The 532,647-nt window shown below is 39.8% G+C and overlaps 5 protein-coding genes across 13 annotated transcripts in view; all 5 read left to right on the top strand.

The window, feature by feature from the left end:
• Window positions 1-121,982: 121,982 nt before the first annotated feature.
• PLXNB2 (plexin B2) lies at window positions 121,983-375,051 on the top strand. Of its 7 annotated transcripts, XM_039726866.1 has the most exons (40): window positions 122,076-122,452; window positions 131,529-131,631; window positions 165,760-165,833; window positions 204,258-204,433; window positions 261,533-261,599; window positions 295,331-296,441; window positions 298,093-298,275; window positions 299,427-299,549; window positions 303,399-303,499; window positions 305,701-305,827; window positions 307,258-307,408; window positions 309,900-310,014; window positions 310,696-310,798; window positions 311,271-311,372; window positions 316,861-316,953; window positions 318,142-318,223; window positions 323,421-323,593; window positions 325,758-325,906; window positions 328,827-328,935; window positions 341,747-341,883; window positions 342,529-342,696; window positions 343,693-343,801; window positions 345,551-345,778; window positions 346,268-346,444; window positions 346,900-347,039; window positions 348,037-348,137; window positions 350,363-350,592; window positions 351,588-351,769; window positions 352,530-352,596; window positions 352,711-352,857; window positions 356,094-356,250; window positions 357,295-357,395; window positions 358,290-358,374; window positions 364,320-364,474; window positions 366,054-366,214; window positions 366,795-366,942; window positions 367,440-367,504; window positions 368,206-368,281; window positions 370,281-370,355; window positions 373,165-375,051. In XM_039726866.1, coding segments are annotated over exons 5-40 (5,538 nt in total). In that variant the 5' UTR covers window positions 122,076-122,452; window positions 131,529-131,631; window positions 165,760-165,833; window positions 204,258-204,433; window positions 261,533-261,597; the 3' UTR covers window positions 373,270-375,051. The 7 variants fall into 7 exon arrangements, with proteins under 7 accessions (XP_039582796.1, XP_039582802.1, XP_039582798.1 ...); XM_039726862.1 differs by lacking the exons at window positions 122,076-122,452; window positions 165,760-165,833 and adding an exon at window positions 121,983-122,070; XM_039726864.1 differs by lacking the exons at window positions 122,076-122,452; window positions 165,760-165,833 and adding an exon at window positions 122,043-122,070 and having other exon boundaries at window positions 131,532-131,631.
• Window positions 375,052-425,501: 50,450 nt separating this feature from the next.
• Window positions 425,502-456,763, top strand: MAPK11 (mitogen-activated protein kinase 11). The gene is made up of 12 exons (XM_039726973.1): window positions 425,502-426,262; window positions 438,376-438,505; window positions 439,408-439,466; window positions 440,510-440,621; window positions 442,833-442,862; window positions 442,997-443,044; window positions 445,383-445,497; window positions 445,621-445,692; window positions 447,322-447,401; window positions 450,181-450,259; window positions 451,743-451,916; window positions 455,264-456,763. Exons 1-12 carry the CDS (start codon window positions 426,150-426,152, stop codon window positions 455,335-455,337), a joined length of 1,086 nt encoding a protein of 361 aa, XP_039582907.1. The 5' UTR covers window positions 425,502-426,149; the 3' UTR covers window positions 455,338-456,763.
• A 6,793-nt stretch (window positions 456,764-463,556) lies between these two features.
• Window positions 463,557-497,614, top strand: MAPK12 (mitogen-activated protein kinase 12). 3 transcript variants are annotated; one of them, XM_039726937.1, is made up of 12 exons: window positions 463,557-463,765; window positions 464,468-464,597; window positions 474,655-474,713; window positions 476,006-476,117; window positions 485,377-485,406; window positions 487,049-487,096; window positions 490,197-490,311; window positions 490,925-490,996; window positions 491,590-491,669; window positions 492,407-492,485; window positions 494,032-494,205; window positions 494,988-497,614. In XM_039726937.1, exons 1-12 carry the CDS (start codon window positions 463,650-463,652, stop codon window positions 495,056-495,058), a joined length of 1,086 nt encoding a protein of 361 aa, XP_039582871.1. In that variant the 5' UTR covers window positions 463,557-463,649; the 3' UTR covers window positions 495,059-497,614. The 3 variants fall into 3 exon arrangements, with proteins under 3 accessions (XP_039582871.1, XP_039582870.1, XP_039582872.1); XM_039726936.1 differs by having other exon boundaries at window positions 494,032-497,614; XM_039726938.1 differs by lacking the exon at window positions 463,557-463,765 and adding an exon at window positions 464,053-464,174 and having other exon boundaries at window positions 494,032-497,614.
• A 13,444-nt stretch (window positions 497,615-511,058) lies between these two features.
• LOC120510772 (secreted frizzled-related protein 2-like) lies at window positions 511,059-514,506 on the top strand. Its single transcript, XM_039726950.1, has 4 exons — window positions 511,059-511,345; window positions 511,923-512,092; window positions 512,978-513,070; window positions 514,196-514,506. The coding sequence occupies exons 1-4, from the start codon at window positions 511,059-511,061 to the stop codon at window positions 514,504-514,506; spliced, it is 861 nt and encodes a 286-aa protein (XP_039582884.1).
• A 1,392-nt stretch (window positions 514,507-515,898) lies between these two features.
• Window positions 515,899-532,647, top strand: part of TUBGCP6 (tubulin gamma complex associated protein 6) — a 41,150-nt gene continuing 24,401 nt past the window's right edge. The window contains exons 1-20 of the mRNA XM_039726830.1: window positions 515,899-516,215; window positions 516,593-516,659; window positions 517,514-517,648; window positions 517,962-518,058; window positions 518,776-518,873; window positions 518,950-519,054; window positions 519,252-519,320; window positions 519,954-520,080; window positions 520,563-520,628; window positions 520,975-521,034; window positions 521,413-521,502; window positions 522,207-522,313; window positions 523,905-523,972; window positions 524,454-524,724; window positions 525,356-525,446; window positions 526,824-526,909; window positions 527,392-527,445; window positions 528,060-528,144; window positions 528,589-528,774; window positions 530,550-530,709. Of these exons, the coding sequence (XP_039582764.1) occupies window positions 516,595-516,659; window positions 517,514-517,648; window positions 517,962-518,058; window positions 518,776-518,873; window positions 518,950-519,054; window positions 519,252-519,320; window positions 519,954-520,080; window positions 520,563-520,628; window positions 520,975-521,034; window positions 521,413-521,502; window positions 522,207-522,313; window positions 523,905-523,972; window positions 524,454-524,724; window positions 525,356-525,446; window positions 526,824-526,909; window positions 527,392-527,445; window positions 528,060-528,144; window positions 528,589-528,774; window positions 530,550-530,709 (2,020 nt within the window). The 5' untranslated portion in view covers window positions 515,899-516,215; window positions 516,593-516,594. The remainder of the gene's footprint in view (window positions 516,216-516,592; window positions 516,660-517,513; window positions 517,649-517,961; window positions 518,059-518,775; window positions 518,874-518,949; window positions 519,055-519,251; window positions 519,321-519,953; window positions 520,081-520,562; window positions 520,629-520,974; window positions 521,035-521,412; window positions 521,503-522,206; window positions 522,314-523,904; window positions 523,973-524,453; window positions 524,725-525,355; window positions 525,447-526,823; window positions 526,910-527,391; window positions 527,446-528,059; window positions 528,145-528,588; window positions 528,775-530,549; window positions 530,710-532,647) is intronic.

The following is a 532,647-nucleotide window of genomic DNA, read 5'->3' as shown; positions in this document are numbered from 1 at the left end:
CCCGGCCCGCGGGGCTGTGCGGGACGCGGCCGCAGCCCCGGGCGGGCTGAGGCGCAGCGCCCGCCACGGGACCGACCCGCGGGCCGAGAGCGCGGGAACCGGAGCCGTCTTTGTCCCGGCGGGGAGAAAGGCCCGCGCTGACCGCCGCGCACGCCGGTGGAGCGCAGCGCTGCCCGGGGGCACCGGTGCCAGGGCGCGCGTGGGAGCAGCCAACATCCCTGGAGCTGGCATCTCTGCCCCCTTTCAGCCTGGTCTGCGCTATTACAGTGTGAAAAACTATGAACCAAACCACTGGCTGTTCTAATAGACCTACCAAGGAAAAGCGTAGATTACTGTTTTGAACACTTGGAGGAAAAACTCGTGTTCTGAGAGAGAATTGTGTGATGTCTTTGCCAAATACGAGCTACAGGACGTCGCTGCAGTGCAGTGAGTGGCAGGGCAGCCGGTGTCTCCAGATACGTTTCCACAGGGTCCTGTTCAGTCCTGTGCTGTCTTAGTGCGGTTCTGTAGGCACCTCGGGTTGTTGAATAGGTTCCTTTGCCAAAGGAAAGGGTAAGATTAAGTCTTCATAGACTTAAGGAACGGCTTCTGCTGTTAAAGAAAAATCTGTAAGGTAATGTCAGGAGTAAGCACATCATCACAGGAAAAAATGCATAGTGATGGTACTAACACAAAAACAATCTGTGAAGCTTTGGCTTGTAATAGCATCACTTAATGGAGATAGGACTGATGGTTTGAGACGAAATTCCAAGTCACAGTCTGTGCAACAGTTAGATGTCTCACACTTGCTCAAATCAGACATGGAGAGACCTTACCATCTGTGACCATCAACTTGTACACAAAAATGTCTTCTTTTAAAATACAGACATTGATGTAATCAATAAGTCTTCTTTTTCCAAAGCAACATGAGAGTAAATTCAAACCATCAGTTGCATTTGGATTTTGGTTAATAAACTGGAAACCCCTTAAGTGACACAGAACAGTTCAAACAGCTGAGTGCCAAATAGCATCTTAACTCTGAGGAACAGCAGAACTCAATTGAAACCTTTGTGTCAGACAACCAAACACAAGTCATTGTGTATGTCCAGAGGTGCTCTCCCCTTGAGTTTAGCTACATCCTGAGCTCTGCTGTGCTTTAGACACACAGTGGAAGAGGCATAGTCTCTGCCAGCCCTGCAGCTGTGTTCAGCCTATGTAGAGGACACTTGGATAAAGCTGTGAAGCTCGTGGGTAACAAAGTGCAATGAACAGAGCTGCCAGCTCTAGTTCTGCACAACAGCCTACTGACTGTTATACTAGCCTGAGAAGTATTGAACTTAGAGAATTAACATTCCCCACCTCCCAGGAGACATGGGAATCAGGCTCAAAGATGATCTTACATTCTCACTGATGACACTGAATCCTATTGAATGAATATTGAAACAACAGGGTTATAGCAGTTTAACTTTGCATCTTGGACATTTACTATGAACATGAGTAGCTGTGTCACCAATACAATCTTACTCAGTGATCAAAAAGTAGGAAAGGAAAAATCAACACGCAAATCATAAGCCAGCAATGGAAATTTAGAATCTTTTGGCTGTATTTGGGTTTCTGTGTTTAGCCACTCTCAACAGGACTTTTTTCCTTCTTCTAATCCAATGAAAGTTTCTCTTTTTGCAGCTTGTGCCCTATATTATGCTTGCATGTCAAGATTTTGCTGGTGACAGAAGCTTCTGGAAGCTTCCCTCATGTTGCAGAGCTAATGCCAGCTCCAAGATGGACCCACCACTGGTCAAGGCTGAGTTAGTCATTGACGGTGGTAAAGCCTCTGTGATAACATGTTTAAGAAAAAAAGTTACTGCACAGAAGTAACTGTGGCCAGAGAAGAGAGGAGTGAGAATATGTGAGAGGAACAGCCCTGCAGACACCAAGGTCAGTGAAGGAAGATGGGGAGAGAGGAGGTGCTCAGGCCCCAGAGCTGGAATTCCCCTGCAGCCTGTGGTGCAGGCCATGGGGAGGCAGCTGTGCCCCTGCATCCCCTGGGGATCCATGGGGGAGCAGAGATCCACCTGCAGTCCATGGAGGTCCATGGGGGAGCAGAGATCCACCTGCAGCCCCTGGAGGTCCATGGGGGAGCAGAGATCCACCTGCAGCCCCTGGAGGACCCCACACCGGAGCAGGTGGATGTCCAAAGGAGGCTGTGACCCTGTGGGAAGCTCACCCTGGCAGGTTCCTGGAAGGACCTATGGAGAAATGAGCCCACGCTAGAGCAGGTTTGCTCTCAGGACTTGTGATCCTATGGGGGACCCATGCTGGAACAGTTTGTTCCTGAAGGATTTCCCCTCTGTTGAAAGAAAGGACCTACGCTGAAGCAGTTAATGAAGAACTGCAGCCTATGGGAAGGACTCCTCTCCCTGGGAAAGAAGCAGCAGCAGAAATTATGTGATGAACTGACCGTAACAATAATAACCACCTGTCCCTGTGCACCACTGCTGGGGAGGAGGTAAAGATTTGGGAATAAAGTTAATCCCTGGAAGGAGGGAGAAGTGGGGAAAATGTGTTTTTAAAATTCGTTTTACTCCTCATTGTCCTACTCTAATTTTGATTGTGTTCAATTGATTTCTCCAGGCTGGGTCTGTTTTGCCCATGACACTGACAGATCTCTCCCCATCCTTACCTCAGCTCATGAGATTTTGTTATTTTTTTCCCTCCCCTGTACAGTTGAGGGAAAGGATAGAGCAGCTTTGGAGGGCAACTGGCATCCAGACAATGCCAATGGCCATTTTTTCTTGCCCTTTTCCTATTCACCTCCAAAAAAGTGAACAATTCCTCCATCTTAATAGCCCCCCATTCAGTGAAGCATTGAGATTGTGTCCTCTCAATGTTCTCTTCGAGATGAAGATAAGTTCATTTAGCCTCTCCCTCGGTCCCATGCTCCAACACCTGGAATCACATTGGTTACATTCTTCTAGATACTTTTGATATTCTAAGTATTACTTGTATACTTGGGAGCCCAAACTGGACACAGTGTTGCAGATATGGCTTCACAAATGGCAACTAGAGAATAACCATCTCCCTTCACCCGCTGTGTTGTTGTCGTGGCACGGTGTAGTGGCTAGTGCTAATTACCCGAAGTTGCAGTGTTGATCCTCATTTCAGTTTTTAACTGGGACCCACAGGTTCTTTTTGCAGAGCTGCTGTCTCACTAGTCAGTCCTCAGCCTATACCAGTGCCAGGGGGTTTTTGCCCTAGGTGCAAAGCTTTGTCCTATCAGGACATTCTCCAGCTTGCTGAAGGTGTCCTCACAGAGCAACCCTGTCCTCCAGTATGTCACACATTTGTTAGTTTCAGCCACTCATTTCATCATAAAAGACATGGGTTATGCAAAATGTGCCCTCTCCAATTTTAGAAATTCCAGCTAAGGTCAGGTTCTCTATTACTGTATTTTTTGGGAGGTGAAAGTGCATATTTTTGGAAGATGGCCAAACAGCAACTGAAATCTCATTCTGTCTTAAAGAAATGTTCATAACTTTTCTGTTCCATAACTTTGTGTGAACTTTGTGTTCATAACTTAAGGAAGACGTTAAATGTGCACTGTTGCATGAATGTGTAAATCTTAGTAATTTAGTTGACCTTGTAACCTCGCTGTGGGTGGGAGACCCTAATCTATACATTGCTGTTTAACTTCTCAGGTAGTTTACAGTGTAACTAATTAGTAACATGGGCAAGCAACCACACCCAAATTTTGACCAGTCAGCCAGTTATGTGCAAGGCGTCTCTGGGACTGATAAAAGCTGCCAGCTCAGATCAGGTAGTTCCACCTGACCTAGCAGAAGGTGCCTTCATGAGGGTGCTTGCAGGGTGGAGTCCTTTCAGCCATTGAATAAGAGAATTTTGGATCAGGGTAGGAAAGATTCTAGTACAGCTCACTTCACAATACAGTGCTGCAGTTGTTCATCCAAAGGGTTAAACTGGAACTTGAATCCAATTTGAGTTTCATTGTGTGTAAAAAGAACAAGCATATGATGTTGCCTGACTTTGAAAAATAGAATATTCCTCTGTAAACTATGAACAGTAATTGAAATTTATAATAACTTTCTTTTGTCATATATAGATAAGATTCAATTAAAAGAAAAAATATTTTTAGAACAATACATACTCTGTAAACTATGAACAGTAATTGAAATTTATAATAACTTTCTTTTGTCATATATAGATAAGATTCAATTAAAAGAAAAAAAATTTTTAGAACAATACATTCTTCATGCAATCCATAATTAGCTTGTATCCAGGGAACATGGAAATTCACAATGAAACTGGATACAGTATAAAATGTACAGGATGCATTTGCATACAACAAAGGTAAGGATGAAAATATTTTTTATGCATTTCATGTAAATTCTAGGCATAAAATATATTATTAGGGGAGGGGGGTTGAGTTTAGCTTTCATTCTCTGGCTAATGTTCTGAACATAACCAGCAGATTTTGGAGCAGAATCTTTATTTATTCATTGTCTCTTAGATGATGTGGAGATGGTGAGAAGTTTGAAGTAAGTCTTCTGTTACAACTTGATGATCAAATTATTTTTTAATTGTTTCTGGATTGTGAATATTACGGCTTTGAAAAATGCAAAATTCAGAACAGTTTCTCTTAGTGACTGGACTGTGCTTTCAAAATATATGAAGTATTCTAGCAAGGGAGGTATATTTTTGGTAGAGGATATTGAAGTTTTATCTCAAACAGTTGTGATAGTAGGTTTAGTATCCACTGAGAGGTTTTGTCTTGCCAAAGGGCTGGCAGTAACACCTGCTGAGATGCCTTGCCATCTGTTTATACATCTAAGAGCTGTAAGATTTGATTACTGAACTTTTCCTCATATGCTATGACCACTAACATTTTTTCTGTATCTGGAATGCATTTTGGATGAAGCACCTGGCTTCACAGTCATTTTTCCTAGGAGAAAATAATTTTAAGTTGGAGTGAATTAATGCCATGATGCTGCACTGAACAGAGTTCATTTTTGCAGAGGTGAAGGTAAATTTGCATTAACCCTGAAGGACCTCACGTATAATATGTGCTAATCAAGAAGTATCACAATTCATAGTCATAAAGTGTTTCACTGCAAATACAGACATTCCAGCATTCCTTAATCTATCGCTTTTAGTCTATTTACTCATTTGATGTGGCTTCATGTAATTTCCTTGCTGAAAGCATCTAATGAAAACTGTGTATTCAGAAACTCCATATTAAACAAATTAATTATTAAAAGTTGTAACAAGTTAAACATAGAACCCTGAGAGAAATTCAGATTCCTTCAAGGGCAGAGAGACCCTGCAGAGAGACCTCAACAAATCAGAAAGATGGATAATCACCAACTGTATGAAGTTTAAGCACAAGTGCTGGAATCTGCACCTGAGACAGGGCAATTCTGGTTGTATGTATGGGCTGGGGAGCAGGAGGCTGGAAAGCAGCACCACAGAAAGGGGCCTGATGTCAATGCAAGTTGGATGAATCAGCAGTGCCCTGGAAGCCAGGAGGGCCACCCCTGTCCTGGGGGCATCAGACACAGCATTGGCAGCCAGGCAAGGGAGGGGATTGTCCTGCTCTGCTCTGAGCTGGGACAGCCTCATCTCCAGGGCTGGGAACAGTTTTGGGCACCATGTTTTAAAAAATATGCTGAGTTATCAGAGAGCATCCAGACAGGGGCCACGAGGATGGTGAAGGTTCTTAAGAGGGAATCCAGATGAGGAGCTGATGAGATCTCTAGGGCTGTTCACCTTGGAGGAGACTGAGGTGAGTCCTCATTGTGGTCTTCAACAACCTCACAAGGGGAAGTGGAGGGACAGATACTGATCTCTTCACTCTTGTAAGTAGTGAACAGGACTTGAGAGAATGGCATGAAGCTGAGTTGGAAGAGATTTCAGTTGGATATCAGGAAAGTTTTTCACCAAGAGGGTGGTCAGACACTCTAACAAGCTCCCTCAGGAAGTGGTCACAGCACCAAGACTGGCAGTTCAGGAAGTGTTTGGCCAACACTCTCATGCAGATGGTGTGATTCTTGGGGTGTCATATGCAGAGATAGGATTTGGACTCAGTCGACCTGATGGATCCCTTCCAACTCAGCATATTCTATGATTTGGGCATATTAAGATTCCTTTGTTAGAGCCTCTGAGCATGATGGCCAAATGGGTAGAACACTTGCCAAGGAAGTAGAATATCTTGATTTCAAAATCCTATACTACAAGTTAGAGACCCCTTTTAAGCGCAAGGCACAGTTAAATCAGGAATTCAAGAGCTGGGGTCTGTAGAGACAATTAATAAAGACACTTTGATTCTGTTGAGAGTGAGCTTAACTTGAGGAAGGGGAAAACAATATTGAGTTCTGGTTGCAATGCCCAATGTTGTTTATTTATTTCTATCCAAAGATGTATTAATGGGAGATGAATAAACTAGTCTTTAGAGCACAAATATGTTAACTTTCAGATAAAGGTGAGATCACTCAGACAATTCTATGTTGCTTATTCCTTTATCAGTCACCCCCAAAAAAGTATAAGTTTTCTTATAGTGTACTACAAATGAAATTATATGAGCTGATTACCATTATATGATTTTATAATCCAATGCAATTTGCTTACAGTATTTAAACTGTGCATACTTACATACCTCATGTTTTTGGTGAAATCTTAAAATTAATTTCAGTTATATATGCATCAAGTCTACATTTGCATAATTGCAATGTTTACACTATTCTTATACCTTAGTCTTGACAGTATCTTACAGAAAATCCCTGGGCTAGAATAATTCTGAATCTTAGTCAATGTGTATTCCAATCTAACAAGGAGCTGCATCTTCATGCTCTGTTCCCCAATTAACATAAAGCTTCATTACCCTTTTGGGATAAAAAAAAGCCCTGCTATGTGTATTGTCTTACCCACAATTCATTTATTTACAAAGTTATTAAAACTCATAATTAATTAGACTTCTCATGAGGTCTAATTCCCTTCTGTGCTTTCTGGTGCATGACTATAAAATTTAGCAGGGGGAACAATTTGCATTGCATCTCTCCCCTGGAGGTCCTTGTCATCATTTGATCATGGATTCAACCTATTCTGTTGTTTTCCCTTTACACCCTTCAGCTTTGATTCCTGGTTGCACAGTGACACAGCTTCACACAGAGGCAGGAAAAAATTTCTGGCCTAAAAGAATTTAGCTTGTGATTACAGCAGTTCTGTGGAAAGAATGAGCTGGTGTCAGCCATCAGCAAGGCTTCTTGGGGGCTGGAATCCAGCCTACCCATTTCAGTGCTGCACCTTCTGACAGTGGGTTCTGGCAGGAGAGTTAGAGAGCGTACAGAGCAGATCCTCTGTTTGAGAAAAAGTCTGTGCAGCTGGTAGCAACTGAGGTGACAAGAGGTGACCATTGGAATGCCCCAAGAAGACATGCTGCATCATCAGATCAGTGCAGTCAGTAACCCAGTCCTACAAGAGACGGGGAAGAAAAGGTCTAAATGAATTGATGATACATTTTGGGTGTTTTATGTGGGACTTGGGCACTTGTGCTGTTGGGAACTCAACTTCAAGAAGTTCAAGTATTCTTCTTTTCTCCTCACAGATCACTAACAAGTACTACATGACTTGCCACTTTAAAATAATTTGTCTTGCTTACCTTTCCTTAAGAAAGGCATTATTCTGTGTAAATATTCTCACCTTTTTGCTTACCTGCCTGGCTGGGTAAAAAAAAAAAAAAAAAAAAGTATGTTCTCACAGGACAGGTATTTTACTTAACAAAAGAATTAATCTAGTAAAATATATTAGGAAAAATGAAGAACTTACTTACAGTATTATATAATGAATTCGCATCTTCTTACCACATTCAGTTTTCTTCCAGTCCAGTGCTTTTTTTTTTCCTGTACACTCTTCCTGTAGAGTGAACATAAAGTTAATTTAATTCATGTTCTCATCCCTGATTAATCTGATTAATACAAAACACACACAGATATGCAACAAAATGAGCTTCATGCTTTCAGAAATCATTGAATTGAGGCATATATATTCTAAGGCTTTGTGATGTGCACTGGGAAATGGAGGATAATGCATCTGGATAAGCAAATTAAGGCCAAATGCAGACCTGGTCTAGCATGCTGATTCACAAGGTGATCATGTTCTCTACCAAATAATGTATTTAAAACCTATTCCTAATTATGAATCTACTGAGTTTTAAAATCAAGTGTTTCCAGCTGTCTTTTTCTTATGAAGGAGGTGGCAAAGGATCTAGACTATTGAAGACCGAAGGGAGGAGCGTAAAGAGAAGATGTAAGGATTTCTAAGTCTTTCAGAGGAAAATACAAAGGACTATGTTCCTAAACTTACCTTATAATGTATGGGTGAGGGGAAAGTCCTGCAGAAAAGTGGACAAGGACTTCTGTTTCTCTGTTTGTACATGTGTGGTGTATGTCCACACACAATTGTGTGGATGTAGCATGGGGAGGGATGGGAAGCAGTAGAGTGAGAGAGGTAAGTGAGAGAAATAGGAAAGTGAGAGAAATATATCTGGAATGAGACTTGGACAAGGAAAGGGAGAATGAGATTCATGAGAAGAGGGGACAAAGAAGGTGCAGGAAAGATTCAGAATGAAAGGATGCAGTAAGGCGCAGTAGCTTAAAAGCAATGCAGGCAAGATTGAGAGCAAGAAGCATAGCAGAAAAGGAGAGGAGGAAGTAGGAAGTCAAGAAAGAAAGAAGAAGCAGTAGAATTCATTAAGCCAGGTTTCTTTGGGTTCTATGACTTGCAATGAGATTATCTCCTGTTTGCTGACCATTTTCTTAGGTATTGTATTAAAAGCAAGGAAGTATAAACATAAACATAAACATCTAGATACTGGGTCTAATCAGAGCAAAAGTGCTTAGAAAATACTGAAATAAGAACATTTCTACTCAAAAGGAAGCAACTATTTTTGTATGTTCTTTTATATATGTATCTGTATGTAAAGTGAGTCCTATAATGCAGGGCAGTAGGAACCTTTCAAATTTTGAGATATTGTGATTCCAGCAGCAAACTTGCAAGATGTTACTCAACATCAAGGAACATATGCAAATATTTCAAGATGTCTGAAGACAAGCCATGAAAACAAAACAAAACAATTGCTGAATTCCAGAAACAATACTATCAAAAGTACACAGAACAAGTATTTGTAGAAATGCAATCTACAATTAACCCAATCAGCATAAGATTACTGTTTCATATAAAGGACTGCAGATGATAAATCACAGAATGAACTGAAAGAAAAATGAAAGTTTCATGGCCTAAGGAAAACTGGTGATAGGCAGGTAATGAACCAGTCTACAGTGTCTAAGGCAGAGAAAATCCATGTAAATGAATTGTGGTGCTGCTCTGCCCTCAGTGGGAGACTGATTGGGTTTCTTACACTCTGCCTGGCTCTACTCAGTTTGTGGGAATGTTGTAACACTGAGACCTTGAACACTGTCAAAATCAGTTGAAATTTTAAAGAAGGTTCCAAAGCTTATTGCAAGATTTATACTGACAGAATGTGCAACAGAGTAAATTTTGCTTCCTTAGGAAGGGAGGCAAAACCTGCAGAAAAGCAAAAAGAGATAGATAGCCTGTTGATTGCCACTAGATTAAAGCTAAATGCAGTTTACATTTGTGCTGCAAATTAGATTTGCTTTTTGGATGGCAGAACATGACTTGCCTAATTTGGACTATAAGTCCGAAATAAAGGACACATTCATCAAAATAAAGTCAATGGCAGTAACCTAAAGGTACAAATGGGAAGTCCAATGCACAACACAATTAACTAAAGGTACAAATTGGGAGATACAAAGCACAACACAGTTCTGGGTAAAAGAAAATGTGCAGTAAATGCGACAGACAAGATTGTGACAGAAGGCTGCTCCTATTTCAGTGCTCAAAATCCACAAATGTTTAAGGAAGATATGCATTAAAAGATCAGGAATCAGAAGATTAATGAGTGATTACATAAATAGTATTCAGTATATTATTCAGTGTATTCCCATAAATACTATCCAGCAATAAAAGAGAGCAGTTATATCAATGTAAATACATTTCAGCAACCTCCATACAAGTTGAATATGGATGGCAATGACAAATAATCCCAAGGAATCAAACCTCAAGGAGAGAATAAATCCCTGTAATGAGCAGGACTGATCTGCTCTGACGCTGACCTACTGGGTTTCTTTTCCAGATTTTGACAGTGCTTGAGTGAATGAAATTTTTGCTAATGAAACTGAACTGAACTGAAGTTGGCAGAGGATATTTTTGCACAGGATATTTTGTCAAACATGACTCTTGTTAAAACTTCTTATCCCACAAGTTCTACAAATTGTATTTTTTAATGTGTTGAAGAAAAAGTTGGTGAGCAAATCATAATTTTACATTCATCAGTTTGGCAATCTTTTCTGTTATTTCCTTCAAGCTGACTTTGTATGTGATATTTAATTGGCCACTCAAAGGTTATTGTCCAAGCACCATGCCAGCTGCCTCTCAGGTGAATTAATTCGGTCATTTATTTTGCCTATAACATATGTCCTTGAACTACTGCAGAGTTAATAGTCATACAGTATTAAGCAGTATAAATATTAGAGAATGGTTCTGAAAACCATATGAATTTGGTCTTATGACTAGTCTGGTAAACATTTTTGTCTTACAGTTTTTACTGTTCCATAGACTATGTAGCACAGACTTCATCAGACAGCTAGTGAGTTCAGTGTGTTATGTGCAAAGGAATGATGTACAGCCCATACAGGATTGAGGTAGCCCTGGGCTATTGCACAGCAAAAGAATAGTTGGATTCTGTTAATTCATTATTGATGTTAACTCATTCTGTGCTATAAGCATTGCGATAGGGTAAACTCACTATTTATATTTTTTAAAAGAGGAAAAGGGCAAGAGAAAAATTTAACAAGCCTGACAGTTTACCTTTGGTCCCCGCAGATAATTAAGCAAGCAGTGAAAGACACTATTATTAAGCATTTAGAAGATAAAGGGGATATGTAAAAGCCAACTTATACCTCCTGAGTACTAATATTAACAGGTCACCTAATTTCCTTCTAAATGAGCAATAGGCCTCAAGAAACCAAGAAGTGGAGTCTAGCAGGATTTCAGGAAGGCTTTTGGTGTTTTTCTATGTGGGATTCTCATTCAAAGGCAAGATAATACGATTAGAAAACCAGGTGCAAAGAGAATTTATCAGTGGTTTGCTATCAAACTAGAAAACATTGCATAAAAATTCTTAAAGCATTGAATACCATTAAATATGTTTATTCATAACTAGGTATGTTTATTCAATTTATAGATTATTTCAAGTTGAAGGATCTGTAAGCATACAGAAGGCCAGCATGAGAATTGAAAATTAATATTATTAATTCAAAGAGCAGTCCACAAGAAGGACCACAGAATCACTGAATGGGTCATGTATGAAGGGACCACAGTGGCTCATCTGGTCCAACCTCCCTGGTCAAGCAGCTCATCCCAGATTAGCACAGGATTGTGTCCAGACAGTTCTTGAATATATTCAGTGAGGGAGACTCCACAACCTCTCAGGGCAATCTGTTCCAGTGGTGACAGTGGTCAATATCACCACACAGCAGATAAGTTGTTCCTCATGTTCAGGTGGAATTCCTGTGCATCAGTCCCTGCCCGTTGCCTGTTTTATTGCTTGGCACCATTCAGAAGAACCTGGCTCCGTCCTCTTGTCACTAGGCATATTTCAAGTTTGGAAATATGAAATTCTGCTCTAAGGTAAGAATAGACACGGTGTGAATGGCATGCAGGTATTAGTAATTTTAAAAAATGCTGAGAAATTAAGTAAGGATGCTACAGAGTATGTGTGTATATGAACCTCTGTGAATTATATTCCCAAAAAGAAGTATGATATTAGTGCTGCAGAGTATCATATTACCAGAATGGTAACAATTACCACAAACTGATGAAGAAATTCGTGAGGTCAAAAATTATAATAATGACAGTCTTCAATTATCTGCTGTCATGCTGTTAAGATTTCCAGCAATCAGGAGTGAATAGCCCATCATGAGATTGTAAAGGCTATGGCGAAAATGAGACAAGACTTCTAATTTTAGAAGAAAAGAAAAATTTGAAAGAAGAAGTTAAAAAAAATTACTTTGGATTGGGAACTATAAAAACATCATATTATATGCCAGATGTCAATAAATATCCTCTACTAGGAAGGCATCAAAAGCATTAAAAGCATTTGAAACCAAAATAACATTGGTGTGTTTCAACTATAAAAAAATACTAAAATACAGAAATAACTTTTATAAAAATGGAGTCATGTCCAAAAGAGAGGGGAAAAAAAGGATGAAGAATCTCTATGATGCTAAAGGCATAATCACAGAAAAGTCCAAATAGACTATTTTGAAGCCCTAGATAAATGTTCAGAGCCATCTTAACCACACTGAAAAGAAGCAGCTGACCAGACCATTAGTGCAACAGATCTGTGATCACAAGCAGCACTCAACAAACATAAACAATGTCAGAAAAAGCTAAGCTAGTTCTTTGTATCAGTTTTCACCGAAGAGAAGGTCACATCAATTCTTAGCACCCCTCTTTATGAGTGATTAATTTGAGGAACTGTCTCAATTTAAATATTAACAAAAATGTATTTAGAACAAACTACTTAAGTGAACCACCCTAAGTAACAAGGACAAGATGGTGATCAACCCAGAGTTGTAAAGAAATTCAAACATGAAAGGAGGAGTAGTAGTGATATATATAACCTGTGGTGTAAATCAGCCTCTCAGTGCCAGTTGTCTGGACATTAAAAAATGCTACACCAAGCTTAAAACTGGCTCCAAGAGAAATTCTGAATACTGCTGGCTCATAAATATTTTCAATCCGTTTTCTTTCTATTTAATTAAATATTACACAAGTAGATACATAGAGAAATGCAGTGTACTGACAGACAACCATGAGAACTTCTGTTTGGGAGTAATGCTTTACCATCTGTTAGAGATCTCTGAAGGAAATACCTTTCATCTGTTTAATATTTTTTTCATAGATATCCTAATCCAGGGTGCCTAAATAACTTACATTGTTATACATAAGACATAAAAATAATAATAAAGTTAAAAAATTAGATTTTAAAATGAGAAGAAACTATGAGAGGAGATCCCCCTAAGAATCTGAGTTAGAATATTTGGTGTGTAAATAGTCATAACCATATGGAAAAGGAGGGAATTGTGAAAGAACAAAATTTTCAGATGATGGTGTATTATCCATGTTAGAGAAACATAAAACTGAATGCAAACAAATGCACAGAAATCTCAAGATACTGAAGGTCTGTTCAGTAAAACCATTCAAATGAAATTGTGACAACTATAATGACATGCACATGAGGTAAAAATACCATAATTATAAATATATAACATCTGTCTCAAAGTGTGGCATCTATTATCTTTCAGAGATCTGAAACCATTGGAGATGAGGGAAAAACAATAAAGAGAGTGTTAGAAATTACTAGGTATAAGGAGACCAAAACAGACAATCCAATTTATCACTGTCAACTCATCCTGTTCCTTCTTTTGAACACTTCATACCTAATAAGCTGTTTTGAAAAGAGGTGTTAGAGAATTTTTTTTAAATACTACAAAACAGGGACAGTCACTGAGAAGTGCAGCAGCTTCTGTACAAGGGACAAGAAAATGTGCTAAGACTTTCCATGCTTGGAGAATCTAGAGAGGGGTATGATATAGAGCTAGAAAATTGTAAATGGTTTGAATAAGATGAATAAGGAGTGTTTATTCGTTATTTCTAAGCTCACAAAAACTATCAAGCTCTTAAGGAAATTATCAGGGAGCAATATCAACACTACAAAATCTTAATATATTACATAAATAAGTAATGGGTCTCATTGTCACAGAATACTTTGGAAACTAAAAAACAAATGAGTTCCAAAAGTGACGGATTGGTGGATAAAGGATGCAGCAAAATCCATTTGTAGCTCTAAAATATTATGGCCTTCAGTCCAGGAAGCACTTTGACTGAGAAGACATAACAGGTAGGACCACTGTTATGCTTTTCTTGGCAGCTTTGCATTCTGGATTCAGCTTTGAATGTGGTTCTGGGTTGCACTGCCTTTCAGACAAGCAGAAAAGACCACAGAGTCTTGTGAAATGCTTGTGATATTCTACACAGAAGTTCTGCAAAAAGGGTTCTTGGGGTTATAGTATATGCCAAGCAGAGCAAGTGTCAGAAATGTCAGAGAGAAAATGGAAAGCATCAAATGGTGAAGTAAAGACATGAATTTGAAGGAATATTTCTCTTCATGTTTAACTCTGGTAAATCACTAGCTGGAAAACTGGCCAGGTTTTGGCATTGTGTTTCAAGAAAAATTATCCAGAAAAAAAATCTATAAGCATAAAAATAGTCCAAGGAATATGACCTATAAGAAACATGAAAAGCATTGTAAATCTTTAATGTATTCTGAAAACTTTAGGTAGAATCAAAGAAGAAAGAAAAAATGTGTAGTAGATTATAAGAATAAAGAATAAAATGCAGAAAGCTATGGCAAAGCAGATTTGAGCTAGACCACAGAGAGGATTTTTTAACAGGAATATTTCAAATACTGATGAAGATTGCCTGAGGAAGTGTAGAATCTCTATCATCCTTGGGCTTTAAGACATTGGTTAGACCCATATCTTTACAGTTTGAGTGCAGTAAGTGGGCTATATGTGTTCTACATTCATTATAGTTCTATTTTTTTCTGACATTTGAGGAATGGCTTGTCTGAAATGTGTGTGATCAATTCATATTATTTTGACTGCATGCTGGCATGCAGCTATTCATGCTGTCTTTGTGTATATTTATTTTATTTCTCACTCCATCTCTAATCATCTATAATTTCATTTACATGCTCAGCGACTGTTTCTCACAGTCAAATTCCTCTCCATTGGCTTGACACTCACTGTTTAGTGTTATTCCCTGTGTTTTGTCATTCTCCTAACTCATTTTTCAAACAGCCAGTGGTAATTTGTTCTCATTTTTATAAGAACAATTTCAAATTTCTTGTTACTTATTTATTTTTAAAAGCATGATGTTTAAAAATTAAGCATGTTATACTAAGATAAATACCATCCCCTGATTCAATATATTCTCTCAGCAAATATTTATTCCTTTGGTTAAAAGCTCAGGTCAAGATGCCCACATATTTTGCTTAATCATGCTTGGGGGAGAAATGCTTTTTGCTATAAATTTAGTACTAGGTGTTGGCAGCATTTGTACTCTAAGGTTAGAGTTGAGGATGAGGCAAGGAACAAGGAGCCAAGGTGACAAAGATTTATATGTGTTTCTTTATCCCTAACACTGACAGCTGCCACCACAGCAAACCCTGCACTCTCTTGGCATGGTTCTTCCACAGGGGCACATTCTTCTCTGCCTGGGGCTGAACCAGCCTGTGCAGGCAGAGCTTGAGCAGGCAAGGAGGTCCTGAACAGGTACCAGATTCTTCTTCCAGAAAGCTCTAAAACCTGAGTTCACACTTAACTAAATGCCTACTTGTAAAAAAACCACCTAATGGGTCTTGAGAATGCAGCAAGCTGGTATTCCTGATGTTCTGTATACCCACATCTGCACACTGGAACAGGCAGAATTTTTTGTGGATTATGGATCACTAGAGCAGAGCACACAGGATGCACCAGGAGAGTCTACTTCCTATTATTTCTAACAGCAGATGTGAGAGTACAAAAGTCCAGCAGCAGAAGCAAGCCCTATATTTTGTCTGAGGAGGAAATGCATCTTCTGACTTCTTTCACAGAAGAAAATCTGAGATAACCTAAGAGAAACAAATAGAAACAAAAATCCTCCTTTGCTTTGTGACTGCTTAATTTTTTCTCACTTATTATAATTCCATTTATGAGTCTCTGTAGTTGAAACTAAGAAAATTTTCAGAAAATTATTTTAAAGATAAAGGAATACCTTTAGTTTTCTACACAGATCACAAAACTCTAAAATATATATAGACAATAAGAAGGATTTCAGAAATTGATTTTACAGGATTAAACATAAAAACTGCATTAGGAGAACAGTGAAGTTGCAAAGCTCATGTGCACCCAGTGCTTGTAATGCACTGAGCTCTTTTAACAACCAATTCTCCAACAAACAGTTTTCTCCTCCTTGTGCTGTGTAGTTTATGCCCTATTTATTGAACATAATTTAACTCCTGTTCTGAATTAATAATTGTCTTTTTTCCATAATAACATCAGTATAAGAGTTAAATACTTCATAAGCATTTTTTTTCACAAATTATATTAGAGATTACTACTCTCCTTCTTTTACAACTATTAAACACACAGAGACATTAAGGCTGAAGGTACTTACTAATTTTCACTAGTCATTTTGAGACTCTCCTGATGTGATTTTTTAGTGTAAACAGCAGAATACTGACTTCATTAATCTTTAAGTGCATTTGTTAACTTCAGAGGTTGCTATGAGCACTCTCTCAAATGAAATTGCAGTTCTTCAAGTCCAATATCCAGAAAACAAATGCAAAATTGATGATCATGTTCTCTTATGATCATCTCATAAGAGAAGCCTCGGATAATGTTTAATTATGTGACAGAGACAGAAAGTAAAATAACTTCCTAAGATTGTCCCATCAGACCAGTCCAGTGTTTCCTTCTTTCTCTTTCCTGCACTGTTTCCCACTGCTGATTGCTTATTCTCTACCATTTACTGCAAGAATAACCCAGTCTTTGCATTCCTTAAAGTGAATGCCAACAGTGGTTGAGTGACAATACCTTTAGGACTCTAGGATGACTGACAGGCAAGACATAATAACAGCGTTCTAAGCATCCTATTAGTCATTGCAGGATGGGTCTGAATTAGGTTACGGCAATAGTTATCCTGATTTTGTTTCTCACCGGACCAAGGACCTGTAAGAAAAGGTTTCTTCCTCTGATAATGTAAAATTTTTATTAGTCAGTCTAAGGCAACAAAATTTGAGAATTTAAGCCCAAACAGTTCATACTTGTAATGTGATAGAGAAATAAAACCTGGATATTGTAAGCTGGATAACTTCAGACAATAATGGGAAGCGCTGTCTTTACCCCATCATTACAGAGGCAGGAACTTCCCTAATCCCATCAGGTTTTGCCTCCTTTTCTTCTTTCACTGAGCTGGAAAGTGGTGTTTTCCCACTGAATAGCTTTAGACAAATTCCAGGACTATGCAAGAATTTTGAAGTGACCTAGTAAGGAACTGAGGAGTTCAGTGTGAGGTGTGTGAGGGACAAGGACTGGTTGCTCTGTCTCACAATCAAGGTGTTTCACTTTGGTATGAACTATCTTGGATAGTTAGAATATGGTCTTATGGCAGGAGTTGGAAGAAAGATGAAGGTCAGTTCCCTCAGTTACATGGGTAATAAGCCATCTAATCCCAAACCTTAGAAAATATAAGAGTAAACTGTAAAAATTGTCTTTGTTTTGCTTGACCTTTATTTAAATTCATTCTTAGGTACCAAGACTTGGGTACTGGACTATATCTGCATGCAAATGATGTATCTGCTGCAAAAATCTGCAGGTCTTGATCCACTGAACAGACAGATCCACTGAACAGATGACATTTAGCTCAGTGATGCAGTTGACACTCCTGAAGGATGGGATGCCATCCAGAGAGACCTGGGCAAGCTCCAGAAATGAGTCCATGTGAACCTTACAAGACTGAACAAGGGCAAGTAGAAGGTCCTGCATGTGGGTCAGGGAAAACCTCTTTATCAATACAGGCTGGGGGTGGAAGGATTGAGAACAACCCTGCTGAGAAGAACCTGGGGGTGCTGGTGGATGAGAGGCCAGACATGACCTGGCCGTGTGCACTTGCAGCACAGAAAGCCAGCTGGGTCCTGGGCTGCATCAAAAGCAGCATGGCCAGCAGGGAGAGGGAAGTGATTCTGTCCCTCTGCTCTGGTGACACCACACCTGCAGTGCTGCATCCAGCTCTGCATGGGAAGATATGGACTTGTGGGAGGGAGGCCAGAGGAGGCTATAAAACTGAACAGAGGGATGGAACACCTCTGCTGCAATGAAGGACATCAGGAAGAGCATCAGGGCATAGGCTGAACACCTGCATGAAGGAAGGCTGAGGGAATGGAGGTTATTCTGCCTGGAGAGAAGATTCTGGGAAGATATTATTGGAGCCTTTTAGTACTAAAAGCTGGCTTGAAAGGAAAATGGAGACAGACTTTTAAGTATAGTCTGCAGCAATTGGACAGGGGGATATTGTTTTAGACTAAAAGAGGGTTTATTCAGATACTTTATATGATGAAGAACTGGAACAGGTTGCCCAGAGATAGTAGAGGCCCCATTCCTAGAAACATTCAAGGTCAGGTTGGACAGAGCTCTGAATGACCTGACCTAACTGAAGATGTCCATTGCTTACAGCATTAGACTAGAGGACCTTCAAAGGACTCTTCCAACACAAACCACAGTATGATTCCATGGTTCTATGTTTCTTTGATTCTGAATGAACAGAATACTTGTTGGAGGATAGTAATGGTGATACTCAGAACTCCAGAGGGATGGAGGAATGGAGGCAGAAATCCTACCTCCTACCCACACTAGTTGGTATAACCAGCTGGCACAAAGAGCTGTGCCTATAGTATAGGAATGTACACTGAGATCAATGAAGTAGTTCTGAGTTACTCTCAGTATGTGCACCGGGGGTGGATTTCAGAGTGGATTTTGAAGGAGAAAATCCAAGGAGGGAGTGACACAGAGCAGGCTCTGCAACCCTTGCCTTTACTGCATGAGCATCCATGCTGTACTAGTCACATAGCAGGAGCAGCAAAAAAGGATTCACAGGAGCCATTGTAACAGAGCTCATATGATGGTAAAGATCTGCACCATTCACACTGCAGGTCAATGTGTACGGGCTGTAGTACATAATGTCTTCACAATTAAAAGACAGCTGATTTTGTATTTGCAAACTACAGATTTTTTTTCTGCATAAATATGTTAACTGACATTTATGCCAAACATATTACATACTCATGTCAAGAGAATAGAACCCATCTGTACTGCAGAGATGTAATTAGCATTAATTAATATGTTCACATTGTCTGGTTGCTCATATATTTTGCCCTGAAGTCATAAATGTGGCATGGCATTTAGTAAGGCAGTATTCATGAATCTTCATCTAAATTCCAAACATTTGGGGTTTGTGATGCTTTTAGTGACCCTTGTTATTAACTGTTTCTTAGCATCTATAGAAAGGGAGTTTTGTTCATGGCAGTGTTTGAGAAATTGCTGTTCCTGGTAAGAGCTTGTTATAGGCAAAAAAGTTCCTACAACAATTGATACTCTAGCATAAAAATAAACAGTTACTGTTATCTTGTGGCACAGTAATGAAGAAACTTGATTTTCATAAACATGAAGGAATTAACAGCAAATGTTTGGGTAGGTTATTAACAAGATACAATAAAAACTTGTCATCTAAGCCATTTGGTAAACAACATGTATATATTAATTGAAAAGTTGGCAAATGATTGAGGAACAAATGCACATCATTTACAGTAGCACTTTTTTTACCATTTCTGATTCAGCAGAGATCCCCAAACTACTGAACCCACTTGCATGCGCTAGTCATGACCAATATGTATTTGTGGATAACATGCTCCAAAAATCTTTATAGGCATGTGAGATTCTCTATTACCAATTTTTCTGTCTCTGCAAACCTCTCCTCTGCTTCTAGACTTTCTGAATATTGATGCATAAAAACTGAGGGCTTTGGACTGAATTTCTTAATTGGAAATCTTTTAAGTGAATATTAATGTAGCTTCACAAGTCATAATAAATGGAGTCACATGTACATCCTGCGTAGTTTACTGTAATATTTCCTTTATCCTCCATTTCTGAGGGCCTCTTCTCCCCCATTTACTTTTAGCTGCAAGCAACTTTTCCTTTTGTTTGATGCTTATTCATTTATGAACAACAATAGCTGCAATTGCTGGATATGCATTTATTTGGGTAACTTTCACAGAATCACTGGTTGAATGCCTTGATAACTGAAAGTACTTGGGCTAGGCCAACTTAGCAGTAGTTTAGTATTCCTGCAGTGAATGCAGCATCCACAGATCCAGCAGAAGACATGAGCACGTGGATGGGTTAACTAGTATTTTTAGCTGCCCAAATTTTTAAAAACCACAAACAAGATTCAACCTCTAGAAGCAATATGGCCCTGCTCTAGGAGCAACAAATTTGCCTTTGGATAAATCAGAGGTAATTCTGTCACATTTTAATTGTATGCCTATAAATAAACAATCAGTTTATTTCTCATGCTTTCAGATGCACAGCTTTATTGTAAACAGCTGCCACAAATGTGATTTGCTCCATTTTCATACATCAAGCCATCATGTATGTGTCCATGAGTGCCATAACCTTTATGAGGTTTGACTGGCAGCTTTTTGATGTTCTTAATGCTCATTTAGAGTGTGACCCCATGCACCTTTATCTTGCAGCAATGCAGCCTTGCAGAATCATCTTCACCAGCCTTAGACATTTATTTACCGTCTTCATTGTGCTGACCCAATGTTTTGTAAGGCTGTGTGGAAAGCTGCACTGGTTCACTGATGTAACTGAAATACAATTTAGCAGGAAGAACAACTACTCAATACGCTAGTCCAGTTTACCATGAGAACCAAAAAATCTGAGTCACAGCACAAGTGAGAAACCAACAGGGGATGGGAAATCATTTCATGGATGTACTGCAGAGGAATAGGTGTACACTAAGTCCATATGAATGCACATATTGCAGTAGTACCAACAGGGGCTAGTTGAATCAGCCTGCTATGATTTTGGTCTGCTAATCAGATTATTCCTTTTAGTTGCATCATCACAAAATGTGGTGACTCTAACAAAGCTGCTGTAGGTCACTGCTCCTTTCTCAGAGTAGGTAAGCTGCCTGGAGGAAGAAAGTTAACTTAAATTTATCTGAACTGACTCTTTCAGTAAAGATAAATCTTGAAACAAACCTTTTGAAGCAGGTCAGGAGAAATACATGACTTGATTTCTTCACCTGTCTTTTAATTTGTGGTACAATATCACATTTAGAGAGTAGTGTGATTTTTTTATTAAAAAATAGAGGGGAAAATGTCAGAAACAAGTTCTACCTTCAGCACAGCTGACTCTCTTTTATATTGAAAAAGGAATCTTTACTTCCTTTTATCAATATCTTTGTCAGCATCCTCAGAATTTAAACAAAGTGAAAGTCCTTCTTAGCAAGTCTTTCCTTTCTTCCGGCTTGGACAGAGTCTATATGGGTAGCACAAAATGAGGGCAGTTCAAGCTGTTGGACTGGGGAAACACCTATGGTGTAATTTTGTTGCTAAGAGAAGAGCAGTACCTCCTACAAGAACTCCAGCAGCCAAGCTGCTCAGGCACAGTAATAAGCTTACTCTTTGCCTCTGTGTGCACAGTTATGACTCTGTCATGCATCAATATGTAGGTATCAGTGTTTGCAGAACGAAAATCTGAAGATACTAGTAGCAAACTACATACTGAGTGTGTGGAATGTGTTAGATACAGATATTGGAGACACAGAGTTTGAAGGGGTTTGCCACATCAGTTTAAATTTAGTAAATATTCATATTCATATTATATTTACTTCATACTTCAGGCTCATATTTCAGCTCAGTAATTTTCTTCATCAAAATTTTTAAGAATTACATTTAACATATTTCTGAGTTATCCAGGAGGAAAAAAAGAACTGAACAATTTTCTGTAAATATGAAAAATACGAGGTATTTATAATACTGAGATAATTAAAAATAAACTGAATGTATTTCCTTTTAACTTTGGAAAAATATGCATAACTGAGGGAATAAATGTGAGAATTTTAGCTTCTATAGTCACATTCTGGAAAAATTAAATTGCTGAAAATGAAAGCCTAAAATTTCAGGGTGCTTTTATTCAGAGGCCTGTTACTGCAACAAAACTTTGCAATAAATGACATGCAAAAAAAATGTTGCATGTCTGCTGAAAATGAAAGACTCAAATTTCAGGGTGCTTTTATTCAGAGGCCTGTTACTGCAACACAAACTTTGCAATAAATGACATGCAAAAATGTTGCATGTCTGCTATTTCAAGTGGTTCTGTTTCAGAAAAGGATATGCAAGCTGCTATACTACTTGAAGTTTATTATAAGATCCTATCAAGTTAGACTACTGATATGCAAGTCCATCGGCTTCCATATACAAGTGTACATGGGCTACTGTTTTTAAATGGAGTTGCAATTCTCTGAAATTCTTTTAAATAACCTTAGTTGCATGACCACTAATGAAAATAGTGGGTTCTACAGTAAAACACAGTAATAATAATGAAAATGACAGAAAGCACATAATAAAAATTTAATTTTATGTGTATCTGTGTGCAAGGTGTTTACCAAAATATCTGCAAGTTTCTGTCCTGAAAATCAGCGAATAAGCAGTGTTGTTCATAAATGTGATTTGTTTGTCTTACGTTGTAGAAGGCTTATATTAGTACTGACATTAAATATTATCAATAGTAAAAATTGTCTGCTATAGAGGAAATTGCTTGTTCCAGGAGTTTTCAGAGCTTTTGTTTGATGCTTTTAGTGCAGAAACAACAAAAGCTAGTAATTTCTCTTCCAGAGAAAGATCAGTAATTTCTTGTGTGTTCTTTTAACCTTATCTCTGAAAATCAAAAGATAGGAGGGTAACATAATAGACCTAGACTTGAATATTAGGCACTGTACCTCCATGGAAAAAATAATTATAAAAGTTTTTTCTAGCTAGTATGAATCTTTTTATGATATTTTCAGGAAGCAGGTGAAGAGGAGATTGTGTTTCCCCAAAAGAAAAGCCTAGCCTCATAATTTTTCCAGATTGTTAGGAGTTTTTTTGTTAAACAGGAAAGAGAACAGGTGAGGAAAGCATACAAGCATCATAACATTTGAATGCAAATGTTTGCTGCCCCTTTGTGGCTGTTTTTAGAGTCTCTTGAGGTTTTCAAACAAATGTAATGAATATCTCATTAAATTTATCTAATATCATGAATTAGCACAACATATATGTACCATTTGAATCCTGTGTCATCTTTTTAAGATCAGTTTAGATCATAAACAGGTCATGTTAGGACTATTTCAAATGTAAAAGACATTATAGTAGTAAGCAAGAAGCAGAAACAGTAGTTGTGACATCCAGAAGATAAAAATGAGTCTCTAAAGTGTAGGGTTAAGTGTCATCCTTCTTTGATTTTGAAAAAATGCCTGGGCATTTGCAATTAGTTTGTGCTAATTTTTATTTATTGATCTAATAAAAATTGTTATCTTTTGCTGCAACCTGGTATATTAATATATAGCTACAGTTGTAGGGATTTGTTTAGACCCTGGAATTTCCTTAGTCAGAGGAGAAATATTACCACAGACACATCTGGTATTCTGATTGATACAAGGACAGTGGACAAAAAAAATGGCAGCAAAATGTGCAGGGGAGAGGATATATTGGCCTGGATGGCTTCTGGCAAAGGCTTTAATAGAGGGAAGAACCTGGAATCCAGGCAAACCTTGAGACAGGCAGAAAGAGACCAGATTATCCACAGGAGGTACCTGAGAAATATTCTCCATGTTCATTGGCAATATGAACATATTAACTTCTGGTTTACTATTTTCGTTTATAAAAATTCCCTTGCAATTTCTCATAATACACTGTGTGAGCTGCTGAGTTCCTTCAATGCTTTCTAATTGTAAAAAGAATCAATAAATGTTTTCCATTATGCAAGAAAGGGCCTGAAGTTCAAGGGCAATCCACTGATTGTTTCTGTCTACAAGCAACCTCTTTTCCCCTACCACAACGTGCAACGTGCAGGACTCAGACAATATGAGACACAACACAGCTCCAGGCCAGCTGGCCACATTTTTGTATATATCCACTGCAGGAGCCAAACTCATTCTGTGGTGGAAGCCTCAAGGACACCTTCCATAACAGTCCACGAATCAGGACTGAGAAGTTAAGCATAATATGAAATTGAGGGAGCATAAACTCTTACATGTGGCATTGCCAGGAACCAGATATGATGCATTCCATGGTGGTGTGGTTTAACCCCAGCTTGCAGCTCAGCCCCACACAGCCCGTCTCTCACCCCTCAGTGGGATGGGGAACTGAATCAGAAGAGTGAAAGTGAGGAAGCTCATGTGTTGAGATAAAGAGAGTTTAACAGGTGAAGCAAAAGCTGCACACAAAGCAAAACAAGGAATTCATTCATTGCTTCCCATGGGCAGGCAGGTGTCAGGCCATTCCCAGGAAAGCACAGCTCCTTAACACCTAGTCGTTACTTGGGAAGACAAATAACATCACTCCAAACATCCTCTCCTTTCTCCTCCCCCCAGCTCTATATGCTGAGCATGACACTATATGGTCTGGAAAATATCTTGGGTCAATTGGGGTCACCCAGCCTGGCTGTGCCCCTTCCCAGCTCCTTCTGCATCCCCAGCCTCCTTGCTGGTAGGGGTGGGTGAGCAGCAGAAAAGGCCTTGACTCTGTGTAAGCTCAGCTCAGCAATAACAAAACCATAAAATCATCCCTGTATTATCAACACTGTTTCCAGAATAAATCCAAACCACAGCCTCACACTACCTGCTAGAAGAAAATTAACTCTATCCCAGACAAAACCAGCACACATGCCTGCTGCCCTCATTAAGGAAAATACCTTTAGTAGCTTTAAAGGCTTTTCTTAGCAGCTCTTTACTGAAAAGCTCTTTACTGATTTTACCCGAGAAAAACCCAAAATGACTGTCCTCAACAATACAGTCTTTTGAGTTACTAGCACCTACATCTCAGGTCTATCTGTAGATAGTCCTGTCTAATTTTTAAGGTCAGTCTAACACAGAAATGCTGCTTCCAAAATGTGTTTGCATAAAATAAGCACACATAAAGTTTATAAACCTCTGTGCTTTTATTCTGTGCAAATGGAACAGTAACATTTTGAAAGATACAAGATATTGCCGCTCTTCAAAATTATGTAATGCATTCTTATGCTGAATTCTGGCTAAGTTTTATGTTCTCTTCCCATATTTAACTTCCCATCTGAATTTAAGCCAGTCATATGTACAAAATGATTTTTTTTTTCTTTGACAGGATCATGCAATTTTTTTTGCATGATTATTTTCTGTCATGTACAATTTTTTTTTTTTTCTTTGACAGGATCATGCAATTTTTTAAAGATTATTTTCTGATTTGGTGCTATGTTTCTGAAAAACATGCAGCTCCTAAAGAAGTTTGTTGTGGTGTACTGTGGACAATAGATATTTCACTGTTGGGTTCCTGGTCTAGTTTAACCTCTACTCAACAACCAGGTAAGAAAGGTTTCATAAAGCCTTAGATCTCCTTGGACTGCATCATCTTTAATTTTTGAAAAATGTCGACATCCTTTGAAAAGGATGCCATTTGCCACTATTGCAATAGATTTACAGAAATTAATCCTGAACAATGTCCACATTGCTATCCCTTAGCCTGAATATGAAGAAAAATTCTATTATTTTTTTTTAAACATATGAGACATTTCCACCATTAAGTTCAATTTTCTCTTGCACTATGGGATTTCTTTAATGAAAAAATACAGGGGGAGCTGATAGCTTTAGAGAGCACATCTGTAAATAAACATACCACAGTTAAGATACTCTGAATCCTGTTTAATTCAGCAATATAGAGATGTACACTACATTTCTGAATTTAAACAGAAAAAGAGCCAAATAAGGAAGTGTCAGGGACTATTAAATGCCAATATTTATTATAAATACTTTTCAAATGTGCACAGACAGCATCTACAGTATATAAAGCAATAAGCACATCCCTTGACAGCCTTGCCGTTTATACAGTAGCACAAAGGTGTAGCTACAGCATCACTCAACTGCTTTGACACAAATTTTACCTCAGTGCTATTGATGATAATCATTACAAATCTAAGGACTGTGATGCCTCTCAGGAGTCCATCCAGCCTGTTTCCCAAACCTAAGTGACAAGAATGCTTTGGTGTTACCAGAGAAAGGTGGGGTGGGAGTTCATTGGTGATACCCCTCAAACAATGTGTATATTTTGAGTAAAACCTTTCTTCCAAAGTGTAAGCATTTTTTTAATATCATTCATTGGCTTTACTGTTTAGAAGCTTAAACACCACTCACATGAGTAAAACCAAATGAAATGCTTTGTCATGGAAAATCAGACTAGGAGCTAGGTACACCATGTGTGCAATTCTGATCAGTTTCACTAGCTGCAGCAGGTGCTGCAGAGGTGTCTGCAGCAGCTCACCAGAGGTAAGAATTCTTCCTTAATGTATAAATAGCTCTAGTTTAATATGAACAAAGCCAGTACTGGTGACACACTAAGGAGTTCACAGGCTGAGTGAAATATCAGAATTACATTATGCATAAAATCCTGTATCCCACCTTCTCAACTGATGAGCTTTTTATTAAACCATAGCATTTTTCAAACTCCAGAGGGAAAGATTCGGTGGTATTTTGCATTTTTTGCAATAAGCTGATACTATATCATAGTTTATACTTCTGAATACAAACAGTTGTTTATAAAGCAAGTCTTTCATCTAATATTCTCCAGCCCTTTAATTAATAAACTGCACAGAAAATCCAGTACTATTTGTAATTATATCCAAAAAATGGCCTTGGTGCAAAAGAAAAGGAAGTCAGTCAGGTAGGATTTAATTTTTTAATGAAATATTCCATATCCAAAAGAACAATAAGGCTTTGAAATAAAAGTTTCAAGGCCAATACCTGCATTATTTATACTTGCAATTATACTACTTATACCAGCAGAATAATAGATTTGTAAAACTGTTGTTAAAATCAGTCTTTGTGAGGACTGCATATTGTTACATAAGTTACATATTTCTGTGGTAGTCCTGTAGCATATTTTAAAAGTCAATGGTGTTTCAGAGAGATGGGTTTTGGCCAGTTTATCAAGCTTTTTGCTATAAAAAGAGAATATCTTACTAATTGTCGCTTAGTTGGCATAAATCTTATGAAATTATATATTCATATTATATATGTTCAAGTCTCCAGCAGGCTCAGGATTTCTCTTCCTCCCTTCCCAAATGTATTTTTCACAGGGCAGTCATGCATCTCCTCGCTTTCCCATTCTTTTTTTCTTTATTACAAAAGGTGTCTAAAGAGAGAAACAGAAATAGAAATCAAGAATTACAAACATTAAAAAACAAAATTTGTATACAGATTAAAGAATGGACCACCTACCTCATGAATTAGTCCAAAAGTAGTTCTTAAAATACCTTGACTCAGTATTCAGAATTAATGGACCTGGTCTCTTGTTCCTGCTTTCTTCTTATTTCCTGCACCAGGAAAGCAGATCTTTCTTCACAGTTCTTGCTTTCGTTGATATCATTGAGAGATTTTCAACATGGAAATTTTCTTGTCAGTAGAATGCAGCAAAGCCTATACTGCATGTTGCAATATTCAATGCATGACATGTCATGTTGGTTTTATAGTGGAAAGGCATGCCCTTGTTTGCCAACTGTTTTTTTATTTGAAAGCAGGTCTTCACATAATCATTGATAGGACCAAGGGAGGAGGATTCATACAGTAACAATTTGCAATTTTTCACAAGTAGCATTATAAACTTGAAAAAGTTTGATAACTCAAGAGGGAGAATATAGTGGAAAGAGAAAACATGGAAGATCCATCCAATCCACAGGAGATCCTAGGTGTATGCAGATTTTTTTATATTTCGAAAATAGCAGTCATAAGTTTACTTTCAGTGTTACTTATAGGAAAATGCTTATTATATATAAATAATTGAAATTACTTTGGCATCATGATGTTACTTGTATGATGAGCTGACTTTGGCTGCCTAACAGACACCCATCTGGGTGCTCTCACCCTCCTCTTCCTTAGCAGGACAAGGGAAGAAAATAAGTGGAAAAAAGAAACCTGATGAGTCTATATAAGGATGAGATCACTTACCAAGTACCATCACAGGACCAACACATTTCACTTGGGGAAAATTTAGTTTATTCCCAATTAAATTAGATTTGAATAGAAAAAAATTAAAACAGCACCTTCCCTCCACCCATACCCTTTTCCTAGATCCAGCTTCATTCCTTTAGTCCCAATTCTTCCACCCATCCTAACCTTCAAGCTGCACAGAGAGATGGAGAACTGTGGGCTGTGGTCATGGTCAATCCAGAACAGCTCCTTTTTGCCAATCCTAACTCCTCACACTTTTCCCTGGTTTCAGTGTGGGTCCTTCCAAGAGGCTGCACTCCTTCAGAAATATCTGCTCCCAGGTGGGCTCTCCAGAAGATGCAGTCTTTCAGGAAATATCCATCTGCTCCACAGTGGTCCTCCACAGGCTGCAAAGTCTCTGCTCCAGCACCTGAAGCACTTCTTTCCCTTCTCCTTCTTTGACCATGACATCACAGGGCTGCTCATCACACTTTTTCCTCACTCCTCGTTGCCACAAAGTGTTTTCCCCTTTTTAAAATACATTTTCTCAGAGACACTGCCAGCATGGCTGAGAGGCTCAGCTGTGCCATGTGTGAATCAGCTGGAGGCACCTGGCAGTGTTCATGTCCATCACAGCACAGCCACAGCCTCTCCACAGCCACAGACACCCCTCCACAGCCCCTATGGCCTGGGCCTGCGCACCTGCACCTAAGACAGCTTAGAGTTTCCAGAATTAGCAATGTCTTCTGCTGCCAACACGAGTCACTTCTTGTCTTCTCAGGGTAATGCAACTTTCATTCAAATGGTGGCACAATGAAAATAATTGGGAATTTAAGGGCAGGAATAATGAAGATAAATACCAGGCTTCAGATCATGATGCCAGACAAAATAACCAAGGAGACTAATGAGAAAACAAGTTGATGTATGTTATCTTGAAATGATAAGAAAATTATATGTTTACATGATCTAAACATTTATCAACCAGAATGAATACCATTAGAGTGAAATATGAAAGTGTGAAATGCATCTCTGATGTGATGGAAAGCAGCAGAAAGTTGATAGGGCCCATACCAAATTCCATCATTTGGAGTTGGAACAGATTTACGCCTGCTGACAGACCTAGAACAACAGTCAGGAACCAAGAATGAAACATCCTACACACAGACCCCACAGAGCAGGTACACAAGTGGGTCCACGTGGCCCAGGTGTGCTGGGGATGACATCTGGGCCTGAGGAATGCAAAGACTGGACTCATCGCTCATACATCACCTGTGAAAAGCACAAGAACTTCCAATATGCCTGTGCTAAATATATGACATAATTAAAGAATCAAAAAGGAAATATGGATACACTGCAAGGAGAAGAACCTTTGTACTCTGTGTAATGGTGAAATGCACACTGTAGAAAGGCCTGATAATGTCACCGAACACTAATTGCATTTTCATGGCTTAAAAAGCTGTGCAGCAATAGACATTGCAAACTTGTCTGTACACCTCCATCACAGCCACACCTGCAGCCCCAGCCTTGGCTTCAACATTCTGTAGACATTAGGAGGTCATAGAATCATAGCATCATTTAGGTTGGAAAAAAATTCAAGATCATTTAGTTCAGCCTTTGACCAAACATCACCATGTCAACTAAGCCATAGCATTAAATGACATGTCCCGTCATGGTTAGCAGGGATGGTGATTCCACCACCTCCCTGAGCAGCCTATTCCAATGTCAGACCATCCTTTCAGTGAAGAAAGTCTTCCTGATGTCCAATCTGAACCTTCTCTGGCACAGCTTGAGGCCATTTCCTCTTGTCCTGTCACTTGTTTCCTGGGAGAACAGACCAACACCCCCCTTCCTACAATTTCTTTTAGGGCAGTTGTAGAGAGCTATAAGGTCTCCCTTCAGCCTCCTTTTCTCCAGGCTAAACCCCCACATCTCCCCCAGCCACACCTCACATGACAATCTCTAGACCCTTCACTGGCTTTGCTGCCCTTCTCTGGACATACTAAATATTAGTAGAAGTTTTATAGGAATCAAGTTAGCAGGCAAGGGGCCATCATAGTAGTAGTGATATAATTTGCTGCAGGGAACCTCTGCAGATAACACTTCTATTACATCTGAACAAATACATTACAAATAACTGTACGGATCAATCTTGCTTCTCTTCAAGAGCTGTTGAAGAGTAGCTGACAGTTTCTTTAATTATATAATTATATTTGTTGCTCAGAGTCACACAGTGGATAATTAGATGAACAAGATTCGCTCTGAAGGTTCACACAAGCAGCTCATACCAACATCTACAACTTTAAAAGTTTCAGTTAGATTTCATTGCTCATGTAGGTCGTGTGTGATTGGGTCTGACTCGTGCCAGTATGAGTATTGCCCTTGGAATCCAGAATGTGATGCGAAGATTTACTTGAAATTTAAATCATAGATTGATCAGATGTTCTCCAGCAACATTTCTGTGGACACTCCTGCCTTTACAAAAGACTACAGAGAATATCCCAAGGCACCAGCAACAAAAATGTCTTAATTATTTCCACCTTTTAGTTTCAGCATATATTTATGGATTAGATGTGAAATATTTGTTGACATCAAATGCTAAATTTTAAGTGAAAAAAGCATATAAATAATGTGAAAATATCTGAGAAAATATCTGTTTTCCCTGCACTTTCTGTACATTGTAGAGACAGTTAAATCCTGAAGCACTCAAATGCAGTGCTTTGACAATTAAAATTATATAGTTTTTCCCTCCTACACATTTTTTTAAGCTTTTAGGTGCCATTTTCTTCAAGAATACATGGTGTACCCTACATTTAGGAATGGAAAATTTGTAAAATTTCTGAAAGCAGGAAAATGTGTGTTTTTTAAGGTTGCATTATTTTCAAAGTTTAATATTTGAATTTAAAATGCAAACCCTTCCTCCTTAAAGCAAGGCAGGTGTTAGGTCTTAATCAAAGAAAATCAGAAATGTAGATGAAGCCCAAGAAAGGAACCAGACTTAATATTATTATTATTATATGATAAGGAAAAATCCCTAATCTATGAGGATAATTTTTTCTTCATTTAACCTTTTCCTTTTTTCATTTCCTTTTTCAGAATTATCCTTTTGAGGTAAGAGTAGGGGTAATACCTAGAATAATGTCATTAGGAAAAGAAAAATAAATTCAGCACCAAGCTACCAACAAATGAACAGTTAACTTTAGAACACCAAGAAAAAATAGTACAAAAAAGTAGAATTGACATAACTTCCATATTCTCCAGAAAAATTCTGGAAATGTGCCTCAGCTTAGTCATCTACCATTGGCAAGATCATTGCTAAAATGAAACTGTTGGCAGCATCACAGAAAAGATGAAATTGGGGTTAACACACCTGTGGTATGATTTCTTCTACACTGTGCGATCACTCCACCTGCCAAGGAAGAGTAAATGCACAAGCAGCAAATCTCAGCCTGGAGAAAAGGAAGTCATTTCAGTCAAGGAATGTTCAAATGCTGTAGCTTTCATCTTCATTTGCTAAAAAAATATCCTCAGAAGGAGCAGACAGGAGTTTTAGTTCACTGGACTTTCTGTTCCTCACCATGAGTACACAAAAGTTCAGAAAAAACCCCAAATGTTCAGCTCTTGAGCTACCAGGCCCCAAGATGTCAAATTTCTCTAAAATTCACATCAACAAAAAAGTAAAGCAAAATTTTGATGCTGAAAATTTCCACATTATGAGTGACTCTCTTTCTTAAAAGTAAACATGCACAATGTTGTGCAGAATGAAAGGTGAGGGACAAAGACTATTTTCTTTCCCGCAATGCAAAATCTCGGAGTCAAAGAAATAATGTGTAGATTAAACATCTTTAACTCTGGTAGATTTAACCTATAATACATTATAGGTTAAATGTATTTCTGGTTTATATTTTGCTGAGCTCTCTTGGGTCAAAGATAGTGCAAAAATATCCACATTTTGCTTTCATTTAGGGAGACGGGAGTTTCCAGGGCCAGTCCTAAGGCTGGAGAGAAGGAGCTTCTGATGAAGGGCACAGCAACAGGCCTGTCTGGAAGTGTTTTCAACAAATAATTTAGACTCAAATTGGCCACCTACCCAACCTAGTTCTTTCAGCAGAATCAACTGTATCCAAATAATTTCTTACAGTTGTTTAACCTCATCTTTAAAATCTTGTCTAACTTCTTTAAACTTCTTATCTAGCCCACACTTAAAAATTCTGAACACAAGTGCCTTTGGCCACCTTTCTGAGGGTTTATTTGTTCTGACTGTTAAAAATTTCTCCATATTAAACTCAAATTTCCCTTGCTAGCATTTATGGCTATTTCTTGTCTCCAGTGAATATGGAGAATGCTTTTTTCCTTTCCTCCTCACCTCTCTTACAATTTATCTTTTATGTACTTCAAGACTGATTTCCCTTCAGATTCTGTTCTTTAAGCTAAAATGCATGCCCAACAAAAATAAAGGGAAAATCCTGTATTCTAATTCCATCAGGAAAAGAAATTAAAGTCTCAAGAAAAGCTATGGTGACATCTGGTGAGCTTCAGCACTTTTTGTCTGGGAAATTGTTATGTCTGCCTCCTGGCTTTCCTCATTTTAAAAATATTTTATTATTGTAGAAAAAAAATTATTTCTTTATCAGTGAAAAGGTTTTTTTGTTCTCAGGTTAATTTTTTTGTATTCTGCATTTTTGATTAGTATGCTTCAAAGCATATGCTTCATCAGATTACAGACATTAATAGAGCACAGTATCAAGTTTGTCATGTCACATTTTTAGCCATGAAAAGAAGTTATTGCATGACTTATGAAGGATTATACACTCTAAAAATAGTAAAGATGAAAAGACTTGTTAAGAAAACTGTATTAACCAAGATGCATGGGAAATAAACTATCTCAATTATAACTAGGTTTTAAAAACAGTACTACTGTTACCTTCTTTCAGCAAGAAAATTAATCTTTAAAATATATCTCATCTGATGAAAGTCTCTTAAGGCTGTGACCTATTCAGGTGACAGTTTAATCTATAAAGGTTGCATTTAAGTTTAAATAAACCGTTTTTCTTGCCACTGTAATAGACTAAGAGCTCATGGTCAGTGAATTGTAAAGAGAAGTAACTTACTGGAGAATGAACAGTTATTTCTTCTGTTGCATTAACTCCACTTGCTTGAATTTGTGCCAGTACAAATTTCAGTATAGGCTGTTCAGAATATAGCTCATTTCCTAGCACCTTGACTTCATGTTCCACATCACTCTGGTTCATACAACGCTCATTCAATGATCCTTTGCATTCTCCCAGTTAGCAGGTGAGCTGTGCTGGTTCTGGGGGCTGCATGTTTGGTACTGACTTTGGAGGACCACTACTGACACTGCAGGTTTAGCAGCCTACCCATTAATAATATTTAGATTCAATGCCAGCAGGTGAAGAAGAAAAATGTTGTTGTTGCTGGGTGCTTTGGGGGCTGGAAGGGAGGTAGACTCTGCAAATGATCTGGGGTTAAGCCATGGTTTCTGTGCCCAGTGCTGGAGTTAGAGGAATTATCTAGACAACTGCTTCCTGCCCCTCACTAGCAATGATTCTTGGTTATTTAAACTGCTATCCTGAAAGACTTTAAAATCCTTTTTTCACGGTATTGCTCTTGACATTTGAAGTTAATTTCTTGCCTTCTCCCTTGTATTTCTCTGCAGCCAGCTCATTTTGCCTTCGATCTACCGTCTTCACCTCAGTGTTTCATTTAATTTTTACCTGGTCAAAGTGGCTGATTACAACCTTTTTAAGACAAAACCAGAAGGAATAATTAAACTAGTCCACATTAGCAGATTGCTGACCAGAAACAATGCTGTCACCTGGCAACTTTTCAAACAGAACTAGATGAATGGGACAGATCAGGGTCTCTACTTGACATGATTCAAGGCCAGCATGTGGACATGACAGAACAGGAGTTAGGAATTGCACTGATCCCAAAGGAAATTCCCACAGAGCTAGTAAAATGCTCATGGCTGGTGCCTTGAAGGAGGTGTCTGTGACAGCACAAAGCTCCTGGCTACCCATGTCCAGAGAGTTCTGCTTTCAGGAGACAATCTTTACACACTTGAGGGTTGTTGTGAGTGAGGTGATCCCTGCTTTAAGAAGCATCACTTCACAGAGCTCCAGGAACAGACAAGGGACTGTCAACCAGCAATTTGCCTTGTGATCTTGTGTCTTCACATGAATTTTAACAAGTTAATTGCTAATTTGAGAAACATTCACATTTCTAGAATGTGAATTTCAGGGGATCAGCTCTGTTTCTGTTTGGAGGATATATTTTGAAGCCTCAGAGGAATGTATACTTGTAAGGCTCAGTGGTAGACTTTAGGAACAGGGCAGGGCTATGTTGAGCACTGTGCCATCGGGGAAGCCCTAGGTGGCACAGCCAGCTCTAAGAAAGAAAATTCAGTCCCTCAAGTTACATTGGTAGTAACATCATATTCCATTTCCCAGCAGAGTTATCTAAAAAATGTTAAATGCTTCTGATATCAATGATTTTTCTGTATTTACACTCAGCTGTGTCCCTACAGACATGAGGTGCATTATGCCCTATTAGACTGTGCAACTATTTAGATAGTATTTGGAACCTTAAAATAAGCCCACTGCTAAATCATAAATCTCATGCTTCATCATCCTTTATATTAATATGAATCATCTGTAATAACAATACCATGCCAATCATCTTTTATACTAATAGAATAAATAACTGATGCATTTTACTTTTGCTGAGCATTTGCAATTTTGTGTCTGTAACTTCTAGTGACATGAATGAGACTGAGGTTATAGATGGTATTTGATTTTCTTTCATACGCCATATAAAGTGTGACACATTACAAGCACTGTTGCCATCTTTTTTATTAAAGTTGAACCTACACTCCTGCTTAATTTGCTTCAGCATGTCCTATGGAATTACTATTCTTCTTCAGAAGAGCTGTGACATGATATTGCAGAAAGAATTTAGATGTTTGCAAATAGGATGTCTTGCCACAACAAACCAATATACAACCCTCTGTCACTTTCCGTCAGAGAAGTGTGACAGATATTGATGAGGACCTTGCTTTTTTTTCCAGGATAATACTTTTTTAAGCAGCAGACAGTAAAGGGAGGGAGGGGCAGGCAAGGGGAGAAATGAAGGCACAAATTTCTAATTAATCCTTCATGCCCCACATTTTCTGTCCTGATGATTTGTATTTGGTCTGGCAGTGATAGAGTTATCTGTCTTCTTAGAAGCCTAAGCTTCTAATAGGCACCTATAGACACCTATATGCTGGTGCATTTTGGGTCTCTGACTAAAGCAGTGTTGATGACACAACAGTGTTCCACTTTTGGCTGAACATCTCCTGCACAGTGAGTAGGCTACTGGTAGGTGAGAAACTGAGAAGGGACTAAGCCAGGACAGCTGGCCAAAGGGATATTCCATACCACATTAAATTGTTTTCAGCAACAAAATCTCAAAGAAAGAAAGACTAAGAGGTGGTGTTTGTATTTGTGGTATTACACATGCAGAGGTTCTGCTTTCCAAGTGCTGAAAAGCAATGTATAAATGCCTTATTTTTTTCTTTCCTTGCATATTCAGCTTTTGCTTCAAATATTATATTGTTTTGATCTCAATATATGAATATTTTCACTGTCTAATTTCTCCTCATACTAGGGGGAAAGGGGAATGAACAAGCAGGTGAGTTCTGAGCTGCTGACTAGGGTCAACCCCCTGCATCATCTTTATGATTTTCATCTAAGTCAGAGCAGCTCTGATACTGGGCTTCAGTTCAACCCTGGCTTTGTTTCTATCAACAATACAAAACAGCAACAGCTGCCATTATATAAGCTCAGTAAGACACTTGCAGGTGTGTCACAAAGCCAACATTTCTGGACTGGTTTCTTGCTAAACTTAGCAACAGTGTTAGACTCTCATGAGTTAACTTCTGTTGAATGGTTTCTTTAAAGTGTGCAATGCAAATATGCTCTGCAGCAACAGTAGCAATACAGACCTGCTTATTTCACCTACTTCTTCACAAACATCTACACTGCACAATGCAATAAAAATCCTTTACTATCAACTTCTGCTCTCAAGTTCAGCTTTTTCACGTGTTCTGTAGGACTGAATCAAAGATATTTATTCATTTACTTTACACAAACTTGAAACAGGCTACCTTTCCTTTCCAAGGAGCCAATGCAATAGAGCACTGTGCACATGTAGCATTTACATGTTTTGCTACATTTAAGTATCAGGTGCTTTTTACTTCCTTATAATTATTGTATACAGCACCTAGTCAGCACATTGCAGCAGGTAACTCTTGGGCAGTAGTGATTACTTAGTTCCCAAATTCAACAGTTTTCCTGAAAAAGGCAATTTTAACTACATGTCCACCATCTTACTCTTGTGTGTTTATCCACTTCTGGAGGGAAATAAGGTATCTTTTCTTCTTTGCAGTGTGCTGTTTTAATCATGTTTTTCAAAGGAACAAAGAAAAGCTTTAATAAGTTAGCAGATATAACCCTGTCCTGGCTTCAGCTAGGGTAGAGTTAATTTATTTTCACAAGCTGTTACAGTGCTATATTTTGGATTTATAGTGAGAATGGTGCTGATATCACCCTGATCTTTTGGGGTTTTGCTAATTCATGTTTATTCTAAGTCAAGCACTTTTTTTCCCCTTGTCTCATGCTCTGCCAGTGAGTAGATATGCAAATAAAAAAAACAGCCTGGGAGGAAGCATAGCAGGGACTGCAGGATATGTGACCCTAACTGACCAAAACAATATTCAACACCCTACACCATCATGCTCAGAATATTACCCTGTTACCCTGAAGAGTTAAAAATCTGGGTTCAGGAAGGGGGTCTGGGATCAGTCAGTGGGTCTTGAGCTATTGCACTGGGCATCACTTGGATTTTTTTCCTTTTTATTATCATTGTTATTTACATTTATTGCTGTATTTTACTTTATTTTCAATTATGAAATTGTTCTTATCACAGCATACAAGTTTTACTTTGATTCTCCTCCCCATTTCACCAGGGTGGGAGGTAAAGGGGGAGTGAGTGAGCAGCTGCAGGGCGTTTCATCTCCAGCTGGGCTTAAAACCACAACAAACCCATTATGTTTTAAATCACTTTTTTAAGACAAGGCTTTGGGAGTTCAGCTTCTAGTATTGAACAACTGAGACTGACAGTCCTGCATCACACAACTGCATAAATAAGAAACACTTAGTGACAAATGAATAATTTCTCAGATTATAATCTATTACATATGAACCTTTTTTCTGAGTCAGGCACTTTCTTAGATATAGCTTTCACACTTCCCAGGCTGACAAAATTATAGCACAAAAAAACCCCCTGCCTTTAAGCCCAACACCCAGTGAAACTTCCCATTTTTTACCACCACCTAGGATTTTCCAGTCAGTCTTTAATATCTTAAAGAAACCTGTCCCTATGGTTTTTCTCAGAACAGTACCCTCAGCAAGTAATAAAACTTTAAAAATTAATAGTACCCTGACTCATCCAGACAGAAGATTGTTAAATGCTTGACAGGTCATAGCAGATGGGATTGAGAATGAGAAGAGTTGTCTCAATATGATGCTGAAGTAAAGAGAAAATTCTTTTGGCCCTGAAAATGAAAAAAAGATAAAACAGAAATCTCTTTGCTCTTGCATATATGAAATATGTGAAATGGAGATGTCCTTATCTTTTTCTTTCAGTGATGCCACTGTGGGCTAGATATGCTCAGAACATCCCTTTCAGGCAGGGTGGCATACAGACACCCAGTGCGTGAATTCTGAAGGCCTCTAGACAGAAATAGATGCTGAACTGCTCTGCTTAGCTAATACGTGAATTTACCTGCTCTTATCTTTTAGAAATATAGATACCACACCAGGTTTCTCCTACAAATCATAGGCTCTATGAGTTGTATGAAGACTCAGTAAGGCAAATATTTGTAAGGAAAAGATGAAGACTCTTTATAAATTTGTTATTTATGGGCTTAATTGTGAATGCAGATCTTTAGTTTAGACAGCACTGTTAAAATATTTTGGCTTTGACGTTTGAAAACGATCCAGCAATGATCCAGTCTACTGTCACATGTAGACTCAATTTCACTTAAAAGTCTCTATGGCTAGATTCTTCTTGTCACTATGAATAAAAGAAAAATATATATATTTACTGATTGCTGAACAGAAAATAAAGATTTTTTTTTTCCATAAACATCTTAAAGCAACATACTTAAACATTTTCCTTTGATGAATCAAACCAAGAGACTACAGACAAATTTAGGACTTATTTAAGCTGCCAGTACTGCAAGTTTCTTTGCCATCAGCTAGACTTACAGTGTTTTATATCCTCTCTTTCACTTCCCAAACACTGTCATTATCTATTACTGTATCACTAGATGAGCTTTGTTTAATTTAGGAGTCTTCAATATGAAACATTCTCCAAATAGCCTTCATTACCATGCATGACCACGAAAAAAAGTGCTTCTTTTTGTAGCAGTTCTTGAGGACAGGATGTGCCAAAGCCATATGTGCTTCAGTGTGTGTGGTGTGCTACTGAAGCATCTGAAGCAAAGCTTCTCTGGCAAAGCAGAGCAGGAGCAGACCCTGGGCAATAAAAACACACTACAACACTGACACCTGTTGGTAACAAATGTGCCAAACTGAGACAGCATCTTTACAATCCTACATTTTCAGAAGATGCAAGAGTTCAATCTAAATTAATACACCTACACCTCCATGTGTAAGTCACCCGGATATGAAGAACTAAATGCGAGACAAAAAGTGAAGACTTGATGTCCAGTCTTTCTGGAAGTAGGTATTCATTTCTGCTGACATCCATGTGCAGCTGGTGTCTAACAGTTCTAAAAAATAAATACACACCAGCACATATTGCATGTCTAGAGGCTGCTTCCTGAGATCTGCACGTCAACTGGAGCAAGCAATGCATCCTGCAAAGCACTGAAAGATGCAGTTTAACTTAAACACAAAAGCTTTTCCATCTGGATGGCTTTAAGGGTAAGATGGAACCTGGAAATAAAATATCACTCTTCAGGACAACAGCAGCTTAAAATGAAAGCTGTCTAAGAACAAGCTAGCAATGTGGTATCTTTTCCGTTGCTCCCTTCCTACAAAAAAGTGAGATGAGTGCAGAGTGAAGTTGTACTGCAGCATTCCTCCTATCCTGGCAGTGGGCTGAGCTTTTATATGAGAAATTGATAGAAGAGAAGCTAAGCTTTACAGAAAAACAAACAAAGAGGCAACAGGATCTGCTTGCTTTTTAGCATAACAACAAGCTTCTCTACTGCCCTACTGGTTGCCCTCACAGATCATAAAGACTTACTTCTCTAATCAGTTACTATAATTACTCTCCAGAACAAAGATGCGTGATTTGAGAACTGAAGCTTTCCAAGTTCAGCACCTAATGACAAAGCCAACTTTCCTGACCCTCTTCCAGAGTGTATTTAGCAAAGCAAAGTGACACATTAGTAACAGCCATCTAAATAAACTCTTGCTGACCCAGGAAGCAATGTTTCAGTATGTGCCCTGTGTTTTCTACTGTATGGCTCCAGCATTTTTGGAAAGAAGCAACATCAGCAACAAATTGAATGCTAAATTGAACTGGCAGCAAATCCTGTAGTCATTCAAGGTTACAATAGTCTTGTCTTTACTTGTCTGGTGATTGGTAGGCTCCTTTTCAACAGTTAAATAAACTAATTCAGCCTTCAGCACATTAAAAAACATTTCCTCTTTCAATGTAAATGAGAGTTCAAGGAACATTCCAGTTCTCAGTTTGTGTCATGTATGGGCTTCAGCACTCTCCCTGAGAGCTGTGTGCCCTTCTTTGCTCAGAGGAATGGTGTCTTGATCAAAGAACATTACTACATCTCCTCAACACATTACTGACTCCTAGATGTGCTTTATGCACTACTGTGATGCCAGTATTTACAGGAAATAAAACAAGAGATAGGATCAGCCTAGATATTCAAATCTGCAGAAAGCAAGTTAGATTGGCAGACCGTGATTAGACAAATTGAACTGTGTTCAGTGTAAGATCTAAATTTGACTATCTCACAGGGCTCTTCCCCTCCCAGCTATGTCATGATTTATTCTGAGGTTATTGTCTGTGTCAGTCATTTGTATCTAAGATAGGAAGTACAAAATGGTTAAGATTCACCCGAATTCAAGGGGATTAAGACATCAAACAAGATTTTCTTTGTTGTGGTTCAGTCTGTTTCAGAGCTCTGGAGTATAGTATCTGTGAATGGTACCAGACAAAGAAGATACTGAGTTTTATTAGACAGAAGGGTGAGAGAGAAATGGCATAACCACTTTTATTTTTTAATTTCTTTACTGGAAGTACATTCTGGTTAATATGGATCCAACATGATGCTCTAAGTCACAAAAGAACATTGGTGCATTCCTGCACCAAATCACAGGAATCAGTAACTTTAAACCTATTACTCTCACCTTGCCCATTATAAAAAAAAAAAAAAAAAAAAAAAAAAAAAAAATCTTTATTTATGGGAGATTAAACATTTCAAATGAAACTGGGGAAAGACTGAAAAAAAAACTCCACCCAACTGGCAATATCTCCCATGAAAAGCACTAGTGAACTATGTGCTGTAAAAACACACTTACACACACTGACAACATTGGCAGCTTTACACACATCAGTGCAGAGACCATGTATTCCTACATGTTTGTGAAACAGCTGCAATCATCATTTATCTACAAATCTAATCAGAGAATCTGGAGATTAAACTGTGAAAATATTAAGTCCCAGCACTTCTGCAGTTCTTGCCCAGCCTGCCAACTCCTCCAATACACAAACACATTGGTGTAAGTCTTTTATGTAAAAACTTTCACCACATTTACTGCCACAGGGTTTTGAGTTTGAGTTTATGGATTTTTAGTAAAGGCATTATGCAAGTACTGTATTAAAGGCAAAATGCACAGTTCATATTGAACTAAAATAATTGAGATGTGAGTGACAAAATAATTATATATATCCTGGCTATTTAGCTATTTTTATATTATAATTACTAGCTTTGCTGCATCAGGAAGAATAGACTGCTCACAAAGATTAAGAATATTGTGTGAGTTGATACACAAGAATGTAACTTTCTTGCTGTAGATCATCCAGCAAATTAAAAAGTTTCCTGCCGCCAATCAGTAGACTCATGTTTCTGAGCACTTGATGAGCACTAGGCAACCTTACTTATTTTAAACCTCTGATCAAATGACCAGCTTTCTTCATGATCCATGTTTTTGTTTTGTTGTTTTGGTTTTTTTTTTGTTAGTGGTCACTCCAGCCTTTAAGTCAGAATCATCATTTCAGAATATAATATGAAATGTTAATATTAGTTTGTTGTTGCTATAAAGCCTTTTACAGCTGATTTAGTGATGAAGCAAGCTGAAGGACTATAGGTGTTGCTCAGAGATAATAGAGATGCATTTTGCCCTTACACCTGCTGCATTATGCAATATTAAACACTAATTTGATGCAAATACCTATTGTGCACATACTTTGCAGTCATTAATACAGCAGAAATTGAAGCAACAGAATTTCTTAAAAAGCAGGAAATAAAAAGACACTAAAGAGTGATTATCTGAGATTCATGAGATCAGGTCTGCAATTCAAATGCAAGATAAAAGGATATTAACCAGCTAAAGACTTGGCTGCAGATGAATTGCAAAAACCATTTAGATGTTTGACTGATTCCTCATTTTATTAAATTGGACCCGATATGGACATAATAGTGGGCACTTCACTTTTTCTGAAAAATCAAATTATTTTGTGAATTCTCTTATATTAAACTGTCCAGAACAATGAATATAGTTAACAGTGTTGATGGAGCCTTTGTCTGACTTAAAAAATGGCATGATCACAACAACCTGAAGCATAGTGCTGGATTTCCTCCTGTTCTCAGAAAAGACAGCTCATTCAGAATGTCCTCAAGAAGCTGGTGCCAGGTGCTGCCTTCCCAGAGTTTCTGCACACAGCAGCAGCTTTGCTGGCCAGGTCAGAGCACTGACACTGCCTACTGCTCCTCACCTTCCAGGGAGGAATGAACTTCGCAGAAAATTCTACTCCTCATATAGGAAACATGCCTCTGTGACTGACAGCACATTCTGCTTGGGTTTGATTAGTTCCTTGTGCTTTATTAGTCTAATTAAGGCTATAATTTCTGTGAGGAGGAAATTTTTTTCTCCACTTCTGATAATGGCATTCCCTATCCTTCCTGCTATTCTTGTAGTGGATTCTGCAGTGCCATGCCATGGCTACTCTGTATCTCTCCCCCAGAATCACTGTGCTGTTATTATTAAACAATTAGAGTATTTATAGCAAGAGGATTTACCTGACAAAGCAAGAAAGATTTGCATTTTCTGACGTGGAATTTTGACCACACTAGTCAATGCATTGGCACCTTGTCTTCTCTGGCAAAATTGCAGTCATTTTGCTTGGATGAGGACCTAGCCACAGCTAGCTGTGTCTGTGCTGTTGCCAAATGAGATTATTACAATTCATTCTACGTGTGGCTGGTTTGAAGACCACCTGGAAGCTTCAGCTAGAGCAGTATGTAGTTATCCATGAGATTAATAGTGTTGGCTCTGAGACACACAGTACAACTTTCCCAGCACTGAACTTTCCACCTAGTTTCATATGGCTGCAAAGTGGAAGCGTGAGGCAGCTGCAGGCAGCCTGCCTCTGTGGCAGAGGCAGCATTTTAGAGCAACTGAGCTGTGCTAGCTTGGAATCTGAGACTGGAGACATAGGGCAGTCTCACTGCAATCCTTGGTAGAACAGTCCTCACCTACCTGCCAGAGCCCACAGCAGTAGATCAAATGATCAACACAGTGGAATCCATATCAATTTTTCACAAACCTCTGCTTTAACAATTTATTTTTAGGTTTTAAGTACAGAGTAACTGCAATCCATGTATAATTCTTGACACAGACTTGTGGAGTGGTATACACTAATGCCCCTAGCAGAAGTACTAATTAGTTCATTGTTATACATTTAAAAAATCACATATGTAGAGATCAGAGCATAATCTATAATTCCCAAGAATGATGAAAAAATACTAAACAGCAAACAAGGAAGTACAGCTTTCTCTATTTTTTCTTTTCTCTATTTTCTTCTATCAGAGATCAAGCAGTTGGGCTTCTCTGGTCCTGCTCTTTATGTGTCCCCACCATAGCTTGCACATTATTTTCCTGACAAGCCTCATCCCTCATATCACTGATGGATTTATATTCTGCTGAGCTCAACTAAGTAGTTAGATAGTCAAAATCTGATCTCATTACATGTGTGTCAGCAGAACTAACTCCAGGGAAGTAAATGGCACCAAGTTGATTTACAGACTTGGAGCCAAATATTTAATTTACCATCCAACATCTGTCATAACCTCAAATTGAAACTCTCCATGGACATGACCTACATTCCTAAAACTTACAGATGGTATTTTAATATTTCTATAAAAAGAAAAATCTTGTGTGCCAGAGAAGTGTACTCTTCTCATCTGAAACATCTGATATCCACCCTAATTCCTCAAGGACCATTTATAAGGGCAGCCAGTTGGAGCTAAGACAAAAGGAAGAGGAAAAAAAGGCAACTACGCCAACTGAAATGTCAAGGTGCTGGCTAGCCTAAAGCTCAGTTCCAAACTAATTGGAATGGAGAAGTCTATACAAATATATATATATATAGATATACACGTTTACCACATATCCACGATTGGAATGGAGAAGTCTATACAAATATATATATATATATATACATGTTTACCACATATCCACAGATTCTTGTGTATTATAATTTTTAGTGACCTCGTCAAAACTACGCTTGTCCTGGAAAAGTCTGGGATTATCAATACTTGCTCAGAATGGCTTTGTAACAATTTTCCCTTTGGTTTTTGATGATGGAGTCTAAAATATATGCTGCTTCAGATGTAAACACAGAAAGAGTTCTCATGTTTGGACATACTTCCTCTACTTAGGCTTTTTCTCTCTGCATTTTACACTGCAGAGAGCATTGATTAATGTGAATGTTTTAGCTGTGGTTGTTGTTTGTGTATAAACTTTTGTTAAAACAAGTACTGCAGAATAAATGACCTTTATACAGACACCTATTAAGGCACTAAAAGGCTTGGCTACATTCATCTGAGACGCATATACATAACGTTTGGAACAATAAAGGGATCAGCAGCTGCAAGGGGTTTGAATTGAATTCTTTAACAATAGAAAAGTTTTTCAGCCCCAAATACCAGCAAAGAGAATTTTTTGCAGATAATCCAGAAGAAAGAAAATAATAAAAAAAAAATGCTAGCCAACTTTGCAGCAGTTAGCATAAGGGTGCCATCTGAAACATGTCAGCTTAAGAGTGTCCCATAGTACCATTCTTTTACACAACCATAGTATTCAGAACTGTTTCCCCAAATAATCCCAGATGGCAAGCCACAAAATTTCAATTCATTTTAAAAGCTTTCTTTGCTGTTATTATGTGATTGAAAGTGCAAAAGCAAGTTGCCATTCTCATGGCACTATTTGCATTGGCTATTATCCCCTAAAATCCCCTTTAAACAGCTACATTGTCAGCCCATAGGCCTCATTTAGAACTACAAAAAAGACCAGATTAATTCGATCAAAGGGAGAGCCAAGTACAAAATGCACTTTTCAAACTGTATCAGAGTAGGTTCCCTTTACAGATCGCTGCATGGCTAGAGCAATGCAAAAAACCCTTGCCTGAAATAAAGCACTAACAGAAATAGCTGTGCGTGTTTCACATGAAGCTTTTGGGGCTCTTCCAGGATAAATCTCTCACTACAAATGATTACAATAAAATATATTTTAACATAAGTAAATTAAGTAGCCAAGCATCTATTTTTGTCTATTTGGCTTTGTGCCACGATTTTCAGGAGGCACAGATGTAGTGCTTGGATAATTTAGCCAGCCATAGACATTCCTGAAGTCTCTGTCAATTGGAATTTTTAATTAATTAATTAAACATTAAGCAATGAAACTTTCAAAAGATATAGATAAGTCCCCTGCGACTTTTTTTTTTTTTCTCTAGGGTAAAAACAATCATCAGTGATGAAGCAAAGAAAATAGAAAAAGCTTTTGGTATCACTTCTGCAAAATATCCTTTTTTCTTAATCTAAGGTGAACCATTTTGAGTCAAGCATAATTCAGGTCCGTAGCTCTACAGCCAAAAAGGCTCTAGTGGCTTTTCAATCTCACCTGGGGTTTGATGACAGGCAATAATGTTGATATTTTTGTTTTTCACAGAAGATCCTTCGGTGTCTCTGCACCGTCTCGTTCTCTCAGTCTCTACTGGAGTTTGCTTAGTGATCCTGCCATCAGTTCTCTCACCCTCTGTCTGAAGCAGTTTCTTCAGCAGCTGCTTTTGTGTACTGAGAAGAACATTTTACAGAGCAAAGAACTGCAGCACAAAGGTAGAGCAACTGAACATGTGCAGCAATATGTGCCATTGCCTCTTAAAGGACACATCAGGCTGAGAGAGACACTGAAAAGCTGAGCACCTGCAACTAATATTATACTCATCTGCTGTAGGATGGAGCTGACTGGATGCTTTTGTTTGCCACTTCCAATAGGGTTTAGATTTTTGAACAGTACCCTTTAAATATAGCTGTTGTATTTGTTTTCTCCTCATATTTTATGTGATGTTTGTGTAGTGTCAATAATAAATACTGTGTAGCAAGAAAGTATTCCTGTGGAGAGAGAAATAGCTCCCACTGAGACAAAGGCCTTGACAATCTATGTAGTAAATATATATTTGTAAATATTATTAATTTTTTAGCATACAAATCTTGTTTTAATTCATAATTATGAAAGCCATTATTTGTAATATTAGGAAAAAGAAAAGATAAAAAATAATGTGAAATTAGTAATGTATTTTAAGAGTGAACTTTTTTTTTAAAAGGATGCAGTTGGACTGCAAAATAATATATATACAATTAGAGACACAGTTAGAGCTTTTACAAATCTGTCAGATCTAAACATTTGCATGTCATTCCACTTATTCAATACAAATAAGTGCCAGAAGTCAAAATCAGTCAAAATTAGGGGTTTGGGACTTTGTTGGAAGTTTGGTTTTATACAGAGTAGTATACAGAAAGGTACTTTAAGTAAAGTGGCCTTGTCCTCAAAAAATAACTTCAATTAATATTTGTCCCAGATATATCTTTACTGTAAGAGATGGATTATTACACTAGATTTGTAACATCGGGTACTCATGACTAGATCCAAAAACACTTTTAGGTGTCCAATTTTCTACAAAAACATCTATTTTAAACATAAAGATCTTCAAGCACATGCTTAGGAGTTTTTGCCTAGTCCTGGAAATGCCTAATCACTCCTCCATTCCCAACAATAAAGTCCTGTTAACTGAATCAGGCTGTAGGTATTCCCAGAGGAGGCTGGAAGAAAAACACAGCCCCTAGTTAGATCACCTGTAGAGATCATTACCTTGGACATTCTCTAAAAACCCCTTGTTGCAACATGAGTGTGTCCATGCTGAAATCCAGTCTTGGCTAGCCTTTACTAGCAAACCAATGAATCTTCCACAAAGGTGCATTTTTCTTGCACACTGAAATTGTTTCTGTTGTGTGTGCTTAGAACAGACTGAAGTCAACCAGGACTTCACTGATGTCAGCAGTTTCAAGTTTCAACCTAATTCACTCTCATTCATATGAGTTACAGTTCTAATCAGTTCAACGAAGTTTAAAATGCCATATTCAAACTGTATAACAGAATACTGAAGAAAGGATAATGATAGGCCATGTTCTAACATCACGTGCATGCAAATCTGGAATAACTTCATCAAAATCTGTGGAATTAAAATGTCATACAGAAAAAAAATGGTTCAGACCAAATAGTTTTCACAGTTGTTTCACACTCTTCCAAGATCCAAAGCCTCTAAGCATTAAACTCAGTCTGAGTTTGAGACACTCGGTATCTGTCCTGTAGATGAACTTTATTTTTTTCTTTCCTTTGCTATTGTCAGTGTAAAAACATTAGATTTCAAGGTTTCTAAGGGCTTTTATTTCTTTAGACTGAGTCTTCATAAGTCACTCATTAGTGAAATCCCTGTCAGTTCAAGATTTGTAATAGCATTATACAGTTTTCTTCAGTATTAACAATCAGAAATTAATCCTTCTTCTAGCAGAAATTAAGTTATAAGAAGGCTTTATTTTTTTCAGATAAACATGCAGCAGAAAAATAAGGGTTGGCACCATCTTTCAGTTTTATAAACAAACCTTTTGATGTAAGAAATCAGTAATTGTCAGTAATCTTATTAACAGACACCAAATTTTTATCACTGAACACTCATGTCCACTTCCAAATCTTGTTTTGATTTCACCATTTGTATGTTTACCAAATTATTCAGAAGATTTCAGAAAGAAGCTTCTGAAGAGCTGTAGAAAGGAATATCCAAAGAAGACAACAGAATCACAGAATACTTGGGCTTGGGAAGGACCTGTGGAGACCCTATAGTCCAAGCTCTCTGCTGAAGCAGGTTTACCTAGAGCAGTTTGTACAGGTGGGTTTTGAGTAACTCCAGAGAAAGAGATTTCACCATCTGGGCAGCCTCTTCCAGCACACTGTTGCTCTCAAAGTAAGTAATCTCTTCCTCATATTCCAATGGAATTTCCTGTGTTTCAATTTGTGCCTCTTCCCCCTCATACTGTCACTGAGCACCACTGAAAAGAGCCTGGCTCCATCCTCTTGACACCTGTCCTGAAGATATTTGTGTACAGTGGTAAGGTTCCCTCTCAGTTGTCTCTACCCCAGGCTAAACAGACCCAATTCCCTCAGTTTTTCCTCATAAGAGAGGTGCTTCAGTCCCCTAAGGTCATGATTTAGAAATTGTATTTAGTACAGTTTAGTACTCCCATTAAAAAGAAAACTATAGGCTGTTCCCCTCCCCCCTCTAATGGGAAACAAAAAACAGATCACATATTGAGATAAAAACAGTTTACTGGAAACAGCAATGAGATAAGAAAACAAACAGTAAAGACCATCTGTATTAACTCAAAAAGTGTGCAGATAGAGGGTGATTTACATGCAAAATGCTCACTAAGCCTGACCCCACAGTTCATGACCCTGAGACAATGAAATATGGCTGACGGGTTCTCCACCCCACCATGCTTTGCTCCACTGGAAAAGGATTCCCTTCTTTCTTCTTCCTGGAAGTGAGAGTGGGAATCCCTTTTCCCCACCTCTGGCAATTATGTAAGGTGGTAATGAATAACTCAATTCTTGGTCACACCCCCTTACGCTGACCTGGGACGGAGCCAGCCCTCTGATGGACTCTCTGGTCCTTCCTTGTCTTTCTTGACTGCTATGTTAAAATGGCCTGAGACAAATGTGTTCAGTCAGCCTGGGAGTTGGAAGATGCCATATGGGTTCTCCTGCAAATATATCCTACACAAGGCAAGCTGATAAGGTAAAAAGAGGATGAGCAGAGAATGGACAGTGCTTTGGCTGAATCAAAAAATCACTGCATCAGTTAAGTAGAAAAAGGAATATGAGGAAATATAGCAGAGCTAAATAAGCTGAGAGATTACAGCTGCACTTTTGCATTATAACAGAGTGGAGAAAAGGATTGTAAATGCAAAGTCTTGCATTTTATTTTTTCCCCCAGCCTTTACCTAGGGTTCTAGAAATATCCAGCATAATTTAATATTACTGTGCTCCCACGAAAATGAATTAACTCCTCCATGTCCCTCCCACCTTCAACTAGCAACAGCCTAACCTACATAGTATTTTGGTTTCCAGATCTTTGTCATCCTTAAACCTCTAGCCTATAAAAGCCTCACAAAGGAAGCCATTTATTTAGGCAGAATGAAACAGATAGCAGCAAATAGTATCTGTAACACTATGAAGACACCAGTGCCTACTGGGCAGATTTGGAGAGCCCATTGCGTTTCCCTATGTAAGTTTAAAGAACTCTCAACCACACCTGTTGAAAAGTATATGCAGAATTCTTTCCTGACACGTGTGTCAGCAATGAGCCATTCCAGTCAGAGTCTGTGTTCATTGTGCTGATTCAATCTCCATAGGCACACATCAAATACAGACTCAGAAGGTCTGGTGTGGACAGACCTTCTGGACACATATGACTTACCCTTCACACACATTCAGTACCATTTTCTATATGCCAGGGTAATTTGGGAAAAAACACACAGCTGTTGCAGGCATATAATAAAAATCCTTTCTCCAAGCTTCCTAAAATGGAGCAATTTCCAAAGTGAAATTGGATTTCATTGTATAAGATTGGATAACAGATCTTTCCCCAGCTGCAGTTCTGGCTGACTGATCTCAGGCACATGGAAATGATACTCCCTGCTTTGTCACTGCACCAATATAGATTCGGGTGCTCCCATGAATTCTCACTTTTCTTATAGAGACAGCAGCCCTGTGTGAACATCCCCTGAATGGTGCAGGGCAGACACATACAGCAAGTACCAAAATATTCATACATGATTTTCAGAAGCACTTGACCTGCCTCTGCTTTCTCTTGAAATCTGTGATAAATCTTCCTTCTAAGAACATTAGTTGTTTCTTTTGCTGGGGTTTTGGGATTGGTTTTTTGGTTTTGTTTGGTTTGGGGGTTTTTTTTGGTAATTAAATGAAAGAAAACCTAAACACATTTGCTGGGGTTTTGGGATTGGTTTTTTGGTTTTGTTTGGTTTGGGGTTTTTTTTTGGTAATTAAATGAAAGAAGACCTAAACACTTTTTGGAATCTATCTTTTTGTTTTTCAAAAGCCAGCCTAAAGCATAAACTCAAACAGACTTTGGAAAGGGAGGTGTAGCCCTGCTCCCCAATACTGCAATGGATTGTAACAAAGGTAAAGTTGCTGTGGGAGGGTTGTCATTTAAGAAATTAAAATATTCTAACTAAGTGTCTACAGGGAATGAAACTTGCCTTTCCTTGTCACTACTGCTGTTTACTTCTCTTTAATTCAACTGCCTGGTAAAATATTTATGAGGTAGCAACAGCCCACAGTTTGCACTGAGGCTGATACCACCAGGGCATGTGGACAGCCCCTGTGACCTGGTCCTGGCCTCCATTCCACAAACTCCTTTACACAAAAGAGCAGCCATCTTCCTGCACCTCTGGGAGAGTTGAAATCATGAGAGTTTTGCCCTTTCCTCTCTTTGTGTCTTTCTTGCTCTGTCCAAGAGACTGATGTGAGCAAAGTCAGCTGCTGCTGCCTCTGTCTCACACCACAGAACTGTAGGGGTCTTGAGGGATGCAGCTTTACTGGCCCTCCTCAGGGGCTCTAAGGAGCTGTGTCCACCCCAGTAAAGAACACAAGAAAGGCGAGGAGACCAAGGAAATGGTTGACACAAGGTGGTTTAAAAGTTAGCTGAGACTGGGGACTGGGGAAACTGCAGTTGACGCTCCTAAGGAGCCCACCACCCAAAAACAGGCAGCCAACTTATTGAGGAAATGGTTGTTGGCAAAGGTATCAATCACAATGTCATCTGGTTGATTAGCTCACCACAGCTGCCAGCACATTTAAAGCAACACCACCCAAAAACAGGCAGCCAACTTATTGAGGAAATGGTTGTTGGCAAAGGTATCACAATGTCATGTGGTTGATTAGCTCACCACAGCTGCCACCACATTTAAAGCACTAAATTTAATTAATCACTAAAATCTTTCAGGTAGTGTACACAGCTGTTTCTTGACCAAATCTAAACCCATCAGCAAAGTCAGATGGATTGTAAATCACAGAATTCTGTGTTATATGATATATGTCATACGATTCTGTGTAATATGCTCCTTCTAAGCCCTGGTAGGTGTCCAGCCTCCAGTCAGCAGCTGGAGGAAACAGCCACCAGCAAGTCGTACATCTGGGGAAGTGAAACCTCAGCACTGATAATGGCTCCAATTTCCTGGCAGTGTCTTTTGAGGGATTTCTGTTTCTGCAGAGGAGAGCTGCAGCTCTAACCTGGGGCTAAGCAGCCATTATTCTGAGACTGCTTTTCATCCACAGATGGAGGCAAGGGAAAAATCCAATATAACAGAAAGCAAAGGAGAGCTAGAGAATTCCATTTGGAGCCTAACCTGAGGCTCAACCAGGGCAATGGCATGAGAAAACACACCAATGGAACATTTCACTTATTACAGTCTTGATAGCTGTGGTTTATGCATTTCATTATTACGATATTAAACTACACTTATGGTAATTATTAAGTAGTATTCATACATTTGTGGTTTATAGTCAGAAGAATTTCAGTTCATTTTATAGCAATAGAACTGAAAACCTTTTTAACATAAGGACAGAAAAAGTCCTTCCTCTGTACTTATACACTTACATTTAGGTGTATTTACTTAACTAGTAATGAAAAGAAACTCTATGCCAATAAATTGAAGATGCTTTACATTTTTTTTGCATTTTTTCTGTATTTTTTAATTTAAAAAACTTTTCTTTCCAAGTATACAATAAGGCTGTACACACAGCTATGTCAAATTAAAGAAAAAGTTTGCTGCAGTTGTTTTTTTCCCCAGCAATCTGTAAAATCACCAACACCACTGATGCAAATATTTCCATACAAACTTTGTAGTATATGGAACCCTTTCCTTATAAGCTGTAAAACTCAGCATTTATGTAACTGATCAGAGGGTTTTTAATATCCATTACTTATTTTCTGTCTTCATTGCAAAGCTCCGCTCAGGAAGGGATTTAAAGGAAAGGTAAGAAGAGGGTCAGGTGGGATCAAGTGAAGCCTGAAAAAAAGGTTTAGTGATGTGAACAGAAAGAAGGCAAACTGGGGAAAATGAGCATTTTATGCTCATTAGATTTAAATGAAGAAAATATTTTTATCAAAATCGGATAATAGAATTATAGAAAAACTGAGTTTATGACTGTAAAAAATCTTTACCAGTGAAAAGAAACTTCCTCTCTGGGCAGCTGTAGAGGGTTACTAGGACCCAGTGGTCTGTCCTAATAGCTGGAGGATAGATTATAAAAGAGGAAGGGGGCTTAGAAAGGGTGTGTTCCCCTTCTGCCTCCTTTGGGTGCTCTGTGGTTTTTAGTTTGATTGTTCAATTCCCTGACTGCCCTCTGGACAATAAAGCATTGTCTGAAAAAAAGTCCCTAAAAGAATTTGGACTGTGAGTTTACTTTCTTTCCCTGCAGTAATTCACACAGACTATGGGATTCCTGATGCGTTGAAATATCTCCTAGTGGCTGCTGCTAGAATTAGATATTGGACTCCAGTAAATTAAAGTGTCTACTATGGAAGTCTATTTGTGCTTAAAGCAGCAACGGCAATAGTGTCTATGTAGGGTGCTACTGCTGGGAATTTATTTCCATTGTGGTGGCTTCTTTTGACAATGTGTGAAAATTTATCTGGCTGCAGTTTAAGATTGAAAGTGTAAACCAGACCATTCACAAGAGCTGTGTTTTACAATACAGACATGCTATACAACACACACCACTGCAGGAATGGCAGATTAAAACCGATGGGGCGAATAAACTCTGTGTTTAGCTAGGGCAGAAAAAGGTTAAAAGTCTGACCTGCAAACAAATCTGGTGCTAGCTCTACCTCACAACTGCAGTTTTTGGTATGGAAAAGTATTTAAAGTAATCTAAATGTGCCCTCAAACAAAGGATCCAGTTTAGTAAATCACAGACTTTCTGACCAAATGATCCACAAAATTTCTTGTGTTTGCTTTAATCATAACATATTATGGGACATAATTTATTCCAAAAGTAGCCACAAAATTAGAAAGAGATCTTTAGAGAAACTTTTGTCATCTAAGGCCATCTAAGAATGACCAAGCACCTACATAGATGTCAAATAATGTACTATATCATAAAGTCATAAAAAATTCATTACAGATTTTCCATTATCTTGTCACAATCTCACATTATCTTGACTTTTATCTGGATTAAGCTTTAGTCTGGCAACCATAATCCAGGCTTTACCATCAATTATTTATTAAATGCAGAAGGAGGTCTTCAGACCTGCTCAGGTCTAGAGCTCTGGTTAGGAGCAACAGGCTAGCAACTGAACAGCTGGTGAAGTAAACCAGGTACCTTTTTGCTCATAGTCATTTACATATTAATGATCACTTGTGGGGAATGGAGATCAGTTCAGTGGAAGACACAGTATCCAAAAATGTTCAGACAGCTGTGTCTGACCTTTGTGCATGTGCAGACTGGGAATGCAACACAAGAATATCTAACAGACATTATCCAAAACATCAGAGCTGGCTGGTTGGGTACCTGTGTGTTCTGTTTTAAACCTCTGCTCACTTTTTTTACCAACCAGTATGAAAAAAACATAAGAGCTTAGCGATGACTTAGAAAAATTATGGATCTTGTCATCTGGCAGAATAGATGCAGAGATGAAGCAATTTCCAGTGAGATTTTACAGGACCTGCTGGTTCCAGGAGCTGCACATTTTTGATCATCAGTTACCAGTGCATTATGATACCTGGGACACCTTAATTTGAAGCAATGTTCAGCCGCCGGGATTGCACTCATGGTAGTGGATTTGTTTAAATGACTTCAAACTAAGCCTAAACTGTTCCTTGTTCCAGCAAGGTCTGCAGGAACCATATATGAACCATATGTTGAGCATATGAGTTGCTCAGTGTATTAATTAGACGGCAGCGCTAGCCGTGAGGTGCAGGAGTCCTGAGACTTGTGGTCACGCCGATGCTCTGGCTGCAAAGCAGGAGCTGGAGCAGCTTCCCGGGGCTGCTGCTTCTGGCAGTGCAACAGCACCATCAAGTGTCTCTGCACCACAGCACAGCAGGATGGCTGCCCCGCACCCCTTCCAAAACGGGAATAGAGTTTTCCAGGAATCGAATGTCTCTTAAACGTCAGATGAAACTTTACCTTAAGAAAGCATTCGTGTTTAACAGCTCCTCTCCTATGACAGTATCCACAAACATTGTTCTTTGATCAAAAACACCACAAAAACTTTGTAAAGAAAGGTAACTACATGTAATTAAATTTCATTAGTAGTTTCATATAAAACTTAATTAGTAGTAGTTTCATATAAAACTACATTAGTAGTAGTTTCATATAAAACTTAATATTTGAGTTGTACATAGCCTAATTAGACAGGTGATTTTTAAAATTATTGTTCTTTTTCACTTCCTCCATTATCTAGATCTATTTTCCACATTAAAAATGAAAATTAAGAGTGTATAAATAAAGAGCAGATTATGCAGTCTGAAATCATGACAACCTGTATTTTCACTATTGACCTTTCCATGATCTCCTTCATTTCTTTCATTTTCCAGAGAACTATGGCCTGAACATTTGTCTACATTTTTTTCTGTGGAAGTCTACCCATTGGTGCACTGTAGAAAATTATTCCCTTGTTCCATTTGTTTGAAGAGGATTGGATACTCCTTAGTGTTTGGGTTTTCTTAGCTCCATTTTCCTTTTTGCTTGGTAATTTGTCATACTGGTTTTTTACTCTTGGAAATGAATAGTACTGAGCAAAGTAATTCAAAGCATTTCAGACAGCATATGTTAGTGTGACTTCCCTTTCCAAAACTTCCTAGCCTCTGTCTTTCCACAGGGGAAAAATACTATGAAAGAATTTATGTAGTGACTTTATTGCGTCACTTAAGAGTCAATAAATATGAGTAGAAGTCTAGGACTTGACCTTATCCTACACAGCCTGGCAGTTTTCTTAGGGGTTAGCTGGATTCTGTTTCTCACCAACTCTCAGCAGAGGGGAAATTGCCACCATTCTCAGTGTAGTTTACACACTCCTCCTGATGTTTCACTAATTTGACCTTAATGTTCTGGTTTGAATATGCAGCATATGGTGAAAACAGATTTATAGAACGTTTAAATGTACATCTCTAAGCTTCTTCTTGAATTGTACCTCGTCCCTTCATTTTAAGGTTCCTTATTGCTCAGGGTTGGCCCTTGCTTGTTGCCAGATATCCATCAAAGCTGCTCTGTCATTTGCCTCCTCTGCTAAATGGGGAGAGAAAAAATAGCAAAAGGTTTATGGGTCAAGGTTAGAACAGGAAAAGATCACTCATTGATTACCGTCATGAGCAAAACAGACTTGGAGAAAATTAGTCTCTTACCAACCAAATCAGAATAGGATAATAAGAAATAAAACCAAAACATTTTATTTCCACCCCTCCCTACTTCCCAGGTTTAATTTTATTCCTGAGTTGTCTGTCTCCTCTCTTGAAGCCCAAGGGGACAAGGGAATATGAACTGTGGTCAGCTCATCACACGTTGTCCCTGCTGCTCCTGCCTGCTCTGGGGGAGGATGCTTCACCTTCTTTTTCTCCTCCGGGGGGAGACAGACTCCACGATCTTCCCCAACATGAGTCCTTCCACGGGTTGTGGTTATTCCTGAACTGCTCCAGTGTGGGTCCTTTCCACAAGGTGCAATCTTCAGGAACAGACTGCTCCAGTGTCAGCCCCTGCCTTGGGATCACAAGTCCTGCTGTCAAACCTGCTCCATTGTGGGCTCCTCTCTCCATTGGTCCAGAGATCATTGACAGGAGCCTGCTCCATCTCAGGCTTTTCTCGGGTGTCACAGACTCCTTTGGGCATCCACCTGCTCTGGTGTGGGGTCCTCCAGGGGCTGCAGGTGGATCTCTGCTCCCCATGGATCCCCAGGGGCTGCAGGTGGATCTCTGCTCCCCCATGGACCTCCAGGGGCTGCAGGGGCACAGCTGCCTCCCATGGCCTGCACCACAGGCTGCAGGGGAATCCCAGCTCTGGGGCCTGGAGCAGCTCCTCCCTCCCCACCTTCCTTCACTGACTTTGGTATCTGCAGGGCTGTTCCTCTCACATATTCTCACTCCTCTCTCAGGTTGTAGTTGAGCAGGTGGGGTTTTTCCCTCTCTTAGCTGTGTTATCCCTGAGGCGCTGAAGGCCTCAGCCTTGTCCAGCAGGAGGGGTGTCTTGGAGCCAGTTGACATTGGTTCTGCTGGATATGTGGGAAGGTTCTAGAAGCTTCTCATACCTATAGCTCCCCCCCACTGCCAAAACCTGCCATGTGCAAATGAGATGTGTTTATATACGGACAACTTATCGTTTTGTCCAAATTTAAATTGCTAAGTAGTAAATCAAATGGTTTGAATATTACTGAGAGTTCAGTGTGTCTTCTACTAGACATCACAGAATTAGACAAGACAAAGGGTAAGGAGGGATTCTTTTATGCAGATGTGGGAGACTTCATAGCATTCTTTGGCTTCTGTGCTTTATTATCCTAATTAGACAGTTATGTCAGTAGAATAAAAATTATTTTCTTAATTTTATAATCATATTCTCTAGTAAAACCTGTTTTACACAGTGGAAGACTATTTTGAAAGTCTTCATTTGGTCCATTTGATTTTTTTGCCTTAGATTTAAATATACCACTTCACATTCTGTTTCGAAACATCTTTATCTTATTCTTCTTTGGACTCTCAAATACAGACTATTGAGAAAATTGGTTTATTTTCAAGTAAACTTTTAACAGAAAAAAAAAGGAAGGTAAACGAAAAAAAGATAGGTGCTTTTGAAATGACAGTATTAATGATAAGAACATTTGAAGGTGTGCAACAGATTCTAAGGTACAGTGAAATGTGCCTAAATCTGACCCATGGCTGTGAACCTGACACCATGTGTTTTTAGGACAATGCCTGTTATCTTCTTTTGGGAAGCTTTTTCAATGGTCCCAAATGTACCTGTAATCAAATTAGTTTTCCATTCTTCTTTTCTTTTTGGTGATAAGGATATAATGATATAATCTATCTATCTCTTCTGCCCACTCAGTCAAGTATTGTCTGATTATATGTGTAAAGTCTAATCATAATTTTGTGCCTGCCTTAAGTACAATCAGAAGTAAAATAGGCAGACAGGAATATAATTTGAGTTCTATGTGTCACTTAAGCAAAGAAGGACTGATTAAGAAAATATATCTGTTCATCTATTCTTTATTACAAAGTCAGAATGACCACAAAAATCCCAATCATTCTCTAAAAGCTGTCATTATATTTGACTGGGAAAAAAAATGGGGAACTTGCCAGGTGAAATCTTTTAATCTTTTCAGTCCTAAAATATGCCTTTTCCTTGTACACAAGCCTTTCCTTTAATATAGCTAAGTTGTTTGGGTTTTGTTTTTTCCTGAAAGGGATTATCTGTTTATGAGTACTGCTTCTTGAAGGGCAAAAAACTTTATCAAATCACTATAACTATAGAGAATAGAGGGCTTATTCCCATTTTATATCTGGAAATCTCTGAAGATCTTGATTCATGTATGTCAGGTGATACACCATCAGCCAGGGCTTTGAGAAATAAGAACTGTAAGCCTTTATGCTTATATACATCTATCAATGAACAGCCATTATCATCCTACACTGAAAGAGTCCTTGTAAACACAGGATCAACCATTTCAATGGGCCCTTATGAGCAGCAAGATTCAAATGATAAGCATTAATTAACTAAGCCACCATCTCAGCCTCCCCAGCCAGCAGCCTCGCTGTCCTGAAGGTAGCATGAGGGCAGAGCAAGTGGCTAAAAACTTCCAGAGAATCGGGTCATGTTAGTCTCAAAATCATGAACAGTTTGGACAATGGAAGCTAGATATTGTGAGGTTAATCCTTAATTCTTGAAGAAAAGGACAGAAAAAGACCAGAACAGAGAGTTATGTAAAACATGGAATATGAAAATAAGGGGGAATGAATGTTCAGTACTTGCCAACCAGAATTCTCTCATCACATTCCTGGAGTTCAGAGACCTACAAAAATATTTTCATGATGAAAAAGAAAACAAATAATTCTTAAATGTATTTCCTGGGTTTTGGTAGAAACAAAACCATGGCAAATAATCATCTTAATGTCTGATACTGGTTTCTGTTTATTGAACATGATGTTTTGGTTGTGTTGAATAATCATCAGAGATTACCTGGTTACCTTTACTCACTTACATCCCTGTATATAAAGTGCACAGTTGATTTAATTTGGCCATATTTGAAACCACATTCAAGCATGCAAAAGCCTGGTTGCTTGGGTGCATAATAACTGTAGTTTTTACACTTGTACTCAAGATGGCAGCACAAAAACACAAAACAAATGCTTCAGTGGCAATTTTCCAGAGTGCCACTGGCTCTTCCTTGTTCATTTTATTGCATTCTGTTCAATAAGACTGAACAGTTTGAAGCACAGAACGGTGGGCAATGAAGAACACCCAGAGAGTAAATATTCAAGAAGAGGGAAAAACTCATTAAAATTTGTGTTATTAAAAATAGGGGAATGGTGAAACAATGAACCCTCTGAAGTAGTTCATTAACAGTTAAAAAGACAGCACAGAACGGTGGGCAATGAAGAACACCCAGAGAGTAAATATTCAAGAGGGAAAAACTCATTAAAATTTTTGTTATTAAAAATAGAGGAATGGTGAAACAATGAACTCTCTGAAGTAGTTCATTAACAGTTAAAAATACGAAATCAGAAAAATATTAGCATAAACTAGATCCTGGTGAATTCCTACCAAATCTTTCAGCTGCAATGAATGTAATTGTGATGACTGGCTTCTCCCATCAAAATGACAACTATAATATTTTAAAAGAACATCTTTGTTCTTATTCTGAGTGGTAATATTTTCCTGCATTTAAATGTATTCCCCACCACAGATGTATCCCCTCTATCCCTTTGCTCCTCTGTCTCATGAGTTATGCATGTACGTTTTCCTACTGATGCACATGCATTATCTAATTTTCTTTTCCTAATAAATATTTAATGTGCTTAGCTACAAACCAACATAGTGTGTCCTTTGCCTATAGAGATGAAAATTACTTAATTTAGTACTCATAGATTATATAGAGTTTGGTGCCAAGAAGCTTTGGTACCATGAACTATGATGCATTGAAAAGTTCTTGTCAGGTATCATTATGAAGGTGTGTTATTGTGTTTTATCACACAGAAGATTGCACTAGGGTAAAACAGAAGGGGAAAAATTAGACTAAACCAGAAACTTGACAGTAAATCACTGACCAACATTGGGAAATATTAACAGACTGAGCAGACACAATCCATCTGGAGTCAAATAAATCCCTATAAAGAATTTTCCAAAATAAATTAATGCAAAAGCATACTACTTCCATGAAGGTAGAAACTGGGATATGTTAACTCTCCCTGACATTGCAGCAATATTAGACTAACAACGTTTAAATACTCCAGGCCCCGTTTGTATTTTTAAATCTTCACATCAGCATATTTTCACTGACAGCAAACTAGAAAAATGTGTGAGAGACAGAGAAAGATGTATAGTGATACAGGTTATGTTAATCTGTAAAATAAGATAGTTTTCTGTTATGTTTGGAAAACAGTATGGTGACTTACAGAAGAGTACAGGCTGTATGTCATCTCTTACTGATGTGAGTGTGTACCTCTCCATTCAGGAAACAGAGGGGTGGCTGCTAAACTGGTCTAAGGGAGAGCTCTTAGAAAGGAAGTAGCTAGAGCAGATTTTGTTGTATTATTGAAGATAGTGTAATATTTATGGATTTTCATAGTAATTGCAACTTTTAAACTGTCCCAAGTTTGCCAGTGTAGGATAGATCAAGTAAATAAACTAGTCATCATTGGCAAATGCCTTGAATCTGGGTTAGCCTATTTTTTTTTACTTTTCCTAAAATGGAAAAATGATCTGCAAATGCCCACAACATCTGACATTATTTACCAGAGGAGATATAGTATTGTAATCTTCTCTCCCTATTAATGGAAGTCACCAAAAAAAAAAGAAGAAGGTATTTGTAAGACTTACTTCAGTTTCTTAGTCCTTGTCTGTAGCAGCATTTCCAAAGAGTCACATGTAGCCATCTGGTTACCATCTGGGTTTTATCAAACAGCATGGGACATTTCCAAGTAGCTATGCAGAAAAAAACTGAGCATCAACAGTGCATGTGTAAAAGTACCTGAGAGAAATATGCATACTCTGCCATGGAAACTCCATCATACAGAGCATATGAGCAGCTTTTTATCCAGTACTTTCTTTGAATATCTATTCATTTTGATGACAGTAACCCCTCTGACTTGTTGCAGACTGAGTCTTTGCTTTCTGAGCTATAATCAGTCTAGCTGAATTGTACCTTCTGGTATCAATGATGTAAGACTTTTACAGGATTTTTACAGCACTTATCCATTACAGGGATTTATACTCCAGTTAAAGGCAGTTGTACATGCTGAGCATGGCTTCCTGGACATTCTGCTGAAGAAAGAAGGCACTTTGTAATTCTCTTGTGTTTTTTGCTTTGCAACAGTACCTATTCCTTGAACTTTGGAGAGATAGAATAGCCAAAGGAATTTTATACCTCTGAAATCCATTTCCAGGTGTATGCCCAGATTCAGCACAGAATCATAGAATATCCTTAGTTGGAAGGGATTCCCAAGGATTATCAAACTCCCCATACTGCAAAGGACAACCCCAACAGCTACACCATGTGCCTGAGGGCATTTAACAGGAGTGCAGTAAGCCCAGCATGAACATTTGAGCTTAGAGCCAAATGAATGATTGTGTCCCTTTGCAGCTGCAAAACTCATTGGTCATCTCTTCATGTGTAAAGAAAGTAAAAATCTGCAGCACCTTTTTGTAGTGTGTCTTGGTTGCAAATGCTGGTCATTCTGCCCTTCAATTCTTCTTATTTCTTTCTGGATGCACAGTTTACAGGGCTCTGAAAACAGCAATATAATGTGAATCCTCTAACCCTCTAACTGGTTTTGCTGAGATTCTACCAAACACAAAAAAAAACCAAACAAAACAAAATTAAAACAAGCAAACAAAACCCCAAAGCAAAGCAAACCAAAAGGAGCAATTAATGAAATAAATCAGATGTCATGGCTTTGATTCCTCCTGTTCTCTCTCCACATAATATTTCCAGTTCTATTAAACTACTATTTGAAAGAGACTCAAATGGACTGATTCTTCCAGTTACATACACTGGTTTAATTTCATTTAAATAATGAATACCCAAATTGCGCCCAGTTAATGATTTATCCCTAGACCTACTAAGACTACTGGTAGTTTTCTTGACAAAACAATATGTTACCATCCCTTCCTGAAATCATGCTGAAAGCGCCTTTTGAAATGGTTGAATCCATTTATTTGGTTTTGTTATTCATCTTCTTTCATGACATTTGTTGTAGTCATCTTACTCCTCTGAGGGATTTCATAATCCTAAGCTTGTATTTGTCTTGAGCTGTAAAAACCAAAACTCTTGGGAGGAAGGAGGAAGGAATACTTCTATTCCTATAAGCAAAAAGCCAACAAGTTGATAAAGATGAAAAGAAAAACTAGCAATATCATTTAAGGTAATTTTTTGTCTAGCTAAAGACAAAAAGTTGAAAACATGCCAGAACATTTCAGGAGGGCTCTGTACAGAAGAGGGAAATTGTCTGTCCTCTTACTTTTCAGTTTGGGTTAAAACCAAAAATTCCCTTGCATTTTGAGAAAGCACATCCACACATAATATTTAAAGTAACTGGAGATAATGATCTTCCATTTAAGAGGAAAATAGGAGACAGGCAGATGGGAGAGTCCTTAGAAAAGGAAAGAAAAGTCCTGCTCTGAAAAAAAATCAATTCTGAAGTAAGTATATGGAGATTCCTTTGTTTCCTCTCTTGCCAAAGGAGATGCAAGTTGTGGAGATGATGCAAAAGAGGGGATTAGGGAGTTGGGGCATAAAAGGAATAAGAACAATGAAAATGATCCATGTAGTTGTTCTGTAGGAGGATGCCCAGAGCTCTTTTGATATATAACATAGCTGAAAAATGATAGAGCAATAAAATCTCTAGAATTCAGCAATAGGTTAGTTGCATTGGTGTGTAAAGTACTTTTGCCTTTACAGAAATGTATTTGTATGTTTGCTTACTTCAGGCAAACAGCAGTCATTATAATCCAACCAAAGCTTCAACTTCTACCTAAAAACTCACCGATCTACCACCACAAAATAATTGTATGGGAACTGGAACTTTAAATTTACTAACTAAAAAAAAAAGAAAAAATATACAAAAAACCTTGTACCAAAAAAACCACACTCTAATGTTCTCATTGATTTAGGAAAGATTATTCACTGTTAGACAGTTTTAGGAATGTTAGGATTGAGTTAGTAGAATATTTTGCTTTTTATTCACCTACTGGCTTTTGTCCCTCTCAGGTAATATGCTTAAAGCTCTCTTTTCTATTGGGGTGGGGGGTTTTTTTGTTTGTTTGTTGTTTGGTTGTTGGGGTTTTTTTGGAATATACCCAGCTTCTCAAATCACAGCTTTCTTTCATGAGGAAGAATTAGGCATTGCAACTAATGGTGTTAAATGATCTTCCAACTTTTGACTGATCACAGCTGAAAAATAGCTAACTGTTGAGCTTCAGTGAGCTGGCAGCATTGATCCAAACAAAAGCTTATAGAGGCATGAAGATAGAAGCATGAAAGCTAAGCCAGAAGAAGTTTATTTCTTTAAAGCTGTGAACTTGTAGGAAAATACAGTAATGGTGGCTAAGCATTTAGCCAGAAAATTTTTAAGTTTTGCTGAGACCATCAGGATTACTGGATGCAGAGGTTTTAGCATATAAATTGTCCATTAGTGAATGCTTCACAGAGTCTGTTAATTCATAAAGTATGGACAGACAGGACTCGTGAGAGAGGACCTCAGTGCTCCAGTGTAGGCAGTGATCAACACATATGTGAGTTTGGCTGCAGGAAAAATCCCAAAAGCACAAACAACTTCAGATTTTCAAACCTATATTTGGCAAAATCTGAAGTACAGATAAAGTGAAGGAGGTAACGTAAGACCATAGGGACAGGAGGAGATGAGGCAAGAGCATTTTAGACACAGATTTGCTCCATGAGAAAATGAATAGAAAAGGCAAGATGGCAATGAAAAAAGAAAAACTGTTTTCACTAAAATGAAAAAGGCCAGAACTGAGAGGCCAAGGGAAACATAAATGATTTTCAAAATGTTGAGGAGGAGAAGGAAATGTCACTCTTAGACAGAAGAGAGAGAATAAAGAACTGAAGCCTCTTAAAATCATGGAGATGAAGGTTTTCATTAGTCAAGAGTCCTGGCTAAGAAATTGTAGATTTGTCATTTGAGCAGATCCAGCAGAAGATGCGTTGCTTGTCAGGATGCATTTAGTAAGAATATAAATTAGATGAAACTGTAAGGTTATAGACACTTCTGATAAAGCCAGAAGAATGAATTAATATCTTTCATGCTGGAACAAGTGACACAAGTGTCCCATTAGATGGGTCTCTTGGTTGAAGAATACATTCAGTAATTTCAAATTCATGGTAGTTACTGAAGTTTTCAAGTCCATATGAAAAAAAAAAAAGGCAAAAACATGGCAAGATCAGGAGGTAGAAGGAAAATATAAGATAGCAAATGCTATGGAAAAGATCTGAAGGAAGAAGAGTCCACAAGGAATGCAGAACTGTGGTGACAGAGAGAGGAGTATTAGAGTAAAATGATGTCTTCAAACACAGGACATTTAGTGTAAAGTGAGAATGAGACAGAGTAAGTCTTGGCAAACTACAAGGAAAAGAAAAAAAAAAAGAAACCATTTAGCCATGACCATCTCAGTTTCTTCGAAAACTATGAAAACTACATGAAGTATCATCAGTTTTCATTAATGACAGTAGTTCAGAATGTAAAATGAAAGGTATAATTTCTTATAGAAGCTCAAGGGAAAAAAAAAGGTAGGAGCTTTCTTCTAAGAACTTGATTAATGATGCAAAATTTGGAAGCCTCTTCCATACAGAGAAGTATCCTGTTTTCATGCAATATCATACAACCTTGAAGACTTTTTTTAAACAGTAATTGAATAGCAGCTGATCTTTCAAAACACTGCTGCCACAGAGCGATAACAATATTTTTCTGCTATAAATGGGAAGAACTTTGTGATTGGGAGGAAATGAACTGAGATGCCTAACTAATCAGCTGAAGCCTCTGATTTGTAAGCAGAGAGAGGGCTAAGAACCTAACATAACAGGAAGTACTTCCAGAAGAATAAATAGAAAAATATTAAGGTCACCAAATGAATTTCATGACTTTGAGTACTGTGTACAGCACTGATCAACTGTGTTGCAGAATGACAAGCTCTTAGTGTGAGAAAAATCCTACCAAGTTGCTGCAGATCTTAGAAACAGAGCTATAAATACAGCTACAAGAGGGACTTGCATTGGGCAGTATATATATATGCATATATGTGTTGATGACCTAACTTTCAGGAGAGGGACTTGCATTGGGCAGTATATGTGTATACATATATATATATATATATATATATATATATATATGCATATAGGTGTTGATGACCTAACTTTCAGAAATTTAGCAAGGGACAAATTAAATCCTACTTGGTTTTACATAGCATTTGAATTTAATTACATTATGCAACTATCCAAAAGTGCCTGATAGAATGTAACCTCTCAAATTCCTTTCCCCTTTCCTCTTTTTTTTTTTTTCTGACAAAAATATATCTTAGCTTTAAGTGGATTCTAATGGAATTTACAGAACTGACCCTGCAGCTTTCCAATTTTTATAAGTTAGTGAATTTTCAAAGTGTTGAAGTATTCTGACCCATACAATGGAAATCCCAAAGGAGTATGAAATAGTAATGCAGGTAAAAAGCAAAACCAAACAAAATATTATAAATTAAATTTATAGTACTATCACCATAAACTAGGTTTTATTGATAAGAGATCTAAGGCTGAGAGTCTTGATTTGAAGAATTCTAAGAAATAACTCAATCTTAATTTCAGATCTATGTGTTAAAGAGATTTCTTTTGTTTAGCTTTTTTGACCACAAATAGAGAAAAAAATGTATAAACATAAAAATAGCATAGCCCTTGTGTCACAAATTTTAAGGGATCTGGATACAGCTGTGCAATTATAAAATAATTAGAATACTTAATTACATCTTAGTGCTGTAAAAATCTCAGCCTATTTAGTACTATAAGAATCTTGACCTATTTTTGCATAGGTCCCAGTCTTCAAATCCACTATTCTTAATAAAAACATTTCATTTATTATAGGTTTCAATGACTGACTTATTTTTAGTAACTTATGACATACTGATAGGCTTCAATAGGTGTTTAGAAGTTTCAGTTCAGACAGAAAAAAAGAAAGTTCAAATTCTCAAAGCTAAGAAGCTCCTTGACTGTATTATTTTGCTCTTCTGTTGCCAATAGCTAAAGGCTTCTTATTGCCCTCTTCTTCATTAAAACTGTTGCTCAGACACTGTTATATTTTTGTTGCTATGCTGTCTCTTCGTGCTTGTACCACAAAGATGACATCTCTGCAAGCTGTGGATCAGAGTGATACTCAGGAGGAGAGCTCAGAGCTATAACCTTGGGGTTTTTTTGGAGTATGTGCTGTAGAACTCTTGTTTCTCACCTTTCCAGTCTGACCTTCATTTTGAACTTGGAGATGTGTAATGATGAACCTGTGCACAGGATGAAAGAAAGGCTGCTTACTGCTGTTAGCATTTGCTTGACTGGTAACAGATGTTCATGGAAGAGATAATTTTTTTAACTGTCTTGTGGTCTAATGTACAAGGCATGGAGATTATTAACATTCTAATCAATTACCATGCTCATGCTTCCCATTAATTCATTTTTCTCACTGTTTATGGGAGCCAGTGATCACATATTTTTCACAAGATGTTATCAATTTAACAGTAGCTTCTATTCAAATTATTTCAAAAATAAGTATAATCCAAGGATGTAGTACTAGAATCAACATTTGATCTATTTTAATTCTTTCTCTGTGGCCTATGTCAGTTTATGTATTATATGCTATTCAGCAGCAAAAAAAGAAAGACCTGTGATTTTTCACTCTCAAGGACACAACAGTTCCACTGAGAGTCATCTTTCCTCTCTCATTCCTGTAGAAATCCCTGCACCTGTGCTTGAAGTCTTTGAGGTCTCAGCTAATGAAGTAGGTGCTATTTATAACTCTCCAAATCTCCAACAGTTTTTGATGAAAAACAGTCAGTCCTGAAAGCATCTGTGCCACAAATAGTTCCTCAGGCTTGAACTTTAGACCAGCTCAGTGCAGAGAAGACAATCTGTCCTTTCTGCCTTCTCTTCCTCATGTCAGATGTTGTGTACCACGACAATTTCACATTTTCACTTCAAAAAACAGAAAGAATCTGAGCCATAATGTCAACTGAAGACTTAGTAATAATTGCACCAAGTTACTCCCAATCAAGTTTCTGTGGCCTGACGACTTCTGTTCAGCTGGAATACAGAGATTGCCAGCCTACATTGCCAACATGTTACATGAAGCCATACAGCATCAGCTGCATTCCCACAGTCACCACAGCTCACTTCACCACGGTAAGCTATTGAAACACAGTATTTTCTCTGGAAGCCTGAGTCCTAAACATTTATATGTTAGTCAGTTCTCCTTCTATGCGGGAAATCTGTCAAGAGACAAGTTTTTGGAGATTTGAGCTGAATAATTTAAGTACAAATGTGTGATGCCTTGGCCCACATTCTCTGTAGAATCACTATGGTTGTGAAATTTCCTATGTGGTCATACTCATCTGTTTTTTCCTTTGTCAGCCATCAATAATTTCAGTCACATAAATTGGCTAAATGACTCTGCAATCAAAAGTAATGTCTTCCAGCTCTGGACAGAAGACATTTGACTGATTACAGAGGAGAAGTTGATTGCTGCCATAAAAATTCCCTGAAGAGTCCAGATCCAGGCAGACTAGACCTGATCAATTTTCCTGTGGGCATGCCTCCCCTTGCTGAGGGAGGGGACAGAGGAAAGAATCCGTGAGGAAGAGCTAGGCTCCAAGCTATCCTCTTGGTAGTTTTCCAACAGCTGGTAGGACTCTAGTCAATCTCTCAAAGTAATATTCATGGGAATTTTACCTTGTTTTATAAAATGGAGGACTGGAGCTTCCATTCTTTCTACAAAATAGAAAAAGATTATGGGATAATTTCCTGATCTTGCATTTAGTACCTTTTTCTATGGAATTTTTCTTCAAATTAAGCTAACTGAAAACCAAAAAAAAGGATCTATGCAAGTGCTCCAGCCCTACAGAAACTTGCAGTTGTCTCATTCTTCCCTCCAAATAATATATTCCATGCATTCACCTCAGCAGCTCTGCTCATAGCACACTGTGGCACCAGCCTGTTACAGCACAGAGGAAGGACTGAAAGGGTTCATTCTAATGAACATAAACTTCAAGACTCAGCCCTGCTGTCACTGAGTCTTTGATTTCAAATGAAGGAGAAAGCACTACTGTGTAGGCATGAGAATGGACAGCCTGAAACAGCCACCTGCTAGGGAGAGAGAGAGAATATACTCATCACACATGATATAGTAACAACTATGCTGCTGAGTGTATGCCTCACATACAGTGCCAATGGGCAGTCCATGACCCTGGAAATAAATCTGTCCCATGTTCCCCAGCTGAAGAGAGGACAGAAGGCTGAGAAGTAAGAAGCTTATTTTAGCTGACTGGGTTACTAGAACACAGAGAGAATTGACAGTTTTGCTGATATAGTAGCAAAATTGAACTTATTTGTCTTATATAAACAACAAACAGAGAGCAATGAAAAATGAGAGGAGCCAAGCAGACTTATCTCAAGACAGGCTGAAATGACTCATGTTAATTTATACTGTGGCTCTAATGTTTTCCATGAAATAAGGACTTTGTTTGGTAGCTCTGTTACCAATTAAGCTTGTAAAAACTTTCTGTCAGAGAAGCAGGGTCTGGGGTCACGCCAGATCATGCAACCTGGGAAGCATTAAGCAGAGGTGTTCTGGTGGCTCTACTAGGCAGGACCAGACCTACTCAGACTATTCACACAGTATATGTGAACTCCACTCTCCAGTGCTACTGGCTCAGGGAGGCTTCTCAACTCAGACACAGCACAACATCAGATTTGCCCCACCACTGTCATGCTTCTTTGTTCACAGAAGGCCTCTCAAAATCTGAGGCTGTAAGATGTTGCAATACCACCCTTAGGTCCAGCAGTATCAGCTCTGAACCAGAGCTAAGAATTCAAAGTTGACCAAAGCCATCCAGAACTGTCACTTCACAGATGACTGGAAAAAGAGAGACACCCACACCAAGTCTGCATCAGGTTTATGTGAGTTGCTGGTCTCGGGTCTATACCACATGAAAACTGATTGAATGCTTCAACTGCACCTGAGTAATCCAAGCCAAAACAAACCGGCTGTGCAGAGAGCCAGTTTCATTTTTTTACATCCATGGCATGGTTAATTGGCAACATGGATAAAGAGTCCATGGATAATTAAGAGTGAAGTACACAATATATCAGCATTCTCTTGGCACATTTGAGTACTGACACATCATTTATTTCCCACAGACTGTGCATACAAAGCTGAAAACAGAATGTTCATCTCTCAGAGAGAAAATAGGAAGATTCTCCATTTTTTTATACATCTATACAATTTTGCCTATCAATACCCTTTTTTGCCTATAAACCAGCTAATTAAACATCTGATTTAGGGAGAATCCCCATGTACTGTAGTACTGTGTTTGAGCCCATGTCATTACAGACCTTGTCTCAGAATACACTGTGAGCAAGAGGACAAATACATCATGAGGGTTTGGGTAGCTGGCTAAAACCTGGAAAATACTTAGTTTCTGTGTTCAAGCTGTGGAGGTTCCACACATACATTTTGCCCTTTTGAGGATGAGGGCCCCCAAGGGGTATCTGGAACAGTCTTAGAGCCACTGGTTTCAGCTTTTTTCTCAAGCCTTATCTTAATTGACTCAACTTGCATTGAGTCATTTTGTGTTACTTGAGTTCCGGGGATTTCATAGCTTCCCTTACCAGACCTCCCAGCACTAACATTTCAAATCTCTCTGCAGGTTTTTAATTCCTGGAGCCTTCTTATTGGGATTGCAGATTCAACTCAGCTCTACATTAAAACACACTTCCCTCTAACAGAATTGTAATATAGATCTCCTTCAGCTGATAGTGTCCAAAGACTGCTGCTTTATGAGAAGATAGGTAATTGAGTCCCTGAAAATTAATACCCTATAGGTATCTCTGCCATGGAAATATCAGGGTTTCCACAGTTCATGAGCCTAAATTCTAAGTTCTTCTGTCTAAAGTTCCATATCAATTGGTCTAATTCTCATAATGTCATGTGAGTGAATTTGAAACATTCCTCTGCTGACAATTAAGTTCTTCTGTCTAAAGTTCCATATCAATTGGTCTAATTCTCATAATGTGAATTTGAGACATTCCTCTGCTGACAAGACATTTGGATATAGGTAGAATTCATGCTGTCTAAATATATCCTTAAGTACCAGATGCATGAGGATATTTCGGGACCCAGCCTCCCACTGATTTCAACAGATCCGGTATCTGCTTCCTACTTAGAAAAATTAGTCACCTGTGTTTTATGCAGATAGATTTTAAGGTTGTTGTTTTCCCTGTGTCCTCAGCAGATAGACCTGCAGAGAAGCCAAAAACACAAGCCAGCCATGCCAGCATGATCTTATTTTGTACTTGCTGATGCGGCTCTCATTTTGCACTTCCTACTTTCTTTTAAAGTAAGTAGAAGGCGTTTGCTTATTCTAGTATAAAAACAGCAAACAGAGAAGAAATAGTGTAAATTGAATAAAAATCAGCAAGCTGTACAAATTCTATGGAGTATGATGGGAAATCTTTTACTTAGGAATGTGAGGATTTAAATGGGAAAATGGAAATTATTACTATACTTCTAACAACTTATTACTAGAAACCACCAGTTTCTAACAAGATTGGGATGGGGGAGGAACGTCTGTTGATTCAGCACTTCTGTCATGTGAAGCTCTTTTATGGTGCAAGTCAGACTTCAAAAGATAGGAGCATGAATAAGTAAAAAATTAAATAGCAACATCAAGTCAAAATTAAAAATCCATACTATGAGTCACTTTTGCACAGCGATGGACACCACCGTTTTTTATATCAGATAAGTGGCTAGATAAATACATCTACTGACAAAGAAACCAAAGTGAGTAAAATTAATTCATCTTGAGAGGAGCAGGAGTATAGATACCAGATGAAATCTATCCATATCTTGTTTCCACTAGAGAACATCCTACAGTAGCCTTGATATCACTCAGATACATTGCTATTTAGATTATTATGCATCCAAAAAAGAGCAGCAAGGTGGAGAATGGTCTGGAGCACAAGTCCTGTAAGGAACTGAGGGAGCTGGGAGCCTGGTGAAAATGAGGTCCAGGGAATACTTTATTCACTCTCCACAACTAGCCAAAAAGAGGTTGAAGCCAGGTTGGTGTCAATCTCTTTTCCCAAGTAACAAGCAAAAAGAAAGAAAAGAAAGAAAAAAAGAAATGGCCTCAAGTTACACCAGGAGAAGTTTAGATTGAATATTACAAAAAATTTCTGCACCGAATAGTTATTGAGCATAAGAACAGGCTGCCTAGTGAAGTGGTTGAGTCATCCCTGGATATAATTAAAAGCCATGTAGATGTGGCATTTAGGGACACAGTTTCATGGTGGACTTGGCAGTATTAGTTCTCCAGGTCAACTCAGTGATCTTAATAGTCTTTTCCTATGTAAATGATTCTATATTTTTATAATGCCAGGAATAGCTTTGCAGACAAATATGTCAACATGAAAAGTAAGAGTCTGTTCTAAGAACTCACACAGTCTAGGGCTTAATGGGGTAATGGTGACATCACTTTAAAGTCTGGTTTCCTGACTCCGGTATTCATCACATATTTCCTCCTTATTCACAGGACCCTCCATGTTTGTGCTTTCTGTCAATGCTCTCCTTGGATCTGAGGAATCACCATGTTTGTACATAACTCTAATGGTTCGAGATAGGAAAGCAGCTAGCCCAAGTAAAGCCTTAAAAATGAGTTTCCAGTTTTCTATTACCAACTAATGAAGTGTTTCTGAACAAAGGCCAGTCATGATCATTCTTTGTATTTCATTTTCCTGAGAATCTTCACTCATCTTTTTTTTTCTTCTCCATCCCATTATTTTGTGAAGCGCTGCCTTTTCTTTTCAATTTAGTTAGTATAAAAATTGCAAGTAGGCCAAACAGTCTGAGAAAAGATAGCTTTTATTCAGACATTTATAAGGACATAACAGAACATCAAGTTCTTCAATCCATCCTTCTGTCTTCAAAGTTAAGCTGTTGCATGTGAAAGTTCCAAATATCACATCTTTACTCCCAGACATAATTTACACTGAACAAACCAAAGCACCATTTTGGGTTTGGAACTGTAGGCACCTTACTGGCTTAACATATCAAAACTAATTACTTAACTTCAGGAGTGCCTTGTGCTGTTTGGCTACTAGGCTCAGGAATCTGTTGCTTAGGCAGACTCACTCACATCATGCCATCTGAGATTCCCTAAGGCAACCAAGATGTGTCAGTGAACCAGATGATCATTGCAGGCCCCTCCAACTGAAATGATTCTATTCTATTCTGTTCTATTCTATTCTGTCATACTGACAGCATGACGGGTCTAAAAGGAGTCCTTCACTGGTGGCAGGGGAGGACACACACACAGCACCATATGCCTAATTTTTGCCAGTTGACTCTGTCCCACAAGTCATGAATGTCTGACCTGGCTGTGTCCTGGTTTATTTAACCTGTTACATTTTGGGACAAAATCAGCTTTACTCATTCCAGTTGTGGCCAGATAACAAGCTTTCTGGTACAAACAAGCAATGTTAGGCACCTTATTTGCCCTGTTACGGAAGGTGGAGAAGGTATTGACTTCATTTCAGAGGTAGCCCGTTATGGCCTCAGAAAAACCTCACATACTGCCTGCAGCCATGGACTGCTATCAGAGATGTGCATGCAACGTATTCCTAGTATTGTAACAGCTGATCTTAGAGACAGGAGACAGTACATTTCTTCAACTTTTGCTGTCTGCTCTTTCTTCTGTGAATCCCAAACACTTCTTACATCATCTTCAAAAGCTGCAAGAATTCTAAATCTTATCTTTATATTAAACACAATACCTGCAGTAGGCAAACTGTGGTTCACAGGTTATGAATCTGGACCGCATTAGCCAGTCGTACTGGAAATAATAGAGATTAAGGATCAGAGGTTGAAATCCAAATGCCATACCTATTTACAGTCTTTAATATGTCCAATCTACTACGTCTGGGAGAGAGAGCATTAATAAGCATAACTCCTTATCCAGTTATCATATCTTCTAGTGCAAAGCTGCACTTGCACAATTATAATAGCCCTTTAGAAGGAGTATATGTGACTTAGAATGAGCAGAATTCTTCCTCAGACAACACAAACAAATCAGTTTCTCCTGAGAGGTCATTTTTTTCTTGCTGTCAAGAGAGTTCATTTGATTGACCTAGTTTATGTGTTCACTGTAGATGACAAGCTTTCTTAAATTCCTCAGGAATTCTGTTAGTTTCTCAGAGATCCACTTAAGATGTCAGTATTCACATTCTTCTTTAATTTCATTTACTTCTTGTACCATTTCTTTGAAAAGACATTTCTTGTGTTTTTAGTTTCATATTGTCTGTATTTCAGTAAAGGGTCAGAATCAATCTCCTTTGCTTGAGTTAAATAAGAGTCATCAAGGACATAAAGTGCATTAAAGGCTTCTACTGTCAGAAAAAAGACTACTTTCTATTTATATTTTTCCCATACCACTGGAATTCATTTCATGTGAAGCTAAGGTGAAACTCTTTCATTTTTCCAGAGAACTTCCAGTGGTAATAAAAATAGCCTGTCAAAGGTCCATTTGTTTTCATTTTCAGTAAAAAATGATTTTATCTCCTTAAACCATGAGAACAGTAAAGAAAACAAATTCTTTTTCCATTCCAAAAATTCTCTAATGGAACACATTTGCCATTGCAGTCACTAAAGGCAGAGCATTCCAATCTGGCTTGTGGATAGCCCTTGTTGACAAAGTATCCTTGAGTATCTCTCTAAATATTGGTATTATATCTGATGAGGTTACAAGCTTCTGGTGTTAATGTTTTATTAAGTCAAATTTATTAAGTTCAGAGCTGTTAGTTTGCTATGGAATGGTGTGCAGGCATATGCATCCCAGCTGCATTGTGACAAATGGAGATAAAAAGTATAGGAAATGGGTCACAGGAGCACAATCAATAAACTAGTACTTTTCTTTTATTTTTCACTCCCAGAGTCCTGTTCTGCAAATACATTAAATTCCTAACTGCCTGACAGAGGATGGTATCAATCTGCATGTTAGTGCTTATTGATTAGCTTTACTAGGATATGTGCTGCTAGCTGTAATAACCAAGAGCATTTCGAGTGAAATTGATCACATCAGTCCTAAAAGTTAGAACATTTTTGTGGGAAGCCCATACGCAACCATCTGATTTAAAACTTTCTAGTTTCAAAATCAATATTCTCAGACCACAGCTGGAGTAGATTGTTTCTAATGGATTTTTTAAAGTTGTTTGCTACTAAGTACCAATACTAACATAGTACAAATGAATTTGAGGCCACGTTGATCATATTTTTTTTTATTATCTTTCTAAACAGCCTGAGATTTATCTGCATTACCAAATAATTTATCACAATAGAAGAAGATTAGTAGATCAAAGCAGTTAGTACAGTAACAATCACATCTACATGTTACAAGATTTTGGATAGAGATGACTACATTCATAACCAAATGTTCCAAACACCCCTGTGAGTTAAGGCTGTCCTAAGACCTATTCATCAGTTTGGTTCTTTGGGTTCCCATTACTGTGCTGACTCCCTTAGATACAGATCTCAAGTAGACTTTCTTGGTTAGTTTTCTCTAAAAGTGCTCTAGCTGACACACACCAGCATGGCTTTGCAAACTAAACCAGTGCAGCAAGTCATGGTGATCAGACATTTCACTTCAGAACTGTTGTACCACTGCAAACCAAAATGTTAATTTAAATAGAGAAACCTAGCCTTTATTTTCTCCTTCAGTTTTTTAAAATACATAAACATAAAAAAAAAAATAGGAAGGAAAAAAAATATATTACCTTAATAAGGGAAATAATCTGAATACACTGTAAATATGAGTTTTCTTTTACAAAGGAGAAATAAAAAGTCCTCGTCTTCCCCTGTCAGAGCTATGCAAGAAATCTAAATGTATGCCCAGAGTTATCAAGCTGTGACCATATACCTACAAAACATGAAGCAGCTCTTGCTCAATGCCACACACCACTGCATCATGAATAGTAAGCATTGTTTTGGTATTGCTGTCTATATTACAAATACACAAAAAGGGAAAGAGAGGATGGCAGCTGCTGCAAGATTAAATATAGAAAAAATACTTCTGGGAAAGGTTTGATGAGAGAGCACACTATCAGTGAAGGAAAAAAATAATGCCTGAATGCTCTATCAGAAATGCAAAGACAAAGCAGAAGCACTGAGCAAACCAAAAACTAAATAATGAATAGGCAATGGGGTATCAGTGAATATGCCAGCAGGTTACAAAGACTTCCACAGCATTACAGATTTCAAAATGGAACAGCAAACAGCAAAGACTAATTAAACTTATATGCACCACTGCTTGGATATTGCAAATTGTCAGCAGAATTTTAAATTCAGTCCAACATTCTTGAGCCATTCAGTGGGGTCTGGAGCATTTCTTGTGCTCCTCTCTGAGAGGAGCACAGGAAGTTGGTAGTAAGTTACAGCCTAAGAATCATTGCAGTGTAAGGTTAGTCAGTGCTTTTTCATAGAGGTATAAATATCTTCCAGAGAACGTGGCTGTACATTCACCAGACTAGTTCAGGAAAGGGGAAACTGGCAGTTTTCTGATGAAGCTTCCAACAGGAGTTCCCTGTTTGGACCATAACAGGCCATGGCTATATAATGCAGCTTTTGGGGCTTTGGGGGTCTCCCCGACCCCAGCTGCTGTGGGTGTCCAGGACAGAGAAGTCCAGTTAAGCACGACCTGTCCAGGCCCCTCAGGCAGGCTCCAGAGCCACAGGCAGTCTTAGCAAGCTCAGCTCTTAAATGAGATCAGGCCTTTGTGATTATCAGCTCATTAGGGATTTCAGCTCTTAGCTTGCTAAGCACCTTTGGCAGACTGGGAGAGAGAGGAGAAGGCTGTGTGAGGTTCCACAGAGATGCCTTTATTAGTGTCTTCTGTAAAGGGTCCTGGTGACAGCTCTTCTGCCAAACTGAGCAGAAGCAGGGTTTATATAGGGTACAGGAGTTTTAGGAAATAGTCCAGTATTAAGGGTTGAGGGAAAGTGATCTATCATCTTACGGAGAGGTAACAAGGGTCCAAAGGTGGAAGACGGGCTTCTTAGGTCCGGTCGTCATGACTAGGCATTTCTTATCTTAGGCTACTGACCACCAGGGAGGCTTTGCAGGTGCTGTGCTTGCTACATGGCTACACAGATTTAAAACAGCCTACAGCAGGGAGACAGTCCCAAGGAGAAGAAGAATACTTAATATTAGAGATACAGAAATATATTAATTATTAACATATTTAAACTATATGGGGAACAAGTAATTCATACACTACATAAATAAAACAGAAAATAAATCCTGTCAATATACTGCAGCATTCTTGTAGCAAGTTCCATATGAAGGCTAGGATATCTCCTGAATATAATTTGCTTGGAAATAGTTAAAAACAATTCACCAACCACACTGTTGTCGCATACCTGTCATTCTGTTGTGAGGAAAAATACACAGAAATAATGAAGTGAGTGGGAAAAGGACGTATTACTGCCAAACTTAGTTAAACTGCACTTAGTTACACTGCATATTTACATATACTTAAGGATTGTTCTCATGTGCTTTCAGCTAAATTAAACATGACCCGCCTGCTCTGTACTATTGTTGCCAAAGCCAAGAATTACAGAAGTGAATGGGTACATTGCTTAATATTGCATAGCATTGAGTAGTTATAGATGCTTGGGAGCATGACTAGGAATCAATTTACAAAGGAAGAATATCAGTTTAACCAGTAATAGGGACTGTTAAAATTCAAGGAAATCCAAATGGATGCCTAGGATTCCAGTGTATTAATGTGGAGACAGCTTTGAGGAATTTGCAACAGATAGCAATGACACCAAGTGTTACAATCAGCAACACCAGGGAAATAAATCTCTGTGGCAGAATTGCAGTTGACTGCAGTTCTTGGGACACTTGGGAAGAGATTCAGCTTTTCTAACTTCAAGCATTTCTAGAATGCATACACTTGACCTATTTTGGGTATCTATATTAGGATGAAATGAATCATACATTGGAAGTGTTTTTCTCAAAACTGACTTAAGAGAACCTGGATGAATTACTCCAAGGATTAGGTCAGATGAACTGTACTGCCCTCCCAGGTACTCTGGCCTGAAGCAATGAATAAGAGCAACGTGGCAGGTGCTTGTGCATTACAAGAGCACAGGAAGACCTAAACTTAAGTATATATTTCAGTTTCAGCAAAAAAGTCTCAGAGCAAATTATGCAATTAAAAATTAACAATTGCCAAGGGTTTTCTTATGCTTGTTTTTGTTTTCCAGCTGGGCCAGGGAATATACACTATCAGTCTTTGAGAAATGTGGACATAATGGAGGGACCTGATGTCTACAACTTTCAGATCACAGATACCAGTGACATTTGCAAGATTTATCTAGAAATGGAAATTCTATGTGGTAAAAGTAAGTCAGTCATTAAAACTGGTAAGACTGAATTAGAATGCTTCAAAGAAGGAAGAGAAGGGGAAGCTGTGTTTGGGAGGAAAACATCTGTATTCTGGTTATTCAGACAGCACAGATGCAGTCTTGCTATCAAGAGATACACTCACCTTAGAGCTTGTTGTCTTAGCTATTTGAATGTATGTTAATTAGTACAGATATCAGTGGTGGAAAATACTATATGCATACCAAGACCAAAATACACAGCAAGTATACTCCAACTAGCTCTGCCAATTTTCTTTTAATAAACTGTGTGTTCAGAAGTAAGTCACATGTTTTGAGCAATAATGGAACTCAACAAGGTAGACAGGCATGCATGAAAGCCACAGACAATTTCATTTTCTAGGAACACAAGCCATATACAACTACATGGAGTTGGACAAAACTTTTGTAACACTCAAATTTGATCAGCAGGATGCAAAAGAAACATTGAATAATGAGTGGCTGGTACTGAATGGAGCCTAGCAAACTGCTGCAAGGTATGCACAAAGTTTACTGTATAATAAAAAGCCTTATGAAAAAGCTCTCCCCAAATCAGAGGAAAATGCCTTACAGCTTTGATTCATTTTCTTTGTGACATTTTGTTTCAGTAGGCTAGAGAGGTGACCTCCTCCCCCAGCTGGAGCAGTAGCTGTCACAGCATAATCCACCAGGGATCATGAATCGGGTGTTTTAACTGCTGCAGTTTACAGCCAGTGAATTAACTTAAACTGCCATTGACTTTAGGTTATGTACCTAAACCAGATGTGAATTGTAGTAGCTAATGATTAAGCTACTAGCATTTTCATCATTGCTATGTAGCACCCATTCTGCCCCTTCTGGCAAATCATAAAGCATATTTATCTGGATTCTCTTCCAGCACTGCATCTAAAATCTAAGGAGAGTTGTTGGCTCCTTAGCTGCCAAACAACTTAATAAAATTTGAAAGTTGCTGTTCCTGTTATACCCAAGATGGTATTGTTTTTATGAGGTGTAATAGAATATTAAGTAAGAAATTGATGATATTCCTGCTTAATTCTGTTATCTCAAGAAGCACAACAAAAGAGATATTACACCTGGCAGATTCTCAAGGCATGTTTATGTAATTCTTCTGCAAGAAACAGCTAAGCAGGGAAGACGATTACTTATTGAGAATAAGGGCTTCTCAAAGCTTAGGCAAAACTAGCTTCAGTTCTCACACACAAATCTAGAAAACAGCCTTGTGGTCTAAGGACTCTTGAACCATATCTGACATGTCTCACACACTTGATCCAAGATGTTAAACCACAGAGATTTATCACAAGGAAAAGGAAAATGTAACAAACACTAGTGTGTGGGAACAATGGGTAATAAATCAAGACTCAATGAGACTAGAGGGCCTAATGTGGAAAACAAGGATGCATAGTTGTGTGGATACAACCATATCACATTATTCACCTCTGCTGTGCTGTATAATGCAGTGCTCACAGAGCTACAGTCTCCTTAATACTTACCTGGGCTACTTGTTGGCCTGTAGCTGGATACTTCCAAAGCATCATTCCACTGCCGTGACTTAGCCTCTCACCAGTGCCTGAATGCAGGTGGGCTCTGTCACAGTCCCACTCCTCCCTAAAAAGCAGCCTCAGAAATCTCCAAGTGGGGGCCAGACCTTAAAAACATTGACACCAGAGGAATTCATATGCCAGCTGAAGTGACTGATAGATATGTTAGCAAGCAGGGAAGTCCTCACTTACTTATCTGCCTTAGGCTGCTGTTGTGTGGTCACATTTGTTTGCCATTCCTCCTGCTTTCACTCTTCCTGGCATTCTCTGGGTAGTGCCCAGTCTTGTCACTACCTTGACTTTGACAGCAAGCATGCTGAGGTTCATTCACCACTTTGCTTTACTCTGTGCAGACTTCTGTGCAAGGGGTGTCTTGACACAGTTGGGCACTCTGACACAGTTTTGTCCTTCAGTTTCTCTAGCTTCCAACATCTTGCAGAAGGATATCCTTTGCTCATCAGGACTCTTTGGAGATTCTCAGGCCAGCCTTTTCCCCATCCACCTGCACCTGCTAACAGCATATCCCTTGTTTTTCAAGAACATCAAACCACCGACCTTCCAGATTGTGTACAGAAATTAATTTAATGTGACTGAACCAACTGGGTGTAAGAGTACTGTAATGTGGAGAAAAGATTAAAGACCTAATAGTCTGTGAGGATCTTATTTATTTCCTCTTTCTACATGCACACTGATCCTTACAGCCTTGATGGCTTGTCCAGCTTTACTGAAATGGCTGTTACATCAACAATTTGTAGCTCAGAAGTGGGACTGTGAAAGATCACCCTGAAGCTGGCAATGTTTACTAATTACAACTTTGATGGTCAACATGTTACAAAAAATCCTTCTATTATTTGTGTTGTATTGTGAGACACCATGGTATGCTAAATGCTTCCTTGACATGCTGAAGTCTTTACTTTCACTGGGTTTTATCACAGCATTCTTCATAACTAAACATGTCTAATAATTGAAGGTAAAAGTGACCCCTTAAAGCTGTCATGATTCATATCTGCTCAGGCTCAGGCTTGTATATATAATCACCTTATTAAGCAATAATTCAGATGGCAATCCTGAACATAAATGGTCCCTGCCTTTCTCCAGCAAGTAGGTGAGGTACAGCAACATCTTCTTCCCTTACAAAGCTCTAAGCCAAGAAGGATGATGAATCCAGGCCCAAATCAAGATAAACTCTGCACTGCTGCCCTGAACTCCCTATAAAGCACATTTGCATCACAATTGCTGCTCCCATCCAAGTTGCAACTACAAACGTCCCTGAACTTGTGATCTACACACTAAAAACTTTAGTAAAGTTTCATACTGAACTTTTATCAAAGTACATACCAACAGCCACATAAAATGCATCACATACATGGAGTAGTCACAGTTCCCACTTTTCCATTCCATGATTCACCTGGGTTGGACACTGAAGTGAATCCCAGGGCAACCTTCTCTCTCGCTTTCAGCACTTCCTTCAACTCTCTTCCTGCCTGAGACAGAGATTACATGAGTATAACCTTTGGTTATGAAATGCATCCCCAGCCTGGGAGTCATACTGGAGCTCTTTGTGAGTCACATGTGGCCCAGAAGGCTGTGAGGCCTTGTGCTATTCTGTAAATGTAGCAGCTGTGATTGACATAGAAAAATTAAGTAAAAACACATTTATTATACTTTCTGGGGTTTTTTTTCCTCCCAGCTGAGATGGAAGCATCATTGGCTGCAGCCCAACAGCAGTAAAACTGTTCAACTTCTAACCTCACTAAAAAGTACTGTCAAAATGGTATTAAGTCAATAGTGAATGCCTGAGCCTGTGAGAAGAAACAAAAAGTAGTTCATAGACACATGAGTGAGTTTATTGACAACTCTGGGACTTGCAATACCCTGACTTCAGAGACTGAGCAGTGATAAATAGGCTGTCAGAGTGAACTGTTTGGGCACAAAAGAATAAAGAATATGCCAACACTGGGGGGGCAGGGGGCTATTTCATGTAACTGAAAGAAGAATCACATGACCTGTCATAAGCTTTTAAATGTTATATCACTGTGAATCATAAATTGGAATAGGGATTATCAAAACCTCTGATAGACAATGTCATCTATCTATATTTCTTTACCACACATCCTTCAATTTTAACCTTCACCCCAGTGTTACAATCTTGATCTCTCATACTTTTCTGCACCTTCTTAGAATCTCAGCCCTTTTTTGTTTCTCTTTCCACCCTTTACCTTACCTTCTCAACCCTGTCTCCTTATCCTCCCAGGCCTGTCCCACCCCTCCACTTTATCTGGAAGGACAGAGCATGTCAGCTTTCTCCTGTTCCAGGTATCACAGATCAGCTGCTGGAAGGTGCCAGGAGGGCAGGGCAGCGAGGACATTCAGCAGGTACATGAACAGCATGTTCCCCATTGGCTGGGGCAATAAAGTATATCAAAAATCTCCCTGGATGATAGCACAAGAACCAAAACACAGGAAAACTGAAGGCTTCTAAACAGGCATTCTAGTCCTCCTGTGGATGCAATGAAATGTACAGGGAAATACCAAGGGATATGGCATAGACAGAGGAAGATTAATATTTCTCTGGGTTTCAGAAAAGAGTCCTTAGGGATAAGACCTTCTTTTTCTTTCTTCTTGAATATTTCATCTTTAGCTAACACCACTGGAAACTGAGCAATCAAGAACAAATCCAATTTATTAGCCAGATGTGAAACTTTCATTCTTGGCAGCTGACAGCTGAGAACTTGTACATTTACCTATTAATTTTTAAGCAGTATTATTGCCAACTAGCGAATTTGCCCTGACACTCAGTAATTTTTTTGTCCATTTCCCCCCATCTTTACCTCAACAAGTGCAATTTGTTAATTGTTTTCTTTGTTTTGTTTTTATTTCCTATTCTTTTAACCATCAGGAAGCTGCTTTCAGAAAGCCATCTGCACTTATTCACTGCCAACACTCAACATGGTTTTAATAAGCCTTGTGTGGTTTTGACTTTAACACTTGTTTCCCTGTGCATAAAAGCCTATTTCCTCAGCTGTCACAGTTTGTCACTTTGATAAAGTTTCTCAGTTACCTTCTAAGCAGGACAGTTTTTACTCTTACTTTCCTAAGCAACAAGTTAAATCTGAGCACAACAGCAACACTGATAATTATCCAAACTAGCAAATGTCCATTGTTCTGAGCATGAGTTTCCCTCTGAACAGAATCCTTCATAATAGATGCAGCTATCTACAGAAATACTAAACTTTGAAAAATTATGCCAATCATACTTTATGGTTTAATGACAGCTTATATGAATGACTTTGGAATCAAATATACTCCATTCACAGGGTGATTCAATGATCTTGCATCTCTGCAAAGCTCACCTGGGACTGGAAAATAAAGTCTGGTATTTTTCTTGCTCACAACATCACTAGCAGTAACAATTCTTTGCAAGAAGGGGATTTCTGCAAGACTGATGATAGATGTTGGAAAGGATTTCTGGGCATTCTCATTGCTCTCCTGAGTAGTGGCAATAGCAATCTTCATTAATAATAGTAATACTGGAGAAGTAAAAATTAATTAATGTCATCATTTGGGCGCTGTGTGACAGGGAAGACAGAGTTGCTCTAACAGCTTCCAGCTGCCAGTCTTTCTAGGCTCTTCAGCTGAAGGTGTATTTTACCCACATCTCTTGCACCATCTCTGCCCCTCAATGAGGCAGTTCTTTTGCCCTCCTGCCTGCAAGGTGTCCATGGAAAACAGAGCTCTGCCCTCCTGGGGGGGAGGGAGGAGACTGTGCCACCAGGTGGACGGGATGTGGGAAGAGAATAGAACAAGAGCTTATAGGATATAGCAGGAAAGGCCACCTTGAGCAAATTTCTGGTCAATGCATAACACTGCCACCTTCTTTTTTCCATACAGCCTACAAGGTTTTTTTCCACATTGTGCTTAGATTTAACTGTTTTGATCAGGGGCTATTTCTTGTTAAATAAACTCAGAAGATAATTTTTTTCATTGAATGAATCTTGGAGCTGGAGTCAGATTTACTGATTATTACTCCTGCTCTGGTCCTTTTGCCCCTACGTGCCAGACATTAGGAAAATTATTTCATTTTCTTATGTTTCTGATTTCACCACATCTATATTGTCTGTTTAAATCTGAGGTCTCCCAGGCAGAGACTGGAACAATTAATCCTGATCCTTGATTATTAGCACCTAACCAAGGTGCTAATAGGTATATAATACTTGTAAATAGTACACACAAACATCAACAAAAATTCAGATAACAGAACAATCCCTTCATTTTACACTGAATTAATAATAGGGTAAAGGAATGCAAAGAAAACCAAACAACTCCTCTGTACCTGAGAAAGCTTTGCAGCAGAAACAAGAATAAGGCTACAGTGAAAATTCTAAATCTCTAGAGTAAACATCAAACAGGTGCTGGATTTCATTTTCTCATGCACACTTTTCAGCAAGAATCTCACTTTAATCAGAAAGATTTTATAGTCCAGAGCTTCCTGCAAATCTCTGTTTAATGTAAATTTTAATACCTTTGGCATATTTTGGCTGCCAGACTATTATTTACTTGATCAATCTCAAGCATACTTTAAATTTTGCTGTTAAAACAAAAACTATTTCAGATTTGGTAGACAGTAAAATGATTTTGTAAAACAACATTGTAGGAACCTGCAGTTACTGTCCATCATTTATTTCTCTGCATTCAGTTCTGTGTTGAGTTTATAGGTAAAATGATGGCTGGCTGGGTTTACTAGGAGGACTTTGGCCTTGCTAATCATGGACCTGGAAAATCAGGCTGGACTTACATAGTGTTATTACAGCAGATCCAGGATAAGGTTGTAGGGAGAGCAGGGTAAATTATGCTTTTAAGATTAGTCTTTTCAGCAGCCTGTTTTACAGGGAAGTCATGTTAAAAAATGTGCCCAACTGCTGGGGCATCAACTCCTACTAAAAGAAAGAGGAGAAAAAGCAGAGAGAAAACAGAAAAAATGGTCCTCTTAAAATTACTTGCCATCAACAGATATTACATATCCTCAGTCCAAAATACATTCTTTCTCTGCTTTAGGCTCAGACCCTGGTCTTTCTCTCATTGAGATTGAAACCAGATGATCTTTAAAGGCTCTTTTGAACCCAAAACATTCCATAATTCTATAACTGTCTTGGGCATTGAATTTCTGATAATGAAAGGCAGAAAAAGTATTAATGGGAAAGTAGATTTTAATGTGTGAGAATGTGAAACAAAGTATTGAATAATGAGGATTTTCTGGTGTTCTCTAGTTCTGCAATTAGATTGCTACAGCATGCACCTTGTAATATATTTAATTTAGAAATCAGATTAGTAAATCAGCTAAAGTAAGAAGCTAAAGGAAATTAGCTCCTGTATCTGTCTCACAATAGAGATTGTAAGTGAAGAGCCATGAGGCTCATACTGCAGCATACCAACTTTGTACTGCTCCAGGTGTCTCAGATCAGCTGATGGATGGGGCTGCATGAGCAGGGCAGGAAGGGCATTCAGTGGGCGCATGTACTTTGCCTGTCTGAACGAGAAAGTGTACCAAAACTCCTCCTGAGGACAAAAACACACAAAAAAAAGAAAGCTGAAGGTGATCAAATGGAGTTTAATCCTTCTACAGCAAAAGTTTTCTAAGGACACATTGAAATTTACAGGAAGTCACTCATAGTCATCTCTTATAATATATGGATGTGGGAAGAGTCACACTGTTCTGTCTTAAAAATCAGAGTTATTAGGGTTAAGATTTTTTTCCTTTTATTTTCAGATGTTTTACACCCATAACTATCAATATTAGAAATTTGGTCATAAAGAGCCAATGTATATATTAGCCAGATATATACCCATTCCAAACCAGGTGTAGTGAGTTGACACTGGCTGGATGCCAGACACCCACTAAAGCCTCCTCTCACTCTCATTCTCGCTCCCCCTACAGCTGGACAGGGGAGAGAACGTATAATAAAGGGTTCATGGCTTGAGACAGAGATATTAATTGAATGTATTATTAACAAAATCAGGATAAGGAGAAGTAAAATGAGATCTAAAAACACCTTACCCCCACTCCTCCCTCCTTCCCAGCTCTACTGCCTACCCCAGCAACACAGGGAGATGGGAATGGAAGTCGGTTCATCACTCTTTCTCCTGCTGCTCAGGGAGAAGAATCATTCTTTTTCTGCACTGGGGGGTCCCTCCCACGGGAGAGAGCTCTCCATGAACTCCTCCGATGTGGCTCCATCTCACGAGCAGCAGCTCCCTGCAAACTGCTGCTACATGAGTTCATCCCAGGGGCAGCAGCACCCCGCAGACTGCTGCGGTGTGGGTCACTCTCCCATGGGGTGCAGTCCTCCAAGAACAGGCTGCTCTAACAGGGGGTCCTCTTTCCATGGGTCTCCCAGAGGACCTTAGCCTCCTCTACACACCCACCTGCTCCAATGTGGGGTTCCTCCATGGGCTGCAGGTGGATCTCTGTATGCCCATGGTCCTCCATGGGCTGCAGGGGCACAGATGCTTCACCATGGTCTCACCACGGCCTGCAGAAGAATCTCAGCTCTGGTGCCTGGAGCACCTGCTCCTCCTCCTTCTCCACTGATCTTTGCGCATGCATGGCTGTTCATGTCATGGGCTCTCACTCCACTCTTCACTGGCTGCAATTACAACTGTGCAACAACATTTTTTTAAACTCTTTTAAAATACATTACCACAGAGGCATTGCCACCACTTCCCGTTGGCCCAGCCTTGGCCAGTGGCGTGTCCATCTTTGGAGCTGCCAGGGATTGGCTGTGCCAGACATGAAGGAAGCATCAGGCAGCTTCTCACAGAAACCACTGCTGCAGCCCCCCTGCTGCAAAAATCTGGCCATGAAAACCTAATAACCATGCCAGATACCAGACCCTTGGGATCTGCTGGTAACTTGGTTAACCACTCCATATCACAGCTAACTGTGGTGCAGGATGACCTGATCTGTGCATATTGAGCTAAATAAAGCTTTGCTTTTTTGATTGGCTTTTCTGGTCAATCTTCAATTTCTAAAGGTTTAATATCCCTGTGTGAGATTAACATTATCCAGTTTCAGGAACAGAAGAGTTCTGTAGCAACATGGTTTAAGAGAGTTCTGGCCTCATAGGCCTCATCACTTGCTTATAGATATTTTTTTATGGCACCATGTGATAACTGAACAGGAAACAAGGCTAGCACTAAAAAAATCCCTGGGGAAAAAAAAAAAAAAGGGAAAAAAAGGAAGAGTTTTTTAGTTCTTAGTTTAGCCAGCATTCAAATTTATGTTTAAATTAGATACTTCAAAGTCCTTTCATAATCTATAGAAAGAAAATGGCATTTCCAGGATGCATGTCATCTCATCTCTTGTAATGTGGATGTGATCTAAAATAAAGCAGACAAATCAGACCCTGAAAGTGCCTATTTCTCTCCACTAACTATAAATGGAGCACAGGCTGGCTAGCTCAGATGGAGACGCCTACACTCTGGATGTCTAAAGATAGGTGAGATAAATCCTGCCATACATCTGTTGCTGCTTCTCATATGGATTTCCCCTCTTTGTTGCTCTTACACATGAGGTTTCAGTATAATATTGAAATGCCTGTAAATGTGTAGGTGAGGCATACACATATATATGCAGTCTCTCTTGATCTCCATCTGCAAAAACAGTGGCTTGGGATACAAGGACATTTTTTTCTGGTGGCACAGTCAGTTTATGAAGTTTGCATCTCCAAGCTGAATGCTGACGTTTGTCAATCAAACTGTATTTTAATGTAATTTTGTAATGCTGAAAATCTCTCTTCCAAGAAGGATGATTGAAATATTTTTGGGATATCAGCAGAGCACTCCTGATATTGCCAGACAGAGAGCTCATTCTGCTGTAACTGTTGCCTGGCATTTCAAACTGTGTCTAGATGACCAGCTGGGACACACTCCTGTCTTTTTGAATAATGCTCCTCCAGCTGCCCAGATCAGGGACTGGGTAAGGAGTTCCCTGCAGTTCCCTGTCAGACATTGATGGCTAACAAGAACATCATTGCCCCAACTTCAGGCAGGGATATGGCTCAGGCCTGGGAAGCTGAGACTTCCCAAATCTGTAATAATTCCCTTTATCAAGGAATTTTACCAGACTTGTTTCTTCCTGCACTGAATAATGCTGAGACCTCCCTCTTCACCTCTTCCCAGAACATGAGTGCTTGCTTTCTCCCCGATGCCTCAAATGTTGTTAGTGCTGCTTAATACAAGCATACCTTCCTCTCTTCTTCCTATCTCTTTGCAAGCTTTACTGTGGTAGGCATATCCTACTTTTCAGGAAATCCAGAATATGTTCAAAATGAATTAGAAATGGGGAAGTGGAACCAAGAGATCTGAAACCACAGAAACCTTTTATTAGAATCTGAAATATGGTAATGTATTAGAGCTTATCTCAGCTTTGTAGTGAAAAAAAATATACACCATCATCACAGGATTGCAACTTCCTTGTTATTTATATCATTTATCTTCTAATATTAGCAGGCTTCCAAAATCTCCTGCTGTTAGTTGAATATCTGAGGCTGTAGTGCTCTACACTATTCTCTCTCTCCTCAATTTCATATGCGGGCTCTCCAGACTGATCAAGAACTAAGCCTAAAGTTCTCTGTCTCTCATAGAGACAACATTGCCATGGCTGTTGTACATGGCTTGTTAGCTGGCCTCAGAAGCAAAACTGGAGATATTAAGATAGTCCTAACAAGTCCTAACACATTTTCTTGCTTAGTTCTCCACAAAACTGGAATGTTTCCATGTGTTTCTTCATGAGGTTTATACCTGTGATCAATGCCCATCTTTCTATCAATACCTTCTCTTAAAAAGCTTTGGTAATGGCTCACACACACATTGAAAATGAGTGTTCTTTCCTTTTAGAATATCTTACAGATAATATTAATTTCTTTATTTTTTCAGAGTAGTGAGTATACAAGTAACATGGGAATATTTCCACAGTACCAACACAGCACTTTTTTCTTCCTAGTCTGTAGCAACTCACTCCATAGAGACAACACTTCTTCAGGTCATCAGAAATGTTTCTACAAAATGCTGATGTTGATTTAATTCTTTTGGGTTTTTTTGTTTGTTTGTTCTTATATTTTATAACTTTGCTCACATTCAATCACCTGATTAACTGCATGGTTTTCACAGTTTGGTGTTAGCCTTTTTTAGGTAATAACATGTATTATTTTCAATATTTTTCTGCTGAATTCTCTTCTTGTACTGCTGTTTTCTGTTAAGAGGACATGAGTTTATTAACAGAAATTATAACTTAATAAGGGAATACAGTGTTTCCCACTGTTGTGACAGCTACCATTATGCCAACCATTTGGCTATTCTTGGTAAACAGCTTGAAGTTGTCATTCAGTGCTTACTAGAGCATTTGTAAAAGCCAAGAAAGCCTGAAAAAGAAAAATGTTATTTTCCAGGCTAGCAAAGAGGTAAATAGATGGAAGTGACAGCCACTCTCCTCATAAGCATATTATTTCAGCCTTCTTGTCCATTAAGAGCCATTGCTGAACTATGACCAGTTCTGCAAGCCTCTGGATTCTTTCTGGGTAGAATTTATTACAAAAATTACACATTTGCTTGTCTTCCAAGAAACCTTATTTCTCCTTATAAAAGCTAAATATATTTTGAAACATAAAATCAATTGCCAAATTGATTTTTTATCTCACACACTCACCTAGGTATATGCTTAAATAATAAGTAACCTATCATTTACATGTGATGTCAAGCTCTTTACACTCTGGGGCAAGCAAAACAAAAATTGATGTCCTAGAAGACACTGCAAGATATGTCTAACATCTGACCTGCTCTGAGAGCTTGCTTCAATAGCCTGGACATGAACTGGTAACTGTCTTTGCTCCTATCACACCAGCAGCCAATGTGGTCTCATCTTCATGACTGTGCTGTAAATGCATTCAGACTTCACACACATAAGCATGTTGGAGAGATGACATTGTGGAGGTGTTAATTGCCTTTTTGATTCATGGGAATTATTTGTTTTACGTTGAGCCTCAGGAGTGTTTGGGAACATGGACTGTCTCTTCTAGAAGAGAAGTTATATATAGCAGAAGTTATATATATTCAAAGATTATAGACTTTATATTTTGTTTCACACTGTTACCTTATCTTTTTCCCCAGCAATTATCTTCCTTTATAGATGCCAGTAAAGTAAAATGAGACTGTATTTAATTTTTGAATATATATATATATATATATGCAAACACATATGCATGCATGTACACAAAGCTATACAAATCAGAATGCCTAAACTGAGGACATTCCTCTATGTTTATTGATGTTAAACTTGAATGCCTTGCAGATCAGATACAGAGCAATTTCTGACATATTTTGGTTTCTTGAAGAGGGAAATAATGTTTAATTGATAAAATTGAAATATTTAAAGCTTTACTAGATATGGATTTATAGTTCTTACACCGCAGAGAGCCAACACAACAGAACCACACACAAAAAATATTCTGCTTTGGAGCTATAAAGTGTTAGAGCTGACTTTCCCTGCTAGGTCATAAACCAGAATGAGTTATATGTTAGTAGCATTCTTCTATTTACAGAACAAAAAAAACCCAAGTAAAATATAGCAGAGTCAACTGTCAAGTAACAAAACCACACAGCTTACCTTTCCAGTTTAGAAAAAACTTAATGTTCTGTATCTGATCCCTTGTTGCAGCACTTGAACAATTTGCTTTAATTTTTTTGTTGTTTTTTTTTTTTTTTCAAATATGTTGTAGTGCACTGGTATGCACTTTGTGGTGATGGATTAGACAAATGGAACAAAGAAAACTGTGTTTGCAGAAGAGTTTATATGATAACCCAGGTGACATATCAGAGTCCATCAACCTTACATAGGTCTAGAGGAACACAGGGTCCTTCTTAAAGAAACTACATACAAGGATCAGGACACAGCCCAGACAACCAAGTTCAAGCTTCTGAATTCTAGACTTCTGCATCAGTAAAAGGGGAGACAGACAACTTCTGGCTTTGCCAAGAAGGATAAGGACCTCACTCTGAAGAGCTGAGTGGTGTGAAAGAAGGCTTTATTTACTTCTTGTTCTTTTGAGATTAAAGATAGATTACAAGGTCCTTACATTGGAGCTGTTGAGGTGTTTGACAGAAAGACAGCCTATGAAATTTTCCCTAAACAGACTGCTGAGTAAAAAAGCACTGATTTATGCAGATACTTCGTAGAAAGGACCATTGGAAAGGTGGAAGAGTACTGGCATGATGAAGGGTACACAATCTACTTGCAAATTGCATTTCCAATGCTATCTTTCATTCCTGTCATATCCAGTGTTAATTCTTGCTCTAAGCAGTACCTTACATTACTATAATAGACACAAATGTAAGAGATGTTCCCCTCTTTTAATTATGAATTTTGCCTGTTATGCTATGGCTTTGGTAGATTTTTATTTTACTTCCTACCTCATGTGTAAGCCTGAATATTACTGCTGTACACTGCTTCAGGGCAAAAACACAGTGATTTCTTCAACCCACATAGTTGTGGATACGTGGCAAGCAGAAATCCAGCAGTGACCTAATATTTAAAGCACTAGCCTAGCTTCAAACACCTGCCCTAAAATAAACTCCCTATGGACCCATGAAGAAGCTACTCAAATTCTCTGTAGTTCACTTTTCTTCAGTAAAATGACGAGTCCTTCTCCCTCAGTAGTAATCTGATGGAAAATCATATCACTAAAGCTAAAGGATAGCTAGGCATGAAGGTTGGAACTATCAGATTTTAGGTAGGTGTAAGGTAAGGGGCAGCATTTTCCAACCCAGGATAGGAATGCATATAAGCTTTAGAAGGAGAAGAATAAGAACAGCTATTGTATTGGACACTGCCAAAGATTTTGCTGCCTTTTTCTTGTAACACCTTCACCAATTTCTGCCAATAGCCAAAGCCCAAAGCTTGCAGCTATTGTATTGGACACTGCCAAAGATTTTGCTGCCTTTTTCTTGTAACACCTTCACTGCAGACATTTCTGCCAACAGCCAAAGCCCAGAGCTTTCATTACTAAGTTATGCCTAGATTGGAGTTGATTCAGCATTTGTGTGTGTAGATGATTACAATACTTTGATATTTATGTACACAGCAAAAAAGCAACATTTCATCTGAAAGAATATGATCAGCATCTACAGACAGCTTCCCACAAAATCTTGCAAAGTAGGTCAGTAAATCAAATCACTGACAACACATTTGCTTTTCTATGGATCGTTGAAAGCAGGCAAAAATAACCTCACTTAATGTATTTGCACTTTTATTTCCTGTCTATGAAATCAGTTTGACAATCTAATTTCATTTTTTGCCAAATCTTTCCTAATCATCTAAGTTTACAAAAAGAAAATTGTATGGTGTGAGGTGATGCTACTCAACATTACAGTAGACTTGGTTCTCTATACCCTTAAAAGCATTAGGGGCTTTATGCTTTTTTTTTATTATTTCCTGTAGAAATTACCAGCGTGTTACAGTGGGGGAAAAGTTCATTATAAAGACACAAACTAGAAAACCTTGAAAAATCATCAAGTTCAAAATTCATTGCCTTTCTTGACATCTGTGAAGGTTTTGCTTGAGTTAAAAACAGACTCAGGCTCACAGCTAAGGTGAGAAGAGGCAGCTCTGAAAGTCAGAGGTCTCAGCAATATGACACCATTCTGGAAAACAAAGGTTGTGCCATATTTTACTGATTCATTTTTTCCATTCACCTACTGCAATTGCAGCTTCAAATGCATGTAAGGACATGTCAGCTTAAGAAAAGCTCTGACTTTTGTGAAAAGTTGCCCATATTAAAGTTGAGCATTTCATAAGATAAAGATTTGTAAGAAATAATCTTCTGCTTCAGTTTAAACCATTAATTCTTCCTGGGCTGAATAAAATATTTCAATTTTTCTCTTTTCCTATAACAGCCTTCACCACGTATAAGGGGAAAATAATTCAGTGAAAAATTCACTGAAATAGTATGTTCTTTTATTTTTAGTCTATTCATAAAGTAGCTTTTCTAAAACACCCAACATTTTGGGATTGGGGTTTGGGGGGTTGGGAAAACCAAGCAAAAATCTTACTTCTAGAAACAGACTTGTACATTTAGAGACCTGTACATTTAGAGGAGCTTGTTCTAACACAGTATGCAGCCACCTTGTTTATGCATCTTTTTCTACTTCTCCTTATTTCCCTGAATTATTCCCTCTTCTTATAGTCTCATCTACTGTAATTTTGTACTTTTTTAGTTACCCCTTGTTCTTGACAAAATGTTATTCACTTAGGACCTTCATCCACTGGAAACATGATTTGTTTGCTTGGGAAGTAAGCAGATATAATATAAGATGGAAAGGAGTGGGAAATTTTGTTTAAGATTCTATGAATGTCAGAAGACTATACAGAGCAATAAATAATTTTTGTGAGTCATTTAATGCCAAAATATTTTATGTATCTTCAATGTCATTCTTCCCTTGTGCTAAAAAATAGAAGACATAAACAAAGATTACAGAAACACAAACAGAAATAAATAATAAGCTATAATTTTTGATTTCTTTGCATCTCTGTGGTTTGATTTTTTCAGTTTGAGCAAGGAAGTGATAAAACTAAGAGTGTGTAAACTAGACAAAGCGTAATGGCAAACCAGGGATCTGCAAGGAACGACACAATCCAGGGAAAGGCTGGGCAGAGCAGTCAGTAACAGACAAAACTGGGTGCCAGGAAAGAAATTAAAAATATACATATCATCCAACAGCTGAAAATGGGAAAGGAAGGACAGCCCAGGATGACCGAGCAACAGGTCACTCAAAGAAGAGTGGGCTGTGGGAAGGTGAGACTCAAAGAGACTGAAGCAGTGAGTGTGCAGCCATGCTAACCAGTGAAAGGCAGCACATTTCCAGCTGGTTCAAGGTATCCACACACCTCTCCAGATTACCAGCCTGTGAGTGCTGTTGGCTTGGTCCCACAGCCCTTACTTACAAAGTTTCCCTCCCACTGTTGGTTGGCACAGGGAGTTCTTTGTCAAAGAATGTGCCATCTGGGAGAACACCACACTCTGGCATTGAAGAGAAGGCTGAGCATGATTTGGTTATGACAATTCAATGTTTGTACAGAGTGCTGCCTGGAGCATGGTGGCTGTGTGTACTGTGTGTACCATCCAATCTAGGTAACACAAACAATAAGTAACCAGTAACTACATCAGACATTACATGCTTAACAGAAAGAGCCATAAAGCACAATTAGTCTACTGTCTTTCTGTAATAAGCAGCACTCTTTGTCTGAGGGGTGGATTGGCACTGTAGCATTCACCTAGCAATTAATACCAAGGATGACAAGTAATTTTAATGACAATATTCACACTGGTATTTTGGCTTAAGCATTATTCCAGTTTCAGATCACTATTCCTAGGAGTATATAAGCAGAGTCTTGATAAGAGTCTGGAATTCTATGAGATCTTGAGTGGAAAAAAAAAAAGATAGAATCTCTATGTTGTTCAGATCTGATCCATTCCTAAAGTAATTTTAATGACAATATTCACACTGGTATTTTGGCTTAAGCATTATTCCAGTTTCAGATCACTATTCCTAGGAGTATATAAGCAGAGTCTTGTTAAGAGTCTGGAATTCTATGAGATCCTGAGTGGAAAAAAAAGATAGAATCTCTATGTTCAGATCTGATCCATTCCGTCAACTACTTGTCTGGTAGATGATTCCTCTGTTTTGTAAGCACTAATCCATTTAGTGCAAGGAAAGCCAAAGAGCAAGAACATTATTCCTATTATTCAAAAAGAACTCACAGTGTAAAAGGTGGTGTGGTTTAACACCACAGCAAGAACATTATTCCTATTATTCAAAAAGAAGTCACAGTGTAAAAGGTGGTGTGGTTTAACTACACATTCAAGACCAGACTGGATGGAGCTTTGGGCAACCTGGTCTAGAGGAAAGTGTCCTATGGCAGAGGGATTGGAGCTAAATGATCCTTAAGGTCCCTTCCATTTTACAATTCTATTATTCTACATTTCAGTGTATGATACTTTAACTTTTTTTTTTTTTTTTTGGTGAAATTGATGCGTACCTGATGGTTGGTGTTGATACTTCATTTTTATCTCTGATGTGGTTTTGCAGTGCATGCTAGGGCATCTACTCTGTTGCAACTCATTAACGCTATTTAATGCATGAATTTGAGGAGATTCTGAGTAGCAGCTTAGGTGAAGTAAAGGAGTAGTCTCAAGCCATTTACTCTTTACAGGGGTCTGCATTAAAAAAAAACACTCCCCATATTTGCCAGCTGGAAATCAGTCAAAAAATCTCATAGGGGACTGAGTCTCAACTTCCTTTTAGGTCAGGGTCTGCATAGTTTGGTAAGTCAAAACACTCTCATTTTCTGCTATTCTTTCTCAGAGATAAACAATATTTAATTTTTAGAACAACCAAACCTGTATCTTTCATTAAACATTAACAAATAGAGGCTTTTACAACAATTACTTTTATTTACTGGGACAAAGAATGCATTGAAATGATATCCAGAAAATTATTACTGGGTGGAAAAAATCTAGTAATAACAGATTCATAAAGTGATTTAGAGAAATTAGGTTGCAGATATGTGTGCGTTCTTGATGCTATTGTGTTTTAGTATGATTGTGAACATGTATGTATTGTCAGGAACAATAAGGGAGGTTAAAGATGCCTCGGCCTGCATGGCACTGAATGTAGTTTGCCTTGAACTGCACTGGTTGTTGACTCTTTTTAGCGTAGCTGGACAATGATTCCTCCTCCATTTCTGACATCTTGCTAACCACTGCCCAAGAGAGAAGTAAAAAGGCCAGAAATAATTTCTGAATTAACTTTCACTTGAACAAATGATGACTTCTGCATTTTATATCAGCCTTTGTTCAGGAGGTAACTTTGTATGTAATTGCTTTCTTTGATACTGTGTTAAGACAGCACAAGGAACAGAAAGTCAATCTTCTTACAATCCCCATCAAACCAAAATTTTACCTAAAATACTGTCAAAACAAAATCTGAGCCTAATCAATTTTCTTTTTGAATCACTCACTGCACTCAATTTCTGCATAATCCTGACTTTCACTTCCATTTCCTTCAACTTCAGTTTCAGCCCATCACATGAGTAATGAGGAAGAGAGAAAAATAATTTGCCAGACTTTTTAAGGTTTAGGTTTATTTTATCCTCGGGATAAATATTATTAACAACTTGAGTGAAACCTGTGCATTATAGGGTAGGTTTTTCCCCAAATCTGAGAAAAAAAATGTAGAGGACTGAAAACATAAAATTTGGCCTTAAAGAAAAAAGAACAGTTCATTTCCATCTTCTCTGCTCAGATGGAAGTACACCACAGACCAAATCTGGACTGTAGGCCATCAGCTAGAGTGCAGTAAATGAGCTGTACTGTTCCCCTGAGTACTAAAAGCAGAATGTAATAAACACTTATAAATTAAATTATAAATAATCTCTTCATGACATTTTTCCAGGTTAAGTGAAAGTGATCTTTTATTTAGAAAACCCATGTGAGAAAGAAAGAATAAAATTGTATTTAATGGCAGAACAGTGTGTATATATTGTTCTGCCATTGAGTAGCTGCAGCCTTCCAAAACAGCGGTCAGAGTGGGAAATATACCGTGTTGTACAGCTGGTTGATACAGTTATCATGAGGGTGGTTGATGAAGAATGGGAATGCTGGACAACACCAGATTTGCCTGGAAAATGAAAAATCACAGGCAGAATATGGATGATTTTCCAGAAAGTATATGGTGATGGAAGGATAGAACCATTTTAGTCACATTCAGTGTATCTACAAAAGGCCATAATAAAATCACAAAATTATTTAAATATGCTTGGATTTTAAACCCTGCAGCACTGAAAGTTCGCTTGCCACCCAACTCCTACAAAAGAGCATTTGATATATTAGAAATAACATAGTGTTGAGGGTCCTGTAGCCTGATTCAGCCTTTCTTATGCCCAATGATATTTTGCAATGAGACACACCATTTTGGAAATAAATTAATGGCAGGATGATCAGACATGCAAAACTTCCTTAAACTTCTTGTCCTTGAGGGCATCCCATGTAGGTAATGATGAAGCAGCAGAAAACGTGTTTTCTAGCTCTCTGCACATTCCTCTGGCTGTAGTGGGTCACAGTGGGAAAGCCTCTCTAAGAAGATGAACCTGAATCACACACACGTGGTTTAAGAGTGCTTTTCTTATAAATACTTCTCCTAAGTCATATGAAGGTTCTTTTAATGAAAGAACAGGATTGGGACCAGACAGTCCAAAATCTACCACATTTTACTTCCTCTAGGCCAAACAGCCTAGGGGATAACCCACGCAACCATTTCCCTCCTACCAGTTCTGGTCTGGATAGGACTATTCATGCAACTTACTTTAATCATCAGACTCTAAATTACTAAGGAGACCATTTTACACGTGTAGTAAGTAGACTGAGAGGGCTACTCTAACAGGTGATGTAAATATGCTCCACATTACTTCAGGCACTTACTTAACTAAATCACTCTGATCAGTGGAGAATTAAGTATCTTTTCTCCAGAATGCAGCTTGGATTGCAGGGTTTCAAAAGCTTTTTCTCAGAAGTGTTTCTCTTCCTCTCCTGCAACCTCTCCTCTCCTCTTCTCTTTCTCTCTTTCCCTCCCCCTCTCCCCCACTCACCCCCCCATTCCCCACTCTCACTTTGATTGCTTAATTGAACCAGGACAGATCTGATTTAATGAACCCACATTAGTTAAATGCTTAAGTCAGATGAGACAAAACCAGGTTTAGGCCCCTAACTTAGAGATTAAATGTAGATGCTGAAAGGAAACATTGTAAATACCTGCCAAACTAGCATGTGATAAACACCAGCTCCTCATGTAGTAAGGAATTCTCTCATTGTCCTGTCCATCTGCACAAACAAGTCTTCATAAATATTCTCAATGAATGTATTTATTGCCTACCTAAATTAGCAGCACTTCTGATGATTGGAATGTTTCAAGCAGCAGCTGAGCTTTTTGTACTGTGTGTTCCTTTTTAACAGATAGACTGTTGCTTTCTTACTGCTTTAAGCAAATAGAAGACTCAGTTGTGCTGTAAATATAAACAGAATTAATACCAGCAACACAGATCTAGAAAAGCTTTCAAACCAGACATGGTGGCTAGCCACTGTTATGCAGTCCAAGAGGATAGTGGGATATGTGGCAATGTAAATTAGTGTTCAGCTGTGTGAAGTCTTCCCTCAGCCAATACTTTGGGGAGCTACTTTTGTTACCACTTTGACAGCAAATGTGAACTAGTTTCTCGAACTGATAGAATCAGACATCTGAATATGGGTGGTCAGACTTAAAATTTAGAAGCACAATGCTGCTTAATTATCTGTGAAGGCAAGTTACAGCCACTGGCAAGCCTTTGGGATTACCACAGTAACCAAGACCAGAATCCAACCTTACATAATGTCCTATTAAAATAAAAAAAACAAAAGTACTAAGTTGAAAGCAACACAAGAATGACAGTGTGCTGAGCTGAGCGATAAATTCATAATATACTTTGTCCTTAATGAAAACAGAGTTAGTTTGTGAAATAGTAGAGGAAAATGAAGAAATTCAAGGGGAAAAGGTTATATGTCTAGATTTTTGTTTGTGTGAAAGTATGTATGGTATGTTCTCAGGGTGACTACAAGAATTCAAGTGTGTTTTTAGCTGTGTGGCTCCAACATCACAAGATTGTTCCACTTCACAAAGTTATAAATCTGCTCCATCTTGTCAGGACTGTTTTTGACTCATTTACACAAAGTCCATGGCTAGAATTTATACTTTTCTCTAGATAATTCAAAAGGCTTCTGTCACAGTGAAGATAGAATCAGAGGGAGGTCCTGTGCTAAGCCTGGCTGCAGCACAATGCATGGATAGAGAGCTGTTTCCTGTGTCCTGAGACCTCCTGAGCCTGTCTCCTAGGAGATTCTTGACTGAAGACAATACCAGTAAAGATCCAATCCTTCTAACTGGGTATAATTTGCAATAAATACCTTTAATTTAGAAAAGCATTTGATTTTTGTCACAAAACTTTAATTATGCTGAGTATAGATTCAAGTGCTTCACCTTTACTGAATTCCAGAGGTTTCTTCAAGTGTATCCAGAAGCTGAGCCTGAGTGGCTACAGGGTTTGCCTCTATACACTCTTCTTGCTTGCATATCTTCCCATTAGTTATCCATATCTGCATATCATGATGTCACTTCAACCATCCTGTATTGCCATTTTCACATGCTATGACACTTATGGCAAAATTAGCCCTATAATATGCCCTGCAGCACACCAATAATTGAGGTCAGCTATGAGCAAATCAATCTTTTGTCCCTTCTGCCCTGCCTCACTACAAGATATGTATGTACATTGGTTCATCCTGTGCATTGCTAAAGCTCTGTCCTTCTCTTGCATGAGCCAAAACTAGTGGACAGCAAAATCTGAAAGCTTCAAAAATCACGTGAAGCATATACTGGCATGAAAATTATGGGCAAAACTTCAACAGGAAAACAAAACCTCACTTTCACATATCTTTTTGAAGTTGAAACATTGGTTTGGATTGCTGTTCCACAGTTAGCTGCTTGCATAGTTTGTTCTTCCTAGAGGTTTGCAAGCAGATCTGCAGAACAATGGGAAAATCCTAAGCAAAGAAGGTGTCTGCACAGAGCAGCTCACAGCCACCATAGACTAACCTATCATGGGAAAATACTATGTTGAAATAAAAAAGTAATGTCAATCCTACTTTGAAAATGAAATAATTGCTGAAATTATAGACAATTGCACAGGGTGGAGCCACGCCAGGCAAACACTCACACAATTGTCCTTGCCATAGTAAAGAATTAATAGAGGCAAGGCCACTCGGGAGTCACAGGTGAGAATTCAGTAAGCACCAGAAAAAAAAAGATAAAAGATACTCCTGTCAACTCATCATCATTTCCAAGGTAATACAGGGCAAAAATTAAGAGAAAAGAGGTGGCAAGGGCCTGTTCTGTTGTTGCTTTCTGATGGGAAAAAACATAAAAGGGTGAGGGAAAGCTTAAATAATTCCCAGTATAGGTCCTAAATGTATGCCACAGCAGCACAGATTTTCTGACTCCCATCCTGCACTTACACCATTTAAGGAAGCCTCTTTTTTAAAAGCTTCAAAAACATGGTACTTCAAATATGTTTATTGGTAGGCAAGCTTCTATTTCACTTTGGTCAAATTACAAACTGAATAATTACAGCCTGTCTGCTAAAAACTCCCACCATAATTTCATTTGGCTCTAGTGTTCTCAACTACTGCGCAGCATAGCTGTATGCTAACAGCTTCCCTGTAAAAATGGGCAAAGTAATTACACATGTCAGCAAAAAGGCTCCCCAACCCATTTTAAAGTTTGGAAAGCGCTTCAGATTTTACCTGGGTGGAAAAGGAAGTCACTAAACAAAGATGTGCTGTATGCTGAAACATCTGTGTTTAAATGCACATGTACAGAACTCACAAAATGCACTTACAAGGCATGGTCCACAGGAAAGCTATGTTTTAGGGGAAAAAAGTCCACCACAATAAGTAAATTGTATTTTAAACGAGGAGAGAAAATCAGAAAAACATACACTTTTGACTATTTTCTCATTGTTTTTATGGACTCATGGATTCATGGACTATGGTCTCTCTAGAAAGCCACTATTCCACCCATACTGCCTCTGTATGTGCTCTGGGAATTTCATACTCCTCACACATTTTCCCAAGAAATTGTCTGCACTAACCTTTGTTGATAGGTGTCAAAATATTTCACAGCAAAAAGCTACAGCATGTGTTGTAAATAGCAAAATGACCCAGTTTTGCAGATATTTTGCTTTTTATACTACAGTAGGAATTCTATCAAATGAAACAGCCTCACTGCTTCTGTGTGTCATATCAAGCTGAACAAATGAACTGTATAGAAGTATCTCCACTGCTTTTATCAAGATGTGAAATTGAGCAATAAAGTAAATCTTGCTGATGAGAAGGTAGATTTCGGTACAGCACCAGCTGAAGGAAAAGGGCTCCTCAGTTGCTCATCCTCAGGAACCCAGACAGGAAATCTCACCCTCAGATTTTAGTCTTGGTTACCTGCTCCCTTCACAATATCTGTTCACACTGTCCACACAATGCAGTCATTCTCTTTCAGCTGATGAATCCCGGGTATATCTATGTCAAACAGCAAAGTATTTTGATTGCAACACAAGTCTTTGAACTAAAGCTTCAGAGGAATGTTGGCACAGAACTAACAATGCCGAGCAATTAGCTTAAGTGCTCTCCCACTGAAATGTAATCACCATCTGAAATAAACCAGCTCCTGCTTCAGAGAGCAAAGAGAAGTTGACTTTGGTCGGAAGTCACCTGGCAGGGGTCCTCCACACCGGAGAGGACTGAAGAGGTGCCACATTTGCCCTCTGGTGACTGGGCGTGAATGAGCCCTCCCGGCTCCCGGCTGCGGGGGCTCCTGGCGTGGTGGAGGTGGGCTGGGATCTCTCCTGGACCCCCCGAGTGAAAATAGGCCTGGAAATATCGTGCAAAACTGGTTTGCTCAGGTATCCTGCAGGTCTACTGAGACTGTAGGAATGTTAGCATTAGAAATGGAAGCCGGGACTCCCCGGAGCACTGCAGCTCCAGAGTGGCTCCGAAGGGAGCACAGAAAAGAGGCATCCGTGTCTGGACAGCAAACTGGTGAGTAGCCAACCAGAGGATCCTTCACAGCATTTTGTTACACTGCCTTCTTTCTAACACACTCAAAACACTGTGTTAACCCAAGGCTGCACTGGACACCAACAAGAACAGAACATTATGACATCCTACTAGACACTGGGAATGTATGGATATCTTCCTATAAAGTCAGATGAAGTCTTTGGTAAGAAAAAGCTCTTGTAGGTTTTAGTGACCCAAGCTGACAAGCAAAGAGAAGGATTTTGTGTTACACTCGGAATGTATGGATATCTTCCTATAAAGTCAGATGAAGTCTTTGGTAAGAAAAAGTAGGCTTTAGTGACCCAAGCTGACCAGCAAAGAGAAGGATTTTGTGCTACATTTTGGCAGTGCACTTACATCAGAAACTCACACGTACAAGGATCCTTCTCTATGCTGCCCAAAAATGAAGGTTGCTGGAGCATGCAAAAGACAAGTAAATAGCAAGAATTCCTAAATAATACCAATAACAAAATCCTCTTACTTTTGACCTGGGATAGTTTCCCTGGTGATACATCGGAGAGTAAGATGTTGCAGATAAGGGCAGAGTAGAATGAAAGCAAGCTCTCCTGCAGCTGCCTTTGCTTTAGAGAAAAAGGCAGGCAGCACCATGCCCATAGCAGACCTGCACATAGGCTGAGGGGCTGTGCCAAATGATCCTCACAAACATGAAATGGGGAACATGATAAACTGGGCATAAGAGAGCAATAGCAATGCAAAGATCTTGATGATAAACTAGACTCAAATGCCTAAAAATGTCTTCCCACTTTACTCTGGAGGAGCTAAATTGAAATCTGTGCACTGCATAATAGTGCCTCTCTTCACTTTCTGTGAAGAGACACATCCAGGTGGTTCAGGTGTTCATCACACCCCAGGCATGCCTGTTTCCAGTCTATTCCCTTACACTGATGCAGGACTAACAGTAATTTGAACATTCTTGACAGAATGTTCAAATTGACTCTTTAATTCCTTGACAACCCCAATTCTACAACCTCCCCACAGCCAGTTCTGGTCTATTGAGAGCATGATGCTAATAATGCCAGGGCTGTAGATTCAATCCCCATACTGGCCATTCACTATAGAGTTGGATTTAATGATCCTTTTGGGTCCCTTCCAAGACCAGATATTCTGTAACATCTGTAGCAAAAAATAAGACTGCAAATTAAAAACAAAAAATCCTTGCTATATAACTAAGTCTTTCTGACAAAAATAAAATGAACTAGTACTTGCCTTGCACTCAGCAAAAATCTGAAAATTCTTATTGTTTTTTGTTTGTGTAATGATCTACTGGTATCAATATATCATTAGGCTCTTAGCATACAATTACATCTTAGCACCTAAAATCTTTTGTCAGTACCAGAAAGCAGTTCTTTCAGAGTTACAGTCTAACAATTTTTTCTAAACTAAGCAATTTTTTTAGCTCCTCTCTGAACTTTCTTCAGTTATTTTCATTTAAAATGTAGGACACAATATGAACATGTTTCCTTAGACAAGGCTTCCTGATATCCAAGAATAAAACACAATAAAATAAAGCAGAATAAAACACATCAATTGCAATTCTTCTTCTTGCAATTGCCCCCTTGTCAATTCTGCTGCCTCTTGCTGCCAGCGTTTGGCAACTAATTTTTGCTGCCTAAGTATACCAGTTTGTCCTACTCATCACTGAACTTCCTTTTACCATTTTAACACTTCTACTGTTTACCAAAGTCATCCTGATCTTGCCTTTCACAGCCTATGTAATCTATGTAAGCATAGATTTTCTCTCTACCTTACCATTCACTGCTGTTGAAACCAGAAGAGGAATAGAACCATTCTTGCCTCCTGGTTTGAGAAAAGAACAATGGAAAATTCTCTGAACGAAGTTTTCTAACCTTCTGTGTAAGTCCATCTGAATCCTCTTTCTCTGGACTGTCAGTAACATGATTCTCTACCAAAACTTATCCTAAAATCAAGATATACTGATTCTACTCTTTCCTCTTATCCTCTAAGTTGCTTAACCTGTCCAGTAAGGAAGCCTTATTGATTTGACATTATGCAATTGTAGATAAATACGTTTGTTTTTTTCTTACAGACTTAGGGGCCTGAAATAATTAATAATTTGATTTGATATCTTTAGCCTTACAAATATATTTTAATCCTTTCTTTCTCTCTCTCTTCACTCTTTTTTTTTCATAGTTAATAGTTTGTGGTCAGAGCTAGTTTTTTTCAACTGTGGAGACAAAGAAAAACACTGAATATTTCAGTCTTCTCCCTGTTTTGTTCATTAGTTGCTTAGCTCCCCATAAATAATGGAGCTATATCTTCTCTAATCATTCCCTTACTTCTAACATAAGGTTATTGATTAATAAAGCTGTGGCTGCATAACAGTCTTTCCAGGGTGATAAATGTTCTGCATTTCCCAGCATTCTATCAAATTTTAAATTGCTCTAAGCAGAATTTTTCAGCCATTTTGTATTCATCTTGTAGTTCAGCTGAACTTACCACATTTCTTGAGTTTGCTTATGAGAATGTCATGTGAGGCTGTGTGAAAAGCTACAATGAAACCAAGCTAGTGTACAGCTCCTTCTTTAAAGAAACTTTTTCCATCCTGCTCCACAATGAAAATCTGCAGTGTTTAAGTGCTGGTGTACACATTAAACTAAATGCCCAAAATGGAGACAGAGTTTTTAAAGGGATCCCAACCAGACCTATGAGGACCCTTACATGACAGTGCTCCCCATAGCTTCCACCTCTTACCAACATGCAAAACAGGTGCTCAGAGCCTTTGCTTTCCTCAGTGTTTATGAAAATATAATCCTGTTTTTTAAGCTGGGTGTAATTAGTGGTAAGAAACTCCCATCAAATTAAATAGAGACGGTGCAGCAAAGGTAGGCTGCAACCTTGTGACTGCCAGCAGCTCGGCTGTGCAGATCCAGCATCACAGAATATGGGCTTACAATCAGAATATGTCCCATCTGCTCTTGTGGAGTGTCTGATTATGTGAGTCTCAGGCATGAATGTATCTGTTCACATGGATATTTGCAGCCAGTCCTTTCAACATCTTCTGACGATCTGGATAGGGATATTGAGTGCAGCTTCAGTAAATTTGAAGATGGCGCTAAGTTGGGTGGAAGTGTTGATCTGCTCATGGGTAGGAAGACTCTTCAGAGAGACCTGGACAGACTCAATCAATGGGCTAAGGACAAATACATGAGGTTCAAAAAGGTGAAGTGCTGGATAGTGCACTTGAGTTGCAGCAACTGCATGCAGGGCTACAAGCTGGGGGAGTGGGACTTGAGAGCTGTTCAGTAGAGAGGGACTGAACAGCTGGTTGGTGCTGGTTGACAGCCAGCTCAGAATGAGTCAGCATGTGCCCAGGGAGCCAAGAAGGCCAATGACATCTTGGCCCTTATCAGAAGTAGCATAGCCAGTGGGACTAAAGGAGTGATCGTCCCCTATACTCGGCACGGGTGAGGCCTCGCCTTGAGTGCTGGGCCCAGTTCTGGGCCCCTCACTTTATAAAGGGCATTGAGGAGTGTGTCCAGTGAAGGGCAACAAAGCTCATGAAAGTCTAGAAACATGTCTTAAGAGGAGCAGCTAAGAGAGCTGGGTTTGTTTAGTCTCAGGGAGGAGCTCATCCCTCTCTACAGCTCTCTGAAAGGAGGCTGGTGGGGACCAATCTCTTCTACCAGGCCTTCAGTGAGAGGGCCTGAGGAAATGGCTTTATCCTGAGACAGGGATATTCGGGATGGATAACAAAAAAAAATGTTTTCACTTATAGGGTGGTCATGCATTGGAATAGGTTGCTTAGGGAGGTGGTGGAGCCACCATCCCTGAAAATGTTTTCTGGGTCTGGCACTGCATGATGGTTTAGTGGTTTAGGGGTTACAGCGGTAGTGCTGGGTGGATGGTTGAACTGGATGCTCTCAAGTTCTCTCACAGCCTTGGTGACTATGATGGTTCTGTGGTATTTGTACTCCTCTACTGCAATGTTTTCCACAATGACACTGGATTAAGGAAACTGGGAAACTGAGGCACAAAGTAAAAAAGCAGTATGTCCACAGCCACACTGGCTGAGGCCAAGTGGGCAGGCACTGCAGTCTGGCCTCATAGTGCAGTCAGCCAGCACTTCCCCAAAAGGCCCACACAGTTTCAGTACTTGCTTCATTCTCTATTTGTGTCCAGTTGTTAAGTTTGGAGGGTTACTTGTGCCATGACCAGCTCCTTGTGTTCACATCTTTTCTCCATACCCTAAATACTAATTTCTATTGTATGAAAAGGTCCTTTAAACTAAATACATTTTAAACTGGCTACAGCTGTTTTCATTTTCCATTCCTACTGATTTCTCTGCTCTTCCTAATAATTTTTCTTTATTATTTTTCCAGTCTATATGGGTCCCTGCAATTGAATAATTATCCTGTCTTCATCCTGTAGGTTGTCTTCAAAATCACTCTGAATTTCACCCTGACAAAAAAACAATTATCTTTTCTTCTCTTTTTTTTTGTGCTCCTGTCCTCTACTTTACCTTGTGTTTATTTGCTTTGACTTACTTTCTTTTTACATTTCAAGCTCCACAAGCAAGGAAAATGCCGTGATGTGTAAAATGTATCAAAATTGTATGAAGCCACATAAGAAATAGGAATATAAAAAGGTTGTTTTTACAATCAAAATAAGCACATGTTCTTTACTGTTTCCTATAAAAAAGAAACAAATAGATTCATGGCAAGACCTTGTGCCAGCACCTAACCCGTTCAATCTTTTCCTTCTCCCAGCTGAGCAGGCAGTAAACAGACATGGGAACTGCTTTTTTCAGAGGCAGAGTGAGGGCAGTGCCTTCGGGAGGCAGAGATCTGCGCTAAGTGACATATGACTAGGCTGAAAACAAAGACAAGAGATGTGCTGTTTTCAATTATGTTATTTTATTTCACTTTATTGTTATCAATGATAATCTTGGAGGAGCAAGGGAACAGTTGCTTTGTTTGCCCAGTCATTCCACACAATCCCCCTGCAGAATATTTTCCATGCAGAGACCCCACAGCACATCTGTTTCCAACATTTTAGTGGGAACAGTTATTTTTAATACAAAGAGGGTATTAGCCACAACTACATGGGTGGGATTGACAGATTTTGAAACTGACTGTCTTTCGAGAGTGACATTTATTAAGATTACTCTATAGGCCATTTTCCCCAATATGCACTTTTAAGCATCAAAACCAAGTGTGGTTGTCTTCCTACCAAAAAATTTATGTCAACAGAAAAAAGAGTACTTGAAATTCTGGTAAGTGAAAACTTTCTGGTGGACTAGCCACATGTATATTTTCAGTGCCAGTGTATCTCAAATATCTGCATAAACAAATCATAATTATTTTCCCTGTAGAATAATTTATTTAATTTTTTTAAATCAAACAATGCTTCAGCACTTCTTACTTCAATCTAGATGATCCTTAATTTAGTTTCTAGGAGATAGTCCTTGAAATAGTGGTTGTCTGAAGTGGTAGAATTATCACATACTTTAAATGTCAGCTCTGCTGAAATTGTGCAATTAGATCATGACTGATGTGGCTTTCTAAAAACCAAGTCTAAAATTTAACCCTAAAAGAGTCTTAGTCCAAGAATTCACACTAATGAAGAACACTGTGGTAGGATAAATCACTTACTGCAGAATGCACATATAACTGAACACCACAAAATTTACTTTAAAGGGACATAGGAAGTACCATTTGGAGTTGCAGAAAGTTTCGCTCCAAATTTCACTGTATGGGCTATTCATCTGTTAAGCAAACAAAAATGTCTCCAGGCAGAGAATTCAAGTTCAAGACCCTGGTATTTCTCAACAACAATCAGATGAAGCAAAACATTAAAGGCAGATCTGCAAATCTTCCTGTGAAATGCACAGGAATTAAAAAGCCTGTTTGCCTGAAGGAATATTAAGTGAAAAAGCAACTGCAAGTCACACTACAAAACAATTGGGGCTGCAATCATGTGCTGTTTAACTGCCTGTTTGGGAGCCTTGTTCACTCATAAGCCCGTTTTCTGGTATCCTAAGTGCTAGGTCAAAAACACTGAAGCCACAGAATGCAAATGTCTGGATCAGAGTAAAGTTATTCAGCAGGCAGCTCAAATCAACTTGGAGAAAAACAGTGGCTTTGTAGCAGTAGATACTGTAAGCCAGATATTATCTTTTCATGCTGCAGTCTCTGGTTTTCCCACTGCTGCCCATAAGCATTTTGCCCATTTTTTTTGTGCCTTCCTTCTCACATCACCAAAAGGACATTTTCCCCATTTGATTGTTGTTTAGTTTAAATGCAAATTCAGGATCAGTCTCTTGTCTTCTTAGATATTTAGTAGAACTGGAACATTCATCTTAAATATGCACCATGTCACTTCAAATTTTGATTTTGCTGTAAAGTCCAGGACCTGATGAGAAACCCCAGCTCCATTAACTTCATTAGCCACAGCCATAGGTTTTTGTCTTGCTATTAGCTACCATATTGCTATTTGCATACAGCTTCTGCCCATCACAGTCTAGTTTGAAGTCAGGTGGGAGTATTGGATCTTCCAGATTTCTAGGAAAGAAGAAATTATGATAATGTACAACAGCAAGAAGGCACTGTGGCCATGAGAAGTTCAGCAACCCATATTGGTGACCACATGTTGAGCAGAGCAAAGCAATGAGTAAAGAAAAGTGAGCCAAGAGCATTTCCATCCTCCTTGCTGTGACAGCCTTGACTGAATTCTAGGAGGACAAAGGCTAATTATAATTTCTATAGTTTTTGAAAGTCCTGTGCATGCTGCTTGCAGAGCATTTTGGCTTCCCCATCATGAAAAGGCAGTTTGCTACCAGCAGGGAAGAAGGAGCATCCAGGAGAATTGCTGTGCACCACAGGAGAGCATGTGCCCATACAGATGAAGTGGCATTTCAGTTCAACACCTTTACATTTCAGCAACACATCTAAGATGATTCCACAAGCAAGAGCCAAAGTAGTCTGGCAACAGTCCTGCTAAGATGTTCTCACCATGCGTCCTTTACACCGTTTTTTTTTTAAATCTGTATTGGGTTTTAAGCACTTTGCCTAAAAGGGCTGTCTCATATTAACAGCCATTGTCCTCCAGACCCCAGCTGGGCAGTCTGTACCACTTTCCTGCCAGGGTGTCTCTGAGCAGGCTGCAGTAGATCTTCCTCCTTAGAGCCACCTGAGCTGGCCCCTCCAGCCATATGAGACTATGCAAGAGTAGAGAAGCCAGAGAGTGTCCTGCATCTATTCTGTTTTGCCAAGATCTTTAGTATCCAAACTACCAAGTAAGGCTGAATGCTGATAGTTCAAGTGTTGTGCATGTTTTAGACACAGCAGTTGGCCCCTTAATATGTGTTTGGGCTGCAGCACAATTTAATAACAGAAATGCTGTGATTATCCTCTCATGATTTTTAGAATCAATAGCTGCATATCAAACTATTCGGACTTTTCCTCCTGGTCTGCAAAGGGATGATAACTCTGGGTACATGAAATATTGCAGGTTCCATGTATTTCTAAACCTACAGTGGATTTTTTGTGAAAATCACAGCTCTAAAATGAAGAGCAAAGTATTGTAGCCCATCCATGTTTTTAATTTCTAAAGTAATGTTTTGGCATTAGAACATAATAGGCTTTGGGATAGTTAACTACATTTGGAAAGAAATGTAAAATATAACAGCTACCAAAATCCTGTTAACTCAGCCACATTGTAAACATATGACTCCTGTAATCACAAATGGGTGCAAAAACAGAGACTTGATCTCATTTCCAGCAGGCTGGGTGCCTGGTGTGGCCCATGGCAGTCAGGCAGCTGAAGCACCAAGGCCTCTGGAGCAGTCCTGGACTGACTGCTACTTTCTCATTAGGGCACACAAAGACAGAAACGTTGCACATGAGCAACTGTTTAAAAAATGCAGTTGCTAATGGTGATCTAAGGCAGCACAGGAGTCTGTGGCACAGCTTGGACCTGAAATTTAGCCTGTTGAGCTCTTCATGGGCAGATTACTTTCAGTACAAACTGGACTTAAGTGTGTACCACCAAAGATATTTTTTATTTTTATTTTTATTTTTTAATTTCCTCAGTTCTTTGCATTTTGATTCACAATATTTATATTGTGTTACCTGAAGCCCTGATAGCTTAATAACAACATAAATTAATCACTGAGGTTTTCTATCAGGCTATCTTATCTGAAACAAATAAAAACCTATCTGAACAAATAATCTCTCAAGCATTAAGCTACACAGAATAGAAATAGAAGGAAATACTTTGGAACTACTGCATAATCTCAATTTTTACTGAAGCTAGTGATGTTTATAATGAGTAGATTTTCTTTTAAAAGCACTAAAAATCATCCAAAGGATTGTTCAGAATAATGTTGAAAGGTCTAAAATTACAAAGACTTTACAGAAGTAAGCAGCATTAGAATCTGCTCTTCAAAAAACCCCAAAATACTAGAGGTTCCAAACAAATATAATAGAAATTACCAAGAAATTATTCTTGTTGACCTGGAGTTTCACAGATTTTCCTCTTGCTGTCATTGTGCAATGCTTTGGGGAAAAAAAGAGTGATGGCAGGAGGGAGAGAGAAAGGCAGGGAGAAACTTCAACGAAAAGATAGACAGTACTTCTTGGAATTAGTACTTGTGCATCCACATTGAAGTGAGTTTGTCCTATGAATGATGAGATAACTTTGAAAAGGCTTGTTACTCACTAAATGACAATACTCAGAAACTTAACATCACTGCTGTATTGTTTCATGTTAGAAGAGCTCTCCATGATCTGAATTAATTTAGGTTGAAAAATACCACTAAGACTAAGTCCAACCCTTAAACCAGCATTTCCAAGTCGACCACTATCCATGTCCCTAAGCTCCACATCTATGCTTCTTATAAAGACATTAATGGTGATTCAACCACTTCCCTGGGCAGCCTGTTCCAATGCTTGACAACCCTTAATGTGGAGAAGTTTTCTCTAATATCCAACTTAAATCTCCCCTGGTGTAACTTGAGGCCATTTCCCCTCATCCTATCACTTGTTACTTAGGAGAAGAGACAGAGCCCCACTTCAGCACAACCTCTTTCCAGGTAGTTGCAGAGCACAATAATGTCTCTCCCTCCAGCCTTCTTTTCTCCAATACACAACCTCAGCTCCCCCAGCTGCTCTTCACAACACTTGTGCTCTACATCCTATGCTACTGTGTGAAAGCATGTAAGAATGTCTGACTTTATATATAATTTCTATACCTAGTCAGATATTGACTGGAATCTGCCTGCCTTGGGGGACTGGTTGTAGTTTTATTTTGCTGCTGTCAGTAGTTTGAATTCAGGCCAGGCCTTAGAGACTGAAACAAATGCCATTGAACACCCATATCACAGAACCTGAAGAAGGCAACATATTTTAGATTCAAACCAAGCACAACTCCAGTCCAGCTTTTCTGTATCCAGAATGGCACTTTGGTATTTGCCTCATTCTCAACATATTTTAGATTCAAACCAAGCACAACTCCAGTCCAGCTTTTCTGTATCCAGAATACTTTGGTATTTGCCTCATTCACTTGATGAGGATGCTCACTTAAAATATTGGTTCAGGACTACCGCTGCTAAAATCACTGAAAGTGATGACTATCCTCTGAGACGAATCACATCTTTCTATGAAGTGAACAGATTTCATTCTAGCTCCTAACAGGCAAATATCAAAGTGATAAGAGAGGACACTGAAATGCCCTCTCAGCCCTGTGGGCAATGCTTGCCTGATGAAACTGGGATTGAAAGGACAAGGTGGTACAAAGTAGTTCAAAAAAGGGTTGCACAAGTTCAAACAGTAGGTTAAAAATGTTCCTTCACAAGGTTTCAAGCGCATCTTCTTCTCATCACTTTAAATCTGTTTGTAAGATAGTGACTGGGTGATAATGAATGCTATCCACTTACTGCACTTGCTGAATATATTGATTAATTGTGCATAACACTTTGAAGATAAAGCACTGTGCTGTTAATAAACACGGTCTAATGATTCTCTCCTGGTTTTTTTAGCACTCCTCTTACTTTGTTCAAGGTGTAAATACCTTACTGCAGCTACAGGCAGGCAGGCTGGCCAGCTGCGTGGGCCACATGCTGATTTCAGCTGAAGGCTTTCACATCAATTGTTCTGTGGCTGTTCCCCTCCATTGCCAACACACCGTGCTATCTGCTCTTGCTGTTTCCCTGCTTGCTTGCTTCGGGGGCAGGATAAGGGAATTTCCATGATTGCTGGTGAAAAGGGCCCTTCCTTTGCAGCAGGCTGCCACTTCCCTCTGCCTAATACACAAAGAAAGCAGACAACAGGAGCACAACTGCTTTCACTAGCTAGTAAGAGTCTTTGAGGCGAACAAAATTACCAAACGAGAGGAAACACTAATTTCCCCTTCACTCTGCTCACCCTGCCTCAGAGTAATGCTAGGGGGCCATTTTTCTTTGAGGAAAGAAATAACTTTTCCCAGCCACAGGAGTGTGACAGAAGAGGCTGCTGAAATCAGCTGTTAACACAGATTGATATGTTTTTCACACCTAAAAAGACCTTTTGTTTCATTTTCTCTCTTGAACTCCTGCAACACATGTATTGAAAAGACAATGAATATTGCTATCACATGAAACTGCAGGCAAGCACCATTTTAAAGGTATTCAGAATCAGGCGAAGCACTACAGGAAAACAAAGAAGCAATGTGAACACTTAGCTGCTAACACTAGCTGTCAGTGAGAATTAAACCTTTTGTAGGGCACCCGTGTCAACCTCACCTGGGTTAAGAGAGCTGCTCCATTAGGTGATGGAAACACAGAGCTCGTGGGAACTGACCCTGCCAAAGATTATGCATGAGCTTCGTTTCAAACCATGAAAATACTCTCATTTGGGCTATCAATATGCAGGGAGCTAACCACAGGCTGCAAACCTGGTCGTGAGAGCAAGACCTGTGAGCAAGACTCCTCTACCAGCCACCCCACGGGACCAAGGCTGCAGAAGTTTCAGTGGGTCACATATCTCAAACATTCAGAGACAAACAAGATTTTGGTTGTAGGCTGTTGTTGCTATGAATACTCAAAGCAACTAAAAAAGAAGCAAAACATCTCCTTCACTTTGGGTGATGTACACAACTGTATCTTGAAACAAAATTATCAAAATTAGTCATCTCTGCAGCTAATCCTGTGGCTCTTTTTCACTGCCTAATACCATGACAGCAACCGTATGAACCCTTTCCCATACCTGAAGCATACCTAAATATCTCTTCTGTTTCAATCCCTTCATACTTACCAACCTCACTGACATCACATTTTTCCTTTATTTGGCTACTTCTATCTCTATACATTTTTAAAATAAAATTTCCAGGAAATCAATATTTTAAAAAACCTCAAACTAGGACATGGTTCCAAATTTGTTATGGGGGAAGGGATAAAAATCCAAATCATCAGTTCATAAGACTTATTTTGTTAGGAAAACATGGCAAAAATAAGAATGTTTGTCAAACTACAAAAACTGTTAAAAGATCGAGGAGCAGACAGAGTAAATGAAAAGGTTTTTTTCTAACCTTCTTTGCCAAACTAGATTTAAATGTGTTCTAGAGAAAGACTTATCATAAGCCTGTAATACAGCACTGTGATCCATGGCAGTAACCATTTTGAATATGATGCTATTAACACACAGAAGTCATCTGTCTGTTGCAATTCCATCAAACTATTCCATTCTGAGGTCAAAAATGTTTTTCCCCTACCCATCTGTTCCAGTTTTGGAAAGTCATTGAATAAAGAAGACAAAAATTCTAAATACTGAGCAAATCTATTTTAAGAAATATATTTATCACAAATCTAGTGTGTTGGATGACTAATAACATACATGTGTGCACTGCTCTTGCCAAAAAACATCAACATTTCCAAATAGTTACCACATTTACAATTAAAATAATGTATTTGCCAAATGTTTGGTTGTTTTTCTTTGTTTTATTCAAATGATGATTTCTCTTCTGTTCCAAGTGCAGAACAAAATTTCCTGGGTATCAGAAGCAAAACATTAGAGAGAGATTCTAATGTCTGATAGAGCCCCATTCAGCTTTCAGCTATACAATATTGCTTAGATTATATCTGACTTGTCATTGTTGTAGGAGGCCTAACAGCATCCTAACAAGGAAAACTGAAATGAGGCTTTAAATTTCGCCTCTTGCAAGTCTCTTGCTTGTCAGTTGCAATTGTCCAGCCATTTCTCATGTTGCTTGATTTCTGGCTTGTGCTGCCCCTCCTGCTGCAAGTGATGGAGGCAGGAGAGGCGGGTGGCAGCAGGAGCTCACACTCACAGCACTCTCATGCCCCATGCTAACTGGTATGCAGAAAGCTTAATATGGGAATGTCCTACTGCCTTATTGACTTCTGCTCTCAGGTTGGACCAGGGAGTGGAATCTTACAGAAAAATAAAAAAACAGATTATCAAAGAAGGAAACTGCATTGCCTCTTTGTTACAATCTCATTCTTAACCCTTCCACCTGCTTCAAGTACGGACAGCTACAACTTCAGTGGGATGTAGAAGTTGAAAGCCGATTATTGTTAAAAACACAGATTTCAGAAGAGAAAACAAAAATGAAGAGCCTAGTGATTGCTTCCCATGACTTTTTTCCCCTCTAACAGCAAAAAGGGACGTTGAGGCTTACCCAGTGGTTGATCTAGTGGTCTGCTGCCTGCATTTCCATTCTCTCATCCCATTCCAATCTCATTCCAATATGCCACTGTTAGCACCATCCTGGAAAGGTGGTAAACCAGCTCAAGAAGAAATATCATCAGGCATTCTGGAAGCAGAATATATAGATCTCTTTTTCTTGTTTTCTAATTGTTGGCCACCAAAAGAGTCTTATTTTATAGAGTCAGATATGTACCAATAGGCTGGGGAATTACTTGGCCAGAAGCAGGGAAGGGGATGGGAACCATCAATCATTGAAGAGAACCTTAAACCAGCTTAGTTATAATGTGAAACCCCTCTTGAAGAAATTAATTATCAAGGACGTGTTACAAGGGGAAGGACACTAAAACAGAGGGACTAGGTGTTCATTAATCATCATTTGCTACTTTCAGCATTCATTTCCTTACTTCCATGTATCACCACGCTGAGAGAACTGCTTGGGAGAGGTGCCAAAGGCAGCAGAAATATAGTTAGAGTGAGTATTTGGGAGACAGGAGATACAGATACAAGCTGCAGTTGCTGCTTTAGTATGCCTTTAGATGAACAGTGTCAAGACTCAATATCCCTGCTTCAGAATCTGAGCTGTTAGGTGAGAGACGACTGCTGCAGGAATCACATCACTGGGTTAGGGTTGCATTGAGGGAATTTTAGTGTGGGCATTGGGCAGCTATGCAGGACTTGGCTTAATTCCAGCATGCAAAAGGAGTATACCTTTTTGTCTAGTTAGATCTCCATGTTTGGCTCTTTTCTCTAATGATGGTAAAGTTCATCCTCCTGGACACTGATTTTGCTAGTTAATTTAAGTTATATTTTATTACTTTTATATAATTTTCTTCATCAGTCAGCTAAAAAACGAAGCTAAATGCAAAACAAAACAAATCCAGCAAGACTAAATAACATCTTTGAGGTACTATGACATTGGCATAGGTCACCTAATCCTGGTAGACTTTACCTTCACTAGAAGCATTGCATACTTAATAAGCAAACCCATCTACTGACAGGATCTACACTTCCCTTACCAGCATGGTTCAATTCTTCTCCATTTCAGTGCACCATTTTCCCAAGGCTCTTTTAGCTCAAAATTCCAAGTTTTATATAATAGCAGTACAACTTGCAGAGCAACTGAGGCAATCTTTTCGCTGTATTCACCACTGGCAAAGGCTCTGCTGAAGGATCAGGGCCACTGTTAAGAACTGCATTTCAGAGATGAAGCTGCCCAGTGACACAAGCGCAGAAAATAATCAGAGACCTAGAAAATTCAGCCTACATGAGAAGTTTGAATAAATGGTAGAGGAGAAGTGTAAAGAATGAAGGTTTAGAGAAGGCATAATCACAGTTTTCAAACACATAAAGGGTTTTTGTGAAGAGACAAGAACAACCCACCTGCTTTCACATCCTTGTTAACCCTTAGGGAGAAGTGTTTCATCTGCAGTACGGAAGATTCAGATGGGATATTAGAATTACAATAACAGTTAAGAGATAGACAGATGGCCTGCAAAATGTTCAGACCTCCATCAATGGAGATTTTTAGGAGAACACAGAATCACAGAGTTATGGACTACTTTGGGTTGGAAGACACCTTGTAAAACTCATCTAGTCTAACTCTCTGTAAAGAGCAGGGACAGCTACAACTAGATCAGGTTGCTGAGAACCCTGTCCAGCTGGATTTTCAGTATTTCCAGTGATTGACTACCTCTCTGGGTAGCCTGTACCAGTGTATCACCACCCTCATTGTAAGAAATTCCCTTTTACCGACCCTAAACCAACCCTCTTTTAGTTTAAAATACTTACCTCTTGTCCTACAGTAACAAGCCGTTTACCGACCCTAAACCAACCCTCTTTTAGTTTAAAATACCTCTTGTCCTACAGTAACAAGCCCAGTTAAAATGTTTCTCCCTGTCTTTTTTATAGGCCTCCTTGAGGTACCAAAAGGTCACCCTGGAGCCATACTTTCTCCAGGCTGAACAACCCCAACCCTCTCAGCCTTTCCTAATGGGAAAGGGGCTCCAGCCCTCTGATCAGCACCGTGCTCCTCCTCTGGGCAAACAAGTTAAGATTTACCTGTAGGTGTATGTGATACTGCTCCAAGCCAGGGCTATGTTCTAAATACCCCAGAAATCCTTTCCAGCTGCCTGGGTCTGTGAACTTCCACATGTGAGGTCACACTGTAGACATGGTCCCAGGAGAAAAACCACAAGTTTCAGAGCACCTTCTGCATTCAGTGGTGACTCTCTGTGTGACAAGTCTTGGGAGGAGGCACCACTCTTGACAAGGAGCTTTCTTGAAGGAAAGAAGCATTCAGAAGTATCAAAAAGGTGATTTTGATACCAAAATCCTGATTTGCCTGTGCCACTGTGCAGGACAGTTCCTTAGCTGATATGATGTGACTGAGTTTTGTTCAGCTCTCACAAATTTTATACCAGGCTTTGCGATCTGCTTTCTCAGAGGAGCACAGTTTATGCAAGAATTATTAGAATGAAAAATAGCTGCAGCCTCAACTATTAATCACTTTGGAAATGAAACCCCAGGCTTTCTTGCACTGCATACAGGAAAGGAGTACAAGCACAGACTTGATGCATATGCATGTATATATATACACACACATAAAACAGATCCGCTGGAAAATGGAGCATCTGTGTTTTGTATTTGCAGAAACCTACACAAACCCTTACAATTCACTTCAGATTGCATGAGTTCCAGTTATGTGATGTGCCTGTGATAAACATGGGGTTTATTACATCCTGAGTTATTGTCCACAGGAAAATAACTTAATCTTCTAATAAATTAAAACATGAAAAAAACCAGGCATTTTTAAGGCTGATGAAAAGAGGACATTGAGATTTTGCAATATCCTGATGAACTAGAGCTGTTTACTGCAGACAAAAGACAGCAACTGCACTTTGGCTAGTTCTTCATTGCATCTCTCTGAGGACAAACACCACTTTATTCTGGCCTGAGTCCAAGTGAACCAACCGTTTTCATCAAGAACATTTTTAGATACTCTGACAGAGTGGCAAAGGCACTCCAAATGTGATTAATGGCAATGGGAGATCACACCAAAGGTTAATACTTTTTCAGCTGTTTGCCACTGTTCTCAAACCAGAGATTTGGATGCATACTGGCCACCTATTTCACCTGCTCATGCAGGGCAGTTTTCACATGGCAGATGAAGATTGCACTGGAGTCCTGGTAGGCAAATGTAACTGAGATGTGCAGGGTAATTTAAAGTTTATTAGTCCATCTTCATGCTGTTATCTAACCAAAATCCATCGAGTTGGATATCCCAAACCTCGGTACAAACCTCATGATTTATGTATGCCAAAAGCTGCTTTCAAATACATTCATCCTTTTACCATCTCCCATGAGCATCAAAATGTCCAGTATGTCTAGCAGGATGCCGTGTATTTATTTTCCATGTTGCTCACAAGGAAAAGCTGCTTTAGCAAACCTACATGGGGTGGCAAGCAGTACTAAGGAACAGAAGTTTCCCATTCATTACCCCATTCTTTCTCCTCCCTTTGGCAGAAACACGTAAGTTGTGATTTTTCTACCAACTTCATTGACATGAAAATAACCACTCCTAGAATGCGAGCTAATGAGCTAGAAATGTACAAGAACAAAAAAATTGTTCAACACCTTAAAGTGTGGACACTGAAATGCAGCTATTTGACATGCTGAGCTACAACAATGGCACATGATTTATTGATTAGTTGCCATTACATGAGGGAAGCTCGACTAGTCATTTAAAATACACATATTATCTTGGAAATCTTCCTTTGAATAAAAAGATAAAATACAGCTTCTGTCGTAGTAGTCAATAGTTTAATTTTCCTTCTTAACTGAAGTGTCATTTGATGAATTCTTAAAAGGTCTAAATATTTTAAAATTACAAATACTTCTTTAATGCTGTTGTACCATCTTAAACTCCGATTATTTAAGCTGCATTCTAAATTACTATAGTTCAGACACACTTCAATAGTATAAACATAAATTTTCTGCAATATACATTTAGAAAATACTAATCATGCAGTATTTGAGGTTACTGATGTAAAAAGATGCATTATTTCCAGCACAGAAGAGGTAAATCTGATTTTCCACTTTTGAACAGAATGCTGTAATCACAAACTGTTATTTGTAATTGTCTTCCCACAGCCTACATCTCCATAATAAAATGAGTTCAAATTTTAATAGACAATTATATTATTTTTATAAAAATCATTATATAATTTTTTTACAACATAAATATATTTATAGAATCATGCATGGCAGCTAGCTGATCCCAACTCTTCAACCAGTTGAAGAATTACCAATACCACCAAGTGTAAGTATATTGGCTGTGGTTAAAATGAATGGCAGAGCAATGGTTTCAGTGTTTTGCTAGGCAGCTGCCTTAATAAAAGTTGGGCATGTTTATTTGTCTGTTTTATACATATACAGATGTGTGTGTATGTGTGTTTGTGAAGGGCTTATTTAAGCAACCTAAGAAGAAAGAAAGAAATGGCAGGGCCAAATATTTGTTGTCAATATTTTATATTAATTTTCATTTTACCTACATTTTGAAACACCACTAAACTTCCTGATGAAAATTCATAGAAATTTCATTCTTATAATTTTTTTTTTCATTACATTTCTCAAAAAAATCAAGATAGCTTTAAAAAATGTAAGCATTGCCTATATGAACCTCTTCATTAACCAAGGATCTCTTAACCAGGCTCACACACAGCCAGGTGCAACTGGGGCAATGTCAGAACATCAATTCCTGACTGCGAGGGCTGCTACTTGTAATAGTTATGCATATGCATATAGCTGTTGCACACATCCATATAAGGCTTTCTCTGGATTCCACATGGAAATTGTATCCAGTGCCTGCTGCTTTTTTATCTCATACCTTTGTGCAGTAATTTATATCTGTAAAAAGTATATGTAAAACTAAACAAAAGGAAAATTTTGACTGGGTAGCATTTTGCACAGGGGTAAACAAATGTATCAAGTGGGGGTTGGTTAGGAAATACCAAAACCCACTTGCTCTGGGTGGATCAAAGATTTTCTAGCATCAAAAGAAAAAATGAAGGGAATTGCACAGTTAACCTTAGATTATTTCATCCCTAAACATTTTTTTTCTGGATTGTTGGAAAATGGACACTGAGAAATCCATCAAGTAAAGAACAACCCCAGATGTTTACAAATTGATCTGCTATGTGAGCTTGGTGCAAAGGGCATAAAAATCAGGATGTGCACAGTGACATTTCACAAATCTAATAATAACACTTTAGATTTATCTGGCATTTTTATACAGAAAAAGTAGATCCCAGAGTGATTTATAGACTGTAGAAATATAAATATGTATATTTGGGTCATTTCAGTCACTAGCAGAAGATGATGTAGTGCCCTATCCAAACCAGAAGCATCAAATGGAGAGCGAAAAATCCTTATATATGCTTTGTTTATATCTTTGTTGGGTAGAATCAGGTAGAATCCTACTACTTGTGCATTTTGCTTTCCCATTATTGATAAAAATTTCTTATAAAGGATGGTGGCAGCATGAGTGCTAGGGCAGGCTGGATCTCAGTGGTTACTCAGTACAGCTGACAAATTGCGGCTTAATGAAGAATAATTCTTTTCCCTTTCTTCCCCTTCCCCATCCTTCAGAAGAGAGTTGAGACATGGGACATCCCCAAGCAGGATGAAAAGAGGTTGATCAGACATGTGAGCATGCCACAACCAAAACTGTCTGCACACAGAAAGTGCAATTTTCAAAATTTTATAAAGGATTTGATGTTCTTTTTCAGCTGTTTGGGTTGTTCCCAGGTTATCTCCATGACCACGGGGCAACAACCTTCCTTCCTAAAGACTGAGAATCAATCATCTGCCTGTTTATCTGCCCATCAGCCCCTCATAAAAATGTCAGAACACATTGGCTAGTTGCAAACAAACGAATAAAAGAGGTAGAAACCTCAAAGATAATTAAGTTCCGAGGGATTTGTGAGCGTCAGCGACTAGAGACTCGTGTTCCAACAGAGAGAGCTGAAGGAGGAGCTGCGCTGTCGGGGCGGCGCAGGCAGCCGCGCGGAGCGGGCACCGCGCGGCGCTCGGGACCCGCAGCAGCGCCGGGCACACCGGACACCAAACAGAGCGGGAGACGAGCCCACCGCAGCCAGCCGGGAAACCACAGGAAACCTGGCTTCATTAGTTCTGGGGATCGTGGAACAAGGTGTTTTTAACAATAACAGCTGAAAATCCGGCTCTTTTCTACAGGCCTTGAAGGTCTAAGCAGCAGGAACGATACTATGTATGGCTGCATCTTGGACAAAATTCAGAACCGACGGCGCTGGGAAGGGAAACAGGCAGGGAAGAGGCACAGGTGTCACTTTCAGTGAAAAGAAAATAACATGCAGAAAAAAATAGGCAGAGAAAAAAAATTAGGAGGATACCCGTAACAACAAATGGGTGATAACAGAGAAAGGAGAGACAGACGAAATGCAGAGGAAGGAAATAAAGAGGAAATTGAAATCTGGACTAGAGTGCTATTCAAACACAGCCCTGTCGTCTGTGTCCTGCTGCTGGAGAGGGAGGGAACAAAGCTTTCTGCCCTGAGCCACACCCTGTGCATGTGCATGACTGCAGTGAAGATCCCCAGGAGTCTAGGAAGCTGTTAATCATTCAGTCCTTTACTTGTTGCTATTCTCTCTACATTTAGTATTTGATGTGACCTCTTCTTTTTCTTTTTTGGTGGATGATGTTAAGAGAAGGAATTAATCCTTCAGTCACAAATGACAGGTTTTGATGTGCAGCTGTTTATCTGGGTTCACTGGAGATCTCCCTGTATCACTTCTCCATGAGTCAGAAGGATGGTGTGCCAGTTCCAAGACAAGGAAGTGCAGAAGACATCTTGTGAATTCTTTTCACCTTTGCAAGTGGGCCAAGTGCCGAATTCAGCATGGAATTCAGTAACCAGAGTGCTGTGGTGCACATTTGTGTCCCAGCTGGCAGAAACATGGGCCAATATGCCACACTGCTGCTTTAGCAGATCTAAATGTGCCTGGCAGAACAGCAACTTATGGAGGGTTAGCAGACAAGACAGTTATCCTGGGGTGGGATGCTGTGTGGCCACCTCAAGATCTAGATCAGCTTCACAATCCCAGTCACACTAGGCAAGGTCAGGTGCACAGCAAGGGATTGTTACGGACTGGATGAGGATTCAGCACGGCTTCACTTCACCAGCTCTTCTTTTGAATTAAATAAACTATTGCTATTGCTCTGGCTCTGTATATGTTCACAGGCAGGCTTCTAAAAAAAAAAAAAAAATTGTCATGAGGCCAGAGCCACAGGGGCTGAACAGAAGCTGAAGGAAGCTGTGTTGTGAGCTGGGAAGGGGGCAAGGCTTAGATTTAACCTGGGTACAGCCACCTTGAAACAGCAAAAATGTGGCAAGTACAGTTCTGGTCAGTGGTCATCAGATGAAGCAGATGTGGGCTTCTCCCCAGAGTAGAGAGGGAAGATCATTAGGTTTGGAGCAGGCAGGGTAGGGGGATGAGTGACAGAGACCCCAGCAAAAGGCCCTGGGGCAGAGTATGATGGAAGGCAGAGATTCACAGCCCAGGGCACAAAGAGAGCTGCCAGGCTGGTAATTCCAGGGCATTCTGCCAAAACTTAGGGTACAACCTGGCCAGAAGCCCAGATGTTGAGAAAGCAGCCTGGAAAGTCAGGTGTTACCAAGCCCATTAGCAGCCTGTGAGTTTCTCCTTACTGGCTTCCTCACAAGGATTGCAGGACGTGACTAACTCCATTTTCCTAGGGAAGTCCCATCTCTCTCTTCAGATTCCCTTTCAGCTTTCCAGTAAGTGAAGAGGTACAGAAGGGGAATCCAGACCTTCTGAAACACTAGAGTTATGCCAGAGCTGTTCTTTCTTATCTTGCAGTGACTAAGCCCAGTCAAGTGAAGAGCAGGAAGGAAGCCAAAAAACAAGGACAAGGGCCTACTGGTAGAGGTTAGCACACTAACTGGGCCAGACTGGCAAAATTCGGCCAGCACAGTCTGCCTCCCCTGGGCAATCCCAAAGGGAAAACCCCACAAAACTCTATATAATGTTTGAATGCTCCCAACCCACTGTTAAGTCTGCAGTGGCACTTTGCACAGACAGGGTCTGAAAGCCACTTTTAACATCTCTTCCAAAAGTATAACTTTATTCTTGCCCAGGTTTTTGGAGCTGATTTTTATTTATTTTTTATTTGTGGCTGTTTTGAGGTGCAAAGGTAACTTTTCAGCAGCTTCCTGTTTGGGAAGCATGGCGTTTAGACCGCCTGTCTCCAGTATTTTAGTAGGGAGCACAACACACAGCATTTAATGAAGCTGCACTCAAAGTGCCAAGAGCAGTTAATTAATTACTGCTTGAAACATTGCTGGTCCACATTTCACTGCTGGAAAGTTACAAAGTATAAACACCCTGACCAAAGCTTACCTGAGCCATTATCCTAAGACATCCCTCTTTTAATAGATTATCCTTACATTAGCTATAGTTGAGACAAATGTAACATCTGAACGTGGAGATGGTGATGCTGCAGCACAGTGATGCCGCGTTCACAACAGGTGGGAAGTGAGCTCTGCAATAACTCTGTTGATCTGTTTATGGAGGAAGGCATGAAAAATTTGCACACAGGCTTTTTAGTAGAGTGCTTGAGCAGAGAGACAACCTGCAGAAATTGTGATTGCAGAGGATTTACCTTACAGGGATAAACCCCAGAGTACTTCAAGTTCAGTAAAAGTGATGCCAGTGACATATTCTGGGCCCCTCATCCACAAGGGTGTACAAGAAGGGAGGAAAAGTCTGGGTGCTCAGAGACTCTACTCAGGAGATAAGGGGTGGGAATTAAAATGTTCCTTCATGTCCGGGAGCGTCCTCAGAACACCACCGGGATACGACACGTACCCCAAGGCCCTCAGGTACAGACCAGCAGGCAGACCCTTTCCCAGCGGTGCCGTCGCTCCGCTGGAGAGCGCCGCGGAGGCCAAGCGCCGACCCCGGCCCGGAGGCAGTTCCCGGCAGTCCCGCCGCTCCCCGCTCTTCACCCCAAGGGCTCACGGCCGGCCGGGGCTCGGTGCCCGCAGCGCTGGAGCTGCAGCCTCGGCCCGGCCCCGGTCCCCCGGCGGGGCTCGGAGCGCCCCCGGTTCTCCGGGAGCGCTCGGCCCCGCGGGCGGCCCCGCTTCGCCGAGCTGGCCTCTGCCTGGCTGCCGGGCAAAACAAAGCGCAGACAGGGAAAGGAAAACGGGGAGAAAGTACGGCTCCTGCCGCCTCCCAGCCTTCTGCCTGGATCTCCCTGCATGAGACAGCGCTGCAAGCGGATCCTGACCGGGGGCAGGGGGTGGAGAGAGGAGAAGGAGGAGGACGGACAGAGGGAGGGAGGGAGAAAGGGAGGGAGGGAAGGAGGGACGAACGGGAGCCTCTCTCCTTCCCTGGGCTGTTTTTTCAGTTTCCTGTCTCGCATTGTGCTCACAGCGGATATGTGCTGCGCCTACAGGTGTGTCCCCTCCTCGCAGCTTTTCCCCGGCTCCCAAGCGTAGGCTCTGGCTGTCGGGGGGCGGCGGCGGATCGTGACCGCCATGTGATGATTATTTCTCTTGGGGCGGTTTCTCTCTCCTCTCGCTCTCTGCCTCCCCCTCCCTCGCTCCCCGCCGCTCTCGTCCTTCCTCTCGGAGGTGGCCGCAGCCGCTGCCGCCTTCGCGCTGACTCCGGCGGCGGCGGGGCCCGCCGGGAGCATGGGCGGCCGCCGGGGGCTGCCGTAGCGCCTCTGTCCAGCCCACCGCCACCCACCCCGGGCTGCCGGGGCCGCCGCTCCCGCGCGGGCAGCTCGGACGGTCCGTGCCCGCGGGCTGCCTCGCCGGCGCCTGCACCTGTTGAAGGTAACGCAGCCCCAGCCCTGCCGCCGCGCGCCGCGGGATGGGGCGCGGAGGGGAGGGGGAAGGCGGAATCCTCGGAGACTTCCCCCAGCTCGGGAGCTGCTGAGTTGTGGGTAGAGCAGCTTCTCTCCTCCTCTGCTGCGGGACCAGGGCCGGGGGTAAGCGGCGAGGGCCGGGGCGGATGGGGCTTTCTACCGCGCTGCCCGTGACCAGATGGTTTTGGTTAAGGGGCTCCCGGGCGGCGGCTCTGGACTCGGAGCGCCTTTCCCAGCCGCCGTGCAGGGCGGGGAGGTGGGGGAGGCGCGGGGAATCGGCTCCTCCCGACCGGCGGCCGGGGTGCGCCGGTGTCCGGCGAGCTCCCTCCGCCCCACTCGATGGAGGCTGGCTGCTCTTCCTGGGAGTTTCGCAACCCCGAGGCGGCCGGGGTCAGCAGCCCCGGTGTCGCGGCTGGCACTGGCCCGGCGCCCACCCCGCGCTCCGCCTGCGCACCGCCGACTCGGGAACTCGTTTGGGATTTTCCTGCAAACGCATTTTGTCTCTTTGCAGAGGCAGCTTTAAACTTTCTTTCCAAACTGTTAATTAGATACACTGTACTTTGCTCATGTTCCGTGGAGGCGAATGGGAGTGCGAGGCTGGAAAGGCTTGTGACTCAAAGCATAGTTATTCGGGAGGTGCAGAACATCTTTGCGTGCCGCGTTCAGATGGGCTGTACCTGTAATTTGTGACTTTGCCTTCTCCGAGACTTCGTCGGTGTTGGTGACATCGGGAGGCAGAAAGGATCTTTAACACTTTGGGTCCTTTCGAGGTTAATCAGACACTCGGTTGAATATACAAAGGAGGAAGTGTAAGTTTATCGCCTCTCTGAAATCTGATGGAAAATAACATTGCTTTTGTCTACGAGTTACAACACCATGGTCCTGTCCTTATTGCTGAGCTCATCATCAAATGATAACTTGCTCGTGAGGGAACTTATTCTTTTGTAACGAAGGCTGTTACCTTGAATGTGATGATGAGCTTATTGAACACCAGAGGGAACTCTGAATAGGTAATTCATTTGAGGGAGATATATGCTTATTTTACTGTTTATGTTCTCATTGCAATGGAATCTAGGAGGAAGCAAAGGTTGGTTAGTAATAGGCTGCTGGTATGTACCTAGGATTGATTTCAGTTTTCTTAACAGTTTTTTTCAGAATATATCAATTCTAAATTTGGGCTGAAAAAATTCTTTTTTTAAATTTTTTTTCCCCAAAGCTTGAAATGTGCAACTGGTCTTGCAACAGCTATGTACCATGCTATAGGCAAATCAACTGGGAGACCTGTTCACTATTTGCTAGGGAGTGAGATTATACATGCATGTTGGGCTGATGCTTAATGCCCTGCCTGCCTGTCAGGTTGTGAGACAGATCCAGCACACCTGGGTACGGGGGCTGCTGCCTGCAATTGATACACCAGAATAGAACATGCTTCCAGCCAAAACAAAAGGGAGAAAGGAAGGAAGCCTAGTTCCAAGCCTAGCATGGCTCGTCCTCCTTACCTAGAACACTTGTGGATCTAAAGCCTAGTGTGATTGCCTGTGAACTAGAAAACAGTCTTTCTTAAAATATATTACTTAAATACAGAAACTAAATGGTGTCAGTGTTTGGGAAGGAGTTTAAATCATCTGAGATTATTGTAAGAAGCTAGGGTCAACCCATCAAAATGTGATACTGTATTTTGTAGTAACAAGAACCCCCCAAAAATGTGCAACTGAAACTTTGGATGTTTGTGATAGTCTGTTACAACAGTGTTGATAATCAGGCTTCTTTGATACTCCTGGACTGTCAACAACATGGGAAGGATAGCACAATAAATACACTTGTGACGCTGACTTTTGCTCCAGAAGCTGATGCATTCAGCTGTTCATCCTGTCCCTTTGCCAGAGATTACTCTGCCATTCAGGGTTATTTGGTATTGAACTTTGAATCTGCCAGAGTTTACAGACAGGCATATGAATGTAAACTGTATTTTATGGCTGTTCACATTAGTGTTGTGAAGTCTGATAGCATGAATCTCCTGTGTATCTCTCTCTTGTGACAGAGGGACAAAGCCAGTGGTTGGGGTCAGCTGACTTGAGCTGCAGTTGTGAACCATAGTCCATAAGCATCTAAATTCTTCTGAAATGGCAGGTGTGAGTCCAGTGAAGTACCTCATACCAGAACTTGGTGGGCAGTGGTGGCGGGGAGGAAGCTCTGCACGAGGAGAAGCTGTGTGAACTTCTTTGTAGGCTGGTCAGCAGCACACAAGGCTCTGGGTTTCAGAAGGATGTAGTAGATGGTGCTGACCTGATCAGCTCTCTCTTCCTCTCCTCCTTCATCCATTCTAGAAATCTAAAAGTGATCCAAGTTTTTTTGTTCTTTTATCTAAGTCTTTCTTAGTTCATCTGACTTGAGGACTTGTTATGTAAAATATCCTCACTCAGGGCACAGCATTGCTCTGCCTGAATTTTCTACAGATGATATTGGAAGTTGGATAAAGGTTTTGTATAGCTTTATAAAACTCGGAGTTGTTTGCCTTGCATGCAGAAGATCACTAAGGACAAATTACATTTTGAAGGGAGACCTGTTCATGAATGCCTATTAAGAACAAAAAAGTCCCACTTTATTTTGCAAACGGGTTTGGATTCTGGGTCAGTTTGGAGAAAAAGATTTGCACATTTATTTATTTTTATGAAGATGTAATACTAAGCATTTATATTTTTGGAATGGCTATAATTTGGAAAATTTCATATATTTTAAATTATTTATTGTATGAAGCACTGAATGAAGATATTTGTTACACTGGTGCCACATTCAGAATATTGAATTACAATTGTAAAATTAAGGTAACAAGCTTAAATTGGGGTTTGCAACTTTAAGCTCTTGCCAGCAAGCAGTTAATGGCAACATTAACTGCTAGAAAAGTAATTGCTACCGTTCTTTTACTGTCATTTTGTTCTCACTCTCCTCCAGTCAGCCTGTTCCACAGAGATATCATGAATATTCACCGAAATAGCTTGGCATTGTCACTTATGCAATTTCTCATCAGATCCAATGTGTTGATGAGCTAATGTGCACTTGATTAAATGTACTTGATTTATGCAAACAAAAACTCTAGGTCCTTCTTGAAGGAAAGTTAGCACCTGCACAGCTATTAGTGAGATGAGAGTCTAAATAATTATGATGAAATTAAGTAAACAAACAACCTCGATGTGGTGTTCCTCCTACTCCTTCACTTTTACCTTTTTGTTCAACTCAGTAGTGGATATTTATTTTGACTTTTCTTGCAGGTTTTCTTATGCACCATAGGAAATTGTAAAGCTCAGCTTATAGCGGAGGGTCTATTTAAATGGCTTCTGCTAGAGAAAGAAACCCCAAACAAACAAGAAAAAGAATATTATTAGCTGTAATAAGGCCAGGGATAACTAGGATTAGTGGAGTATTATTTAAAGAGTTTTGTTTAAATATGAGTCTAACTTGGATTTGACATTGGTCAGTTAATCCTTGTTGAAAATAAAATCACATAGCCTGAGTAAGTGATTGAGGGGGGTGTCTGTTGTGACAAAACCAAAAACTTTGTATTTGGAAAGTAAATTGTTTTACTTTTTAATTGATCAAACACATTTAGAAATAAGGAGTTCAAAACAGACATTTTATTTAATGATCAGTGACTTAATGGTACAAAAAGTTCTCTGTCTATAAAACTGATCAAATCTGGCTACAAAAGGAGACCTGGAGTCCTTGGCCTCTGCTGCTCTGGAGGCAGCAGAGGACAGATGGAGGAGGAGAGGACACATGTTTGCCCAAGCCCTGGTGCAACCAGAGAGACTGGAAAGCTGTTCAGGGGATCTTGTGGACCTGGGGCTTACTTTCTTTAGGCAGATAGTAATTTAGTTATCTGTTAAAATCAAGTATTCCTGTTTCTGTCTCTGCAGTCGAGTCTCTGGAAATATATAATTTTTTGAACTCTCTGGGTTTGCATCTCAGGTGGTTGAGGGAATATTTAGTTGTTGTAATGTCTAAAATGTCTGTGCTTAATAAATTTTACTAATAATTATTTTAAAAACTCTCAGTGTCAGTGTGATGGTCAGCCCCTGCTTCACTGCTCAGCTTTACACTACCATAATGCAGGACAGAGTTTGCCCTCAGGAATGTGTCAGCAGAGCTGTGGTCACCAGCCACGTGCTTGTAGGGACACTTGGTTTCCCTTTGGAATTCAGCTTCTGGGAGCTGGCGCCAGCACGGATTGATGATTAGCACCACGCCGAGTTCCCCAGGCTCGTCAGCCTCCATACTCATCAGGGACAGAGTCCACCTGGCACCTTCTGAAACACTTCTGACCTTGCTCCACCTTTGTAGTTAGCTTCCAAGTTTCTGCCTTTGTAGTTTCACTTTTGACATGCCCCTGGTCAAAAAGCTTTGCAATTCTGCAAACAAGTGAATTTAGTAGTTGATTTATTCAATCAAAGAGTGTCTTCAAGAAGTTAGTTATCCAATTAAAACCTTATTCCTAGTGTTTCAGTTGTTTTCTTGTTAACTAGCATCACTAGTTTAAGGCCACAAGTAAAAAATGAAGGCAATCAGTCTTCCTGACTTACCTCTGGGTCCAGCAAGATCATAGCACAGATCCTCCTGGGAGCTACATGAAAGCACGTGGGAAAGAAGGAGGTCATTTGTAACAGGCAAAATGGCTTCAATATGGACAAACTGTGCCTGACAAATCTGATAGCCTTCTGTGACCAGCTTACAGTGTTGGGGGATAAAGGAAGAGCAACCAATGTCATCTGCCTGGACTTGTGCAAAGTTTCACATTGTCCCACATGGTATAGTTGTCTAAGATGGAGAGACGTGGATTTGACAGATGGACTCTCAGCTTATAAGGAATTGGCTGGATGGTTATACTCAAAGAGCTGTAGTGAATGGCATGATGACCATTGGTGTTCCGGTGGTGTTCCTCAGGGATCAGTATTGAAATCAGCACTTTTTGACAGCTTTGTTCATGACGTGGATAGTGGGATTGAGTGCACCCTCAGCAAGTTTCCCAGTGACACCAAGCTGTGGGGTGCAGTGACACACTGGAGGAAAGCAATGCCATTGTGAGGAATCTGGACAGGCTTGAGAGGTGGGCCTGTGCAAAGCTCATGAAGTTCAGCAGGGCCAAGTTCAGGGTCCTGGGTTGGGGAAATCCCAAGCACAAGTACAGGCTGGATGGAGAATGAATTGAGAGCAGCCTCAAGGATGAGAACTTGGGGGCTGTTGATTAACAAGAAAGTCAACATGACCCATCAATGCAGACTTGCAGCCCAGAAAGCCAACTGTGTTCTGGGCTGTATTGGAGAAGCCTGGCCAGCAGCTTGACAGCAACATAAGATGGTTGTGGCACTGTTGGAGTAGTCCAGAGGAGGGTCATGAAGATGAGTGGGCTGAAGCACCTCTCCTGTGAAGACAGGCTGAGAGGCTTAGGGGTGTTCTGCCCGGAAAAGAGAAGGCTTTGGGGTGATCTAACTGGCTTTCCAATACCTGAAGGGAACTAACAGGAAAGATAGGGCAAGACTATTTACAAAAGCATGTAGTGACAGGACAAGGAGGGATGGGTTCAAATAGAAAGAGAGTAGGTTAGATTAGCTATTAGGGAAAGATCTGTAGAGTGAAGGTGGTGAGGCACTGGAACAGGTTGTGCAGGGAAGCTGTGAGTGAATGCCCCATCCCTGGATATGGCCAGGGTGAGGTTGGATGGGGCTTTGAGCAGCCTAGTCTAGTGGAAGGTATCCAGGAGTGCTAGAATGAGATGATCTTTGAGGTATCTTCCAACCCAAACCTTTCTCTGATTCTATGATTTACATAATTTGCAGTGAATGGCCTTGGTATTACTTGACAATCAGTTATCTTCATGTTGCAGATATATTTTTTTCTGCCTTCTCAATCTTACAATAATCCAGGAAGCTGTAGAAAAACTTTGCGCCTGAGATGTCCTAATTCTGTGCTGTACCTTCAAGTAGACTCATCACAGCCACTCTTCCAGATTAGGTACATGCAAACTGCCTGTGAACAACATGATTTTAAATAAAAATCCATGAGATGTTCAGCACTTAAATTGAATTGTACCAGAACTTACTTTTTTTAACAAGGTATGTTCATGCTAATTGCTGAACAGACCTGGCTAGCATATTTCTAGTTAAACTGGATTAGGTCTGCATGTTGACTTGGACTGAAGGATGCTCTCATAAACCTGATGCTAATCGTGCTGTATCTAGAGGAATTGTTAATGTGATAGCTCTGTGTCTTAGAGAAGGAATGCAGAAAGCTTAATGTTCTCTCTATACTTACTGACTGTGTTTTAAATATGTAAAAATTTGAGGAGTGAACTCCTCACATCTTTTTCCCCAGGCCTCTTGTTTATATTCTAGATAGTTTAAGAAGAGATAGTATCTCTTTCTGACGTCTAAGAGTTGTATATAAAGAAGATCTAGCTCTTACATTCCTATTGGCATCACTGTTTAGAATTTATGAAGGACCATTTTTTTTAACCAGTGTTTGCCCTGTAGGAAAATTGTTATTGGTCAAATGTATTCAGCCACAGGGAGAAAGCAGAGGGCAGAAAATATAAACCAAATTGATCTGGTAAAAAGGGTGCAACTGAAATACAAGGTGAAGTTTATCATTGTGAATCAGGACAAGTTAGTCATCTTTTGCTGGGATTTAAACTAGGCCTGCAAAGCAAATAAAAGCTTCTTGTTTCCTGAAGATACAGGGCACTTGGAATGGTTAATAGTAGAAGGGTATGATCTCCTTCAGCTTCAGTTAGTTAGTTAATCTCCCTTTAAGAGATCTGATTATGCTCATAGCAGCTGGAAGTCCAAAATATGCAATATCTCTCTTAAATATATCAGAAGAACATTTATTTGGCCTTCCTTAGTGTATTGTCATAGTGTATGTTGAACTTACATGCTATCTTCATTGAATCAGTTTGGGACAAATTGGTATAAACTTAATGTTGGGCCTGTTGAATTGTAGGGCAATAAAGGCAGTAATTTGACCTCTTCTATTTCCAGTCTTTTATGATTAAGTAGTTTAAAAGCTGTGAAAATTTTTTCTGTGAAATTTTTTTTCTGTGCAGTTTTAACACGCATCATCAGCAACTGGAACTTTTCCCTCATGAACTAACACCTCATGTAAACTGCAGTTGTGGTTATGATGTGTGCACATCTCCCATATGGGTATATGTGGGTGACTTTGAGGTTTCCTTTTCCCCCACACATGTCAGATGGCAATGGTTTTGTCTGAAAAGCTTCTACACAGACAGGAAGTGTCTTTGCGAGTACTTTTAAGAAGTTTTTCAAGAGTCAGTAACTCTGCAACCACAAAGCTGGCTTCATGGCTCGGATTATGCATGTGATGTGTGGTCCAGGTGTTGTCACCTTCTGCCTCCCCAAGCTGTTAAGATAAAAAACCATAAGACTTTATTTGCCTTGGCAATCCAAAGTCCTAAGTGGTGGTATGAGTTTATGTATTAGTAGGTTGGATAAAACTCTGGAGAGGTGACATCTCTCTTTATTAACAGATGGCTTCTTGGTTTGACATTTAACTGGGGGAAGATCTGTAAGCATTTCACAGTCCATTGTGCATTTAATTTGTTATTCGGTAACATTGATGAAAATGCAGGGCAATATCTTTGTGGGCTCTTTTTAAAATTTTTTGATTGAGGGTTTTTTTTTGATTTTGGGTTTTGTTTGGGGTTTTTTGAGATTGTCATCTATAGTTTAGGGTCAGTGGAACTGTCAAGTCTCACAACTGTTTGAACACCTCATTTGGCTATTGCTCATGGGCCAAGCAAATTCTGGGACTAAAGCATATCTTACCTTGAACATTCTGAGAAAAAAAGAATCCATCTTTAAGAGTTTGTTCCCATTTGGTTTTGCCTTTTCAGAATTTCGTCTTGTTTCTAACAATAGCCTTTTATGGTTTTAAATTGCATCTGTTCATGCCTTTTAAGTTTTCTTGTGGCTGTATTAAAGACTTTTTGTTGCTGATAATTTTTTTTTCCTTAAAGATGATCAAGTAAACTGTCAGTTGTCTGGGTGGCTTATCAAAAGGACTGAACCTTTAAATCTGATTATACATAACGCTTTTTACCTCCCCCTCCCCCCCAGATGTTAATTGCTTTTGTAGCTCTACTTTGCATGTTCTGTAATCTTCAACATCACTTTTTGAGCATCAACCATGGAACTGGGCAGAGTATTTCAGTGTTACTCTTGCCCCATGCTACCCCAATCATTATTTCCATTCACTCTTATATCTTTGAACCCAGGAGCCACCTTAGCCCTTCTAATAACAGCAGAAGCTCTGCTTGTGATGCTTAGCTGTGAGGCTGTGTTGACCTTATCCCTTTTGCTTTCCTTGCTTCAGAGGTCACAGTTCTCTGATCTGCAAACTTTACCTGCATCCCTTGTTACTAGATATATATCTGCATTCAGGTATCTTAAGATTGTTTTGGTTGGAATGAGCACAGCTTAGCAAGTAATTGTGTTAACTCTATGATTTGCCTTCTTTATTTCTTATGTTACTAAACCATGTAATCTCTTAATTTTACCATAAAGGACTTGCTTATTTCCAGGTAGCTAATAAAACACTTAGCTAATGTAGAGCATAATCCCAGTAATTTTGAACTGCAAAAGAAGCATTACAGTTGCATTGTGATGTTACTTATGATAGATTTTCTGAGATCTTGAAGTTAACTAATTTTTACATATTTGTCCTGTATGTTTTGATGTCCTGTTTTTAAAATCCCAATGATCTGATATCTGTTGCTTATGTCGCATCTTTAAGCTTTCAGTTGCTGCAAAAGCCTTCAATGTGATGCCAAAGCAATAGACTTCACCATCCTTACTCTTATAAAGATAAAAATGAGGAACTTTCTGCAAAGCCTTAAGATGTCAGCTCCAAAATGATTCCTCAGTTAGGATGCCCATAGACCCCCTGAGCGAGCTCTTTATGTTTGATTGTGCATATTGCCTAGTCCCTTGTCTTATGTGTTCTCTGAAGCATCTGTTCTGTGTCTCTTCCAGCAGGAGCAAGTGCACATCAAAAGGCATTTCATCCCGGACCCTATTTGCACAGAAGCCTGAGCCCCAAGAAATCCCTTTCACTAGAAACGCTTGTGCTGCTCAGGTGGGCTAAAAACTCTTTTTGGACTGAGGGTTTTGTTTTACCTCCATTTCTTCTTCCAAAGTGTTGTGCTGCTTGCTTGAGAAGGAGGAGTTTCTTGTGTAGAGCACTGCACTGCTTGGTGCAGCAAGATGAGAGATGTCTGTGGGATATCTGTGCTTTAGGGTTTAGGTTGAAATGTCACAGCCTCAAATTTAGTGTAATAATCTGGCATGAAAATGCGCTTACTTTGTAATTGTCCTGGATGCTGTCTGATTCCACAGTGATTTTTATGCATAGTTTTGTGTGTCCTGGACCTGTGGTGTAATAGGACATTAAGCAACTTGTGGGTGTGAATCATCTCAAAGTTAACTTAGTAATCAAAACGTAGTATCTCAATTGCTCAGAGTAACGCTTTCCACTTCACTTTTGCAATGTTTTGCTTGTTGCCACTGTTCAAATTTAAATGCCTATTTACTTTTCCCAGTTGTAGCAATTAGCTATTCTCTTTTAATTTTGATCCTGATGCCTGTAAAATGAGTAAATATAAACAGCATTCTTGAAACTAAACTCTTCATGCTATTTTCTCCTACTGATAATTTGAAGAGGCAGACTGTGTTTTCTGTTGTCTGTGGCTTAATTAATCTACTTGAATTATACTTGAACAGGAACTCTGATACCAGAAGAGGGTTTAGCAGCCTTGGAAGTTAGGAGCTTATGAATGAGGCAGTGCTGAAGAGTTACTTTATGTTATTACTTTGCTTGTTGGTAAAAGAAGGTGTTTGTAAGCTTGTGGCCAGAAATGGTTACATACTCACATCCTTTCCCTCCCTCTTAGAGACTTTTCTATTTTCTCAGACCTTTCACATGTAATAACTTGGCATGGATAGACAGGTCTCTGTCCCAAACTGAGATGCTCCAACACCATGCTAATAATTCAGTGGAATCAGTCAGATGAAACTGGCATACTTACTGGAATACCAGAAGTCTGGGCTTGATTGTGAGTAGGTTTGGTGCCCAGCCTACCATCTATGGAAGCCACTGTAGCAGTGGGGTGCTGTAGGTTTCTTGACTGGGGACTTCAGCATGGTGGTTTTGTTGCTGTCTTTAGCAAACAAGTTAATTTCTCTGTGATTTTGTGGTGTGTTTTGTTTTGTTGGGGGGGTGGGGTGTGGATGGGTGTGGGTTTTGTTGTTGGTTTGTTTTTTTGTTTTTTTCATTGCTTCACTTTGTGGAATTTTGGGAAATCTGTAGAGAAAAGCACAATTTGGTGGTATTTTTGTCAAGTATAAGTAGGGCAAGTAGATGCTGCAGCATTCCTTCTTGACCAGAAAGGATAGGGACCTGGTAATTCTCTTAAATTATCCCATGTTGCTTTCCCAAAAGCCCCTATGCAAAAGTAAACCTTGCATCCCAGATTTCCTGGCTTGAACAGAGCCTCCTACAAAGCACTTTCACATTGTGCTCTGTATCCATGAGTTGACTTGGCAGGAGGGAGCATTTTTGTTCCAAGTGGGTTAGCAGCGGGCACAGACCATCATTCAATGATATGAAATCTTCAGTGGCAGCTCTGCTGTAAGTAGTTCCTGCCATCAGTGGCCAGTCAGTACCTGCTTGGTTGTGCTACCATGCTGTTGTGTGGAACTGGGCTGTGAGCGGGACAGGAGAGTTGATCCAGCATTAGACTGTATTTTATGTAGCTGTTATAGGGCTTTGGAAAAAACATTTCCCTTCATCTCTGCTGTATTTCACAGCATGGCTGTGCAAACACATGATAATTTGCAGTGTTGGACTGAGAAGCTGGAAGGCAATCCCCACACCCTGCCCATTAAAAAAAAAAAAAAAAAAGAAGAGGAGGATTCAAGACCTGCTTAAAGTAATTTTGTTGCCAAGTTCTTTGTGTTATCAAGCCCCGCCTGTGTCTGTAGCGCTCTTCCCTTCCTGCTGGTCCCATCTTGGGTGGCCCTATTAGTCAGGGAAGAAGAGGCTTTTGCAAACAGAGTTAGGGTGTTGAGTTTGTACTTTCAATAGCAGCTAGGCTCCTGTGTAGCTGTTTTTTCGTTTCAAGTAAGACGAGGTGGCTTTAAACTAAATACAACCCTTTTACCTAGATCTGGCTAGTGCCCCTATTCTCTCTGGTGCTCTAAATATTGTGTCCATGTGCACTTTGTGAGGAAGCTTTTTTGGTGTCGGCTTTCTTTCTCAGCTGATGGCCTCCAGTGCACTGCTAGCACTCTCCTGAAGCATTAACCATGCAGAGAGTCACTTCCTTTCCTCTCTTACCTCAGTTTAAAAGACTTTGCTCTTGAATCTTGTAAATGGGGTGATAATTTCAAAGCAAACAGCTTCCAGTCCTTTCTTGCCAACTTTTGCCCACAAGGTATGCAAAGTAAACAGAGCAGTTAGGAAATTAGTTATGTGCTTTCCCTCCTAGTGCAAGGCATCCCAGGATGGGTCCTAGCCCTCTAAGTAATGAATAAAGGGAGAGATGGAGAACTGGCATGCCCGAGTTGCATTTTAATGTATGGAGCCATTTCACAGATCATTCACATTTTTCAAGCTTTAGGAAAACCTTGTAAAATGTTAGGCTTTAAAAAATCTCTACTATTCATGTATTGAACATAAAAGTGTTTTATTGCTTGCAGTGGAGAAAGAAAACTGAAATATCTAGGATGGGCTAAAAGAAATACAGAGAATCTTCTTCACATATGAAAAAATAACTTTGAAGCAGACTTTACCTAAATACAAGGGAGATTCTTACCTCTGGTATGCTTTTGGAGGGAGCTTAGAAAGATTTTCTAGTGCCACCATGATGTTTATAGGTTTGATTTGGAAACTGTGAGTCTGGATGCTGTAATGGTGGGTATGCAGCAGTTACAGGGTCCAATACCTATGACAGGATATGCAGATGCCATTTTGGTGTATTTATTAAAAGGAGACAAGTCTAGGCAACTATTGAAAAATGTGACTTTGAAAAAGTTGACAAATAAATGGTTAATTCTTAATTTATTTAGCTCCATCCTAGGTATTGAACAGTCTTTAATAATTGACCTATAGGGAAACTTGTTAAATGTGAAAATGAGACTTCAGGTTATCAACAGAGAGGCTTAGCTTCAAGGTGATGGTGAGGCTGTAAAGGGGAAAAACAGTATGCAGTCTCCTTCAAATGAGATAGGGTAGGTCCCAAGAGTACAAGGGCTGTGGGAATTCAGATCAACAGTCGAGCTATAATCTGAGGCAATGGATACAAACACAACTTCCATTTTATGCTCATGCATGTGACAGCACAAGCAGGAAAGCTGGAGCTCTCCTGGTCCCAAAAGAAGATTCTTCATTATCAATTTTACTTCCTTGGCATGACTCAAAGGACAGTATGATAACAATCCATAGTGGTACTCCTTCACACATTTCTATCCACTTCATAAGAGTAGCTCTATGCATGGAGTGCATATCCACTCCTTTTTAGAAACAGGATCTCTGTTTTAAAAAATTATATAAAATTGAATTTATTATATACAATATGTATAATATATTTTATAATTGCTATTGATGGTTTTTAAAGGAAAGTATGCTCTGTCTTATGGAAACTTTCCTTTCATGTTTCCCAACTGAAGGTTATGAAATTCTCTGAAGACGGGTTTTTTTCTACAGAAATTCCTTGAGTTCCGTGGATGTTAACTCAAAACACCTGAAAGAATGTAACATATCTGTCTTCTGGAGTATTTCATTTGTACTCATGCCAAAAGCAGAGCGGCAAACTCGGCTGCAAGGGCCTCGTTTGGCTGAACTTATAGTCCCTAGAATATATAAGATTTTTTTAAAACATAGATTTAATGCTAAGCTCTTATATTTACTGGAGAGAGAGGAAATATTACAATTTGAGTAAATTTTTAAAGTAATTTATATATATATTAGCCACAGGAAAGGATAATATGTTCCTGGAATAATTTCTTTTTAAATAGCTGCACTTTAATGCAGCATGAACTCAAACATTCCAAACCACACAATTTTTTGCTCTTTAGTTCAAATAAACCTTACCTCAGTTCACATATATATTTATTTTCCTGAGTGAAATTATGAATATCCTCTTTACAAACCAAAAAGAGAAGGTGTTGAATTAGCTTCTGCTTGGTGTAGCTCCCTTTAATGCAGACATTGCTTTATAAGATTTGATTCAGCATCTGCTTTTTACCTGTGAATCCTTAATGAAGTTAAAGCTGTCCTGGTAATACAATTACAAATGTGATGCAAATTGTAATGCAAAGCCAGGAGATTGTCAGCCCAGAAACTTTGTGTATGAGCTGCAAATCATCAGAGTAACCTTCTTTTCAGTACATACCCATTCCCATTCTTTGCCCATCTCCTGGGAAAGAAAAGGCAGAGAAATTACAATCTCTCCCAAAAACCAATGGGAGAGATTGTAACTTCCTGGCTCTACTTGGTGCAAATATTAACAAACCACATAGGAGTCCAGATTTTTTATTTTTCGTCATTGTGTGGCTGTTTGAATGGCTTTCCTCATGCTCTGTGGGCAGACAGAAGGCATTGTCTTATCTACTTCTCTGTCACAGTTGCAATAACCTTGCCTTTTCTTCAGACTGGGCCTGTTAAGTAGAGTGGGGATAGTATAGTTTTCATCTTCTCATCTGGGGAAACCTGGCAACAGACTGCTGAATTATGGGAAGGTTGACTAATGGGAGTAGTCCTTGCAGTAGCTTTATATTATTTGGCTGTTTGAAGAGAGGATTAAAAACTTGGTGTCATCTAATTTAGGTATTATCTTTGTGGTGTGACGCTGCATGTGAAAGCTTGAGAATGCTGGAATATTTTTCTTGTTTCTAACTTTAGTTGTAAATATCTGTGGCCTACTTAATATTAACCTGTGTGCATCAAAATGAATAGCAGATTACAAGAAAATCAGATTGCTTTCTTCAAGTAAGCTGTTGGGAAACTCAAGACATTCAGCGAAGGTGAATTAACTGAAGGTGTGGAGATGGAGTACACCAAACCTCAAGCTACCTGCAGGGCACTCTTGAGAGAGAAATGAGTACTCTTGAGAAAGAAATTGACTTTCTACTCTGTGAAGATGGAGGAAGCATCATGCTGACTCATCTTCCCACCTGGGAGTTGTTCTTCAATGGAGAGGTCTATTGTTAGATCTTTTTCAGGAAATGAGGTGGCTGCCATTTATCAGGAGAGGAAAGTGAAAGATGGATCTGTTACTTACTTGCTCAGGATCAGAACTGCAGAATTTTCTCCCCAGGCCTGCATATCCTGGAGTAAAAATTGTGTGTCCAAACAATTTTGTTCAGAGACCCTCCAGTGTCTCCTTCTGCAGAGTGACCCTGAAGTGGTGTTTTGGATCTATTTTGTACATAAATTGTATAAATTCAACTAATGAGATCACAGAGATGTTATACAGAGTGCATTTTTATGCAACAAAATTGAACTATGAATCTGTACTGCTGGGTCCAGTTAAAATAAAGTATTACTACATCAGCCATGACCAGAGACATGTGAAGGAAATCCTTTGCTAGCATTCCTAGGGAATGCTGCAAATGCTTCACTGTTCCTGGAGTGCAAAATCATTTCTCCCTCCTAAAAAGCATCCAAATGCTTTTAATATTGACCTGGACATTAAAAAAGCTCCAACAACGAAGTGTACAGCTAGCATTCTATTACTGTATTGAGTAGCTATTAATATGGCTGCTGCGGGAGATGGGGCAGGAAGGGAAGCATGGCTGCCTATAACTGCAAACATAACAGCTTCTAAAGTTTTAAAATGCTCCTTCTGCCTCCTCACACATGCATGCTACCTGCCATCCTATGTTTGTATTTGGTATGTTGATTTGGGAAATATTTGATTTGACACTACAGCACAGCTTGAGGAACCAGCTGTACAGAATATTAATATCCGATCTTATTTCATTAATATCAATTTCAGGCCTGCATTCCAGAGAGGGTTAATATTAAGCTGGTTTTAATCACAGCAATATTTTCCAGATTCCTAGACAAAATGCACCAGCTGGTTTGCACTAAATTTTACAGTGCAGGAGACAAGAAACAGGCTTCCTCACAGAGAGGGAACGTGGCATTGTAAGTCCTGGGAGCATGGGGAGGTTTCAAGCATGGGGCAGGATCTCTTGCTTTCACAGTGAGGTCTGGTAAGGGCAACACTGAAAACCAGAGGGACACCTAGTCTTGGCTGTGCTCTCACCTTGGTTTCTGATGTTGTTGCTCACCTCAGGCTCTTTGCTCTGATCCCACCTTGGCTCTCTTTTTGACTTGTGTTTCTCTCTCATGGCGAGTGACAAGCTTTCAGGAAGGATGTATTTCTGGGCTGGCTTGTGGCTGTCCACTCCACTCCCTGCATCCCACCTAAAGCAGAAGTGTTGTACAACCACTTGCTGGAAGTTGGAGGAAGCATTGCAATGCCTGATCTCCTGTGAAACCACTAAATGAGGTCATGAGACATTAATTTATTTTTTTTTAACAATTCAGATATGCAGCCTTGGAAGAAGTGAATGAACCATAGCTTCCTTTTTTTCTCCACTTTTTTCTACCACATAAAATAGCATAATTAAATAGCAGCTATATTGTTTTACAAATGCCTCTATGCGTGAAATTGGTGTGCTTCCCAAAAAAGCCCTAAAACTGAAAGACTCTATAGTGTTTGTTACAGTGAGTTAGGCCTGTGACATTCTATCCTCTGAGAAATATTCCTGCATAGAATCTAGTTATCCAGTTCATCAACATGCATAATTTCTTCCACTACTCCTAGCTTTGAGTCGAGATTGGATTTTGTGAAGATGTCTAGATGTCTGCAGAGGAGTTTTATGTATGGAGCTGTATGAAAAGAAAAGGTTAAAAACTGTGGTTGCAGCAGCCGTGAAAAGCTATAGCATAAATGTTCACTGCTTTAAAATATGAAAAAAACTGGTGTCTTTTAAATATCAAAGGGATTAGTATTAATCCAGCACTTGTGATTTTCTTAAATCATGTTATTTGCATAATAATACTCACCACCTGCTATATCTTCAAAGCGCTTTTCAGACATTAACTAATTGATCTTTGTAACACCCCTGTGATGTAAAGACCTGTTATTATCCCCAGTCTGCAGATGTAGAAACCAAGACCCAGAATAGTTGAAGGAACTTGTTGGGCACAGGGCGGCAGTGACATCGAGGGTGCCATATCTCTATTGTCCTGTCTTCTGGCAATTCCCACTTGCAGCACTTCCAGGGGCAGCTACAATTTCTTCTTGACTATCTTTAGGAACAAAAAAGAAACCGATTTATATTTTTGTGTGTTTGGAGGAATATTGTTGGGGGATGTTTGTTTGTTTTGATTTTGAGGGTCATCTGCTAAATGATTTTGTTTTTGTTTTTACTTGCCCTGTAGTCAAGACAGATAAGACAAAAAAGCTTCTTATGTCTTCTTTTGTCTGTGTGCACCACAGTGAACATTGAGAGCTTTTGAGCACTTTGTTCAGGACTCAGTATGGTCTTGTTAAAACAAGAAGATCCATCTCAATATGAGAAAGAAGAATGTAAAGAAATTTACACTGGGGGTGGCAGAGCACTGGAACAGGCTTGCCAGGGAGGCTGTGGAGTTTCCCTCTCAGGAGATATTCAAACCCACCTGGACCTGTTTGTGTGTAACCTGCCTTGGCAGGGATTTTGACTAGATGACCTCCAGAGGTCCCTTCCAACACTTCTGTGATTCTCTGATTCCTGTTAGTAGTTTTTTGGTCAAATTTGCCCCTGCTTGTCAGAATAAGAAATTATTAAAATGAGAAGTGACAGGGTGAGTTGCTTATTGTTATGAAATTGAAATACCTGATTCCATCTCGTGCTGGCAGTGAGCAGCCATTCCCAGGTGCCAGCCAGAAGAGCAGCTGGTGTCTGTGATTGAGGGCTGCTCCAGCAATGGGAGGCTGGGGTGGTGCTGCCGTCATGGCAGCATGTTCCCAACATCATGGCAGCATGTTCCCAACATCTGCCTCACAGTGTTCCTTCACCCTGGGCCTGCACTGTTCCAGCCCTCTGTTGTGTGGGTGACATGCAGGTGATGTGTAGGTTCCCCCAACCTCTACCACTGCTTTCTTTGGAGCAGAGCTTAGTAAAGTGCCAGGTGGGCCTTGGTAAGTGTTGTGTACCTGAGCAAAAATGGGGCAGAAATGGAGGATAGACAGGTGTCACACACCTCAGTCAAAGAAGAGATATTAAGACCTCTTTCATGGGTAATAATCTGCCTTTAAAATGGGATATTAAAAAATATATTACAGTCCCTTTAATCTGGCAGCGTCACTTCAATACTTTGTGTAAGGGCTTAACATTAAAGTGAATGTATTTGTTTTTACAGATGTTTCAATGGCATTATCTCCAAGCAGGAAAGTAAATCTTGTTGATGGAGCACTTGGAGCCCATCAGTACAGTTTGAGACCAAACTTCAGGGAAAGCATGTGCCATGCCAGCTTCCAGGAGATGATTTTGGCTAACCTGTGACTTCCCAAGTGCAGTATCTATGCCCTCACAAGGGCTGTAGCAGTGACAAAGGAGCAGATTTACTTCAAGGAGTTAGGGACATGGCTATATGTACTTGCTTTAGTTATTTGGCCAAACAGGGGCCAGGGGAGGTGAGGAGGTAGAGCACAAATCACTCTGAATTCTATTGTACTCCAGCTGGGACAGATGGGCTGTAATCTCTCTTCAGGACACAAATTACAGGGTTTACACAAATTACCTTTGCATGCTTGTGGATTGTTGGCTTCTCTTGACTCCCCAGAACACCATTTCCATACACCTCTGTTGATTCAGGACAGAAAGGTGTCCAGCTTCAGGTGACAATGTTGTTTGCCTCAGGAGGTGTTCCCTCCATGATTTGTATCATTTTCAGGTGAAAGGGGTGAAACTGGTGAGTTCTTTGTGAAACACTGATCCTAGAGGGAAGGACAGCTCCCTCCTAGAGGGAGGAAAGTGGGCCAAGCTCAGGTCAAGCTTCAAGTGAAGCTTGGAGGCAGCTGAAGCACTCCAGTGATGATTATTGTGCTAGTCATGGAGAGAAGTTGGATAAAAGGTGGATCATTTAGCAGGGCTGGAAGCATGGAGCAGGGCACAGAGGGTTGAGCTGCTTGGGACCTGGGATGAATTCAGCTTGTGGGAGGCATTGTGTCAAGCCAGTGTGCTCCTCTGGCAGCCTTGCCCTGCTTGGGAGTTTGGCTGTGATGTGCTACAGCAGCTGCAGTGGTGCCACACTGCCTCCTTCCCTGACAGAGGACAGGGCAGGCCTCACTCCAATGGGAGCCAGCAGCACAAGAGTCTCAAAGGGAAGTTGCCATGGTCACAACTCCATTAGGTGTTTTTATTTTTTGTGGCCAGAGCAGCAGCTTGTGCAGTGACCTCTCATTTGGCTCTTGTGCTTGGGCGGTGTTGCTGGGGCTGGTGGCAAAGAAGAGGTTGAGCTTCCCTTGATCTTGCTTGGTAAGTACTTTTTGGCTATGGGATCATGTCAGAATTCAACATGGACAGTGATGCCCTGGCTTCTGAAATGTCAAATGGAGGTATGCCCTCTGTCTCCTGAATTTGTTATGGTTTAGATCTGAAACTGCTGGAAGGTGATGGTTTGTTGTACTGCTAATGGTAGATGTACCAAAAGGAGTTGTATAACATTTCTTATTGTAACATACTTCTCGTAATCAGGGCAAAAAAGTTTTTAAACCCGCACCTATCATGTTTCTCTCCCTCTCTCCCTTAAAGTAACCAGAGGAATAAAAATATTGTTGGCACTCAAGCTTATGTTTCAGACTTGGGATTTGTTTTTTTAAGCTTGATGTTTATGAAGGATGCCCGGCTCTCTGCAGCAGTGAATGACATCCTACTTAAGTCCAGCTGAAGTTTCTCTGTAGAATCCCATCAGAGGGCCTCAATTCTGGACTGCAGACAACATCAAATGCAATTTATTCTTGGCCCTTGGATCATCCAATTGGTTTTTTAATTTATTTTTTTTTCTGAATACCTACTCTCTTTTGGGACTGACCTGATAGCTTCCTAGGAAACTTGGGCAGCTATCAAATAATGGTTAGTTTTGATCTCTTTTCTTGTGGACTCTTCTGTAATATCAGCCCATGGGAGATGTCTCAGCAAACTCAGTTTATTTAAAAGAGCATTTAAAATAATGGAAAATAGATTTGAGGAGGGATTTGAAGAAGCCATATGCAGATAGAATCCATGCTCTGTCATAAGGCAGAGAATCAGCTGTAGTTAAGCCATTAATTGAGCCTCCTTCTCTAAAGGAAAAGACTTTGTAGCTGTCATTCCTCTGCTCAACTGTTATTACTGTGAAGTTTTTCCTGATGTTTATCCTGGAACTCCTAGATGCTGTTTAGGTCTCCTGTCTTTAATAGACCTGGTGAACAGTTCATTCCCTTCCTCTGTGACTAATTTCTCCCTAGCTGAATACTCAGTAAAAGCTAAATCATTTGCCAATAATTCTTGGGTCCTTGAAACAGCAAAAAAGCAAGCTTTTAAACTGGCTAGTTTTCTCTTAAGAAATAACACTGTTTTGGCAACTTCTACAGCCTTGAACTTGTTTGTGAGCTCACTATAGACTCTGTAACTGGATAGGTTTGTTTAGTAAACTTTTTAAAACCTCTCACCTTTTACAATCCAATTGTTTCCAGACTGGGGTTATAAATGGGGTTCTGTGCCTCTTGTTTAATTTTGCTGTGAACAGAACAGCTAGTGTCTTCATTCAAGGGCCTGCCTTGCTTTGTACCGGCTGATTTACAATACAATGTGTAAATGTAGTAGCAGTCTGGAACAAAGGAGAGCCTGTTTATCCAAACAAATTTGAGGGTGAGGGTGAAGAGGTAAATTGCAGCCTGTTCACTGAACTGCAGCTTGAAAGCAGAACGAAATGCAGGGGAAGTGTGACAGGCAAATGACTGGGGGGGGGCAGACTTGGCCCAGCATCCCTGTAATTTTAGGGTAGTGCTGACCCAAGGAGCCCAGGCGAGCTGCTGGGGTGCCCAGGTGCTTCCTGGTCCTTTGGAGGAGCTTCACTGGCAATTAAAGACTTTTTGTAGATGTTTTTTGTGCTTTGCTGAGTTCTGTAGTCAGTTGTGCAGAATCCAATGTAACCTCTTGGCAGGTGTTGCTGTGGTTCTCCAGTCTGCTGTGCCTTAGCTGATTGCTTCTACTTGTCCTGAACTGAAGCCAGCAAACACATTTCTTGGATTTAAGTATTCTGGGTATTTTAGCCTTATTGTTAAGCTTGAGTATTTCAGCTATAACAGTTAAGTCTATTAGCAAAGAGATTAAATTGTGAAGAAGTTATATTGCCTTGTCCAGACATGAAAAATAAATTGTTAGCAATAGGCTTCCATCCAAGGCATGATCACTCCTGCAAAACAAATTGGACAGAAATACTGTGGTGCTTTTCTGTGCCTTGCATGCTCGCTCTTTGCACTTCCTGTAAATGAGTTTGCTACCTAATTATGAAACAGGTTAAGGAGGATTGCGTACTGGAACTGTATTGATAGTACTGGAACTGTATTGATAGTGCTTCCTAAGGTTGCAATAGAGGCCTGGTTTGCTCAAAATCTACTTTTTATTCTACTTCTGCTATGTAGCATCTTGAAAGGGTGATTTGCAGAGCAAGAAAGGCTGGGACCTGCATAAGGTGAACTCTTCTTTAGTGCAGCTCATCAGCTTCTTGGCTCAGTCGCATCCTGCGTGCTGTGTAGTATTTACTGTTGTACCAAGAAACATGAAGTTCCATCTGTCCTTTGTTTTCCTGCCCATTAAGTACAAAATTCATTTTGGTTTAGCAGAGCTTTCCTCTAAACTTTTCCTGAGTTATAAATTATGGCTTTTCTGAAATCTTCAGCCTTGCCTGTGGGAAGAACACTTTAATTTGGTTTAACAGTAGATGAGTAATCTAGCTACAGATAGTGATTTTTCAGTTCCGCTGCAGTCAGCTTCTTGCTCCAACTGTTCTACTAAAATTTCAGAGGTGGCAATCAATTCCCAGCCAGCCTTGTTTATCCTCCCCTTGACTTTTCTTGTTCTCTTCTTAGTCTATGACACTGAAAAGTACCATCTTATAAAGCATGTGTGCTGTATTCCTGTTAATGGTTTTCAACACAATTTTGTTAAGTCAGGTTGCTGATCTGTTTTTGCTCTGTTCGGTCATCACCTAGAATTTTAGCACAGATACCCAAATATTTCATGCTTGCCACTTCAAAACAGATGAAGAGTATCTCTTCAGGAATATATTTCAACTTCTCATATCTGTTTTGGTTCTTCTTCCACTTCTTCAAGTGGAATTGGGTTAGCATTAGTTAAACTAGTTTATCTTGTTCTCTGTATACATAAATATGAAGCCAGGCTGAAAGCTCTCATTTGGCATGCAGGTCCTTTTTATAGGCATCCAGACTTGGAGCACATCCTTTCAATATCAGCAGGATCTGTTCTTTGGGTGGGTGAATGGATGAGCCTGCAAGCACAGGGGTAGGTGTGCCGAGGCCAGCAGGGAAGCTCCTGGTTTTGGTCATGGAGCACTTCTCAGGGCATTTGGGTGACAGAAGAGGGGTACCCTGATGATGTGGAAGCTGCTGCCTGAAAGGTAATGGCAGGTCAGCAGATGGAATGCACTGCTCTTGAGATGCTTGTTTTTGTTCCTCTAATTAGTATGTAAGGTTAATTTCCTCTTGAGTATGTGAAAGAGGAAGGCTCAGTCTTCAGGGACTAAAGCTGCCTGGAGGAGTGGGGGGGTTGTTTTGTTTTGTTTTAAGCAACTTAGTGTGGTATGCACTGTTCCTTGATGGAAGGACAGAAACTTCATAGGTCTTGTTTTAAAAGCTATGGGTTATGGGTCAGCCCGTAAATGTTATTAATTTCATGTGGAGTGGCTAAACTTCCTGCTGACTTAGGTAATGTACCCACTGAGCTTGGATAAAAGGTTAGAGATGGCAATTATGGAAAAATCTTTTTCCATTAAGCTTTTGTAAGCTCAACCAAGCCACTGTCAATAATTACACTTTTTTCCCTGCTATTGTAGACTGACTCTAATCCAGACTTTGTTTATTTAATTTTTTTATTTCTTGAATGTGCACACTCAAGATACATGGAGAATATCAAGCAACATTGAGTAGACACTGAGCAAATGCATTTGCTGGGGTGTACCTGGTGTGTCAAGCAGTGAATAGATTTACAGTGTGTTTGTAAGTGGTCATAACTGGGCTGTAAAAGTGCGTGGCCTTACACTTTTAATTCTCTGTTTGTCTCTTAAGTTGAACAAGGCACCTTCCAGAGTGGCATTGGGCTGGAGGAAGGGGTACCAGGAGGGCTAGAAATAGCAGCTGTTTGTTTATGCCAGAATTTTTATTCTCTCTCTTCCTTCTCCCTTTCCTAGGGATAGTCTTATGTATTCCACCCACTCTCATTCCCTTCTGGTGAATGTGTGTGGATGTGCTCCAGGACCATATGTGCTCGTTGAGATATACTTCAAAGGAAATTCTAGACTGCCTAGAGAAGCTGTTTGAGTTTAGATGAGGCCTGAATTTGCCGACTGCTGCAGCATTTCTTTTGAAGAACCACATGGCAGTGCTGCTGTTTCTTTCCTTCAGCACCTTTGCACACTGAAGAATACCCTTAGCCCCCAAAGCAAGTGAGCTGCTGCTAGGTGTGCTCTGTATGAACTGAAGCAAGCTGAATTTCACTTCAAGGCATCAGCTCAGCTGGGCTTTTTGGTGGCTAGTTGACATGCTTTAGATTTCATGATGTATTTGCCCAGCAGTGAAGATAATATGAGGTTGTTTCTTTTCCCCCCCTCCATGCTCAATGATTTCTTCAAAGAAGATTTTACCAGGTGGCGTTCTGGAAAGGTGGGAACTTGCCCCAGCTGATTCAGGGGCACTGTCTTACCAAGCCATTATTTCTAGGTATTTAGGATTCTGGCTGCATACCAAAAGGACCTTGTCTGTGTCTGCTGTGCTGTGGCTATTCTTGGTTAGATGCCTAGTTTCTGTTTGACAAACCTCTGCAGATTCTTGATGGCTTCCATATGAATGGTGTGTTATTAAACTGAATATGCTAAACATACTCCTTGTTGGGGAATGCAGGGCATGTGGTGCAGATTTTGGCATCCTTTTCCTTCCAAAAAACAGAATTGCACAATAGCTGCTCCATTCCAGCAGCAGCTTTTGAACCTGCACTGTATTGAAGTTAAATGTTTGCCAGGAGTTGTCCATTACATTTTGCAATATGAAACATTGACCTTTCATATGAAAGGCATTTATTTTATATGAAGGCATTTATTTTAAAAAGTCCATTTTTATGGGTATTTGGTCCACTACTCTTGAAGAATGAGTGACTGGCAGATGTGTCAGTGGACTTCTATAACATCTTTCACTCTTTATGTGCTCTAATCCGTGGTACAGATCTTCATTAATTTGTTTCTGTAAACACCAGTTTCATATCTCAGGCAGGGTGATCCTGTTTGTAGCTAGCTGGAGGTAAGGGAAGGAAACTAGTTTGATTTTTCACAGGTGTTGCCATGCAGTCATGCATTCCCTTCCCCAGACTTCACTCTTTGGTCAGCCATGAAATGCAGAATGTGAGGGTGTGTATAGAAACTGTCAGCTAAAAAAATACCCTCTGAACGTAGGGAATTGGTTGTATTAGGGATGAGCAGTCTTGCTTGCTCGCACCCTAAGCCAGCAGCATGAAATTGCTTTTAGATACTTGAAAACAGCAAAAGAAAATTGCTTCTCCCCCCCACCCTGCCTTTGGAAGAGCATGTTCTTGTTAGCTGGGCTGCTTGTAAAGGTGCAACTCTTTTTGTTATCCCTGAGATGGTCTGTTGGTGTGCTGGCAGGGCTTCTCGCCTCCCCGACCATGTATTTGTTTCCCTGTTATTCACAACTGGTGGAGTGTTTGTGTTCACAGGATTATTTGTTTGCAAATGATATCGTTTCTCCTGAGACTACATCTTCTGATGATGATCAATGGCTCAGTTACTTTTAATAAAGCTGAGGCAGTCAGACACAGGAATTCTTTTGAAGTTGTTGAGGCCTCATCTGAGTCATATAATACCTTAAATGAAAACAGAGCAAATAGGAAATGTAGAAACGAATGACAGGTGTTGGCAGGAGGGATGTTTAGGAAGTTTATAGCTTTCACATCTTTCTTTTCTGCTCAGGGCGGATGATTGTTCTGCCTTTAGGCACAGACAAGCCGCAAATGAGAAGATGGTGGAGAAAAATGGGTAGCAGTGGCACGGTGGGAGGTGTGTGATGGATCTGACTGAACAGATTTTTCTTCAGCGCAGACAAAGCTCTTTGTTCTGGTGGACCAGGTTCAGCATTTAGTGCTGATGTCCTTAGCCCCAGGAAGGTGGTCACTGGGTAGAGCTGGCTGGAGGCCAGGGCTCAGCAGCTCAGTTTCTGACAAGGACAGATCTCCTAGGACTTCCAGCAATGATTAGTTCCAAGATGCTCTGGCAGCACTGAGTGGTTTTGGGACATGTTTGGAGGCTGATTCAGTAGTCTATAAGAGATATTTTCATATGTTCCAGTTGTCCCCAGCCTTCCTACCTGGGAACATCCATAGGACTATTCAAGCCATTTGCCAATTCAGACAGCACATAGGTTTTAGCCAAATTGCAAAGCAGTGGTGCTTTTCTGCAGATTTGGTTAAAGGGCATCTTTGAATACTACGTTTAACCTTTTCTTTCATAGGAATGGATACATAGGGTGAATGCTGAGTAAGGACTTCTCTGTTGTTCACCTTTCCAATATTATGGAACTTAAAGACATTCATGGCCTTTAAAACTCCTCTAGATAGTGTGTTGTGCTGATAGTTTTTGTAACCCTGGACATTTGCTACTGTGCTGAAGAAGGTCCGGACTCTTCTTTCCCCTTTCACCTTCCCATCCCACCAGCCTCCAAGCTTTCTGAACCAGCTCATACTGTTACCTCTTAACCTCCCTCACTTCTCTGCTGTGCTGCTGCATGGATGAACAGTTGACAGGTGATGCTCTCCAGGCACGGCTGAGGCAGACTGCTTATTGTTTTGGCACTAACTGGGTGTCATTTCCCATGGCACCCAGTATCTGACCATGGTCTGAGAACCACTGCCCTTGTCCTGCAGGGCTTTCTTACTCCTGCACTACTACTGAAGGGCACTGCTGATTTTCATCTTCAAGAAGAGGTCTAACTGTGTTTGGGTATCCTAGTTTAGGTATTGGTTCATACTAACCACCACTAACAGTAAGTTTTGGGGACAGATTGGTGTGGTCTTTATTTCCTGAGATCACATTATCAGAAAATGCTTGAGAATTGGAAGGCACCTCTGGAGGTCATCTGGTCCAACATTCCTGCTCAAGTTGCTCCTCCTAAAGTCAGCCATTTTAAATATCTCCAAGAATTGACACTCTACATCTGGGCAACCTGGGCCAGTGTTTGGTCACTGTCACAGTGAAAAAATGTCTCCTGATGTTCAAAAGGAATCTCCTATGTTTCATTTTGTGTCCCTTGCCTCTGTTCTTGTCACTGGCACTATTGTAAAGCATCAGGCTCCATGTTCTTTGCACTCTCTCTTCAGCTATTTATATATATTGACAAGGTCCCCCACAAGCTTTCTCTCCTCCAGACTGAACAGTCACTGCTTTGTCAGGTTTTCTTCACAGGAGAAGTGCTCCAGTCCCTCAGTTGTATTTGTGGCTCTTGGTTGAACTCTCTCCAGTATACTGATATCTCTCTTGTACTCAGCCCAGAACTGTACATACTACTCCAGGTGTGGCCTCACCTCCTCAACCTACCGGTAGCACTTCATCTGATGCAGCCCAAGACACCGTAGGCACTGATATCTCTCTTGTACTCAGCCCAGAACTGTACATACTACTCCAGGTATGTACAGGCCACTCCAGGTGTGGCCTCACCTCCTCGACCTACTGGTAGCACTTCATCTGATGCAGCATAAGACACCGTAGGTTTTCTTTGCATGTCTCTCACTCATGCTGAACCCGGTATACACCTGGACCCCCAGCTCATTTTCTGCCAGACTGCTTGTGTGAGCAAGATGCAGAGACACAGGGAGATGGGGCAGTGTTTGCAAGAAATTTTGCTTGACAGGTGAGGAGGAGAGCTTTCAGAGAGAGATGTGTGTTTGTCTTGTAGGTTAATGCCAATTTGGACAATTTTATCACCAGTCTTGAAAATAGTTTATCACCAGCTTAAATGCCCAGCTTCTGGAATCAAATGACTGAGGGAATGTAAGCATTTTCTTAACAAAATATTAATCTCCCTGTTCCTGGTATTAACTTGAGAAGGAAGAGCAATTTAAATCTAAATGCTTAAAAATGAAAGGTAAATAAAAACATGCCTTATTTGCCACCAGTGAACCTGAGATCATCAATATGGCCAGGACTCAGATGGCTTTGCAGCCTGCACACCCATGGGTCTGGGTGGCTCAGGTGCTGCAGGACTGCAGGCACCCCACAATAAAGGCTTGCTGCTGGCTGTGCATATGCCAACATGTGTCGTGCTGGTTGGGCTACCTCCAAGAGACTTTAATATGCTTGTAGTCATCCTTTGTCTGCAAAAGTAGCTTTCAGGCTGAGTGTTGTTCCCCTTTCTTTATGGGCAGGGGTGGAGTTCGGTGGTTTCCATCCTGCCCCCTGTTCCTTGTGCCTCTTTCTCATTCTCTGCAGCTGGTGGGAACTGCTTCCTCCCCAGCTGATTCAGCTTCTGGAAGGGCTGTGCTTTGTGCCAGACCTGTGAGATGTTTTGATTTGGGGGTGATTTGTTTGGGCTGTTTTAAAGAACACAGTGCTCTTTTAGAGGTTTTATTTTTAAACTCTATGTGTGAACGTGTACCCAACTTGCCTGTGGTTAGGTAAGCAGCTGAATTAGCACAGGGGAAAGGTGTGGTAGCTCTCCTGTGCAGGCAGGGAGGCATAGGGGTGGCAGCAGTGGGAAGGAGGCAGCTCCCCAAACCAGCTCTGCCGCTGCCAGAGGATTGGCAAGGTGCAGCGGCATCCTTCCCCAGGTGCTTCTGCACTTTCCACCCCTCCCCAAAGTTGCTCCTAAAAGCTGGTAAAACAGAGTCCAAGGAACTCCCTGAGAGCTGGAGAAACTTTTACTTCAACTCCTCAGTGACAGAACTGAAGACATAGCCCAATCTGCCATAAGTACAGAGAGAGCCCGAGCAGGCTGGAGGGGAGCTGGGGACATTTTCCACAGTGTGACAGCAGTGCTGAGCCAGGTGTGCCTTGTCCACCTTGTACACACTTCTATAGCTAAATCACTCCAATTTTGTTCTAGTCCAAAACAAAGTGATCAAGCTTGGGCTGTATCTGTGAACACAACGAGTCTTCTCATGCAGGATGAGTCACAAGATCAGTGGAAATGGTTGTGCTGTAATGGAGCTGGAGAGGGGCTGAGGCTGAAGGCCCTTGGACTCTGAATGAGATTTTCAGTGCCTGTGCCTGGGTTCCTCTCCAGTAACCTCATTTTTTCCTGCATTGGAGCTGGGTTTATCATAGCCCTGGAAAAGACATGGGCATTAGCTGTGTTGTAATTGCCTTGCTAAGGAACTTCTACTTAGGTATTAGTTTTCCTGGCTCACCTCTGTGAGGAATCCTGTCTAGCAGCCAAAGAAAGCCTAGCCCTTATAAAAACCACCCATAACATCGTCTCTGAGCATCTGTTAGCTGTGTCCCAATTGGTTTGTGAGCAAAAGCTGTGTGAACCTGCCAGAATTATGCCCTTGGCTGCAAAAAAAAAAAAAAAAAAAAAAGGCACATAGAGTCCAATTACTGCTCAAAGCAGTATAAAATAATGTTAAATAACTCCTGATTTTTAGATTTAATTAAAATGAAAGGCTGCACTGGCACAGCCACTTCTGAATTCTCATTGAGTGGTAGGAGTTTTCAGCAAGGTCTACAGGAGAAACTTTGAAATTATTCTAGTTATGCTGGAAGACAGAGATCCAAAAATATTTGGCCTTGCTCACTGTGCTGAACATGTTCCTGTTCATGCTTTTTGTTGCTTGTTCCCAAGTGACAATGACACATTCACTTAAATCATGGGGGAAAAAATAAGATTGTAAAGCAGTTGATTATGAATCATACCAAATCCAATCCAAGAACCCTGTACTGGGGTCATAAGAAATATGTAGCTCAGCATTTACAGGCATGAGAAAAAAAGAAGTTTGGAGAAGTAACGCACCCAAAGTAGCCTGCAAGTCACTGTATATTAATACAACTTGACAAGAGTGATTTCTGTCACCCTATCAAACTGTGTATTTTCCTGTTATCCTCCTTTATTTGTGCTGAGATTGTCTGGTCTGACTGACAGTTTGCTTGTTCATTCATGGAGTAATCTGTTTTGTTTTCTACATCTATATGAAGCTGAAGAAGAAAATTGTAGGTAGGCTTTTTGTAGGCAGACAGGGGAGACAGTCGTTCCTGCTCATCTCTCTGTGTGAAAAGTTGCAAGCTGTATTAAAGGGAGAAAAGAAAACCTGTGTTCTGTTCTGCTGCTGTTTCTGGAATATTGTTATAACACCTTTCTAATGAAGCTCTCATAGTGTGGTGATGGAAGTCAGTCCCAGATGGGCTCTTGGCAAAAATTAATTTGAAGAATTCAAATAGCTTCTTTAAAAATCTGTTTATATGTGTTATGTGCTACTAATTTAGCTTCCTAAATTTGGTTTTTTTTTTTCCTTCAAGATGGAAGAATTAACAATCATCTGAGTGTAATAACAATTTTCGTAGCTTTTTGAATCATATTTATTCTAAATAAGAGGCTATAACTGCAGTACTTATATTTTATGTTGAGAGTGTTTAAATTATTGAAGGGAACTGCAAAGCTATATTCTGCTTGGACCTTTTGTTCCAGAAAAATAAATCCTAAGCACTTGGGCTTTCCTGAATTATATGTTTTCTGAGAGGGACAGTAAAACCAATCCAGCCTTGGAAATCCTGGCCTCTTTGCCAGGATGGTCAATGTGATGTTGAACAATGCTTGGGCAAGTGTATTTATGAAATGCATTTATGAAATTACATGATTGAAAGATGCAAACCTATTTAATTGTCTACTGGCAGATACACATGCTAAATTTCCACTGTTGCTGCATCTCTTAAGTATGCTCTGAAGTACAACTTCTTCCATGAATCTTGCAATATTTCATGGGATATTATTTCTTTAAGCACAGTTCCCTTAAGTCACACTATAAATAATTCCAGCTTTCAATTGAATTCCTATATTTCAAAAAATGTAGTGAAAGACAAAAACAATGGAAGTGCATTACTGCTCAAAAATCACACAATGAAAATAAAGACGTATGAATAGGAATGGGGATGCCCCATATGTTTGACTTTATGGTTGATTTTTTATTCCATGGGAAGAAAAGTCATCTGAGTCATTACTCTGGAAATATTTGGGGTTGGCACAACCAGTGCAAACTGCGGTACCATTCACCAAAGCAAATAGTGGTAATGTGCTCAAATTCCACTCTGATCCCTTCCTCCATAATTTTCTGATGGACCTAAGCTACAGCTGTCACCACCCTAAATGGAGGACAGATCCAGGTTTACTGAAGTTAAAGGGAGAGCTCATCTTTCCTCCTCTCCTTGTTAGGGTGGTGTGGGATCCTCAGCACTGGAAGTCGCTGCTGCACATGGGAAATGATGCACCCGCCTTGACCGAGGTGTTAATGCAGGCTGACTCAACATGCATGAAGGTGTCCCAGCCCAGGGGGCTAAGGGTGGCACCTGGATGTGGTAGGTTCATAGCAGAGCTCCTGCCTACACCCCTGTCCTCCAGTCTGAGTGGGCTGAGGACACGCATGTTATCAGGTGCCAGAATGAAGGGAAGCTTAGATGTCAGTTATTTTAAATAGCATGACTCATCCCTTATCCTTTTACCTTTGTACTCTGGGGTTTCTCATGCCTTTGCTGCTCTTGGGCTACAGATCCTTAGCTTTGCTAAAACTGCTGTTGGTATCTTCAAGGCAGCCAGATTGCAGGGACTTGCCTTCACTGGACCAGACATGTCTCTTTGATAGTCGCCTGATGCTTTTTGAAACGTCAGTTCTAAAAGGCTTTTCATGCTAAAAAAAAAAAGCAAACAATTTCTGGTAACAAGGCACTGGAGCTGGATGCTGTTCACGCAGAGCTCTAGAGGAATAAAAATAAGAAATTGCTCCTAGTTTGTTGTCTGTTTAAATGAACCAATAATATACCAGTCTAGTGAAGGATTCTGGGGGTCATGTAAGGAGATTATCAGTAAATCTTGCTCCTGTATTACGTAGTTTTGTAGAAATCAGAGTAGGAATAGAAGCAGTAGATAGAAATATAATGAGCCAGAGAGAATGTCTTCTGTAAAGGGAATTTGCTTCTTGTGATTCTGGGCAAGTTTTGGAGGGAAGCTGCTATATGGATATAGCAGATCTAGCTGGTACTTTGTAAAAAGCTTCTTTGAAAATTAAAATACAAGCTATATTTCACAGAAATATTTTAGAACCACAGTTATCAGGGAGTGAAAAAAAAGTGCTAAGTGATTAAAAATAGGAAACAAAGAAATGGAATATCTGATTAGCATCCTTGTTCTGTAGCAGCTATTACTGGGATAAGTCCATCAAGGATCTGTTGTTGGAGCTGTTCAACGTATTCATCAATGATCTGATTTTAAGTAGATGACAGAACTTGGAGAGAATACTAAGATTATTTACAGTAATCTGACCTGAAGCTGCCTGAAATTAGTTGCAGACTCTTTCAACACAGAGCTGAAAATATGGGGAAATGAAATTCAGTGTCAAGGAATGCAAAATAATGCATGAAGGGGGAAAGGAAATAATCCTCTTCTTTCTGAGGGGCTAAAATCCTCAACACACTATTGGAGGTGCAGTGGATAATACTTTTTAAATGTCAGTTCAGTCTGCAGTGGTGATCAGTAAAATAAATAGAAAGGGAGAAATACTAGGAGAAGGGTAGAGAGCAAACTCATAATTATCCCTGTGACTTTATAGATCCATAAACTTTCGGATCTTAGATACCCTGGAGGTTTCTGAGCATTTCAGAATCTTTTTTTAGAAAAAAAAAACTTCAGCTGATGTGAAAAAAAGCATGAGAGAGAAAATATTATGTAATTTAAAACTACCGACTAGGAACAGTACAATTACCAGACAGCAGGCCTAAAGTCCAGTTCCCTCTTCTGCCCCGTCTCCTGTTCAAGGGAAAGCTAAATCACAGAATTGCTGCAGGAAGCTTTTAGATGCCAGTGATATGGAAAAAAGATTAGGCATATACATAGAAAATAAGGCCTTTGGTAACTTTAATGCCTTGATGCAACTTTCAATTTAAGAAGTCCTGAAACTCATTTTTCTTAGAAATCTGGGAAGATATCTGGCATGAAAAATGAATGGTCTACGGTGGCTGCTGCTGGCTACTGTTAAAATGTGGTTCATTTTCCCTGACTGTCTTCAGCAAGACACCTAATTTCTAGCTCTGTACATTTATTTACAGCAAACAATCGTCAGGGGATGGGAAGAGGGGAGGCTGAGGTGATTCATGCAAGCCTGAGATAAGCACCTAAACTAGGGAAGCTGAATTGCCCCTGGGAGGGCTCAGTCTCCTTGAAAACAGAAATAACCTAATGACTAGTTTGGGCTGCTCTGCAGAAAGTGAGATGAAGTCTGTTCTCAGGGGAGTGTGCTGGACTAGAGGATGTTTCCTCTGTCTTATCAGGGCAGCTCTCAGGTTTCTGAACCACACAAAGCTGTGCATCAAAGTAGATGGTACCAGGGGCCTTAATTAAAAATGGCTTAGCACAATCACAGTGGGTGTGTTGGGCTATTTTTCAAGAGGGTCTTGAGCTCATTCAGCAATGAGTGGCAAGGGATGGTTTTGGATGATTGTGTGTGTGAAGGTGGGCTCTAGTTGAAATGGCCAGGTTCAGTAGTATCATCTTCTTTTGCTTCCAGCCTTCTAAGGAAGATGGTGTTGTCTGATGAGGGGCTCAAGCACTCAAAGAAATGGAAACAAATCCTGATGGAATAAGGAAAACCATGCTTACAGATTAACATTTAAATGCCTTCAATGAATGTAGTTAAATTTCCTGAATTACATCCTACATTAGGTTCACTTCAGTACATTCCAGAGGTGCCCAAGAGAACAAATGTCATTAATTTCATAAAAAGTTGCTATCTTTATTTATTTGCTATATTTATTACAGGCAGTAATAAAGAGCTCTGCAGTTCTGTGCTGGGGGTTCTAGAGCTGAGCACCAGCATGTGGGTTTGGTGGCATGAGCCAGTGGAAGAGCCCACTGAGGAGCTCTGAGGCAGTGTGTACACATGAGGGATCTGGAGGAGGTCAGATTTCCTTGTTCTTGTGGTGTTTTAATTGGCTGTATACCATCCATGAGGGCAGCTTGCCTAATGTGATAAATATAGTGGAGATTGCTTGCAGTGATAATAGATAAAGTAATCTGCTTTAGTAAGGGCCTAAAATGGGTACAGCATTTCTGTACAAGAGGCTACTTTCAAAGTAATGAAGCTCATCTATCTACCACTGCAAACATCTCTTCTGTGTTGCTCAACTGCCAGTTGTAACAGGTGAATAATTCTTCTTTTCTTGGTGTTCAAAGCAAGGTAGTAAACAGGTAAACTCCCCAGCTCAGATTTAAAGAAGGGTGAACCTCAATATTTATTTGTTTTACTTGTGACTGTATCACTGCTTTTATGAATAGTAGACCTACCAAGTACGTGCCAGTCTGGTTTTTAGTTTTGTATTTCTAAATTACCACCAGATGCTTTAAAAATGACATAACCATGGGGTGAGTGCGATCCCATGCTGCAGGGTGTGAAGGCATTAGTCACCGTGGGCATGCTTGTGGTGGAAGACAGGATTCCTCCACCAGCCCACGTCACTACTGATGGCCCAACATGCCCAGGGTTTTGTTGTTTCTTGCCTGTATCACTGACTCCCTGCAAACCCATTACAAAAAAGAAAAATCACCATATCATGGGGAAAGCTTTCCAATCATCCTTTTTTTTTGCACACCACTTAATTTGATAAAGAAATTAAGAGCATGCTATCACCCAAAATTTTAATTGAATTGTTTTAAGTAGCAGTGCTGTGGGAGAGGATTTAAGATATGCAAAAGGAAAAGCTGTGTTTAAAAAAAACCCCACACTTAATCAGCTATCTATCATTCCCATAACAAGCCCCATAACAAGTCCTATGTAACTCCATCATATTGCCATTTCAAGTGAAATAAGAGTGAAAAAAGAGCTACTGAAACACCCAGGAGAGAAGGGAGTTGCGAGATTGAGTACTTTTGGATTGCTGTCACAAACAATCTCATGTTGAAGTACTCAGTATTACAAATATCATAGATATATCCCTAGTCAGCTGGCTTTTCATTAGAAATGGAGACATGGAAATCTTCACATGATTCAATTTATGGTGCAGTGGAGTAACCTGGAGAATAATTCAGGACAAAAGGGAAGCCTTTTATAATAGGTCTTTTCCAACAAGTTACCAGAGTTCAGAGCTATAAGGCTGTTCTGCACAATTTTGCAGGGTTACTTAGAGTTTTCAAATATGTATTCTGCTACTTCAAAAATAGCCCCCCTTTTAATGGTGTTTTTTTTTTTTTAATTAGGTTTTTTGTACATTTCATATGTATATTCATTTATTACAGACCCTGTAATGTCAAAACCAATATGCTGTAATTATAAGTAGGCATTTATTGCTGTTGTTGCCACTGATACAAAATGACTGACGTTCAGAATTGGGGGCTGTGGGAGGTTTAGGTGGAAGCAAGCCTGAAATATTTCTTTCTGCAAGACAAGGCAACCTAACCTTTTTAATAGAGAGATGCTTGACACATCATGAAAAAGCCAAACCTTGTACTTGGGGAATTATTTCTGAACACTGACAACCAATCAGCTTAGCGGCATTAAGGAAAAACTTCCTTCTCCACCTGTTCTGGACATGTGAAAAAAGGCATTTCAGATGTGCATAGCTTCCGCGTGTAATTAGCTGGAGGATTGGCTGCTTGTGATTTTTGAATCATTCAGGAAAGTAACACCTGCTTGGCTTCTAAAATTGTACCTTCATGATAGCACCACCTAGTAATTATTATTCTGAGTCATCGGCTAATGCTCATTACCACTTCATAATAGCAGTATAATTAAAAATTCAGTGCCATATTTCAGTAAGGATGAAGCTTGGAAGCTAAAGACATGGCTTTAGAGAAGTTAGTTGCATTATATTACTCTACCACATCTGTTGAATGGTTTCTGAATGGTTCTCAATTATTCCTGTGCTAAAGTCATATTTTTGTTTTTCCTGGTGTGCCTTGAATATGGGTAAACATTGTGAGGGAAGCAATGTCAGAGCAGCAAAACTTGTCTATCCAAAAAGGGGACTTTTGGTTTGGCCCTGGAAGAGGCTGGGGTCAGATCCTCATGGAAATGAGCCCCTGCACTTGTTGCTTTGACGGTCAGAGGGGACGCATGGAAGCAGTTGATGATCACTGTCTGACAGGTGAGAGGCTGACTGGAAAAAACATGAAAAATCAAGTAGTCTGCAATGGTTAATTTTGAGATGAAAAGGCATTTTGTATTCTTTCTTCAGTTCAGATGCAGGTGTACCCAAAATGTAGGTTTGCCTTGGTTTTTTTTGTGAAGAAAATTGACTGGGGAGTAGCCAGTGGCCTTTCCTCAAGGATTTATTTAATCAATGAGGTGTGGGAGTGCTTATAAAATCTGCCAAATTCCTAAGAACAGCTTGATCCAGTGGATTGGCATTCTCTGATAAAATCAACTCTAAGAAAAAGAGCTAACATCTATGAGCTGACACAGACAATGCTTATTACCTCTTTATCATTCTCTCTTTACCTCTTCTCTACTAAATTAAATGGGTTGGCTATAGTGTCTGTCTTTAAGTCTGGTTCTAAATAGAGAGTATATCTCCCATCTGAGCTCTTAGTGATGTGATGACATTAGATTCAAGTAGTCAATGTCAGAAACAGATATGTTTTAGGAAGTCCAGTGTTAAATTATGTAATTACATCTCACAATTTCAACATGGTGCTTTGATACTGTGTGTGTTGGAGTATCACATTTCCTCTTTCTCTACACTTCCTGGAGTGATTGTGCTAGCAGGTAAACAACTGTGACCCTAATGATCTTTTACGTTACTCTCTTCCAAATAATATTCCAACACTGTGAACTAAATTTTGAATCAGCTTTCTGTGTGGTCTTGTTTGGTTACAGTAGCGGTGCTGCTGTTCAATTGAGTTTATTGTACCTTGTGATCCACGTCATCATATCTTTGAACTTGACTTGTGCTTTTGTTCAGGTTGCAGGAAAATTGATGGAATGATGGATTTGCATCAGCATTATCTTTCTCAACTAGGACTTTCACGTTCCTGAAAGATTTTTGCTTCAGGTTTTGTTTCTTATGAAGATGAGGAGAGCTGGTATACCAAGGATTGAATGATAATCATTGAGAATGATGAGCTGTTTAATCTGCTTTGTTAATTTGTGTGGCATCTGTTTTTAAATAGAACTGTTTAGTTATAGGAGCTTAGTTATAAGATGCTTAGTGTGCTGAAAGACATCATGTGCCTTCTTTAACTAAATTTGTCAGGTTGGGGACATTTTCTAGGTAGGATTATAAGTCTGATTTTCCTAGAGCTATATTGACTATTTTCCTGAGGATTCTGTTTCTTAATTTTGTATGTTCTTCATTTTCTATGAACATTTAGGTGCTCAAGATTAATGTCTTAAATGGTCTGCAGTTTCCACAGTGAACTTATTTTCAGTCCCTAAATATTGCTAAAACACTTCATGTTTGGTTGTCTGAAGCATTCTTATAATGTGATATTTAACAAGTCTTCAACCTCAACAGCTTCTCGGCTCACACTTATAAACTTGTGGGAGCAAATGATTTGGGCTGACAGCTCAACATTTTAACTTTTAAAAATGCTGTATAATTCTTCTGTGACTTTCTCAGAAAATGGTACCTGCTCAAGGTATTCAAGTGAAATACTGCTGTGGCAGGTTGAGTGGGTGCCCGAGTCTCCATTTTGGTGTGCCTGAAAGCCTCAGGTTTTCCAGCAAAGAGCTGGTGAATGGAAAGCCACGGCCAAAATTGGGGCATCTGAGCCAGATGCACCCAGCAACCCATGCTGTGCTAATGGCAGCTTTTGGGACACATTTGCTTCTCCATTTTTCTGAAAGGTGTCTGATGAGAATATAATGCTGACCTGTTCACAGTCAGGGTGGCATGGTTTGCTTTCTATTGCTATTAGTACCTGCAATTCAGCCATAGTCTAATCTTACAGATATGGCTTGCTTCAACTGAATTTAAGGTAATATCCTACCATATTAAGGGATATTTATGAAATGAGCTCTTTGAAACTCTTTCCTCCTGCTCTTAGCATCACTTAGTCTTGTTGAATGCTTTCAATCTTGAAACAGATTTCAGCTAGACATAAAGAAAAATGAGTAGTTATGCTAATTCAGTTGGCTGTGTGGTATTTTGCTCTTCCATATTTACTTTGCTCTTCTGCTTCCCATTTTATTTGAATCTGAATGTTCTTGCATTGCTAACGAGAAATTGTTATATTTAATGATGTGTGTGCTGGAGAGAAAAGAAACAGAGTGGAATGTTATCTGAGGAAAATAGGTATCCATCCATCCATCCATCCATCCATCCATCCATCCATCCATCCATCCATCCATCCATATTTTTAAAAGAAGTTAATAATTTTCCCAACAGTATCAGAAAGGTGATTATTGCACAAAACTCTTGTGGTCTGTTAAAATGACACAGGATCTCCCTAACCCCCACATCCTTCTGCAGATATGTTCAGCTCTTTTCTGGTTTTTTTTAACCTGCTTGGCAACTTGGAGCTAAGACAAAGAAAGGAAAGAGAAAGACTTGCCAGAGCAGTGGGAAGAGAGATTTCAGGCTGGGAAAGGAGTTTGTGGTTTGGGGAGGGAGGAGGAAGCTGGGAGGTGGCCGTGCTCTCCCCAGCCTGGAGGAAACATGAGAGATGCTGCTTATGCTACCTCTGCTAATTTCTCTTCTCATGCAGAAAAAAGCCCAAATTTCCTAATATGCTCCATCAAAATTTTGCTGCAGCACTTTATTTCACTCCCCTGTTCAGTGTCTTCAGTTTCTTAACAGAGCTATAGCTGGGCCCTTCCCTAAAACAGCCAAAGGATTGGAGTATGTCCCTCTCTCTCCCACTTTGACCCCCAAGTCTTCCTGCATTTCAAATAGAAAGCACTCTGTGGCAACACACATATTTTTATCTTATAAGAGCTCTCTCAATTTGCAGTGTACTTCTTTTGCAAGAGAACTGGGGCAGAGTAGTTATTTCTCCTCCTTGAATGCTGAACAGTCATTTTCTCTTACACCTTCCTGCCTGAACAAGTTGCTTCTCCACTGATGACAGTGCTCCTTTGAAGTAAACAGTAGTTTGCAAAGAAAAACCCTTATCAATAGCATGAGGCTGAGGTATGTGTGTGTATGTATATATATATATATATTTATAACAAATCCTATTATAGGAGAGAAAGTTATATAAGGAAAAAATACCATCTCAGCGGTCATAGCTTCAAGAGCTGTTGGGTATTATTACTGTTGTCCTTGCTTCACAGGGAAACTTCCTGCAATGAGTTGTCCAGGATTTTGGACAGAGATCAAATGACTAATAGTTATATTTTATTTTTAGTTTGGACTGGCATAGTTACCAGGAATATTTCCATATTGAAGCACTGCAAGATGTTTCTGTAAATGACTGCTCTGCCATATCCACACCAGTGCTATAGGCAGACAGGCAGAACTAGGACACAGGTTCCAGTTGTGTTCCAAATTTCACATCTCTTTGTGGTCTTGGGATATCTTAAGCTTTCCCCTTAGTGCCTTTCTACTGGTCATTCTAAGGAGGATGTCTGCTTCTTCTGTTGCTCTCAGTGCTTGCATGGCCAGAGACAATTGAAATAAGTCGATGTATTAATTTATTTTAAAATATAAACAACTTTATAGTTTTGTTTATTTTTTTAGACCCGTGCTGTGGGTGCCAATTAACAATGTATAGTACAAGAATGGGCACAGCTGATGTTGAAGAATACAGAGGCATATGTGGGAATTCCTTAAGCCATGTTTTCTGCTTAAAAAAACTTAGTGTACAGCTACTCCTTCAGTCACAGCACTTGATACTTGTTAGAGCCTCTATTTAGAAGGACTGCAATTCTTTTCTTCTCTGCCTCATAAGGCTATTTTTCTAAGATTGTTTTCTGAAAAGTAGAAGTGACAAGTTCAGAACAAAATGGTAGCCATCAGTCACTGTACATGGAAAAGTTACCTGGAATCTAAAAGAGAAATCCAGCCTGCTGCATCTCAGTCCCGGAGAAGAAATAGTCTAGTGAGTCTCTGTCCTATTATCATGGTGTTACAATTTGTAAAAAGTATTTTCTACTGCTTCCTTCTTGCAGGAGAATCTTGGTTTTTAGTCCAACTTGGATCTATTTCATTACCCCATTACCTCCTATGATAAAACAGCTTGTTTCTCCCTTCTCCTCACTCTCCCATATTGGATCATTTGAGAGTTCACCAGCATCTCACCTTGGCCCTCTCAGAATTAAAAACTCAGCTGTTCTGGATGCTTTTCAGGGTATACTTTGTTCATGGGCAACAGGAGTCCTGCAACACGTGACTCTGAAGCCACAGAGATGTTGAGCTGATCCTTTGGGACCAGTGTACAAGAATTGGTTTGTAAAAGATTCTGCTTTTGGAAGACATACAAAGAATCAGAGAAGTGGAGTTTGCTTCTGAGATGGGGGAAATGTAGCTGAGAGGCCGTAAGAGATGTTGAAGAAACAAATCATACTTTTGCTGAATACAGACAAGATTTCTGGAATCTAGATTAGCCAAACAGCCTGAGACTTGAGGTGTTTTGAGCATGTCCTCTCTAAAATACCTCAAAGGGATTTGATCATCAGAAAAAGATGCACATGCAGCCTCTGAAGATGCTGTCCTCTGTTCTCAAGATCAAAAGATTATTTAATCTCTCTGAAAAACATCCAGTGCCCACTTTGCATTTCAACTTGTGCATGTACCAGGTAAAAAAGAAGCCAGCACTACCAGTAGCTGGAAACTGTCCCCTGGCCCTGTGTGCCAGTATGATGAAACCAATGCTCACCACCTTTGGGGCAGCACCTGCCTGTGTTTGCAGTGGTTTCTGTCCCACTACCCAGGGATGCACCTCCTGACATCCCCAGGGCGAAAGGTGCAGTTGACGGAACTGCTGCGCTGAGCAGCACCATTGATTTGAATCCATTCTTTTTGCTTTTTTATACTTCTAGCAGAATCTTTCTCTGGATTCTTTACTGTTATAGTGGATGCTTTGAAGTTTCAAAAATGAATTGTTGTAACTCTGTGCCAGTGAGGACCACTAGTATCACTTTGGAGACATAGAAATGGAAGGTTGAATGACGTGGTCCAGCCCTGGTACCTCTGGGATCTTATGTGTCACAGCTCCAAATCATCACCATGCCTCAACCTTGGCCCCCAAGAAGGGCCATTTGATTTGTGGAGGGAAGAATAAAGTGTGAAAGTGGCTGAGGGAGTTAACTGGGAGGCAAGAAGGGGATATGGTCATGTTTGTGTCAGTGTGATGCTGTGCCAGCAACTGCCTCAGCTCCCTGCTGAGACTTGTCTGGGAGAGATGCCAGTGGGTGCCCAGCCCAGTGCTGACAGCAACTACTCATCTTTCATGCTCTCCTGTCTATCCTCATGTGAAGTGTTATCCTCTGTACCACTGGTGCTGGGCAGCTGCTCTCTGGCACACCTAAGGTAGTTGTTTGCTTCCAGGGTGGTTGTGCTGGCCAAAATCTGGCTTCCCCAGGGCACGCAGCCTAGGAAAAGCATCGTGTCCATCCCCGCCTTTTTTTATTCCATAGGAACAATGTGAGCTGCAGTTTCAATGTTAGACTTAGAACTGGCAGCCTTTCCTGCAGACTGGCCCTGAGTGGTGAAAGCTTGGTTGGTGTCATGCAATTCTGGCACCTTGGAAAAGGCCCTTTTGCATGATTTATCTGAAGAGCTTCTTGGAGGCCATTAAAAACTTTTGAATTTTTGAAAAGCGACAGTCTTTTAGACTGGGAACTCATGTGGGTCATCTTTTGCAGGAAAATATTGGTGGTCTTCATGGTTTGGCTCTGTAACGGCCATTCACTCTCCTGAAGGAAATACAGGAACAGACCACTTCTTACTTTGTCTCAGAAGAAATGTCCCCAGACCCCTTTGTGAACTTGACCATACAAATCTCATCCTGTGGTACAGTAAAGGCCCTGGGCTTACTGAGTGTCTACTGGAGTCATAATTTGTTTTCCGAAATAGCAAAACCTCTGGAATGTGTGTACTTTTACTTTCTTCAAGATCACCTGCTGACTACATTTACACCAGCTTCTGGAAAAACATGGTTTGATCTTACTTCTCATATGTTCAGGCCACCTTATTACTGCAGGGAGCCACCTGAGAAATGTGTTAATGGCCATATGCCAACATGCTCAGCTCTGTAAAAACTGCTGAGATGAACCTGCTCCAACTGCTGAAAGCCAGAAACAACTATCCTCTTGTCTACACCAGGAAAACTACAACTTGTTAATTTGCCATCGGCCAGCAGCTGCTCTTGGGCTGGCAATGGTGGAACTGGTAAATGGAGCTTAGGCATATTTAACACTATAATAAAACATAATTTTGAATTACAGAGCAGACTGGTAATGCTGCCTATTATCAAGGTTGTTTGACACTTCCCATTATAAGACTCTATTTTCAGCCACTTACAAGTTTGCCAATTTTTAAAAGCTTGCATTGAGATTTCTTTAACTTGGTGTCTGCCTCTTGCTGAATATTCTGTTATTATTGTTTAAAAAGAAAAAAACAGCGTTTAGCCAGAGCAACTCAGCTGTTTCTGAGAAAGAGGACTGAGAAAATACCTTGTTAGTCCTGTTAAATTTAAGTGACCTTTTCTTTTAACAGCTCAGAGGCAGTATTTGGCAGCAGAGGGGAGTTGCTGTCACAGATGCTTGTGCCTTTTCTCTGAATATTGACCAAAACAGGTTGCCGTGCAAGTTCTGAAAACATTTCAGTTAACACCAGCCTGCAGGTCTTTAATTCATGGCAGCTAATTTGCCCATAGAGGTGATGCCTGCGGGCTGTGCAAGTCTGGTCCTCAGAGCGGAGAATGGTTCCTGCCCAGCCCCAGGAGCCTGGCTCTGTGTGCAGACACTGGGGACATTCAGTGCCCAAGTCCCTATGGCTCTTGACTGAGCCTGGGCCATACAAAGGAGGGGGATGACAAATTTAAATGGGGCAGAATGCATTAGTGTTTGCAAGACAATTTTTGAATGCTTTTGGGAGCTTTAGGGTGTGTATAAGTTATGTGGAGGACCCTATAGGTAATAGAGGTGTGTGCACCTATACATTGTTCACAGTAGCAGTTAGCTTAATACATTCCTTGTAACTGCTGTCTGTTAAGCTACAAAATGCAAGCCAAAAATCAAATTTATTTATAGTGTTTGTCAATCTTTTTTTTTTTTTCTGGATATAATGGCTGAAATAACATTATTTATCATAGAACACTACAGGCAATCAACACTGAAGTTACTTTTGCTCTTGTTCACTGTAGGTTTTTCACCACTAGCATGTGGCTCTTTAGTAATTCTTTGGTATTCTATAAAGACACTGTTGAAGCTGGGTACTACTCATCCCTGCATGTTACTGCAGGTGCTAGTGAAATTTCAGTTCCTCCCTACAGCACTCATTTCCAGTGTCTGAAGGAAAAGAAAGGGAAAGCAAGGAAGTCTGGCTGCTTTTAACTATGCTGCCAGTCCACTGCTTACAGTAGCTATGGCCTAGCCATCAAAATGGTCTTATTCATTCAGTTTTCTATTGGCCTACTTACATTGAAATTGTGGGAGCATCTCACAGCTTGTTTTGCAGAGCTCCTAAAATTGGCAGGCTCAGCATCTCTGGGTTGGCACACAAGCATTAATCTTTATCTACTACATATCTACACCTGCAAATGGTGGGGCAGCTGAAAGCCTACACCAAAGGGCTCAGAGAACCATGAAATCAATTATACTACTTATTTTCAGACAAACTGGATTATTGTGGGATTCAGCTATCCGAAGACATGAACTTTCATTTGGTGATAAGGCATGGCTGCAGGAAGACTGCATTTAAATTTAAAAATAAAATTTAATTACAATTCATACCGTCATTATGCACTTCTCGGTGCATAATGATATCAGGTTAAGACACTTTAAACCTAAGGCACTTTTGTTTGTTTTCTTTTTTTTTTCCTGATTGTCTGTTTTATAAAACTGCTTTGAGGCTGAAGGTGGATGAGAATCCTTTAATGACCCATCAATAAAACCACTTAGCAGAGCTGAATAGCAACTGTGGCAGGTGACCTTCCTTTTCTCACAAGTGCTCTATTAGTTCTCATCATCTTGCCCCTAGGTCACTTTTTGTGCCCTTTCAAGGCTGTTTCTTTTTTTGTCCTCTGAAATAAACTGTGTTTCTTTCTGTCTGGAGATGAGCCCATGACATTTGTTTGGGGGCTATGTCACTCACAGGAGATGCCTTCAGAAGAATGCCTTGTTTGCCATAGCAGAAGTGCTCTTACTGAAGAGGAAGCTGAGGGAGGGGAGGAAGGGCAGTGGAGCTCTGCCGTTGCTTCAGTTTTTCTCCAAAGTCTATGAAGTCAAGAAATGGCTCCTGGAGCTCTCTTTTCTGTCCAGCCACAGTACTATTCTGGTTTCCAGGTTTGTCTCCATACAGGTGCTGCTTAGTTCTTTCCAGCTCTCTGATATCCTGCATTAGAAGCAATTAAATCCTTTCTCCTGTGGTATATTAGCTAAGCCTGTGACATTCAGTGGATTTACAGTTGCAAACGAGGCTTTTTAAAAAAGCCTGAATTAAAATTGTTTTTATTCCTGTGACTTGTTCTGTGTAACTCGGATCTTTGCAACAATGCTGGTAGGTGGTAGTGATGAATAAATAATGAAATCTGTTAGTAAAATGCTGCATTTTGCTCTGATTTACTTGCAGATATTTGAAGTGGATATGAAATCGGGCAGAATTGATGTGGAAGGGGAGGGAGAAAGAGACAGCTTTTTATGGAGGTATCTGTTTCCTTAAAGTATACTGAGATGTTACACTGCAGTGTTGTGATCAGGACGGTTTAAGGCTGTCTATATTTTATGTTTTAATGGTAACTTTTTCTTACCCTGTTTTGCTTTAGACATGAAAATGCAATTTCTAAGGTTTTAACAGGTAAAACAAGAAACTTTGCAGGGAAAGAACTAGAAATGAAGTTTCTGGAGACATGTTTTCTTTTTCTAAATGCTGACAAATAACTCCTGCCAAATGCTACATAAAGGAGAAAAAGAAACATATGGCAGTTCAACAGGAATGAAAAGATGAGCTAATCCAGCATCCAACAAGTCTTTGGATGAGACTATAATAAAACCAACCAGCCTTTATCATGCTTGATAGCACCACTATAATTAGGAGTCTGTCACCAGCTTCATAATGAACTCTTAGCCCTATTTTCTGGGGTTTATAGTCTGGTAGTAAGAGTCACTTTGGATTGCAACTTGGCATACTAGACCTTTCTGTGCTCAAATCTAGCTTGCAGGTTTTAAATAAACTGACTGTTCAGAGTTGGGGGGTTGTGCCAGTGATGAGCGAGTTGTGCTCATAATCTGTCCTGAGGGTTAAGGAGTCAGTGTCTAGGGTGGTTTATTTGCCTTTAGCATGAAAAATAAAATTATGCAGTTCAGAATCCTGTTGTGCTCTTACACTGCCTTGTAGGAATCAAGAATGTAAGGAATCAAGATTTTTATTTACTTTTTTTCCCTCCCTTGGTTTTATGATCCCTACATCTGCCCTAGCAGAAGCTGCTGCTGCAGGGCTGGGGACTAGCATTTGCTATACTATGCCTTAAAAATGTTCATGTAAGGAAACTCATTCTTTGCAAGTTAGGTTTTCAGTCTTAGGGAGAAGTCTGGCAGACAAGGCAAAAATGCAGCTTGCTTCTTTCTTCTTTCCCTCCATCCTTGAGGCTTAGTTAGCAGCTGGCAGAGGGACTGGCTGTGCAGAAGATGTCTCAGTTGAGTACAGAGACATGCAGTTAATTCTGAATAAATGGGTCTAAGCATCAGGAAGTGTCCAATTTTTTTCTGAAACCAGAATGATTGTATATCTAGTCCCAGGTACTAGAAGCAGAAAGGACCCCTCTTTAAATTTTCTACGTTGTCCTCTCTTCCTTGCAATGCAGCAGTTTCTCAGTACCTCAGGATGTGTAATGTAGCTGTTTGAGAATGTTCACAGGAGACAGGGCAGAGCTTTCACAATAGCATCTCCTCTGCAGAACATGGGTCTAGTAATGAAAGGTCAAATACTTGTATGCTAAGGCTGTGGGTTCAGGTTACAGCTAGATGCCTAATGAGATTTTCAGAAACATTGAAGCTCCCCTGCAGCCTTGTCTGCCAGACTCTTTAAGAGTCTGACTTAAAAGGAATAACTAGGCAACCTCAATAACTTGAGAAAAACCTGAGTAGGTCAGTCCTGTCCCAGTATGATTCAGCCTTCTGACTTGTATGTAAAAGCAAAGGTGAACTGAAGTGTATCCAGTTCACATTTAACATACAGTAAATGTTAACTTTCCCTCCCAAGCACTTCAGGAGAGTCTTTGATGTTCATTTGATGAAGGTGAATAGGGTGGGAGAGGATTGATATTCATGAGGTGCTGCAGTAGTCCTAAGTCTAGCAGGTCAAACAGCTGAGTGGTGCCTCTGAATCATTGTAGGAAAAAAAAAAAAAAAAAGACTTAAACCCACACATATGAGTGCTGGAGAGCAGGGAGTGGGGTGTGTCTCATAACTCCTCTAACTCCCTGCTGTACTGCTTCTGCTTGTCAGAAAGAGACAGTCTGTGCTGCTTTTTTGACAAAGAGACCTCCCCAAAGCTCTAGATTTATGAATTAGTAATTCATAAATTAGCAGCTGTAGGTTGGCAGTGTCTTCAGAGGGCTGTGCCAGGCTTTGCTTTTTCAAATGAGAGGCTGACCCATAAAGGCTATGCCTGTAAACTCAAGAGTTGAGAAATCTTGTCCCTTGAAGAGACATCATGCTGTTGGGGGCCATCATGCCTTGTGTCTAGGCGAACCCCATGGGAGCCAGGAAATGCTGCCTCTTGCAGATCCCTTGGCCCCGAGCCCTCGATCCTGCTGTGCCCCATTCAAACCCTGCTGGCACCCCTGCTGCTGACTTCTGACCTAGCTGGCCAGGGAGGACAATAGGAAGGAGAGTGGTAACATATGTGCCTCTATACACACACATTCTTGGCTTCCTCACCTATATCTGCTGGCAGGCATGTGGTAGGAAGCAGCTGCTCACACTACTAGTTGCATTACACTCTTCATTGCGCCCTGGGCTTCCAGCAGGAGCCACAAAGCACGGGTGTGAACCAACCTGTGACAGCCTTCTGCAGAAAGAAGGAGAGATGGTGTCAAGAACAAGGGAGACAGGCAGGCAGGGACCTCTGCTTGGCTCTCAGAGCACAGATGTGCCAAATGCTGGCTTGTGGCATGAGGAGGTAAGGGGGGACCTTTGCCACTGGGGTCCCCACTACTGGCTACTTGAGTGGGCATTACAGGAAAGCATGGAGTATTTTCTAGCATTCCTGTAAGAGAGGTGTGTAACCTCCAAGAGGAGCACTGGGAATGAGTGACATTCACTCAGCCATCTTCAAAAGCCACGAGCCATGTAGTGCACAGGAACTGCTCATGCTGCCAGTTCTGACATGGGCACTGAAGATTGTCATCTGAAAGATTAGTGCACAAACATGGAGGACCTGGGTGGGTATGGTTTTGATCAGTAGGAAGAAAACAAGCTGAGATATTCAATCAAGAATATAAAGCTGATCACAGAAGGAAGCTACTGTACAATTTCTTGAAAATAAGGCTTTTTAGAAATTCCATTAATTAGAATATTTTTCATCTCTTTGCTTCATCTTAATTTAGAGAGAAATATGGAAGCACCTTCCAGTTTTTGTTTCACAGCAGAAGCTTGCATAACCCTTCAATTGGCATTTTCAAATTACAGTATAAATTACAAAAGCAAAAGTTGCAGTTGATGTGGAAAACACAATCTGTGTCTACAAAGTCTTCTGTTTTAAAATGCTCATTTATACTCTTCTCCAGAAAGTGTGACAGTTCATCTTACTAGCAGGACTTTTTTTTTTTTTTTAATTGCTGTTATTTAACATTTTTTCTGAAAAAAAACCCCTCTAAAATAGAGGAATCTTGCATCCTTCCCTTCCCTTCCCTTCCCTTCCCTTCCCTTCCCTCCACAGCTTCATCACAATTCCTATCTTTCCATGCATACATAATTCAGAAAAATATATGGATAAGCATATTTAATATTACCTTTCTTGGAACTTAAGAATTAATTACTTGATGCTTAGCAGTAGCTTCCTCTTCTGCTGCCAAGTAAGGCAGTGGCTAATTTCAGAAAAGCCTGTGAAGAAAAAAGATCAACTCTCACACAGCAAGGACAGACTCTGGATGTTTATCTTCACTGAAACATACCAGCTGTTCCTCTCTTCAAATAAGATAATTAGGTATTTGACTTCTTTTAACATTTGCTACCAAATACTACTTATAAAAAAGTCTTTGCCCTTTCTTTTCATGTGACCCATGGAACAAATGCTATGAGGAAGCTAATTTTTTCTGTTGCATTAATAGCAAACTGTCATACTTCAACTATCAAGCTATGAGGTTTCATTTTTGACACCCTTCTGGAGCTATAATTTTTAAAAATTACCTAAGATGCACTTTGGCATAGCAGTTGAGCCATGGAGGTTGAAGCTTTCCTTTGTTTTTCTTAAGCTTCTGAGTTCCATTTTGAAAGTTCTTGGGGTTTCGGCAGTTTCTGAGTTTGACAAAACTATAGCGTGAAATAAAAAACAGACAAGAAGGAGGAAAGCAGCAATTTTCCCACCTCTGAGGAAGCTGGGTGGCACACAACTGACTCTCCCAGGAGGCAGATGTTTGGGGAGGTAATGCTGTGCCATCATTCCTGACCCAAGTCTGAGGAATAAATGCTGCCTATTCACTGTGAATTTTGCCTTGCCTGTAGATGCCTAAAAGTTTTATTATTCCCTTGTATTCCAAGTGCTCAGAGGGGAAAGGTATTGCTTCTTCTGCTGCTATAATCCCCTAATAGTGAAGGAGCTTTAACTTCCCCATCCCTCTAGCATTTCTCCTGAGGCTTCAGAAAAGAGTCTCTGCTGCTTGGTCCTCTCTTCAGTCTTTTCCAGTCCTTCTGCCTCTCCAATCACCTCCTCTCCCATTTCTCAGCTGTTCTTTATGGGTCTTCCAAAGAACAGCAGTCTATATTTGGTGTGATTCTTGCCTGTCTGGTTAGTGCTAATGGTGAGTTTATCATGGAGGAGTTAAATTGTCTGCACTTAGTAATTTCATTCTGCTGGTTTTTGTTTGGAAGGAGAAGGAGACTGTTGCTATCTGTCTTCAAGCTCAGGAAGTGGCCACTGACATACATTAGTCCCCATCTTATTTGAAAATACTGGTTTTGGCAAAACCAGAAATACCACAGTTATTTTTAGCAGAACCCTTCATTTTCCAAAGTTGATGATTTTGGTTTTCCATTTGCCCTGGATAAGATTATTTTTCAAGCCCATTATACATTTATAGTTAGAGTCATCCATTTAGAAACTGAAACCACAGAGTAGGGAAGCAGAGGAGCCCTGCGCATACTCATCATGCTGTGTGGACTAACCATTGTGGTGGAGTGTGAGAAATGAGCCTAAGCACTGCAGTGCTCTCTCCCCAAAGCTCTCTCAGTCTAAATCCTTCACAGAACGTATTACTTTCTGCTCACCAAGTGTAAAGGCTGGGAACCATTTCTGGGTAAACAGAATTATTTTTCAGGAATAGTTTTGCTTGCAAGAAAGGGAGAAAATTTTTACTTCAGCAGGAAAAAAGAGGAAGCAGTGAGACCTCAGAACCGAGCAAAAATGGACACATAAAAGCACTGTGGTTGTGGATTAAATCAACACAGCATGTGTGTTTTGGATTTGTGCACACATAGTAATAAAAGCCAGAAAAAGTCTTCATGGGATTTTACCAAGAAGAAGTTAATGCACATGCCAAATCCATTTATCATTTCTTTGGTTATGTGCCACTGTTCCTTATGACCTTCTCTGGGCTGTAAGCAGTGAACACTTTCTCCCCAAGTGCATATACTTGTTCTGGTTTTAATGACTTCCTCACCACTCTACTACTTATATGTTTTGTGGCACCAGCAGTTTTTCCTCTTACAGGGGCTAGGGGCATGGCTTTAAGAAATAGAAGTATTTGGAGAGAGAACAAGATTGGCCCAACAGCAGTTTGGGGAAGTATTGAGGGAAACTTGTTTATGACAGGACTACTAGTGTACAGGAGTACTCAGCTTCTACTCCTTTTTCCAATTAATAAATTCTATTTTTTCTCTACCCTGTGCCTTCTCCACACTGCTTTTCCCCCACAACTCTTCCAATTAGAAAGGGTAGCTTCCACAACCACTCATATATTTGTGGTCTACTTAGGGAAGGTGGTATAAGGTTAAGTTGCTCCACAGCCTCCTCGTGCTGCTCTAGGGAAGGTGTTGTGCCTCAGTTGCTCTGTCAGAACACACAGTCAGTTCAGGTCTTTCCTGCACTTCATTGATTTTGCAGTTGTTCCCTTCCATTACTGCTTGAAGATAAAACACATCTTGTGCTGCCAGCATTCCCTAGCTGATGGTGAGAGGTGCTCCCCTTTGGTCATGGAGGTGAATATCTAGTTTTGCTTTTATTCTTCTCTCATCCTCCAGGGACACAAGAGTAGACGTCAAGAGCTGTTGGGCACAGCTCCTCTTCTGACAACTCTGTCAGCTGGTCAGAATTACCAGGGATAGTTTGAATAATAGGTTTTCACATACCTGGCTGGTTTGGGCAGATACAGGCAAGGGAGAGAGCATCATCCAAATGGCTCTGCTGGAAGCTTTGAAAATTGGTAATATCCACAGGAGCCTAGACAAGCACTCTGCTGAAGACAGTCACTGCTCTAGCTGGTGGAACTGAACCTGGGAGGTGGTGTCTGGCTACAAGTTGTGACTAGTGCTTGTGACTTGCATTATGGCAACTCTTCTCCTGGTCTGTGCTTGAATAATTTGGGTAAGAACATAATCAAGGAAGTGTGTACTTCAAACTGAGGGGTGTGTTGTCGTATGCATTCTTAGCTGTGGTATGTGGTTATGGGATCCAGGAGGATTTGTCACAGCTGGTGGCCATTATTTGCTCTCTGAATGTTCAGAGAACATATTATTTTAAAGAAGGTGAACACTGAGCTCACCTCAGTATAGACCTTGGTGGGTGGAGTACAGCAAGCATTGTGGCTGTGCCTGAAAACAAAACTTGGTACTATGAGAAGCTGATCTACAGAATATACAACTGATGCTTGAAAACCTCAAGATAACAACAAATGCAGTCATCAACAGAGAATTAAGTCAGGGTAAAGGTGTAAAAGGGTCTGTTGATCTTATAGTGTAGTTAGACCAGAGTGTTCTTCTGGCATGGTACAGGCATGCACGAGTATGGATTCAGAAAAGGAGGTAATTCATTGGATTGTCAGTCTCTCCTGTCAGGTAACAAGTGCCAGAATGGTGCAAACTGCACCAGAGAAGGTTTAGATTGGATATTGGGAAAAATTTATTCACTGAAAATCTGATCAGGTAGGTATTGCAACAGACTGTCCAGGGAAATCCCCATCCCTGGAAGTACTCAAAAGGCATGTAGATTTTGCTCTTGGCTATACAGTTTAGTGGTGGATGTAGTGGTGCTGGGTTAATGGTTACACTTGGTGATTGTAGAGGTTTTTTCCCCAACCTTAAAGATTCTGTGATTCATGAAGCATTGTGAGCTGGAAGTACACTATGTGGTGGTACTTGCAGAATGAAGAATTTGACAACTTTCTGTATCCTTCATCAGCAAAACCAGAGGGAAAATTTTCAGCTTTTCAAACTTCTTCTCTGTCCCCAGTGAAGTTCACCACCAAGTCAAACTGCTTTTTTGTGGGACAAAATTTTTGTCCTGTGTCTGTTTGGTCTGTGTGTGTGAGACAAAACCATACAGACACATATCCTTCCTTTAAATTCTTTTAATAGTATCCCACAGAACTGCTCCAGCCTGTGCTTTTCCCCCCCTACTTTTGGCAGCCTTTTCGTGAGCTGAGTTGCTTCATGCAGCACAGCTGCTGATGGGCTGTGGAGCAAGGACACATCAGCAGTGTAAGCAGAGAGTGCTGCCAGGACCTTGATGTGAACCTTCAGCCTCATCTCTCTGTAGAGCTTTCTGTATGCCTTTGCTCTAGTGTCCCTGAAGTACTACAAAAAGCACTGCCATGGCAAGAGTGGTCACTTCTAGCAGAGGTGTGGAAGGTGTAGGAACTGATGCCTGTGGAAGAGGAGGAAGGACTGAAAATGCCTCCAGTCAGCATTGTGCCCAGAAGATCCCTTCCAGGGAGTAAGGCTGTACAGCTCTGCTGCCTGTCCTCTCAGTGCCATGGTGTGAGAGATAACTGTGCTCTCCTCCAAAGCAGACTGATGAAATCTGTTTCATTGCACAAAGATGCATTGTTCCCTTTAGTGCTGAAGGAGCTGAGTTTCCCTGTGGGCCCTAGCTGTAATTTGCGTCTCTTGCTCTCAAAGGTGTCTGTCTATTTTGAAAAAAAAATTCATTTAAGTCTTCATTTTCCTTGAAGCCTGTCTTCAGACTCAGCAACAATAACAAAAAACCATTGAACAAGTGAAACTGCAGGCTTGTTCCTTCCTTGATTCATGGTGGTATTTTCCAAGAATTTGGTGAGTCTTTGACTGATGCTCTCCCAACAGGAGAAAAATGGATCCCACTGCAATACACATATCTCCCAGGTAGCTCAAGTGAAAATGAGCTCTTCAAGTCTTTTCTTTCTCTCCCAAGTAAATCCATAATTAATTCAGTTGTGGTGTGGTGTTCTGTCTGTACTCAAATCTACTTCATCTCTTGCATTGTAGTCAGCCAATAAATCCCTTAATTTTGGAGAAACAATTCAGAAAGTTGCATTTTGGTATTTTCTCTGGACCATCATTTTCTGTCAAAGTAATGTATAGTCTTTGAAGGAGAGATCAAATCATAGATTTGGTCTCCATAAAAAATTAATTGAAATGAGACCTGCTGTCATCCACTGGCTGGCGTTTGGATAGTGTTTTAGGTAGGGGAACTCATGTAGTTCAGTCTGATGTGTATTTAATAATGTCTGTAGAATTCCAGTATTTAAAATTTGTGTTGGGAAAGCAGAGTGGGAAACAGTCTTGTCTGTCCCAGCATTGTCTGTCTGATCATGCAATCTCTTGTTGCCTTTTGACACCATCAAAGTTTCTAATGCAAACCTGGGCCAAGCCACTACAGTGAAATTAAACCTCCTAATAACATGCTGGCTTTTCTTAGGAGCTGCTTAGAAGCACGAGGTAGCAGGCCTGCAGAGAGTGCAGTGGATGGTTTCTGGCAGTGTGGCACAGCTGTTGCAGGTGCATTGCCTGAACAGCCAGTTTGCAGGGCTCCCGTTGCAGGGTCTGCACTGTTCCCACCGGGTAACTGCTGACACTGCATGTGGTTGTGTGTTTTGGATCTGTTTCATGTCTTATCCTCCAGAGGCAAGTCACTCTAGTTTGTGAAGATACCTCAAAAGAGAGGCAGTTGCTGTCCAATGAACATGTGTTACTTGGCTTTACATATGAAAAGATTAGCTAGGGTTTTCTTATGCCTGTTGGCAGAAAGGTGTTCTTTTAAAGAAATGCCAATAATAATAAAAACTACTTCAAATAAGGTCTGAGTATCTTGACTACAAGTGGGAAATTATGTAGATTACCAACCCTGAGAACCCTCTGATACTCCGTGTCATGATTAGAGGGTGTGCAAGTCTATTTGAGGACTTGGCTAATTTAAACTACTTGAGTTCCATAGCTAAATTACTTCAGGTAATGCTTAACAGCTGTGTTTTCTAACAATGAGGGCTCAATATCTAACAGAAGATGTAGTTTGTTTGCTGTTTGTGACCGTCTCTAAATTTAAAGTAATGCTTGCCCAAATGACTGGTTTGAAGCCTTTGAAAAGGGGATAGTTTTGCTATTTGTATTCCATACTGAAGTTACATGATTAAATATTGAATAGAGGTTTTCCTTTTGCTATGTGACATGGTCTGATTTGTTGGCCTTAAAACAGATAACGGGAAGATAAGATGGCAGCTTTTTAAAAAAGAAAGTGCCTGGATTTTGCACTCAGTTTAAGAATCTCTTACTCCCTGTATGTATCTGTGCATGTGATTTAAACCACATTTCTGGAATACACATGGAAGTTATTTGAATGCAAGAAGAGAGTCGTGTGTATGTGAAATGTAGTGTTGTTGATATAACCATATCTGTATATAGATATATATATAGATATATATATATATGATATTTATTTTATGTATGCATATTACTCGATACTAATTCATCTCGCTAAGACATACCACCATAACCTTAAGAACCACCATCAGAGTGTCATCCCTTGTGGCCCATCTAGCAATGGTGTTAAGTTGTCCCTGCCACCTTCCAGAAATCTGTTTTGGGATGCTTTTCCCTCTTCAAGTTCAGAGAGGTTGAAGTCTCCCTTCAGAACTAGGGTCTGTGGTCTAGAGACTTCCTAGAGTTGTTTACAGAAGACTTCATCAACTTCTTCACTGTGTGGTCTGCAGTAACCTCCATCACAGTGCCACCCTCACTGGTCTCTCTTTTAATGCCAACCCACAAGTATTCGCCCAGGCTATTGTCCATCCCATAAATGAGCTCCACACATTTGAGTGTTCCTTTTCTGTAAAGGGCAACAATTCTGCATTGTTCTGTTTTCTTAGGTGGATCTCTCTCATAGTTTCTGTTGCTTAAGAGATTTCCGTGGTCATAAAAGCCACATCTTTGCCTGAGATACCAGTCATCATGCAGCCAGACATGGATTGGCAGGAATTGTGCACTCCTACCTGCACTTTTCCCTTTTGCATTTAGGATCAAGGAGACCTTTGCCTGGACTCCAGCCTTTACCCATAGCTTTTACCCATAGTGATTCTTCAATTCCAGGCCTAGCATGGCAATAAAACCACTGCCTACGTGGATAAGCAACAAGGGGTGATAGTTGTAGCTATAGGATAGCAAGCTTCAGTTTTTCATCACCCCAAATTTGGCACCCCACAAATAAACTATCTCCTGTGACAGCATCTTGCCTCAGTAGGTGGGTGCATTTGAGCCCTAGAAAAGGGAATCTCCAACCACTGTTATTGAGCTCCTTTTTATGGTGGTCATACTTAATTAAGGCCTTGTGGACCTTGAAACCCCACTTCTTGGAGTTTGCTCCTCAACCCAGGCCATTATATCACAGAACCAGTCCTGTCTCTTCAGACCTGAGGGCAGAGAAAGAGTCTCTGTCCTGCCCCAGAAGTCCCAAGCTGCCAGCTGCTTGGGAGTCTATGTCCACCACAACTTCCCTCCTTCCTTGCATTGCCTAGCCTGGGCTCTTGCTTTTTCAAGACCATGAAGACCCTGCCTACCTCCTGTTCATCCTCCACTCTCTTCCTCCCACAGCCCCCTTAGGTGAGTGCCCGGTGCCCCTTGGTGCTGCACTTCTCTGGGGGAGACCATGGAGGAGGTGGGGACAAACTCTTCCTCCCACAGCCCCCTTAGGTGAGTGCCCGGTGCCCCTTGGTGCTAAACTTCTCTGGGAGAGACCATGGAGGAGGTGGACACAAGAGCACCTCCCTCTGGGCTGTGGCTGCTGATTTGCTGCAGTGCTGTTTCCAGCCACTGCTGCAGATCCAGAACCTGCTAATTCAGGTGGGAAGGCTGAAGTGCATAACAGCTCTGGATATCTTGTGGAAGAAGGAACGGAAATTAATCCCTGAGGATTCCCTGAGGCACAATGTTTTACCACAGTCTCATTGGGACAGGAGGATGTGGTGTAGCTCTCCAGCAAAGGGAGCTGGGCTGAGCTGGAGGAATCCTGAGAGGGGAGCCCTACTGGGTAGTCAAGCTTGACTTTTCATAAATAGTGTTTTAAAACGCTGGTCCTGACAAGAGTGAGAAAATATTTCTTGCTTTCTTGTCTCCAGGCATCCTATTAACGGGTTTGGTGCAGTCAAGATCTCAATTTCAAGAGTATAAAAAACTGTAGTGTTGTTTTTTTGTTTTGTGTGTGTTTTTCCTACTGGGTATAGTGATACCTTTCCTGGAATCTTTTTCCCCTAGTTTTTTTCCCAACCTCAGTGCCAAAAAGGAACAAGTTATCCAATTTTGATAAGTTATTTTCACCATTAATGGCCACCTTTGAGATAAGTTTTTAAGCCACTTGAGTATTCTCGCATGAAAGTCAATAGTTGTTTCTGTTGGTATTGGGTGGATTTTTAATTTGTGGAGTGCCTTTTCTTCATTCAAATACATCTCAGCCTCATCAGAATATTAATAAGTAGGTTTTTATGCATAAGTATTTATTTTCAGACCCAATTTGCAGCTGTTATGGTTTGTTGGATCAGCAATTTCATTTTTAAATGAAAATTCTAAGGAGGTTTTGATTATGAAATGCAATGTCTTGAAAAAAGCTATTAAGTTTTAATGTATCAATACCTGCTTTTTTTAAAAAAATTGCATTTAAAATCATACCTGTTTGATTTATCCATGGTGCCTCTAATTTTAAGAGTCTGGATGACAGAATGCTTCTATCCCCATAACAATTTGGAAAACAAATAAATAACTTTTGGGCGTAATTCAGACTCACAAAAGGAAATAATCTAGAACAACATGTGGGATGATTCTTCAGGTCTTTTCTGTTCCGAAAAGCCCTTTGAGAAGGTTTTGGCAAGTGTTTTAAAAGCCAGTTGTCCCTCAGCACGGTGGGTTGAGGTGATCCTTTGAGCATAGGAGATCACATTACCCAAGATCACACAGTCCAACTGCCCAGTGGAAGTGCAGCCCTTCCCCCAGGGTTCATGTCTGAGACGGTCCTCCCACATTAGCCCTTGTGAAGCTAGTGGGGAGAGGGGGGAACACTTATTTGGCCCTGCAGAGGTTAAAAGCCCTGTGCAACACTTTGGAGGAAGGCACAGGAACAGTGTGGCTATTTGTGTACCCGCAAATGTGGCGAGACAGTGGTTTACATTTTGCTGACAAATGACTTGGTTTCAATCCAGCTTAAGTTGGAAACAAAATTGTAAGCTCTAAGTGAGATGGATCCTACAGCTGTTCACCACATCTGGGCTTTTGTAGGGCTCCCACCCCCAAGCCGCTCCCATTGCAAGGCCCTGAACATTCTCCTTATTCAGATTGTTCAGCAGGATCCAGTTGAAATGCTTCATGTTTGCCAGGAGTTTGTTGGCCCTGAGACTGGCCTGTCTGAGAGGAAAACATTCCTGGAAGATGTCTGGAGAGCCCATCCCTGCAACTTCCTGCTTGTGTTTCAGTGCTGGGGGCTGGAGAAGCCATTTTGCTGTGCACAGAGCACAGTGTGTGCTCTACCCCCTCTTTGGCTGTGCTGGGAAGATGAAGATGAGAGAGAGTTGAAAGGAGAATGACCAACCTCCACTGAACCATTGAGGTTTTCCTGATTTGGGTGTACAGTTAGAAAAGACATTACAGGTTTGCCTCAGGTACTGTAATACATGTTTTATTAAATCTTTTGTAGCTTGGTCAGGAAAGCTTGGTGATCTCCATGTTAGTTCTGGCATCCTCTCAGCCACTTTCTCCTACTGACTCCTACTGCCCAAAGCAGTGGCGCTGTCCCCAGTCTTCCCTTTCTCTCCTCTGCAGATTGCCTGTCTGCATAGTAAGCCAGCTCAGCTGTTACACAGCCGAACTGCACGAGTCCAAAGAAAATGAGGTTTTTGTGACATTAGGGAGTCAAATCAGTTCACTTCTGAGGGCCAACTGCAAGGAAGATGTGAGACTGCACAGTGCAGGCTAAGGAGTGGAGAAGTTCCCCCTTCCTGGTGGTGTGGATCATCTGGGTCAGCTGACTCAGAGCTGTGCCCAAAGCATTCCTTCTTGGGTATCCACCAAGATGCAAACTCAGTGAAACCCACACTGTAGAGAAACCACATTAATCTCTTTGTGCCTCTCTCATGTGTTTTTCAATGTGGGTTCTTTGAGGAATATGCTTTACTTTTAAGCAAGTCTGTTGAAAGAGACAGTCAAGCAGAAGAGGACAAATTGGTTTAGACAACAAATTTCATTTATCCCAGTGCTCATAAAAGCATTTGTCTTATAACCTGTAAAAATGGATGGATGCTAGAGAAGCTATTCCTATTTCCTAGTCATGCTGAGTGCAGACTCTGTCAGCACAGGTGATCCTTCACCCTCAAATATTAAAGTCGAGTCTGTGGCAAGTATTATTCTTCAGCTCAGTAATTCCGTATCTCACAGTAACAGCTTCTACAAGTCACTGACTGCTGTAAATGCCCATGTCTCGCGGTGAAATGGATTTTAAAGAACATTCTTTTACCTCATTTGGTTAATTAAACTCAACAAAACTTTGAAAAATTATTTCAGGGAAAATGTAAGTCTGCTGTATCACTATGGGAGAAGAAAAAATGGAAGTGTATCACTTTGGGGATGTGATAGTTTGTTTCTTTTGTAGAACCTCCTGTGCTGAAAAATATTTCACAGAGACAGTGCTTCAGACTGCAGTAGGGTTGCATGTTATTCTAACGTTGTACATCAGCTCAGTCTGAATGCTTGAAAACCTTTCCAGATATTTTATGGGAAAGATTCTGCCGCAGTGTTAACCATGTGCTGCTGAGCAATTAGACTGGAGTTCTAGTCTTCACCTGGCAGTGAAAAAAAAAGCTTGAATTGTGCATATTTACAGGGTGTTTTGTTAATCATCCTTCTTTTCTAGAAGAAAAGATTGAAGTGCTAGCCAGTCCCTTGCAAGCGGCAGGAAGCATTTGTTGGCTGACTGTGGCAGGAGTTAATGAATACTTGGTCTCCTGCAGACACTGCTGCATAAAGAGATAACAAGAGGGAACACCAAGCATGCCACCTTGCCTATCTACTTACAGTAACCCAGCCAGCTGCTGATTAAAGCCATCTAGTTTTAGAGGGCACCAAGAGAAGTGCTCTGGAATTTCACGCTGAATTGATTTAAGAAGTTACTGTTCCAGCTGTCAGCTATGTTTCTTTAGCTGGGATGGCTGAAGGAAATGAAAGTCGACTTCCCCCTCATTGCAGTTCACATCCCAGCATGCTAACTTGTGCTGAAATATGCTGGCCATCCTTTTCCAGAGATTGCAACCTCCAGCAGATGGGTAGGATTGACAGTATAGGGTGGCATCTGCCACCAGGCATTAACTACTTGGACTCATATTCCCACACTACATTATGGTAGGGCTAGGAGGCTGGTGTTTGTGGTATCTCACTAACAACTTCACCAAAATTATACAGATTATATATTCACATCAACAGAGAGCATGCTGCTTATGGGAAATTGTAACCTTTAGCAGATGCAATAGCCCCTGGAGGCAAACACACGTGTACGTGTCTGGCCACACTGTCACAGACTTCCCTCAGAACTTTAGGAAGGGCATGTTTTAGCTCACCTCTTAAAAGAGCCCTTGCAGTACTTTCTTTTATTTTGAAGAAAGACAACCAAGAATTTGTTTTTCTTTCCTTTTGTTACAGCATGCTGTGTTGCCTGTTTCAAGCCCTGTTTCAAAACAGGGCTTCAGGTGAGGTTAACCTTTCAGCACATGTAAAGCAGGGTTTAAAACACTTGTATTATTGAAGGCATTCTTCTGTTTATTCACAGAAGTGCAGGGAGGGAAAGGCTTTCCTCTCAGGTCCATAAAATAAATTCAGGTCAGACAGGTTTTGAAGCTTTTAGAAAACTAGAGGAATGTGTTGCTGTTAAAGGACTAGTTTCACAGGAATTCTTCATGGACTTCTGTCAGTTATTAAGGTTTTTTCCTTCTGTGGGATCTGATCCCTGGGAATAAACTGCACTAATTTTGCTGGCTAGATACCATTCGATGTTTTGAAGAGTATACAGCTTTCAAGAAACAAAGTCTTGTTTTATCTCAGCAGAACTGTGCAACATGCAAGAAGGATTCACAAATAAAAATAAAATTATTACCTTTTTTCATGATTTGCCTTTTCCCGTAAAATGTGATGGATTCAGGTCTTTCCTATGAACTCCAACAGAGGCATACACTCATCTTCTCAAATTACTTTAATGCTTTTTAGGTATCTTTGGTTTGTGTCTTGATGACTGGCCATGAAGACAAAGTTATGGAGGTGACAACTGCCTGCCAAAACTCCTTTATAGCTGTGTGGTTTGTCAGTTTACTGTGAGGTTACTTACCATTTTCTTCTCAGTATTTTCTACTACCGTGGAAAATTCAGGTTATTCATTCATCCAAAATGTTGAAATAGCTACTCTATCATTATCTTAATAACCTGGGTCAATGCAGCATGTGTGCACTGCTGCAGATCAGTCCTTCCATCCTTATAGCTGTCTGTCAGAGTGCATGGCCTTGACCCTCAGAAAATCCTGGGCAATTGAAAAAGACTTTATTTCCATGCAATTTGCCTTTCTGAAATGGTTCTTGCTTTGTGCACTGTCACTCACTGCACACAGCTAAATGGATAAACATGAAATTGTTGTGCATATCAATATGATGCACATGCCAGAATGTGTCATGTATAATCTGAAATTACCAGCAGACATTTATCTGCACTTCTGTTTGTTTGTTTGTTTATGAATTTCTGTGCATATGTGGTTTTGGGCTACAGGTATTATATAAGTTAGATTTTTTCATAAACGGATCTAGTGCAATATATTACTTCTGTTTTGAGTAGCTTCTACTCCCTTCATTATATAATCATGCAATGGTAACTAAATAACAAGTCAAATAAATGTTTTTTAACTTCTCATTTGGAAAGATGTCTCTGCAGGTGCCATATTTTCTTCAAAACCATCAGTTTGACAGCATGAAGTAGAATTGAAAAAGCAAAAAAAATGCATTTTTTAAAAGATTAAGCCATAGAAAATAATACTTCAAAAATAATTTCATTTTAGTAACCTTAATTCCTAGAAGAATTGCATCTTGTAGTTCTTAGCTATTGCTGTGTGATTGTGTGGTGTTTTTTTATTTTTTATGAGGTAAGCATGGAGACCTTACCAATCTTTGCCTTATGTTCACCAGTTAAAGACAATATCAGTTGTTCCAAACTTATAATAGGTTAAGGAATAAACCTTATTGGTCCTAGCTCTAGTAAACTTTTCCTTCTGCTCTTGGCAGAAAGCATGACAGTGGTTTATATCTATTTTTTCCTCCTGTTTCTTTTGCTGGTGGCCATTAATGCCATTACTTCCATTTTTATGTTTCAATCAGTGTGCCTTCCTGAGAGAAGGTTCTTCACACAGCAATATATTTAAATATGATTCTGGGCAAGGCAGGACTGTATTTCTTCTGTTGAGCTCATGGCTCAATTGTTGAAGTATTGAGTTTATTGGATACTTTCTTAATCTCGAAAATAATTTGGTATCTGACCTGCAAATAAAAGCAAACTCCTAAAAGAAGAGCTTGTATGGACATAGTGCTTTCAAATAGCAGAAGTCACTTTGAAATGGCTTCTCATTCTGAGGTGGTTTTAAGAAACAAGTTATTGTGCATGACAAATGTATAGATTCTTTTAACATTTTAACACATTAACATCCCTTTTCTCTAAAGGTGCCTAAGCAAGTCTGACCACTGCTTTCAAGGGGAACATTTCAGTCTTTGAATATTGTGTATATGACTTTGAAATCCAAACATTTTGAGCATGTGGCAGGGTAACATCATAATTCTCTGCCACTTTATGTACAGACTCTGCAGTACTAATCATAAGTATGTGAGGACAAATAATTAATCCTCGCTCTTACTAGAACTGACTTTTGTGTTTGCTTCCCAAGGAAACTACCTAGATACACGGGATGTTTAAGAATTGCTTGTAAACATGTAAAAAGCTATTACTATGCAAATTTAGTATCCACAGCCTTTCCGTTTTGCTGATTTCTTGGACTCTCTGAGGACTATAGCTATAGTTAAAGTGCTGCAAACCATGGTAGAAACCTAAGGCTTTGCTTTCAACCCAAGGCTTGGCTGAGCTCTTCACAGCTGTGTGAAGGCAGCCACATCATGTAATACAGTCATCTCATTAGGTAATCAGTTGACCAGATACATCATTACTTAAAAATTCATTGTAGGGAAAAATCTCTTCTGATTCTAATCTGTGGTTCAGCTGTGATACTAAACTTAAAATCAAGCAACTGTGTATATATATATTTAGATGACTGACTTCTGAATGCGGGCCAGACAGAAGCAATTTGCACGTTGAAATGTGACAAGCTCACAGTAGAATTTTAATCAATGAGACATTTTAGCTCATCTCCATGTATTATTTATATTTGAAGACTAATATCAGATTAAAATATGGCAGACTTGCTCTTCCCTGAGGAGAGTTTGGAGTGAGTGTGTAAAGACTCAGGGTGATGAGCCTAGACACAGTGAGGACAGTCTGCCCCATTAAACTCTTAATCAAACTGGTTGTTTATGACAAGAGGTATCTGTGTAAGCACCTTTGTAGTATAAACCAAAATACTGGCACTCTTCCATGTGCTAGTATGTTCTCATGTTAAAATTGAATTCCAGAGACAAGATTACTGCTAGCCTTCGGTAGCAGTATGGAAATTAATTACTTTGTTGCTCTAATTTCTGAGGCTAAATGATTGTTGTGTGGAATAGCTGGCTGTTGTTCTTTGTTACTAGTGTCAGACAACTTTTCTTGCAGCCACCACCTTTCAGAGGGTTTTGGTGAAAATATGACACATCACCTCACAGCACAGTGTACAGTATCCAAATTCATAAGAAAAATAGGTATTTTGCAACTGCAGAACATGGCTGTCTTTTTGAAAGTACCAGGACAACATCCTTTGACCGTAATGTGTGTATAGGTATCATAAATAATTCCCAGTATTTTTAGTACTTTTCATATGAAACTTACTGTTCAACTTTTCTAACCTTAACCAACAAATATGAATTAAAATATTCTGTAATAAGAAGGAATTCTTATGTACTAAAAAGAAATCTGTGTTCATTAAAGGAACATTGACATCACTGGAAACTTCAAAGATGAATTTGAGGCAGAGAATGATTGACTTGTATTAATAGGGAAGAAAACTTATTCCCAGCTGGAGAGGAAACAGGACTGGCAGAAAATCTTTGAAGCATTTGTTAATAACAGAACAATCTTGTCTTTGGGGTTCTGTTAAATGAATTAAAATCAGTTTCCTTTCTCTTAACTTTCTGAATTAACAATAAGAGATTAACAGTATTGCAACAGAATTCTAAGAGTTCTGACTTGATCAGTTCTTTGTAAGTGGATAAACTTTATTTTGGCCAGTGCTGAACGAGTAACTCATTACAAATAAGTAATTCAAGATGATGAAGTGGGTTTTGCTCAACTGCATTAGTTAAATACATTCCTTACATTTTTCTCCCCAGCGACTGGGCAAGAGAGAACAGCTGCCATGGCTGTTCTCCTTTTGAGAGTGCTTCGAAATTTCTTAATTATCATTACAAGTCCAGAAATTTTGAGAACCTACTCATCAGAAGGATGAGTAGGTTCTCAAAATTTTCCAGAAGTTTTACCTGAGATCTCAGGCCATTTCAGGGATTCTTCAAAGAGAAGCAGTTATAAATGTGAAACTGTAGAAACCATGTGTATGGTTTGGCCAAGTAGAAAACCTTGTTGGGGGTTTCTGTGTTTATCACAGTAAATACTTAATAATCATCAATAATTCACGCAAGCTGATGGTGAGCTTAAACCATCTTCAGGGTTTCAGCTTCAAGCATACCTTGTACAATCTTGTGCATATCTTGAAGCCCAGAGTGCACGTGTGTGGAATTGCAGATGAATGTTGTTGCCTCAGTATTTCAACTGACACTGTTTCTTATTCAGATCATGGCCTGCACAACTGGTAGCATGCCCCATGAAAGAAATTATTGTAATTGTCATAATAAAAATAATTTAACAGACTGGATTTTTTTACAGTCAGCAGTTTATAATGATTGGCTTTTTAGTGTTAGAAGCTGGTTGAGTCAAACACACATATTTGAAATGTAAGTAAGAGTTTTTAGGGGCTTATAGCTCAGTATGCATTCAGATAATTTTCAAAAATTGAATTAATACTTTACATAATACTTTACTTCACATACTGTTCCCTTGGGATTTAGAAAGACAGTAATTATATAGTAAACATACACTCATTATTGCAATCACTTCCTGCAGTTTAACAGTGTCCGTGAAGATATGTCACCACTTTCTGAAGTATTATAGTAATTTAAGTGTTGGGTTTTTAAGTCTACTACCCATCACAATTGCTGAGCTGCAGTGTAGAGCAGAAGGTAGTTTGAGTAATTGGTATTGGGTTAATTGTCTCTGTTAAATAGGTAGCAGGTGCTTAAGAGATATTGGTGCTGCTGGTCCAGGAGTTTGTAGTAAGGTTTTAATACCTTATTTAAGGTGGGTTTTTTCCCCTCCCCTGCATAGTTTTAAAGCAATTACATCTTAGCAGTTCCCTTCTGTGAATATTGTCTCTCAGGATGCCATAAATGCTGAGGCTAATAACACGACAGCACACAAGTGGTCAAACATCCAAAACTAGACAGAAAAGAATAAGGAAAGAGAAGCACATAGCATCTCCCTTCATCACATTATGTGGGAGTTAAATCATATATCATCATTTAATCTCACAAGGGAAATATAAAATATTTAAGAGCCATTGTGAGAATACAGTAGTTTTGAAGGATAGGCTCATACTCAATGATTTTTAAAAAATTAAATAAATCAATTAATCAAATTCTCCAAGAACAAACATCCAAATTGAACACTCCACATGCCTTTTCTGTATTTTAGTATCCATTTTTCTTTCAAAATTTAGTTTGTGATTCAGTTGACCAGAGGGATGGAGCACGTCTCCTATGAGAAAATGCTGAGAAAATTAGGATTGTTCGACCTGGAAAAGAGAAAGCTTCCGGGTTACTTAATTGTGTCTTTCCTGTGCCCAAAGTGAGCTTACAGGAAAGATGGGGCAAGACTATTTACAAGGGACAGGACAAGGGGAACAAGGGGGAATATGTTCAAATTGATGGAAAGTAGGTTTAGATTAGATATTAGAGGAAAATTTTTACTGTGAGGGTGGAAAGGCACAGGAACTGGGAAGTTGTGGATGACCCATCTCTAGCAGTGTTCAAAGCCAGGTTGGATGGAGCTTTAAGCAACCTGGTCTACTGGAAGTGTCCCTGCCCATGGCAGATGGGTTGGAACTAGATGGTATTCAAGGTCCCCTTTCAACCCAAAACAAGGTCCCCTTTCAACCCAAAACAATCTAGGATTTTAGGATTCTGATGAGCTCTTTTTGACTTTCAACTTCTGACACAGATTGTAGCTGCATGGAGAGCTGCTATCTGCACATCTGACTTCAGATGACCTTGTAGTTTTCAATATTATGAGATGGTGTTTGGCTTTGATTATATCCTTCTGCATCTTTTTTGCATTCAACTTCTAAGCTCTTTAGTCTCATGTCTAAGGGTTTGTTGATACAAATCTTACCTCTCTTATTGTCCATATACATATTTTAATTCTGTGGCCTTCTTCAGGACATGTGGATATTTTGAGTCTTTCAATATTTTGAGAAGGAGAAAGGTAATTATGCAGCTTCTAGTTAAGTTTCTGTCCTGCTGGTAGATTCGAAGGTGCCCCTCTAATTCTGCCTTTATCTTCTGCAAATTTGCACTGGCCTGGTTGTTCTGGTGTAAATCTGTGAGGAACCACTCCTGTCATTGTATCCTAATCCTATTTCTAACATCATTCCAGGTCAAAGGCGAGAATTGATCTTCTCAAAGCATCCTGAAGGGATGACTCTAATGCTCCCCCCAAAGGACTCTAAAAGGAGATACCTGTTTATGTCTCCACCCACATAACATGGGGTAACTGCACAGAGAGCAGTTCTTCCCTCCTCCTCTTTTAGCTTAGGGAGTTTGGGAACAGTTACCATGGCTTGAAAGAAATTTGGGGCAGTTGTACAAGTGAGCAGGAGATTCTGCCTGCTTGGAGTACAGTCCTGACCTGTTTATCAGGGGGAAGCCATATCTGTATCTCTTCTGTATCTGCCCACACAAAAGCAAGCTCTTTTCTCCAGGAGATACCTGTTTATGTCTCCACCCACATAACATGGGGTAACTGCACAGAGAGCAGTTCTTCCCTCCTCCTCTTTTAGCTTAGGGAATTTGGGAACAGTTACCATGGCTTGAAAGAAATTTGGGGCAGTTGTACAAGTGAGCAGGAGATTCTGCCTGCTTGGAGTACAGTCCTGACCTGTTTATCAGGGGGAAGCCATATCTGTATCTCTCTTCTGTATCTGGCCACACAAAAGCAAGCTCTTTTCTCCGAAACCTAATGTGGATTGTCTGCTATTTAGGATTGAATACAGACAGCTGAAGAGAAAAACAGACTGCTTTTTCAAGTTTGGAAAATGTGGTTATGTCTATAACTGGACTTTGCAAGGGTGTGACTGTTTAAGTGCCATTGCAGTGGAGGCAGGTACAAACCTGATTAGTTTGTATGCTGCATTTCAGATCGTGAAAAGAGTTCTGTCCCACATCTGACAAGTTTGTGTGGTAGTGGCTCCTCCAGGGAGTTTGTAGGTTTTTGAAAATTTAAGATGCTGCTTAGTATATTGTGAAATAGAATAATTTACAATAATACTTGAAATTAAGGCTTCATTATTCTACATAACCAAACAGTTAATGAGTTTTCCAAATTAAGAAAGTATCTACAGGCACTCTTATGGTAATTTAGAGGTAGTTCTGACTTGAGAAACGTGGATTTGGATTTGGATTTAAAACCATGGTTCAGATCTGCATCAGAATTTATTGTGAGCATCATGAAAACAGAGGCAGAATGCTCTGTGTTTGTCTTTTAACATTTCCATTACCAAGAAGCTGATGAAAATGTGGACACACTTTTGAAACTTTTATTAGGAATACTTAATAATTATTGTCTTAAAGCTAAGGATAGTTGACCATTTTTGTTGCTTTTTAGTTCTTGTAGAATTATCAGTGGTAGCTCCTTTAAAATTTCACATTTACTTGGGAACAAACTAGATTGAGAAAAATGCTATTGTCAGGCAACTCAGGACAATTAAAATCTCAGTTTGAGAAGTGATATTTAATTACTTACAAGCTTGTAAAACAAATTTAATTACGTGCATCAGACAAGCTGGTGGCCTCCACTTAAAATCCTGTGTACATAGGATGACCTGTGTGTCTGGCCTGAGATTGAGCAGAGAAAAAATATAAAAGAGCAAGTTTTCCCCTGCACGTCACCATGGAGCAGCTGTGCTCTATGCCTCCCTGGAGAGGCAAATGCATTTGCTGTCTGCCCCACAGTCATGATGGAGAAACCAAAAGAGAAATTTAACCAAGGTAGAGGTTGAGATGAGTCAAAGGGCTTCTGACCACAGGAATACTGAGTTCAGTGCACTGGCTGAATAGATGTGCTATGCTCTATCTGCCAGATACATCAAAATAATAGTTACTAGCAGCTTTATTTTCATCTTGTTGTACAAAAAGAAGCCTGCTGTTGAATTATGGTGATGAAGATGGATAGTTTAACTGCTGATGGGTTCTCATGATGAGGAACTAAATTTAGGTTTTCACATGTCTTTGTAGGAAGGAGTGGGTTGTTCATTTGTTTACTTCTATGCAATAGGATTGCATTGCAATCCATAAATAAACATGCTTGCCCAGGAGGAACATCTGTAAGTCATAAGCACAGTGTGCTTGTCCAGGGCTTGCTGTGGAATTGGATTGTAGATGAGAAGGTGGTTTGAAAAGATCAAAGTTGACACTTTTTTAGGGTGTAAAGAAAGAAAGTACATCATGGAAGTCTTTGTGTACAGAACTGGAATGAAAACTTTGCAATGAATGCCAAAACATAGACAAGGTTCCCAGATAGTGTTCTGGAAATGGGAGAAGGGATTATGTTGTTGCAGATGCAGAGCCAGCAGTTGAGGTTGGAAATGTGCATTAGTGCTTTTTGCCTTCGCTCTCCACTAAAGTCCTGACTCAGATCTCTTGTGTAAGGCTCCGACTCCAGACTCAGGCAGATGCTGTGGGGTGAGCTGCAGCATTTGTCCCTCCCTGGCAGCAGCTTTGCTCCCGTCAGGGAAATGGAGCCCACTAGCCAGGGCTGCTAAAAGCACTTCCCTGCTCCTTGGCTGCTTCACTTTGCAGGCTGGTGTGGAAATGGAAATAGTGGCTTATGTTACAGGGTGTCATTTTATTGCAAGTGCTTCCCAACCTTATTTTATATTGAATTAATATATAGACCTTATGATTTTAGTTTGGCATTAGCCAGCAATATATATGTCTTGCCTCAAATGCGAGCAGCTACCTGCCAGTGTAGATATTTGCTTGTCCTTGTAAATGATTGAATTCCAGGAATACATACAATGTGAGAAAGAGATACAGCCCTGTAGAGTTAGTGTTACTACTCCTAGCATATCTGTAATGTACATGTACACACACAGGAAAAATACACAGAAAGAGATACATATGAATGTAGGAAACTGCAGATTTTCCTTATAATTCTGTATTGTATGTTTCTGTCTTTATATGTATCTCCTCCCTACAAAATACAAGTTCCTTTTCCCCAGTAATAAATTGCTACATCAAATCTCCTTATCCATGACTATGGAAGATGGAGATATATATTATGGATAAACCAAATTGAACAATTAAATACTGTTCCTCACAGGCATGCTGGGAAACTTTATAGGTCATCTGCTGCAGGTGTTGCTCCTTTATACCAGGAGGTAAGGACAACAGTGGTGTTATCTAGTGAGGGTAAAAAACAAACCTTTTTAAACTGAAATTTACTTAGATTAATTTGCAGGGGAAAATAGGGCAATAGGAGCACTGGCTGAATAGATGTGCTATGCTCTATCTGCCAGATACATCAAAATAATAGTTACTAGCAGCTTTATTTTCATCTTGTTGTACAAAAAGAAGCCTGCTGTTGAATTATGGTGATGAAGATGGATAGTTTAACTGCTGATGGGTTCTCATGATGAGGAACTAAATTTAGGTTTTCACGTGTCTTTGTAGGAAGGAGTGGGTTGTTCATTTGTTTACTTCTATGCTACAGGATTGCATTGCAATCCATAAATAAACATGCTTGCCCAGGAGGAACATCTGTAAGTCATAAGCACAGTGTGCTTGTCCAGGGCTTGCTGTGGAATTGGATTGTAGATGAGAAGGTGGTTTGAAAAGATCAAAGTTGACACTTTTTTAGGGTGTAAAGAAAGAAAGTACATCATGGAAGTCTTTGTGTACAGAACTGGAATGAAAACTTTGCAATGAATGCCAAAACATAGACAAGGTTCCCAGATAGTGTTCTGGAAATGGGAGAAGGGATTATGTTGTTGCAGATGCAGAGCCAGCAGTTGAGGTTGGAAATGTGCATTAGTGCTTTTTGCCTTCGCTCTCCACTAAAGTCCTCACTCAGATCTCTTGTGTAAGGCTCCGACTCCAGACTCAGGCAGATGCTGTGGGGTGAGCTGCAGCATTTGTCCCTCCCTGGCAGCAGCTTTGCTCCCGTCAGGGAAATGGAGCCCACTAGCCAGGGCTGCTAAAAGCACTTCCCTGCTCCTTGGCTGCTTCACTTTGCAGGCTGGTGTGGAAATGGAAATAGTGGCTTATGTTACAGGGTGTCATTTTATTGCAAGTGCTTCCCAACCTTATTTTATATTGAATTAATATATAGACCTTATGATTTTAGTTTGGCATTAGCCAGCAATATATATGTCTTGCCTCAAATACGAGCAGCTACCTGCCAGTGTAGATATTTGCTTGTCCTTGTAAATGATTGAATTCCAGGAATACATACAATGTGAGAAAGAGATACAACCCTGTAGAGTTACTACTCCTAGCATATCTGTAATGTACATGTACACACACAGGAAAAATACACAGAAAGAGATACATATGAATGTAGGAAACTGCAGATTTTCCTTATAATTCTGTATTGTATGTTTCTGTCTTTATATGTATCTCCTCCCTACAAAATACAAGTTCCTTTTCCCCAGTAATAAATTGCTACATCAAATCTCCTTATCCATGACTATGGAAGATGGAGATATATATTATGGATAAACCAAATTGAACAATTAAATACTGTTCCTCACAGGCATGCTGGGAAACTTTATAGGTCATCTGCTGCAGGTGTTGCTCCTTTATACCAGGAGGTAAGGACAACAGTGGTGTTAACTAGTGAGGGTAAAAAACAAACCTTTTTAAACTGAAATTTACTTAGATTAATTTGCAGGGGAAAATAGGGCAATAGGAGCATAGTGCTGCCATTTCTGAGAGCCATGCACTGCAGTCCATTGTTATAGCTGAAATTTGTTCTCTGCATGTCCTGTCCTCTGCATAATTTTGTCATGCCTGTTGATCCTCGCTCTTTATATTGGCTCTGCTTTAAATGAGCTCTACAAAAAAACTTGCTGTCAGGTCTGGGAAATATAATGCAACACCTTAATTTTCTGTATTACAAAATGTTCTGAAATGCTTTCAGAGGGATCCCAGTTTGTGCATTGAGTCAGCTGGAGTAATTAGGGCGTAATGCAATTGTTTCTTTATGGGCCTGAAGCCATCCCAAGAACCACAAAGACTGATTTCTTCCTTGTGAAAGGTTGCTTTAACCCTTGGCCAGGTGGGTGTCATGGGTTTTGTTCAAACACTTCGAGTTCTGAGACAAATGGAACCACAAGGCCTAAAGTTACTGCGCTCACAGGACTGCAGATCAACATGTGCCTCTCTAAATATTTAGGAAGAACAAACATTGTTCAAGGAATGTGATTTTGGGTTGAGGGGTTTTTTTGCTACATAATGATAAAATACCATTCACAGTACTCTACTTGATGAATCAGAATCTGAAACTATTTATTTTGGCCAGCTTAATATGTTATTCCCCATCTTTCTTATGGAAAAATTTGGCCTTTTCACTTGTCCAATTCCTTGAGGAGCATTATTTTGGGCTGCTGAGAAGAAGAGCAAAAATCTGAAAAGTTATTTTCTCTCAGATGGTAAAAGGAAGTCAGTTATAAATTTGATGATTTGTGCTACATGCTTCTTCTTGTTTTGATTACAGTAATTCTTCATTTTAAGAGAATTTAATAAGCTATGTTCACAGGCACACTTTGGATGTTATAACACTTCCCTGCTTTCACTAAGGTAGCATGAACTGTTACTGGTCTTTCTCTCTGACTATCATGGAAAAATAATTTTGAAAATTGAAAGGTGCTTTGGGGGTTTTGAGTTTGCTTTTACTTCAGAAGATCTCAGACAGGTTAATGGGGAGGTTTTTGCAGGTTGTCTGTGTAGAAAAGGTTCATGCACATTTAATATCTTTTCTCAGAAGCCTGCAGTGATGATTTTAGGTTCTGATTTCTTTCATGAATACTTGAATTTATCAACTAAAGTCAGCACATTTACTCTCTTTGCAACTCTTCACACCTTTGGCTATTAAGGTGTAGGAAGGCTGTGTTGTAGTAAACCAAATTCAAATCCAATTTTAAGCTGTTTTGTCAACATTGCTGTTGTCTTCTGTGTAAGTATTCTTACTAATACCACTGTGTAAGTACTCATGCCATATCTTCTATGGATGGAGTGGGAAGGAATTATCTTTTCTACTTTGTAAACGTAACCTGCATATTTTTGCTTTTTATCTAAAAAGGCAGAGATGACTTGTTGTATACCTCTCCCTGAAGATTTGAATGGCTGGTTCCTTAAAAATTGTTTTGTGACCCAAGATTCAGGCATTTTTGTGCTCCCTCTGAACACATCACTAGCTCAGATAAAAACCTGACCTGAATAGGTATGTGCCAGAAATGTATTACCTAAGATTGGAGTCTAAATAATCAGAACATATTGAGGCCTTTCAGGTTTTTTTTCTTTGCTTTTCTAATAAGTATCAATTTACCCTGATGTTCTTCATTACTTCTAGATTAGCCAAAACCTTCTTAAACTACATAATTACTAGCAAATAGTGTGTGTTATATCAATTTATACATGAATAAACTCATGTAAATTCAAACAAAGGAGGGTCTTCACAAACCTCATATATAGAATATTCTGGCCTGAAATATTTTTGTAGTAGCATTTAATCCTTTTTTTTTTCTTTTATTTAATGCTCAAGGCAGATTCTCCATATTCCAAATAGAGCAGGCCTGTATTTGTTATTGATTTTATTTAATTTTCAACTTTGGACCCAAGCTGTTTAAACAGATTACTCTCTGCTTTTATCTGAGTCAACTTCCTCATGCTTTCATCAAAGCAAAAGAGATTATTTGACTTTCTGTCTCATAACACAACATTACAAGAGAGTCATATGTTAAGTGACAGTGATGGATTCTGTATTAGGAAATGGCCATTCTGTCTGCATGTAAGTCTCTTGTAATAGTTCCCCATCAAAGACAAAAAAAATCTCATCTTTATTTATTTGTAGTCTATTCTATTTGTAGTCTATTTAATGAATACTAATTCATTACAGTTGTATTTACTGTAAGTGAAGCTAATACAATTCAGAACTAGAGTAGGTGAGAGTGTTTGAACTGGAATAACAATGTGAAGGCATAACATGTTTGTATCCTGGCACTGATCCTGACCTTAAATTTCTTATTTCTATGCACACCATGTTTGTGAACTGACTAATACCTAGCAATAGAAGGACATGTTCTCTTCAGGCTGACTTGCAGTGTAGTTGTGAGATTTAATGGTAACTAGCACTAACACAAGCTTTCGGCACAAATTATGTTTTGTGGTTGGATCAAAACTTCTTATCCTTCATGTCTTATTTATAAGCAGTTTAAGATGGAGATAGCAAACTGAGTAGGTACTCAATTGACTAAATCTGTGGACAATTCTTGGAAGACTGCTGGGAGCATACAGAACTCTGTCTACATTTACCTTTGAATTGTCTCTGCAGGAACAATTGGGTTATAGGTGTAGAATAGGCGTTCCCTCAGCAGGGAAGTCAGTATGGACAACAGCAGGTGCTTTGGAGATACACTGCATCGTCAGGGATTGTGGTGTTGACTGACTGCATGTGCATCTCTTTCTCTCTGCTCTCTTGGGCTTTGTGCTCTAGCCTGAATAGGCGAAGTGGTAAAATACCGCTGTAGGTTCTAAAGAGTTTTTCCTGTAGAGGAACTATAGATATTCCCTACCTTTATGTAGACAGTGGTAAAAGGACTTAAAACTGCAGCAAATGACATCTCCCAGACACAGTCTCAAGGCTCAGCTGAGCAGCCAGGGAAGCTCTTCCAGGGCTTTCTTTCAGGAGGCACATGACTCCTTGTGAGCTAAGCAGATCTGTTTTACCCTGATATGGCCAGGCCTCTCTTCACATTGTTGTCTTTCTGAATAATCAGTACTTTATACAGAGACCTCAGTGTCATCAGCCTGGAAAGAGCAGCAGTGCAGGTGATCTCGTGCTGCCTGCACTAAAGCCCAGAAGCCCACCACGAGTTTATCCTCCAAATGTGGGTCAAGGATTCCTCTCTGTCCTGGGAGGACTGGATAGCTTGGACTGGACCCCAGTGAAGGAGAGAAGTGCACAGAAACAGGAGCTGCAATAAACTCAGGAATGAACAGAAATAAAGCATACTTGTCTGTTTAATTTTTTCAGGTTAGCCATTTCAAAAGAGCTGCTGCAAATGATCAAGGCACTTGAATCTATTGAAGGAGTGTTTCTGGTATGGCTCAAAACTGAATACTAATTGGTTGTATTTCTGTAGGAAAATCAGCTCAAGCCTGAAATTGCTATACTACTGAAAGATGATGTGCCTCAGCATTTGCTTAGGCTGTGTATAACCTAACATATGGACACACTGCAGTCTTATTGGCAACCTGCAGTAGCTCTAGATATACTTCTGCACAAAAATGAAGCAGCAGAATTTTAGTAGTAGTTATTGACACCTATATATATATATATATGTGTGTGCGTGTGGATGTATATGTATATATGTATATATAAAATTATGATAATTATTTTTAATAATTATGTATTTCACAGGCAAGATACGGAATAAAAAATGATCATACTAAAATTAGAATATCAGTACTGACAGGGATGTTGAATTATTTTTCTGACAGTGGTCAATAAACAAGTTAGGAAGTAGCTAACATTTTTGCTGGCCAAATTTGATCTGGTTAAGTTAATCACAAGTAGCATGTGTTTATCCTCCATAACATCTCTTGACTGAAAGTTTTGTGTATATACTGAGGATGAGATATAAATGGACCTGCAGGCATTTTGTGTTTGTGTCAAGGATTTATATATTTTTGTGATTTTCACCTATACCATGTAATGGAGTATAAAAAAGAATAGCAAATGTAATTATAATGATCTGAACAGGCTCACTCTTAATGATATACAGCTACCTTCCTATTTTTTTTGTCAAAGCCTTTCTCTAATATAAATGCCTAGAATCTTATTAAAAATCTGATCTCATTAGGCACACCATCAGTATTAAAATAGTGTATCCTAAATCTCAGTCATTTAGAAATGATCAGTAATGATAAGAGATTAAATGAGGGTCTCACCAATTAGTATAAAAGTCTTAGAGGAACAGAAAGTGCCTTCAAAGAATTTGATTATATATTTGGTTATCTGATTTTTTTTTCTGAAGTGCTACCAATACTTTAAACTTCTTTTGCATAATACTGGAATATTTTAAGCTTTTTTTATCACTTTGGTGTGCAAACCAAATGTAAGGGGAAGAATTGAAACATTTAAAATTATTTTAAAACAATCTCTTTTTAATTTTTCGAGATGAAATGATTGACAATTAAATATAAAGTCTTAGGCTGCTTTTAGTCTTCTGCTGCACCACAGTTTGTTCTTACATGTGCAGTGGGATGGAGTTTGATGCAGGATTTAATCCTTTTACCCACTCCGTGGTACATTGTGAGCCTTCCTATGAAAACCCTGTGGTCGTGTCTGTGTACGATCATCTCTGATCACCTTTGCTAGTTGGTTTTTCCCATATCACAATCAAATGGTATCAGACAGCGCTACACAGTCTGGTAAAACTTGAATTCCCAAACTCCATCAAACTGGTAAAAATCTGGAGCCTCAAGCCTGCACAGAAGGCTCTCTCCATCATGTGAGGAACATTCCAGTCTCAGGCTGCTTTGGTCCAAGGCAAGTTATCTTGGAGCAGCTGGCATTTCCAGCTTCCAGTCCTCCTTCTTAGGGTTGTGCAACACCTGGCAACCAAAAAATGTTTTACTAAAATGTAGCATTAGAATAGAGTCACATGCTGTGTCAGTGACAGCTTGGAAAGAAAGCAACTATTGTGTCCTCTTGTGTGCAACATCCCTGCGCTGTGGCCTGGTTTTCCTAGTAAAAGATGAAGCATGCTATTAAATTTGGATTATATTGGTGGGTTTATTTTTATTTTTTTTTAAACAGTGATTCTTAGTCTTCACAGAAATTTAAGCAAACTGAGGCTTGTTTTGGCCACTCTGCAAGGGACACTGCATAATTGAGATCTAAACCTTTTTCACTCGGGCACTGCACAGTGAAGATGTCCTAAGTCAATTCTTTATTGCTGCAAAACCTGTTTCTGTTTTCTGCTAGAATAGGAAGCAGGGAAAGAGCAGTACATTAGAGTAAATGGTATATTTTTGTAATTCCATGTGTACAAATAGTGGTGCAGTGGTGGTAGTTTCCATATTATTAAGTCCCAGCAAAAGTTTTTCGAAATTTACTTTAGAGCCGTAAGTCCAAAAATGCATGGTAAGGCAAAAAGGTGAATAAGCCATTTAAATGGTGAGGGTTTAAGTGGGGAATTGGAGGGGATTGGGGAGGGGCATAACCACAGACTTATGTATTGCTGTGGGAGCAGGAAGAGGCCCAGATGTATTTAAAAAAAAACATTTAAGGGCAGAAGGTTTTTTTTTCCATCTCAACCTGTATCAAATTCCTCCCTCCTTAGTGTTTGTAAATCTTCCAGCATTTTTAGAAATTATTGTTTTATGAAAAATGTAGCTCTATATAATGGGTATATATGATAAATTTACACAAAATTATGTAATTTTCAAAGATAGGATAAAAGCCATTACTGTAGTATGAAAACAACTTTCTATCACCTCTAATAATGTTTTCCACATCTTTCCATTTGAAAAAGAAGTGGAATGTATCAGCATGAGGAAGCTGTTCATACTGATTCCCAGCTGTGGATATGTCAGTGGAGATAAATTCATGTCCTCAAATATTACCCTTTCCTGAGTACCAATTTGCACACACCTTAAATTCCACTTTGACAAAACTAAAGCTTTCCAAGGTGCTCATCTGCTCCCTCAGCAAGGTTTTGAGGTTTCACAGTGTTTGTACAAGGAGGTTCAAGGCCTGTGTGACTAAATAAAAGTAGCCCAGCTGCTGTAAATGGCAGCTTTTCTTTGCCTTTCTTTTGGAGGAGTGGAGGTCAGGGATATACATTTATTTTCTTTGTTGGTGCAGGTTTTCTATGCCCTTCCAGCCCTGCTCCTGTCTGCTGGCCAGCTGGGTTGTTAGTGGCTGAGGAGCAGAATCTGCCTTTCTGAGCAGAATTTGCCTTTCTGATCAGACTGGTCGGGGCACTTTGCAGGAACCTTCTGAAGCTGGAAGTCTAGTGGTTGTCCTTGAGTCACTATTTTTATGATATGTACCAAATTTGAGTAGGCTTTCATTCAGTTTGGAGTTCAGGGGTGAATTAAATGTCCTTTCTATCAAATATGTTTATCCCTCAGCTCAGAAAACTGGGAGGATTATCTTGCCTCTCCCCTCAAACCATTGTGTTCAAGGTTTTGTGTAGATTTTAAATGAAACATCTTTGTGCAGGCATAGTTTCTGGAAAGGGGAAAAAAAACCTCCATGATTTCTATATTTTTTTATTAAATTCCTGTCACCTTAAAAGCTGTTTTTGCAGACAAACTGCTTTTGCATGTTTGCTTTTATAAAAGATGTGTTTATATGAATGTGCACCTTCTTGGTGACTTCCACAGGGTAGGACCCTCTGTGCTTTTGCATCACGTACTGCACCTTGCTGAAATTACCTCTGGGTTATTGTACTGCCAGCTTTCCATTAACTAACTGACTATAAAAAAATTTTAATAAAATGCCTTTGGGAATAGTAAATGACAAACTTCTCGGAATATGAGCCTTGCAGCCCAATCTCCTAAAAGAAGCACCTGCAATCTGGCTTTATAGCTGATACACAGCTAGTTGGCAGACAAAAACCTTGCTAGGATTTCAATTTACAGCCTATGATACATAGGATTCTTTCTTCCTTGTAATGCTTTAAACTGAAATTGAATTTTAAATTAACTTGACACTGTGCTGTTTTCAAGTCAGATAAATAACTGTGTTCCTTTTTCCTTTTCCAGAATATATTTGATATCTTACTATTAAAGCTTTTCCTGAATTGATGTTAAAATTATACATTTGCCTGTCCTTCCTTTCCTTAGGATAAAAAAGTGAAACATAACCATGGAGCTGTAAAAAGTATTGTTTGCACTTTGACAGTTATATGGTTTCATAGTTTGGAATTTGCCAGTTTTATTTCTGTTGCTCACTGTAACAGCTCGTGGTTTATTTCTGTGTTTTCTCACAAAGCTTTGATCAAACAGTGGCCTTCAGAATTATGTTCTTTGAGCCTTTATGCATGTAGATGTCTTCCATTTACTTCATCAGAAGACCCCATTCTTCACTTCAGTACTCCATTTACACCTTCACAGTGTTAATGAAACAATGTATCAACATTGTTTTGGAGTGTTTTTTTTTAATGTACTTTTGAGCTTTTGCAGTTTTTTAAGCTGTTAGACCTCCATGGTGTAGGTAATAAATGCTTATAAAACACACCAAGTAGTTACAATGTGGTCAGTGGTGTCTTAATCTGACACCTGGTAGCATAAATATTTTTTACACTTGATAGATGATGGAGTCAAAGTATTTTACAGATAATTAAATAACTACCCATTTTCTGAATGTGCTGTGTAGTAGAAAGAAGGACTTTTACAGTAGAACTACTTGTGGTTTTTGTTTTTGTTTCCCTGATTCTCACACACTTAATTGAACAAACCTTTCTCATCAAACTGTATCTCCAAGGGCTTACACTGAAGGACATACAGTAGCAGAATTTACAATGATAGCATGCTGAGCAAAATAGATTTCTTCTGTTCCTGGTAAAAATATAACGCTGTGGGTCCTTATGTGTAACTTAAAATAAGGTACTGAAGTACATCCCTCCCTCCCTTTTTCCCCCAGGAAAGCATTCTCCAAACAGCTCCCATTTTGTACCTTCTGGCTTTCAGCAAGGCATTAGCATTCCAGAAAGAGTTTCACCAGCCCCTAGGTTTGAACAGTGGTCAGGGCAGGCAGAAGGAAAAGCTACCAAACACTTTCCCTCTTAGGCTTGGGGCTTGAATTGTAACCAGGGGCTTTTGGGAGTGTATTAAAGAGCACTGCTTTCCTTGTCTGCTCCTTCCCTATTCCCTTGTTTTCCGATACCAGTATGACCAAAAAACCGGGTTTTTTATAAGCAGCACAATGAATAAATATTTGGAATATTTCTTATCTCTGAATGCATTAACAAAGGAGAAAAAAACCCACACTTCTGCCTTAAACAGGGCAAGAAGTTATGCAGACCTTCCCACCTCAGAAACTCTCCTAGGGGAAGGAATGCCACATGAAGTTGGAAATTTATCATTTTCTAAAATAAGGGTGAAATACCAGGGCCTTCATTTGGGTGCTTTTCACTCTTTATAGTCCAGTCATCTGTTCTCTCTGCTCACCCGGACCCCTCACACTCCCTCAAGATATTCAGATGGAAAAGCTTTCTTTCCAAGGTATTTGCACAAAGAAGGCATTCGGCAGCAGAGATTTCTTCCAAAAGCATCTGATTGTGCCGTGGTCCTTCCCCAGGACTTAGCTGAACGTGCTGAGAAAGGATTCTTGCCCCACATTACGGTCCTTTGGGGGGACACTGTCATTGCACATTCTGGGCTGTGTGCCTGAGAGTACCTAGGCATATTTGTTTGAGTCACTGCCAGCATATATGCCAAAGAGATTATGCTTCATATTTCATCCCAGGGTGAAGAGAGCCTAAATGGGTTTATCATGGAGTTTTCATTCACTCTGTCATTTCTCTCTTCTTTATAGTTCATTGCTAGACTTCTAATTTTTCCCGACAGCAGAGCACACCCCTGCAGCTGGCCCTGCATAATGATTCCCTCCTCCTAGACTGACAAGAGTGGATGCATAAATCTACTGCCATCAGGGTGCCTCCTTTAGCAGACACTGCCCCCTCTCCCCCCTGGAAAAAGATCTGTCTCCACCCCAGCACTCTCATTTACCACCTACTACTGTTGCCTGCTGAGCCAAGATGCTGCCTGTGACCGTTACCCTGCCTATGCTGAACATCAGGAAATGGCTCTTTTTGGACAAAAATACTTTTTTTTTTCCTCTTAATGATAACTATTAGTGAAAATTGGAGTGCCTTTGGCAATTGTATTTGATGCAAATATTACAACGTACAGCAACAAGCTCCTGTGAAAAGCAAGGGTGGACTGATTGCTTGAATTAGGAGCTGGAGGGTAAGAAGGACTGTCAGGAGCAAGAGATTTGACCAAATATAGGTCTTTAGAAGGTCTTAAGTTAGAGATCCCCATGTTCTCTGAGGCCCTGTATTAACTCAAAATGATTGCTTTGAACTATTGAGTAAGGGCAGTAATGTCAAATCCAGGGCTTCTCAGCTGCTGAACTCATCAAGCACATTGACAGTTTATAAATCAGACAGGACTTGTGGACCCTCTACAAAGTATTGTTTTAAAATCTCTTCCTTAGCCCTCCATCCTTAGCTATAGCAGTGGAATATTGTAGCTGGCTAAAAATCAATGTAAGGCTAGTTTAAAAGGCAGCAATCTCTGTTCCTGTTCTGAGAAGCAGGCACAAGGTGAATGTGCAGTGTATGGCAAGAGCTTCATCATTCTTTACCAGCAGTGAAGGTATAGGTAAAGGTCATCCCCTTTCATCTTCCAAGAGTCTAATCCACAAAATACTAGATTTCTCTGATAGGTATTTGGTGTTAGCAAATGCTGATAGTCTAATATTCATAGTTGCTTTTAAACTTAAATTATTATTGTTCTTCAGCTACAAATAATTGGCAGTTTTCTCTGACATTGTCCTTATAATGATTCATACTGCAGTTGTTTTGAAGAGATGGATAAACTACAATTGTTTATATACAAACAGAATATGACATTGGCTGCCAGAAAACAATCTCACTAATATTTGACTTGTTAGGTTGCCTCATGTTTCATGTTTTGGCTCAGAGAGAGCAAGCTTAAAATTAATTGAGAAGAATTTCTTTCTTTCTGAGTGTGTTCAAAGCTAGTGGTATTTTCTCCTCTGTAAATGTTGGCAATTGATTATAAAATGTCAGAGGTGTTAGCAGTGTCAGCGACCTTCATCTATACAGCTGGAATAATAGGCAAGACTTGCTTTAGGACACCCTGCAGTTGCTGACAGGTTTTGTTGCATCTGCAGCCAACTCTGTATCATTAACGAGGAAAAAAGGGTGGATAAGGGAGTGTGGATTGTAAATGTAAGAGTGCTCACTCCACTAAATTTACATGAAAAATGATCATTTTTGTATCCAATGCCATTTTGTACTCTTCATGATTTTCTAATTAAGCCTGGAGGGCTGTGGATCCAGGCTTTGATATGAGCAGTATCGACTGTCCTCTTTCCAGAGATGAGAACAAAGCTTCCTCACTGTGCTGCTGGATGCTAACTGATGAACTGGTTTTTCTTCCATGCCTTGGTTACTGCATATAATTAGGAATCTTACTCTTGTGACTTCATGTGCAGAACTGCATCCTTTCAGTAGACCTGCCTGCCAGCTGCCCCTCATGCACAGCTATTCCCAGGATCCTTAAATTTGACTTTGCATGTCAACTGTTCCTATTTAAACAATGAGCTTTGAAGCAGACTATGGGCATGCTGAAGAAAAAGCTCTTCATATCTAACAATAGTCTCTTTTAGAATCTGTTTGAGGCTAAGGCTCAACTTTAAAAGTGGTCATGGTGTTAATTTATTTGAAATAATTTTATTAGAATAGAGAAGAATCTGTGATTCTTGAAAAATGAGGGAAGAAAAAATATGGATCCACTTGCTGGGTAGACCCACGTGAGTGGCTTTCTGAAGGGATTACCCCTTTCTTGTCTCAGTGTTCCCTTGCAGCAGAGCAGTGACAGAGTCTGATGGCTAGTGTGTTGTTGGGGTTAAGATAGAAGGCATTTCCTCCTTGGAGAAGGGGAAGGGAGAAGACAGCCATGACAGAAGTGTCAGAGCAACAGGAATAAGCCTCACTTAGATTTGAGGAGACATTTCCAACCCTGTATGGCATTCCTTCACCTTAATGATGGAGAAAGTATTTTTATTTTTTATTTTAATATCTTGTCCTTTTGATATTTTAGGACTGGCATTCCTGTACTTTATTCCCTGAATATCTTATCTATTAAATAATGTCTCTATTCCTCTCTGCTGAGAGCAGGTACACAGAGAAACAGAAAAAGATCTTGCTGCATTGCACATTTTTTAGTATTAATAAAGAAACACACACGCTTAAGAATTTTGGGGGGAAAGAAAGCCTCAGAATGTTTATCTTCCAAGAGACTCTTTGAAAAGTCAGCTTTTTACTGTGGAGTAAACCTGTTGGCCAGCTAAAAGATTTGACGCACAGCCACGATGGAGGCAGCTGGAGGGCTGGGAAGTGGCTGTGTGATGATCCACAGGAGATGGGGCTTGTGTGTGACCCTGGGCCTTGGCACAGGGAGCTGTGACTGGAGGGTGGTGCTGGCAAGGAGAGCTGTGGACTGTGCAAGGGATTCCACTGCTTTCACTGCAGACAGGGCTGACAGTCATGTGACGTGAGAGCTGGTTTAAAAAATACTGTCCTGCCTTTAGAATCACAGCTAGAAAATGTATTCCTGTAAAGTTGGAGTTTCTTCTACAGGAAATATCCACCACAGCCTTTTACCCCCAGTTCCTTCTTTAGTGTTACCTAGTAGAGGACTTGGGATTCATTCCTAGTTTTCTTACCAGGCTAGTTTTACCTAAATGCATTAAATCCTATCTGTATGTGTGACAAGGTACTTCTGATAATTTGGAATTGAAATAACTTAGAGTTTTCATATATAAAATGAGTATAGATTTTGGCTGTTGAAAGGTTCCTTGCTGGAGAAGATGCATCCAGTAAAAGTGGTGGCAAACATGAAAAAAAAAGATTGGCTGTGTTTCTGAAAAGCACAGACTAGTCTTCGTTCCCTTTGGAAAAAAATAATAGGATAACTGGGTTTGGAAAGGAGCCCCAGAGGTTGTGCAGTCCTATGGCTCAAGTCAGGGCCAGTAAGATCAGCTAGCTCAGAAGATATGAAGTATTTAGCAGTCAACTCTACATAGCTCCAAACGTAAGAATATGGTCATAAGTTTCTTGGGAATTTTGAAAAGAAAAAAATTTATTGTAATAAGTCTCCCTTGTCTTCATCTTTCAGAAGTTTAAAAAAATAGGGAGACTCAAGCTTTCTGAGTTCTTCACTATGCATTTCCTTTTATTTTTAGATGGAAATAAAAATTTAATCAGGCTAAACCTTACTTTCTACATTCAATAATTCCCCAGAAAATTTAAATAAGTATAGATGTAGGCTTTTCAAGAAAATGCCCCTAGAAGCTAATTTCTGAAGCAAAGGGAAACTGGAAGGTGACATTGCTTTTGAAATTGAGCCTTAATAAAGGGCTTCATTTAGTCATCCATCCTTGAAAATGGATGGTGAAATATGTAAGGGTTGAGAAGGAAAGGGAAAAAACAGAGTTGCAAGAGAATGATACCAGATGAAAGTACAAGGTATTTTAAGTCCTTGGTTAATGTCCCTGTCAGAAATTAGTCCTGGTTGGTTTGGTCACCCAAAAACTGGCAAAATTCTTACCATAAAGTGTTCTTGTTGTAGTCTGGGCTTTAGCAGGTTTGTTGTGGGGCTACTGTTATCTAGAAAAGTGGTCCCTCTGAGGGAGAGTTAGGATGCTCTGTAGAGAGCTTTGCATGTGAGAGGGCACCTGCGATCCAGAGGAGCAGAGAACCATGCTTATCACCAATGGCAGCTGTGCTGAGTTTCCCCTTCTCTGGGGCTGTGTTGAGTGTGCAGCAGTGGGGCAGTGTTGGCATCCCTCGCTGTGCCTGGGCTGTGGAATGCCGTGCTGCTCCTGTGCCGAGGGAGCTGAGAGCCTCTCTTCTTGTTCCAGGTGCGAAGAGTGAGGGGCTCAGTTCTGGGGCTCAGCTGCTACCCCCAGGAGCACAGCTGAACAAGAGCAAGCACTGACACCGCCTTGTCTCCTCTTGAAGTGCCAGAAGAAGTGGGTTCTTGTTTCCCAAATTGTGGAGTGTGCACAGATTTTTCATGTGAATTTTCTGTTTTCAGGTAAGCTAATTTTTTTCTTCTTTTTTTTTTTAATACAATGGAGTTTTCTAAATGCAAAATCATATTCTAGTTTCCTAGACAAATTTGTTGCTATTTATCAAGACTTCCGGCCATTGCTGGAGCATTTAATAAGTGTTTATTACTACTAATGGAGATAAAACTTCCAGGACTCAGTCTTGCAAGAGGCATTAAAAATTCGCAAAGGGGAAAAAAAAGCAAGAATAGCTTGGCAGAGGTTCTGTATTCATAAACCTATTTATAGATGGTGTGCTGGGTAGAGGAGCAGGTTTGTGCCTCTGCCAGCAACACGCTGCAGCCTACTGCTGTGCTTGCCCTAATTTTGCACTCACATTCTGAGTCTCCCAGGGGATGCTGAGCAGCTGTGTGGCTGACCTGAATCTCGAAGGTGTGTGGGTTTGACTGTGACTCTGAGGATGATTGGAGAGATTTGATCAGCTTCTTTTGCAGGACCTGTTCACATTGATTAGCGTGTGTTGGCTTGGCTTCTCAGAAACCAGCATGTAAAACCTTCTTCTTTATTCTCGAGTGGCCAAAGAGATCTGAAGCAAGATTGATAAATGGGCTGCACAAACATGGTTCTCAGTCTGTTCTTTAGCTGCAAAGTGGTTTAAATCCATTTTGGCAGCTTTCTTGGTGCTTGTGATTCTCCTGGAGGTGCTGCCACTGAGAGTTCTAGTTCCAGTCTGGCACAAGCCTGGAGGGGAAGGAGAGACTGGGATCCTGTGAGCCACCTTCCTCTCAGTTACCAGTAATGACTTCCATAGACTGAACTTTTTGGAATATAACACTCAGCCTTTCCAGCAAGAGAAACACGTGTCTCCTGCCCAGCATCAAAGAGAAAGGAAACAGTGGGAGGGGAAAACAAAATTTAGGAAGAGCCAAGTTAAGGAAACAAGTGTGTTCTAGTGTTTAATATCTGACCTCATGCTAGTTTGGGAAGGGTTTTGTTTAGGTTTTTTAGTAGTTTTTTGTTTTGGTTTGGTTTTTTTGAGTGGTGTTGTTTGTTTGTTTTGGATGCTTCTGTGTGTTAAGTTTCATTTTCCCTCAAAAACAAATGGGGAAAGGAAGAATCAAAATACAGTTTTCCATGCATATGTGCTGCAGAATGAATAAAAGTGAAAACAGCTGTTCTAAACCAAAAATGTGCATTCTGCCACCACACACTCATTTATGTACCTAAAATCATGATTTTTCAAAAAGTAGGGGAAAGCATGAAATAACACGGAAATAGCCACTATTTAAGCTTATTTAGAAATGCACATCAGGCAGGATGAGTATCACCGAGGAACAAAGGTGGGTCCTGTGGGGGATGCGAATGTAAGAAGTGGACTCACTGAAAGCAAGTAATTGCAGAGTAATTTTTGCTGTGGAATTTTAAACCAATTATGTGAACAACAGAGCATATGTTCTGAAAGTAGTCAGAAGTGGTTTTTTGTGGGTATAGCTAGCATGGTTGCAGAAAGCCTCTGCCTGGCCAGGGTTAGTGCTCCCACAGATGAGACAACATGAGTGCTTGCGTGTTTGGCTGTACATCACTGCCTTGCTGAAAGTCAGCTTTTCTCAATCTGCCTCTCCTGTGGTATATCTTCCAAAAAATGTAAAAACGTGTGTCTGATAATATCTAGTACCTCAGCTCGTTTCTATGTCTGACTGGAAAGTCTGGTGTTCAAAAGGTGCTTGATCTTATATTTTGCAATTATTAAATGTTTTGATAAGCTGCATCAAACTACATCAAATTTTACTGACATTACTGCAAGTTTCACATAACAGGACTGATTAAAGGTGCTATTTCAAGAAGCCTTCACTAATCTAGTTGTTTCTTTGAAAAGGAGATTTGCATCCTTTTGCTTTTTAATAAAATGAGACAAGTACTAAAAATCCACTATCAGCACTTTGGCTTGAACACCAAGGCATGTGGCTTATTGCTCTCCAGAACTTGGAGGATATTAAATGTGGATATTAATTTTCTTCTTTCTTCCATCACAAAGAAAATAGAAATGCTCACATGAAAAAGGGAAAACAGTTTATGGGATTCTTCAGCATTGCCTTTCTTAGTATGCAATTGGGAATTTTGATGCCTAGTGGATATGAGGTGTTTCCTAATGATAAATGTATGTAAATAAGTATAAATCATGTTGGTTGGGTGTTTTTGGGGTTTGGGGTTTTTTTTTCCTTTTACAACCGTTAAAGCACCTACATGGTAGAGCACTTGACAAGTGAAACAAAAACTGGGAGATCTCTGCTGAACTTTCTTTTGTTTCTAGGAGGTCTCAACAAACCTCCTTAATCTTTGAAGTTTTCTCTTTAAATAGGTGGCCAGTGTAAGCATTTCTGCAAATTCATTTCATGTGAAGATTTTGTCTCTGAAGTTGTTCAAGTAAGCATAGCTGCAAATCTGATTCACTTGTGTGGCATTGAACTTCACATGTAAATCATGCTTCTAGTAAGTCAGTATTGTGCTAGGAGGTGCTAATGGCTGCCATCAATCAGGGCTGGAAAAAGTTGTTCTCCTCTTCTCCCCCAGACGAAATGAGACAGCAATTAAATGCCCTTTTGTTGCGTGATAGCTGAGACAATGGAAATCAATGTCCAAAGCACAAAGCAGAATGGCAAGTCTTAAGTATAAGCTAAGCCATGTGTCCCAAGGGATTGGCATGTTGATTTGCTTACAGCTGAGAGAGTGTATGAAAGGAATAACTGGGGAGTGTAGGCAGCAGGAGAAGCAGTAATGCTCCTTGGACCGAAGCCAGACAGGAATATTTGCTGGGAGACTTCTCAGTGGGGCTGTGCTGCCACGATTTTGCCTCCATGCAACCTAAGCTCAGCTCACAGTACAAATTTGATCTGTAATTGGCCCTCGTATAAGATCATCATCAGAAAATGTGATACCATGTTCATTTGTGCTATGTTTTCACACTGGCCACTCAAGAAGTGGCAGTATCTGATCTGGTGAGAAGCCTACTAAAGTAAACTTCACCTTTCAGCTTTTTTCAAAGTGCTTCAGCTGGGTAGATGAGCTTACACTCGACCAGTGCTGTTATTGCAGTGCTTTAGATCGCTGGAATAGGATTTGCTGCATCCTGAGAGTATTCCCACCCCTCTAAATACCATCACGTTGTTCCCAAGTGCTTGATAGGTGCAAAACTTACTCTTGCATCTCTCCTAAATAAAATTGCATCGTAAGGAATCCCAGTTTGCTCATCCATTTCTTGTACATGCAAACAATGCCTCAAGATTCTTAAACCACAACATACTCGTTAACTAATTTTGTCCAGAGGACATGAAATCACTTAGGTGGCTGAATGTGTTTTGCCTGTCTTCTTCCCTGCAGACCTGCTCCAAAGCTCATTATGTCAATGGGACACTTCCTTTTGACTCCAGCTCACAATTCTGCCTTGGCTTTATCGCCTTGCTGAAAGGGCCTTGAGTTACACAGGACTGCTTTGTCTCTAATCTGTGTGGGGTTTTTGTTTTTGTTGGGGGTGGGGTTTTTTCTGCTTTTGTGCAAAATTGTAAATGAATTGAGAACAACAAGCCATTGCATTTACTAATGGCAGAGCACACTGCTGTCATGCAGCTCATATGCTGTTGGCAGAGACTGCAGCTATATGATGCTTTGCAGCAGCTGGGCTCAACTGAGAGAAAGCTTTTGCAAGTTTAAGGCTTGGAAAAAATGTTTCAGTAATTTTTTATTTTTTTTTTGTGCCTGAAAAATATTACACACAGATGAGCAGAGTCACCTGAAATAATACTAGAATTTGATCAAAATAAAATTTATCTGCTTGGAGAGCTCTGTATTGATTTTTTTCTGTGGGATGCTGTATCTGTTGCAGCTCTTTTGAGGGCTTGAACAAAAGAAAACAAAACTACCTGTGTTAAGAGGTCCACAGAAATCAACAGGCATTAGCAATGGACTCATACAAAACCTATTAGTTAGTGCTCCTTGTCCTTATTGCTCAGTGGTAAGATGCTGTCTTTTCCTTGTGTCCCCATCAGGGAAACACTTCTCAAACTCATGTTCTACTGCACTCACATTTACTCCTCGGCAGTATTGGCAGTTGCTGTGAGTGACACACTTCACAATCCCACTGTCCTTGTGTCAATTCAGGTGTCCACCTTTGATCTTGACTCTGGTTCTAGCCATGACTCGCACCTCGTTTCTGCATTAGGTTCTCTATTAAAGTAAAATAGAGACCCAAGGTACCAGGAGAGACTCTGTTTGAGGACAGCAATCCACTGCCACATTATATACAGTTTTATATTTAATTACTATGTCTGTAATTTTGAACAATCACAATTAGGCTTTTTTAAAGCATCTCCTTCTATATTGCAATCCTTCAGCAGTTCAATAAAGAAGAGCCATTGACTTGTATTTGATGTGTCCATTACCTCCTGCAAATGCTTTGGAATACAATGGAGTAGCATGCAGACTTCAGAGCTGTCATGACAGGTATTAAGAATGTGTCAAATCCCAGTGATGACTGATAACATATCTGTCATTTGTGATGGGATTATTAGGAAGAGGAAAGCCACTAGGAGAAAGATACTCTAGAAAAGAAAGGGGTGTGGGGGAGGGGAAAACAAAAAGAGAGAGGATTTACTGTTCTTCAGAGCTGCCTGGTTTAATTAAACCTTGTCTAGTCCATAAACAAATCTATTAACTTTCTGTATGGTTTGGCATTTTATGCACTTCAATGCTGCTGCAGTAATTCCATGGAATTTATGTTTCTCTTTGGTGGATAGTTGCACTATGTAGGTATTGTGGCTATGAAGAAGATTCTTGACCCACCTGTACATGGAAACAGCTATTGCAAGAATATGTTTTTTGTCTTCTAATCAAAAGTTTAACAGAGTAGCATGGAAGAAAGAATTCAGTGGGTACATAAAATATTTTCTGCATGGAAAATTATGTAGAACCAAGAAAAGAGAACAGTCTGCCAGTGCCATTTGATTCGTGTCTTTGGTTATCAAAAGAAGGATTGCTTTTTTTTTTTTTTAAGCTTGAATGTGTGTCTTCTGTGAGTGTAGAGAGAAGGCTGAGCTTCATCTCACTCATAAAACTGGGCTCTGCTGAATGAGTCCAGTGTGCCTAGTACACAGACATTTTCAGGTGTTTCAGGCTGAGCCATAAACACATCCAAGATCTACAAGCAGTTAAATATGAAGACAAAGGAAGCATCTTCTCCAGCTGCCTTCTGGTATTCAGGCAATGCCAGAACAGAGGTGATCTGAGTTTCTTGCTGTTTTAATCTTTTTGTTGCAGAAATATCCCCAGGAGCAGCTAAACAGTGTAGTTATCTGATATGGCCCCTACACACACAGAGATCAACTTTGAGGGGTATATTAGATGTCAGGAGAGGGGGAGACTTGAAGCTCAGTGGACTGAGACAACTATTCCTTGCTGTCATAAGCTCCCTGAAATCCCCTTTCAGCAGGGATTCAGCTGCCTTTGCACAGAGACTCATCGCAGTGTCCAGATGTCCTTTATCCTTTCTGCTGATTTATCTTTAGCCTTGACGAAAACAGACCTGGTCTTATCTCTGCCCCTTCCACAAGCACATGCTAGGTGTTCCTCGGCTCTTTCAGAGTCCCAGCCCATCAAGGCAGCAAAGGTAGTGGAGGTCATGTGCTGCCCTTGGTACCCCTGGATTGTTGCTGCAGGGCAGCTGCTCTGTTGGGTGTCAGCCAGAAGGCTCTGGTGGCCACCCATACTGCATGCTTGGAGAGCAGAGCTGCTCTGAAGGTCAGCAAAGGACAGTCTCAGGTTTGGGAAGCAGAGATGGAGAGCAGATAGACCTTTATGAATACCAAGCTGTAGCTGTTGTGCTTATGTTTGAGGGATCATCACTGTGTGAGAAGCATACAGTGACCTAGCCAAAGCCAAATGCTCTCAGGTGGTTTTGGACCCCATTCCTCACAGTCATCACCAGCAAATCAGCTGACCTACACTGCCCATGTCTGCCTGCTGTCACACAGCATCAGCAGGCCAAGCCCACCCTCCAGATGAGCCCGCTGCTCTCCCCCACGTGCTCGCTCCCCTCTTGGGTGAAGTGTCTCCCCACAGCACCGCCTGGGGCTGGGGTGGACAGCCAGCCTTCTGTCCCTGCTGAGCTGTGGCAGTGGCTGCCTGGGCACTGAGGCAGCGCAGGCTGGAGCTGCAGAGTGAGCAGGGATGGTCCCACCATGTGTGTGAGAGTGTGTGAGTGTGTGCGAGTGTGTGTGTGTGTGTCAGTATGTGTGAGTGTGTATTTGAGTGTGTGTGAGTGTGTGTGTGTGAGTGTGTGTGTCAGTATGTGTGAGCGTGTGTGAGTGTTTGTGAGTGTATGTGTGTGTCAGTATGTGTGTGTGTGAGAGTGTGTGAGTGTGTGTGTGTGTCAGTATGTGTGTGTGAGTGTATGTGTGTGTCAGTATGTGTGTGTGTGAGAGTGTGTGAGTGTGTGTGTGTGTCAGTATGTGTGTGTGAGTGTATGTGTGTGTCAGTATGTGTGTGTGTGAGAGTGTGTGAGTGTGTGTGTGTGTCAGTATGTGTGTGTGAGTGTATGTGTGTGTCAGTATGTGTGTGTGTGAGAGTGTGTGAGTGTGTGTGTGTGTCAGTATGTGTGAGTGTGTGAGAGTGTGTGTGACTCTGTGTGTGTGTGAATGTGTGTGTGTCAGTATGTGTGAGTGTGTATGTGAGTGTGTGTGTGAGTGTGTGTGACTCTGTGTGTGTGAATGTGTGTGTCAGTATTTGTGAGTGTGTATGTGAGTGTGTGTGTGTGAGTGTGTGTGAGTGTGTGTGTGAGTGTCTGTGTGCTCTGCTGGCAGCAGGGTGCCCTGTGGACCCTGGGGACGAGCAGGCACTGGGGCCATCACAGCACGCCCATGGGCTCCCACCCTTGCTTACCTCATGGAAACTCACTCACCTGTCCAGGCACTCAGGAAAGACCTTTTATTTTTCCCATCTCTAAATGCACATTCACCCCACCCCAGAGGCTGGCTGAGCAAAGATCGAAGTGCAGCCTGAAGCGAGGACAAAGGCTTTTAAATGTGATGTATTGCAGCTTAATTAATTTCCCAAGGTAGAAGGTAGTTCTCTCAAGGCCCTCATGGCAAGTATCCCAAAACAGTGGCTGGGGAACCCAAAGCTGTTTTAGCTTAAGGGATGTTAGAGGAGCCTGATTTTTTTTTTTTCTCCAGAAGCTGAACTCAGCATTTCTTCACAGTACCTTGAACTGTACATCCAGAAACCATTAATCATACTATAAAATCTTGGCTTCAACTTCCCCCTTTAATATGTAGGTGATTACCATACCGTTTGTTAACGTGTCTAGCTGGCTGACAGCACCTCTGTTCATACTGCTTAAACTTGGTTTTGAAAGAGGAAGGACTGTGGAGAATGGTGCTGCAGTGGAAAGCCTTCCTGCACCATCAAATCTTAGGTTTGATTTTGGCCCCAAGTAGATGCCACACAGATGTTGTTATATATTGGTGATGGGCAGTCCATGGTGCCTAACTTTCCTCTTCAGTGGCAGCTCCTTAGTGAGGACACTGGTGCAAATAGGGACTGCTGGCAGCGTTCACTGTCTTACTTTTTTCCCTTTCTTTCACCCCACAGTGCTCTCATTGTCTTTTATATACTCCCATATTTGATAGATTTACATTCTGAATGGATTTTCTGTCCCAAGAAAGGACTACATTAGAGTGCAGATGAGCTTAGAATACTCCCTGAAGAAAGCTGTTCCTTCCATATAGTCCCTCTCTTTTCCCCAGTTCACTAGATTTTGTCAATTTAAGAGAAGAAATGGAAAAAATTATCCAGGAGCTATTGAACAAGTTGAGTTGAGACTCAGGTTTTTCTGGTTGGTTTTTTTTTTTCATTTTGCTGTACATGAAGTGTCCTGAGGTAACACAGAAAATTAAGAGGTTGAGGGAGTCACTGCTGAAGATCATTGAACTTTCAGTAAAATTCCTTTGAGTGTCCAAGATCAACAGAGCCCTGCATGGTCTCAGTGTGCTCAGTTTTACATATGCTCACACTTAGCTACAGCTCAGTTCTGGATTTATTTTTTAATTTAGTTGTTGGATTAGAAGCATGTTTTGAAAACCAAACCAAACCATGACTACTATCCAATTTAAATACAAAAGAATATGTTTAACCTGAAAAGAAAAAAAAACTACTTCATGAAGAAAGACCTTTGTAACTAACTCTTGAGTTCATTGAACATTTGAATGACAACTCATTTCCATGTTTGTTTGGACAAACTATTAAAAAAATTAAAGATATCAGCAGTGCTTGGTGGTTGCTGTTTGGGGGAGGGGATCTGGAAAGCAAAATACTGCAAAATTACTTTTGCTGATCATAAACAAGCCTAATAGATCTCTGTTTTGAAAATGTGTAACTGCTGACATGAGGATGTTGGAATATTTTTAGTGCTGATAAAGAAAAGAAACATTCATTAGAGTTTTGTTAATCTTGAACAAAAACACATGTTAAGCTGTGGTTGCTGTGCTCTGGATGGTAGCATTACAGTGTGTATCAGGAAGATTTCTTTCACCTGTGACTTTCCTCTATTGTTCCAACCTCTAAGGGTTTTATACTGTATTTAGAGGTGAGGGAATGAGAGAGAGAAAGAGAGGTTTGGTTATAAGGAAAACACAAGGGTCTTTGATAAGACTTTCAAGGTGGTGTTTGCAAATTGAAATGGTGCAGCTAAGCTTAGGTGAAGCTAAAAAGATTGTATTCATTTTTATTGGTTGGTGCACATGCCATTCCTATCTCAGCCCACCTGTACGTTCAGCTGGGAGCTCCCTGGTCAGCTGGTAAATGATGGAAAATGGCTCAGTGAGAAGTTCTGCCAGCTCCCTCGGTGGATCCCTTGGGTGGATCCCATCCAGCCCCACAGACCTGTGTGTGTAAGTGGTGTAGCAGGTCACTGCCCAATCCTCCTGGGTTACAGGGGCTTCATTCTACTCCCATCCCTGCCTCTGAGCTCAGGGGATTTGGTACCCAAAGAACAGCTGGTCTTAAAGCTTGAGGCAAAGGTGGCACTAAGTACCTCAACCTTTTCCTCATCCTTTGCCCCTATGTTTCCCCCTACTTCCAGTAAAGGACAGAGATTCTCCTTAGCCCTTCTTTTGTTGCTTATGTATTTACGGAAGCATTTTTTATTATTGTGGAACAGTCATAGAAAATGTTTTTAATGTGCTACCTGACAGCATGATCATCCTAGTATATAAATTTCTTTTCCTCTGACCTCTTACACACCACTTGTGTTGAGAAAACATGAATTAAATGGGAACAATGTATTTATTATGACTTGAAGTTGCTTTTATCATGGTTGCTGTTGTTCAGGTTCCCAAAAAGGAATGAAAGAGCCTGCTTAAAGATGCTATCCAAACACTCTGTTTAAGGGTGGCTCTTTGTTCATAACTGCCAAAAAGTATTGGCAAACTATAGAGAAAAAAAAATCTCTTCTTTTTAATTGTAGATCTTTGAGTCTTGATGCAAAATGGTTTGTATTAATTCACTTTCTAGTTTAGTTTAGTTTTAGCCTGGGTTATGGGCCACCAAAATGTTATGTGCTTCTATAAATGGACTCTGCATCCCTTGGTAACACCTTGAAAAAACAGTAATTTGGGTTTTTTTTTTTAAGCAGTGGGCAGCATCCAGCTTCTCATATCAACTAGTGCACCCCTTGTAAATCTTGTAATTTAAGTTCCTCATGGACTAACAGGCTTGAGGTGCCATTCTTGGACCCTGATCACACTCCTCTCCATCCTGTACCTTATATTAACGTTTTACTTTGCATGAATGCATGTAGCCAGGGGCTGGTAAGGAGAAGGGAGTGAGAGAATTTCACACATCACTAAGAGCAACACAAATGCTGTAGCAAGCTTTAAAATGGAAGGACAATATTTAGAAGAGTGACAGAGGGATTGGTTACAGCTGGACAGGAGAGCAAATAAAAGCAATCTGCCTTTCTGCATGACATATATTCAATTTGTCTGACACATCAGAAAGCAGCAATTCATAACAGAAAGGCAGGAACAGTAAGAAGCCAGGAAGAGGATGGATAAAAATTTAGCAGAGCACTTCAGAATAGGGACATTTCTGCTGTGTAGAGCTTGACCTAGTGTAACTTTCTGGAAACTGTATAGGCTTACACAAAACTATTTTTTGAGTTTAGAACAGAACAGAGAATTGATTATGTCATGGTAGCATGCCATAAGAGAAGCCAGGCTTCTGAGGAGACAGAATTGGTTTTGTTAAGCCACATTGCATCATTAGGGAAGTAAGAAGCAGTAGGGCTCCAAGCCTTTTCAGAGGGACTTGACTCTCTGGACTCTGTGTTCAAAATTTTATCCTTGGTCTCCAACTTTTCCATCTGCCTCATGATCTTTAGATGATGGCCGAATGCTTAAAGGGTATTTTGTGGCTTAAAACTTATTTTTTACCCTGCAGTTATCTGTAAGGTCTGCCATAGAGTCAGCCATTTGCATGGTTACTTATATTAGTGCATGTTTCATATCTGGCATGCAAAAAAAATATGTTTATTCTTTTCCTCCTGGTGTGAAAGCCATTCTCAGTCAATAAGCTGTCAAGCTACCCTTTTGTCATCACTGCCTGGTTGTGTTCTTTCACATCAAGTCTCCTGAATCTTGACAGTCTAATGTGTTAAATTCTTTGACAAGAATGTTCCAGTTTGGGAGCTGAGAGCTTTGCTTGTTTTTCTTCATGAATGGAATGAAATGCTTCTTGGTGAAAATACAAGTACAGTAGAAACTGAAGAATCCAGGCTTTCTTCATAATCAGCCGAGGAAAAATGAACACTTTGGAATATTATCCACTGCAGCACTTGTGCTCTCCACCTTGGAGAAAAGTAACTGCATTCTCCAAGTTCCTGGTTTTCTCAGCTGATAAAGAGAGGTTGGTTGGCTCCCTCTGAGAGCTATTTGCAATGCTGTTGCTGTGCAATGGAAAAAATTAGGAAAAAATTCCAGCATTTTGGTTTCAGCAATGAAACAGCTGAGCAAGGACCTGTGAATCTTCTCCCATGTTTCTATTTACAAATAAATAGGTACTAAAAACTATTTAGCTTGTGCCTCCAGTTCACATGGCAAAGTTGATCTGTGAGGTCCTTTCTCCTCCCCCTACCCTGTCTGGTTTTTATTTCTGGGAGGCAAGCTTGGCTTTTAAAAGATTGCTTTAAAGTTTGAATATTCAAACTGAAGCTGATTTCTTTTTATTGAAGTACTTCAAAAATAAGCTGTTCATATCCCTTTCCTTAGAACTCTTGCACACTAGTGCCAGGAAAGCTTTACCAATACTTGTAGTAAGCAGATTATTCTCTAACATTAGCCTTTTCCCTGCTATGCTTGGGGAACTCAGTCCAAATTGACGTTTTGAGACTATCTTATATTTCACATATTTTTTATTCTCACTATAAAGCAGAAAATGGGATGCACTATTTAAGATCAACATAATTTTGACTTCTGCCTTCCATGAATTGTATTAAGGGCTGGTGGTGGCCTTCTGAAAAGCTGTTTATCCTCAAGATTGTCTCAAACTTTGCACAGAAGGCAAGGATGGAAAATGCTTAGGACAGTAACAATTTTGCACCTGTAATATGTTATAAAGGATTTTTCCCTCCCATATCAGTGCAGTTTTCCACCTGTATTTAGTCTCACACAGCACTGCATAGAATTTTTATATGAAAATACATGGTATCCTGCAGCAGGCAGTAGGGAGAAGTGTGCATTAGGCTAAAGCTCCATGCCCACTCCACGAACAGCTGAGCTGCTGGAGGACATTGGTGTGGGCAGGCAGAACTGGCCAGGCAGAGCAGCTGAGCCATAGCTGTCCTCCTGTGACTGGTCTGCTCCCATCCACGGTGGTGTGAGCTCCACTGGATAACTCTAATCAACTCCTGTGCCCAAGGAGAATTGCAGTAACAGGAGATACTTCCTTTGATAGAGCAAAGAAATTGTCTTGTGGGAAAGGCACAGGACTTTAGTGGGCTTCCTCTGTGGGCTGTGCTGAGCCAGCGTGGCAAGTGTTGGGGGGCAGTGGTAATCCTGTACCACTCCAGCTACCCCTTGAATAAAGAACTTGTCCAAAGCCCCACTTATATCTGAATTTCAATCCTCTAATCAGGCTGGTGCTTTTGATTTAATTCCTGCCAGCATCGTCTGGTCTTTGTCTCTGTTGTGTTGATTTAATGGTCTTGATGACAGTGTCAGTCACTCATGCACTCATGTATTTTCTTTTCAAAATGTATTTTCTTTTATTAGCTTGTGAATTTTCACAAGGTAAATTGATGTGCTTGGGTCTATATTGTTTATGATTTAATTTTATTCATTTTCTTTACTAACTAAATATTCTTAGCTTTTTCAGTTGTGTATCAGATGGAAGCTTTCCAAAGATGCATTGCATGTGTTTTATTTTAATTCATTATACATCAAGTAGTGATTTATATATATAAAATACATACACATACATATATAGATATATATATCTATACATATAAAGCTAATATCTTAGTTCATTTAGTATCGAAATGCACTTTTCGAAATAGATGGGCCTATAATACATTATTTAAAGGTCTCTGACTCATGATTGCAGGCATATTTTTTGATACAGCGTAATAGCAGAAAAAGTAAGCTTTGATCTGTGGCTTTTCACTTTTGAAAGGAAACAGTTTCCTGGACCATTTGCATACCTTCCTTCTCTCAGGCTCCTGCTGGATACTGGATAAGGTGGGGCATTTTGTCCTCTCTGCCCAAATGCATCCTCCAGTGCAGCAGCCTGTGGGGGGGCAGCCTGCTGGGCTCTCCCGAGGACCCGGCAGGTCTGATGGGTGGGTACCTGTCCAGCTTTCTCTTTGAGAGTCTCATTTAGCAGCTGGCTGGAGCGAGTGGAAAAGTCCTTCCAAAAACTATCACTTGCAAAATCATATTTTGCACTTCAGCAGAGCAAAAAGGGATGTATCTGCCTGTATTTCAGACCAATCTGACTTGCTCATGCTTCTTTATCAGATGGTGCAGCTTTTCCTATGCTGGTGCTCCAAGCCAGCCGGCTTGTTTTCCTGGAGGCACAGGGCAGTGACTCTGAACTTGCTCAGTGCTTCCTACTCTTGAAATGCTGCTGTCCTTTGATTTCTTTCCCCAGGCTTGGCAAACAGCCCTGCCATCAGGATCGGTGTGAGGTGTCCTTCAAAGCTATAAACCCAGCTAATTTGTTGGAAGAGAGGTTTCTAAGTGCTGGCCATTGTTTCACCTTTCCTGCCTTGCTACCCAGTGTATGGCTGTTCAAGAGCTTCCCTGGTTTCTAAGTGCTGGCCATTGTTTCACCTTTCCTGCCTTGCTACCCAGTGAGCCTTGTATGGCCGTTCAAGAGCTTCCCAGTCTTTTTTAAGTGTGTTTGGGCAGGCAACGTAACAGAACAGACCAAGATGCAATGGTTAGAGGTGTTTTGTTTGTTTTAAAAAAAAAATAAAAGAGAGACAAATGCTTCTTTAGTTAAGCCTACAGCACTGTAATTGTTTTTTTTCTCTCTCAAAACATATCTACATTTATATGGTAGGAAGATGCCACTTTATTTTAATGCCCTGCCCTGCCCTACCTCAAAATTCATATCTGTTTTGTCATTCTACCAAGTTACCTTTTGCCCATAGTTTCCAAACACCACCCGGGCATTTAAAACCAGAAATAATCACAGTATAGAAACAACAAAGTCTCTTGCTTAATTATTTGCATGTATTATCCGTGAGAAGGTATCTCCAAATGCTACACGTTGTAGTTGCTTGTCTAGGAGGTTCTATTTTAATCTCCTCCTGCAAGAGGAAAGTTCCATGATTGTGGCCAACCATAAAGTTCTCCCTTCTTTATGCATGGACTTCTTCCAGTTTAAACCACTCATACGTGATGTCTAACTCCCTTTGAAGATGATGGAAAAGATTTTTGCTTGTAAATACTCATTATATGGCCTAAGCACGCATTGTGCTGGCTCACAGATAAGTCTGCAACAGTTAAGATTCCTGTAGTTTTTTGAAACTTGGCTTTGGCTATGTTTTTGTTGTAAATAAATGACTAGGCTCAGTATTTCAAATATGTGTCCTCTGGACCCTAACACCACAGGAGAGCATGTCTTCTGATATTAATATATGGATTCCAGCATGACTAGTGTTTCCAAATTTTTTGTTTCCCTTGAATTCCTCAACATGAGGTTTACCATTGCTGTCTCCTCTGCCCCTAATCCCATGGAAAAATTTCAGCTTGGTCTTGGAAGGAAAAAATACCTGCAGATGAGTCCAAATTTGCAGAAAGGAGGAAAAGTTTTATGTAAAACAAAACAAAAAAAGCCAACGTAACAAATCCCATGTTAGACACTGAGATTATACTCTGGCAAAATCCTCTTGACTTTACAGGTCATTGGTTTGAATAAAAATTAGTAAAAATATGATGGGGACAGTATAGATATGGCTGCCAACTGATTCCCATGCTGCTCATTCTATACACGGCTGTATTTTCACATATTCTTTGTTTTATCTCCCTAAGACAGTAGTTTGTAATTCAGACAGTCAAGAGGCAGTTTATTTGAGGACTGCAGTATTAAAAATACTGCATCTTTTTTGGCAAACTAGAAACATCCCTCTGTGTTTTTAAGAAAGATGGGCTGGATATTTTTGGATGCTCACTAATTCAGTTCAGCTGTCGTTGTTTTGCTCGCTTGGATATGGAAAGTGAGAGCAAAGGAGAATATATAGAATTACATGAAAAGCAATTCTTTATAGAGCTGCAGACCACCTTGTTTATTTCTTCTCCATATATCAAGAAATCAATAATTTACTATGTCTTTTAATTTGTAATTCAAAATATGTATTCTTGTGGTGGGCAGTCCAATTCAGTTTTATCAAAGTAGTTGTCTAAGGGTAGCATTCTCTTGTATCTGCAGTGTCTGTTTATCTTTGATGTGTTTATTTGTTTACTTACACAGACGAAGGTAAGGAAGCTTATGAAAAGAAAAACCATAATGAAAAAAAGAATGGTAGCAAGGCTCTTGTAAAATATTGCTGTAGAAACTCCCCTGAGGGATCGTACCCCAAATCCAGAAGCAGCTGCACACTACCAGAAGTAAAACCACATTATGATGAGCTGATGGATGGGTTTCCATGTAGAGGAAAAGAAAATGTGGATGGTGGTAGGAGAGGCTGGGGCTACTTTTCCTCGTCACCCAGAGGCAGCTGCTAAGTTTGCTTCACCCAGTAAGGAGTAAAGGCAGAAAGAGACGGGATACCGGCCTTGTGCAGTTATAAAAGGATGGAATATGGTGCAGGAGGAGAAAAGAAAAAATGGAAGTCAGGGTAGCAAACAAAAGGCAGAAGGATAAAAATCTCTTGAGCTAGTGTGAAGCGACTGAAAATCTTTAGGCCTCTAAAGTGGATACAATTCTTCCTGAGCTTGTTTTTTCTTCTGATGTTGCTCAGCACTTCACATTGTATATCTTTCTTTGTTACAAGTGAATGAGAGAAGTTACTTGGCTTGTGAGAGAGCTCTTTTTTTTTCCAGCCCAAGAGAGGGCTGGAAAGGTTCTTAAAACCCCAGTAAATCTCAGGAACCCAACAGATAGTCTCAACATATTTAAAGTTTTAAGCAATGTATTTAATGTTTTAAGCTTTCCTTTAAGATGACATGTTTCTACTGCTCTTTTAAGAAGTGAGATACTTTGTTGCATCTGTTAGCAGCTGGTAGTTTAACAATGGCATTGAAAAATTGTACCAAAAATTTGGGTGTTGCGTGCTTATGGGCACCTTGAGATTCTTGGCAGGTCAGGATTATTTTAATTGACGTAATGAGGTAAACATACTGTACAAACAAGAGAAACTGTTTTCAGGTTGAGGTGCATTTGTTTGCCAGTAGTAAAACCAAAATTGCAGCATGTTATGCAGCCATCCCTAGAAGATATGAGTTGATAAGGTTGTGCAATTCGTATTGTTCAGAATGGCGTGCTCTTGCCTCCAACTTCCTTGAACCTACTGCTTCCCTCTGAGCATCCAGAGCAGCTGGAAAAGTTAGGGCACAGACTGGGGACTTGTCTCTTTGTGGGTTACATATACTAAAAATGAAGGACAAAAGGAATCTGGGCTAAAAATGTTCCTCAGTTTACAGTGCATTCAGGATGTGTCAGATGGAGAGGGAAGTTAGGAGGATCAAAATGCTTTCTTTAAAATTTGGAGCCTGAGCTGACTTTTGAAGCTACAGGAGTAAGTGCTTTTCTGCATGATTAGTTTAGGCTGTGGCAGCACAGTTGTGGATGATAAATACAACTGGCATAACCTGCTGGTTGTGCTTCTGGGGTGTTGATTTTGAATACAGTTCTGTCTGTCAGGGGAAATGTGTGGGTGAAGCTTCCTGTGGATGGCTGCAACTCTGAACATTTGCTCCATAGCTCCAAAATTGGAGCATAGCTGAGAGGCAGGAGGACTTCTAGGCATCTGTGGGATCCTGCCTGCTTTTAAAATGTATTTCTAAGGCTGTTAATGCACATAAATCATGTAGCCTTTCAGGGACATCTGGGTTTGTTTTAAACTTGCTAGGTATGACAAAATGTTGGTGTAAAGTCAACAATCTCTCTCTGCATTGGAGTAGAGAGGACTCTCAAGCCTTGAGCAGGACAGCCTTTGTTGGGAAATGGAACCTACTTCAATGCCAAATTAATATATTTTGGATCAACTGCGTAGGTGTAAAAAAAATAATCTATGCCTATAGGAGGCAGCTGGCTGGTTAGAAAGGGGCACTGCAGCAAGTGCTGTGTGTACAGGGACAGGGTCTCTGTGTGAGCCACTCCCCAGAGCAAGCCTCAGATCAGGGACAATCCTGACTGCCCTCGGCTCCTCTCCAGTGTCAGAGAACATGGAGAGATGGGGACAGGAGCCCAGCCATGACTGGGAGCAGAGGAACAGCCTGTGTGGACAACACCTAGTGTCAGGGACCACCTCCAGCTGGGATGGGACTTTGTGGTTTTCTGGGCTGCCTGACTCCTCCTTGCAACCTCCTCCTGCAGGATCTTGTTATTCTGGCTCCCTTCTGCATCCCAGCCCTGCTCCCTCCAAGCTCTTCTCTCTTTTTTATTTTCCTCTCTCTGATCATGGCCTAACTATTCCCCACCCCAGGGTTTAAGGTGTTTGCTCTTCTTGTTCTTCAGTGCCCTTCTGTCCCGTTAAGTAACCACACCTATGAGGATGTAAACACAGCCTTACATCAGTTTTTGTGTGCAGTGATCAGCCTAGTGTTAATAATTCGCTGTGGCCCTTGTTAGCTTCAGAACTGCATCTATTGAAGTGGGAGGCTGGTCTGTTGGGTAAGTTTATTTTGAAGCTGGTTATATTTAAATAGATGAAAGGGCAAGACATGGTTAAAAACAACTTTTAGTCACTGGCTCAAAAAGGATTAAAAGAGTATATACACAGGAATAATTTGAAAGGAATAATTTGAAAGGCATCTCAGGTAATATTAAGATGTATATATCTGCTAACTGCCTGGGCAAATTAGAGAATTAATTGAAAGGGAATGTTAGCTCATTAGCTGAGCAAGCTAATGTCAAAAAATCCTGAAGCTTTCTTTTAAGACTTACAGTGATTTCTTCCCCCAGAATAACACACTAATGAAATGATGCTTTGGAAAGCAGCCTTGGAATGCAGACAAGTGTTCTGATAAATTATCTGCTCCAAGCTTCCATATATTTTTAACTGCATTCTGAGGTTAAATTTTAAGCCACAAAGTGGGGTTCCTCCTGCCACCCTACCCTTCCACATTAGAGATTAAATATCATACTTCAAAACACATTTTTGGATATGAAAAAAATCTTGACTGTAAAAGCATTGTGAGCAGTCCTTAAATATGTGTGTTTATATATTTTTATATCTTCTGTCATATTACTAAAATTTACTTGATGAGTCCAAATGTTTGTGGATCAAAAGGAGTACTCAAAACTACTCAGAAGAGAAAGGACACCTTTGAATAAATACTTCCATGTAGGAAAGGTAGATACCTCTTAGCATTTCAGTACTGAAGCTGTCACACTGTGTGAGAGGGAGGAGAGCCAGGACTTTGTTAAGCATTCGTAAGACTGAGCCCTGAGTAGCAAAAAAGAGACACCTTCCTGAAAAGAAAACATCTGAATCAGTGTTACTGTATTTATTTCTGTTTTGGGGACATTTACCATCTCCTCTGAGAACCACAGAATTCCTCCAATAGAGAAAGAGGAAGGCTTTGAAAGAATCAAAAAATCCTTGACATTCTCGTGATTAATCCTGGGGCTGAGAATTTGATGTTGGTGTAAACCTGAAACTTTTTGTTTATGTGGTTTAAAACAGTAGTCTGAATTCGTGTCCAACTCATACTGAATGCATACCATGAAAGTTAGCTCTTTTTAATAATTATGTGGGCTTTGCTGGGAAATAGAATCCTCTAGAACACAGTGCATCAATTCTGTGTCCTAAACCTGCTTTCAGGTGTCCTGATTCTAAGCTGTAGTTTGCCATCCAAGGATTGGTAGAAACCTACTGCAATTGCTGATGCAAAAAGAAAGAACAAATTATTTCTAACAGTACTCGAAAGAGAAATGTGTAATGGTGGACTTCAAAGCCAGCCACATGATCACACGTATATGGTTAAGATGGAACATCTTTTTATTTTTTGTTTTGTAAAATGGTATCATAAGTATTTCTGAAAGTAGAAATAGTATTAAATATATTTCAGAATTAACGTACTGTGGTTTGATCATCACAGGTCGACTGTAAATGTGCAGCTTACTTGAGCTGTAAACCACAGGCTATGTAAGTGTTTTGGAATAAAATATTTATGCATTTAGCGTTCAGCAGTGTTGCTAATTTAGACTAGTCATTGGAAAACGATGTTCTCTTTATTGCATATTATTAAAACATAAGTGCTGCCATTTGACTTTATAAACACTAATAAAAAAATGGTGGGTATAAATTTTTTCTTACTGTTTTTAAAGAAATATACCAAAATACCTGTCAGTCTTTTCTAGTATGTACAGCCCTGTGTGCAGGTTCATTTTAATTTAAAGGGAGATTGCACTGAAATTAAACTTGTGACTCTGAAAGGGGTAACTGGAAAAGAAAGCCATATATTGCTTCTTCACAAGACAAGTTGAAAGACTGAGAAAGTGTGTGAGGGAGGTATTTTCTGAGTTTAGTTTTGTTTTTGGGAATTTGGAAAAGTAAAGACTCGAGAAAGAAAAAAAAGAAGAATGTTTTGTTCAAGGTTAATAAACTAATTTTTTGTTAGTCAGCTATGTATTTGAACAGTACCTGCATACTGCATATTTTTAAAATGAAATGCACAATATCTTTACTTGAGTATCCCTTGAGAGAGGATACCTTTTCACTTTTCAAAAATATTGTGATTTTATGCAGCATCTCAATGCATTACTTACGCCATTTGAGTGTCTTATTAGTGCCCTTGGGGAATGGGGAGCTTTGTCCCTAAAACTCACTAACTGTAAGCTCTCAGTATCAATCTTCTCTGTTTTTCACAGTTGCTTTGCATCTCTGTTCTACCAGGGGATTTGTGGCTAGTTTTTTGCCTATGCAAACCCATGATTCTCCTCTCTGCTGCTCTACTAACAATACTGAATGGCAGAGAGAATATTTTCCTGTCAACTCCTTTGCTGATCAGTGGGGGAGGTGCCATGTTTCTTACAAGAGAGGAGATACAAAATCTGATGAGTCCTTTCCAAAGAGAATTTAATTTAATGTATGAAAGTTGCTTGACCAGATATTATTGGCTTGATGGATGACAGTCCCTCCAGAGCACATAGGGGTAAGCTGCCTTCATTATTTATAGGCATTCATTAAAGTAAGCAGAAAAACTTTGTTGATCTTTCAGATTCACCTTTGAGGAATTAGAAGAGTCTATTGTACTAGATCAGAGTGCAAAAATATTTAGATGTTTTTATGAGCATGTAGTATCAAAATATGGTAACATTGTAAGTTAGAATATTCTTGCCTAGATGAACAGCCTTTATCAAAGTATGCGTTCTTCATCAAGGTCTAATTTTTTTCTTTAATTTTATGGATGACAAATAAAATATTTAGCTACCAAGGCACATAAGTTAGTCAGGAGTAAATATTCCAGTTAAATCATTTTATACCTACAGTCCTCACTATCTCACATGCTGAAGAGCTGTAAATTGCTTAACCCAGATTAGAGCAACCCTTGCCAGGTCATAGTGCAACCAAAAGCTTATGCTCACAAACTCATGCATATTATTTGTGGAGCAGTCCATCTGTAAGAGTTGAGAGGTGGCAAAAAAGCAAAAGTATTTTGTCTTCCACCTTTCTGCCTGCATACAACACACTGGGGAAAAAACAGAAGTGTTTTGCCTGCAAGAGAAATAAACCTCACTTTCTTGGAGTAATGTCTAATAGCTAGATTTGTAGATGCCAACTCTTTAGAAGAAACCTTTCCAGTAAAATATACAGGGAGTGGGGTGGGTGAGTGTCAGAAGAGAGACTGCCAGAAGACTGAAGCAAATTTTGTAGAATGCCAAGCCACATGTCTTCTATCCTGGTCCCTTCTAAATTTCTTAGCAAGATCCCTCATATTTTGTGGAAGATGGAAATAAACTGATAGGTAAACAATCCTCTAAATAGATAATCTTGTTCTGTTAGCATGTAATGTAGACACAGCATAGCAGGTGTGACTGGGAAGGAAAGAGAGTGGGAAGTGTGATTAATTTAATTAATCAAGTCTCTCCTTTCTGACTGAAATTATCTTTCCATATATTTTTTTCATACTGATGTGGGGTTTTATAAGTTGATGTTCATATGCATCTCATAATTTTACTGTTCAAGTGCCTCTTTTTCAAAATCTTCTTCACTCCCCTTCTGCCTGTTTTCTATCTTTATGCTCTTGTCTTTGAAATCCCATATCCTGCCAGATAGCATGTTGTTATAAACCGGCCAAATTGTCCTCATTCTTCAGAGAGGGGAGGTATTGAAATGCTCCAGTCTGGGATGCTCTCTTTTATTTCCCTGTAACGGGAAATTACAACTCCTGCAGATGCAGATTGACTCAAGGGTGAGGACATGGAGGCACCAGGTCAAAACAGTACCAGCTATGCTTGTTCACATCTCTTGAAACACTGGGTGAAACATATGGCCCCTCAGTGCTCTTGAGTTGTCTGGGAGGAGCCTTGCAACACATTAATTGATCCCCCATTTCATTTGGCAGTTGCTCTTGCTGGAGAATGACCATCCTTTCTCAGTCAACACAACATTATTAATTGATAATGTTCAAATGGGTATGTTCCAAGTCAAGTTAAGCACCTTTAATGCTTAATACCAAAGGCTGTAAAATGCCTTAACAGCAAAAACATGCTGAAGCCCTTTTCTATATAAGGCAGTGCTGCTCTCCTGAATTGTGCTGAACATGCTCCCATTTAAATGGTGCTAAAGATCATTACATGGTCAGATGCCATAAGGGTATCCAGGACCCTGGCCAGCTTTGGGCAGGGCTGCAGTCAGAACTCCCTGGTTTCTGGAATGAAGGACCTCATGGGGCAGAAGAGAAGGGAGGACAGTCCACATGGGTGTGAAACACACAATACCTGCCCGTGTTTTTAGTCCAGATCACAAGTCATCTCCACAGCAGACCTGATATGTGGGTATCTGCTAACCATATCTCAAGTTTGTTTGTGGCTTTAGAAGCTGCTTTCACTTGTTGGGTGGCTTTCAAACTTCTGTTCTCACTGGAGCACACAGTGTGAAGGTGACCTTCACACTCTTCTGTCTTTCTCTTTATTTTGTAGTTAGCAGGAATTCCTCCCCATTTCTACATCTGTGACTGGAAAAGTGCATGACCAGCTGCATTCTCCTTATCCTGTTTGGGGTGCTCGTGCCATAGTGCTATGGCTTTCACCCCTCTGCCTGCTGAGCACACAAAAACTGAAGCTTCAAGAGCAATTTTAACATCTCTCAGGCATACAGCCAATAGATAAACACCTTATTGGTATATTTCCTACCATTTAACAATAAAATCCCCATTCCTCTACCCTCCCATAACTGGTTCTGCACTAGTTTCTCAAAGAATGTGGTGGATGGTAACCACTGCTGGAAGAAACCACCTCTGTTACTATTAATCATCTAATCATGATTAATAGTAACAGAGAACATGATACATTTTACTTACAGGTTGAAAAGCAAAATATATCATGGTAGTGAAAATAAACTACATCTTCTCTTGGTCAACTGAACAATCTATTTCTGAAACAGTAGTATGAAACATTGCAGTCATTCGTCTTAAAAGATTTTATTTTCTTCCAGACTACTCTTCTTTGTATGTATTACTTTTTCTGTTTTAAAACTCAGATTTTCTCAGCAGAAAGGTGTGGATAGATAGAAGGGAGGAGAATAGAGATAGTGGTGAAGGTAATCTTACCCCTGAGGAGTTACAGCTGTGCTAATTATCAAGCATTAAGAACAAGCCTGCCCTTAACAGGCCACAGCTGGATCCAATTAAGAGGGGTATTATAAAAGGGCAGGTTGGGTGGGTGAGATGGAGTTTGTTGGCTGTGCAGAGAAGGCGAAGATGGAATCAGTGCTGAGAGGAGTTGCCCATGAGAAACCACCAAGAAGGTATGAAACCATTGTAACAAGATGGCAATAGAAAGGTGCTGCATTAAAGCTCTTTAGCTGAAAGTGTATGTCCTACTTGTCAGTTCCATTAAAATATTTAGGTGGCAATGGGTTTATTATTAGATTTCAAATTACATTAATCATTCACGAAGTCCAGAATGCAAGCTGATCTGTATTTTTGTTGAGAGGTTGTGTAGCTACTGAAAAGTACTTTCCCAGACAGTTTTTAAGAGCAAAAGCCTGTGTAGCATAGTGTCTGTCTCTCACAGGAGGTTAGTTTTGCTTGAGGACAAAAGAGTTAGTTTTGTGTTTTTAACAAGGTAGAGTCAATCAAGTATGTCTCCTGATAAATGAGTGTCTTATATATTTTAGATCTTACATGTTTTGTATCTTAAAATGGAATTGGGTATATTCTGGTTGTGTGGCTTTTTTGAGGTTTGTTGGGGTTTTTTCCTTCTCTCTAATGGGAGCAATATTCTGTTTCTATAAATGTCCAGTTAAACAGATTTTGTGCCAGAGAACCATGGAAAATGAAGATCATGAAGAAAAGAGCTACCCTCTAATCAGAGCAGCTGTGCAATGCGTGGGTGGGGGATCCATGTCTCCTCCTCAGTGCAAGGAGAGAATGGAATCCAGTGGGAAATCTCTGCCACCCATGAAATTGCAAAACCTCTGGCTGCATACTGCGTTTCCTCATTCCACCTCTTGAATCAACTTGTGACCTTGCCTCTGTAGAGCTGCTCACTGCCATGCCTGGCTGTGCCTACAGCCTGCAAAGTTCCACTGGAGCAGAGGGCTATCCTTGCTGTCCTGGCTGGATCACACCAGATTGCTCAGGGAAGTCACTCTTGTTACCAACATGCAGTCCCCTCGTTCAGCTGGCCAGCTGTGTGTGATTTAGTGCTGTGGCTTTACTTGAAAGGAAGGAAAAGGCTGAAGGATGCTGTATGTCACATACTTTCCAAGTCCCTAAGTCTCACCTTGGCAAGTTTTTGGTGGGTTTTTGGTTTTTTTGGTTCTTTTTGTGGTGGTGGGTTTTTTCTTCATTTGTAAATTGTATTTGTTGATGGTCCAATGTAATCTGTAAGAGTTTCACTTCTATTATGCACAATAGTAGAAAAGCCTTATTTTAGGAAAATTAGATCCTCACTGTTGGTTAGGTTAAAGCATTCCTGCCCAGAGAATAACTTTGTGGATTTGATTTATTCCTTTTCAAACATATTGAGAGACTTCAATCAGTGATGAAATCTATATATTTGAACAATACTATTTTGTCTCAGCCTGTAAAATAGGCTTCTGGTTACTTTCAAACTTTTAAGTAAAGCTTTTAATTTTACTTCTGCTAGGCAACAAAACTTTGCAGGGGAGTGTGAGGTAATTGCATGGATGGGTTGATTTGGAGCTAGATAATTTCATGGTTTGTTCACTTGGTTAGAGAGCAGGAGAGACAAGGATGAGAAAAACAAAAAGAAGGTATCTTAAAATGCACATTTTGAATTTCTTGCCTAATAGTGGCTGACATGGACACACATAATTTGAACTTCAATAATTTGACTGCAGTTTTGTAGACACTTAGGTTTTGGAAGATATTTGTGATTGATTGGTCTTGTCTGACGTCTCCTGTCGTCTTTCTGATGTGCATTTATTTGCAAGGTCATTGTTTTCATTTTGGGCTTTCCCCTCTCTAAAAATACTCTGGCAAGTAATAACCACAAAAACAGCTTCTTTTAAAAACCCTCCCACTTGAGCTGTTAGGAGCTTGAGTAATATTGTTAATCACTTACATGGAACACAAAATGGAAATGACATTTTTTTAATACAAGGATTTTTGCAGGGGGTTGTTTTTTAAAGAGTTTGCTGTGGTCACTGCAGAAAAAAAAAAATCTGCCGTAATTTTCAACTCAGGCAATTAAGGTTCAGATTTTACTTGGTCAGAAACTTGTTTGTTTTGATTTATTCTGAGGATAAAAATTCAGTCTGAGAAACCTCATAGTTTCCTATTTGAAAGAGGCTTGGGTTAGAATAAGGTCTTCCAGGTGACGCTCAGAAAATTGCAGTGTAGCTGTCGCAGGGGGATAATTGTGACTTCAACCAGCTCCATAGCATTGCTCTGACATAGTTCTGGAGACCTCTATGGGCGAAATTAACTTGAAAAGAGCATCCGGGCTCGCCGGGCGGGTGCGGGATTCCTGCGGCCGGGCACGGCTTGCCCCGAGCGGGGCAGCGGCAGGCACTGAGCACTGAGCCAGCCAAGGGCAGCAGCAGTATGGGCGAAATTAACTTGAAAAGAGCATCCGGGCGGGTGCGGGATTCCTGCGGCCGGGCGCTCCTGCCGGGCACGGCTCGCCCCGAGCAGGGCAGCGGGAGGTGCTGAGCCCTGAGCCAGCCAAGGGCAGCAGCAGCCCGAGGAAGCCCAGACTGCAGGAACCTGCCTTGCTGTTCGGGCAGGCTCCTGATGCTCAAAAATATCCCCGCAAAAGGAATTTAAATTGAATGGATTCGCTCACGTGTTACACATGGGATGGTGTGTGAATGGCAGGCTGGTGCCAGCACTGCGTTTTCTTCATTTGAAAATTCAGAGCAGAATTTTGGAGCTCTTTGAGCTGTGGTATAGCAGGACAGAATTGGTACTCCTGTTATGGCAGTTTAATTGTTTTTAATGGTTCTTATGTAATATTATGAGGGACATCCTTCCCTCAAACTCCTTTCCTCTGCTGCCTTGTCACCCAAACTATATTAGGAAAATTGTTTTAAAATACAGGGACTTTTGAGTTCTTCTTGGTGTCTGTGATAATAATAATTCCATTTAAGCACAGAGGAAAAGATGTGACTCTGTCAGTTTTCCAAACACCCTGTAATAACTCATTTGACTGAGAAAATGTCGAGTACTCCCATGACTGAATGGAAAGTCAACAAGTTAATTCCTTAAGTAAGTCAGGTTTAGGTATTTTTCTTCTTTAGAAAAGAAGTGTGCTACCTACATTTATCCTCCAGCCATGGGCTGAATTCCATTGTAATGAAGTGAAACTGTTCAGATCCAGTTTTACCTGTTTTTCAACTTCCTATTTCACTTTTCTTTTAATTATAATTGTCTTTTCATGCTTTACTCTTGCCCAGAACATGGTAGTACATAAGCAGATACATCCTCTTAGCAAAGAAACACCAAAACAACACAAAAACTACTGCACATAGTTTGTAGTTGTTTTTTTTAAGCCCAAATTTACTGTCCTGAACTTTGCTGCAGGATTCTTCTCCACCCACTTCAGGCTCTGTTTAGACTTAAAACTACTTACAAAATGTTACTGGTCAACCACTCTGTTACCAAAATAGTTGAGATCAGCTGGAAAACTGTGACTGCAGGATACTCAGATTGGCATTCCTGACAGCTGTGTCACTTGTTTATATTTCTTCCTGTTGTTGATTTTTCAGACCTAGGGCTGGAGGTGTTCAAGTCACCAAGATGCATGTCTTAAACTTTTGGGAGAGCCTGTCTGTGTGTCTGTCCATGTGTACATGCATGTATTTCAGGTTTGTAGCACCAGGATGCTATAGCTGCTGTGGCATTAGTTGCTATATAATTGCTAGTATTTCTTAAGGCTCATTGCAGTATTTCTTTAATGCAGTCCTTTGGCACTCATCTTTCCGAACTCTGCAAAATAGTCCCACCCCCTCTCCTGTACTGCAGCACAAGCTGTAAGGACAGGTTTTCTGCTTTGGCATAGCAAAACCATATAACCCATACTGGGATACAGAGGAAAAGGGAGAGATACAGAGTTTTGGGAAGAAAGCGAGTTTAAGCCAAAGCCCTGGGCCCTGCTGAGTGTAGGAGTACAAGTCATTTTCATTCATTATTCATGTTGTTTGAGCTTTAGTTTTACATCAAGCCTCGTTGATAAGAAATTATGAATATGTGCACTTGTAAGTCAGTGAGGAAGTTTGTTATCCTCCTGAATAGATGGCAGCTAAGAGAGCGTCCTGCGTGGCTGAACTGATTCTTTAGGAATACGTTTCCCAGACATGATGCCAGAAATGGGTCTCCCAAATGATGTCATTGTTATCTGCCTACAGACAGCAATAATAGCAGGCAGCCTTCTTGGGCTGCTGGCAGAGCATCTACAATACATTTGTCTGAACAGACAGGTCATCTCTAAGTGTCTTTTGAGTTGCTCAAAATGTGTCGTATGTGGAGGAGTGAGAGCAGAGAGGTGCTTTTACACACCCCCACTCCCTGCTGTTTGGGTCACACTGGTGACCTGAAAAGGACTCCCCCACCAATCCTGCTCCCAAATCTTGGGGGCACCCAGGACCCTTGACCTATTCCCTTCACCATCACGTCCTCAGTATGAGGAGTGAGTGTGGATGTCCCAGCTGTGCTGCATGCCTTCCTCACTGGAGACCTTTGCATCTTCTAATGCCAGGACCTGTCCAAAATCATTTTATGTGCTTCTCCTGCTCCCTCAGCCCACATGCTCTGTGTGCTTTTGTTCACTCATCCTTCAGTGTGTCTCAGGATCAGCTTTGCAGAGAGAGCACTGTGAGCTGCCTGGCATGCCAAGGCATGAGCATGCCCTTTAAGAAATGCATAAAATATCTGTGTGCTTGACAGTGCCAAACACTTCAGTCTCTTTTGCCGTTTTCCCTCCACATCAATTCCAAATAAATAGTTTGCTTGACACAAAATACGATGAAGTTATCTTGAAGCCTGACTTGGAGCCAAAGTATATGTGCCCATCCATGTCTGGCACCAGTGGGGCACATCAGCTAATGCCTGACTGATTCCAAAACCTACAGCTTATACAGCAGTGGCATCACCATTGGTGCCCCAGTCTGAGCTCCTGGCTGCTGTTCCCAGATCTAGTGTTTTCCTCCCTCCACCACATCCATGTAGCCATTCCCTTGGCCCATTTACAGCCTGGATCCTACTTGGCTGGTCTCAGCTCCTAGGTGAAGTATTAGGCAAGGAATATGAAAAGTATAGAAGTTTTTCCTCCTGGTGGACAGGCTCTTGTGCCCACTTGGCCACCAATTGCCCAGCACAGCCATACCTGCCTTTTATAGGCTCCAACTGTGACACCACTTGGACTGTCCCACCTTTTATAACCTGCTGCAGGCTGAGTCAGCTGAGGGATCCTGGGCAGTAGCAGAGTAGTGCTCAAGTTTATGCTGTAGCTGCCATTACCACAACACATAGAAGCCCCATAGACAGGCTCAGGATCCCGTGGGAAACCACAGGTCTCCCCTAGATACATCCAGCATTACTCTAGCATATTTACAAACTTCCCCTTTATGCAAAAAGAAAAAGAAGTAGGATGATGTGGTAATGATGAGTCCATAGACACATGTGAGGCAAGAAAGTCGAGTTCAGCCTGCAGCACAGGTGGTTTTCATTTAGCATCTAGATTGGCATTACTGTACTTGTGTATTTGCATTATATGACTGCAGGATTTGGAATGTGCCTGCCTACAGACAGGGCTTCTTATTTGCTAATTGCCTGCTCTCCATGCTTTAGACCTGAAATGTGTGCAAGGAGTTTTTGGAGGCAGAGATTGCCTACTGCAGGTGGGTCTTTGTGCTTGTTGCATTGTCTGGAAGAGAGTTCCTTTGGATGTTATTTTGAAATTTGAAACTGTAAGCAGAGGGGTAGATGAGAAATGTATTTTTTTCTCCCTGCTGCATTCCTTTCTCTTTCCTGACATCTGTGTACGCCCTGGATTTCCACCTGTTTTGGGTTTGAGTGTTCCTGCTATTCTGCTTTTCTTTTGTTTTCCTCTGTTCCATTTAGAAATATTTTTTCTCAAACATTTTCTTCCTTCTACATCATTTAACAAAGTTAATTGTTGTGGGGTGATCTATGCAAGTACTTCCAAATTTCTACTACTGTACAGCATTATCCCTGTGCTCTTTCAGAAAAAAAAAAAGCAGAGAAAAAACCTAAAAAAGAGAGTGAACTAAACCCAAGTGATTCTTGTAGCTGAGAGACTCTCTGAATCTGGATTTGCAAACTAATGACTAATTTCCCTAAGTACTTGCCTACTCCTAATTGCTTCTAGATGAGATTCTTGGATTGCTTGGAGCAAGCACATATTCTTTAAGTGCCTTACATGGCTACATCATAAGAGAATAATTCAGAATTATGTGGAGCTTGTGAGATGCACTTACCCAGGATTAAATTTGGCTTCTGTGTTCTTATTTTGGGGGAGGCCAAAACAGCTTGAAGATCATAGTCAACCTGAGAATACTCCAGATTTTTTGGCAAAATCATCATGTACTTTACCCTGCTTGCCCTTGTGGAAAAGCTTTGAGGTCTTTGGGCTTCTTGGCGCTTCTCTGTTCTGAAAGTTTTGCTTAACACAAACTAAATGCTGTGTATATCTCATCAGGGCCCTGTTAAAATATTGGGGAATGAATGATTGGGGTGCTTTAAAGAAAGGGATCAGGCCTGCTGGGAGATATTTGCTGAGCCTACTCCCACCTTCCTTAATTGTTACTGTGCCTGTATTGTAGGAGAGAATCCCTCCTGAGCACTCTCAGACCCTGAGCAAACACATCTCTCTCCTCCAAAACTTGTTGTGACACATCTGGTTTATATTGAGACTGCTGGGTTTCTGTAAGCCCTCCAGCACGGAGGAGTCTTTGAGACATTTATTCTGCATTCCAGCTCTGAGCTATTTGCTAGGGGAAGTGAAAGCAGTGCAGTGTCTGCCATTAAAAAAGGAAAAAAAAATGAAAAAAAACCCCAAACGCCCCACCTTTTGGAATGCAACTTCCCTTTTGCAGTAACCCACATGGAGGTGAAGGCTGTAAAGATGACAGAGCCAGGGCTCAGCCTCCAGAATGGAATAACTGTGTTGCTGTGGTCAGCACAGTATCGTAGTATTCCCCCTACATCTTTTAAGGTGGTTTGATTGCTTTACTGGTTTAACGCTTACTGATATTATTTTCTAGTTTACATTTTGTTCTGTTTTTTTGGATTTTGTTTGCTGCAAGGCATGCCTTTGACTGTGGTGGCCTGTCTTCTAGAATATGAATTTCCTATAATATCACTGAAATATACAGCTCATATGTAATTCCTGAGGAGAGACCTAATGCATCTTCATCGCTCACAGGGGCATTCTAATTTTGCAAAATAATTTTCTGAACCTAATGGGATGCAATGTGGCCACTGGCACCATTATTGCCTCTCCTAATGAAAAATGGATGTTTTAAAGTGGTGAGACAAATTCTATCTGGGCATTTCCTTTCACTTTCATTTAAGGTTTCTTTTCATCAGAATTTTAAATATCACATAAGTGCTATTAGAGATTTAAGATATTTATCTTTTTATCAGAGAAACAAAAAAAAAGTACCCATTAAAGCAGTTGCAGTGAGAATCGATATTATTATAGCACGTTTTGTTCTTAATTATTTTGTTGCAGGTTGTAAACACTAAAATACTTGCTGTTGAAATTTGCTACTAAGTTAATGTTCTCTTTAATATTTAGGAGTGCAATTCTTGGTAGCTTCTGACTTAACTAAGACTAATTATCTTCTTGTCAAGCACTCTTTTCCAGCCTTTTTGTCCTGCCTTTAGATGATATGTCAGCAAAAACCTAGTAATAGTATTTGAATTAAGTTTGCTGGAGGGAAGTAGAATTTCAAATTTTCATTTGATTTTACAGGGCTTTTTCAAGATTTTGTGCAAAGTAATCAGATCACTGGCTTTTAATTAATTAAAACAATAGTTTGCCTAAGTTTTAAGTACATAATTTTAAAGTAGCTATATGCACTAAGCTTCCCTTTTAATTACAAATCAAGCCAGAATGCTTCCTGTAACATGACAAACACTGACATAATTTTCTTTCATAAACACCTACAGCTGATGCAAATGGACTGTTTCTTGATTTCTGTTGCGTGCACTTCAGTTATGTTTAATTCATTGTATTCTTAGAATTTTGCTGTCTCTCAGCCCCTTCTGACTCATTTGCATAATGTTTTGAAAGGTGTTTGATAGTCTCTCAAACACAAGCAGTAGCCTCTGCAAGGCATGCTGATGTTCCAGCAAGGAAAACCTTGCATAGGTAGGGGCCTAAACACCAAAATAAAGTGATTGCATTAGAACTTCTTAATTGTAGCCCTCTTCTAATTCCTCAGTGTCTTTTCTTAATTGGTATTAAATAGATACCTATTCTCCTCATTTGCCTATGAAGCTTTTTGTTCAGGCTCTGTGTGCCTGAGCTGGTCCTACACAAGGTCCAGATGAAACATCTCGGGACACATTTCTCTTGCAGGTACTTACACTGCAATCACTGTTTCACACAGAAATACATGAGAGGAAGCTTGTGAATGCAAAAAAAAAAAAATCCTGTGAATTATTTTTTGTCATACATTCTGTTCCTTCTGTGTTGTAGTTCATAGCTGCCCTTTCAGCAGGGTCTGGCGGATGAGCCCAGCTCACTGGGCAGCCCCGCATGCAAGGAGAATGTGCCAGACCCCATGAAAAGCAGGGAGAAAACAGAAACACCTGCTCCTTGAAGGTTCACCAAAGCACCCCAAAGACACTGGTCATTAGTGAATGAGCTTGTTAAACCTCTGCCACCACTAAAGCTACCCTTGTGCAAGGCTTATAGCTCCTTTTTTGAAAACATTGTTAAGCTAATCTACTAAACTTTGAGGAGTTGCATCTGAATGTCCTCTCTGAAAGTGGTGTGTATCTGCAGTGCTCTTTCTTTCGGAGAGAATGCTTTGTTGCACTTTGTCAAAGAAATTTCCATTTAAAAAAAGAGTGTGGAATGAATATGAGAAGATCTTTAATCTACTGGTGGTTGTTTATAAAGATGAAAAGTGGTATAAGGGACTTAAGTAGCAGATCAGGAGGAAGCACAAACAGGAGGGTAAGTTATTTCTTCTGAATGAAAGTAAGAATCTAAATCACTCTGTGCTCCTTCAGATGACTGAAGATATCTTTTATTTTAATGAGAACCATATAGGCTTTTGTGTGTGCTCAAATGTGCAGAATAAATTGAAATTTGCTTTCTGTGTGCTGTCACACATTGTGCCTGGAATGTGGTTGTGCTTCTGGCCTGGTGAGATCAGGTTGAGGGGGTTTTTTTGTTCAAACATAAGGGTAATTCATTCTTCATAGTCAATTGAACTCGACCATTTTCAAGCCAGCTGCCAATTGTGATACATGCGCTACTGGCTTTGTGGTGTATTCTTTTGTCCCCATAGAGAGAAACTGTGAGCACTAGTCTGGTGACCTTAACCTTTTTGGAGGTAAAAATGAGTCCCTTGTTTGTCCAGACTGAAGTTTTCAATTTTTTTTCTTGCTTTCCTTCTTCTTTCTCTTATCAGAGAGTAATGTTCTTCCTTTAGGTGTGTGAACTTTGTGTAGCCTAGGAAAAGCAAGGAAATGCACTGATACGTCTTGGTACCAGAGAATAAAATTTTCTTTTTTCCTTTACCAAGGAAAGGTCACCTTGTCATCCAGTGTACAGTGGTGTGCTCATGGCAACTTTCAGAGGACCCCCTTATTCCATATGAAAGGGAATGCATCCATACCCAAGAATCCACACCCAACCCCTCCCCCCCCAGCCCCCACAAAAGCCACCATTAAAAGAAAATGTATTTGTGAATTTCAGATTGTCTCACTGACATCCTCCTTTGGGATTTATTTTCATCCCCTTTAAATTATGTTAGTGAGGAGGAGACAGTGCAATAACATTGTTATCCTAAATGGTAAGTCGGGGGTCTCCTATTTTTAGGTGCTTTAGAATGACAAAAGTGAGTACTTTGATATATGGCTTAACTTCATTGAATTAACTTCATTGAGTTCATTGATGGCATTTCAAACCATCACTAAGAGTCTATCAGACTTATAACCAGTGTTTCGTACTTTGAAGATCACAGAGCACTTCATGGAGTATTGTGAAATTATTGTGAAATGGTTTAGGGGTCTTGTCTTTTTTTCTGCATGTCCATGTGTGTTCCTCCAATTCAAAACTGCTTTTTCAGCTTCAGGTGGCATTAGAGAAAATGGCTTGTGCCTGTTCTGCTGAACTGCTGTACCAGAATGAAATATTTGGAAACAATGTGGTTTCTTTATTTGACAAAACGTGTTAAGAGAGGATCCCCAAGAAAAAGCTGATGTACCCACTGTTACTTGGTTGTTTTTTTTCTTAAGAAATGGATTGAAGCAGTTATTTCAATTTGGACAAATTCTGCATTCATTGGTCTAAGGCATGTTCTGGAAGTCTTAAAAAAAGAAAGAGCCAAACCCCTCCATTCTGCTACCCCTCTTTCTGTCCATCCCTTTGTGGAACATTGAAGTGAGCCACATTTGCATGATACAGTTTGTTTCAAACCTGAGTAATTCATATTTATGCTTGAGCTATGTGAAACAAATGAGTATTGGCCAGGAGTATGGTCTCACAGGAGGAACCTGCACTACCAGCCAGGATTGCTGATATTTGTGGAGGTGTTGGTGAAGGCTTCATCTGGAACAGTTTTTTCTTATTGCCTTATATATTTAAAAATAGGGGTATTGGTCAGAATTATTTTTATTTTCTAGTTAAAGGCGGGGGGGGGGTGGGGGCTAGTGTAATGTTCTGGCATTGTGGTTTAGCTCTTACTGCTGTACCACTGGATATACCCAAAGAAAGATAATGTGAAACAGGAAAGGTATTTATAGAGCAGTGTCTCAATTTTTCTGCCAAAACATTTTGAAATATGCATCTGAAGTTTGCAATCTGTTTTATAATGCTCCATTTGTAGCTACTAAATCTAGAAAGTTCTCAATCTTTCAAATGCTAAGAGAGCAAAATCACTATGTCCCAAGAAACTGAACTCAGTGTTGCTACAGTAACAGCCCCACCAAAATATGGAGTGTTTTACATAAAGATTGTTGGTGTGGGATTTTATAACTTCTTCAGTGGTATTCCATTTTAGACTTTCAGGTGGGGTTTTTTTCCTTGAAAATTGGACCCCCTTACTCTTTTCAAGTATTTTTTGGATCTTTCCTCTCTGATATGCTGCCTTGGTCACCAGATGAAAATGGAATAGATGCTCTTCTTAGTCTAGCATGAAAAGTTGGCCTTTAAAGCAGATTTCTAAGTAAATTGTAGAAAACCTAAGAAGATAGGCATGACATAATCACCACTCTCAATAAATTTTTTTTCTAATTTATTGGATGATAATTTAGTGAAAAGTGCAAAAAAAGTAGCTAAGGAAAATAGTACATTGATGAAACAGGTGAGCATAGCCAGTTTTTTCATGATGAACAAGCTTTGGAAACCCATACTCTAACTCTGTGATCTAATTTATTGGATGATAATTTAGTGAAAAGTGCAAAAAAAGTAGCTAAGGAAAATATTACATTATGAAACAGGTGAGCATAGCCAGTTATTTCATGATGAACAAGCTTAGGAAACCCATACTCTAACTCTGTGATCTGTGTGGGGTACTGGAGACTGGAGTCAAATATGGAGAGAGTATTCTTTCTTTCACATAGCCATCACTGGGAGGGAATAGTAACCCAAGCACCTCTAGGAATCCAGAGGAAGGGCTGGATGAGGAAACTGCTGAGACATAATGTGCAGAGAATTTGAAAAATAGAATTGCATGGGAAGAAGAGCACTCGTGGCTGGTGTGTGGGCAGTGCTGTGTCTGTGCCCCCAACTGACAACAGAGAAAGGTGAGCATATAGGCTTCTCTGGGATCTGGTTATACAACCCTCCCAAACTGTAAAATTCCTTTCCTCCTTGTCCTCCTAGACCTATGGGCTCTTTATTCAATTTGGGATATGGTAGAAGAAGATGTAATTCAAGTGGATTGGCAGTAATTGGGTAAGAAGGGAAGGAAAGGTATTCCAGAGAGTTTCCATGCAAGGATGCTGCTATCTTTTGACATTTGGCCAAGTCAATTATATATATTTCTCTGTACTGGAAAACCTATTTTAAAGGGAGAAGTTGGTGTACTTTGAGATTTGCCACAGCAAGGTACTGAAAACAATATAATATTAAAGATAGGCCTTGGTTGTTATCTTCTTTCTCCTTACTCAGAAGGGAGGAGCAGCTTGCTCTGACTATCCAACACCCTTTGAACAAGACAGATTTCACTCCAGTGTTTGCCTAGGGTTTCCCATACACAAATGTGGACCACTCCCTGTGGAATGACACAGAGCCACAAGTCACTCTGATGAAGATTGTAGATGGGATTGAAAACTTCCTGCCTCTTATTTCTTCTTTTTCCACAGTTTCATTTTAAAATATTTTCTTCTTGAGAGCTTTATGGTAAGTGTCTGAATGCATCTGCTGTGACTTTCATTTCACCTCCTCGAATCTGTTCTTATAGCAACATCTGGGAAATTCATTTAATTTACTTCAGTGTGAAATTACTTTCAATTTGTCAGACAGCAGCTTTTACTTTAAGTGTTTGACTCCCAAGTGAAGCACGTATCATTAGCTGATCATTATTTCAAGAGTTAAAGTTTGTGTAACTATTATTCTAACTCTCAGCCAAATCCAAATATTATGGTGACCATGCTTTAATGCATGGTCCTCTGATTAGTTTATTATGAAGAGATAACTATACAGTATATAATATATAACAGTGTTGACTTTTACAGCAACCTTTTTTTCTCTCAATCAGAAAGCACTGTTGTAATAAAACTCAGCAAAAAGAAACTAAGCAGGTCAGTTTACTTTGCCTTGCATTTTTTATTGGAAGGTTCTTAGTGATTTGGAATGGGTTATAGGAGAAGGATAGCAGGAGGTGACCTGTAATTCCTGAGCATTCTGGGTACAAACACCCATAAAAATCCTCTCAGGAAACTATATCTGTATTAATATTTTATAGTATGCAATTTAGTCTTCTGCTTCCTCTATTATTCTCCTATTTTTTTCCTATTATGCACATCACCATGGTACATGAGTATCTACTGCATAATCTTTTCTCCACCTGTCCTAGATGTATACATGCATAAAGTGGAAATTAATTTGCTGTAAAATGCAAACTGTAAGTAAGAATTAATGTTTGAGCTTACCTAAGGGCTGGAAGATATATACAAAATAAAGTACCATTGTCACCCTAAGTGTGCAGCAGTGAGCAGTACCCAAGTGCCAAATAACCAGTCTCGTACATTACTCTTCACCAGCCAGTTGTAGTCTGTGCTTACATCCTGTAATACTTTCCACAGGGCTTGGCCATTGCTAATTAGCAGCTGAGAGAGGGAGGGACTGGGAGATAATGAAAGATCACTTTTCCCTCCCTGTTTTTGCTGCTTTTCCCATCTCCCTTGCTCATACAAGGGAATGCAGAGCAGGGTGCTGGAGTGAAGCAGTCACATCTAGAAGGAGCTTTGACTCCCAGGAAGGTAGGAGGCAGATGGGGTTATACTCAATCACAGGGTCATGCATCCAAGGATGTTGGTGAAAAAGAAGAGGATTAACATGCCCTCATTTTCACTGTGTTGCTATATTTCTTTAATGTGTGTGACAGACTGAAATTCATCATGAACCCTCTCAGAGGGTCCACAAACCCCCAAAATAGCACTGACTCCTGCCCAAGAGGTTTAATTCTCCATTGTGTCACAGTCTCCACCACGTCAAGGGTGCTGTTCCCATGTTTTGACCTTCTCTAACATCTCAGCCAATTTGTTCGGTTTTCTCTCTGAGGAACCTCTCGTCTCTACCTTCCAAACCAGAGCAATAATTAGCCTTTCTCCCCAGAGAGTGGATTAAACTCACTTAAGCCTTTACCACCCTACTAAAGCAGTAAGGAACTCAGATTATCAATTTGCATAAAACAGTGCTGTATTTATTAAAATATATATGTGTGTGTATATAATTAACTGAGCCAATGCAATGCACGAGAAATTAATGGGAAGGTGGCCCATAATAAGGGTGTCAGTGATTGCTGTATCTGTGCAGGGAAATAGGAGTACTGTGAACATGCCTGGAATTTGGAAAGTGCATATCCACTCAGGAGCATTAGTTGCCTCATTGTGTTTAGATGACTTGTATAATTCAGAGTTAATGATTGAATTCATGTTGAAAAACCGTCTGCTCATCTGCTGCTTCTCAAAGTCTCAGGGAGACTGAGCAAGTACAAAACAGCCATTTTGAGGAGTGATACTGAATCTGAGGCAATTTTCTTACCTTTTAGCTCTGTGGTAAGTAGTGCTTATCCTTCAAGCAGGTGCACCGGAAGGTACTGCCAGTAAATGCTGAAGAGTTCTTCAAGGAGGGAAGTAATGAATGAAAGATATGGTTATAACTACATAACCATTTAAAAATGTCTTCCAATTATGCTGTGTGGAACAAGCATTGTAAGCATCCACTGAAGATACAATTTTCTGAGCTGCAGGGATTTATTGATTTATTATATTTTTCTCTCCTCCATGGAATTGGTGGGAAGGATTAACTTTCACTTACACTCTGATGACATTTTTCACTGGTACTATCATCCCCATTCTCCATCCAAATGTGCTGCTGAAATGTGGCAGGTGGCTTTGCCAGTAATTGCATGCTACTTCATTCCACTTTAAATGAAAGTATAGAGTACACTGGCCTTCCTCTCTCATCACTGGCATGCTTCACAGCCGTATGGTATTGACTTAGAAAACGCAGAAGAGTGGGCTTCCCTTTAAATTGCAAAGATGTGTTATCTTGCTCTATGTTCCCTTAGGAGACAGTAACTCAATTCCTGTGCAATAAGCTTCTGACTCCAGCATTTTTTCATGTCAAAAAATAAACATACCACATCAATTTTTTTAAATGTCCACTTTTTTCTTTTTTTTTTTTAATGATAAAAGAAACGGAACATGGTTTTGAACATTTAAAATTTATTATTTGGTGACTCGTAGGCAAGTTCCTATTACAGTATACAAATGCTGGATCTCATTCTGAGGCCAGCAACCATGCTCTGGTAGAAGATGGCTTTTCTTTGGCCCCAGCTGTGCTAAACACTGTTATAATTAGCACGATGGTTAACTTAATCAGAGCACTTGGCTTGGGAGAGAGGTGTTACAGAGTGCACCATAATTAGCATTTTCATTTCTTTGATCCTGAGTCTGTCTTTATTGACAGAAATATCAAGAGCTCGTTTGTTTTTTTTCTTTTAACACTTCAGGAAGTGGAAATATGTGTGGCTGTGAGATTATTAATTTAGTAATGATTTCAGAAAAAAAACAACAAACAGACCTGTCCCAAAGGAAGTAGAAGGGATAAAGATCTGCATGTATGGAAAATATGGTCTTTAGTGCTGCAGCATATGGTCAGGTATATGGCCAGAAAACCCCTCCTGGGGCAGCTGTATCCCTTTGAAGTTGTGTGGACAATGTTAACAGCATCTTGAACGTTTCCAGCATGCTGCTGTGGACCACATGGCTGCTGTTTGAGTCTGTAGAAAAGGTGGTATTTCATTAAAGTGAGGAAAGGGAATGTCAGAATTGTGATCTGTTTGAAAAAAAAAACCCCACAAACCCAAAGATTTGGGTGATCCTATAGCAGCTAAAACTTTAGATACTTGCCAGCTTGGTCACTGAAGTGCAAGCATCCCTTCCTATGTGCCTGATATGAGCAGGTGGTGAAAGCATGCAGCAGACCAGATGACTGCTGTTCATGAAAAAACATAACATTTATGCTGTCAGACAAAATGCTGAAGACTTCCAAACTTGCATCTGGCATCACTGCCTTGATTGCAGGGGAGGAAAGTTGAGATGCTCAAGAGATTCTTCTCATCACACACTGCAGAGTGGAGCAGTCTCTTGCAATGTCAGCTAACAGAGGATATTAAAAATAGGGGACTAATTAGTAGGTGAAGCTACTGTCTACCTTCCTGAGATAGTCTTTTTAAAGGTTGATAAGCACACTGTCCTCTTTGCTCACACTGAAGTGCCTGTAGCTTTGTATCTCCAGTGCATACTGCATGAACCATACCCAATTAATTATCTTAGCTGCTTCTGAGCATTTGTTCAGCAAACTGGAGCAAATGCTGTATGCACTCATCCTTATTGATTTTGGGATGGTGGTAGCTCAGGTATGGTTAGACACAACCTCTATATTTAATTTTCTTATGGTGTGTCAAATTTTTATTATTGGTTTTAAAAAGAAGGTATAGCAATGTTTACAATGAAAAAATGGGGCAAAAGTAGTTGAGGTTCTTCTTGTAAGAGCTCTTTGCAGGTTTTTACTCTTCCTTTATATGTATCTGTCTCCAGTCTTTTACAAAGAGGAAGAGCTATCACATACATGTGTTCTTATAGTTAATTTCAATCTGCTTTGCCAGTAGAAAAATCATATGCTAATAGAGGCTGTGGACAATGCATCTGTCATTAAGGGACTTCCTATATTATCCGTGACTTTGCTGGATTACTTTTATCTACTCAGGATGGATAATAATTTTTAAAAGCTTTATGTGACTAGGTTTTAGATCAATAGCAAGTTAAATCATTTATTTAAGTAATCATGCTTGGTGGAAAGTACGTGGAAAGACCCTCTCGCTATTTTTACAGGATTATTTTCATATCAGCATTAAAGCAGCAAGCAGTATTTTTGACAGTAGACTTGGAAGATACCCATTATTCAAGAGACATGATAAAAACGGTATAATCTTTTCCAATACCAATACAAAGCCAGTAATTGTCTGTTTCTGCCATTCCAGTTATTTATGTAATTATACTTAATGCCACACAGATTTGAGAAGAAAAGGCAATAGTTGCTGCTGTTTCAGCTTAATATTTTTCCATTCTGAGATCATTAAAACAGTAAATACCTCTCATGGTGGTAGAGAGAAAAAAGGACTATGGATTTGTAAACAATTGATCAGAGGAGCTGAACTGGAGGAGGGAATGTGTCTTTTTTAAGTCTGTTTCCTGACCACACAATTGTATCATTCCTAAGCTCACTGATTACGAGGAAATGCTGCCATTGCATAATATCACTTCTTGGATATTAATTCCTTTATTAAACTAAAGTGTATAGTACTTTTACAGTGAATTTCAAAGGTATAAAATTTAACTATCTTAAACCTGGACATATCTAGACTATTCTGCTTTGCCCAATTCTTCTGTATCACAGTCCTGGTGCAACTATTTGCCTTGTAGCCAAAAGGTGCTTTAATAGTAAGATACCTCCCATACTGTCCTGCTTGGCATAACTGGGTTGGCCAGGATTAAGGAGTTCTAGGTGGTAAATCCCTGCCCTCCATCTAATCCCACCTGCTGGAACAATCCAAGGTGGCTTGGAAATGTCCCTGGAAAGTATGCCAGTGCTTTCAGACTCCAGCATTAGTGGAGCTGCTTGAAAGCTTACAGGTGCATCTTCCTTCAAATTCACTGCATTCACTTGCACTCAGTCTTGGTTATTTGAGTTGCTTCTTAGCAGTATCTGAAGAGAAAGAAACTGGCTGTGTATCACATCTACAGCAGAATGCTCAAGTTAGAAGTTCAGATTGGGTTCAGCAAAACTGGTGCATCCATTTAAAGCAGATAAAGAAAAAACTGGATTTTGTCAGTCCACTCAAAAAATAAATGTGTTCGTGGATTTCATAATATAGTGTTCCTTTAGTTTGGTCAGCTAGTAGTTTTATACTTTTGTACAAATTCACCACTTAGCCTGAAAGTTCTGCCTGAGCTAGATATTACCAATTTAAAAAGTCATCCTTCTCTTTTGTTTATTTTTAATGACTTTAGGTGATGGCAAATTTACTTCATGCAAATGTGAAAGGTTCCAGTGACTTAATTGCATTCATTTCTAACACTTCTTCCTTATTTTTTCCCTGAATTTATAGTTCAAAGCTCCATTTTTCAATGGAAAAATCCTGCCAGCAGTAGCAGGAGGAAGCTGGGCTCTGGCATAGGCAAAGCAGGCAGAGGCCTGTGACTGCTGCTTAGCATTGTTTTCCTTACTGCCCAGTTGACCTGGATAACCTCAGCTTTGTCTGTTCCTAGGAATGCTCCTCTGTAGTGCTACAATGATGTTTTCTGCTTTGTGTCTTCCCCTAGCTCAGGTATTGAAAGATCTCATTCATCATCTTAACCACTGCATCCCTGCCAGAGTTTTAGCTGCGGCTCACCGTGGCCCTGAAGTCATCCTTCAAGTCACTGCTTTCCAGATTAGTTCACCACACTGCAAGTTTAACCTGTGTTTGAAGAAGCATGACCTTGCATTCTGTGACTGCTATAAGTAATGTCATTCAAAGAGCTACACAGAGCATATTTTTCAGCTTCCTTTGAACTGGCCTGCCCTTAGTCTGGCTGCTATAGCATTAGTTATATCACCTTCACCTTGACCGCCACAGTGCTGTTTGCTTCCACATCACCTAAGACTGTAGACCTGTCTATACACAAATCACCACAAGTTTCATTTGTTTCTGGGAGTCTCATTTTCTGAAGTTTCTTCTATTTAACTGCAACACTTCTGTTCTGTGGGATGCATTCCTCCGTTTCACACTCCTTTCAGAGAAAGAATGGAAAAGGCAAGTAATCTTTCATCTTGTGGCTCTTGTGTTATGTGCACGGTTCCTACTACTGCAATGCAGTTGAAGATACTGCAGAGGGATATTTAAATTCAAGCCAGGGAAAAAAAAAACTAATTAAAGTGAGGAAAAAATTATGAATGCATTTCTATTTTTAGGATTCGTGAAACTTGCCTTAACAGAATTTTTGGGCTTCAATTAATAGACATTCCATTTTTAATTGGAGCATTTTGCTGCATACAATATTTTAAAGTAAAGGGTAAGTTAATTGGGCATTTATTTGAAAATGAAAAAATTTTAGTCCAGGGGAGCTAGAGTGTGGTTTTGAATATGGTATTGACTGTTGTATTTGCAGGGTGCCCTGATGAAGGAAGGAATGATGAATCTGACTTCATGTTCTCAGAAGGCTAATTTATTGTTTTATGATACTATGTTATATTAAAGAATACTAAACTATACTATACTAAAGAATACAGAAAGGACACTTAGAGAATGCTAAAAGATAATAATGAAAACTCGTCACTCTCTCCAGAGTCCTGACACTGGCACTGATTGGTCAAAGAGTCAAAACAACTCACACCAGAAACCAATGAAACAATCTCCAAACACATTCCACATGAGCAAAACACAAGAGAAGCAAATGAGATAAAATTGTTTTCCTTTTTCTCTTGAGGTTTCCCAGCTTCCCAGGAGAAAAATCCTGGGCAAAGGTATTTTTCAGGGAATGTGAATGTGATGAATGACTGCATAGCTAAGGGGGCTGGGGAAGGTAGGAAGATGAGCAACAGCCAAATGATGCTATTGGACATCTTAGTTAGCTATGCATTCTGGGTGCTGTCCTTAACAACTATGGCAAGAAGAAGATATCACAAAACATACCAAAAAATGGATTTAAAATAATAATTTTTCACCCTGCAAGCTCTATGTTCATAAGTGAGTCAGGAGTTGCAGAACTTAAGAGTTTTGCTTCACTCACATCCCCTCCTATAGATGAGCTTCTAGGTTGTTTTATTTGTGCTCTTTCCTGCTACTCACATTATTCATGCACTACAAATATATAGAGTTTTCCTGCCCAGGGTGTAATGTCAACTAGCTGAGGTTTTTTGTGGCAGCCAGCAAAAATAACAAGGGAAAAGGGGAGCTCATGGAAGGTACTGTGACAGCCAGTGCTCGATGGGCAGCATTCTGCTGCTCAACAGGAACACAGCTCCTGGGGGGCAGTGCTGGCAGATCAGGTCCACTTCTGCATCCAGGTGATTTTGATTTCAGAAAGCTAGTCCTTTTCCCATTAGGCCAGATGGCTGGCTATGCTAAAGGCTTTTTAAAGGGAGAGGAAAGGCGTGCTTGAGTTTCCAAGACTCATATGTTTTGAAGTCACTGCTGCACAAAAATCACTGCTCTTAGTGCTGTTTAGTCATACCACCCTAAAAACTGTGAAATTGGTTAAAAAATTCAAATATCATCAGATCAGGCTTCTGTTTTCTGTGTAAGAGCATCTGCTTAGAAAAACTGGATTGTACTTTTTTTCAGAAAGCAAATAACTTGTCACAAAGCAGTGCTTTGTTCCTATCCTGGATGTTATCTTGAGCCACAGAACAAGGCTGTTGCTTTGCATTTCATGTGCTGCATTAACCTCACTCCCAAATGCTGGAGCCATCAGAGAACCATTGTTACCCCTGTACATGGGAGCAATCTTAATTACTGCATCAGCCTCAGAATAAATTCACAGTTAATCAAATATGGTGATGAGAAGGAGAGTGATAGGCAGATAAGCAGGACTATGGTAAAAATGTTAGCTGAGTAAAGTTTTCTTGGCACGTTGTTTGGAACCAAAACAAAGTCCTCCTGTTCCAAACACTGTATTCAGGTCAGGTTCAGCTATGTTTTGTTTAGAAAGCATCTCCATCAATCTGAATTAAATTTTTTTCAAGTGATTTTCTGCAGATTGAATTATCCTTTCAGTTGGGATGGGAAATGCTCCCACATTTTCCCCTATAGCATGTCATTAAAGAATGCCTCTGACCACTGCAACAATATGATGTTTTTCTTTACCTAGCATAAGCATGCATTTGAATTGGATAACTGCAAAAATTGCTTATCAATGTTGGTGACTACATTTAGCTCAGAAAGGAACACTAGCATTAAAGCAGTGAATACCTGGATTATGGCATTGTGAAGTTTGAAGAATTCCTTTTCTTTAATCAAGTGTAGACAGCCTGCTTCCAATTTTTACTAACTCACACATTTTCTTAAAAATAGACAGGTTCTACTTTTGATATAATACCAGTAGTGCTAAGTGGCTTGTGTCTCCCTCCACAAAGGATACTCTGCCCCTGCTGTTTCCAATCTTACTGAAATGTAATTAGACTAGCTTGACTTTGTGAAGTGGCAACATAGAACAGTTATAGGACATCACGAGTCACTTTGTTGCTTTGCTCTTAATGTCTGTATTTGAAATCCAAACATAAGTATCTTGATGACCCAAAAAGGAGAGCAATGATGAATAGCTATCTCAAGCCTAATGAATTTAATCTTTTACACAAAAATGCTGGGGTGGTAGTTTTCATAGAGATATAGTCCCATCCAACTGCATGAGCTTCTCTTGTTTGAGGGAGGCTCCTTGTTACAGTCAATGACTACTTGTTTTCTTTTCAATTTTTTTTTCTTCCTTCTTCATAGCCATCCTTGTTAGTGCTATATTGTAAGCATATTTTAAATAGAGACAATTATCTCCTTCTCCCCTTTTCCTTTTTCTATTTTTTTTTTATTTTGAACTGCTTGATCATTTTAGAGATACAATCACAATGACCTTTCCTAACAACTCTGCCAGGAGGACATCCAATTGAATGTTTCATTATTAGTATTATACCATTCAGACAATTGAGTGACTTTACTTAAATATTCCAAGTTCAAGAATAAATATTGGAAAATTATTAGACTCACTCATGTTTAAAGAATGAGAACTTTTAAATGCAAATTTATATGATAATGCTGAAACTTAGAGATATAATTTATTCTGGAAATATGCAAAAATAGTGAATTTTAAGTATATATTATTGAAAAGTTCAAGTAGTTCTTGCAAACTTGAAATATATTATCTTTCTGGCATGCTCATATTAAAAAAAAAATTATTTTATGTGTCTAAATGGTAACAAATGAGCCAGTGTTTACCATGGTAAGGAGTACATTGGGGACATAACCATTAGTCAAGGGTAATTTAGTTTTAGCATTATCAGTTAGAAATACTGCAGTTGAGTGGAATATTTTATTACATGAAAACATCTGTAACCAATATATCCCTTGGGAAGCTTACGTGACCTGTGATCTGTTTGGAAAAAAATGTTTTGGTTTTACAAGGCTGTTCAAAAGCAAGTATGTGCAGTGGGCTGTGTCCCAGCGAATCTGGAAGGGGCTCCCTCCTCTTTGTGTACCTCCTGGAAATTTCTGGGAGCTGTAACAATGTTTCTGCATTCCAGACTGTAGTCTTCAAGCTCACTCCATAACTCATGGCACTGAAAAAGACCTGGGAAATGTGTACAATCATGCTGTCTACCTTTAGTGCTACTAAACAGATTAGTGTATTATATATATATATATATATAATATTTAATACCACTTGATGCCACACAGTATTTACACACAGTTATCCTTATTGTGAGGCATCCTGAAACTGTGGCAGTCATAATAAGGGTCAGGTCAAAAAGCACAATGCAGACTACTGAATGTATGTTCACATTCTATTGAAGTATGCCAGTAATACAGGACAAACAGCATCCTTAGTATCCTTCTCAGGCCTTGCTCTGTTCCTGGCTGCTATTTTTCCCCTCTCTCTTTCAATGAAGCCAAAATATGTCATCCCAACTTAAATTTGCAAAGCAGTCACTTGTGCTCTAGCCTTCATAGTGCTCTGGCAGGAAAACAAAGTACTCAGATCTTAAGGACCTTCAGTCAAGGCTTGGGAACTTGGGGAGCCAGGAAGACAGAGGGATAGACAGCCTGAACTTGACAGCCCATTAGGTACCTGACCTTCTGCTTAAATGACTATTGAATTCTTGAAGATGTGGATTAATGCTTTCTTTTGTTGGGTGAGATGGGCAGACAGGCATGCCAATTAGAGACAGCTCTGCCATGGGGTGCTTCGGGTCCTGCAGTGCAAGTGGTTCCTTAGCACGGTATATCTATAGAGAGGAAATACTGAGAAAAACTGCAGCTTCTTTACAGAAAGGGGAAAATCATCACATTCACCCAGGATCTCATTTCACTATAACATTCTGTAAGGAGAGGCAAAACAATTTGTTTCTAGTTACTTGGCTATTGCTGAGACCCAGAAATCAAAACTGTCTAGTTTATGGCCATAGGCATAACACGTGTATGTTCCAGACCATAATATGTCAAGAGCTCTTTCAGCACAGGGTACAAAATAGGTTTCATGCCAGAAAAACCACGGCATTGCCTTTCTAACATCACTTTCAGTTCACAATCCTCCATGCAGCTCTGTAGCCACAGAGACCCAAACACAGGAGAACAGAGAGCATTTCTCAGCCAGAAGATCATTTTTCCCTCTAAGTGGAGTGAGCTAGTGCTGCTTCTTAAAAAGTCTCCCTGGTCTGGGGAATATTTAAGCCACAATCTTCTCCATTAAGTACTTTATCATTGCAAAGGTGGAGCAGACCTTTATAGTCAAATGGAAACAGATCTGTGGGCTCTTGTCTGTGGTGATGACACTGTGCCTGGGATTGGGCTAGCTGTGAAACCAAGTGTAATTCGTCCCCAAACTACCATCTGTTTGAAAGATATGAAAAGCATGTGCTAACGGGTTGGTGGCAGTACATATTGGTTGCAGGCATGGAATTAGCAGGAGTGTAAAAGTTTTGACCCAGTAAGGAGGGGTGCTGCAAGGAAAGCAGGTCATTCATGGAATGGAAAATCTTTCATTTCCAGTACCCTAAGAGGCAGGTGAAGATGAGACTCATGGAATTTTTTTTCCATGTATGAGACAGTTCCAGGCAAGGCAAGGCAGGCTTTGTGTCACAGTTGGGTAAGCTTTGTTTGGAGAAAGTTTATCATGAAGGAAGCCGCATCATTTCTCATTTGTGAGCAAAAGGGTTTCAAGATTCTGAAATCAGTGCCCAGATAATGCAGAAATGGGACAACTTGTTTTGTCTAGCTTTTTGAGTCTGCTTATGTCAGGAGGTAGGAACTTCAAGTCTAATGTTGCTGGCTCTGTTTTCAGCTGATGGAATATAAAAGGAGGCTATGGGGAAAAGCACAAAAAAAGTGCAGTAGCAGTAACAAGGAAGGAGAAGGTATGTTGTATATTCAGGAAAGCAGGTGTGCCTCCTGTTTGGAGCAGAAATGTTGCAAAGTTAGTGTTTGCACAGTGTGAAAATATCCCTATTGTTGCCTCACACAGAGGAGCTGTTAACAGGGCATACAGGAAACTCTTTGATCAAACACCTACGTCATTTCGTAGTGCTCTGCTGCAATTCAACATTTAAACTGCAATGAGTGTTCTCCCACTGAGATACTTTTTAGTCTCTAACATTTCTCTGGAGAGATACTCTGAGTAATTTTGAAAACAAAAACAAACATGTATAAATCCAACTTTTTTTTTTTAATTGTGTAAAAATTTAATGGCTAAGTAGGATGAAAGCAGAGTAGTGTCAGACCACTGGCATAATGGCAACTGCTTGCTGATTCCTAGTCGCATAATCAAGTCGAGGAATGCTGTAAATTAACACATGCTAAGCTTTTAGTTTTGCAGCAATTAATGATTTATGCTGTTCTTCCGTTGACATCATCTCATGTCACGGAAGCATATTTTAACAAGAGGTATGTAGTTCTGGTAATCCCCAGGAAATCTGCACACTGTTTACCAAAACCCACTTTTTTAAAAGAGTTGTGCTTTGCCAGGAAACCTGGAGCATGTCAGACTACAAAAATGCTTCTTTTGCGCCTGAGAGGAAACAGTGTGTATGTGGGTATAAAATCACATGCCTTCATGGTAAAAAATGTGAAGATAATTGGCCAAACAATGGTGTTTTGCTTGCAGAAGTGGGAAGCCACTTTGATGAATCTTGGGGGTCTGAAGACAGAGGTTTCAGAGGACCTAACTTCTTACAGCTGATGACAGATCTTCCTGCTTACCTACAGCAAACAAGCTGAGGAGGCAGCTCTGCTTCTCTTTTCGTTGTTGTTTCATCCAGATGGTCAAAACTGTATTTTAGTTTGTTCTGGATCTGATATTGCAGAAGTATTTTCAGTCCTGCAAACTTTTCACTTAAACAGTTTAGTGGCTATAAATGTGTAATGATCGCTGTTGTTACCTTTGTGATCCACTTGCATTAATGACTTTCCTTTTGTCTTACTTGGCATATGAGGTGAAACAAATGAAAAGCTGTATTAATTATTCATCAACTAAAGAACCTCTTTCACTGTTACTATGTTTCAGGTTTGTAGGTACCTTTGCATAAACTAATTAATTTTAGTCATAATATTCCAAGTGGTGTTAATTAATAATTTAAATATAATTGTTTTGGAAAGCTTTTTAGCTTTATTCTGAGCAGCTGGCACCAGAAAACAGAATTTGGCAAGGATTTAAATTCACAAATATGGAGCAAGATTTCTGCAGCTGTTATCAAATGAAATTAGTAACTGAAAGGTGTGGGAATTTTCTTGCATGAAAGGTTAATCAAGCACAAATCCAATTGTGTTCTAACCTAAGATTAAACTCGAAAAAAATGCATAGTAGGGGCAGGGAGTTTCCTAAGGCATTTGCACCTCAGTGTGACTGAGGAGGGAGGGAAGGAGGAGGAAGGTTAGTGCCAGAGCAATCATATCTTTTATCTCAAGAACTATTTTCAGCAAGGTATGCTGATCTTATTTTCCATCCTCCCACGCTTTGGATAAGAGTTTCGGGAAAACTTTATTTTTCCTTTGCTGGGTATGGATCTAATACAGATTTCAATACCAGGGGACTACCAACCTTTTGGGTAAACTAGTAATTTGACTCACTGCAGAAGAAATTAAGGTATGTCAATTCAAATAGGAAGCTGATTTATTGTGAATTGTCAGAAAAAAATCTTTACTTCCTGTGCTAGTATTGCAGACTTTAGCCACTCTGTGTGGAGAGAAATTAGCTTGTCAAATACAGTTTGCCCATGGATGACGAGGTTTTTAGCACTGTAACACTGCAAACAAGAGCCTTTGGGGTGGCAGAGCTTTATAACCCGGGGAGCGGGGCGTGGGATGGAAACTGGGTGAGAGCAAATGCTTCCAGATGGAGCAGCATTGCCCTGCAGAGGCCCTGATCCTGGCTCCCTGTGCACGGCCTGCTGCACCTTGTCTGCCATGAGCCCTGCTGCCCTCGCGGCGAGCAGGATCCATCCTGTCAGCAGCAGCACCGTGTGCTGTGCCAAGGATGAAGCTGAGGTGTCCTGGTGTCACTGCCACCCTGCCAGCCTGTACCACGGCACCTGCCCCCAGGTAGGGCACGGGTGCTTCCCAGCCTTCTGCGGAGCCAGTTTCAGTGGCTTTAATTACATCTGCGGTTTGGATGGCTTTGCTTGGCCATTAAAATCCATTTCACAACGAGTAGTATTGAAATGAGCAAGGAATATTTGTGGCAGCTGTGGATTTCCTCCAGGCCTACAGGAAGAGTAAATTAGTTACTGAAAACTTGACAGTTTGTCCTGAGTGCTTAACTCCTTCCTCTCTGGAAGCTTGATTTTCAGGAGCAAGCGACTTTAAAAGGAAATAGTATACCCAATGTTTTTTTTATTCCTCCACCCCCTTTTTACGGTAGGCCTGTAATTGCAAAACCAGCCAGAAGTGATTTGTTTGAAGAGGAAGTGTGGGAACTTCCTTTATAAATATTGCCTTTCCCTTCGTGTGCATCCAAACGCGGTTTGCTCTGCTGGCGGAAAAAAAAAGTGCTTGAACTGAACAAGCATTTATTCCCGTGGCTCATGCCCCATGTAAGCATGAAAGACAGAAATTTTATGGGCGGGGGGCAAGAAAAATCACACCTAAAAAAAGAAATTTAAAAAAAAAAAAACCACCAAAAAACAAACAAGGAAATTTAAAAACTGGTTGTTGGCAAGGGAGAAGCTGGAGCTGGTTGAACACGCGGGAGATCAGCCGGGGTTTTGCCCATCCATTCCCTGTCAGTGCTTTCAGATGTGTTCATCCTCTGTCGGGAGCACCGGGCAGTTCGGGTCCCGCGGAGGGGTGCGGGGAAATCAGTGTTTGCAGAGCCGGGGATTACAGAGCCTGCTGTGACCTGCTCGGCGAGATAGGACAGTGCCTGCCCGAGCCAGCTCCGCTCGCTGTTGGGAATGGTTTCTTTTTTAAAAAAAGTGTCAGCATATGTATCTTTCCTAATGAACCAGAAACAGTAGCCTGTACCCTTTCCCAGCCTAGAAATAAAAACCTCTGAAATATTTGCAGAAGGGTTCAGCTACACGCAGGGAAGTGTCCGTGCCCAGCAGCAGCAGGCAGATTAGGAATAAAGTTGAGGGAGGGGGGGGGGGGGGGGGGGGGGGGGGGGGACCAAGAAAAATCACACCTAAAAAAAGAAATTTTAAATATTAAAAACTGGTTGTTGGCAAGGGAAAACCTGGAGCTGGTTGAACATCGGGGAGATCAGCTGGGGTTTTGCCCATCCATTCCCTGTCAGTGCTTTCAGATGTGTTCATCCTCTGTCGGGAGCACCGGGCAGTTCGGGTCCCGCGGAGGGGTGCGGGGAAATCAGTGTTTGCAGAGCCGGGGATTACAGAGCCTGCTGTGACCTGCTCGGCGAGATAGGACAGTGCCTGCCCGAGCCAGCTCCGCTCGCTGTTGGGAATGGTTTCTTTTTTAAAAAAAGTGTCAGCATATGTATCTTTCCTAATGAACCAGAAACAGTAGCCTGTACCCTTTCCCAGCCTAGAAATAAAAACCTCTGAAATATTTGCAGAAGGGTTCAGCTACACGCAGGGAAGTGTCCGTGCCCAGCAGCAGCAGGCAGATTAGGCTCACAGGGAGAGACCAAGTTTTAGCCTGGCAGGCAAAGCCACACTAGACTGTTGTGCTTTTTAGGGTTGGGGGACAGGGGTGTTTGGGGGTGGTTTTGGTTTGTTTTTCTCTTAAGTGAACAGTATCAGGGTGCATGGGCTCTTTGGGTGTGCAGGGGCCAGCTGGCCTGGCTTGCTAACATAAATCAGTGCAGATGAGGGGAAGCAAGGCAGGGGTCCCGTTCCCAGCTCTGAAGGATTCCAGACTAGGAAGACAGGTCTCAGATAAAGCAAGGGAGAGTGTGGAGGGAATCAGGCTGATTCTCTGAGAGGCACTGAAGATGAGAAGAGCCCTTCTGTCTGATTTAAAGGAGGAAAGTGTTCTTATATTGCTTGCAATTAGGCTGAGATTCACCTTGTTCATTGGATTTGATGGACAAATGAGACATTTCTGCTGTTGTAACTTTGGAATGCTGTGATGCTTTCTGATCTGTTCAGCAAAAGGCACAGGCAGGCCACTGTTGTATTAATGAGAAGGTTGTGATTTTTATACATTTCTCAGTGGGGAAGATGAAATTTCACTCAAGCTTCCAACCGGGCTTTGTAGTGGTTCCTTTTTCCACTTTTAGAAACAAACAAAAGAATGAAATTTGCAGTGCAATGGGCTATCATGGGAGAAATCAGTCACTATAAAAGCAGACACTGGAAACTTCACTGATCCATCCAGCTGGTCTCAGGTGAGGCTTGCCTGGCTCATCATACCAGTAGTCCTTACATCCTTTCATACCCCACTTCAGAGGAATGGACATCTCAGTTCAGGATGACAAAGGAATGAACTTTGGGTGATTTTTACTTTTTAAATAAAATTAAAAATAAAATTCACATCTATCCACTTCTTCCTCTACTTTCTTCTCTGTTGAATGTCATACAAATGCGGCCCTACAGTGCTGAGGATAAACTTTTCATTCTGTTATGTCTTTTCTCTTGTTTTCCACACCATTATTTGCTGCTGTCTCCTTATGTCTCTTATTGTCTCTTATCCATGCCTCATTCTCCATTTAACGTTTTTACCTTGCTACACGTTGCATTTTTTCCTCTCCTTTTTCACACTCACACTGTCATGCTTGCTCCTTTCTCCAGTAAGGCAGGCTGCATTCTGTAATTCAAGGAGTAAACCTTCAAATTCTTCTGTGAGTACTGAGTACATGAGAGGCTGCAATGCAGGACTGGGCCCTAGCTTGGCAGATACATGGGAAAAGGTAGTGAAGCCAATTTTAAAGTCTTATTTACTTTGGGGGTTCAAACCTTCAAATTCTTCTGTGAGTACTGAGTACATGAGAGGCTGCAAGACTGGGCCCTAGCTTGGCAGATACATGGGAAAAGGTAGTGAAGCCAATTTTAAAGTAGTCTTATTTACTTTGGTGGTTTGTATCATTTTGGTTGACTATTAAAATGTGAATTTCTAAGGTGAAGTGAGCACCAATGGCATTGTATAAATAAAGAATTTCAAGAACTTAGTATAAAATACTTTATAGAGGCAATATATTACTTCCAGTTGAGAGAAATGAAGTGGCACTTTAAAATCAGTTTTACTAGCACCCTGTGTTTAAAAAAACCCTTTCTTTTTCTTTTTTGTTTAACCTCCTCTGCAAGCCTGGGCATGTTTGAGGCTACCAGGATCCAATTTCATGTAGTATCCTATTTCAAATCCAGACAAGAGCAGACTGATAGAAAATCATGCTGTCAGAAGTAAAACTGCCTGTGGAATGCCTTCAGTGGCACAAAGATGAAAGGGAGAATGTAATATAACAGATACTGATTTTCTTTTTGAGGTGTGAGGCTCTGGAGCAGTGTTCTTGGATGTTGCACCATTTACTTTGATTGAACAGTAATGGTTGTAGAACAATCTTGGTGAATTTTTGTGTTCTCCAGTTAGTAGTTAACAGCTGTGCTATGAAGAGGGGATGGTTGGTGTTGCTAGGGCTGTTTTAAACCAAAGCAGCAGCTGTAGAATATATCATGGCAAGCACAGAACTACCTGTAAGTCTGCATAACACCAGAAAAACACAGGATTCCTAATAATTCTTGTCAATTAATTGCTTGTGGTATTTTGAAATGATTGGGCTACTTCAGTACTTTGAAAACTGCTGGCGAATGTGAACTAGTCTAACTGGTCTGTGTTTATATTGGTTTTTAGGGTCAGCACAAACACAGATGGCAGTCTGCTTCGTTTTCCCATATGTTTCTTTGCCTCTTCCCTGCCCCACAGAGGCCAAAGGATTAAAGAAAAAGAGGACTATGAGAGAATTGAGAACAGAGGGAAACAGAAATAGTGTTTTAGGACTTCAAAGGAGTAGGAAAGTGGAGGGAAAACTGAACTTGTGATCTTTGGTTAATTTTTAATTCTGGGTGTCATGGTTTATAAATGGAACAGCATTCCTCAGATAAGTGCCCCCCCCATATCCCCAAGACTCTTCCCAAACCAACCACGCACTTGCTCACCCTGCTTTCTTTCCCCTTCCTGCTCCAGGGGTGGAGTTGGGAACTGGAGACATAAAAAGGGGAAAATTATAGGTTGAGATAAGAAGCAATTCACTGGAAACAGCAATGAGATACAAAAATGAACAGTTAGAGCAGCAGTATTAATAGCAAAAGTATACAAAAAGAGGGTGATTTACATGGAAATAAGTGCTCACCAACCAACAAGGTGATGCAACTTGAGAAAATTAGTAATGACCAACCTGCCACTCTTTTGTGTGACCCAAAGCCACACTTTTCTTCCTAGAATAAGAGTCCCTTATTCCCAGCTTTCCACACCCCTCCCCCACCAGTGATTATGTGGATGGTATAGAATAACAACCTGGACTGCCCACACAGCTCCAAGCTCTGTCCCCTCACAGCTACTGCAAAAAAATTAACTCTGTTCTGGATGAAACCAGGACACAAAATTTGGTTATGCCAGGATTATGTTGAATTCTTGGAAAACTAAGAGTAAACATTGTTCTGCTGTAATGCTGTCTGTCTCCTGTGTCCTGTGCTAGGTGATGCTCATGACGTGGGGAGCATCTTGCATTGCTGGGAGACCAACAGGTTGCACAAATAGGTCCCTTGCATGGAGGGGGTGTGTCATGCTGGCTGGCCTTGGCTCCATTTGCTCTCAAAAGAAAGGGGGAGGCTTCAGAAAAAAAAGTCGGTGTCCTTACATTCTGATAAAGTGCTGTCTAGAGCCAGCCAAGAGAACAGTGGTGAGCCAAGCAGAGGAGAAAGGAAGTCAGTAATAAAACTCAGGAGCTTATGTGCTAGGAGTGAAATCTGGTGTCTGTGGTCAAGGAGGTGGAGAAGGCAGAATAGACATGACCAAGAGTCATGTAAGCTCGAGAATCAAAGGTGAGGGAAGATAATGCATTGGCCAGATATTGTGTGATTCTGAGTTAATTAGAGATATAAATACACTTCAATGTTTAGAGTATTAGGTTACATCTGATATCACCCTAAAGTTTTTAAGATTAAATTCTATATCCTGTTCCCGTGTGGACATGGTCTCCGTGTTGTCATGTCGCATTCCCAACATTTAAATGTGAAGATCCATTCTCAAAATCAAGCTCAAAAAGCAGTATGTAGTGTTATCCTATGTGCTTCATCCTATCAAGGGCACTGTGCTTGTTAGCTCAACAGCTGGATAAAAGTTCCATGGGCATGTAAAAGTCTATATGAAAAGTATCTGCTCCATATGTTACATATAGCTGAAGGCTCAGGGGAATGAGGTTTGTGTCTGGGAACCGGATAGCACAGCTTTCCATCCCTGACCCAGTGCTTGCCCTTTTTAACAAACAAACAAGATCCTTCCTCAAAGAAAAGTGGTTTATGATCTGTTTTTAGCTCTAGAAGCAAGCATTAAAAGAAAAAAGAAAAAAAAAAGAAAAAATAACTCAATGTGTTCTTACCCATACTTTTACAGCAGCATCAGCTTTAGGCGCTGCAGAACAAGTGTCATACTTTGTTCCTTGCTGCTTTCAGAAGCCATTATCTCCCTGGCAGTTGCAGTGCCAGGGCAGCATGTTACCTGCTTGCAAAATTTTGATCTTGGACACAACCAATAAGCCTGAGTTTTTCATCTATTTGAAATTATGGCATTTGAGACCTTGACCCTGAATACAGAGGTGCAGTTGCCTCATAAGGGAGAGGGCATTTGCAGGATGGGGAGGTTGTTCACAGTTGTCCTGTTTCTGCTGGGTCATTGGTCATACAAGGTGGTCTTCATCTTTTCCCCCTAAAGGTGTATTTTGATTTGAAAGGCAGAAATTTTGTCATGTGAAAGGTGGGAGCAATTAAGCTAGTTCAGACTGAGACAGGATAAGAACTAAAAGTAGTATAACCTCTTTCTGTCCTCTGCAGGTTATGGAGGGGAGAAGGAGTCCTCTCCAAAAAGTAGTTCAGGAAAGATTGATTCCAAATCCACAAGACAATCCATGGCAGGACTCTTTCTGTCAAGCTAGTGGAGAGAGAAGAAACAGGAAGATTAGCCTTGTTAGACTGAAGTTAGATTATGTACCCATTCCTCTACCAACTTGCTCTGTTGTGCTCATGGTTTCTGCCACCTTTAAAGAACAAATTGTCTATGTTGTCAAAGTACTTTTTGCTTCAGGTCACTTTGCAAGTGCTTCCTGCTGTTAGAGGACCTGTGCTAACAATTATGTAGTGAAGCTCCTTTAGTTCAAGCAGTCCATTTTGACTGGCCTGTGGGCCAAACCCATACCATGAAAAACCAGATCCAGTATAAGATACTGAAAAAGAGCTGCTGTGCTAGGAGCAGGAGGTAGAAGGAAGAAACAAAACCAAACAAACCAAAGAAGCCTTGTGGCAGATGGTACCACCTGTGTCCATCCAAAGCAGTGTGCCATTTGAGTGGAGAAACCTGGAAAATCTGATGACTCAGTCTGAATACATAGGGAGACAGTGAGCAAGATTTCTGGCTTGTGTCCCAAGCCTCTTACAGAAAAGGCATCCAATTTTATAACACAGAAAATTGAATACAATTTGGTAGCATCATTCTCTGGCACAGCTGAACTACAGATTGAAATGCCTGGTGTATCCATGTGAGAACTCCCACATAAGTAGTTAGATGACTCTGTGCCAGGTCCTGGGTTATGACTGAACCAGTCCTCTCAATAAATACATTTCTGATATTTTTAGCAAAGGATATACCTTTAACAATACCTTTATTATTGGGGGTATAGCTGGCTGGACATAACAGTTAGGGTTGACAGCATTTGATTACTTTTCGAGGCTCAGCCAAATACTAATTTCCATGCACCTCAGTTCTGGCATCTGCAAGGCTGGAAGGGGAACCAATTGTGCAAGACGTGCCTAAATTACTGTTCAACAGTGCTTGCAAAAATGCTCATAAGGAAAGAGAAAACATGGATATAAAAAGCAAACTTCTCAGCAGGATCAAGTCTTGTTTCCTTGCTGACTACCTCCACCTCCTTCCTTCTTGGCTGTCAACAGGCTGTCAATGGTTTGCATTCCTTTGTACTTCCTTTTAACTTCCTTTTAACTCTGAATTTTCTTTTTCTTTATATGTTTAAGTTGCACCAGATCTGTTTTTCCTGTTCTTGGTAAGACATAGAAAGAAATCTGCCCTTTACCTTGGTCCTACAGTCTAATTTTTTGTCTGTTTGTTTCTTGGCTTGGCTGCTTTACTTACACTTCCCTCCTACAACCTTCCGCAGTCCAATTCTACAGTCTCCAGTTCAGCTGTGTCATGCAGCTGTGGTCTAAATATCTCACCCAGCTCTTCTCCCATATGCCTCATCTCACAATTTTGCTGAGCATACATGTTCATCCTCTACCCAGTGAGGGTTGTTCCCTCATACAGCTTTTCCCTGCAAAGAGATGAATGTACACAGTCTGAAAGAGCATCTTCCCAAAGCAACTGCATATTCCATGGGAAATTAAATCCCATGGAATCCCTGCAAAGAGATGAATGTACACAGTCTGAAAGAGCATCTTCCCAAAGAAACTGCATATAGGGTATGAACACGGGAAATTAAATCCCATGGAACATTAGCAAAATAAGTTTGGTTTAAGACTGGGCAGCCTCAAGAAGCATGAAGAGAAGATAAAAGTCCTGCTGATGTTTGTGTCTGACTTCCCTAAAAGCCAGTGTTACATGAGTCTAAAAGTCATGTTCAGTTGAGATGAGATGGCTTTGGGAAAAGGCGGTGGACTTTGCCAGGTGTTCGGGCTCTCTTACCTGGGAACTGCCATGTGGAGGTCTTTTAGTAGATGTGTTGGCTTGTGCTGTAAACAGATGGTGCATTGCTTGCTTTCCTCAAAGCCACTGAGAGATAGCTCTGTGTAAGAAACAGGTCGAGACATACAACACTCACTGTGTCTATTGCCTGGGATATTTTTTTGAGGACAGTTGTTATCTTCATATTTATGTTGAACAATTTACATGAACCCTTTTTACCACTTTTTGGCATATACAGTGATGTTAAAAAATATTTGATGGTATTCTATCCTTCCCTAAAAAGACAGACATTGCTTCTCTTCCATTCTTAAATGTTTGGTCAGGGGAGGTGCCAAGTACTCCCACTGGTCAGAGCATGTTCAAGCTCTGGCTAGAGGGGTACCAAGTCATACAACAACCCATCTGTAATCCTAGGCATTCTTTTGGGTAATGCATCCGTTTACTCTCAGTTTTTCAGTAATTAGTTGTACATCTGTGAGCAACTGTCCATCTGATTTACTATTCTAGCAGCTATTGAAATAGAGAACATTGTCCCATTTAGCTTCAGGATGGAAAGTTATAGTGTGATAAAGTTGTGTTTAAAATGTAATAAAACTGGCTGTATGTAATCAAATTACAAGTTTATATTACACTATAGATGATCCTAAATCATATTTTAAAGTTCATAAATTTAATGTGATTGAACATAGCTTAATGCATATGAATATATTTTTAATTGTTACCTTCTTTTATTTAGTAAGAAGATTAAACTCTCCTGGAAAATAACTTGATTATAGTGAAGAAGACTTAGTGGAAAAGTGAATGTAAGTCTTTCAGAGCATGTGTCAATTATTTATCTTTGCAAACCACTGACATTGGTGATATCATAAATCATGCTAAATTGGCAGCCACTTTTATTATGGTGAGAATGCAGGACCTGATCACTGTGCATATGTGTGTGTGTGGTATAGAATATCTATTATGTGGGTCTATAGGCTAATATATACCTAAATGCTTTTAATGGGGCCATATGCTGTTAGTCACTTGCATGCTTAAGAACTATTGCAGGGAAAATGACATGAAGTTGTCACTAAGCACCCTTAAAAAGATAAAAAAACCACTACTCCCATACAAATACCCACAGGGATTCTTAAATTCAGTAATGCAGACATATTTTCCATTTCCAGAGGAATTTAGTCTAACTTGGAATAATGCACCCCATATATAGTAATTTTTGGTATACTTGCCCCGAAGATGTGAGATTATAGTAGAAAAAGATTGCACTGTGGATTGGCAATTCAATTTAGAGTGAAATACAGCAGCTGCAAGTTCCAGGCTAAGTGCATCATTGCTCACTTGAGGTCACTTTTTCAAACCTGGAGTCAATAGTTCTCTAACAATAAGAGCTTTGGTTCATTTTCTAGAACCTCTTGAAACTGTTACTTTGCTGGTGAATACGCCATTATTTTTCTTAAAGTAATTTCCTTCCTTATCTGTATTTCGTAATAATGTGAACCCCCTAACTGTGTGCCTGCACATGTGTATTTGTATGTGTATATTTGTGTACGAGGCAAAGCTGTGTCTCTGCAAGTCACTCCCCAGGAGACCTTGAGTGGCTCTGATGTGCAGGGCAGCAACAGTCATGAACTTCCAGCTACCACAGACTCGTTCCAGTGGTTTTTTCATATTACATTTTTCCCACGATCTCACCTTCCTTTTCCCAGAGCCTGACTGATGAGCTTGGAAGCAGGCAACTAAGCCTTTCCAAATGCTGAATAAAGTGTAGAATTAATGACTTAGATGTTAAAGAGGACAGTGATTATGTCTTAAATGTCTAACAAGCTGGGACAGTTGTAATTCTAGCCTTTCAGGTTTTACTAACTTGTCTTCAATAATTACTGGCTGACCAGCAGTACTGAAAACTGCAGGAGCTGCATGTAGCATTGCAAAGTACTGTCTGGTTTATGTAGAGTTGTCTACTAATATAAGATTGCTTGAAATGAAGATTGTTAGATTTGATATCATTATACCTAAATTGAAGATTTACAGATTAGGCAGTGCCTTGATTCTTTCCATTGCTAGTATCTGGCCCAGTTTGAAATGTATGTAGGCCTATAAAGTATAAAATGAAGTCCTTTAAAACCTTCCAATATGTATTGAGCAAAACAATGCAGTCTGAAGTAATTTACTGAGACAACTTTAATTGTCTCAAGATCCTAAAAATACATTTCAAATGACCCTGTTCAGGCCAGTGACACTTCCTGAATTATCCCATGTGTGTGACAAGTTTGTACATGTAGAAGTTTTTTGTCAGTTGCTTTCACATTTTTCTCACCACTCGATCTCAAACTGTTACTTCTGGGAAACTCAGGAAGGGTTATCTTTAGTTACTATTTTTTGTGAAATAAGCAGAATATTGTTCTTTCTTCTTTGTTGTTTTCAAGGGTTTGTTTAGCAGGAGAGCACGATTTGAGTGTCAGTTGAGCTATAAAAGATATCTGCCCAGTTAAAATGTCATTTCATGTATGTATGTGGAAACAACTAAAACACATGAAGTAGAGCTGTATTTCAGGAAGCTGAGGAGTGTAATATTGGCAATGTGATTATTAGCTGATCCTGAAACTGGCAGAGGACTAAATACATCCTGCTGCAAAGATGGATGCTAGCATTTTGTCCTTCATGTAAAAATAAATATTATCTCTAGTATATGTTGTTTTTCTGATATTTTGATTTTGTACAAATGTAATCTGAACTCCTAAATGTAAACCTACTTTTTGATATGGCTCTTTCAGGTATCTGACATTAAAATTAGAGACTTATCCTTCTAAACATCAGTCATTTTCAAAAATTAATTGGCTGGGGCTTTTTGCAGTAATACCAAATCAACAAGTTTTTGTGGAGAGGAGAAAACACCTTTTCATATGCACTTTTAGTTTTGCATCTCAAAAGTGGCTATGGAGATATTCTTACATACAAAGACAGCTGAAGGGAAAGATCATGGGAACCAAGAGGAGCAGTGGCTTTAGCTGCAGCCACTCACAAACTGGAGGTAGAGCCCTGAATCTGTGAAATCCTGCACATGCTCTTATGATCATCCGTTTTGATGTGTAGCATGTCTAGAAATATTTATTAAAACTTTTGGTTTAGTCAAAATTGAAAATTAAATTTGAAACTTTGGCTTAAATACATTGTAATGGTTTGGCAGAATAACTGGTAGAATTTTAGCTTTGGTTACCCATAAAGCCAGAAGGTGGAGTAAACTTGCTCTTGCTCATACTCATCCAATGAAATTTTGGACTGACCTTTCAAATAGATGAAAGACCAAGCTAGAATGCTGGATAAACCCAGTGAAATGTTGGCTTGCTGTGTTTCTTTACCTCACAAAGAGGTGAAAAGAAATGGAGAGGGAGAGGGTTTTGTTCAAAATAAGGAAAGGCTAGGAAAAACAAAAAACGGTCTGGTGGAGATGATGAAAAGCCAATTGTGTAGCCAATTATGCTGACGATACATCAAAATAATCTTGAGGCAGTGACTGCAAGGAGAAGGAAGAGGAGTGTGTACCTTAGGGAATCAGGAGCAGGCACCATCAAGTAGAGCACAGGCAAGAGAGTGCACAGGATGAGGGGAAGAACACTCAGCCCTGATTAGATACCAAAATTAGGTTCTCACTGCACATTTTGTAATCTGCAATCCCAGGAACTAGTTCTTAATGTAGCACTGAGTGTTTTTTCACTGTTCTCAGCAGTATTCCTTATGTAAAATGTCTGCACTGGCATTGTAAATAGCCTGATTCAAACACCCTTGTGAAGGGTGAGGACCCCATCATGTCATGTGCTGTCACCAAGCTCTGCTAGCTGGCAGGCAGGTTCTTCCTGGAAAGTCTACAGAGATGCTTTTTAGAATTATAAAATATTTTCTCAAAACCAGTGTCCATCTCAAAAAATGTCCATCTTAGTTTGAGGATCCAGCTGGCTATTTTAAAATTAATTATTGTTTCTAAAAGCTTGGCTCCTATATTGTGAATGCTATAAATAATTCTCAGCAACATTTGGATAAAGTAAATAAAGCACAGATTCACACTTGATAATAAGGAGAAAAATAAATATTTAGGAGTTACTAGTTCATTAAGTAATGTCTATGCTGTGCATGAAATGAGGCAGGGAAACAGGGGAAGAAGTCTCCCATTATAGAGACTATCATGAAGGAGTTGCATAAAGAACCTTTATTCTATACATGACAATCAATCAGACTTAAGTGCCCAGAATCACCTCTAAGACACGTCTTTAGATCCATAAGACTTAAGTCACCAAAATGGGTAAAAATTGTTCCATATTTTCAGCATGCTTTGGGCCATGGGCAAGAACGTGACATTGCAAAAAGTTCCCACATATTTTTTTCCCTGTCACACCGAAGCCCTAAAGAGCATGCAAGGGCACTACACATGGGTTGCATCTGTCTTCATGCATGTGATTTCTGGCATCTCCCAGTACCTACATCCTGGCTTTTTTCTTTCCCTCCGTCTTGGTCTTCCCTGTGTTGCCTGGCTAACTTTAAGGAGAATACTTCAGCTCCAGGAGAAATTACATCTCTGCACTACAAGCATGAGTAGCCTGTGACACCAGGTCAGGCTGTAACCACCAGCAGTAACAACCACAGGAAAGTCCTGCATAACGACCTCTCCAGGGTGTGCAGAGTACACTTATTTATGCTGTTGTTTCCACACATGCCATCAAATACAATCTTTTATTTCCCTCTAATCTGAGTTTATATTCACTGGGTCATGTAAAGGCCAAATGTCATGCCTTTGCTGCTAGATCTTTTCAATGTGAGTGCCCATAGTCAAAGTTCTGCTCTCATCCTGCCCTTAACCAGGATGGAGTCACTAGGAGAGAGCTGGCTCCACAGGCAAGCCTTGGCTCTCCGTTTTTCTCTAGCGGAAGCCTACAGGGTGACCCATCTAACAAAAGCATTGCACAGCTTCTTACATATTTCATATCACTAGCTGCAGATAAACTGTAATAGTTTTCCCCATATGTTGGCACCTTTCCCTCTACAGAGAAATGAGGCCACACTTTACCAGCAGTTGCGGACTTGAATATCTGAAACATGGTATGTTCTCATACTTCACTTTGAGACTTGTCTTGTAAAAAAACATTGTAGGTTAGTTATAAAAACGTGGTTTATTGGAGGGTATGTGACCTTTCTCTCTAATCCAGTAACACCTGACTAAGTCTACAGGTTTGGCTAGAAGACCCACAGGAGAGCAGATTCTTGCAACAAAACACAGCTATTTATTTAGAGGTATTCATTCTTCCTCCTTGAAACACAGACCCGCATGTCAGTCTTCTTTCTCATGTCTCTCTGAAATTATCTCCTGGGGAATATGTAGAAAAACAAACAGTAGATTCTTTTCCATTTTAGGAGAGGGATGGAGACAAATTCAACTTCAAAACACTTGGTATTTTAAATGCAAAATGTTCCTTCCTTAATTAATACTTGGCAAAGCATTTTAAAGATCAAAGTGTCAATATTAGCTAATTCTCATGACACACCTGTCAGGTAAGTAAAAATTATATCCATTTATAGCCCAGGAAGCTAAATACTGTCTAACATCAGCATTTTCACAGTTGCTACCTAGTTAATTTACTGAAATAAGTAGTCTAATTCTCAAAGGCTCTTCATATTCTTAGTTGTCCTAAATTATGCTTAGAACTCCAGAGTACTCACTCTTTTGAAACCAAGTGCAAGTATTTTGGTGCAGAAACATGGGTATGTAGAGCAGCTGAACCCGAGGCATCCACCCTTAAAAGACTTTTTCAAAACTTAAGCAGACCTAAAAAGCCCAGAGCTGGAACCTTCATGTTGTCAATTCCCAGGTTGGGCTCAAATCCCTGTACTGCCCAGATCTCATACCTTAAGGCAGAGATGTTTCTCAGTGGAACTGAAAAAAGTATGAGATATAGGTAGTCTTGGGAAGATCATTCTTCAAAGATGTTTTTTCTTTTTTGCAGGAGACATGTATAGAAGGAGTTTTTAGAGAGGGAAAGGGTGCTTGAAGTGGAAAGAAAAATGGTGTGTGACAGAAATTAATTCTTCTACCTCCTGCTGTTGCTTCCATTAGAGATGCAGGTTATCTTGTTATTTCTGTCATGGCTCTCTCTCCTTTTGTTAGAGCATCAGCAGAGTGGTATAATTGGGCTGGAGGACAAATTTTTTGCTGCTCTATTGAGCAACGACTGAAAGGGAGAGGAGATTTTGAACAAGTGCTGTCTCCCCTTCAGTGTGCAGTGCAACTTGTTTCCAAATGGTGTTTTAGTTGGAGTGGTGGTGATTGTCAAGTGCCTTGCTTTGTCTGTGCAAACAGTTTTTGTAACCTGTTTGCTCCATTTGGTGTGGCAATGCCCAGCCCTGAATACAACACAAAACTTAAGGATGGCGTCACTCCATCCCAGTCTGTTCTCCCTCTTGCAGGAGCAGGTGGGAATGCACAAAACCCTAGCCAAAGGCTGTGGATGAGTTGGCACTTAAAGGAGGGAAAAGGCTAGGCTACAAAAAGGGTCTCAAGGGATTGAACAGCCTGGAGCTGGCATGCATGGCTGAATTAGGACTTTGAATTGTTTGGCTTTCAAATTCAGAGAACTTGTTTGCTGTCTTGGCCCTGCTCAAAGTGAGTAAATGCTACTGCTAATGACAAAGCCCAATAGAGGAGGAGTGAAGGATTAAAAACACCAAATGATGACTCACCCTCCCCTCTCCCCCTTCCCCAGTTTCAGTCCCCACTAAACCACTTTACCTCGCCAAACCCCTGGTGGCATTTTGCTTATAAATAATCATGTGTTTGAAATGTTAAAATGTGTAGGCAGGGATTAAAATGATATGTGATGCTACAGCATTAAAACAGTGCAAACCTCTGCAAGGGAATTGTGAAGGAAAATTATTTTTGGCAAGGGCTGCTGCATCCTGGAGAGATCAAGAGAAGGCAAAAGCAGTTTACCCAAGTCTAGCAAAACCAAGTAGAAAACCTAGGTGCGGTAAAATAGGGCTTCACATCAGTTCTTTGTCATATTAAAGCTGAACTTTTGGGGGGATGTGAAGAGGAGATTCATTGACAAATTTCTGTCAAAGGTACCAGCCTAAACTGTTGTCCTTTTCTTACTGTAAAGGTTGGTGAATACAACTGCGTGGTTGTCACCCACACTGTAACAGGTTTCTTCCTTCTCCTAGCATGTGATGGGAATGGGAGGGAAGGTAACTCTCTCAAATTAATGTGTCTGTCCATGGTATTTTACAAAAAAAGCAGGTTGACTTGCCCATTTGGGATATTATTTTATAACCTCAAAGAAGTGAGAATATTGGCATCAAGTTTCTTGTTGTGTCTGGCAACAAAAATTGAGAATTGTCCCTGCTTAGAAAAGCAAATGCATTACAGACTTAGAGGGAAACCATTGCAAATCTATTTTCAGCATTGACTTAGCATCGATTGTGCAGCTTGAGTATAATTTTTAGTGTCATTCTCAGATGCTACATTGGCTTTGTCTCCGTAAACCTTTGATTCCTGGACAAAGTAAGCCTTTTTATGGGACTGTTGAATTTGAGTAGGTGAAATCAGCTTCCTCACCTCACTTCTTAATTGCAGGTGAGTGAACTATACCAGTGTGAACAATATTGGTGTGAGCAGGGACAGATAAGGGCACTGTCCTGCTGCTCTTCTTGCTGATGACCTTGCTGCTGTTTCCCTGTCTGTACAGTATATACCATCTCCACTGCTTTTAACCTTTGCTGTTGCTTTTGTGCTAGCAAACATGAAAAAATGCCCCATGCATTCAGGATATTACTTTTTTTAATGCTAAATTTTTAATTTATATGAAATCTATTTATAAGCCTAACTCGTGTTCTTGTTTTGTTTTTCTGCCTCCTTTAAAACATTTAAACATATTACTTGAACCTTCATAATAATCTTTAATTAATGTTGAATTTAATATTGTATTTAATTAAGGGATTTAACAAGGATAAAAGTAAAAATTAAATACTGAGACAACTTGCTTGCCTAATAATTTTTTTTAGGGCTAAATTCAAGGCAAGCCTCAACCTTATTTGATTCAATTAATGTAGTGAAATTGACATTGTATTTAAAAATAACCATTCCTTTAGACAGCTAGGCAGTATTCTGGTGTACTGTTACTGCAGCACTCAATTTGATCAAGCTGACATGACAATGTCATGAAATAATGCCAAGATGCAAAAATATCTACATTTAGGTAAGAAATTTCTCATTGTCAGTCCGTAAGCCAATGACGTAAACAAAAGTCTTGTTTATCTTTGCTGGTTTTCCTTAAAATTGCATGACTTAAATTTGTTACTGGTCAACTGAATCATCTCAAATTACAGCTGCTGGGAACTTACCACTTTGCAAAACATTGCAACTCTTGTTTGTACACAGACAGTGTTTCCTTAAAAATGGATCTGGAAATTTCCAGACTATGAAGGGACCTGCCATGGTTTTTAAGAAGAATGGTTTTTATTCCTTGGAGGGGCAGTGTTTTGGTTTTTTATTTGTTTGCTTTGCTTTGTTTTTCAACCTTGAAGTTGCCAGGTCACAACTTTGGCCTTGGCATGCTCTCCATCAGTTGACACCCAAAAATCATAGGCTACTGGCCATTTGTCTCTTCAGGGTACTCGGAGAAGAGAAAAGGGTCACAATGCCATTTCCATTGTAATGAGCAGAAGCACAGAAACATAGAGTATAGCCGGTATCAGGGGTGGTGAGCAGATTCTTCAAGTCCTCCTGCACTTTTTACAGCCAACATCTTTAGAAAACATAAGTTATATTATTCTTTACAGAAGACTCTGGGAAAGTTCAGTCCTGGTTCTGCAGTGGCATTGGTTGCCAGTGCATCATCAGAAATATCCAGAAACTGAATGACTGTAGAAAGCTCTTCTTTGCTGCAAAGCCAAGATCCTGTTCTAAGGCTGGGATGGTTCTAGGAAAGAAATGTCAATTGAGCTGATTCATTACATTTGCCAGGCTTTCCATACCCTTGCATGAATCAGGCCACCCATCCATATGTGAATTATTTAGCTGATTGCCTTGAAAGACATGTTGGATAGCATTTGTTTATAGTGGTCCAATCTGCAGGATGTAGATTTTATCTGGGGTGTAAATATTTGTGGTGCTACCCTGACTCTGCTTTGCCGGATGTGGATGCTTCCTGCTTGAGCTGCCCCACATGGGAATATTCTACCTGTTTGCATGATTATAGATTTTGCCTAAAAGAGCATTATGCAAAGAAGTTATCTTTCCTGAGGGAGATATATGTGAGCAAAACTTCTACAGCTCGGGGACAAGCTATGCTGAGGGAAATTGTTCTTTGAAAATATGTCTTTGAAGTATATATAAGAACAGAAGGAAAAGAACAAGTAAATGATGTAGATGGGGAATGGAAACAAAAAAAAATATATATATAAAGGAAAATGTTCCAAATATATTTATTTTGCACAACCTGAGCAAAATTGAATGTGCTAACATTATTGTAAATAAATAAGGTACCCTGAAAATAGTAATCTTATACAAAAGCTGGTGTTTATTCTCATAAAAGAAGAAGGAACGGAGATGACATTTTTGCCCAGCAAGTCTGTCTGTTGTCTTTGACAGTGTGACAGGGAGGGTTTTCTTCTTCAGTTGCAGTAAACCTGCTGAAGGTTTCTACTTCAGTTGTGTCAGAATGTGTTTGTACACACACCCACTCTCTTATCTACCAGTCCACCCTGATACTTCCATCAGTGCTATGACTATGGCTGCAACCAAAACTCAAGCCTAAGCAAGAGCTGAAAACTAAGATGGCCAGAAGTGAAAATGGGTTATTCCTGTTAGAACAGCTCCATGAGTGTCTTCTCACCACCTTTTGCATGCCACTACCAGCCCAAAGCAGAGGTTTTCTGCTCAGATCTAGTGATGAGCTACATATCAACTGTTCTGCTCAGATGTTAAGTAAAGTACAACATTCACCCAAGATTTTTCTTTGAAAAGAATGGCAGAACAAGCTGTGGAGAGAGGGGCAAGCTGCTTACTTTCATATTCACTAGATAAACTGAAACTGACCTTGTGGGAGAGTAGGGAAAAAAGAAGGTTTCCCAAATGAGGTGTTTGACATGGTATGCTCTTCCTTATGCGTCTGTTAAGCAGCTGACAGGACTGCCTTGTGGCCCAGCTGCCGACTAGCAGGGGAGAGGAAAGGCACATGGGGAGGGAAGGAGGGGCACATCCAATGTTTTGCAACACATGATTTTGAAGCAAGCATCTCTGCAATGATGCCTCTTGTCTTGCTCTGCCAGCTCCTTTACTGGAGTTGAACTGCATTCATCATCTTTGGCATTAATCTAATAAATCTAACATTCTTGGGCAAGATAAATATTTGACAGCTCCTGTATGCTTAATTTGTCCCCATGCTTTCAAGATTTGAGGTATCCTTGTAAAATATTGTCATACAAATAGTGGGTGGTGGAGTTCATGCTGTTACAGTAAGTAAAGTGAGCATTTTAAGTAAATTCCCTAAGCGTATGCACATTACAGCATGCAGCTATGTTTTCTGGAGTGGTTGGGATTCCATTCATCAGTCCTGGAAAAGGCATAAGCATCTAAGACATGGAAATTGGCACAAATTGATCTCATAAGAGCAAATTTTATTTAAATTCTTGTCTGTCAGTGAGTGGTCTTGATGATTTTGTTCATGACAAGTTTGCTTTCATTAAGGGGTAAAATTCACAATATAATACCTATATAAAGAGTATGTTAAGCTGTTAAATCCTGGTTCCACAAGTAATCCAAGATTTTGCTTTAATTTGAAGTCTGCTTGTCAGTCTTCATCTTTATTCATGGTAAATAAAACCTCTTCCCTGAAGGGATCAAGGTAAGAGCCATAGTATTATGTCTACTGCAATCAGTGATTTTATAGGGATCTTGTTAAAGTTCAAGTTCTTTCCCTGCAATTGAGCAGAAATACCAATGTATGCCAGAAAAAATGCTTGATCCACTGTTAAAAGGGATCAAGAAAGCTTAAAATACAGGGAAGCTGCTCAAGGCAAGTGTCAGCACCCTTTGGAAGAGGAGCTAAAGATAAAATGATGAATATCAATGATTGTACCTGGGTCTTTCCCTCAGCCCTTCCTCCAGTCAACAGTTGTTGTACCTGTAGTTATTTGAAAACCAGGGATTTTATGGCCTGGGAAAGCACAGAGAATTCACTCAGTGAGTGGATAGCAAGGAAAAATTAGGGACTCAAGCGCTTCTATTTATATTGAATACACATTTGTGCATCATACAAATGGATACTTGCAGTTTACACTGCACAGCCCTTTCTGTGTCCATTATCAATGGGATTGTGAGAACCTGAATATGCTGAAGAAACCAAAACTCCATGAATATCCTATCACCAGATCACCTTCCACAGTGATGAGCATCAGGCATTAGTACAAAGGCAGCAGGTCAAGTGCTGCCCACAGTCATAAGCAACAGACTGCACACCAGATTTTGTGAGAGGGGATGGAGTAAAGCTCTGAAGTGATTAGTGCTGTGCCAACCCAGAGAGGTTTTGTGGAAACTAAAGCAGATCTGACTGAAAAACTCCATGCTTATTCAGGAGGAGGCAGCTTTTCATAATGTGATTAAGTATTCTGTGATCTAATAGATGATGATGTGGAGAGAACAAAGTCCATTGTAACAGGAGTAAGAAAGCCACATAAGAACAAAAATAATATATAATTTTGTGGAAAGAATCTGCCATACACAAGTGGCTGAGCATCAAACTATGTGGGATTAACTGATCTCCAAGCTCATTTAGGCACAAAAGGGTCTGGTGAAATCTGATAATAAGCTTTGACTGAAACATGTTGCCTTAATGGCAAAACATTGGTTCTCATTTAGTATTTTTTCTAGACTGTGACATATCTGACATGGCCCAGATTTTTAATTTTGGTGTCTCGTGATGGTTCATTTTTATGTGTGTGGCCCCTATAACATAGGACTTTAGTAAGGTAGGAGTGAAAGACCACCCAACAGGTTTCTCAGCGATATATCGAGATCATACATTACTTGACGTGAGTGTTGCTTTCATGTTTGCACAAAAGTAGCTTCCTTCTGTTGAAAGTGCAGTAAGAGAGTAGAACTGCAGTAAGGACCAACAGATGATGCAAAGTGATTGGCAAAAAAATAAATTACTCCAATACTAAGGAATTGTTGTGTTAACTCTTTTCGCAAAATAGAGAAATACAATGTTCTAAAAAGTAAATGTTGCATTCTGGTTATGTAGTGATCTGTTGCTGGTCTACAGTGCTTCATTATTAAAGTCATCTGTCTCATTTTATCTGCTTAATTATCCCTTTTCCTCTGTCCTGACTGTAAGGATCTGGATTTTTGCAGTACCAAGGTTGAGGATTTACCCTGTGCCAAATAGTGATCCATCCACAGAGACAACATTAGAAATTCCTGGGTTTATTCCATGGTTATTGGTTTAGAATTGGGAATATGAAAACCACACTTCTTTCCTAAAGACTGCTCGGTTCTAAGAATAACTCTTTTTCTGAAATCTTCCCTATGAAAGGATGTTCATGTGCTAATTACACATAATATCCCTGTTGCTTTTGCTTGGGTGTCATTTCTTTGTCCTGCTTTGGTTCCCTCTGAATTTTGAGCAGAGCTCTCAGGGGATAAGCGTACTGGAGATCACCATGGCAACACTCTGAAAAATGCACACTGCAGGCGCCAGGATTTGCTGCTGTATCCCTGTGAGAGCTCTGCTGATCTGTGGACTTGCAGACTTACTCAGGAGTAAGAGGGAAGGAGTCAGTGTCTGAGAGCTTGTACAGTGCCTATTAAAAATGTTTCCTATGTAAATTGAGGAACTCTGGATATTGTTTGCTGATGCACAGCACTAACATCCAGCATTTTCATAGCCTACTGCTGAGATTTCCCTTAGCAGACTGTAAAGACTTCTTTTTTTATTCCACTTAATTCTCATATTAGGCTCTTAGGTCTTAGCTCTCCATATTTTCAGTCAGGACTAATGTGGGACCCATTGGAAAGGCAAAGTTCTTATCTTAATAAAAGGTGGTTGTTTTGATAAACATGTCATAAAGATTATAATGCAGAGTTTGAAAGAGGAGAGGGCTCATATCCCTGCTGTTTCCAAAATGAAAGGTAAGGAAAAAAACAAACATTCAAGGAAGAATTATTTTATAGATGAGTGTTTCATGGCAGTGGCTAGGAGAGAATGGCTTCTCTCTAGCAGTAGGAAATAACTGGATAAAGTGTATTGCCTTCCAAGATAAGAATTAGAGGCTGCAGGTTGTATTCTGACAGTGTAAGTGTGGCGTTGGAGTTATGTTTTGTATTCCTGAAGAAGTGCACTGCATCCCAGCACCTGCATGGTGCTACACTTCAAGTTACTGCATGGGGAGTGCTAAGCCCATGAGAACAAAAATTCATGAACAAGCAGCATGCAGAGCAGGGATACCCAAACTGGTTGGCAAGGAATGTTTAGGACAAAAATGTATTTAGAGCCTTCATTTTTAGGGGTTTTCCAGTCCCATTTGTGGATGCATAGAGGTCAGTACCCATGTTAAACTGAGGTGCACAAGGTGGTCCTGCGCCAGGAGCCCAGATCACCCACACAACTCAGTGCCCTAGAAGTCAGGTTTTCTTCAATCTGTTCCTATAAATGTAGAAGTGTTTCTTTTACAGCTCTGAATTGAAGAGCTCCACTTCAGGCTAAGGCATCTGGTAGCAAAGCATCAGAGGGGGATGCAGATGCTTTTAACAGCCTGAATTGAAACTTCCCAATTCCTGAAGCAAATGTTGCCCCTAAAGAGCTGCAGTGCAAACATCACAGCATCACCCACAGGCTCCTGTGCTCTGCTCCCACCAGCCAAGGGCATGTGTTTCTGTTTGAGTGTAGGTGGCCCTGGCATCTAAGTGCAGAGATCTCCACTGCTGTGTTCAAGCACTTGAAATCTGGATTTTGTTTCGACTGGAGATAAGTATAATAATGTTTAGTCTGTGCTCCCCAGACAGGCTTGAGCTTGAGAAAAAGAGCAAAGCTGCTGAGTGCTGACAAGGTCAAAGTAAATCATATTTGTGAAATCCAGATTTTTGGGGAATTTTGAGCGAAACAAAAGACAGAACTAACAGTATACATAGTCAGAAGCTACAAGAATGGCACTTTGGTAGTCACAAATGCACCTAAAGAGTGCTAATTTTTTGTTATTATAGGGCTAAGAATGCCCTTTTTCAACATGTAACTTTTAACATTAAATTGGCCAATTTCTTTCAAAGGGAAATTAATTAAATGAACTCTGAAAGAAAAAGTTATATTTTAAGTGATGCCATATATTTTAATCCATTTATAGAGTGTAGAGCTTCAGCAGATCAAGAGGTGTTGAAACATTCATGTAAATGCTGACAGAGTCCAGTAGTCTTGAAGACTGACTAAAGAAATAGTTCAAGGGTTATTTTAATTTCCTGTTTGTCTATTTAAATGTAATATTTTTAAAACAGGACTGAAAAGCTTATTTGTGCATTTTGGAAGAGTCACATTCCCAAGTTTTCATCAAGATAATACTTTTTTAAACCTAATGTTTAAAAAAAGTACTTACTGGGGATGATGTGTTTATAAGCAACCCCTGAACACCAAACGCAGTTGACAAGGATGCTGTAAGTAAAAAAACTTGTACCTGCATCCTGTCTTTAACTGTACTCAAAGAGGAAAATGTGGAGGTTATGTGGGTCACCACTCTGCCAGAATATTTAGCATAAACAGGATAAAACAACTGGGAGCTCAGTAGGAACAAAGTTTTAAGAAATGCTGACTTCCTACTACAACTTCTAGCATCAGCATTAATTGAACCCAGTGTACTTATCTTCCTTTGCCCTTCTCACTAAAATTAGATTGCATACATTTTTGCACAAGTTAATGGCACAGATATTTACTGTTTACCTCTACTAGGCAGGAAAAAAGCTAGTAGGAAACCAGTGGGCTCCTTTCATGTCTAAAACACAAGTCTTAGAATAATGGTGAGACTATGGATACTTTTGAGTTTCTCGGAGATGAGAAAGTGAGGTGTTTAGCTCAGAGAGGCTTCTGATTCCTTTCCTGTGCTGATATGTATAGCTCTCTCGACATGTGCAATCCATGATTCTGTCAGTTCCTCAGGGCAGAGAAAGGAGGTCAAAAAGGTCTGCAGAACCTTTCCCAGAAAAGCATGTTTAGGTGCTAACCAAGATTAATACCCAGTATTGCCTGTTGCAAGCCTGTTTGTTCCTAAAAATGAAAATGTCTTATCCTTGAGGTTCTTGCACTAACTCATTATTTGAATGTGTCTTGACTTTGATGTGGAAAAGCAATTTCTGCCATGCATAAAGTGTTATTGATAAAAATACATTTTACTGCTCACATTGTATAAAAATTCTTCAATTCAGCCCTATATCAGTACCTCAACCCTGTTGTTTCTAATGTTGCTTAACCTAGAAAATCCAGGCCTTGAAGAGAATGATGCAGTAGGCAACACTTTTAATCAGTATAGGAAATATGAAACAGCAGGGAATTAATTTCCAGCTGTGCAAACAAGGGAAAGAAAAAAAAAAACAGAAAAATGAAAGCTAGTAGTTTTAAAAATTTCTTTCTCCTTAGATTGGTCTTACACATGGGGCTCTTATGGTGCCACAGTTTCATACTTACCAATAATTGTCTCCTAATTCTGCTCCATTTCTGCAGTAGTATAAAATGTTGAGCTCCATGCAGGCAGTCAATTTTCAAGATCCCATGTGGGCAACAGAAGCCAGTGTGCTGTTAGTAATCTGCTAAAAGGATAGTTTTCCTCTTGTATCAATGTTTAATTGCATGGAATCTCAAATCTTAATGGTGCCTGCATGGCTTAAATACCATTAGCATCAAGGTGTGCCAATGGAGGTGAGAGGGGCATTCCTTCTAACAGGAAGCTAGCTTCTCTTTAATTAGTCCAGATCATTGCTGAGTGGGGGAAAAAGAACTTTACCAAAATCATTTCAGGATTAGAACTGGATACTTTCTTGTAGAAGCTGTTAATTTATACTGGGCTGTTATTACTGGCTTGTGCTGAGGGTGTTTCAAAAGGGACAAGGAACATGGCATTTGCTAGTCAGTCATGAGCAAGCTGGGTTTGCCTACATATTGACCTTGGGCTGTGTCTGTGTTCTGGATCCCACTTGGGCCCTTGGGTCTTATCACAAGACAAAAATAGTGGTTTTCTGAAGGTGCCTAGCCCAGGGACAGAACAAAGGCCAGCACCCTTCAGCACAGAGCTGAAGCCAGGCTGCAATAGCTTGCAGCTTTTCTTTTCCTTCTTTTTTTTTCCCACAGCATAGGGTACACAAATGAAAAATCTTACCTATTTGTGCTCAGTGTACAAAGGAGGAAGGTCATTAGAGGGAGCTTGCCCTTGGAGGCAGTGAAAGCATAGTGTCAGTGAGTGGTTTGTTGGATAGCCAGGGGTGGGAAAGACAGGTGGAGCATCTGTGCTCTGGGTTAGGGAGGTTATTGCAAACAAGGAAACAGCATTCAAAATGCAGCTTACCTGGAGTTCTGTGCCCAGCTCTGGGGTCTCCAGTACAGAAGCATGTGGACCCATTAGAACAGGTCCAGAGGAGGGCCACAGAAATGGTCAGAGGACCAGAAAGACGGGATGATCAAGTTGGGACTGTTCAACCTAAAGAGAAGACTCCAGGGCCACTTCATAGCAGCCTTCCAGTGTATAAAGAGGGGTCATAAGAAAGACAGAGAAAGCCATTTTATCATGGTCTGTAGTGACAGGATAAGGGCAAACAGTTTTAAAGTGAAAGCAGGTAGGTTTAGATTGGGTACATGAAAAAGAAATCTTTTTCTGAGGGTGGTGAGACTGGAACAGGTTGCCCAGAGGAGCTGTGGATCCTCAATCTCTGGAAGTGTTCTAAACCATGTTGCATGAGGCTTTAAGCAGCATGGTCTATTGGATGATGTCTCTACCCATGGCAGGAGGGATGGACTAGGTGGTCTTTGAAGCTCCCTTCCAACTCAGACCATTCAAAAATTTCATAAAGCTGGCATCCTGTCCAAAATAAAAAGCATTAGAAGAGATTTTTAGCACTGGCAGGTTTAGTATAAAAGTTTCAATGCAATTAGGCAGGCTTAAAAAGGCTTTTGAAGAATGACTTACCAGAGAAAGCTAAACTAATACTCAGACCCTTTCAGACATGCCAGGAACAAAAAGCTCAGTGTAGGGCCAACTGATGGCTGGGATTTGAAAGGGTGCTCAGATAGGATGAGGGCCTTACAAACATTTCATTCATTCTTGCTGCATCCTGTTCTCTCTGGAAGAGGTCAGGGTTTTTTTGCAGTGAAGTCCTTTGGGTGGCTGGGATAGGGAAGCACTGGCACAGGCCTGCTTGAAAACCTCAGTGGGAAATGACCATGTGATAGATCTTGTGTTTATACAGAAAAAAGGTTAGTTAATGTACACAAAAAAATGTCTGTAAGTATCTAGCATTGCACAGAAGGGTTAAGACCCTTTTCTTCCCTCTGCTGTTCACTGGGCTCTGACATCAAGGCTTTACTATGCAGGAATATAATTTTGCTAGTAATGGTTATGTCCCAATTAAGAAGTGACTTATTTCTATGTTATCATGCTATTATTCACTATCATCTTTCTTCTTACTCTGTCTTCCATTAAAAAAACTAGAAGCCCTGACAAATAACTTAGGGATTGAGAAAAACAGCTGAAATCCTTCCGTAAGAAATGGTATTTGACAATTCCCCAGTATGAAAAAGAAGTTGTGAAAATAGCACAGTCCTGATTCCTTATTTACCTATTTGTTGTTCAAATAAATAGGGCCCAGCTAAGATATAGACAATTAGGGATAGAAGGGAGCAGGTTAGAAAGCTGTTTATTTCCAGGCATCTTTTTGAGAGAAGCAGTCTTGCACAAGACCTCACAAATGTCACCTGCTGTGGTATGAAGGGAGCACCATACATTTGGTTGTTTCATAGCTGGATGTAGTACAGTCCAAAACTCTTCTTGAAAGCTTCCAGTCATTAAATTTGCTAAACGACATAAAGCTTTTTTAATAAATGGTACTCCTGCTTCAGTTAGCTGGCCAGCATCCAACCCTAATAATTACCTTCTGCCTATCTAAATTGCTCTGTTTATTTAATTGGACAAGGTCATATGTCAAAAGATGTGTTGGATAGGGTTGGTGATGCTAGGACAATAGGTATTATGTCACCCAATTCATTCAGCACAGATCACAGGGATTTTGTGCAAATCACTGTGAAGCTTGCAAAGGACTTCATAAATCAAATAGCAGATCCAGTTAGTTGAAATAAAGCATTATTAATAAAAGGGCTGATCCCTGTCAGGCTACCTAGATCCCTGTGGGAATTTTATATGAATATTGATACAGGACTCCACAATGTATGACAGAGTCCTGACCTGTACTAGAAATGAAGTCTCTCCACATGCATCTACAACAGGTTTATGGCCATCCCATATGGATGCAGTGATGGAGGGGTAAAGAACCATTGATTCATGTAGACAAAAGTGGTTTGCTCTTTCAATAAGAGGTTTTTTTTCCTCTCTTACACTTCTGCTTAGAGGCTAATACAAACCTTAATAAAATGTTACATTGTGTCGTCCGTAAGATACCTGGTGCATTTCCTCGAGCTCTGTGAACTGTGCTTGCTGTGCAAAAGGGACCTGTGTCATCCATAAGATACCTGGTGCATTTCCTCGAGCTCTGTGAACTGTGCTCGCTGTGCAAAAGGGCTGCAGATGTTGGATTGAGACCTCGGTGTTTCTGGTGCCTGGTACAGTGAAATCAGCTGTCTAGCACAAAGTGTGATTGACTGCTTTGTCAGTGGTCCCAGACAGGAAGGAAATGAGAAAGACATTACAAGTTCAGCAACTTTGTCAAAAAAGCAAACACCAGTCTTGCTGAGCAGCTATTTCTGAGGGGGTTAAACCCCCTCAGATCTGTTTGTTTAACCACCTAATGGAGACTGATCTGTTTTTTCCAGGTGTATTCAGATGGAGCAGTGGTCTCTGAAATCAGTGGTGTAGTTGGCTTGCTGAGTTTGTTTTTTTTCTTGAGTGTATGGAGGTAGGGATCTGTCCCCCTCCCCTAGCTCTTCCTTTGGCAGTGAGCATGCTGTACATACTAGTGAGGATGAGCACAGTGACCTCCCTTTGCTCTTTGAAGTTCAACCTCCCCAGTTTGAATACTTACAGTCCTTTAATATTAAACCACTGCCTCTCTTGCTGAAGGCACTGTACAGTGCAAGTAGGGACAGTTCAAATTCTTTGCCAGAAAGTGAGAGGGACTTCATAAATGTCTGGAGTATTTGAATCCCACCAGTGTTACTATCTTTAGCATCAGGGGTCAGTTATTTCAAAGAAGTAACAGATGCACCCAACACAGGCAATTCTTATCCCCATTCAACTCTCTAGACAATTTCCCTATAGCTCTGTCTTCTGGGTGATTGTACTGGGCTGTGGGATGTCCCAGAGGTTAGGACAGTTTCTCCAGAGAGTAGAAAAGTAAATTGCTTACACTTACCATGTTCTGATTTAATTCTTTTCTGCAAATCTTTGTGCACTTTTAATACTTTTAGTTTTCAAAGGCTTGTCTGAATTCCCAAGCTGGTTTAATGTTACTGAATGGTTATATCAATTTAGCTGAATACTCGTTTGATTTAAGCCTAACTGTGTCTAAATAAGTATTTATATTCAATCTAAACAAATCTAAATGTTAAGTATTGGCTTTAAAGTATTTAAGTGCCTTATTTCAAAATCTTGCTTAAAACCCAGATGAGTCAAATAAGTATAGGTAAACTTGAAACACCAGCAAGCATGCTTATCTAATTATACTTTTACAAACTGCTACATGTCACACCATAGGAAAAACAGTGTAAATCTATGAACAAAAATCTAAGGCAAAAAATGTTAGGGATTTTTTTCTCTAGAAGTGGTAGATCAGTGCTTTCATAAAATCAGTGGGTGAAACTATAAAATAATTTCTTGTGATTTTGCTGACAGAGGGTGCTTTCTAACATCAAGTTAGCAGGAAGGGTAGGGTGGCGGGCCATATGCTGAGGAGTGTGGTCTAATTTTCCCTACTCCACAGCCAGAGTTCTTTCTCAAAGCATGGAAGCAGTGCTCTTGCATGCCCTTTATAATGGCCTTGTATGGTTAGACCTGAAGCCAAGAGGCTGCTGTTGGAAACCCTTGTGGTGATGGAGGTCAGAACAAGAGGCAGAGTCCTGGCTCCATCTTCCTCCCTGTGAGGTGGAAGAGCTGGAGGTGGTGGTAAACTTCAGACCTTCTCCCTTGGTTGCCCTTTATAGTCACTCCTGTTTGAAAGCTAAGTGGAAAGACACATTTCTGTCTGAAATGCTCGTGATATTTCTGCCTGAAGATATTTACCCAAAACTTTAGGGAAAGTGTAGTACTGCAGCTGATTTTAGCAATGTACTGGAGCTCTCTGGATGCTTGTTTTGGTTGTTTGGACCTTGCCATGAGATGAACTCTCATTTTGTTTAACATTTTGCACCCCTGTGCAAAGGAATAAAATCACTGTACTCCAGTACTCTGCCTGGAGACTGTAGCTCAGCTTCATGGTGCAGTAGCCTCCTTGCTCTAGCTCTTGGTGAGTTGCTCTTACTTGACTTCTCAGAGCAAGCAAACACTTATTTCAGAGATACTCAATTATCTTCATAGTCTCAGATATCCTATATTTCAGTATTTTGTGACTAATTTCTTAATCTCTCTGCCAGTTACAGTTCATGCCTGCCCATCAAACAAATGGAGAATAGTAGGGGTTGAGTTTCCTACTGGCTCTTCTTTATGTCATCATTCAAGTACTGCTAAAAGCTAGTGAGGAATCTGTGTTCAGATGCTCATGTGCAACTTCTGTTGTTTCCTGTGGCATATGTTGCATAATTATTTGATGGTGTATTGTATTAAAAAATCATCTGCAAAGCACACAGTAGCATACACAAGTCATTTATGCCTTGGAGTGAAGCTTCCTCTGGTGTGAATCCACAGGCTCTGTAAAATGTGCATCAAAAACTGTTGAAAAGGGATTTCTGTCCTCTCAGACTGGTTTCCAGATTTGTTTTGGAAGGGCAAAGTATGCAACAGGGAAGTTTCCAGTGCTTCAAAGCTTTCCTGTGCCCAGCAGGTTTTAGCCTCACAGAACCTCACCTCCAGGGAGCCTCCGTGGTTACCCTACAGCCTTGAGCTCGATGTTTAAAGCATGGAGATGCAATGCTTCCAATGGCAGTCAGAAATGCACAGAGTATTAGCTTCAGAGTGTCTTTAGAAATTCACATTGGAAAGCCTGGGCTGAGGGGGATCAATCTTGTGCTAGCACTGTGTGGTGGCTACAGATCCCTGGTGCAGCCTGTCCAGGGCACGCAGCACAAACGGGCAAATACCCCTCCACAGTGATGATGTGGCTGATAATACTTTACATTATACATTTCCATTAATTGGATGCTATTACTACCTGATACATAGGTCATTGTTCCTAATTAATTAAGGCCCAGGAAGGTACTTAGCACTTTACAAGACGCAGGTGAAGACAGATGTCCACTTGGGAAATTAAAATATACCAGTTTGAGCATTTTATATAAGACCAGATCAACTATAAAAATCTGATATCTAGACAGACCCTAATAAACCTGATGAAAACCAGGTAAATTAGATCAGCTTAAAGCTAACAAAATGTGATAGAAATGTTCTAAGTTGTCTGCAAAAGTGCTTTCAGGCAGAAGGATTAGCATGAAGTATGTTTTTACAAGGATTAGGGAGAATATTTTACAGGATAAACTAGCCCATAAAATTGTTCCTTTTTGCTTGAGTCTATAGATGGTCTTCTCTTGTAAAATATGCAGCCTGAACAAAAACTTGCAGTTTTTAGCTATTGCAATAATAGTTTGTTCTTTCCTGACACATCATGCATAAATTTGGAACAACTTCTGGAACAACGAATGTATGCATTCTGGTTCTATGGAAATAAGACTATCCAAATAATTGTTTCAGAACATATATATGAAATATTGGAATTCTGATTGCCTTTCAGTTTTTTGGGCAGGAATGCAGGTTATATTTTCAATGACATCATGCTCTCAGGCATATTTCCTATTATCCTTACACATCAGCGCACTAAACTTTATGTCTTAATATATCCCTATAAATTTTCATCTTATTTGCTTTTAAAGAGTTGAAAGTGTTTACGAATGGTGATTGTGTTTGAAGAATTTCCTAGATATATATTCTCCAACAGAAAGTGTAGGCTGTGTTTGAATTTAGTTTATCTGCTGTACAAAATTTCTAAATACATGGAGCAGCTACTGTAAATTCAAATTTGAAATACATATACCAAAGTACCTAATGTACAAAGCAATCATAAAATGTACTTGGCTTAGACCTTTTAACCACATCACTGGGTGCTGTAAAAGAAACATTTAGCCTAAAAGCTCAGAAGATGCATGATGAAAGCTGCCCAACAGAAGTCTTTGGAGGTTGCCTGAATAATTAGTCTTGTGGGATGAAACTGGTCATGCAAGGAGGAGGATTTACACTGCTCTCTATTCCCCTCGTAAAGTGTTGCTGGCCCTTATTGGCTTAGCTAACTCATGTATCCAAATGCACTTAGCAGTGAGAAGAAAAATATTCCCACCAGCTGCTGAGGAGCCTTGCAGTGACCTCTCTATCCTAATACAAACACATGGAAGAAACTCATCTTCTTTCCATGAGAATTCCAGTGTGCTCTGCAGCAGCAGTTTTGGTGGAGACCTCTTTTCCACTTGTTAGCACTGGCTGTTTCACAAGGCATACTTTTGCATTTATTCAAACGTCAAAACACAATGGGGTCTGGAAATAGGCAGGAATTTGTGTGAAGCAGATACTGTGCCAAATTGTCCTGCAGCTCCTCTGCTAAGAAAGTAGCAAGAGTTGCATGGCTTTACTCATGGGTTTGCATCTTTTGTCATGGGGTTTTTTTTCACAGGAATGCCTTGGCAGCATCTATTTAAGCAATAGGCTAAGGATGCACTGTGCTGCCAGAAGTTTGGAAATTGCTGCTCCTTTGTTTGAGCATGGTTAGCTCAGCTTCTCAGTCAAAGGCAAAGGGTTTAGGGTTACCAGTTCTTAGGAGGAGTCAGCTCTGGGTGTTAGAAAACTGAAAACAGATGCTCTATGTACAGCAGAAACAGGAGGGTTTTTTCCTTTTCTTTTTCTTTTTAAAGATACATTTCTGAAACTTGCAGTTGTTTTAGGTTAAAATACTATTTGAGAATGGTTTGATCATACAATCAGCAGGTAGATAAATCAATCCTCCAACCAGTGGGTTGTTAATGGTAGGAGTGGAAAGGCCAGTCTGCTTGTCTGTCACTATTTACTTCCACGCATCTCAAATTGCATCCCCTGATTGCATCCTCTTTAGAAGCATGACTTTTGGTTCTCGAAAGCCACTGAGGAAACAAGAGAAAATCATAAATCTGGGCCCAGTAATTATACAGCCAAATTGTGAGACTTAGATCGATGATGTTTTCAGGGTGGAAAGGATCATACATGTATGTGCACTTACTGGGCAGCAGCATTTCCAAGCAGAAATTGCACTCTGTAGGAGTGGGGGAGGCCTGTTCAGTGCTTAATGGGGACTCATAAGAAAAATGGAGTGGCTTTTTACTAGGAGCTCTAGTGACAGGAGAAGGACAATGGTTTCAAACTGAATGAGGATAGATTTAGATTGGATGTAAGAATTAAGTTCTTCATGATGAGGCTGGTGAGAAATAGGAATAGGTTTACCCTGAGAGGTTGTGGATGTCCCATCTGTGGAAGTATTCAAGGCCAGGTTGGAAGGGGTTTTGAGCAGCCTGGTCTATTGCAAAGTGTACCTGTGCAGAGCAGGGAAGTTGGACTAGATGATCTTTGAAAGCGTCTTCCAGCTCAAACCACTCTGATTCTCAGTAAGTTTATGCATCACCTAGAGACCCCCAGGCAGGCCATGACAGGTCCTGGCTCAGCTGGCAAGTTCAACTGGAGTGGGTTCAGAGCCCACCTGTGACAACTGACTGATTTTATTTGAGTCTGTCAAACGTGTGTGAGGGCTGTTCTGTGGAGATCGCAGTGCTGTGTTCAGCATGACTGATGACTTGTAATTTTAAAGGAAGGACTTCTGTTTTGGAGGGGTTAGGCAGAGACTGGTGTGAAATAGGCAGCAATACATTTTAATCATGCTCCTTTTTTGAAATAAGTGTCCCTGTGTTGGACACTTCTGAAACAAGGAAAACACATTTTATGACTGTGTTATGCATCCATAAAAGGGGATTTTACAATTCTTTTGCTGACAGACCCTTAAGTAGATAGACACAGGTGGGTGCTGCTGCCACATTCATGCAAATTATTGGTTAACTAGCTGTATAAGTCTGTAGTGAAATACAGTGGAAGTACACAGAAGTGTACAGAGTGTCTGTCTAGGCAGACTGGATCAGCACATGTCAGAACTGTCCTGTTAGAGCCAGGGCACTCCATTCATTTAGATGAGCCTTGTGTGTTTATTAAAACAAAAACAAAACAACAACAACAACAACAAAACACCAGGAAAAACTAAACAGATGAAAATGCTTCATTTACTTTTTTTCCACTTGTGGCAGCCAAAAGCCACACTAGGTAAATGAATAAGTGTGATCAAATGTGACTTGGAACATACAGCCTGCTCTGTATTTGTCCTTAACCCTTTATACCATGTATGGTGTTTATTTTAGTATGTTCAATTTCCTGCAGGCACCTTTCTTGTGGATTGTATTCTACTCATCTCCCCTTAAAAGCCTTACCAAATATTTTCCATGTGCCCTTTCTTGCTATGCCTCTGCTTCTCCAAGCTGTTTCTGCCCTGCTGTTTTGTGTCTCCCAATGTTCTCCCCACTCCATTCTCAGCTGCAGGAGTTATCTGTCTGTGACCAGAAGCAGCTCCCCCAGTTTGTTGTTTCTGCTGAGTGGCTCCATCTGCATCAGCTCATCTTCATGGCTCCCTGAGGCAGGACTGCAGCTCATCCAGCACCATCTCTTCTGCACACTCATTCCTCCTGCTCCCCAAGCTGGAGTGAACTCTGAGTATGGAGAGTATCAGCAGGTGCCACCAAGTTAAGCAGGTCTCACTGTATTTTTCTTGCTTCTGAGAGAGCAATAGGAAACAAAAGAGAAGGAAAAGCAGTCAAGAAACAAGAGGTGTTTCCAGGTGAGGTTTGAAAAGAGATGGGGAGTCAATAAGGCAGTGAGTATGTCTGAGATCCCCATTGAGATCTGAAAATCACCTGAGGTTCCTGTTCCTTTATTTTTCGCCCTTTTTTTTTCTTCTACCTCCTACTTTGTAATCTGAGACTTTACACAAGAGTATTCCGGCTGTTTTAGCAGTAACTGTAAGAGAGGAAAACTTAGAGGCTGGGCCTAAGAAAAAAAGAAAATGAGAAGGTGGGGGGAGGAGGAGCTGTAAGAAGATGAGAAAAGATGTGTAAGGCAAGAAAAATAAAAGGGGTTTTTAAAAGCTGTCATGAACATTAATTTGAAGAACAGAGAAAAAAAAAAATCTCACTTTAAACTCAGGGCGATCAAAATCAGCAAGACCAACATGAGGATACAAATAGTCTAAATAAAAGTTAAAAAAATTTCAAGAAAGACAAACCAGTAGCAGAAGCCAGGAAAATTCTCTCTTCCTCATCTATGTGTTTCTTAGCTCCTGGCAATCAATAAACTTTCAGTTTCAAGAGTTTTCCCCATCTACCCCTCTCTGTTTGTGGCATGCATTATCAGCTGCCTGAGTACAATGGATATTGTGGTGTACTCTATTGAGTGTGGTCAAAATAGCTTCCCATTTTCATAGAGCTTTTGTCCCATGTCTCAGTAGTCCTGGATAAATCACTGGCACAGATAAATAAATGCATGAAAATTAAGAATGCCGGGATCTGTTAAACCCAAATGCAAAAACAAAATAAAGAGAAACAGAAGAGTAAGAGGGCAGCATGGTGATGAGCCAGGGAATCACACAGCAGACATACTACCAAGTGCGAGGTAGAATTAGAAGAAGAGGATTTTTTTGCATTACTCACCATATTTGCATTTCATAAATTTATGGGTTAAAATTTATTTACCCCATTGATTTATAGGATCAGTTTCATATGGTATTATCACTGCAGTTTATACATGATGCTTCTATTAAGCCCTATGACACTGCAATATAACAAGAAGACAAAAATGTTGGCTCTGCCTCATGCCAAAATTCTGCATAGCTTTAAATGTCTGTGTGCTGTTCTGTACAGTCACATCTCAGCTGTGACTGGAAATCCTGGCTCTTTGCAGCTCTCCTCTGGCTGTGCTCAGCACGGGGTACATGCAGGTTCAAGCTGCTGACACAGGGGCTGCAGCTGCAGCAGACATCAGAGCATGGTTTGGTGCTTCTGCTTTGAGGGGGACGGCAAGACCGATTGCCTGCCTGTGAACTCCCAGTTTGAATTCATACATGCTGGAAGTGTCCTTTTGACTTGAGTATTGCTTTGTGCATGTGATAAATGGTTAATTACAAGGTTAATTACACGGAAGAACTGGTTCTGGCAAGGAAGGAGGCAGAAAACTTCGTGTTTGTTTCCACATGGTCATGCTCAGATTCCCCCACACTGGAAGAAAATCCTCCTCCTTTCTGGCTTCTTCCAGGGGAAGTCCAAAACCAGTCCTTGAAGATGACCTTATAGCACTGAAAACAAGCAGTTCGTTGTTGTAGCATGGAGCTGGTGACACAGAGTCTCCTTTTACTATCAGTATAAATGCATTTTTTTCCTTGTGCTGTAATACCCTTATTAGTGCAAGGAAAGCCTGCAAATCAGCACTATCCTAACTCCCTGGGCTTTCCTTTCCATGCTTCAGACTCTCATTTTCTGCAGGTTCACCAGCTAAAAGAAAAGAATTTTTTTTTTCCTGGGTTGCAGAAGGGATAAAATAACCTAGGGCTTACATGGAGCTGGTGAGTGTGCATGAGAAATCCCTGCTTTCTGCTGGGCTTCTGTGGCTGCCTTGTACAGTGGTTGCTGCAGGAAGTCACCCCCCCTTGAAGCTCAGGCAGCTGCAGCAGGTGTTTACCCTTGCAGCCAAATCAGGTTTGGCCAGTGCAGGATCAGGTAGCATGAAAGTGTAAGTGACTCTGGGAGTGTCTGGAGTGGCCTGTGGCCCTGTGCTGACTGCAGACTGATTCAGCTGGGTGTTAGTCCACAGGGCATCATTGGGATTAGTGCTCAATGAGATTGTAGATAAATACAAAACCTTAATTTTTGTTCGTCAGGAGATCTCATCGTTTCAAGAAAATCACAAAGCAGGTCAAAGAGGAGATTCCATGGGTTCGGATTCCTGAGAGTCAGCTGCTTGCTGTTAAACACGTCACTCAGCTGCTTTTCTTACAGATCAACTGCATCTTTGTAACACTTGAGAAAGTGAGGCCTCATTAAAAGGAGTGCTTCATTGCTACTGAGAGAATGGAGAAGAGATGGAGGGATGAATGTAGAGGCCCAGATGAATGGGAGGTGTGATGGTCCTGGAAGGCATGAATGCAGGTCTGCTTCTGCAGTGTTTCTCTTCTCTGTGTGTGCTCCTGCCTCCACTAGTGGGGCTGGAATGTGAATGTGCAACCCTCTGGTTTGGGATGATAATATGAACACTTGTCTTCATAATAAAAAATAGAATTTGAGGAGACCTTTCTGGCATAAGCTAAACTTGTCTCAGAGTGGTTTATAATCTGTAATTGCTGGTAGTGAATGCTGTTGAATGAGGTCTCTCCACAGCAGCTGTTTTTATTGACTCTTTTTTTAAAGCTGCTTGGCACTGTAAAATCTTGAAAGTATTTTCACGTAAAAGAAATTTTATTTTGATTCCTAAGACCAGCCAAAAAACCTGTCCTTGGACTATGTCAGGATCTATGGTGTAAAATATTTTCAAAATCAAAACATTGCCAGGTCTGACTGAAATGAACCAGGGAATTCATTAGAATCTCTGCTTCGAAGAGTGCATATAAATCTGCCAAGTGCTACTCTTCTCTTTTGTTTACCTGCTGATGTTGCAGAAACAGGACATTATTGGAAGTTCTGGAGTGCAATAGCAAAATTTTTAAGTATGTATTTTCTGAGTCTCATTACCTGTTGTTAATGCTCTTTTGAGTGACTCCTAGTTGAAAAATTAAGGCTCACATGCCTCCCTCTTGCTCTGAATTTGGATCTGGATCAGAATATTAAATAGTTTAAAGTTCAGGTGTGCATGGATGAAAGGTTTTGATTCCAACTACTAATAGTGTTATTAATTTAGCTTGAAGTTAATAACATAATTATTAATATAAATTCTGAATTTTCTAGCTGCTTGCCTCTCTTAAACTTTTGACACAATCAATTTTGCCAATTTTGCTCAAAGTTCATGAGAGTGCTTGTCATAGGTATGCTGGGATGCTGGTGGATGTAGAATCTACTGTAAAAGGCAGTTGTGTTCCTCAGGTGTTAACACAATTGCAATGCCTGGAGAAACCTTTTCTAAGGTGGGACAAGAAAACATCTCTGTTTGGCTTGGTGGTATGCAGCAATAGTGTTTTACTGTAGTTGTCAGGGATACTAGAGTTGGATGAGATACTCTGTTTAATCCCCTCCCCACCCCTTCGAAGCCTGTGAGACATAAGATTTGGTGATCTTTGGTAAATAATTGGTGGCTCAGGTTCCCAAAACTCATCTTTTTAACTTGTGTGAATGTTGATAAGGACGGAAGCAAAATTTTTTAAAAGTCCTTAAAATTCCCTTTGGATCATCCTGTTCATACAACATTTCTTCATCCTTTCAAACATATACTATTGCCCTTGAGCTCCCAGCTAACCCAGCTGTGGGATGCCACAGTGTCCACTTCGGTTAATGGGTTATCTCAGGCAGTGACTTATCTAGATCTTTTTGCTGCTGATATCTCAGATCTTCTGAAAGATGAGGGTCTCCAGACTGATGGAAACATCTTCTTGCTCGTGACCCTTTCCCAGGGGAAGCATGCAGTGCATACTCTCCTCTCCCAGACACTGCTGGCCTCTGCTGATGTTGTAGGCACAGGATTGGGATTTACTCCTCTTTGGACCAAAGTACAACTCATTCTTGACAGATGAAACCATGGTATAGGTATATTGGGTTTGCATAGCAAGGGTTTGGTAATGGAGGTGTTTTCTGTGAGAAGCTGCCAGAAGCTTCCCCCATCCATGTCCAACAGAGCCAAAGCCAGCTGGCTCCTGGACTGGTCAGGGCCAAGCTGCTCAGCAGTGATGGTATCACCCTGGGATAACAGATTTAAGAAGGGGAAAAAACAACTGTGAAGCAAGGAGAGAGTAGTAAAAATGTGTGAGACAAACAACTCTGTAGACACCAAGGTCAGTAAATAAGAGGGAGGAGGTGCTCCAGGCACCAGAGCTGGGATTCCCCTGCAGCCCGTGGTGCAGGTCATGGGGAGGCAGCTGTGCCCCTGCAATCCATGGGGATCCATGGGGAGCAGAGATCCACCTGCAGCCCCTGGAGATCCATAAGGGAGCAGAGATCCACCTGCAGCCCCTGGAGGACCCCACACCTGTGGAAAGTTCATACTGGAGGAGGCTCCTGGCAGGACCTGTGGCCTGTGGAGAGGGGAGCCACACTGCAGCAGGTTTGCTGGCAGGATTTGTCACCCTGTGGGGGACCTGCTCTGGAGCAGTCTGTTCCTGAAGGACTGGGGAAGGGATCCTTGTGGAAGGGATCCACTCTGGAAAAGTTCATGAAGGACTTCAGCCCATGGGTAGCAATCACTTTGGAGAAGACCATGAAGGGCTGTCTCATGTGGGACAGAGCACGTGCTGGAGCAGGGGTAGAGTGCAACAAGGAGGGAGTGGCAGAGATGTGATGAACTGACTGCAGCTGCCATCCCCCCCTTCTCTGTGCTGCTTGCAGTGAGAAAGTAGAGAACTTGGGAGCAAAATTGAGCCCAGGAAAAAGGGAGGGTGTGGGGAAAAGGTTTTTTAAAGTTTAGTTTCAGTTCTCATTATCCTTCCCTGATTTTAATTGGCGACAAATTAAAATAATTTCCCTAAGTTGCAGCTGTTTTACCTGTGATAGTAATTGATGAGTGATATCTCCCTGTCCTTATCTCAACCCCTGATCCTTTCATCATATTTTTGTCAGCCTGTTTAGCCAAGGAATTGAGTGACAGAGTGATTTAGTGGGCATCACAGCTTATTCTTGATATAAGAAACCCAGGTTTTCAGTAACCTGAATTTGTGTTCCCATGTGTCTTCTGCTGTTTCCCCAGGGACTGCAGGAAACACCAACAGAATGCACAGGGACTGAGGGTGTAACATTCTTTATTTCCTTGGCAAATCTGTAATTTTCAACTAGTCCTTGTAACAGAAGATCCAATATAACTATTGCACATATTAAAGAAAAAAAAAAAAAAAAGAAATCTTATATTATTGAAAATTACTCCAAATTTTTTTTTTAATTTATCTTGTGAAAACAAGCAAAATTTGTGTCTTGCACACCAGGAATAGAAACAGTATTAAAGTATTTGTCCATATGTTACCAGGCAGTTTGACCTGATGGGATTTTTTGTTCCATATGAAGATGGTCTATACATCTTAGCAAATTGTGTTTTGAGAAGTGAAAGGGAAGGAAAATTGCTCCTTTTGAGCAGTACGGGCTATCACAACATCTAATGAAGTGGATATTGGTTTCTCATTCTCCACAGCATGACCTCCCATGGTTTTCTGACCCACAGGTCCCATCTGCTAGCAGCAAACTGTCACAACTACAGGGATGGACATACAGTGATCACTACTCTCACTGCTTCTGCCAGTTTTGGATATCTGGCATAGCATACCAACAAAGCTGTTCCTCTCTGTCCAAACCTTTCCAGTATGTTGCTGTGCTCTTGGGAAATTTCTTTGAATCCTGCAGTCTTGTTTCAGGTGATTCATTCTCTGAATCATTGCTCATTTGTTTTAGGAAATAGTAGTAAAAGTTGTAACTGAGGAAGGGTTTACTTTTAGCTACAGTTCTTGCAGAAGTAGAAGCTTTGAAATCCAGACTGCTATTCCCTGCTTCTCATACATTCCCCAGTTTCTGTTTTGACTTCTTTTGAGCCCAAAACTGAAAGCTGAATTCTTTTCAACCTTTGGCACTTAATAAAAGCTAAAAAGTTGCTGAAAATGAGAGAGAAGAGAATTTTCATTCATCTTTCCCCAAATAACTATGCCGTTGAAGTGCATTCTTTGCCTATTATCTTTTTCATGTCACAATTTTTGAGTCTTTTTTATAAAAATTTTTTCCAGTTTGTCTTGCAATCTTTTGGAGTACCTCTGATTAAGGGAAAGTTTGCTGGGAGAACAGCCATTTTCTGCATCTCTTGCCATTGAAGCATATCAGTACCTGCCTCGCTTGGCAAAAGTGCTTGTCTCTTGACCAGAATTTCAAGTAAAAAAATTTTGTCTGGATGAGAGGACACAGCAGGGCTTAATTAAGTATATATGTGATTAATGAAGAAATACTCGGCAAAAAAACCACAGAAGCTAAAATGGTGAGATTATTCCTTCAGTGAAGATTTTCTTGTCTGTTGTTTTTTGGGAATAACACTTGTTTTAGTTCTCAGTTATTCCAGTTTCAGGCAAAATTTGGTATTATTTCACTTCAGGTGAAGCAAGTGTAAGAAATTAATTAGCATAAGGCTAAAGATATATCAAAGGCTAAAGTGATGGGGAATGGCTAGAAAGTGAAGGTTCCTGTCTTCAGTCACAGCAGATAATTTTACACTGAAGGAGAACACCTGCCAAGTCCATGTCAGCATGGTACTAGTGCTGGTTCTTAGGGTTGTTTATAATAATGTGAAGTCAATTTGAAGCTCACTTTGTGCTTGTAGGTTACAGATGCTCCTTTTTTCTGCATGCCTTTTGAAAAATTGGGTGTTATTTAAGGTTACTGGTCTAGCATGAGTAGGAAGATACAAAGTTATGGGTACTTATTTAAAATTGATCTCTGTGGGGCAGAGCTCCTGTAGTTGTGTGATTACCAACACAGTGTCGCTTTATGGCAGTTCCCCTGTATGAAGTGTTCTCCTGGGTGCCCTGTGTTTCCTGCACATAAATTCTAGAATTTCATATTTCTTGTAAGAAACAGTAGAGGGGACAAGAGGCTGGATGGAGACAAGACTTTGAGAGAGAAAAGAAAATTATGTGAGCAAGTGCTCTCTTGGTCTTCTTTTATCCTGGGTCTGCTAAGGGCTTTAAACTAAGTGCAAATTGAGAGTGGAGGGTGTATGGCAGTTCTCAGGACCAGGCATGACTTAGAGTAAACCACCCAGGCCTGTGTGTAAATACAGAGTGTGATTAAGCCATTGGAAATACATTTCCTGTGCAGAACATCATGAATTCTATGCTCCAGCCTATGCTTCTTACACCTTTCTCTTGTGTTTCTGCAACTTGTTCATTTAAAACGGAAGTTTTTCACAGCAGGAGACTGCTTCTTGATGCATTCCCAGAGCATCTAATTCAGTACAGCACCCGTGTTAATAGCAGCTCTGGCATTCTTGTCACACCAGCTGGTCATAGAAGGATTCTTCCAGCTGCTTCTTCCCAATTAAGTTAAAAATAGGTGAAAGGGGCCTGTGATTGTAGTTCATCTCACTTCATTCTATTTACTTTTTTAATTTTCTTAAGCCTGCTATTTGGTAAGTGAAGAAGAGTTTAATTCTGAATCTCTTCATAGTGTATTTAATTTTTGTTTACTATTTGCTTTGGAGAGATGAAGGAAAATGAAACTAATAAGTATAGAGAATTATGAACTTGCATAGAGATCTGAGCTAATCTGATGGGGGTTGGCATGAGACAGGAGTGGCAGGAAGTAAATAACAAAAACAAACAAATAAACAAACAAAGATAAGGCATTATTAATGGAGAGTGCATGCAGTTCTGAATAATTTAAGTTAAAAAAATTATACATAAACAAGGCAGAAAATAGTAGGGAGGAAGCGTTACCCATTTTTATACAGAGAATTAATTACTCCTCTAAGAGACTGGTTTAGACATGCAAAATGTACTTTTTATTAAGTTCTGGTTATGGCATGGACCAGCAAGAATCTTCTTTCTTCTGGTACAAAGACAGGAGTATTTCAAATGCAGCCTTTGTGTCCTGTGTGCCACCAATGGACAAAATGGGTTTTTTCAATCCACTGAAATACAGGAACATGGAGGAGAATTGAGTACTGAAATTAAGGTACAATGAATTATTTTCCATTCATTTAAGGCACATTTTGTAAGTAGAGCTATTTATGGGGGTTTCTTTGACTGAGAACAGAGATTATAATAATCTAAAAATAATTACCTTGTGAGAAAAGCAGGAACAAATTAATCTCAATTCTGCGTTTGATCCTTGTTCAATAGGTAATAGAGTGATAAAACTGGTGTGAAAAAACCCTGCAGTAGTGTGTCAAGCTGGCTTTTTATTTCATTGTAGATAACTGTAAGGGATAATATTTGAAACTAGATGACAAACATTATCACATATCATTTAGCAATGGAGAAGTAAGATGGGATCAAAGCTGGAAAATTGAAGTCCTTAGGAACAGTAAGAAAAGAGAAGAATTCAGAAGAACTCTGGGTTCCTTAGAGCAGGTCAGCTCTTGTTGTAAAGAGATCCAACACTTCATTACATTACAAAGCATGTGCTAAAGTCTGTGTGTCTGGAGAATAGGTTACAAGTCTCAGCCTTTTCTTGTTCACTGTCATAGGAACTCAATCTATCATTAGAAAGCCCAGCTTGTGCTGCCAGTGATGTACTCTCTTGTCTTTGGCATCATTTTATAGCTAGCTACTCAGCTTGGTACAATGATAGGAGCTTCAGCAAACAAGCTTGAAGTTAGTGTTTTATTTACCCTGGGTTACATTTAGTAGGTTTTGGGGATTTAGAGTTTAGTTCACTCTGATTTTAAGGCAGTTGTTCCCACCATTGTACATGCATTTTCTCCATAGAGGAGCAAAACATGCTCAAATACTGGAGGACAGGCATTTTCTTTATGCATTGCTGGCAATGCTGAGGTAGTTTGGGAAGCTCACAAATTATTTTTAAAACTTCAGCGGTGAATAATTGACACGGTATGATGCTGTTTGGACAAGCACTACCACATTTTGTCACTCCATGTTGTTTCAAATTGGCTGTTCTCATTGTGCTTTAGCACAATCATGTAATCAATCTAATTGGTTATATGATCATCATCTAGATATATGACCTTGTTAAATTCTTCCCCAACAGATTAAATTGCTAGGCAATTAACAGGACTTGAAGCTTTCCAGAATCTTCATACTGTCTACCCGTGCACAAGAATAAGTGAATTTAAGTAATGAAAAACCACATTTCTCAGTTTTGTGTAAATTTATTTTTCTATATGTTTCATGTTATTATTTTCTTCCCCTTTTTAGGTACTACATAGAAATGGCTTTATGGATCTGGACACTGACGATCTTGAGCTGTTTTTGCATCACCTTATCCAGAAATGAGGAACTGAAATTTTTTCAGAGTGCTACAGAGCTAAATCATCTAACAGTGGATAATGACACTGGGATAATCTATTTGGGAGTGGTAAATGCGCTGTATCAGCTTACAGAAAACCTGGAAGTAATTAGATCTGTAGAAACAGGTCCAAGAAAGGACAACAAAAAATGCACACCTCCCATTGATGAAAATCAATGTAAAGAGGCCGTACTGACTGACAATTATAACAAATTACTGTTGCTGAACAAAGTGGATAATACAACTGTGGTATGTGGAAGCCTTTTTAAGGGAATCTGTGCCATCAGAGATCTACAAAACATTAGTGATGAGAAGTACTACGTAGACAGTAGTGGAGAAAAGTCCTTTGTAGCAAGCAATGATGAGAATGTATCGACTGTGGGACTGATCACTTCCTTGAATAATGACCGAGTGCTGTTTGTTGGGAAAGGGAATGGACCAAATGACAATGGGATCATAATCAGCACTCGGCAGCTTTATGCCAGGGATGGGAAAGACATTTTTGAAATGTATACAGACTCAGCAGCTGTTAAGTCAGCTTATCACTCATCAAGCACACAACAATTTGTGGCAGTTTTTGAGGATAAAAATTATGTTTATTTTATTTTTAATCAACAAGAGAAACAACCTGTCAACAACCGCACACTGATTGCACGTCTGTGCAAGGACGATGCCCATTATTATTCCTACTTTGAAATGGACTTGGGTTGCAAAGATGATGATGGTGCCTATGACCACTGTCATTCTGCTTACGTCACTACCCCTGGAAAAGAACTGGCTGAGAGCATGGCTCAGCAGGGACAACCTGCAGATACTCCCTCAGATGACAAAGTTCTTCTTGCACTCTTCAGCAAAGTAAACAAAGATGACGGCTCTCTAAAATCTGCCATGTGTGTGTTTTCCTTGCGGCAGATCAATGAAAAGATGGAAAAGAACCGGAATGATTGCTACACTAAAAAGAATACCAGCTCATTTTACAAACTTTTTTCAGCAGAAAACCCGTGTGCATTACATGGACTGGTAATATGAATAATATAGTTATTAGTTTTAGAATCTGTGTTAGAGTTTGTGGAAAATATACATGTTTTAGGTGGCTTTGAGCTAAACTGTATTAAGATGACTGAAAACTCAATAGATGGATTCACTATAGAAATGGAATGTGGGGGGTTGTGGACCAGGCTAAGTAAGAAATGACAAAATTTTGAGTCTCTTAGGAAGGATTTGATGTTTTTTCAAAGATAAGTGTTGCTTTCCTAAATGCATTTCTTTTAAAGGGCTCCTTCTGGTATAGGAGTTATTGAGACAAATGCAGGGATTTTTTACATCCATGATCAGCTTTCAGGTGATCACTGCAGACAATTGTAGTTTCAATGGGTGTTTTTACAACGTGTTTAAATGGTATTAAGAATCTTTTAGATGGTATCTGTAATTCAGCTTTTTTTCTCACTTGTATTTGTATTGTTAGACAACTGAAATACCCAGATTTCCTGTATTCAGGTGGTGTTCATATTTTGGTGTGGCTCAAAATACTTGTATAGCATGACAGCCATCTTCTTATGGCCAGTCATTACTTTGACTATAAGGTTTTTGAAGAGTACTGTTACAACTGCTCAGTTACTGTTCTTCAATCTACGGCTGTATCTGAGAGGCAATTTTGAGCATTTCAGTTGGCTTTGTGATTGTTTTGCTCACATCACTCTATTCCCAAGCCCCACTTGTGCACACCACTCATTCATTACTGCAGCCAACCCTAAACTGGGTTGAGAAATTGAATCATCTTAAAAGTAACTGCTTTTAAGAAGATGTCTTAATTTCTCAGCCTAAGCAAGGTGCACACTTGCATAAGCAGCTATGTGAGCACAACTTAAGGAGTGGTGTGCTATAGTCCAGGGAGAGGAGTGAACAGCTGAAGAGATGGAGCATGGGAATACCTTTTTTTGGTATTGACCCATAATCCTTCACCTTGTGAGACTGAAGCCATCTCCCACACAGTAAGTCACTAGCGCTGATGAGTCAAAATTACACATTTTGCTTCGAACCACCAGTGTTACTTTTTGCAGTACCCTGCATCAAACACAGAAATCCTGAATGTGACGAGTGGCCATGGCTCCTGACAAAAATAAGGTGTAGATTTCAGATCAGAAACATGGTTTTGTTACCAAATATAGCAGGAAAGGCAAGGTGTGAATGAACTTTCTTCTGGTATCTCTTGCTGCCGCTCAAGATTAAAGCGTAGTGAAGAGGGAATGTTTTGAAGTTCATGAGACAGTTACCAGGGAGTTGCTTTTTTATGGATTGCAGCAAAGTACAGCAATTAAAAAAGCAGTCTTCAAGGCAAAGTTGGTTAAACCAGTCTCTATGACGTGTTCATTTTGATTAAACCAACTGGTTAATTTTTAAACTGCTGCTATGATGAAGCAGGAAAAAAAAAAAATTCTCTCCCTGTATCTCCTGGAAAGTGAAAGCATGAAAGCAGTTCTCAATTAGCAGGCTGCTGTCTGATTACTGCCTGTTGGCTGGGGGCAAATGCCCAGACAATCCATTTCTCTCCTCCTACTCTTCAGTGTCTGAGGGGTATTATATTGTCTAGTAATAGGGCTGCACTTCATTCCTAGCTAGGAATTAGTGATCTGAATGTTTAACATCAGTCTGTATTGCTATTCCTTATTAGAATGCAAGCAAAAATTTCCCCTGTGGCTCCGAACACTTGCCGTACCTTTTGGGAAGCAGGAATGGAGTTGTAGAGAAGGCAGCGCTGCAGAAAGAAGGGATGAATCTCACGGCCGTCACGGTGGCTGTGGAGAACGGGCACACCGTGGCCTTTCTGGGAACGTCGGATGGTAAAATCCTTAAGGTAACAAACTCAGTTAGAAGACTGGAAAGTGTATATGTAAAAGGTTTTGAACTAAAAGTCAGAATGGGATTTATAAGATATCATACTGGGACCAAATTCTCATGGAGCTTGGTTATTTTCATCTCAAAGGAAAGACGCATTATTTCTGATGTACCTCAGCTATGTGATACACAGATTGAATTAGCATTGCCCAAATGACACTTTTCCTGAAGGATTACATACCTACTGGGAGCTTTATATAAACAGCCTTAGGTAATCTAACAACTTTAGCCTTATCTCTATTCAAGCTCATACTGGTTTAAGAGCAACTTTTCATTTTATAGTCATTCTGGCCATTCAGTGAATAGAGGTGGCAGTACAAAGCCCAAGCTTAAGCTCTGATAAATTCTGGTTGTGTGGTGCTCAAGGCTTCACATGTTTGTGGTGTTAAAATATCAAAACTGCAACCAAACACCTTCTTTTGCTTGAAGGAGAGTGATGTCCATGTCCAACCTTAAACTTAGCACTGCCAAGTCCCACCAAACCACATGGAAAGTCATATGGGTGTGGTGCTTAGAGACATGATTTAGTGGTGGACATGGTGATGCTAGTTTAGTGGTTGGACTCTGTGATCTTGGTGGCCTTAGTGATTCTGTGAGTCTATGTCCCTAAGTGACACATCTCTATCTCTGTTAAATACCTTCAGGGATGATGACTTAACCAGTTGCCTGGGCAGTCTGTCCCAATGGTCAACAAACCTTCCTGGGAAGAAGTATTTCCTAATATCTAATTTGAACCTCCCCTGGCACAAATTGAGGCTTTTCACTTTCTCCCTCTTGCTTGCTAGTTGTGAGAAAAGACCACCTCACACCTCACTACAACCTCCTTTTTGGTAGTTGTAGAGAGTGTTAAGGTCTCCTGAGCCTCTGTTTCTCCAGACTGAACACCCTCAGCCACTCCTCATCAGACATGTACTCCAGACCCTTCACCAGCCTTGTTGCCCTTCTCTGAATACTCTCCAGCACCTCAACGTCTTTCTTGAAGATTTGCCTTAGTCCTCCTTTGTTCTTAATATATTTTTAGAAACATTTTTATTGTCTTTTACATCAGTAGACAGATAATTGTGGGGGAAAGCAACATTAACCACCTTTTTTTTTTCTTCCACAAAATAGGTCTTTCTGTCATCCACTGCAACTGAGTACAGCTCTCTTACCATTGAACCAAACAAACCTGTAAAGAAGGACCTGGTCCTTGATCAAACCCAGGAAAATCTGTATGTGATGACCACAGACAAGGTAACATGTCCTGCTTGCATTAAGGACCCAGTCCTCTTTCACTTTCTCTGCAACTTAACCTGAGATTTATACATTTTCCAGTTGTTCCTGGAAATTGTCCTGTTTGATGGGACTCCCCCTACTCTGTGTGTATATGTATGTGTTTCTCAAGTCTAAGCTGATGGACTTGTTGTGACTTGGAGAATCGTTGTGTCCGTGATGCTTAGTGACAGGGAATGGGAAGTGAGTTCCCCCTCTGGAACTGTCATACAGGCTCTGTGAGAGGGAAGTGGAGATGTTTGGCACCAGCATACCTCAGGGTCAGGCAGCCCTAGCACTCAGTGTGGGATGTGTGGGGTACCAGTGGATGCTGTACAGGGAATGGGAAGTGAGTTCCCCCTCTGGAGCTGTCATACAGGCTCTGTGAGAGGGATGAAGTGGAGATGTTTGGCACCAGCACACCTCAGGGTCAGGCAGCCCTAGCACTGAGTGTGGGATGTGTGGGGTACCAGTGGGTGCTGTGGCTGCCATCAGATCCTTTCAAGATCTCTCTGAGATCTTGCTCTCACTGACACGTCTGTAAAGCCACCAGTAGTTATTGTGAGTCTTAGTGTCAAAACTAAGAAGCAATGGAGAGAATTATTATATTTGGGAAACACTTTCATTCAAGCTTCTGCTAGAACTGAATACAGTAGGAAAAGTCGAAGTTCACTAGGAAAGGCATGGGCAATCTCTCCTAGGCCCCTTCTTTTTGCTGTAAGGGGAAGGCACAATCTAGGTCTGTAAAAAATAGGGGGGAAAAAAAGCAAGTAGGAAATGAGAGGGATGCCAGATTCTCCTCCACCCCCAGGGGTAATCCTCTTCTGACACTTTTCTTTGTGGAGGCTGGAGCTGCCAGCTTCAAACACTTTGTTCAGCAGCTTTCCAGGACAAGGTGGGTGACAGGCTGTGACCATCTGCAGCCCTGCCAGTGACATGAAATGCAACGTGGAAATGCTCCGCACCACTAATACTGGGAGAATGAGGGGGCTCTGAAAGGAGAGTATTTGGGAAGACAGTGCAAGAAAAATGTTTTCTGGCTTCTTTATAAAAGGATTAATATAAATTTCTGCTGCGGGAATGTTATAGCCTAGCTGAAGGTTTTTAAGCTAGAAAAAACATTGGAAAAAATGCCAGAAAAACAACTGATAAAGAATTTAATAATAAGCGTGAGAGAGAGGTTAGTTTTTGGGTTTTTTTTTTTGAGTCGTTGTTACTTCTCATTTGGCTTCTGTTTGGATTTGAACACAGCTCCAAGCTTCAACATTGTCCACAAAACTCTGGGTGGCCTGGCCCCCCGTTTGACAAGCTGGCACATTATGTAAAACGCTGAGGTCCACACCAGGCTACTGTGTGTGCTGCGGAGCAATGTAAGGGACAGCAGCAACACTGAAGGAAGACAAGCTTTCTGACAGTCAGCTTAAAATGGTAAAATTTAGAAAGATAGCAGACTACTTTTTTTTTTCAGAGAAAACCTGCAAAAAAAATCAATCACTACAAAACATTTAAATTTAGAATACAGCAAATTTCTGCTGAAGAAAGGATTTTACTTAAATCTTTTCTAAGTAGCTCTCCTAGACACTGCAGTTTCTGAATACTGTGAATAATAGTTTTCTTTTACAAAACCTGTTTAGCTTAAATATGAATAGCTAAAGTTAGGAGCTCTGTAATGGCATTGCGTTACTGTCATCTCCAGGAGTTAATTACAGTGAGCAGTCCCACCCCCTTTTAGAATCAGATAGACAGGAGGAGAATGGAGGCCTTCGGAGCTGGGAGAAACAAGGTGACATAAGCAAGGGAGGAAGAATAAAAGATGAAATATGTACTTCTGGGTTAGGCATGGCTGTGGGTTGTGGGAATAGACATATCAGAACCTTCATTTGTGTGTTTTAATTGTTAAAGGTAAACAATAAGGAACAACTGGCTGCACTGGCAGGCATGCATGCTACTGAGCTACCTGGCAGATGCAGCCTGCCCCAGCATTTAGAAATTAATTGCTTGGGCTCTGTGAGCACTTGAACAAAGTGCAAGTAGTGATGTGGTAGGTGATAGCTTCTTTAAAAAGAAATCAGAGAAACACAGGAAAAACAATACAGAGGTTAAGATCCATAGTGAGAATCAAGCTCTTGCTTTCCTGTTTCCCCTTTCTCCCCTTTTTTCTCCTGGCTTCTCTTGTGGTGCCAAGAGCAGTGGGGGATTTTGAGCAAATGCTTTCAGCAGTCAGTCCCTCTGCTCCTAAAGTTTGAACAGACAGCAGGAGAAACCCCTTGCAGCATCTTGTGGGACTTGGATAGGAGCTTAGCACCCCTGTGCTGCTCATGCTGGTTCATTCCAAGTGTTCATCACTGGTAGGATCCCAGATTCCTTAAGGTAGTTAATGTATTTGGAGGAAAGCAGTCACTGTGGCAGTCACTTACCATAATCAAGCTTGTTTGCTTGTTTTAGTTTTTAGCACTTTTTGATTTAGAGTGCCAACTCAAAAAGCTCTAAAATTAATTTATTAGCATTTTGTAATTGGCTGTTAAAGGAGCTGGTTTTTTGGGTTTGGTTTTGGTTTGGTGGGTTTTTTTGTCATTAAGGTCACACAAAACTTGCAGAGATGGCAATCTCTAGGGCTTGTTTATGCCTGCCAGAACTGTGAAACAAATATTTTGTCAAATAAAAAAAATCATTGACTGGATATTAATTTATTTATGGGTACCAGTTAGTGAATGAGTGCCAGTGATGCAGCTCCAGTTAGCTAAAAAGAAGAGAATGCTGAAAAGGTAAACCCTGTATTAATAAATGCAAGAAAATTGCACAATATTGACATTTTCCTTAACTGAGTCATTTTCTTTAACTCTTCAAATGTGAAGGAAAGGCCAAACTCAGACTGTCAAAGTAACTTCGTAATTGCCATGAGATGGGACTGGCATATTAAAATTAGACTATAAATCCTACATCTCAGAGTTTCTTTTTCTACACTTTTTGTGCTCTTTAAAAATAAAATGTAGTCATAAACTGGAAGATGTATGTCCTGTTTTCCTCTTGCATCATTGCAGCAGCATAGCTAAAAGGAATGGGTCTTCTTTCTGTGAGCCAAAGAAAACATTGTTTATTCTCCGCACCAAAGGAAATCAAAACTAGAAGCTGTATATTTACTGGGGGAATGAGACATGAGAACTGATGATGGTCTTTTTCCTGCTGCTTCCTGTCATAATTATTTCCATTTTATTTAGTGAATGTATTCCATGATGGAAGGTTATGCTTGGAGAAGTGCAGTAACCCAAAATGCCCTGGCTCTCTCACGCTTGCAGACTTTCTGAAATACCTTCTGGCTGGAAGTGCATTTCCAAACAATTTCACCTCCATGGTAGTGATAGGGAGAGGAGAATATTCTCTTTAAAGAATGATCTAGTCAGTACCAAGTTAGTCTTTTGAAAGTATCCACCCTGCAGTAGCTGTTTCTTGAATTCAGAGCATTGCTGATGCAGTTTCTGTCCTGAGGTGCAGATTTCCACAAGTAATATAACGGGAGGAACTGAAAAGCTCAATTTTTGTAAAGCTTGCTCATAATTCTTGATTATAACAATGTCCTACTTTGCTTTGAAGACAGATTAGATAATACTGGAATGGAGGAAAAAAAGCAGAAAAAAGTATGTGAATTTAGACTTTATTAAGGGGGAAAAGAACAGACTGGTTTTATATGTATTTTGTGAAAATCAGGCTGAGCTCTGAGTATAATGATACAGCTGCCACAGGCAATGACGCTGTACAGCTAAGTCCACCAATTTTTTCCACCTCCTTATGCCATCTTCAGTTGTTAGGTTTGCCTTGCTTTTGGTTTTCCAGGTGTACCGATTGCCTGTGCAGGACTGCCACAAGTACTCGGACTGCGAGAAGTGCGCGCAGGCCAGGGACCCGTACTGCGGCTGGTGCGTCAGGGAGGGCAGGTGAGTGAGTGTGCCAGCTCAGGTGAGAGAGTGTGCCAGCTCAGGTGAGTGAGTGTGCCAGCTCAGGTGAGTGTGCCAGCTCAGGTGAGTGTGCCACTGTGCCCAGAGCAGGCACTGCAGCTGCTGGGCTCCCGACCTGTGCTCTGCCTGACTGCTTGGCAAGGCATCCCAGCTCTTCCTACCCAGCCTGATGCTCCTGACAGTCATTTAATTTTATCTCGCAGACATTGGTATCAATAGTCTGTGCACACAAAAAAGTCCCCGTTGACTTTTTCAGATTTGATTAGTTTGGGAAAATATATACTTCTCTGCTGGTACTGACAATGATTATGCATCTTCTAACTGTATGTTTTATCACTATTTCAATTGTACAGTCACGTGGTCTCCCAGAAAATAAAAAAAAAAGCTCCTTATTTCAGATTCAGAAATAATAGCATGTATTTTAAGTACATCAGTAAAGTGTAAAAAAGAACATAAAAGAAAAAAAGTGCTCATGTCTAAAACAGAGTGTATAGCTCAAATGCTGGTTTTACATAATCATCTATCAAGACGTGTAGCTACAGGGAACCCTCACCTGCCTGTAGGAGAGCAGAAAGTGACATTTTGCTGACTATCTGCAGAGGTTCACTGAATGAATATTCAAGCACATGTAAACTAGGACAGCACTGAACAGCCCTGGAATGTCTCTTCTTTACACTCTGCATTGATTAGAGTGCCGAGAGGGAAGAACAGTCCTGCAGTTCTCTTTTTGACTACTAAGTTAATTAACCCCTTGGCATGAGTGGTTGGGAATTCGTGATTCTAACTTCTTGCTGTTGGAACAAAGGGGTTGTTTAATTATAATATGCAGATGAATTTCAGGCTTCTAGTTTCCTGCCTGAAAATGTGAACTATCACATTATGTTACCTATCAGTCTGATGTAGCATAATATAGAGCACTGCAGAGAAACTTATGTGGTGTGTGCAGGTTTGTGTAATATACTGTAACTCCTCCAGCCTGGGGTTTCAGTTGCTGTGGATGAAACCTGAGAATTTGGAATGTAACCTCAAACTCCTCCTGGGCTGCTGGGAGTTGAAAGCTTTGGCATATATCATAAAAAAGGCAATTTTCCTTAGATTTCCCTTCAGGTTTCTGATATGACCACTGACCTCAATATCACAAAATATTAATGGTTTCTGAGAACAGGCAAACATGAATTTTCACATTTGCTAATATTATTTCCAAAGGGGAGAAAAAAAGTGCTTCATTTCTATGTTTCAGTTCTGTCTCATGATTACACACAGCACTCAGTAGAGTGTTTAGGGATATGTTATATGAATGTTTACTCTGTATGTAAATGATTTGTTTAAAGGAGGTTTGACAGTGCTGTGCAACAGCTGCACTGCATTAAAGCCCCTGATGAGTTAATAGTCAACTTTCTGCTGCAGCAGACAGAGATCCTACAGCATTTTCTTTTAAACTTTCACAGAATGGAAAGAATACACATGAGACTATCTCCACCTCAACAAGTTTTTGTAGCCACATGCAGCTTCTGTATTGCAGCATTTCTTCCTGTACTTGAGCTGGGAAAATCTTCCGGTGTTTTTGGTGAGGCTGCACAACTGCTCTGGTGTTCCATAATTGTAACACTGCCTTGGCAGAAAGAGGTTTTAAATAGTGGCAGTTGTTAATGAAAACATTCCCTGCAAAATAACAGTTTTAGCACTGGGGTTACACAGAAGTCATCCACAAGCTTGTATCCCCCAGCAGTATTTCTCTGTTGCATCTTGCTCTCTTGAGTTCTATGTCTTATCAGTGGCAACACATAGGTGTCTGCCATTTGACCTGCAGGAAAAAACAGTCTGTGCCCTCTCATTCAGGATGTTGTTACATATTGCAATGAAGATTATCAGCTTGATTTCAGATGTCTCCACTGCCCCATGGTTCCTATGCTGTCACTGCCTGGATTTGGGTTGTCTGATTCAAGGTGCTGTCCAAAATAGTATAGGCACGTGCTCTTGACATGTCAAACCATTAATTGTAATTGCACCACTTAGTCTGTTAAAAATTCTCTAATAGCAACCCCACTAGTCAATATTAAAGCAAATTTGTAGTCATCTTGTGTTGTAATTTCAGTCTCTAATCATGAAATTGTTGCATAATTCAGAGAAAGCAGAGTCAGCTATAATACTGCTTTGGGTTTTGTTCCTTTTTTTTTCAGATGCACAAAGAAGGCAGACTGTGGTACAGCTGATATGGAGAACCACTGGCTGTGGAGTCCAAGTGGCACATGTGTGACTATCATTAGTGCAGACCCTCTAAATATGAGTCGCAGAGCTCCTGCTAAGGTATAACAGGAAGATGATTTCCATAAATATTCTTTAAGCGCATTGATGTGACTACCAGAAAAATGAATATCTGATTTCTTTATGCACAGGGGAGACAAGGAATAGGTTTTGTTATCTCAGTCTCTGTCATTTCTCACAGTGCTCTTTCTTGCCTGCTGTTCTTGCAGGTTGAGTTCACGGTTTTGACCTCTGTAAACCAAAGTGATGCACTGGTATGGATGATAAAGCACTTACACTTACCTGAATATTATGAAAGTGTTGCACAGTGTTGTATAACCCATAAAAAGTAATTGGTAGGGGAGATTTCATGCTGCCCTTTCAGCTTACTTGAGCATGAACTTAAGTAAGCAGTGAAGCCATAAGCTGTTGCTTTAAAATCAGCAGTGAATTTGCCTACACAGCAGATACATGGGGAAGGTAAATTCAGCATGCAAAATGACTCTGTGACAACAAAACTGCAAAACTGAGTTTTTGGAGTGTTGTTAGGGTGTCTTATCTTGCTCTAATTCCAAATGGGGCATGCCAATGCAGACTGAGTGCTTCCTGGGGGTGTTCAGCAAGTAAAATCAATAAAATGGCTTTTAATTCCTCTTAATCAGAAATAAAGAAACTTTCTTTCAAGTCACTTCAATTCCATTTCTCATTTATGTAAACAGTATTGTGTTAAGGCCATTTCTGTGCTGAATAAAAATATTAGTAGAGTATAACTGCTTTCAGTGAGAAAGGGATAATTGTCTTTTCTACTGGCAATACAAAATGGAAAAAGTTAAACTGTATAATTAACACACTTGAAACATTAAGTCAGGAACAAGATCCCAAATTTCAGCTGAATTGTTTTCTTTTTTCTTTTTAAGTTTTTGCATCTTATTTAGTAATTTTTAGTTTCTCAAATGCTTTCTTTCTTTGAGGAAGATAAGATATCATAACCACTCATAAATCCTTTCTCAGTATCAGATTTCTTGCATTTGCATGGAGTCTTGAGGAAGCCACTTTTCTGTTCATCCGTTTCAAACTCCACGATTTCCAGCCTATCTAGCTCTGTTTTCATTATTCACTAACACCTAAGGTTAATTAATTAATTTTGTCAGGGTTTAAGTGTTATCCGGGGTTAAGTGTTGCTAAAGTGGATGCTGAGGACAAGAATAAAAGGTTTGGGGTGTGTCTGTACAGAAAATTTTGTTCTGGTCTGATGCATTGACAGGACAAGAGGTTTTTGTATCAGCCTGATTCAATAAAGACCCAGCCTGGAAAGACTGGTAGGGGTTTAATGAAAAAAGATTAACAGATGGGAAGAAGTAAAAATTGAAAAAGAAAGCCATGATCTGTGATGCTAGCTAAAATATCACCTTTGAAATTGAAATTTTCCAAGTCTTACTGGGTCTTAGCTCATTTCTTCCAAATATTTTACCATTTTAAAATTTTATTTCCAGGTGGAACTGACTGTAAGTCCACTGCCAACTTTGACTGAGAATGACAAGGTTTGCTGTACCTTTGGTGAAACAGTGCATTCTGCTGAGTTGAAAGAAGGGGTTATTATCTGTGATCCCCCTGATATAATTCCTCCAACACCAAAACATCAAGGTAAAGAAATACTGCTACCCTAAATGGATAATAAAAGAACATAGACTGCTGTTTCCATTGCTATGCTCTTATATGAGGTGCCTACAAAATGGGTGTTTTTCCTCTTCCAGCCCTTTTCCCCAAATAGTCTGTTGTTGAACTGTCACTTTGCTCAAACTTTTTCTGTTGATATATTTACAAGCTGTAGCATTCCCAGTGTTTCTGCTGGGAACCTGAAAGAGTAGCTTGGTAGAGACATAGACATGGAGTCAGAGGGGCTATTCTTTGTCCCAAACAAACAAAACCCAGTTACCCTAATCTAAGCCTAAGCACTCTGACTTGTGGGGACAGAATAGATTTATACCTGCTTCAGCTATGAAGGGATTCATGCCTGACTTCTTAGTTTTGCTCCAGTCAACAATACTTCAGTGGCTTTTTTTCTAGTTAATGTTAAAAGGCTATCCTTTCTAGCATACAGCCTTTGCCTCTTCTTCTGTGTGTCCTCCAACTTCTGCAGCAGTAAGCCTGATGGAAATATACTTCATCATATAATTAAAGACTGCACCATTGTTCTGAAGCACTGATTATAGGCCTGAGGTCTGTTGCCAGCCATAATTCTGTGCAGTTTCCTAGACAGTGCTTTGTTCATGCCATAGTTCATACATCTTGATGCATAAACACATGGAATGAAACTCATTACACAACACTGTTTATTATGTATCAAGTTTAAAAATCTGAAGAGAAATTACAAGCAAAAAACATGTGCTCTTACAGCTTGCAGACATACCCCTGAGGATAAGTCTTTTATATGTATTATAACAGTCATGAACTGTCAAAGTGGTACTTGGAAGCACTTTTTAAGATAAGTTTCAATTCTCTTAAGGCTGAAACAGGTAAAATTCTAATTTTAGTGCAGGGAGAGTAATTACATTAAAATCTCATTATTGAATTTTACACTAGCTGGCGTATGTCATAGTATCAGATTCTGCTAAGTGTTAAAGCAGCACTCTGTTATTTAAGGCCAATTCACATTCCCTTAATATTTTGTAAAGCGGGACATAAAGCAGTGGGGTTGATAAATGTGATATCTTGATATAATCCAGCATTAAATGTAAGACTAGAAGCCTGTCAGAGAAGGCATTAGAGTAAACAAGTAATCTAGAAATAATATGGCTCTCTGAGTTGGTTGCACATCTGAAAGAATGTTCAAAAGTAATATTAGGGTGCTCAGAAAATCATCAGACACCAGGAGAAGGCAGGCAGCTGCAAGCATTCACAGAACCACAGAATCACAGCATAAGAGACCTGGGAAGGTTACCTAGTATAACCCCTCTGCTAAAGCAGGTTTGCCTAAAGCAGATTGCACAGCATCTCATCCAGGTGGGTTTTGAATGTCTCCAGAGGAGGAGACTTCACAACCTCTCTGGGCAGCCTTTTCCAGTGCTCTGTCACCCTCAAAATAAAGGTGTTTGTCTTCCTATTCAGATGGACCCTCCTGTGTCTCACTTTGTTGTTCCGTGTGAACAGTCTGGCCCCATCCTTTTGACACCTGCCCTTAAGATATTTGTATGCATGGTATTTGTATATACTCCAGGCAGTCCTGAGACATCCAGTTACTGTTAAGAAGCCCTATTGGTGCTGGAAAAGTCTGGCTTGCGGTTGGTTGGTTCCAAAAGGAATTTCTAGGAAGGATGCCTTTTCTCAGTCGTGTTGTTAGGAAATCCCCTGCCATTGCTGTGAGTCTGAAATATTCAAGGGGACCCAGTGCAGGCAGAGGTAACTTCCAGCCAAGCAGCTGATGGTCTTCCAAGAACCTGTTCAAGGAAAGCAGAGTTTGAAATTGCTCAATAGCTTGTGAAATAGCTTGTCATAAGGGCTTAATGATTTCTGCAAAAGGTATTTCAAACAGTTTCACTCTTTAGTAATAATCCAGACAAGAAGTACATTTGTGGAGAAATCATGTATGGCAAACTGAAGCTCACAAGTGCGTGTGGTAACTGTTGCAGGTGCTGTTGGGCATTAACCACAAAGATCACTTGCTTGAATTCACATAACATTTTTAATTCACAAATGAAAGTAATTTTACATGCAGACATATTCATATTTAAGAAAATGTTTTATTTAAAATTACTGTTCTTGTGCCAGTTTTCATCTGTGTTCAATTATGTCTTTAATCAGTTTTCCTTGTTCTTCTAGACTCTTTAGAAATGTAGCATGATGATAGCACCACTGAAAAATACTTCCATAAAACAGAGCCATTCTTTAATTTTGCTTCTTCCCTTTTTTCTCTCTCTGCTTTTCTTCTGAGAATCGTGTGCTGAAAAATTTTGTAAAGCTTAAAAGGACAAAACAGAACTTACAGGCTTTAAGTCATGAGATCCAGAGTGTTAACAATATAGTTAAATATTTGCTTATGTCCTGTAAAATAATAAAACTGTTATCATTGTATCATTCAGCTCAAGAGCTGAAGAATTCAACAACCACTTGGATTTTTTTTTTTCTTTTGTGATAGATCATGTTTCAGTTCCACTTCAGTTAACCTTTGAAAAGAACAAGATTTTTTTTGCATCACATACTTACCCTTTTTATGACTGTGAAGAAGCAATGAATCTTATTGAAAATCAGCCGTAAGTATTTCAGCTTCTTAAATGTTTAGATTCTGTAGCTTGGTGTGTTAGGTAACTGGCACCTGAATTACTCAATCATTTCATAATTAAGCCTTTGGCACTCAAAATTTGCCAGTGTCCAAATCCTTTTTCTTACATTTTAATGGAGTTTAAAAATGGTTGAAGGGCACCTGGTGAGCCAGCAACATTAAGCATGGAATAGAAATACTCATGGCACATATAATTAAGGTCAGTTCATTGTGTTGCCATTTCTGTAGCTGCTAATGTGTCTGCAGGTGAGCAACATGGACATCTGTGTGTCTGCTTGTTCCCTGTAACAAGAGTATTTTGGTGCTTTGGGTTGCAGTGCCTTCAAATAGGGCAGGTGCAGCCAGCCCAAACCCTTTGTTCATCCCTATGTATGAAGGTTGATCAAAATCACTTCCAGGCCTCTCAGGCTTGATCTCAAAGCTTTTGCAAATGCTATGGTTTTCTGATCCCTGCTCAAATATTTATTTAAGGGATAAAAATAGCTTTTTGGGATACTTGAACTGTTCTTGTGAAATTTTGAGCTTAATATAGTAAGGACATTCTAACAGACTGATCTGCCCTCTATGAATATATATGGAATTTCGTTTACTTTTCTTGTCAGTGGGGGAAAAATCCTGACAATTTGTCATGACTACCATGTTATATTTGTAGATGCTATTCCTGTGCAAGCAATAGATGGAATTGCCAGTGGGACTGGAAGAGACATATCTGTGAAGAGTCCTCTTCAGTACAAGATGTGATTAAACAAAATATGGTAATGTTTAAAAATAACATTATTAGTTTTTTATTAGAACACTTCAATATTTTGTTTGCTGGATCTCTCATCTCAATTGGTTGAATTAGAGATTTGAAAATGATTCTAAAGTTCACTCCAGAAGTGTGAGATGGTTTTTTTTTAGTGTCAGTGCGGGGGTGGGAATTTAAGGGTGTGATTGAGGCGGGGCAGTGAGACTGAATAACTCCTGAAAGGATATTTCTGTTCCTTTTACTATGTTGCTTCAATGGGAGGAACGAGACTTCAAGGCAGGGAGAGATAATCACCCACAGCTTTGACATACACTGCAGTCATTTTTAGCATGTCTAATTTGAAAGGGTGTAATCAAATCTGTCACTGTATTTTAAGCATGAAGTTCTTCAGAACAATCATTCTATTGTCCAAAGGCCATTGGAGCTTGTTGTGATAAGATTTTTATTTGTAATAACATATAAAATGTATCTCTCTCCAGGAAGGAGAATGCCCACAGTTTCTGAACCCTGACCCTTCAATAATACCTATGGAGTACCAGACAACTGTGTTTTTTGAGGGAAAACATCTAGATTATTACCAGGTAAGCAGATTAATTCAATGCTAGCTGTCATTTGAATGCCTCTTAAACTGCATCCACACCCCTAAACTAAAGCATTGGTTCATGTGCCTTGGAGATCCTGCTGGTAATTTAAAGAAAGACAAGGGCTGCATATTCAAGTTTGATATACTTTTGGTTACTGTGGTAGAGTCATCACCAAGAGAGAATCAGAGCTCGAGAAAATACCCTAACTATTAAAATGAGGGGGCATTTTAAAGAATGTAAAAATGTAAAATATTAAACACTGGACAATTATTTTTTCATGTAATGAAATGAGAGGAGATGTAGGAATTGTGGATGTTTTACATCTTTTTCTAATTAAATACTTGGTGGGTTTTGTTGCTATTGTTCTAGAATGACATCACTCTGTGTGCTTAATTCAGTTTTCACCTTCCAAACACAAAAATGCACTCAGACACTAAATATTTCTCACTTTGGATAACATAATCTTTTGCTTGTGTGTGTGTGTGTGTGACCATCAAACCAGAAGATCAGGTATTTTCTCACCCATAGCAAAGGCCTCTCTTTCTTAATACTTGCTTCCAGAAAATAAATTACAAAGTCTCTAAGTCAAATAGACCCCAGGGTTTTAATTCCGTTATAGTGTAGACGATGCAGAAAATGTTATTTTTAGTTGTATAAAAATGAAGCTTAAAGACCATTTTTAGGTGAAAGCTCAAGTATTGTTATCAGTTTCTATTCTTTGTTTCTGTGTTGTCTTTGCGTAAATGGGAATTGATGATAGATGCACTGAGGAGTGCATCGATTTCTTTTACTACTGGCCATCTATCAAGGGAACGAAAGCTCTTCTTTCTGAGGGATTTTTTTTCCATTTTCAAATTGGAATGCTGTATAGCTTCTAAATTCCTTCTATCACCTTTGCTGTTCCTGCCAAGGGATGGGAAAGGGTCAACAGGCCTGAAGAGTAGCAATGTGAGAAGGGTATTCAGAGAAGTGCAAATAGCAACCTGTAAGCACCATATAAAGACCATGATGTGTGTCACTACTATAAACATATATGAAAACTGTGCTATAGAAATGTGTTCAAAAATAAGCATTTTTGTTTGAAGACCTTAAAATATATGCAGACAGTGAAATGCAAATTTGGTGAATTTGGTCTGTTCTCCAAGATGCCAGAACTGGTCCCTGGAAGGATGTCTGGCTGTGTGCAACGTGTGGCATACAACACTTCTCCTACACCCACAGCTAATTGAAAAGTATTCTAGAGATTGTACTTTTCCTTAACATTGGGAAGAGCTGTTTTTCTGCCCAAGAGGAAAATAATTTCCTGCTCCCTTTTTATAATTGGAAGAGCACTTTCTCTCTCTAGAGAAGTTCAGGGCAGATGCATAATCTAGATGTGCTGAATTTGACTTCTAGTGAACCCTTGTCCTCCAAGGAGAAACAGCAGCAGGAATGCAAAAACTACTTTATCTAGTTTATTATTCTATGAATAAGCGCTTTAATCTTTCTGAACTACTAGTAACAAAAAGAGAATGGAGAAAAGGCTGCTGGGTTTTTTTAATTCTGTGAGATAGCAATTGCATTTAACAAGTGCAAAGACACATCCTGTGGATTGAATGCTTTGTCATAGGTAGCAATGTTTAACAGTTTGCCTACAGAATGTGTTTATTTAACTTGGAACTAGGAAGGCTTATGAGGAGTTCAAGTCTCTGTAGGAAGTCAAGGTGAATGCATAGTCCCAAAACTGGAAAGATGCTGGAGAGCAGTGAGTGTCAAATGATGTCAGGGTAATTTTTCTTGGGTGGGAACAATGTGAAAATGTCATCTCTGTCATGGGGTCAGCTCCACATATCCTGGTACAGAGGTGCATTTTTAAGTCAAAACAAGAGTGCCTTTAGTGACAGGACTTCAACAAACACACACAGTGACTACAGCTGTATACACAGCCCTTTAATATATGTGATAATAGACAAATAAGGCATGAAATAGTTGCAATCATACAGGCACTCATGCCTGTGGGATCATGCTATCTGAAGCAGTAACTTTGATGACTGAAAGTTCATTTGAATGAAAGGCATAACTTACACTCAGTCTTTGGTAAACATTTCATGGAAAACAGGATGGCTCAGGAGAAGCCATGGATGGATATTTTGTAGGGATTGGCCCACAGCCTAAATGCTAAATAGCATTTGGCTTCTCATGTGGAACAATTTTGCCACAGGATATGCTGGGCATTACAGCATCTTTGAAGCTAGCAGTCATGCAGCTATGAGCACATTTAAGGTCTTTATTGGTTAGGACGTTAGTGTATTCATTTTCCTCGCCTAAATTCTTGATTAGAAAAAGCAAAAAATTAATGTTGTATTGTCGCTTTGTTGTCACTGGTTCTATTATCTTGGTTTAATCTGTGCTTTACTTAAAGGGGTGTTGCACACCCAGCTTTGCTATAGGTGACTACACGCACTATCCAGCACTGTGCATATAAGCATCTCCATCTCTAGGAGGAGAAGAACATTAAAAGGCTTATTTAGTGAGTAGGAGAGGTAAATGGCTTTAAAAACTGCTGGATTATATCAAGAATTATTTCTATACTGGAAATATAGAAACTGCTAAACTTCCACTGAGGGTGGAAGTACAGACTCACAGGTTTTGTATGCTCCTGTAAACTTATAAATGCTTAAAGTCTAAAGACTGAGTCTCCTTATGATAGCTTCCACTGGAGGGAAATAGCCTACAAGAGGAGGAGCTGTTGACTGCTCTTCTGCCCCTCCTTCCTCTGAAAGAGTTTCCGTAGGAAGGAGAGAGAAATCCAAGCTGTTGTCATTCTTGTGGGAATAGCGCCATCCAGGACAGGCAGAGGGAGGGAAGTTTAGCACTGATCAGTCATATTGCATGCAATTTCTGAGAGGCATTCTCCAGCTGAGTCCTTGAAAGATTGGCACAGTAGGAGAGACAGATGTACCGGCATCAAGATAACCTTATTAGCCCGCCAAAGCTTTTTGTTAAAAGTAATTTCCCATTTGGATTTGTCATTGTCATGTGTGTCTGATGTGTAACCTGCTTCCTAGTGTTTGCTACACATCTCTTGCCCCAAAACTACTGACTGTGAGCTCTGCTGCCTTCTGCTCAAGAGCCTGGTAAGCAGCTCCTGATTTCAATGCACTCCAGGTATCAGCTGTCACACACACCAAAGCTCTCCTCCTCTCCCAGGGCCTGCTGTTAAGCATGTGGGAAAGCCTTACACAAGAGCAGCAGAATTTGAACACTTTTGAAAAACACGTTATATTAAAATATGGGAGGCAAGAAAAACAAGGGAACATTCCTATTAAAAAATATTTGTAAAGAGATGGTTTAAAATTTGGACTACGTAGATGTTTCCTGTAAGGCAGAATGGGCTGTAAATTTTCAGACAAGGCTTTTCAGAGATTCAGTCAGTAGGTAAATTTCTATATCTAGCTTCGTAGAAGGAAGAAGTAAAATACTTGTTTTCCTCTATAAAATAACCACCCAGAGCCTCAAGTATGTTTTAACCTTTATCAGGTTAAAACACACTGTCCTCCTCAGCCCCAAACCTTGGTGGGCTCATGTCCACTGCCCAACCTGTCACAGTGAAGGTGCAGGAGGAAAGCTTTCCACTGCATTAATTAGATAAACCTAGTGACCCCGAAGGTACCTGTGTTTCCAACATGGAAGAAGTAGCTACAAAAAAAAAAAGGATAAGAAGCTCATACACAAGACTTAGATGATAGCAGGAGAAAATGTACTTAACCTTTGGAGCAGGAAAGAGGAATCAAGTAACCATTATGTTCTGGCCATGTGCACTCCAGACTCAGATGGCTCTGATCAATAGCAGGCACGAGTTCTTTACATTCACAGTGAAGTTCTCAAGTTCAGCAAGGTGACTCAGAAGGTCCTGCACTTGGGTCAATGCAGAGTGGGGGTCGAATGGATTGAGAGTAGCCTTGTGGAGAAGGACTTGAGAATGAAACATTAGATGTGAGCTGGCAATGTGCACTTGTAGCCTGAAAAACCTATAGTGTCTTGGGTTGCATCAAAAGAAGTGTGACCAGCAGGTCAAGGGAGCTGATCTATCTTCCTCCATTCCACTCTCCTGAAACTTCAGCTGGAGTACAGCATCCAGCTCTGGGGTTCCCAGTACAAGAAAGATGTGGACCTGTTGGAATGGAGTGGAATGGAGAGAAGAGACATGGAAATGATCAGAGAGAAGGTGAGAGCTGGAGCTCCTCTTCTATGAAGAAAACCTGACAGAGTTGAGGTGGTTCAGCCTGGAGGAGGCTCCTGAGAGACATTTTTGTGGACTTTCAATATATAAAGAGGGCTTATAAGAAAGATGGAGAGAGACATATTACCAGGTCCTGTAGGGTCAGAGAAAAGGGCAACATTTTTTTAAAGTGAGAGAGGGTAATTTAAGAGAGATTAAGGAAGAAATCTTTTGTAATGAGGATGGTGAGAGACTGGAACAGGTTGCCCAAGAAACTTCTGTGTACCCCATCCCTAGAAGTGTTCAAAGCCAGGTTGTATGGAGCTTCGAACAACCTGGTCTAGGGAAAGATGTCCCTGCCTATGTCAGGACTGTTGGACTAGATGGTCTTTGAAGGTCCTTTTCAACCCAAACCATTTTGTGATTCTGTAAAGGTGAAGGTTGTCTTGTCCCTAAGTGAGTTGTGATTTCGTAAGTCTTTACCAGCATTGGTGTTGGTAGTGTTGAAAATATCCTTGCTACTCACTTCTTTCTAATATTCTTCTGGCAAAGCTGTTTGCATGTCTGTCCTATGGGCAGGAGAATGACCCAGCTCAGAAACAATATCATGGGATCAGGTTTTTAGCCAGCCAAGTTCCTTGACTGAATCACACAGCAGGCAAGCTGAGAGTTTTGTCAGTGCAGTGAAAGTCAATGTGTGCTACAGACTTAAGACAGGAATCAATAGATTTAGGATCTAGGGAGAAGAGAGGGGAAGATGTCTAGGAGGTAGTAACACCCTTAAATTAGTGCTGCCATTGAAGCCTGTCCTGTGAAAATACACGGTAAGGCAGGAAAAAGGCAGCAAGAGCTGAGAGATAGTCATTCCAGTTTCCCATGCAACTCTTGCATGGGAAACTCTGCCCAGAATCCCTACAGAGAAAACCTTTAAGGGCAGAACTCACACAGCTCTGTTAATAACACATCTGATGTGTGAAGCCATCCAGTATTCACATCTCTCAGCTTTTTCTTATTGCTCCCTAAAACAGAGTGCTATATATGATCTTGCTTTCCTTGAACTTCTTGGTGTGCCTACCATGAATGAATGTTGGAGGAGTGCAGCAAAGTCACAGATTGCTCTGGCTCAGCTTCTCTCTAGCATTCCTTTAGAAGATGACTGTAACCAGTTAACCTTCTCCATTTGGATTTGATTACTTCCAGTGCTGAACAGGATATCGCATGGTGATATTTTACTATGCTTGGTGATTCTGTACAAATTCTAAACTGCAATTTTCTCATCCTTAGGGTAAAACATTTCTGGTTGGAAACAGCCAATTTGAATTTGAAACTTCTGTTGATGAGTCAGATGAAGGAAAATTTTCATTCGTGAGTAAAGAGGTAAATGTGAAAATATTATTCACCTACCAAATATGCTCAGTTATTCTTCTAAACTGTTCCACTAGCCACATGTGTCCAGAATTACACAGGTAATATGTGTTTCCCTCAGAAAAGAAAGTAACTTCTGATGGAGATTCTCCTTTGGCAGTAGTAGTCAAAGGCTACAGTTTTGGCTCAGAGCTCCTGATGTCTCCCCTCAAAGCCCCCAGTCTTTCTCTTAGATTTCTCTACCTGTGTAACCCATGGAATTATTGAACTGTCTCTGGAGGAATTTGAGACTGTTGTATTCTTCACCTTTTATGCAATCTAGTGAAACCATTGAGGATAAAATGCAAGAATTTCAGTGCTCTCCCTCTCCACATTCCAGTTCATTATCTTTACCATTTTGTATCTGTAAAAAATAGGAATGATAAGAATGGTAACAATATGCTGTTGCTTGGCTACCTAGTAGTTATGCTTCTTTCACTCTTGCTTGTTATATTGCGAAAGGAAATAATACTTCAAAAATTATCTATTTTCTAACCTCCAAGTTTGACTCACAAATGTTATGCTGACTTTATATCTCACAAGCTCACTAACTAGTTTTGAGAATTAATGAGCATTTATGCATCATCTGTGCCTAGCACAAAGCATTTGCTTTATCAAGCGTCTGTATTTTTATTCGTTCTTCTTGTTTCCCAACAATTGTCATTGCTGCTCTTTCAGCATGAGCAGAAGCTCATGTCTTGGAGCATGTGAACCTTGTGATTTGGCTGTAAAATGAGGAGGCTGCACTGTAAAAGATGCAAGAGATTTCCTCTCCATGTGGTGTGAGTCTGCTGTGCCCACAGAAGTAATGGGGCCAGATGGTGTGGGAAGGAAGAACTCAGCAGGGTCAGCGGCTATACTTACTGCCTCTGAACAGCACTTTTGCTGCTTTGATACTTATAACCAAATGTAAATTAAATTAATGAAAAGAGAGTATTCAGATATTGCTGTCCCTTGGTACTTGAAAATTCTGATTGTGAAGGATTAGGTTCATTAAAGCATTTTTCTATAAATGTATCTGCCCAAGATGAAAAAAGGCCATAAGGCTTGGGAGAGTTTCTAAAACCTTCACAGGTCTGATTATTGAGAATCATAGGAAATGCATGAAATTAACCTTGCCAAATGAAGATATAAATATCTCTATTATGTCATCTTTTCTAGTTTTCTTATAGTGCAAATGAGACCCTACAGCTTAACTTATCCATAAAAACAGGGAAGGTCAAGATTGACAGCAAACTGATGGGTAAGTATGAAATATGGGATTAAAGGGAGATTAATTACAGTAAGCAGAAATCAATTCCTTCATAATTTGGAGTCTTGTTGTAAGCGTTTGTAGCTTTACTGGTTTGCGTGAAACAATTAAATCTGACAGATCAAAAGTTATTAATGTTAAGCTAATGCATGAAACATCTGTGTTGTCAGCAAGTTTGCCATTGACACCAACCAAGCTGTGTGGTGCAGTGACATGCTGGAGAGAAGGGACAGCATCCAGAGGGACTTTGATGGGCATGAGAGGTGGGCCTGTGCTCATGAGGGTCAACAAGGGAAGTGCAGGGTCCTGCATGTGGGCTGGGGAAATCCCAAACACAAATACAACTGCAATATGAAGGGATTGAGAGCAGTCCTACAGGGCGTGACAAGCTGGACCCAGCAATGTGTGGGTGCAGCCCAGAAAGCCCAGTCATATCCTGGGCTGGATCAAAAGCAGCATGGCCAGCAGGGTGAGGGAGGGGATTCTCTCCCTCTACTCCACTCTCATGACACCCCCCCTAGAGTGCTGCACCCAGCTCTGGGCCTGCCACATAAGAACGACATCATGGACCTGTTGGAATGACTACAGAGTAGGAAGGGCCACAAAGATGATCAGAGGGCTGGAGCACCTCTCCTATGAGGAAAGGCTGAGAGAGTTGGAGTTGTTCAGCCTGGAGAAGAGAAGGTTGCAGGGAGACCTTATTGCAACTGTTCAGTACTTAAAGGTTGCTTATAAAACTTTTTTTGCAGGGACTGTTGTGATAGAACAAGGGGTAATGAATGGTTTTACACTGGAAGAGGGCAGATTTAGTCTAGATATCAGGAGGAAGCTTTTTTAAAAGGAGGCTGGTGAAACAGTGGCACAGGTTGCTGTGCTCATTTCAGCTGGGGTAGAGTTAGTTTTCTTCACAGTGGCTGATACAGGGCTATGTTGTGGATACCAGAGAGATGGTAGATGCCCTGTACCTGGAAACATTGGGGTTCAGGCTGGATGGGCCTCTGTATAGAATCACAGAATTACAGAATATCCTGAGTTGGAAGGGACCCACAAGGATCATCAAGTCTAACTGCTGGCTGTACACAGGACAATCTCAAAAATCACTTGATCTAGCTGAAGATGTCCCTGCTCATTGCAGAAATTTGGACTAGGTGACCTTTAAATGTCTCTTCCAACCCAAAGTGTGCTGATTTTATGATTCTATAATTTTCAAGAGTGCTTTTGCTCTGAAGTGCAATCCTAATAGCAAAGCTTCCCAGTCCATACTTAAGTATGAAAATTAAACACTTAAGCATTTTGATTTTTTTCTTTCAATGATCTTTTCCTTTCCTCAATGAACTTTCCTCATCAAACAGCAGAAAGAGGATCCTTGTCACAGCCACTCATATGGACTTTACCTGAAATCTCATCTCTTAGCTGTGTCTCAGTTCAGACAGGTTCTGCAGTCCCTATGTTAGCTGGCAATCAAAAAACCACAGAGTCATTCAGTGTGTTTTCAGCTCATTACTCTATTCATTTATTTCTATTAAAAAATAAATTAAAAGTTATAGCACAAAGACTTGATCCCTGATAAAAATCTCTTTATAAATATAAATTTCATTTCTTTTCAACATACAATAATGAAGCAATGAAGCCTAGTCCTGAGGTAAGAAGGCTCCTTTAACATCAATGGAGCAGTGTAAGGGACCTACCTTACATGCCTTTGGGCTGAAATTTAAGGCAGAATATTGCAAAACCTATGAGGCAACCCTCTTGTTATTTGCATGATGGGACAGCATCAGGAAAATACTAGTACCCCAAGTAATTTCCACTGCAGAATAAATCTTCAGACCATTTTTCCAGCTGTACAATATTTAAATTTATTCCCTTTCATATTGGCAGCATGAACTATGTTTTTAGAAGATTTTCCTTATGGTTCTGTGTGCAGTGTTAAAAGACTTAAAAGAGGACCTGGCACGAATTTTATAGGGAGGTCATATTACAATCTCACACTGTCTTAATTTCCATTCCAGAGGTTGTCATGTTTAAAACTGCAGCATTTTGACCAAATATTCCCAACATATTTTTTCCAAGTCAGGAAAAAGCATTAAAAACAAAACAAAAAAGTAGCCAAATTATTCAAGAAATATTATCATTCAAATTGAAATATAGAAAACTTCCAAGAGGGGACTTGAAAAATTATCAACAGATGTCTCTTTTTAGTATAAAAGGGATTTTTTTTAAAATCCAAATTCTTTCTGACTTTCAGACTCCTTTGCCATATGAAATCCAGACGTAATGTGTTTTTATGCATCTTGAAAAGAATTGGCTTTGGGTATATGGCTGCTGCAGAGAAGCACCTTTGAACCTGCCACTGAAAGAACCCTTTCTTTGTAGGACACTTAGTGAATACTAAGTTATGACAGCATTTTTACATCTCGAGCCATCAGGGGTTCTGAACAGTGTGAAATCCAATATATCCCTTTTATCCTTTGTCCTTTTATCGATGATATCACAGCTGGTATCTCAAGGTGATGGATAAGAGTCTGAATCTAATGAGTAGCTTGCTGCTGGTACAAATAATGAGCTGATCAGTGAACGAGAGGAGCAGTTAATGCTTTGAGGCCGTGGCTTTCTTCATTACATTTATGCAACTGGATGTGAGGGACATCAAGACTTTGCAGTGCTGACATTGTTACTGAGGGGTGGAATAAGAATCCCTGTCCTGCCAATGAAGGATAATAAAGTAAACATATTCCCATGCTGTACCTGGTGGCCATGCGGTCGTCTGGGTGGGAAATGCGAGGTTTGGGAAGCCAAGGGGAAGATTTGCTCAACAATATTTCTTGTTCAAGTGTCTGTGCAGTAGCAGTCTTTCAGAGAGCTGGAATAAGAAAACAATCTGGTTCCTATGAAAGCGATTCCCAGCGAGGAAATTTTTCCTTGCCACTGTCCACAAAGCAAAGAGCAGCATACATGGGCTGTCAGTCTAGTGCTTTTCCCCAGCACTATACCCACAAAACAACATAAAGAGTGGATAACTGACACACAAACTGCAGGAAATATTACTTGGCTTATGTTTGTTGCTCAGTGCCTTCCATATTGATGTGCTCAGTTTATGAAGCAAATGATGCTACTCCTGCTTTGTGCTCATCAGTTCTTGGAAGTTCAAGATAGAGATTGAATCAAATGGATGTTCTTTCTCATTGATTCATTTTTACAAATGCAAAAGTCCCTCAGTTTTGCTTGCACCTCTAATGTTTCTTCAGCTGATTTTGTGCTTGTAAAGCTACTTGAAATCAAGTGGATATGCTGACTATAGGTAAGAAAGGGTTAAAATCAGGCTGCATCATTGCATTAACTCTTCATTGTAAGGGAAAGAAAAAAACCTGTTATTATCTTAAAGACTAGCTGTGAAACTGAATGCTGAGGGCTTTAAACATCCAGCACTTAGAGAAAAACTGCCTGTATGGGATTACATGTCCTCCTGCAAGTGGCAGAGGCTAGCCAAGATTTGGTCATCTGCAATATTGTTCATGCCTAGCAGAAGGCCACTGCTGAAAAAATAATGGAAAACTAGCATTCTTATTTTACTTTTCATTTCACTAGAAATCTGACATGGTAGTCTCTTGGAATTAGATTTCAAGAGCTGCTACTGTTATCTAGGAAGATAGCAAGTGTATGGCAATGCTACTTACTGGATGGTGGTTTTGCCAGTCTCCTTTGTAGAGTCCTGCTCCTCTGAGAGTAAAAGCTTGTTTTAAATAGATGTTTTTAATGGTCTTTACTATATGCATCTCAAAAGGGTTTACTTTTGTCCACATCTTTTTACTTTCCTTTATTTCCTTCATCTTTAAGTATGAACCTTATTTGAAAAAAAAAATCCAGTCACTAAGGCTACTGTTTCTTGGGACTTAATGAAGGGAAGGGAAAGATGTTGAGACTCTGTCTTGTATACCCCATTCCCATCTGAAAGCATATTTAACTCTTGAAAGAGCACAGGAGGAAACCTAAAAAGCTTTCTACTGTTCTGCTAAGTTAAGTTGATTTACAAGACTCAAAAGGTGGCAGAGGGTGAGAGGCTGTGTGGCCAGCAATGCAGGGCAGCAAAGAGTGGAGAGAAGCAGGAGAAAAAGGAGCAGAAAAGCAAGCAAGATGTCAAGATGTTTTCCTCTTTACAATAATCATCTCACCTGCCCAGGAGGCACAGCACTCCCATGCTGGGTAATCTGGGCAACTTGCACACTTTCCCTGGAGAAACATGTGGTGTCTTTTCAGTCTGTTTTCTTCTGGGCTAGTTCTCAAGTGCATCTCCATATGGTTTTTTTTTTGCAAGCCCAGGCTCTCCTTATGGTGTTGAACCACCAAAATATGTCTCAAGGCTTTGCATCTATTTGGGAAAATTAGTTTGATTCAGTGACTGTGCATCATGCTAGAGATTGATGGGGGCCAAAACAAGCTTAGTGTCTGGGACAGTTGGTCTCTGCTTCATCAGTAAGAGAGATACAACTATCAGACTTGATTTCTTGGCTCAGAAAAGCTAGAACTAAGTCCCACTACAAAAGGAACAAGGTGTACATCAGAATGACAGCTCAAGACAAAAGGGAAAACAAAAGCAAGAAAATAGAGAAGAATGAAGAAACACAGAGGTATTAACTTGAACAACGGTTAACATTTTATTAAGTGTTAACTTTCTATTTGGTTCAGGCATGAGTGATAATTATGGAAAGTCCCAAATGTCCTGGAAACAGCCTACAAAGGCAGCTCTCTTCCTTTAATCCTGAAACTGGCAGAGGTCCCATGCCAGCTGATGTCCACCCCTACTGACACACATGCAGAGTCTATACTTTCCATATCTGACTTGGGATGCTCCAGGAGGACCTGATTTTTGAATTAATCTTTAAACAATTGTATGTGTTATTGAGGTTAGTCAAAGTAAGGACTTTGTACTTCAATGTTTTGACAGGGCCTGAGTGACAAAAATATGTTTGCAGAGTAGTCATACTCTGCACATGGATAAATGTCAGGTTTTTCCACAGAGGAAAAATAAAATTTTCTCTCAACATCACTGAGGAGTTAAGTACAGACTGTACATATTACTCATGTGGCTCCACTGAACTTTATACAGAGGGTTGCTTTTCCTTCCTAAAGGACACTGAATATCCTTGAATGAGAGAGAAACATCTAAATATGTTTGCTGTTCATCTTTCAGTGACTCTGTACAACTGCTCCTACGGACGAAGCGACTGCAGCTTGTGCCTTGCTGCCCCACCTGAATATAAGTGTGTCTGGTGTGAAGAGGAGGGCAAGCCCAGCAAGTGCGTTTATGAAAAACTCTGTCACACTGCCCCCACCGACACGTGTCCTCCTCCAGAAATCACTCGTGTAAGATTGCTTTTATTCTCTCCCTACCACCATCATATTTTTCAGGAGAAAGCAGCCGAGCAAGCTCGTAGTGAAAGGCAGTTTTTTCCTGGGGTGTTAAGTAAGCCTCTGAAATAGCTGAAAGGAAATAATGTCGGTAGTGATGTGTGTGAGAGATTTGTAAAGACTCAAAATAAGAGACTGAATGGACTCTTTGAGCCTCCTTGTTTCTCAAGCCTTGTCCTCGCTCTATCAGAAGCCAGGGCAGCAGTGCATGCTTAAAATGTGGAATTTGATTCTTGCATTCTTAACATGGATTTTTTTCTCTCATAAAGTCCTTTCTACCTGAAATGAGTCTGTAAGAAAGGTTCACTGTTCACTGGTATTACAAGTACATAACAGGTTCATTTACAGGCTTCAAGCTAGACTTTTAAATAGTATTTAATAAGGGAGTGGATTGTTTCTGTGTCACAAAATGTTTTCCAGGTATCAGTGATGTTTTTCAGTCCACACCAGCATCAAATCCAAGGCTGTAGGAACTGAATGTAAGAAGTCGGAGAGGCCAAATGTGCACCTGACTTACTCTGTAGTTGAAGCATTCACTCAGGGTCAGGGAAAATTGTTGTCCACATTGGTGGATCAGCAGGCAAAGAAAGTCTTAAATCCGTGTCCTTTCCAGAAACAAGCCAAATGCTGCTTTTATGGGCATAATTGTTGAGAAAAGAGTGATGCATGCTTCCACTGGGCAAATCTAAATTGCTGCAGCAGTAGTATCAGTACTTACAAACTCAGACATGCTGTTTGATAAGAACATATCCCAAGCCATCACAAAATGTGGTAACTGTATGACACAGGCTGAGAGTTGTGGCAGGATGTTTCACTCAGTAGGAACTGTGTCTGAAACCTGTGGCTCAAAGTGGTAGAGACACTGCATCCCTGGACACTGTGCAGTTAGAGGTGCAATGTGCCTACTGGCACACCTGCAGTACACTGAGGAAGGTTTGCCATGAGGGTACATTTAAGAAGAAATGGCTGTTAAACAGGTGATGTCTGCCAAGGAACGTAAATACCCTAGAATGACAGAATGTGCGGAGAAGTATACTTATGTAGTATCTGTGCCCAGGTAAACATGATTTGAGAAAAAAGGAAGATCTAAAAAAAAGTGTTTTCACCTGGGATACTGTTTCTACATTATTGTGGATTAAAAAAAACCTACTAAAATATTTTCAGTTTTCAGACCTTACATTATCTTTAGATATGAACATAACATTTGGAAAGAGCTACTCAAACAGTTGAGTAATGTTTCAGCTGGTTTGTTCATGGGTTGAGTGCAAATGGACAGCCAGTGCCTAGGCAGCCAGCAGAGGCAGCCACATCACTGTGCTCAGACTTGCTTAGACCTGAGAGACTGATTTTGATGGAGCAGGCATTGAAGTGCAACCTCACTCTTCTTGATGGCAAACTTGCAGATCTTCAAAGCTGAAGACCTGAAAAGGTCTTGCTGAAGGTGCTCCAAGCGTTGTGTAGGAAAGCAGGTTAGTCTCCCAGCAAATTTTCCAAATTGAAGTGCCTCTTAGGGCCATATTCTGAGCAGTCCATGTCTGAGCAGTCCACTGCAACTGCATGATCTTCTCTGTCCTCCTTTTATTTGCAAATTACTTGGTTAGCATCAGCCCATGCTGCAGCACCCTACTATGAGATGCAGTAAGGAAAATCAAGAAGGAACTTTTGAAAACACTATGTGGAGCAACACTGTGTGTTAGGAAGGTGCGCTGCTCTGCTGTGAACCTAAAGGGATAAAATCACAACAACAAAATGCTGGAAAAGCTCTGTGGAAGGATTGTGAGAAGAAATCCATTGAAAAGCAATCCATTTGCTTTTCAAAATCACAGTACTTCAGTGGAGGAAGCAAACTTAAAATAGAATAAACACCAGGCAAGAGTTTTGTACATAATAATCTGCCACAGGAGACATGAAATCTTCAGCTGTTTAATACTAGTTCTGAGCTAACAGATGATTAATTAACATTAAAAAGTTGCATAGCATGTTTTTTGTTTGTCCTACAAGAAACATCTGCATTTCAAATGTTGGTAATTCAAAGTAGCTCTAAATGATATAGAAGAGCAACATAGTCACTGCAGTATTTAATTTTGCTTTTTTTTTCCTGTCCCTTATGCAAACACAGATTGAGCCAAAAACTGGACCACTAAGTGGTGGAATTCTTTTGACCATAATGGGATCTAATTTGGGAATAAAGGCAGAAGATGTAAAAAATATAACAGTGGCAGACAAGGAATGTCTTTTTAAAGAGGAGTTCTACTCCGTTTCCACAAGGTAATTGATGGATGCTTTTCATGAGATTTTATAAGAAAAAAGGAACCTCTGTGCATTTTCAAGAAAATATTATCTTCTTGTGGTTGCAAAAGGTTACAATTTGAAGAAATAACTATTGCTGTGATATACATGCAATATTTCATAGTAACATTTCTGACTCTTTATTTAAAATTGTTATAGATTGTAATATAGCAACAAATTTACAATGGTGTACTACCATCCTGCTCCTGATTGAAGTTTTTTCCTTACTTGATTGAAAAGCTTTCATAAACTATTACTGCACTTATATCAAGACTACTTGTTTTTAAATTAAAGGCATTCTACATGTGCATCTAGTCATTAAACTTTGCTAAATCTGAACCACAGTGAAGCCAAGCATACAAGATTTATGGGAAAGTAGGCAAAACAAGAGGAAGCTTAAATCTGTTTAGTCCAGCCACAGAGTTTCTTGCCTGGGGACAGGGAGGGAGCACAGAGCTGAGGTTTAGCTGTAGATGACTAAATTTCATCTCAAAGCCAACAAGTCCATGGATGTTGAATTGCCTAAGCAGGTTGGTAGATGTTTTGTGGATTACTTGTCACACTCTTAAGCAGTGCCAAAAATTAAAACAGAATGCCTAAATTCTTCTAGGTAGGTATCTAGGTGTTTACTACAGATTTTATCAAGCTTCTAATTTCAAGAGGGAAATACCCTTTCGATATCAGCTGATGAAAAGCATAGCAGAAAGGTTCAGTAGTGATATTAAGAGTAATTATGGATTTTTCTTTCATTCATATTTGAAAGCTGCAATTGAAACCTTGGCTTTCTTTTCCTTCCTATAATTTAAATTGTAATGCAATAACTTTTTGCTATTCCTGTGGCGTGTTTTGAAAGTGACTTTCAAGATACCTGAGTGATTCTTTTTTAGCTTTTGAAAAATATTTAGCTTTATTCAATGTGTGGATCAGGCATTTAGAAGCTTTCCAGGCCTCTAGGACTGAAGAAGGTAAAGAATAACTGTTTATTTCTTACTGCTTTCCAATTTTATTGCCATTACTCCTGCATTTACATGTATTTCCAACAAGTCATCTTTCCCCATTCCCTATTTTCAGTGTTTGCAAAAGCTACACTGAATTGCAACATAGCCTTACAAGAATTTCCCCATCCTCTTGGCTTTTTCTAAAGCTTTTTGATATTTTTAAATACATGGAAAGGAGCCAGAACTGAGATGACTGGTTCCTTGTATCATAGCAACATTACTGGTTTCCTAAGTTCTGGCAATGTAGTAATGGGTGAGAACAAATGAAACTTGCATCATGTCATTTATCAACAAATTAGTGGGTTTTGAAGGATGTTCCTGGCTAGGGAAGCTTAAAAAAAGAAGTTGTCAAAATCTTCAAATAGATATCTTTAATTTTCTGTATTTGTTTTCCTCTGTTCTTTTTTATTATTATTACCTTCTTTTTTAAAAATTAAATTTAAAAAAATAATTAAAAGTGCCTTGTCTTGCTCCCCTGTCCTTCTGCAGTTAAAAGCTGGTCTTTTTAGGAGACAGTGGCTCCCATGCACAGCAAGATTTAAGACACTTAAGGGTGCTTTCTGGCTCTGGGGTGATTTAATTGTTGGCCTTGGAGAAGTCATTCTTTGTAGTTTTCCATTAGTAATGTGGGGGAAGGGAGGCAATGCCAGCGCTGGGAAGGGGAGGGAGCTTTTCCAATTAAAATCCCTGCTACGATGTTTCCCCCACAGCCCCCGGCCCCGGCCCCCAACTGCTTTCCCTAGCTTGACATATGGTAAAAATTCCTCCAAAGGCTCCATTTCCTGTTTCTGCCTGACATGAAGATACAACTTCCAAGAATACAGTAGAGAGATGATGAGGAACAGGCTCAGGCAGCCATACACATGCCAGGACATGCCGGAATTCCAAGAATTTTGTCCATTTGCCAGTACCCAGGAAAAAAAGTCTGGAGTGATCTGCAGAGGGACTTGACAATCCTTTTATTATAAGTCCTGATTTAAGTACATTATACCCAGTAATTTGGAGTCGTTGAGAGGTTTTTTGCTACTTTGTTTTTTTTTTATGAAATCATGCACTGCTTAAGGAAGAGTAGCAATAATCCTGGAGGGAGAGTGACAGAAATGAGCAGTCAACCTCAGGGTGTGGCCTATATTAAACTGACTGAGCAGGCTGTGAGCACTATATACCTCCTTATCTAACTCTATTATCAGCTCTCCATTAAGCATTTGTCCCAGTTTTCAAGTGTGTCGAATCCTTATTGCCATTCATGCTATCTGTGGTTTACCTGTTTGAAATAACAATTTAAACATCCTAGCTATCACTCAGTAGCAGTGTTAGTTCTAAGGCAGCATTGTCTTGGCCAGTGCTCCTTGACCTCTGATTTTGGATGTGTTATCCCTGAATTTATTTTCAGAGAGCAGTAATTCTGAAGGGATTTTGAGCGTAGGTGTGAAAAGGTTTGAAGCTGAAAGGTAGCAAGATGCACAACAAAATTATCAGCAGTTAAAACACACAAAATTATAAGATAGCTGATGGCCTGATGTTTGCCTCAAGGAGATGGGGCTCTTTTGTGGGTTTGGGTTTTTTTAACATCACGAAGTCCTCAGTAAATCTTGTGTCAGGTTACAGAGGTTCAGCTGACTTATGGGGCTGAATTTGAGATTTCTGAGAAGGCATTTCTACTAACAGGCTGCTAAAGTGGCTGTGTACAGTGCTCAGGTTTCAGTTTTACCAGCCCTTAGATAGACAAGCAAACTATTCTTGGGTGGTTTTGCTGGGAATCCGAGGCAGCACTGGATTACACAGTAGAGGATAAAGAAAAGTTGGTGCTCTTGCTAGCAGTGTGTGTGGTAGCTCACATACATTGCACTGGTATTGCAGCTGTTACTTCTAACAGATAAGCTTACATTCTTGCTTTTTAGGATTGTGTGTCAAGTTGGACCAATGAATGAACTACAACAAGGTCAAATTGAAGTTAACATCAATGGAAAATTAGGTAAATCACCAAGTGAAGTGTTGTTTACATACCAGGTAAGTGCATTTTTCAGAGACCTGTTTTATACTTTGTGTATGACATAAGTTTAAGCACAGAATTGTTTGTGTTTGTCTTACTGTTTCATCAGTAACACTGTCATTGAAAAAAATATTAGAAAACACTTAATTCCAGCATTTCTATATACAAAAGGTTACCAAAAATCAATTCTGATCATTAGATTAAGAGTCTCAAAATAGGATAATGTTGTCTGCCATGCAAGTTAAAAAAATGTTGTAAAAAACCAACTGGAATAAACTTATTCACTAGTGACATAGTATCTCTGAAGTATCACTATTAAATAAAAAAAAGTCAGCACTGCAAAAAATTAGGTATTCTCTAGGTACATGGTGCACTATTTTAATCACGATATTTAGTCTAGGCAATTTTCTTAATTAGAGAATGGGTGCAGAGCAGCTGAAGAATAAGTAATGAAGGTACATTAATTTCTTTAATAATTTATTTCATTCAAAAGTATGGCATGCAGAGCCACAGACAGCATGATGTGTGTTCATATTACTTATGTGCTTTGTTTTCAGTGTGACTATGAAAGAGAATTTCATTTCTGTGTTAATTGCTTTTCTCTAAAAGTGGTCCTAGCTTATAGCTGGTCTAGCCTGTGGTTTTAGCAGCAAGTAGCTTTATCTTTGTCTATTAGGTCTTCAAATTTTATAAGATCATGTGATAGTTGAGAGGTTTAAATAATATCAGTCCCCATACTGATACTTAAAATTACATCTATAAACTATGAAACTATAAAACATAACTTGTGTGTTAGCCTTTTATCTTCTCCCTTATTTAAACTTCTGTCTCATTAATTCTTGATGTCTTGTGAGAAGTAAAGGAAAGGAATCAGCAGTGGAATAAGTCAAGAATGACATTTAACTAAGAGAATATTCTTGTTTTCACAAAGCAGGCTAGAAGTGGGGTTTCTGTAATTTCCAAGCAAATACCTCCTCTCTCTGGTGATACTGCTGCAAAAAAACACTACCCTTTTTGCTTGAATAAGTCATGTGTTCCTTTGTGAAAATGTAGGATATGATCTTAACCAGACAGCAATGATATAATCTCCCATGCGTACGTTTGTGGTCTCTAGGACCTGAAGTTATTATGGAGTGGATTGAAACCTGAACCATGTAGGCTTTGAAGCCTGTATTTGGACTTGTTTTGGTGTAATTCCCTGCTCAGCCCATCTGAGAGGGACATAAGGAGCCACTGCTTTTGACCACTTCAGGGAACAGTTCTTAATTGTCTATCAATGAGGTGCTGGGAGAAGTAGCTGTGCACGAGCATCAACTAGGTAGATGTTTTCCTGCAAGCCCAAGACTCTGTCTGTCAGTCTCTGCCTGCATTGAGATGACTGAAAAGTCAGATGCCTAAGCCAACTGCTGGTAAAGAGCATTTTTCTTTACTGCAAGACTTGCCATGTAGACCTTATTTGCAATATGGAAAGCATTGACAAATAATACAATTCACACCTTAAAACCGGTGGTTTCTAGTTTCATTTCTCTTAATTCCACAAGAAAATTAAGCCAGCTTTGGACTGTAGAATTGAAGTCAGTTTGCACTGAAGTTTGAATTGAAGTCAGGGGTGCACTGATGTGCACCTCTACAAGTGTGACATTAATATTTTGGCATGAGAACAGACAAAAAGAGCAGACAGTTGCACCAGCTAATGTTGGCTTAAAAGCTGCAGTCTTGTTTCAGTGCTTTTTTCAGGCTTCTTTGAGCAGACGTGCAAAATCTATGTCTTGTGTAAAACCTCTTCTACTCAGTATATACAAAGGAAAGAAAATAATTTTCTTTCTGAGAGCCCTCCTAAAATAAATTTTCTCTTATGTATTTTCCTGTTTCTTTGGCACATGGGATGGATACCCTTCTGCTGGTCACTACTACTGTTTTTACTGTGAGCTCTGACCACTTGAAGCAGAATAGTTTCATCTTTAACAGTGACTGTTGTAAATGCAGTGTGTGGCATGGCAGGGCAGAAGTGCACAAGGAGACACTGGAGATGCTCATCCTGATGTGTCTGTGTGTACCAGAGGTATCACCATATACCCCACTGTTTCAGCCTTGTACACGTGATTAGTATCTACCACCAAAAGCACTTATCAAGTAGATTGGGTATAAGAAAGAATTTTTTATATTATGAGAGTGGTGAGTCACTAAAAGAAGTTGCCCAGAAAAGCTGTATCTGCCCCATTATTGGAACTGTTCAAGCCAGGTTGGATGGGACTTCAAGCAACCTGATCTAGGAAAAGGTGTCCCTGTCCATGGCAGGGGTGTGGGACTAGGTGAGCATTGAAGATCCCTTCCATTCCAAATCATTCCGTGATTCTATAAGTAGTACTATGTTTGGCTCTTGTTGATACGCAGTCTGAACAGTGTGATTTATTTTTAAAGGTGGATTGATGAGAATCAATAGTCAGAACAACTTGGGGCTCAGACTCATGCTTCTTTCATGTCTGCCAGCACAGAGCATTTCAGAACTGACAAATGTGCAAGACCTTCATGAAATGGGTCAAAAATCCAGTTAAATTGGAAGTCATGGTTTCAATTTAAAATTATTTCTGAACAAAAATGCCTTGGTCCACAAGTGTCTGTGCTGTACAGTAAATACCTATATTTGCTGCACAACAGGAGAAGAAAGCTTTATGTCTCCCTTCCCATCACAATTTCTCTATCCAGCCTGAGTTCAGTTCAAGTACAGTCCGAATGAAATTAAATTCTGATAACCCAGTCATCCTCTGCAGACATTTCTATTGTTTCACTATAAGTAGGCTCAGGCAATAACCATTCTCCTGTTTAGTGAAATAGAAATGAACTTCTGCTAAATTTTAATATCCAGCTATGCAGTACATCTGGAGCACTGACAGCTTGGCTGGTCTCAGAGCAGGTGGAGCAGTAACATGGCTAAAGGCCAGTCCTGCTTTTTCATTTGTTATTAACTTTATCTGATTTGCTTGTTACTATGGCAGTGAGGAGCAGTCTCAAAGGAAGGAGTTAAGCTTTTCCAATGTGTATGGCCCAGATTGGCTGATCCCATACAAGTGCTGATTCTTTTCTCAGAACACCTCTTCTTTAGACTCAAGGCACCAGGACAAGAGCTTGGGACTGGTTCTGGCATCTCCAGCATTTGTTGGAACAATTTTGTGAGGTTTAGGCTGTGCAGGTTAGAATGACTTTTCAGAAAGCTCAAATAAATCTTAGATGATGAAATTAGAGGTAGAACTTTGCAAAAGTGTTATACATTTCTGAGGTGCTGAAGGTAGTTTAGGAACTGGCTTGGAAAAAATGACTTCTTGTAAACTAGGGTATCTGTTTACCTAAATGAGATGAATAACCAAAAGGAGGAAGAAGGGATGATAAATTAGAGCCTGACCTGAAAACAAATATGAACATCACTATTCATCATACTGGAAGTTTGAATGGGAAATTAACAGCACAGTTACATTTAACAAGATGCTCTCTTCCACCTCAATCCACCCCCAAATGTGGCAGTTTCCTCTTACCTGCATCCATCCTCTGCTTTCCTTCTTGATGTTTGAAGCAATTGCACTGGAAGCTCTCACCAGATCAGTGCCTCAAGGCTTTCCTGAAGGGTTTCAGCTCACTCCTTCATTTTTCACTGAGTCATTGCCTCAATACATTAGTTTTACACTGTAGCTGGGGGCTTTGGGTGGGGTTTTTGTGGGAAAAATTACATGCTTGTTGCCATTATGATTGATGCTAATAAACCACACATACACAGAAGTCTGCAATTGCTTCCAGAGGTTCTTATTTTATTCTTAAGTCTTGCAGTACATGTTGTTTGTGTGTGTCTGCATGGGGGACAGGAGAACTCCTGGATAGCTGAGAGTTTTAGTGAAGTTGGCCCTTATTCATGTGGCTATTATTAGTCTTAACTCTCTATCCTCTGAGCCATGCATTTAAATACCTGTCCCACCATCCAGTACTCATGATTCTGCTCAAGAGCTGCCAGTAAACACTGGATGTATGATAGTGCAGACTTTCCAGTCATGCATGCTCCCATTTCTCCATCAAACCTGTCAGAAGAGCTCTGTGGTCTTTTCAGAAAATCATGTGGTGTCTGCCTCATGACAAAAAGATGCTGCTTTCAGTCCAAAGAATAAGTTGTTTAACATACCAGCTCTTTGCTTAAGTGTCCCATCCACAGCAGCCAACACACAATGCACATTGCCAGGCAAATCAAATGCTCTGCCTGGGCACCTGGAGTGCCTGGAAGCCTTTGATCAGCTTACATGGTGTAAGGTTTGGACAAAGCAGCCCCAGAAAGGCAGGACTCAGTTCCTCATCTCTCTGCTGTTGCAGAAACCCAGGAACTGACTTGTGTTGTGGATGCTGTGACAAGGCGAGCTAGTGGGTCAGGTCAGCCACTGCGGTGAGCACCAGACTGCCAAGAATGCACAGTGGAAATTCTTTGGTTGAATATCCTGTGAGTGGGTGGCTTGTCTGAAGAAACAAGAAACAGGCTCCCTTGAGTCTGAGAACGGGGGGAAGTTGAGGGGGAAAGAACAGATCCTAATGGCTTAAGTTCCCCACTCAGAGGTTTAATTTAGCTCCTGTGGTTACCTTTACAGTCCATGAAATGACTTTTTGACCTCCAAGAAGCTGACTGATCTCTACAGCACTTTATGGGTTATGCCTTTTATTTTTGTGTGCATAATATGCAAGAGTTGGCAGAATAATTTGGCTTTCAGTGTGAGGCAGATAATTTTGGTAAAAAATTACTTCTTCAAGAGCCAGAACTTTCTGCAGCTGGAACCAGCATGAGGAGAGGGAGGAGTCACTTGTGAAGGAAAGATGGCTGTGATAAAGGCAAAGCAAGAACATGGCCTGTACATTTGTGAAAATCTTATCCACATCTGTGTGCGCTGTCATCAGGTCTTGGAAACAGCATCCCTGTTCTCTGCTTGTGTGGAAGCACAAGAGCCCATTCCTGCTTGTGAAGAAGTGCACTTGCATCAAAGGCAAACCCCCCAGTGGAGGTCAGTGGCTGCAGGAGCCAGCAGAAGGGAGCTTAGGTGGCTTTGCCATTTGCTGCCCATCATGTCCGTTTGAACACCTCCATCTGTTGCTGGCTTCCCCTTGTGCTGCAGCTGGCATCTCTCAGCATCACGGGGCCATACTCTGACACCATCCTCTTTTCCCTTCCCAGTTGTCTCTCTGCTTGTGTTCTGGCACAGTTGTGTTTTTTCCAGCATCCCCCTCTGAAGCACAGACTTCATGCCAAGGTTTCTGTGCATCTCTGTTAGATTCCTCTTCTCTGCTGCTGTCCAACTGTTCTTCAATTTCTGGCCCCTCTTGTGATCCACCAGTCACCTCCTTGATGATTTGTTGTTTCTCTCTTTGATTTTCTATATTAATGAAGGATAAAGGGCAACCAGTTTTATCTCAGTGGTGTAGTTCGTGGGCTAGGAACTGCTTACCACAGATGGATACCATGGCAGACAGTATCCCTTATTTACAGAGTCATGACCAGGAATTCTTCTGGGAGAGGAAACTTTGTATAGATGAGGTTGTGCTTGATGACAGACAAATGAAAAAGCAGAAAAACAGATAAAGAAGACATGCAGAACTTTGGTGATGCTCCATGGGTGTGCACTCCTCTTGTTCTTGGATAGCTTGTAAGGGACCAGAAGTGAGTTGGCTGGACATGACAGTGCAAACCAGGAAAGCTGCAGAGCTAACAAAACAAGTGCAAAAGAGCATGAACCAGTCTGGAAAATCCAATCCCAGATGCAAGATGGGTCAGCGAAAAAGAGGCTGGGGGGTTCTCTTTTACGCCTCTATATCTTTTATTGCAAAGAAAATTGTGAAAAAACAGGAAACAAAAAAAAGAAAAGTAATAAACCCACTGCTAGCCAGGTAAAAGATGGGCTTTGATTTGACACCAGCAGACCACAGAGATCTGAAATGCTAGGAGCTCTCTCAGAGAATTTTCAGACTATACATGGTATTTTTTAACTAAAAGAGAAGTAAAAAAAAATTGAAGAAATAAGCCTTCCTAACTCTGCAAAAAGACTAATTGCTACTCATAAAATATTAAAGATTTAAAAGTTCATTGTAGATTAATAAACAGGATAAAAAATGTAAGAGCTAAATGTGAATGCTCAGAGCATCTACAGTCGAGATGTAAGAGCAGCAGCCATGTACCCTGCTAATAAGCAAGTTCATGTCTAAATGTGATTATAAGTGGAACAGACATGGAGATAATTTACCCTCTAGCATACAGAAAGCATGAAACTACAATAAAAAATACACAACATTTCTGTGAACAGATTTTTAAGTAAGGGGCAGAAGATAAAAACAAAGCAAGCAAAGAAGAGATTTCTGGCTGTGATGAAAAATACAGGACACTGGAAAATGGCCTGAACATGAAGTCACATATATATTTGGGCCAGCTGGAGCTTTTTTGTCAATATTTTTCTTTGGGTTTTTTTCCAGTACTTCTGTGCTGATGAAGCAAGGATAAGACAGTGGCACACAGGAATGTAAATGCCACATTTGCATTGGTATTACAAAGAGAATAAATGAATTTGCTACTAAACATGCTCTCATTATTTGAACATTAGATACCAAAGCAATGTACAAGGGTTGTTGTCTCACTGCTTGGAGCAGATAACCACTCCTTTCAGGTGAACCATAGCAACAGGATGGGTACTAACCACAGGTGTAAAAGCAGAAGCGATAACCTATTTATAGCATTATTATCCTTCCAATAAGGATAATAGCCTTGCAGTTATCAAAGCATTAGAAAAACTACTTATCAGTTCAGGAAGACTTACACAGCAGTCTGATACAAGATGGAAAAGTTGGGTTGCAGGTAGACTTTAGATCTTTAACTCTGCATTATTACATATAGGTATGATTTAAAGAAGATTTATGTGTAAAGTGCTCAAATTTCCCATTGCAAAGAGGCTACATTCTGGTTGGACCTACAAGCAAGAAATCCTATTTTGATCAAATATTTTTTTCAGGATAAATCATGCAATAGGGAGCAAGTTATACCTGATGATTGAAGATCACTCCCAATTGAACTATTGCATTGAATTTTATTCTGAACAGCATAGCTGCGGATTTGCACAGGTTTCATCAAAACTGCAAATGCACTTTCCACAAACACAGGGCATGATCGTGAGAATGAAAGGCAGTGGGGAGTCCTGGTGGCACAAAGTCCCTCTGCTGGGAGATGGCTTACCAGACTCTTCAAAAACCAGGCCACTGAACAGCTGACAGACAGTGGAACAGGCTTTTTCAAACTAGACTATCAAAAAGCCCTCATAACGAGGTAGCCTGTTATTGCAGAAAATATTTATGCTTAAACACTAAACTACCTGGAAGACATGAACAATATTTTCCTGGTGACAAAAGAAGTATAGACCTGAAAAAATATTCCTCCATTTCAAGCAAAATAAGAGAAAAACTGAAATATGTTTGAATTATTTTCTACACTTAAAGAAATTATAAAACAAGGGTTAAATCATCATTTGCAGGGTTGTTTAAATTTTACTGTGTCCATGAGAAATGAAGTGTTGCCAAGTCCTCGCAAAGGCTGATGTTTTCCAGAAGAATTATTACAGGACTACTACAAATTCCATACAGGACACATTATCAAATGTTCTGTTTAACATCATAATTGCACTGAGCACTGCAGTGTGATGTTACAGTGATGTTATAGCAAGTGTGAGTTCCCCCGGGTGTCTTCTGACAGAGCCAACAAAGAGCTCAAGGTGCAGAGGGCTGAAAAAGAAAGTGAAGTATTTCTCATGACAGCAGGTGCACTTCTGATTCAGAGACTGAAATGACAAAAGGGCAGAAAGAAGGAGAGAAGAAATCCTTGAGGGGATTTGGAAAAAAATAGCATCACTGATACTGCAGCACTTGAGGTTGCAGACTTATCAGTCCCATTTGTAACAGTTGAACGTTCAGGTTGAGTTCAGTTTAAAGGGCTCTTGGAAAAGCAGCATTTTTATTATCCCTCAAAGAAGGTTTGCACAGACAGATTTACTGTCTGCCCCTTGTCTTCCTCTGCAAGGAGAAGGAATCTCATGTAGGACTTTGGTAAGCAACATAGAGCTGTGGATCAGGTGCAGCTGTGCCAGGCTGTGTCAGATAAGACTCTGTAAGATGAGACTAGACCTGGCACCTTCCAAGGGTCCATATGTGTCTGTCTGACTACTGAACACCATGGGAAGGGGCTGCCTTCTCCTTAGGTAACACAGCTCTTGTTGAAGTCTTCTATCACCTCTGATGGCACTTTTTCAAATTAACTTGGCTTTCAGTAAAGTATCATTCTCCTCCTGATCCTATTTATCTAATTGCATTTTTGAAAAATGCTTTCTGGTTGAGTATTTGCATCACCCTACTTTTTTCTTTATTGGTACTCTTAAGAAGGCTGCCAGGTAGGCCGATGGAGCTCTGTTCTTTCAGCCATCCATGAATATTTTAGAGGAGCAATAAAACTTATTCATAGCACATTGGTTTTGCAATAAAATGATTATTAAAATTGTTAAAATTCTTGATAATTTATTTCAGCTGCTTATTTTTTCTGGCAGGTCCTTAAGAGGAAAGGAAAGAGGGGAAATATGAAACAGAAAATAGCAAGTTAAAATTAATCAAATAATATTCCTTCCAAGTTTACAGTAACGAAGTGTTAGCAGTCATGCTGAAGAATTTCTCTGCACACAAAGCATCGTTCAGCTTCTCCTTATTAGATCATCTTTATGAAGCGTCCACATTATTTGTTCCCTTGAGAGCTCCTGGTATTTGCAGAATTACTTTAAATGTGTTAAATATGAATATTTTGAATTAAGTGCTTTTAAAATAGTCTTTTGAGGGACAGCTGCACGATCAGCAATTAAAGACGAAATAAGGGTTACCCATAACCATTGCACCTCATCTTTGGCTGCTCTCTGTGTTAGTTCCCAGAGTGGTTCTTGGCCCCATTTTTCCATTCAGCCTGAAGTGCAACTGAGATGTGTCTGCACAATGGATGCATGAGGGGTGGGTGGTGAGTTCTCCTGTCTGGTATAGCTGAGCTTTAAATTCCAAGAGGTGGAGTTGATGCCTTTCTAAGAAAAAATTAAAAAAACCCAAACTGTTTCTGTGGAAAACAGAACAAATACTTCTTTCACTTCCCCCTTAGAGCTGTGTTTTTCAGAGATATCTTTGGTAGCTGGTTACCTCTACATCCCTATTCCTAGGGAAACAAATGCAGGCAACCGCTAACAGGTCCCTCAAAGACAATGATGCTGAGTGGTTTGACTTCAAGTTGGTGGCACACTCTGCATTTACTGATTGTTGGCAACAGAGAGAGCTGGGCCCTGCCAAGGGGACCTGTCAGATAAGCCAACAGAGCTGTAACTCCCACTTTTGCTAAGAGAAAGGAATATGGCTGTCCACTGAAGTTCCTAGCAAGCTTCCTTTCATTCATTATGCTGAGGTTACAGAGAATAGTGTGTGTGATGATTCAGAAACCTTTTTTTCTTTCTTTGTTTCCTTAGTCTATGTTTAAAGGCTTGCTTTTAGTAGTTTCTTGTTCATTTTCTTTTTAAGCCTGTCCTTGGAGCCTAACCTTCCAGTGGAAGTGGTATTTAGGGAAAAGGCTACAAACTTTAAACAGACTTTTTTCAGAGGTTCATAGAGAAAGAATTTGCCCATACTGCTTCTTTTGTGGTTCTTGAGGAAAACTGAAATCTATCCTAAATATGCAATGCAGCAGATAATTCCTGTGGAACATATAGAAGTCCAGCATGGTTAACAATTTATAGCAATTAGGGTTTAATTTGAACTTAATAAAAGGTATGGTTTTCTGTCTGTGTGGTAAGGTTATGCTTAAAGTATTTGACCCATTTTTGTAAATTGTGTATTCATTAACAGTGTATTTCATATACAGTTCTAATTGTAATCTTTTTAACAACAAAATTCTGTTGTAAAGAAGCACAAATGAGTTTTTCCTATAAAGTGCATATCTAGACTTATTCTAATTTAAACTTCAAATGTGATTTTTAAAACTGACCCTCTAAAACTTTTTATTTACCCTGATGTGTCTTGTTTCAATCTTGCTTAAATCAGTAAGCAATTAAATCCAAATATGAGGATGCATAGACAGGGTTATATAGACGTAAATGAGCTTTTAAAATGCTTTAAAATTACTTTGAGTGACTTCCCTATATAAAACCTTGTAACCTGAGTGATGTATTAAATTAAAGCTAAATCAAAGGGTAGCACATGAGAGCAGTCATATGCTCACTCTTGAGGAGTGAAGGGTTTACAAACAGATTTCTCTCGGGGAAGAAAAGCAATTGACACCCAATTAGTTAAAGCATATTCCTAAAGCTCAATGACTCGAGAGCAAATTACGGTTGTCATTGTGGATTTGTGAAGTGTGCTGAACCATGATGCATTCCTTCAGAGGGAAGTTGCTTAGACATGAAAGTATTAAAAAAAAGCAGAGCATGTAAGAGTTCTCCATGCTTCTATAATATCTGAGCTTCAATAAAATAAATTTGTAAAGTAACCATGAAGTCAGCTGGATGCATTTTTATGGATTCCTGCTGCTTGTTACAAACCTGTTGATGACTCACCGAGCTTTGAACAGAAATGCAGTATATCAGTCCCTTCCTCCCTGCAATTGGTGGGCCCTTGGCTTTGTAGCTGTAAGCTGTCACAGAGATGGTCTGTGCCTGAGCAAAACAAAGGGAGAGAAGGGGGTTTGCTGCTTGACTAGGAAGAGGTGGGCATGTTGATCTCTGTCTCTGTCTGTCTCTGAGAAGGGCTTTTCCTCTTCAAGTGGAAGCTCAATGCTGTGTGATAGTGATCAAGGAAACCCTCATCAGCAAGGGACCTTTTCAAACTTCATTCCTCTTTCTTTATTTGCATGTCCTTCATATGAAATAGCCCCAAGCCTGGACTTTATTATCAGTCAACCATTTTTGCATGATTATGCAAGAGGGGGAGAACAGCTGTCATTTACAAATATACATGAGTCTGGGAAATAAGCTTATTACTTTTTTCAACTCATTTAAGAAAAGCCTATTTCAATGTGGTGAAGCAGTACAGCTGTACATCAGAAAAGGCATCACCTATTCACAGCCTGCCTTAAGGTCTTGATCTAGTATGCTTCAGCAAACACAGGATCAGGTTCCCTCATAGCAATGCCCCAGCCTAATGCACCAGCCACGCACTTAGACCTGGCATCCTGTCTCTGTGTGCAATGCCCAGGGCAGCTGCCTGCCCAGGACATGGTGCTGCCTGCCCAGGACATGGTGCTGCCTGCCCAGGACATGGTGCTGCCTGCCCAGGGCATGGTGCTGCCTGCCCAGGGCACGGTGCTGCCTGCCCAAGACATGGTGCTGCCTGCCCAGGGCATGGTGCTGCCAGCCCAGAACACAGTGCTGCCTGCCCAGGTCATGGTGCTGCCTGCCCAAGACATGGTGCTGCCTGCCCAGGACATGGTGCTGCCTGCCCAGGACACGGTGCTGCCTGCCCAGGTCATGGTGCTGCCTGCCCAGGTCATGATATGCTGCCTGCCCAGGACACGGTGCTGCCTGCCCAGGACATGGTGCTGCCTGCCCAGGGCACAGTGCTGCCTGCCCAGGTCATGATATGCTGCCTGCCCAGGACATGGTGCTGCCTGCCCAAGACATGGTGCTGCCAGCCCAGGACATGGTGCTGCCTGCCCAGGGCACAGTGCTGCCTGCCCAGGGCACAGTGCTGCCTGCCCAGGGCACAGTGCTGCCTGCAGGCACAGCAGCTGTGTCCCCAGGGGCACGAGGGCTGTGGCACGTCTGCAGGCATGGTGAGGCATGGGGTGAGCAGGCAGTGTCACCCATCTGCAGGTGTGGTGAGGCGTGGGGTCAGTAGGCAGTGTCACCCAGGACCAGCTGGAGGCTCACATCACGCGGCTTGCTCGGCTTCCATCATCCTCTTGATTCAGCAGCTTCAGTGTGGTCCTGAATAAGGATGCTTTTCTCGACTGGAAGCAGAAACTACTTAGTGACAAAGTAATTAAATCACGCTGCTCATGAAAAGCCCTCACTGTTAATTTACGGTATTCGTTCGAGCTCCCAGAATACAATCATTGAAACAAAGACTGAATTGAGAACAAAAGGAGGGAAGTTCTTGAGAAATTTAAATATAAAACAAGTTTTATAACAATTTGAAATGTGTCTGCTTGATTTAATTGGTTTTAAGGAACCCACTCCAAGGTTCTAGGTACATTAAGACAATTTGAGCATTTTTTGATTTTCTTTCTTTGCAAGTTTATTACTTAAGGATAGGTTAACAGTTTTTACCACAGATATTGAGAGCCTTATGAGATAAAGGGAATCTTTATATTTTTTCTGTTTAGTGCAAGTTATGAAAACCTTGTTCTTTGTCTTCTGTAGCTGACACAGAATATAGGAAAGGGTAAGGAAAGATGAAGGTAGACTCAGCCATAAAGAAGAGAGAAATCTTAAAATAAGTATGAAATCAGGAAGTCCAACAGGAAGCTCTCACAAACTTAATGGCTGCTAACTCTACATTTTGTGATAGGGAATTGAAACTTGTATAAAGTCTCATAAAGTACAATAAAGAAAAAAAGTGTATTCACATTATCTCTTACTTATTTCAACATGAATAGTAAAAGATTTTGTTTTATTTTAGAAGATTTGTCTGTCATTGCTCTACTTTTATTCTTTTTCAGGTAGTAATATTAAACTTGTATTACCTATTAAACTAAATAATACTGGTATAAATTTTATTTTAATTTACTCACTTAGTTTGACCATCTTCTCTTTGCAGGAACCGCATCCTTCTCAAATAAGACCTGAAAGTGGTCCACAAGCAGGTGGAACCAGACTTACCATCTCTGGTATAAATCTGGCCACTGGTTCCAAGAAAGATGTTCAAGTTACAGTCGGTAGCCAGCCTTGCAATGTGTACGTAGCCTGAGTAACTAAAAATACAGAGCTGTGTCCTAAAAAAGCAGCAACCTTTTCTGCCCTTTATAAATTAAACAAGTCCTTTGTCTCTATCTTTGTGACTCCTCCCATGCAATGGAGTTCTGCATGCAACATTCAGACAGAAACTCACTTAGAGGCTTCGGTGGAAGGAGCAGCTATAAAAACATCTTAAGTGGGAGAATCTAGATGTCCAATAATTTCTCCACTTTTGGCTTTCTCTGGTAGACTGGCTTCTTCAAACCCACCCATGCTTTCACTCAGCATGTCCTCAGTGGTTCTGTATAAAATATTAATTTTCTAGTCTCCCATGGTGTGTTCCTCTCCCTTTTTTTCCTTTTATTATTTGTTGCCCTTGTCTTTTCTCAAAAAAAAAGGAAGGATACTAAGTGTGCTGACATTGCATTGCTCCTGTGTTTGTACACTGTTCATTGTTACATCCTATATCTCTTTTGTTTAAAAGCTTATGTGAACTGATGGAAATGTTATCTCCTCTCATAACTACTGTACCCAGCAAAAATAGAACTCTGGTATTTTTGTTATGGAGTATACAGTAAGAGAATACCAAACTCCATCATGTTAGTAACAGGAGATGTTTCCTCTTCTTTTTCTTCTTCAATCTAGTACTGAATTTGGAGATGAGATCATCTGCATTACAGGACGTAACAATAAGGTTGAACCTGTTCTAGTCACAATGAACTATGGGGGCACAAGAATTATTGTACCACAGCTGTTCACATACAGTGAGAATCCTACTGTCACCAAATTCCTGCCAGTAAACAGCTTCAGCAGGTAACGAAATGTTTGCCATACCTTTCTTCACAACTGGTTTAAAATATGTGTAATAGGTAATAAAAATATTAAATATAGAATTGTTTGGGATAAACTCCTATACTCTATCAATGCACAAATTTAGTAGGTAGAGCTTGTGGTCTTAACTGCAATTGATGTTTGAAAGAATTCTGTTTACATCCAATTTTTATCCCTTTTCAAAGGTCAATATAAAAAGTGTAGCATCATGACCTAACAGAACATTAAAAATAAATTTGGCTGTGGCTTCTCGTGGTGATATTAGCACCTATCTTCTTGAATATTGAGTAATCACTTGTGTAAAACAGGATTTGTTTTTAATGTTTCCTTTTCATTTTTGGTTGGGTGACTTTGGGGCCTGGAATTTTTCTTTGATAGATCAATAGTGATTTACCCAAAAGAATTCAAATTACTTTTTTTTACTTCTATGTAAACTAAAGCCTATTTTTATGGATTGCTTTGAGGTTTACTATCCCTCTAAATCCATGTCACTTCAATGACTTTAATTCCCACTGGAAAATTGCATTCATTCTTCTTCTTCTTATGTGAATGTATTATTTTTTAAACAATGTGCTGCAAATAAAAGGGAATGGAGAAGCCAGGTCCCTACAGACCTGTGGAAAATATACTCCCAGCTTTGTCTCTATGTGTATATCGTAGGCAGAGTGATTTTAATAGTAACATTGGAGAAGTAAAGCACACAAAGATTGGCATCAATGTACAGCCAAAAATCCTGGCAAAGCAATTTGTATTTTTTGCAATTCTGCTGTTTTAAATAGAGTTTTAAGTTGACATTGATCTTTTAAATGCTTTTGTCATCAATAGCTTTAACAGAAGTCCTTTTTGTAGGGTATCAGATGTCATATAGGCGTTACATATAGGGTTTTCCAGTGGAAGCAGTAGCAGTGCAGGATGAAGCAGTCTGTAGCTGTGGTAGTCTGCCAATGACTTGACTTCTTTTTTAATTCTGCCTTGCAGTGGAGGAAGAAATATTACAGTAACTGGAACTGGTTTTGAGCTCATCCAGTCTTTCTCATTGGTGATATATGCAGAGCGTCCAGAAGCAGGGAGGATGAATCAAAAAAAGGTAATTTTCTTTCTTTTCCACCGAAGGCATAATACTGGATGTACAACATATAATCTGTTCAAAAACTGCATATAAACATTCCCACTGGACTCCACTGGGCTTGGACTGAAATAAGGTTTGAACAGATTTCTGAGTCTGTTCAGGGTGTTCCTGTGGAAGATCTTGACTTTCCTACCATCTTGCCTTATATTCACTTGCACTTCACAATCTTCTGCTCTAAAATTAATTTAATTCAATATGGATAAGGATAAAATATGTCTTTCAGAATTTTGAAGTGTTTGTTTTTTCTTTCTCCTTCTTCCCCCCTGCAGCCATTAGCAATTTCCCTGAAGCAGGATCTAAATCTAGATAATGCAGACTACTCAGCTTTGCACAATCAGTGCCTTTTATTTTCTGACAACTCAATGAACCAAGTCTTCTTTTCTTTTTTGGTCTGTTTTTGGTTTATTTTGTTTTTTGGTTTGGTTTTTTTTTTTGCTTCATGTATATTCCACCTGCAACAGGTCACAAAAAGTTGTAAAAAATAGCATTAAAAAACCCCTTCTTGCATCTCCTGTTAAGAGGAACTGACATTACCAATAGCATCAATTTCCCCCTCTTCTCGTGAAGATCACAATTTAATTGATTTAGACCAAAAAGTGATCTTCCAGTAAGAACATTATAAGACTCTTGCTAAGGCTGGCTCTTCAGTGTAAGACTGTCTTGTGATCCATAAAGAGTTTGTAATGTGCATGTTTTGTACTATATGCATGACTCAGCTTTTAGAGTATGCCAAATTCAGCAACATTGGGATACATTGGCACCCTATTCCTAAAGATTTTTAAGAGGAAAACTACATTTTTAGGCCATAAACTTCAAAAGGTAATTATCTTGATAATCTTGACTCCCAGGACAATATAAAGTCTATTTAGCATTCTTGACAGTGTTTATCAACATTTCTTACACCTCCTCTTATATATGCTCAACTCGCTGGCTTAAGTCAGCATTACCTATAGCACACATTCTTTGTTAAGACTTTGAAAACTACTCAGCTTTTCTAATCTTTTGGTTTGCTTTCACTTACATGACAATATCAGAAATGTTGGGGAGAAGCTGTCTAGTTGCATTGAGTCATGAAATGAGAAACAGAAGTGGTGATAGAATAAATATTGAGGATTCCTATTAGTGTTGTTGCCTGTGGTTGATGTTACTGAATGACTGAAAGTGTCAGGGTAAAAACATTTGTTGAATTGGGGATGGAGGACAGGTGAACTGAGGTGCTACTTTAAGTGGTTAAGTGACAACTGTGGAATTTTATTCCAAAATGTCACTTAATGATTGTATTGAAATCCAGTGAGGTGTTATATGATGTAAGCAGAAAAGAATCAACCCAAGCTACTCAAAGGTACAGAAGATGATCAGGATTAAGGGTGACATGTTAACTTCCTAATCTGAGAGGAACTTGACAGTATCATCCCAGTGGGAAAGAGCCACTCAAATTGGAAGCAATGGAAACTGACCTGTAGCCCAAGCTTCTTCTGCAGGCAAGCTTCTTCTGCTGGAATACAGTGAATCAATGATTTATTGCCATCAACAAATTTATTTCATCTTCTTTTTCAAAAATAGTTCATACTGTGTTATTTCTGCTGTATGGAGAGGATATAAATTCAGTGGTTTTGTTTCTACAGTCTAAAGTTATCAACAGTTATGTACAGAAAGGAATCAGACTTTAAAATGTGCATGTTCCTCTTCTTGTCTTCTTTCTTACAGTTTTATGGAAAGGATGTTACAAGGCTTAATGAAACGACAGTGGTTTTTTCTTCCCCACCAATACTGGAAGACCCAGAAAACTATAACATTACCACTGTTATTCTAATGGATCATTATAAGTTGGTTGTAAAAAATGAGAGCCACTCCTTTGCCTATGTTGCAGACCCAACTTTTGAAAACTTCACAGATGGCATCAAAAAACAAGTCAACAAACTTATTAATGCAAAGGTAAACTTGTCAAAAGTTGGTGCTTGCTCATTTTGTCCTTGAAGCATGTATGGAATTTTTCGTTCCTTTCTCAAAGGCTTAACAGATGTTTTGTGCCATACCCCAAATTCTTGGTAGAGTTCCTTACCTCTGCTGGATGATGAACATTGACAGCTCCCCTTTCCTCCCCACACCCTTTCTCAGAAAGAGTGCCTATCTTTTTTAGCTGTATTTTGGGTTTGCTGAGGATGCCCCCCTCCTGCTGAGTCTGGCATTTGCATTTGGAAATGCCCTCCCCAACAGACCTCCCAGGAACTGGAAGGGACATCTCATCTCACACCAGGAAGGAAGGGAGGGGAATCACTTAATTCTCAATCACCCTGCTGTTCTGTAAGCTGCAGTGCAAATCATATCTGCTGCTGAAAGTGATCCAAATTGAAGGTTGCAATTCAGGATTTCTTGTCCCACATGACTTTGTGATGATAACTCAGCCTTTTATTTTCTGTCTAGGGCAGTAACCTGAACAAAGCCATGACGATAGATGAGGCCCAGGCTTTTGTGGGAGATGAGCCTTGCAATATAAAAACTCTAACTGAAACGGACTTATATTGTGAGCCACCAGAAGTACAGCCTCAACCAAAGAAACGGCAGAAGAGAGATACCATCAATAACCTTCCCGAATTCATTGTACGTTTCCTTTTCTGTAGAATTTAGTTTCACATATCAATAACACTGTTACAGTGCCTCTTGACTGAAGTAATTTGTTCTCCAAAGTTGTTGTAGTACTGTGAAGAAACTCTTTGCAGTTCTTTCTTCCTCCAGCTTCTGCCTACTGTATAAAAGATGTCACACGTAAAGAGCAGTCTCAAGGCTGCCAAATACCTTCATTATATCGAAATTTAGAACTCTAGCCAGACAGACTGGGGATTTTTCTTCCTCAGCTGAGCAAAATTAAATTACTTCATGGAATAAAGTGCTAGTGACCCAAAGTCGGTTTAAAATATTCAGAAGTATTTCCTTTGTTTGGACATTTGAGCTAGAAATTCACTTGTGAAAATTACTAAGAATTTAGAGCACAACTGAGAAGTGGACGACCTTACATTTGCACTTCTTGAGACAAATGTCTGTTTTTATTTAATTAGGTAAAATTTGGACTCCGGGAATGGATCCTTGGAAGGGTAGAATATGATAACCGTGTGAGTGATATCCCACTGAATCTAATTTTGCCACTGGTACTTATTCCTATGATAGTAATCATCGGCATTTCTATCATCTGCTACAGGTAAGTTCTTCTAATTAGGTGCTTTTGTTTTCCTAAAGCTTTCAAGGTACTACCTGATTGTTTTCAGCTCAGTCTACAGAAACTGTCTTCATCTTTTTTATGAGCTGCAGAGTTTAGAAAAGGAGTTACAGCTGGAAATATGTATGAGCACCAATTTATTCCTCTCACGCATGCCAAATTCCTTGGTGTCAGTCAGCCCAGTCCCTCCTTTATATATAAACACAATTGGTCCCAGGCTTCCCAAGTAAACAACTGCAGACTGAGTGGCACACATACCCTTTTGAAATGGCAGCTAAAGTGGCACTTGTGGAGGAGGTAACTTATGGATAACTTATTCTGTATAAATACCCAAGAACATTTATGCTGCTTCAGTCAGCACTGTATGTTCGAGCTGGTTGTTTTTTACTAAGGGATCATTTTCATTTCTCCAGCTAATTACCTACGCACAAACTCGATCATTAATGTTGGAATTCATGCTTCATAAAGGGCCAGAATATCTGTCTGTATCTCACTTAAAACCTACTTAGTCCAATTTTAAGGTTAGTAATGAGAGCCTCATACTGTCTCTCAGGAAGGGGTGGATGTGCTATACAGTTCTTGTGAACCTCCATCACACCTTCTGAGTTTGATCCCAGACACCGTCCTGGGTGGCTTAGAGCCAGTACAGGACATGTTGCAAGCAATCCTTGCTCAAACTGAGTTCCTGTACTTGATATATGATTGAAAGCATTTGTAGCTACTTCTTACTGGATTTTAAATTACTGGCCCAAGTCTGCTTTGAAGCAACCAGCCCATGATAGAGCCAAGTTGCTTTACATGGAATGAAGATTTTGGCCACTGTTGCTGTTTTTCTCCTCCACTTTCTTTCTGCTGTATTTTAAAAAATCAAATCCATGAAAATTTCTTCCAGTCCTTGAGCTTCCCTCTCAGAGCTGTTGCAAATTATTTACTTTTGCATTTTGTAACTTTTTTTTAATCTTACCTCTGTTCCACAAAGACGCAAGAGCCAACAAGCAGAACGAGAGTATGAAAAAATTAAATCACAACTTGAAGGCCTGGAGGAGAGTGTCAGAGACCGGTGCAAGAAGGAGTTCACAGGTATTACAGATATTTTCACTGCTGTGGGTCCTCTTCAGCAATCAAGACATGCTGGAGGAATGGTGCTAGCTCACTAGAACTGTCTTCTGGGAAGAAATAATCTATACATCTTAGTAGTCTTCATTACTGCCATTGACATAGAGCAGATATTTTGCTACTATGTGTGAGAGAAGTAAATAAAATAAAATAGGTAGCTGAGGTTATTAAAATAGCTTGATTATTTTAGTCTAAAGGAAGAACAGATTTAGAAATTGGGAGTAGAAACTAGCTGAGATTGGGGTTACTTATAGCTATTAATGTAATTGGCCATTTACAGAAAGATAAGAATGTTTTGTAGTGATTAACAGTGCACGTAATATTTAGCACAAATGACTGTGTGTGCAATGTATGCACATCAAAAACTGTTTTCAGAGCTGCAAAATTTATTTGCAGTCATCAGCATACAAAGGGATAATTTGGTACACTCACAGAAAAAAAATAGCATTTTGCCCTGTTCACCATGGGAAAATCTTAAGCTTGATTAGAGGAGCTAGCTAATTGTTCTGTGTAAATGTAGAGGCATCATCCCAGGGAAGGCAGCAGGACATGTGAAGGCTCAGCATTTTTGCATGTTGGACTACTCATCACAACACTTAAATTAGGCATCTGAGTGCAAACTTTGCAAATATTGGCCTAAATGATTACCATGAAATGTCACCTCATTATCTGAATTATACTTGCTGTTGGGTCATGTTGAAATAATTTCTATTAAAAAAATACCCACATGCTTTATTGCCACAGAGAAAATACTATTTCATATTGACAGTGGCTAAAAAGCAAGATTGAATAAAACAGCAATTTCAGGTTAGAGTTTCACATTAATTTAAGAAATTCAGGATATCTTAAAGATTTCAGCCATCCTGGAAGCCTCCCTCAGTCTTGTTTTTCTGGCATTTCTGGGACAGGATGTTCTTTACTTGTACAAGCTCGCTTTCTCTGGAAAACCAACTCCTTCCAGGTTCTGGACACAAACTAGAAGCAAATGTTTGAGTCAATCCCAAATGAGCTTCATTTCAAACTGCATTTTGAACTGTGAGAGGATCTATCAAGGTTCTCCTTCCCTCTCTTCATCTCTCCCCGGGCACTTCATACCCATTTCTGAAAGGGGAAGGTACCTTTCTCTTGCTGGGGCAAGAGTAGAGAGTTACACATTCCTACTACATGTTGGGTTGAAAGTTTTCTCTCTGCTCCACGAAGTACAAGCACTGGGGGAGTAGAATGCACATCCAAGGAGTAATCCAGTTCCTAAACTACATCCACCTTGACTTAACAGTTAAATGAAAACACATAAGTCAAAAGACATTCTGGTTCCATACTGTGAAACAGTAATGTCAACAGCACAAAGTGCAAACTCTCTAAAATACACAAGAACAAAGCCAAGGAAAGGGACAACAGGAAGAAAGTTATAATACCACACAGAGGGAAACAAGAAGATTCTTTATCCCTCATCTTTGATGAATGCTATAAAATAAGGAGGCAAATGAATGAGCAATAAAACCCCTGAGAAAATAGGTCGCTATATTAATTAACATGGTGTTCCAATCAATCAGCAGTATTGGGTAATTGGAAAGCCTTCAGCTAGAGTAGCTGCTCCAAAGGATGACTCTAATTTTTGTTCCTTTTAAAAACTTCAGGCTTTTGAGTCCCGCAGAAATACTTCCATCCATTTCAGTGAACCATTTAACCTTCTTCCTTTCTGCCATCCCCTTCCTTTCTATTAAATTAGCTTGCTTTACACTTTAAACCTCTCTTTCCTGGATTGCTGTGTTTTTAAAATAACTTTCTGTACTAACTAGACTCAGAGGTTATAGAATATGGATTGGGAAAAAAGAAAACTTAAACCAAAGCAAGACGAAAAATATTGAAATGTCTTTTTCTAGTTCTGTGCTATAATCCTACATTCATCTATATGAACTCACACAGTTACCATAAAGGTCCTTTTACAGATAGGCAGCAACAAGGAAGCCATCAGTGCTAAAGGCAGTTATCCTCATGTCACCATAGGATTAGCTGTGGTTACAGTTAATAGGATGATTGTTAAAAATAGCAAGAGAAAATGTGAGATGAAATAAGTTTTTACTGCTGAGTTGCTTTTTCACTATTACAAGGCACTCAAAGAGCTTGTGTTGCTTAAAAAACCTGCAGAATTTTTAAACTGAACCATTAAACTGCATTGCATATTGCAGATCTAATGATAGAGATGGAGGATCAGACAAATGATATCAACGAGGCTGGAATTCCGGTACTAGACTACAAAACATACACGGACAGAGTCTTCTTCTTGCCCTCCAAAGATGGAGAGAAAGATGTGATGATTACAGGAAAGCTGGATATTCCTGAGGCCAGGCGTCAGACCGTGGAGCAGGCTTTGTACCAGTTCTCCAACCTCCTCAACAGCAAATCATTTCTCATTAACGTGAGTACTGAAGTAGATGCACGTCATCTCTTAGCTAGGAATACCTGTGGGTATGTGTGCAAGACAGCAGGCTTGCAAGCACAACTGAACAAAAATTAATTAAAATAAGTGATTTTCATGTGGTTCTGATTTCACAGTAACCACTGCAGATATGTGGCATCACAGCCAGAGCTCCATGTTAGATCTCACATTTCTGTGCCATGTCATGTAATATGGAGTTAGTCAGCATTGCAGTGCCTGTAAAAAGCAGCTATTTCCCAATCTGGCATAAAAACTGGTGTTACAAGTTTGGTTTAGCCTTTTAAGAAATGTGATCAGAGAGTGCTGATTCCATCCTGGCTCCCCACAGGAGTCACCTGTGGACAGCCATGTATCAGAATCTCTGCCCCAATGAAGGTAGAGGCTCCTCAAGTGGCCTATTCAACAAGACTGATGAGTGCTCACAGCTGCTCTGAAGAGACTTATAATTGCTCACTCTCAAATACTGAAGCTCATTGTCACACCTAAATATAGATTTAGTCTTCTAGCTTTTTCTCTTTTTTTTTTTTCCTTTTTAAACGAGGATCTAGTGCTGAGCTAGTTAATGGTAGAATTAGAGTTCATGGTAGATGAGAGCACATTTACAGGTGTACTTACATTAGTGTCTTTGTAATGTGATGTGAAAGGACTGGGAATTTGGGGGAGAGGGGAGTTAATTTTCTCTTTTAAAATTGTCATGGAGCACTATTTTGCATTTAATTAAAACATCCTTTTTAGATAAGCTTTTAGATAATTATGTAAGCATTCCTTAGGTCGATCTAGTACACTGTATATCTAAAATCAAAATTTAGGCAACATTTTTGTATAAGTTCTTTCAAACTTCTGAAAACTTTTTGATTCAGTGCTTAGGAGATTTAATATTAAAATAATATTTCTTGTCTTCTTAGAGCAGACAAGTGTTGAGGTTCTTCAGAAACCTGTAATCTGACTTCGTTTCACATCTTTTTCTTTTTCAGTTTATTCACACGCTGGAAAACCAAAGGGAGTTCTCTGCTCGAGCTAAAGTGTATTTTGCATCTTTACTGACTGTCGCTTTACATGGAAAACTAGAATACTACACTGACATCATGAGGACGCTGTTCTTAGAACTGATGGAGCAGTATGTTGTGGCCAAAAACCCAAAGCTGATGCTAAGAAGGTTTGAATGATTGTCATATTTTCTGTATGTCTCTGGCTTTCTGTAAATGTGTTTCTTCTGTGATGTGACTGTGGTGAAATGCCGGCTATCTGTAAAATCAGAAATAACTTGGCCCAAGCATATTAGCAAGACAAGCCCACCAGGAGCAGCTGTGGAAGGCACCAGCAGGATGCTGGACAGGACTGCTTATTCAAATACTGCAGTGTAGAATCACCTGCCTTACTTTGAAATACCACACGGAACATTTCATTTACTTTTTAATCTAACTTTATTCCTAATGATCTAGCATTTATACCACACATCACCTCCATAATGAGTACACATAATCAGCTACATTGTGCATTCAGTGAGGGCTTGCTCTAGCGTTTTAACCCAGCTGTTATTCCCAATAAATTTCAATAGATCTTGCTCTGTGTAGTTGTAGTTTTGTAATCTGTAGGTTGTTTCCCAGTAACTGCACAACTGGGTTAAGTTTTTAGCTGTCACAGGGTAGACCCAATTTAAGATTTTGAATAAAGGATGTGTGCTTTTCAGCAGTGAGATGAAGGCACCTACTCAGGACTGATGAGCAATACAAAGCACTTATCCTAAAGCAAGTATATGCTTTCAAGACTCTATAGGGAAATCATTGCATTAGAAGACTGAATGCAGTTAAGCATGTAAAAATATTATATTTCAAGCAAGCAGTGGGGGTGTTTTTAAACCTTGTCATTAAGTGCCCTTACTATATTCAGGGTTGTTGTTTTGGTATTTTTTTCAGATCTGAAACGGTTGTTGAGAGAATGTTGTCTAACTGGATGTCCATTTGTTTATATCAGTACCTTAAGGTAAGAGTTGAAGACTGTTGCCTGTGGCGGTTTTCTTTAATCAGTAATACTTTAAAAAGCTGCACTGAGTATGTCTTTTGATTTCGTCTTATTTATTCCCTTTCCTTTACATAGGACAATGCTGGGGAGCCTCTTTATAAATTGTTCAAGGCTATCAAACACCAGGTAGAAAAAGGCCCAGTGGATGCTGTGCTGAAGAAAGCAAAGTATACACTGAATGACACAGGCTTACTGGGAGATGATGTGGAGTACACACAGTTGGTAAGCAAAGCATCATTAATAGATTTTAAAATAATTTTTTATTTTAAAATTAATTCCTGTAGTGTTAAATCTGTACACGGTTTTCTAGACTACTGCAAACTGCATAAAAATTCTGGTCATGGACAAGATTGTCAGTAGTTTGACTGAAGCAAGTCTCCAAGCAAGAAAAAAAAATTATAAAGTATCTTCTAAAGTAAAATTCAAATTCTGCCAGTGCAGAATCCATTTCAATAAATCCTTTTCATACTTTTCAGTCGGTCTGAAAAATGGTCAGGATGTTTGGCTCCTACCCATTTCCCATCTAAATTCATTGGCAATTGATTTTTGCAGAATTCTTGCACTGCCATTATGCCTGAACTTCAGATTTTCTCCCTTGTGATTGCTGCTAATCAGCATATTGAACAGCATTTTAGAGATCATTTTATTAATATACCAGATTGTGCTCCTCTGCAGTCCTGTGAGATGGCTCTGCAATCTCCAGAGCACTTTATGAACCTCTTTCTACATTGTTTTCTGTGTGAGTCAAGATCTCCTGAACATGGGCAGCCTAACTGGCATTGAAAGTTGTTTATTTTATTCTCGGGAAAATAATTCCCTACAGTGTCTCTACAGCCAGTTCTGGAGACCTGTGTTAGTGGCTTCAAGTGGGAGGAAATGGAGATTCCTGGCAAGGGAACTCCCCCTCTGAACTCAGCCTCCCCCTGTATCTGACCACCAGTGCCATGGTCCAGTTCTTTTCTATTAAGAATTCTGCTTTAAATTAATTCTGTTCATTGTCAGAAATTTTCACCACTTTTCAAATATACTCCAGAACAGAGATACACTGTCCTTTTTGCAAAAATTTAAGCAGCCCACTCTTTAGCTCCTCAGGGAGTGTAAAATCTAGTTTTACTCTTTCTGACAGTCTTGCTGGTTTTCTTCAGGGCACAGTGTAGTGAACATCAAAGATGCACAGACTGTCCTTCAGAGACCAATTCATTATTTTTTTCCCTTTCTAACTTCTTTTTTATTGACATTTTAGGAGTCATTTGTAGTTGTATTCAACTGAGAAAGATGCAGAGACATATATGCAACATACAAAAGAAATGTAATAAAAAGCTTTATTTAGTCCTTGCTTGGGGGGGAAAAAGTCACCATTTTATGTATTCTGAAAGGATGCTGATGGGAGGGCTGATGGAAGAAGAGTTCTGTAGAACTTGCTCTCATGAAGTCACCAGACTCTGACCTAGAGTATCTGGATGAAGAATGTGTTGGGCAAGAAGAAATTTTAAGTTTAACTGATATTTTGGGGATTAGTTTAGGTACATCTTTATAAATGCCATCCAGAGAAAACACACTGATTGGCGATGCTGGCTATAATTTCTGTTGTGTATGGAAAGCAAAACTGTACAGCATGTAAGTCTTAATGGCAATAATTCTTTATTTGCGCTGTTTCTTTTCATTAAAAAAAAGAACCTGCAATTAAGCTATATGACTCAGTGTGAAGCAGAAAATTCATGAATGCAATCAGATGTGGGCACAACATGCATATTAGCTAGATACTAAACATTATAACATTGTGCAGAAGCAGCATTTGGTCCAGACTTACAGATTTCCCATCAAACAAATATTTTATGTATGTGCATGCAAGGAAGTTGATGAGATGTATGTATATGTGTACATATATATGATAAAAGATTATGGAGGGGGTACTATTGCCATTAGTTTTTGGGATCTTTAGCATGATGATGATGTTGAACAGTTAGGGAGCATTTGTGCACCAATGTAGGTTAAAGCATAAGTTAATTCCTTCACTTCTGCCTGAAAGTGAGACAAGGTGGGTAAGTACAGCATAGAGCAGTTGTCTGCTCTCTAATTGTTCTTATTTAAAAGATGAATCTGTTTTGCATCACTGGTTACACTGACATGCTGCATACTGAACCAGCAGCAAAATCATGTCTAATTACCATAAAGCTAATAGGAAAAGGAAGGTGAAATCTCATGATTAGTTTGAGCAGTCTGTCAAGGGACAGTGCAATCATGTTTAATTTGACTGCCGTATGGCATAGCCTTTCTTCACTTTCTCAAAATACCAGCTATGCAAGTTTATTTCTGAGGTCTGATGTGATAAATTCAGGCATTGTGCTTGGCAGGACTGTATCTGAGGGCTGCAGTGCTTCACATGTGCCTGGCCTCCTAACTTACCTGACTGGCAAAAGATCCACAAGGACTCTAAGCTGTAATACTGATTCAGCTAGTGAAAGAAAGATGCTTTTCATAATATTTTATTGGGGTCTTTTTTTTTTAGGGGGGGGGGTTTCCCTCTGGGGAGGTATTCTGGCCATGGTTTTCTTATTTTTGTCTATATTGAAACTGACACTTATATAGCAAAACTTTTCAAAAAAATCACTCTAGATTTAGCAAATTACAGGTTTTCAAGAAATTCTCTTTAACATTAAGAAAACCATGTCAATACTATCAGAAAATAGTCATATTTAAAATGCTAGAACTAGCATAAGCTATTTAGGTGTATTCCCTGCAGCTATTAGAGTTATTAGGACAACAGTAGGCAGTAAATGAGGTATTCAAATACATAAGATGATAGAAATTACTTTTATATATACATATGTGTATATGTGTGTGTTTAATGAGCAGGAGGTAACAGGAAGTAAAGTTTGGAGAGGTGAACTACTCACTGCTCATCAGTTGAGCCATGTTAAATTACCATATGTACAGAAGTAGTCTGCTCATCTTTAAAACCACTGCCATGAAGAAAGCATAAAGGAAGGCAAACGCACATAATATTTGAGGAGGCCAACAAAGTACACTTCAAATTATTATTGGAAACTCATGGAATTTGAGCACTGAAATACTTGGCCTTTTTATGTTTAGGATTATCAGGTTAAATGTAAAGCATGTAAGAAGTCAATGGTCCAACTGCTTTGTTCTTGCGTGTTTCTCTTTAATAAACTCCCAAGACATAGTAATATTACCATATTAGACATGACTAAATCTACTCTGTATCTTTTCTGTCTTGTCATAGTGGGAGAAATTAACTGGAATTTATGATGGCTGGTTGGCTGCATAACAGCAAAAGATCCTTCAAATACTTCCCTTGCAAATATATGTTGCTGTGCAGTAATTATTGCATGGTGAATTTCAGATACTGTTTGCATTTAAATCACCCAGAAAAACAGATTCAGAGGTAATTCAGCACTGATTTGCTATAATAACCCTGTACATTCTTTTCTTCACAGACAGTTAATGTATATGTGCAAGAGGGAGGAAATGATTCCATACCTGTGAAAGTGCTCAACTGTGATACCATATCACAAGTAAAGGAAAAGATAATAGACCAAGTCTATCGAAACCTGCCGTGTTCTCAGTGGCCAAAAGCTGACAGTGTAGTTCTTGGTATGTAGTTACTTGTGATACTATGTTGAACTGGTGAGATCTGTTGTGTGACTCTGTATTTTCTGAAAAAATGTCTATAAGAGGATTTTATTGCTTGGTTATGGTTTGGCTTGTTGTTTGGTTTTTGGTGGTTTTTGTTTTTTGATTTTTTTTTAAAGCTCAATTCATGTTCAGCTGAATGAAAAAATACAGCATTTTGCAGCAATCAGAATATGCTTTAAAAATTAATGTTTTCTTATGAGTTAGGGCTTTTTGACTCTTAAAGTTTTGGTTAACTGTCATCAGCATTGCAAGAGCCTGTTAATGACTATTGGCACAAATGAATTCATGTCTGACAGAGTCAGTATCTCAGGTACTAATTAATGTGATAATGACAGCATGGATAATTAACTGATGGAGAAGTAATGATGCAATTTCAGAAACTGGTACTGATTTTTAGTTGCCTTAATGATGGTTATTCAAAAGAATTATAACTTACAGGAACTGCACTTTTAGGAGATGATGTACCACTTAGTCTCTGAAAAATCATCCTCCTTGAAGGCTTTCAAAATAGCTGTTCTCTTTTTGATAAAAAAAAGGAAATGGTGTTCCTTAAAAGGTCTAATAGACTCAGCATTAAAGCTCCAATTAATATTTTTTTCAATGTTTTCATTACTGCATTAATCTGAAAGTAGAAGATGGAATTCTTGCACTTCAGAAAAAATCCTAGTAAATCCCCTAAAAATGTCTTTTCTATTCCATGAAATCCTACTCTGTTTTGGACCGATAGCAGATCTTACTATGTATATTTATTGAATTCTATGAGAAGGAATTTAAGTTTTTATGGAAGATAATCAGAAGTCATATGCATGGTTAGGAATAGTTCAGTCAAACTTCTGTAATAAAGGCCAAATGATTAAGCAATAAAAAACACACATTGGGGCATATGCTGCATTATTTCTTTTGATGTTCCACAATGTGTCAGTGGGTCTGTAAAACTTCCTTGCAGTAGTTATTTTTACACATTGTTAAAAACTGTTTTTTCTCACTTTAATTGCCCTTTAGAATGGCGTCCAGGTTCTACTGCACAGATCCTCTCAGACTTGGATTTAACATCCCAAAGAGATGGCAGATGGAAACGTATCAACACACTAATGCATTACAATGTAAGATGTTTCAAAAATGTTGTTCACACCTCTTGCCTGTTTTCTTGTAATAAATAAAGTCATTATTTGTTGATGGAGCAATTTCAGTGGTACATACAGGTTGCCTAGAAAAGATGATAAAGAATCAAAATTAAAACACGAATCTGGGTCTAGTCAGTAAAAGGTTTGCACTGTGAAATGCTGGGTCTAGATATTCTGCCTAAGCATTTTATATAAAAACAAAAAAGCTAAATGCCAGTACCTTGGTTTCCTCAACATTGAAGTATCCAAATCTAAATTCCATTTTGAACATTCAGCTTTTTGCTGGGCCTCATATTCATCTTTTCTTTTCTCCACGACTTCCTACCCCTGAGAATTGTCTTTGTCCTTGCTGTGCTGCTAAATAGATTTTGAGTTGGTCTGGTTTGTTCAAAAGCTCAATCAGGAGAGTAGATGTTGATGCTGTTGTACGTCTGTTTTAGGTTTCATACTGTGCACTCTACTACACACTTATCTTTCCTTTTTATGCTATTTATTGCTTTCTAACAACAATTAATCCTGACTGGGAAAGAGAAAAGTTGGTTAGTTTTCTTTAAGAAAACAGACAGGTCTGATTCTTCATGATAAACCCCATTTTTGTCCAGAGGGCACCCACACCATGTTGAGGAACCACTTAAGCCTCAAAAATGCTCCTAATATTTCAGTTATCTCAGAGGAGGTGTTGATGGGCTCTCTTAGGGAGTGGGAGCAGTCTGTCCTGAATTGCAGAGCCGGTTGTTTAAGAAGCCTAGGAAGGTTAGCATTTGTCATAGATTCCCTGCAACCAATCACAAGAACCCCAGTTTAGGGTTTAAGAAAGAGGTTCAGTAGCACACGGCTCTTTCAAAGAATATCTCTGTGTTTCTATTTTCAAAGGTCCGAGATGGTGCCACGCTCATCTTATCAAAAATGGGGATTTCCCAGCAGCCAGAGGATAATCAGCAAGATGTCCCAGGGGAAAGTAAGTGTCTTGTGGCTTCCCTACCTTCCAAGATGACCAGAAGTCAAAACACACATAGTGATGCTGCCGTTTTGATTTTGTTTATCAAACAGTTCCATGGAGCTAGATATTCTGCACCTGACTATGTAGGATTTATTTGTTGTGTTATCCACTGTACACTTGCAATGGTTTTCTTTGCCCACATTATAAAAATCTTAAACCCTAGGACTTTAACCATGATTGCTGTGAGTCCATACCCCAACTTAATAGAAAGCACTCTTATTAAACATTTCCTTCCATATTTTGTTCTTTAATCACACTACAGCTATAGTCAAACTGCACATTCCATCTTCCGAGAGCTTTATCTCTTTTTCTCCTTTCTAAAGCCTTTACTCACGTTCCTCTTCAAATTTCTTTCACTTCTTATTAGACTGAAAATTAAATGCAGTGTTCTAGATAAACCACAGTGGAGACTAGCTCCCCTCTAGGTGACATAATGAATCTGATGTAATTTTTTGTAGCATTTCTTACAACTGTGTTGCCTTGCAAACTTATCTCTATACCTTCAGATTTTGTGTCTCCCTTTCTTTTGAGTGATGTTTCACCAGCTATGCTAACTTGTTTTTTCCCAGGGCTTTTTAGTTGACTTTGATTGTTCCATGCATTTTGTCACTTTATTAGATTGCACCATTTTTCACAATTTCATTGCTGTTTTTGAGGTTTTCAATCCTCTGTAAGTGAGCATCAGGAATTTCCTTGTAATGTTTCTTCTCTTTCACATCACTAAAGCATCTGATGCATAATTCTTGTATTGCTGTCTTCTACAGTATGCTGGACTTCGCAACACAGAAGAAACTTGTTAGCTTGCAACCCATCTTAAAAGCTTTTACTTTTTTGTGTTAGTATTCCATCTAGACCAATTTTCTATATTTCAAAATATCTTGAGACACAATATCCATTACAGCCTTGAATGCACTCGGGTTTTTATGGCAATATTTACTTGTGAATATATGTTCTTTGTCACATGTATTTCCTTTACTGACTTCAGATGTTCGGTTTCTCTGTGGTTTTTTTTATTCTTATATTCAGTTATTTTACATGAGGTAGAATTTAGATTTATGGAACAATAACTGTTGAGATCATTCTTCCTCCCATGAACTCATTTGATATGCTTTTCTCTCTAGCACTGATTGCAAAGGCCATTACTTCACGTAATAGTTTCATTCCTTTAAACAGATTTACTGATCTTAGATTTAATACGTTTTGAGGGCTGGGCAGTTAAACAAGTTGGAAATAATATGCCAGAAATGTACATTTTTCAAAAAGATGGGTCTCAGCTCATAGCTCTCACATACATGGCTATTTAGCAGAAAGGTTCAGACTTTCATTTGTTTTGAGTGTTGGACAGGAAATTAAGATGGGCAGAATTACTTACTGTTTACTTTTTACTCTGTCCTCCTGCATTCTTTCTTTTGTGACTTTTTTGCACTAGAAAGAAGAGTCTTCTAATGGTCATGTCTACACTGCTGCTGCTATCCTCACCCTTTTACTCCACGTGCCTGGCATAGCTGGCCAAGCAGTGACTGTTCTGTCACAGCAGGTGCCAACCCAGCATGTTAATTCAAAAAGCCATCCAGTTTAATGCAGAAGGCAGTGGAGTGCAGCCAGGCAAGGTGCTGATTCCTAGTCCCTGTTCAGTTTGGCTGCACTGGTGGCTGGGACTATGGTCACCTCACCTCTAAATAAGTGGAGTGGACTGTGAATGGAGCTTGGTGGTGCCCTTAACTTGCTTTGCTTTCTTGATATAGAATATCAACCTTCTGTTCTGCACTACAACTCTTCATCCTCTTCACCTCTCTACCCCTGTGACAGGCAGTAGAGGACAAGATCTAGTGTTTTTCTTTTTTTCTTGGGTTAGGTTTTTTTCAGTTCCTTCTTCTCTGCAATTATATCATTCAATATGATTCAGTATGATGAATCTCTTTGAACAAGCATAATCTCTACTCCAAGGTGGATTCATTAGATGTCTGTGTGGCATACTAAATTGTAAAGGAAAAGCAGACTTCTGGGGCCAGTGCAATCACACAAGGGCTCTTGTATGTTAGAGAAAAGTCTGCAGAGAATTCAGATCCCAAAGTATCAAGTGCTAACATCTTCCACCATGTTTCTTCTCTACACCTGTCTTGCACCATGGTAGTGTACAAATTTGGGATGACAGTGTTTCATGCCAAGCTACCCTGCTTTCTTTAGCACTGTAAGGTCCTCAGAGCTATCTGGTGCCAACTTGTTCTGTTGGAAAGCTATAAAATGTTACAAAGCTGGTACAAAGTAAGAGCCTGCTGTGACCATGATTTGTGAGACACTCTGTATAAAAGGGAGAGGAGAGGATCAGAGGCTTCCCCTCCCACACATACCCATTTATATGGCACAGGGATTTACAGGGTTTGAATAAACAGAAATCCTATCCTGACTATGAATGAGGCTTGTGACGAAGTGGATTTCCTTTTATTCAGTCTCATTAACTTGCACCTTTAGCATTGAGAAGTGTCAGCTGAAGCCATTGACTGTCAGCCAAAGTAGGAGGCTTTGCACCAACCGAAAATGTAAAACCATGTTCAGAGATGTTGCTCTAAATCCTGGCATTGCTTCTGTGCTGCTTTTATTCCGAGCTTTTAACAGGAAGACACTGGAAGCTGGAGATTGTGACAAATTAAATGCAGCATCTTTTGCTTCTGGAGACAATAAATGCAGTTACTAATTTGTATCAAGAAGGAGAATGGTTCCAGCAATTTCATACTAGTATTTCTGTACTGAACTGTAAACCAAAACAACACATTCTGTTATTTTGGTTGTTTTTTTCATGATATTATGTTTTGAGGTGGTTTTTTTGTTTGTTTTGTTGGAGTTTTTTTTCTTTTTTAATTATGAATAAAAATAGACACAGGGTTGCAGATCAGAAATACTAATTAGCAGATCAGTTAGGGCAGCCCTTCCTCCATCTCCATGGAACAGTATTCATGAGGTAGGGGAGACTAGAAGGAAGATAATTTGCTGCAGGTCACACAAGGGGAAAGGGGCTGCATTGTCTGATGTTTACATCATGGTTCCTACCACTGTAATTAGTCAGCACAGTCAATTTTTGCCATTAACACTCCCCCCAACACCCCAATAATTATTTTATATTGGCCAAAGAATAAAGAGCTCAGGGGGAAGCATTTGACCCCCTGGACACAATCTTCTTCCTGCTTACAGTTTGATGCTTAGTGCAACTAAGGAGATAAAAAGGAGGCATTTTCCCCTATCTTTTATTTTCTTCATTTCCTACTTTTCCATTGAGGAAAATATTATCTCATAAAACTGTTATTTTCTCTTAGCAACCATGTTGCTGACATGTTTTGTTGGTCCATGAATTTCTCTTCCTCTTTCTTCCTGCTATTTATAGCAATGAAGTGAGATCTTCGGGTTGCAGAAGTTCATCTGGTTGAGCTGCAGTCTCTTGATCCTTACTTTCCTATGAAATAACTACTATCCACTAGTAGCCAATTCTGCTGTTGCTAAACAAACACAGAACAAACTCAGCTGCATGTAAGAGCCAGTGATCTCAGTGGAAACTTCTTTAGCTGTTTCCCTTCTGTCCAAAGTTAAACTAGACCATATACCACCAGGAGGGCAAAGAGAGAATAAATTCCTTTGATTCAAAGCAGGAGTGTACCAAAGAACTGACATAAGGCTGGAATATAGTTTCTAGTCTAACTGCGTGATTTGATCTGTTAATTTCCAAAAGTGAATAACAGGGATTGCAAAAGAAATTCCATACTTCATGCCCAGCAGTGGTTCTTACTGCACTGGCAGATGATTGCTATGAATGGCATCTATTGTGAAATCACAGCTGCTTCAAAATAAAGTGATAGCTTTTATTTTTTCTGGCTTCATTCACATGAACTTCCAAGTTGAATTAAGGACTCTCAAAGGACAATGTAATTTAATGTGGGATTTATATTTCTTTCCTACCTTGTTAAAAAGAAGTAAATGTCCCAGAAGACTACATAACTAATGCTTTTCATGAGAATATATAAAGTAGATTCAAGCAAAAGTGTTGGCTTAGCCAGATTACTCTTAAATGTTATTTTCCCTTGTGATGTAAAATATCGAATGTACATGCAAACTGGGAAATTCAATGTAGCTGTTGAGGAACTTAGTTAATTAACCATTACGGTCAAAGTTAATGCAATTTAAAACTGATATTTTGTGCTGTAACTGGGATTCAGTTATGTTAGAGGCGTATATTAAGGCATAAAACTTAGCAGAATGCAAAATGATTTGTACAGTGGGGCTGAATCACAATTTTTATGGGAAAAATAACTTCCATATTTTTAAGATGTCAATGATTTTAGATGTACTGATTCAATAACTTCCACTGGAAAAGTACCATTGATTTTAGGGACTATGCCAAGTAGATGCAAAAGTTCAGGGATTAAAGGAAGAACAAACAAAACCAGGACATTTGAAAGTGACACATAAACCCTTTTCAAGGAATACTAATGACAAGTTAAAACAATTGTGTCATCTCTTTTAGAACTGTCTGTAAGAGAAGCTCCTTAGGCATGGAGTTTGTCTGAACAGTAGTGTGCTGCTGAAATGCAAAACTGCATTTATGCACTGTGTGATTGTTAGTCCAAGCCCTGCACGGTGCATGGCCAAGCCCCAGAGAGCACAGCGAGGCACTGTAACCAGACAAGCTGTCATTGTCATCCAAGTGCTTACTCCTGCTTCTGCTTGATTGTAACAGACTTGATGTGAGTCAGTCCCTCCGGTTTAAACTATGAATACTGACAAACAATTTTTTTAAAAAACTTATTATAATGTATATGAATTTACTTCAGTCATTATCTCTGGCTGCTGGAGTTCATGTCATCTCAGTGAAGGGATGTATTTTTCCTCCACTCAGCTACAAAGTCAAGTGGTGCTTATCAAATGCTGATAAAAGGAAGGTTTGAACTGAGGTACCATACTTTGACCTCAGGAACTGGAGTAAAGATGTGAATTGTAATGGTGTTACCTAGAGAAAAGGTTGTACCAGGAGTAGGCTGCAATTTTTATTTCTGTGGTGGCTATGGGGTCAGACCTAGCTAGGATTCTATAACTTGATCATGTCTTTGAGAATTCACAAAGAAGAAAAGAACTTAATTGTGTGAACCTCAAAACATACTGTGCTTACATGACTGTCGTGATTTAGGAATGGTATTATCCAATTTATTCTTCTACCACTCCAAGCCATGCACTGCTTGCTCACTTCCCCTCCAGCTCCCCCTCCCCTGCAGTGGGATGGAGAGGACAATGGGAGACACAAAAGGTAAAAATCATGGGTTGAGATTATTTACTGTAAACAGCAAAGTGTTGAGAAAAGAAAACTAATGACAGCAGATTTAAGAAAAGAAACATTATTGCTCACCATGGAAGCCCCCAACCACAGACAGGACCTGACTGCTCCCTCTGTTATCCTACTCCCACTGCTCCCTCCAGCTTGAAAGTGACATTACTGCTCCCTCCACACTTACTCCACTGGAAGGAATCCCTTCCCCACAGAGGAAACTCCCTTCTCTTCACCTGTGACAATGACACGAGGTGATTTAGAGCAACCTCCGTGACCCAGCCATGACCCCTCCTGGCTACTGCAAAAATTATCCCTGTCCTGGCTTGAGCCATGACAATGACCAAATAGAAATTTTCCTATTGTGTGATTCTTTCCTTTCCCTTTGGTCTTGACAAAAGCAAGTTTTTTCAGCTCTGTGTAACTGAACATTTAGTACTTGTGTGTGTTGGACAGGAACAGAGTAATCTAGATCCCCTTGGCAAGAGGACAGGCATGTTAACGATAGGGAACATGTATATATGTATAGGATAACTTTTGTGTTGCTGGTTTAAGGTTGGAGGTTTTTTATAATTTTTGCAATTACTGTTTCTAGGGCATGCACTCCTGGAAGATGAAAATAAGGTCTGGCATCTAGTCCGGCCAGTGGATGAAATGGATGAAGGTAAATCAAAGCGGGGCAGTGTGAAAGAAAAAGAGAGGACCAAAGCTATTACAGAGATCTACCTGACCAGACTTCTTTCTGTGAAGGTAGGGCTCAGATGTGCTGTAGTTACACTTTACTCCTACAGATTTTGAGATACAACTGAGGAAATAGATGCAAATATTAGTCATGTGTTCGTCTGCAATTTGAATTATGTGTCATGCACATACAAGCTGGTGTTCAAGGCTTCAAGTGATTAATATGCCCTGAGGAGCATTACTGGGAAAGAGATAACGTACAACTCCTGATCAAAGCTGAGAACCATGATTACGTGATCGTTAAATAAGGATTTTCCTGGCAAGACAAAGATGGATATTCTGCTCTGTGCCACCTGTTTAGATAATACTTTGTTGGGTTTTTCTTTTGTACTGAATGCTTTATAAACTCTTCTATTTCCCATTATATTTCCCTGTTCTTGTATGTGATCAATGTTCCAGTAAAACCAAAAAGAAAAAAAATGTTTCCAAATAATAATAGTCCTTTTAGAGTATTTTTAGTGCCTATAATGAAGAATTGACAATGAGCAAAATAATTTTTTTAAACATTTCTCCATGGAGAAAGAATTAATGTTTAATGACCACAAAGCCAGGCTCCTTTTGTGAAAATGAAGTCAGTCTGGCTCCAGCTAAGGCCACTTGTCCAAGCATGGAAGTGGATATGAAGGGAAGTCTTCAGATAGATGACATAGACTCAGGATGAAGAGCCAAAAACATGCTTGCATCCATTTCTTCTGATGATAAAGCCACTGCTTTGTATTCCCAATAGCCATTTTATAGGTTATTACCAAGTCTGGAGCTTTACTGACTCATAAAATGTTGGTGAGGTGTTACAGCTGAGTTCACAGATACCCCTTCAGCCCTGGGACTTGTGTGTTCTGGCTGACAGCAGAATATCTTAGAGCTCCTTACCATCTGGGTCCCTTCCCTGTTTGGAGGCTGTCAGCTGGAGTCATGGTTGGAAGGAGGATGCAGCCCTTCAAAGGTGTCTGTAGGGCCAGTCAGTTGCCTGGGGGTGAGCTCTGTGTGGCCTCAACAGGGTCCTCTCTAAAACAAGGGGCCATTACTAAGACCCAGCGGGATGCCAGAATCCAAGAACACAGCCTTTCTGGACACTTCACTCCTTGGGCTCCATGGATCCTGAGTCAGAGTGGATGTCTGATAAGGCCTATGTGCTTGCCTTTAAATAAAAATGGCAAATGCTCACTGGTACTTCTTCCTCTCAGTCTCTGTAAAAATTGCACTGCTCTGCTGTCAGAGAAACTGCATGAGGGAAGCTGCAAAGCCATTAAAAAGTGTCTAAAAATTATTTCATGTGCACAATGATCCTGAAGGGTAAATGTAGCAACCAATTTCTGCTTCTTCTGTCAAGCAGAAGACAAACCTTTCTGTGCAAACCGTAGGATCTCTAGTGAAGTCACAACCTTTGAGTCTAGAACATAAAATTGTGCTTTAGCAGGTCTTTATTCTGTTGGCAGTTTACAAAGTCACTGCTCTAAGAAATTGTTTGCTTTTTGTCGCTCTTAGCACTCAGGATAAAGGCCATCATATGGATTATGTCCATAGGAATAAAAGATGCTGAGTTCAGCTTGTAACACAATGTAACTGATTTTTTAAAATTTGCTCTTAGGGGACACTTCAGCAGTTTGTAGATGACTTCTTTCATAGTGTGCTCAACTCAAACCATGTGGTGCCACCAGCTGTGAAGTACTTCTTTGACTTTCTTGATGAGCAAGCAGAAAAACATGACATCAAGGATGAAGATACCATTCACATCTGGAAAACAAACAGGTATGGTATGAACAGAGTCATGTACTGTAGAGAAATAAGAGTATAATTCACAGGTATATACTAACACTCTTACCATAAATCCAAGTAATTTTCATTTATAATCCTCAGAATTTTAATTGAGATAATAAGTTTGTGTGATGAAAAAGATTCCCTGTAAGCCTAGAAGAGGCAAAAAATGAAACCAGTTTACCTATGGGATTGTCACTGGCAGGTTTACCATGTTTTACTTTTAGTCTTTCCTCAGAGAAGACGAAAGCAAGAGGCAAATGGAAATAGATTTACCTGTCAAATCATCAAATCTAATACATACTATTTGATAGTATTTGATAGATGCATACATCCTTCCTTGCTCTTTTGGGCACTCAAGATCCTTACCTTATGAGTTTTTCTGAGAGATGTAAAGAGTTGGTTTTCTCACATGGAACCCAGACAAGCTTGTATCAATGTTGAAATATAAAATTAAACATCACTCTTGTGAGGAGATGAAAACGCAAAGCCCATACTTGATTTCATATGATTTTCTCGTTGTAGAATATTTATTGTGTAAAAAGGATTATTTATCTTTTTCCTTGCTTTGCAGCCTGCCTCTTAGATTCTGGGTAAACATACTGAAAAATCCCCATTTTATCTTTGATGTTCACGTTCATGAAGTAGTGGATGCTTCCTTGTCAGTCATTGCACAGACTTTCATGGATGCTTGCACAAGAACAGAGCACAAATTAAGCAGAGTAAGTGATTTGCATTCTACATTCTGACTATGCTCATGCCTGACTGAGACAAAGGGCATCCTCACAGACAATACCCATTCTCTGAGGAGACACAGCCTTGATCGTTTCTTTTTAGTTTTATAATGAAGTTAACATTTCACCACTTAACAGGTTGGTGAACTGTCAGTATTTCTGTGTAGTCTGCCAACTGATACTATTGAAAGAGGAGAATACAGCAACTGCTTTTATAAAAAGCATGTTCAAGAACTGATTATTTCAGGTCCAGCAATAATTTATTATCACCTTGCATTGATACTTATGTAAAACTCAGCAATAATATGTGTAAGCATCATCTTTTTATTAAATAATCCCACCTATGTTAATAAGTATCCAAATGTTAATATATGTAAAGCTCAAGTGTATATAAATATAAAGGCTTGCTCTTACATTCTTAACTTTCTTTTGCTTCTTGAAATGTTCATAAATAACTACATTTTTCCGTATTCTAATTTTTCCAGGATTCTCCAAGTAATAAATTACTTTATGCGAAAGAAATCTCTAACTATAAGAAAATGGTGGAAGAGTAAGTATCAATTATTTTCATGGTTATTCGGTTGATAGGATTTTAAGCCTGTGTAAGTGGAAAGGGAATGCTGATGTTGTCAAAGTCAGCTGTCAAATATTAAAAATGTTACACCCAAACGTTTAAAGATCCCCTTGGTGGTGGCATTGGCAGAGTTGAAATGGAGCTCTCTTTGGACCCAGTGCATATTCCTGTCTGTACAGACAGATGAATAGATTTATTCAGGAGAAAATATTCAGCAGAAAGTTTTCTGCAGTTTTCTACCCACATGATCTGTCTAACAAATGCTGCACTTCCATAACTCAGTAGAGATCAAATCCTGAAAACATTTTCAGAAACATTTTTTTCCTATGCTGTCTCAGACTTTATTCATTTACTAATTGGAAATCCTATTAATATCATGGAAGATCTGCCACACACAAAAAAAAAAAAAAAAACAACTCTTGACAGTTTTAAGACCTAAAAATAATCATTATCTGCAATTATAGATTTTTTTTCCTGTGGTACATACCTGTACAATCAGGTAAGATTTACCTCTACTGCAAAAGTACTAATGTTGGAAGGCAGGATTACTGAAGGAATCATTGGTATGTTGTGTCTTCTTCCTGTATTAGTAAGGAAGCATGTTTGAAATGACGACAGAATTGCCAGAAAGACACAGTTTATTTTACTAACTGAAAATCTTTTTTAATCTCTTACAGTTACTACAAAGGTATTCGTCAGATGGTGCCAGTGAGTGACCAAGACATGAATACCCATCTAGCAGAGATTTCTAGGGTAAGGATAGAATCCATTTTCTTGTAGCGAAATTGGAGCCAAGTATAATACTGGGGGGTTTTTTTGTCTTCTCTTTCTTTCTCAACAAACGGGGTCTTTTGTATGTGCAAATATCAGATGATTTCATAAATCTCTGAAATATTCCTGTTCATTGTAGTCTGGCCAACATTTCAACCTTTGAAATGTTGATTATTGAACGGAATCAAAACTTCTTATTGTCACTAATCTATCTGAGTTATGCAGGGAATAGAGCACAGTGTTTGGATTTTTCACAGCCATTGTGGAAAATTATAGCACTCTTGAACTGTGCTTTCTCTCCACAGCGTATGGAGGACTTTTAGCATCTATCATACTAATAACGAGTAGTGACTGAATTCACATTGCTACCACAGCAAAAATTAGATTCTAGAAATTAAAGAAGAGGCATGAACATTAAGAATAGCATATTTTAGAACAGTCTATACAGGAGCAATACTTCTGCTTTATTGTACATGTGAGAAGTTCATCATGCTTGCTCAGTGGCAGATTTGGCATTATAGGTTATTTGAGTTACCTCACGTGGAGAAGAGCAGCATGTGGTGGTTGCTGTCTGGGACTTTGGTTGGAGATGGGTGGAACAAAGTCATTACAAAAGCTGCTTCAGTCTTGAAAGAGCCTGTCTGCTCTGCAGCTCAGCTCAGGCAGGCTCTTGCCTTTGAAGCATTCTATTTAACTTGGAGAGTCCCTCACCAGTCCTAAAGATGTTGTTTAGCCTGAGCAAGAAGGCAGTGTATTTACCGGCTGGTTTGCTCATTTGCTTAATTTAGTTGAAGAGTTCTAGCGTAAGGAGGATGTTTGGGGAATTTTTTGCGGTTTGTTTATTTCAATGCCCTTAGGACCTAACATTTTGCAGATCAACATCCTCATGAGAGCATTTCTATTTTCAGTCATTCACTACAAAACTCATCTGCAGTGACATTTCATTTTACAGTTCACTTTATTTATTACATAAATTGAGATGTATATAAAATGAGAATGTTTGGTGATTAAAAGTAAATTCAATATAATGTTTTAACATCAGCAGGATATGTTCATCCTTTCTATTTTCATTATAAATTATGATCAAAATTAATATGGAAGGAGTGATTGAACACTGCAAATTTTGACCAGCTCTAAAAGTGACTTTTATAGAGCAAGGGAAGATGGATGTTTCTCTGCTGCTTTATCCCTGGGGTAATCATTTACGCCAGTAGCAATGTTTTGCAATTCTTCATTTTCTTAACTAAATTAAAAGACTAAAGGCATAGCTAGAGACTTGAATCCTACACATTTGAATGAAGAACATCTGTTCAGACAGGTAGAGCACATTCACTAAATAAGTCATATGTGTGGGGGCAGGAAGAAGATAAGGTAATGGAAGGGTTATTTCCTGCTTAATTTGAAGTCCTTTCTCTCTCTCTCTTCTCACCATCACACACCCCACATCCTCCCCACCTTTCTATCTTCATGTTTCGGGTGGCTTTTTCCAAATGTACGTGTGCTCATGATATTGATGAGTTACACCTTTGCTGTAGTGGAGTATGAATAATTTCCAGGATGTAAAAAGAGCTGGAGAGAGGATTTTAAACACCCATGATGACCATGTCAGAACCAATGCTTAATATCTCAACAATGTGTAGATTGTACTGAGTAAATGCTTTAGCTTTTCACACCCATGCTGCTAACAGATGTTTGAGCTGTAGCCTGTGGTTTGATGTTCAGAATTCAAAATATCTTCCCACTCCAATATTGAGAGTTGTGGGCAGGTTGGAAAAATACCAGAGGGAAAGTCTTGATCTAAAAATCACCAAACAAAAGTTTTCTCACTCATTTTCTCTGCCTCATGTGTCATTTAACAAAAGTTAAACACAGAGCTTGCATTTGAAATCTTGTCAGTTGTACCCAACAGTTGTGCATGTGCATAAGTTTCAGCTGTGAGTGATCCCATTTTGACATGTTTGCTGCCTGCTTGTGTTAACAGGCACATACTGATTCCTTAAACACGCTTGTGGCTCTACACCAACTCTACCAGTACACTAACAAATACTATGATGAGGTAAGTTATGGCTTTTGTTTTCATGCTTTAATGTCAATGGTAAAAGGTTATGAAAGCTAACATTAGTCTAAAGAAGTGACTTCTGGATTTCACTGAATAATCAGGTAAAAGCAATGCTGAACAAAATCCTTGCAGTTATATACCCTGCTTGGCAATTACACTGGTCAAGATAATGTCCTTATAAATGAACAATTTCATTATGGCTATCTGGTTTTGGTAGGGGTAGTTTCATGGATAGTTTAACAAGATCTGAAAGATAAATAGATTTTAAAATAATTTCTCTTCACTTCTACCATCCTAATAAGTATATAACAATGTCACTGAGCAAAAAGTCATCAGAGCTAGATCAGGTTTCAAGACAGTGTGCTTTTTTATTAGGAAAAATCCATTAAACTTGTTTTGCTTGTAGGAATTGGAGCCATGACCTTTTTATTAGTTAAAATGCTCTTTAAACTTCTGTGCATGGTACCATCCCTGTTTTGCCATGCCAAGTGAAGTGTCTGCCTACGGTAAACCAAAGCAGAGTAACTGTTGAATTCAAAAGCAGGCTCACAGCTTCAGTTTTAAAAGTTTCTTTGGTTTTTCACACCCTGTGGAAAGGGGGACAAAGAATATCCCAGAGTAGCTGGGCTGTGGCTATGGCTCTCCAAACTTAATCTGAAGACAAAAAGAGAGAAGGAAACTTTTATTCAAAGGTTTCCATGGAAATGAATGCCTCCAGAAAACTCTCAGAATTAAAGCAAGAACAGATGCTGAATCAAAAAGGAGCACAGTACATGTGAGCTCTATTCGCTTAGTCTTGCACCTCAGCACAGTTCATGTTTTCACTTACATTTAGCACTAAAGACAGTGAGTTGCATCCTTCACTGCAGCTGCTTTATACAGGAGCAGCCAGCCTGTCACAGCTTTTAAACAGATGCAAGCAGGGAAAATCAAATCACCCTGAGAAGTCCTGCAGTGATGGTCAGCGGGAGAAGCAGACAGAGGAATGTAGGCCAGCCCCATGGCATTCCCTCACCCCTCACCACCAGTGCTAAGCTGGCTTTCAGCACCCTCCCAAATATGTCCGTAGTTTGACCTCTTACAAAAACACTCGGGGACCCTGAATGACAGCTGAACTGTAAATCCCTGATTCACCCACAGCTCAGGCAGAGCCACCAGCCTGTGGGACTTCATCAGTGGCAGGCCAGCACACCCCAGTATGTAGCTGCAGCTCTTCCCTTCCACGTACATCACTGTGTAACAATGAGGTGCATCTGATGAAAAGGCTGTTAATTCAGAATTGTGGAGATAATCTGTCAAGAACCATTGAGTAAAATTAATCAAGCTTATTTATTTTCCATGAAAATGTTTTAATTTGCATAAATTGGAACATTTTGCAGCTGCCCTTGTCTTTATTACTGACACAGTGGTTCTCAGCATGTGCTGTACCTTCTGCATCTCTGCAGGGCTTGACAATGACTAAGTGGGTACATTCTAATTGTCCACATTTATATGAAGGATATATTCACCAGTAGAGATAATCATGAATTATTTAGTCTAGATTTGAGGAGTTACAGCTAGATAAAATTGTTTAAATTAAGGAAACAATATCAAATTAAATCAGGCCCAGTTTAAATACTGCAATAAGTGTTTATTAAGTCGCACTTGTAAAAATATTTTCACGCTTTAAAAACAAATTCATTAAAATAATTATTTCTAAACAAATTTGCTCCAGTGTTGGAAATGCAAACACTATACCAGCCCTTCAAAGTGAAATTATTGGCTAGATTGATTCTGACTGCATTCATCTCCATTGTCAGTTGTGTTCAAGAAGTAATAAGAACCACAGGTAGTGACAGGCAAACTCCATTTTTCCATCTCTGTACTTGCAAGTTTATATACTATTTAAACAGTGCTAAAGGTTTCTGCTTGATTACACTGTCAGACTTATATTAATAAAGCCAGTTCTAGCAAAGGAATGGTTTTGTCACATAACACATTTTTCTAATGGAGAAATCTAATAGCTGGTGGGAAAGTTTTCCTAAAGGATGGTGGAAATGAAAACCTTTCAAAACCTTTTGAATTTGATTTGGGAAGCCCTAAAAACTCTATTTGAAGAAAAGCCTTCTCATAACAGCTGACCTTTACTGGCTCTTGTTTTCAAATCCCTTGTGTCTTAAGAGTCATATCCTCTTATATGTATTCTGTGCAGCAGAGGCTGTGGGATGCTGGAGGCTCCTCTGAGGAGCTATTTGCTTTCCTGAACTATGTTGTGCTGGGCCAGAGTCTTGGCACTTCTTGGTGAGAGCCAAAAGGGAGCTGCTGGCTTTATTCCTCATATTGCCTACAGACACAGGAGACCTTGCATTGTCCTACCACATGCCTGTGCATGGACCACCCAGGAGCTTCTCATAACTCCAGCTCATGGGGATGGGATATAATTACTGATGGTAGATGACCCTTAAGCTCTGTAGGGTGCACTGTATGTAGAAGCACTGTTTCTTATTCTTAAATAGCTCTGAGGAAATTCTTCCCCTGCCTGCTCCATCTTGGAATGTAATATTTTACAAGATAAAGTACAACCTATTAATTTGCTTGTATCCCAACATAATGGGAAACATTACAACAACTTAGATAAAGTAACAGAGACAATCATTTTTACTGTCTTTGTGAAAAAATAGAACATGAGACCTAATAGATGGACTTTGGTACAGAGTGAATGCAAAAGACTCTTTACAACCAAAGTAGTATCAAACACTTGGTCTCAGAACTATGTCATATATTTTAAGCTAAATTATTCTAAACTTTCTGTGTTTATATCTTCCAGATTATAAATGCACTTGAAGAGGATCCAGCTGCACAAAAAATGCAGCTTGCCTTCCGTTTACAGCAAATAGCAGCTGCGCTAGAGAATAAAGTGACTGACCTTTGACTCAAAAGCCGCAATAAAGAAATCTGATCTGAAGATGTTCAAATTCATTCTTCCTGTTAAGGAAATAGTGTTCTATTTTTTAATGTATAATTACAACTTTAAATGAAAGATTTCATGGTTTTTTGATAGCAGAGGTGTAATGTAAAGAATTTTTACTGTAAATTATGCTTCTAATTAAAAGCTGTGTTGTGTGTAAATGAATCTTCTGTGGGAAAGAGAGTCCTTTAGTTGGGGGCAGGGTGGGGGGTGGAAGAAGAAAAACCTATCGTTCATTTGATTTAGTGGAATCTGAGACATCAGCATTTAGAATTCATTATGCAAGTAAATTCAATACTAAAGCATCCTTTCTACCTTAAGCAATATTTGTACTAGGAAAACAATAACATACTCCGAGACACATGCAATATCCCCTTTTATTTTGATAACTGGAAATTGACTTCCATAGAGCTCTAAAACTTGGTTTGTGCTCATAATGAACATAGTGAACAAAGTGTCCGATTTCTCTGCAAGATCTAAAAATGGGATTTGCTACCACACATGGTTCTACATTTAATTATTTATCTCAATGGTGATGCACCCACCACAGTTGGCCGTGAGAGAAATAAGAGTATTGTCAATGTAGAAGAGTTCTACTGATGAAGTCTTGTTTGGTTCAGAAATCACTGCAAAGAAGGAATCAGTCCTTAAAACTTTAAAACTCTTTGTTATTATTGTGAGTTTTATGATATATGCTAATGTGCCTTACTTGTACTAATTCTGTGAATCTGATGAATGGTTTTGTAAAAAGAAGCAGATCAGAAAAATAAGTATTTATGTGCTATTGAATGACTTTTGTGTGAAAAACATGACCAGCAGAATGCTTGTAATTAGCTGCTTGCCGAGAGTGTGCTGTTTAACATGATTTGATTATGTATAATACCCTATTTTAGAATGGTTCTGATGATTTTTTATTTGAATCTTGGAACTGTCCTAGAAATACCATCACTTGTTTTTATTGTATCTGTGATGTAAAATACTACTATGATATTGGAAAAAATCATATACTCATCTATTGAAAACCACTCAGTCAGTTTTGAGCCTTGGAATGCTGCATTTGATTGAATACACACTATAATCCATAGCAAAGAAAATTGAAATAACTTGTCAGAAAGTGTGTGTTTACAATATAGGTAAGCGCCGTACAAATCAAAAAGTTAGGTACGTCTTCTTAAATTGCTGTATTGCACATCAGAGAACTTTACTTCTCTTTGTCTTGCAAGTTTTTGGCAGTAAAGTAGCATTTTAATGAAGTGCTGCCATCTGTACTCCTTCGTTCATTGTCCTGCCAAGCACCCGGACTCTGCTGACTCTCAGCAAGCTAATGCAGTGTCTGCCGCCCGCTCTCCCTGCCTGGTAGGTTGTCACACACTGACTTTTACTGTCTGTTGATTTTTTTTTTCCTCCCGTTTTGAAAATTTCCTAGTATTTGTCAGTGGGCCTTTCCTTCAGTTTCTGAAAAGCAAAAGCCTCACCAGAACTGGTTTCCTTTCCAGTAGGCTGTGAGCAGGTTTTTTGTTTGCTTTGTACTCGACTTCTTGCATTTGTCTATAATCATTCCTGAACCTGCCTGGGCTGTAACTTATTTTATACTGTTTAGGACTGAGCTATATGACTTCTACAGCAAGGTGCTTTGCCAGTTATTCTTTCATCAACAAAGGCATCCTAATTTCATGGCTAATCTGTTTCTTTTCATTATTTGTAAATCCTGTTAATTGTAAATCAAATACAATGTTGTTTTTTCCACCAAGTGTCAGTGGATCTTTACTGAAACGGGGGGGATGGGTGTTGAAAGGATTTGTAATGCTCCCTCTGGGAGTGATGGAGCAGCAGCGTCCATCAGTCTGTGGTTGGGAAAGGAGGAGTGCCGCACATCCTGCAGATGGAATGCCTGACATCATGCCCTTTTTATTGGCATTTGCTCTGAAAAATGACAGTACTTTGGAGAAGCAAGGATGTAGTGCAACATACCAGAGTGAGGTATTCTTGCCTGATGTATCTTGGGACTGAAAGCCAATTAAAATACAGTCTCAGCAGCATCTCTCCAGAGAGAACAGAAAGCCCTGCTTGAGGAAGTAGGGCTTTCAGAGGGAACATTATAAGTCCCCCATCAGCAGTGACTTGACACAGAGCAATTGCAGGCTGCAGCTGTAGCATGCAGCAGTGCTCTAGCTGGATCCTACCTGTGAGGCAGCTGGCATGTGTGTCTGCTGGCATGTGCCAGTTCATCTTGGATCCATTAGTCATTCTTGGTGCCCTTTTCTCACATCCTGGGAAATTTGTAGGCTATCAGTGCTGCAGTGCCGCCTGCCAGGGAACACAGAGGCAGATATCTGTGAGCAGCTGCAGCTACGAAGAAACTTAATGCCAGCTCTTCAATTTCTTCAAGTCCCCTGTCCTGAAAGCACAAAGCTGGAATTTGAATTGAAGAACTGAGCTTGTTTATTTTATCATTTCCCCTTTTGGCTAAGCTCATCCAGTGCTTGTTTTTCCACTCTAGTGCTCTGTTTTGTCCAGGCCTCGTTCAGTTTTCATTTTAGCAATCTGATTCTTAAAACCTTCATGCTCCTCATTTGGTTTCTGCTGCTCCTGATACCTGGTTCATCTACACTATAAAAGGAAAAAGCTCACTGGGGGTCTCCCTCCTTTTCACCCTTCCGCAGCTCCTCTAAGTGGCACTTCTTAAAGAACAAGAACATTCTAGCTGCCAAACAGAAATCACTTTACTCCACAGCAGCAGCTGTGAGTGAAGTTCCTTTGCTTGGACATCTCCCAGACCAAGACTGGAGGCTGGTGCAGGCACCACCAGCAGGTCCGAATCCCATTGCTGACAGCAGTCTCTCCAAGAGAGAGAGACTTGCCTCCTTACCTGCAAACATGCAAACAGAGTTCTCTTATGACAGGACAAGGTCCCTGCGCCTGCTTGTTTGATATGTAGTAACTCACCCAACTGAACAGGAATGGAGTTTTTTTTGTCTCTGGCCAAGAATTCACTCTCTATTCCTTAGTGCCAGATTTCCCTCTGACACCTTACTTGATCTTTTTGCTGCTCTCTGTATGCTATAGATTTATAAGCAAGGGGTTATGGGGGGAGAGGACGTCAGCTAGCTCACATGTGTGAGGCGTTCATAATGTCTCCTGAAGATGACTTCTCTGATCAGTCTGTTACACCCTACTTACTCCCCCTTCTGCACCCTCCTGTGTTGGACACATTTCTCAGCCTGCTGAGTCTGAGCTGTATTTACATGCACCCTCTAAAGTTGGCCTTTCTGGTAACCTTTTGAAAATAAACAGAGCCATCATTATAAACAAAACCATACAGGGAATTCAGAAATTCAAACTGGAATTCAAAAACTGTTGTAACACGGGAGGATTTTTAGCCAGCTTTTAAATTTTTTAAAATGGCTTTGAGCTTGAAATTCAGCTGTCCTGGACTTACCAGCAGTGATGAGTTTTTGTGGCCAGTACTTTACCATTCCAGGTTCTCCAGCCTTATTAGTAACACAACCATTTTCAGCCATAGTATGCCATTGATAATATGTATTTACATGGCCCAAAAAAATCCAATCTCTGAATCTGATAGGGAAACCCCCCTTTTACATGCTTCCTAGGGTTCCAAAACCTCTATTTATCCTGATAATTTCTCTAGTCAGGGTTCCCATATGCACATAAGCATGAGGTGTAACAGTTCTCTGAGGAGTTCCTTTCTAAAGAATTTGATCTTGAGCAAAGATTGCTTAAGACTTTTCCCAAGTCTGTTGTCTTCTCTTAGAAAAAACATACAGGGGAAATTGTTTGGGCTTTTTTTTCCTTTTTATCTCTGTCTAGAGATACCATTCAGAGCAGTGAGACAGTCAGCTTCAGAGGTTTAGAGGAAGATGTCTACCTGCCATTGACTTGAGTCCTGTGTAATTCTGCCTTACACTCAGAGGAGTTGAAATTTGGCACTTCCAGTCACTAGAGTTGATGCAATGGAAATGTAAGCACTGTTGCCCTTGTGACTTGTTTTCATCCCTCATTCCAAGCTCAATACAGTCAAACTCTGCGCCTCAAGCATTCCAGGTTCTCCATCACACAAAGCTCCTCTCTTAGTTGTCTGTTTTGCCAGATCTGCCTGGAGCACAGGATTCCCTGCAGAATGAATGATAGCAGCACACAAGCTATAATGATCAGTTGGTTTTTTTTTTCCTCAGACTCTACATACCTAATCTGTGGGGTTTTTTATTTTGAGAAACCCTCCTTCAGTTGATGAATGATGGGTTTGAAAGCTGGAATTGTAAACTAGAGTTGGTCTTTTAGCCTCCCTCTTTTGTTAGGCTTTTTCTTGATGGGGCCCAAAAGTGATGGTGGAATTCTTGGTGTTTGACAGTTCCTGCAGAACAAAATGAAAAGAGACTTTCCAGACCCACAGTTACAAGGAAGTTTTCAAAGGTTTTGTTTTCTTTAAATGGTGTCCCCTTTTGCCTCAGTATCAAGGAACATTTCTCCATCCATTAGAGAATAAAGTGGTTTCCCCTGTGCAGGCTTGTAATAACCATCTATGCTGTGAAAGATCACTGCTGCTGTACCAGACAGTCAGGGCTGACTTCTGTCTTGCCGGTGCATACTGCTTGCTGCTGCATGTCATTACCAAAGAGGACAAATCCTACTGTCATTCATAGCCAGGCAATCAAAAGCTATTTCATTTACCCATGTATTCCTGTTTCTCTGCTGCTTCTCAGATAATTGCCATCTGAACCAGAAGAGAGTTTGAGTGCTTTCCTTCTTTTTTTTAAGCTTTTAAAGAACCTATGTGTCTTAATAGATTGGACGCTTCAGAAAGAAACTATTTCTTCAGTGGGACAGAGGACAATAGATCTCATACAGATGTATATGGCTCATCTTAAAAGGAAATAAAAATCCCACCATGAACCCCACACTGTGTTTTTGAAATCCTTTATTCAGTGCTCTAATTCTGAACAATGTTTTTGGCTTATTTAATTGTCCTCAAAATTGAATGTTGAACAAAACTCACTTTTTTCTTTTAATCTACTGTAATAAGAAAGGAGTGAAATGAAAAAATGTATTCCTTTGATACCCTTAATCTTTTCTGTCCTGTGGCTATGCTCCTATTCAGTAAGAGATCATACTTGCTAGTTGCAGAGCCTGGACGCCAATCCATGGGATTTAAAACAAACCCAAATCCATGTTTCCTGCAGCTACATCTAGGTCCATGGCAATGCTCACAATTGTAAAATTGCCTCCAGGATGTTATTTGAAATACTATTATCATGGGTCTGGCTGCTTTCCTCATCTTCCTTCATGTGATCCTTCTTCATGTGAGTTTTCACCTTGTGTTTCACTGGCACTTTCTGAACCACAATGCTACATTCCTCTGAAATCCCAAGGAAGGAAACAATCACTGCCTGAATTAATTATGCACTTTTCATCCCCAAAGCACCCCATGGGCATTCAGACCCTCCCAGGCTCAGCTCACTGGAAAATTATAGAAGTGGATTTTTTTGTGCTAGAGCAGACAACCTCACTGAAATATAAAACATCTCCATCTGTCTAAGGTAAAATACATTTGTTAATAATGTACCCTCCACACACATTACTATTCACATCTGATGTGCATACATTCACATCTGATGTATGAATGGTCCTTCTTAGTTGGTCTGAACTCCACCTAAACTCTGCAGCACTCTACCCTGGACTGGAGGCTGCAGTATGCTAGCCCTAAACTAGAAAGTGACATAGATATTAACATAATTTCACCATTAGACAAGGCTAGATTTCCACAGCTCGCTTGGTGTGGGTGTTTAACCTCATTGCTTCTTTTATCGGACTGAAGTTTGTCTTGGGAGGCTGCTATACGGTTATGATATCCAAAAGTCCCATAATGAGGCCTAAATGTCCAGCAAAAGGAACAGAAAGACTGCCATAATTTTCAGCAGCAGCAGGTTCTTCTGCTCGGCTGTCAATGTATATTCCACCCTTTATTTCAACATGGCCTTATTTTGTTTCCTTACGCACTTGAAGCAGTGACAATCCTCTATTTGTATTCTGGCACATTACTGCTGGAGATGAGATCATCCATCTAGGTTTTGTGCAATTTTGGAGCTACAGGTTTGGTATTTAATAGGGTCATGCCCTGGTGTGCTTACTCCTCTTAGAATAATTTTCGGTAGAGAGCTGTGTCAAGTTATGGGTTTGCTGGCTGTGTGTGAAGATTCATATGCTGATTGCTTTGACCTGCCTATCTATAGCAAGAGCCTGTAACTGCCCAAGTACTATTATAGCTTTTGATTTAAGTTACGGTTGTGATTTTATCTTTATTTTCAGTGAAAGGAAGGTTAGAAATGTTTTGTTTGGCATTTAACTAGAAAAAGTTAATAGATTAGCTGCATCTCTTTAAGAAAAGAGGGAGAAAGGGGAGGTGATGTCTTTTCCCTGTGAGGTGGTTTTGGACTATTCTTTTCTAAAGTTAATGAAGACAGTGATGACAAAGAACACTTGAGCACTGCTGTCACTGACAGACATAAGTTTCTTTGTGGTTAATCATTCATGTCAACTAGCAGGGCAAGTTTTTTAATACAGTGCTTGAATTTAATTTCAATCTGTGCTGTCCATCATCGTCTCTCTTTAGCGGATTTTTGAGATGACAGCACACACAATGTATCTAAGATTAGATTCTGGCTTTAAATATTTAGAGTCTGAATCACATCTATTTGTACTTTATTCCAAGGTTAAAGTAATGTGGCAGGACACACATTCTGCAGTAGTTAAAACAAATCAAAGGAGTGCTGAATTATTAATTTTAAACTTGTAACCAATTCCTCTTTGTGGGCCTGCACCCATGTGCTGCTTGGGGTAAGCTGGGGATTGCCAGCTGGGCTGGAGGCTCTGCCCTGCACACAGGGCCCTTATGCTGGTCTGCCAGCCAAGGCTATCTCCCCACCTGCTGGGGAAATAAGGGCTAATGGCTCCTGTGGTTTTCTAGGAACTGATTGAGTCTGACAAATTACAGGCTGGTCTTTGGTTAGCTCCTGTTTAAGTCAAACTGCTCTCAGGCAGGTGATTTAAGAGTCTCATCAGAAGATTTGCTCCACTAGTGATGACCCAACTGACATGTCTGCAGCCAAAACATTTCTGTTAACTATCTGCTGGGAAAGGATGCTAATTTTAGCCTCCTGCCAGCAAGCAGCAAACCCAAAGACAAATAAGTTCACTGTGAAGCCTGAGTCATAAGGCCAGGGAGTGGATCAGATCTCTGAGCCTTGCCAAGCTTTGCCTTGATTTGACAGGCAGATAGCCTTCAAGACCAGGAGCTGCTCTGAACACTGGCTGCTGCAAGAGTAACCTGTAGGACACTCCCCTCAGTTGGGATCACTGTGAACGCACCATTTTCTGCCTTGCTGCCATGCAAGGAAGACATAAGGCAGACTGACTCTCAGGTGGGACAGTCATAGATGCCTCCAAGATCTCCATTTTTTTTTGAATGCCAAAGATCTGAGGTTGATATGAACTGCACCACAGCCTGGTGCAGGCAGCATTGTTCCACTGAGTTTGCTGCAGCACTGACACTGTGGGACTGCATCTGTATGGCTGGTCACCCACATGGCACAGTAGGAAGACTTGGTCAAGCATGCTTCTGCTCTCTATGTCCAGCTGTACAGCTGGCACCAAGAGCCAGTGCCATGCTCAGACACAGCGCTCTCAGCTCCCAGCTATGGGTCTAGAGACATGAGGGGCTTACAGGGCTAGCTGTTAGGAGCACCGAGATGAAACAGCTTGTTGAAATACTAATTTGGAGTACAGAAAGTCAAAACAATGCAGAACAATGCTTAGAGGAATAAAGGAACCTCAAGTCAGAATCAGCTCTGAACCCCAGAGGTATAAACAGAACCTGATCTAAAAATCCTGTTAGAAACACCCAGTTCACACCCACTCTTTGCATTTACCAACAGCTCTGGGAAACACTAGCTTGTACATCAATAGCCATATTAGAAAGTCTGTGGTGCACAAGTAGATCTTCTGTGAAGAATCTGCATTTCTAAAGCTCTTACCGTTGTGGTGCTCCTGCAAAAATTAACAGGAACATGTTAAAATTTTAAGGAAATATGTTTCCCCCTTTCTCTTTTTTTTCTAAAGCTATGAGACTGTTTTATCTTCAGTGATGAATGGCTGCACCACAGAGGTGCATCATATTCATAGTCACACTATGCTCCATAAGACCTGGATGTTATAGTAGTTTTTTCCAAACTTCCTAGCAAGTCTCCTCTGTTTGCAAGTTTCTCCACAGAGGCTGAAGTAGACACTGTTATTCCAGCAATGTATAGCTGGGCTTTGTTATGAAAAACAGACATCTGCATTCCTTGATAACAAACACATAGTTTAATTTTTTGTGCCATTTCACCATGACTTTTTTTGCCCGGGTTTTTTTGGTTTGGTTTGTTTTCACTACAGGAAATTCCTTTACTAAGAACATTCTAGCCTTGCAATCCAGAGTATTTTATTCTCCAAATGGAGTTCAATTCTGTTCTCATTAGAACTACTGGGTATTTTGCTTGGATCTAAGATTCAAGAATGTCACACAAACACAGCTATCATATCACACAACACAGCTGTCAGCCATATCACCCATGCCTGTAATGAGAAAATAAATACACCCAAATTACTAAGCAATAAAGAAGCTGGTGAATGGATGGGATCAGGTCCATCTGCATTCCCTTTTCAATGTGGTCTCATGTGTTAACATAGCAGGAGCTTTGATCTGGCTATTACTATGCTGCAGAGGTTGCCCCTGCTCACCTTGGATCTAACGAAGCATATCAGGGGTCCTAGTCATTTAAATGGACTCTGAATCTCTCCTGCAATATCTAGGAGATTTACTCTAAAATCAATTATATTTGCTCTAAAATCAATACAGCTAGTGTTTTAACATGAGCAGCACAGGAGAGTAAACTGGAGGTGGATGCAGGTGGCTGAGGTAGGGAGAGAAGGGAATCAAGCAGACCATTTATCAGGTTGATACCATGGCCTGAGTGCCTGCTCTGCACACAGGAGGTTGGCAGTCCTGAGCTGGCTATTAGACATCAGGATTATCATATGGAATGACTCCTGTCTTCATCCAAAAACCTTGAAATGTTTCACAAATGCTAATGAAGATATGTGAGGTTGTATCCTGTTCCTGTTGATGCAATGCAAAAAATGAAAAAATTAAAAATGAAGGTAAAACCAACTTGCCTTAAGTTAGAGCACAAGTCAATTGTATGGCTGAGAATAAAACTTCAGATGCCAGATCCTTGGATCCTAAATCTAAGCTGTTGGCAGTGCTACATACAGAAAAATTAAAATGTATCCAGCTAAATTGTTATCTCCATGCTACAATTTTCCCTTGACTTCGTAGAGAACAAAAAAAAAAAACATTCAGACACAAGGTGGATAGGAAAAACCAGCCTGGCAAGGATGATCTGTGTTCAAAATCTATCACTGAAAGAAAAACTCCTGTCTGTGCTTAAATATATACATCTTTTTGCTGATAATATGTTTGCCCAAGTTGCAGTCTGGAAACTATGAAGATTTAGCCTCCATGAAAAGGATATGTGAGGCCTGGTTTTTAGAGTTTCTCAGCATGTAGGCTGACCCATCCTGTAAATGTGGGTACAATGTAACTCTGCCAGCCTGTAACAAGTTAAAGAGTGTAACTTTGCCTCCGTGTATACTTGCCTAAAACGTTGTGGACATACAGCTGAAGGTGAAGTGTGTATTCCCAGAGGACAGCCAGCTGGACATGACCACCTGTGGCACAGATTTTGCTGCTGCCTAGGGCCGAATGCAGCTCTTCTTTGTGGATAGATAGAAGGCAGGAGACTAGAAATAGTGGTGAAAGTAATCTCACCCCTAAAGAGTTACAGCTGTGCCAATTATCAAGCATTAAGAACAAGCCTGCTCTTAATAGGCCACAGCTGGATCCAGTTAAGAGGGGTATTATAACAGAGCAGGGTAGCTGGTCGAGAGGTGAGATGGAGTTTGTTGGCTGTGCTGAGAAGAAGGAGTGAGTGCTGTAAGGAGCTGCACCTGAGGAAACCACCGAGAAGGTACAGAACCTTGGCAATAGGACAGCAACACTCCTTGGCCACGTCCACTGCAGCCCCAGGGCTCTGCTGTGCTCCTCACCATGCTGATGTTTCACCTGGGCACCCCTGCCTCAACTGCAGAAGCCACACCTCTCATTCCGCCTCACCAAGCACCCAATGGTGCATAAACAGACCCTTGATCCTCTCAAACAGGGGTCCTGTGCGTGCCCCAGCTATGAGCAAAGGCCTGCAGGACACTCGGTGCCACTCAGGAAGGAGCAGAGACCTGCACTGTGCCCCTGTGCTGGGCATTTACAGGGCTCAGGCTCTCTGGGCTGGCGTCAGCTCCAGCCTGCTCATCACCACACACCACAGCCCAGGCTGAGCACTGCCCTGCTCCAGGACGTGGCAGCAGGGAAAGCTGTGCCCCTCTCCTGGGACAGTCCCTGTCTCACAGGCCAGTGGAGTGTGCCAAATAGAGACAGCCAGGCAGCAGGGCGAGCCTCACCCCAGCTCACAGCACCAAACTGCTCTTTGCGGCCATCAATCTGGTTTTCTCAAGCTATGTTAAAGATTGTCATGGTGCAAAACTGACTATGATTGGATAAATGTTTCCATGCAGACACGATGACAGGAATGAGTGAAGCTGACTGGTCCTTCTGGATTTGGTTTGGCAGATTTTTTTTGGAGGATAAAGTATTTGGCTGAGGTGAAGGAAACAGAAGATATTATAAAAATACAATATAAGAAATACAAAAAATTATATGGTATTTTAAATATTTTTTTCTTTTTGAAATTCTGTAAAATGCCATTTAACAGGAGGAAGGAAATTTGATTTTACAGATACATAAATGCACATGTCACTATATGTGAGGAGGGAGTGTTTATAACTACATTTAACTATACCACATGCCTTTAATAAAACCTTCCTGTGGAAAACTCTTAGGGATTTTTAATCCAGGCAGCTAACCATAAAGTTTTCTCCTTAACAGTAAATTATGACAATTGCCCAAGGCTTTAACATCCCTGTATTTTGCTCTCTGCTTTGAATTAGATTGTGATGATCAATATTAATAGTCTCTGCTCAGATATGGTCACTGCAAAACCAAGATGAAACTCTCTTTGCCTCTGAATTTTACTGCAAATGTGAACATTTATCAACACTTACTCAAGACATAAATGAGAAAGAGAACAGCTATATCATGAAAGAAAGAGCTTAGTTAAAATTTAACATCCCTGCCATGCATCTCGAATATTTTCCAGAAGTAAATGTAGATAGTGGTATTGCAGGAAAGACAGAAAAACCTATGAATATTTGTGATCAACATAAACCTTGTCCACTCCTAACTGTTCTAGGGAGTAACAAGGCATAAAATTTTCTTTGTGTGATCACAGCTTTTTCACACTAGCTCTCAGACATACTCACAGCAGCTTTTTGTCTCCAGCTGTCATTGTTTAGAATACAAAAATTGCCTAAGCATCTCTTTAAAACAACAATATAACCCAAAGGAGCCAAAATACCTACCCCCTCCAGTGCCATCAGCTGTACTGTAGCAGCATGCCTTTCCTCCAGCTGGGTGGTTTTGCTGCACACACTGCATGAAGGGACAGCTGCACCATGCTTGGGCTGGCCCAGGACATGTCACCCTCTGCACACCAGAGGCCTGACTGGCCTGACACACTTCTGGCCTGACTTTGATGTCAACCTAAAGTTCACCTCTGCTGCTTGACAAGACTTATTTTGGAACCTTTTGCTTGGGCTCTTTGATGGGACTCATAAATGCATCTTCAAGGCAAGGCAGAAAAGGTGTTTGCCCAAATGAGCTAGCAAGGCCGGGGGAAATCTTTCAATAAACTCTTGGTTAAAAGCAATAGTTCAGTTGTTTGAATATCAAGTGGTCTTGGAGAGAAGTGAGTAATTTTTCAAAGAGTACACTGAGCCTCTGGGACCAGGAGGAAAAAGGGAAGATGAATTTTTAAAGCAGATTTTGTATGACTCAGGTCGAACACATTCATCATTGAAATCAGTACATGGAGGTTGCTGCACTAACAACCCTTCAGACCTGGGACATGTCACGTTCCTCATCTTCTCTCCTCAGGGATAAATCCCTACAAGAGTAATGCACAAATGTGAGTCCACAGCTCCTCACTGTCTCCAGGTAAAAAGAGAGCTTAAAACCAGGAGACAACATCTCATTTTCACCACAGGTTTGTCTGAACTGTGTATTCCATCATTAGTGTCCCAGGAGGTAGAAACACACCTATGGTGGCCAGTTTGACCAACTACTCCAGGAGCAAGGAATGAAAAAGAGAAAACTATGAAACAGAGGGTTTGGCAGTATTTGCTGTCTAGGCCCAAAACCTTGAAATGTCCTCTATTTTTTTTCTAGGTGCTTAATAAAACTGCAAAGGCTCACTTCTCAGTTCTAGAAACTAGAACTTTAGGAAAACACAAAATATCCTGAGTCTTAGGATTCAGTCTGATGCGACAAGCTTGGTCTCCAGCTCAGAGGAGCAGAATGGTTTCATTTGTTGCTCTGCCCTTTGCAATTTCATGTTCCCTTCTCAGCCAAGAAAAAAAGAAAAGCTTTTCCATGTACTACCACCCTACAGAATGACCAGAAACAAGGAAAACTACAGGCATTCTTGTACCCATTTCTTCTCAATGTTTTAATGAGTAATTAAGCAATAATGATAGAAAAGAGATCTAACACTGTCTTATACCCTAAAACCACCAGGTTCTGTTCCAGGAATTTTCTTCCAAAGTTAATCACTTAATCATCTTCATTTGTAGATTTCCATGATTTCTAGTAAAACCTTGGACCATTTAACTGAACTTCTGGAGGTGAGTTGTTCTTCCATTTTTTATTTTGACTTCTCCCTTTTTGCCTCAACAACAGCTTCTCTCCTTTAACACCCCTCATCTTTTCATCTTCACCCATCCAATCAAACTTCACAGCCCATCTACACTCAGACAAAGTCTATTTACCTACCGCAGCCTTGCTAGCTTATACCTTTAGGACCTACTAGCCAATAATTTCATTAGGTCATGTAAAAATTCATATTGGAAAGGACTTCAGGAAGGCATTACCTCTCTCTGTGTAGAAGCTGTTGGACCTCACCTCAAGTACTGTGACTAGTCTGTTTGTCCCAATCAGCACAAGAAAAATATCCATCAACCAGAACACGTTCAGTGTAGGGCCATGGTGCCAGCTGTGTGCTGGAGCACTTACTCTGAGAGGGGAGTCTGAGGGACATGGGCCTGCCCAGCCTTCAGACAGTCCCCACTACCTAACAAGAAGTCATTTGAAGCACAGAGCCAGGCTCTTCATGGTGTGGCATGACAGAAAGGCAACAGGCATTAGGAATAGGCCAACACCCATTTCATGAACTCCCAGATGAGCCTGTGGCCAGAAGAACAATACCATTTTGTTTGGAGGGCACTCCCTGGCCTGCACTGTTTAGAAAATAAGATCTCTTTTTAAGACTACAGATCTATACATATTAATGTCAAAATATCTAACACGCCACATCAGTCACCCAAACCCCTCCCCCCAGTAGTAAAAGCATCAAAGACTTAATTTTCTCTATTATTAGGTATATTGTTTACAGCAATGCAGAAGATCACAGAGAGAGTTAAAAGGATATTTGCCATCTCTCATTAGCAATGTCAACACTGTCTCGTGAGTAAAAGGCTTTTTGAGTAAAATGCTCCATCTGGAAGGTCTGAAGTCTGAGGGTTTGTTCCCTAAAGTTTTTGGTGTCTGATTCCTATGGGATAGGAGGGCAGAGGGCTGCATCCACACAGCAGTTTCTCATATTTGGAGGCAGGCTATGTTTTGCAAATCTTGTTTTCCTCTATTTTGCAAATGGGCAGTTACTAGTCATTCACTCAATGTTGTTTATAATTTTCTGTTCTTTCAGAGTAATTTTCAAAACACTTTGATTTTCTTTTCAGCTGTGAAAGAATAACCCAAAACCAAACATGTTATTCTTTGAAATTAACTCACTAAAGCTGGTTTCTCTATAAATTTGACTGAAGTGGATGATTAAGAAGTCTTCTCTACAAATAATGCTTCATGCAACACAGCTGTAATGAGACTACAGTCTGATTATTTAAATGGATGAACATTTTTATTTACTGCAAAATCACTTCTGGCTTGCCCTATATTTAATACCTAATGAGACTGAAATCACAGTAGTGGTTTCACACATTGTTAGGGAGGTCAACTCCAAAAGCTGGTTACTTTAGTTCTCAGAGTTGACTCTGGCCTTCATGTTCCCCTAGGGCACCAATTAAATTTAAAAGATGAGCTTTACCAAGAACCTGAACTTGGGAGTTAGTTTCCATATACTGCCTGTTTTCATGCCCTGCACAGAGCAGACACAAGGTTATTTGGCCCTAGTGGATTTCTGATGTCCTTTAAAGAGCTTCTAAATCTCTCTAGCAGAAATTTTGCTGGGTCTTCTTCAACAAACTGATATTGTTTTAAGTTATACTGCATCTCTTTTTGACTTGTTTCTCTGAGGTCTGGTAAAATAGTTCTTCAACTGTCTATTATTCTGAATTGTTACAAAGGAGCTCTAGGATGAGCACCTGTGGGATCTAGGATGTGAAGGCAGGTTACTCATTTGAGTACAGCCGGATGGCACTACAGAGGTGAATTATTAGGGGACATTAATAGGGGACAGAAGTTTGAACCTGCACTATGCCCAAGCCACCCTGCCCTCCTTCTCAGCACTGCTGGGCTTGCTGTGGCAATAGACTGTGAAATGAAGTGTAGCCTAAGATACATATGCTACTGCACAAGGTGGGTATGCCCTGAAGCACTTTCACTGTTTGCCTCCAGACTCAGGTGCCTTCAAGGTTGGCAGGCAATTGTGGTTTGAATGCTTTGCATTAGAGAATAGTCAAAGAGAAAAAAAAAATACCTGGCAGTACAAGAGGATTGAGAATGAGATTTTTGCTGTATTTCCAAGTAAAGACAGTAGTGAACCATAATGATACCCATGAGGGATCTGTGTGATGATCCTTCTTGATTCCAATAGGTGGTTCTTAGAGTGGTGGTCTTTCCTGTTCTTTTTTAGAGAGGGATGCAACCAAACTGGAGTGGAGAAGGAAAGCCCTTCCCAGCAGACCATTTTAAGCCTTGCTGATTGATCAGAGGAGGAGTGTGAAGCGTTCAGACAGGCACCTTTTCCTTGACTGTCATCTTACAGAACCAGAGTCCCATCAGAAAAATCCCACTCAGAAGGAACTTTGTCTCATTTGCATGTTTTTTTATTTGTTTTGTACAGATGTCTACTCCCCCTGTCAAATTCTCCAGCTTAGTGCATGTGAGACAGAAAATATGATCTGGATCTGAGAGAGCTGTATTCTACAGTACTTAGCTGAAGGGGTAACTGGAGTAATTTAGAGGCCAAAAAGTCCTATGTGACACAGGTCTGTTGTGAATGAAAATATAATGCAATAGACTTCTAAGTGAAACTGATTTTTCACAGGAAGTGGAACAGTGTGTACACTGGAACAGGCTACCTAGAGAGGCTGTGGATGCCCCATCACAAGTGTTCAAGGCCAGGTTGGATGGTGCCCGAAGCAACCTGGACTAGGAAAAAATATCACTGCCCACAGCAGGGGAGGTTGGACTGGACAATCTCCAAAGGTCCCTTGCAACCCAAACCATTCCATGAGTCCGTGATTTATGAAAAAGTATTTCCACCTCTCAAGTAACATGCCAGAGAGCTCTCAATAAAAATAATCCATGTTCATTTCCTGAGTATTAACTGGTCCAGAGTATAAATGTACTGAATGTACCTGTCTGTGTGTGGAGGCAAGGGGAATTGGAAACGGGAGAAGAACTTTAAGGTGAGCTGGGAGGCATCTTGCTTTTTTATTCCATCGGGATCTGGCTTTCCTGAATACAAACTAGACAGAGTCACATAAAAGCAAGAGATAACAAATGCTGCCTCTGTTTCTGGTGCAACTCTGCTGAGGAATGATGGATGCATGCATAGCCTTATCAGACACAGATGTATACAATCATCAGGTTGTTTAAAGTTCCTCTTTTACTTGCCTTTTTAGCCAAAAAGTTAGAATAACATTGGAAAGGATTCAAGCTTAGTCATCTGAACCAGACTTCCATTAAATATATAAACAACCAGATAAGAAAAGAGAAAAAAGAAGACAAGGAAGTTGAAAAAAGGGATATTCAGGAACAAAACAGTGGATGTGATCTTGCCAGATTCTGGCTGCCTGAGCAGGTGACACTTCTGGTCTTCTGAAGATGTAGGGTTGTCACTGTGGGTTCCACAGCCCTAAAGTGGGAATGTGGCAATCACCACAGTAAAGCTTGCTCCTTTCAGTCCATCTGCTTTCCTGTCATTGATATTTACAGCCCCACAATTGTGCATAGGCCCAGCCACCCATGCTTTCATTATTAGACCCAGCATGCAGCACATAGAATTTTGTTCATTAATTCCCAATTGCATATTCGTATTATTCATTAAACACAGCCTTTGGAGGATAGTAATGAGAATCTTGGGGTTCGCTAATCTGATCTTTTTTTCTTTAACACTTTCTTTACTTGTATGAATAGTTATGGATAATGGCTTGACTCTGATTTTTTGTTCTATTTTGGAGTCTTGAAATAAAAAGCTCTCATCACTGTGCCCCCATCTTCTGTAAATCTTTCCTGCAGTTAGCAAAAAGAACCAGAATACAGTTTGCTAAAGAAGTATTGCTCTATTTCTCTATTCTAAACCATCAGTGCCATTTGCAGTCATTCCTGTACCAAGAGCATCCACTTACCTCCTTCTGTGAACTTATCTCTTCTCTTCTTTCTGAAATCAGTAAATATAATTTTTCATCATTCAACCTTAAAAAGCTTTAAAGGACAGGATTGTAGGAAATTCTTGTCAGTGTGGTTTTAGGGAAATAGCTGTTGTCAAACACTTGAATTGCTTCTAAAATTATATTACAACTTTGATTGTGTTGTAACTGCACAATATCTTTGGCTTATATAGATTTGTTAAATTAATACAACATCACACTAATCTAAAAATTGGTGCTATATAACATAAATGCAATAAGGTAGAAAACAAATTCTGGGAAATATCATTGCCAATAGAGGAGCATCAGTAAAAAAGTTTCACTACTCAGATTTTGTTTTCAAAAGTGATGAAAGAGGAAATTGCAGTTCCAGGGACAAAGACTGAAAATACAGCAAACGGTAATGAAGAACAGAGCAGACAAAACCCTCTGACTGCCTGGTAACCTGAGTAACCCATTCAAAAAATTGGTATAGCCAAAGGATATTCTTCCTTTTTAGAAAGATGAAGGAAAGTCTAGACTTACTGAATAAGGGAAAAGATACAAAAAAGAATGATGTTATGATAGACCAAAAGTGTAACAACAAAACCCAGCTAGGAGAACAGGATTTGTTTGAACAAGATTAATAAACTGATTAAGTGCTATATGTACTGGTGAATGAATACTGAAATACTCTGTGGGGTTTGGAGCCTATTTTAAAAAAGAATGTTGACAAACAGAAAAAGATACAGCAACTAAATTTGACAGCTGGAGTGGAAAAGATAAGAAGCCTGGTCTCTTTTAGCTGACCAAAATGATGATCCAAGAGTGGCTAAGGAAGCAATTCAAAGGAAGAAACCACTGAGTTTTTAATTCCAGCAGCCAAAAACCTATCAAGAATCAGTGCTGAAAGATAGAAAATGAAGGGAAACAGAAGAGGGAAGAGGAGGAAAACCAGGAGGGATGAAGGGAGGAACAAGGGAAAGGAGGCAATAAGGTAGGCAAACCATAGAACCACATTTTGAAAGCAGATGGTTAAACATTGAAACAAATTACCAAATTTAAAAGTACTCTTTAAATTCACTCTTTAAATTTACTCTTAATCATTTGGGTTTCTAGATTAAGTCTACATGCTTTCTCAAACATGGCTTTCAGTGAAAAACAAAATATATGTTCATAAAGAAGCAATTAACACTGCAACATTAGGTATCCTTAACCACTTGTGACATATATGAAGCTACCTCAAATGGTCTGAGGACCTCTCCTGTCCTGCAAGGTATACAACCAACAAATTGTTGTTGGAAGTACTGAGTTCAACAGCTATACAAAACTTGCTCAAAACCTTGTATTAAGCATTATTTTCTCCTAAATTTTGCCATACAGCTGTCCAAAAAAAAAAAAAAGAACAACAAAAAAACCCCAAAAACCAACAAACCCCCCCCCCCAAAAAAAAACGCCATGGTTTCTTTCCTTTACATTCACTTCATGCATGGCAAAAAATGTGGTCTAGGGCAGAAGTTCAAAATATGGCACAGGAAAACTGTCTTCTGCAGGCCACAAAATATTTATGTTTTATGTTATGTTATGTGCAATAACTAATTTAAGAAAGAGGAGGAAATGCCAGACAGGCAAACGACAATTAGGAAACAAAAAGAGTGAGAAATAGCTGAGGTGACACCAAATGTCTTTATCATGACCCATTAATTTACTCACTCTGTTACTCCTGTTTTCCCCAACAACTGTCTTGCTGAGGGTGGGGGCTAAGCAGCTGGTTGGGATTTTGACCATTATGGTACCAAGCATGGGAAGGGAGCCTGAGAAGCAGCTCTGTATCATGGCAAGGTCGAGTCACACCCTTTTTGTTCTTGTTCTTTCCTGAGAGGCACAGCAGAACATGCAGTGCACAATCCCTTTTGCCGCATGCAGATGAGAGGACATGGTAGTCATACCCTTTTTGTTCTTGTTCTTTCCTGAGAGGCACAGCAGAACATGCACAATCCCTTTTGCAGCATGCAGATGAGAGGACATGGCCAGGTCAAGACACAAACTAAACTGCTGGCCAGGGCCAAGAAATACTCCTTCACATAATTCTAGGCCATAATTCAGGCATTCACATACCACTCCCAAGAGGCAAACTGTGTGAGCTGACCCATTTTGGCATGGACATAGCCTCTTCCATACCAGTTAACTTCAGTGTCAGAGGCCAACCTGCCCACACTGACTTTGCAATCAGTGATGCACCCATGCTGTCCTCAGGCTTTAGTCCAGGTGAACAAAGATTACTTTGCATTTTTAGGGTTAATAAAGTTAGCTGCATCCTCGCCTGGCATTAACCAACATCTTTAGCAGCTATTCCTTGGAACTGACCCTGTCTCTTAAATTTTAATGCTCTTGAGCAAAAAGTATTTTCCATTTGTCTAAGCACTGCATGTTGTTCTTGTCAATTTCAATGAGTTATTTAATTATCAACTTGAAGTCTATTTTCAGAGTAAACATTTGATTTATTATAATTAGCCAACAAAAAATTAATCAATGTATTTGTAAATTTCAATGAGTTATTTAATTATCAACTTGAAGTCTCTCTATTTTCAGAGTAAACATTTATTATAATTAGCCAACTAAAAATTAATCAATGTATTTGTGGTATATAATTTTAAATGTTGCAATGCCTTGAGACCTTGAGAAAGACCATATGTATTTGCTTTAAAAGGCACTTCTGGTGTGGGTAAAATTTAAACAAACAGTGAATGCAAATAAGTAGCTGTAAAAAATCAAAAGAGAGTTCTCTACTCATAAGAGGTAATATTTATTATTGTTGCTATCACCATTCCTGGAGCCATAAGTTACAAAACTAGATTTCCTAATTTGACTTATTCATTAATAAACCAAAAGAACCAAAGTCTCTGGGGGTTTTTTCTCCAAATGAATAAAGTCAAGTTTGTTCCTATCTTCCATACTTCTCCCAGCTGAGCAGCTTATTGTACTACCAATGGAATGCAACAGATTGTGAAGGAGTCAAGGAGACATTCAAAAATAGATTTGTTCAGCCATACACTGCAAACAGCACATCTGTTATTGACAGAGTGAAAATAGAGTCTGCAAGGAGTTAGCACTAAATGTAATTCAGACTCAGGAACAGAATTCTTGCCTAGATTTTACTTTCTTATTTTACTTAGGTAAAATTGTGTCCGCTTCACTACAATTGCCATAAATACACACAGAGGGCTCGTTTTAAAGGTTCCTAGGCAATGAAAGACACCATTCAAAATCATATATTACAGTTCATTCCACATCATGCTTGTGACACCCTCACAAATGTGAAGAATCTTGTTAAGGGAACAGAGAGATTGCAGTAAGAAGAGCTCAAACTGTTGGGCAATTAAGGTTATCAAGTCTCAGTGGACATGCTTTATTTTTTCACCTGGAAATGTTACATTACAAGATATGGAGCATTTTAAACCTTCTCTGACTTCTAGAGAGTTCAGCATTCTGTGCAGCCAGTATGTAAATTATTTTGATGCAATTCGGGTATCTAAGGACCATTTCTGTATGCATCCAAGAAATTTCTTGAAAGTGCTACAGCATTTGTGGGAAATATCAGAATATGAGCTATTCATAACAGCAGTAATTTGACTCCTGGAATGTAGTCCTAATTCATATCACCTAACTTCAGCTATCTAAAAGTTTCTCTACAATGTTTACTTTCCTGTGTCCCTCTACAACTGGGACGGAGGACAGAGCATGTCCAGGTGGGTGACAGAGACTCCCAGCAGTATGATAAGGTACTAGGTTAGACTCGACATCAGTTTCTACATGGCTCAACTTAGGTAAAAAGATTTTCAGCTTTTGCATATAGCCATATTCCACTCTGGACATTCACATTCCACATATTTTATATTTGCAATTTTTGCACAGACCTTTCTGCTTCCAGAACAGTCTTTTCTGAACATGCACCCAGGTATTCAATATATTTTCCTAATCATGCAGAAAGCACATTTCTTGCTGAGGTCTTCTTGGCAGCACACCATCCAAAACCACACTGAGTTGGATTGTTCATATCCTCATTACTGGAGCTGTAGGCATTTTTGAGAGGAGAAGCCTGTAAATCATGTTTAGGTGTTCAGCAAGCTACGAATGGAAGGCAGAGCTTTTGTCCCCAACCTAAACAGCAGCCATCAAGGTTTATTTTCAGCTGATGGCAGAATGCTGTTACCCACCACCATCTTCCAAGTGCTCAGGCAGACACAGAACTACAACACCTGTGAAACAAAGCTGAATACAGGCAATTTGGAATGTTTTGTCCTCTCACAAAACTATATCTGACTGTAAGTATCTGCACAGCTGCCTGTAGAAGGTTGCTCTACTTAAATTACCTGTTTGGCTCTTTTTAGGAGAATCAAATTTGTCCACAATTCCCAGACAAGTACTGGCCTAGCAGAGATCTGCTAAAATGACCTGCTAAGACCGGGAGAAGGCTTGTTTTATTATTTAAAAAATTAGATTTCTTTAGAATGGAAATTAATTGAAACCACAGCCAGCCTTCAAAGAGAAAGCAGGGTAATTACATTGCTACAAGGCAGTAGTTGAATTACTGGTGTAAAGGAATACTCATACATGTAAGTATCCCAAAGGTAATGTTATTATCAGGCTATATGTGATACAGATGCTATTGCTTCCCAGGCTGACTGCTTTCTCCTTCCATATAAATAGTCTTCTTGTATTCCCATTTTTACTGACTTATTTACATCTGGATCTTTAGTCACTTCAGAAATTAATCACCTGCAAGTCTTAATACAAGTCCCAGGGTGAGGAGATGGAGAGACTTTCTAGAGCACAACTGCCCTGATCTTGTGATCAAAAACATTCTTCCTTCCCCACAGCTAAACTTTATTCAAAACTGGCAGTTAAACTGATATTGCGAGGTCTTTCCTAACCTTAAGTACATTTGCTCCCAGCACACAAATTGAAAGTTTCACAGTAACAATGTGCCTGCCATGTCTCTAGAGTGGCATTTCCAGTCTTGGATGCACTACTATGAGGTAAACAACCACCTGCTTTCTTCTGTAATTTGTTCACAGAAGCTTATAATTATTTTCTCTACTACTTACTGTACACACACATAAACATATATAGGGATTACAGCTATGGAAAAATACCCTTGGTAAAACAAAATAACTTAGACTAGGAAATACTAGGGACAAAAAGGGTTAGGATATCACTTTTTCTCCATCTGAAAAGCTTTTGTCTATGCATTTCAATATCATCGTTTTCTCCAAACTGCTGCATTTTGGGGGGGAGTCTCATGCAAATGTTTATCATGAGCTCAGACAGACGGTAAAGACACAGGCACATCTCAGGCACAATCCTTGTGGGCATGGTTTCATCATATGAACAACCTGAATCAAAGTCTCAACACTGCTGAAAGCTGAAAAGCTTTTCTCTCTCCACTTGCCATGTTATTTTCTTTCTGCTTTGCTCCTTCTCCCTCTTCTCAATCTCTCTCCTTCCCCTTGCTCTAGCTCTGGGGTTCATCTGAGTGTCGGGTTTTCATGGCCAGTTTTCATGTCACTGTATCAACTGTAAGCTATTATCTATCACAAGAGTAATTTTATTCCACATTGGGCAATACTGTATCACTTATTTCATCAGTTACAAAGCACTCAGTGCTGGTCTGTTAGGCAGGCAAATCAATCAGTCATCTTAGAATGGTTACTGCTTTATTTCCTTTTCTTTCTGTTTAAATGCCACCTTGGTACGAGTGCTTTTGGTGCCTACTTCAGTGCTTGTTTCAGCACAGAGCTCACTGCAACAGTAGGACCATGATAACTTCACCAGGGCAACATGGCTTCCTTGATAAAAATGCAATCATCAGGGAGAAAAGCAGGAATATTCAGAGATTTTACTATCTGACCCGCCCTGCAAATCCTCCCTCTTTTGTCACAGCAGGAATCCACACCAGCTCTACTCCTATGAGACATTTACATCAAGCTCCAATGTTCACTAAGACCAGTACTATCATGTACCTGCAACAAGAGGAAACACTCTAGAGGTTGAAAACCAGCACATATTAGCTGGCAATCTGATTTTGCCACTGCTATGCATGGGCTATCAACCTTATATGGGAAGTCCTCATTTCAATTTCAGCAACTATTTGAAACAGACTTGGTGGGAAGGAATACATTTCAAATGTCCAGATCAGCAGAGCCTGGGCCTTTTGTTAATAATGGAAGAGGATATAAGAAACAACTGTCATAAGTTCAGCTCCCGGCTTTCAGGTGTCTCTACAGAGCACTGATGTCAGACCAGCTCACACTGCTGACCTACACACCATCTAGAACCTTCTGTTTTGCCAAGGGTTTTCTTAGGAAGGAAAAGAGTAACACGCATGTTGCAACATTGTACAGGTCAATGTGCCAAGTTAGGGATGATAGAGCCGATGCAGAGATATAAATCACTATGTCCAGAGGGTATGTGTCAGGGTGATGTGCAAACCTCTGCTAGTTCCTTTTGCACTGCATGTGAACCCTGAGTCACGTACAGAGCAAGTGCCGTGTCCCCAAACAACCTGTGATAATGCGTTGGTAGTTGCGCTTGCAGACAAGGTTGTATTTTTACACACAAACAAAAACCTTTTCCTGAGACAGAAAGAAAACTGCAAACAAATGGTTTTATTTCTCCCTCTTTTCACGCTGCAAACACTGATTTGTGCTTGTTGTTAGAAAAGACTGCTGTGAGGACACATAAAACTGGAACTGGAAGATCTAACACCTTCCATGCTGGCTAGAGTGACCAGAGATCATCCAGGCAGGCCAATACAGTAACAGCTCCTTTTTAATGAGGTGAACTGCAATCAAACACCTTCATTTTGTGAAAACCTCCAGGCTTACAAAAGGCCAGAAAGCAGAACTAAGTTTTGCTACTGAATACTTCCAGAGCAGGAAGAGCCATGGGGAAGAAGTACTGACCAGAGTGCAAGGTGCCTATCAATCCACATCTAATTAAGATTAATGAAGGCAAACAATGCTATCTCTAATTACACCTACCTAAAAGGCTTGTACAGTAAAAATAGGCCACATGCCTTTTTTCTTTCTTTTGTCTTAGCAATAGGTTAAAAAGTGCTCATTCTTCTTTGCTGCAAGGGACCTCTCCGGCTGTGTTTCCAAAAGCCTAAAAGATCAGGGAGATCAGGGAGAAGGATGGGTAGGGCTTTGCACTAAGGCCAGATATATCACAGAAGCTGTGTGCCGCTTGAACCAGAAGCATACTCAAGTCTTCTGGATTCCATACCCAGAAGACATTACATCTTTCATTTTAAAGATGAAGTTCTAAGGTGATAGGCCCACTGCTGCCTAAGTATTGTCTAAAAAAACACGTCCTTTCTCTGATCATAGAAAGCACCTCTGCTGGTAGGAGTGAGTGGGCAGATGAGCTGAGCTCCAGCCATGCCTCCTCAACTTCCAAATACATTTGTCTGAATAGTCAAAGTGAGGAAAGGCCCATGACTATTTCACCATAAAGATATGCTGTTCCTGAGCAGCCACTTCTTGTACTGCTTAGGTAGGTGTATACCAGCTCAGTAATTAACAACTGCACCCTCAGCAACTGCAGTTGTTTGTTTGATAAAACAGCCCTGAGTCATCACAATTCTGAACTCATATCCTGCAGGACATCAGCTCAAACTTATTCAAGAAAATAAACTGATGGCTATAAAGGGTGTTCATAGCAAAGGCATGCAGAGAAGAGAATGAACAAGGAACTCTTTCCCTAAACAATAAAGGCACACACCTGGGAAGCAAAGTGGTTGGGGTTCAGTACCTACTCCAGTGGCTTTGAAAGAACTCTGAGCAAAACCAGTGCAGCAAAACCAAGAGTGACTACCCTGATCAGCCTGTAGCTCAGTTTCCTTCTCAAAGGTAAGGCAGAAAGGATCTGAACTCAGATTTCATTCCTTTCATGACAACTGATATATACATAAAGGACATCACTACCATTCATCCCATTCTGTGATTTGATTTATTAGATCTGTTCAGAAACAAATCTAAACAAGGTTAGAATCTATTCTCGTGGTTTATTGTGACAAAAATCTGTCTATGCTGTGTAAGTCTCTGTATGCAATCTGGTCCTTTCACCTCAGGGAGGGTAGAAGTTGGAAAGCAGAGATTATAATAGTGAGGATGATCCAAGACAGCAGTTTCTGTATAAGAGAAATGGATGAGGAGTTTCCAGGTAGGAAAAAGACAAATGAGTAAGGCTACAAACAATGAATGGTGCTGAAGAGGTGACGAGGTAATGACTATTCACTGTGTCACAGGGCACCCACTAAAATTATTAGGTGTCAAATTAGGGGGAGAGAGAAGGTATTTCTTCACACTGTGCATAATTATATTGTCACAGGCTTCTGTGCAGGCCAAAAGTGTTGATAAAGTCAAAAAGTCAAAGAAGTTCGGTGAATGCTAGTCCACTGGTAAAAATCACTAAATTTTTTTTAAAACAGTAATTTTAATTCAACCTCTGACTCAGAAAGCAGGGCAGGAGAGATCACTGTTCACATTCTTTGTTCACTGTTCTTGTGCTTTCTCTGAGCATTACTGCTGCAGTGCCATAGTGACATTCAGGCTACTGGGCTAAGTTTTCCATACAGTGATGGAAAAGTTCTTAGTCTGATGTTAATTTTGGGTTATTTTTTGGCTGAGAAAATCAGTTACTCACACAGCTCGCAGCATAGACATAGGTTAGACAGAGACACAGAGAACACAGGAACCATCCTAACTGTCTGATGTCACTGTCAGGTAAACTCTAATTCCAGTGTTTTGAATACCCATGCCCTTAAGCTCTATCTACAAATGCAAAAACATTACATGAAGAGCATTAATTGAGTTCTATCTCTAAAGTTACCATGATAAAAGTATTTCTAGTGGAAAAATGAATACAAGACAAGTAGACAAGTACCGTATCTCACACAGAACAATGATATTTCACACTTTCTCCTGCTAGGAGATATTTAACTTTCTACAAGCGTGACACTGCTTCTATGCTGTTTTCCATGTTGTCCCCAGTATGTCCTTTCTGAAACACGAAGGGAGCAAATTAAGAAGCTTGTTTATTCAAGGATAAACACTGTCATTCCTTTTCATAACATCTTTGTCTATCTTGGAATGGAATTTGGTCCATCTTCTAGCATTGTACACCACCTTACAACCTAGTCTGGGCTGCTGCCAGAAAACTAATGTTTAAAACCACCTAAGGGAACATCTCAAGCCTGTTTAATGTTTCTACTAAGATTTCTACTCAGAGAAATCATAAGCTGGGGTAGTTAACATGGGTCCTGGACTAGTTCTTAGAAGACTTCTTTTTCTTCTCCATGAAGGAGCATTAGCTAGTTAGTGCTCAAAATGGCTGTTTTGACTCTCATGGACACTGTCCCCTCTCAGGCTCTCTACTGAACCCACTAGTGAAAGTCCATGCCCAAACAGCAAGCCCTGCTCCTCCAAGCCCTCAGTTATGCTCAGGCAGCACTGACATTTTTACAGAATTGTGACAGAGTACAGTGACCTATGCCAAAATAAATGACTTCCTGTTATAATAAGTTTGACAAATTAAGAGGAAATACTTTTTTTTTTAAACTTTGGAGCTCCTTGTACAGTTTTCCCTAACCTAATGAACTGTAGGAAGTTTTGCACTCTGACAACATAAGCCCAGGCTGCCTCCTATGGAAGGCTGAAATTTCCTCATATGGAAAACTGAATTTTGCTTCCAAAACAAAATCTCCTCAGAGAAACCTGTGTTTTTCCCTAGAAATGAGACAGTTGTGCCTCTAATAATCTGTCCTATTCAGCATACCTCAAACTGACACCCAAAAGAGATGTAAAAACACACTGCAGAAAAATTAAGCAAGATGGAGTTTTAAAGAAAACCATTTCTGACAGGTAAAAACATCACAGCAGACTGCAGATGTAAATGGCTGTGATATGTCTGCCCAGCTATACTAAGGAAAGAGTAAGAAAGGAATGAAAAAAAATTACATGCATCAGTCTAATTAGACAGAATAATTTCTCACTTTGAAACAAGCATTAAGCATGGAACAGCATACCCTTCAAAAGTTACTGTGAAAACAGACACTTGTCATCATGGTATGCTTGAAAAGAAGGTGGAAGAGTGAAGGGAACGCTTGTTCCATGTTCTTGCAAACATTGGGTCTCATTAGCTGCCTGTTGAAAGTGGCAAAGCTTAGCTTTTCCGCAGGTTCTTTCTTTTATCAGTTTTTTGTTTTCACTAAGCTGTTCACACAGACTCTGATGTCGCTCAGTGGCCTAATACAAAACCGGTCTGAGCTTTGGAATAATAAAAACAAGAGGACAAGCAGGAAGCACACAGTGTCTGCAGGGAAAGTGCAGCCGGGCACAGCACACACCCGGCTGCTTTCCCCAGGAGCAGGGGGCATTCCTGGTGAACTCCCCCATCTGAAGATCGCAGCATGATCCACGTGAGGGGTGTGATGGTAACTTGTTGCTGATTCAAGCTTCAAACTGCAATGTAAATTAAAATCCAGTGAACATGCATGCCTCAGGAGGTAGGAGTTTCCTACCTCCCAGACCCGAGTGAATGATCTTTCTCAGGGTGACCTTTCATCTGGCAGGAAGCTATTTCCCAGCCTATTCCCAAAACACATCTGATTATTTGAGGAAATGTGACAGCACCTCTGCATTGGATTAATTCAGAGGACAATAGTAACTTATTCACTTAGTAATTCTAACCAATTCTGGGTTTAAAATCAGAAAATAAACTCAGCCACAACACAGTGTTACATTTCACATCTGGAATGTGTGTTGCAGCTGCACTTTAGTCTCAAGGCAATTATTTCGATCCCAAACCCAGTTGTTGTAAATAAATCTAATTAATTAGAATGTTTTTCTTGTGCCTTTACAGAAAAAACCTTCAGTATTTCAGTAGAACCATAACCACCAGAAGTAGCTTCTTGCTGCTGTTCTGCTCAGTTGTCCTAATTTACAAGAAATGTTCTCCAGTTAAACCTCCATCTATTTCCCACCCACACAAACTCAGTTTTATCTCAGATTTCTGACACTAAATCACTTCTATCCGAAAGTCTGCATCATTTCCCTGAAGCCTTAGTTTAATGCTAAGAAAATTAAAATTACTACATTCTGGAACATTACTGTTATTTTAGGTCCATTTCTTGTTTTTTTTCTTCTTTAATGAGCAGCACATAGCTTGCAAACATATTACAAACACTAAAATAAATTGTGCACACTTCCCAAATTCCCTGGCTAGAATTCCCCTCCAGATGAGACAGCAAAAATGCTGCAAGTTGATAACTATTACCAGTGGATATTCTCATAAACCACTAGACTAAACAGCTTCCTGCATTCCTAGGAAACTCTTCTCCCTCTCCCAACAAACTGAAAAATAGACATTACTAAGATTGTACTGTTCAAGTACAGTGATTTCCAGCTTAAAAAAAATCCAAATTATTTCAAAATTTCTGAACGATGTCACACACAACTGAAAGTTTGTTTAAAGTAGGTTAAAAATGCTTTTATTGCGATTTACAGCCTTTTGTTATGCAACAGCAGCACAAAAAAAAAAAAAATAAAAATAAAAAAAACACCACTACAACAAAACGCATCAGTTCGATGGCCGAGACTTGAAGTCAATCGCACGCTGTGGGTTTCTTTCAGCCGTGGTCACTCCATGACCGGGCCCTGCCCACCCGGCCACCCCATGCTGCCAGGCCGAGGGCCTTGACCCCAGGGCGCCGGGCCCGCAGCCAGCCCTGCGGGGGCAGGCGGGAACGCCGCCCCAGCGAGAAAGCTCTGCCTGCAGATCTCCGGCACTGGCCTTTATTTGCCAAACTCCTAAACGCTCGTGTAAAAATAAACAGGGGCTCTCTGGGCGGGTTTACCGGGGCGGCCGAGGCCGGCCCGGGCCGCGCCGCTCTCCCGCGGCGCCATCGGGGCAGCGGCGGCGGGCTCGGCCCCGGCGAGGCGGCGGGAGCGGGGCCGGGGCTCGGCCCCGGCGAGGCGGCCGGAGCCGTTCCGGGTGTTCGGCCCCGGCGGGGGCCCCCCGCCCGGACGCCGCCCCAGGCGCTTGGGCAGCGCCAGTAAACCACGTATTTAATGGCCAGGGTCTTCACCTCCCACAACGCCTCCAGTTACTTGGAGTCTCTCGGAGAAGGCTTTCCTTTTGTGTTCCCCATTTCTGCACTGATTGCAGAGGGAGCACCTAAAATACACCTGCACTCCCCTCAGGCGCCGTGCCAGGGGGCCGTGGCATCAGTGACATTCCTCTGGGAATGCTTCTCTCTTTAGGAAAGGCTGGCCAGCCTCCCCACGCGGCTCTGCGACCTCCGGGGCCCGACCATCGCTCAGGGAGTAGTGCCAGCCCTGCTGTAATAAAAGACATCTTAAAGACATTAACTCATGCATCTTTGCACTGTTTAAAAAAAAAAAATAATTACTGGAGAGATTTCTGCTGCAATTATTTCATGAAACTGCGAGTACCTCAGCATCACCCATGTTGCCGGTAACCCTCAGTCAGTCTGGCCACAGCCATTGAGCAGCAAGAGCGAGGCCACAATATCTGTTTCTTTGTGTGACAGGTCAATTCTACAATCCATTATTTTCATGGGCAATAAATTTCACAAGGAAGCTCGTCTGTTGGTAACACTGTGAAATATTTCTCCTCGCTTTTGCCTTCACCTAAATGATATGGCTGTTGTGAGTAAAGTGCTGATAACATCCCCCTGTCCTGACCGAGGGCAGTACCAGGGCCAATAAACATTTCTGGCAAAATTTTTCAAACACAATTGTAACCTTCTTGTCACAGCCTATTTTCAGAAGACAAGACTTTCCTGCAAGCTATTTTACAATTCTACTAAGAGCTACATTCTGAATAACAGACCATAGTACTTGTGAACATTCTATGGAGAGGTCACGTGGCTGGGGATCAATTAGGATGAATAAGCCCAGAATGGAGAAGGGCTGACAAAATTAAGACAGTGTTAATGCCTTGACAATCCCATTTTATACATATAAATGTTATGTTAATGCCTTTATACAATCCCATATACAGCAATGCATGCATTATGAGTATTGTGTCCCTATAATTTTTAAGGTATCTGGCAAAACCATTTTTCTTCAACTTACTTGGTAGAATATACATCATCCAGATGTTGATTATGATCTGAAAGTGAGAGGCATTTAATTCACAGTTTAAATTTCAATAGACTTATGAGACATTTATTTAAATATTGTGAGAAAAATAATTTTCCTAGGTTAAAAGCCAGCTCCATGTGTTAAAGACATGAGCTGTCAAGACCTTACTTCAGAAGTCCCATATCTTTGCATTAATTATTAACCCATTGCTTCCTTGTCATTAATTAAAGGGGACTGACTTGCACAATTTGTTGCTGGGCAACTATAAGAAAGATCAGCAAACTTTGTATGAATGATGGGGTATTGAATATCCTCAGCCAGGTCTCCTTCATGCTTTTGAAGTGCAGCCTGATGTCTTTTCTTGGACATTTTTTAACTAAAGCAAATACCTATTGTAATCAGGTAAACCTTTTGTTCAAACTAAAAAAAAAAAAAAAAAAAGGTGGGGGAAAAAGGGAAACAACCAAGTAAGATTCACATAGGGTGATTCAAAGTGATAATTAGGTAACAGAAATACTAGTGTTGACATAATAACATTATTTCTAAAACAAATATAATTACTCTCTCTTGCAGTATTAACTGAAAATCACAAAGATTGTTGTGTGAATAACAGTCCAGTGGATAACAGAAGGAAAGAGCATTTCTTTCAGAAAGGTGCAAACTGGAATATTTTTCTGCTTATTTTCTCTGCCTAGCTGGTAGCACATACTGATCCTTTTTCATTCTATACTATGCACAGTGCTATTCTACTTCAAAACTGAGCTCTTAAAGGGATTAGTGTTTGTTGATTGCTTTCATGAGATAATATAGTCTTGTTCGCCTCTATGCTTTTTACCCATAATCTTTTATTTCCAAGGAGAAAATTCAGATTAGCCCTATGCTTTGAATAGCAGAATTATTTCCTAGAGTGTGACAATTGTGTAATCATTCAAATAAGCCAGTGAACAAGCCAGCAAAAATTTATCCCCAGCATAACAATTCTGATTCAATTGAAATTAAAACAGTCAAAAATCCACAGTACAGAGTTAAATTCCCTTGGGGGTTCAACAAGTGAAACCTCTCAGGCTGGAAATACCTGTTTTGATTTCTTAACCAGATTAATGCATCAGCCTGAAGAATATGCTGTGTGTTAAAATATAGTAATATAAACAAAGACCAACAAAACCAGTTCACAAACAAGCTGAACTTGCTTAATGAATAAACAGCAGAATTAACATTGTAGCTCATATAGGTATCTGGGCTTGGAAATAAATTATGAAAGTCAGATTTCTAATAACTTTTTTTTTCAGAAATGAGCTGAACTTTAAATTGTTTAAGTTAGAGCAGAAAATATATATGTAACTTTTCAGAGAGACATGGAGGGGCTTGTGGAGCACTGAAGTCAGAAAAAGCAGTCATGATACAATTTCTGTTACCTGGTGGTTTATGCAATGACCAAATCATGGCCAGAGTGGCTTTAGTTTAATGAATGTCTAGAAGATCAAGAATGCACAATACACCCAAGAGCATTCCTGCACCACAGCTGAGATGGAGACTCTGTGGCTGTACCTGGAAAACTGCCCAACATTAACTTCTGCTTTCTTTGAAGAACTCTGAAAAATGTGAAAGGACTTCCAGAATTACTTAAAAGAATTATATAAAGCCCAGGAAACCTAATAACAGGACTTCAAATTACTTAATTTGTTGAAGAGGAAGCTCAGAGTTGATTCAATTGAATATCTGTGTAGAAGATTTCTAATAGTCAGTTTCTAGCTAAAGAATCTTCCTGTCTATTAGACAGGAAGATGCTTTAGCTGGAAACTAAGCCAAATGAAATGAGAACAGAAATAGGACCACATTATTCACAGTGAGCATAATTGAGTCCTGGAATTATCTACTCAGGAAGCGGGTGTTTTCTCCATCATTCTTAGTCTATCTGGGGCAGGTATGAGCTTTGTACGATAGCGTTTGGAAAGAGATACACTGAAGCCTGGTGAAAAACATTGCTGCAGCCTGTCCAAACATTGAAACTGCCAGCTTGCCAGATGCAGCAAGAAAAGCTTGTGATTCAGCATGAAGTGCCTGCTGCTGCCATTGCTGACACCAGTAGGCTGTGTAAAAGCTATTTCAAATCTTCCCATGGTTGACACAGCAGCTGAGAGGAGTAAGAAGAATGTGTTACTTGGATCTAAAGGTTCCAGTGCTCAGCCACAGGACCAGGCAGGATCACAGGTACTCTTAAGAGCCAGCCTCAGCAGCCCCTTTGGACCTCCTCTTTCCCATCACAGAGGGGTTCAACCTCCCAGCTAGCATAGGCCTGATGCCAGCCACATGGCATTATTCTGCCTCAGGAACTGAGTTGCCTGCATGCCTTACCAGGCCCAGGAGTCACCCTCTGACCAGCCCTCTCAGTGTAAACCTAAAGTTAAACCCTCTCCATGTTACGCAGTTAAACCCTCTCCGTATTACTCCAGATGTCAGAGAGGACATCCTGTGAACATCTGGTTGGACAAAGAGGCAATGTGTGGAAAGGGGGCATGGGGAAGAAGGTTGCTTTGAATATGTGGTGTTGTGATGCTTGAGACGTATTGCTCTTGAGAGGTATTGTTGGTGAGTGACCAACACATGAATCATCACCACCAGGGTTCAAAGGCAGTAACCTGGAGACAAAACACCAATAGAAACAAAGACCTTCAGAAGGAACCTCCTGCCAGGCATAAAGGAAATAAAAGGCTATTTAAATATCTCTCCTGAGCTCAGAAAGTATAGAGGGTTCTTAAAACATTCTGGTGAGGCTGTGAATAATTGGAATTACACAGATTCACTCAGAAGTGAACAACAGTGTCAGCAAAGCTGTGGGACTCAGCAGGACCAGCTCACATCTCCAGAACTGTACCTACCCAGGAAACCAGCACAGCTCCACAGCATAGCAAGGTGTGACTGTAAAATGTGAGTTGGTTGCATTTTACAACATTTTCTAATTGCAAATGAAATATTCAACAAGGAAACTTCAAGAAAACTGTTAACATTTGGTGAGACTATAAATATGATTAAGTATATGAGAACATATTAATTAAATATTAATTTAATCATACAAGTGTGTACTGTTTGTATATTCTGCATAAAATAATCTCCTTTGCAGAGGGGCGAAACTTAAGTTCTTGTTAACAGTGGAGGTTACAGTGGAATCAATTATTAAAAGCTTCTAAAAAGGAGATCTGCATTTACAATTCTCCTGTGTAAATTCAATGACAGTTCATCTCTCTTGATCTGTAGTTTTGATTTGTAATAGATGTAGTGGTTTACATTACTTTTTTCTGAAACTTTAACTTTTAAAATCTTCTCTTTTAGATATTTGTCTTGGTTTGAAAGACAGGTGTCTGCCAAGGAAGGAAGGAACCTTCATTGGAAAGAAAAATATAGCCCCCTTCCCTCCAAATTAATATAACTTTGAAATGAAGGGGCTTTCAGGCAAAGGTAAGGGAAAGGAATAACAGTTCTTTACTAGTTTGTATGTACAACAAGGCAAACAAACAACAATGGCAGCAACAACAAACAAAACCAGAAATCCAGTAACAGTCTTCTCTTGGCTGTCAGACACCTTTCCCTCAGAGAGTGTGCAAAAGATTTCCTCAGCGTGGAGACATCCACATCGAGAGGCTTCTCTAGGACTGAGAGAAATTAGGAGATTCCCTGCACATCACTATCATGTGTTGGTAAGTGACATTGACTCTTAATCTATACCATTTCTTTGCTAGCTGTAACATAGGTACCTTTATATTGTGTGTTTTTATGTTCAAGTAGCTCTTTTTGTGTTATCCTGTGTAGTAAGTAGTCTGTTTAAGGTCTTATGTCTGTTTTCTTTGGTCTCTCAATAAATGATTCATGTTGTTGTAGGCCTGATCTGTCATTATTAAGAACTTGTGAGTGACAGTGAATTTTGGGGTGCTGGCTGCCTCAATAAAGCTGCTATCTACTGCCAGAAACCTGTCAAAGGCAGGCACTTGCCTAAACTCTCCCCTCTCACTTTGTAACATACATACAACACGATTTTACCTGTGATTTCAACTTTTCCTTGGCATAAGTCTCCAACTTGACTCAGCAAAACAAGTTAAAATATATATTTACTTTGTATTTAATCTATTAAATGTAAAGGCCGAAGTATTGCCAACAGAAGCAGCTAAAGATGCTGGAAAGAGTTCTGCAAATTTAGTCTGACTGAGGTCAGTGGCAATGGCCTTGACCTGCACCTGAATTAGTCCAGCTGCTGGCTGTGCTTTGAGCTCTGCCTCAGGCATTCCCTACTCTGGCCAAGCTGCTTCTCCCTGCCTGTGTCCTCTACAGCCCCCCTGCCCGTGGGAGCCTCTGTCATTAGACATTTGTGGGTGGTCACCTGGAGTCACCAGGGGGGCTATCAGAGGAGAAGTTCCAGAGCTCTGGAGGGGTTTTCTGTACTTGAGAGGCAGGCTGGAGGCTCACTGCTGTCATGTAATCCAGATGTGTATGTCCTTGTCCTGTATGTACAAACAGATGTTTGCCTGCTGATGTGAAAAAGTAGGGTTACACGCCTCAGTTAAAAAAAAAAAAAAAAAGTTCTAATAAGGTACTGTTTTCATGTCTTACAAGATGTCTAATAAGCTTACTTGAAAATTTTAACAAAACGGGGTTCCAATTCCCAACTAATCTCCTCAAACGGTGACCAATGGCTGAAATGGTGAGGCCTGCATAAATCAATTGTTTTATACAAACATCTGATACGTTGACAATGTACGCCTTGAAATTTACAAGTTATTTCAGGTCATTGTGGAAATAATTACAAGGAAATTTCTTTGGAGGGCAGCTACTTTGTATAATAAGGGAACATATGCCTGGCTTTTATTTTTCTGAATGTACAAAATTTCCCAGGTGGGGCAAATTGAGCCAAGAACTAGGCAATGCAAAGATCTGCTAAGTCCCCTACAAACATCAGCATAAAAACATACTGCTGAAATGAACTGAGAAATATCTCTTCTTAGTGGACGATATCAGTATTTCATAAAGTACTCTTAAATCCAATATGTTTTCAGGACAACTTCTTAATTTCTTGCAAAAAACCCTCATTGCATTCTGCTGTAAACCACATTAGTAAATAAAAAAGAAATTCAATAACGTAATCATCCTATCTTTGCAGTGATACATTATCCTGTTGTTGTCAGATTAAGACTGTTTTCTCTTACACTAATCGGATGGAGGGATTAAAACCTGCATATACAAGTGAAACACAAAACAGCCAGGGGGAGGGAAGACAATTTGATAGGACAGATGGGCTGGGAGACAGTGACATGCAGTGTCTTACCATGGCTGGAAAGGAGTCTGTCATGAAAGTGGATTGGCAGAAATGTGTCAACAATGGCACTTCGGCAGCCTGGAGGATCTGCTCTTCTTGCCTCCAGTTTTCCAGGATACACATTTTCCAGGAGGTTTTGTATGAGGGTGCATACAGGCGACACAGATTATGAACTTCACAATGAACTGTCACAACCTGGAGTAGTTATGGTATATCCCATCTACAAAAGTGTTCCAAATGTGGCCTTTTGTGTAAGCAACTGCTGCATCAAATTAATGACTCTTTCCCAACAGCTAACAATTTAAAGCTATCTTTAGGCATCTATTTAAATGCACTTGCTCAAACCATTGCCTTCCCTATCAGAGTAATGCCCAATGGTACCTTTTCTCTTCTGCATGGTTTGTGGTGCTCAGTGCAGCCCTGGAAAACCAACAGCAGCTGTGCAAGTGTCATATAGACTCAAAAATACTGCAGGCAGTTTCTGAATCACAGAGGATCAATATTAATTACATTTCATCACTTTAACACTGTACTGGAGGAAAAGAAAAGCTAAAAATAACTTTATTTTGCCTGGTAATCCTCTTCCTCCTTTTCAGTCTTTTCATTCCATTTCTCTTCTTTAAACTTCAGTTGCATACACAGGAGAAGCTCAGAAGCATCCCAAACCATGTTAGAAAGAAAAATTTGCTTTATGTGGCTTTCAAAAGTCTTTGATCCTTGATTAATCTGAGTGGGAGTTGACCTCCTCTCATCCTGGAGTAGGGAAAAGACACCCAGGAATTGTCTAATTACCAGCTGTATATCTGAACTGTCAGGTTTTTCCATCATACTCTTCCATCTCCCTCCCCTCTGACAAACTTCTTTTTCATGCATCCTTTCTTACATTAATTTGAAGAGATGCTTTTTTCATTTTGTCCTTTCAATATTTTTTCTTTATCTCTTCAGCTTGACCTTCTTTCTCTCATTCAAGATGATTTTTATTAAACACACATGATAATTCACTGTAAGTTGCAGAAATCTAATGTATAGGACCAGAAGCCTTTCACAATTTCTCTAAGGTTTCTCATTATTTCAGTCTGAAGAACTGCTTCCAAAGCCATAAAGATATGCTTTGGATGTTAACTTTTTTTTTTTCCTGAACTGTTATTCATACAGTTCTTTCATCCTGTGCATCTCCAATTTAATCTTTAAAAATAGCTTCTTTTTGAGCTCTCAGACCTTTTAAGGATGTGGGCTGCATTTTAAGTTAGCACTTTTCCCTTCCAGTTTCTAAATCATAATTTCCCACGATCATCACTGCTTCTTTACACAGTAAAGTATTTTCAGAGACATAGTCTAGCATTTTCATTACTCTTGCACAACAAGTCATTTTTCTTTAACACTATTACTCATACTCTGTTTTCTAGGTCTTCATCTCTCTTTTCACTGATTTGTTCTTTATTCTTCCTTTGTGGTTCCATTTAATCACCATTTGCACTGTGTACAGCTGCTGGCTTCTTTTTCCCCAGCTATTTAATTTCTGCTGGAGGCAGCTATTTCTGCTGCATCTCTCCCTGAAAGTACCCCTTCTTCTACATTAAAAGTGGCAGTCTCCTTTAGCAACTTAATTAAAGTGGAATATTTCTGTCAACAGCACTTACAGTTTCTGCATGGGGACATCTTGCATTGCATGGAAGTGATAGCTTGCTAGAAAAGCTTCATTAAAAATAAGAGAAGACAAAACTTCAGGTCTGACTCTTCTCCCTGTTTCAGCAACATGAATTGCAGTTGAGTTATTCCCAGTTTGTGTTAGGAAAAGAGGGGAGGATATGGCCCTCGATGTGCCAGTAGAGCCTGTAGACCACCTGCAGACATACTGGGACATCGCTTTTGAGCACTGAGTAGTATGAATTTCCAAATAATTGAGAAAACTGTAGATCCCTGTTCCCTTCCTTTCCTATTAGTGCTCATTAAAAAATGCAGTCATGAGTACAGGAGTGGCTTCCCAGTCCTTCCACTAACATGGTGGCCACACTCTTGTGTGATTCAGCAATCAGGAATCCCTGTTTGTGTCAGAAATATTTCCCTGCTTTTACAGAACAGCTCTTTTGCCCAGGATGAATTTTGGTTCTTCATCAGTTTTCACTTATTTTGTTTTAATCAGACCCATTCTGATGAAAGGCAACGTCCTGGACAGTGTGGTATGACTTGTTAGAAGCAAATCAGTTTGCAGTCAGATTGGGACAGTAGCTGCAGGGATTTTTGCAGTCAGCAAGGTGACTACAGTAAATGTAATGGAATAACTATATAATGTTACATTGGCTACAGTGTGATAAAGCAAGGGAACTCGTGGGCTACAGCTCTAGAACAGATTAACAGACTGTCATTCCCCTCTCATCATGAGCTGGCATAACTGTGTGCTGCTGCTGTCATCACTATTTGCATCCCACACCAGTAGGTTTGATTCTGTGTCTCACAGCAAAGCTGACTTCTGGAACACTAGTTCATGTGCTCATGAGTGTTCACATAACCCTATAAGTACCTTCATGAACGTTATCACAACTTGAGATCCATTAAAGTTTAAAGCATCTACAAGATTAAGAATTACAGCACTTGAAAATAATAGACATCTTCTGAATTAGCGCCAGAGTCCAGAAATATATTTGACTTAACAAGATAGCAAGGTGTTGGTTGAATGAGTAGGTCTTTGACTATCACCCTTCAAATGTTAGGAGAGTATCAGGTAAGCTGACACTTGAGGTATAGAAATGCAAAGCCTTTAAAAATTGTAGAACTGCTTTTTGTCCCAGCAGCTAGCTGGGAGATTTATTTCTAGTTTTTATTATTTATGTATTTTATTTTATTTCTAGATTCATTTCTAGCTCTTGTTTTTCATATTATGCTTTAGTACCATAGTTGTTTATTTAAGCTTTATATTTTTATTATAGAAAAGCATGGTGTATTTTGAATTAGGAAACAAAACAGCAGATATCTACAATGAATATGAAAAATGCAAATCACAATGTTCAATACCAGTAGTTCAAGGAAGAAACTTAAACCAAAGTTAATTTTAAGGCTGCATCTTTCTCTTACATGTTTCTTAAAACTGAGTTATTTCTTCTTCACTCTGATGAAAATAACTGATGACATGGTAAGTCCATATATTTAGTGATTTATATTTCAGAATATTCTTCAGATAGCAACCTTTGCCTGGCTGTGAGCCAGACAAGTCTCTTTGTGTTTCCATTCTTTCATTCAGCTTTTAAAACTGCTTTGCTTTTAAGTTTTTAGCCTAGAGCTGTAAAAAGGCAACTTGAGACAACAGAGATCTCAGGATATTATGTGATTCATAGGAGACATACCAAATTTTAAAAGCACTTTCAGTCTGGAACTTTAACAGCTTCAATTAAAAACTGTATTTGAGCCCAAATAAATGCACCATCCTCAAAGACAATTGTACTCTAAAGCTGGAGAAAAAAGCAACCTTTTTCTAGAGCATATGCCAAGCTGTATTTTCATTCTCAATTTAGAGGTTAAGGACAGCTCTGATAGAAGATCGATGGGAGCAGAGGGATGCTACCTCACAGAAAGGTGATACTAATCAATCAATTGGCAGTACCTTGCCTCTGAAGGACAGGGACTGCCTGTGTCCTCTAAATTCAAATTATTTCACTGGATTCAGAAGAAAGTAGAAACTTTTATCTTCTGCAGATGAATTTTCAAGTCATAGAATTTCCCAGAAATGTCCAAAATTGCCCTGTGGGCCATTCAGAATAGTCTCATGTGTCACAAGTTGACCATTGGCTTTTGATTTTTTTGTGTGTGTGCATATATCAATATGAAAGAATTTAACATTATCTCTTGATTTCAAATGCCAAACACTGTGAAGCATAGTAATGGAGGGTTTATTCTTTTTTTGATCGTGCTGTATGTGCTGTATGTCCCTTTCACCCTTAGCAGTAGTGAAAACAAAATCAAACTCGCACAAATACCAATTCAGCACTGAGCAAACAGACTCCATCCTATGTCCATGCTTTCACTGGTCTCCAGCAATAGGGACTTGTAACAAATGCTGATGAATCTTTATTAGAGAGAGAAAGTAAAAAGGGAAAACAAGACAAGCGGCTAAGAAGATGATCGTAATCTGTTCTCCAGAGTTTCTTCTTGGACACTGATAATCCTTTTCACAGTGCTTGCACCAGAAAGCCACGGCCAACATGCAGCATACTTGTGATGAACTTTAATAATGACAGCTGAGAAGGTGTTAGGCCTCAGAATTAATTTTTCCTACACAAGGACATGCCAGAATGAGCTAAATATGCCTCAAGTTAAATGCTGTAAGGGAATTGTCTTTCTTCTGAAATCTTTTATTCTTTGTTGGAATTACAGTTTATATTTCCAAGGCAAATTTCATGGATTGCTTTTCCAGACCCAGTGTTCCTGGAGCTGTAGACTCCTTGACTCTCTCATCACTAGCCCTAAGTCTAACCCTAACCCCAGCCCTAGCACAAGCCCTAACCCAATCCTGAGTTTTCCTGATCAGAAAGATGTAGGAGCAACAAGGTTGGAGGCCTGCTGGAATGATCTTGGCATACCATTTCCAGCCCTTGTGTTCCTGGAGCTGTAGGCTCTTTGATTCACTCAAGCCTAACCTTAACCCTAAACCTAAACCTAAAGTCCTCAGCAGCACTGGAGTTTAGAAAGAAGTAGAAACATCAAGGTTGGGCCCTGCCAGGATGGCCTTGGTATGCCACTTCCAGCCCAAGTGTTCATGGAGGCTCATTGACTGTTCTAACCCTACCCCAAACCCAAACTTTTAACTTTACCCTAACTCTAAATGAAGCCTTAGTCCCAACCCAAGCCCAAGACTATAGATTTTCCAGATCAGAAATAAGTAGGAACAGCAAGTTTGGGATCTTGCTGGGAACCCATGGGCTTGCCTTTTCAAGCCCCAGTGTTCCTGGAGTTGTAGGTTCTTTGGCTCTCTCAACCCTAACAGTAAACATAACCCTAACTCCAGCCCTTGCCCTACCCCAGGCCTAGAAGTAGCCCATACCCAATCCTATGAGTTTTCTCAATCAGAAAGATGTAGGACCAGCAAGGTTGAGGCCTTTTCAAGCCCTCGTGTTCCTGGAGTGTAAGCTCTTTGACTCTCTGAGTCTTAACCCTAAACCTAAGCCTAACCCCAGCTTTATCCCCAGCCCTACCACAAAACAAAAACTATAGGTTTCCTTGCTGCTCCAACATCTTTCTGATCTGGAAAATTCATAGGATTGGTTGGATAAGGGCTAGTGCTAGGGCTGGGGCTAGCACTAGGGCTGGAGTTAGGGTTAGGTTTACAGTTAGGGTTGAGAGAGCCAAAGAGCCTACAGATCCATGAACACTTGGGCTGGAAAAGGTATGCCAAAACAATCCCATCAAAGCCCCATGTGAGCCCAAGAATGGAAAAGGTATGCCAAAACAATCCCATCAAAGCCCAAGAGCTGGACCTACATTTGTTAAGGTCTAAGCAACTGCTGATGTTGGTCAACAGCCTTCCTCCTTGTGGCTGATACTGGATGTGTCTGCTTGCTGTGTGAATTGCCTGATGCAGTGTGTGGCTTCTGGTAAACAAGAGCAAAAGAGCCAGCATTCAAGTTGTGCTGAAGCCCGTTTGCTTACCTATAATGATAATTAAGGCTGTAATAATTGCCTTCTCATTATGACTGAGATGAGAGTGGGACAGATGCTATTTTAACAGATCACCAAACACGTGCAGAGGCATGGAGTATTTTACTTCCTGAAGCCACCTGTCCCATACCTTACCAAGTTACCTGCCAAAAAAGAGAAACAGCAGTGCTTTCACTTGCTCTGTTTTTGTCCAAGATTTATTTGTAATAAAAAACCTATTACTATTTCATAAAAACAGATTTATCTTTAATTTCCTTTCCTGCTTTGATGGAAAAATAGGACGGGGGAGAAAGCAATAACCCATCACTTGTCTTCAGTCAGTAGTTGCTGTTTCTGAGAATTTAGCAGCCCATGTGAAAAGGCTTTAAATCATGGAAAGCTATTTCCTGTGTGCCTTTGCATTACTTCAGAAAATTCACCGTAATGACTTCTGGTCACAGCATTTCCTGATCGCAGGATTGCAACTTACTCCTGTACATGAGAGTGCAAAAATACAGTGTTTGTGGCTGAATTGCCCAGGAAAGCAGCACCTGCAGGGAGAGGCATGGGGCATGTGATTGGTTTCCGGAACAGTAGAGCTTTGTGGCAAAGGCCTAGATCTGGAAAGATTGCATTCATTGTGTTGGGGGAATTGCTGAAGCCTGCCATATGGGTGAAACATTTGTCTGCTTTCCTCTCTGTGATTACAGTCATTTCATTAAATAAAGCAGGAGAGCTACAACAGTTACGATGGAAGCATTCTCATCTGTGGCCTTTTCCTTTAAAGCATCCCCTGTCATACTTCTTAAGCTTAGGGCCATCACCTTAACCAAAGGGTCGAATGAAACTGATATCTGTCTAAGCTACACTTTTACCAATTTGTACCTCGGAAAGCAAGTGTGAACCTTGGTTACGCTTTTGTTATTGACGTTATTTTTGTTTGTTGAACAAATATTGCCTAACTATTATTAGTACAGGTTGAGTTATGATTACTGCATATCTCGTGAATGGAAGCAGGTCACTGAGCCAAATCTCAGTAATTTTTTCCTCATACCCTCTTAACAATGAACTTTCCAGCCTGTTCACATATGCATATTATCCACAGCTTACACTACAGAGGGGAAATTCCCTGCTAGGCAGATCCTTAGAGCCATACAGCCTGAATCTATCATGAGAATGGTGAAAAGTACACATGAGGGAAGAAAGAGATCATGCAGAATTGAGTAGGTCAAATCTCTGCATCCTAGGTAATGAGGCTAATGAGAGAGAATGCACCATCAATACTGCAGTGGGGACTAATGCAAACCAACCCAGCTGCCTCAAGTTTCTTTTTGTTTTCTTCTCTCATATGTGGGACTGTGGGAAATATCTGTAAGTCTTGTATGGGTCTAAGACACAGGAAAGCAAGCAAGAAAGGAAGAAAGCAAGCAACCAAGGAAGGAAGGAAGAAAGGAAATGTTCACACTAAGTGTGGGCATGAATATCTAGGAAAGGAATGTCCAGGAATAATTAGGGTAAGTTGCTCTACCTCTTAAAGCAGAACTGCTGACCACTATGCATGCATGACTATAGAAAGAAATAACTGAAAATAGCTACTCTTGAAGGAAAATACAGCCTTCTCATCTTTAATTTTTAACAAAGAAATAAAAAGTTTCCTGGTCTGAACAGGTTTTCACATAGCTGTGAAGATCTGAGCTCTGATGTAATTAAGTTTTGTAGTGCAGCTTGAGGTACAGTGAGTCACTGGACAGTGAGACTGAGATAGGGGAGTGTGCCTTCACAGAGAATTTCTTGTGCTGTTTCATATCTATATGTCATGATTTAGCTTTTCCTTCTCTTTGCCATTTGGTCTTTTGCTGGTGTGATTTGCAATAGGAACATCACAGGACTGGGAAGGAAGTCCAGTCTTGAATGCCACACTTTGCAGTATAAATGACTTGATGGTGTCCAGTCTTAACAAATAGTTATTATTTGTGGAGTGAGAGTACTGACAGTTTGAAATTAGTCTGGAATCCTCAACTGCAAATAAGGGAAAAGAAAAAGCCAGCTGAATTAAACTAAAAAGATCTAAATGTGATGACATTGCAGCTGTTGCAGTGTGAGAAAACCACTTATCTAGGAGGCAAAATAGTTTCAAGAGGCTGGATGCTTGCAAAAAATCTACTGCTCCACCTGCAATAAGGAGTGTGGGAGGTTCTAATAGCTAATGACGTAATTTATTGATTTTCTAAGACTAAAGGAGCTACTCTATAGCTAGCAATTTCTCTAAGTCAGCACACAAAATAGTGCTGAGATTGAATGACTTTGCAGGATCACCTGTCCACAAAACCATCAGTGACTGCAAAGCTCTTCTGCTGCTGTAGCAGAATCAAATAGAAAGTACCTTATTTCTCCAGTATGCAGCTAGCAATTCATCACACCAAAGCAAGGGGCAGAAACTGCAGCAGGAATAACACATGGGCTCTTTTGAATGGCATAGATGGTACAGAACCAGACTCTGAGCACCATGGTGTGTCTTGGGGGAGATATCAACAACATTCACAGGTACTGGGATCTCACTGGGTTCAAAACCCAGCAGCTTCTATTTGTATAAAGACAAAACACTACCATCCCACTGAGTTTCTGGTAACACGCTTGTTATCTAAATTGGAGGAAAAAATAGTCTACTATCGGTGCTTTAAATGTTGCTAATCCTCATTTCAAAATACATGTTAGTGTAGGATACACAAACTGAGGCAAGTCCAGACATTTATTTGAGCCTCAAAATACATTAATAATTGCTGAGTCATGGCAGAGAGACCTGCTAAATCTTCAGGTAGGTGCAGCAGCATCACACAAAAGATCAAGACACAGATCAGGCAGAAGGAGTAAATGGACACTCTGTAAGGGCATCTATTAAGTTCAGGAGACCAGCTGTAAAGGACTTGAATTTTACAGTACATAACAAAACCACTTTCAAATGAAGCTTGATCCAAGATTTGCTGCACCTATATTTCAAGGCAGAAAAAGTTATGAAAACCAATAAAAGAAGAAAAGTTACAGAAAACCTAGTGCTTCTAAGGCCCCTACTGGGAAAAGCATTCTACAGAGCTTTCTAGAAGAATTACCTAAAATTGATACAATATTTGCTAAACCTCTATGTTATGAAATGGAGGGATAAAGATAGGAAGAGAGAATTGGTTTCAATGCCATGCTTCCAATCATTCCAAGATTCTAAAGAAAACATAAGCTCTACCTCTAAGCAAAAAATGCTGGACAATGCAGTTGGCTGATGTCTTTTAGAAGGAAACTGGAATATATTGGGACAAATAAAACTTTATATTTGAAAAAGAGTCTTGTTACAAACTCCTCCACTGTTCCACACTACTGCAAAAAAGAGGTAGACCATTAGATACAGAAGTATTTCTTCTAACAGGAGTAAGATGAAACAGTTACTGCGGTAGTAATAAAAGCTGGGCTCACACCCATCTCCACAATAATTTCAAGAACACCTGGTATAAACATGGTATAAAAATCACCATCTGTAAGCTGCAATTAAGGACATTTTTGCCTTATTTCTCAAGGTATACTCAGTCTACTTCCACCTCGAATAGATACTGAAGAAGATAAGAAGTAGTGTTAGGAAACATGAGCTTACCAAATTATTGTGCTGTAAAACAGGCTGGGGTTTAGAAGAAATGTGCTGCCTTTGCCAGCAAAGAATTCTTTCATTGGTTCTCTTTAGTGTTAAAAATCACTACAGACAGAAACATTAACTTGGTATGCATGAAAAATTTATACTGAAGAGCCCCCAAATGCACACTGGGAATCGAAAAGGTTTTGCCACAGGTCACTGTCTTGTCATTTAAATGTTCACACAAATTCACAGTGGATGTGACCTTTGCTTTTGAAAGCCCAGTTATGCCATTCATGTCTGCGAGTCTCAGTCAATAAAAAATCTCAACCTATTTATTGTTTTGCCATTTGAAGCAGGAGATAACAGTAAGCAAGCAGCAAACAGGACAGTCTGTATTTTACTACAGAATGAGTAAAACCCCAAGGAAATTTGGAATAATTAATTCCTCTTTAAAAAACATACTCTAGTGCAAAAAAGGATCAGTTTGTAACTCCCTGGTGGCCACAGAGAACTGTTGCATAGTATTTTTCATGAAATACTCAACTCCACAGGAGGAGCTGTTACAGTTTCTGCTTGATTCTCCTCAGAATCTGGTACAAACAAGAGGTGAGCCTGTCTTACCACAGGAAACAAAAAGAGCTCACAGAACTTAATGCTGCCACAGATGTCTTTTTCTAGACACTTGATGTCTAGAAATACACTGGAGGAAAGAGAAACACCAAAGAAAGGCCAGAGATCAGCATTGACATAATCACAAATATACATTGGTAGTCTACAACTTAATATAAACTTTCTGAAAAGGCCAGTGAAAATACTTATTAATTGGCACTCAGTAAGTTTGTGATGGCGAATGTAACACCTGTAATTCAATGACTGGAAGTTGCCTCCAATCTGATATTATTCGTCAGTGTAGCAGCCTTCTCTTAAAAACTCTTTTCAACACAATTCCCTTCCCCCTTTTGTGTGGTCATATGCTTGTTGCAGTCAAGATTTGTCTCACTTATTCCTTGCAATTACTGATAACCCCACTCCTTTCCAGGGCCTCCGATCTTACAGTGATTCAGTATTCCCTTTGTTAAGTTCAAGTTTATAAAAGGGATATTAACAGGCTTAAAACCATAGGTTCAAGTCCCTCAGTTAATTGTTCCTCAAAAAGACTTTATGTTTGCCATTGCTTTTATCCGCTGACTTAACCGTGTAATTCGAGTACAATAATATAAAACAGGTAAACTGAGGCAAGACCTGATATTTATTTCTGAAATATTAGTGGATGTATATCATATGTCTACACAGTTCTACATACAAAGGTTTATGTCTCAATTTAAGATGCCCATACATATATAAGAAAGTTGTTTAAGCTGTGGGCACAGCTTTTGTAGTTCAGTTCATAAGAACTCCTGTAAGTACAAGAAAAAGAAAGAGCATATTACTTATTACTTATTACTCCTTAGTTTTCTAAGGAGTAATAAGTAATAAGTAATATGCTCTTTCACAGCATAGAGACTGTGTACATTCATTAATAAAACTATATTTAGATTTCAGTAGATGCATGGTCAATATAGCCTGAAAAAACCAATGTGTATCAAATACATCCTGAATTATGATGAAACTGTGAAAAAATGGTCTTCTTTTATGGATAGCAGCTCCCAAACAGAATGTGGATCACAGTTTTTATCCAAATGATTGTTTGAAATGATTTTTAAAACATCACATTATTGTCCTACCATCCTGCCATAATAATAATAGCAGAAAGTTTGATCCAGATATTTAGCAAGCAAGGTATGTTTTGGGTCCAAATGTGCCCAATAGCAGCCTGCCAAGCCGCACAACAGCCATTGCCCTGGGTTTATCAAGCCCTTGTGAAGCCTCAGTAGAGGGCACACCGCCATCAGATGCATTATTGTCCACACTGCTCAACAGTGTGGACAATAATGCATCTGCGGTATCATTTGTCACGCTACTGTCACATTGCAACCATTATTTGAAGCCTTATTGACACATTTACTTTGAGGAAACAAAGGTCTTTTCAGCAGAGTCCAAAGACAGGTTATTAAGTCAAAACCAAGAAGGTGACATTGTAATATCAGTGAGGAATAAAATGTTGTTAAAGTAGAAATTCCACTTTTCACCTTTGTGGAATAGCCCACTGTGCACTGGAGTCATGCTAATGGAAAAAAAACAAACCTGCAGATAGAATGGACAGGATAATATACAATAGAACAACTGAACTTGTACCATTTTTCTCAAGATGCCTGAGTTGTATCCTCACAATATCTCAAATAATGACTGAAAAATACAACTATGAAGAAGGATTGAAGAAGGATGCAGTATTTTCAGTATGACAAGGTTGAACGTAACTGCTTTGTGGGAAATGAACAGCACCAGATTGGAGTGTGAAATTCTGCAGATGAGTAGCAGATGGCAAATGAAGGCATGTGAATACATGCACCTCATACTAAGTCAGGCTAATTTACTAGAAATTTGTGTTCTGCATTTTACGTATCAATTTTCTGTAAGTGTTCATTAAGAGTTAAAGCTGAATCAGATATTGCTTTCATAGTGTTCTCCCTCAACTGCAAATATTTGCATATTTTTAAAGCACTGTAATAGAGTTTACTGTGTTCCAAAGCTCACAGCAGCCCTATGGGTGTGGGTGCAAGTTTGTACACATCTACAACCCCATGGCATTTAGAAGTCCTGTAAGTATCAAGTTTTCTTCATATTGACTTTGCATGCAGAATAAGCACAGTTTTAGCCAGATTGACACCTTATTAATATAATTGTTCTAATACATAATTATTTTTGGATTGTGATTAGAGGAATTCATGATCGCAATGCACAACCATTTTAAAGAACCCGTGGTGTTCTTTGGAGCCAAAAGAAACAACAGAGTAGTCAGTTAAACAGTCTTCCTTGAGTGTGATTTCTTAATGTGCACCAGAAAAGCACAGAGCTTGGTGTACGTGGGCTCTTACATCTGCATCTGCTTTTATCTTTGGAGTACCTTCAGTCACTGTGAAAAAATTTACAGCTGATGTATATTCAGGAGAGAAGCTCAAATGAATGCATTTGGAACAATGTGTTCTTGCTCCCATTCTCATAATGAAATTTGACTTGAATGGGAGCAGTGCTGGGCTCTCTGCAGCTACTGATTACACATGTCAATATTAGACTGTGTTTGACTGATGCTGTATTATGCATAAGAATATAGCATCATGGTGTTGTGATTCAGCAGGCAACATAATTACATGGATTGCCAGTGAAAATATAGAACTATATATTAATAGCCCATCTCAGCCTTTCCTCATATCTGGACCTTTGTTTACTTAATTAGGAATTATTATAAAGCTAAATCTCTATTTATTTTTCTGGTGATGGCCTTGCTCTGAATGTACATACACTGAGAAGCCTCTGTTATCATGACTGAGCAGGATCTTGTATTTTACTTAATTTACTTTGGGGACTTCTGACACCAGTTGCCAGCATGCTTGCAGTCTCAATCACATCGAGAAATTTAATAGCAACATGATCTTAGAATAACAACCATGTGTTGCTCCTGCATGAAGAAAAAACACTGCCACCCTGTTCTGGCAGACTCCAGGAGGCCAAGAAACACTCCTCTATAATTTCAAGTAAAGGACACTGACTTTTTTTTTTTTTTGTCAGAATTACATTTTTAACAGGATATTAGAAAATATTTCCCACCTTGTATCAACAGCAGTATGATAGGAATATGTGGAAAACTGTTATCAATGTCTGCAAACAATAAGCTTAGCTAGTACAAGTGTTATTACTATCTCAGGTAGTATCAGTCTCATGTATTTATCCTTAAAATAGGGAAACAATCCTAGCCTCAGTTCATAAATGTGGAAAGCTGGCACAGAGATATCTAGTGGCCATCCTAATTCCACAGAGAAGGAATGTGGAAGAAAAGGAAATAAAGCCTGAGCTCTGAACTCAAGCCATATTAGAATCTCTCTTCTCAGAAGGAATAGAAACCTATTCTTGTCATACAACTACTAGGATGTAACCCAGATTTTAAAAGTCCTCAATCAATAGCAGGATTTCTCATTTGATTTCACACCTCATTATAGGTATGAAATGCCTGGGACTTTTCATTATCAACTTGAGGTTCAAAATGAGTAACTAAATTTTAAGTTTTCTCCAATGCAAGACCCTTCATATTCTCACAAGATAAAAAAAAAAAAAGTTTTTCCAGTTTAAACATCTAAGACCTAACAAGACAAAAACAGTCTTAGGCTGGAGCAGGCCATCTGAAGCAACCTGGGTGCTATGAAGCCCTCCAAATAGGTATTTGGCAACAGCCAGTTAATAGCAGAAATACAAGACAGAGTATTTCATGGGCAAATGAAACAAGTGTCTTGTGATTCAGTCACAAAGATACATGGTCCCTGGAAAAGCAGTCTCATGGAAACCAATGTGTTAGGAGTAGGTAATGATTGACTTGCTATTTACAGAGGGCTTCATTTAGCCTTTTCTGCTGTCTGTACTTTGTCTTTCAGTTGTTACAAACAGCAGCAGCTTTCCCATGTTATAATTACATATTTGTAGATGTAGTTTCAGAAATTCACAAGAACCTGCAAATAAAACCAATAAATAAATAATAAAAATAAATAATGAAAAATATAAAACATAATAAAAATATAGTAAAAATATTTTTTTCTTTCATAAAGGTGTTCCATATACCCTACAACATTTTCAAAAGAAAGTGGCACAAGAAGCACCTTCACAACATTACTATGTTTAGCTCACTGTTATTAACTTCAGGTGGATGTGGTGAAATCCATTAATAGACATCTCCAAGTACAAAGTACATAACAGATATAGTGCCAGAAGCATGGTGGTTCATCCTAAAACTTCAGTGATACTTGGTAGATTTTTAGTTAGAGATATCCTATATTCACAGCAATTTTGTTGAGAACAGTCTGAACTCTGATCTGCAAACAGTCTGTCCTATGTTTTTCAGTCTTTTTTAAATCAGTGCTGAGTTTACAGTAATATGTTTTTTTATGTTTTCCACCAGGAAATTATATATTTTCATTATTAAGGTGGCATTTTCTTTCTTTTAGTTTTCATGTTTATTGTTAGTATGAAAATTGCAATCTTTGAGCTCCATTATATATTAAATTTGAGATTTCTAAACTGAATATAAAAGCAGAACTAGAGAGAGAATAAATGAGAATTGAAAGGAACCTGGAGGAGGGTAGCAAAGATGTGCAAGCCTTCTGCAATATATAAAACAAAAAAAGGAGATAAAATCATAGAATATACTGAGTTGGAAGGGACCCATCAGGAGCATCAAGTCAAACTCAAAAACCTAGGAATGAGGAGCAACTGGAAATTAGTAACTTACAACTGGCTAAATAATAAATTCCTTTGTTTTCATTGAGGTTTATTCTAATGAGAGCAATGTGGTGTTTGAGTATGCAGTAGGAGAAAGTTGGTGCTCTGCCTGCAAGTTTTCTTTTGGTACCTGCTAGATTTGCTGTGTGTCTGAGGCACTGCATCCCCCCCTGCCCGGGGGCACAGCCTCCTCCTGCCTGAATCCTGGGTTCCCTCACCAGCCACGAGGCTCACGCAGCTGATCCCACCCCACAAACTGCCGGCGTGCCCAGCCCTGCAGCACACGGGCGTCCCTCCCAGGCCTGTGCCCTGTGAGAAGGGCAGTGAGTCCCTGCCCACTGCCCTGCAGCCACCAGCACTTGCCCTGGTGAGGAGCTGTCAGCCAGGATGCTGTCAGGGCAGGGTGGGGAGGGGTGTGCAGTGTCCACAGCTGTTTCACGGGCTCGCCCTGGTGAGGAGCTGTCAGCCAGGATGCTGTCAGGGCAGGGTGGGGAGGGGAGGGGTGTGCGGTGTTCACAGCTGTTTCACGGGCTTTCCCTGTCCATGAGAGTCCCAGCACAGCTTCAGGCTCAGTTTTATGTAACAGTGTTTCTTGTATAGACAGTGAAAGTTCCTAAGAAGGCAACATATATACAGCAGAAGCTTTTCTTCATGCCTTCACACCTTCTGTAAAACTGCAGCTAAAAGAGAAGAATCCAGCTGACAAGGGAGCTGTCTCTTCCTCTGCCTCTTCCTCTTCCTTCAGACAGATGGCAAAGATGGATGAGTTGATTCTGCCACGGGAAAGGCAGCTGTCAGGGCATGCTTTATGGGAGGCTAGAACCTACCTAGCTCTGAGACAACTCGAATACACTGTCCTTGCATCTTGATGTTTTCCATTATCTGCCTCATTACATACAGTAGAAGACCATGTACGTCATATCCAATAAAACAAGGATATCAAGCACAGTCTCAGAGACATGATTGCAACACAGATAACTGACAGAAACTCACAGAAGACAGAAAATTGAGACCAACTGTAAATATTTAGCAATATTAACCAATAATATGAAAAATGAACTCCTGTGGAAATTGCACAATTAAAAGCTTGGGTAGACATGGACAGATGCAACTTCCAAAAATCATGGCTGCAGTTAGAAAGAAATAATTTAATACACCAAAACACCTCTAGAGACAAAGTACAATAAAAGTTGCAAGTAGGAGTATTTGTTCCATTTTAGCAATGATAAACATTTGGGACCACTTACTTTAGGGGTAAATAAGATGTAACAGAATATTTCCAGAAATATTTTTTATTGGCTTGGTGTAGTGTCGCTGCACTGCTAGTCCAATTTTAAAACTCCATACAGTGGTGCTGAGAAAAATAAGACAAATTAATGTATTGTTGGATTTTTTACTCTTTTCATTTTCTTCAAGCACTATGCCCTCAGCATAGAAATTCAAGTGGGACCAAGGAGCAGTCTGGAGAGAACTGGAGAGGTCTGCTGCACTGGAGAAGGGTAGAAGTGAGAACTAGACTATTGCTTTAGGAGCACTTGGTGCTCTTTGAGTGGATGGCTGCAGATAAATGGCTATAGTAGTACCATTTGTGTATTTTTTATTTGAAATGCACCCAGCAAATGCCAAGTTGCTGGTGCTGTTCACTTGAACAGTCCTAGTATGGAAGTTCTGTCATGCAACATGGGCTGAGGTTTCAGAGCTGGAACTTGAACCATCCAGTGTTTGGGGCATCCGTAACACTTGTTTTCTGTCTCACCATGCTCACAGCTATTCAAGCATACGTGTTCTCTACACTCACATTATGTCCTAGCACAAACTGAGCAGCTATTTGCCAAAGTGAACAGCAATCCATGGTATAGGAGGGCTCTGAAAGGCAAGGATTTATATTCCACAGTGATTAAAAGGCTGGTGTAAAGCAAGTATCCCAGTACACTGAATCTATGCAAACAGGCTATGTGCAAGTTACTTACAGGTGCTCAAAGAAGCGTAAGAAGCCGTGGAAGGAAACAATACATAAAGAAGTATACTGGTAACATTGCAGTAGTGCTGCAATGATCTCAGAGGTCACTGAGATATTGTATAAGGTACATTTTGGAGAGAAGAAAACACGCAGTAAAGAAGTCAAAGAATCTTTAACTGGTGCATGAATTTTGGACTTTTAAAGTTTTCAAGATTATCTCTTGTCTTGAGAGCTTGAGTCTTCCTTGATGAAAAGGAAGAGGACACAGATGATTGCATGCGGGGGTCAGTGCGGTAAGGGGAAATGATAGGCACCAGAGGACTCCGAGAAAACCCCCGACGTGCCCGGGGCTCCATCAGTGAGCGGGGGCCGCGCTGGCCCCGCGGACGATACGCTGGCGCAGGGTCACCGCGGCTGTCGCTGCAGCTCCAGCTGGGGAAGCGGGGAGCCTGGCGGGCCCAGAGGGAACTTCAGGTGGCCGTGGCAAAGTAAGAAAGGTGTCAGCAAGGCTTTAGCAATTCTGAGAGACACCAGGCGAAGGGCGGAATGACCGGGTCCGTCCCCGCGGGGAGCAGAGGCGGCGGCGCGGGCCCTTCCCGCACATTCGGGCAGGGGATGCGCTGAGGCAGCCGCTCCGGTCCGTCACCGCCCCGGCTGCGATGCTCCGGGGCGGGATCGGCGCTTCGCCACTCCCCGCAATCCCCCGGGTGGCCCCGCGGAAAGACAGCGGGTGCCGCCCCGGGGATCCTGGGCCCCTTCGTCAAGCCCCCCTCGTCCCCACCCGGGCTCCCCCGGCCCTGGCCGCTGCCCCCACCCCTTCGGCCTCCGCCCTCCCCTCCCCTTCCCCTCCCGGTCCCTCCTCCCCGCCGGCGCCGGCCGTGCAGCCTCGACTGAGGGGCGGCTGCCGCTGCTGCCGGCGGCTCCGGGAAAATGTCCGAGCGCGGCGGCTTCTACCGGCAGGAGCTGAACAAGACCGTGTGGGAGGTGCCCCAGCGCTACCAGAACCTCACCCCCGTCGGCTCCGGCGCCTACGGTTCCGTCTGGTAGGTGCGGGGCGGCGGCAGAGGGGCCGGGAGCCGGCAGGTGCAGCCGGCGGGCGGCGAGGACGGACAATGCGGGGCAGGCGGGAGCCCCCGCGCCGCGCCGGGGTCGTGTGCGGGAGCGGAGGCCGCCCCGGGCCGTCCCCCGGGCTCCGGGCCGCTCCCCGGGGCTGGCAGCACCGAGTGACCGCCCGCCGCGGGGCCGCTGCCGCTGGTGCCGCTCCCGCCGGCGGGAGAGCTGCCCCGAAGCCGGGAATCCTGCACAGTCATGGCGGTGCCGAGCGGGAAGGACGGGCAGGGGCGGCGGGGCTGGGAAGGGCTGTAGCGGGACATCCCGCAAGGCCCGGGGCATCGGCGGCGCGGGGAGAGCTCTGTCCGCCGAGACAATGGAGCAGCGCCCGGAGCGGGGCAGGCTGGGGGAGAGCGCGGGATGCGCACCCCGTGCTTTCGGGGGCGATCGCAAATTAGGACAGATTGCCGCCCAAGGGCTTCGGCGTCTTAAGGATTTGGAAGGGTTTGCCACATGTTGTCATAAAACGTTTCTCTTTCTTTGATAATTCCTACGTCAGGCTTACACTCTCGGGAACTCCCAGTGCAGGCTGGGCTTTACTTTAGTATTTGATGCACACTTTAGTACGCTTATAAAAGCTTTGAATCAATTTATGGAAATAATAGTGGCGTTTAAGGGGTTTTTGAAAAAGAGTCGTGTTGCTTTTGTAAGCTGGGTGAGTGGAAATATGTAAAACAATCCATAATAAATAATCCATGGCCTTTAAATGCAAGTGCTACTTTAATTTTTTTTTAAATTTATTTAGAACTTTGGATTTTGCCATGCTCTAAACTCATGCAGTAGTTCTCACTTTTCCTCCACAATCAGATATCACAGAACATTTATGGAGTTTTGTCTTAGTTACTTCATTCTCTAGCTCTGTGAAATGGCCAAGTGTGCACATAAACTAGGAGCATGCATTTTAAAAAACCTCAAACTATGAGCAGAAACACTCAGAACTGGTGTGAAGCATCTTTGAATTCTTCTCTTTTTTCATTATTTCTAATTTATGCTTGCACCAGGGAGGTCCAGGCCAATACCATGTGAGTGTGGATACCTGCTATTGTAGTTAGCATGTGCAAACTATGCCAAGCAGATGCTGGGAATAGTTCCACAACAACTTAATTTATTTACATTATAAAAAATCTTAGTTTGTGAAAGAAAAGAGGAGAAAGTAAACTAAGAGCTGGATGGATATACAGTAGCAGAGTACTACTTTTCTGTTCCAATTAAAACTGCATTTCTGGTTACTTTCCCTATTTATGCTGACATAGTTTTGAGGGAAAGACCTACTTTACTGAATTTTATAATGAGATGTCAAGAGTTTTGAGCAATTGCAAAGGAAGTGAAAACATGTCGTGGTTCAGTTGCAGCACAGCTGGTGCTTTGGTTTTTGAAACTGCACAGCCAAGGAAATCCTAGTAATTTTTATCAATTGCAAAGCCTAGGAGATGAAGATGTAAAATGGAAACTGGAACATGCATGAGAAAGGTTTACTCTAAAATAGACATTTAAAAATAGAATATAGCAATAAAACATTGCTCTATATTAATAGCCTTGTTAACATCAATGAAGTATAAACCCAAACAGAAACTTGAATGTGAGGAAAAGGTATGCATCTCCCTGAGAAAAGCCATCTATTTTTAGAGTCCATTGAATTGATTTTTTTTTCTGTGTGCATGTGCTTTACCCAGGAGACCTTCAAGACGCAGCCGTTCCCTTGAGTAATGTGCTATATTGCTTCTGTGAATAGTTGTACTCCTATTCAGTAAAATATCTAAAAACATATTCAAGTCTTACAGAAACTCCTAGAATTAAACAAATTCTTAAGTGCTTTGATGAATAGCAGCCAAGGTCCTGAACTCCAAACGCTGGCTTTGAAATGAGAAGAGAATCGTAATAAATTTTTTCTACCTCAGTGAAACTCTTCTCTAGGCCTATCCTTTTCTTTTTTAACAGTACATTATTTGTCATAGCCCATACACATGTGTAACTGAATTGATAAATGATAATAAGAATATTGTAAATACTTGCATTTAAGCATCTTTTGCTGGCAGCTCAAAAACAATAGAGCAGTTTGTTTCAGGAGGCTGTGTTTTGGCCCAATTTATTGACATTTCATGTGTCCAGTTAGTTAGTTGAGTTAGTTAGTTAGTTGAGTTAGTTGCAGATGCATCAAATATGCTATGGAGATAGATACTACTGGTTTAAAACAGATTCACTTTTAGAGGTATATCTGTACCAAGCACAGTGCTTTCCCATTTGGTGGTTTGTTGGGTTTTTTTTGTTTGTTTTTATTTAGATGTGGAATATGTCGAAACCCCAAATCTTCCCTTGTATAAAGAGCTGTACTGCTTTTGTCACTTTTTTTTTAATGACATATCACAAATAACATTTGGTTTTGGAAATCTTCCAAACTCAGCTGACTGCAAAGCAGAGTTGCACCTTAGCATCTATATGAATCACAGAGAGAACTGTGAGGTCTTTCCCTCAAGTAGTTAATCCTTGAAGTACTTTTTGTGTTACTCTTGTACCTTAGCTCTGTGTAAAGATTTCTTTTGCCTGACCTTTTTTCCTATGGCCATTCAAGCTCCTGTATGTTTTGTCATCTGCTGCTGTCAGATCTGATTTTTTAAGTTTAGGAAAAAAAGTTTAAAGCCAGGGGGTGGGGAGGTGGGAATGTGTAATTACAAATAAAGTTATCATTGGCATTTTCAACAGTATGTTTTGCTTAATTTCTCCTTTTTTCTCTTTTTTTCTCTTAATTTCTCTTTTTTTCTAGGGGTTGAGTTTTATTGGCGATTATCAAATTTACATGCACAACTGCTTTGGTTTGGGATTGGTTTTTGGTTTTTTTGTGCTACAGCTTTGCCTATCAAGGCAAGGTTTTCTTATTATTAGAGAATTATTTTAACTTTTTCTAAAAATTCTAAATTTCTAAATTTTTCTAAATTTCAAGTTTCCTGCAAAAAATGCATTTTTGTTGTCCAGCCTTTATAGTTCAATTACCTCTCCCAGAAGTCAAAGAGCTGGTTCACTCTTAGGGACAAGGTACCAGACCTACTAATTGAGAGTTTTGCAGTATTTAAGTTATATTAAGCCATTTAGATAGGAAGCAAGATACCTTACTTTCACAAGGTAGTGTTAATCTACAACTATTTCTTTTCAGTTCTAGAGAAAAGAGACTGTCTCAGGTGAAACTGACTTTTAAATTCTTGTTCCTTATGGGTCCGCTTTTCAAAATTAGAATTCTGGCTGTGTTTGAGTCTTCCGGCTGTGCCAGTGGTATTGCTTATAAATGGGACCTTTAGCCTGGAGCATCTGTGCTTTCCAGCTGTGCTGCCCTGGTGATTCCACTGGGGTTTGGAACCTGACCACCTTTTCCTCTGGGAGGTGGCATTGCTACCTGCTTGAGAAAGCTTCATCTTTTTAAACCACTTCTTATTATACCACAAATTATGTAACATGTATAGATTTTTGGTTTCCTGTTCTTTGGATCTTTTTTAAGCCTGTATGCATCTTTTTATGCCAGCTTTTGTAAACTGTCTTCTAACCTATTTAGTCCTATTTTTGCCTGGGAGGGATTGACAGCATTCTGCAGCATGCTGTCTCTGATCTCTCCAACAGGTTGTTTGCCATTAGCATATTGCAGGCTCTGTGTTCTGCCTTCTTTGGAAAGAACAGACCTTGCAAGATGAACCAAACTGAGTCCAGAGTTTCTTCACAACCATAGACTCCTGCACTGTTTTCTCAGAGTCTGTTGGCATCAATAGTTCTTACATTTGGTCTGTTTTGATTTTAAGACTATGCAACTAACACCAACTCAGGTGACCTAACACATGTTTAAGTAGAGGCCTGCCAAGTGAAAGTGTAGTAGCTTAGGCCTCAGTTCAAAAAAAGCAGGAAAGCAAAGCCTGCCTTAAGTCATTTACAGCACTTCCAGCATCCCTCTATCCTGTTAACTTTAAGCACATTCTTAAGATTCATTAAGTTTATGTCCTGACTAATTTTGGGTAAGAATGGGGGAAGGTGTTTAGGCTACAGTTTTGCTTTGAGGAAGTACAAGAGGAAAAATAGAATCAGAAGGCTTTAATCTTGAAGTTTAACCCCTTCTTTCCTACCATTCACCTCATTCTATGCTTCTGGTCAAATGGTACTTGCAAATGTTTTGAGGGCATTAGCTTGCAGTACTGGAACCATCACTGCTGATACCATCCTTTTCACATTGAGGAACTCTAAGAGGAGAGATGCTAAGACAACTCAGTATCATGTGAAGGTTTTAAAAGCTGCTATATATTGAATCTAGCTGACAAAGAGAAAAATTCCTTCGTCCGAGATTGTACTTGATGATTTCAGGTTGGTTTTTTTGTTTGGGGTTTTTGTTTTTTTTTTGGTTGGTTGGTTGGTGTTTTTTTAAAGTATCTGTTTAATTAGCTGTGGTGATACTAAGTGTATGATTTCAACTGTGAGATCAGGTTACTGGAGTTGTGGTGTGTATCACTGTGTGCTACTTTAAATAGTAAATGCTGAGATAAACTTTTAGAGTAGTAGTAACACGCAACTGCTGTGTGTAAATACAGCTGGAAACTGAAGATGGTATAGATCTTTACAGGCTAAATGCATAATCCCAGGCACATGTGGATTTTCATGAACTCCCTTTGGACTGCTTTCTGATTAAGTCTTTTGTTTTCAAGATAAATACAGGGGCTGAACTTCATCTTACAAATGGTTATAATTATTGGAAACTTTTCCCACAACATTGTTAAAATACTGCTGTCCAAGATCTGATAGGAGTTGTCTATTTTTGGTGTGCAGCATTCAGAGGGAAAGTACTTTCTTTAGTTGTGCAGATATTTACAATGGACCCCTCTAAGCATATTCAAACTCTCGCTTGAAAACTGAGATGAAGGCTGATATGAGACCCCAGTCAGAAGTAGGACAGCTCTTAAAAGTCAATATATGTAATAACAACACTTAGAAACAAGGCCTTGAAGGTGAGGTTGCAATGGAGAGGAGAACGAAATAAATGGGGTTGCATGGTCAGTGTTACCAATTAGAAGGAGGATCTTTGCAGCAGTATTGCTGGAGTGAATGGATTAAAATAAGCAAAGCAACAAAAAAATGTTGCAGAGTGAAAAAGACCCTCAGAGGAACATAAATAAATAGCCATTAGAAATAAAAGCACAGTGGGATTTGCAGCTACAAAGCCAAGAAAGGTCAAGAATTTAGGAATTTTTGTGAAAGGTACATGAAGGAAGACGGAAGGGTGTTTCTGAGCACTGGCTGGGAAGGCATCAAATAGGGAGTGTGTTGAGAGTGGTTTTGTGGAAAACTAGGGTGGAATGCAGATTGCTTGTCCTTCCTTTGTCTGGTTTCATCCTGAGTATTTTCCAGCTGTTGGAACAATGTAGTTAACTGACTTGGGAAAGGAAAGGGAAGCAGGATGATAGTGGTGTCAAGGTCCCTATTTTAAATGAGAATGTCTAATGAGACTTTTAATGAAGGAGGTGTTTGTGGAGAAGGATGAGAAAGAAGTCTCTGTCACAGCAATTCGCAGCCTATGTAGGGTGCTGTCACTAAGCTTGTGGAGTATCTTGGGAGCAGATGACATGAGTGTGCATGAGAAGGGTGATAGAGGTGTTTGTAGGAAAGGTGAAGAAAAGACAAGGTTAAGAAGTGGGGACTTTGTATTGTGCAGATTTTCCTTCGCAGGGAATTAATGAGATCGTTTTTAGAGACGGGAGGCTTGGGATGGTAGAGAGATGAGAGGCATGAGGTGAACCAGTTGTGGCACAAAGGCAACAAGGGTCATGGAATGGCAGCCTTCTGTGTGGCTGTAAGAACAGCAGAGGGTATTCTCTGCAGGTCTCCTCCATCCTTACTTCAATATATTTTTTAATTCTTACCTTCCTGACTGCATGAGGCAGCAGTGGCATAGCTGCCTCCTTTCCTGTCCTGCCATCAGCCATGATTACAGTTGGGAGCACAGTCCCTGTCCCAAAGACCTGAAAGTCTTGGTGCCTGGTAGCTTGCTTCCATACAGCTTCACAAGGAGCTGTTTGAATTTCAGAACCAATTAGCTGATTCATACTGAAAATACAATATCTCAATTCTGCCCGTACAGTCGGGAGGGGGGAGGACATTTCAAACCCCTACATAACCTGGGAATAAATTGCTACCATTTCATATTTTGGCTGTTGTAGAGAGAGGAAACAGGAAATGTGAAGGAGAAGTGGGGGGAGGAATAGGAAAAAGAAGGACAAAAATTAAGTGAGATTTTGTCTGTATGGATTTGTTTAATGTTTTTGAAAGCACTGATATTTTTCATGTTAAACTTTACATCCAGATTAACTGCAAGCATTTCTAGCTGAAGCTTAGAATATATCCACAATATATAGCTACCTGCCAGTCTTTTTTTCTTTTTTTTTTTTAATACTGAATGGAACACATTTGTCACTAGCAGTGTACTGGTTTAGTGGCAGCTGACTGATACTCTTGTTTACTTACTCTCGTTTGGCTTAGGCTATGTAGAATGCATGATTATTTTAGTATCCATGAGCTGGTTGCACATGCTGAGGAAACCAACAGCTTATGACCCCAACCTTCTGTACATTTTTTTCACAAACATGATTTTAAATACATCATTCCCACTGATATAAGCTGTGCTGTCTGTAGCTTCGCCTAAAAAAGTGTGACTGCTCCACAATAAAGTTATTTAAATGTTTAAGTCACTTTGGAGGCACAGGAGACAGATTGAAAAATAAAATATGGCTTGTGGATTCAGAGGCTGATACAGCACTTTTATGATCATGTTCCATTGAATGAAAACTGTGATGTATTCACATAAACATGTAGAGTGATTATTTTTTAGTATTTTCAATGTGTGCTTAAAAAAAAAAAAGAACATACTTTTATGTTGGTTATAGAAAAATTATGTTGCATATGTAAGAGATATTTGTGGGTTTATGTTTAGATGTAGGGGTAAATTAATCTGAGATAATTAACAGTCATAGTACTAAAACCAAAACTATTGATGCTACTGCTCAGCATGGTGTGTTGGAATAATATCCAAGTGGGGAATATAATTTTTGCAGTACAATAACCTGTCATCATCAAGCAAATGGGTTTTTGGTCTAATGAGAAGACTAACATGTAGTTTCAGAGCTTCCCATTACATCCTCATGCTGTTTTTTCTTGCCACCATCTAATTTTTCCTTATGGTTTCCTTTTGATGCACATATATGTTGTGATTTCTGCGGTTTAGCAAACAAACCTTACAGCTAGCTCTTAGGGAGTGAAAATCACCAACGTGAACTTGCAAAATAGTAACAAAACATTTCTAAAAAGAAACAAATTAACCATTTGCTGGTTTTACTTTACTGCCTAACTTAAAATGGCTTTGGATGGCTGTTTTCTGTTCTCTTCCTTCACTGCCAATAGCTGATATGGTCCATTTGCTGGTATGGGATGGATGTTGTGTGTGCTTTTTTAATGGCTACTTCATATCTCAATAAAAAGTAGGTTTTTATTTAAATTAAAAATAAATTTTAAAATTGTGTTTTAAAGAAGAAGAACAAGATAGGTAAATCCCAGAAGACAAAGCTCACAAACTAAATCTTGCAAATAAAGAATAAAATCCATGTTGTTCATGTGATGGCTTTCTTTCACTTACATGACATTTATGAGAAGTGCAAAAAAGGGTTGTTATTCACTGTAGCTCCAGGAGCCCAAATTGAATGAAATTACTAGAAAATGTCCCAGGGCAGAGTTCCTGTGGTCCCTCTTTTCTATCTTACTTGCCAGTGCATGGTGCCATAAGGGCTGTCCATCAGTGAAGAGATTCTCTGAGTGTTAATCCTTCTTCAGTTCTTTCCCCTTCAATACCTGCTCACATAGACCCTTCTGCTGCTATTTGTTTTTCTCAATAACTTAGGAGTTTACAAATTAGGAGTACCTCTGTCCACAAGGGAGTTCATGTCACCTCCAGTGGAAGGAGTCAATAGGTACTTGAAAGGGTGCTGAGGTCTGCAGATAAGAATTCAAAATTGTGAACCTGTATTTTGAGTATGAATTGCATTTTGGGGGGTTTTCTTTATTTTTTGTTGTCTTTCTCTTAGCAGTTACATGTAATGGGGAATTTTTACATGTTTGGAGGAATATGACCCAGTGAAGGAAAGAAACTCATGCTGAAGTGAAAGAAACAAAAATAGAATCCTGGAACAATATGGGGAGACAGCAGACCCAGTGTCACTGTCACGTGTGCTGTGTCCAGCATTCTCTCCAAGTTTTGGTATAGTGTGTCCAGCCAGTTGTCAAACTTCTGATGATGTAAAGGTAACAGCCTTGCAAGCTGAGACACTGAATTATATCTAAAAAGAATCTGAAAAGTTAGTCTTCCGATTTTTGCTCCTAACCCCAAATCAGTTGCTTAGACTGTATATACCTAAATAATTTGTAGGTAGCTATAATGCTGAAAGACATATGTAGAATTTGTAGACAATCAAAATCTTGTGGTTATCCAGAGTGATGGGATGGAATATTGATGGGGATGGAATATTGTCTTACAAGGGTAACCCACAGCAAACAGAAATGTTGCTGGAGACCCCACATTGGCACCATGTACAGCCAATTTTGGGTCATGCCTTTATTCTGCATCGGCTACATCGGAGCTGGCTCCAGGAATGAAGAGAACTCGTAGACTGAATGCTGCATGCAAGATGAAATTTTCCAGGCACTGTGGGTAGTGCTGTGCCCAGCTAGTAAGCTTCTCTGAGCCCAAAAAAATGGGGAATTTCAGGGACTGGCTGTAGTTCACGGGGACCAGCTGATCGTAGGAAGGATTCTTCCTGCATTGAATACTGGAGTTTACTAAATTGGATACAAGTTGGCTCCATGGGTGGTTTTAAGATCAGGCTCCTATTTTTTTTAAAAAGCAATTTTCAGTCATTTAAATTATGCTGGTTACAGGCCCCCAAGGAAGGATTTACAGGTACCAAGCACAGGTGTGCCTGTATTTTTGCTTTGACTGGAACCAGAAATGTCCTCTCCAGGGACTACTCTGAAAGCTGAACATTCATGGGGAAATCACAAAGAAAGGGAAGCAATTCACCCTGCCACCTAATTGTTTGCTCAGTGGCTGATGAGGGATTCAGGGGAACCAGATTGTAGCTATGATGCTACAATAGCAAGACAGAAAGATCTAGTTAAAAATGTGATCACAGAGGCAGTAGCAGAGATCACATATGCAAGTCCTCCTTGACTATGACAAACAAGACAGTTCAAAAAACATGAAACATATTTTTGAATGCTTTACTGTTAGTAAATTGAATTATGATGATGATAAACCAGACAAGGAAGGAGTCTGAAGGCATTAGCTCTGATTATAATTTGGTACAGTTACTTGAGGTGGAAGTACTCATTTAAACCAAGTCAGTCCCTGGCCTGTGCACTTTCAATTCATGATTTCCTCTTGGAGGTCTCAGGACTCAACTTTCCTTTCCCTTTTCGCTTTTCCCTTTTCCTCCTTTCTCCTTGTGTGATTTCATCTTTGGTCTAAAAAGCTGCTGTCATAAGAATTACTGAAGCTAAAAAGATTGTGCTTTGTACCATCTGAAAGCTTTGCAGCCTTGAGTCATAAAGAAGATAAAAAGCAATTCATCTTAAAGACCAGTCATTTTTAAACGACTGAAACTCACATTTGAACTTAGAATTGGGAAGAGAGTGATGTTTGTCATGATTAACGGGCTTAAAATCTAATTCTTCCTAGCCTTCCTGTATAATGTGTACAGTATTTCAGACTGGTGCAGGCATGAGTGGGAAGCCTTGTGAATTACCAGAAAAACTGAGATGTTAAGCAAACTGCTGTTTTCAGCAATGTTATTTATTTACCTGGATAAACATTTCCTTTCCCCCCAAAATTGGAAAGACTCTAGTCAGTGTGCATTTGTGAGACTTGGCAGTGTTCTGAAGTGACTTTGTTGCCCATGGCTAAACACAGGGCAATTGCATCTAATCTTTGCTATATTAGAAGCTAAGCACTGGCGAGCAATGTTATTTATTTACCTGGATAAACATTTCCTTTCCCCCCAAAATTGGAAAGACTCTAGTCAGTGTGCATTTGTGAGACTTGGCAATGTTCTCAAGTAACTTTGTTGCCCATGGCTAAACACAATTGCAATTGCATCTAATCTTTGCTATGTTAGAAGCTAAGCACTGGTTTCCTTTTTATTTCTTTAGATTTATTTGTGCAACCTTCATGTTGTCCTTGTCGCTTGCCATGTGGAATTTAAGATATTTCTGTTGTCAGTTCTTCTCACACTGTTCATTCCTTGAGCTGCTCCATGTAATTAAGCAACATATCCTGAATAACTCTGTCCCTGCCCTACTATTTGAATGAGTATCTCTGTTGTATCCCTTCCATCCACTCATCAGAGTGATACCAGTCTTCTTCTTTCTATGCATTCTTTCTTCTGCTCAGGAAATGCCCTTTCTGAGGTGCTCAGCAAAACCACAGCACTCTACACCTTTAAAACTTGCCAGAAGATCAGCTTCTGTGATGCTTGCGGAAAAACTAGCTAAGTAATCTGCTTATCTATGTCATTTATCTCATGAGTGACTCCCTCCTTCCATAGAGCCTGCAGGAAACTTGTTAATTAAATCTACTTGCTTCTATTCTGTCTTTATGAAATTCTGGATTGGCCTCATGGAGGTTGGGTTAATTTTAGGATAATCACCTTTTGGATGCCATTGTTCTTCCTGCATGTTGATTGTATCCTTTTGTTTCTTCTGATTAGAAACACCAGCTTATCCTGCAGATAGAGGCTTTGCTCTTCATTTGGCTCTTTGTGACTTTAGCATAGTACCAAATATGTGTCAGAGTCCATCTACTTGCAGCTGATTGTAGGCTCTGTGTATTAGTTTGGAAGCTACTCCAGGCACCATCAGTGTTTTCTAGCAGGTGTGTTCTACAGTGATTTGTGGGTGTTTAAAACACTGTGCAGAAGAAGTTAATAGCATTTTATGTGACTGCTGACTGTTGACATTCTACTCCATGCATTTTTCATGTTGTTTAATTTTTGTGTTTGTAATTCCAAAAAAGTTCTGTAATAAGACAAATGTGTGGGAAGATTCTTGATTTGTTAGCGCTCTCGAGCAAGTACACATAGTGTTACCCACTCTTTAAACTGAGAATTTCTAGATATTTTAATTGAACACAATTACTTAGTAAGTAAGAGTAACAACTGAAATAAATTTTTTTCTTATTAAGAGGAGGTTACAAACAGAGTCTTTTTATAATTGTACTATGTAGTGTCATGAAGTAATACATACAGGGATCATTTTGATCTCTGTGTTACATATCAGGCATCATTTATTTGTGGCTTGTGCTTGTCATGTGTTTCTAATGCCCAAAAAAAAAAAGAATGGGTCTCCCTCTCTTGCAAATATTGACTATATATTTAGAGTCCTCTTCAGCAGGGCACCTTCATCTGTGGGATGTTAAGCACCTGCTGTGGATATGTGGGCTGGACTATAAGACGTGCCCATTCCTCACTTTTTGGGAAAGGCATGGGCATGGTTATGTCAGCATCCTAACTGGATACCAGTTTGGGGACATTGTCTATCAAGCTAGTGGTTACATAATAATTAATATTCATAGATACAAAGGCAGCGTTCCTCTAATTAGTAAAGGTTCCAATTTGCTCAGTAAAAACAAACTTCAGTTTGAATCCCCATATTCCCTACGAGCCCTGCCTTGGAGCTGGAGGCTGGAGCTGCATGAATGGAGCTAATTGTCTGGTTACTTTTCCTGCCATTTGGGGAAAGGGCTGCCTGGGGATGAGTCCTGAACAGCATTAGTAATTTCTAGCTGGAAAACACAGGACCTCTGTTGGAATACTCGGGAGTTACTGCTGATTAGCGCCCCGGTTGCAGTCCCTGAGTAGGAGGTGAAAGAAGGCAAAGGAAGGGGTAAGAGCCCTCAGGAGACTACAAGCTCCTTCAGTGAACTGGTGGAGAGCTTTGCTGTAGAACATGCCATCATCCTGGACTTTTTCTTTCCCCCTTTCAGCTCAGCTTATGATACCAAAACAAGACAGAAGGTGGCAGTGAAAAAGCTTTCAAGACCTTTTCAATCACTTATCCATGCCCGGAGGACCTACAGGGAGCTTCGGCTGCTGAAGCACATGAAGCATGAGAATGTAAGTGGAGTGAGTTCTTCCCTTTGGATTTCCATTACAAAGTTTACAATATAGGCTTAATTTCACTTAGGTACAATCTTTTTCAAGAAAGTGTATGCAACTGTCTAGCTACCCAAGATACCTGGACATAGCCACTTTGGTGTTGTGAAGTCACTGGACTTCAGAAGCTTTCAGTAGCATGCCTAATTTTTATTTTAAAAATACCTAATTAAATCTTGAAGGGGAGGTTAAAGAAACTCAAAATAAGTCATTGTACTCTTCTCTAAAAAGGTAATAAAAGTATTCTATTCACTAATGTTGAGACATCTTGAAACATCAGCCCAGGAAAAAAAAAGACCCCACACCTCAAAGCTGCTTTTGCTGAATATGGATTCTGTTGAGTAATTAAGGGCAGATTAGTCTTGTTGCAATTGACAACAGTGTAATAGCTGAATGAAAGACAGTAGACCTTCAGATCTCACATAACTAAGTCTTGGTCTAAGTTTATGTGGTAAACAGTTGATTTCAGTGGAGCATACACTTGCTTAAAGGTAGCTCGATGACTTGGAGCCTGAATAAAATATGGTTGATTGAAAAATATAAAGAGAAATATAAAAAAATAACAAAAACAGACCACAAAAACTCATGAAGGTGTGCATACTCTAAAGTATACAATTGTATAAGGCATGTGTCAGCTTTTCTGCCTTTATTTTTTTTTACTCTTTGTAATTAAGATTAAAATTAAGATGGATGAGTTGATGCCTTTATAGATCACCTACTATGGCAGTTTTCAGTATGACCATATGTTATATTTTTGTAAGTTTCATCCCGAAAATGTTGAGCACTGTCAATACAAATCACATGTTGCTTTACAGGTTTGTAAACATAAAATGTCACTTCCTTTCCCTTCTTTCACCTGACAGGTTATAGGACTGCTTGATGTTTTTACACCTGCAACATCAATAGAAAACTTTAACGAAGTGTAAGTAAAATTTTTTAAATCATTCTGACTAGTTACTAAGTAAGTAAATACCATTCTGCTTTTGAAAAGGAAGAACATACATTTCTAAAAGATTTCATGCTACATAAATGCCAATAAACTTAAAACTTTTTCAGTTCAATTGTGTGTTTGCAAACTGTAGATTATTTGTTCATACACAGATGGCAGAGTTCAGGAATGCAGGAAAGTGTTCTGTTAGTTAACTGAGACAAGGTAAATTTAGGCTAGACTCCTGGCTAACCTAAAACTAGGTATATTTTGATGTGACTCAAACATACGGTTTATGCTGATTTCCTTTTGGTTTACATAATTGTATAAGCACTTAAGTAAACAATTTAGCAGAAGAAATAGTAATTAACATGTTTTGTCTCTGTGGAAATTAGTGACCAAACCCCTTTGACTCTGGGGCAAAATTACAAAATGGGAATTGGTTATGACGGATGCATGCTTTTTTTCCAGCACTGTATTTGGAAAAGAATCAATGTTTCTGCAAAATTTGTCAAAAAATAAAACTTCCAGTGGGAACAGAGAGGGAAGTTACAGAAAACACTCTGCCACTCTAATACTACCCTCCTTTGTCAGATATTCCAGGGCCTTGCAGGTTCTGTAGTTTTGGAGGCTCAGGCTGCTATTTTGATGTTGGTTGAGGCTTCCTCTTCATCAAAAATATGTTGCATCTATCACTGCTGTAGTGTGTCATGGAGAAAACAGAGATAAAAGCTTCTAATATACTGCAAGGATTTTTTTTTTAATTATATCAAGTCTCATAGTGGTGATTGCAATATTAGAACCCACAGCTGATTTAAAGGAAAACAGAGATAAAAGCTTCTAATATACTGCAAGGATTTTTTTTTAATTACATCAAGTCTCATAGTAGTGATTGCAATATTAGAACTCACAGCTGATTTAAAGGGTATAAAATGTGTTGATAGACAGTGGAAAAGGAAGCCTGTATGGATATTCTTCTAGAATTTATGTTCTGCCATTCTGTGTTGTTTTTTTTCCCCACTTGTGTATTTTCACAGATATCTCGTGACAAATTTAATGGGTGCTGACCTGAATAACATTGTGAAGTGCCAGAAGTTAACAGATGATCATATACAGTTTCTCATCTATCAGTTACTTCGAGGTCTCAAGGTACTGTCTGAGTCCCAGAATCCAAATGTTGTAGTAATGAGTCAGCAATCTAAATATTGTAAGGACTGCTTGGTTGCAATGAGCATACTTAAACACTTTTTTTCTAATGTCTTAAAAGTGCACAAATAGTAGCAATCATTTCAGAAATTATCAGATAATTTTTCTAACCAGAAATAAACCCCCAAGCCTACCAATGTTTACATGCACAATACATGTGAAAGTTAACTTTAGATCAGTGTCTGTTTCAGTTCCTATTGCAGGACAATAACATGCCATATAGTGTCTCAAAAATTCTGAAGAATATGAAATGGATAAAGAACAATATGGAAAGTAACTCACATTTGTGCTTTGAAAGATATGAGCCACTTTGAAAAACCACAATCCTGATTTTTATAGAGAGTGTCACATGGGTAAAGAGATAACCAAGTTAGTTGGGTCCTTTGGGAAATATCGGGGAGTAGAAATTTATTCCAGCAATGTATGATGCTGCACACAATCACTTTGGATTTAGTCTGCCTGTAAACTCATTATTTCCTTTAATCAAATCAGTTAAAATGTATACACTTTAGTAGCACAGGCAATTGACAATGAATCTACAGCAAAATTTTCTTCCAAAAGAATCACAATATGTATTATTTTGCTGATGTTTAACATGTAAATGTCTAAAACAGAAGATGTAGGTAATGCTTCCTGTTACTAGGTGCTAAGCTTTTTCTCAGACCAGTATGGATTTTCCCAAGATAAAAGCAAACAGAAGAGAGAGGTCAGCAGCTTTACTTGCTAACTTAACAGTAATTGATATTTTAGACATGGAAAATAATATGTGTTTGAAAGCAAGCCATGGTAAATACTGGCTCTGAAATATACTTATTACATGATTGTCAGCAAGTCACCTTGTGCCTGAGACAGTAATTCTTATTCATGCATGCAGGTTCCATCACTTTAAGTACAGATTTTAGTGAATAAAAATTGCACAACTGAGCCCTTAATTGCTTTGTCTCATTTATGTGAGTTAATAGCTTAGTTAGGAAGATGGATTCTGGCATTAATTATCCTGCTTGTGGTTTTGAATAGAAGTCTATGTTGTGTCAAAGCTAAATAATAGTAAGAATTGTGCTCTAAGTGAATATTAATTTCAGAAATGCACTCAGGTGCACTTCTGGCTCTGTTTCAAAGGGCAGAGGTTGCTGGTGGCTCCTCTTTTCTGGAATTGAAATTCTTATGAAATTCTCATGGCTCATTAGCAAAAGAACATTTGATCCTGTGTATGACTGCTTGGTGGCACCAGGAGGGGCTGCTGTGGTTGTCTCAGCAGAGCAGGGACATGGTTCCTTCTGTTGATAGCAGTGTTTTGGCTTCCTCTTCATTCAGCTGCTTGCAGCTGCTGTGAGGGACATTGAGAGGTGGCCCTGCCTTCTGATAAACAGTTCTTAGTCTGGAACATGAGGAATGACCTTGTGTTCTCTTTGGGTTTTCCCAGTTGCTATAGAGGTTTTGTGTATAATCCCTTCTCCTAAAAAAGTGATTTCACCTCTAGAGAATATAAGGTTTTCAAGGCCCTGCTCATGCTGGTTGATAAGATCATAGGTAAACCTGCTGTTAATCCTAACTAGAGAACAATAGGCAATGACAGAATAAACTGTTCTAATTTTTTTTATTTTAAATGTTTTCTGTAAAATAGCAGACACACAAAATAACCACTGAAATACCACTTTGCAAGTGGACCTGAAATAATGCTGTGGCTTAGGTGGGTATCTTGGTCACTGACCTGTCCCAGAGTGCAGGTGTGGCTGCTTTCACCCACATCAGTGTTTACAGTATGGGAAGGTGACTTATATCATGTAGGAGTCAACCATGCTGCTCCCTAGGCCACTGATTTCACTAGCCACTAGCTGATCAACATCCAGGGAGGGCTGGAACAAATGCCAAATTGATAAGAGACTTTATACAGACAAATCACTGTGAGTGCTGCCTTTCATGGTAGAATCTAGTCTTCATGGGTACCTTTCTTGAAATATCCAATTCTGGATTAGACAAAACAGGGAGGTTTTGAAGTTTGACATACCTCTGATCAGTAAACATGGTATGATGTAAGTGTTTTCTGTATATAAAACAGTCAGTCTCAAAAGCAAAAAAATAAGACAAGTGGCTTTGACCTCCCTTCACCTCTAACTTCAAATCTTACCCGTTTTGTTTTGTTTTGTTTCACAGTATATTCACTCAGCTGGAATCATCCATCGGGTGAGTTCAGTCTTTGAGGTAATGAAAATGAATGGAATGTGTCCCTCTGTGCATCAGATGTGTTACTAAGACACAGTTGGAATATATTTTAAAAGGCTGAAGTAGTACTTGACTAATTCTGTGTTCTGCTGCAGGACCTGAAGCCCAGTAACCTAGCTGTTAATGAAGACTGTGAATTGAGGGTGGGTATCATGCTCTTGTAACAAAGAGTGTTGTAAAATCTCTCAATATGACAGTTTTATAAGGAAATAGTTACCATTTTTATGGCTCATTCCGTTAATTTCAACTGTTTGCTACTTGCCCATTTCTGTGAACATGTGTTTTCTCCCAAATGTTAATTTAATATGAATACAAATATCTTTGCAAAATCCCTGTGTACCCCACAGATGGTACATAGATAATAGTTTGGCTCCTGAGTCAATACTTAACTGAGTATATCTTGAGAGTCTGACCTGTGATATGTGTCTGCATCTGCCATTAAAGATGAAGCCTTGTAACAACTTTCATTTTTGTATCTGTAGAACATACAAGCTAAATTAAATAATGGTGGCAACAAAAATGCCAGTATTACCAGGTAGTAAGACAAACAAAAAAACCCAACCCACCAAAAAGAACCCTATAATCCTTGCTTCCCAAATGCTATTTTGATGTACACCTCTATATAAATACAACTCTTGGTGTGTCTTTGTGATATGATACTACATAGTAAGCATGAGACTCTGGAGAAGGAAAAGATGTCTTGTAGCTTTCTAAGCCTTTAAGCTTGAGTAGTTAAACATTTCTCCATGACAGCCAGAAACATCTTTATTCCTGTTTCTAAGACTCTGATGTAATCACTTTATCCCAGCTGCAAGGGATTTAAGAAAAGACTCCAAATACCACAAGATCAGCAAAAAGCCACAATAATGAGTAAGAGCAGTGCAGTTAGGTTCTTGCACTCATCCGGATCTGTGGTGAAAAAGTGTAGTTCCTCTTTGATTTAGTGACACTTGCAGATGCTCAGCAAGTTTCATTATTATCTCTTTAATGTCTTCGTGCATGTATGTTCAGCATGTGTGAAATTTTGCGGGTCATCTGTGTTTGATCATGTACTCCAAAATGTGTACTGTATTTTTGTACTGAAAGTAAAGGAGACTTTTACTGGTTTTTTCTATTATTATGAAATCTGTCAGCAGCTCCCTGTCTAGCATTTGTTACAGTGCTCTCTGCTTTGTTTATATTTATAGCTTTACTTCCTCAAATTATTTTTAATAGGACAAACTAGTGGATATTTCCAAGTACTAACAAAAAGGAAATAGAAGCAAAAAGAAGGAAAGTGTGTGTGTCTGTGTGTGTGCACACATTTGGTGGAAGGGATCAGCTGTTAAAGAAAAATATTGCCAAAATCCTTATAAAAATAAGGACATTAGTGTTTGAGTTTCACGCATTATTTGTGCTTGTTTGCCTCATGCATTTTTCTTCACTTACTTAAGAAATAAATTATGCTTTTAAACTATACTGGAAGTAAAGATGTTAATTATTTATATCTTAATATTTTTCTTTAGGCTTTTTTAAATCTTTTAATTGCATTATAACTGAGGAATTTTGAATTATACTCTTGAAATTTTCTTATTCCCTGTGAAAAGGATTAGCCATCAGCTTAATAAATAATCCTGGATCTCATCATAGGAGATACTCTGTGATCTTAGACTGCTATGTGAAGAGATGCTGGCTAGCTCAGATGACTGACAGCACACTGAAGCTCAGATGGTACCCTTTCAAGGCTGTGTCTCTTAGAGCTAGCTTAGAGGTCCATAATCAGTGGGACATAGACTAACCAGAGAATAGAACAGAAAGCAAGGAAATCAGCTGGGAAAGTTCAGTTGAAATAACTTCCCATCAATGTAAATTTAGCAAGGGAAGGCATCTGAAGGGGAACACTTTGTGATCAAGCCTCTGTGCACATAAACAGAGCTCCTTTCTTTGTTTTGGTGGGCAAGTTCTACTGAAAACAAAGGGGGTGCGATTTAAATTTACATTGTTACACAGGACATACATTTCTCACCTAGTGGCATCAGGATAATGTGTGATTTGAGTAGATGCTTATGCATAAGAAAATCAGACAACAGAAATTCTGCACATTTGTGATCAGCTTATTTGGTCTTTAAATGACCATTGGCACTTGCTGTTAGCATTGTACACAAATACTCCCAGCTGATAATAATATTTCATTTTTTATAGCAACAGTGTTTATTTTTAGTTAATTAATGCCAATGGAAAATTGAACCCAAGGCAAAATATAAAGTCTGCCTTGGAGAACAAAGCACCAGGTTCATTACAGTGGAAATATCTTTATGCAGCACCAGAGGCTGCATGGGTACAGCAGGGAGAGCAGAGGAGCTCGTCTGCAGAGTGCTGCTGTTTTACTTCACTGATAGTGAGGGACTACAGAAAACTCAGTAATGAGTAATGGGAAAATCAGGACCTATAACAAAAGTGAAAGGGGTTTTTAAAAATTATTATTTTATTTTTATTCTGTAGATTTTAGACTTTGGTTTAGCTCGTCAAACTGATGATGAAATGACTGGATATGTTGCAACAAGATGGTACAGAGCTCCAGAAATTATGTTAAACTGGATGCACTACAATCAAACAGGTAAACTGTGAAGGCTTGTATTTTGCTACAGCTGGATGTAGTGATAGTTTTAAACCAAGAAGCAGCTGTGTTTAAGCATGTCTTTGATTCATTGTGCACATTTCTGTCTCTGTTTTTTGGCAGTTGACATATGGTCGGTTGGATGTATCATGGCAGAGCTATTGAAGGGAAAGGCTCTATTTCCAGGAAATGATTGTATCCTTAACATAAAACTTAAAACTGGACTAATAAAACACTCTCTTATTCTTTCTTTTGTTTTTTCCTAAGGACTTGAGTGTTTCTATGGACATGGTTTTGAGGTAACAAACTTGTAAAAGAATAAACAATTTGCTAATCTTTCAGTTCAGTGTATATTCAGTATTCAGTTCAGTGTAACTGAATATGAGACCCACTGGTAGGATAAAAACCAGTAACAGATGTTCTTAAACAACAGAAAGTTACATTTATTCTTTTGTGTATCTGTATTTAAATAATAACCTAGTTACAACAGGGTAGATTTCTTCCATGTGTGGATCTTATTGAAATAACATACGCTAAAACTGAAGCTCAGTTGAGACATCATTTTTTCATCAGCTAATATGATTTAACAAAATAGAACTGCTTTTAGGCCAAAAGTTCCGGAAAATGCAGATGAGTTAACTTTTAAATAATAAGTGAATTAATAGCTCTATTGTGTCCTGTTATATTAAAAGAAGCCAGTAGTTCCAGAAATGCCACAGGAACAGCAAAGCCCTTTCTTTTCTACAGCACTGTGCTGTGGTCCCTGATGGAGCATCAGGGATTTCCATTGGCATTTCCTGTGCTGGCAGGAGCAAAAAAGAGATGCTTCTGAGGAGAACAGTAAAATAATAAAAGAAAACTGAAGAAAAACACATAATAAGGAGTGAGGAAACAACTGCATCAAGGTTTTATTATGAGAAACAAGAGTATATTCTTCTGAATGTTGACATTTCTTGCTACTCTGAAACCCCTCCAAAAACAAACACTTCTGCTAATACTTAGCTGTTGCTGGGTGCAAAACATTATGACATTAGAATTGTCTGGAATAATCTTAAGAGAGCTGAGACCAAGTCTCCCCACTCACCTTTCTGTTGTGCTCAGCATCATTAGGCTCTATTGTAACCACAGGCATTCTCCAGGTGTATCATCATCAGGAGATGACGTGTGCTGAGACTGTGTGTTTGATTACATGACATGTGGTATTTGAACAAATCAGTATAAATAGTTCACAAGAAATAAGATTTTCTTGTTGTTATAAAATATTGTCTGCAACTCTATCATTATATCAATTTAAATAAAGCTGTAAAATAATCTTGAGTCTTTATAAAAAATGTAATATACTTACAGGTCCTAGGTGACAATGAAAAATTAACATTTTCAAAGGTCTTAATCTTGAGACATATATAAAACAAATTTTTAAATGTACCAAATGATAACTTTTCACTTGCCAGTCTTCAGATGAGTAATTTATGCCTATGAGCCTAAAATAGCCTATCATATTAAATTGATCTTCAGAAATCTCTCAGATCACTGAAACATAAATATGCTATTAATATTAAGCTGAAGAATGTATTAAATTGGGAACTAGGACAGAAGAGCAGTATTTTTCATGCAGCTGACATACCTGACAAGTTAATATAGTACAGCAGAGAATTTGGTACTCCAGGACTAGGCTTAAGCAGGTATGAATTGATATCCTTCCATGAGCTATGGTGGAATTGTCTTGCTGAATGGTTTTAAGCATCCTAGTTGCATGCATGCAAGCTCATTAATCGTCTAAACCCAGAAAGACTGTGTGCTGTTCATTTCCCTGAAATTATGCAGATATCGATCAACTGAAGAGAATAATGGAAGTTGTGGGCACACCCAGTTCAGAACTTCTGAAGAAGATATCATCAGAACATGTGAGTTCACAGCTTCATTCAGTTAACTGACTCTCTGTCATCCCTTCTCTAACTGGCATTGTATGTCACTGCCTGTGTTACACAAACACTGATTTTGAAATGAGCAAATACCTTAAAGTTCTCTCTAGTTTCTGCTGCTAGAATGCCACCATTCAAAAAATGTGCTTTTGGAGGCATCCAGATGCCTTGACTGTGACCTGGGATGAATTTGGATACTTGTTCTCATGTACTCAGTTTTTGCAAATTGTTAAGAAATTAGTCCTGATGATCTTTTAAAGTGCTTATAATTAAATTATTCTTATAATTAAAAAAATTAAATCTGGTGCTCAGCATTATATTGTTACTATTAAATCTGTAGCTATAATATAATAGTGTAATAATATAATAATGTAATTTGTATGCTTTCCAGTGTTGTATGGTTTTTAAACAGAGATGTATCCAAATAAAAAATGTGCTCTGCATGAGTGCTCTATTTAGGTCCCTAATTTGAAAATCACATTTATTCATCTTTCTAAATGCTTGCGTGAGGTCCAATTTCTTGATAATATTCGTCGTTAAGAGTGGGCTTTTTAACTTTCCATGTGACTTCTTCAAATAGTAATCTAGTAAATGACCAATTTCCACTTAATTTCTCTGATAAAGTGACACTTAAAAGATTCATTGTAAGCAGTAACTGTGGATAGCCAGCTGAGGAATGAGATGTAGTATTGTGTGATAAAGGCAGGTGATGGGCACAGGGTAAGAGTTCAGATAAACACCAGCACACAGATACCTCCTAAGCCGCAGCTGTTTTCTTAAACCTCCTCTGTACACATCTCAGACTAATACCAATGGCTGTTTCTCAGCTTGTGTATATATTGATGGGTTTCCTTTGACCTTGCTAATAAATACACTAGTGGGTTAAGTAATCAGGAGCAGTAGGAGAGCCAGAGCTGCCCTGTATTTCTGGATGGTCCAGACATAATGAAACCTCATCATCACAGGCCAATACACAGTCCCAGAGTTTTGGGTTCCCAGCGCCTAGGAATGGCTGGGGCAGGAGGCTAACTCAGCATCCATCCTTTTGCCAGAAACTTCATCAGCTACAAATCTCAGACTGTGCTGTCCTAAGCATAGGTCCTTGAATAGTCTCACAGGTCCTTTGGTAGCCTTTATGTGCTGTTAAGAACCTACAGGTTTTGATGTAACACATTCTCGGTAGTGTATACAAATATGTTATTTTCCCACAACTAGTGAGCTTTTTGATCGTGAGAGTAACACCTGAAATACTTACTGGAAATAGTATGTGCTTTGTTCTTTTAATTTGTTGTGTTTCAGATCATAGCCCAGTGAGGTACAGGAATCCTGAAGCTATTTTGTTTGGGCTAATTACACCTTTAGAGCACAGGCAGAACACAAAAACCAGGTTAATGAACAGGAGTGCTGCTAGGTCACCTCTGGGCTGCTGCTGCCTGATTAGAGGAGCAATGTCAAATGAGGTGCATACCTTGGAGGTAATTGCCAGCTGCAAGGGAGTTTCTTCATTCTAGTTCTTCTTTACCATGTAGTTTGGCCTTAGTGTTTAGGTATTTCTTAATGCAGCTTGCAGACATGGACAATTTTTTAACATCCCTGTAACAGCAATGTCAGAGATTTGCTGAAATGCCAAGTTTATTTTCAGTTATAAGTAGAGGATTAAGGAACTGGAAACTAAAAGATCAACCTCCTTGGATGCTTCAGCACAAGTTACTGAGGTGTTTGTCGGTGTTTCATGTTAATATGAATTTAAATGGTAATTGCAATTCAGAATAATTTAAACATTGGGATTCTCTTGGTCAGGCTTCTGTGAGTAGATAAGCAGAGGGGACAGGACTAGTCTGTTTTGTTTTCAAAGGATTTCTGGGCAAGGTTGCAGGTAATTTCCACTGCATCTTGTTCAGTCATGTTAGGATTAGTTGTTGATTAGTTGCTGTTTTCCATGGGTCAAGGATGCTTAGTTAGCCTTCTGCAGATAGTGTCCTTCTAATGGGACTGCTAAATCCTGAGAGACATCAGTGTAACACAAACATCTTGCAAAAGGGTTAGGGTTTGTCCAAAGACCAGCTGAGGTTTTTTATGGATTTAGGGAATAACCACCTGCTTATTTTTTGACAATTGCATTTCAGAATTCCCTGTTCTGTCTGATCCAAGTATGCAACCTCTTCTCTTGCCAACCTGCCTACCTCAGCCTAAAAATTTATAGCTCATGTACTGTCAGGCTGACATTTGTGGATCCTATATCTAGGCAGGCTTTTACTAGCTGAGTTTGGATTAACCTTTCACAGCCACCGTAAAAAGGCATGCTCTTAAATTCTGTTAAACATCTGAAAATTTGTTCACATGGAGTATCAGAATTTGTTCTTTGGTTAGTGAAGCTACGTTTCACCAGAGAAGAGAAAGGAGGGAAGGCTGCAGTTTGAATTATATAATTTTGCTGGGGGTAACTGAAAGATGATTTAGGCTGCAGTTTCTGATTGAGCATTACATGCATGTGTTCCCTGGGGATATACTGCAATGAACCAGTAGGCACAGGTGAAAACTAAAGTGCTAACACTCAAGCCTTAAACCAAAATGTACCTGCTTAAAACTCTCCAGTATACAGGCATGAGTGTTTGAAACAAGGTCATCCATTGTGGTTATTTGTAAAGAGGATTTCCCATATAAGAAACATAAAAAATATAATGCCTGGTTTTTTAGACTTGATGTGGTTACTGTTGAGCAAAATTTAACCCTTATCACAAGTATATTAAATTATTTCTAGGCAAGAAAATACATCGAATCTCTTCCACATATGCCTCAGCAGGATTTGAAAGCAGTGTTTCGTGGTGCCAATCCATTAGGTAAGAAAATCAGACAGGCACAGATAAAATCTTTCACTAACATACGAACTCAAGCATTCCTTGTGTTCCTTGCTGTATAATCCCATATAATAATAATCAGACCAGTGAGAAAAGCATTGCTTAACCTTTCATCCTGAGACTGTTTTCCTGTCGTGAAGCCTGTGTCTCTTTGTTTCTGACAGAGATTACAGGAACCTCCTAAAGGGAAATGGTCCATGGATGAAAAGCAAAAGCCAGCTGTAGATAGCAGAAATACATTAAAATGTCATGGGGTCTAGATTAGAGGCATCATTTCTGGCTCAGGAAGGCCATGAGCTGTAAATTGCTGGCAAGCAGAAGAATATATCAGGAAGTATAGCTGTTTGAATGACCCTTTGGAGTATTATTTCCTAGGAACATATGAGCCATTGCTGGACAAAGGATACTGGGCTAAGGCAGATCTTTGATCTGATCCTGTGTCATTGTTTTTCTGTCTAATCAATTGGCTCTGCCTGTGAAAAAGAGATGTTTCTGTAAACTTTTTCTTGTGACATAAAAAGAAGATACTTGAGTCATCAGAGACATCTCACTGAAGTACCAGGTCAGTTCCATCACATGCACATCATAGGGAAGTACTGTGAGTAAAAATGGTTTGAATTCATTTTGTGTACTAATACAAATTTTATTTTTACAAAAACAAGTAGTTTGGAACACTTCCATATTAAAAAATGCTATTTTTTGTATTATTTTTACTTATTTGCCTGAAGTGCATGAGAGCATGCTACTTATTAATAGCATAAAGGCAAATGAATGCCAATGCTTATATGAAAGCAGTAAAAAAAATAGTATTTGAAATATTTATGATAAAATTTCCATAAAAACCTCTCCTTACAGCCATACAACTCTCTCTTCTTTCTACTAAACCTCAAATGTCAACTTCAAACATATTTTGTTTATGCTGGGTCCTGTGAAATTGCTTTGGAATTTTCATCTGATTGTTTCATTGGTGCAGCTTATTAGAGGTGTAATCTCACACTTCATTATTCACAAGTTACTTAGCTTGGTCCTGATCAGTGCAAACTTAAGCACATGATGAACAGCACAGGGTATTAAGCACACACAGAGCTTTTCAGAATTAAGTCCTTGGATATGGTCCTGATCAGTGCAAACTTAAGCACATGATGAACAGCACAGGGTATTACCATATAAGCACACACAGAGCTTTTCAGAATTAACTCCTTGGATATCCAAAGAAGTGAATCAGATCTCCAGTTTACTATACTGAACCTTTGAGCATGCCACAAGCAAACCAAAAGCTTCCTTCAGCTCTCTTTTGTACTCACAGTACAAAACCTTCAAAACTTACTTGTTACGTTGCCTAAATTTTGCCAGTAATATTAGTTGTGTTTAAGATGAGTGAGAATAGATGGTGTGTAAACAGTTGCCTTTTTTATTTCCTCATGGTCTCTTCTGGCTTTGAACTGCATTTCTGGTTTTGCCTTAGCTGTAGATCTTCTTGAGAAGATGCTTATTTTAGACAGCGATAAAAGGATCACGGCCTCGGAAGCACTGGCGCATCCCTACTTTGTGCAGTACCACGATCCCGATGATGAGCCTGAGGCTGAGCTCTACGACGAGTCCATAGAGAACAAGGAGAGAACCATAGATGAATGGAAAGGTATCAGAACTGCATGCACTGGTTAAGACATGTAGCAGAAGAAAGCCTTACTTAAATAACAGTTTGCCTTCATTTCTAGCCAGAGGAATTTGAACTTTTAAGCCTCAGCCAAACAAGTTCATATGTGTGCTTGTGGGAGTGGACAGGTGGAAAAGATTATATTTCTCCTCTGGATTTTGCCCACTCCCCCCACCCCCGTCATCTCATTAGATTCCCTGTAGCAGTGAAAGCTTAACTAAAAGCTGATGCTAGCTACCAGGTAATTACACATTCTGTTTTGCTTTTAGTTTTCTAGGTCAGACCCCCAGCTGAAGTAACTGTCCTGGGGCAGGTAACACTACCTGGGATTCTGGTCTAGTTCTGACCAGAACCAGAAAGTAATAGTATCCACATAGATGTGTATTTTGTTAATACTTCTTTAGATAGCAAAGGGGTTTGGATTAATAGCTACACCATGCTATTGGTCCTGTTTGAGATGGTAGTTGATGATTTTACTTGGGAGTGACACCCCAAAACCTTCTGTGATAAATACTGCAACAACCTTCCGTGCTTGCAAGGCAATCATATTGCACTGCAATATCACAGAAGTAAGGTGGCTCAACATTGGATTGCAAGTACACTGAAAAGTACAGTCCAGTTTCACCACTGTCTAATGAGGACATATTATTCTAAAAATTCCTTACTAGAGATTTTAATAATGTTGTAGAAAAGTAATTGTTTCTTAAAAGTACAGTCCAATTTCACCACTATCTAATGAGGACATATTATTCTAAAAATTCCTTACTAGAGATTTTTAATTGAGAATAATGTTGTAGAAAAGTAATTGTTTCTGTTTATCAACAAAGGTCTTTCCTTGGCTTAAGATTAAATATGTCTTCCATAAAATAAATGGTTTTTTGTTTCTATTTGTATATTCTGTAACTTAGTTGGGAAAGATTCGATAAAAATGTATTATCATGGTGGTTAGGTTTATGATGAAGAATACTCTCATGTCTTACTCATGCCCATCCATTTGTGCCATGTATTATCCTGGGCATTACAGGGGAAAAAGCAGACTGTCTACAGCAAATATATCTTAAAGAAAGATAATAGTGGGGTCATGGCTTTCTCTACAGTAAATCAACCTCCTAGAGCCCTGGAAAGGCTTTTGTAGAAGCTGACTGTGTCTGTACAAACAAGGAGGATTGACTGGCATCGCTACTCCTTACACAGTCTCTTATTTGCAAAATGTGGCAGTCTACAGCAGCACCCATACATCTTGTTTGTTGAGAGCTGCGTTTATTTGCTGCTGTACTTAGGAGTGGATTATATTTTTTTCTGCCACTTTTGCAGTTGCCTGAGTCTTTAACAGGAAAGTTTAACAATTTCTGAGTCATGGAGCAGATTTCTGTTTGTGATGAAACTCTACTGAAATTATTTCAGCAACAACCTTAACAGCTTAACACTTTCTAAACTGAAATGAGGACATGAAGGTGAAATCTCTTGGAAAGGCTGTATCATATTACTTCTCATTGCATTTATTATGTATCATTTTTTACATCATTGACTTTGACGGATCTACAGGTCTAATTCTGTCTTTATTCAGGTTTAAAAAAAAGGCCTGAGAAAAAAAATCTCCAAACTCGCACAGCAGGTTTGCTGCTTTTTCTTCTTCCCTCTGGCTGTATTTTTATCTTGAGGAATAAACTTTTTATTTTCAAGTACAGCATGTGCCACATTTAAGTGAGATGACATAAAATGTTTGTAGTGTCGATGAAATATTGACCCAATTTCTCAAGATGTCGTTGGCGTGTTTCTGCTCTTTTTCTGTTCAAGTTAAAAATCAGTGGTGCCTGATCTCAAGGGACTGAGCACCAAAGTAAAATGAGATTTCAGACACTTTGTCTTATACGTTATGCACTTCGGAGTTTTTTTGGCCTCCATTGCACACTGCTGAGGCTCACAACACAAGCTCATAGATTTCTTAATGTTTCTGACATGTTTAATCAGTTAGAAAATATTTCAAAATTTTAGAGGCCAAGAGTATGCTATTCAGAGTTGAATGCTATACATTCTCTCCTTAGTTGTTGCTCCAGTTGGACATCTCTGCTGAGTAGGTGCAGTAAGAAGTGGATAAAGAGCTTCATGAACATAAACCACACAGGCAGTAAGAATAATTTCTAATACAGTTCCTGGTGTCCGATTTGTGAGGACATTGGCTTCTCCAAGTTCGGTCGGCTGTAGCTGCTCCCTGGCTGCCTGTAATTCTGTGTAATAGTCATAAGTCAGTCACTCAAAGTCACCTAACAAATCCTCTGATGCCTGAAGCTCTGCACACAGAATTTCCTTTAGAGAAATCCCTTGCTGAAACTGCACACAGTGGTCCAGCACAACACAACCAGAGCATATGCAAGATTCAGTCCCTAGATTTTTTACATACTTTTTAGAGGAGTCCTAGGTACACTTGCAGGCATAGCAGCTGTCTCAGACAGAGTTACTTAATAAAAAAGCTGATAGGCATGAGTTTGATATGATTTAAACATCACTGTTTGGAAAACAGAACCTGAAGTAATGCCATAACCTGAAGTTAGCCATATGCAAACAGGATTTGGTCCTTGAAGAGCAGCTAATTTGAGAAAATACAAAAGAGGTACAACTGACAACATATTCCATAATGTCCAAGGCAGAAAACAAGACACGAATGGTAGCACAAAAAGATAAAGGGTTATTCTCAAAGCAGGGTAACATAGCAAGTAACCCATGTTTGTAGCTATTGATGAGTATAGAATTTCCTGATGAAAGTTGTTACATGCTTCTGAGACAAAAAGAAAAAATTTTTCAGAGTACTGTAAAATTAAGTCAGCTACAGTAAAACATTAAAAAAAAAAAACCAAAAAAAAACCCACTAAACCAGGATCCCGAGGAATTAGCACAGAATTGCAAATGATATATAATTGAAGGCAACTGACTGAGAGATGCTAAAGAATGTTTTCCACAGTTAAAAGTGTACATTTTAAAACCTATCTAGGTACTTTTAAGGATTCCATTTTCCATTACAGATTATCGTTTATTACATTTTGGCAGGTCATCTGACAGCATAATTGATGTTTTCATTTCAGGGCCTGTGTGTTTTAGTAATTAGTTGAAGGGGACAGTCATGTTGTACAATAACAGTATTTGTGAGTCTGATTTGCAATCTGAGAGGAGGATTCCTAGCGAATTCAGTCTGTTTTTGGATGTGGACACTAAAGAGGCTGAACATACAAACTACAGGTCATGTGTATATGTAGAACTGTTTTGTCTGGCATATTTTTCTTTTGGAGAAAATGTCACCTAATTCTTCTCTCTTCCTTACACCCCCTCTACAGAACTTACCTATGAAGAAGTGAATAGCTTTAAACCACCCGACTTGAAAATGGACAGCCTGGAGATAGAACAGTGAACGCAGGCAGCTCTGTCTTTGCCTTGCTGCACTATGAAGACTGTTAAAATATAACCATACAATTTAACCTGTGGTCAGACATACATTTTACTATCCAAAGATGTTGGAGGACATGTGGAAAAACAGATGCATTAAACAGAAGCCAGATGTCTGGTTTGGGTGGAGGTGTTTTTTGCCTTGTAATATGAATGTATTCCCAACTCACAAAGGGTGGTAAAGAACTGCTTCATTCTGACAAAATTATGCACTGAGTTCTGTCAAGCTGTGTGTTCTGCATGTTTCATTTTATCAGTTGTATTGCCAAAATAAAGGTGACCTTTTAAATTAATTTTAAAATTGTACATTTAAAGCATGAATGTATACAAACATAAACAAGAAGTCCATACAAGCAATCCTTTTTTTTTTTTTTGTGGCATTTTATCTGTTTGTTTTCGTACTATTTATAGTTAGTGCCTTTATGAAGAGAGGGCGTGGTAGTGAGATAGACAGAATATGCATATGTAGTCATATCTGTGGTGGTCTTACACATGTACTGGATGTCTCTCAAGCAATCTTAACACCAGTTGAAAGTCAGTAAAAATAAATCTTTCTCTTCTCTTGCCATTCAAGTGTCTGTTCTCATTATTTTCCACATCTATTTTTTAATCTGCACAATACCCATTTGTGAGACAGTTTTACTTCCTGGTGTATTCCTCACCATGCCATTGCTGGACTGTTGGTGAATTTGCCTGGGTTACAGGAAGGTGCTGTGAAGGTGCTGCAGCAGAGCTCTGTAGACTTCTGCAAGCTTCAGCAAAGGCTGTCATAGAGGACAGTCCAGGAGTGCTCAGTTCAGTTCACAGCTTTGAATTAAATATTCCACATTGTCTTATTTTCCTTCACAAAATCCTTAGGAAAGTAATCGAATATTTGCCATTGGAAGACATGACAAAACAAGGCGATTCAAGAATTTGACACATTATCATTGAAGTTTCTTTTTATGCAAAATTTTAAAGGTTTTCCAACTCCGAAAAGTTGGAAAATTAAATTTAAAAATTGCAGGACACATCAGACACCAAGATTTTTTTAAAGAATCAAATTTATCTGATTCCTCCATTTTACTGTATACAGGAACATAACATGCATAATACTGTAACAGGAACATCCTTTTGGCACAAGGCCTCTTGTATTGTATTGGCTGTGTCTTTGTACACACTTGTGATTCACAGCTGTTTAATGTTTAATTTGTGTCTTGTTCTTGCTCTGTCAGAGTCTTATTTTAGAAGTGGCTTTTTATAATATTTAGGTTTTCTGAAACTTTGTCATTAATATTCAATTGTATAGCAGTTATATAAGGTAATGGATTCTACTGCATTTACTTTCCTCTGTATTTTTTCTATGTAAAAATAAAGGCTTTTTCTTAATAAAAAGATTTAAAAACAAAAAATCAAGTCCAAGAACTTTGCTTTTTTTAGAAATAGAAGTAGGCATTCCATCTAGAAAATATGCTTCTGATTTGTGGACTAATTGATAGACTGTTTTGGCAATGTTGACCAGTTATCCAAGACCTTCATCCAGTGAAATGCAGCCATTTGTTTTCAGCTTTCCCCAGGGCATGTTGATCTGAAAGTAAATGCCTGAATGAATTTCTTGTGTCTCTGCTGAAGTGCTGTCAGCCATCGTTACTTTGGCTTCCTGTGAAGCTGGATGAGGCTGTATGAAGTAATGATATTGCAATGGCTGAATTTCATGCTGACTAAAATAGGTGAAAAAGTTCTAAATCTTTAAACTATTTGTCTAACTACATAATGAAAATATTCACTCAGTCATATCTTAAACATTTTTTTAATCTGTTTGCCAGTTAAAAGTAACTCAGTGCTTTATTTTCTCTGAAATCTGATACTGAGTTTACAAACCTATTTGGCAGCTTTATTTCAGTTGGAATGGCAAAGATGAAGTAAGGAGATTTCACAAGAACTTTTTGTGTCTGACAATAATTAATTTATTATGGGGTTTGTCCCTTCATTTGTTAAATTTGATTTCCTGGCTCTGAGGGTGGCCAATGTCAAATGCTTCAAAGGATGCATAAAACTGGTTGCCATCGGTCTGCCACTTGAGGTAGAAAGAAAGTTTCATGTTGCTTCCAAAATTTTTATTCTGGCTACTCTGAATCTTCCTCTGAATATCTTCTTTGACATTCAGAGCTGCAGGTTTTTTTCTAGGAGATAAATTATGTAGGAAGAACATGGTCACAGCTGCATTTAAACTAATCGAAGGTGACAGTAATGGGCAACAATAGCTCAGCCCTTTTTAATGAATTACTATCAAAACCTGTAAATCATCTCATTTTAATGTCCCGAAAAACAGCAGGGAGACAGACATGTTTTTCCTAGATGTGCAAAATGAAGGTAATTACTTAGACCTCAAAAACCAATAATTAAAGTATTTTTCTAGAGTAGGTAACCGGTTCCCTTGTGGCAATCCAACATGAGACTATAATTTGATAACTTTATCAGTTTACAACAGCAGGAGAGGGTAATTGGAAAGCCAGAACCCCAATGGAACAGAAAGGTGGGAGGCTTAGCACTAACAATGCTTATCATTTGAACACAGATGGAAGAAAACATTTATCTACCAACTCAGACAGGCAGATGGAGGTGAGTATAGAGGAGTGAGGGCTTTGTCAGGCTTGGTGAGGCAGATGGATTAAAAGTAAATTTTAAAGAGTAAATAAATATAAAGCTTTTATTAAAAAATTATTTGCTTATAATGACATTAATGAAGGCATTGATTACATGGCCCAAATGCTATTTGCAAAACTTGTAGTGGTTTGTGCTTAAACAGTGGGGGTTTAATCTCCTGACAGCACTGTTGCTTTCAACAGCACATTTGTGTCCTATACATTGCATTTATGCTTCAGGAGAGCAGCATAGATTTTAGCCCACACTAAATGAGGGCACTCTTATCCCTGGCCACCTGCAAAGCACAGAGGGGAAGGAGGAGCAGGCTGGGCTTTGCTCATGGGGGAGGCAGCTCAGGCTTCCACTGGGGAGAACACAGCTGTCCAAGGGCTTTCTCCGGTCAATTACCGACATTGTTAGCAATTTACTTTTAATCTGAATTTATCTAATTTCAGCTTTCAGTCACAAGAGCTTGTTATCCATCCACCTAGTGAATTGAAATCACTTCTAGTACTTATTATCTCACTCTATAATCAGGGTTAGTGCAACCCCAAGTCTAATAATTTTATCATCACTGGCAGCAAAAGTTCTTGCAAAAGAAAAATATTTTGCATGCATCTCAGTCTTTTGACATGCCTAAGTATACACAACACTTTTAGAATCTGGAACTTTATTTTTTAAGCTCTTTACCTCATCAGCACTGAAACCCAGCAACAGGAAATTGATACAACAAGCCAAAGCAGACAGGAATAAAAAACCTTTAATCTACAATGGACCAATGGAAAGAAAAACTAAGGATAGTTTAGAGGAAAAGCACTGTTTTAGAGGATATCATGTGCCATACCCTGAAGATACAAACTAGCTACTTGAGTCTGAAATAGCAGCGTTACTAATAAGTTCAAAAATTTATGGGGGGTGGGGATAGGAAATTAGGTAATCAATACTGATATATGAAAATAAATACATCATTATCAATAGGTAGAGTCATTATTTAGACAGCATTGTTGCACAATTCCAGGTTGTGCTCTTGGTGGTTTTTTTGATATGGTGTAGCAGATGAAAGCGAGAGGGAAGGAGGGTCAGTGTGCTGCAGGATCTGACACAGTGAGCTCACCCTAAGGGTCAGGAGGGGAACAGCCCTTTCAAGAACAAAATGTTGGCAGCAAAAGAAACTTTGACAGAGGTGGGAAGCAGTCAATACAAAAGTTACTTCCTTCCTTTCTTCCTGTCACATGTGCTTCTGGATCATAACAAGAAAACAGACCTCCACTTTCCCCACTCTTGGGACCAGGTCAAAGATGAATCTGTCCAAAAAGTACTGTACAGAGCTGCCAGCACAAATTACTTAAGCATCCTTTGCCACATCTGTTAATTACTGACTTGGCCCAGGAATCCCTGACAGACGAGCAGCAGTAAAGATTTAGCCCTCATGAAAAGAGAATTGCATTGTAAATTCAGTAAACTATGTCTTTTGTTATCAGCAGAAAGGGATTCAACCTTGCAATCAGTCTCCTTAGGAAGGAATTAATAGCAACACTTCAATTTGTGTTAAAAGCAGCTGCTTTTTTCTCATACATTGCTACTGCTGCTAGTGTTAATGGATGGAAACACTGGCTCAGAAAATCAGCACACTTGCACAAGTGAGAGTACCAAGTGTCATTAATTTATGAGTCTGGGTAAGGGGTTTTAAGGCACTAGTACCAAGAGATTTAGAAAGCTACATTAGTGTTGCTGCCACTGCCCTTCTTTCTGCTGTAAAATAAAATATTGAACTGATACACCTAAAAGAGTCTAAGTTTTCACTACAAGAAGGGAATATATTGTGAGCTTTCTGTGTCAACACTGATCTTCCAACCAATCTGACACTTAATCCATTAGATCAGAAATTTCAACATAATGAACGAAACTCTTCAATTAGGCTTCCATCTTGCAGACATACAAATGCTTCATTTTACACTCCCGTAGTCCCCCAGCTCCAATTATTGTCACATATTAAGATGTGTACCACAGCACAGAGGTTTTAGCCAGTCCTTTTAGGTTCCAATTTGATCACAAGAAATACTGAACACAGTATAAATACTGAACCACAGTTGCAGCTCTGAGACAACTATACACTAAATCTGCCATAACTGGCAGCCTCCACTGAGCAATGCTTTGTTCTTTATAGAATAATATCCTGTGGATTAGCACCCAGATAATATATGCCTATTTTATATTAAAACCTGATTCCTCAAATCAAGAACCCATAGTTAAATTACATTCTATGCAAAAATCACATATAGTACTCCTGTCCTGCCCACCTCTCTCATTAGGTCAAGGTGGAAACAAAGAAAACGAAGGCAGCATTGAGAAAGATGGCTAAGATGGGGGAAAGAATGCCATGATGGTTTGGGTGGTTTAAACAGGAGATGTGCACAACTCTGCAGTGACAAATGAGTAAAGCTACCTATCAGTGATATTCATTAACTCTCTTTTCATATGATTTTTGCATTGAGGTTGGGAAACTCTTGAAGAGTTGGTTTTTTGCTCTGTAGACTACAGCATCTCATACTGCAGCAATCTGTGATAGTTTAAAAATTAAACTCCTTCAGTCTATTGTAGGAGAGGACCTCTTGGTGGATTCTGAGGAGAAAAAGTTAGGACAGCATTAAAAGTAGTTGATTTATATATAGTGTCTACTACTCACTACAACTGGGCTCTCTTCGTCCACCAATCTCCAGCAAGCAGGGATAATGGAGTAGTACATAGTTACTTAATAAGTTCTCACTTGACCTCTTAAAAAATGTAATATATAGTTTGAATTATTTTTTATATTAAAAAGCACTTAGGTGTGTATATTTATTTATTCCTTTCTGCTGATGGCTTAGTGACCTTGCAACGTGGCAAGGTCCCCAGGAGGGCTACATGTCACAGAAACTGGAACTGAAACACCCTGCTCATTGGGCAGAGAGACAAAATCAGAAAAAAATTGCAAAATAGTTGGCAGTGACTCCACTGGGGAAGGGTGGGGACAAAATAGCACAAGAGTTTTTTCCGACTAAAACTGAGATTTTTTAATTACTATTTTTAAGCTTTACTTCTTGTTGTAATAAATAGAATGAACTTACTTCCTCCATGGCAACAGGTCTAAGTAGACAAGCAGAGTATTTTTTGAAGGTGGGCAGAGAGAGAGCTTGTTTAAAAATAATAATGTTCTAGGAATTAGCTTTTGACAATTCAGCAAGATTTTATGTTTATTGACATCTAAGGTATGTTTTACACAGCCAAATTATTAATATGTGAATTACTGTATCCAGAATAAAATGATCATATGAAAGACAGACATATAAACAGTCAGAAAGGTGGGAAGATGTTTGATTCTTCAAAGGACTTTGTATGATCTCCTTTCCTGCACATTATCAGTGCCTGGACTGGAGACCAGTGTCAGTCCCCTCTCCCTGCTCACACTGACACACTCCTGCACCCAGGGCCCAGCAGCTCTCCCCCAGTTCAGCTCCTGACAAACAGGGCTGTGCAATTTTGTCATCTAGAAGTGATAACTTGTGGTGAACAGTTTGCCATCAAACGCTCTCACCAGACTTCATACATGTAGGATTTCCTCAGGAAAACATGGTTAGATTTCTCACTGCTTGCTTATAGAGCTTCTGCTCCAGCACCAAAGCTTCACCTCTAGGCTGGAGGGAAATTGAGCTCAGTTATCAGAGGGATTAGAAAGAGTACTGCACCCTTTCTGCTCCAGCACCAAAGCTTCACCTCTAGGCTGGAGGGAAATTGAGCTCAGAGGGATTAGAAAGAGTACTGCACCCATCTCATCTACCTCATATGCTTTGCAGCTGATGGCAACCATCCAGCACATCAAAAGCTGGCTCTTAAAAAAAACCCCACCACATTCTGATACCTCTTAAATCTTCCCTTTATGGAATGATGATTAGAAAAGTGCAATTTTTGCATCATTAATGCATTTATTATTTTTTTGTTAATGATGTCTTAAGAAGATCCTTTTTTTCTATTAACTTTACAATAAATGTATGCCAGAAGGAGAAACATCTGATAGCACTCTTTTTTATCCATTCTGTCAAGCACACATTGCCCAGAATAAGATATGGCTATAGCATCTATCAGTCCCCTGGCAACAAACTGTTTTTGGGAAAACACATCACCATGTATCCAGCTGAGCCTAGCAGGATGCAGAGACTCATGCAGTTTGTGACACTGCTGTAAGATCTACCAGCTGAGGATGGACCCAAGTTTCTTGACTCATTCCCTTCACAGACATTTTGAATGGTTTGTTAGACAAAGCTTCCCTTGTTATGACAGTGCTGATTTCCTAGTCTTTTCAGTAAATTTACCAGCTCATCTCCTGTATGTGTGACCTGGTGGGGAAAGCTGGTCTTATATTTGACCTACACGGCTATTTCATCCATCTGTAGCAAAGTATGCCTAAATACTTACTGAAGGAAAAACATGGGAAAACCAGCAGTGGATAACTTTGTCAATTTAAAATGTTTTTTAGAAGTTGCTCTGTAATATTCTCAGCTTCTGCACAAGAGTCAACTTCTCTTGATGTAAAATTAGTACTTTTACCTACTGTATCAAAATCATCTAATTTCTGCCTTGATAAAAAAGCAAGAAGTAAAAACATATCACTGTCACAACTGGATAAAGGAAAAGTAAATGAGGGATGACAAGCAGAACTTATCCTCTCTGTATTAGAAATATATATAATGGTCATTAAAAGTAATTTAACTAATGGATTAGTTCAAAATGAGAGAAAGCTGCTCTATCCTTCACCTTACCTGTACCACATATCACAACAGCCAACATCTGAATGGCAAACAGCATAGAAGGGACATCAGAAATTAAAAAATAATCTCCTGGGGCAGTGGATTTCTAGAAGTGAACATCTATCATTGATCTGACACTTCTCACAAGCCTCATGTTAACTGCTAAATGTCAGAAGGTTGCTCTCCATTCTCACTAAACCAGAGATTGGAGCAGGTCAGCGGAGAGCAGCGCTGGAACACAGGGCTGGCAGCTGGAAGGTTTTGTTCCTCCTGTATCCCAGGAGGAGCAAGGGCAGGGTGGCCCTTCCACATTTGGTAGTCAGGCACCCAAAGGGCTGGGCCCGTGGCAACCACCAAAATGGCATTGGGAACCATGAAACTTGTCCAGATCACCCCTTTAGAGCTAAACCACAAATTGAACTGTAGTGACAGCAAACCTGAATTATCTAACCTCAGCAACATTGCTCAGGAGTGAAGTCAAACAAAACAAAGGCTTTGCCAAACCCTGAAGGACAAGAATTTTAGTGATATTCACACAGAGAACACATAAAACATATTTTAAACCAGGTGTTGCCATACACGTGTTGCTGGCCCAGGCCTATTGACTACACAGCTACTGAGAAGGTTGCTCTTGTCCATACTCCAGCACTGCAATCATTTCAAGCCACTGCTGCATCAGTTCCATTCCAGGTCACTTCAGCCATGCACAAGACCACTTGCTCTGAGCACCAAGTGTGTGCTGGTTTTTATTTAACTACACCGGGCCAGGCCCGGCCCCTCAGCGCGGCGCTGCTCGGCGGCGCCGGCCGCTCCCGCTCCCCCGGCCCGGGCTCTTTGTCGGCGCGTGCCGGCGGGGGTCGGCAGCGCCATGTCCTCCCCCAAGAACGGCTTCTACCGGCAGGACATCACCAAGACCCTCTGGGAAGTGCGGGACCGCTACCGGGACCTGCAGCCGGTGGGGTCGGGAGCCTACGGAGCCGTGTGGTGAGCGGGGCGGCGGGGGCAGCCGGGGGGCGGGCGGCGGCCTCTGTCCCGGCGCGGGGGATGCTGCCGGGCCGGCCCTCTGCCGCGCTGCTCCCTGCCAGCTTTTCCCGGGTGCTGTCCGGAGCCGGGCTGGCCCCGCCCGGTGCAGCCGGCCCCGCGGGTGCGGAGGGGCGGCCCTGCTATTCACCTGGCCGCCCCGGGCCGGGCTGTTCCGCCGGCGGGAGCTGCCCCGCGGGTCTTCCGTCCCTGGAGAGAGCAGAGCCCGGAGCGCTGCCCCAGCCCTGCCCGGGAGCGCTGCCCCAGCCCTGCCCGGGAGCGCTGCCCGCGGCACCGCGGAGCGGCAGCGTCCCTGGAGCCCGGGGTGTTTTAGCGCTTGGGGCGGGCCCCTCGGTTTGGCTCTGCGTTGGTGGTGGGCTTGGGTGTTTAGTGGGATTTTTTTGTCTTATTTTTAGTTTGGGGATTTTTTTCTTCCCCTACTCCGCAGATGTTCCTCTTTAAAGCTTTTGATAACTGTCTACATTTCATCACAGAGTCTGGCAGGCTTTTAAACGAACGAGATGAGATGGCTGCTGGCAGAGATGCCTGGGGCGGTGGTGTCCCCCGTGCCGAGGGCCCGGCACCCTGGGGCTGGATGCAGCCGCTGGCCGCGTTTGCTGACTTGCTTCGGTCCTTGCTCACCGAACTCTTTCTTTTCCCTTAAAGCTCAGCCGTCGATGGAAGAAGTGGTACCAAAGTGGCCATTAAGAAATTGTACCGCCCGTTTCAGTCTGAACTCTTTGCCAAACGAGCTTACCGAGAGCTGCGTCTCCTGAAACACATGAAGCATGAAAACGTGAGTTGAGTCATTAGCTCAAAACCACAGCTTAGGCACTCTCAGTCAAAGAAAATATATATATTTGGACAAGACAGATGTGTAGTTGAATGGAATTATGAAATCTTTCAGTCTGTTTTTTTGTCTGCCTGTTCTACAAACATCAGTCACACAAACTAGAATATCCTGTGGGAAACACCACTTAATTTCCACGTAGGAAAAATTGGGTGGGGAAGGTTAGGACCACAGTGCAATTTGCTCAGTGCTGGTGAGGGGGATTAAAGACCAGAAATTACAGTCTCTATTACTATGTTCCTGGGAGTTCCAGGAGAATACAGAGCCCAGGTCTGTGCATCTTAAGTGCCAGCATTTTCTCTCTTCTCTTTCTCTTTCTCTTTCTCTTTCTCTTTCTCTTTCTCTTTCTCTTTTTCTCTTCTCTTTCTCTTTCTCTTTCTCTTTCTCTTTCTCTTTCTCTTTCTCTTTCTCTTTCTCTTTCTCTTTCTCTTTCTTCTTTTCTCTTTTCTTTTCTGTTTTTTTCTTTTTTTTTCATTCCCCTGAGCTTGCATGAAGATGCACACATGCATTTCTTTGAGGAGGGGTTAGCATTTTTTTCCTTTTTTATCGTTCATGAAGCATTTGAACCTGATATTAATGGGAAACAGGAAAAGTCCACAAATGACTAAACAAATTGCTTTACTGTGAAGCAGAGAAAAGGTAATAGAACTCTGCACATAATTCCCATGTAACATGAAAGAACAGCTGTAGAAAGAAGTGTTGAAAGCATGATTGAGAGACAGATTAATGGTCCCAATACTGCGTAAGAGTTTAGGAAAAAAATATAGAAGTTTTTGCAAAAGCAGTTGTTATAGAGTCTCAAAGCATGAATTCCAGGTGAGAAGAGTCCCAGGGTGGGCTTGGAAGGTTACAGTAGTATTTTTAAGTGCTGTTCATGAAGAATGCATATGGGATAAAAAACCCTTATTGTTTGGAGGGAATTGTTAAAATTATGCATAAGAACATTGATTAAAGTGTTAATTGATGTGGAAGATTAGAGCATACCTCCATTCAGAGGACCTTCACAAAGAACTGAGAGATCAAAAGCAAGGATGAGAGAAAGTGGTAATAACAATAACTAGTCATTGCCATTTAACATTATAATGCTAACATTGTGAGCATGCTAGCTTTGTCTGGGGAATAATTTGTGGCCTATCCTGACAGTCCAGAAGGAAAGAGAGCTTTTTGTAGGCTTAAGAAACTGTCTACTTGTTTTGATCTAAATCTTTTAGTCTGATTACTTCAAAGTAACTGCCTCATAACCACTGCTGCATATGTTTAGGAGTTAATGTCTGCAGGAAACTTCTGTGTATGGGCTTTAGTACTCTCAGCGTTTTCTTTACTGAACATTTGGGAGCAGAGCAGCCCTTGCAGTTGCCAAGCTCTAACTGTGTCCAGAATTTTGAGATTATTTTTCTTCCATTTCCCAGAATAATCTGTTGGGTAGCATTTTCCACTCCTAGCAGGTTTTAAGCAGTGTATGCCCTTCAGAATAATACTCTAAAACTCCACTGTGGGCTCAATTGGTAATTAAAGAGTCCAGAAGAAAATGCTCACTGGGGAACCTGAGCACAATCTGTAGAAGTTATAAATCAATATATATGAAGAAAGAGAATGATTTGCAATCTCAGGAAACAGTTTGGGCCACAGAAAGAAGTGGTTTATGTACTAAGGATAAGTTTTATGTACTAAGGATAAATTTTAACATGAATTGTTAAAATCATGTATTCATTAGAGGACAAAGACTGAATAAAACCCCTTCCAGCCTGCAGGGGTTGGAAGCAGAAACTGACTGTTCCACCCATCTGTGATGAGACTGACATGGCAGTGCAGCCATCAAGACAATTCCTATCTGCCACCCAAGCCTCACTCCCATTTGTCAGTCGTGTTGGCCATGGTGAATTAGAAGCAGCAGCAATGCCTTTTAGGATTTTCAGTTCCTGGGCTGATCCCAAGGGTACTCCTTGGATGGGTACTTCACCCATCCAAAATTAAACCAGAATGGCAATATTGCTCCTCATCATGATTTTCAGCCTGACCCCTTTGACCCATGACTGTTCTGTCAAAGAACTTCTTTTTGCATATTTCATAGAAACATAGAACCACAGAATGGCTTGCGTTGAAAAGGATATGAAAAATCATCTAGTTCCAACCCTTCTGCTGTGGGCACCTTTCACTGAACCAGGTTGCTCAGAACCCATCCAGTCTGACCTTGAACACTTCCAGGGATGGGATGTCCACAACTTCTCTGGGCAACCTGTTCCAGAGTCTCACCACTCTCACAGGAAAGACTTTCTTCTGTTTATTTTATAGTTAAAATTGCATCCAATTCACTCTTCTTACCTGTTTTTATTTCAAAATTACTTCTTTAACCACAAGGAATTTGATGTTAGCTTTTATGGAAAGTGTGTTGTTTGTTTCAATTTGATTACCTCTCAGTGGACCATCTCTGCCCCTCATAGCTTTTGGGGAATTTTTGTGTTAAGCATGCAGCAATACATGATCACAGTTTATTTAACCTTATGCTGTATTCAGAATAATGGAAGAAATTGTAACATTCTGACACATTGTGTTAAAAATAGCAGCTCTGATCCTCCATTAAGATAGCACAAGATACCATTAAACCTGTGTTTCAGTGATATAATTCATCAGCATGTCAGTTAAGAAAAATGGAAGAAAACTACTGCTTAATACCCTAGATGACCTTCTTTATATCCCCTTTGAGGAATATGTTCATCTTTTTTATGCAGAATGGTTGTAGGATGACCAGAAGTCCTGTAAAAGCAAATACAGGAGTAAATATACCAAATTTTATTTGATTTGTATTTTATTTTGTAGGGACACTAAGTCACGGGTCGATTTGCTTGTCTGTTTAGGCATTTTCAGGAGGAGGTGGCTGGTTGCACCATCTTTCATTAGACCTTTGCTCTCCCTAAAGTCTCTCAAGTAAATGTAGTGAGGCATATTTCTGTTTGGACCATGTAGTGAGGAATGTTCCTGTGTAAACCATGCAGACTTGATCACATGGGACTGCTCATCAGCCCTTTGCAAACAAATCCAAAGGAGTGTTGAGGGCCAAGGGACAGAGGCTGTGTGTGAAGGGGATGAGACTTGTCTGTGAGAGGTAAATATTTTTTTTTTTTAAGTAGGCCTTTTAATTTGAGCAGGCACAGGATGTTTCCCAAACTTCATAAGCTGTTTCTACTAATAAAGAAGCAGTCTAGCACAGATCAATTCCTAAGACATTACCAAAAAGAAAAGTTTGTTTCCAGTTCCAGTGGGATAAGCTGCTGGATCACTCTGTTGCTGTATAAATAGCTATCATGTGGAAGGGCATGGTATGGAAATGAGGAATAAACACGGAGAAGGCAGAATGGAGAAAGCTCTTCTTGGGGTTGTTTTTCTCCTTCATTTAATCATGCTAGTTTGTGGTATTCATCCCACCACAACCTTAGCAGCTCTTGATTATTTCTTTTACATCAGCTGAATCTTGTACAGAGGAACAGTCTTTTTACCTTTAGGAAATATTTTTCAGTAGTGCTGCTTCTGTTCCGTGTGTCTGTCCATTTTGAGTTCATTTGAAATGAGGACTTTTAAAATTTACCTATTATGGCTCTGGCTTAAAACCAAAAGCAGTGAAAATATGGTCAGTGTGCTAACTTTGGCCCTAGCTTTAGCTCTTTAACATTTGCATAGCTCTATATTTGTGTATTCTTCTGCAGTTAATGGAGATGTCTGTGTATGCAGAGTGAAACCCAGACAAGTAAGTGGAGATGCAGAACCTTTCATTTCTTTTGGCAAATAACTCGGATTTTCTTACACGTTTGGATTGTGATACCTCGATTCTGCTTTTGTTGGAGCAAGTGCATGGTTGTTTGCAGTGGTCCAGCCATGGTGCTCTCCTCACCTCCAGTTTGTTAAGAGAAATTTTCAAGCAGGAGTGCAGAATAGCTGGCGAGGGGAGATGACACTGGAGAGAGGAAGAGAAGAGCAATGGCTTATGCTGGTGGCTAATGTCAGAGCAGAGTGTGGATTTTATCAAAGTGTGGCATTTGTATATATGTATATACCTCTGTGTACATGTAGGCACCCACGGGAATCCTGACACAGTTGTACCAATTAAACTCTGAATGTGTTTCTGGCATAACATTTCTGACAAATGCCCATTAAACATTTCTTGGGTCAGTTAATATTCTACAGATGTTTTCCCTTCCTGGAAACTCTGTGTGTAAGAGGCCGCTGCAGTATTTGTTTAAAGGTACTCTATATTATGCTGTCATTCATTGCTTAGGGTGGAAATTATTCTCTGGTGTATTCCCACGTCTGAAGATCAGTGTGTGTTTTGCATTATGAGAAGCATGTAGCTTTTTTCCCCCTTTGGAAGGAATTGGATATCCAACAGACAACGATTGTCTGTCTCTCTACAGTTATATTTCTGAGGATGATCCACTTTTAGGCTGGCTGCTTTTTAATTCTGTTTTCTTTTTTATTTAAAAAAAAAAAAATTGAACTTTTTATTTTCACCTACAGAGTGTTAACCAGGGAAGGAATTAGTTCCAGAGAAAATAGTTAGTTACACTGTGTTCTTGCTTGAGAAAAATCTTAAATCTGTCACCTTTTGCAGTTCGCCTAGCTTGACATGAACAGTGGAAAGCAACAGCATCTGCAGTGTACAAAATCAGACCAACAAGGGAATTGTAGATGCGTGATGCCTTAATGGATGAGAACTAGAGGTTTTCTGCAGCAAGTCCTGCAGGACTGCATCAGCTAAAAACTCACATTCTTGGGTACATATATGCCAGTAAAGTGCATATATTTCCTATCTGGAAATGGCAGATCTCCTTGTTGGTCCTTATGAACTCAAAAACACAGTTATAATTGGACAGTTCATTGCTGTCAGAAATTTGTAAGGGAGAAACACTCCTGTCTATTGTTTCTGCAAGGTGAATGGTTAGCACATCTAGGGAGCTAACAGGACACTGGATACATTTTATTTGGTTTTCAGAAGTCAATAAATCAGCATAAGGATATCTGTTGTCTTGCTGCCTATTTTCCTAACTTGACTACTAGGTGCTTTATGTAGGCTGGGCTTCAGCTGATAGCCATTTATTCACACCCAGCCTTGGGTAATGATAAAGCAGGCTGATGAGCTTATTCCATGAAATGAAAATAAGAAAAGCCACACTGAAACACAAACTTTCTCTTTTGATTGCCATCCAATCTAGAGATGAAGACGAGTCTGTCTGCAGGATTTCAATCTGTCCAGTGTTACATATGAATCCTTTGAAGGAAGAGTGTGGTGATGCTCATGGGTATGGCTTGTGAGTGCCAATGTGCTGGCAGGAGAAAAGAAAAGGAGGTATTGCAGGCATCCCTCACCTCTGTGAGGAAGAAAGGTGACTGTGGTACAAACCTTGGCATGAATAGTAAAAATTTTAAAAAGACTGAGAGGTTTTAGTGTAGTAAAAGGATGCCCATGATGAGAACAGCACAGGAACATGAAGTTAGTCCTGCAAAAAATTTAATGTGACATAATATGTAGCTCAGCAAGGCTCTCTCCTAAGAAATGTACTTGCATGTTTAGCCTGAATGCTAAAGCCACTCAGCTTCACTGTGTTTTCATGCATAATATCTGCAAGAGAAAGCAGCACTTATTGTATGAGACACATAACCTACATTACTTATTAATTTATACTAGATTCGGGTCTTTTGATGTACTGCTGCTTACATCAGAAACTGTCTTTTACAGAAATTAAATGGGTCAGTCCTTGAATAGAAGTAATCCAATACAAAGTACAGGGGAAGGCAGTGGTAAGGAGCTATTCACCATTGTGCTCTGCTGTTGGTGTAGTGTTTGGAAAAGAGGGCAGCTGAGAAGGGAAGGGCAGAAACCACTGTACCAATGTGAACCTGTTATTTATTTGTTAACAATAGTAAAGTTGGTGGGTGTGGTCAGGGAACACATACAGTTGGGTTAAGAAAGGCTTGAAATGCTGCTACCCACTCCCCACTGGCTTCAGAGCAAATATATTGGGGTGAAAGCATATCTTTGGAAAACAAGTTAGACCAGTAGATGGGTAGTTTTGTGAGTTTGCAATTTAGGAAGATGCAGCGTCTCTCTTGTGAAGACAGGCTGGGAAGGTTTGAGTTGTTCTGCCTGGAAAAGGGAAGGTTCTGGAGGAAGCTTAGAGCAGCCTTCCAGTACAAAAAAAGGGCTGCAAGAGAGATGGAGAAGAGCTTTTTACAAGTGCTTGTAGTGACAGGACAAGGGACAATAGTTTAAAATGAAAGAGGGTAGATTCAGATTGGACATAAGGAAGAAATTCTTTACTGTGAGTTTCATGAGGCACTGGCACAGGTTGTTCAAAGAAGATGTGAATGCTTTATCCCTGAAAGTGTCCAAGGCTGGGTTGAATGGGGCTTTGGGCAACCTGGTCTAGTGGAAAGTGTCCCTGCCCATGGTAGGGGCTTAGAACTACATGAGCTTAAAGGTCCCTTCCAACCCAAACCAATCTGTAGTTCTATGGAAGTGATGCAGTATTACACCCTGTCCTTGAGATAAAAGCTATTAAAGTACTTCAGTGCATGCTGAGGAAATCCAGGTTATTTTTCAGTCAAATACACAGTAGATGCATTCTTTGTGGGCTTATTTATTTGAGAAATTGCCTCTTGGCAGAGTTAGTTGGGGTAAAAATAAGATCCTGAAAAGGCAGCACTGCTGCTGATTTCCACAGATGCTTTTCATTGCCATTGCAGAGTGTACTGGGTTCATTCCTCAGCGGAGCTTCCATCTCTGATGTGTCAGTGTCAGTAATTGTGCTGATTAACACCAAAAATATATTTATAGTAGGTTTCACAGATATCTCTGGTACATTTCGTATAGTCAACACTATGAAAAAATAAATTATTGTTGTGGTTGTTTATGGTGGCTTACTTTAGTACTGGAACATCATAAAGTTCTTTACAAATGCTGTCCTTAACTGAGAGGTTTCAAACAGAAACAGGATTTTCCATCATATTATAAAGGAGGGAGATGACTACACTTGGTCCGTTTCTTTCCCTTTTCCTGAACAAGTAGCTGGAGTTGTATCTTCCTCAGAGGATTTATTTTATCACATATTTCCTTGTGCTTAATATAGCTGCAAAAACCTCTGGCCTAAATGGAAATATGAATGACTCTGCTCCAGTACAGGAAAACAATCCCAAACCACAACTATTAAATAAAAATCACTGAGGAAAAGGAAATGGGTCCTTCACTTTATTTTAAAATTGATTAACTATTAGTATTAGTTGATTAACTATTAGTCTTACCATTTTGGACACTAACATGGATTTCAGGATTTTTAGAAAACCTGGTTTGTAAAGCAAGAGAAGTATTGTGAAATCCTTAGCATATTTAATGAGTTTTCTGGTTCATTATTTAAAATTCCCTCCTTTGGGAGCTGAGCATTGGTCTTGGTGGCTTCATTCGCTGTAGAGGATTTGCAGCAGAGAGGTTTGTCTCTGTAAGTTTGCAGCCTTAGCTCAGCAATAAGTACATCAGGTAGCATTAAGTTCCAGGAACTCTTTGTACTTGAGTGGATACACATTAGAATGCTAGTCAGCTTCACTAGTGTGTTTTGGGGCTGGTATGTTCTGCATGGAAACATGTTCTTCATGCTCCAGTGTTTCACAGGGGGTGCCTGAGAATGCCTTGGTGCACAGATGCATGTGATAGAGCAGCCACAATTATTTCATACTCCTCTGTGTCCCTTCTTTTCATTGTGGTGTCCCAGTGTCTTTCACTGCTACATTCAGATGTGATGTGATTTATTTTCTTATGGTTCTTGCTTAGGTGTATGTGGGCATGGAAATACTCGCTTAAGGAGAACAAGAAAGACTTTTGAGAAAGTGGGGCTTGATAAGGCAGGATGCATATTAAATAAAATTACTGCTAAAATGTTAAGTTCCTTCTTCATATATGTACATCTGAAGAGAGCACACAACTTTTTTGGTTGTGTGTTTGCATACACTGCCTTAGGAAATGCCTGTAAAGCTGCATTATGCTCCACTGTTGCAAAGTATGTCTTTGTAATCCCGTCCTTCTCCCTTCTCTCACTACCTCCACAGAAAAAAGGAAAACCTTATGTAAAACTGTCATAAAAAAGAAAGTTCTTATTGTAATGTTAGCACTAGCAGTATTCAAATAATAACCACATCCTCTGTGGGTTTAATTATTATTTTATAGTAGTTATTCTTCTTTACTTAGTTTCATATAACAGTCCTAAGTAAATATTATTAATGACTTTTTTTTCAAAGATATATGTGGCTACGGAGCTACAGAGGAAGGGAATTATAATTTTCTGCCTTCATCTTTATTAGTTTTTCTATCTTCTTCATAATTTTGACAATATCCAGTATAACTGTAGTAGTCTGCCCTTAATATGGAAAAACTAAAAATATGTGCAATAAGGATTTCATCACAGTTGGGCATTTAAAACTTTAAATAAAGGAAGGTGTCCTTTTCTTGCATTTCCTCCCTCCATTTCTACTCATGCTTCTCTTTATTTTCACTTTTTTAAGAAGATGTCTGATTTGGATGACAGTTCTTGATGTATGACCTGATGTCTGTATGGCCACAAAGACAGGGTCGAACAAGGTTATAAAGCTTATTAGTCTTTTAGCTTGCTTCTGGCAAAGTCCTGCACAGCCTCGTGTTGCTAAGAACGGCAGAGTTGTGGGTTCAATCCCCACTCAGGCCATTCACATGAGAGTTGTACTTGACCTTTTCTTGCATTTCCCCCCTCCATTTCTACTCATGCTTCTCTTTATTTTCACTTTTTTAAGAAGATGTCTGATTTGGATGACAGTTCTTGATGTATGACCTGATGTCTGTATGGCCACAAAGACAGGGTCGAACAAGGTTATAAAGCTTATTAGTCTTTTAGCTTGCTTCTGGCAAAGTCCTGCACAGCCTCGTGTTGCTAAGAACATCAGAGTTGTTCTCACTCAGGCCATTCACATGACAGTTGTACTTGGTGATCCGTGTGGCTCCTTCCAGCTCAGAGTATTTTGTGATTCTGTGACGTAGCAGCCTGCACCTGGGCAACACCATGAGCCCTCTGAAGCTTGGGAGTCTTCCTCTGAACAGACAGAAATGGTCATGAATTAGCAGCAGAGGTAGAAAAAAAGCAGCTCTAAAAGCCTGTGTTATTTAGGCACTGCCTGGATTATGCATTAAAACTAAAATCTGGCTTTAGATCACTGCAGCTACTTCTTTTTGAGCATTGAGTTCTGTGTATTTCATTTTCTGGTGTTCAGTGGTCTTGAAAGAAGCATTGGTATTTAGTGTAATGCACCCAGTCAGTTTGTATAGTTCCCCCAAAACCCATGCTAATAGAAAAAGCTCTGGTGGAAAATCCGTTTTACTAGATTATTATTTCTCTGTTCGGTGATAGAATGCTTTTGTTTGACAAATAAACTCTTCGCAGAACCTGAGGTATAAGCCATAGTAAGTCATATAAAGATCTTGCTATTTTTTTCTCAATAAAGACAGTTTCATTCTGGTTTCGTCTTTGTACTTCCAAGAAGCTGTTGTAGTCTGTGTACCTAAATTACCCTGTTACTGAACTTGGAAGATGTTTAAAGTGCACTTCATTGATAAGCAGCAGGTCCAGCTAGGTGAAGAGCACTGCAAGTGCTCTTCATAATATAAACTGATTTTTCTGGTTTATTTTCAACAGTTGAGTATTTAAAGTGATAAAATACTGTCTCCTCTTACATAAAATGGTTAGCCTGTGAACTTTTAGTTCCAGTAGATACTACATATATTTTTTTTTCACAGAGTCAACCTGCCATCTGAGTTATAAAATCTAACACATAACAAATCCAGGCACTACTTTAGGTGTTCTTTCTGCCATGTTTATGCCTGTAGCTAATGTCTCAATATGTTTTGGATTATATTTTTTCACTTATTAGGTGATTTAGGCTTTATTGTGTCAAATCAGCTATTCATTCTTTTCTATTTTTACTTTTTGTTTTTTAGGTCATAGGAATTTTGGATGTGTTCACACCAGATATAACACTGGAGAAGTTTAATGACTTGTAAGTTCCAAGTTGTTTGTTTTTTGGAGCAGAGCATTGTTTGTGCGGTATGAAAGGTTGTTGCTTTCTAAATAGATAATTCCAAAATTGTTGCTTCATGGACTTTTTTTTTCTGAGTTTCTTCTTAATGTAACTCTTACTGCTGCTTTGGTGGGCTGGAGTTCTCAGATTGTCATTAGAACCAGTTTCCTGTCTTTCAGCCCTTAATAAATGGCATTTTAGTGAACTCCCTAATCCACCTTACAAATACTGATTTCTTACCCTGAGGCCCAGGTTGCTCAAATGGTAGGACAATTCTTAACCCAGTCAAGTAGGCTGAAAGTTACCCCCACTATGTGGCATATCTCAGTGGGCTCCATCCAAATTCAAGGATCAGTTAAAAGTGCTGGTGCTGCTGAATTTTTTTGGTGTTTATCTGCATTGTGGTCTCTTGTGCCCCGTGACTGCTTTCCCAGCCAGTGGTCCAAACAGCACCTGATACAGGTTGTTTCTACCACATCTCCCTGACCTTTTGGTGGCATCTCAGACACAAGATGTTTAGCATGTCTACTGTTTTATTTGTTTACTGCTACAATTCTGGTGAATTAGAGTTGCTAGAGAAACGGTGCCCAGAAATCCTTTTGGGCTTAATGTAGGTTTCCTGTGTTGGTAGAACTGTTCTGGATTTCATCTAGTATATCTATGTTTCCTATTGTGTATTTATATGTTAGCAAAGAAAGCTATCTGAGAGAAAAATGTAGAAAATGAAGTACAGAAACATGGAGCATGTGTTCATATTGATTGTTGAGCCAAAATGAATGTTGTCCATATTGTCTATTTTGCTAGCATTTTACACAGCATATGCAATAGAATGCACATGTACATGATGAGCATTGAAACACTGTGTTTTACATGAAACTCTAAAATCATCCTCCAGATTTTGCTAGTTCAATGGCTGTGCTGCTAGGTCATGACTGTGAGATACACTGCCTTCCATGAATGTCTTAGTTTTTTGTGTAACTGTCTTTGAAATATCATGAGGCTTTTGGTTAGTTTCTTCCTAAGCTAGTTCTGATAACTAGCAAATTTCCATGATCAGTGACAGAACTGGACAATACCTCTTTAAGACAATCAGATAAAAACAGAGAGGCTTGTAGGATAGGAGGTTGATGAAGGAATTGTTTCGTAAATGGAATTATCTATAATTTAATATTGTAATTGAACTATAACATGCAATTATGCTTTAATTTACATGACAAAGTTAATCAAGTTAATCTGTTTGGTTTTCTTTCTTTTTTTTGTTTTGTTTTAAGTTACCTCGTCATGCCATTTATGGGAACAGACTTGAGTAAGATAATGAAGCATGAGAAATTAACAGAAGATCGAATCCAGTTCCTGGTATATCAGATGTTGAAAGGCTTAAAGGTTTGCCAGTCTGCTACTATTTTGGTTTCACAGTCTTTTTTCCTAGTAAACTGTTATGTAGAACTATGAGTGTTTATAATTTAATAGCAGGATGAAATTTATCTCACCTAGTATAGTAAAAATTGTATATTAAATTAAAATAATTGTATTTATTTATTGTATAAAGTATATTTTTGCAGGTAAAAAATCCTGTCTCGCTCACATTCTCATCTTACGTTAGATGCTCCAGTCCCATAGTCATCATCATTAAGCTTCACTGGCTTTGCTTCAGTATCTCTGTTTAACTAGGAAGCCCACAGCTGAGCACAGCACTCCAGGTGTGTCTCACCAGAGCTGAGAAAAGGGGAAGGATCATCTTCAGGGTGCTGGCAATCCTCTGCCCAATGCATGAGGCTTTGGGTTGTCTTTGGTGCAAGGGCCTTGTCTGGTGCATGGCATTATTCTCTCCCAGGATTTTGTTAAACTTTGATGGGTTCCTGTCAGCCCATTTCCTTAGCCTGTAGAGGTCTCACTAAATGGCAACACAATTATCTGGTGTGTCAACATTATTGTCAGTTCTGCATCATTTGCTGAGTTGCTGAGGGAGCTCTCTGTCCCATCGTCCAGGTCAATAATGAAAATGGTAAACAGAACTGACTTCAGTACTAACCCTGAGGGGGACACTGCTGGTGGTGGCCCTCCAGCTGGACTTCCTGCCACTGATCACAACTGTTTGATCAAGGCAGCTCAGTCAACTTTGATCCAGGCAGCTCAGTCACTGTCCATTAATGTAACTCTTCCTTCCACTGTCTCTCAGGGTGTTACTAGAGTTTCAAAAGCCTTGCAAGAGACAAGGTAAACAGCACTGTCTGCCCTCCTGTCATCCACCAATCCAGTTGTCTCATCATAGTAACAGGGTATCAAGTGTGGTTTTCTTCTGTAAATCCATGTTGGCTACTGCCAGTCAGTTCTTTGTCCTCGTAATTTTTGGAAATGGTTTCCAGAATTACTTGCTTATCACATTCCCAGGCTGACTGGCCTTCCTTGATCCTCTTCTTCAATACCCTAGCAATATTTGCTTTCTTGCAATCATGAGGAACATCTCCAGATCACCATGACTGACTGGCCTTCCTTGATCCTTGATTTGAAGACATGAGCAATATTTGCTTTCTTGCAATCATGAGGATTGCAGATCACCATGATCCTTCACATCCTATTAAGTGGACTCCTGATGACATTGGCCAGCTTCTCTTAGAATTCATGAGTTCATCCCATCAGGCTGTTTGTTTAAATGTTAAATTTGTGTTTGTTCAGATATTCCTTATCTGATCCTCCTCCACTGAGGGTTAAGTCTTCCTTGCTTCAGACTTTTCCAGCAGTTTCAGGGACCTATGATATGGCAAATACTACCAGTAAAAATGGATTAAAATGAGGCATTGAGTACCTTAGCTGTTTCATGCCTCTGGTGCAATTGCCTGTGTTGTCTCTAGTTTTGTTTTTGCTCCCAGTTAGCATGTAGAAGCCCTTCATGTTCACCTTTGTCTCTTACCCAATTCAGGACAAGAGGTCTTTGCCTTTCCAGATTCCATCTCTGCACGCTTCAGCAGTATCTCCACATTCCTGCAGGGTGACCTGACTTTGCTTCCATCTCATGTATGCTTTTTTGTGTTTTGGTTTCCCTAGGAGTTCTTGCCTCCTGTCACCTTTCCTTGCTCTTGACTTAACTAGTGTCTGCTTATTGTGTGCTGATGTTTTACTCTGTGAAATTAGGAAAACATTCATAAAAGAATGAACGGCCCATGCAGATTTATCTAGTTTTGAACTGTGTAGGAAAACTTCACCTTGTAGCTCTTCCAGTAGGTCTTGGGAAGAATAATGATTTAGATACATCATTTTCTTAAATACAAAGTGTAACCACATGCCATGCGTAAGTTAGTTGTTGGTCTTGTTCATGATTTTCTTTATCTTTTCACATAGTAATCTGCACTGTTAATTCCTTCTCATAAATAATGTTTTTATTCACCTCTGTGTTATCTCTTAGATACTGTAGTATATGGACTGTAGAGCTTACAGCTATAGCAAATAACATAAAAACATAATCTTGAATTTTACTGACTCTCACAAGAATGATTCTAAATGTATTAGCTGTCATATACTTTGCATGTATTTCTTCCTCATCTTTTGCTGAATACTGTTTGGTTTTGCTATTCCTTTTTTCTGCTGTTTGGCTTTTAAAAATCAGACAGTGTATGAAGTTCATGGTCTTAAAAAACACAAATAGAAGATATTCCTTAAGCTCCCTGCTTTTATCTATAACCTATATTAATGTGATGTGAAAATGATTCTTGGTCCATATTAGTACTACAGTTCTTAAATTACTGTGTTTACTTTTTGGGGTGTACTACTTCTTTCTTTTGGTGACACAATTCCAAGAGAAGAAAAACCTTGACCTAGGTCTGCAGGCTTTATCCAGGCTCTCCTGCAGTAAAGTCTGTTTAATTCTCTTTGCTGCTCCGGAGACAGATAAGGAGGCTATGGAATGGCACTGTCTTAAATTGAGTGTCATTCCCTGGCTGCTGCTGGCACTGTACAGTTTTGGTTTTACAGTCCTGTAAACATACAACGTATGGGCAGAAATTTCCTCTGTGCTTGTACAGATAAGTGAAGTCAGTGTAGGGGTGTGCTTGTGCAGTGGAAATGCAGACCTGATTTTGATGCAGGAATGTCTGGCACTTCCATCAGGATGCGGATTCATCCAGATCTATATTTGCATTACCAAACACTAGTAAAAAATAATCAAATAGCAGGACAGCATGCTATGCCTGGACAAGAACATCAGGAACAGCATAACCACAATTCTATTGTCCCTCAGTACTTAACAGATACAGAAGGGCAAGTAAATTGTTTTACTCCCCCAAATGTAATAAATACATTTTCTTGTTGAGTCCTGCATTACTGATTTCTCTTTGACCCTACCCTGGATTTTATGTTCTTATTTTAGCAGATTTTTGCTCACATAGCCTTTTACATGTACTAAGTAATTATCTTTTGTGTTCTACGGTTGTGCATTTAAGTGCTATAATTTCCATTTTACAAATGCAGGAACTAAAGTCAGGTAAACTAAAGCCAGGGTCGGGGAAATTGGTTTTATTTAAACTGGAGGAAATTTACCTCTAATCTGGATTCTGAATGTGGAGTTAGGATTTCCATTCTGTAATTAGTTCCCTAGTCACAAAGAAGTGTTGTCTTAAGGACTGTGTAAATGGAGCAGTCTGTTTAAGTTGCAGGTAACTGTCTGGGAAGCAGGTTTCTGGGAGAGGCATGCTATTCACCGGGGATGGAAAACAGCATTTGTGCTGCCTTTACAGGCAAGCAATATGTGAACTGTAAAGAATTAGCTTAGATTGAGTGTAGTGGAAAGGATGAATAATTAATTTAATTCTGGTGAAATGACTTAGAAACATATTTTGGTCCTAGTGATGGACACTACATGACAGAGGCTGACAGAGCAGAGCTTGAGGCCCCAGAGGTTGGCACTGAAGCCTGTTGGATCAGTAAATGTGGAAGACAAATGGAGCAGCTGTGCGTGGTTGGCATACATGGGAAGAAAACAGAGCAGGAATTTATGAGGATATATTGGGCAGGTTTGTGGCAAGGTTTGTTTGTTAGTGAAGGCTGCAGGGTGGCTGCTGTGGGAAGACACCAGGAACACCTCCATGTTGAACAAAGTTCCGGCCAGCTGCAAAGCATACCCACTGCTGGCTAAAACTGAGTCCATCAGCAATATTCATGGCATGATAATGGTGATACATTTAAGGAGTGGTAAAAAAATGTTGGCAGCAGCTGTGAGAGGGGAATGAGAAAATGTGAAGTAGACCTGCAGGCACCAGAGCCAGTGAGGATAGAGGGGGAGAATATGCTCCAGGTGCTGGAGTAGAGATTTCCCTGCAGACCATGAAGACCATGGTGGCACAGGTTGCTCCTCTGCAACCTGGAAGATCAGGACAGAGCAGATACCCATCCACACAGCAGCCTTGGAGCACCCCATGCTGGGGCCCAGGGATGTGGCCTAAATGAGGCTGCAGCCCAGGGAGAGCCAGTGCTGGAGCAGGCCCCTGGCAGGTTTTAGTGTCAAGACCTGTGGCCCTTGGGGACCCACACTAGAGCAGTACACTCCTGAAGGACTGCATCCTGTGTAAAGAACACATGCTGAAAGAGTTCATGAAGGATCCTGTCTCCTGTGGGAGGGACATAAGAATAAAAGCAGTTATATGGCAACCAGCTACCAGCAGGGATGCTGAGATAGTAACTGTGATAGATCTTCTGTAAGAAGTGGTTTACCTGAATAGTTTCTTACCCTATGTTTTTGAGAGTAAAACTGTACTTACCTCAAAATTACCAGCAGGAAATAAAATATTATTTAGCTACTAGACTGTTTTGTCATTTCTTATTACACAGCCAACTCTGGAGAACAATCTTTACTGTATTGTTTCAGTAAGTTTTGGATTCTCATTGAACCATTTCAGCCAGAAGTACACACCTAGATGAAAATATTTTTAAGAAGTAGGAATGGTCCAGTGTTTGAGGCACATTCTTGTAGCCCTATCTATGCTAGGAAACATGTTAAGCTGAAAGCAGTGTTGCTAACATGCAGACAAGAAAGAAAATGAGTTAGTAATTTGTTTATTCTTTTACAGATATCAGTAAATTAGCTGTTTAAGAAAGGGTTAGCCAAGTTTTTCATTAAAGTCTTGTACTTTTTAAGGTCTACTGTATCTGGGTTAAAGACAGCCCATCTCTGTTTACTTGGATTGTTTTTTTGGTGAGGCATGGGGAACATACACTTAGCTAGCACTCAGTAGAGGCATTATAAGGGAAAAATGCTTGCACCACCTGGGAAGGGGGAGAATGCCACTGGAGATCTTTGTGGTAAAACTCATTCAGCTTCTCAAGCTTATGATGGCTTTGTTTTTCACCTTTTAACTTTGATTGAGTCTATTCTGAGGGGTTTTTTTTGTGTTAAATATGTAATGTGCAATATGCATTTGTCCTTTGTAAAGTATATAAGAACTTTATGGTGTCTCTATTTATGTCTGGTCAAAGGCAAGAAGACTGTTCATCATTTTTGTCACCTTGCATATGCTGCTGTAACAACCTGCTTACATGTGACAGTTAAATGTGTGTAAGGGAGAACTCTGGGTGACTGATGTACTGTGAAGGGATGAGGGACATTTTTGCTAAGCCCCCTGGTTGTTTCCTTGCAGGCTTCATTTCTACATTCTATCTGTAGGCTGGTTCTGGATTGGTTGTATACAAAGGGGGCTCAATAGCCTTGATTGTAAAAAACCTGTATAAATTGAGGTCAAGACTGAGTTAATGAAGATTTGTATCTTCAGCCTTTGCTCTGAAAGTCTGTACAATTTTTTTTTTTGTCAGTTCTTATCATTTTACTGTCTTTTTTTCTACAGAGAATGAAATATTAATTTTCTTTCTTTGGTGAGCCTTGTAATTCAATGTGATGTGACACCATTTAAAAGCAATGACATACTTCTCCTTTTCCTGTTGCCTAGCTGGGCCTTAGTCTGGTATTAAATTTTACTTAAACTTGAGCTTGCATCTTGGAAGGACTTTCATAATTTCTTTTTTGTTATTGTTTGACAGAAAAGCTGTGTATTGTCAAAAGAGTACAAAAGGCCAGCTAAACATAAATGTCTGTATATGTAGGTGGAGAAAGACTGCAGCTTTCAGTCTTGGGTCCCTGTTCTGCAGGAATGCCAGCTGGGCTCCTGTTCATAGAGGTCTGGGGGAGGTGGCTGTCAGTCCTCTCTCTTTATTCCTAGTGAATGAGAAGGGACAGACAGCTCTTGGGCCATGCAAACACATGTTCAAGCTTCTTTTGCCACAAAAGAGTACAGAAGGCCAGCTAAACATAAATGTCTGTATATGTAGGTGGAGAAAGACTGCAGCTTTCAGTCTTGGGTCCCTGTTCTGCAGGAATGCCAGCTGGGCTCCTGTTCATAGAGGTCTGGGGGAGGTGGCTGTCAGTCCTCTCTATTCCTAGTGATTGAGAAGGGACAGACAGCTCTTGGGCCATACAAACACATGTTCAAGCTTCTTTTGCCGTATTTATGGTAAGATGTACTACTCTAGTTCTCTCCTTTTTATTTACTGCCTTTTGTTCACATTTATGCTGGACTTTTTCTGCCTCTGACTCATTTCCTCTTCAGTTTTTACTTCCTTGCCAAGATGCTTTTCATTTTCATTTTGCATGTTGCCTAGAACACATTCTCCTGAGTCTTTGCTAATTCCATTTTGATTAGCTTTTTATTTTGAGTAGAGATTACATAGAGAGAAAAGAATGCTTAAAATTTAGATGGTTGTTGGATGATTTCCTAGCATAACCTGAAGCTTGCATTCCAGGATTTATGCATGGTATCAAAATTGTCTTTAGGATAATGCACAGAGCTTCTGTGCTCCAAGGCACTTCACTTGTGTTAACTGGGTTCTTGAATCAAATATGGTTCAGGTGAAGTGGTAAAAACATTGTGAAGGACATGTCTACTCTGTTCTGAATCGTTTTGCCGTGTTAAGAATGAAAAACCTGTCAATGGATGGATAATTTAATGAGGAGAACCAGTAAGAACAGGATCCCATTTCAGAAGGCTGTTAAACAGAAATTGAAAACCTTCTGAATGAAGACTGGCACAGTTCCAGTGTTGCTGCCTGCCAGAAGATTATGAAATGCAGTTAAAAAATACTGCTACTGTTAAAGAAATATTGCAGCACAGCACCAGTATTTCAGCTTACAGAAAGGCTGATGTGTGTATTACAATCAGGAATAACTGCTATTTCATGTAATCTCAGTAGTGTTATGTTAAGAGGAGCATTCAGAAAACATAGGAGCTTTCCCCAAAGTGTTAACATTATTTTGGTGCTGTGAACATTCGTAAAACCTTCAGTGGAGTGAGAATGATAGCAAAACCATACTCTTCCTCCCAAACAGGTGAGATTTACTTTAACTGAAATTGTGAAGTGCACAGACCTTTTAATTCCTGTTTCTGCATTCCACATTCTTAGGTCCCAAATGACTGGGTCTGCTAGCTATTTCCTTACTGTGTACAATCTTAGCAGCACAAACCAACTATAGAATATTTTAAGCATCTGTTCTGGAAAATCAAGTGACTTCAGTTAGAAGATATTGCAATAATTTAGAATGCAAGTAGATATTGTGATATTCTTGATCAAGATAGCGATGACAGAGGACATCTTTTTCTTAATTTATTGGGAGTTTAGTTATTTACAGTTACATTTCTGGTTTGGGTTTGCTGTTTTAAGATGCATATGGTCTCTATGTACAATTGACAAACTTCTTCCTCCTCCCATCCCAATTCACTTCATGCACATCCATGACAGATAAAACATTTTGTAGTTTTGTGTTGGCTGTAATGGTTTTACAGCAAACATTCTGTGAAGCAGCCAAGTGCCCTCAAAGTCTTGTGTCAGCCCCAGGAAATCCTGTGAAGGGCTTTGGCATTTCCTATGGGTGATGTTAAACCTTGCCCAATCTGCAAGTAATCTGCAGCAGGAACTGGTGTACTGCAGATGCCAGGGCAGGCCTGGGCTCTGGCACAGCATCAGTAGTGTGTGACTGTGCAGCAGCAGGGCTCTACCACAGCTTGGGCTGGGTTGGTAAAGTTGTATGCACAGGGTCAAAGGAAGTCGGGGATTTTTTCTCCCCATCCCTCTTTTGAGAACCTATGAGATCCACAGCTTGGGCTGGGTTGGTAAAGTTGTATGCACAGGGTCAAAGGAAGTGGGGGACTTTTTCCCCCATCCCTCTTTTGAGAACCTATGAGACCACATCTGGTGTGGGTGGTCAGGTGTAAAGGAGGGCTAACTGTCAGATGTTTTCAGTCACTGCTTTAAAAGCTTGGCACCCTAAGTGCAGATCTTGTGCTGCTTAGGTTGTATGGGTTATGTTTTAAGTTTAGAAATCTAAGTCTGAAAGGCACATTGGTTCTGTCTGAAGAAGTTGGTTTTTGTTCTGTAGCTTTCCTTTGTTTGGCTTGGTGTTTCTCATCAGCTGTGTTATGAGGACTCTTTTGCAGAGGGACTGTTGCATTTGTGAGCTTAATTGCCCATCCTGAGGGCTGCTGGGGAAGATGATCATTGCTGTGGCTGTGGCTGATTTGCAATTATCCTGCAAAGCTCTTTCTTCTGTGCATTTCTGTGATGTTATGCTGACTATTCCTGGTTGGCCTTCTCTGGCTCTGCCAGCTAGTTCCCAGTGACCCTGTTGCCACTTGTCCCATTTTTCAGAGTGGAATAAAATGAAAATTCTTCTCGTGCAGCTGAAGGGTTTTGCATCTTACTCACCTTTTCTCGAGTATTTTTGTTTAAAAGCTTTTATTGTTCTCATGTTTTTAGCATCACTTGTATGGTCTGTGGGGGTTTCAGATCAGTTCCCCACTCCTGAAGGGATTAGCACGTCCCAGGCTGCTCATGGAAACCATGTCCTCAATTCAGAACAACTTTCTGCATTTTGATCTTTGCAAGAGATGCATGTATCTGAACTAGTTACTAGAAGTTCCCTTTATTGACTGTGATGAAAATAGTCTCTTCTAGGGTATCATTCAGCTGGTGAGAGAAACTGCATACCTCAGTGGGGAGCACTTGGTGACAGTCATGGGTGCAAACATCTGTATTTTATCAGGTGTCATCCCAAAAGAACTAGTCCTGGGTGTTCAGTTTGCTGGTTTGGCTGTTGTGAGCCCTTAAATAGGTCACTGAATGGGTGATGAAAATATTCAAGTAAAAAGAATGTCTTTGAACCTTTCCATTTTCCATTGAGGAAATACTGAAGCATGTAGCAAGAATTCTCAGATAAGACCTTGATTGGCCTTCATCCCAGTCTTAATGATCTCTTAAAAGCCAGTGCTGCTGAAGCATATGAATCTAAACTATGATGGCACACCAGAGACACCTATTGTAGGAGAGCATTTCTGATGTATAAAATTCCATGTTTCATTCTGATATGAGTTGGAGTATTCAAACTGATTCAGTGGTTTCTCATTATTAAGGGAGGGAAAGGACAAAATGCTAGTATAATTATGTGAACATTAAAACCATAGCTAAAGGGATCTTCTGTGCAATAAATAAACATTTTCTAATTTCAGTTTACTTTAGTACCATGAAAAAGTACTTTCTCTCCTACCCCAGGCAACTTTTAAACTCAGGACCTCAACTAAAAAAATACTTTCTCTTTTTTCTCTTTTTACAGTATATTCACTCATCAGGCATAATTCACAGGGTAAGTGGAAAAACATGAAAGATGTTTATATTTTGATAATGTGTGTGATGTTTGTGTGTAAGCACACTTTTAAATAGGCCTGAAATTCTGTTTATAGGTTTTCTCAGTTTGTTGGTGCCTTTGATATCTTCTTCAGTGAGGACAAAAACTGGCATGGCTATGTCAGTGTAAGCTGGGCACTCAAGTTGCACTGAATACAGCTTAGATTTGGGGTTCCTAGATCATTTTTTGAAGCTGAGTTGTAAGTCTCCACAAGAGCAAATAGTGTCTAAATTGAGGTAGATAAGAGTTGGGGTGTTTTTTGTTTGTTTTTTAATAAAGATTAAACTTTTAAAAACAATATTTAGGTTTTCTTTAAATATTTTATTAGTGTTCAGAGTTTTGGAACAGTAGAAACTGAAAAAAATTGTCCAAAATTATAGAGACTTAAGAACCTCACTTTTTTTCTGAGAGAAATTAAGCATTTGTTGTGGGTTGTTTTTTTTTTTTTTAATCCCTTCTCTATATAAAGTCTATTTAAAATCACTTCTGCACTGTGAAGAAGGAGTTCTGAATGAAGGCCTTTGTGGTACCAAGCAGCATATCTTCCTCCAAAACTGCATTAGAACAGTAGAAATCGTCCATTTTTAATAAAGTGTCAGGAGCACCATAGAAAGTGCACATTGTATAATAGCTTTAAGCTGGACATGGAAACTACACAACTGACAAAATAATGTAAGATATTTATATTTTTATTCTTGCAACTGCTGGATCATGGTCTAAATTTACCCTTGCTTAGTTTTCTTCCAAGACTCTTGAGCTTCTTGGTTTCATTGTGGTTTTTTGCACCAAATTGTTTCTCTCCAACGCCTCTCTGATCTTAAAAGCTCTTTGTATCAAACAGATGGATCCCTGTTAAAAAGTTCAGAGAGAAGATACTTCTAAAGATCTTGTGCTAAAGTGTATCAAACAAAGGTTTGAGAAAGCCAAGGAAAATGTATATCTAATTATATTTGTCTGAGTCACTGATGTTGCAATATCATGTTAGTCCTTGCCAGTAGTCTTCCCTTTGCTAAACTTTACAACTGTGGAGGATCATTAGAAATCTCTAAGGTGGCTTAAGGGACTTAAGGGAATACTTCTTTCATGTTCTTCTTAGGAAATTGGTTTTTCCACAGAAGAGAGTATAGGGTTTTATGTAAAATCTTGCTTGATTATTTCAGTGCTCCTTCTAAGTCTGTCAGGGTAACAAACCTTTATAATGCATATTTTGGTATGCAACATGTACAGTCCAGAACTATATATGTGAATTGTTAACCTTGTGGTGTTACTATTAAATGCAACAAATCTATGCCCAAACCCCTCTCCTAGAAAAAATTAGTGAATTCCTTCACTGGAAAGTATTTTTCTGACTTATATCAGCAAAAAAAATATTTTTCTTGGGGGGAAGAGAGCCAAATGTGCAAGTTTGCATCCTTTTTGTATTATTTGTGTTATTATTTGTTTGTATTATTTGTGTTATGACATCATTTTACCTTTGCTGTTCAAAATAGTTACATAAAAACTATAAAACCAGAAAAAAAGAAGAAAAGCAGCAAAAAAGAGTATTGTCTTGCTCTGAAATAAAAAAAATCCAAAAAATTCATTTAAAATCTGGTTGCAGGATCTAAAGCCTGGGAACTTGGCAGTAAATGAAGACTGTGAATTGAAGGTAAGATATGTTTATTTGAAAAAACAGTCAGACGTGTTAGAAGACAGAAGACAACAGGTGCAGCAGCTGTGGACATGCTGGCTGGTTTCAGTGTTGGGCTTTCTGCTCTTGAATCACAACTGGCCTGTACATCCTCACAAAACAACAGGGAATTTGAATGAGGATTTTTGTGTCCTGATGTGTAAGGACCCATCAAATCTTATGGCCTAGGTATTGTCCCTAAAAGAGACACAAGAGTTGATGGGAGTGATTCGGTTATGTGAGATTTTCAGCTTTAAATAAATAGAAATAAGTCTAACTCCACAAGCTGGGAGATAGAGAAGATCAAAGGTTGTGAATGACACCCTTAACTGAATAAAATAAAAGGTGATGCAAAGCACTACAAAAGTGGTTCATAGCATGCAACATGCAAAATATATTTAATTTCAGCTTTAAATAAATAGAAATAAGTCTAACTCCACAAGCTGGGAGATAGAGAAGATCAAAGGTTGTGAATGACACCCTTAACTGAATAAAATAAAATAAAATAAAAGGTGATGCAAAGCGCTACAAAAGTGGTTCGTAGCATGCAACATGCAAAATATATTCTTGTATGTAGCCATTGTAATGCAAATTTTGGTCTTTGGAGACTGACCCAAATGTTCCAGGGTCCTGTAATTTTAGTGTTTTTCTATTTAACACAAAAAGCTAGTGACTTTTCCTGGCTTGGAGGTGGCCAAATGATGAGTGGAACCCAGGGTGCTGGGAAAAGGAGATAGTGTAGAAAAAACAGTTGTATATGGATGTCTTCCCACACACAATTATATTTTGAGATGCAGACCAGGTGTCTCCTGATTTGTGTCTACTTATTTTACAAATCTTTTTCTGCACACTCTAAAGTCAGTTTATGCAGGCACAGGATCATGTTGCCAGGAATAGTGCAACCATTTTCCCCCATGTCTGCACTCGGCAGCTTCCCTTGCATCAGCTCCAGTGATGATGAGACTGGAAGCAAGTTGGAGCAATTCCTTTAATGGTAATTAATTTGCTATCAGGTTTTTCACAATGAGCTTTCTGATGCTCGTTTTTCCCTCATCTGATGCTCTCAACTCCTGCATAAGTATCCATCTACACAGTGGAGGGTGTATGAGTGGAAATCACTGTCCTTTCTGTAGTCTCAAAATTACAAGTTATTTTTGTCAGTTAATGAAAAAACTTAGGAAAATTAAGTTTGCTGAGTCAAAGGAGACCTATCCTTAAGGAGCTCAGGGAAATTAGATCATTGTTTCATAATTCAGAAATAATAAGAAGGATTTTCAACCATGCTCTGAAAATTGCTGTGGAAGTTCAAGCTGAAAAGTTGAAGATTGGAGTGTGAGAATAAAAATTTTGTATGAAGATAGTTGTTGAAATGGTACCATGTTAAGTACAAATAGGATACACTTGTTCGTGAACTTAATGAAATGTACATGAAACTAAATCATGAAGTTAAAACATAATATACAAAAATTCTTGCTGCAATTTTCTACTTTTACAAAACCAAATTATCTTTTAGCTGTTTCCAACTCTACCTGTCAGAAGCCTTGGTAGATAAAATGCCTAAAAGACTTTGACAGAATAGACTGTATCACATCTGGATTTGACCTGTTACTTTTTTTTTTTTTTTCTTCCACCCTCCCTGCTCTCCTACTGGGAAAATATTATGTGTGCTGAATATGTGCAATAAAAGCCATATATAAAGGTTTATACAAAAATTATATATACAAAAATGTTGCATCTAGTAAATCTTGAGTACGCAAGAATCAGCCACAATCAAGTGTATTTAATTGCTATGAATAAAAAATTTCTCCCTTTGCATTCTGTTCCTGTTTTTAAATTGATTGGTAATCAGCAGTTATGAGGAAAACATGGAAATTATATTTCCAGTATGGCAATAAAGATAAGCCATGACATTTTGTGGTCTTGATTTGTGAATGAAGAATATATTTTTCCTTCTTGTTAGTGCCTGGGAATGATGAAACTATCCTGAAGTATTTTAGAATGCTTAATTGCAGAGAGCATTACAAAAACCTGACTCTTGGCATAGGAATGCTCAGGTGTCCCTATTAAAACCCCTGCCCTATTAATAAACATGTGCAGCATGATTCACATGGCAAACTGTGGCTGCTCATGCAGAGCTTCATGTTTGGTTATCTGTGTGTGACCATGATTTATCTTCAGTAGAACTTGCCTTACCCATGCCTCCCGGTTCTTGTTAAAAGCATGAACTTTCCAATAAATACAAACTGATTGTCATTCCAGAAATTGAATTTTCTTGCTGTTTTCTGCATCTTTGGGTGGTCCATACAGTGAGCCTTCTTAAGGCAGATTTTATAGAAGTTGACAAAAGGCCATAACATTCATTTTTAATCTTGCTGCTGTACACATTGCTATACCTAGAGAAAACTATCTGAGAATCTTAGAAATAAGCTGAATTGTGCATAGCACTTTAAAAAATTGCACGGATCTTGCATTTGTTACAAAAGGTATTTCTGTAGTTGATGCTGGAGGTTGAAGAAGACTTGATGGCACTAAGTGATGGTAATTCCCTACTCTTGTAGCCAGTTTTCAGTGTGACCTAGAGCAAGTCTTCCCTTGTATCAGTTATTCTTAAAGTAGAAATAACAATATCTTATTTCTTCAGAATATTGTTGGAACACACTCTTGAATAATTATGCCACCTGGGATATGAGAGCAATGGACACTCTAAAATGTGTGCTGTTCTTTTAGCTGTAACTCAATAGTGTGGTGATTCTGTGGTCAGGGAATATTTTACATTAAATGTGTCCAGTATCTTTTTGATTAATAAGTGAATAATTTATCATTTTCTTTACTGGTTTTACAGCTTTTGATGGTGCCATAGAAGTAAGTAACTTGAAAAAAAGTTATTCAAATCTCTGTGCCACCTCTGTCTTGATTTTTAAAATGAGAACAAGAGACTACAATGAGAAAAATATACAAAAATAAACTAATCTCTGAAGATTGCTCCAGTTTTGTTTTTTTTCTTCCTACATTTGTAAAGAACTGTATGAACTAGATAGCAAGCTATCTGATCTGAATGTGCTTTGTGCTTCCACTGCAGATCCTGGATTTTGGATTGGCAAGGCATACAGACAGTGAGATGACTGGCTATGTGGTTACAAGGTGGTACAGAGCCCCAGAGGTCATCCTTAACTGGATGCATTATACTCAGACAGGTCAGTGTCTCTTCAAAGGTATCTTAACAGAGCTAAAGCATTCACTGGATCAGGTGATATATACACAAGGCTTTGCTTCTGAAAAGAAATTGGAGGTGGAAATGACAATATAATTATGCAACATTTCCTTGTAGATAAATTGCAGGTAATTATGTGATGGTGAATTTGGGGATTTTTTTATATATGTTTTCTGAGAGTAACAGAAAATGCCAAGGTTATTAGAAAAAAAATATTTAAATTATACAGACATGACAGTCTGGTTTCTCTTCTTGTATTCCTGTAAAGGTGTGCTGATTTTAATTTGAACAGACAGGGAGAAATGGCAAATGGAGGGAATTCAATTAACAGTATGGAAGTTTTTGACAGTACTGAAAATTTACTTCCTGTGCCTGTTACTGAGAAAGTCATTCTGCATATTATGAGATTATCTCCAGTTTGCTCATTAGAAAGTCTGGTAGTTTTACCTGTGCTGTTCATCATACTTGGCAAGGCACAAATTTATTTTATAACAGGCTATAAAGGTAATTTTTATACTTTTTTAAAATATGTTTTAAATTAAACTTTATGCACATTTAAACAGACAGGTTAATGTGCCTCTTGGTGTTTTTTTCAGTTGACATCTGGTCTGTGGGCTGTATAATGGCTGAGATGATAACAGGGAGACCTCTGTTCAAGGGAAATGATCGTATCCTTCAGTGAATTTATGATACTGATGTAAGAAAATTATGAGAGGTTGTTATGTGATACAGTAAGTCTGTTGCAAAACAGATGAGTATGAATTGAAATTAATAGTAAAATGGCTTGCAGCTTTCTCATTAAATCCTTATTTCATATCTGAACTACTTTTGCACACCTGCCAATTAAAACTTGTATTAGTGATTTTTTTCATTAGAGTTGATCTTTGAATCACATTTAAATAATCAAGTAAAGGCTCTGTCATAATAGAAAAGCCTTTTTTTTCCTAGTGCATGCAATACATGTGTTGATTGTTTAGATACTCTTAATATTTTTGGACTGATTTTTGTCCAAACAATACAGAACAAGCCTGATGATATTATAAAATTTTGCAAATGATTCAATTATGTGTTCCCAGATTGCAGGATATTTTATTTGCCTTTTCTAAGAGAAATTGAGAACTTTAATATTTTATAAATCTTCTGTTCAGTCATTGAATTAGGATTTCTACATTACTCTCCAACAGCAAAGAAATGCATTACTTTTGTAGGATGCTTAGTTTCCTAATAGTGAAAGAATTTGTTCCTTATTTCTGGTATTCAGATCTGGACCAACTCACAGAAATAATGAAAATAACAGGTACACCAACTCAAGATTTTGTTCAAAAATTGCACAGTCAAGATGTGAGTATTCTGATTTGTCAGTTGGTTTTCCATGTCTTAATTTTCCTTTAAGCCATGCTCAGTTGTTAGGCTGAGGTAATATGTCTTGACTACTGATATGGCCCCTGATGGTCGTTCTCTGCATTGCCATGATTTATGCACCCACACTAGCTACTGGAAGTGGAGGGTGGAATGACAGAAAATTATCAGAATATTATTTAAATATTTCAGGATTCCAGTGTGTACCATATAAACAGCTGAGGTGATACATGGCAACTTTTATTGTAAAGGTACTAAAAGCACAAAGATATTCAGAAAACCCGGTTTTTTGAAAATATCTCTTTCCTGTCCTTATGTCAATGTCTTTTTAGAATCCTGAGGCCTTTACTATAAGGAACCAAAATTTATTCATTAGTGTAACTGTTCAGTTTAAATATAAAGGAATTAGTGTATAAGGTTCACTTCTAGAGACTGCTGTAAACTCACTATGATGTTCTTTCAAATAATTAATACATATTCATTTGAATAAATATATTAAATTTGGAGCACTAATAAAGCTTCGCATTATAATTTCTAAATCATGGTTTTAAAGTTTGATTAAAAAAAGATTCCGTTCAGAAGGAAGGTGAATATCATCAGAAGAAATGCATTTGTACAATGGGATGTTAAAATATTGTTGAGAAAGATACTAAGCATACAGTTAATGTCTCATTACAAAGAAGGTAAAGATCTAATTTAATATTCATGTTTCTTTTAAGGCAAAAAATTATATCAAAAGCCTCCCAAAGGTCCAGAAGAAAGATTTTGCATCCATCTTGAAGTATGCAAATCCTTTGGGTAAGGCTGTTTGTATGCGTGTGTACAGCTTGTTCTTGTGTTTGCATTGGAGGCAGCTGCATTATCGTTCTGTCATGTGACAGGGGATGTGGTGGTTCTTGGGCTATTCTGTCTCTTGCTTTCCATAATTCATAATTTTGATTGTAGCAACTGAAGTTTAGACCCTGTCAGGAATCAGTTGTTTCTCACAAGCCTCAAAAAAATAGTATTTTGTGTTTTGGTTTCAATCTAGTAGCTGCTTATTGGTTTTACTTGAGCAGTTTTCTCAAGAGCCCTAGCATATTAAGTATATGTAATAAAATTTTCTCTGTACTGTATTTGAACTACAATTCTGAAAGCCCAATGTGATCTGCAATTGAAATACAAGAAAATGAAAAGCTGACATTTTAGTAATGGAATTAATACATCCTGAGAAACATCTGTGCATTCCTGAGAAACAATGGCTTGGATTCCATAGATCTTAACAGCCAGAAGAACCTACCAACTGTGCATAACTGTGACATGACCTGAAGCAGGCTGAGCTCTGAAATTACTCTCCTTAAGCATTATCAATTCCCCAATGATCTAAACACTAACAAGCCAGTTTTATTAGAATATTAATTAGGATAATTGAATTTTCTTAATTTAAAATTTTAGGTTCAGATACAGTACAAATAAATCTGATTAATAAACAGCTCTTACCCTTACTGCATGGTTAGCTGATGGGTAGCTACAGCAAGCTATACATTTCCATTTAGTTCTTAGGATGTCTTTTATCCTTTCTGTGGCCATCTGGCTGCTTCAGGTCTGGAATAGTTTGAAGAGAATATGCAACATGGCAAGCAGAAGTCCTGTCCCACACTTCTTGGGGTGAGGCATCACTTCCCACACTGCCTCTACTTCCTTTCAGCTGCACCAAACTCAAGAACATCCTTTCAGGATAGAAAAGCAGAAAATAAATGAGTCATTCATCATACCTGTTTACACTAGTCCATTTTGACAGTCTAGCAATGGACTGAATCCAGAATCCACAGGAGGGGAACATGCAGAACTTTAATGGGTTGTTTTGGCTGAGGTCAAAACCACATAGCAGATGAAGTTAGCTCTGAGATTCTGAGTATGGACAACTGACCTGTGAACTTCAGAGTGTACCTGGTCTGGATTTGGTGACACAGAGTGCAGTTTTCATCTGCTGTTCACCTGTCCATTCAGCTGCTGTCAGGGGGGTGATGTACCTTAGAACCACAGTGAGTGGCAGTGATTAAAGACACCTGGGAAGTCCCAGGCACAGTGGTCCTGGAGCCAGAGGCTGAGAAGTCATTAGCTGAGATGTTTTCTGAATTGCATACAGAAGCAAGGGAGCCCCTCTACATTGCATCAGGCTTTGTACACATCCCAGCTTGCTCACAACAGTCATGCATAGAGGCCCCACTGGCTGTAAATGGACACACAATGATTCTGTTCTATTACTCCATGGATTTATTGTAATACCTCCAGGGCAGTATTACTGTGTACAAGTGGAATCAAGTGTGTGATTTGAATACACTGTTGGTTTTCTGTGCAATAGCTGTAAACCTTTTGGAGAAGATGCTGGTGCTGGATGCAGAGAAGCGAGTCACGGCAGCTGAGGCTTTGATGCATCCTTACTTTGAACCGATTCACGATCCTGAGGAAGAAATTGAAGCTGAGAAATACGACGACACATTTGATAACATGGATCTTCCACTAGATGAGTGGAAGCGTGAGTTTAATTTTGTGATGTTTTCAAAAATAACCAGATGGAAAGGCCATGCAGAAATAAAAATGTTGTCCCTTACAAATGAACTCCTCTGCTTTTGATTGAACAGATCAAATAGACAGCACTAAGAGAAACGCTACTGTTAAGCCAGTGTTCCTCTTGCCAAGTTCTTGTGGAAGGATCTCTAAAGGTTTCTTCTCTGCTTCCTAACAGAGGCTGTCCTCCATTTCCCTAATGTTTCTGTCCTCCCATCTTCTGCAACATAGAAAAGAAACTATTTCTGTAACTTGCTAGAGCAGGTGAAGAGATTGTTTTGACTTTGCCTCTACAGGATTGCAGTGGTTGCTGCCTTAATGTTGGAATCTCTGAGGAAGAAAATACATATCTGTGTCAGCAGAGATTTAAGTCTAATCTTGTTTTCATCTAAGGTCAGAGGTTTGTAGTTTGGCTTTTAAGTGAGGACCTAACTTTTAAATCCAGCATGCTCAGTAGCTGTTGCTGAGGATATTGCCCACTATACTCAAAAGTCAGTGCTCACATCCCTTTGAAAGCACCTATACCATTTCAGTATTGGGCTACTTTTTCAAATCTGAAATGGTGAAAAAGCCATTCTTGATTCCCTTACTTTTTGTACTCTTCCTGTCTTTTTGCCTGAAGAGATCTCTCTCTTCCTGAGCTAGATCAGAGCCCAGCCATGCTGGGGTTGCACCTTGCTCATTCATGTTTGTGCAGCTCCTTTTCTGATTAGACCACAGCAATGCTATGTCTATTCTGTTGTTTTGCAGGCATTACATATAAAGAGATACTGAACTTCAAGCCACCACAGACATTGGACTCAAAGGAGACAGCAGTGTAATGGCTCAATATTTTCAGAACTCTGAGGAAAGCAGAAGAGTTGTAAATGTTTGTGACATTTCAGGTGTATAAAACTTCTTATGAATAAGCTCTATGTAATCTGTTTCATCTGCACTGTAACAATGTCCTTTACTCTGCATGTGGAAATTGGTGCCTTTGGGCATAGCATTTCAAAAATATCCAGAAACTTATTTCTGCCTACAAACTTCTTCTACACAAAAGGACTCAGACTGCAATAACCTGGTGGCATCCTCAAAAGAGCAGGATTAATTCTTCAACTCAGAGATCTGAAGAGTACAAGTTAGCACCCCAGGCAAGCTGAGAACACAGTATGTCTGATGTGCTGTGACTGCTCTCCAAGGCCACTGAACCATCTTGAATGCGAGAAGTATTCATGTGACTTCCTCTGGAATATTTCACTTTGCTGAGATGCCTGGGAAGGCCAATCTTCTCCTGTTACCTCAGGGACTGCAGTGGGTAGCAGAGACACAGCCCAAGTGAATGCCTGCATCCCCTGTCTGGTGTGAAGAGAACCTCAGAAGTGTTGAGGTCCTAGATTTTTTTCAAAGTAACCAGCATAGCAGGGCAGGATTTCATAAACTTGCTAGGTGAACAGTCACCGGATATATAATCACTGTACAATATTTTTCCCTAAATACAGTGTATTTTCTTTGTATAGTAGACTAGAGATCAAGGATTTACTGGGAGAAATTATTCAGATTTTCTAAAATTTTGTAAGCTCTCCAACATCTTAGTATTGAAATTATCTCAGACAATCAGCAGTGCTGATTTTAAAAATAAAGCTGCATGTAGGTCACTTTATAGGAAATGCAATGAGGACCAAAATGATACACTGCAGCTCTTCACTGGGAATTCCTGCAGCAAGCTGTTTTTTTCACAGTGTACAAAGCTGTTACCAGGTGAGGAATAATAATCATTCCCTTTTTTTACTGATTTGAACTCATCTTACTTCAAAAAATATGCAGATCTTTTGTGGAGAGGTACCTTAGCAGAAGGAGTCAGCTTCCTGATGGGATAGATTGGTTAGATACTTCCTGAGTTCCTCTTACTGTCCTTTTACTGTATTTTCCTGGGTGCTTTGTTCATACGAGTCTCTGAGAGGTGGGAAAAAGAACTGGCAAACCTTTGTGAAGAATTCCTGTGTGAAATTGCTTGTCTTTCTTAACGGTAGTATCTCCACAGATACTTCACTGATTACATTCCCTATGTAATACGCTGTGGTGTGTTACTACTGAGTGAAATGAATGTGAAAGAAAACATTTGATTCTAGCAGGTAGTAACTGGAAAAAAGAAGAAATTACTTAGGTTTGGTTTTTTTTGCTTTAATATCCAATATAAACCATAAGTTTAATAAAGGCATAGTTACTCTGTTTCTTTCAATGAATGTTTGAATTACACAACTGTAAATATTAGCATTTGTTTAAAAATTGTTTGTGATGAGAGTTGATTAGCTGAGGTGGACACCTAGAGAGACTAAATAGTAACAGAAACCTTCAATTCATGTATTTGACAAGTCATTAAAAATGGCAGTTTCAGGAAGTAATGAAAAAAAAAAGCAGAGAATGTATATTGAATCAAAATATTTTTCCAAACTGCAGGTTTCTCACAGAGGAAGGCATACTTAAGGGTCATACCCCATTTTGCACTATGGACTTTCTGCTTGGTCTACACATCTGTAGAATAGAAACTTTATCTTTTATAGAATAGATGTTTTCTCTTAGGATCGTGTTCTTTGGTCTTCTTAAAAGTCATGGGAGAAAAGTGCCTCTTGGAATTAGTGGTGTTGATAGACTGAGTCAAAGGGAAATGAAAAATGTCAAACACTTACTTGAAAATGCTGCCTCTATATTTTAAATGGATTTCTACGTCCTAAATTCTAGCAAATGCCTAAAGTCTGGCGATAATGCAGATGGCTCAAATGTTAGTCAGACTAGGAGGGAGCATTTTTTAAATTGAAAAACTGCTTTGCATTTTCTTCCTGAAGGCTATCTCTTCAGTGGGCATTTCCACAAAGTCAATCCCTAAAATCCTCCACTGGCTGAGGTGAACTTTTCCCTCTCTTAATTTTAACTTAGCATTGGAAAAACAGCCAGCACACGTGAGAAAGACCTAAAAAGATAGTGTTAGCTTTTCTTGGTAGTGGAGAAATACAGAACCCTTAAAGAAACCGAAGACCTTGATTGCATATGTCAGGGAAAACAGAAGTACTGCTGTGCCATCAGCAAATGGCAAAACCAACATCAAGTTGGTCAAGAAGTTTCTGTGAAGAGATTGAATTTTGCAGAAATGGCTCCAAGTGGCAATAGAGATCATTAAAAGAACTGTGAGGTGAAAGCAGAAATACTTTGCAGTGGAAGCAGCTGCTACTCCAAAGGGAGAGACAGCAGTTCCTAAGTTTTTATTTGCTATTCCTACCGGTGCTAAGCGACTCAGGTATAAGAACCCAATTGCTGTTTGCCTTAAAAGAGAAATGTAAATACATTCTGCATGTACATGAAATGTGTTGTGACAAATAAAGGTTGTGAGTTTGTTTTTTACACAATAATGGTCGTATTTTCCTTATATGTATTCCCAGATGTATAATCAGTACTGAAATTATTTTTGGTAAAGAGATCTGTATGAAACTAGTATTGTAGCTGTTATTACATTTCATGTAATAATAGCTGCTGATACAGATTCTTTTGGAAGCTACTCAGGCCACAGATGCTAATCTTTCTCCCATTTTCTGAATCCAGAGTTGCCACAGAGCTGATCTGACTGTACAACTGCCACCAGATTATTTCTTAACAGCTTCTTGGATTTTACCAGACATCTCTGCTTTGTTCTGAAGGACAGGATTTTGGTTCTTAAATGCAGTTGCATTTCTCAGCCTGATTTTAAAAGCCAAAGTCAGACTGATGGTCGTCAAGCATATATATCTTTTGAGTTGGACAGGGAAGTTTGAGTTAACCAAGTTCCAATAGGATGTATGGGGCTCACATGCTCCCTGACTATTTTAGAGCAAGATTGTCCCTTTAAGTATTAGTTTTTGTTGCATTGAATACTCACCAAATGTTGATTTTTGATAATGTGTTCCTGTGGGCCAGATGTGGTCCACAACTTCCTTTCTTATTTTCTTTTTTTTTTATTTTTAAATAGGATATTACTGAGGTGCGTGCTAATGTGTCCTGTAAAATGTGCTCAGAAGATGCACTTTGTTCTCAATTGGGAATTATTGGGCATATGAGCTGGGTGGGATTCTTTGAATTTCGTACTTTCTGATCTGCTGTTCAAAAGTGAGTACCAGATGCTTCTGGTCTGTTACAGCTGAAGTTCTCAAAGAATGAGGCATCTGTTAGATGCTATCATGCCCTGGATCTTGGTATAAAGTAGCCATGTATTTTGACGATCCCTGCAGGGACCACAGAAAAGAATAGGGGCTCAAAGCATCTGCTGTCTCTGCTGATTAATTCTCCATCTCCTGCATAAACTGGTGGCAAGTGGTTGTATAAGCCAAACAATACCAGAAGCAGTTTAATGCACAGCAGTGTTTAAAATCTCCTAAGTCTTCGTAAGAATTCAGAAGCCTGAGTTGGAGAAAGATCAAGGGAGGAAGACTTCCATCATGCAGACACTCTTTGAAACTTCATGGAGTACCACTTAATGAGCAGCTCTCGTGCACAGATCATTTGTAGCCTGTGGAGTAGAAATGTCTGAAAACTGTATTTTCATCTAGCAACCATCTGCAGCTCTGAGGCAACTCTGGGACTGATGTATGCTTTTTAGCTACCAGGAGCAACATCCCACAAGGAGGTGAGTGGGGACAAGGAAGGTGTTTTAATGATTCATCATTTTTGTCTGCTGCTGTTTTACACTGTAATGGGGTTACTTTTCTAGCCAGGAGTTTTGTAGTTTGTGGTTTGTGGTCTGCTTCATGAGTAAGCAATGAGGTGCATTTCCCAGCAAAGTTAGAGTGATCCAGGCATGCAGCTCTTACAGCTTTCATCGAAGCATTTTGAATATGCTGTTATCTTTGAGAAGCCAAATAGACTGCCAGTGAAACAAATGAAATGCAAGGAATGGAATTGCTCAGGTCCTATTTGAGAATATTCTTGGTTTTGCCTTGCAATATCCTTTGAGCACATGCTCCTGGGGATCAGGTAAATTCTCTTGCTGTGTTTGCATGATGCCAGCAGCGGTGAGGCTCCTGTCAGGGTGATACTTGTGATACCAACCCCTAATCCCCTTCAGTCTGGTACTAATGGGAAATTCACTATTACTATAGCACTGTTATGTCACAGCTGATAACAGTAAAATTGTACTGCCTGGAAAACCATGGGCATTTAGTCCACAGGACCCTGGGCCATGGCAGGTTTTTTTAGGCATTTTTAAAATCCTATTTATACATGATAGTTCCTGCTGACAAGTAGTACAATTTTGGCATGTGCCCAGGCATTTTGATGTTCTGATGTAACTCCTTACATTTTTGTGTTTGAGCCAAGTTTTTTTCATTAAAATGGTAGTGCTCTACTGTAAGGAGAAAAAATACAGCCACGGAATGTAATCAGAAAAATATTCACTCAAGTTTTCTCTAAAGCAATAGATCCAGCAAAGTGCTGCAGGCATGGTTCATTTACTAGCACTAACATGGCCACAGAGCCAGCAGTGCCTGGAAAATTGTGCTCAGCCAAACTGATGGGTGCATATGGCTGTCATCTCTTGTCTGTTGTTCTCCAGCCATAAGAGTAACAATGCAGCCTTTGTGAGGTGGTTCTTTGGGAAAGCCTGATGGTGAGCTCTGCTGTAAGGGTTATGAGAGCATCTGCAGGAGGTCACGAAGCTTGGGATGCTGAGGCTGGGGGCCAGCTCAGAGCCACTGCAGCCAAGGGTGGCCCCTTCCCCATGGTGATCTGGGGGGAAAGCTCCCAGGCACTGTGGGGGCAAACCCTGGTGGGGGAGCTGCTCCCAGCAGAGGTTCCTGCCTTGGCCCTGCCTGAGCTGCAGCTCCTCACTGCCCTGCAGCCGTGTCCCTGGCCATGATGGGTCCCACCAAACCACCTCCACTCACAGGCTGCTGTCCCGGTCTGGCCTGTCCCCATCCCCAGGGAGGTGCCCCACACCCAGGGCTGGGGCTGTCCCCAGTTGCCCCCTGCCATCTGCCCTGACCTAGATAAAGTGGTTTACATTAAATTAGGGTCAAGTCGAAAAGATTTGTTGGCAGTGCTCCATAATAAATGGAATGAATATGTATTTCTGTGCTGTTGGCAAAGCTACTGTAAGTTGCTGTGAGTCTCCATTTGTGTATCATGACATCATTAATGAAGTCTTTCATACATGATGCATTAGAGCAAAAGGTAATTATTAGGAAAGAACATTTCTGGAAGAGAGACAGATTTCCTTTAAAGAAAAAAAAATACAATGCAGGAAGATTTTTTTGGAAGGCATTAGTAATATTGTAAATAAACAATCAGACTCATCAGAAAAGTAAAACCACTGCAGTGAGAATATTGTGAACACTGAGATCAAGTCCTGGTTGCTGGCAGAGTGGGAGGGCTAGGTCACCAGGCACATATATAAACTCTAGGTCACATGTCACCTTACAGACTTCAAGCATGACTCCCCATGTGGCTTTCAAGTACTCTGGTAATGCTTTGCAATCAGATTGCTGAATTTTCCAGAAAAGATGTGAAACTATGGCCATACAAAAATGAGTCAATATTTGGCGACTCAATGAAACACGTGTGATTCTCTTAATGAGCAGCTCACTATAGCTATAATTACTTTTTCTACTCAGTATTGCGATTGCAAGTCTGTAAAACAGAACATTAACTAAGTTTCCTTAGGTTTCTCAATAGGTTTTATGGCCTCTTATGCTTTATGGCTGGATTAGTGGTTTTGACCACCTGGATTTGATATGATTAATGTTATGAACTTGCTATGTGTCTTCCAGCTTTTGAATTGCTCTCCTTAACTAGTGTTTGGTGTCATTAGTGTCATTTGAGGTGTAAATTATTTATGTACAGGGAAATTCCCTTTATGCTGTAACCTCAGATCTTAGCAGTGGGGTAAGCCTGACTTCCCATGAGAAAATGCTCAGGGAAGGCTGAAGAGCTGAGCTGAGCAAGCAGAGAGCATTGCTGTGTCCCACACACTGGCTTGCTTTAATGTATCAAATTCATACCAGTGCATGCCTGAAGGCTCTTTAGGGTTAATAAAATCTTCTCTGATATGGTTTTGTGACATCATCAGCTGGTTCACCCATCCTTTGTGATCAGCTAGGAAGAAGAAGACTAAATCTCTCTCTTCTTGTTAGATCTTAGTAAACATGGGCATGACAGTAGGGCTGCTTGTGAAGGGCCTCTACCACAAATGGTCCTTTTCTCTTAGAAAAGAGAAAAATGAAAACATGGAAGTAGGCAGAATTTGAAGCACTAATTCCCCTCATTCTTCTGTGTTAGTTTTATCTACTCAAGCAGTATTCCAACCAGGAAAATCAAATACAGCTAATCCTCAAAGGAAGAAGTAGCCAAGTGAATGTCCTCACACGTGTGGCCATGGACCCAGGCTGGCTTCTCCCACTGGCGTATTGGGACAGAATTGTTGTATAAGGACTGCAGGAAGCACAGGGACAGAAGTTGTTTGTTCCTTTTAAAGATTGGCGTATGCATCTGCAGCATCCCTTGCTGAAGCCAAGATATTAGGATGAGGTTGCTTTATTGAGCCAACCCTATGTCAGGGAAAGTACCTCCCATACTGAATGCTTTCTCAGCGTCATGGACCAAAACCAAACATTTTATAGAACGTTGTGAAAGGTAATTCACCAAAAAGAGTGCAAGAGTGGTCAGTGTATGCTGGCCACCTTTGTCAGTTTTGCTGACATTAAGGTCTGCCATAAGACACTGACATCAATAGGCTGTATTCTAGCACTCAGCATAAGCAAAACAGGCAGAATATTGCCTTCCAGGGTATAGGCATGGATTATGGAAAGTGTCTTTACCTTCCTTAGGTAGACAGGTAAACCTGTCTGTCAGTAACTCCAGTACCTCTGTTTCATTTTGCTAGGATATCAGGGAGAAAAATGCTACTCAGCATGAAGAGAAACACATAGCATTTTCTTTGGATATTTCTAAAAGTACTTTTCTCCCTCACCAAATAATTCAAAGGTCTCCTGTCCCAATACATTTAACATTAGTAATGCTGTAGTAGAGATGTAGATGTAACAAGGCTTATGGGGAGTGGCAATAGCTTTTATCACTTTTATCAGACAGATGTAAGAGCAAAGGAAGAAAGCTGAGGAAGCTGTCAGGCAAACATGTGCCTTTTATGGTGGGAAACTAGAGCTGCAATCACAAATCCTTTCTCTCTGGATGCTCCAGTCTAATTTCAAAATACCTTCCCCTCTAAACTATTTGCTTCTCTGTGGTTTCCATAATGAAAGGAGCCTCCTGTGGAGACAGATATCAATCTTTGATCACTGCAATCAGCATGAAACCCTTCATGCTATTTAGAGAATGAAAATGGATCCTAAGACCAAAAAACCCATCAGCCTTTAACTGTCAATTTAATTATTTCTCTGGTTGTGCCTCCCTGAGCTTCATATACTAATTAGAAGTAACCCATAGATTTAGGTAATGTTTGATTTTGAGCTATTTCTAAATGATTGCTCTATATTTTTTCTTATTTACTCAGCTCCACTGATTGTGTAGCTATTTAGGATGGATTCAACCCATTTCATTTCCCAGTAGCTCCAGTGGAAGGAAATGTTTGCCCTGGAATGAAGGTAAAGGGCTGTGAAGACCAAGTGACATAACATTCCACAGGCAGGCCCCACAGTCTGCACCCAGATTAGCAAATGGGTGATGAAGTCTGAACCCTCTAATCCTGGCCTGCTGGCTCAGGGGCTCTGCCCAGGTATTGAAATCCAAATAGAGTTTAATCATTAGGGTGGAGACTCCTTTATCAGTGAATTTCTCTTCGAGATAGGGTAATAGAAAACAAATGTCTTTGATGTCAACAGAGGCAACGTGTGCAGCATAAGCCATCACAGAGGAAAAGAAGGAGTCTGCCATCTGCCCCAAGGCACAGAGAAAGAGAAGATATTTTTTCTTCCCTGTCTTTTTGTATGGCATATTGCATCTATGCTTTCTCTTTAAAGACTGATTTGTGGTTTGTTTGGTTTTTGGTTTTGGGTTCTTTCAAACTGAATTCTCCCCCTTTGCAGAGAATTTAAAGCCTTTCATAAATACCAGTGAGGCTGTCTCACAAAACAGAGGGGAGGGGATGGAGTGGTTGATTCTGAAACTCAGGCTTGCTGTGAGAATGGTAGTGGCAATATGAATTGTCTTTAAAGGAACAATTGCTCAGGTTTTACAGATTTTTCAGGCCCAGCATCAGGAAAGCACTCTGCATTCACCATTAAAGTGCATATAAAAAGATTCAATAAGAATACAAAATGCAGAGTCCACTTACTTCTACAAAACTGTTCTAGATGTATTCTCAGACAGAAAAAAGACTTAAACAGTATTTACAGAGATACCATCCCTGCATGATAACAGAGAGAAAATCATAAAGCTTCAAATGAAAAAGTGGTGTCTGTGAAGCCCTATCACATTTGAAATCTAGACCTGCCCGTGATGATCCACCTAATGCCTGGCATGGACCTGCCAGTTGTCTGCCACAGTGCTGCCCTCCTGCTGTCTCTCAAATTCTTCACTGCTCACACAGAGGTGTGATCTGGCTAAGCATTTGTAGTGAAAACAGGTAACACATAAGGGCAGTTACTTCATTCATTGAACCTTGAAAAATGTTTGAGTTCCTTGGTACATGAGGAATACTGGAAAAAAAGGTAGATTAGTGGCAGCTGCAAGTGTGTCTTTTGTCAGGATAGGAAGGTGACTTAAAGGCTTCCAAAGGCTCCCTTTTGAGGTCATCCTTGTCCAAAAGGTATGGGTAAGGTAATATCTAAAACAGGGAGAGTGAAAAAAAATTATTCACACTGTCAGTGAGTAATCCTTAGCCTTTGAGCACATAGTTCGTGGTGCAGAACAGAAAATAATATTCCCATAAAATATTTGTATAGCTGTCAGGTAAAAATTATATACCAAGCCCTATGAATGGACACACTGATTTGTGAAGCAGTTATTCCTGTAATTTGCAATTGCCACAGTTAAAAATACGTTTTCTCAGAATCCCAAGTTTTTGAATATTGTCTATATACATATTAGAGTTCAGGACACAACTATTTGTTTTCAATAGAGTTTAGTAAGACAACTCTGTACTTGAATTAAAAAGTTTGCAAATGTTTTTAGTTTGAAAGCCCAAAATAATAAATTTCTTTCCAAAACTACACTAACATAGAAACCTAAAGCTAGGATTTATGAAGAAAATATTTTTTCTTTTTAAATTTTAAAATTTTAAAATTCCATTCTACAGTCCTAAAAACAATATGGATCCTGGTTTGGACAGAAATTTGTTAAAAAACAAAACAAAACGCTGCCAGGATTCTAATGATCAGAAGCTCAAATTCATGTCCAGGGTGTTACTTTGACTATTTCTTGATAAGTCTTTGGTTTCACCAAGAACATTTGCAACATGAACGTTTGCTTTGATTATTTAGATTTAAATACTTATTCAGTGTCTGGAATGAGATTACATTATACCATTAAGTAGGTTTATAAGTAGGTTTACACTGGATATGAGGAAATATGTCTTCATGGAAAGAGTTATCAAGTGTTGCAACAGGCTGCCCAGGGAAGGGGTTGAGTCATGTTCCCTGGGAGTATTCAAAAGACATGTAGATGTGACATTTAGGGTTGTGGTGTAGTGGGACTTTGCAGTTGTAGGTTTCTGAGGTTTATGGCTGGACTTGGTGGTCTTAAAGGTCTTTTCCTACCTAAATGACTTTATGAATGTGTGAATAATTTAATGAATCCACATTATTCAAGAAAAAAATTACGCAGATGCCAAAGGGAATCTTGCTTAGGTGAGATTTGGCCATTTGTATCTAATTCGTGTATTTGAAGCACATCTGTGTATTTGTGAAACGTTACAGAAATTATCTAAATATTGCTTATTCAACAAAGTATTTAGGCTGAAGTTTCCCTTTTATACAGGGGCTTCAGGTCTGCTGCTTCCATGGTGTTAAAGTGCATCAAGCCTGGCCTGCCGTGTGTCGTGAAAACGTCAGATGCCAAGAGCATCTCCTGCGGGTGGCGGGGATGCACAGAAGTTAAATGCGAAATGCTGCCGAGAGACTTGAAAGGGATGGGCTCCAGGCGTGCTGGAGTCAGCAGAGCACTCTCCCAGGGTTTGACTTGTTTAGCTGATAGAGCTATCTCCAGTGGCTGCTAGAAGCCAGACACGATTTTCAAGACTTAATGTGTTTTTGTCTTATCTTGATGATCACTAGTTGGCTACAGACCGCAGACAAAGAAGGAATCGGGGAGGGGGAATAGACAAGGTGACGATGTTTACTTTCTCAATGGACTACAAATAGTTGGTATGTAATGTTTACTTGTAGCCCAACAGCTGTTGCCCTGTTTCCCTGTGAAAGAGTTCGAGTCTTACTTGTATTCCCTTGTGTTCACAGAGGTTTAGAAACAATTCAGTGAGCTCTGTGTTTAACTTCACTTTTTATTTCATTTGGAGCTGTTTGTGACAGACAGTACATGACAGGGGACTCAGCTATGATAGAAATTTGATAGAGGGAAAACCAGCATCAGCCCATTTGCCAAAAGACTGCAAAAGCTGCTTAAGTCTAAAAGAAAATAGGAGCTTTTCTGTGTCAGAAATTGTGCCTGAAATACATGATACTCCATTTGTCAAATAGTCCTTCTTTCACAAAATGAGATTGAGCAAAACAAAATTGAAATCCAGTAAAACTGACTCAAGACTAAAAAGAAAGATATTGGCCATAGCAGCAAACCAATTCCAACCAAGGAATAAAAATACCCTAAGACATTTAATTTTTTTTTTTTTTTTTTACCTGGGGACAACAGAGAAGAATGCCTATTACTACTGGCTGTTTATGGAAGGTGCTCATCTGGTACATGATCAATAGTGTAAAACCCTCAATTCAGACAGGCTGTATTTTGCTCCCACCTGAAAGCCATTATTTGGAATTTACCCATGCCTGGAGCAAAACCAATATTATTGCCATGGTTTTTATAGCTGAAAAACAAAAATCCACTTTCTTAACAACTGTGCCAGCATTTCTTGCCTATTTTCAGCCACCTTGAAAGCAAACAGCTTCACACAGCATTTAACCAATGTGTTCACCACAAGGCCCTGATCTGCTGCACACCTGACATGGCCTAAATGCAATTTTGTGGGTGTGCCACTAGTAAGTCAGTACTGGATTTCAGTTCTTCCTCTAAAATCACTTTACACAAATTGTCCCGCTCTGCATTGACAAAATATTGCTGGGCAGGACCTCCAGAAGCTGAATGGCTCAATGAACATTGTGATGTCAAAGCTCCTAGCTGCTTAGCAAGTCCCCTCATCTTACTGTGTCCTTTTTTTGGCCCTGACTGACTTGCCCCACTTAGAAAATGCTACTTACCCCGTTTTTGTATAGTACTCACCACCCTTGTGCTTTGAGTGATACTCCTGGGATCTGTGTGGGTATTTACATGCCCTCTCCCCACTCTTGTATCATCTAAGCACTTCATATTTGAACATGTTTTACTCCAGTATCCCCACATCATTGTTGACCAGGACAATCTGTGTGTGCAGCAGGACAGTGCAGCAGGGTTAAAGCTTTCAGAAGAAATGCAGCAGAGTCAGAAACTAAGTTTGAGTCACCCAAAGCATCGAATTTCTCTTTCACTATTAAAATAAACTTTCCTCTCAGTTAATCAGCTGACAGTAGAAAGGGCAGTGCTGAGCATGCCAAAGCACTGAGCCTGTAGCAATTTCCATTGCAGATTTATAAGGAAATACAGTATTTCTGTCCTTTAAAAATTGAACCAATGCTAAAGCCATTAGTGACAAATAAATTAATGAGGCCTTTTCAAAGGCATTCAAAGGCATCTATTACTCTGTGTCTGCTGTGTTACAGATACCACATGTGGCCTAATTATTTTTTTAATAAAGCAAAGGAAATGTTATTAAGTAAATCCTGCACTGCAGACTAAAGATGTTAGTTCAGCAAAGCTTTCATCAGAACAAGGACCACCTCTCCCCTGCCTTCTTGCATGGTTACAAGCTTTGATCTTTGTCTGGGAGCCTTGCATCTCTGCAACTGACTCCAGTTAAAAATGACTCCAGCCAAATATTGCAACAAATGTTTAGATTAAAACCAAAAATCCCTACATCTGCAAATTTGCTCTCAACCCCCTGCTTTCTTTGAAGAAAATTTCAATCCTGTTTCTTACTGGGCTCTGATGGGTGGCTCCTGGTTAATCTCTGTCTGTCTCCCTGGTGACAGTCAAAGGAGAGGACTCGGAGGTGGACAGGGAGGGAGCCTCCAGCCACTGTTCCTCTTATCACGGTCCATCAGCAGGTGTCCCTTGCTCATATCCAGGAACAATAAATTCAGCCTGTGGCTAAGGGAACCACCACACGGCTTTCCTCAGAAGTCTCAAAGAGCAGTAGCTGGACTCCAGATTTTGAGATCTCTAACTGTATGCAGGCACTGCAATTGCCATGATAATCTTTTTTTTTCACTTTAGTTAGTCTTTGTTCAAACACCCTCTACAGACATATATCACGACAAACAGAAATACTGAGCCACCAGTTTTTGTGCAGTCTGAAGGTTTAGATAGTGTGCCAACCGTGAAACAGTTTACTGTGTTCACAAAATCAATATGTGTGTATATTTGCTTGGTGTTTTTTCCCCACTGTGAGACGAGCAGCTGAGTGTTTGCAAAAAAAGAGGAGAATTTATGGCACAGCAACATGGGTGCTGCAGGTTATGCTTCTGCAACATCTGCTGACCCGTAGCACTCTCCAGCCAATGGCAACCTAATCTGCATGCTCACTTTTAATAACTGTTCTGCAAGACTCCTGCCAAAATTAAAATTACAAAGGCTTCCTGTCAAACAAAGTTCAAAGGTAACATCAGCTCATGAAGAACATCAAAATAATTGAGTCTGAACCGAAGCACTGTCCCTTACTTAAAAGTGACCCGGGAGTGAAAAGGATGTCAAATTGGTGAATTCCTTAATAAATTATGACACTGAAAATAGCACAGGGTAAGAAATTTGACCCACTTGAACCAAGTCACTTCCAGAAGACAATCAGCAGCTCCCATAAATGATTCCCTTTCCTGACAGAAGATGGCTATCAAAAATTACTGACTTATGGATATTGATCTCACTCAGAACCACCCTTGGACCCAGTACAGCAAAAGCATTTAGGCATATTTTTCTCTTGCAACTGGTGACAATTCTTCAGCCCTTGAGTCTACCAAAAGTCAGATCTCCAAAAGCAAAGCATTAAAAGATAGTTGGATGCCTCTAAGAGGCTAAAAGATACTTTAATGCACAGCTCCACAGTGGCTCATAAATGACCTCCTCCCTGGGAAGCCTGGCAGGAAACTGACTCAGAGATACACAATTATTTATTTCTAAGACAGTTCCCATGGAGAATAAGTTTGCCAGGACAGGTATATTAGTTGATCTTTGTCTCACACATGAGAAGTGCTATGCTGTGCAAGCAAACTATGCTTGCTTCTGTTCCGTCCATCAGTCACGGTTCAGGGGACCTCTCAAATCAGCCCCCAAGGTTTTGGGTACAGCCAGAGCTCAGCCCAGCACAGCTGAGGCCTGGGCTGGTGTAAGGCTCCAGGAAGGGCACAGCTCCTCCTCCTGCAGGGCAGCACCAAGGGCACAGCTAGAGACCCAGCAATCCCGTTAGCTGGAGCAACAACGCTGGGTCAGGTTTTAAGATGAATCAGGTTTTCCTGTAGGTTGTGACAGTCACTGAGAAAAACATCTAAATAATTGAGAGACCAAATATTCCTCCTTACTCTATGTTTTATACCATTTCCCAATCTGCAGGTAATACCATCCTCCACGTGCAAGGCAACAGAAAAGCTTTGTTACCAGAGATCTTGCCACCTACTTTCAGATAGCAATGAGATGAGAGAAGTATTACAGAAGAATGTCATTGGAGACAGAGAGGAATTTGATTAATTTCATAAAATTACAAGATGAAGGGCTGTGCAGTTGGCCCAGCCTGGACCTGCCTCTCCTTGGGTTAAGCATCTTTGTGAAGTCGTTTCACTGCAAATTGGTAACAAGAGGAGCTGTGTGAAAGTGTGCCCTGCACACATACCTGCATAGATGTAGCAAGGATGGGACTTTTACTGCAGGTCTAACTTCCTGAGAAATACATGGAGCACCTGTCAAAGAGAAGCTATCATCAGGCCTAAGTCAGGTTAGGTATTCAGCTCCTGTGCTTTGAGGTGAGGTGAGGGATACAGCAGAGCCACATTTGCTGGGAAAAAAAACCCACCATTCTGGCAACAAAGCATGAGAATAAAAACTGAGAGTTGTTTTTAAAAAATTTTTAGTTCCTGGGACCTTGTATGCTGTCATTTTTTTCTACTTATTTAAACAGATACTATAATTTTACTAGTAGCTCAGAGTAAAGAAGGCAGCTAAGTAGGAATCAGTAGGGTGTTGTCTTTGATTTCAAAGATGCAAAGATTAGTAACCTAATCTTTAAGTATAAACACGTAAATTTTATGTGATGCATTGTCTAAGGGTGCTACATCTCAGTATAAGCACAAAAAGGTATAGTTTCTGAAAAAATGCATTTCAATCAAGCATCAGTAATACTAGGTGATACACCATTATGAACATACTTATTTTAGTCTAATATCCAAGACAGATATTTTACAGTAGATCCAACTACAACTTATGAATAGCTAAACATTTCTGCTAATAAATCATGCAAGCAGGTGTGGAAATAAAAATTAACACCCATAATTAACTGGAAAAAAAAGTATTTTCATAAAATAAAAAAACTCCACAAAATGCTTTGTTTAGATCTTCAGCTTTTAAAATTCATAATCTGATTTTTCTATTCATAATAGGTAACCTATGCATTATCAGATCCTTTTTTATCTTAATTAGTTCCCAACTTCTCTATAGCAAAGAGCTGTACTAACTGTGATAACACCATTGTTTTGTGCTATGAACAGAAAAAGTACACATCTGGTATAATCTGCTTTCATACACTTTAATATAATTATAATCTATTAATAAATAGTTGAAATGCTACATTATTTGAGCATTTTTAAAATGTAGACAGCTTCATTCAAAATAAGAAAAATGTGCAACTGCTTTTTTCCTGAATAAATACTGATAGTCACTACAGTGCTACAAATTAAATTCTGTATTTTCAGGCATCTATTAAAATTAATAGAAGTTGAGGCCTTTAGCATGTCACAGAATAGCAATCCAAATTTCCAGTCAAAATACGCGGTTAATAGCAGACGTCTTTCTCTTTTACAGTGCTTGACAAAAGAAAGTGCCTCTTCTACATTGTAAAACTGTGGAAGAGACATGGGCCATTAGCACAAGCAAAACATTTTCACTTGATAAGTCAATCTGGGCTGGTTTTTTCTGTCATGTCAGCAGTGTCTGAAAACAAAGGAGACACAGAAGCCCCAGGAGACAGCATGTCTGCCCAACCCTTTTTCTGGGGGACCTCTTAATTTGTTTTTGAAAGCAGAGTGAACCTTCCAGGTGTCAAAAGTTTAATATGCTACATAGCATGCTGCCCCCACTGACACCGTGGGACGCGAGAAAGGCTCTTCCAAAGCAGTGTCCTTGGGGAAAATACATCTATACTTTTTCTCCACCTCCCTGGCTGTCACAACAATCCCTTGATTAGGCAATAAGACCTGGTCTTGTCTCGAGTGATTTGATAAGCAGTTGATAACCAACAGTTCATCAAGCTCTTGGGATATATAAGCCACAAGGTTTTCAGCATGCCTCTGCACTTGAGTGGTTTGACAGCTCCCCATTCAGCAGCCCAGGAGTCACTGGAAGATGTTATTGACTGCAAAAATACTTGTTTTGGCCGTGAATGGTTTCCTAAGAGTGGCAACAGCCTTGGACATTGGATTATCCACAAGATGCATAGTCATACCCAAGGAGATGGGCATGTGCCACAAGATTGGATACTCTGAAATGAGACTTCCCAACCTGATGGGACACACAAGCATGGCAGAGGTTATCCTAAAATCCAGCACGTGGCAGCACCTTGTACACACAGACTGTCACCCTCACGTGAGGACGTTCCTGTGCTCCGTGTTTGCACCCATCTGCTTAGATACGTAAGTATCACAGCACAGTACAAAACTCCAGCCTTTATTTGCCAGAACAGGACTGAAATCAATTGAATGTTTATCGTCATCTAAAGGTGATCTCCACTTTTTCTGAAGTAATTCTGTTCGCTTTTTTGTATTCATCAGGAAAAAAAAAGTACTGAAAACTTGTTCCACTTCAATTTTAGTTTGCCTTGGGAATATGAATGGTATTGTCAAAGGATATGTTTTATTTTGTTACAGCTGAACTTTATTCTTATTCATTTAGGGTTGAAGCACCTACAGTGAATAGAATCAGGCTCATACTGAAGCTTTCCTCAGGTTGCCATAAATGTGTTTTTAAAATCATAACTAAATATTGTAAGTTCAGTCCCTACACAGACCGCTTGCATAATTTGCATAGCTGCTGCTTCTGGAATTACATTATTATTATTATTATTATTATTATTATTATTATTATTATTATTATTATTATTATTATTGATGTTAAATGTCAGCAAGGATGCTGTGCTTTGCCCAGGAATCGCTGTTGCAGTAGTTTCTGTTACCACTGAGCTAACTGACAGCCTGGCGTTCCCCCGCACAGGTTCATCCATCCCTGCAGGAGCATGTGCGCTGCTGTCCGTGACAGCTGCGCCCCCGCGCTCCTGTGCCACGGGCAGCCCTGGCCGCCCAGCCTGGACTGCGATCGATTCCCTGGCGACGAGGACACGTGCCTGGCACCTCTTACCAGGGACTATAAACACCTGAACAAAGGTAGCTCCGGGATGCGGAGGGGAGGGAGGGTGGCCGTGCCCTGCGTTCCTGGGAACCTGCTGTTCCCAGACACGCTGTGGTTTTGTCAGTGCGGTCCAGTGCAGCTTTCCTGCCCCACGCTGTTCATGCGGGTGGGTGGCAGAGCGGCAGCGCTGGCAGTGCCAGCTGCAGCAGAGCTCCAGTGCCGAAGTCAGCCGTGCAGAGGCTGTGCTGTGCGGTGGAGGAAGGCAATCATCACCCTGCAGGGCTGTGGGCAGTGTCATACACAGCAGCACACCGTGTCGGAATTGTTCTGAGCTCTCTCTATAGGCTTATCAATAGCCCTCAGCACAGAAGCATTTATGTGTGCGACAAACTGGTTCTCAGATCAGCTTAGGAAAATTGGGATGATTTTATTTGATTTTCCTTAAAGAAGCATGAGTTATCTTGGCATTAATGTTCCAATCTTCAAATGCACTCACATTTAATAACTCTATGGAAAAGAGTAAGATGAAGTTGCTGCTAGCACACCCAAACTCATATATATTCACAGGCTTAGTGCAGCTGAACCCAGAGGGACTGACAGAATCAGCCACCTGACCCCTTACCACCCACTGTAGTTGTGTTAAAAATTGTGCTGTATTTGTTACCTTATTTGTTGCTGATAATTGATCTTGTCAGTCAGAACAAGGGCTGAATGGACATGGCAAATGAAACTCCTTTTCATCTCTAGCCTTGTTTTCAGAGAAATGTGTTGACTTTTTACCTATTACCACTGGCCCTGTATTTGATGTGTACCTTGCCTGTCATTTCTGTGGTTAAACAGTGGGTTCTCAGCTTTGGCAGCAGAAAACTAAAACTAATTCTTCTAAAAGATAACAATGAGACTTTGTAATTTCTTATCAGTCCTACCAAAGCCTACCTGTCAGACTTGCCCAGCAGTGGAGGAATTCTCTACACACAAAAGAGTTCTTGAAGTTTTCTGTGACAGTAACTTTGGTAAGTCCTTACTGATGTACCTCATGTTAAAGAGACTAACAACTCTTCTTCTAAATGCTTTAAAAGTAGGATTACAATTACTGACAGTTTCTGCAGGGATTTCAAAGGATTAAGAGTTTGGCTGCTAATTTAGCTTTAGGTTGATTTTCAGAATAAGTTCTTTCTAATCTAAATATAAGGAGGATTTATTGTGCAAGAAAGATTTATCAATGAGCTGGTTTCCAACTAAATAGCTGTTCTGGTCTAGTTGGCTACAACTTGCTTTATGGAAAATAATTATGTCAAATGCAGCCAAATAAGCAAGTTTGCCTTTTATTAGCATTTAAGCAGAAAGTAAAGCTTTAATGTTTTACCAGTGTATGGTATATCTTTGCTACTTTTGTGAATGAGTTTCTTTGTGATACCTAACTTAGTGAGAAGGAGACTCAGAAAATCATATCAGTAGAAGGAATTCTTATCTCCTGTTGTCTTGTTGGAGTGATGAGTAGAGTTTGCCCTAGAGACTTCCTGAAAAGCCTATGATGGCAATGCAAAGACTTTCAGCAACTTTGGCTGGCATTAGATCAAGAAATACAGACAAATGTCATGCTAAAAATATGGCAATGCAAAGACTTTCAGCAACTTTGGCTGGCATTAGATCAAGATGGCACAGACAAATGTCATGTTGATGGAGTCAAATGGGGTAGGTAGATGCCTATAATGAAAAGAGAATATCTAAAAGGGTGGTATCAGCAAGCCATTTTTGCCTAGAGATTCCACAAGGTAAGTGTCAGGAAAATTGCTTGGGCAGTTGCTGGGCAGTTTTGTCATACAAGAATAAGATCAACAGCTTACAATATGCAATTACTTGAAGTCTGGCATAACATGGTGATGGTAAAAATAAATTACTTACCCTTGTGAAAATATTTTCTCCTAGTCACCTAATTCAATGAAAAAAACCAACCCTTTACTACATAAAATTTATTTTTCAAAATGCTTTAAACTTCAGCAGGAAAAGGCCTCACCATACTCTGTCAACATAAATTATGATCATTTTTTTTAGGAATTTGCCTGTTTTCACTGGTACTGTTTTTAATTGCATTTGGGAAATGGTCTGACTTGCATTTCCTTTTCCTGTTTTCTTAGCAGTGAAAGTAAAGCTGTCCAAGAAGAGAGCAGCATTTGAGGACCAAGAGTATAACATTGAATGCCAGGTGGAATTCATTACCCAGAGCTCACTGTTGCCCTACGAAACTCAGAGCATGATACAACAGTGGCTGCTAATTAATGAAAAATGTGTAGAGAGGATGACTCCAACCCACCGTCCCATGGTGTATCTCCTTGTGGGGAACATTGAAGAGGGCATCCTTTTAGTAAAACAGGTTTATCGCTGGCAGAGGAAGGACTCCCAGCTGACTTTCGCCACTCAGAAGTGGAGGCACCATAAATGCTTGTAAATATTTATCATATTATTTGTAAAAAGATTATTATATTTCACATGCCAAACCTATCTTGTAAATAGGAATGTATTATAAGTTGAATATAAAGCTTTCATTTCCTTTTAAATGGTATTGTAAGTTGAACTCAAACCACATTGTTATCAGGCTTCCTTTTGGTAGTGTTACAGCTACTCTCGTCCTGTTTGAACTTGGACAGTTATGGATAAATGTTCATTTGAGCTATGATTTTTTTTTAAAAATTGTAATATGTGCAAAACCCAGCATAAAGCAGTTTCAAACGCAACTGCTTTCAATGTATTTGTCTACACCACTTGCTCTACCATTTTCTCCAATTACCTAAACTTTCCCTTGCCTACTGTTTCATGAATCCGCCTCATTGTCTCCCGTTGGAGTATTTTGAAAGGAGGCAGCCCTCTGCTGGTTGCTGTCACAGGACTCAGAGTGGAATAAAGAGAAGAATAATTAACACGGTATGTTTGGCCCCAGTCGCAAGAAGATTTGGTCACTGGGTGTCATAAATCAGATCCCTGCCACTGAAAAGTCCCTTTTCATTTTCAAACACATTACAAAAGTTAATTTATAAAATTTACCCATTCTCCAAGTGATCTGCAGGGAACTAATGGAGTCAAAATATTAAAAATAATAAAAAAATTACAGTAGGCACATGATTAGCATCCTCATGGTCAGTGTAATACACTGATATTAAAGACTACGTGAAGATGGACAGAACTTGACTCAATTTTAGTTTTATACATGTGCATAATAAACACAGTAACAGGTGGTAATACATAAATTAGAAACTATTTCAATAATACAGTGTCTATTACTATACTTTCTTGAAACCAATACGGGGAAGGTTTATGGGCAGTAGATCTCTAAAACTTGCACCTGTAATGATCTGGGTTTTGGATACACTCCCCAAAAGTGCAGGTTTGTATCAGGCTATTGAATGCGATGACACCTGTTACATAACTTTCTACCATGAACTGGGAAAACTAGTAGAAACCGAAGGAAAAAAGAGTCAATAATCGGAGAAGCTGTGCGCACACACGTGCCGGCCGCCGCGGCCGGGCAGGAGAGGCACCAGCGCCCGGACACGTCACTCCGAGGGAATGGAGGGGTCTCCCCTCCAGTCCAGGCTCTTACTGTATTTTCATTATGTCAGAGGATGCCACACAGCCCGGGGCTGGGCGTTGTTTCGCTCTTGGGTCAGTTCCACACTAAAACCCCTCCAGCGGTTGCGCTCCCGGGGCACGGCCCGGCTCCGCAGCACGGGCACAGCGCGGCCGCGGAGCTCCGCAGCGCGACTCGAACCGCGCCTCACGCCGGGGCGGGGCTGCGCTCGGCACGCCCACAGCCGGGCCCGGGACACACCGCCTCCCCGGCCTCCCCGGCCTCCCCTCGGAAGGCCTCGGCCGCGCTGGTTCCGTGAGGGGCTGCCGGGCTGCGCGGGAAGCGAGCGGCGGAGCGCGCCCGGGGCCCAGGGTACGCGGCCCCGCGGCCGGCGGTGCGCTCGCATCCGCTCTCTGCCCGTCGGCTTCTTTATCTCTCTTCAGCGTCTCTCTGGGGTTTCAACGACCGATGGAGTTCTAAAGCAGACAGATCCCTGTCGCTGTTGCGCGCGTGGTGTATGAAATCCTGTTGTTCCTACTTTGTGGCTTTGTAGCGCAAGTTCTCCCCCGCGGGTGCTGGGCCTCCCCTCACAGGTGAGTCTGTGTGCCATGGAGGGAGGAGGCGGGCTGGCCTCGGAGCCTCCGCTGCTTGCACGGGGTTCGGGCAGCTGGGTGTACCAGGAATGCCAGCGCCCAGCTCTGGAGCCCCAGGATCCATTGTGGATCCTGCCTGCCCGCACCCACTTTCGGTGGGTGCAGTTTTGTCAGAACCTGAGTCCTTCATATTTTCCTTGATTTCGTTCTGTAAGTACAAAGTCTAAAGTACAAAGCTGTCATCCAAGCAGATATGCTCTGTACTTATAGTCTCACTATCTAGTGTAATAGTAACTGTAAACTTACTTGAAGTAAACTTTAAGTTTACTTCTGCTGTGAAATATGTGTCTTGGTGTTTTTGTTCTGCTCCGTTGTAGCGATGGCTTCAGGAACAGCGCTGGTTTATGATGAGGAGATGACCACTCACAAACTGCTTTGGAGTGAGTAAGTCACTGCTGTTGTTTTTGTTAATAAATTCTTATTAGGACTCGTGAGAGCAGTACCAAATAAATGCATGTTTTGTAAATGTCATAGTGGTGGTATTAATATCTGGTGGTACTTCCTGTCATTTATGAATAAAAAGAGTCTTCTCTAAGAGGAAAAAAATATTTTATTCACAATTTGTATCTAGATACTGTAATGATTGTCTGAAACTGGATTTGAGAAGCTGCAGGCATCCAGTCTGGGAGGCCTTAACAAGAGTTGTTAGGATGAGGCATCTGAGTAGCCCCCTAAATAATGTGTTATAAGCTAATTAAATTATTTATAAAATTAAAGTATCATTGACCTTGGAAAAGTATGCAGATATACTCACTCAGCTGAAACATGTCAATAACATTCAGTTAGAAATTTGTATATTACTTAAATTTGCATAAATTAGGGGAGTTCCTTTGCAGTGCTCAGAGTAACAATCCATTGTTGTCTTCTCTGCCACATCTGCTTTCTCCTCTGTTCACCTTCATTGTAACCTACAGCTTTTAATTGCAGCATTCCTGTGTCTGTAGTCAACCATAGCAACTTTTTACCTTGAGAGAAGAAACAAAAAATGATGCTATTGAATTGTTTGTTTGGGGTTTTTTTAAGATTTGTTTTTGCTTACATATTTTATAATCAATTTCTGACTTAGTTCTGAAACAGAAAATACTTTAAGATTTTTTTTTCCATTTTTACTCTCATGTATCTCTCTTTGAGGGAAATGAATTTTCTTAAAATGGGGAGTTAAAAGCTAAGCTTTATGAAGTGTGTTAGTTACCTGTGCTGGTACAGTATTACAGTAATATAATTATTTTTATTTTTAGTCCTATTTGTGATATTGAAGTGCCAGAAAGACTTTCATCCTCCTATGAGCAGCTTAGAAGTTACCATCTTGTGGAAAGGTGTGTCCGTGTGCCTGCCAGAGAAGGAAGTGAGGAGGAGATCCTGTTGGTTCACAGGTCTGAAATTTAACTTTCATTCAGATTAATTCAGTGGAACAGCAGATCTCATACCTCCAGATTATATTTTCATCCATTTGAAAAGACTGTTCCAAAATGCAATGGCTTCCGTTAATTTCAATGGAAAATGTGTCACAATGTGGAGTACGGTATAGGTGCTGAATTATGAATCTGCTGTTCCACTAAGTCTACATTGTCACTCTGTGGGGATTTAAGCAATGAATGCTGATTTATACGTAGGAATGCAAGTAAACTTCTAAAAAATATTTACAGTTGCGTACTTAAATGTTGTGTTAATCTCTTTCCCCTGCAGTTTGGAGCACTTGGAAGTGGCAAAAAGCACTCAGACAATGAATGAGGAGGAGTTGAAAAGGGTCTCTGAAAATTATGATGCTTTTTTCTTTCATCCGGTGTGTAAGTTAAACTGCTTCCTCTATAGGGAGTTACAACTATTTGTGTTACTGCCCCTGAGTGGCATTTTTCTAGGAAGGGAAAAATTAAAAATACTTTTTTTTTGCTACTGATGTAATCTCACATTTACTTATGCTGCCCCTGAGTGGCATTTTTCTAGGAAGGGAAAGATTAAAAATACTTTTTTTTTTTTGCTACTGATGTACTCTCACATTTATTTATATTATTGTAATTTTCTGTTTCTAGTTTAGTGTAATGCTGGAATTTAAATTTGTCAAGTGTCCTGTTATCTATTTTGTAATTGTATCACACCAGTATAATGCACTACTCAAATTTTAGCTCTGTTTTTGTCACTTAATGTCACTGTAGACCATTAGTGACCCGCAAATCACATTTTGGTAACAATTGCTCTTACATGTTGTGCCATGAAATGGAGATGAATTTTTCTGTTATGTTTGCTTATTTTCAAAGATGCCATGTTATTCCACTCAGTGCATCCATCTCACATTTTTGACTGCTCCACAGAGAACGTTCTTGTAAAGATTATGGTGACCACTGTAATGACAGGGGAAGCACATTGGAAGCTGTGTTGTCAAGTTCTGTTTCAGCTATCTTTGTACAGCTTCAGTGGGGTAGAATTATGTCAGGACAGTTTGCTGTTGGGATGCTAAAGCATTCACGGGTGCCTTGTTTAAGCTGATGTTTCTCTTTCTCAGAGCACTTACCGCTGTGCCAGACTGGCAGTAGGAGCAACTTTGCAGCTGGTGGACGCTGTGATGGCAGGAAAAGTGCGCAATGGAATGGCGTTAGTCAGGTAGGAAAATACATGAGGAAGTTTTCACTTAGAGAAATTTCTTCTGTTGTGAATAATTTATAAAATTTTGGTTCAGACCTCCAGGTCACCACAGCCAGAGAAATGCAGCTAACGGGTTCTGTTTGTTCAACAACGTTGCTATTGCAGCAGAATATGCAAAACTGAAATATGGTTTGCAGAGGTAAGTGCACGGTTGACTCTAGAGAAGCTTTTCATGTGTAAACAACAGTTTGTCATTGTACTAGTTTAGATTAATGCCTAGAGCTTTCTGGGTGTCATGTTCCTTTTGGTTCAGAAGAACATTTTTCATTTTTACCTTCTGTAGATTAACATGCTGTGGCGCTTCCGCTGAATGTTTTCTTTTACTGATCTGTACAGAATCCTAATTGTTGACTGGGATGTGCACCATGGGCAAGGAACTCAATATATATTTGAAGAAGATCCAAGGTTTGAAGGATTTTTTTTCTTCTTTAATGTCAGCTGTTTAAAGATTGCTTGCCTTTCTAGAGAATAAGATTTCTTAAACTTCTAAAACTAGAATCGTGCAAGACATTCTCCTTCCTATTTTAGTCTCTCTGTTTTTCATTTGTTACAAAATAGAAGGAAATACCTAAACCAAAATAAAATACAAATCTGTTCTATTTTAAAGAATAATAAACAAAATAAGCAATGTGATTACCTTGGTTTGCCACCACTCAGGTCGTACATCTATTCTCTGTTCATGAATCTCTCAGTTCAAGTCTTCAAGTAGTAGTTGGATAAAATATATTAACTTTTTTTTATTTTTGGAAGAACAACATAAGTAGGTACTAGAAACAGGTTCTAGCCTGCTGTTCTGAAAATTCCTTGTATTTGATCTGTGTAGAGTGCATGCTTACAAGACATTTTTAGCTTGTTAATTTTTAGGCTAATCTTAGCATAGGACCTACTGTACCAATTTTCAGTCTAAATCCTTTGACAGAACTGAGGAGAAGGGATAGGATTTTCTTGCTTTCAGACAATGCAGTCACCAGGTTCAGGATATAAAATAATTTCCACAATCTTTTTGTCAGATTGGATTTTTATTTTTTTTATTTTCAGTGTTTTGTACTTTTCTTGGCATCGCTATGAACATCAGGAATTCTGGCCATCACTCAAAGAATCTGATTATGATGCTGTGGGTCTGGGAAAAGGAAAAGGTTTTAATGTAAATTTGCCTTGGAATAAGGTAAATATTGTTTACAGCACAACAAAGCAAGTGGAAGAGTTTTGTATCTCATCCTTTATGTAACACTTTGTGAGTATGTGCACTGCTTCACTTGCTTGGCAAATGTCTTACACAGTGTATATCCTTCCTGTCAAGGGAAGGTCTGCTGGAAAAATACGGCTCAGAATATGATAATGTTTGAAAAATAAAAGGGAGAAAATAATTTACACACTCATTTTTACTTGAATATCTTGCCTAGCTATCAAATGAAAAAGTGATTCAGGATATGGTTACATCCATCCTTGTTTAGCAGACAGCTGAAGCTCATTAAGATTAAAAATGGTGGATATTTATGCACTTTAATAAAATAGAGGATTTTTTATTGTACTTCATAAGGTTCCCTCATCTTTCACGTCTCCTATCTTTCCCTGAAGTCTTGAAGAACCTTAGAAAATTTATCATTCCAGCTGGAAAACATGCCCTGTGTTTCTCATATTTTTCAGGTTGGAATGGGAAATTCAGATTATCTTGCTGCATTTTTCCATGTGTTGCTTCCGATGGCTTTTGAGGTAATTTTTAACTGCCAAAGTGCACTTCCTAAGTGTTTCTAAAGCAGGTACCATTGAATATTTTACAGAAATGCAGTAATTGCCAGTAGCACAGTTAATACATTTATTCCGCTGGTATGATCTTGCTCTGATCAACTGAATAGTATTTATGGAATTTTAGCTTTTAAATATTCAACACAATCATCTGCAACTTCTCCAGCAGATACAAAAATAGCATGAAAGGGTAATGTATTCAAGGAGAATCCCTACTTGTTTTCACATTCAAATTGATATTACTGCTGAAATCCTGTGCAAAATTGAAAATAGGACATAAAGATGTGCTGAAACTGTCTCTCTTTTATAACAGTTTGATCCTGAACTGGTTATTGTCTCCTCTGGATACGATTCTGGAATTGGTGACCCTGAAGTAAGTAACCTGAGGTCTTTGTGTTGTCAGTCATTAATATACTAGGGAAATATTCCTACTGTTTTAATGTCCTGTGATTGCTAAGTGAAATTCACTTTAATCAAGGTAAAAAAACATGCTTGAATCTTTAAGCTGACCCAAATTCATTAAACATTACAACAAGACATGTAAAGACAGATTATTCCGTAAGTGTAATTACTGTGTTGGGTTTTTTCACCTTCCTTAAATGCAGTTGGCTCAGCATTCTGTTTGATATAATGAAAGGCAGGCGTTCTGCTATTCCATCTCAGACTTGGGTACTTCAGATTGTTTGTTTGGGTTTTTTACCAGTGCTTTTGAATCAAGATGTCATCTCTTAATATTTTTTCTTTGGTTTAGGGTCAGATGAATGCCACTCCTGAGGTTTTTGCCCACCTTACCCATTTCCTGATGCAGTTAGCTAATGGAAAGCTGTGCGTCATCCTAGAGGTAAAGACTTTTGAAATGTACTCCCAGGGGAAAGGTCTTTTTATTAAAGCCATTTAGGGCAAACTAGAAACTAGGAAGCAAAACCTCTTAACAAAATAATTTATTTTTGTCTTTCTTTTGAGTACCAGGAATGCAAAAATGGCTAAGATTTGACAAGCTCTTACACGATAGAATTTTGAAACAAAGGAGCCATATGCTCATCATTCAAAAAAACATACCTTCCACAAATCTGTTCAGTTTTTCTGAACAGTGATTAGTCTACTGCTCTTGACAGTCCCAAATTCATTAAAATGTACTTAGTATGTACATTTAGTTGTATTTAGGCTGTGGGAGATTTCTCTTGAACAGCCATTTTAGAGGACAGTGATAGCATTTGCCTTCTAAGGAATCTTCCACAAGGACTGTGGAAGATGGTGTGCTGTAGATGGGAATGGAGAAGGCGTGTGTTTTTTATGGCAAAGTAATGACTGATTTCTGAAGTTGCTTGAACTATGATGAAGTGAGTTCAATCATGCGATGCCAGCAGGTGGCCACTAAGTTACTGTTTTCATATTGAAAAACCATTGACTTAGATACACTTGCATATCATCTTCTGTTTCTGTAAATACAGATACATTTCAAAATGATAGTTTATTTTCTACCTTTCTGAAATTCAGAGAAATGTTAAAATACTTGTCCCTTAGTTGACACAAAGTACTTTTTAGGGTGGATACCACTTGAAGTCATTGGGTGAATCAGTATGCATGACTGTAAAAACTTTGCTTGGAGATCCTGTACCTCAAATAACTGGAGAAATGGCACCTTGTCTAAGGTAAGCTATATAAAGAATTTTAGAACAACTAATTTGTTTTTTAAAGAGATGAAAGATGTGCATGCTTTGAACATTTTGCTGAAGTAAGGTTTTAATATGGTAGTTTATAATATATTGTTCTCTGCTTTGAATAACTTGCATTTTTAAAAAGTCATCCAAGGTACAGTTTTATATACTTTTGTTTTTGAAATTATTTCAAGTTGTGAGATCTTCTAGCATAAAACTGTAAGCCATTTTATCCTTAGGCCTTGTTATCCTATAGAAATCCATCTCACTTGAGACAGAGATAATCCTGCTATAATCAAGGCAATGCCCATTATCTACAGGCAGTATTTGGGAAGGTGTGCAACTGCAAGGGTTAGTGCCTCAGACCCCAGAGCCACTTCAGTTGCTGTAGTACTGCAATAGCTGGGGCAAAGCTTTCTCTCATCAGTGAGAGTTGATGCTATGCAGAGCCAGTCTTGGTGAATTCTTGTGTTTCTGGAATTTGGATCATCGAGCCCTGGGCTGCAAAAGCACTTGAGTATGTAGAGCTGTACCAATATAAGTACATTTCAAGTCTAACCTGTGTGTGTACAGTGGTGGAATATGACCAAGTAAAGCATGCTGAACATTGGGCCTGAATCAGTCCCACATCTAAAGAGTGTCTTTCTCTCTACCTGTCTGCACTATCTCCTCCACATCTCCATGTTCTGTCCTCCATCTTTCTCCCAGCTCAGTAGCTGTCCTGTCCTTTTTTCAGCAGAAATGCTCCTCATGCACTTTAATGGCAGCACTTCCCAGTTGGCTGTGTTAGTTAAAACTCAGAGCTTGGATCAGTCAGGGGCGCAGTGTGGATATACATAGATTGTGGGCTGAGTTTCATTTGGTAAACTGATGGAACAAAACTGGTTATGTTGCTCCTAGCACATCCCATAACCCCGCTGTGTCCTCTTTTTCTTCTCTACCAATTGTGGTATCTCAGATTGCTGCCATCCTGTGTCATAGAGAGTTGATTACATACTTATCAAACATATCAGTCCAGCTCCTGAACACTTAACAAGTAATCTGCAGGTACATGGAATTTCTTCTGGATTTAACACAAGCTGAATTATGTTTGTATGATAGCTGATGCAATGGGACCTTTTGCCCATAGTGCTGCAAATATCAGTGATAATAAAAAGGAGACTTCAAGACAAAGAATAGCAGGGTATGTGATTTACTTAGTTCCTGAACAGATTGTCTTGCTTTTGAGTCAGTCTAATTAAATCTTTACATTGTGTGGATAAAATCTCTTGGCAAGACATTGACAGACAGGACACATTTTTCCTGAGCTCATACCGGTGTGCTTCCTCCAACAATAGGGCTGGGATTTCACTCAATGTGTAAATGTGTGTACATGCTGTATGTGATCTTCACTTTTCTTTTTTGACTCTAATCTTTTCAAGCAATGTGCCTATTGACTCTTGTTCTGTTTTGTATTCTTGGAAGAAATCAAGGTTTGTTCATTTTTTGGTTGGATTTTTTTGGTTTTGATTTTTTATTGAGGTAAGTTTGATTCCTTTTATGATTTTCATTATTGCTAATACTGTTAATCTGGTTTGTTTTTTAGTGCTGTTGAATCTATTCAAAATGTGAGAGCAGCACATAAACCCTACTGGAAATGGTTGGCTTATGAAGGTAGTTTCTCTTCATTCAAGCAAATATTATTGATAAATGGATTTATACAGAAATTGAAAATTATTAAAATTAATACCAGTGGACTAACTAATTGAACAAGCACTTATTCATCAAGTGACTGGTGAAGCAGTATGAGGCTTCATTTGAGGTCATGGCTTTAGCTGGTCTGAAAAGAACTTGCTGATGCTGCCAAACATCATGCCAAAAAGTAGCACTTGATATCTTTGTTTGAGGATGGTGTTTTTTTTGTCAAAAATAGGGTCATAAGCTTCATTACAATATATGACCTTTCGCTAGATGAAAAGAACTGTAGTAGCACTGAAGAAGTAACATCTGTGTCAGGAAACATTGTAGCTAGTGCATGGGAGTAAATATGCATACTATGAATACTGATGTATTCTATTTGTGAATAAATATATCAAACTATTAACACATTGCTTAGAAACTAATACCTGTGAAATCCATCTTTCTTTTTCTCTAGATACATCATTTTTACAAAATTTGAGCACCAAATCAGACTTACTAAAGAAGGCTAATTCAAATCCCTCCACAGAAGATGAATCTCGGATAACGAACAACAACAACACTGTCAAAGTAGAAAAGTTTTTGGAATTGCACATGAAAAATATTCTACTTCCAGTGCCTCCCATCAAAACAGCAACAACTGGCTCTGAAGGTTCAGAACATTTTCTTTCTGAACATGTTCAGCTGGTGAAGGAAATGGATGAAACAGAAATAAAAGGTCTTGTCAGGTTAGTCCTACTTATTTTCTTTTCCACAGAAGATGAGAGGTCTCTGTACAGACTGTCAACTAGCTCTGTGTCTGCCATGGTCATCTTTCTGGCCTTGGTCTACTCGGTTGCAGCCAGAATTTCTTCCTTTATAAATAAAGACATTTTTGTTGTATAGTACTCATAGCCTGAGATCCTTTAAAGAAATAATCAGAATTATTTTTTCTCTACAACTGTTTCAATAGAGATAGGACAGCTAATGGAAATGCATTAATTTAGAAAGAGATTTTGCTAGGAAGCTGTCTTAAAGCTCTGTACTCACTTTTAGCTGGAAAAAATACCAAACTGCTCTGATTTGAGAAGTGCAATATTTGGTCTTGTTTTCGTGTAATTTTGACAGAACTCTGTTTCCTGAATATCATCAGATATTTCTGTTTTCTTTCCAGTGCAGAATGGAGGCAGGTTTAGGGAGATGAAGACGGTCAGGCACCGGTATTGTCATCTTTCTGCTAGAGCAGGTTTCTGAGAATCAATGTGTAGCACCTGTACAAAATGTACTTCGTTAATACTAACTGCAAAGCACTTTACCAATGTCTCTTCAAAGACAGTATTGCCTCTAACCTAGTTTTTCTTCATATTATTTATTTTACAGTGGCTTTTATGCAGACCTTGTGAAAGAGGACAAAACTTTGCTCTCGCTTGGCAGTGTGTTTGTGATCCTAGATAAAATACTTAAGAAGGAGGTAATAATATCCTGCCTTGGTCTTGGGGGTGGGGGTGGAGTGGGATTCCTCTGATTTTTTGTTTCCACTATACTGTTACCCAGATACGAGTTACTATTTATCTCCCAAGTCCACTAATCTCAGCTATAATGTGTTTAGCTATGAGAGCGAACATGCAAGATGAGAAAACGACCATTCAGCATAGCTGTTAACCCAAATCCATCTTTCTAATCATCTTTGGGCAACTCATTGTCCAGACTTCCTGTAGGTAGTCACAGAATATGAGCCCCTAAGAACCTCTCATTGCTCTCAGACTCATGGGGGAGACAAGCATTGTCTTCCAGTTAAGGGGAGCAGAAGTTGCTGTATCAAGCACCAGTAAGCAACAGCAAGAAATCTGAAGAGATGCCAATGGTTTTCCTGTCTCAATGTGCAAAGTTTACATGGTAAATTTTGACTTACATGTGCATGCACACACATACTCTTTAGTGGTGTTTTCAACAGCTCTGCTGCATGCTCTGATGCTGAACAGAGTAATTCTAGTTCAGTATTTTGATTCTTGCAGGTCAGGAATGAAGAGAGGGCAGGCTTAGAGGGTGCATCTTCTTATTTATGTGTAAAAACTTGGATGAGCACAGAAGAACTGAAAACAAGTTTAAAACATTGCATCATAATAAGTCACTCTTCCTTTGAGTAAAAAGCTCTCTTTAAGGTACCAGGCCTGCAAGGAAGAGTAACTACCACAATGGCCTCTTTCTTCTAAGACATCTTGCTCTTGGAACTCGCCTATTAAGAGCCTGGGGACAAATTTCTGACATTATAAACTGCACACAGCTCCAGGAGAGCCTATAAATAGATTTTAAGAAATGGTAAAAAGAGGTAGAACTTAATGAGTTGCAGATATAAGTTAACTTTTTGTGCTGACAAAGAGGAGGAATGAGGAGAGGAAACATATCTCTTTGTTTAGCTTTTATGTAGAGTTCAAAGCACACACCATAAATGAACACTCAAGGGTTGAGTGAGTAATGTGGCTATTGTATTTTCCAGAAAAGAATAGCTTACCTAGGTTAAAGGAAGAGTCGGAACAGGAACAACCTCCTTTTCATAGGGTGTATTTTTCTGCACAGTTTGCAGACTATACAGAGACCCAGTAAACATGGCCTTTCCCTGGAAAAGCTATTTTTACAGTTGCCTTCTGGTATAGCACCATACTTTTGAAATAATAGTGCAGTTAATGGAATAAATAATCAATAATGGCCAATATTGATATAATACAAATCAATATAACAAATAATCAAATATGGCCATTCTGTAGAAAATAATTAATACAGCTGTTTCACTTTAAAAATGACATGATCTTTTGCAACATTGCTTCTGAATGAAAAATGTATTTTGTAGGTGTGTAATGGAATTGCAGCATCACCCACAGCTGCTCTTTCTGCTGCTGTTGCACTAAGGCATTCTGTTCGTTCTGGATTTCAAAGGTGAGTTTGTATGTTTGCATTTAGAGTCCTTTGACAACATGTTAAAATCAAATACTGAGTGTGGCAAATATGGCAAATTGCCTGTGAAACCTTGATTTTAAAACAGATAGCATGCCCACATGCATAGCATTTTCAACATGTAATCCAGCTAACAGTGTATACGCCAGCAACAACCTTTTGCCTTTCCAAAGGCAAAAAATTTGTAAGGATGATGGCTGTGCTAACCTACACTTCCTTTGTCAGATTTCAATTGGCTTTGGCCTGGGGACAGTTTCTTGATTTTTGTTTTTCCTCCCCAGTATTTGAAGGAAGAAATGGGGTTCCCTTCAGCTGCCCTAAATGTGTTTTGTTTCTACTTTTAATGGACCAAATTCAATATACATTCTTTTTAATGATTTTAATCTATACACAAACTTTTATATAAATCGCACTAACTGAAAAAAAAATAATTGCAAATATATGTAAATTTTTGTTTCCTGCAGAGTGCTTTGTGTATTTGTTGGAGACATGCAGATGATACCAAACACAGAAGATGGGTGAGGCCTCCCTTTACATTAGGGGGTACAGTCCCGAGGTCTTTCTGAATGTTCATGTCTATATGTGTGATGAAATCTGCACTAAGGAACCAGTCATGAGCTGACATTTATGAAGTTTAGCTTGAGACATAATACAAAACATCCCCAAAACATCTTCAAAGAGAAATTATTGTCTCTAAATGCTATTTCATACATTTGGTAGTAGGTTTGAAGTATAATCTTCCTGTATTTATGGAAATTTAGATTGTTATTGAAAATACAATGTAATAAATAAGGCAATTGTTAATTAAATAGGAGACCTGTCTCCCCTATAACTTCAGGAGGCACATATTGCTGATGCAGAGTTCCTTACTGAAAGTCTTCTTTAATATATAATTTTTTCCACCTCCCCTTTTTCTTAAAAGTAATTTGCCAATAGTCTTTAATCATATTTTAAAAAATATAATACAAAGTATTTCAGTTTTAATTGTTTACATTTCAGAATGTACTAATGAAAATAGTTATTTGCTCCTGTATTATGAATTAGTATTTAAAGAATGATGAAAGGAAATATCCCATTTTTATCCCATTGGGAAATAATTGGTTAAATACTCAAGTGGAGTTTTTGTTTACAGGAAAATGCTTATCATAAATATCTGTGAGAAAGAACAGTCTAGAAAGACCAGCTGCAAACACCATATTTCTCTAAACTGGAATGAGGTAAGATTCACTTTCTAGAAACAACATAGGAGGAAGGGTTTTTTAAAAACAGTAATAATAGAATATATTTAGAAATTTATAAAATGACATTAAGAATTGCACTCCTTAATCCACTTTGGACCTTTGAAAGTTATTCCTTTTTTGGCCCTTGCCAGGTTACTACTCCTTCCCAGAGCTTTAGAGTGTATTAGAATGCATGGGTTTGAGGAAACCTTCCATAGTTACTGCAGTTCATCTCTAGCAAGGCAGAGTTACACTGCAAAGACATTAAGGAAAAGATTAATAATCCCGCATGTTTAACATAAAAATTGCTGGGAAAATAGATCAGTATCCTATTTCCTAGGACAATCAAAAGCTTTATGACAGTCACCTTTCTGTTTTGTTTTCTGTCTGCAAATTTGGGGCTTTGTATTTGTGCTAACCAATTTGTTGTTGTTGTTAAAGGATGCTGGAGGAAATGATTTCTTTTTTGCTGTACTTGGATTCATTCTTCCTGTAGCATATAGTTATCAACCAAACTTAACAGTAATAGCTGTTGGACCAAACAGGACCCTTGGAATAAGTGGGATTTCTCTGCTTGTTGCTTCACTGCGAGGACTGGCTGAGTCTCGAGTTTTTGCTGTGATTGAGGTAAGGAGTGGTGCTAAGCCATGGTACTTCAGAGTGTATGGCTGAGACACTGGTATGAGCTGCTTCAGGCTGCCCAGTAGAAAATACTGGCTGTATTTATCCTGTCTTTGGTACCCCTGAGCTCACAGCACAAACTGCCCAAGGTTCTGTCTCTCCTGAGAACAGGACAAGACACAGCTGCACTCCGAGCTGTAGGCAGCTGTCGCAGCCTGCACAGTGGAGAAGTCAGGGCATGAACACAAGGCATAACCCATGGTTATGTCTGTGAACCATAGATGTTCTGTCATTTTGCCACATTTTTATCTGGGATCCACAGCTCACTTGTCTCCTGGAAAGAGGCACTTCCTGTCTTAAATCATCTGGCCTCTTTCCATCAAAAGTGATGGAAAGCAGCCTGCTGTTCTGTTCATAACAGACCACTAAATTTCCTCTCCTCTCCCGGGTGCTGTGCTTTGTCACACATGACTTCTAGCCTCCAGAACATACATCAGAAGGGCACATATCCTTCAAATGAACTTAATTGGGGTCATACATAATTGAGGGGCAGAGCACCCCAGCTTTGTGTTTCAGGTAGATGGCAGGGAAAGGAAATAAAAAATATAGGGACTCTGCCTAGGCTAACTTTTTCCATGTGCTACCACATTAAGGATGCCTAAATATAGGAGTTGGAGGCTGTATCCAGAGCAGTGATCAGTGTCAGTGAGTGTATCTTCCATGAATTTGTCTAATCACATAAAGAACTCAATTTCCACTCTTGGCCTCTCCAGCATCCTCTGGTTGTGAGTAACACACTTTCTCTGTGTGATCTATGAAACAGTAACTTTTGATTACTTTTGTGTCTTCTAGTTCTTCAGTGGGAAACAACAAAAAACTGTTCATGTATGCTTATTCTAATCTGTTCCCCAGCAAGTACCCAATTAAAGCCTTGCTATTCATTAAGCTGCCAATTAAGTGGATTTTTGACATAATTTATTCTGTAGTTTTCTCAAATGTTGTTTAATTAACAATGCTGATACATAAATTGGCTAAGCTAAAATAATTTGTACGTTGATAAGCAGTATCCAAAAATAATATATTTGCACACTACTAATGAGGAGTATGAATTGGAGAGAATTACTGATATTCTGAAGTGTAAACTCAGACAATAAAAGGATATTAGGCATACATGTTAAAAAAAAATGATTGATACTTTTATCAGGTAGCTCTATAACAGGATCATGATTTTCTAATGCCATGTGCATGGCTTTTTAGAGTACTTGAAAAAATGCTTCTCTTAAAAACAAAATAGTGTTACAGTCTTACAAATATAATCTTCATATACCATCAGCCTTTCAAATCCAATTTCTGCAAGGAATGATACTGATTTGGACTGTTTGGAGCAGTCCAAAAAGTAAATTTCTTGAATAAGCAAAATATATTACTATTTTCCACTCACAGAAAGTAAATGATGCATGAAGAAAGCAAGCTCCATGCTCCCCTTAACCCCATAATATTTTCTGTCCTTAACCCAGCATTATTTCTTTTCAGGCATAAAGGGAAAAGTGAGATTCTTTCTCCATTTGAAAGAAAAAAGTTTTACAACAGATGAAAATTAATTTACATTTTTCAGGAAAAAACCTTCCATTTAAACACATTTTTATTTGAAAATGGGAGATTGCTCATTCTTGCTACTAATACTAGCAATTGAATTACAAAAGCTTGTTTTAAAATATTTCATGTATCACTGAAGCACAAAGAGAGCTTGGTTCACAGGGGTATTTTTTCTTCCTAATTAGGACACAGAGATAAGTTTAATGGGAAGTGTAGCCGAAGCATTAGTGGGTGCTTCTACACCTCCCTTTGGAATTTATGTACCTCCTACCCAAGAAAAAGTAAATAAAATAAAAGCGTTAAGAGACCAGTTTCAGCAGGAATGGAAAATGCTTCAGTGTTCAGGTAAGCTGTCTGATTTTATCTTTAACTCTTACATACTGTAAGTTTCTGAAAAGATGATATATAAATACAGCTGGGTCCTGTAAGTCAGTGGGACGTTTAAAGTCAGTGGGACCAGACTGATCTACTGTGAAACTGGTGAAACTCTGAATGCTTCTAATTCTGCCACTTGAGCCAGAAAGCACCACATTTCATAGAGTAACAACTCTACCCTTGGGTCTTAGAATACTGTTAGTCCAAAATTTTGGAATGAAATTACCAAAATATGTGCTTGAAGAATGGGTAACAAGATGTGACCTGGCTCTGATTGCTGATGTGTTTTCTGAATATAGTGCCAAACCAGATGATATTTTTAAATGTTTACCTTGTCCATGAATAACTCAACAATGATTAGTCATGCTGCAAGTACAGTTAGAAAGAGCTGAAGATCAGGCACTGCATTTGTCGAGAAATCAGGTCAGGCAGGTATGTGTGTTTTCAAACATACTTGTCTAGAAATATTTCTTTGCTGAATGATTTCTGTTTTTCAACAAAAAAACAAACCAAAACCAATTATCCAGATGGGCATCTCTAAAAGAAAATGTCATTCTCTCTTTCAGAAAAAATGCCCAATATCAGGGGTCTGGTTGCAATAAAAATATTATTGTTGGGTCAGGAATTGTGGTATGAGCTTGGTTAATAACTGGTTTTCGTACTGCTATTCTTTTCAGTGAATGATGGGATTTCCAGAAATTGATTTCACTTCAGAATCATTTTGCAAAGAAGAAGAAAAGAAAAATATGAGGACTTCACTCTGCCCTCTTTTCAACCATAAATTCTCAGTATAACAAATAAGAACTCCAAATCTCCAGAGACTTAGTAGTGGCCTAAGACAACATAATGTAAATTCTCAAAATTAAACAAACATCCCAAGGCAATAGCCAGGATATGCCTTGTTTTGTAGTATTCCAGGTATGATTTAGGGATCATTTTCAAGGGCACCTTTTTCTTATTGTGACTTCAATAATTTGACCTTTTGATTTCAGACACTTCAAATGATGTTTATACTGGTGTTCCTACTGCGTTCAACTTGATATCATGTGGAATAAATAAATCTGTCTTTGCAGTTGTCTTTTTTAATTGTTCACAGTGCTTCCCTTCTCATTTGTTTTGGTTTTTAGATATTGCTGGAGGGGAAATTATACCCATCCTTGACCGTTTTGAAATGAAAATATCTTTAAAAAAAGCTATGTGAAAAATTTTTCACAAAGAAGAGCTGAAGGAACATGAAGATGTCTAATTCCAGTTTAAAGTTTCTTTAACTCTAAACCGACCTTTGAAGTCCAAAAAGGTATTTAAATTGGAAACTGGCCAACGGCCAGACTTTAGCTTCAGCATTTTCCCTAACAGTTTGTTAGGAAAATTAGGAAATTTGTTTCCCGACAGGAGCTTTTGCCATTCTTTCCTCTGGCCCTGTCTCGCCTAAACAACACTTCCTACTCCCGGTTTTTTTTTGGGTCTTTTTTTGTTTTGTTTTTTAAACACAGCATTTTCTGACTAATAGCTCAGCTCTCTTTCCCCTTTCCCTGCCGTTGTTCAATGGAATTTGTAGTGTTTGATTCACATTAACGTTGCATTTTGGTGTGTATTTTTCTAAGCCTTTATTAGAACATGAATTAACAGGGGAAACAGTGTACTGTTGCTCAGTGTGTTTGCAAACACCGTCCCAAGGCTGCAGCTGCCTCCCGCCGCTCGGGCCCAGCGTGGCTCACTGCTTTCTGTCGCTCGAGTGTTATTCATTTGCCAGCTGAGTGGCGGCAGCGTTCAGGGTGAGCAGCGCAGGAATGGTTTAAATTCACGGACGCTCCGACCGGCGTGTTCCCTGTGCCGGCCGGAGCCGCGGGGCCGAGCAGCGCTGCGGCAGCGCCGGCGCTGAGGGCGGCCCCGCGGCCGGCAGCGGGG

This window comes from Passer montanus, unplaced genomic scaffold (assembly GCF_014805655.1).
Source record: "Passer montanus isolate IOZ18808 unplaced genomic scaffold, ASM1480565v1 scaffold6, whole genome shotgun sequence".
Lineage (NCBI taxonomy): Eukaryota > Metazoa > Chordata > Aves > Passeriformes > Passeridae > Passer > Passer montanus.
This window is presented reverse-complemented; position numbering and strand designations above follow the sequence as displayed.

Excerpts from the sequence above, each read along its gene's own strand:
- PLXNB2 (XM_039726862.1), top strand. Across the intron at positions 298,276-299,426 it reads CGGATGGTAAAATCCTTAAG|GTCTTTCTGTCATCCACTGC; the intron begins GTAACAAACTCA and ends TCCACAAAATAG. Across the intron at positions 364,475-366,053 it reads CCAGACTTCTTTCTGTGAAG|GGGACACTTCAGCAGTTTGT; the intron begins GTAGGGCTCAGA and ends ATTTGCTCTTAG.
- MAPK11 (XM_039726973.1), top strand. The coding sequence starts at position 426,150 with ATGTCCGAGCGCGGCGGCTTCTACCGGCAGGAGCTGAACAAGACCGTG. Across the intron at positions 438,506-439,407 it reads AGCACATGAAGCATGAGAAT|GTTATAGGACTGCTTGATGT; the intron begins GTAAGTGGAGTG and ends TTCACCTGACAG. Across the intron at positions 443,045-445,382 it reads ATGAAGACTGTGAATTGAGG|ATTTTAGACTTTGGTTTAGC; the intron begins GTGGGTATCATG and ends TTTATTCTGTAG.
- MAPK12 (XM_039726936.1), top strand. The coding sequence starts at position 463,650 with ATGTCCTCCCCCAAGAACGGCTTCTACCGGCAGGACATCACCAAGACC. Across the intron at positions 476,118-485,376 it reads AGATGTTGAAAGGCTTAAAG|TATATTCACTCATCAGGCAT; the intron begins GTTTGCCAGTCT and ends CTCTTTTTACAG. Across the intron at positions 490,312-490,924 it reads GATGCATTATACTCAGACAG|TTGACATCTGGTCTGTGGGC; the intron begins GTCAGTGTCTCT and ends TGTTTTTTTCAG.
- LOC120510772 (XM_039726950.1), top strand. The coding sequence starts at position 511,059 with ATGTTATTGACTGCAAAAATACTTGTTTTGGCCGTGAATGGTTTCCTA. Across the intron at positions 511,346-511,922 it reads GCACCCATCTGCTTAGATAC|GTTCATCCATCCCTGCAGGA; the intron begins GTAAGTATCACA and ends TCCCCCGCACAG. Across the intron at positions 512,093-512,977 it reads CTATAAACACCTGAACAAAG|TCCTACCAAAGCCTACCTGT; the intron begins GTAGCTCCGGGA and ends ATTTCTTATCAG.